Source organism: Apostichopus japonicus, chromosome 19, assembly GCF_037975245.1.
Source record: "Apostichopus japonicus isolate 1M-3 chromosome 19, ASM3797524v1, whole genome shotgun sequence".
NCBI lineage: Eukaryota > Metazoa > Echinodermata > Holothuroidea > Aspidochirotida > Stichopodidae > Apostichopus > Apostichopus japonicus.
This window is the reverse complement of record NC_092579.1, coordinates 5147077-5676378: the sequence shown is the minus strand read 5'-3', so window position 1 is coordinate 5676378 and position 529302 is coordinate 5147077. Positions and strand designations below refer to the sequence as shown.

Here is a 529302-nt window from a genome sequence, read left to right as displayed (position 1 = left end):
CAGCTGGAAACTTCTATCTACATGCTCCAACGATCTTGGAAAAATGACGAAATGTATGTATGTATGTATTTTAGATCTTCCTGCAAGCAGGAACTCGCGAAGAAGCCATCATTGGCTTATCAAAGTTGCAAGCTGACCGAAGTCAGTCTCTTAGACTCATATTTAACGTCCATGATTATGAATTCAGGCGCGGCGGAACGGAAAAATTATTGGGGGGGCTAATGTGTGGAGACTATCTAAGCGGAGCGCCACCATTGGTTGGCGCGGAGCATACAAGAAAATTTTAGGTTTTTTCAAACCCCCAGATGGCCGGAAACGGCACTTCCCGAGTGTTTTATGCTGCAAATACCTAGCCCTAAAATATGGGTCTCAAGCCTGCAATTTCTCAGATTGCACGTAAAAGTCTGTAAAAACATTGTAACTTGTATATTCGATGGTGTTTTAAGAGAGTAGCTATTACTCGTAGTGTACTCGCAAAGACGTTTTTGAGTGTAGCAAGGCTAAGTAAGGCGATGTTGGAGAACTGGCTGAAATGAGGCAAGTCATTGGCCTAAGACGAAGTTGTGTTACGCTTACCGGTACTCACACTCACTGCTTCCACTTTTCACGGGGTGTGATGACGCGGTTGGGGTGACAATGTGGTCTATAGCCAGGGGACGGGCCGAGGGACCAGGGTCCCCCAGCAATTACTAAAATTATTACACCTATATAGTATATGTGTGCATCGGACAGATCGACAAGTATGCATTGAAAAATGGGCAGATGCACGTTTCGGAGCCTTGGTAAATATTGGGGGGGGGCTTATCATGCATTTGCCCCCTCAACTTTTTCACCCCCCCAAGCCCCCCCGGTTCCGCCGCTACTGGTTCCAGCTGGTCTGAGCAGCACGGTTCGCCTTATGCTTTTTAAATCCTTGGTGGTCCCTGTTTTAGATTATGGCTTACCTGCCTGGGGACCCCAGAATCTGACTCATGAACAGGCGCGCCCCCCGGGTAAGAAAATAAGGAGAGAATAAAGAAGAAGAAAAAAGGAAAACAGAGGGGGAAAAAGAGGAGGAGGAGAGGAAGGAAGGGAAAAGAAAAAGAAGAAAGAGAAAAAGGAGAAAGGAGGGAGTAGAAGAAAAACGCCAAGACACCGGGAAGAGAAAGAGGAACAGTGACATCATTACAGCGCTGATTCCTATTATATATACAGGGTGCCAGTGACGGATCAATGATTTCGAAGGGGGCGTGTGCCTCACCCTACCCCTTACACCGACAACTCCATTTTTGACGTTTCTATTTTTCCTCTCTCACTAATGATCTATATATATATACTATATATGGTCTATTATAACGCGTGTGTGTGTATATACGCCTTAAAAAATTGTAGAATTGTGCTATGAAACCAACTGTGGCTTGTCTCGAACTCGACCGAGTCGTCGGGGAACATGACGCATTTCGGGAAGGGGGCGACCGCCCCCCCCCCTTCATGTTTCTTTATGATATCGCTTGTAATTTCAAAATAGAAAATACTTAGATGCAACTTACAAGGCCTAGGAAGTGTGATTTCCAGCGATCTGGGAGGCACTTTGGCCAAAATTTGCTTGTACGCTTCGCGCCAACAAAAGAGTGCCATTTCCAGCGATCTGGGAGGCATTTTCGGCCAAAATTGTCTTGTACGCTTCGCGCCAAATTATGGTGGCGCTACGCTAAGATAATTTGACTCCCTCCCAAATTCCTCGCTACGCACCTGTTCGAATTTGTAAAGCAAACAGCAGATATCTCATCATATCATTTAGCATGAAAATGGCGTTCCAGGATGAACAGCCTCAAAACTGCCTGACTTGCCCGAAAAAAATAACCATAAATTTTCGCGCGCTCCGCGCGCGTTCAACATGTTAATGCCAATATCATATAAGCAAGCATCGGTTATTACATCGTATGTCACCGTGTACGTATACAGTCCGTGAAAGTTGCGCAGTATACCGCGGGATGCTAATGTAAACAACGAAATGTCTTATGCAGATGGAGCAAAAAGTATGGAGGTCCAATTATGTCATAACTCTCTTTTACATTAGTAATGGCGAATTAGGGGCCCAGCCCCCCCCCCTGCCTCCTACGCCTATGTATGTAGTGTTCGGTTTCGGAATTATCTGCTATTTTTTCATTTCCTTCAACCAAGTTTCATAATAGCCGTTATAAGAAGCTTTAATATTATTTTAATATTAAATTAACTGTATCTGAATTTTCGAAAATTCCCTGACCAACATTCTTCATCACACTTCCCTCTACTCGTGCAATTTTGACCGCTCTGGTAGGGGTTGGAGGAGGTTTTTCTATATTGGTTGTCTGAACAAAGAATGCGCTTAAAACCTTGAAAAGTAGGGCTGACGGGTATTGTGGGCCGCGACCGTAGAATCACCTACAAAAGCAATGACCCACAGGACATGCGATTAGGTCGAACATGATGTGTGACTGGTGACAATCTACAAAAAGGTTATGGATGGGAAAAAAAACTATTGGGAAATACTTGGTTCTCAGGCAAAAAGTGTGCATCTGGTTCGTCATTTTCAAGCACGAGAAGTGCCATTTCCGGTGATCTGGGGCCTGGGGGGTATCAAAACCAGAAATTTTCTTGTACGCTGCGCGCCAACCGATGGTGGCGCTCGGCTTAGATAGTAATTCGCGCCCGGGTTAGAAAATCCTGGATACGCCCCTGATAAAGGTAGACTGGCGGGGTCCAGAGGAGTGCGTTTTATTTTAGGACAAAGGAGGACAAAGGAGACAAGAAATGGAGTGTAGTACTCGTTTAAGTATTCTTAGTTGGTATTCTTTCACTTATCGTTATTAACTTCTCTTGGTTCTTTTTGTTACAAAGTGCCTTTTGGGTAAATTTTCTTGTCCTGCTATATTGTAAACATCACTGTAAATTCCCGCCACACTGATAATTTACTTTTTAATCATGCTTTTGCAAGAACAAATGTTTTAAAAATGATTTTTTTTAACCAATTTCCTAGGATTTGGAATGAACCCCTGAGACCAGGAATTTAGTCTTGTGTGGTGGTTCTTACCAGTCATTTGTGTTCAATATTAAGGAATATTTCTTAGCTTTATTACATGTGTAATTTGTCATTTTTAATTCTTATATTTCTTATGGTTTATTTGTGAATATTATATATTTATTTTAGTTCAAAGTCTCTTATTGTAAGGGTGCACAGGCCTCCGGGCTACAGGAATTTGGTTTCCTTTTGTACATCCTGATCCGCTTTGTGTTTTCGTACTTTGTTGTTTGTATACTGCTTTTTGATTGGATCAAATATATAATGAAATAAAATGAAATACAGAGAAAAGTGCGATGTTAATCATTTACAGCACTGACGTACTGCGCTCGAAAAACTATTTTTGCGAGTAACATATTGCATCGCTTTGCGCAAACAGTTGACTTTGAAATCCTAATTTTTATTTCCAAAAGAAGAGTGACACTCCCAATTCCGCCCTCTATTTTGTTATCCAAAAGTTGACTTGTATCAACTATACCACTACTTCAATGGAGTCACGCGCACACATCAGAGCAAAAGTAGCATATTTCTAATGAACAAGGGGAGGTGGGAGTGGGGAGGGGTTAAGCTGTTGTTGACTGAGGTCATGAAGTCTTAGAGGAAAAACCTTCAGATGCAAAATCAGTTTCAAATATTACTTGTTATCTGCAGCGATTCAATGGAAGCGATTTTCAAGTACATGCCACAAAGAGGTATTACTTAGATTTTTTTTTAGAATGTTTCTCATTTATGGTCACCACGCACCAACTGCCCCAACCCCAACCACATTACACGCACATCGAGCTTTATCAAATTGTTTGTTTCTTTCATCTGTTGGAAATCATTGTTACAAAATTTCAGAGTAAGTGATGTCACAACTTGTTTATGAAGAATGGAAAGTTTGTAGTTTGCAATATTTATTCAAACTTGAACGTCGAAATTTCATTAAACAGAATTCATTCGTTCCTTATTCCATTAAGTTAACAATTCTTCAGAGAACTCAAATGACATTTCAGCTCTAATCATTTTGATGTTCGTTGACATACTTACTTGATAATAATATAAAAAAAAATCAAAACATGCTTTGCTTTCACTGTTTAACTGTGGGAAGCGTCAAATGAAACGGAAGTATAATAAATCAAATTTAAATCAGAAAATAAAGCACACAACACTGAAACTTTAATAGTTACATTGAGGGAAAGCAAATAATTGTATCAATAATGCCAAAATAATAGTGCAAAATGCAAAGGTTTTCCCCTGAAAGGATACAAAGCATCCCTCAACTTAGACTCAATGCGCTCCGGCCGTGACAACTTGTCTTCACTTCTTCAGATGATATATATATATATATATATATATATATATATATATATATATATATATATATATACAGTAATCCTTAGTATGGTAATATTACCATATGCTTATATACACAATAGGTATAGGCTGTAGGTAAGCTACATATGTTGCATGGTAGTCATGCTAAAACGGAAATAGAAGACCTACACCAATTACGTCATCATCATGTTTTTCTTAAATTTTGACAAGCAAAACAAGCGAGGCTGTTTATACATGTTAACAACAGCAGCAGCAGCAACAACCACTACCACATCTCGGCGCCTCTCTTTTGGCGACAGCCTCCTTCAACTTTTCCCAAAATACTTTCTTTTCAATGGACGAGGCCCTCTCGCCTGGCCACTTGAGGTACGTATCTTGCTGAGTTACCTGGTAGATAAGGTCGTGCTGTTTAAGCTCACTGTTGTTGACGTCATCCAAACGGATCAAAATAAGACATTTTCTATCACCAAAGTGCTTAAACATCGCTACATCGTGTTCGTATTTACACCAATTACTTGCCAGGTAATTTCTCGAGATGATACAGAGTGTCTTTCGACTGGTATCGATAGCGCCGGTGATGTTCTCGATAATGGACTCACCGGCGACAAAGGTTTCATCATGAATATTGATATGGAAGCGTTCTTGGTCGGCTCCGGTACCATCCAACTGCGGCCTGAGGATACCTTCAACCCAACCTTTATCTAGGCTGCTGTAAGATATGAAGACATCAGACTCGTAAGCGGAATCTCTCCCCGGAAGTATGCGGTACCCATCCCGTCGCCGATAACGCTGCCTAGCTCTGCCTCTCAGTAAACAGTATCTGATACGCCAGCGACAACACCAAAGAAGTAGCACAAGAAGCAAGGCAGATAGAACACTGCCACCAATTATGTAATAGTACATTGGGCGTAATTTTCCATCACAGACATAGGGACTTGGCCAGAAATCAAGCAAGGAGGTACCTCGGGGGTCCGCACATGTCGTCTTTCCAAGATCGGTGATGTTGACGTCAGTTTTATCAATCCATTTGCGGAACCACTCCAACTCACAGTTGCACAGCCACGGGTTTTCTTTAATGCTCAGAGACTGAAGGCTTTCCAGGAATGGATGAAAACTGGTCTCCTTGATAACATTTAAGTTATTATGATGCAATTGTAGTTCACGTAAGGAAGATAATCCTTCAAAAGATGACGATGTCAAATTGGCAATTTGGTTGCGTGCTAAAAGAAGAATCTGCAAACGAGTTGTATTCTTAAAAGCACCATCTGGTATCTTATGAAATCCGTTATAAGATAAATCGGCTTTCCGCAATGATGTCAAACCTGTTAGAAAATCCACAGGTGTCTGAGAGTCCTCCCATAGGTGGTACAAATTATTGTGTTGTAGATATAATACCTGTAGTTTGGTAAGACTTTTGAAGACATCTGGCGCCAGTATACGACTCATTGAGTTGTTGCTAAGATCGAGCATTTCCAAGTTCACCAGATGTCGAAAAGGAGACTTTCCCGCCATCATGGTTTTTAATCCAATCACGTTCAAGTACAATTTTGTTAAGGACGTGACGTTTGCGAAAGCATCCTCACCGATGGAAATGTCATTGTTGAGTCCAAGATCCAGAATTTTCAATTTAGGCATCCCTTCCAATTCCGGGCCTAAAATTGTTTGTGTCAGTCGGTTTCTAGATAATTTTAAAAACTCAAGCTGACCCAAACCATGAAAAGTACCAGCCTTGATGGTTTCAATGCGGTTTATTTCCAAATATAGTACTCGCAGAACTGATTCTGTCAAACTCTGGAAAGTAGTTTCGTTGAGTTTGGTCAAGGAGTTATTAGAAAGATCAAGGGTTCTCAGATTCCCGAGATGACTAAAGGCATCTGGACCGATGTTGGAGATAAAGTTCTTGTACAAATTAATTTCCCCAAGTTGGGTCAAATATTGGAAGGGTGCACCAGCAATGTGGCTGATATTGTTTAAGGACAAATCCAACGCTTCAAGCGGAACTCCTTCAAACGTATTAAATGTATCATCGGTTAGGTTTGTTAAACCGATCATTGAGAGGCTCATATTGGTCACGTGGACTTCTTTCAATGCAGTCCCAACTTGGGCAATTGCATCTTCACTGTGGATTGCTTGTTTAAGATTAATAAAATTTAATAATTTCAAACCTGAAAAGCAAGAGGGATCTATACTAGTGAGGTCATTTCCGGATAGGTCTAAATTATCAATACTGGTCCCTTCTAAGTATTTAAAATCCCCTTCGGCGATGATAGAAATTCCGTTTCGCGCTAACTCCAACTTCTGAAGTTTTGGTAACGCTCCTTCTGGAAGGAAGTTGAAGGAGGGTAGAAGATCATTATTCAATCTCAAATCAGTAAGTGACTTCAACGGTGCAAAGACTTCTCTTGGAATTGGTTTTACGATTCCATTATTCATGTCTGACAAATCTAAGATTTTTAAATTTCCTAGATTGGTAAAGACATTTTCATAAAATTTGTTAACCTGGTTGTGATTTAAGTAGAGCTCCTCCAAGTTTGCCAAGTCCTTGAACAACTCCATCACGATCGATTTTCTTGATATTGTGTTATATGAGAGGCTAAGTATCTGAAGCTTCTTTAGACCATCGAACGCATCTGGGGTTACCGTGCTTAACTTATTATGACTTAGATCCAGAATTCGGACAGTTGTTGGTATATTCTTTGGAACAGCCGTCAAGCCTCGGTGACTGCAATCCACCTTACCATCCACCATGTTACTACAGGAAGTAGTTTCTGCAGGACTGCTAAGAGCTTCCGGAAATTCACTTTTGACAGAGTTCCCCATGATCGCTGTCGATGTGGTTAACAACAGCAAGACCAGAAAATATGAGCAGCGGAATGATTCATCCATCTTGGACATTGGCAGAGTTACCCACATGTTACCAGAGTTTACTAGTTGATCAAGCTGGAAGAGATAAATGACAACAAATCAACAAAATATGCTAGAGTTACAAGCCATTACAGGATGAACTTTAGTACAGACACTGTGAAAGTTAAGTGTTTGTTAAAAAATAGAAAACTTTAAGTGCAGGTAATTCTTCGATAGTTATGATATTCCAAGATTCCAAATTTGAGTAAAATGTTGAATCGTGGAAGCCACCCGACGTGTAAGTTAAAATCCATGAGCCCTAGCGGGTTTCTCCCACATTTGTGGTCGCTTAAGCGTCGTAAAAATAACTGCTGATTATTACATTCATTTTTTTTTTTTACAAGTGAAGGAGATGTACAACCCAAAATGATCTTTGAATATATGATGGTATACGGTAAATTCGCGATAAATGTGCATGTAAAGGATAGCATTGATGATGATCTTGCTGATTTGGTTAATTTTAAGTGCTATCCCTTATAGCAATGTGATTTCATTTACTGTTTTGACCATGCATCTTCCACCGTAAATACAGTACATTTATACTTGTAAAGTTCGGTATTTTCCCCGCATGCGTTGACGTTTACATGTATAATTCCGCTAAATTGAATGAAATAATCGACGAACGTGTCTCAGAATACAAAAGTGATGTTTTCTTGTTTCTCTGTGGGAATTTTTGCTGTTTTCGTTAAGGCTTTGTAGATTCAAATTGTGGTTGAGAAAGGTTGTTGCAATTTGACCAACGAACACAACAACATATATCCAGTGTCCATCGGTGCCAGTAATATAATATATGCATGTATAAACACAGTACGCATATTTTAGGGGACACGCGAAATTACCGTATTCTGCCATATAATAGGCTGTGTCATTGGGATGCATATGATGAACGGCTCCATCAAAAAGCCAAACAGTATCTGTCCCCGTTTGAGAGGTATCGTGCTTTCATGTTCATGTTCATGCCAGGAGAAGAAGGGGCTGCCATTTTGTGTCATAACTGTTATATCCTTATATTGATACTCCACAACAGGTGTCTATTTGTCAAATGGAATTAGTTTGTTTACAATCTATCCATAAACCATCCAATTATGGGTGACATTAAACCTCTTATCCATTACTCAATTTGACCTGTCACTGATTCTCTGTATAAGTGCCTAGAATTGAAAAAATATCAGGAGTTCTACTTTGTGTGTATTTCCTTTACATATCATAATAATGACATACTACATATATGGTCACTTGAAAGTAGAACTTCTTAATAAGTTCCCTACCGTTTAAAAGTTCAAATGTGAAAGTAAGTAGTGGCATTACTACCTTTGACAATAAGTTTCAGGTAATTACTGGGTAATAGAAACTTCGTTATTATTATGACGTCAATGACCACCTCTGTTAAGGATAATACCGTATTGTGAACAAAGGAAATATCTTAACTTAATTGAAGCAATGTTGGAGAGTCTGCGGTGTCATTTATAGACTTGTTCATGTCCTCATGTGTTAGCGCTGGGAATTACAGTTAAAACATATTCTCCCTAACCAAGTGGAAATATATTTAGTTGGTAGTGGGGAGAGTTGCTCTTTATTGTTCTCTAGGCCGGGTATAGTGCCGTGGCGTGATATTAAGCCTTCCTTAAGTTCCTATCAAACTCCTGCTTGGTCTTTAAACCTTTGCACTTTTGATCTTCAAGTTTCCCCCTCGTTACGTTAATTCCCACGGTTTCCAAATAAAGAAATACATTAGAAATTGTTCGGTCCATTTTAGGTTAGGTTAGGACCCCTTATTTTCAGACCGTAGAAAACATAACCAAAAAGTAGGACCACGTGTTGTTTTATTTCTTACTCATGATTAATTCATTCATTGATAAATTTGATGAATATTAATGATGTTCCGAACTATAGGTAATATTGAACCAATCATTGATCAGATGCCCCATCATGTGTGACCAAAAGCATCATCCAGTACTCACGATTAGTATATTATAGCCAAATAATTTTATACCTATTATTGTTTCCAATCAGTATCTGGAAGTAAGTTTACAACGTTTAATTGAACTTGTATAATTGCCAAGGACTAAATACTCACGGAATAAATCATCTTGAAATCAACAGAACTATATTTAATCATTTATTTGAGTGGAGCTTCTTGGAGCCATAGGCTTATACGAAATACAATTTACCAAATAATTTACACAGGGGCAACGAGAGTTCCACCTCTACCGAGCTACAGACTATATACGCCCCATTATATATAGTGATAATGGTTGGAAATTAACACATGTGAAATGTTCCTTTAAGATTATTTTCACCTGATATATAAAATTGTCAGAATATAAATTAAGATAACATATACGTTATAACATGATTACAACTGTCGCACTCCTTTCCCATTTTGCACCCCCCCCCCTTTTTATGTAAAATTGTCCCATTAGATATGTTACCATGTTGTCGCATAAATGGAATAGCAGCTTAATTATTGTCAAATACTTCTTGTCAAATCTTTTAATACTTCATTTTGAATTTGACTATCAAACTTCAGAAATCTCCACTTAATATTTCCAAAGTATTGTATGCTAACAGGCAGTTTAATGTGTAGGCTATCTATAAGGTGACATACCAAAGATCAGTATAACCATGTAGGTATAAATGCAATACAATAGTATGTCGTTATGGAGATCGTGCATGCCTTTTCTGTCGCTGCGCTTTCTCTTTGGAAAGAACTCCCATTTCACGTGACTCTCCCTCCCTTTCTATTTTCAAGAGACAACTGAAACATTTCTTTTTGATTCCTAGTTTCTTTTTTCCCCTTATTGTCCTTTGTCTCTTTCCTACTTTGTAAAACGCTTTGAAACCCAGTGCATTAAACGCTATATAAATGTAATTTATTATATTATTAGTAGTTACACATTCATAAGTTACTACTCTTATGTGGCCTAAGTTAGATCTGACCAAACAAACAAATTGCAGTTTTATAGTAAAGGAATTTCCCCAATATATTTCTATAGTAAGCATAAATATAAATTTGCACAATGTTTCCCATTGGTATTTTTATCGGGCTTCCAAGCCTGGAATTATACCTGTATAGCCGGCAGTCTTTCAATTACACAGTAGTGCACACAGTGTCCTTGAGTGTTCGACGATGTATGCTTAGTAACCATATAGTATACCGGTATAAGACGGCCGTCTTGCTTGGATATAACCAATCCGTGGATAATTCACCAACCGAATAAGTGATATCCCATACATCGCCCACAATTAATGTAATACATATATATACCCTAGCCTAAATAAAGTCACGAACAAACAATTGGTGGGCTATTTCATTTTCATTCACAGAGAATGGATAACCTAGATGTCACGGAAAAATATCTCTGCTGCAGGCAGTATGAAAATCCTATACAATCAATGCTTTTGTATGCTATATGGAGCCTATATCATCTCAACATAGGCCTATAGCTTTCTAATGTGGTGCGCAGCATATGTTCTATGTACAATAGCCTATGTTTGTCTTGATTTATTAAATTACTTTTAGTTTGATTAGATGGATGTGAGTCAAGAAAATGAAAAAGAAAAAGGAAACTTGTTCTTACCTAGTATAATCAGCCTCGTCTTCACAAAGAACAGAAAAATAACCAAAGTTCTTGCTGTCACAATCGCTTGCGAATTTGATACATTGGTGGTCTTTACTGACAAGAACGTAGCTGGCGAGGATTTCACATTAGTGATGTACATTGCTGCAGTGAGTGTTTGAACACGATCACTTTGAGCTTTTAAATGAAAGAGCAAAGGCCGCAGAAATGTTTGCTATTATTAGAAACGGAAATTCCTTCTGCGGCAGACCACGTGTGCACAGGTATCAATAATTTATTAAGCTAATTCAAAAGTTTGCTATTCCAGTATTGTTATAATTATTTTGAAAGTATTCTTTCAAAATTTAGTATATTTAATATAATCAATTATCGTTAAAAAAATAAGCTCACATTACGTATTAATGGGCTCGACAATTTTCATAATAACCCCTTATCTAGAATGTTACGACCGAACCAATGATTGAAAATGGAAATTCCCTATGACAACACTTCTAGCCTGCATGGCATAATTTCATACCTCCTTACATGTAACACGTAATTGTTTACAGGTGCATACGCTGATGGCGACAAGACAAGCAGCTTTACTATTACCATTTTGTATAACGTAATAATATTTTCATGATCATATTTTAAATTACAGAAAATTTAATGGTATAGTGTTCGGTGTAACATAGTAGAGTAGCACTTTATTTTAATTTGGAAAGAATTATACATACAAGTAACGTGTTTTTTGATAAAACCATGGAAAGAAAAATGTTGTTTATTCTATTTTCTGTATATACCTTTTCCTATTTTTTTCCGGAATGAACGTAAGGAGGAATGTGGGATGGGGAGTGGAGGGAGGGAGGGAGGTAGGGGTAGTGAGGGGGAGCGAGGAGGAGGGGGAATCAGTTCTCGAGGAACACAATACGGAAGTATACACCTACCTTAGAGCAAAGCGCCAAACCTGTGACGTTGACGATGTCATTTAAAATGAGTGTGCCCACAAAGAAATTAGCAATCATTGCTGGATTGAAGAATTTGAACGAAATTTTTGAAAGTAGTATGCTTTATCAAGGTCAACTTAGACGTATCGCCCTCTCCAAATGCAATATTGTTATATTTCAATAGTTTGCAATGGGAATACAAGAACTAGTAAAGAAACACGTACTAACTATTCAGGGGCGTAATCACCTGTTTGGTAAGCTAGGGGGGGGGGTGCTTAGTTGTTAAGTCTTCCAGGGGAGGGGGTATAATATCCCATTTGAAGAGTTTTGGTTAAATGGAGGATGCTTAGATGCAAACTGATGCAATATTTTGGACCTTTCGAAACGATGTTGAAGAATTTTCGACTGCTTAGGTTGTACCACATAAACATGATTATATTTTCATGTACTGTATACTAGGATTTGTGGTAATATGCTGTCTGCCAGGATCAGGGGGAGGGGCTGGTCCTCTATGATTTTCTTCTGGAGAGGGGGTTAAAGTCAGGCCCCTCTCCTGCAATTATACGTATACGCCCCTGCAATCTTACCGAGATACCTCCGCGACTGAACTTATGATCTTTCAGAACTCATATACCAACGGGGTCAACTATATAGAGGTGTGTGAGGTTTGAGAGGTCGAGTGTGGGTCAGGGAAGCCTGAGGACATCCGGATCATAACATGAAGCACTGTAAGCTATGGACAACATGAGAATTTCACACCTAACTATATTGTAAGATATTGAATGATGAATAAAATCTATTGCGAATACTATAATAGCTACCATATCCTGCATGCCCCCACCCCACCCCACCCCACCCCAACCCAACCCAACCCCACCCCACACTCCTCTCCATTCCCCTTCCCAATCGCAAGAAAGTACACATGATTTTCAGTTTTATTCTAAAGAGTTCGAAGTATCTCATCGGTACCCACTCGATGCAAACGATGGGGTAGCTACGAGAGGTGAGGGGGGGGGTGGCAGGGGGCCCATATGCCTTCCTCCAAACGTTTGTCTGGCCAACCCCAAAGAGGGTTAGAAAATAGGTTCTGTCCGTATCTCCCTCCCATAATGAAAAGCAGTGGGTTCCCATAAATATATAATTGAAGTTATGCCCTGAATGCAAGTATACTTTAGGTCATATATATTTTGGTACCAGTGGTGGCCGGGTCGGTACCTGAAACGAGATTATTTTGCTTATGATTCTGTTCAAAAATATAACCGAATAACGCGAAACAACGGTTTTCTATCCGTCTTCACGCAGTTTACGACGCTAAGGGGTGTGGAGAGTGGAATAAGGGACCAGGATAAATATCAAGGAACACCACAGAAAAATTCCTTTGTGTATGTGTGTGTGTGTGTGTGCGTTTGTTTTGTATTCTGACCGAGGACTTGAACAAAAGAATTCCAGGTCCTCGGTTGTGATTTCTAAAGAATCACCACGTCCTCGGAAGAATTCTATTATATGGGGTATTGTTAAGGTTAGGGTACGTGGATTTGAACAATGGAAAATACAATGGGTCCTCGGTTGGAATGTAATACAAACATGCGTGTGTGTATGCGTGTGTGTGTGTGTGTATCTTTTACGAAAAAGGAATGAGAACCTTATGCCTTATATGGATCATATAAAATGAAAAGAATATAAAATTGCAACAAGAATATTGATGATTATATATTGAAATATAAGGAAGACCAAACTTTTGAAAATACTTTATTCAGAAATTGAGATGTGATGCTGGAACAGATCATGGCTCATACTTTGAAACAAGAGCAAAACGAAAGTTTCGTGTCAAATATATAGGCTTATATGCGTATTGTTAAGTTCGTCACATCAGGAAGTCACGACTCCTCGTTTTCAGGAAATGAATGATCATGTCATAACACACTGGCAATTATAACTTTACATAGATACAGGTAAAATTTCCAAAGAAGGTTAAACTGATTTATTTTAAGATCAACAGAGGTCAGATCGCATATAACACTCCATTTTCGTCACTCTGTAACACGCTGTATAGTATGTGTCTGATCAACTTTTTCATATGTTTAAAATGTATACAAAATGACACGTCGAGCCTCGAGATGAAGATGTTAGAATCAATCAATTTAAAAAGGCTAAAATACGTTAAATTTAAAGGATCGGTTGGGCACAAAATTTTACTTTTTTACTTATTTAGAAGACCGTTCAACAACACTGTAATCAGTTCAGGTTACATATATCTATACCAGATTTATTTTTTGGGAGGAATTACCCTTTGGGCTGCGGTTCATCAGTTAAAGTGACTAGACTTTGTATTCTTATAATACACAGATCTTTAGATCAGTTCTTCAGATGCAACACAAAACTCAACGGGAAAAATATAAAGGCACTTGTTGTCTCAATGGCATCTTATATAATGTGTTACAACTTTTTGTCAGAAATTAGACAAAGTGCGTTGAATGTCATCAAATGACACCTCTGTTGTTCATGTGAAGTTGAAACACTACGGACATGTCTAGCCAATTGGACCTACATTCAATTTCAGTCCATTTGTTGTGTGTGAGTGTGATAATCTCGTTCAATATCTGTTGAAATTTGTCGAAAATCTTTTTCGTTTCCAAGATGTACACATTTGAATTTTTTTAAATCTAAATCTTAAATCTTGGTGAAGTCATTCAAAATGTGGAGTGTTGCAATTATCAACATGTCTTATATTAGGCCTGAAAAGTTTAACCCCTAGCTAATTACCAGCCTACATAGGCCTATGTCATTTGAATAATGGGATGTTCCTATTTTCAAAGAACACATTAACAAATATTTCAAAACATCTCCTTAGGCCACAAAACCCGTGTTCAGTGTCCTTGAAATGAAGGTTGTAAAAACAAAGGAATAACATGACAGAAAATTAGGCAGTCACTTCCCATTACATCATTAATGTGCATAATTAGCTAATTTTTTGTTCGTACAATGAACTATAGAATTAGGGAAAGACTTATAAAATGGTCAATCTTTGATTGATTTTGATGTGAGTTGCAACTATTTTCATGACTTCTAATTAGAGTGATTGGGACAATGTTGTTCATATAGGTGTCCTAGACCTTTAAAAGAATATCTTTTGGTTGAGTTATGTACAATCAATAGCCTCAATAGATACGACACATGTGAGCAGGTGTATGATTCATACAGCTTAAAGGGTGTGAAGACTCGCGCACAAAAGAAACGTCTCTGACCTAGTTTCGAATGAGGTGAAACATGAGGTGTTAGACACCACCATCGATCCCAGAAAATACATACACAGCTTACTACCGTCGGTAATTAGACACTAGTGTACAGTCAATACATACAGCTACGGTCAATACCCACAAAACAGTGTACATAGCAGCGATGGACATCTCAGGTCAATAGATAAAAGATAGCAAGGTATATCAAGTTTCATTACTGTCTGCATTTTGTAGCGACAAGAACAAAAATTCACTTGCAAGCAACGGAAAGTTAACTTTTTCAGGTCGCGGCACGCGGTTTGGGCGAGTCTCTAATGCCTTTAACGCAATGCATGAATCATTTTATATTTTGTTCTTGAGTGTAAAACCGAATTACCAACAGAAACTATACTCAGATTAAAAAATAACCATGCAACGGTATTAGAAATTTTTGCAACATATGCACTGTGCACACCACTGATATTATTAATTAGTTTTATGCTTATTATATGTACACCACCCCTATTAGTGAAAGAGGAACTTTTCTTAGACACTTACGCTACACTAGCAGAGAGCTATAGGCCCATGAAAACTTGTTCTTTTTCTGACCAATGATACGTTTTTTGTGATTATAAACAATTATAGCTAATACATGAATTAACATGTATATGATTCCTATGCCATAATAATTTCTGCTAACATGCAAAAAGTAGGCTCCGAGTGTTGTTTGTTATTTACGATTTGGAGTGTAACAGCATTGTGTGCAGCAGGAATGGAGATTTACTCCCAAATGCAGCGGTAATCTCTTGACAATTGGAGATGACAAATCCGCCGACGATTTTCTGGCAAGGGCTTAAATTCAGTTGGTTGGTTTATCGGGCCCGATTGAAAGAATTGACGAATGAACATTACTTTATATCAATGGACAGTACGACGTATACTATCCCCTTTGTATATATAATGCCGCTTGCCAGTGAACGGAATTGATCAATGCTTGTTTGTGGAAATTGACAGTTACGGTAAAAGTAGGGCTTTTCAAAAAGCTTGTTGGCGTACGTAGTTATTATTCAATGAGGTGTTTGGACTCGAACCCCCTGAATTGTACATCTTTCACCACCCAAATCCGATTTTGTTAATTGTATTTTTCTTGATAAGAAACTCCAAAGCTTAACTGTCCAATACAGCTGTCACGGATTCTTTGCAGAGAGCAGTCGACAGGGCCGTAAAGAAGGACAGAGAGAGTATAAGTGATTTCAATGTGAAATATAATTATAGCAACAACAAAAAATTAATTACAGTTAGAATCATATTTCTTTATATTATAGATTTCTTCCTTTTCTATGTATGCCTCAATATGAGCGTCGGCTTTCTGCCTTAGTATTTACGTTTTCTTTCTTTCTTTGTTTCTCGTTCAGGCATGGATCCCCCCCCCCCCTCCTTGCCTCTTTTGCCATCTATAGAGATACCAAAACAACCAATTGAATGCGTAAAGTAATGAGTCACAATGACAGTGGATAGACTGATTTTCTTTCTTTTGAACTAAAATTTTACCTAAGTTTTGCATAATAAAACAAACCCGAGACAGAAAAGGGAAAGAGCATATGGCTATACGGTATACTAATATACTGCTCATGCCGAATTCCGATACTCTATTGACAAGACATTATTACGTAACGCTTAAGGATGCACAAAACCATGGCTAAATAATTAGCATCGGCAATTAATTCAATACGCAAAGCAATCAATAAAATACTTTAGGGGGATTTCCTAAATCGTGTTCTCTGACAACCACTGAAATCGGCAGTAAAAGGTTTAAGTTATTTCAGTGTGAAAGTGTGTCCTGTGGTAAATGAATTTTAAGATGACATGGTCTGAAGCAGTTCCCATGTTGCACAGGGACTGGAGGCTGAGGTTGAGGTGAGCAGGGGCGGCGATTTGTTTCAAATATTGCGGGGACATTTGCTTGGGTGCAGGCGTGTAGCAACTACATCCCCAAAATTGTTCGCGCGCTTCGTGATATTTTGTGTATATACCAAATTTCATTACGGATGCGGTCCGTCTCATGGGCGCAGATCAGTCTTGGATAATGGTGGGGCGCGTATCTGTTCTCTGATACTATCTAAGCGGAGCGCGACCATTGGTTCGCGCGTATAGCGTACAAGAATTTTTTGGGCAAATATACCTCCCAGATCGCCGGAAATAACACTTCCCAGACCCAATAATGCTCCAAAACCTCCTTAAATTTGAAATCTCATGGCTTAGAAATTTTAGTTGGGGGAAACACATGGGCGTCTGCAGAACAAAAAAATCAGGGGACAAATAATCCAAGTAGACTTTTGTATACGACGGGTCATGGGGTCCTCTCCCAGAAAACAATCATAGACTACAGCTTATGCGATTTCCGTCCAATATTTAACAACTGTGGATAAATATAATAACTTGAGAACTGCTGCATGTCATTTGCACAATGCTGGATCAAACTGCGCCAAAGTTCAATACAGGAGAATTTGAAATGCAGCGTTTGGTCAAGACAAATTGGTGAGGACACGGTATATCATGTCCCCACCACTGAAAAAGTTGGTGGGGACGCGTCTGCTGTCCCCATGCAGGATCTGCGCCCATGAAGTTGGTGTACGCATGACAGAATGTCGTAAAGATAAAGAGCTGAGAAAGTAACTGAGAGGTTGGCCATATTAATTACTATTTTATTGGAAATTCCAGATGACCTCCATTTTGCCCGACACAAAGCAAAGTTAGCATAAATTCATGCTTGAAAATTGTTGTTGAGTGACACCATGCAGTCATCCAGTAGCTTGTTATAACATGATGTACCATCGTGTGTGATGGGTGATCTATGCGTGGTACAATTCGTGATCTGATCTTGAAGTTTCCAAATAAATATTTGTTCATCTCTTGTTTTTTTCTCATTACAATATTACACTATGCCATGACTTGATCTTTTACGAAGCACTGTTATGCGTATTATAGCTAGCATAATAATGACTAAGATCGTGTTTCGAAAAGTTGGGGATTCGTGGACAACTCTGACATCCACGGGGGCCCGGGGGGGGGGGGGGGTCGTAGGGGATAAAGTTAGGGAAACCCTGCTCTAGCCCATTATATGACAAACGATTGCTTGGGAATCTTGATGTCTTACTTAAACAACAGCGTGAACTTAACACAAGCTATTATGCAGTTCTTATAACCGATTTCTATTTTACCATTACTAATGCTGAAATATATATATTTCCTTGTTTGCCAACAAATGGATATGCTTTTCTTTCATTTATCGTGACTCCAAGCTTTGTGATCGATTCCTAAAGGCCTACTCAATGTTCTTTCCTTTGACTGCCTGCTTTCCGAAACTGATGTCAGAATACTCTACTGTCTGCTACAAAGTTCAAGTGCTTTCGTTTTCAGTTCCACTTAAAATACAACTGAATTCCAGTCGTTATCACACTAGTTACTGAAAGCCATTTGGATGTGTCCGAAAAGAAATGTACAAATACTGCCATTTGGCAAATGTATTGGATATATATGTAGCTGTCTCAAGTTGGCTTATGACAGGAAAACGTATAGTAGGTCTATCAGCCTACTTGTACTAATTGATGAAGGTCATTAATATTTTGTATTTCGCAACAAGCACTGCCATTTTTGTAACCTTTCGTTATCGTGTGTAACACAATATGAGATTTTTACTCAGAGCAAGAATGTGGCTACCTAATTAATTGAAGCTGACTGGAGGAGCCTAGTAGTAGGCTTTCCAACCCCCCTTCCCCTCCCCCTCCTTAATTGAGATTACTCTATTTACTTTATTACATTTTCAATGCTCTTTCTGAGCCCCTGTAGTGGGAAACCACACAAAATAGCCCCGCGACTTTTGTTGTTATACGTTCGCCAATATTCTTGTTATGTTTCCAATAAGGTGGTTGAGAATAGACTATTTGCTTTTATTTGAGCTTCAGTAAAACATATCTTAGTCACCGACTATTCTGTTGACAATCATGACTACAGACAATTAAGCTGATTCCTATAGTCAGAATTCCTACGATGCCTATATCTCGAATTGCTATAGCCTGGAACCGTACACTGTATAGCTAGGCTACTTCCTTGTGAACAGTGGTATCGCCTGAGATTTCAATATTGGGGGGGGGGGAGGCCCTTGGGGTGGCACAATGTTTATTTGTGAATCTCGTCCTGGAAGGGGTCTAAGGGGAGGGGTGTCCTCCTCCCTTTGAGAATATTTTATTAATTAAGGGTCCTTAGATGCAATCTGCGGGTGCTATATTTTGCAACTTGAAGTAACTTTATGATCAAGAATTAGCCCCCAAGCAAGGCCCCCTTGGCGACGCCTCTGCTTATGAAGTTTATAACTTAAGATTTATAAATCTTATATTGGCTAACTTCTTGACTCATATTATTACAAATTTACAATGAAGCTATCAGATACATAGCCTTTTTACACCACCAAAGATTGAAAATGGAAATTCATTCTCAAAACCACCATTACATGAACACACGTCTGTGAGATTTGTATCATCGGTACTTTAGTGTAGCCTACCGAACTCCTCTCCATTTCTATGAACCTACCACTTTGTTAAAAGGGCTTGTCATTTTAGCCGTATTTTGTTCACGTAAATTGGTTACAAATATTGAATATTTGACCTTTGAACTTAGTGTCTAGGACACATAACAACAAATTTATTATTACGGCCAAATAAAATGTTCTAGAATCTAAATATTTGTAGGTCTTCGCACTCAGCAAGAACAAAAGTTTGGAGGAACTAATCACTATGTTTCGAACAGCTTTTTACGATTAACTTACAAACTAATTATGCAAGGTAGGCTATGTCATACAAATTACCATCCTCGTATTGTAAATAACGTTTATTTAGGCATAGGCCTAGGCTATGTCTAACTCTAACACAGTCTATGTAAGTTATCTGTTAGGCCTCACTTAGGCTGCAGACAGTGGGATAACGGTGGACGACAGTTAGACTACAGACTAATGTCAGCATACTATCATACCAACAACGTTAGCTTAACAAGTTGCTTGCCTAATCTATTCAACAGATTGTCACTGATAACAGTAGCATGGAGTGTCCAAGTTACTAGGCCTAGTATGTATACACAAATGGTTTTAAGTTGGGCATTGATTTGACAAAGTGGCTATTCTTACAACTAGTCATAACAATAATTCCCTTTTGCGCATGCGCAGTTGCTATTTTTACGACTACGAGTACTATTTTTACGACCAGGAGTAACAATAATTTCCGGTTAGGTTTAGGGTTGGATTGAGGGTTAGAGTTAGGGTTACCCTTAATACATGCGCAGTTGCTTTATTTACTTTGAATTCGCCTGAATTCGCTGATGTCGTAAGAATAGCTTATAAATAATTGTTACGACTTGTCGTAAGAATAACCACGGCCTTGATTTGATTTGATTTACTCGCACAACAATCAAACCAATGTAGACATATTTAAACATGATGAATTGGAACAACAGCAAAGTGCAGGGAAGAGTCCGACAAGCAGACTTCTTCCACTGTGGTCCTTATAAACATACATGAAAATACATGAAAAAAAGAAGACGGCACCCACTGTGCATGCCGTAATTACGGACCAAGAGAATTGCACCTAGCTTAGACCTTCTTAGCTCACAATGTATAGTCTAAATATGAACTACAGTAGGTCAACTAGTGTAAATGCCCTCGAGACAGTTTGCATTAGTACACTAAGGAGTGTGAAATCAAAACGTTTTATAAACCCCAGTGATTTTGGATGATCTGACATAACTGTTTAATGTAGTGAACGCTGTGATATATGATGGCACACTTATTTAAGCCATCCTCAAATTAAGTCCCCTAAAGTAGCCTGTATCTAACTAAGTGTTTCATAATGAAACTTCTGTAAAATTTATTAAAAATGAGCATAAATTGAACTTGATTTTTTTGGAGTAAAAAAAAAAGGATAATATTAGTGATAAATTAAGTCAAATTGGAAATAATAAAGATTTGATACACAAGAAAAGAAGGGAATACTTTTGGCAAATATAAATCAAGTTTTAAAGTGAATTTTAACTCTCTATTTCTAATCTATTTCTCACATGAGTTTGTTCTATTTATCAACCACATCATTTTCTTTCCTCTTAGGAAGAGGACAAAGAGGCCACTGGTCAAAGGAGGGATATGCAGGTTCAATAGCTGAGACACAGGTAGGTTGGTTTAGTAACTTACATACTAGACTCACATTGCCAGTTATATTTGTATGCATACATGACAGTAGGATGCGTTTTATATCATTTTCTTAATTTATTATTAATATGTCAGCAATGTTGTCACAGCCTCCAAGACAGGAAGTGGGAGAAAGGTCATTTATTTTATGACAAGACAAAAAAAACTACCAAAACATCAAAATAACTGTGATAAATAAACATATAGACATTTTAATTTTATATATATTTTGTAAAAAATCTAATAGAAGCTACTTGACCGGGCCTAATATGTACAGTATAGTAAAGTAATAAACAACTTTCAAGTACTGGAGTCAGACTATAATGTGCCCTTATGCAGAAAATAAACATGTGTACCAAATTGTCCTTACCTTGGAAGTAGCCGGGCAGCTCTGCCTACAACATGTACTGTACTGTACTTGCCCCATCCTTGATTTGATTTGATTTTATTCGCACTCAGATTGTTCAAAATACAAAACTATTACAAAGACAAAATAGACAAAAAGGACGGAAAAGAAAAGAACAAAAAGAGTAACAGGAGCTAAACCCATTAGGCTGACTGAACGTCGGCCCATTTCCAATGGGGCCCTATAGACGAAAAATTGCACAATGAATGGAAAAAACTAGGGAACCAATAAATAAGACACAAAAAATGAAGATATTGCACAAAAAAACAGAAAAGTGCCTCCCTCTCCCCCCACCCCACCCCCACCCCAATCCTGCATGTTGAACTCCTCTTACAAACAGTACTGCACAAATGGACCACAAAAAAAATAATAGTTCTAGTTTAGAATGTCCCAATTACATAAATATTACTGTAGGTGAGTGTATATTTGTGGAGAAGTGGATAATTGTTATACAGTGGAAGAAGAGCCTTTAAAGTAGCTGAAAGAATATATTTCTATTACATATTATAGAAAGAATCCACATACTGTATACAAGTTTCAATAATAATATACGTAAAACAACGTTGACCACTATGGATTACTTGGATTTTATAAGTTGTACTTCCCTAATAAAATTTCAGTATACCATATTGGTCAATACTATGCGGTTTCTCTCTGAGTTCATCTCATATATAAAATATATATATATTTGAAACGGTAATGAGTTAGAACAGTGCAAAAATTTCCAGCCTCCACTGAGATTTGAACCCGAACCTCCCCACTTTATATGCTGACAACTTAACCAACTAGGCTATGGACACAGATTATCTGTCCAGGTTGGAAGAAAAAAGTAAGGAAGATCATTAATCCACTATCGGCGTTGGAAAAAAAGAAGAAAGGAAGATCATTAATCCACTATCGGCTTTTGCCACCTGTATCGACTGTTTTGTTGACATCTTTTGCCTTACTCTTGAGATCAATCATGATGCTGACAAACTCAAAGTCAGTTTTGAATCCTACAGCTGGATCTTGCAAGAGATACTTTGAACAGAACTCTTATAAATGAAATATAGGCACACACAAACAATATCTGATGTCACACTTAATGCTTGACTTTGGCTCAATTTAGTGTTCATTCCTGAGGCTTAACTTTCTACTATTCAGTTCCAATTTCATTGTCTTTAATTACTTGTCTTTTCTTCATATTTAAGGCCACCAACACCATCGCTGAAGGTCCTGATAAATATGATGAATACTTATTACAGCTTCAACGTAAAAACAGGTACAGTTTCTTATCCTTTCACCCCCACTCCCCCCACCCCAATTTCCTTTGATCTTTTTGTGTATTTTTATAGTTGAAATGGATTAACTTAAAATGACTGTTTTCTGGATTTTTGTGAAGACTTGAAGATTATAATCTAGTTGGCAAATGGAACTTTAAATTATGGACAAATGCTTTTTGTATTAATTACTAATTTGTAGTGTTCAAACGATTAACCTAATCGGAATCGGTACGATTATTGCATAAACGGAACATAATCGGAATCGGTAAACTTAGGTGAATACCAGTTATGTCATACCGATTATTCAAAAACATATGGAAGGTGAAAATATCATTATTCAAAAACATATGGAAGTTGAAAATATCAACTGATGTATTAGGTTTGTTCCTTTACTACGAAATATTAAAATAAAGACACCCTCTATACGTCTTTCACAATGTAATTTCATCAAATTAGACTGCCAGGGTCCCCAATTTTGCTTCCCTCGTGGTTAGTGACCCTCATATTTCTCGGCACAGTAAGCATGGCAGCAATACCAATTTCGCGAATAAGGAATTGCAGTTGCAGTTGCGAATCGCGCAAACAGTTCTCACATCCCGCATCAAATTTGAAGCAGTGTAGGAGGGTCACGCACAATCACCGGGAATTTCCCACAGAGTGACTGGCAAATTACGGCCTACACGAAGCAATTTCAGTACCAGCGACAATAACCTAAAATCCCCACAAATCTCCGACCACATGGTAGCCTTACTTCACACTAAGTCAACTGCATGGAAATCTAACCTTGCCATCTGTTTATTTGCTCTAGTTGTGTCGCAAATAAAAAATAAAAATATCCATGTAAACTGCAATCTTGACCACATGTTAGCCTAACAACTACACTAAGTCAATGGGAAATGTAGCCTAACCATCGGTTTGCCCCAAAAAATGCGTAGCTTAGTTTACAACTTTCAATTTGCTGGAAATCGGCATTTGTTTGGAAGGTACAGTATGAGCTATGTCTTAAAGAGGGAATGTTATATTTTATATTGGAGTAGTTTCTAGTTGTTATTATTTCTTTACAAGGGCGTAGGAACCGGGGGGGCTGGGGGGGCACCAGCCCCCAGTGAAAAATGTGGAGGGGCGGAAGTATCATTCGGCCCCCCCGCTTTGCAAGTCAGAAAACCCCTTTTTCATTTTCAAATGAGAAAAAAATTTCATTTGGAGCACCAAATTGCATCTAAGGCCAGGTGAAAATGCAAAATTATTTACAAAATGGAGTGGGTGGGTTGAAGAGTGCTATATTGCACCAAATTGCATCTGAGGCCACCTGGAAATGCAAAAAATTTCCCCTCCCCCAGGCCGGCCATCAGTCTTCAGCCCCCCCACTCAAAAGTACCTTCCTACGCCACTGTTTCTTTACATCAATCTGGTAACATTTTACAGTAATTTTAAACAAGTTACGATGGTACAATTTGCTTTTCAGTTTGATTGGCCTAAGCTTACATTTTCTAATTGAACCTGAATGGAGTTAAATAGGTAACGAATAGGTATGTTTAACTTCAGGTTCGTAACATTTCTATTTGTTCATAAATGGTATCATACTGAAAATAAGTACAAAATAATGTCGGAATGAAGGCAATATGTAATTAAAATTTACACTTTGGTAAAGATTGAAGATGGATGGTTTGTCTGAGATACATTTTGAGATGGATATTTTGAGTAACTATTCTTAGCCCATTTCAAGCCATTAACAGGTGACATTCACATTGAGGTGTTTAGGCCTTTCGCTTAGCACAGTGCTGACTAGGTACATGTAGGATGTCATATTTTTGTATTTTGGAAATTAAAAAAAAAAATTTTTTTTTTCTTTCCGAGAAACTCCAGAGGTTATTTGGTACATACAAAAGGATACCTAAGAGCCTTGTATTACAACGAAGCAAAAGGAAACGGAGGAAAATCACAACAATAATTGTTTTTATCACAAACTTGATTGCCGATTTCGTATAAACGGGATATTGTCTCATTTTCAAATAATCGGAATCGGTACGATTATGAAAAAAATAATCGGTAATCGGTATTTTCTGTTATGCATAATCGTTTGAACATTACTAATTTGGTTTTTGTTATTTTACAAAGAGTGCTGAAGAAGTTGAAAGCCAAAGATGATGACCAGATTGAATTGGAAAGGAAGGAACAAGGCTTTTCATTGTATGTTAATGGAGCGAATGAAAACCTGAAAGCTTTAGAAAACATGAAATATTCTCCCAGGAAACCGACCACAAATAAGCCAAAGACTGCAGGAGGTGAGTAAAAATGATATAAATAATATAATAATATTAAACAAATGAAGCAACATCTGGGTACATGTATTGGGCAACATCTGGGTACATTGCGGAAGCAACATCTGGGTACATTGACAAACAGCGACTACCATACATTGTGAATGGTACCAGGAAGTCAGTTTACTGTTGAACCTGTTTTTAGCTAATTGTAATATGAAACCAAAGGCAATGTCATTTATTATCTATGATGTTATACCTGCCGTTCTCCAAATGTTACTTTTAAGTATCAATTTAGCTTTCACATGTATCATTATCGGTACTATTTACTTGATCTGTGCTAAGGTGTTAAAGTGGTTGTTTGAATTTCTTAGATCTATGGACAAAGGAATGAGATGAGGGCAGGGATTGGAGTTTGGGGGTGAGAGTTTAATACAATGTTTGACACATTTTTCCATTGTAGAGGGAGGAAACGTGCTGTCCTGTCTGCATGAACACACTGTGACTACAAATTCCCAAATGTTGAATATGTTCATTTTTAAGTAACCTCTTCCACCTTTACAATTCTACAGTATTTCACAATTTTTACTAGCTATTTTGTAATGTCTGAGTTATGTTGTGAAACATTGCAGACACAGTGCTCAATTCTGAGAGTGTTGAACCGTACAGTATATATATATATACCATACTGTTGAGTTACAAATATTGCTCTGTTTGGACAAAATGTTATTAAACGCCAACAGTTTCCTGTAACTTATTAAACCTGTTTGAATACGAAACTAAAGACAGTTTTGTGTTTAGTCAATGATGTTATATTGTGCTTCCTGTTCCTTTAATTTCATGGTAAGTATCAATCTGACTTCACAAATGATTTCAGTACTTTAAGTTGGTCTGTGCTAGGGTTTGAAGAAGGTTCTTTGAATTTCCTAGATGGACAGAGTGGGGTGAGGGGGGGGGGGGGAGAGATGGGGAGAGAGTGAAAAGTGGGGATTAGAGTTTAACATAATGTTGGGCTCATTTTCAGTACCTTGTGTTACATCCAAATGAACACACTGTTAGCGTATGTAGTTTGCCAAACAGCAAGTAAACTGCAAAATGACAAAGTTATAGCCAAGAGGTTGCTTTTTTGTATTACTTACATTGACGTCCAAGTGAGCAATGAATCGGATCTATGGCAAAAGAAATTGTTTTCCTTGCCTTTCCTTTCCTTTCCTTTCCTTTCCTTTCCTTTCCTTTCCTTTCCTTTCCTTTCCTTTCCTTTCCTTTCCTTTTTGATCATTTGAAATGAAACTTGATAGTTAATTCAAACAGTTATAAAGCTATAATGAGCTACATTGTGGTGGGGGCAGGGGAATCTGACATGGATATCTCTGCAGAATTTATGTTTCAAAATTTGCCCCTTTAATGGTATATACAGCACATAATGGAGTAACGCCTCATTGCAGTCAGTTTCACAAACGGTTTTTGAATTCTCCGGAAAGGGAAACCAGTTTTCAAAAGATGAATGATAACACTTAATGCCTTACTTACATTGCGTACAGTACCTTCTTGATCATGCAATACCAGTCTGTGTTGATATTAAAATGTAATGTAAATTTATGTCAACAAAACACATGTGGAGTAAACGTTGCATTCAGTATCCATACAGTAAGTGCATTCCTACTGTATGCAGTAGCCTAACAGTCTTCATGTCAGGGTAAATGTCAGATTTTAAGAGAGCTACAGTAGTAATATATTCATGGTTATGGTGTTTCTCATTTGCTAACTTTTTCAGGCTTGTTACCTTATTAAACGTTACTGTATTTAAAGTAAAACTCTTCTTTTACGCATACATCATTGTGGTACAATCCATATTAATGTATGAATATTAACAGTGTCCTTAATTTGCATCATATCAAGTTCTGGTAACACTCTCTATGCACCTGGTGTCTTTTTCTTCTCCCAGACTCCAGGCATGTCATACTTCCATTGATCATCTTTTAGTCCTTTTCAAAGAAGCCCAAATTGACATTTAAAGAAGTATTTAACAATATAGGGCCTTAAAGGGGCCATGTCCATTGTACCTTCCTGAATATTTTTTTTCTTGTGTGTGTCGGTCCTTTAAATGACAAACCAAACATGAGACGTTACAAATAGTCGCTGGTTTGTATACATTACCAAAATTTTTACCAGATATCATCAACTTTACTTCATAACGTCTTATGTCAGTGAGACCTAGCGAGTCTATAAATGAGACATGAATTACTATGACCTCGATGCCACAATTTACTGGCCCTGTTTAATCAGTAATCTTGACGTTCGTTATTTTAGCAGATGGACCAAGGAGACAACTGATTGGTCAGATGCCAAAGTTTAAAAGTGATCTGGAGGAAAGAGCAAAGACAGCCCCGAGTAAAGTGCAGAGAAGGAACTGGCAGCAGGTTAGTCAGAAACTCAGAATTGATGCTTTCTTATACCCGAGCTTAGATGCTTGTACCCGCACTGGTACTCATAACAAGGGGGCATTTTAGTCATACCCATACTGTACCCTTGCTGTTGTACCCATACTTCAAGTTTGGTACTTTATCATATAATTTAGAGATTTCATTCACTTTGTGGAGATACTTTTTTTTTAACAATTTTGAATTTTTTTCTTCCATGTTCTATTCTCATAGGCTTCAGTGGATATCAAGACAAATAAAGGATCAAAGCTTAAAGTGAAATCAAGGACCAAGGTAGCAGGTGAGATATGCAAAAAGTCGGTATCCTAATGGTCACTTGTGTGAATCTCCCTTTGAGCCATTTAAGGCATGTTTGTCAAGTTATGAAGTTTATCAAGTGCTGAAGTTCTTCTGTTTACTTTTGAGGCCTTTTTTTCCTCCCCCCATTGTAGATTATTCTGATGATTTTGAAGTTTATGACAGTCTTGAGGAGCAGACGGGCCATGCCTGGCGAGAAACAGGAAAGAAAGATGAGGAAGAAGGCGATGACGATTCAGATTTGGAGGATGTAAGTCATGACGTGACCATTTATATAATGTAACATTTCTGCCAGGCAATTTACAAGATCACATGAATATGGATTTTGACTTTTTGCTACATCAAAGTTTATTCCTCTCTATAGCTGTCTCATTTACATATGCTCTACGATCAACAATGAAGGTATCATTCTTGCTCTGCTCCCTCGGATTACATTGGCTATTTTGTCACCTCCGGTAACGAATCAGTTACTTTTTTTATGAAATTACAAGCTATATCAATAGCTAGGCTATGTCTGTTACAATGCACAATAGTATGGCAACCATGAGTAGGCTACATGAAGCTGTCATACCAATGCAACACTATTCAATTTGTATTTATTTTCCTTTTTCCTTTTTCAATGAAGATCCACAAAAATATGACCATGATTTTGGAGGGCAGTGACGGTGGTGGAAGTGACATAGAGGTCGATGCGGGGGAATTTAACAAAGAATCTTTGGAGGAGGAGATGGAGGTGGGAGAGGATGATGAAGCTTGCATCGATGAAGGGAACATACATGGACAACTGTTGATGAGCTTGGAAGATGTAAAGGTAAGGAATTGAGAGAACAAGTGAAGGGTAAACAGGTTGAAGACAAGAGGACAAGGAGAGGGAGGCGGACAAGGGAGGAGAAGGAGGAGGGGGAGATGAGGAGGATAATATATGATCGACTGGTTTAACGGTAATTGGTACCAGACAAATGGTAATTAGCTCTTGACCATTTCTTATGCCTTATATCAACATAAATTGTGGTTTTCATATTTCAGTCTGTTTTAAATACATGCCGAAGGCAGACGCAATCTTTACGATGGTTGATTCGTATGCTTCAGCATTTGCACAAGAACCTCTCTGACTACTTGAAGTCAATAATGGTCAGCAATTAGAAATCCTGGGGCGCAGGGTTACTTTTGACTGTTCTCCTATCAAAGTGTGGCAAGGAATCACTTAGTCTTTTTGGCTTTCTGGTTCACAAATCTGGAAAGTTGGAACAGCTATTGTTAAAAGCAGCTTTGGCCAAGTGAGCTCCATGAGGTGTAATCTTGTTTTAGTGCCTTCTCGTTTGTCACATCTATTAATTCTAATTCCTTTCGTAGAATTTGAGAAGAAGCCTGGAAGCTAACGCAGAGATAAGACACAGCATTGCACGGAAGGTATAACCTCAATGTTTCATTTTTTGTTGCATTAATGTTTCCTATTTTAAGTTTTCCAAGGAAATGTTTCTTGTTTTCTAAACTATATGGTAATTCTGTCCTAACCTGCGAGCAAGCTAGATAACTGTGAAGTTATGTTTGTTTAATAAAGGGCAGTCAGTGTCATTTCAGCCATTTACATATAAAATTTGCATAATGGAAGTCAAGGCGCCATCAAGTTCTCTAAAGTAAATCATGTGCAATGTTCTGCATATTTGCTATGAAGTATTTTGTTTTACCCAGAAAAGAAAAATGATCTGTTAATTAGGATCGGCCGGCGTATGACAATAGCTACTTCCAACAAGTTAGAGAATGGTCTTAGAGAACGTAAAGGGACTGGGTGTATGTATAATAATCAGGGGTGTCGGTTTTGAAATTTAAAATGAACATAATTCTCACATATTTGCTGTGCAATTCAAGGATTTAACAATGTATTTTTACTAAAGTGTGTGTGCATGGCAAGAGAATAGATAATGACAACCAAACCAGCAGCTTAGAAACAACCTTTCAGAGTTAATTATTGTTCCATTTTCTGATGCCACTACAAAGTACAGCCACATGACAACACAGGTTATTCACTTGTAAATTAATGCTAGTACTGTACAAGTGTAATGTCAAATGATGGAAAGAGGCTAAGAACTTGGGAAAAATTTCCACTTTTGAAAATGTGTCTGGCCAATGAGATTGCTTCAGATTACAGTCTGCTTTTCATTTTGCTTTCTGTATTTAGTCTGCAAGACAATGGGAAAAGATCATCATTCAAGTTCAGAAGATTAACAAATGGAGTCATTGTAGTTTTACTTTTCTATGTCTGATTGGTGTGATAGATGAAATAACATATTTGTATTTCCCAAGTTTGTATTTTATTCGTTTTCTTCTTCTTCTGCAGGGCAACGGAAGAGATTCCACTTCAAGTTCTGACGATGAAATCGCCGAAGAGATCGAGAGGCCTGAAGCGATCGATGCGAGAGGATCTGATTTGGAAAAGTGTGACATCATACCCGGAGATATGATTGTACTTGACTTCGGTTTGGATCAGAGAGGTACTGGCTTCAATTCATACTGTAATTAATTAATTAAATATATTAATTAGAGTTCATTGTTGTGAGGGGAATTATATGCTTTACTTCATCCTTTTATATAGGTGGGTTCTAAGAAGAGGAGAAAAATATGAATAGTGGTCTATATGAAGAATATACAAATCAAGTAAACCATGTAAAGACCAACAATATTACGGTTTGGTTTGGTCCTAAACTGTGTGGAATTCATCTTATTTTAGCTTTATTATAAAAAAGTTGTCTAATCTGAGAGGGAAAAATACCACAAGGATAAGTTTCACCAAATAAGCTGGTTTTAAGCAAACAATGTGTAAACGTTAGCTGTTTAATATAACTATCACTAGCATGTCAATTAGAAAAGTAATATAAAATATTCACTTCTTGGAGAAGAATTGTCCCTTGTTGCTGGTTCGTTAGGACTATTGAGAGTATAAAGCTCCAAATCCAGGTGTGTGTGGGGTTATGTGTTAGATTCTTAACATTAAAAATGACAGTCGTTCTACCATTGAAATATTCTGTACAAGGGAAGAAAAAGCACTTTAGAATTTAGTTGAAATTTGTTTTCCTCATCTGTCACCTAGACTACCACATGAAGTTGTTTTTTTTTGCCTTGTCAAACTAAGACAGCTAAAAAAAACAGAAATGAAAAGTACGGAAAAGAGTAATTTTTTTGGAAGTGTGTTGTTTCTTTGAAGTATTTTAATATGTTTAATATTACTCTTATTACCTTTACAGCAAGCAGAAGGCAAGGACAAAATCTTTCAGCCAAGTAAGTCATCTTCGTGGTCAGATATTAACTTTGGGCGGTCAAGTGTTGGTTAAGACGATATGACTTACAAATCTAAGAATTGCAGTTTTGGGTGCTGGCAGGTTCGAGTGGATGAGCTTGTGTGTCCTTCAAGCGAGGCGCTTTAAATCTCATTTGACCATCCTCACCTGTGAGGCCACTTGTAAAATATAGTTGCACGTGCCGGGTCATGGCAGCACCCTGTGGAATGCCCCCGGGGGATTTTTAGGTGGTCGAGCAGCACGTTGAATTGAGCACAATTCTACGTGGGCGTCACAATTATATTACAAGTGATCAGCACATCACTATCGTTAAGTTGTCTGAGAAGTCTGTCCTTGATTTATGACTATTATTCCTTCAATTTTGTAAATTTCTGTGAAACAAAAGACCAGCTAGAGGCAACCTCCAAGCACAGACAGCTTGAATAGTTTATGGAGTATTTGCAAACTTTATGAACAAGTGACAAAATTTAAGACAACTTTTTCTTTTCTTCACTACTTTGAATTACAACAAGTAGAACATCCTTCAACTTCTCTGACAACTTTAAAGAAAGATCCTTTGAGGCATAATAAAAAGAATATTAATAATATTGAGGATTTATAAAGCACAGATATATCCAAGGCTCAAGGTGCATAACGATATTACCCTGGTCAATGATAACCTGCCAAACATAGAGACAATCCCTCCACATGGTAAACTGACAGGTTATCTCACAGGTCCCCATTTATACACCTGGGTGAAGAGAGGCAATGGAGATGAAGTGTCTTGCCCAAGGACACAACGTAACAATCTGGCCAGGACTCAAACCTGCAAGCCTTAGATCCCAGGTCCACTGCCTTAACCACTTGACCACAATGCTTGCATAATTATTGTCTCACATTGGAAAGTGAAACCAGTGTAAACTCTTTTTCTGTTGAAACCCCCCCAAAAATTACAATTTTCAGTTTCATGTGTGTACAATTACTATTTCAATTCGGTATGTTTGTCACAGTAAGACTGTCTGCTTTCAAGGAAGAAAAAAGTGATAATTTCCTTGTTAATTTCCTTTTGCTTCATACTTTGACCTTTCAGAAGAAAACCTGATGCCGAGGAATTCTCTCTTGGAGCCTCTCCTCAGCAGATGCCTGTCAACAGATCATCAACGGATTCAGATATTATCTTATCTGCAAGTAAGTTAAGAGTCAAGAACATTTATTGAACCTTGAGAGAAATGTTTATATATAGATATATATCTATATAAAAATATATATATGTACGCCAACAGCGGACTTAAGACCTTCCTTACTGGTTTAGAACCTCTGGACATACAATCAGTGTCCATAGACTAGTGGTTAGGGTGTCCGCATATAAAGCGAGAGGCCTGGGTTCGAATCCTGGTGGAGACTGGAAGTTTCTGTTCTTGATTTTCCAACTCATTACGATTTTCATTTATATATATTCATTTGCCTTTGTCGTTTACTTCCATTTCATTAACATAAAGTCTGTTCAAAGTATCCCTTTCGAGATCTGGCATTAGGAATCACAAATGACTTCGAGTTGGTTAGAATCAAGTTGATCTCTAACATAAGGCAAATATGTCACCAAAACAGAACTAGTATTGTTCGATACAGATGACAAAAAAGTGACCATTTTAAGAGTAAAGATTGTAGGGCTTAGATGAAGATGAGCAAATCTTATTCCTTTTAATGTACATTTTCCTTCTTTCTGTTTTTGTTTACACTTGAAGCTCCAACTCCCCGAAACAGTCGTTCTCTCTCCTCTCAGAAGAAGAAAGATGGTACCCAATGGAGGCAGCAGGAGGATGACCTGAAAGAGATTCAGAGAGCCATGCAAGCTGAGAATAGCTCTTTGACATCTCAAAATCAGGATGTGGTATTGCAACAGACCCCAAGTGAAGCAGCAAGTAGAGTTAAAGATGTGAGCACAGTAATATCAACTCATGGTTAAGTTTAACTCTGTATTCTCTAATTGTTCTAAGCATATTTTTCAGTCTTAAGTTATAAATGTCGTAGAAAACTTTTGAATAAAACTCCGTCGTCTTATCCCCCTTATCGTCTTTATTACTATTTAAATTTTTAAACTCTGGTTTTGTATAAGAATTTATCAATTTATTCCTGTTTTTCTCCAGATGGCTTTCTCCCTCCTCACAGAATTAATGTTATGAAATTTTTAATTTGTTTTTTAGGATGATGCAAAGTTCAAACCTGTTGCAGGAGAAAGCCAGCAGACCAGCTCTCCCAGAGAGTTACCCACAAAACCTGCCGCCTCTGGGGCCTCTCCAAGGGAAGATAACACCCCCGAGGAGATCCCATCTAATCTGATGACATCACAGAATCTGGATCAGTACAAGATGGAGATGGTCGTCGATAAAGTGAAACAAATGGATGCCAAGTAAGTCAGCTACAAACAGCAAACTTTTTCTGAATTGGATTGGCCCAAATGACTAACCAGATGCTCCTACAAGCATCTTTAGGGGCAGTGAAGGGACAATTGGTGATTGGTTTGGGCCGACTGAGTCGTTTCTAACCCCCATGTGTTTGTGTTTTGCGAGACCTCTATTTGAAGAATAGGAACATTATATCCCAACTGATGAATCTGTCGATTTTAATTGTGAGTTTCCAGATGTCTGTTTTGCCTGCACTCGAGTAATTTGAGTTTTATTCATTCAACAATGCGATGTAAAAATAGTTCACTCTATCAAGCCTTGATAGGTTGGAGTTGTCTTGCTTAGCTGTCGTAGAGGTAATCATATATTAAAGATGTTTTATAGAAATAGAAATGCTTCGTTGAGTTCTTTTTCTTGTTTTCCAATGTTTATTTATATATATATTATTTTATATTGATATAAATTAAATAACAGTAATGTCATGTCACTTAGTGTTTGCTGGAGGTTTTTTTAAATTTCACAAAAAATGCTGTTGTGTCGTGAGCAGAATTAAGTTAAGAATTTGTAAATACTAAACAATCTCACCATCAAACAGCTTCATGGTTTGTTGTCTTGACTGAGATTAAAGAGTTTACTATTTAATCCAGAAATGGGGATATTTAACTCAGTTTAATAAAAAAAAAAATTATATTCCTGTATTTTGTCCCTGGAATGACATTTTTGGATCTAATAATTACTTTTTTTTCTCCTCAATAACATTTTCTATTACACAGGTCACAAAAGAAACTCTTAAGAGAATTGGAAAGAGTAGAGGAATCAACAAATTCTAAAAAGACTCCAAAGAAAACCACCAGTGTCATCAGTAGCACCCCCTCAGCTGAGGAGTTGGCCCTCTTTAACACCCCTAAGCTAGCTCCACGAGCAAAGGTACAGTAAAATTCTGATTATCCGAACCCCTTTCATCCGAACCCCCAATTTTCCAAACTGGACACCCACTATTAATAAACAGTCTGGAGGCCTAGTGTTATTGATTCCAAGTACTGTTAACTTACGGTAACAATCAGTTTTCAAATTCTATTGACAAAGCATGTATACATATTTCCATTCATTCTTCCATTGCCTTATATATCGAATATATTATCACCTACTATATATACGTCTCACTATTAATTGTATCAAGATTGCTACCGCTTTACAAAAGAGTTGTCCATTTTTGATCACACATTCGCAACAGTGAACATCCATTAGGCTAGCTCTTGCGTGCCTAGTATGTAGGCTATGGCCTTGTATTATGTGATACCAGTACAAGCCATTTGCTCCTTTTTATTAAAAAGACAAAAACAAAGATTCTACGTTCAGCAAATTGATAAATGCCAATTTGTATCCAAAGGTTAAATATATTTCCATGAACAAATAAACATATACTGTTCGAAAGGTAAGTCATTTCTGATCGATGTTAGCAAGCAAAAAATGTAGATAATTTGTTTATCACCCAATACATTAGTTTGTATTTATTGCTAGAATTGCATTTAAGTTGAAAAAAATGTATTTTCAGTAATGATGCAATATTAGTGATGAAGTAGTATCATTTGGGATACTATTGTTCTGTCAGTGTCTAGTGACATTAAAAATATGGTTATCGTTGTTTACAATTATATAAGATATTAAAATTTAATCAAACTTTCCGTTGTTCACCTCTACCCTGAACAGAGTGCAGCGTCCCTGCCAAAGACAGCCTCCACTCGCACCTCTCACGTTACCCTGGAGGTCCTGTCAAACTGGAGCCACTCCTCTCGTGTCGGACTAACAGAGGTAGAGTTTTACAACGATGCCGGTGAAAAGGTCAACCTCACACCGTCAGATGTTTGGGTTCAGGGAGCCAAGGACATGCAAGGCATGCTGGGTAATCTTGTTAATGGCAGAGCTAAGGTAAAATACGCATAAATGTCAGAAGCAGTGCTTAATGTCACTATATTAATGATAGCAATGAGGGATATTTATTTTGCAGAAAAAAATTTGAGCAGATCTAGTAGATAACAAGCAATATGCAATTCCTTATTGACAGAGGGTGAGGATTCCTGCCCACTCAAGAAGTGACTCCTTAATGATGATATGATATTTGCCAAAATGTTCTGTCCACCGGTACAGGCCTTACCACTATGAAAGAGTGTCAAAGTGTTTTGGGTTTTGCTTTTGTCACTTTAACTGTTCAAAAGAAGATCTCGTAAATGTCAAGCGGGTTTCTATTTCATATTTTGTTTGCTTAGTTCATGAGAATGTTCAGTTTAGATTTATAGTGAGCCCTAAAGACCAGTTGTAGTAATTAATGTGGTAAATCTTAAAACCAATTAAAGTGATTTTAACATTCTTGTGTTCTTCGCCTCATTCTTGTTTGTTTGCTTTGATATGTTTGTGAATATAGATATATTTTGTCTGTTTCTGAAGGTTTGCATTCTTTTTGTTTTTTTGTCACATTTAATATTTCCTTGCGTTGTATCCAGACGACTAGAGAACGGAACATGTGGAGTTGTACAAAGACACCGGATGTCAGACTTCTTCTCCACTTCAAAGTCAAACAGATGCACAGTGAAGATGAAATACCTGCCGTTAGCAAGATAAAGATTTGGAATTACAACAAAAGTTTAAAAGTGAGTGTTCAAAGTTAACTTATAATTTTGTGTAAAAGTAAATTTGGCCTGACGTTTCGATCCTTGCAGGATCTTCTTCAAAGGCTGAATGACAAGTAACAGTAACAGAAGGGACAAAAACACACACAGAATACAGACAGGTTAATGAGCGCGGTGAACACAATGAGATAGATGTAATGGGATTAGTAGACAAGGGATGAAAAGAAGAAAGCAACAGGGGAAGAAATTAAAAATTTTTCTAAGATTTTTTATTCAATTGCCAGCCTACAGCATTATACAAAACACCGTAGAGTCTTTCTCAAAAATGAAAGGAAAAAAGAAAAAAATTGCAAAGAATATGTCTATTAAGACACCACTGAAACTATTAAATTCTACCATAAATCATTATAATACAAACAAATGGTAAATTTTTTGCATCCATTTCAACTTTTCCCCAATATTCTCTTCAATGAAAGTGGTCTAGTTAAGGTAGCAATTTTAAATTGTTTGATAGTATCATAGTAGGGAAATTGACCAAACCAAAACCAGAAAGTATGCTTGATCTATCTTTGTGAAAGGATTAGACTGATAAATCTTTTGTAAAAGCTGTTAATAGGAAACTATCCCCCTCTTGTCCCCCTTCTGGTAAAGAGTGTACACAGTCACCAATATATGGTGACTTCATGTACCTATCATCATTTCACATAACTTTATTTTAATAAAAGAAATTTCCTTAAAAGTCTTCCTGTTTTCTTTATTTGTCTCAACCATTGAAATCCCCTGGATTCATCTTCTCATTACTCTGATCCTCGAATCCCTCCAATGGCTGCCGATACAGAAAAGAACAGTCTACAGTATAAGATCCTTCTGATCACCTATAAGGCCTTGAAAGGCATGGCACCTATATTTATATCAGATTTGTCAGCCTTGTATAAAGCCATCGCGTGTATTAAGATCGTCATCTGATAACCGACTTAGCATGACCAACCCTTCAACAAACTTCTAAGGTGAAAGATCCTACGCTTACGCCGCCGCCGACTTATGGAACAAACTTCCTGCCAACATTCGCCATGCACCTTCTTTGGGAATTTTCAAATCCAAACTCAAAACCCACCATTTCCGGCTGCATTTCTATGACGCATAAATATATCTTTCATTTAATGGCTGTTTTAGTGTCACCATTTTACATAACTGAATTCCATTGCAATTTTGTGCACTATATATTTGCTGTGTGTTTTATGCTATTATTGATTCTGTGTAGTGTAAAATAGTTATATTGTTATTTTAGTAGTTTTTCACATATTTGTTGTAGTTTTACACTGTATTTTTAACATTTCCTCTACTTTACATTGTGTAATTTTATCTTTGTTCGGTGTATTGGTTTTGTATTTATGTTTTACGACTTTGTTTTTATGTATTATGTTTTGTAAAGCGCTTTGAAGCCTTGCATATTGCACTATATAAGTTGCATATTATTATTATTATCTTCGTCCTTCATTCAACAGTAGATGACTCATTATAAGTGATTCTACACAGGACTGAAACAGCTTGAATGTCGACCTTTGGATCGGTCACTTTTGAAATTCATATTATCACAATCATCTCGCTCTTTTTGATATTATCTCAGGATCTCAGCATGGGATTGAAAGATGTTAAACTTCATTGCGATGGAGATCAGCTCTGGGAGGGAATTGTGGAGAAGGGATGCGGTAACCAAGTCTTTGATTATTCGATGATGATAGACCTACCAAGACCAAAGGATGATGATGCAACCCACGAACCCGAAGTCTTAGAAAATGTCAAATCCTCCTGGGGTAAATCTCTACCGCCCACGCCGGAAGAATTACCCGATGCTCTTACGAGATCGAAAACCAAGATATTAGAGAAGAGGGATATTCGGAAGTTAGATGAGAACATCGACGAAGAGATCTCTGTCGAACCTTCGAAGGAGAGGAAGGAGGCTCCCGAACCGAAAGCGTCGTCGGTTTTACCTCAGACGAGAAGAGAAATGGATCCCACGAGGGATGAAGAATCGTTGAGCGTGACCGAATTTGAAGGTACAGGAAGCTCGATGGGATCAGATCAACCTAAGCTGGCCAGATGTAAAACCCGGCTCCTGAAGAGATCATCGGAGAATCTCCTGTTGCCGACCGTAGACGATTCCGTTCAGATCTTCGCCAGCACTAGATCCTCGGTGGAGTCCGTCAAAGGTTAGATTGTTTTAAAATCTTTTATTGGTTTGTTAAAAGTGCTCGAAGGGGGTTATCATTCATAATAGTCATCTTTCCATCCTCACATCTGTGGAGTTTAATCCTGATATGATATAAGATCCTAAGTACTAAGTGTCTCAGTAATGGCATCACTTCTGCATCCATTAGTGCTTTATCTCTCACTGAGAAGACAATTTACACTTTCTCTGACCAATTTGTTTGAATCATGGAACATCAATATCAACATTTTATACAAGTTTATACAATTGTACATTCACTGTTTCTACTGCTTAATACAAAATCCTGACAGTCATTGAGTGAGTAGGCCTATACTTATGCACTATTTAGCGTAACAAAAAGACAGTGTAATGTATATGCTCTTAATAACAGCACAGTGGCCCCTATGAAGAAATTGTGATCTGTGGTAAATGCCCCTGCAGGTTCATGATAGCCCTGTGTCTGATAAACAACCTGTATAGAAGTTGTCAACCAATTAATGTTTCATTAGCAAAAGTCTAGTACAGAATGTCAAATGGTATTTATAACCCAATGAGGTTTTTGAGGTCTACATCTATTTACTATTGAGTGTGGTAAATATGGAAAATTAGAAAATAATCAAAAGGGACATTTGAATATTGTCCCTAGTGTCTTGTTTTACAATTACATATATATTTGACTATTTTATATATGGATATCGTTATTATTTGGTATAGTATATTTGGAAAATAACAAATTCCATAAATGGGGCAAAGAATATTGCTGGCAGTGCCTCGTTTTATCTTTTCAACCTTTATGTAACATTGCACTAAAAAAAATCCCTTTTCACTAGCATTGAGTAAATTTGCTTGTTGTCTTAATTTGATATATATAGGTGAAGACTACCAGTGCAGTTTACATTAACCATACCAACTTACCCATCCTACACCAGTACTCCAGTCAAGGGGGTAGCCAGAGGGCATTCTCCTTTCAAAATACATCTCTTACATCTTTCTACCACATCCCTTCCATGCCCAATATGATTTTACACTAGTTGCCTATAGAGCCATGTTATATCAAAACTATATGTAGGTAATAAACTGGCATCTTACAACAAAATTATTTCCATCTCACTGTTGCTGCTATTGTGCTCCTCTCCATGTTCCCTCTGCCACCGAAAAAAGGAAAAGAAAATTCCCTAGAAGTAGAGTCATAATAGGCATAGGTGTTTAAAGTAGGGAGCTAAGGACTGCAATATTACTGCAGCCAGACTGCAAAAAATATAAACCCTTGTGCTATATAATTCACACAATAGCCAATACTTGGTCTGCAGGGATAATGGCTAAAAGTGTGAGCGTTGATTCAGCCTTGCTGCAAGAGATATAGCACCTGCTCAAGCTTGTCTTCTTCACACAGTCCCTAAATAAACATAAACTTGAATGGATTGCCCATTCGATAGTTAACAGTACTTTGACCAATGCAGCCAAAAGGGTGGTGGTGACGATGATAATCACAATTTCTATAATTCTTTCTTCCCTAGGGCAAGCTACATCTACTAGTATCTTAAATGAGGATTCTAAGATTGTACCATCAGAAAGACATTCTCCCAGAAACAGGAGTGAGGTACAAGCACAGGAGAAGCAAGAACAAGAATCACCTTCATCATCAAAGCCAGAAGCAGATGAATTTAATCAAGAGGAGATGTCCATGCTGCAGCAGCTTCAAAACATCAGCTTGTAAGTATTTTTAATTTGTAATGACAGTCATAAATTAATTTATTCATGACCTTTTACTGTGCTCTGCTTGGTAGCAGATTTGTACCTTGAGTTGACCAGTAAGGAATGATATTTTGAAAAACCAGACCTCAAGAAAATACAATATCATCTGTAGTAACTCGCAAAGAGATCTTGTGTAACACATTTTCACAAGAAGTTCTTAAGTCAAACTGTATACACTCAGTATCTCAATCATGTTTACAAACTTTGTTGAATGTACAGCAAAACTAGCGTTAGAATCTTGATTTCTGGCACCCAGCATGTCTGCATGCAAAGCGCATGGTGTGCCTGTGTTCGAAATTGAGCGCTAACTGTACAAAAAATGTTTGATAAGAGCATATTTAAAGGAATTGCACCGTTGCATTCAAGGGCAACTCAATTTTTGCTATGTTAGCTCATAAACTAACGTCTTTACATTTTTTTTAACTACACAAGCAACTTTTAGAGTGCAAATTGATGGTGTAGTGCTCAATAATTGATGGTGTAGTGCTCAATAATTGATGGTGTAGTGCTCAATAATTGATGGTGTAGTGCTCAATAATTGATGGTGTAGTGCTCAATAATTGATGGTGTAGTGCTCAATAATTGATGGTGTAGTGCTCAATAATTGATGGTGTAGTGCTCAATAATTGATGGTGTAGTGCTCAATAATTGATGGTGTAGTGCTCAATAATTGATGGTGTAGTGCTCAATAATTGATGGTGTAGTGCTCAATAATTGATGGTGTAGTGCTCAATAATTGATGGTGTAGTGCTCAAACATTCTGTTATCAATAAACTGAATAGTTTTGTCAGTAACCTCACTTTTCCTGAAGATTATATCACCAAAATACTTTTAAAAATGTATCGTACTAACATAGTTAAACTGTTCTACATTCATGTATGGTATGAGATATATGTAAAAACAGTAACCATACATCCATTAATATCTTTTCAGGGCAAAGAAAAAGGAAACCCCCAAACCGTCTTGGTTGACGATGGAGAAACAAGAAGAATCCAATGAGTGAGTGACTATTTGTAAAAGACCTATAGCAATACGTAATTTCTTTCGCTATTGTCGACTCATTGCAAAATTGGCCAAGATCTTGCTTCATGGCTTTGTTTCCGACTGTCCATCAGTCAGGAAGGTCTGTTAAGGATTAAAATGGCTTGCCATTTTAACTTGTTTGCCTTTTGTAGAACAAGGGACTTGTTAACAGCCTTAGTATGAAATATCAGACCTTGCCTCAAATGTGGTAAATCTGCAATAGTGTGCTCCCTATATTGTCAACAAAATATTCAAATTGGTCAAATCTCCTGTAACTTTGTGAAATCAATTTAAATGTATGTTTTGTATAAATAGAAAATCTTTAATGCTATTGATCTATTAACTTTTTTTGTTTTATTAGCGATGAACCGTTGTTTGGCATGGAAACTTTCCCTCCCAAGACATCAACAGGAGCTGTGAAGGAAGGTGAGTCACAGTTTTGTCTTTGGTGTAATGAAATTGGTAAGATAGTTTGGTGAGCATAGGGGAGAGGGGGAGGGGTGGGTCAGGAGGGAAACTTGGAGGGTGGGGCAGAATGGGTAGAATTTCAGTGATGTTCAATGTGGCTAACAGGTTGTTTCATTAGACTCAGAGTGGAGGATTCAATTCTTGAGTTTAGTGCAATCGTTAAATCTCACTTACACAATGGTGTCCAAAAAACGTACAAAATGGAATTGTCTACATTCTGTCGATCTTTGTGACATTTTGAAGTTGTATGGTACAGCAATACCAGTTTGGAGTGAATATTTCTTCTCATTTTGGTTCTGATCCAATTCATTATTGCATTTGGATGTGCTGCATTACGTTTCTATGCAATGGTTCAGTTTAGTTCATTTTAAGTTCAGTCCATTGTAACACACTGGAAGCCAATTCATATCAATATACAGTACAGTACATTTCAATGCATGTCACATTATTGAATTGAGTTAACATGTGTTCAGTTCAGTTTCTCTCAGTTTACTTCAAAGAAATTAATTTCAGCTCAGTTTAGTGCTGTGCAATTCACCCCAAGTCCTATAATTTTGAATGAAGTTAGTTCAAGTCGGTTAAGAGACCATCTACTTTAAAATGCAACTGATTTCTGAATACTATTCATCTACAGTCAGTCTAATGCAGTGACATTACAGTGTTATTCAATTCCGATGAGATTCCATCTACTTAAAGAAAACTGAGTTCGGCTCAGTGCAGTTGCAAATCAGTTCCAACTGAACAATTTTCAACACAATGAATAGTAGTTCATTGCAATGCAAATCAGACCAGTTCACTTTAGTTGAGTAGTGAAATCAAGCTCAGCCTATCTTAGTTCATAGCAATACGATATTAGTCCAAATCAGTTTAAGTCTCTACAAATACAATTCCATGTCATTCAGATTTTGAGTCAAACTGTTTGACTCACACAGTCTTCCATTTGTTAGAGAAACCATTGTAATCTTATCTTGCCATTAACATTTTTACCATGTTTCAGGGGTCGTCGTGGCCGATGATCTGGAAGACGAAAGGTGGAGGCAGCAAGCACAGGGACGTAAGGAAAGCACAGACTTGGACCCCTTTGGCCCCTCTGGTCCCACGAGGAGGGCGCAGTGGAGGCATCAACAGCAGCTCAGTCTGGAGGAATCGTGGACTTCGCTCTCGATGTTTGATAAGTCACAGAAGGGAAGACTGACAGCTAACATGAACCTAGACATGCAAGGTAGGAATTAAAAACCAGATTATTTCAGAGTTTTGGAATGTTAAAATGAGATCTCTCTCGTTGATCGACCATTTGGTAAATCAGAGAGCTTATGAACATCCACAAATGTAGTCTAAAACTTGCTGATTTACTAATACTTGCACAGATTATTTCATCATACATTCAAGAGGGTATTTTTTCCTCCTCCTTTTCCTCCTCCTCCTCCTCCTCCTCCTCCTCCTCCTCCTCCTCCTCCTCCTCCTCCTCCTCCTCCTCCTCCTCCTCCTCCCCCTCCTCCTCCTCCTCCTCCTCCTCCTCCTCCTCCTCCCCCTCCTCCTCCTCCTCCTCCTCCTCCTCCCCCTCCTCCCCCCTCCTCCTCCTCCTCCTCCTCCTCCTCCCCCTCCTCCTCCTCCTCCTCCTCCTCCTCCTCCTCCTCCTCCTCCTCCTCCTCCTCCCCCTCCCCCTCCCTCCTCCTCCTCCTCCTCCTCCTCCTCCCCTCCTCCTCCTCCTCCCCCTCCTCCTCCTCCTCCTCCTCCTCCTCCTCCCCCTCCCCCTCCTCCTCCTCCCCTCCTCCTCCTCCTCCTCCTCCTCCTCCTCCTCCTCCTCCCCCCCCTCCTCCTCCTCCTCCTCCTCCTCCTCCCCCTCCCCCTCCTCCTCCCCTCCTCCTCCTCCTCCTCCTCCCCTCCTCCTCCCCTCCTCCTCCTCCTCCTCCTCCTCCCCCTCCTCCTCCTCCTCCCCCTCCTCCTCCTCCTCCCCCTCCTCCTCCTCCTCCCCCTCCCCTCCCCTCCCCTCCCCCTCCCCCTCCTCCTCCTCCTCCTCCTCCTCCTCCTTCTCCTTCTGCTTCTGCTTCTCCTTCTGCCCTCCTCCCCTCCTCCTACCTCCCCTTTCTCTTCCACCTCTTTCCTTTTACTCACTGCTCCATCTCTTACTTCAATCAAAAATGTGCTGAAGACTTATTTTTGTTTTTATTCTACACAGGAGACTGTTTAGATGAATTCCTCCCCACTGGAAATTCCCACAATGATAAGGAAGCTGGTGATGATGATGATAGCAGGTAAAGAAAAGGGGAAGAATAAATTGGAATAGTGAAATTATGATATTAATATATGCTAAATAAAGCTTTGTTTGATGGTATATGTATAAACTTAAGAGAAATCAATACTAGGCAAAATTCAGCTTCCAAAACCCATTAGGTATGTAAACTTGCTGCTGTGTAGTGGTGTTTAGAAAGGTTTCTGTTGATTCAACTTTTCTGGTTTCTAAATGGGAAAAAGTAGCATTTATTTTCTGTTCCTTTAATGTCTCAAAATAATTTTGTTCGCCCTGTCTGCATTGCAGTTATGTTGGACTGACTGGGTGTTTTCACTCCGCCCTCCTCCCCCCCCTCATCCATCCCTGTATTTGAAAAACTAGTCAGATTCTGGGATACACTCTCATCCATCACATGAGGATGTTCTGTGAGTGTCCTTGAAAGTAGGAATGGAGAGAAAAATTAACACACCTGCCTCTTACTGTTTTTAATACTTAGAGAAAATTGCTTATCTACTGCAAAAAGCCAGTGTAGGAATATCTATCAAAAGGAGAAGGCTTGTTATAAGCTGGTGTTAATCAATGCTTATTACATATGATAACATCTTATAGAGGGTTAAGCTTACCATACACAGCATGCACTTAAACTAGTGTAACCTTAAGAAATTAGTCGACTGTGATCATATACCGATATTTTTTTGTCACCCTCTAGCGAGGAATTTGAAATCCCAATCCTACCACACGGCCAGCGGATGAAAATTCTCATCAAGACCACCTGGGGTGACAAGCATTATGTGGGATTGAACGGAATTGAAGTCTTTCAGAGCAATGGGGAACTCGCCAGTATCACTGAGGTTTGTGTTCACTAATTAAACCGTCTTTGTTTTTAATTTGTATTGTCTTTAGTCTCATTAGAATAGACACTATTACAGTGTAGCTTCTTGGACACTCTTAAGATGTCATCAATGAATATTGAAAGTTAATTAATTGATGCTTGATTGATTACTTTTGAATAACTTTTAACTTTAATAACAACATTAAGTTTTAGAGTGTATTCACAGCTTGAGATTAATAAAGTAATTAAATGTCAATTGATTCAATTAACTTTATAGTTAAAGATTTTTGTATTAAAACTATGTTTTTTTTTTGTTCTTCAAATAACCAGAGTTATCAAGTTATAGTCAGAGAAATTTTGTAGAGTAGCAGTTGTATAATATTATGATTTCATCTGGTGATAATGAGTGACAGCATCAAAAGGAATATTTAGAATAGATTTGTCATCTTTGCTGTTAATTTATGCCAATAATCAGCTGTATTCTAGTCTCAGAAGGGGTGGAAGGGTAGTCACAGCTTTACATAAAGTCAGTAATACTGAGCGATGCATCACAATCCATACAGGAAAATGGTATAAAACGTTTGCATGCCAAGGACATGTCTTCTATATATTCCGAGGAAATAAATAATCTAGCTGGAAATGTATATTCCGTTGCAAAATACGGTGCAAATAAATGATACAAATTATAATTGTCACAGTTTTATTTCGGTCTCTACTGTCGTCTGCTAGGTCACAGCCGATCCTCCCGACATTAATGTCCTCGACGAGTACGGTGCTGATCCTAGGGTCATCACTAATCTGATTGATGGTGTTAACCGCACCAGGGACGATATCCATATGTGGCTGGCTCCTTACATATCTGGACGGAACTCTCTACAACTGATATTCGAACATCCAGTCAAGATCGCCATGATCAGAATATGGGTGAGAGTTTACAGAGAACTTCACTTTACAGATTGTTCAAGTATTCTCTCTCTATTGAGGCCACCTCCCACTCCTCGAGCCACCCCCACCAAGCCACCCCACCTCCCCACACCCTCTTTCTTGTCCAAGGTAGTAATACAGATCCCTCCAACTGAAATTACGAATATCTCACACATGGTGAGGAAGATTTTCTGAGATTAAGTTTGGATTGTTTTTATAGGTAAATATGAATATTCATTTCTTAATGGGTTGACTTTATCCTGCTCCCCTGTCACTCTGCAATCATGACATTCAACCATTGCACACATCTTGCCTTAGTTTAATTCAACTAACAAGTTAAGTTATTTATTTATTTCTTGTTATCTTTGCAGAATTACAATAAATCACGGATCCATTCTTTCAGAGGTGCTAAAGATATCGAGGTCTTCTTAGATGACAAGTGTATCTTCAAGGGAGAGATTGACAGGTAATTTCTTAAAAACCCTTTTTTTAAACTATTCTCAGAATTAATATAATTTTTTTATTGACAAGGAAATTCTCTTCATATTTTACTATCACAAAAGCAGAAACAATTTCACAGTAGGATTTATAAAACCATTGCCATATTTATATGTTTTGCTCACTGTTTATCCACCCCTTCTCCCCCCACCCTCCCATTCCCAACCTTTTATCTATCATGTTCCATATTGGTTGTAATGTCTCTTGCCTTCAATACATATAGTTGCTACTCTCTCATCCCCCTTCTTACTCTTGCCCTGTGCACACACCAACCAAGTTTGCAAGCATTGTCAGTGTAACTTTGATAAAAAAAGCCCAGCCTTATTCAAGGGAAAAACCAAATGCTCGTCATGGTGATAAATGCTCATTTCCACAAATGATCATTTACACAATATTTGACAAAATGAAACAATACTTATGATCATCGGTGGTTTCTTTTACATCTCAGAGCATCAGGCACCAGAGAAGGAGACATGGAAGCTTTTGGAGATGTGAGTTTAATTACAATAACTTTATATTTCCTCTAGTTGTTATGAATAAAACCTGAGCACAACATGTATTATGATGCTGTTGACAAGAGAATCTGTTTTTTCCTTTTAGTTACAATACCAATACAGTCAAGTTACCATTCTAAATTATGGTACAGTAATAACTTAATTACAGTAGACTTTAACTTGTAATTTCACTGTAGTTACAATTCTAATTGCAGTACAGTTACAATTCTAATTACAGTACAAACACAATTCCAATAACAATATTTTTACACTTCTAATTACAGTATGTTGTAGGTACAATTCTAATTATGGTACAGTAACAATTGTAATTACAGTAGACTTACAATTGTAGTTACAATTCCAATTATAATATTGTTACAATTCCAATTACAGTACGGTCACAATTCTGATAACAGTACAGTTTCAATTCCAATTACAATACAGTTACAATTCCAATTACAGTACAGTTACAATTCTGATAAATAACAGTTATAATTCTGTTTCTAGTCTAGTTACAGCTATGGTATTAACACATACCTATGTTCTTTCCCTTTCACAGACGATTCTCTTTAGTGAGGACGCAGATATTCTTGAGCTCATCTCCAGACACGACGAGGCTTACATTGTACAGACAGAGGATTGGTTCAGTTCTAGCATGGAGGATGAATTTATACCAGAGAGACCAAAAACAGCAGATGAAGGAGAGGTACGTCATACTCTCCAGAAATTTCTTTTCTCATTGGTTGATAGGAGGTTGAGAAATTACTCAAAGACTGAGATATTGATGCTTAACACACTTGAGTACCACCTTCAGTCTATTAACCCACTCATATCTGTTATCTTTGCCTGCTGTGTGTATCTAGTTGGTCGTTTTTGCTGTGGTTAATGAAAAGCCTACCAGCTTAGGTACCTATCCTATTCTTCTGGTTCCATTAAATTGTAATGTACCTTCAGTTCATATGTTTATTAGCCACTCAAAAAAAATATTATCTTTCCCTTTCTGTGTGTATGTAGTTAGTCTGTTTGCAATAGTTAAAGTCCAAGAGGTTTTAGTCTCCCCATTCTTCCATTTCTATTAAACTGTCAATCACATTTATTTTAGGTATTTATTGGCCATTCATACCTGTTACCTTTTCCTTGTGTGCGTATATCTAGTGACTTGGCTTGTAATAGCTGCCTGAAAGTCCTGCTATAGTATCGTAACATTGGATGCTATAATTGAATGTACCTATACAGGCTGTTTACTGCTTTATTTGATAGAGGAATTACATATTAGACTGACATATTGATACCTGAATGCCCGTACACAACCAGTCACTTTCAACGCATTAATCTCTATTTCAATTCATTCCGTTCCTCTCCCGTACTTTCTTTGTGTATAGAATGACATTTGTAGCCATTGTGTCAGTATAATGAAGTCCTGTTAGCATCAAAAATAAGATTCTTTGAATAATATACATTTTCCTTGTACAGAGCTTTTGAGTAGAGACACATTCTGTAGTATAGTTGCTTTCCTTATCAGTACCCATTTCTACAAAATAATACGTTCAAAGTCTCTTCCCCTATTTTCTAGAATATTCAATATGCTAACATAATTTCAAGATCAACTGGTTTTTGTTTCCTTCAGTTAACCATTTTTTCTCATCACAAGATTTTTAGAATTTTATTTCAACCGTTCACTGTCGTTGTTGTCCAGTCACCGGCGTTAAACAGCCGACAAATTTGTTAAAAAGCTTTATTTGTGTAAAACTTGATCTCCTTCTGGCTCAATTTTTGCCGTACAGGAGAGACCGTTCACGACCGCTCGAAAATTCAGGAAGAAGAAAGGTGAGACGAAGGAAACTCCAAAACCACCAGCAGATTCTAGTTCACCAGAGGGTATTACATTGATACCAGGCGTGGATGAGAGATATATCCCAAGTGCAATGGACGTATCCGCTGCTACCGAAACTGTTTTTAGCGGGAGATGTAAGTTCAACTTTGTGTGATAATTCAACAGAAGTTTATGTCAGAAAAGAGAAACATATTTTTTTATTTTCACATTAATATACATATATATATATATTTGGCACAAACGTTGGTGTTTGTTCTGATCACTGGATTTTGAGTTTGGAATGGATATTTTTGGGGAAAAAAAGTGTTGATTTTAGATCTACAAATAAAGCTGTTTATTTCAAACGAGCTGGTTGAATTTCATTCTTATATCATATCCATGCTCCACTAGGTTTTGTACAAGTTTGGAAAAACTAAACTGGCAATGAAGTAAGAGGCCAGTAAGATATCTTGTATTCCTGCATTGTAGGGTTGGCTGGAGAAATTAGGTTTAAAAAATAAGCAACTGATCGCTAATATGAAATAGAAGTTGACCTTTCAATTTATATTAGCTATTTCCTTTAAAAAGAATGTTTCTTTTCTCCATCCATTTTCGTCCCAGTTTTGAAGTTGAATTTTACTGCTACATGGGGTGACTACTATTACTTGGGCTTGACGGGGTTAGAGGTCATGGACCAGCACGGTGAAGCAATACCCTTTAATTTAGAACAAGTTGACGCAAACCCCAGAGACCTGAACGTACTACCAGAGTATGGATCTGATGACCGAACCCTTGATAAGTGAGTACCACTAACCCCCTCACAGCCTTAACTCCCCCTGGGGTACCAGACATAACCCCCTTCCCAGGCCTAATCCCCCTCCCAGACCTAACCCCCCCCTCCCAGCCCTAACCACCTGCCACCCTACACTTAAAAATCTTCCCAATCCCACCCCCACTCCTCCCTCATACAGATTCACCTTTACAATTCTGCATGTTTCCAGGGTTAATCCACTCTGAAATGAGACTTTAATTTTGCCTCATCTTCCAGAATCTTGGACGGAGAAAATATCACAACGTCAGACGAACACATGTGGCTTGCTCCATTTTCCGAAGGTGCGGATCATACTCTCACCATCGATTTTCAGCAGAAAGTTCAAATATCCGGGCTGCGGATATGGAACTACAATAAGAGCCCTGAAGATACTTATCGAGGGGTATGTGCCAATTGTCATAAATTAATGTCCTTAGTTACATGTCATTGATCAAATTGGTACAATGGGGGCAAATTCCAGAAAAATTTCAGATGAACGGAGACATTATCATAGCAAAAAAAAGGAGTTGTGACCCTCAAGGCCGGATTTTGCTCTATGTGCACTACATTATAGGCATTTCCATAATTTTCGTCTTTTTAGTTCAGTTGATAAAGCACAGGGACCTTTTCCTCTCAAGGTTAAAGATTTGAAATATGTTCCAATCAAACATCTCCAGGCTTTTTCTTTAAATAATGGTATGAAACACATATCTGATTAGCTTGATTATTCATTTATTTGAATATGCATGAAGTATATGACTTGAATATACATGTCTTGTCAAACAACCAGCCCATCCAGTTGGAACAATTTTTTTCTATACTGTAATTTCATTTCCCAGTTCAGAGCACTCATAGTGTCAGTATGAGCAGTGTGAATATCATGTTTCTGTCAGTTAAAGGTAAGGAACTGTTCATACTGTGAGTACGAATAATTATCTACTTAGGCTCCCTCTTTTTCTCTTTGACAGATAAAGACAATGCATGTATTCCTGGACAACAAACCGCTGTCTCCAAAGAGTGGATACTTGATTCGAAAAGGACCCGGAAACTGTTTCTTCGATTTTGCGCAAGAGGTCACCTTCGGAGGCTGGAAGAGAGCTGAACCATCAATCAATCCAGCACTACCAAAATCCATTCAGGAATCTTTGAGGTGAGGCAGGAAAAAATATCTCCAGAAAGAAAAATGTATTAAGAGTTAGGGAAGCCTCGCAAATCTAACCGCCGGTTCCGGGCCGGCGGAAATCTCGCACCCCTTGCTCATTATGCATGTGCATATTGGTCCCATGGTTGAATGCACACACGCTGGTTGCCAGCCGGAGTAATGAGCACAGCGTCCTGACAACACAAGGCTGGTTATTCTTCACAAACAATGAGCAAACTTGGCCAAGTGACCGGATTAACTTTTGCGGTTTTGACAGTCAATAGAGCGGTAGTTTATGTTGCAAAAGGACTTATACACTAAAATCCGCCACTACCAAATGTCCGAGATTCAGTACTTTATATACTGTAATTCTTGCAAATCTTCCACGTTATCAAACCGCACAAATAAAATTTCTTGGGTCTCTTATGAACAATTGTGAAACTCCGCTACTCGAAAGTTCGATAAAAGCAGCCTTTACCTGGGCCTATACATTATGAGCCTTGTTCAATGAGTGGTACGTAACTATGAATTAAAAACTGAATCAGCCATTGCATTAAATATATGCCCCCAAGAACTTCAGAAAACCCATATTGACAAACCAGAATTTAAACAAAACAATAGTTAAGCTATGCCACATATGTATGTTAAAGAGAGAACATCGACCGTAACGTTGATCTCTGAAGCTAACTGCGACACAAATTCAACGAATAAACAGATGGTTTAAATGCTTGATTTTCCCATTGACTTAGTGTGTTAGGCTGCCATGTGGTTAGAGATATAAGTTACTATTCGGTGAAAATTTTACTATACGTACATCAGTTTACAACTGCAGTGTTTACCCCTACTTAAATATCATCGTAGGCATACTGTACATGGGCTGCGAATTTTCCCAGGTACCTTCCAAACAACCCCCCTGTCTAACACCTGTTTGTTAACATTTTTGGCATGTTTCCAAAAAACTTTTCATGGAGTAAACTATTTTGGCTCCACTCTAGAATTAATTAGGTAAGTCAGTAAAGGATCGGTAAAGTTATGCGAAATGTTATCTTAGACGTTCAAGAAAAGTATATATACCCGTAACATTAAGGTAAGTAAAACACACCTCAAGCCAACCGACTCCTTCGCATGAACAAACCATTCTATTCCCCATGATACACGAGTCTATACCATACAGACATAGCACGATATCAAGGCCCCGATAGCTACAGTATGGCTATCTTTATGAAAGTAAACCTTTTAATCCCATGTTTTAGGCCACTTGGCATGATTAACTGAATGCTAAATATTGTTTCCATGTCCTTGTAGAAAACGTCAACTTCGCAAAATACAATTAGTTGTGTTTTTGTTGTTACGTGAGATCCGTAACCGGCGAAGTGGTTAGGCTATTTACTATACACTTAACTATGGTAGGATATTAATTTTTCCTTTTTTTGTGTGGAAATTCTAGAAAATACTTTCTTTTTCCCCCGCCAGATGTGGTCGTATGGTTTATTCATAAATGGGTGTACCAGAGCCTTGTCTACATGACATTAGTTGCATTTAGCACGATATGCCAGTTTCGCGTGAATTTTTCGAAAGTATTTTGCTCGAACTTTCGTAAAATTTGAAAGGTGTACCAACTTACTGTTCGTACACAATTGCTAATTTCTCTACTGATTTTCAGAGTAGTAAAGGACGTTTTTTTTTACGAAGTTCAAAAGTCAGTAAATGAAGTTGATAAACTTAATTTCTTTCAACTTTCTTAACCATGGAATGCTAGAATAACATTTACACTTAAAACGGAGAAAGGATAATCGCATTTTTTCCACATTTATTTCAAATTTCTTTCACAAGAAATTATCGTCATTTGTTCAATCCTCATGATGTCTACGATCTAGCTGGCTAAAAAAAGAGTACAGCTTCGCTGGAGTGCGAAAAATTCCCTACAGTCAACCGATTTTTTTCACCTAGCTAGGTAGTTTAGGTCCTGTTCTATACAACTTAGTAGGATTATTCTAAAGTCATCCCGTATGTTAGGCTCTGGTTCACGCTTATGTGCACGTGTATAAGAAGTGAGATTGTGATTTCAGTTTTTTAGATTTTTAAATCTTAAAAATTCAGGAAACTTAATGTCCTTGCAAAAAGGCAACGAAACTTTTTGTTCCTACTTGGCCGACTGGGAAAATAAGAAAGATAGCATTTTAGATTCCTGCAGTGTAAATTCACATTTCCTTACTTATTTTTCACAGAAGTTTTGCTTCTGCAGTAGGATAAAATACGGCGTATAAACATACTATCTTTTTGAAACGTTTGAATACCTTGAGACTTAGCTATGATGTTTTGTTCAACTCACTATTGTGTTCAAATCGGCTTAGTAAAAACTTGACCGCGGCTGTGAATGTAACTGTATTGCGTGGAGGGTGGTTTGGAGAGAGTGTGCACTGAAGTGTGACTCATTATCTGCTTGTGGCTGTGCTCATTATAGCCGCGGAAAAATCCACCGGCCCGGACATGGCGGTTAGATTTGCGAGGCTTCCCTTAGCTGGCCCGTTGATTCTATTGTAGCTGGATGTTCGGTTACGTAACCTAGCACATCCAACATCTTCTCAGGAGTCTGTGAGGTGAGGTGACTAAAGTATCTAAAAAATACAGTCATTGAAAATTAGATGGTCTGGCATTTCAATCCAAGCAGGATGGTAAAGTAAATAGAGGGCAGTAGTCCAAAAATTAAATGTGTAAACAGGGTAAATTGACCTGTTGCGTGTCTGTATCAATACTATTAAAATCCACTTTTTAATGATGACTGTCTTCTTAATTTTTCAGGAGTAGTATCGTGGCCTCAGAAGAACCAAGTCAGGAGTACATCTCAATGCACATGCCTTGTGGTTGTATCCTTTCCTGTGTTTTCTTCTTCTTCGCTTTTTTCATTCTCATTAAAATAATTTTGTGTTTAAATTTCCTTTCGAATAATTAATTCCTCATATCAGCTGGATTTATTATCATTAAATTGATCTTTTAATTTGCCTCTTATTGTGTGAAAGCTTTCGACAATACTTTATTACTTTGACTAGTTTTCAAGTAAATTCTCTCCTGGGGCTATAATTGTCCCGAGAAATGATCTCGGTAAGGTATTGATGCTGTTTCTTCTCAGTTGCAGAAAGAAAAATTTGGTAGTTTCATTTTCAATCATTGTGAGTCTTGATAGAAAAAGAGAAGATATTTGTTAATGGCTGCAATATTCTTAAGTGACTAATAGCTACTGATACCATCCCTTTAAGGTAAAACAACAGAGGCAACCTCTTTAAGGTTTACCCAACAGTCCAACAGTTTGTAAACACGTAAATGCTCCCAATGCCAAGATATTGTAATGTTATGCATCGTACTTGTAGGACTAAACTTCTTGTCATAGCAACCATGGAGATTATCAAGACTGTACTTGAAAGGTGCCATTTCTTTTTCTTTTTGTTTTTCCTTCTTTCTATGAGGAGGATCTCAATTGAAAACAACACATGTGCTAAACATCCTTCAAATAGTCACAACTGCCTCAGTGTGAAAATGTTGCCAGACAATTTAACTTCCAACATGTCATCTCTTTCACCTCATGTGAGGCTATTCCCATACAGCCTGGAAAAATGTTCTCGTCAGCTTTCTTAATTGAATATATAAATCCTTAATCCTTTTGAGTACAGTCGTGTTTCAGTTCCAGCTACTTTGTACCTGGGGTGACCAGTATTACGTCGGTCTGAATGGAATAGAGTTCTTTGATGAGACGGGGAATAAGATAATCCTCACCGAGACGAGTGAGTATAAATGATAACTTTGTATATCACTTGAAATACAAAGTATTGTTTGTTATATATATCGCCTCCTGCTATGTAAGTTAATGGAACATTACGTAATGTAATATTATCGATTTGTTGTATTCCTGTCATCTCATCTAATCAAAACTACCGGTGCTGACCCATATCTCCCTTGACACAGAATGACTTATTAGAAATTGGAATCATAGAACAACAGAAGTATAGTTTCTGGTGTGTGGTATTCATATCAGCATTGCATCCAGCCATGGCTTGAGTCACTCATTGCAAAAGTGAGCTGACTTTAATAGAAAGTTGTTTCCCCATAGACATGATATATAGTTATACAAAGCACAGGAGCCACAGTCCTCAACCGTTGTAAATAAAACTGTTGATTATGACAAGGATCTCCGTTATAACAGAGTGTACTTGTTAGAAATCTGAATCATGGCACTACAGACCTTTATACATTAGAATATTATATGTAAACTTTAATAAACATCACCTTATGAAAAGGTCATTTTACTTTGCAAAAGAAATGTCAGAAGTTAATTTAGTGTCGACCATCTCAGTCAAGAAGAGGACTTGTTTGACCACACATCACAATTCTAATAAGCTAGGGAAGAGTCATAAATACATTTTAATCTGTAGGCGAAAGAAAGACTGACAAATTTTAGTGTTTCTGTTCTTCGTAGATGTTGCTGCTTATCCTCCAAGCATCAACATTCTGGAGGGAGTTGATGATGACGTGAGGACGCCAGACAAACTCATCGACGGTATCAATGACTCTAAAGATGGCAGGCATACCTGGCTAGCTCCAATACTACCCGGTGTGGTAAGCCAACAGTTCTATCTCTCTTTGGAAACTATAGTTTTCTTTTGGATTGTTTTAAATGGTCACTCACTGGTTCAAAATCTAAATCTTGCCAAATATTCAGTCAATGCATAGAACAAATGTTCTTATAAAGTAACCAGGTTTGCAACAAATAAGGTATGTTTCAGCACATTCATGTTACACATGTACCTTAAAAGCTAGTGGAATATGGCATACTTTGCCATAAAACTAGCCAGATTTGCTTGTGTCATTCTGTGCTGAAGTTGTTTATTACAATCAAGTGATTGGCCTTATTTGAAAGCCTATTGCATCATGTTGGCCAGGAAGGAATGTCTTTTCTATGGCATTTGTGGAGAAGTATTTTCTAGTTTCTAGTGTTCTATGATTTTAGCAATAAAATGCGACCAGTTACAGTTGTTTGTATATGTTGATCAATGAAATGGTCAATATGTTGTTGATATCTTGTCAATATATTGTTGATATCTTGTCAATATATTGTTGATATCTTGTCAATATATTGTTGATATCTTGTCTTTTTCTGTTGACAGATTAATAAGGTCTATGTGATCTTTGACGAGCCAGTGACAGTGTCGATGATCAAACTATGGAACTACAGTAAGACACCTCTGAGGGGAGTCAAAGAGTTTGGTGTGAGTATTTAAGCCCAACTCTTTCAAAGATGTGTATGTGTTGTGTTCTAAAAATGTTTCACTCTGACCTAGTTCTGTAATATATGCCCATAACTGATTACCTCTTCATTCTAAAAAATCTTTGGGCAGCTGCTACAGTTTAGCTTCTCCTCAACCCCCTCCCCTCCCTTCCCCTCCATCAGTTCAAATTATGAATGTGTTAATCATTCAATTCAATTTAGAAAGTATAGTGTTCCAATAAATTAAAGCTCTCATGAGCCTGTACAGTAACTGATGTGTGTTGTAATTAAGATGAAAGCCGATGAGAAGTTGACTTTAGCCAGTAGATTTTGTAAGCACATGTACTTTTGGCAAGTAACAAAAATTTGGGAAATTCTAGGTCTGGAACCATCAGATGGTAGCAAATTCCCCACCCCACCCCCCTCCCCACCCTACCCTCACCCCCTCATGAAAAGAGTAAGTTGAATTGCAGTAGAATTCAGAAATTAATTTTTCTTGCACTCACACATTCCTGCAGCTTCTGTGTAAACCTTACATCAGTATCGACTCGGTCTTAGTCACCAACCTTCTTTTCCGACATTTCACGAATAAAGACTATAACCTTTTATTCTATTAAGGGACATCCCTGGCCATTTCTTCCTTGATGCCATTTTCCCTACTTGTTTATCCACTTCTTAGCTCTATCTTGATGACCTGTTGATCTACAATGGCATCCTAGGCAAGGTCTCCACCGGAGCACGAGGCATCCTACCTACTCTGGAGCTACCAGCTATGTACCACACTATACTATTCACAGATGATGTCAAACTGCTGCAAAGAGAAAAGCACACCATCATACAGTAAGCAACCTTTTCTCTTTCATTTTTAGGGAATTTGGAGTTGGAGTAGGGTGGGTGGGATGAGGGGGGTGGGGAAGGGGGGATGAGGTTGGTACGTTTTTGGGGATGGTGGTGTAGTACATTTGTCTAACCTTGCATATTCCTTGGATTAGTAACTCTGCAATTTGATGTTTGGATTATGCAACATATTTTTAATCGAAGAAGTTAATATTGGAAGGAACCTCTTTCTCGTGGATCTCACTATTTGTACAACAAAGAAATGAGCATTTTTAGGTAACAACTGTTGGATGCATTCAGTGTATTTGAAGATGGTTGGTAGTTAATGAGAATTGAAAGTTCAAACTATTATATGTGTTCAGACTACAGAGCAGTTTCTAAGAATTGAGAATTCTTTTTCATATCAACTACCAACCTGGTCACTTGAATTTTTTTCCAATTCAATGCAATCTGAACTTTTCATATTGCCTTAACAGAATATAAAGTAACAGAATTAATTGTAGACAAAAGTAATTATGATTCAATATGATTTAACCAGGGTAGTGACAATCAGCAACAAGAACAAACGTGTTTGATATGAGGGAAATTTTAATTAGTTTCTGATACATTGGAGTACTACTGACACCTAGCCAATCTGCCCCATATTCAGTACATTTGTTGTGTGTGATAATCTCATTCAAAAAATTTGTAGACCTTTAACGAACCTGCAACCTAATGACCATCCATTTCTTCTTGCCATTTATGTACTGATGAATGTATTGATTCTGCTAATAGGCTAAGATTAAACTGATGTTTCCTTTATGACTTTTTCCATCAGAAATCGCTCTCAAGATCAGGATGTGCAGCTGACGAATGAAAGAGAGGTGGTAGAGAAACACAACAACACTAAGAAAACTGCTGCAAGCACTGTTGATCAAGGTACGTCTTCTAGCCTCCTCTGTTCCCCACATCCATCCTGCCCCCTCCTTCCCCCCACCTCATCCCCTTCCCTTCGTACCTGACAAAATCTCATAATCACATTGCTTGTAAATGTAAAGCCGTTGGCTGTTATGAAAAAAAGATTGGCACAGGGAGGAGGGCTATGTCACACACTTCAATTTTTGGTTACTTGCCGTAGGCGTGTGTGTCGATGCCCTAGCTTGTCAACACGTTATCTCAAGATAGGTAACATCTGCAGTTCTCATATTTGTTATGTGGCTTCCCCATCATTAGTACAAGAACCCTATTGTTTTAGGTGGAGGTCATTTGGGGTCAGCAGAGGGTAAAATGTGAAAATCTCAAAAATCTGAACATCAAAGGAGGTCGTATATTCATGGTAGGATATCCTTATGTAGTGTAAAGTTTTAAAACAATTTAGTATAGGTCAGAGTTCATTTAAGGTCATGAGGGGTCAAACTAGAAATACTTGAAAACATTATCTCCAGATAGGAGATTTGATTGGCTCTCGTGTTTTGCATGTGCTTCCCCTATAATGAATACAAACATGACTGTTTTTGGTGGAGGTCAAAGGTCATTTGGGGTCTTCAAAGGTCACACTCTGTTAATGCTTGTAAACACCAAACCTTGTAAACATGATATCCCAAGATAGATACATAGATAGATTCCATCTGCAGTATTAACCTCAGCCAGGGTTGTTAGCTTGCAAACTACTGCTGTGCTGCATATGATTTATATATTTAAAAGCTAGTAATCTCTGGGAGAGGTTTCCCTCTGGTTTTATAAAACTCTATTGGTCTACCTACCAGATTTACTCATACATTGTCACTCATGTTATTGTTGATGAATCCAAACATTAGCTACGATGGAAATCTGTAGTCTGTTTTTTTCCTTAACCTCCTTGCTTAATGTCATTTTTGCCTTGATTTGTATTTGCAAAATAGACTCAAATTGCTGACATCTGTTTTGAAATTGGCTAGAATGACTAAATAAACATTAACATTAGCCTTTCAACCAATGTAAGAGTTTCCCATGGTTAAGCATTTCATGTGCAAATTATATTGTTTTGCTGATGTTTTATCTGTGGTGGGAAATATTATGTTGTAAACAGAACTAGCTGTTTCAATGATTACATCAATAATCCTTTGATAATTTTTTTTTATATATATTTTTTTACCCCCAGCCCTGAGGCCAAAGACCAGTATAGTTCATGGGTTGAGGACTGGCATAAGAAGGTGACGTTGTTCTCCGAGTCTATGACCAACTCTTGCCGCTTGGTGCTTAATTTTAATGTAAATAAGCTTATCGTAAGTAAGGACTTCATCAGGAAGACGACGTAGGTCTGACAAACAAGGATCAGTATTAAAACCAAAAACATTCAATTGTCTATTTGTATGATTTTGAAAAGCTATAACAATGAAGATGCAAGCAATCTTCAGTGGGTTATGAACAAAGGTTTCTTCTCACTAAAATCTATGCTACCATCCCTGCCACTAGGTTTGCACAAAACATGTTTGTGTGGGTGTGTTTAGAGGGTATTTGAGGGGTAGGAGGGAGGGAAGAGGGTACATGAGTGACAGGGCACATATGGTGGGGGTAGGCAGAGATGAGATGCTTATTGTATCTAAAAGATAGTGTCATTTTGTAAAGTCCTTTTGGATATCCAAGATGCACAGTAATGATTTGCTCAAAATTATGTCAGCATGAACTTAAATAGATAAAACTTTGATGGAAGGGTAAGTGGAGGGGATGGGGGTGGGGGGGGGAGTGGAGGGATTGACATGGTATTTTACATTCCTGAGTTTTTTTTTTGACATTATGAAGTCCCATTGACCTAGCAGTGTATTGTGATCAAGTGGGCACAGTTTTGTAGTAAAGCAGACTAGAATTAAGCATTTTGTCATTTGGCCTTTTGCATTATTATTCTGTTTATGTTTTTCTATCTCTTAGTTCCTTACTCATGTGACTAGAAAGACAGTATTAAAGAATGTCTCAATAGACACATAAATCTGGTTTTGTATTCAGACATTATTAAAAGGGAAGCCAACTTGTAACCCTGTTTTGAAGTTTTCCTTATCCATAGAATATTTATTCTTAGTCAATTTACACAATCTGTCTCATTGTTTAATATCCTATATTGTTTTCTTTTATTAATTGTCGCCTCCAACGTACACCTTGACACGTTTCATCTTATCAAAGAAGGCTTCACGATTTCCGTCCACTGGTATAAAAAAGTCGTCCTTTACCAAATTTCTGTGCAATCTTCTGCTTTCGTAGTAATTTAAGAGACATATTGTAAAACAACCTCATAACTGCCTGTTTGGCCTTATAAAGATTTACTAACCACCTTGAATGTATCTTATGGTATTCGATTCATCTAAAAGCCTTTACAATCATTGTGAATGTTGTTTCAATTGCATTAACTTAAATGGAATGTACTGAGCAACACTGGAATATTTTCTTTGCTTATAAATGCGTACTTACAAGGCCAAGGCAAATTGGTCGAGATTCATGAATATTATTGATATATCATATTTATTTCACAGTAGTTTTGAGTTTTACAGTTTGCTGTAACATATTATTCAGTTTATTTCATGTAAATACTAAGTTTCATTTAAATACTAAGTTAACAAATAATGATATGAGTACCTTTAACCAAGGTCATGTGTATATCTATTCCCTTTCGAAGAGTGTTTTAATACTTCACTTGATGTGTAACACCTTAATGATCACGTGTGGTTGCGGTCCCAATGCGAAGGGTCGGGTTGACAGTGAATCAAGTTGTTTGGGTTTTGTGCCCTACGTTGGGTGGGTTTTAGAAGGGCATGGCCTTTTTAATTTAAACTTTACTTCATTTTGGTCTTTCTTTTCTGTGAGAATTAAATTGTTGATATTAGGAGCCTACTGGAGCAAGCAAATACCATTGTTGTGTGGGAAATAAAGATGCCGATATCTTACAGTATATAAAATAGAAGAACATCAACCTTTGCTGCTAGATAATATTTAGGAAGAAATCATAGGTCTTTTCTAATTTGAAAACTAGTTCTCCCCGATTGTAAAAGAAAGCTCAATGTAGACGTATTTTTTGGAAGGATTGCTCAGTGAAAGCTAAACAAACCCTGCTTGAAGGAGTGTTCTAGGTAGCATCACTAACAATAAACCAGAGCACAGTGTGCAGTTCAATAGCCTAGCTTGTTTACTATGAACCAGATCTAAAGTACATTCCTGTTATTTCAATGCCGAGTTATATAAGATCCGGTAAGAACATTGACTAGGCACAATTTTGAAAGTATTAGTCTCAAGGCAATGTTACACATTTTGTGAACCAAAATGAAGTGATATTTGGGTTTAGTAAGCTTTGCTATTTTTTTTTTGGGGGGGGGGGGCAAAATGAACAAATTATGGGAAAGTACCTCATATTGCTTATGTGATGTTAGCATACATATCAGGACTGAATAAGATAATTAAGCCTATGAGAGTTGTCTCTGGTGAGTCTGTGATGCCATGGAATGTATAACCTGACAGTATTTTGAGTTACTTTTGATCATCTTGCTAATGCTTTATAGTACAGTAGTCCCATAATAAAAGAGTTGGTTTAGCTCATTTCGTTGCAAATATGGAGAAGGAGACGAAAATTGTGAAATTTCGTTGCTTCTCACATGACACAGTCTCTGGGGAGTGAATTAATAAGAATCGATAGGATGTATTAAATACTCACGTATTGATCTTCGTTTTGGGAAATAATTTATCAGGGCGTCTTAGTTTGATCAACCGCAATATTATTTTGGGTTATATATACCTGGTAAAAGTTACCGACAATACTCAAAACGCTGCTCTAACACAAATTTTACGGAATATTGCATCTGGTATTTATTTGTCCAAGTGTCTTTCATAATATTGATGAATGTTATCCCTTTGTTCATATTATATCCTATTCAACAGATTTATTCTGATGAAAGGAAGATATTTGCAGGGATGTATCCTCTTTGGGTAGTGGTGGATCCCTATTTTGAGGCTTTATTTTGAAATAATCCATTATGTACCGGAAAGTAGTATGTCCCTGTCTGCAGATGGTCAAGTATCCCTAGTTGTGAATTGTTAACAAGAATATAGGTCTGTTACTCTGTTCTATTTATACTATTCTCTCCAAATTAACGATCAAATCAAGTGAAAATCAAACTATGGTATATATTTAATTTTATTACGTGACCATAGTTTCCCCTTCTTAGTGGGTACGGGATTGTAAGCAATTTTTTTTGTTCTCGCTGGCTCCTATACATGGCTATCAGATCTAATGTATTATATTCACAAAAATGTTTTGAGTGGTGAATGTTTATTATGTATAACAGCTATAATCTGAAACATTGAAACAACTCTTTCAGAGTTAAGAAAAGTACATGACATTTGTCTTTTGTTGTTTCATACTTTCCTGAATCCTTTAAGACCAAATTTCCTTCAAGTTCCCTGGTCTTTTTCCTCAAGCAGGGAGAAGGAAAAAGAGTATCATAGACTTTGGGATGGAGTGTTTGGTCATTTGTTAAACAAAATTAGCTATTCTACGGCAGGTGGGAGGGGGAGGGACTGATGGAGGGTCCATTTCTTTCCACATCTACCCCTATTTCTAATGTTAATCCTACTGTAGTCTATACTGATGTTAAACAAACCCTGTTCAATACTGTCTGCTAACACATAAGAAAAAAGAAAAGATATCGCAGAGAACTTCAGATTGACAAGTCTCTAATATTGATATTTGACATTTTCAACAATAAAATATATGCGAAATTCGTCTGAGGACCACAAAGCCACAAGCAATATAAGGATACTATTTCACATTCACAAAACATTTCAAGATAGCCAGATCCAATTCTGTGTGCCCAAAGAAAAAGCAACTTCCTATCAACAGTGCTTACAATTTTTTATTGGAGAAATAATAAGTGTGTGTAAATCAATCATTTTCCACATTGTCTTCAAAGAGGACTTGTTATTGCTACCATTTCCTCTTTCTCCACTGTTTCAATCTTACCCCCCCCCCCCCCATTTTTTCACCTTCCCCAAATGACTATGCATATTACCTGCTTACATGTACAATTCTCACAATGCAAGTTCAATTAGATTCAATATAACTTCTGAGGTATAACATATTGATGATAATGAGATTGGTATAAAGAATCAACTAATATGACACTGTCACATCTGTCTTAGGTTACTTGTTTTTCTCCTGCTCTCCATAGGTGCTGGTTTTTTGGCTTCTTTCAAAGTTTCCTGATGAAACAAATTATTCTTAAATTGAGAAAGTTCATCAAATCCTTGATGGGAAAGATCCTTCTTCTACTTGGCTGTCCCATGTTTCTACCTGCAGAATAACAATGTATACAAAAAAGAAATTAAAAGTTCACATTTTAAATTTATGTTGTAAACTTTCATTTTATTTAATGCAAGTTTATGAAACTTACTATTCAAAGTTAGAGGAAGGGTGATCTGATGAGTCCCTGCAGTTCATATTTACCACCATTTATTTGCTTAATTTTGTGTTACTTTGATATCTAGAGAAGACTGACATTAATCCTCGCAGAAGACCAACTGAATTATAATATCATGAATTCTATTACTTATTGTATTGATCTGAATGACGGGTGTGCGGGAAAGTCTCCCCCCCCCCCCCCGGCCCAATTTTTGTTTTACGCTGAATAGGTGCAATGGTCGAGACGGAATGAGAAATGACCTGATAATTTCACGGTTTATGAGTCGGAAATGGTAATGATTGTACAAAGGAAATGTCACCTATTGAGAAATGCAAATGACTTATTTCAAGTTTTTTTTTCAATCAGAACAAAATGACTACTACTGTACTTAGCCAATTAGAATAACGAACTGATTGTCTAACTGGTGCTGGACTTGTACTCTCCACGAATTATTCATATGACTGAATTTCATATTTTATGACAAAAATGAGACAAATGCAACTAAGAGAATCCTCAATGTTCAGATGAAGTCATTGCTGTAAAACCAATTCTTGTTTAATTATTTAACGTCCACATTTCAATGAAGTCACAGCAGAAAAATAATTACAAAATATTTGAATTTTTTTTGGATGGATTTAAACAGCATAGCCAAAGTGAACTACTGTATTTAAAAGAGAAACTAATAACAAAACTCAGTCTTTAATATACATATCAACAAGGGCGGCGGAACCGGGGGGGCACAGGGGGCACGTGCCCCCCCACTTTTCCTCAGGGTTAAAAATGTGCCCTTTTTCTACATAAAAATTGAGGTGTCTTAAGTTAGCAAGAGGCCAGGGAACCGGAATGAACACTCTGGAAGGGCCGTTTCCGGCCATCTGAGGGGTTTGTAAAACCAAAATTTGTCTTGTACGCTCCGCGCCAACCGATGGTGGCGCTCCGCTCAGATAGTCGTGCATCCAACTTTGCAAATCCTGGCTATGCCCCTGAGTTTTAATGAATTTATGTGGGTCAAACTCAAAGCTATTTCGAATGGAAACAATTTGTTAAGATATTAACAAGAAATAAACTGTCATTCGGAAAATTCATACATTAGCAACTAGCATGATTTCACCTCATTTGTCTCAATAGAAAACTTGTTCCTTGTTTCCCAATTTGCACATTGGATATTGCAGTGCCAGTATGCATATTTTCCTTGAGGGGGGGGGGGGGCGTTGATGGGGTGATGTGTATACGCAAATAAGATAATACATTAAGAGTTATAAAGGGTACTAAATATCAGGCTACATCAGTCCAATCGAATTTCTGCAAAGTGCCCTTTGATGTCGGTGCCCCCCCAGATTAAAAGTGCTTCCGCCGCCCTTGCATATCAAAGACTGATTTTTACATGTTAAGTAATTTCTATATTTTCAACCTTTCCATTTATTCTAAGATGGCCATTTGAAGTAGTTCCTACAAGACTTACCCATTTGATTGGACACATAGATTTGTAAACCCTCCTAAACCATTCGCAAGGCTCATAGTCCTCTCCTTTGCTTTTCTGACACTTGTGGAAATCTACATAATTCTGCCAGCAATTTTTGGTTTGGTTCTGGTTTGGGAATCTTGCATCGAATGGCGCTGTCTTGTACTTCTGTAAAGCGTCTTTGACTTCTGCCATTTTGAATACTGCGAAGAGAAGTTAGATTTGATTATTCAGTTAGGTTCATTTCCTTTTTACAACAGATCTGCCACACACTTGCAGCATGTCACATGAATCAGAATTTTTACTGCCTCCAAATGCAAGCAGCCTAAACAGTTTGTGTTGGCAACCTGCCTGGTAAAATATTATTTCTTGCTTTTATTATAAAACTATCCCTCTCAACACTGTGATATGAGAAATAGTGTAACGTACAGTGTGCTTGAGGCTAAATTTTCTGAAGCTGTCCAATAGGTTTTGCAGAGAGTCATGGCTAAAAGTCTTGTTTTCTAGAAACGACCAAACATGTTCTTTATATTCATTGAAGAAAGAATTTGAAATGCAGTTTATGTTCTCATCCATCTCTTGCAACTTCATTCAACATGTTCTGCCAAAAAAATGATGTTTACACTGTTATTACCCTGATAAATAAATTGCTGACTTGCTATTCCCATGCTCTGGCCATGTTAATGTAACCGTCTCCACAAAAGCAGTGTCTTACAGATTTAGCATCATTTCAAGAGTGAAAAGAGGTGGGTGCCTGGCATCGGAACAGCCCAGACTACTTGCCAATAGCCTCCTTAGGAGTGCCTGAGGGCACTGTAGATTGGCACTTCATAGCACAGAGCTATTCCACCAATCTGGGACGATTTGTATTTGTTTTTCAAAGTTACGATAAACTAAAGCTTGTCAAAACAATTGTTATAATCCCTTCAAAAAATCTTCTTTGGCCAAACATAATATCGTACTTGTCAGACGACATAGCATCCGTTTGTTGCACTATAGGGTAAGCTAACTGCACTTCTTTCTTAGGAAATTTTCTTCTTAAATAGTCCACACAAGTTTCCTGAAACAGGCTATGATTGATTTAAAGTCTTTAACCAATTATCTACAAAATTTTAGCTTCTCCCGGGTATCTGGCACACAAATATCTTTATCAAACTTTTGCTTAGAACTTTTTACCTTATTTTACTCTGTTTGGATAGGTGTGTTTCATTTATCTGCTCCCTACCACGTAGTTAAACTGTACCAACTTTTGACACAGTTTTGGTGCAGGGCACTCATCATATTGACAGAATAATGGCAGAAGCCAATACATTGTTTCAGGAACTTTCACATAGAATATGTTGCTATTTCTTCATCTGGAAAAGATTGATCAAATGCATTGTGTACAGTGGTATACTCTATACTGCAGGCTACTGGAACCTATGCAATTTCTCCGCACTATGTGCGTGTAAGCTTCATTGCAGCAAATGTGAGCTTTGTACTCTAGGCAGCTGCAGAAACAAACTCAGAAGTACAGTAGCATCATCCTAAACTGAATTTAGTCCAGAAAACAGGTAAGCTAGCATTGTTCATGCATACTAGTTAGCCAGTGCTGGATTTCAATAGACCTAGGCATAGCCAATATTTCTGGGCTGGGGCTAACATCTATTTTGTTATAGGCATCATCTATGTTATACTGCGGTAATGTTATGTCCATTTTGATTTAATCAAATTATGACCTAAAAACAATTCCGCTTTTCTTGTATTTTACTTTATACCCTTAGGCCCTAGGCCTAGGACCACTGTAGCCTACAAATTCCACAGCCTAGGCCTAATGATAGTAGGATTTTTTTAAAGCTAAGTGCGAGTATTGTGGTGTATGGTAACTTCTTATGTCCCCTAAATTCCATTACTGAATTATACATATGTAGCTGCACTGTAGTCTGTACTCTGTAATGTATTGATTGTAAGTCAAATTGTAATGTATCCACTTCCAATCTTTGTCTACAAAGCCTTTACGGAAATGCCCAAAATTGCCCCAGTGAAACAGGAAAACATCAAATTGTATTTCGAAACACTTGCATGGATTATTCCACCGATTTTGCGGAATTATACAGTAAACTTCACAACATGTGTGACTGTGAAGTAAGACTAAGCGAAGTTTTTCCTTCCTTCGAAGTTAAAACACTTTGACTCCCGACGTTTACATGTATACATTCCAATTATAATTCTCCTATTGTTTGCTGAATCTGGTCAAACCATCGAAGAAATCAAATAGGACATAACTTAACCACTGAGCAAAATGAGATCACTGAACTATCTCTGAACGTTAATGCCCTTACTATCGTGAATTTACCTAGTTATACCATTGATACATTACGATAGGCTGCTAACACTAGGCAGATTACGGTGTACGTGAGGAATTAACTTTTCATAGTTTGAATAATTAAGTGAAGGAAATATGGAGAGCAATGACAACTTAATTGCGCAGGACATCTTATACATGCAATATAAGGTCGTATTTTGATAACTTACGATTTTCGACGTTAGAATAAGTGGGATATTTTGGTTGACCAGGGTACCGGCTACACGGAATAGTTTAATAGAACCAGGTGACTAGATCGATAGAATAAATTTTATACCTTCATTCTTAGGAAACCCTATGAGCGGTAAAATAATTATTATTTCATAAAATATTATTTATATCAATTAATTGTGACGTAGGTGTACATTTATAATTCAAATTGACGTTTATAGGTAAAAAATATACAGGTATAAAAGAAAAAAATCATTACGATATTTTTCATGAGAGGGCGCACTTTTACTTGAGTTAGTGAAAAATTGGCTTAACCAGTACGGCAGGATTTCATTTGTTCTACCTCTCCGACTAAACAAGATAATAAGCAAATTAATTATTCTCCCTAATTATGACACGCTTATTATTAATAGTCGGTGGAAATTTCTTACTTTCAATTGTGATTAACAGAAGATCTGGCAGGCTTTTATCAGAGCAGGGAGCTGCTACTCTAGAGTAGCAGCTCCCTGATCAGAGTCTGATCGAGTGCTGCATGCTCGAAACATAATCGGCGAACAGTTTCAACGATAATTTTATACATCAATTGAGAGAAGGGGAAGATAATAATTCTCTAGTTAGTCAACTTCAAACTTTTTAATGACTGCTCTTGACTTTATTTGGATTTAATATTAGTGAAATTAATGAGGTTTCTCACACTTTGTATGGGGCGGTACGGTTAATACAAACGTATTTCTCTATCCATTATTACTTCAGGAGATATGGGAAACGAATCACATAACGCTAGTGCAATCTCGTAATTGTTCGATTCGTTCGCTTTACTAGCCCATCAAATCCTTTGCATCCGGGCCAACGGCGCACCGCCGGATTCCCGACCAGATAAACCGGTAGGCCGATCCACCCATTAAACTCCCAATTTGATCCAAGTACGTAATATTGATTAATTAATATACCTCATGAATATAGCCTAGGCCTACTTGGACGTTTAAAATGAAGTAAATATCGCTAAATTTAGTATACATTTCCAAAAGTATTAAGCATAATAAAGATTGCGTAATCATAGTGTAATCGCTTACCTTTCTTCTCTCGTAAACATGCTCGTACATTGTGTACACGATGCAAGGTCGCAGTATGCAGCTAACCTGCATGAAGACGAGTCTGGCTGCAGCTCGAACAAAAACGGCCATCGTTTTAGCAACATTTGACGACCTTAAAACTATTTTACGGCCCTTAAGTTCATCCATGAATGAGATTATCGCATAGGTGTAGATCAGTCTCTGGAAAAAAGGCACGATATTGGAGAATGACTGAATGAGGTAGGCTAATGTAGTCTTCAGAATAGGCCGTTGTAGATTAGTTCTAATTTAGTGTGCGAGTATTGCTAACAATGTAACAACAGTACAGTGATCGAGTGAGGCCTAGACCTAAGTTGGTTTTATGCTATGCACTGTATGCAGTTTATAGTCTAACTGAATCCTTCTTACAGATGAGCAAACAACGTTTGATTGACCGTGAAAAGCGGCAACAATTGCATTGTTCAAAAGCTACCCAATTTTGTTACCCTTTTTATTTTATTGGTTACCTCTGACTGAGTATAGGCCTACCCAGAAATAGTGTAACCGGCATATTTAATATGCTCAGAAAGATTCCATTCAACTTAGATATAAAGTGTAACAGGTTTTGGTGTGACTATAGTATACAACTTTACAAGGCTATAATGATAACTTTGCAGTCTAAATGGAGGGTGGGGAGGGGGGGGGGGTGTTGCTTGATGGTGGCATAATAAGACATAGATAATGTAAAGGTTTCCCATACTGCTGATTAGCCCATAAACTTCATTGGCTAGTCTTTAGTATTCAGTTTTTGCTTTGTATGCTTAATACATTTGCAGAGAGAATTTTGTTAGTTACTGTTCTTTCCAATTTGGTAAAATAGTTGATTGTGTTTTCTTTCTTCAGCCAGCCTGTGAAGTAATACTTCGTGGAATTTGCCATCTATGTTCAGGATGGACAATTCCAGTGAGTCCACTCAGCCACAGGATGGTACATCACAAAGCAACAAGGAAGGTCACTTACATGGGCCTCAAGATGTTTTGAATGAAGCTGATAGGAATGGGTCAACAGAGCCCAAACTTAAAAAGAAAAATGTGTTTGACATTGACAGGAACAAAATCAAGACAATGCCTGGGTCTAAAAGTCAAGTCGGAGAGCTTCAGGTGAGTAAACATTATTGTTTGTGAAATCAACAGAAGGGAAAGGAAAAAGAAAAGGAAATCGGTGAGGCAAATTCCTACGTTTGTTTTGTGTTTTATTGTATTAAAACTAATTGTAACTTACAGTTATCTTTCTTCTATTACTTGTTCCAATAATATTTAAATTTGTATGCAATTAAGTTGATTTTTCTTGTCCATCTTCCATCAAATGCATGAAAGGAAATATTAAACCAAATGTAAAATGTAGTATATACTCTGACATTATGTAAATTTCCTATGATAAAGAAAATTGTTGATGATCACTAAGGTTACGTTTTAGGTTAATTTGAAAGTGGAAAATGTAAAACACACTTGTCTTGATGTTTTCCAGTTATGTTTCATTCCCTTATTATCTTTCTAATATTACTTGTTCCATCTTCAAATACTATTTAGAAGTGTATACATACAATTAAGTGGTCTAGTCCATCTTCCATCGAATGCGAGAAAGGATAAATTAAACCAAATGTAAAATGTAGTAATCTGACATTATGTAAGTTTCCTATGATAAAGAAAATTGTTGATGATCACTACCTGTAAGGTTACATTTTAGGTTAATTTGAAAGTGGAAAATGTAAAACACACTTGTCTTGATGTTTTCCAGTTATGTTTCATTCCTGTGATGTTCTGTATGTAATGCAGTACTGTTATTCATCCTGAGTATTTTATTTTCTGTGTCAGAATCTTGGGGTTGATGTCATCAGCCAAGAAGATTTTGAGAAAGATGTTCTCGACCAAGTCGAGAAAGCGATATCTGTTGAAGAAGAGAAGGCAGCAAAGGAGAGAGCACAGAGAGACTTGGATTCTATTCAGACTGATATTAGGTCTGTAAATTTAGTCATTCAAAGAGCACAAAAGAGAATAGATCCTATGCAAAGTTGCAGACTGATATTAGGTCTGTAAATCTAGTCATTCAAAGAGCACAAGAGAATAGATTCTATGCAAAGTTGCAGACTGATAATAGGTCTATAATTCAAGATATCTAAAGTGCACAAGAAGGGACTAGATTTCTCTTCAGACTGATGTATGGTCTGTTAGTCAAAAAGCTAGTTTAAAGGTTGCCACAGATACTTGGTTCTGAACAGATTTATTAAAGGTCTGTTAATCAAGTAAGTTAAAGTAGACATGGTTTCTGTTCAAACTGATGTGTACATCTGTAAGTTTAGTAAGATAAAGAACATAAGAGGGACTTTGATTCTTTTCAGTCTGATACAAGGTGTGCAAGTCAAGCAACTGAAAGAGCATAGGGAGACTAAATTTACTGATAAGAAAACTCTGTTAATGTTTATGTTTATTAACTTATAAAGCGCACGATATCTACAAAGAAAAAGTGCATTCAGAGGCGCTGTACAAAAAAATAATAAGTAGTACAAATAGTTCCTACAGTCACAAAATTTCTTAATAAAATGCTTTCTTAATGAAGGGAAGTTAAAGGTTGTAGGGAGATTGGGTTCTTGTCAGACTAACATAAGATCTGCAAATCAAGTCATTTGATGCACAGAGAGAGCAAAGTTCCATTCAAGCTAAAATGAGATCTATAAATCAAGTAATTTTAAATGTTCAGAGATGCACATGAGTAAACCAGATCACACCCAATGCATATTTTAATGTATGTGTTTATGGTCACTCCTTAGGTTAACAACAAGAGACCTGAACAAAATTGAGAAGGTTTTGGTCACTATGAAACAGCAAGGAATCCAGAGGAACATTTCGACAGTACAAAAACAGAAAGAAGAGAAGGTAAGATTAATAAAGAAAACTTTTCGAAAAAATGAAAGAAAGCAGGTTTAAATGACAGGAGTTATGTAACAGAATCAAATAGAAGAAAAAAAAGTAGGCAAAGACACATGATATTTAAAAAAATTGATCCAAGAAGTATTATGCTGTGATCCGTTTAGTTCAGTGCTGTATTCGATAAATATTGAAATAAAATAATTGAGATTAATATCATTTTTCTAAACTCTTAATTTAATCTTTCACACATTTTTTACCTTTCCCCATCAAACTGTGTCAAAATTCTAATCTCCCAATTGATAGGAAAAGGAACTGGCAATTTTTAACAAGAAAAAGAAATCACTGATGAACCAACTGGAGGGAAAGCCAGATGAAGAGGATGAATCAGAAGAGGAAGGTGATTAACTTTGCATAATTTATGTAGTAGATTTACCTAGGCTAGCCTAATTTGCATACCAGAATTGGGACAAGTTACTATTATTTTAATTCAATAGTAAGGTTAATGACAAAATAATTTAAACATTTTGACTGAGAATAAATACTTTGGGTAGAACATAGTTCCTTAATCGATGATTTGGATCTGGTGGGGAAACAATGGATCAGCTGTGTATGTTAAGTTTTTAAATGAACCTCAAATCTTCTACTTTTTTTAGTGAAATGTATAGATTATAAAAAGGTTATCAAAGGGTCATTTCAGGTCAGGAGGGAGAATAAGTCTTCAAGATTTCCAGCCAGTATCGCTTGTACAATATGATATTGTTTTAAACTTTTTTTTTTCCATCTTTTTCTATAAATTTAAGGAGATGAAGATGATCAGAATGGATCAGTCCTCCATCATCTGTTGACTAAACCAGTAAAAGATGAAGAGAGGAATGAGACAGAAGACGAGAGAATGCTCCGTCTCGGTGAAATGACTCCCTTTGAAATAGCCGAACAAGCAGTCAGCAAGAGGCAGGCGGGATCGACATCCATGGATACCCAGAGTGACTTTGCTCAGTTTCTCGGCGACAAAGATGTCCAGACGGTGAAGAAGCACGTGGAAAAATCCAAGTGGAAAGGTGTCCAGAAACAAGGGAGCGCCCCCACTCAAGTCAGAGTCGCAGGATCGGGGTGGGTATCCTGGGAGGAATCGGAGGAGATGAAGAAGAAATTGAAGGAGAAATCATCTAAGATCAAGAGGAAAACACCAAAGATGAAATTTGATCCGAAGTACGATTCCACGAAACAGAAACCATGGAAGTTAGTGAAAGCGAAGAACAAACAAGCCAAGAAGAAGCTGCGTCAAAATTGGGGAAGTGATTCGGAGATAAGCGGCGAGGAAGACGAGCGGGTGCGAGATTCTGATGGCAGTAATTTCTCAGATGACATGGGGAACGACGTTAGAAAAGGACTCGAAGAATCTAGCGGTAATTATTTCATATTTTAAATCCTGAACAGGGAAACCTTTGTTTACTTTCTGCATAAATGTTGCACTACAAAGTTCAAATCAGAGCTATCAAAGTTATACATCTAATGCCTTACATCTCTGGTGCGGAGTTGCACTGTGACTCAAGTAATCGTTAACAGTGTAATGAATAACTTTTGTCAATATGAAGGTGACAAATGAGGATAGATTTCAATATAGCAGGATTTTTCGTTGGTGTTTTTGGTTTAAAAAAAATAATAGTATTATGGTTATTGCAATCTGCAGTAGTAAGTACGGTATGTTGTATCTTTTTGATGTTTTGGGGGAAACCTTGAAGTACTTCTGAGATTTCTTTTTTTTTTAGATATTTATATGCTCAAGTCATTCCAAAAGTCCAGAGAACAAAACGTAAATGAGGATTTCATGACTAATGGTAACCATTTCTAGAATTAATCGTTATCGTCACCAGATTTTCACAATTGAGGTCATATGTCAGACTACACTCATGACTGTGGTGTAACGAAATCAGTAAAAGTCAGCTTCATACCGAAAAATAGCAATCAAGTTTCAACCGCGTGAATAATATCTCTTGTCGTAAGATGGCATCCAATTGTGTTTTTATTGAAGAATTGACATCGAAACAGTAGTACAGATATGATAATACGTAAAAGTGAATCCTTTTAAAATATCCTTCTGAAAATATTTTTTCATCCCTACATTTTAGAAGATGAAATAATTCTTCCTGTGAATGATAAGAAGAGAAAGAAGAAAAGCAAGGCGGAGCAGATTGAAGATGGTGAGATAACCTGCTTGGATGACCTTAAATCAAGTTATGGGGTAAAGGTCAAAAGGTCAATGGCAGACAGGGTTGCCAAATGTCTCGACGATTCCAGTCAAGATCTGTACTTCAAGAGACTTCGGTGAGTCCGTACTCATTCTGGTAGTCCTAGTGAAGTATGCCTGTACTCATGTACAATTGAATTTTGAGGTGGTACTCTTGCTGTTGTAGCCCTACTAAGAATCTGGAGCACAGTCTGGGAACAGGATATTGCTGCTTGCTGTTGATAGAGTTGTGCATATCTGCAAAGTCATACAAACTTTTTACATTTAGCTATGTCTCCAACACATTTTATGCTTTCAACATTGTCAGTGGGTTAACTTTTGTCCTATTTCTTGAAGAATGCTTTCAATAGGATCTTTCTTTAGCTGCTTTTGCTAAGCTTGACCAATGTTCCTGGCAGTAAGAACTTATACAAACTTGGTTGATTTTGACTGTGTTTTTACCCCCCCCCCCCCACAATTCGTTGCCAGTAATGCTTGAGAAATCTGCAAAATTTGTTTATTAGCTTAAAGTGATCCTAACAGAAACGCATTAAAATAATAACGACACTGTCTCTTGGTTTAGAGCCAACCAAAGAGCAAAAGATAAAAAGAAGAGGCAGGAAAAGAAAGATTCAGAGGAGGATGGAGATGAAGACGAAGATGAAGACGATAGTGATTCAGACTTGGAGGATGCAGAACTGAAAGGAGGTCTCATTGTCCCAGGAGAGATTTGGCATAAACTCTACCGGTAAAAAACATCTCACCTTTTCCACACTTTTTAAGGATGTTATCTTTGTTTGTGGACGAATCCATTTGTACTGTGAGATTTTTGTCATGATTTTGTTACATAAGTCTGTTACCAGGTACAGTATGTTCATTGTCCCAGGAGAGATTTGGCATAAACTCTACCGGTAAAAAACATCTCACTTTTTCCACGCTTTTTAAGGATGTTATCTTTGTTTGTGGTCGAATCCATTTGTACTGTGAGATTTTTGTCATGATTTTGTTACATAAGTCTGTTACCAGGTACAGTATGTTCATTGTCCCAGGAGAGATTTGGCATAAACTCTACCGGTTAGAAACATCTCACTTTTTCCACACGAAAAGAACAGATACAGTATGTTCATAAACAATATTCACCAGATTTTAATATTTGTAATATTGTGATAAAACAGGCTGGCATGATAGGAAGACAATTAGCTGATACTTCTAGAAAATTCCATTTAAAACTTCAAAGGTCTGGTAAGTGTCCATTTTGCTTTCCTCCATTTAGGTATCAAATGACTGGTGTCCGCTGGATGTGGGAGCTCCACCAACAGAGGGCAGGGGGCATAATGGGGGATGAAATGGGTCTGGGGAAGACCATCCAAATGATAGCATTCCTGGCTGGTCTCAAACACAGTCACCTGAGAGACCCTGAATTTAGGTAGGTCTGTGTGAACTTGTGATTATACTATGTCGTAGTTTTTTTTTTTTTTATTGATTGATTGATGTCAAATTTGCGTAAGTTTGACAGTAATGGAAAAGTCTGTTGGACTCGGAAAGCTGGCATTTGGTTGGTGGTTTGCTTACTAAGTAAATATCATATCTTAAGACTGAAAAGGTTTTAGTATGTGTTTCAGGAAACTTGGAATCTTTTATATTTTGAGAAGAGATTTAAAGATATTGATGGAAAACAACTTTCTGTAAAGTAAGGACAAAAAGCACCAAGTGGTGTGTTGCCCAGATGTTCATTTCAAACTTTATAAAAAAAAATGATTCCTCATCTATCATCGTGTAAATCGGGATATTTATTTCCATTGCTGGGTGACAAAAAGACCATTTATGGAGAAACAGTTTGTTGTTATTTATTTTGTTTGTTACTTTTTTTTTCAATAGGTATGAAGGTTTGGGACCAGTGCTAATCGTTTGTCCAGCCACGGTCATGTACCAGTGGGTCAAAGAATTCCACCGTTGGTACCCTGAAATCAGAGTGGCCATCTTGCATACCTCAGGATCCCACATTGGGTCTAAGGTTAGCTACTAGCAAAAGCAGAAAGTGCAAAAATGTAAAAAAATAATGTGAGTCTGGTAATGTTTGGTCCAGACTTGTGGACCAACTGTACAACAGCAAGAGTACAAGTAGAAGTTCCCTTAGTATGAGTAAAGAGTATAAGGTTCTGAGTATTTGGAGGAGTACTCATTTTTTCACTAGTACCTCTACTAGTACTCCAAGTACCAGTATGAGTACTAGCTCATGATATGGAGTGCAAGTACATATGTGAGTATGCTAGCGTACAGGTATGAGTATGTACTTGGGAAAAGTCCAGTTTGCTCTTGTGTACTCTAATCATTTTTAAATTTATATAATTACCCTAGTACATGATTATCTACCTACATATTATCAACAGCCACATCACTACTTGAGACAACATTTCTCAACAATATATCTTTAATCCTAATTTCAAGACTGCTAGCTACTCTGGTGTTAGGGTATCTTCAACAGCCATAAGAGCTATTGTTAAGTTTAAAATTCAATTCATAATTTTGTATCTTTTTAACCCCCTGCTTTGTAAGTTTCCACAATTTTGTGACATTATTCGGTAATTCCAGTGTGTCCTTTTAACCTCACAAACATTGCATGGTCTTGTATCTTGTAGGCAACACTGGTGCGAGATATCGTCAACACTCACAGCGTGTTGGTGACCTCGTACACAACCTGTCGCATCCAACAGGAGCTTCTACATAAGTTTGACTGGCATTATGTCATCTTAGATGAAGGACACAAGATAAGAAATCCTGATGCAGAAGCCACCATAGCCTGTAAACAGGTCAGTTTCGGGAGCTGCTATTATTATTATTATGTTTATCACAACCTTTCATTGTTAAGATGCTACTCTTGTTATTAGAAATAGAGCAAAAGTTTGTGGATGCAAGAAATCCTTGAATGGAAGATTGGTTTGAAATTCACGAGAATTTTGCACTTTATTGCATGCTTATGCTTAAATTGACATGAAACATGTATTAAGGAGAGCATTCTGACAAAATTGTGTCTTACTTCAAAGAAGGAGATGAATAAAAAACTTCATCTTTTTAGCTTAAGTGAAAGTTTTTCACAATTTTCTTATAAAAAAGAAATGTAAACAACTTTGAAGACCAAGCGACATAATTCTAGTCTGTTCTCATGTTACCGTGTTATGATTAGATTCAATTCATTGATCAGCAATGTTTCAAGTTTTGAGTACAGAAATTTTCAGGTTTCACATGTTATGAGACAAAAAATATCTCAAATATATTTGTTTTTATTTCCTATATTGAAAATCTTTCACTATCCACACCAATGGGAACTGTGTTCCTGGTATGCGCATTTTAGTATCGGATTTATCATGTGGAATGAGGCTCAGGGACAGTGAGACGTTGACATGTTCTGGTCATGTGTTTATATCTTTTCAGTTTCGGACGCCACATCGCCTTATCCTCACTGGATCTCCTCTTCAGAACAACCTCCAGGAGCTCTGGTCGTTGTTTGATTTTGTCTTTCCGGGCAAGCTGGGTACTTTGCCGATCTTTCTGGAACAGTTCTCTGTTCCTATAACCCAGGGAGGTTATGCCAATGCAACGTCTGTGCAGGTAATTCCCTTATCTTGCAGCATGTACCTGCGGGTCACCCATTTATTATTTAGAACTTTTCTCTGTAAAACTAGTATTTCTTATTTGTCTGTAGTTTCCAGAAAAGTTTAAATAGTACAGATTGGGAGAGAGTAAATTGTGTTTTTATGACATTTTATTCAATTGATTATCAAGCAGTAATAATATCTTCTACAAGTTTTTCCCATGTTCATTATTTTTATTAAAAACAACATTTTTGGTTGCCCTTTGAATATTCATCGATGGTATCTTGACGACTTGTCAATTTTATCCTCTATTTTTGACCTCAGGTCCAGACAGCCTATAAGTGTGCCTGTGTGCTGCGTGACACTATCAACCCGTACCTTCTAAGGAGGATGAAGGTTGACGTCCAACAGAACATACAGTTACCTTCAAAGAACGAGCAGGTCCTCTTCTGTCGGTTAACGGACGAACAGAGAGAACTTTATAGAGATTACCTCAACTCGAGAGAGTGTCACCAAATCATGAAAGGAGAATACCAGGTAACATGATGTCTTCTTTACTCAGCTCCTTGTCAATGTCAATGTTAGTGTGTGTGTATGTATGCGTTTGTTTTGCATTCTGATCGAGGACTTGAACAAAAGAATTCCAGGTCCTCGGTTGTGATTTCTAAAGAATCACCATGTCCTCGGAAGAATTCTATTGTCTGGGGTATTGTTAAGGTTAGGGTACGTGGATTTGAACAATGGAAAATACAATGGGGTCCTCAGTTGGAATGTAATACAAACATGTATGTATGTGTGTGTCTGTGTGTGTGTATGTCTAGTAAGATTCCCCGCTTCTGTCTTCAATCATATACATAAATGTTCATACATTGTAGTTTCATATGTTATGATTTTTTTTGGGGGGGGGTGGGGAATGGATGAGGCAGGGGAAGAGACTTGTAAAAGAGCTACAATAGGGACCATAATGCACTGCTGTATTCATATTTTTAAAACCTGCAAACCAATGGGATATTCTTTATTCTGCTTTGATGTGGTACAGATTGACTGAAAGGTTTTCATGCAGTGAAAGACTGAAGTTTGAGATGTAAACAATTTAAACAAAAGGCCTGATATTTCACATCAGTCATTTTGCACTTGATTTAACTGAGAGCTAAAATTAAGTAGTTCTTTCTTACAAAGTGGAATCATCTTATATTTGATTCAGAGGTTCTTTTTAGTTTGGTGGTCAATTCAAGCACTGTGGTAAACAGGAAACTTACAACAATGCCAAAATCTGCTGCAGCAAGGCAGAAGCAATATAAAACAATAGAGATTATCTCTTCAAATCAGCTGTGCTTCTGTGTGAAACTGTGGAGCACAAAATATTTTGTCTCACATAATGAGGGATGTTTTGATAGAGTGCCTTACAGAACTGTATAGATATATCCGTTCTGATTAAGTTTTAATTAATTAACTAATTTAAGTAACTAATTTAATTAATTAGCATTTCAGAAGATAACTCGATAAAAAAATTGTTTTCCAATTTTTTTTCTTCCTTCTTCTTTGGAGTAGATCTTCTCTGGTCTGATCACAATGAGGAAGATTTGTAACCATCCTCATCTGGTGACTGGAGGACCCCGTATACTGAAGGGAGACGATGAAGAGGATCTACCAGAAGAGGAGAGGTACGGTCATTGGTCCAAAGCTGGCAAGATGGTCGTCATCACCTCACTCCTGAAAATATGGAAAGAGCAAGGCCACAGGGTGCTACTCTTCTCACAAGGCAAACAGGTGGGGATATACAGGATAAGGTATTAGAAAGTGGAGGAAGTTTGAGGGGGACTAGAGGATGGTAAGAGTTGCTCCCTTCAGGGGGGGGGATGGAGGCAGTCTGCTAATAATGGAGAGCTGAAATATCACTTTAAATTGACATGGTGATTATGATCAGCTCACTGAAAGAGCTAGAGGGTTGGTAAGAGGAGCGGGGGGGGGGGGGGGCAATAGGGAGAATATTGCCATAGTGTGTTATTCTTCATATAATTAAAATCTAGTAAACCATGAAAGACAATGTCAAAGTTTTTTTTGTTGGGGGGGTGGAGGGGATAGCATGGGTGAAGTGGAGGGCTAGGGGGAAGGGAGGGTGGGGGAATGAGTTTATTGAAGTTACCTCGCCGCTTCATTGTAATTTGGCATTTGTGTTCATAATTTGATAGTCACTGAAGTGTATCCTGGAGTGCCTTTGCACCTCTGATGACAATTTCACAAATTTTGTTGGATTCTCTCTGTTTCCAACAGATGTTAGACATCATCGAGTCTTTCGTGAAGACCAGATATAAATATCTTAGACTCGACGGCAGCACAGGAATCGCATCCAGACAGTCGTTGATTAACAGGTTTAATCAGGTAATAGTTTTCATAATCATACAGTAGCATACCAGGGGATTGGCGGGGGTACAGGGAGGGTAGGGAACACTTTAAAAAGTGGGACATGTCACTTGGATATGAGGGGCCAAACTGCTATTTACATCAAACCTGATGACACCATGCATCCTATGTTCAGTCTGTGTCATTCATTCAGTTATTTGGATGTAACTTTTTTTTTAAACATAACAACTTTTGAAATTACAATTTCATTACCACAATGGGAACAAAAAGCACTTCTTAATATAAATGCAAATCGGCAATTTTCTTGAGGTTGCCACAAAACTGCAGAGGCTTGTGCCCCCAGTGCCTTCCTCTTCCAGCGTGCCTGCACAGTTCCTCATATTCAAGTAGCATATTTAAATATAAGTCAAAGCCAAAACTTAAATCCACTCCAATTCCAGGATGATGCACATTTTTAGTTTTTTACGGAAAATGGCCGACAAAATACAGAAATGTGGCAGTTGATTCCACAAATGAGACTCCAAATTAGACGTTTGATACATGTGTGGATTTGTTTTACTAAAATTATCAAAGATAGGTTTGAGTGCTCAGTTCACATCACATTTTTGTTTCTACTTTGCCTTACACAGAACTCATCAATATTTGTATTCATTTTAACTACACGTGTTGGTGGCCTCGGGGTCAACCTGACAGGTGCAAACAGAGTCATCATTTATGACCCTGACTGGAATCCTAGTACAGACTCACAGGCCAGAGAAAGAGCTTGGAGGATTGGCCAGAAGAGAGACGTTACAATCTATAGACTCCTGACAGCTGGAACAATAGAAGAGAAGATATACCACAGGTAAGATAGAGGGGTGGGGAGAGGGGGGGGGAAGGGATGGGGTTTGGAAATAGTAGGAGAGGCCAGAGAAAAAGCTTTGAGGATTGACCAGAAGAGAGACATCACTATCTATGGACTCCTCACAACTGGAAGGGAAGATATATCAAGATAAGATGGAGGCAGTTGGAGAGGAAAAGAGAGGCCAAAGAGTTTGATGGATTGGCCAGAAGAGGGATGTTATACTTCTGAAGGTTTTGTACATGTGTAAGCAGATGGTTTGAGGATCAAAAAAGGAATTCCCAAAAACATGGTCGTGATTTTATGGATTTACCACAATTAGTATGTCCTAACAGAATAAGGGTAAAAAGATTTGAAATACTGTCCAAAGATGCATAGAATAGAATATTTAAAACAGCCTAAAAGTAATATGCAAATTAAGCAATGACTATGAATGCATATATCTCCCAAAATGCACTTGAGGAAAACAGCAAGATTGGACAGGTATAACTCTGTCTAATTGTTATCCTTTCATTTCCAATTTGATCCTTCGTTCTGGAATGGATGTTAACGATACTTGTAGACTTCTACTTTATTGTATAAATCACACGTATGCTTTGACTTGATTCTCTTTACAGGCAAATTTACAAGCATTTCCTGACCAATAGAGTACTAAAGGATCCACGCCAGAGACGATTCTTCAAGTCCAACGATCTGTTCGAGCTCTTTAGCCTAAACGACGGAACAGAGGAGACCGAGACTAGTGCAATATTCGCTGGCACGGGATCTAACATAAAATTAAATAAGGAAACTACCCCTACTCCATCAAACAGACCAAAGAAAAAACTCCAGAGGTCCAGAACAGTTCCTTCCGGAATATCATGGAATGGTACCAAAGATGGGGTGGACTTGAGTAAGTCCAACTCAGAGAATAGTCTGACCAGATTGGAAAACCCTGCCATCAAGAGATCCGCGTCCGCTAACGAGCTGGACCCCGAGGGGAAGTTCTCAATTCCGAAGAAACTTCGAAAGAGAGAAAAGGAACACATGCCCGAAGAGAAGAAAAAAGTGTTTGATTTTGCAAACATCTCGGAATGCAGTGAGGAGGAAAAGAGTCCGGCAGGTGAAAATGGTGAGAGGCAGAGGATGGAAGTTAGGAGGAGAGAGGAAGAGGAAAGTGCCGAAAGAGAAGCAAGAAAGAAAAAGAAGAAGAGGAAGAAGAAGAAAGATGCAAGTAAGTCTGTAATACGAGGCTCCATTACTTTCTGCTGTGAGAGTGATGTGAGTTTAACAGTAATCTCTGCACAAGTTTTATTCGAGATTAAGATGGTTGTGAATGTGATATTGAAGAAATTGCTTTTGTTTTATGTTCTTTCATTGGGCTCTGGAAGACGTTGCCTTTCAAGTACAACCAGATATTAAACATGGTGGAGCATCGTATTGGTAGAAGGCATTTATCTTACCATGCTCAGCAGCCACAGGTACATGTGTTTAGAGAAGCTAAATGGCCTTTATACAACTTAAGGCTCTTATATCCGGTTTCTTAGTTTACATTTTAAGCTCATTTTCATGTTTTTTTTATTGATGCAGTTAAATCTGTGTGGATCATTTTGTACATTAAAGAATGTACATTTTGTTAAGTCAAATGCCTGGTCCAGAGAATGAAAAAAAAAACAAATTGATAAAGTTCAATATTAAAGGGTATTATTGGGGCTTGTTTCTTTCAGAGCTGGACGGAGTTCGTATCGCAAACCTTGCCAAACATCGAGTCTTCAGGTCAACCAAGGATGAGGAACAGGAAGATCAAGATGAGGAGAAAGAGGCCCACGAGAAACAGGATAAATTTGTTCTGGAGAAACTCTTCCGAAAGACAGGTATTACAATTCATCATTTCGTTAAAGAAATCTTCAGAGAGCTCACTGCTGATGTAGGTCTCACTTGATGTCAAATTTTTCTCTTTATTAAATGGAATAAAAGCTTCATCAGGTGACTTACCTCAAAATAGCAACTTTTGCTTTCATATAGAACAATCGAACTCAACTAATTGCTTTAATGCTGCATATAGTCAATGATAGAAATCATATGACATGAGTTAAAATCTGATCTAGCTTATTTCTTTTCCTTTCTTAGGAGTCCACAGTGCCTTGAAACACGACAACATCATGGAAGCTTCGAACCCAGATTACGTACTAATCGAAAATGAAGCTACCCGGGTCGCCAAAGAAGCTGCCAGAGCCCTGAAGGAATCCAGGCAGACCTGTCCGAATGCTCGCAGCGGGGTCCCCACGTGGACTGGGACAATCGGTCAAGGAGGGGGCTCTGGGTCGTCCAGGTAAAACTAGTCTTGATTGATGATAGTTAAAATTATTAAGGTGAAAAGAGGGGTTAAATCTGTTGGTCTTTGCACCCTGTTATACTCTACCCGCTTGCCTTGTCAATAAAAGGTTTTTATGATTGTCCAATTTGGATATGTGTGTCATGTCTACTGATTAATCTCATTTGTGCAGTAGGTTAGCAACCGGAGAGGGATTTCCTCTATTGGTTTTGTATTTTTATCTGAGATCAAGAGAAGAAGTGATTTATTTATCCCCATGTGATATAAATGAGAGATTAAGTCACGAGTCAAGGCACAGAGAGGTTTCTTGTTAGTCTCACCCTTTGTTTGTGTTTGTGTACATGTGCACCTATCAATCAATCAATGGCATTTATAGAGTGTCATACCATACAAAAGTGTAAAGGTGCATGTTACTCTTGCTATGTCCTCTGATACAGATAGGCTTTCAGGTGATTCTTAACTGTCTCATAACAGCTTTTCTTTATATATTCTGGCAGTCTGTTCCAGTATTTGGAGCATAAACAGTAAAAGGGGGCAGGTAAGATCACGAAGCTGCATGTCGCGAAAAAGAGTGAATAAATCCATTCCTCTTTAAGTTAGGTCACTGTCTTTATGTTATAAGAAGCCAAGTTTTTTGGCAGGAGAGATCAATTTGCAGCAACCATCTCCCACAAGTGGCAAATTTCTCCTTAAGGATTATTTCTTTCTGTCGGTTACAGGCCTAAATTTGGGCAGAAACTGAACAGTAATCTAGCAGGCCCTGTCTCGGCACAGAATGGGAACAGTTCTGAAATAAAGGTAAGACATTTTGTTTTTACAAATTTGGCATTTTGTTAACTACTGCAAAGTTCCTTACAATTTTTTCTTTTATTAAATGACAATGAACTTGTATACTTGGTTGAGTGATGGCCTTTAGCAATTTAATTGACTACAGGGAGAAACATTTCATTTCATCATTTATTATACAGTTTTTTATTTTGGGAGAGAAATGGAAAAGCTTAACAGTGAAAGTGGCTGAACTAGTGATACATCGGGAAGTTACTGTATCCTCAATTCACAATTCATGAAGAATAACAGGATAATTTTGTAATCTGTGGTAGAATAGTCTCATCCTTGTGTGTCATGTTGTGTTCATTAAGCCAAACAAAGATTTGTTTCTGATGGAGTTATCAGAATTTAATACCTTTTTTTGTTGTTATTTAATTAACATTTAAATCGGGACAGAAAGGCCGATGTCATCGCCAAATTTGTTGAGGTAAGAGAAGTGTGGGTTGAATTTTTTCTGCTTTCAAGGTTAACTACTTCAGAAAACCAAACTACTGTTTGAAACATATTGATTTCTTTTCTTAAAAAACGTGTTTTTTCAGGAGGAAGAGAAGCAGACTCTCCTCGGAGGAAAGAAATTGTTTGGCGGAGATGAAGCAATAAATAACACCAGCTCTCTGCAACAAGGATCGTCTCTCCCATCCTCCTCGCTTCTCCTCGCCAAGATGAGAGCGAGGAATCAAGTCCAGATGAAGGAACCAGAGGAAGAAGGAAGCACGTCAAATATGGTGCCTTTGGTCTCCAAGAAATACGAACAACTCATGAACCAGGTGAAAATATTTATCACCGAGCAGGCTCGCATCCCCGGACAAGCGTCCACGGACGAAATCCTGAAAAACTTTCAGAGGAAGCTCCCCCCCGAAGACACGCCAGTTTTTAGGTCGATGCTTCGTCAGATCTGTAAATTCGAGAGAAGCAGAAATGGACAGGGCACCTGGAGACTAAAAGTGGAATACATTTAGGAAGCCTTTCAACTTTTATCATAGATTTATCACGGATAAAATGCGTCGGTATTAATAATGTCACCTCAGAGGAAGGAAATAGTGTAATGTGGTCAGTGTAATGATTTGTGCCCAGCAAGTTGTTCAAGACAAAATGCAGAATGGAAGCAAAATTCTTAAGCTTTATACAGTATATAGACAGATTTTTCATGGTAATAAAGCGGCCTTTTTAGCGTCTGCCTTGTTAAAGGACTAAACCTAGAATATTGTGTACTTATTTCCCTCCTCACTCATCCTTCTCCACACCACACCTTTACTGCAGGGGTGGACCCCCAGTTCCCACCCACCCACCCTCCACCCACCTTCCAACCTGTTGGGACATTTTGTTGCCTAAATATTATAAAGAAATGTAGCTTTGATCAGAACAAGGTAAACAGTAGAAAGATTTAACATGCTTCAACTCTATAATAATGTTTTCAAATGCACTGCTATTTTTGTGAATCTACTGGTGAATCTATTTGGTGAATCTTTTGAGAATCTACCTATAATTAATTGTTCCCCCATACCCCCTTCCCCAATTTGAGGAGTTGTGCATCCACCCTTTGCACTGTATCTAGTATCCAGAGTCAGATTATTATAATCAGAACAAGAGCAGTTTAAGAAACTCATTTAGAATACATTTGTTTGTAGAATGGTGGGCTAAATAAGATGAGCAGTCTGTTGACTGTGTTTTTACAAAACTGCTAGGTTCAAAGACAGGAACTATCAACTTTTCAGTAGGGGAAACTCTGTAAACGTTGGCTTCCTACCAGCAGAAAAGAAAGTCATAAAGTCGTAAAATGGAAATTCAGTCAAAGGATATTAGAAACCTTCAGCCAGTCATCATAGTTGTACAGTAGTTATTCCAGTAATATCGACACTTTAGATATGTATTTTTCGCTCATGCCATTCAAAATGACGTATTATTTTCTTTTTACTGCTTCTTTTGCACTTGAATATGGCACAGAAACATAAAGGAAAAGGTTCAAATCTGTCAACTTGTTGGTTGACATCAGTACAAGGTGTGATATACCCGGAGTCGGATTATTTGATTGAAAATGTAAAATTCCATCAAATAGGCAATGTCTCGAACTTCACATTTATTTCTACCTCATATGCTTCTCTGATTTGTGAATTTTCAACCACGCAGAGCAAATCTGCATTGGTATGTGGCAATATATTTGACATAGATTGTTTATCTTTTTGGACTAAAACTTAAAATTATATCTAAATCTAATTGGTTGAGTTGTCAGAGATTTCTCTAAATGGGTTTATCAAGAAACAATAACAATATTATAATAGTCACATTTATGCTACAGATCAAACTGGGCAATCTGTATTCAGCATTGAAAACAAGATGAATTGATTTTGTGAACCTCCCCAAGTTTATGGTAGACCCCATGCTGGGTATCATACCCCCTCGCTGGCGATATCCTAAATTGAGGTGTGTTTTACGCAAAAATTGGTGTGAAAGTGTAAGCCTTGTGATGTGCAGCTGTTGTATCGAATTACAAGTGTAACAAACAACAACAACAATGAAAGTCAAGAGGTCTCTGCTAATTCTGGCTCAACTTGTTTAAATTCAACTCGGTTAAATTTAAAAATTTAACACTGAGCTCGGAGTCTGATCCCATTCTATCGTGGGGTTCCAAGTTGCTGGGTCTGATCTGGGGTTACACCACAAATGGGACGTCGATTGTTGGAGTTCAACACACTGCTGGTGGTCTAATATAAAACAGGGCCATTTGTAAGTTGTAGGTCCAAAGAACATTCAATAGTCTGCTGAATATGATATCACACTTACTTCATTTTCTTATTTCTTGCTCCAATGAGTATTACATGATATCATTTTATTTTTGTAAATTTTTTCCTCAAATGGAACATTATACTCTAATAATATTTTGTCAAATTGATGAATCCTGAAAATGAAATTAATTATTGGATCCTGCAAGGTCCATGCTACTTCCTCTCAATTTGATCTAAACTGACCTTTTTTTGGTAAACTACATAAGCTGTTGTACTAAAAGCTTCATGTTTTTGTTGGGGGTACAGTTTTGTTATATTCTTAGCCACACAATATTTACATATAATTGAGTAATACTCAATCTAACCAAGAGATCTCTGTGGTTAAATCTTAAACTGGTTTGTCTGCTCTTCATTAGAAAACTGTTAATGGTACGATCCAATCAATAAATTTTTAATATCTCACCGGTTTTATAATTTACAATATGCAAAACTTTATGCTTTGTTTCATCGTTCCCTGGTGTATTTCTTTTGTACTCAAGTAACAGTCACTACAGCATGTACCTTCTCTTTCCTTTAAACAAGCAAGAATGGTACTCTGGTCGATGGTGAGAAATTCAAACCAAACTAGAGCCTTAAATAGTTGTTTACCTTTTCTTTCTTTTCAGCTTTCTTCTTGTTTACACTTGTTTTTTCATACTTTTGGAATAAAAAAAAAATAAAAAAATTCAGGTGAATATTACAAGGGAAGCAAAGAGAAAATCAGAGATGAAAGTCTCATCTCACACATTTCATACAGGTCATGTTTGAGTTTTGTTCTGAATAATTTATGAATATTGACTCAATTGTGTCGCTCAACATTCTGACTAGCAAAATTCTTTCAAAGTGTTACACTTTCCTTTTGGGGTGAGTTGAATTATCTGAAGAGGTTTTTTTTTATCGGTATTCACAGTTTTGAGGGCCAGATAGTGAAATGTGAAGAGAAGAGAAACAAAAGAGATAGATTTTTATGATTTTGTATTTAAAAAAATGGAAAACCTATTGATATATTCAAGCAATATTAATTTTAGCCAGACCAAGATCAATAACGGCTGTCCGTTGACGTAACGAAATAAGAGAAAATGAAATTTCATCATCAAAATTGGGATATATAGCCACTGATGTTATATCAGATACCTTTCTAAGGTCAAATGCAGTTTGCTAATAAAGCAAAAAATGCAAATTCTGAATAAAAAATATTTGTATCTGGTGATTTTTTCTATACAGGAGTGGATAGTCAATTGCATTTGGACTTTTGTACAACCCAAAATGCTTTTGTATGTGCAATGTTTAGAGACTTTGTACTTGGGAACTGGTTTCCCTGTTATGCAAATCATGTTCATACATTTACCTTAGAAACCCTATGTATTGACATCCATTTTGGAAATTTAAAGAAAGAAAAATATGAAAACCAATAAAAAGGAAAACACTCAGAAAGTGTTTGTGTATTTTCTTTATTCACCTTTATGAATAGCTGATGGCTAAACACTGACATTTTCTGTCGGTTTTTTATATTGTTTCTTGTAACTACGTAGCCCTATTGCATTTGTTGCAACTTGGAAATGACATTAAGCAGCTGATATTAACCTTGACTTGTGTCTTTTCCAAGTTCAGTCACATTTTGGAACTATCAAAGCAAAATGTCAAATTATAGAGCTAAACGAAAATCAGTCAGGGAGATCCGTGCAACCTCATTACAGTACTGATGTAATCAATATCTATATATTTATGTAGTTGCTCTGTACAGAACTGACCAATGGCCAAGTCAAATCTTCTTACTAGGAGCTGGCTTCCTTAGGATATCAGTTTGAGGTCCATCAAAGATGAGAGATGAGTGGAAATCTGTAGAAAGAAAAGATATTGTTGTCGATCTGACTGTTCCTTCAAACATCGTCATTGATGTCTAAATGACATATGATTCAGACATTTTCAAATGACTAGCATTTTTACCACAGAAAGAATGGGTCTGGGCCCCAGAGATGTAATCTCCCTTACCACCGACCCCACCTCAAACCCTCTTGTCTGGCCTATACCTAGAACATGGTGGAGATACTGATAAGGTTTGCCAGGGATGCTAATCAGAACCCAGAACAACTTACACTAGTTGGTGACCGTAAACAGCGACCAATTCATTTGGTTCCGGGAGGGGTTAAGTCGTAAGGCAATAAAACTTTCCAAATTGGTGTGAATCAAAACCTAACCAAAACTTTAGCCTTTACCATCAAAGAAAGGTTGAGTTAGATATCCTGCTGAGTTTTTCTGCCAAATGATCAAACAGTCCAAAAAAGTAAAGTGAGGTGATCTATACTTTGTGTGATTTTTCACACCTACCAATGCTGTTGCCTGTTCCTGTTGACGATCTGTGGTCCAATCTTCATCCATCTCCATCTCAAAGCGTCCGTCTCTTTGGTCCTCTCCGGCAGCTGGTTTTGTAAAAGGTACCGTGGTGAGCTGTATGTCTACTTGCTGGGTTTTGTGGTCAAACTTAGTTACCACACCCTCCTGCAGACAAATTCAAGTAAAGACATTACCATGAGTAAAGCTATATACAGTAAACTACTGTTGCTGTATGACAAATAGAGTATCTTTGTTAAATGATTAAATGAAAATTTCATCTCGAAAAAGCTTGAGCCATTTGCAAATGATTCAACAAAGATCCTCCTGATAGGAGGCAAATGGTTTTTAAGGACATCTCTTATCTACAGTAGCTAGAATCATTCTTAAACATGTCAGAACTTACAGGAAAAGTTTTAGAAGCTTGTATAGTAGTAAAGTTTGGGGCCAGTATTGATGACCTATCAAGTCAGATTAAATTATGATATGACGACTGCTGAAAAAGATAGACAAGCCAACACCCACATTGCATTAAGTACCTTTGGGCTGTCTACAGATAACATAGTTACATGTGACATACATATTTCTTTCTTTGGTTTGCATTCTGTGAGCTGCCATAAAGATTTTTAAATATCATTCATAGGCAAAGTGAGTCTAAGAATGCAAACTTCAAGGAATGGCTTTAGGAAGACTTGAAGGACTCTGAACTTGTAAGCTTTTCATTGATCTGAACTTGTTTCATACTTATTAAATAGACTAACGTAGCAGCACGAGAATCACACCACCACTTGCCAAAGTAGATCTACTACTTAATACTAGAACGAACCTTGAACTCTGAAACTTCTGGTGTGTAGAGAGATGATAGTTCCAATGTCTGGAAAATAATAAAATGGTGATTATCATCCAGTACAGTATATGAGATATACACATTATAAATGGGTGATGAAATAATGGTAATAGTCTTCAGCACAGATGAACGACGGTAATATGGTGAGAGAAGGCTTAAATAATGCACAAAGAAATTTATCACAGTTTTCCTTTTATCCCTCCTGACCCTCTTTACTACTGTACAACCCCACACCCTTTTCCATCTGCTGTAAAAAACATGACACTTCTGACACTTTGTACAGTACATAAAAATAATTCATCTTCAGAACCTGGAAATAATATCTTTGCAAAGCCAACAGTTATTTATAAGAAACTTGATTAAAAAGGAACAAACCTTGAAAGCAATGATATCTCCATTTCTTGGAGGGCCATTGAGTGGTTGGTAGGCTTCATAAGTCTTCGGTACTTGTTTGTGAAACTGAAGGGGAAAATGAAGGAAACTGTGAAGTAACAAATTCACACAATGTAATCAAGTACAGTACAGTTTAGTTCATCATGTCACGTATCAAAATTCTAGTGACAGACGAAAGCTGTGATTATGTGGTTCACTATGGAAATGTCAAGGTGCTGTAAGCTTGCTCCTAACTTTTCTGATATTTCCAATCCTGCCCTGGATTCTGCAATTTTGCCAGACAGGAAAAAATAAAATATTCTCCTCCCAAAACCCACCCACCTTAACACCCACCCACCCCCCACCCCTCAAACACCAAACTTACAAGGACTGATTTATTTTAACACATCCATTGATTGACCATCTCAGAATCTTCTACGGTAAAATTAACAGTGCATAGGATAATAGTGTATAAAAGTGGAATGTAGTCGGTACCACCTCTGACAACTACCAGAATTATCGAGTTTACCGAACTGAACCACTTGCAACTCTTAAATTCAATCCCACAGCCTCACACTTCTGCGACGGTATTAACAATGAATCAATTCGATTGAACGACCACCATGTGACAGAAAAAGAAAACATACAGTATTTAAGCCTACCTGTTTTTCTTGCTGTGCCTCCTCACCGGTAACTGTTGGTGCCAATCCAGGTCCCTGCACCTCGCTGTTGTCATTTTCTACCTCTCCATTCTGTTCGAGATGACTTGTGAGGAGATCAGTCACTCTGCCGTTTTTTATACTTTCATCCTGAATTTCAACTTTCTTTGACTGGTTTTCAACATCATCATCATCATCTGAATCAAAGACGATGTGACCAGAAGAATGTTCCTTATCGATTATTAGCGTTTCCCGTATCGACTGACTTGATGAAACCCCGAGCCCTTCTTGCACATTATTTCCGTCAGTGGATTCATGAGGACTAACAGGTCTTTGTTCCTGGGATCCAGAACTTTTCACGGCAATGTTTGATTTAGATTTCTTTCTTCTTTTTCTTCTTCTCTTTTTCTTCAATGGAGTAATTTCATCCTTGTTGTTTATCGTTTCATGTAACCCAGCTACCATTCTCTCATTACGTGACAATAGGCTATTGTTCTGTGAAGCGTCACCATTTTTCAAATTGTTCACCTCTTTACCCCCTTCTTGGAGTCTTCCTGACTCATCTATGTCTATCTTTTTTCTGTTCTCCTCCACTTGATCTCTCACAGCATCTACATCAGCCCCATTCATAGTCACAACATTTTCCACGTCATCCTCAGCAACTAGCTGTTGTTCAGTTGCAATTGTAGAATTGACATTTGCTGGAAATGTTTGGTCGGTGTCTACATCTCCTTGCATTCTTTCTTGCTGTTTTATTGATAATTCTTCCACTTCATGTACTTTCTTTAATACTGATGATGTCTTATGTTTGTGTTTTTTTTTCTTTTTATCATTTTCTTTCTCTGGCTCTTTTGTTTTCTTTCTTTTTGACTTCTTTGCTTTCTTTGCTTCTGGTTCAATTTGTCTATTTGATCCATCTTCCGATTTCCTTTTCTTCTTCCGTTTGTTTCTCAAAACTGGCAGAGCGGAAGACTCATCTGTGGCAAAAATGCTATGAAAGAAATAAACAATAGAAAAGAGACTGTAACTAATTTAACTAAAGGGTACAACTAAGTTAATGAAAGATTGTTAGTTTAAAAGAAATATATCACTTTAAATATGGTACCTTACATTGAAACAGACAATGAGACGGACAGACAGACGAGGTGCTATACAGTAGAGCTCTACATCATGCTGGTATAAAAAGATATTTAAGAAACAGTTATGTACACTAAATTTCAACCAAAGTGATATGAACACTGAATCCTACCGTTCCATGAAGGAGCTGTTTTTTTTTTTCAACTTCAATGAATGTTGACAACAGTCAACAGTAATTATCAGAGAACTGAATTTCATGCTATTGTTGCTATGACATTCATTCATCTTTATTAATATCCACTAAACTATTTCAATCTCATTCCATCCCTCATTTTACAGTATTTCAGGAATGCCAGTGCCACTTACCCTCATCTCATTTGACTAATAACTCATAACATTCTATCTCCATTCATTCACATTCCAACCACACTGCTGTTCCTTAATATAGCTATTGCTTTAATCTTACTCCTAAAGAAGTTGGTCAGGACTAAGTCAGTATAATTTACAGTAGTTGAAGTTAGTTTAGAGCTGTCCTGGCTACCTGGGCATGAGGATTGAAGAGGTATGTTCTTATAGTAGGTCTACTTCAACAAGTAAGTTGATTTTTTTTGCACTATTTATTAATATACATTAAGTCCGAAGAGTAGGAAGTGTATGTTCCTATTTGGTTTTCAATAATATTACAGAGCCTTACAAAGTTACAGTACAGTACATCAGGACTGTTGTATTTATTTAGTGTTGCATTTGTGTTACCCTGAGGGGCAGGGAGATTTATGTCAAACAAGTTGACCTGGTTCAGCAACAATCGCAACAAATGAAAGACTAATATCACTGGCAGATAACCAGACCTGTCAACTCTCCCGCTTTCACCGGGAGACTCCCGGTTTTTACCCGAATCTCCCGGCCTCCTGGTTTCATATTCTATTCTCCCGGTTTTTTAATGTTTCATCACTTGCGACATTTCTGAAACTAGCCAACAATTAGTCCTATGCTTAGTAATTCCCACAGTAACGCTGAACAGGAGAGGCTATTCAGTGTAGTTCGCAAGAACAAGACAGACAGTCAAGTCTCAAGCTTGATGGGACTCTATCTAGCATACTATCCATGAAGTCACAGTACTCAGATTCCACTGTTACCTGTTTCAAATGGAAGCCTACTTAAGAAACCCTCTAGAAAGCAAAGCAAGCTGCTGTAAACTACAACAAGAAACACTGATTGGATGATTCTCTCACTGTATTGCATAAGTAGACTACACTTATTTAGGAGTATTTATATCATTTCAGTTGAAAATTACCAACCTCCCTATTTTCCCCTTGATCTCCCCATTTTTTGGCCCTGAAAAATGTTATTCTCCCTATTTTGGGGTCAAACAGGTTGACAGGTCTGGATAACATGATAACGAAGCATTACTTATGTTAGTACTATAGCCTTGCGAAGTAGGCATAGGCTAACAGTAACATAATAGAAATTAAATACTAAGGTTTAACGTTGTTTGCCTAGACTAGTGTTAAGTTGACTTACCACAGTGTGTCATTTTCCCTTATTATCTGCGAGCTTTCCCATTCAGGGAGAACATATCCATCTATTGACAAACCAAAGTTCAACTGCTGGTCTATGCTGAACTTAATCCTTATGTATTCTTTTAGTGCATTTACGGTGGTGCATTCGTTTCGCGGAACTAGTATAAGACATCTTCGATGTATTGTTGCAAGCTCACTAAAGTTGTCACCAAATGAGATTCTGGCTCGAACAGAATCCATCAGAAACTAGTCACTGATAAAGAGAACAGCAATAACCTTCTAAAATCTGAGCACGTTCCTTTTTCGGATCTGACGAAAGGACTTGAAAAGTAAAAGCCTAATGAAATTACCCACATGCCGAACTACTCATTCAGTAAAATTGACGAACAATGTGTGAATGAGGTTGCATCGATATACTATTTATCCCAGGAGTCTAGGATAGAAAACTTTCATCGCAACGTTTTATATCGCCTACAGTTTACGAGTGAGGAAATTAGTAAAAGCGTTAAAAGAATGGTATGGAAAATGGGCAAGGGCGGCGGAACCCCTTTAATCTGGGGGGGGGGGGGGTTACCGACGTCGAAGGGCACTTTGCAGAAATTCGATTGGACTGATGCAGCCTGATATTTAGTAGGTACCCTTTATAAATCTTATTGTCATCCAGTGGCGTCACCAGACTTTTGAGTCGGGAGGGGGGGGGGACAGGGGGAGCACCAGCATTTGATGGGGGGCACTTAGGTGGATACGGATCGCCGTCCTGGGGGAGGGGTCTAAGGGGAGGGGGTGCCCCTCCAGGTGCGGCGGAACGGGAAAATTATTGGGGGGGGGCTAATGTGTAGAGACTATCTAAGCGGAGCGCCACCATCGGTTGGCGCGGAGCGCACAAGAAAATTTTGGGTTTTTCAACCCCCAGATGGCCGGAAACGGCACTTCCCGAGTGTTTTATGCTGCGAATACCTATAGCCCTAAAATATGGGTCTCAAGCCTGCAATTTCTCAGATTGCACGTAAAAGTCTGTAAAAACATTGTAATTTGTATATTCGATGGTGTTTTAAGAGAGTAGCTATTACTCGTAGTGTACTCGCAAAGACGTTTTTGAGTGTAGTAAGGGGATGTTGGAGAACTGGCTGAAATGAAGCAAGTCATTGGCCTAAGACGAAGTTGTGTTGCGCTTACCGGTACTCACACTCACTGCTTTCACTTTTCACGGGGCGTGAAGACGCGGTTGGGGTGACAATGTGGTCTATAGCCAGGGGACAGGCCGAGGGTCCCCCAGCATTTACTAAAATTATTACACCTATATAGTATACGTGCATCGGACAGATCGACAAGTATGCATTGGGAAATGGGCAGATGCACGTTTCGGAGCCTTGGTAAATATTGGGAGGCTTATCATGCATTAGCCCCTCAACTTTTTCATTGGGGGGGGGGCTGAGCCCCCAAGCCCCCCGGTTCAGCCGCCACTGCCCCTCCCCCTTTGGAAAATTTTCGCATACGGAGGATGGGCTAGATGCAAAATGCTGCCACATTTGATGTTAAATTCGATCTGAAGATATCTCCAGAAATTGCTATTTTTGAGGTAATGATTTTAACAAGGCGCAGAATTTTGCAGAGGATATGAACCACATGCTGTCGATATTATGCCTAACCCTATATCAATAGAACCTACATTTGTTGAATTAATGTGTGCAAGACCCCCGACTCCTTTCTTGTCCTTCTCGTTTTCGCCCATTATCTATTAAGATGTAACAGGTTCCAGCATCGTTTTTGGCTCCTATCAGGGATCTCACCATGCAATCCAAAGTTTGATCACACATCGAGTATGGCTCAGTATGCAGGTGTGAACATTCGCCATTTGTTCCTACAAGCATCTGACCTCAAATGACCTCTGCACCCCCTACACAACAGGGTTAATATATGGGTCCACAAATATAGGCAAGTATGGTGCCTGCGGACCCTCACATTCTCACATTTCGTCAGCTCCTAACCTGTCAACCTTAGACCAAGGCAACATATTGCAGTACCCTCCCTTCTTACAGTCATGTAGCTCGCGAAGCGGACGTGTATATCCGCTGGTATGGCGTGAGCACTGACACATTCAATGTAAATATCGACACCTGTTGTGATGGCGCGGGTTACGACTTCGATACCCGACGTTTAATAAACTTTTTCATTTTTTCGCAGCTCATTTGAAGAAAATACGAATTACTGTGCTTCTTTGTCCTTATGAAAAACCAACTCAGATGATGGAGTTATATATATATATATGGGAGGTATATTTTTTACCAACCCAAATCTCAGATGGGGGGGGGGGGCACTCGGGGGGCACAAGGTTTTCCAGGGGGGCACGTGCCCCCCTGGCCCCCCTTGGCGACGCCACTGTTGTCATCTTATTTGCGTATACACATCACTCCATCAACGCCCCCCCCCCCCCCAAGGAAAAAAAAACATACTAGCAAGTTTTCTTTTGAGACAAAATGAGGTGAAATCATTATAAAGTCCAAGTCCCTGCACACGCGATCGATACAAGCAAATGAACTATGTCAATATACGAAAGGATAGGGTAGGTTATGGGATATTAAAACTATACTCATTATTCATAGTAGGCATGATAAATGGCTTTTGCTTATTACAAAGTCACAATGTAATATAGCAATGCATTTTTGGAAATGTATTAGGATTTTTTTGGGCAAATTGAATATGCATAATGTCACCATAGGCGTAGGAGGCGGGGGGGGGGGGGGCTGGGGGGCTGCCGTGAAAATTCGGGCGATATGCTGAGAATTTTTTCGGGCACCTACTGAAAGAAAAATAATTTGCAAGGTGTTTTTCAATGGTTAACCTAAGACTATTATCATCATTATTATTGTAACGATTTCCCCAATAATTCTAACCAATATGGAAGGGTATTAACACGGCAAACGTTTGTATGTTATTGGCATGCGATGTAGTAACCGATGCATGCCTATATGATATTCACATTAACATGTTGAACGCGCGCGGAGCGCGCAAAAACTTTTGATTATATTTTTCGGGCAAGCCACCCCAAATCAAACTGGGCTCAGACGCCTATGAATGGCACTCACCAGAATGTTAGAAACCTTGTGGTAGTAAACATTTGAGTTTGACCCACATAAATTCATTTATACTTCTTAATTAGGATTAGATCTCTTACTGAAATATCCCTGACTTAATAAGGTGATCAAGAGTACAATTTTTATGTAGAAAAAAGGGCACATTTTTATCCTGAGGAAAAGTGGGGAGGGCACGTGCCCGTGCCCTCTCAGTATAATTCCAAATACACATTTTCGTTCCTAGTGTATGGATCCAATAACATTGAAGACAACCAGATAAGGATATAGGCCGGCCGCCTACATATCGAAGAGGTGCTTGCTTATATGTTATTTTTAAATAAAAAAAGTCGAAGATACGTCGGGATATGTCTCTGAAACTATTTTGAATGAATAAATTTGTAGTTGCTATTATCTCCCTAGCAATATGGTTCTAACATGATAACAAGTTGAAGCATTTTTCTTGCAACTATGACCCCAATGCTTGGTACTCGTTTTGTATAGATCATACCCTTCTTTTTCACTGGAACAGCTGAACATTGCCGCAGAAAGCCACGTTCCGCACTGAATGGTACAATGCACTTTGTCAGAGTTAAACGAATTTACCCTCGGGCCATAAAGTTCCAGGCGTTACAAACATCGCACAACAATTTAAATTGTTTTACTGAAAGAAACTTAAAAGAAAGTGTTATTTTTATTTAGTGCTGTGGGTCTTATTTCATACGCTGACTAATTATTTGTCAAAACACTTGGAATAGAAGGAACTTAAAGCTCTAATATTGCATCTCTTCATTAAGATGGACTTCATTCTACATTGTTATTAAAATGGTATACTGTGACCTCCTCATCATCATTTCCGCATTTCGTGTGTTTACATATCTATCCTAAGGGACTCGTGCGTCATATATTCTAGTCTGGTTAACACCATAGCGTAAATACAGACGATTAAAGGGACTGGCTTTTCTAATGGCATCATAAAGAAACTTATTCCGATTCGAAATCTAAAGCAAGTTAAAGCAGGGTCGTAACCTGCATGGCCGGCGGCAAAGGGTAGCGGGAGGGGTTGCTAATATGTTCTAATATGTCTGGCAGGGGAGGAGTGTAAAGGGAGGAACTCTTGTTAAAATTGAGGGTGGTCAGCTTAAGTGGATAGATGAAAAATCCTGATCGTGAAACATTTCAAACATGGTCGAAGAATTTCAACTGTTAAGGTTATACCGCACATGTTATACCGTATATGTGTATATACAGTATACACTAACATTGTTGGTAGTGTTTCGTCTGTCTGAATTACAGTACAGCCAACAAGTTGACACTTCAAGTAGGCTACATACTGTAGTGATAATACTTACATATTCTTGATATAGCTACTTATAGGGAATATTTTGTTGTTACTTTTCACGAACATCACAATGAAGCATATAAGTACTGCAATCATTAGGTTGAAAGGCTGAAACTTCACATTTACAAATGGAAAATACCAAATGTTGCTTAGTTAAATTTTTATCACTTTCAACGGCATTTTTAGATGTTAGCCTGTTGATTAATGTTATACTTCAATACTTGCTTTAAGTAATTAAGAGACAAATTCGGAAACTAATGATACTATTCTTGGGTTGCTAGCCTTCAACTTACAATTAAGACTTTCCAATGTGTTTCTTAGTGTGCCCACATGTCTTCTAAATTCCTTTCCTGTTTCGTTGTTAATGTGACATAACTGTATGAAGTGCTACCGCGGTGCGTTTCTTATTGAAATAGAGAAAATAAAACATATTTATATTTAAAGAAACATTAAAGCATATTTTTAATTCTCAATTTATGTAACTAGTTCATTAAACTGCCATGTTCTAAATACTAGATTTTCGTTAATCGCTCAATTTAATTAGTGAAAGTACCAGTTAATTAAATGACAATAAAATTTTACCCCGACTTTGAAAAGGTGACCAAGTAAGCTAAGGTAGGTCCGTATAAATATCGTAGACGTAAACAGAGGCTTCATATTAGTGTTGATGTTCTCGTACCTCAGTATAGAATAAAACGAAGAAAAAAACCCTCCTCTTAAAACTGTCCTTTCTACTAAAGCTTTCACACACTCAACTTTGTGCTAACATTGTTGGTATTTTCTTTCCTGCTGTTCGCGATGCCTCTACTTGTCTAGATAACACTTGTTTGCTCCTGTTTTTCTTAAACGTATGATGTTATATTTATCCTTAAATTGTGTCTCTTCTTGTAGAATTATTTTAATTAGTTACCAAAACTTCAAAACTTTCGTATAAAGGCAAAACCGTCAAGTTTTTGCTTAATTAGCAATGCTGAAAGCAAACTTCATTTAATATGATGTGCTTGAAGTGAATAATGCAAGTTTGATTAAAGTCAATAAAACTGATATTAATGTCATTATTGTTGCCAGGAGTAAAAACTATGACAAAAACAACAAAACACTAATCAAAACGAAAACAAAATCAGGTTTGTTATTGACACCCGATTAATTATCATAACTGTATTGAAAATGACTGTAGTTTGTAATTGCAACTGATTGCATTTCCCGTTACTAATATAAAACAACCGTTTCACCGTAAAAGACCGAAAGGTTTAGATGAAATGAAGTAGTTCTGCAAGGTATGTCCATGTCCCGAAGGATATGTACATAATATAAAGTGATTTGTGGTTGATTTAACGATATAGGTTATAGTTGTAAAGGGTTATGCACACGGTCACGCGATACGTTTAACTTACGTAGCTTAACTTTTTTTCATGGACATATAATTCGGAACAACAGATCATATTTGGTGAGCTTACTTTTTTATTTTTTATTATCAATTACATCGAATTACGACGAAAGGTACAGTAGTTCAGCAGAAAGAAACACAACCAAAATATCACTGTATATGGGAATAAGTTGCTCCAAAGAAACCAATCACAAGTCAAGTTTCACGGTAGCTCCGCCTACATGCGTGCCCTTTAAGAACACCTAGATTTAAAAATGTCCACGAAACTCCTATATGATATGCACTGAAGTCTGGGGAAATATTTCAAAGTCACTCTTAGGGGCTTATAGGAAATTGATATTATAGTAAATATCCCATATTATTTCGTAGCAATTGGTATAATCTTATTTATTTGACATTCATATTTCATTATCAGTAACAGATTTTCTTCATGAATTAAGCGTCTAATTGTGACATGTGAAAGTAGCAGTTTTAGTTTAGTAGATGATTTCCAACAATGGTATGAACCTAACGAGAGTTTTCACTAGAAGAGAAGAGTGTATATGATTAGGAAAAAATGCTGTGTGATATTGGTATTTATTCATTCTAAAATTTCTTCGCCGTGACCTTAAATTTATATATATCCAGTGGAATTACGACCTTCCTTACCGGTTTCGAACCTCTGGACATACAATCAGCGTCAATATAGCCTAGTGGTTAGGGTTGTCCGCATATAAAGCGGGAGTATAACAATAGTTTAATTTCTTAAGTTTTTGCCTTTGTCAAAGAAAAAATGTAAGATCAAAAACTATTTGCATCATGTATAATATTCATAATGTATTAATACTATTTGCATCCGCTAAAAATGAAATCCAATAATTTGCAAATGGATATGCATAATATGTTTTTAATGAAAACAGTTGTTTGTATGTTCGTAGCGTTCGCATATAGGCAAAACACCGCTCTCAATTGTATTACCTGAAGATATTTTACCTTTATGTTAATTTTGGCTACTCACGGAGATACTTTAATTGTTGTTTAAGCCAAACGCTATAGAACGTTTCAATATTTTTTTATTGTAATTTATTTCATTTTGAAAACCAAACAACATCACTTCGCTTTAACGTATTTCTGAGCAATTTAGACATGATTTACCCTCAAGAAACTCTTGAAAGTATTTGAAAACTTGTTCCTTACCACAAATGTCATTTCCGTAAACAAGCAATGCTGTAGTTGAAATCATCTTCGTAAATTGCCTATAGAGAATCTTGGAGCGAATTGTATGTCGTAAGGTACCCAAGACTTAAATTGACTTATTACAAACTTCCTGTTGTTTAGGTATTTATAGTCTGGTGAAGGAATCTCTGACAGTTGTCATCAGAAAATAATCACCATCGTGAGAGATATAAAAGCCGATACGATATTAAGATGATCCGGGATGTAAAGAAAATCTTCAAGCTACAATGCTGCCATCGACCTCAAATTGCATTAAATTATTGCAATTATTTTACTGAAAAACGAGATTTAAATCAAATTATATAAACTTGTTTTCAGTTTCTTTACCCAATGAAGGTTATAATTATATTGAGGTATTACTGGTTGTTTTCCTGTTGGACATTTCGTCGACGCCCAGACAATTTTTTTGTAGAATAAATAAACAATACGCAAAACAGAAAGTGTTCAAAGGAAAACACGATTTCTTTGTTTGAAATTAAACATGGCCATATACTTAACGGAAGGCTTCATTAAGACTTATAAAGGTAGCATTGATAAATTACAAACCTAAAGTCTCTAAAAACAGACTGGGGGGAACATAAAAATATTGATATGTTATCTATACTATCTGGTGATTGGTCAAAAATATCCACATCCCTCAAAATATAAACATTATAATTAGCACATTGCTCCAAAAGAACCAATCACAAGTAAAGTCAAACATTTCCCAAGTTATCTCCGCCTATTGCCTACATGCGTATACCGTCTAGACATGGACACCTGTATTCTAACATCTCACTGTACTGGAAAGATTAAGTCATCTTAAAAAGAAAAAAAAACCGGTGCTTGGTCAAAATGTGCACACCCCTCAAAATATAAATATTATATTAAGCACATTGCTCCAAAAGAGCCAATCACAAGTAAAGCCAAGAATTTCCCAGTAATCTCCGCCTACATGCGCACTGTCTAGACATGGACACCCGCGTCCTAACATCCCATTGTACTGGAAGGATTAAATGTAGGTCATCTATATAAAAAGAAAAAAAAACAGGTCAACTTTCTCTTTTATACTGTAGCGTGAGAACAGACCAGTAAAACACGTTCCATGGGATGTAGTAGAAATCTGAGGACAATCTTTATATAGCAGCTGTTATAAGGGACTAAGGTTACATCATTCATTAAATATACACCTCACTATGAAATGACATTATCCCCGTTGAGCCAATTTCCGTCCTTCTTTCTTCTTCTTCCTTTCCTGCTTTGGTGGCTTTTGACAACGGGTCTTGTATACAAATCAGCAAATACCATTTTCCAGTGTGAGATCAACGACATTATAAGAAGATAGTCCCCATTCTCCGATTGGATAACAAAAACATTATCTGTAAAAATCAGCATTGTACTATGTGAATGTTTAACATAAAGTAACCCAGCGACCTCATTCAAATTGACAAAACAGTAACATAACTATTCTGTTTCTCCATCTGAGGGTTATAATTTATACAATTTTAATAGCACGTTTCGACCTTATTTAATTATACCGTTTCGATTTAAAATAAAAAAGAAGGTGTCTAAAGGGAGCAAAGACAGATTATTTTCATTAAGTGAACAACGGCTTATATATATTTTATATACAGCATGAGAAATGAAATACATTATAATAACACGTGCACAGCTCTATTATTCTTTCATTACTTGTACCTAAAATCAACAAGAGCTGACAAAGCTCCCCTCCTTCTATTGATTGCCGGGATTGCCTGAAGGATAAAGGCGAGAGTAATTTAACTACTGCATTTGCAAGAACTTGAGTCACTCTATATAGTCCATTGGGAAGATGTATATTTTCTCTCTCGTCTAGACAAAACGTTCAAATAGAAGTTTGAAGAAGATGAAAAGAATGCATTAGAATCAACGGACAATGACATTACGATGTGTCGAGATACTTCTAAAGAAAGTAACAAGCAACAAGAAACTTTCATGGCTTGGAATATGTAACAAAGGTCGGTAGAAGTCAACGCTCCTTGGCAGAGCTGGAGTCGGCGCCTGGTTGGAGACGGATCAGTATATTGGCAAAGGCTTTAGAAAAGACATGCAGACAACTTAATAAACAGGATGTCATTCTTTTAATCTTAAATTAAGACATTCGTTAATGGAATCAATTCAAGCGAATAGTGATTGGATGTTCTTTTAAAAGTCAGTTTGATTATATTTTCTTGGCATGAATACCTATCAGCTTGACGTGCCTATCTCAGTCATGCTCATCGCATTCCGGATGTCATTATTACAAGATGATAATTTCGATGTAAACCATGGATTCGACTAGACCTATATAATCCGAAGTTTATCGAACGCCGTTTATTCATTGGCATTATATATCGCGATTTACCAGCAGCGGTCTATATCGGTAAAAACGAAATGACAAACGTTATTAAACAGGACATTAACTGAAGGTATGTTATATATGGACGTATCGCAAAGGGAACATCAGAGACTTGTCACAGTTTGAGGTAACATTCACGTTACTTAGCGTGTCGTCCCTCCTGCACGGGTTGAGGTATCGAGTGACGAAAAATCAACGGATGTGATTTATACCACAATTGGAGCTGTTGGAGTGATAGTTACATAAACTTATGAACCGGCCCTGTCGGCATATCGCTCTCTTTCTCTCTAAAAGCATCGCTGGAAAAAAAGGTGGAGGCATTTCAAAAGGCCATCCTTGCTGTGGATAAAAAACTTTACAAAAAAAAAAGGATGAAATTATCTGAAATATCCTTCCTCGTAAGACTAATCCATCAAAAGTTCCTACAGTTTCTTTTTCATATTTTTAAATCACAAAAGCACGCACCTCTAAAAGCGCTATAGGTTTACTACAAGGGAAATGTGGACACATTTATTATGGTTGGTTGACAACTGTTAGGATGTATGGGGTCTAAACATACCTCCCGGTGACCCATTATCGTATCTACACTTGATTGAAATCAGCTGACTCTGATACTAACGATCGAGAGGTGAGAGCGACTGTCGTTTGGAGTAATCATAAATATTTATCTTCCATCGACGCAGGGAACGAAATCTATCAGCGTGACTTATCGACGGATTTGCTGGCGTTGCATTCATTCAAAAGTCATGCGTATGAATGTGATGTTCACCATATACATGAACTAATAACGAGAGGGTATTGATTGTGCACAGTATGCCGATGATAAAGGAAGAGTGAAAAATCCACTCTCGGTATCTTTCTGTTGTTTAGGAGATAATGAAAACATCATTTTATAGGAAGACAGTTTGTGATTGGATTTAAATCATAAATATGGCGGTATTCATATTATGTGACTATTTATTCAAACGGATCGAAATGTAGAGCGAATTTAAGTAAACAAGATTTTTCAAAGTTTTCGGAACTTTTTCGTATTCAGCTTCATCAAAGATTGAAAAACAAGTTTCATTTCGTATTTCCAATTTTTTGTGTCGTTTAGGAAGACATCGTGTATATTTTAACAATCTATTACGACTGACCGATACAGTTTCGAATTGGAACGTTTTTTTTTCCATGCACTGAGCGTAAAATTCCAACGTTTAAAATGGCTTTTCGAAAGTACCGACCACCATTGTCGATTGTGATATTTTGTCTCATATACTTTGAGGGCATCGGTGCCCCTCGACCTCAACCTCCTCTCCGTCCAGTTTTAAAGGCATCATCGGATGTTCCACCTAGTCTTCCTATCATCGAAGGTACCCTGGATCGTAACGAGTTACCGAAACGGAAAGATCTTAACGAAACCGCACTCCGTCTACAACTTGGCGATGAATTTGACGAGAGGTGGTCATCGATATCTCAACCGAGCAGTGAGGAATCTGAGGCGCAAACTGTACTCCCGAGTCAAATGAGTCAATGGATTGAAGACCAAATCGCAAACCTGACCATCGATTACGGCTCGGAATTCCCGGATGCAATAACGACGATGTCCAATTGGCTGACGGATCGGGTAACCTGTCCGGTGGCACACGAGTGGGTGGATATCGGCCCTCTATTTTGGCCGAGGTACGTGAAACATGGACATTGCGTTAAAAAGGATTGCAGTTGGCCGAGTGGAATGGGATGTTTTCCGAGCGATTATACTATGGTTACTCTGCTAAGATGGCATTGCCAAGCACAGACGGTAAGCAAGAAAAAGAAAAAAGGCAGCAAGAAATCTAAAACCAAAAAGAAGCCCAAGACTAGGAAGGTTTGTGAATGGCTCAATGTCCCTTATTCTGTGATGATTGCGTGTTCTTGCAATTGTTTAAGGAGTTAAAAAAAGAGGGAGTAAACAGCGATATTCCGTGTTGAAAAGGTTCAGTGGTGTGTTTGTTTGCGTGAGGTACTTAAAATAACAGGTTTCAGTTGTTGGCATTTAGATTATATTAGTCACGGTGCTCAACGAGATCTAATTTAAAAGAAAACTTATATCGAAACTGTAATAAGTTAGATCACCCAAACGGCAAAAATAGGTACAGAAATATTTAACGAAGCTTTGTTAATGTCTAAAAATTTAATTATTGAAAGAAAAATAATCGGCTGGATTTCTTTACACTTTTAGAGATTCGAACCACTCTCTACGTCAATGTGTAAGCGTATAAGTTTTATTGGTGTATTGTCTATTGAAACGTTGCGTTAAGTGGTGTTAATTATAGCATACTGTGTTTTTATCAAAAATAAAATGTACAATTTATGCTTTTTTTCCCTAAATTACTGTATGCATTGCATTTCTAAATCGTGAGTTATTTTAACGATATCTAGCTTTGAAAAAAAGTATCTATCATTACTTGTTTCGTGCTTTTGGATTTACGTTGATAGAGGAAAACAGAAAATAATTCTGAGTGCAAGCAGGTAGAGGAACATTAAGTAGGCCCAACAGTAAATTCAGTTTGTCAGTAAGGTTGGTCTGAAGAAAAATATATTTTCTAACATTTAATGTAATATAGGAGAGGGATTATTAATAATGGTTGGTAGGAATGTTCGGAGACAACTGAACGAATGCATATCAATCGAATGCACCAGCCGTTTGATCCAAATTGTTTGAAGCAATTCACCCATTCCACACAAGTGATTGCAGAGGGAAGGTAAAATCGAAGAATGTGAATCATGTAAGGTTACTATATCCATTAATCTACTTCTTAATACTTCTTTGTGTCCTTAAATACAATATTTATATGTGCTAAAAAAGTATAATCTATAACGAACGATGTTTGGATATATTACAAAAACGGCATCAACGTGCACAGAAAACGCAATGACTTCATAATATATAGTTTAATACTTCTGTCATCACTGAACTCATATCACTCACGCCAATCAAAACAAAGCTAATTAATTTGAGGTTTGAAGTTGATAGATAAATTCATTTATAGCATCTGTCCCTTACCTAATGCTTCTTAGGAGCAGAGGTTATCCCTATGTTATAAACCACAAACAAATGTTTATTTATGTATATAACAAATGTAGCGGACTGAAAATTTCAAAAGGTATGCAGCTTTGACTCCTTCGCTTCATATTTCAGATACCACATCAGAGCCAGCTCTCTTGACATTAGTTATGCATGTTTGACAACGTAGTATGGTTTTTGTAAATTGTTTATACAATGTCATGTTGGAGAGGCAGTGATTGAAATTCTTCGGGATCAAATTCATTAGATGTTTCAATTGGTGTAATATTTATTTCTGATATAGCGAATTATTTGAGTGGGTGACTTTAGACACAAAATTAAATGTAATATGTTGTAGACCTTTTATATGAAAGCAAAAAGGCTTTCTTGAGCCCATATAACATGCTTTAAGATGTATTGCATAGTACTAAAAATAAAATATATTCAGTTATGACATCATAAAGATTTCACCGATATTATTAAATTAAAGTTCGTAAACTATTCCATCTTTAACTTTTGATTTAAACTGCTTCGTCAACATTTTTTGTACTTTGACAAGACAAAAGTACGATTGTTACCATTTTTTTGGGTGTCGTGCATGGAGTCTGGCCATTCAGATGCTAAAGCAGTTTCTTTATCCATCATTGACCGACATATTTTGCAATGTGCAATACGTGGGATATTATGTAACATTTAATGTTTAATGTGTTTTTGTTTTTCTTTGCTACAGTTGCAGTCTGAATTTTAAATTGAAAATAATTGAACCTTAGCTCATGAAGATGTCAAGTCGCTAAGTTTTCTTTATCAATTGAAAAGATCAATAGGTTGTCTATATTCTAACTTAAGAGTACAGTTCCCTCGATAAGCTGTAAAAGGAGGGCGAAATACTAAAGCATGAGACCTACTCGAAGCAAGTTGATAGTTATCATATTTGTTGAAAACGTCAGCTCGCGGTAAAAACTGCTAGTCTGTCAGACAGGTTCTGTTCTCTGTATGAGAGGCTGCTGTCGATTGAAGACTTCGTTGGAATTCTAATCATTTCAAGGGCGTAGGAACCGGGGGTGCTGGGGGGGGGGGGCGCCAGTCCCCCAGTGACAAATATGGGGGCGGAAGTATCATTCCGCCCCCGCTCCGCAAGTCAGAAAACCCTTTTTTCATTTCCAAATCAGAAAAAAAATCTCATTTGGAGCACCAAATTGCATCTAAGGCCAGGTGAAAATGCAAAATTATTTACAAAATGGAGTGGGTGTTGAAAGTGTGCTATATTGCACCAAACTGCATCTGAGGCCACCTGGAAATGCAAAAAATTCCAAATTTTAGACCCCTCCCCCAGGCCGGCCATCAGTCTTCAGCCCCCACTCAAAAGTACCTTCCTACGCCACTGAATCATTTCATTTCAGACCAGTGATTAATAACTCGTGTGCCGACTTTCAGCATTCCTATGCACTGCAAGGCACATCAGTTCTAATTGCGTTTTCATTTCTAAAACAGTGTCAAAATACGACTTGTGGCAAGCATGCGCCATTTTGTTGATGTTCTTATTTTGCTATGAATTATTTTGTTATATATCAAAGAGTATTAAAATGGAACCTGGGCGTTATAATTATACTGACGTAATCGCTGCAGACTTCATAAATGTAGAGTTGCTAGTAAATGAAAAGTAAAACGAGTTAAGAAACGACTTATATACCACGCGAAATGGAGGGTGAGAGACAGAAGGGGGCAGGAAGGGGGTAAATGTGTATGAGAGGTGGAGGGGGGACTAGAATATTCGTATTACATCGTTAGTTTATACCTTCAACACTCCACTGCCACAGTGGACTGTTAAAAAGGACGGATCTAAATGAGTATAGTTTTCGTCAGGGATCGACAAGAATGTTTCACAAGTTTACCGCGCTTAGTTTATTTAGTGGAATTCACTATCACATAATAGTTATTTCGTTTGATACTTTTGATTTCAGATTTGGCTTTTTCGGCTTCACTCGATTGTAGGAGGGTGCTATAGACTCCGTTACCACTCCTACCCCTCCTACCCACCACTTGGCTTACAAGTTATTGATATCACTTTCCATTTTACTCTATGTATACAACAACTATATGGGCAAAGCTATCCTGAACCGGCTTACCCCAACTAAGCTATGAGCCTAAATAGATCTTCACTAGAGCACTGGCGTCAGCGTCAAGAATGCGTATTCCAGGGAGCGGGGACGATTTGCGCACCAAATTTTAATACGTCCCGGATAACCTATACTACATAAAGGTTGTCTTGCTGAATAACTTTGTTTTATATATCTAACCTTCCCTGGTGATCTGAGGAGCCTGGCTTTTTTTTATCCATCGTGGCTATATTTCATTGAGTTGAATTTCTTCAGGATTACTTCAAACGTGTAGTTGTTAACAACTCCTTACTTCGAACGAAACAGTTGAAGTTAGACCGTAAAACCTTCACACAGAAAGCATCTTCATCCTGTGGCATGTAGGGCACGGTCATATCTCTCGAAAAGAAGAAAAAGAGAGAAGCAAGTTTTCCCCTTATCTTCTGTTTGACATCAGTAATTATCTTCCTAACCCAATGGCGTATCGATACACTTCTTACTTAGGGGGCCCAATACTTGTCTACGGGGAAAGCAGAGTGCTGCTCGAACCCATTTTCGTAACAGAAAAATATCGATGACTGAATCTATATTCATACAGAAAAGTTAGTTACAAATTTTATAGAGGCATTATTCCCCACAGAAACCCGCCGTTATTTTGGTCCATTCCTAAAATATGAATGTGTTACTAACGTGAAGAGGGACTAGTACATCTATTTGACAATAACGTTTAACAAAATCAATATTTTGTGAATTGGAGGAATTTGATTTCTGTTTTGAGCAAAAAGAAAGAAAGAAACCTTCAAATTAACATGAATGCTGTTCTAAGCTAAACGTTTATGGCGCTTTCAAATATATTTGCTCAATATAACATTTGCTCAATATGCATTCTATGCAACTGCTCAATACAATTGGCCATCTTCAAACACACATTGTCATCTCAGTATTCTAATCTCTATGTTTGTCTCTCCGTAAGGTTCATACTTAGCACCTTTCGTCCGAAGAGCAAAGGCATTTACTCTTCTTTTGCAAACTAATCATCTTCGTCGTTTCATGACATCTCGACCTCGCATAACTGAACTTATATTGGATGTTTGTATGAACCATGTGAACTACTTCTTCCCGCCAAATAAGGGGAAGGGCGCAGACGATTACAACTTCTACACTGAACCTATTATTATGCGCAAAGCATCATGGGATCCGATTACATCATATGATAATTGTTGGCGGGATAACGATTGATTGATGTATTTTATGGTCTCATTCATCTTTTGAACAGTGGTTTTAAGCAACTTTTGTAAACCGGCTAAAGCATTCTAATGCAATGTATCATCAGTAAATCTGTGTTCAAGTGTATATGTGTGTGAGAGACGCTTATAATTAAATACCGGTATATATGGATAGGCCGTTAAAGTATATATTTGCCCAATAGTATATATTTACATAGACAACATTCTTATCTACAACAGGTTCCTCTCATTTTGAGCATGCGTCATAAATTTATTACCGATAAACCTGTTATAGCATATGACAGTGTCCTCTCTTGAAACAAACAATCTACAGTATTCATGAAACCAAGCACGCTGAGTTTAGAATCTCTCGTTCTTCATTCCCAAGGACATTTCAATTAAATTAAATAATATCAATTAAATAAAAAGACATTAAAGCACTAGGCTGTATTTGAACCGTAAAATCTCCTGCTGTTCAACTACATCCACGGCTGACCTATTTAGTAAATGTTGTCTTGTTGCATTAATATCAGTAATAACAGATGGAAAAAAGAGGGAAACAAAGGTGCCTTTTATTTTAGCCTTTGAACCAGTGGCGTAGGAAGGTACTTTTGAGTGGGGGGGCTGAAGACTGATGGCCGACCTGGGGGAGGGGTCTAAGGGGAGGGGGTGTCCATTTTTGCATTTCCAGGTGGCCTCAGATGCGATTTGGTGCAATATAGCACACTTCAACACCCACTCCATTTCGTAAACTTAATTTTGTATTTTCACCTGGCCTTAGATGCAATTTGGTGCTCCAAATGAGTTTTTTATTCTCATTTGGAAATGAAAAAGGGGTTTTCTGACTTGCGAAGCGGGGGGGGGGGGGGGCGGAATGATACTTCCGCCCCTCCACGTTTTTCATTGGGGGGGGGGGGCTGGCGCCCCCCAGCCCCCCCGGTTCCTACGCCCTTGCTTTGAACCATTTATTTTTGTCCGAGAAATAATACAATAAACAGACAAACGCGATAAGCTGCTTTAAGACGAGTGGATTGCATTATTCTTGTGGTGACGCAACGATACAGGTGGTATTGGGAGATCCAACCAGCGCGCGTCATGCTTGACTGTACCATTCACTCAGCAGGAGTTGAGATATGGAACGCCAAACGGAAACACCAGGTATGTCAATGTTAATGTCAATGTTAATGTCATGAGTTGCTGATATGTGGCTGATGTAAGCATACATGAAGCAGCTGTAAGACGACATAGATAAGCTTTTCATCAAAAAAATTATGACTTTCAAAAAGTTAATCCTTTTCAGAGCATCTTTCTACATTCGGTGAACCTTTCGACGCCATGCGTTATACTGAAAAGGCTCACTAAATAATTATGATGGTTTTCCAAAAGATGCAGTGTACCATATTTCGTGTAAGCGAAAATGTATCGTGTGCTGACGTGTATCATGCAGTAAGCTGGGGCATACACTAAGTTTGTCTTGTAAGCCTAAATGTTACACCAACACTAACATTCTCCATAAGTTCATCATTTACATATACGATCCATCGTTTCACTACCGAGCGAGCTTTTCAAAGGATATACCGTTAGCAGACAGTATGTATATGACATTTATAGGGACAGTCGACTGTGACACGTAAAGGAAATTTCAATTGTAAAAAATGAAAAAGATAGGGACATCGTTTAGGATTTAAGACGGAAATTTAAAATATCTATGTGCTTCTAATAGGTTAATTAAAAAGAAACATGCAACACAAAGTGCACAGTCCATTGGCTGAGACATACAGATTCGGCTAACTTTCAAGGTGAAACATGAACATGAATGCTCTTCTGATAACACTGATATATTTAACTGAATTGAGAGTTGAATTGACTCGGTTGAACATTTTCGCCCACTTATATTGTGGGGAGGGGAAGATCTGGATGCAGATTACGGAACCATTCAGTAAAATACTTTACGATTCCGGGCTCTATATAATTATTAAGCTTTATACAACTTCCGGTACAAGATCAGAATATAACCATGTATCTTGGAACAGATATCATACAACAACACACCGTATGAAATGCCACCGTGATGCGAAGAGACACATAGAAAACTCGGGATTTTAACCCCTTGTAGTTGGTCGTTAAGTGACTAAAACACCAACCATTCATTTGAAGATAACAATCTGAATTTAGAACATGGATTTGTGTTTGGTTCAAAAGGGATCTATCGACCAAGAAACTATGTTATATGTTAGTCTTTGTTTATCAACTTGGAGGGGTGCATACCGATATCGTGCGGTCTAGGTGCCCGTCAATTATGCAATACGTCTGTTACATTGTTAGGATTCCCAAAAGAAAAATCCTAACTACCACACTCACGATCAACAGTGACAGCACAAGCATCGATGGTTTCCCTGTAGGTACAACGAACATACATGTTGATGCCAATTTAATTATTGAAGAACTAAGCACCTTTGGAACTGAGTCGTCTGGCGATTGTCTCGGGTATTATTCCAGTGAACTAATCCTACATTTTTAAATGATATTATGTATGCGGTTCAAGAACTCATTTATCTGTCGTGTGTGTGGCTACTGCTGCCTAATGATTGAGAAAAAGTAAAATACAAAGAGAAACGTTTATTTTTACAACAACGTACGTTTCAAAAAGCGTTGCGACGTTCCAAAGTTGATGTTATACGTATTCTTGACGCTACGTACGATACGTCGTTGTAGCATCTTTGAATTCTGTATTCAGTTATAGCTTAAAACGTAAAGGAAAATTATCTGTGTCGCATGTTTCGATTAAGAAACTGGTTTTATGACGGCTTACATACTTTATGCATTATACATGATCTTGTTATATAAATTTGCTTCACACTTATACATGTATCCTAAGTTATCAAACGAGGCATCAAAATGATAGCATAGAAACAAACATACATAAATTCACTTACACTACCTTAGCGTTATTTCAGGCTTAACAAAATATAGGGCGAATGCTCTCGTGGTAAACTAGGAATGAGCTAATTAACACTGTGTGCCATAGTTAAGAGAGCAAGAGATACACGGTATATTAAAGGAAAACGGCAAGTATCTATCCCACTCCCTTCGTTTTCTGTCACTCCCCACCCTTTCTTTCGGTGGGGGCGGGGCGGGGGGAGGGGGTCATATTTCATGGGCTAGTATATAACTGACTTGTGCGACTTTATATTAATTTTATATGATAGGAACATATGGCATATTTTTTTTTCTAATAATTTAAAGAAACTAGGAAATTCACCAAACTATAACACCAACCTTTAAATTAGCACTATAGCTTCATATTTAATATATTGATTCATAATATTATAAATCAAAATCATTACATTGTTGGTTTATCCATGCATATATTATATCCTGCGTTTGTTCACCTTTGGACATGGCCATCTCTCTATACCGTAGAGACAAGCATGCTGCTAATTCGCCGAGACGCGACAGAGCGGAGTCATATGCCATTAGTTGAACAGTGATTTCATCAGCGGGTGACCACGAAAATCACCAGCGGTTTCTGTGTCGGTATAAGGTCAACGACTCACACATTGTACATTGAATATGGCTTATATAATATAATAATACCTAAATTAAAGAACAAAATAAAAAGGTATTTCTAGTAACAGATTTAGTTAATTTTATCTTCCGGTGACCCCTTGTGAAATATTTCAAAATAATCTCTAATGAAACACGGGTCCTCAATCACCACCAAGCCTTTTAATGTGCAATCAAAAACAGCTAGAATACTATATGAATTAATCCAGTGTAAAACTAAAATGTTTAATCCCATAGATCTATATCCCTTGACTTTAAAGGACACGCGTCGGTCCAACACCCAGTGTAGCTCCATATCTGTTCATCAGAACACAGGAACGTCAAACTATTAAATAACTGAACGACGAGGAGGCGGAGGTCCAGTAGGGAACTCTAGACATGGCGGTGAAGTTGGCCCTTACATCCAGTTGTGAGCAACACCTTATTGGTTGATTAACAGGTCTTCTGTATCTCGTAATCAGTTGCATTTTCTTTCTGGTTTCCTTGGAAACCTATGATGTGCTTTCCTAAATGCGAGTTAAATTATCGGAATCGAAAGAACAACTCTAGTTTAGCATTGAAATGTCTTACTTTGATTAATACATGAGAAAACAATGACTAGAATCGCAATAGCTCACAGTGCATAAGCTGTAGACCTGCTAGAAAAAATACTCCGGGACACGTAGGCTATAGCTACTTCACTACTACCATATTGTTCCTTATGTGGTGTTTAATACAGAGGTTGGAAGAGCATACCAAAAACAACCAAACAGTGTGAAAAGTTGTAAGGCAGTAATTTTATACATATGACTCCCGGAGAACTGACACTCCTTTTAATGTTTTGATTTTAGGGTACAGCAGAGAAAGAGAAGGAAAGTGGGCACATCACTGTGTTTGTGGCCAAACTGTGGATCCACAGCCATAATAAGGCCACTAAATGGCCTACTTGTGGTCGTCTGTTGTACGAACGGCCAAAGTTTCGTCTGGATTGGCCTAATTGAAACAGTGGCGTATTTGTGGATTTATCGCTTTTGTTTTGGTGCATCTTTCTCAGGAATTTCCATGAAAATGAAAAATAATGTTCAGGTTAGGGTTTAGGTTTAGCCCAACCGTCCTGGCTAGACTTTGCCTGACACTAACCCCCCCCCCCCCCCCGCGCTACTCGTCAACGATACGGTCAGTGTCAGTAAGAAACCCCATCTTTCGCGACTGCACTTTGTTTCGAACTTTTCTCGATACATTTGCACACACTGGCCCTCACTTCACAAACTTATTAATCACTCCGGTCAAGCAAGTATGCAACTGAGTATAAGTTATCTGCTTGAAGGCTACATTGACTAGGCCTACTAACTACAAACGCTATGTTAGTGTAACAAATGGGAAACCTTTTTTTTCAACAATTCGACGACATAGTGAATTATCAAAAAATAACAATCTGCCTATCATCTTCGTCAAGGACCAATAGAGTTTTTAAAAATAAGAACATACTGTAAAAACATACAGTTTACAGTGGTGGCGGTTCTCACGCAGGCCTTTATATAGCCTAAATTCGATATAGACAACCCGTATTAACTAATAACCTCATAGTTAACTCTGCTCTAAGATTAGTAGACAAAGTGACTAAAACTAGTAATGTTTTCTTGGCAGCCATATGCATATAAAATAGCTGTAAAGGGCGCTAATATTCAAGTTTTAGTCAGTCTGACTCTGCCAATGCGAAACTATAGCCGGGGAATATCCCTAGGGCGGGGAGGATGCAGTTAAGGAACATACTAAGTATCGCCCACATGTTACATACACCAAATTATTTACCTAATTTTTTTCAAAAAAAGTGCAACCTTCGATATTGATAAAATCGAGAGGTTTCTCAACATCATGGATTTCTCGGCTACTGTACAATTGAGATAATCAGTTGTAACATAAGTTGTTAACTTAAGTTTGTATTAAGTTGTAATTTAATAAGATAATTGTCTACTCCTAAGCTATACATTATTATGTGGGCCCGATTCCGCGAACAAAAATGTAACAGTGGTAACTTCTATCGATGGACTTGGCAAAAGGCGACGAGCGCCATCTACCCTACTTATACTACTTTTTGTATGAGAATCATTTGTTACTACTACTACTACTACTACTACTACTACTACTACTACTACTACTACTACTACTACTACTACTACTTTTTGTGAATGGTCTTCTCATCCTTTTTACGGAGCCATTCTTATGCTTAACAAGATCGTGTTATATTCAGGGTAAGCTTTAATTCATGATTGTGTGATAGGAGTTAATTGCAGAGTGATGAAGAGTGTAGTTAATTTCGAAAATGCTGTCAATTAAGTAACTCATGGAGGTAATCTGTCTAACCTCCATGAATAACTTGCTTATCACCGTAGATCGCCGTTCACTACTGTGCTATCCTAACGCATGTGTGTTATGTGGCCTTGACGTTGTAAGATGTCTTTGGCACAATGTGCGCTACATCGACCGTGATGTGTTTGCTAAGTTGTATACTATTATGCTCCTTTTTGTCGTTATCATAATCAGTGATGGATGATCAAACTTTGTAATAATCAGGTTTCCTGGAGATGGGTGAAGGTGTAAATTGGTATTAAAATGCAATATCAGACCTTAGAGTTCTATCTTCTCCTTGGCAACCCAATTGCTCACATGAAGTAAGTCACATGACATGTCACCTGATATGTATTCTTTTTTATTTCCTAAAGTGATTTGTTTTAATTCTTTTTGTTTGAGCATGGAGGTCTGTTTTTACCCCATGTTTGGAGTAATTGAGAAAATTGGACTCAGAGCTTTGCTATGACCAACGTCTGAGAATAATGACACAATCTTCAATTAAGTAAGAACAATACTCAATGTTTATGACTCTTCGTCTCTATGTATTGTTTCTCATTGCACATTTAATTTACATTAATTATCCATGATAGGCCATTACTTTAATCTTGTATTCATGATCCAATTGTTTAGTCTTTGAAGGGTTATTTGTTGTTTGTTTACCGTAATAAACCGTAGCAACATGAACCTGTGTTTTGGTCGTTACAAAAATAACATCTGAACTATTTCTATAAATATATTCTAGTCTAAATTTGGCCAAAAATGTCTATACCTATCTTCTACAACTGTATAAGATGTAATTGTCTGAAATATGAAATATGAACCAATTTTGCAAAGATTCAAGAGTTCGGTGAGACGTACCAAGTAACGTACTGTAACGGTTATTTACAACTACTACTGACTAGCATTTAGTGTTTTAATAGTATACCATAGAGACAATATATATACCAGCGACGTAGCCAGGAATTTGCAAGGGGCATATTTTGCGATTAATATGGAAGTCTAAGGGGAGGGGGTTGGGGGAGGTGGGTTGAGAAATTTTTGAACAATTGAAGGTCCTTACATGCGATCTGGTGCAATGTTTTGCCAGATTCATCATTACCATATTATCATATTATATTATCATATTATCAGCAGATTTTGTTTCCGGTTTGAATTATTCTTTAACATATTCTTTCACATATTATATCAGAAAGACAACATAGTGCTTGTCACGGGTAAGGTAAAACGATTCGATTGGACAACATACAGACTCGAGTGGCGTGTGTCTTCACTATGAGTAGTTTTATTCAATCCTCGTAACCAGGGGCAAAAACCTTGAAACAAAACGTAAATATACGCATTGCATAAACAAATATTTCACACAAATATGACGTTACATCGGCAATAGGAAACATATCAAACATGCATTGATCTTGCTGTATGATCCCATATATTTAACACCTTCTTAACACTTATCACTTGTCTACAATATGCCCTCCCTGTACAGACATTCGATACTAACAAACTTAATATATTAATATATTTGTATACGTGCTTTTCAATCTTTAACATATTTCGGCCTCGCCTTACTCAAATAACAATAATACGACTAACTAATTGCGTTCCCTCTACTGCAAAGCAAGGTTTGACTTAGTACACATAATAATATGATACACTTACGGAATTCGGTCAGTTTCCGGCTTTTTTACAGGTTTAAGATATATAACAAGATATGTATAACAGCGAATTCATCAACGGGGAACTAAAGTTGCCCCTACATATGATAGTGAAAAACCGACGATCTTAAAAATACTGCAGGCTAACGAATATCACGCCCTGACCTGTTTACCCGGCTTATTCATACTGACCCTTTTCCTTCACTTTTATGCAAAGTAATCTAAACAAAGACATCCACAAATTCAATTGATGCACGTGGAGCAATCAGTGAATTAAACAAAGCATACTAGAATGTCGAATGTTACTAATGCGAACTTCGTGAGCAAAACAAACAACAAATGAACATTCATCGGTAAATGTATCCAGCTGCACAATAGTCGTGAGACTTGTGTCAATCATCATCGTGACAGTGCTCTTTTACAATTTTTCCAGTAGGATGATTCTTATTTATTGTCCAGTGTTTGGACTTTAATACATTTGACGAACTTAACTGATGGACAAAATCAACTTTCATATTTATCAGTCTAATAATTATTTATATGAAGCGCGTATCACCTACGATTGCTAGCTTAGCTTCATAACATGTTGTTCGTGCAACAACTTAGGACGAACCATAGAAAGGATGAGAACGCACGTTGTCGTCGTTGTGCTACGTTTCGTGACTCTGCATCGAGTGCGGTTAGGTAAGCTATATGTATTTTATAACGCAGTGGCTAAAGTTAGCTAATTTCTCCCTGCCAAACTAAGTAGCTGAATCAGTAGGCCTGAATGTTTCTACGATAATAATCAAGTTAACGGAGCTGACGAGTATTCAAGATCAAAAGAGCACTGTCAAAATACCATGCAAAAATCTCAATAGTTCTTAACATATTTTGACACTGAAATGGGGGGGGGGGGGTAGTTCCTCCTGCTCCCCCTGGCTACGTCCATGATATATATTGAACATACTTGAAGCTGGCGAACATGGTCAACCCACCCAATAGCAAAATTAGTACATAAATAAACCGAATTGAAGCTGGCGAACGTTGTACGGTAGTTCTATTAGGCATTTTTTTTAGAGTATTCAAAATCAAACAAAGTTTTGTATGGTGGAGTATAAGGATCGCGGGATACAATTTCTCAAAGTGGCAAGGAAAACGTGGTAAATATATTTGATTAAAGGTTAATTAATTTGACCGAAATATTTGTTCGGTCATTCACAATCACAGTAATATATGAATAGGCCTAGGTAAATTGGAGTGCGACAGTCGCACTCTAATTTTCCAACTATTGTTAGCTTTACCAAGATTGGGGGGGGGGGGGGTAGACACCCCACACACCCCTCTAGCGACGTCCCTGACAATAACTATAATATGGTTAGCCAATAATCTATAGTAATCTAAACTATAGGCTAGTATGTGCATTTCACAAGACGACACGTACATTTAAAGTCTCTTTCGGAGTGATGAATTTAACTTAAGCATCCATTTTACGTCAAATCAGTCAACCTTTTCTTAGGCTTATTGAGTGAACTGAGTAAAGTATGAGTAAACTAGGCCTAAACATAGAAATTGAAGTAGGGAGAATGTCACTTAAGCCCCTCACCCAACTGGTGGCGCATTGCTTGTACGGCAAGAAAGTACTGGCGCGTTATACAAATTTTGACAAAACTAACGTGATATACAGTAGTTGACATAAATCACTCGAAATGGATACATCGTGTGCCGCATTTGGGAGCCAAAATCGTCAAAAATGTGGCAGTGGACTGAAGTTTTCACAGGTAATTCTTAGGAAGTGATCTGCTCAGCTGCTGGATTGTTATTCACTGGAACCTGGAAATAGTTATCCTAGGCCCATAGACCGGCTACGGCTGTCCGTTTGGATGTGATATGTCTAAAGCCTAATAACAAAAAATATCACCATCTCATTTTACTTAAAACTGTAGCTCTAACGATAGATCCACTTGCCAGAATAACATCGGGTTGACGATTATGATGTCCAGGCCTTATGATCACTATCAATTCAATACTAAGAAAATAGGCTTAGAATACATAGGCCTATGTACTTAGCCTTGCCTTTGGTCTAACTTAGGTTAGCCTAGGTCATAACTCAAGCCTAGAATATTTCAGTCTATGAACATAGCCCTATCAAGAATTGTACAAATATTCATACAAATGCTCTCTTTTGCAATATATTCACAACACTGTAAATTTGACAAAAGGACATAAGCAGTTGGTATAGGCCTAGCCAGTAATCTAAGTTTTAAATATTTGTAACCAACTCAAAGATATAAAATTATGCAGGCTACTATTTTGTTTGGGCAATACCCACTGACAAATACAGTTAGCATGCGTGACTTATCTGTCTGCCTGGATGTGTTGGTATAGATGGTGCACTAGGCTGGTGACTGGTGACAAATCTGAGTTTTGAGATAGGCCAAAGCCTACTCAGCCTAGCCAGGTATGTTCTGGAGAGTAATTTTATAGGCTATTTATCTAATGGTTACATTGGTTACATCACCACCAGTGATATGTTTATATCATTACTTGCCTACAAATAACCCACAGTATGATTTCAGTCATTATTCTGGGCACATTGTTGCTTGCACTACTGGATTTTTCCACCTAAAATCTCTGACAAGTTTTGCACATTCTTCATTTCCTTGTTCTGTTAAGGTATTTTCCAATTTTGTGACGTTTGTGGGAGATATCAGTGAATTTTGGGTCAGCTTCTCTAACAAAAGAGTTCCTGGTGTTTTGTGCTTCTTGATATCAGTAACTCCTTCTCCAGGAACTTGGAAAATATTTGCCAGCAGGGTGGATTGGTCTACATCAAGATGTTCTGATAAGTTCTGCTTTAGCTGATCGAAAGATTTGATGATGGCTGTAAGGTTGAAAGAAAGAAAATTGCGACTTTTCATGAAGGAAATTAAACTGATCCTGTTTAAGCAATAATATCAAGAAATGTGAGACCACAGTGATGTGTTTCTTCCACTCAGGGACCAAAGAAACCTCAAAGTTCAGAATTTTCAATGAGACTAAAAATAAAATCTGATTTAACTCCCAGAATGCATATTTAAAGCAGATGGCTGAATTTCAGTAATTGTTGTTATTCATTGCAATGAGACTTGAATACAGTATCAATACTCAGTCTAAGTGTGTTGCTTTGGTATCAATACTTATGTTTAACACCTAAGCACACATCAATACTTAACATAATTTAGGTGCAATCCTTTCATATGAGATGTGTACATGTAATCTTACTATTCATACATCAACATTTTACATACTGACTACAATCCCTTACATCTGAGATTTGTACATCTGATCCCACTTTGCATAGAGGAGTCCAGGCTGCAGTTGTCATGTCAACTATTTGCAATACTTGATATCGAAGAACCTGTTCTAGTTTACAAATCTGGTAGTGAGTACAACATGGTAATGAAACATATTCAGCCGCATCACCATGCTAAAGTTATTAATTACTCACATTCAGGTAGAATGAGCTGGAATGGAGATGTTATTTGGTCAATGTGTCGTAACTTTTCAATCTGTGAAGAGAAAACAGAGGAAAGCTTTATGATTGCCCTAGAAAATTAGTTTGTGCATATTTCACCTCTATCAATTAAGAGTATGTCTCCAGAAGCAGTTTAACTAATACTTTTAAGATGTGCTAATTAGGAATATTTTCTATACATTTGTGATCTGAAGACAGCTGTCATAAGATTTTCTGCTGGCATTGTAAAATTATATTTCAAAGCATTATTAATAAAAAAACAACACGGGTGATTGTATGAATGTAGTGTGACAAACCTAATATGTCGAGGATGAAAATCATAAAACATTTGGTTGTTGTCATGTGTTTAAAAGCCATTTCTTGCAATTTGATGAATATTAATGACATGAAGTTGGAGATGCAATGAAAATGTGCTTATTGTTCACCAGCATCACCATACCAGTATGAAAAAAGTTTACTTTCAGCTCTGCCCACTCATTAACTTTCATGACATGAGAACCAAGAACAATGGGGTTTAAATACTTATCATGGGGGATCTATCTCAAGTACAACATTGATTCAACTTGCGGTTGTTGAGACATTGTGTGTACAAGCTGTTTTTGACAATTTTCAATTAAGCTCCACCGACTCATAAATATCACTGATGTAAAATTGTAATTGTAATTACATAACCATACCAAGTATCTGACAAAATCCTACAAACGGTTGCAGAGATATTGACATTTTAAGAAATCTCTCTGTTAAGCCCCGCCCATTTCATTAATATTGAAGAGATGGGAACCACAAGCAATACGGCATATCTACACAGCATGGGGCATCTACCTGCCCAAGTACAACGTTGAATCAAGTTGTGCATGTTGAGATATCGTGTTTAAAAGCTGTTTTCCACGTTTTTCCATTAAGCCCCACCCACTCATGAATATTAATTAGGTAAAAGTTGATGTTCGAAAAAAACCAACAACATGCACTTACTCTGTAGTCAAATCACAATACCAAGTATGAAATAAATCAAACAAACGATTGAAGACATTGCCATTTTAAGAATTTTATGTTAAGGCCCACCCACTCATTAATATTCATGAGATGGGAACGACAAATAATAGCGAACATCTACTCATGATGGGGCATCTACCTACCACACATGACATTTGCCTCATCTTGCGGTTGTTGAGAAAACGTGTTTACAAGCTAGCCGACACATTAACACACACACATGAACACCCATACGCACGACAGCATGATCGTAAAGGTTACTGAGCCTTTGGCAAGATAACCATAAATGACTTTATAATAGAATGTTAAAAGGGTAAACAATCATCAAACAAGGTAAATATGAAAGGAGTTGCAGTATCTAAGATAAATTCAAAGTAAATTGTTAAACTCCTCATATTCAAATCTTTCTTTCTGTTAAGTCAAAATCGAGTTACCTGCAACTGAATACTTAGCTGGAAAAGATTCCTCCTGAACATCCCATATCTTGCTTCTATATCCAGATTGACAGTATCTTTGATCCCTTTATACTGAAGATGGAATTCTATCTTGTGTCTGTTCTTTAACCATAGGGTTTCCATGGCAACATCCTTTGAGGGAGAATAATCAGAGGGTCTTTAATTATTATTTTATAGAACTTTAGACTTGAAAGCATTTAATATGACAGTGAAGTGGTTAAAGTTTATGTGCTGACATGCTAAGCATTACAGGTTCCAGTCATGCATGGTTCTTTAATCAGTGAACCTGGGCAAGGCACTTGATTTAAACAGCCCTTCTTCACCCAGATGTATAAATGTAAACCTACGATGTAATTTTTACCATACTCTGATTTATCATTACAAATTGAAAAAGAACTAGTTTCAACATTACACATGAAACACTGATTTGGTAATTAATGTATGATATAAACAACAGTTATCAATGTAACAACATATGCTAGCATTATTACATACCACTTAACATATGCATATAACTAATCGTCAAACAAATGCAAATTACCTGTGGAACAGGAATTACCTGCTTACTTTACATGTTGACATAAAACAAATAAGAATATTTGACAGACATTACTAACCACTTTTCTTGGGTTACACTGTGACGTACTGGAGTTAGTGCCAACATGTAAAGTTGAAGTCATAGAATGGAGTTGAACCGACACAGGATCATGAATTATGGATCCCTTCTGCTGATAGATTTCTTCATTTATAAGGCTCTGTGAATATAATAGAAATGAGACAATAGTACATTATAATTAATTTTTAATTTAAAAACATTACCATCAAGTTGTCCCATGTATGATCGATCAGAAAGCAATAAAAGCTCCCTAGTGTGATCCTCTCATTAAAACTGGTGTAGCCATTATTTGGTAAAACAAGCAACTACTATAAATATCGGATACATGGAGTGCAACGAGGTCTAACTCTCTGTACAGACTGTCTGTCCAATCACTTGTCTGGTTGATTAACTGGACCAACTAATGTGTTATCAAGCACTCAGCTCTGTTATACAACACAAGCCTGTGACTTGAATCCCCACGTAATGAGGGGAATATAAACTGAAATCAGGGAGCTGTTATTATTATTATATAATTATACATTAATTGTCTGCAAGATGCATTATCGAAGACCATGTCTCATGGCCTATGTTCTGAAATATAAACTCTCCGCTCTCTAATATTGAAAAAGGTGTGTTTACAAATGTGTCTGTTACAACAATTGTTGTCAGTTGTCAATGACCAGAGACAAATAAATAGTGAACATGCATATTTGTCATAGGACATCTGGTCAGTGAGTTTTGTCCACTACAAAGTATATTTTTAACCATCAATGTCCTGAACAGGCTAATGTCACATGACCCCTTGCTTGACTATATGATCACAGTATGACTTTTAGAGAGGTTTGTGCCTGTAGGGCATCAAGTTAAATCTTTATCATTCCACCGTTGCTGTGGCCGAGTGGATAAAGGTGGTGGCATTTGAAGCAATAAGGCTTAGCAATCTGGAGGTTTCCGGGTTCGATACTCGTCCGGGTCATCAACAATCAACAATCTACGGTTTACCAATCTGAAATGACTTTCTAAATTGAAAAAAAAAATCCAAATATGAGTTAAAATGTTGAATTGGAAGCCACCCGAAGTGTAAGTTGTATCGATAAGCCCTTGCAGTTTTTTTCCCCAAATTTGTGGTCGCCTAAGCGTCGTCAAACACACTGCTCTGACATCAATTAAGTTTGAATTAAGGCAGATAACTGGAGTCCTGAGATAAATTGCAATACCACTTGAGCTGACAAAATCTACTACTTACTTTATGCTCTAGTGAGTCATCATTATGAAACCAAAGATGAATTGTCAATTGATCCCCCGATTCAGAAACTCTGTTTACAATAGGTAAGACGCAGACACGCTTCAAAACCTTGGGTATAAAAGGGACGTGGAGACCAATGAGACATGGTTTCTCAGCTTCAACTGCAAAGTGCTGACTATTCATAGAGCAGCTGAGGTGTTTCCTTTCTTGGCTCCATTTGATACTTTTATCTGAAAAAGATTTAAGAAACTAGTTTGCTAGTTAAGTATTTATAACATAGTGAAAGGTAGAAAATCAAGCCTTAAATATACCATAGATGTTTTTAAAGGGACAGTCTTGTGTTATGAAATGCAACACTGCTTACAAAAAACATCAAAATAGCACAATATCTTGTTTTTAACTCAATGTATGGTTGCAATGTTGCCAGATAAATTGTATTGCTAACTACAGCTTGCCATAGCTTAAAGAGCTTTTTCGTCCTTTAATAATCTTGTTTATTTATACCATAAGAATGGAACAAATGATAGAGGTCACCAGGTCAATGAACTACTGAGAAGAGAAGGGTTCCTTGATAAAAACCTGTTGGCTATGTGATTCCTTACCATACAATTTCCATTGTATTTTTATGCATATTGCTGAATAAACCATCTATAAACCATCTATCTACAATGTGCTCAAAATTCCACATACCTATCAGACCAATGTATAGCAAGTTATTTAAATTGTCTATGAATTAAGTGAAAGCCAAAGAAAATCAAAGCATCAGAGAACTCCCAAATTAATTATAGCTTTAAGTTTGGATTAATCACTTTGACAAGTTTTTCAGATTTGACACCTTTTGACCTCATGTGACTTTGACCTCTACCATATTCAATAGAGTTCATACACTCACCAAGCTACTGTAGATCTACGTACAGTACTAAGTATGAAGTTCAAGAGAGATGATGTTTTACATGTTCACATAATAGAATAGGGTTCTTGTACCCAATATAAAGACAGACCCACATAATTTGTTTGGACAATACCTTCCTCTTGAGAAAATCATTTAAACATTACACAGAACCAGACACCCAATATGGTGTTCATGTACTAAAGTGGTTTCACAAATCATGTGTGACTTTCATCCCAGCTTCCCTTTTGCAGTTATTCAGGTTTAAAATCTAATAGTGTAAATACAGTACTGCATTATCCAAAGTAGGAGTTAGTTAAATCTACAAGCAGTTGTACAAGTGGACAGCCATACAGTGAAGCAAGCATAAACAGTACATCAGGGGTGACATACAAACACACTAACTCATATACATACCTCTGTTGATACAACAAATTTAAGTAACTAAATATAATGATCAATGGACTAATAAAACACAATGCAAAGGAAAAAGAAACACACCTGTTTGTATTACACCAGAGTACACATCAAGACCCGTCTGGTCAGCTGGAGTAAAAGCACAGTGTGGAATAATCAAAGTGACAGGCTTGTGTAAGGTAAGGCTTTCTGGACCAAATTTCACAAAAGGGGTCAACCTTAGACTCTTCTCTGGGAAAGGTCCCTTGATGGTAGGTTCAGTAGAAACCCACAGACTAACAATCCTTCCAGTGTGTAGTGCACCAGCTGGTACAAGGAGATTAACACCTGCTATAAACATCTCTCCTCCATGATGATCAAGGTACTGCTCTTTATAAAGATTGGATTCTGGGAACAAGGGAAGTCTCTCTGGAGGAGAAAAGTGATACATTTCAAGTGAGAGGAAAGTATTTTGCCATCACTTCATTAGAAAATGTGTTAATGCATAAGCTGTCTCAACACACATTATGAAAACATTTTCTTTACCACAAAACTGTTTCACTTTCTACTTGAAAAAAACAAAAAAATTAAGAATCAACATAAATTTTAATTTTCGACAGTAAAAATTAGACATGAAATGTTTGTCCTGATTAATGAAGACAGATATAGAAGAGACAATATTTCATTTTACAGTAACAAGAATTAGGTTTAGTTGGTCAAGTTAGTTAATTCAGTGAGTAATATAAATGAAATATCCATGTAGCTGAATACATAGGGTACCTTTACCATGCTCTTCCTTTGCAAGTATCAATAGCCGTCTTCCCAGGTCCAGTTTTCCATTAGATAATTTCAAGGCTCTTTGGACATCCAGTCTATTGTATCCCTCTTCTATCAAAATTGTGAAATTCACTGACGATTTTGATTCCCTTTTTGAGATAACTTCCTGTTTCTTTGGAAGTTTTACCTGAAACAATGTTGAAGTATTACAAATTGTTTATCATTCTAACATTTTTGATCATACTTTCATAATGATGTAAATCTAATAACTGCATTTGATTTGACTTCAGTGAATATTCTACACAAACTTCCTGTACACTTGATCTCTACAAACATAACTTTATGTTAGCAGAAATAATAAGTCAAATGCTCTGTTTCTTTTACAACTAGTAAAAGGAAGACTTTTTAGTAATAGTTAATTTTCTGTTTTGTGACTGGCATGACAGCAAACAAATACTTCTCATATCAGAAAATACAGTACTAAACCATTCTAAGATCTTGATGTTATGCAAAGTAACCATTCGTTGGCTTCAAGCTTAAAGTTTCAAAGTCTTGACAACTTTTTGTAAAGCACAAACCATTTTGATAATATCTTTTCCCCCTTCGTTTTCCTTTCCATTCTTCTCCTGTGACGTATCGATGTACTTCAGCACTAGTGTTGCCAGCTTATTAAAGTGAATAGCTTTTAATCCTTCATACATTCCGATCATTCTGTCTGGCATGATGAGCTCTCTTTCATCCAATATTTTCATCAGCATCTTTCCAGATTCTGCTGCTTCCTGAATTGTTTCATTTTCTGCTGGCTTCAGCTCAAAATATACGCTAAGCTTTGCACAATGTTGTTTATCTAGAAGCTTGGCAACGTCTCCTCTCAACTTTTTATATTTGTGTAAGCCTGAAAGTGAGGACATAACATCCACTTGACATTCGAAGGAATATAACAAATGAGCGCCAGGTTTGAACAATGAGCAATGTTCACAGCTTACATGCACAAGTACACAACAGGCCTACAAGAAGCATGCAACCTGATGGAGAACGTTGGTATGCAAGTCAACCTCTGGTGCATGCTCACAAAATAAATTATTGGTTAAATATACTGTCCACAACTTGCATGCAACTGTTCGACTTTAATCCCTTGTCTTGTGCATAAATAATGGTGTCGTATACAACTTCACCTTCAAGGTTGCTTTGAGCTACCAAGTAGGAAGTGAGCATACTAACTAAAAATGAAAGAGTGCAAATAGGACTTAGAGAAATGTTTTAGGTTCAGCAGTATGATTAAATTTCTTGCCATCAAAAATGTTTATGTTGATGAAATGTTTCCCAATAAACAATGTTGATATTAGTAACATTTGGTGTCTACTGCTAAAACCAAATGCTATTACCTTTTCACTTCTTCTTAGACGCTCACCTGGGTCCATGTACTCTAGGTCTGCTTATTTTTCATCTCCACTAATACACACTTATCTGGTGTATGTCTACGAATAATGAGCATTCATTTTTTCTTCCAACTGCACTTAGATGCAGGTCAGGGTGGACATCTAAAACTAGCTAAGTCCACCCATTTGTTTCACTTCCACATAAAAACTCACCTGGGTGCAAAATTTCCTGACTTTCTGGAGATAAGAGAATGTCTTTCACCTAAAGGAAAACACAAAAACAAAAATTGTATGACTAATGAAAACTTTAAATGTAAAAATATTTAACATACAATTATGCAGGCTATCTATCACACCCATGTGAATGATAAGGTTTAAAGTAGGAATGTAATGTAGAAAAATAGGGCTGTAACAGACATGGAAGAACACATAATACACATGTGAAATCCCTGAAGAAAAAGGAATGTCGATGTCATTTATTTATGCAGTATTCATTCACTTATACCTTAGATACCCAACAAAACAAAGTTACTTAGAAGAGAAATGAGTAGATGGGAGAAGATGCCGCTTAATATTATGTAATGAAGAGACATATGAGAAGACAAATAGGTCAACAGATATAACTCACATTCGATTGAAGGATAAGGGCTGTCTGGTTCATTTCATGTTGTGTTACTTTTAACTTCACATCAACCATGTCAGTGCCTCCATCATTGTTTTTGTTAAGTCTAAACTGATGTGAGACTCTACTGGCAGCACAAAGGTAATCAATGTCTACATGCTAATAGATAAAAGATAATGAAATCAATATACTTTGAATGCATAACATGATTGCTAAGTATTTAAAGAAACGGTACCACATATAAGAAGTAAGAATTAAGGAAAAGCTGGTAAGGAGCCAAGACATGTGGCCATGTACAAATCCTCACATTTCTTGGGCAGCTGGTGAAGATTATACTTTCCTATTTTATTAGGAATTCCATGACGTTATTTAGGTTAGATTGTTACCAGGGGTAAGAACCTTACAGAAACATATTCAAGTCATAGGTATTCATGTCATTGTGGATAAACACAGACTTATATCAATCATTCTCTGTTTGATGAGTGTTTAGAGATTTTCTAGGCAGACATGTAATTGTCTCAATCGTTCCTGCTCTCAGAACAGCCACTTAATAAACATCGCAATCCAAGAACTGAGAGTGTGCCAAAATAACTGAACACTGCCTCAGATACAAATTAAATTAATTTATTAAATTAATTATATACACCAAAGGTAAAGCCACTGTGAATGAAGCTATTCGCAATAGCGTACAAAAGAACATATGACCAAACTTAACTTCCTTATAAATTAGCAACCCAGGAATACCAACTCACACAAGATCCTGCTCAGCAACACTGTACAGCAGAAGGTTGCCTATATTGTGGTTCCTGCTGGGATTTTGAACCAGAAACCACATAGTTGTAGGACGTCACTCTAACTGCTACACAATTTAATCCACTTCAAGTAACCAATACTTAACTACAGGTCTGTTAATGTTAATAGACAAACTTCAATAGCATTGGCAATTACAAACCTTTGTTGATTCTTCCTTCGTCAGATGGTAACCACCACCGGGTGATAACATGATCATATCAATGTAAGAAGCATGGTCTCTGCCGACATTCAATGTCCGGGTAATTTGAAATGTTGTATAGTTTCCTAGACACAGTTTGGAATGGTGGTCCTCTAACATCATCTAAAACATAAGGACATGAAGATGTAAATTGCTGAGAACAAGCAGAGAGTTGATTATACAATTTGTTGTGCCTTCACTCTGTACAGAGAGATCAATACTGCCATAGTAAGTAACATCTTTGTTTCCATAATTTGCTGACGTTACCAAATATTGCTTGTTTCTTCGGATCCTCCCACCCTCTAAATCCTTGTTGTGCACACTTTGAGCCACAATCAAAATTTGGGCCATCTGCATATTTTTTAGGGGAATCACATATTCTGTAAGAAAATGCAATTTTGATCGAAGAAATAAATAATAATGTTAGTAAAATATCATCATCCATCCTCTATAAGACTATCAGAATTCTTCCTTTATTCTTCCTTAATGACTAAAGGGATACTGTCAGTTTCATCTAAGCACAAACACTTACGATAGAAACATGTTTTATGTCAACGTCAAGTTTAAATATTTCCATTTCAAATATAAAATATTTTTCTTTTTGATGTGCTATGATGAATCAATAAATTATGTCACACAAACGCATTGTTAATAAATCACTTTATAAACAGAACAGACCTCTAAGCTACTACAGACATCACCATGTTAAAAAGATATTATCCTCACCTTGTACTCTTCATCACTGTCCTTACAGAAACAAACAGTTATTAAGACATCATCATTGGCATCAAGTATCCCATCAATAAATGGAGCAATACGGAATATATGCTTCTGTTCTGTTTCTAGGTTGACTAAATTAACAAAGACGTAGCTCAGGATGTTTATATTAAGACTGATCTTCTCCGGGTCTAGCTTTGAATGAATAGATTTCTCTTCAGTCCAAGTTATTTCACCTATAATAAGTAATATTATATAGTAATAGTATAATAAGTATATTATTTGGTAATCTTAACGACAGTAAATATCAAGAGCCTGTTAGAGAAGATAAAATTCAACAGAACTGATTCTCAGCATATAACTCATTAAACTACTCCTGGTACATTAGTCAATTGCATTTTAAAGTGCGATTGGTTACCATCTTTACCTTCTTGTAAATTTTCTTCATCTTTCAGACCAGTGAAGATAATAACATCATGTCGATCTGGCTCAGGGATAATAGCCGAGTGAGGAATAGTCAGCTGGGCTGGCTTGTCGAGGGTGAGCCCTTCTGGCTCTAGTTTTATCAGAGGTGTCATTCTGCCCCTACGAGCACTGCCAGGGAGGTGTATGGTAGGATCATAGATCACCTTAACAGCAATTACACGATCAACGGATAAAGCGCCTTCAGGAATAGTCAGATGTACCCCCATGATGCTTATAGTTCCACCTTCATACGTGATCCTGTGTTCAATGTATGAATGATGGTGCCTCATTTCAAGTATTTCTGAATCTTTCCTTTGTTTTAGTAGGTCTTCTCTCTCCATCAGACTTTCCTTACTATAGTCATGATCTTCCTCTTTTTCATCAGAACCTTGTGATGGAGTTGGTTCATTATCAGGGTCAAATTTGACATTTTCAACTGAAAATAGAACAATGGAAACACAAACAACATTAAATGAAGCTTTACGTTTAAAACCAAATCAGCCTTACTGAGCCACATTCATCCCTAATCAGACAATAATTAAGTGTTCAAATTCTGCATAGTTTTGTCTCCTATAAGTACTTTGGTTCCTTTGTAATAAACTGCTATGCGTCTTTGCACTTGTTTATCAATTTGCCCATTTAAAATAGCATTTTTCTATGTGATACTGGATAAATTTAATTATTCCCTGCTAATTTAAAGTTTATTAATAGAAATACCTCGCAATTGATTTATAAAAGAGGGGTATTATTGAAGGAATCATAATGTTAAATGTTATAGATATGTAATACAAGCTTTATGTTGTTAGAAAATATGACAACAGGAGTATCAAAAGAATCTATCATCATGTCTGAGAGTGACCAGACAGCTTAAATGTTTCCTTGAAATATTGGCTAATACTTGGGACCTGATTTGTTTTAGTATTTTTCTATTTCCAAGCTTCTACTATGAAGAAATTAACCAACGGCAACAAATCATTGGTCAAAAGATTCACTTGTAACTACTTTCACCATACATACACAGTGAAAATAAAATAACAAATTGCCTGAAAACCGAATATTAACCCCTGACTCACACACATTTCTAGAGTTCGTACTGTACTGTTTTATTTTGGTTTCAACTATTCTGATTACATATTTTATTCATTCTTACCAGGCCAGTCAAGCAGTTGCGGTAATTGGTTTTCTTCAAACTGAAAGGGGTCAACTTTAGACTGATATGGAGCTAAGTGATATTCATTTGTTCGGTTTAGCTGAATATGAACCAAACCCTTCTGTAGGTTAGTGACATCATACATATTGATGATGTTTCTTGTCTTCATGAAGTTAATCAGAGTGATTCCTGGTGTCTCTATCAGAGAAACCCGGCGTAGCATATCAGTTTCTGCTGGTGGTAGACGGAACAGTGTTGCTAATTTCAGAGTGCTGTCTAGAGTAAGATCATGGGCAACGTTGACCATTAATCTGCCGTAATCAGCTGAAATATAAATAAGAGTAACCAAAAATATAGTTCAGGATCTCACTCAGCACAACAAACCAACTGATAAAACGGATCGATAAATAATGGATGACATCACATTTTCTTATTTATCACTTAATGACTAGATTGTTTTCTATGTATTAATATATATAAACAAAACACATTTCTTTTAAATCAGTAAATTTTCTTTCCGTGGAATCTGAATAAAAATGTATTCCTAGTAACCTATTCAGTAAAGATGGCGTGTGTATGTGCGTGTGCATTTATTTTGTATTCTGATTGAGGACTAGAACAACGAATTCCAGGTTCTCGGATGTGACTTCTAAAGAATCACTATGCCTTTGCAAGAATTCTATAGTTAAGTGGTATTATTAAAGTTACGTACAATGAGGTCCTTGGACTGAATGTAAAACACAGCTGGATGTGTGTGTGTGTGTGTATATATGACGCCCTAGCTTGTTAACATTATATCTCAAGATGGTAACCTCTGCATAATTAGTACAATAACCCTATTGTTTTGGGTAAAGGTCAGCAGATGTAAAGGTATGGAAATCTCAAAGCGCTGTATCTCCAGGACAAGAACATCAAAGGAGCTCATAAATCCAAGGTAGGATAGCCGTATGTAATGTAAGGTTTATATACGATATATCCAGATGGCAGATAGGAAACTGTTTTGTAATATTATGCATGTTACTTCCCTATGAAAAGTACAAAATCCCTATTGTTTTGGGTGGAGGTCAAAGGTCATTTGCAGTTAGCAGAGGGAAAAATTTGAAAATCACAAAAATCTTCAGAACCTGAACACCAATGAAGGTCCTATTTGCATAATAATATTCATGATCGCCTTATATAGTGTACAATTTTTGCACAATTTGGTGTAGGTCAAAGTTCATTTAAGGTCACCAGGGGTCAAAATTTGAAATCCTTGGAAATATGATGTCTCCAGATGGGCAACTTTATTGGCTCTAATATTTGCCATGTGGCTCTCCTATAATGAGTACAAGATCCCTATTGTTTTGGTGTCATCATAGCTCACACTCTGTAAAACCTTATAAACACAAACCTTGTAAACAGGATATCCCAAGATAGGTTACATCACATGGCTCATACTTTGCATGTGTGTTTCTTACAGTGAGTACAAGAAGCCTGGTGTTTTGGGTGAACGTCAAGGGTCAGCAGAGGTCCAGATGTCACAATATCAAATGGAACACATTAGGTTAAGTATTAAAATGTAAATTCAGCTCTTTGTTGTTAGACTGAGCATGCAAATTAAATTACCAACAACATAAAATGTCCCTCTGTCTTTCTTTCATCGTTGTGGTATTATGTCACATGATTCTCTGTCATCAAACCGTGTAAGCATTGACTCTATTTAGATTTATACTGCTCTCCATTTCCTGTATAACAGGGTTGTTAGCATTCAAATACTATTGTGCTACATATGTAATGTATCTAAGGCAAGTAAACACTGGGAGGGGTTTCCCTCTGGTTACAGTACTGCTGATGTAACTGCTCATCTATATAGACAACAAGCATCAGTATTACCACAGCAACTTTAACTGTCACTGTTTTAAAACATAGCAACAGCTTCTTACATGATATTGAAATATGATTCAAACTAATAATTATACCCTTCAGATTTTAGGAGGGTGTGATCTACCTCACTGGATGACATGAAAGTAGCTACATTATCAGGCGAAAATTAAATAAGGCTTTTATTTCTACATATTTCACAAGAAAGACATTGGAGGTGTTGATATGCCTTTATGTTATTTGCTTGTTGACCCCAGCACACTTTGTCAGTTTGAAATGAGTTTCTTATCCAACAGAACCCCATTATAACAGACATTAACGGTCAATTTATATTAATTGCTTTAGTTTGGATGAAGACTATGTTGAATTTTATTTTCTCTGTGTCAGAAAATACTTGATCTGCATTTGTGAGGCCATGTACTAAGGCAATTACGTTTGCTAAGGAACAGCGAATCCTGTCGTCTGCTACTTATGTCAATTTACACTATGCATGTACAGTCCTGATATGCTAAATTTATTTCATATGAAGTCCAATCTTTTTAAGGAACTAGCAACTTTGCAGTTGAAAATTGCAGTAAACACTGATACGTGCATCACTTTGCTAGAATTCTGGGTTTGCTAAGTTTTTTTCAGGACTGTGGCTGTTATCCAATGATTAGGGATACATCAATACAAGGCGTAGGGTGGAAGTTAAGTGCTACTGTGGAGCACATCACATGACCCTCCATGGTTATTATCTTTATTTTCACACATCTCCTAATTGACATACTCAAGCTTGTTTAGTCTCCTGGTTAAATGTGTCTATGAATGATTCCCAAATGACCTTAGTTAAATTGCTATAAATTTGTTTCAGATATAGAACCGATACCTACTGTAGATGTGTTAGTTGTCTTGTATTAAATAGTCATTACATGACTACCACAGGGGTATGTTCGTTCGTTCGCTTGTTTGTATTAGTTTGTATTAGATTGTGATCACATGACTACAAGAGGAGGATGTTAGTTTGTTTGTATTAAGACTGATCACATGACTACCGAAGGGGTATGTGCTTTTCTGTACACCATGTCCTTTCACAAAATGTCGTTCTGAAACCAAAAGCTTATTACTGACCACATCCCTAACTAGAAAGAAAGTTTTTCAGAAATTAAATTCTGCTAGCGTTAACAAACATTGACTTGAAGCAACTTAGAAGTCCCTCTTCAAAAGAAAAAAAATATCCAGCTATGTGCTTTTAAGGTTTATACAATTTTCCCTTTGCTGAGCTCAAATGACCTTTGATCTTCACAAATAATTACTGGGCTTGAACTCACTATAAGAAAGTCATATGTCACTATCACATCAGATCAAACTGCCTATCTTATGATGTCATGTTTATAATTTCCAGAATGTAACCTATGCTGAATCTAAATAACCTGTACCTTCCACTGAAAGCAATAGGGTTTGTGCTCATTATAGAGAAACCATAGCCATATGTACCAGCTACTGCAGTTTTCTATCTGGAAATACCATATAAACATAGCGTTCATGTTTTCACACCTGGTGACCTTAAATGTTTTCTGACCTACATGAAAATGTGTACAAACTATACAATACACAAGGCTATCATACCATGCATATATGAGCTGCTCTCATTTTATAGTTCTGGAGACATAGCACTTTGGATATATTCATATTATGCTCTCTACTGACCACAAATGACCTTTTGCCTCCACCACAGACAGGCTGCAGGTAGGACTATTTAAGGATAAACTGACTTACATAAGGAAACATTAAACTGTCTGGAAATTTACAACAAGCAGCAGCAATATTCTTTTCTTTTTTACCTACCAGCCAAAGTTGATCCCTGTGATATGTCTAGAGTGTCACGTTCTTCAAGCAGGGTTTCGTCCTCCATAACAGCGGAGTAAGCCTGTAAAATAAACAAAGTAGAAAAGATATCTTACTTGGTGTACTGACACATTAAAAAAGAACCTCAGTTTTCATGTCAGTCACCTGTCAAGTTACACTGGCCAATTAAGTCTTTAGCTGATAAAAGCAACTGATTTTAACATAGGTGAATGTACTCATTACTCACTGCACACTACTTGAAATAAAATGTATCATGACTTTGAGCATTTTGTTTTAACTCATTGAACTATTTCTGTAAAGCACAATATTATGTTGTTAACTTGTAACACCTTTAACAGTGGAACGTTTTATCATAAATTCAACACAGTAATGGTCTCGTCGCAATATTTTGCTAACTTTACAAACACATACAGTACTCCTTTTGCTACTAATGGTACACTGGCTACAGATACACACTGTTCTACATTAATAATTCCCTTACTAAATACCTAATCATACTTACCAATTGTTGCTGATTCAAGGCTTCTCTAGTCTGCTTCAGGACCTCTTGTAAAGCCATGGCTTCTTTGGCATATTCCAGTTGAGACTTCACAAGTTCATCTTTTGTAGCTTTCAGACTTGATTTAGCCTCTTCATGCTCCTGTCATGTAAACAACACAGTGAATGAGACAAGAAGGGTGCATCTCACAGTGGTAACTTGCCACAAATAAATGTTTATACCAACATTGAAGTAGCCTGTGTCTGAAGGGAAAACATTATTCAAGTTGACAAATTTCTTCACACTTAATTTAAGGCAGGCTGAAATGATAACCTTTTGACCTTAACTTAAGGGTGTGACGATATTGCAAAATGACTACCTTGCTCCGATAAAATCACAAGTTTAATTTAGTACTGAAAAGGTGGAACAACTGTTCTAGACGAAGGAGTGTAGGCCTAAGTCACATTGAAGGACATACGTTCAATTATATCAATTAGATTAATTAATTACATTTTTCAATGTCTTCAGCTTGTTTTCAGTTGTATTTAATCTATCTCCAAAGTGTTGTCTTTCTTCCTCTGTTGTCTTTAGTCTTCCAGCCAGCTGTTTTTTTTCCACCTCTGTTGTCTTTAGTCTTCTAGTCAGCTGTTGTCTTTCCTCCTCTGTTGTCTTAAGTCTTCCAGTCAGCTGTTTTCTTTTCTCCTCTGTTGTCTTTAGTCTTCTGGTAAGCTGTTGTCTTTCTTCCTCTGTTGCTGTCAATGTATTTTTGAATTGCTGTCCTTCCTCCTCTGTTGTATTTAGTCTTCCAGTCAGCTGTTGTCGTTCCTCCTCTGTTGTCTTAAGTCTTCCCATCAGCTGTTGTCTTTTTTCCTCTGTTGCCTTCAATGCATCTTTGAATTGCTGTCCTTCCTCCTCTGTTGTATTTAGTCTTCCAGTCAGCTGTTGTCGTTCCTCCTCTGTTGTCTTAAGTCTTCCCATCAGCTGTTGTCTTTTTTCCTCTGTTGCCTTCAATGCATCTTTGAATTGTTGTCTTTCTTCTTCTGTTGTCTTAAGTCTTCCAGTCAGCTGTTGTCTTTCTTCCTCTGTTGTCTTTAGTCTTCCAGTCAGCTGTTGTTTTTCTTCCTCTGTTGTCTTTAGTATTCCAGTCAGCTGTTGTCTTTCTACCTCTGTTGCCTTCAATGTTTCTTTGAATTGTTGTCTTTCCTCCTCTGTTGTCTTTAGTCTTCCAGTCAGCTGTTGTCTTTCCTCCTCTGTTGTCTTTAGTTGTCCTATAAATTGTTGTCTCTCATCTTCTAATTCTGTAATTTTATCATTGAGTTGTTTTCTCTCTTCCTCTGCAGCTTTAAGTCTTCCAGTAATTTGATGCTTTTCACCTTCTGTTATTGCTAGTTTATCAGTGAATTGTTGTCTTTCGTTTTCTGATGCCTTTAGTCTTCCAGCCAGCTGTTGTCTTTCCTCCTCTGTTTTCTTTAGTCTTCCATTCAGCTGTTGTCTATCCTCCTCTGTTGTCTTAAGTCTTCCAGTCATTTGTTGTTTTTCTTCCTCTGTTGCCTTCCATGCATCTTTAAACTGCTTACTTTTCTCTTCTGTTGCCTTTAGTCTTCCAGCCAGCTGTTGTCTTTCCTCCTCTGTTTTCTTTAGTCTTCCAGTCAGCTGTTGTCTACCCTCCTCTGCTGTCTTAAGTCTTCCAGTCAGCTGTTGTTTTTCTTCCTCTGTTGTCTTTAGTAGTCCAGTCAGCTGTTGTCTTTCTACCTCTGTTGCCTTCAATGTATCTTTGAATTGTTGTCTTCCCTCCTTTGTTGTCTTTAGTCTTCCAGTCAGCTGTTGTCTTTCTCCTTCTGTTGTCTTTAATGTGTTAGCAAGGGTTTGTCTTTCCTCTTCTGTTGTCTTTAGTTGTCCTATAAATTGTTGTCTCTCATCTTCTAATACTGTAAGTTTATCATTGAGTTGTTGTCTCTCTTCCTCTGCAGCTTTAAGACTTCCATTAATTTGATGCTTTTCACCTTCTGATATTGCTAGTTTATCAGTGAGTTGTTGTCTTTCCTCTTCTGATGCCTTTAGTCTGCCAACCAGCTGTTGTCTTTCCTCCTCCGTTGTCTTTATTCTTCTAGTCAGCTGTTGTCTCTCTTCCTCTGTTGTCTTAAGCGCATCCTCTGTGGTCTTTAATAGTCCAGTCAGCTGTTGTCTTTCTACCTCTGTTGACTTCAATGTATCTTTGAATTGTTGTCTTCCCTCCTCTGTTGTCTTTATTTTTCCAGTCAGCTGTTGTCTTTCTTCCTCTGTTGTCTTTAGTGTGTTAGCAAGGGTTTGTCTTTCCTCTTCTGTTGTCTTTAGTTGTCCTATAAATTGTTGTCTCTCATCTTCTAATACTGTAAGTTTATCATTGAGTTGTTGTCTCTCTTCCTCTGCAGCTGTAAGACTTCCATTAATTTGATGCTTTTCACCTTCTGATATTACTAGTTTATTAGTGAGTTGTTGTCTTTCCTCTTCTGATGCCTTTAGTCTGCCAGCCAGCTGTTGTCTTTCCTCCTCCGTTGTCTTTATTCTTCTAGTCAGCTGTTGTCTTTCCTCCTCTGTTGTTTTTAGTCTTCCAGTCAGCTGTTGTCTTTCTTCCTCTGTTGTCTTTAGTCTTCCAGTCAGCTGTTGTTTTTCTTCCTCTGTTGCCTTCAATGCATCTTTAAGTTGCTGTCTTTTTTCTTCTGTTGTCTTTAGTCTTCCCGTCAGGTGTTGTCCTTCTTCCTCTTTTGTCTTTAGTCTTCTAGTCAGCTGTTGTCTCTCTTCCTCTGTTGTCTTAAGCGCATTCACTGTTGTCTTTAGTCTTCCAGTCAGCTGTTGTCTTTCTTCCTCTGTTGTCTTTAATGTGTTAGCAACTGTTTGTCTATCCTCCTCTGTTGTCTTTAGTCGTCCTATAAATTGTTGTCTCTCATCTTCTAATTCTGTTAGTTTATCACTGAGTTGTTGTCTCTCTTCCTCTGCAGCTTTAAGTCTTCCAGTAATTTGATGCTTTTCACTTTCTGATATTGCTAGCTTATCAGTGAATTGTTGTCTTTCGTTTTCTGATGCCTTTAGTCTTTCAGTAAGCAGTTGTTTTTCACCTTCTGATTCAATTAGTTTGTGAGAGAGTTCCTTCCTTTTGTCTTCTAACGCCTTTAATTGATCCTTTGGTACTTTCTTGGTAAACTTTGAATCTGAAACAAACATATAAGATGCAAACATGGTGAAAGATTGCCTTTCACCCAAGAGATTGAGTTATGTAAATAAACACAGTTCAATATATCTTAACAATAATACAATAAAAAAACGTCCAGGAAAATATTGTGACAAACTTCACCAAATTTAGTGAGTTTCCATTTTGATACAACTTTAGCAAGTTATTTGAGGTGACGATGCAAATCTTTCACTTCCTTTGTGTTGATTTTGGCCCTGCTTCTGAGCAATTGGACAAAGTCAAGCCTTTTCAATGATTCTCCAATATATCAAAGATATTAAATTACAAAATTTCAAAGGGAAAAAAATTCCAAATTTTACCAGTCTTGTCTGAACATATCTCAAATGAAACTTTGAGTATATCCCTTAAGTAACATACTTATGCAAATATTAGACTTTAATGCAAGACGTTGACAATGAATGAAACATATTTTCTTGCTAACTTATTTATCAGCATATTTGTATCAAAATGTATTAAAGGAGCTTCTTTTATCAACCATGGGTTAATTAACTTAAGTTAATACAATGGTATATTACATCAAATTGCATTATTTATTTTTCAGATGACACATTTGCATGTTTTGCGAGTCATAACATTTTTTACTTGTTCAGCTCTTTGATATAAACATACCTTGAGCTTGTTGGAAGACAGTCAATACTGCCACCAATTTACTCAGTGCTTTTTCAGAACATGCTATCATTAAATGGTTGATGTCATGAAAAGAAACCTTCCCTGCCTCTCTGAGATGGTGGACAAGAGATAAAAATGGTGTGTCACTCTCAATAATGTCCTTTGATTCCTTAGCTGGAAATTTAAGGTAGTCAAGTAGCTTCTGACAGTCAACTTTCTCAATCAATGACTCTGAGTGCATCAGGAGGTTATCAAAAGTAAAGATGTCACTCTATAACAAAAAGACAACAAACAGAAAAGCAAATAAATATACTGGTGGTAGTAGACTATAAAATCGATTGAGGCGTTGAAACGTCAACACATTCAAAGGGAGGGATTTATTTTAATATGAATGTGTGAATAATGTGGTTGTGATTTACCCGAGCTCATTTAACTACAGTATTAAATATTTATTTCAAATAAATAAATGGTATTAAAAGCGGACAATTGGTTTGATTGATTTTTAAGACTATACATACTACATTCTTCTATACACGAAGCTGTATCAGGCAGATTATTGCAGATTGATTCATGATGCCACCACCTTATAATTATAGTTTAACGGGCTTAACATTTTATTCTCCAATTTAACCAATAATCACTCAATTGTAACCCATGTTTGTGTGGGAATGTGATCATTGACATAGAACTACTTGAAGTGTCTTCAATTCTGGGCAATGTAGATGGTCAATAACACAGCTAACCTACATGTGCTGCAGCTCAAATGCTTGAAGAATCCATATCTGCACTGTGATATTTTTTTCAAGATTGGTGTGTACACTAAATCGTATAGTGCAGCTACTGCACTATGAGCTATACACAGCATGACAAAGAATTCATGTGAAACATTTAATTATTGAGACTATGTGCAGTTATCAACTATAATGCTAAACCAAGTTTCCTGGATTACTTAATGAGGTTAGACATAATTTAGTAGTATATGGTGTGGCCAAATGACATGCATAATAAAGCCTTTTACAGGAAGACCATTGTTCTTACACTGGTTGACATGTGGTAATGCTTCCTCATGCATGAGTAGCAATGATCAGGGAGTTCCATAACAACTCCCTGCAATGGTCATGTTAAATCCATGTGCATAGCAAAATACATACATTACACTGTGTGCTTGGTTAATGCGTGGGATCTTCACCATTGTTAATTAGTGTATTGCGTATTTAGACAATTAAGCAGGATATTGTGAGTCATTACTTACACAAAGTGATGTCTATAATCGTTACTGTCACAAACTTGAAATAAATAAACTGCAGTAATACATTACTTTCTTAGTTTTCAAACATAGAAATCAACATAATTTTCAAAACAGTTAAGGTTTGCCTCATTTTTCCTGCTTAATCCAATATGACCTACATTATGAGTGCAATATAGCTAACCTGTACCTATAATTAGCATTGTCAGAAATTAATTCAATATCTGTTACTTATTGTGTCTTATTTAAGGACTATATTACACTGTGCATTCTTCATAATGGAAATCCTAGGCCATCAGTGAAATGAACCACTTGAAGAGAACTGACAAGAAGACTGTCAACTGACTCGATGCAATTCGATGCAGTGGAGTGTTAGCTCATTGATTAACGCCAATGCCTTTCAATCATAAGGTCCCAAGTTCGAGTCACTCCAAGATTAATGTATGTCGTCCAGTTACAGAATTGTTGTTATTTGACAATTCATAATCATGGACGTTAAATATGAGTCTAAGAGACTGACTTTGGTCAGCTTGCAACTTTGATAAGCCAATGAGGCTTCTATGCGAGTTCCTTCTTGCAGGAGGATCTTAAAAACATACATACATACACCCATACATACACACGTACAATCCTATTGAAGTAAAGCCTGAGCTTTTTCTCTCCTCAGAAGTAATGAAAATGATTTCAATGGCTTTGCGAATTTTGTAGTCTTTACTCTGTTGACAAATTGAAAATAGTACCATAAGGCTGAGGTCACACTTTACCCCTTCTTTTACTGCATTTTTGACTAATTCGCACCTAAGTAAACCATCCCTACCTCCCAAAATAGAAGCAAGCTTGTGTCATACCATTTTATCAAGACTTAAATAATGTGATCAAATCAAGGTACCATCACTGCGGTATTTGCTTTACATGTGCACAAGTGTCAAACTAAGCACTATGGTCTAAATTAAGATAATTGTTCTTGAATTTTACCTAACTGCAAGGAAAATTGCACCTGTTGTGCACTTAACAGTAGTGATTTTAGACACATTTGTATATTTTAGCAGACTTTGACATCCAAAATTAATGATAAAGGAACTACACCGTTTTTGTCTGAGCTGTTTAGCCATGGAGCATTCATCTTGCATTAATTTGCAAAGAATTATAAACCTAGAATAGAAATCATTGTCTAAAAAATAGCACTTATTTTTATTTGATTTTTTCCAGCACTTAGGTGTAACAAGATTCCAATGGCCTAAATTGTTCATAAATTTTGCACAGTTTAATTTCCCATCATTTTTATCTCCCTCTTAACAACCAAGTAACAGTTGTGTTCTTCCTCAAATTCCGCATTCACTAATACCAAATTTGTAGAAATTAGCAGCTCGTTAGCTCAGAAAATAAGAAGAAATATTTTCCAAATTTTGTGTGCTGCTCTAATATTGGAAAGTGCTACAAGCTACCAATAGCCTAATTTGTTTTTTAAATTTTATTCTAACTTTTCCACCATTTTGATCTCCCTCTTAACAAATAAGTAATAGTTGTCTTGTTCCTAAAATTCTACATTCACTAATACCAAATTTGTAGAAATTAGCAGCTCGTTAGCTCAGAAAATAAGAAGAAATATTTTCCAAATTTTGTGTGCTGCTCTAATATTGTAAACATCTAAGAGTGTCTTCTCCTCACTTGTTTGCATTGAATGAAACCAAATTTGTTGATCTTCATTCAAAGGATTGTTTGAAAATAAGTGATAACAAGTCCTAATTTTTACCATAGGCCTATATATCCTGTATCATACTTACTGTGTGATATTCATTTACTTCTCCAGTTTCCCAGGTAACCAAAAACAATCTGTCTATGTTATTATTGATCCTAATTCTCCAGGAATCACCAGGAACTTTAATAGAAGCCAATATATGACCCCCAGAGATGGAAGAATGACCCCCAGAGATGGAAAGATGACCCCCAGATAGAGAGTAAACAACAACTTGGCTACCCTTACCACCATCAGTCCATAATATAAATATTAATCCTTTCTCTTCACTGACTGTTATACTACGTGAATATTTGTACTGTGTGTGTGTATATTTCTGTTCTATTTCTCCCTCACTATTATACATTAACGCTATATCCCAGCCTGTACAGATAAACAGTTTATTATTACTAACTGTTATATCATGAGGCCAGTCTCCTCCTTTTAGTCCTGTTAAGGTGATTGTCTTCTCCATTCTCAATATTTTTAAATCTAAGACAATCACCTCATTGGATTGATATAAACCGACATACACTAAACCATCTCTGGTTGTCATACACCAGGCGTCACCGTTAAACTTCCCTTTATTGACCAGACCGCCATTGCTACTATCGTACAATGCTATCGTATCCTTACAACACGTTAAAAACAGACGATCATCCAGTAAACAAACAGTCCGCCATTCTGAACCAAACTCGGTAAATTTATCAGAATAATAGGGTTCTGGCGTCAATAATAACGGTTTTCCTTCAGAATCAGGATCAAATTGCAACATAAACAGATCGATGAAGCTGCAGTTTGTCTTGTCATTATATCCAGCGACAGCCAAACGGCCTGTATCTAGCAAGTCCACCGCCGACACATTGTAACCATCTTGCACAGTGAACCGTGGTATCGTTGTATACACGCTGTGTGTATTGAAGGCAAAAAGTGAAAAGTTAGTTCAGGGTTGGAAGGTTGTATCCATGGTAACGAAGAATTTAGAGTGATTTTTGATCGAAGGAATGATAAACAACTCTCAGTACTCAGTGTACTTGGAAGACATCAGTGGCGTGTTGTCAGCATCATCTTTCTTCGGAAATTTGCTTGTTTTGCTCATTTTAGTGAACACATCCTATCACGTTTACTCTAGTATTAAGATTTATTGTTTCTTCCAAAGTATCTATTGTTTAAAACAGTTTGGATTTATTATTTTTAGTGATTTAGTCGTGTGCATTTTTCAAATTTCAACTTTTCTGACCTATCAGTCATATTTTAGTAGCCTATACTATAGCCTACCACGGGAGTGAATATCTCTTGTCTATTTTGGATTCATTCTCTTTATTGGAATGCGTAACAACGAACAGATTATTAAAGTCGGTACTCTTAACTGTCGTGGGATTTCAAAAGAAGAAAAACAACTTGAATAAATTGAAGACATCACAAGATACTATCTTGACGTCACCGCTGTGCAAGAAACAAAGATAAGAGGTCCAGACGAGGTCAAACTACCAAGGTCAGATCAAACCAATTCATATACATTTTTTAAAGCAGCTTGAAGCAATTCATATCACGATGTAGGTTTCTTTGTTAAAAGAGGAATTGATTGTGTTTTTAACCATATCTGATCGCCTTGCTCTGTTGACCATTTATGGTACTTATAACAATAAAGTCCACCCACTACATATTATTAATGCTTCCCAGCAAAAAATGTACCCTAATTTTACCGCGGTAAACTATGGTAAATGTGTGGTAAATGGGGTAAATGTGTGGTAAAATTGTGGTAAAATATACTGCGGTACATTTACCGCAGTTTTACCATGGTATTACCGCGGTAAAAGTATGGTAAAAGTGCGGTACATTTACTGCGGTAAATTTACCGCAGTTTTACCATGGTATTACCACGGTAAAAGTAGGGTAAAAGTGCGGTACATTTACTACGGTAAATTTACCACAGTTTTACCATGGTATTACCGCGGTAAAAGTAGGGTAAAAGTGTGGTACATTTACTAAGGTAAATTTACCGCAGTTTTACCATGGTAGTATACCGCGGTAAAAGTAGGGTAACAGTGTGGTACATTTACTACGGTAAATTTACCATAGCTTTACCATGATATTACTAGAGTAATTATGTAGGGTAAATTTATATGTTCCATAAACTACATAGGTGAAATTCCTACAGTTGTGCCATGATTAACCACAGTAAAATTAGGGTAAAACTATACAGTGCAATTATACTATGGTAAATTTACCATAATTGTACCATGATTTTACCACAGTAGAACATATATGGGTCACACTATGAAACATGATGGTACATTTACAGCAATTTTTGCATGATTTGATGTTCTACTCATATCTTAATGTTGGCAATATAAATTACCTGTGGATATGAGTTGAATTAAGAAGAGAGACCAACTGCTATTCTTATATGTTATAGTATGCATCTCTTTTCCTAAAAAAAACAGTAGATATATACATAGAGAATTCCTTCATGTAATCCCTGATAAATTTGAGAGGAGACAACATTTAATTCTTTTTTTCATCATGAGGGAGAACCTAAAAGCCTTTAAAATGAAAAAAAAAGAACTATATAAACTAGCACACATAAGGCTTAGCTTCTGTGCCTCAACACTGAACACACAAAAATTGACCAATCAGTGTCGTCAGATTTGGGTATTCTCTGTCAGGTCCATTAAATGACATGACAAGTCTATGTATCTATCTACCTGAGGTCCCTGGTTCAAACCTCGGTGTCGACACTGACACCAATTTTCACCCCGCTCCTTTCTCGTGGTAGGAAAGTGGCTACACGTGGAAAGCGGTACTCACGTCCTTCGGAGGGGACGTTAAAATTGCGGTCCCGGGAGCAGGACTACACACCCCTGCCTCGTTACTTCAGGGCACTATTCGAAAAGAGAAGGCGAGTTTCGCCGGTGTCCTTCCACGCACAAAAACTTGGAACCTCAATAATTTCCGACTAAGGATTTCCTTAGTCTGCTGAAGCACCTTCGGGTGGAAGCGTAATACGAGGTGTATCATATCATATCATATCTACAGAGTACTCTCTTCATTTAAACCAAGTTTTTGAGGGCAATTGGAGATCAAAAGTCCAATCTGGACTACCAGTTAAGTCTAAAGCAGATAGTCAGGAATCATACCAGCTAGGGTTATTGAAATTCAACAAAGCTTTCTCATGTGTGAAACCTCCATGGATTTGATGAATTAAAAACTGTTGCATGCTACAACTGTGGACTTACATGTCAGGCATACACCCATTACAATAAGGGTTCAAAGAAATTTATGGTGTACATGCTGATTGAAATTAGGACAAAATTATGCTCAATGTGAGGTAAAACTGTCCTATAATTAGTGTAAAATCCTGGTAAACTGAGGTAAAACTAAGGTCAAAGCGTAGTAAATCTACTGTAAAACCATGGTAAAATTGGGGTAAAAGAACGGTAAAGCGTGGTAAAAGTATGGCAAATTGAGGTAAAACTAAGGAAAAAGCGTGGTAAATATACGGTAAAATTGGGGTAAAAGAACGTTAAACTGTGGTAAATTTAGGGTAAAAGTGCGGTAAAAGTATGGTAACAGCGTGGTAAATTGCGGTAAAATTGGGGTAAAACTATGGTAAATTTGTGGTAATGTACTGCGGTAAACCGCGGTTTACCGCGTCCATAGGGCCAAAACACCGCGGTAATGTACAACAAATTTACCGCGGTTTTACCCCGGTTTTACCGTGGTAAAATTGTGGTATGTTACCACGGTAAATTTGAGGTAAATTTTTTCCTGGGTTATGCCCCTTCATCAGCAATAACTTATAAGAATCCTGAAGAAACCGATCAATTTTAACAAAATCTTGAAGATCTACTAAATACTGTCAATAACGAAGAAGTAATTATATGTGGTGATTTCAATGCAAAAGTTGGCTAATCGAATCCTTTCTTTCCTAAACATATTGGAAAATACACCACTGCAAATACTAATACTAATGGTGAATTCTTAACAGACCTAATTGTACGTAACGATCTATACTTATTTAATACTTTCTACAAACAAAAACCTGAGCATATCAACACTTATACAAGTAATTTTATACCTAATAATCACAGAAACCCTATCAGAAGCCAAATTGACTATATCAAAGCTCCATTAAACTTCAAAATTATTAATATTGATGCTCGCGCTTATAATAGCTTTCATATTTACACTGATCACAAAATCATTACAAGTAGTTTCACCCTGAATAGCTCAACAAGAAGACAAATTTATTTAGTCAATAGGACTGTTGTAAGTAGTAATACCTGCCATCTTAAATCAAACAAAATTGACTATATATATTGAAAACGTATTTAACACATTCAACGAAACCAATTTTTCCCAATCACCAGCTACCTATTGGAATGAACTGTCAACAGTTTGGTTAAACAATGCCCAAACTTAAATCCACCAACAAACAAAGTACGCTTTAATAATACTGAAATAGCAAGCTTATCCAAGAAACAAAAAGACCTAGACTCCAGATTGACAACTGTAAGGATATTGATCAAAAGAGAAATTGAAAAACTAAAAGGACCAAAATAATTAAACAACAACATTTTCTAGTAAAACTACCCATGAACAAAAATTAATTGAAGAAATTTCTGAAATTGAAAATTGTAAGGATGACTCCCACCGTTTCTTCAAAGCAATAAGAGTAGTACAACAAAAGAGTAAGAGAGACCCCATTACAATTAAAATTGGCGATAAACACATAGGAGACACCGACGCAAAAATTAAAGACAATCAGCAAACATTTCGAAAAGACTTTTAACTTCAATATTCCAGATCCCAAACTAAACGTGCTTCCAGAAAAACTAAACACGCCCTTTGATGAAGATGAAATTAAAAAAGCAGTCTCATCCTTGAAAAATAATAAAACCCCAGGTTGTGACAAGGTGACAGCCGAACATCTCAAATATGCCCCATGCACACACAAACACATAGCAAATATCTTAAATAGTATAGCCGAATCAGGAGATTTCCCGATTGAAATTAAACAAGGAATCCTAACTCCTATCCAAAAACCGGGAAAAACTAAAGGCCCACCAGAAAACTTAAGACCAGTCATTTCATTATCAACACTGAGGGAAATTCTTGCGGTTTGTGTGGCCAGGAGGATTCGTCCGTCAATTGATGAGCATATCCCCCATTACCTAAACTGCCTACACTTCAGGACGTTGCACAGCTGAACTTGTCTTCGCTTTTAAAGTGCTAGCAGAAAAGGCAATAACATCCATAGGTTACACTAGGAATCTATTGATGCTAGATATGAGCAAGGCGTTCGACACAGTTCAAAGAGGATCCTTGCTAACTGACCTAGAACAGGTTCTTGACAACGACCAACTTCACCTGATATTACTACTAATCGATAAAGTCTCCTACACCGTCAAATTAGAGGGCAAACTCGGACTTCCTTTTAACACTAACATTGGTTCACCACAAGGAAATAGTGCAAGTGCACTATTTTTTATAACTTATCTAGCCAACTCTTTGAAAACAGATGATAATGATATCGATGTAGTTATCCTGCCATCTCAGTTGGTTGATCATTATTACAGCACTACCACCACTAATTCTCTTTTTTTCACAGTAGACCAACAATACGCTGATGATATCTCTTGGGCATCAACTGGTCAGCATATAGTGCAAGATATCGAAAAACGAGTTTCTTACAAACTGGCAGGAAGGAATCTAAAAATCAATTGCACAAAAACTGAGAACATTTCAATCACAAGAAAAGGAAATGAAAGTTAGAAGAAGTGTTAATATGTTGGAAGCTTGCTGGGGACCGAAGAAGACATTAACCGAAGAATTGGTATAACCAACGGTGCTTTCAACACACTGTCAAGCATTTTCAAAAGCAAAAACATAAGCCGGAACATTAAGCTTAGGATTTTTGAGACTTTATTAAAGAGTATTTTTTGTACAATTGCGAACTGTGGGGCACAACGAAGGATCTTGATCGGAAAATTGACACTTTTCAAAGGAGACCACTTCGGAATATTCTCAACATTAGATGGACCAATAACAATTGGTTATCAAATGATGAGCTCTACAACGAAACCAACCAAAAACCTTGGTCATCCATAGTCTTACATAGAAGATTGAGATTTTTCGGTCATGTAGCAAGACTCCAGGAGGACGCTCCAGCAAAGGTTGCTTTAAGAAAAGCACTGAGACATACTGCTAAATCAGTAGGAAGGCCCGTGACTACCTTGCTTGGAAAAATAAAGTCGCAATTTAAGGACATTAATATTAAAAATTTCGAGGAAGCAATAAACCTTGCGCAAGATCGTGATACGTGGTGGAGGTTAATCACTGAGCATGTCGGATAGACGAGACTCAACTTACTACTTACTAGGCTGCGAAGTAGGCTAGGTTTTGCAAACGGTACTGACTTGTTTAATAGGCTATTGATCAAGGGCGGCGGAACCAGGGGGGGGGGCACAGGGGGCACGTGCCCCCCACTTTTCCTCAGGTTTAAAATGTGCCGTTTTTCTACATAAAAATTGAGGTGTCTCAAGTAAGCAAGAGTCCAGGGAACCAGAGGGAAGGGCCGTTTCCGGCCATCTGAGGGGTTTGTAAAACCAAAAATTTTCTAATACGCTCCGCGCCAACTGATGGTGGCGCTCCGCTCAGATAGTCGTGCATACAACTGTTCAAACGGGCACATCCTAGCCAGTACCCGATACATTAAAGTTGACAATAGTCACAACTCTATGCATGTGTTCGTGGGTCGTTCTACCGTCACCGCCGGGCACATCCTAGCCAGTACCCGATACATTCAAGTTGACAATAGTCACAACTCTATGCATGTGTTCGTGGGTCGTTCTGCCGTCTCCGTCGGGCACACTAAAGCCAGTACCCGATACCCTTAAGTTGACAATGGTCACAACTCTATGCATGTGTTCGTGGGTCGTTCTGCCGTCTCCGTCGGGCACATCCTAGCCAGTACCCGCTACACTAAAGTTGACAATATTTTTTTTTGGGGGGGGGGGAGGGGCTCATCATCTCTGACGAGGTCACAACTCTATACGTGTGCTCGTCGGTCCTTCTGCCGTCTCCGTCGGGCACACGTAAGCCAATACCCGCTACACTAAAAGGTCACGAACATTCGATCGACCCCCTCTCGTGCACTCCTGCCGACGCTCTCGGTCGACTCGGTCTCGCGCACCGTCTCTCCGACTGGTGCTATCGAACGACACACCGAGTCCCAGATCTGTGCACGTGCATCGGAGGCTCCTACGGTCGACTGCCGGGTATTCGCCCCGTCCCGTGGACCTGTGACATCGACCACGCCACCGAGCTCGAATCTATGCACACCGTACCCGAGGCTCTGCCTTCGCCTCGTCTCGTGTACATTAGCAACTAGCATGATTTCACCTCATTTTGTCTCAAAAGAAAATGTGTTCCTTGTTTCCCAATTTGCACATTGGATACTGCAGTGCTAGTATGCATATTTTCCTTTAGGGGGGAGGGGCGTTGATGGAGTGATGTGTATACACAAATAAGATAATACAATAACAGTTTTAAAGAGTACTAAATATAAGGCTGCGTCAGTCCAATCGAATTTCTGCAAAGTGCCCTTTGATGTCGGTGCCCTCCCCCCAGATTAAAAGTGCTTCCGCCGTCCTTGCTATTGATCTATGTGCATGGAATTACAAAGTCGTGACCACATTGGCAGATGTCCAGAGCAAATTAATCGACAAGGTAATCTCGAAGATATAAGAAACGAGACGTTGAAGGCCTAATAATAAGGAATTTTCGGGATACTGGCCTAAAGACACACGACTAACAATGGTTTACCATTAAGAAGAACTTTTTCGCGCATTAACGTGAAGAAAATACATGGCTTCGTGAATTTGTATAAAACAAACGGGGTAAATAGTGCTAGAAACTGGAAATTCTACCGAATAAATTGTTTTCCTATAAAATGGCCTATTAAAGCTGTCTAAATAAAGTTCATAATGAAGAAAAACATTTCCAATTTATTACTGTGTGTTTTACGGATATGAAAATATTCCTTTCACAAAATTTCTCTCACATAGTACAATTAACACCGACTATATGCCTAAATTGTTAATAAGCAGTTTCAGTCAAATTGATGGAATTGCATAGGCTATATTAAGTTTGCTTGAACACATTTATTTTTCTTCAATATTCGTCGTTTTCATATGTATGTACTGATGTAACTCTCTGATTCAACTTGTGTTTGTCGACAACACGCATGCAGTGCATTATAATACATTTGCATTCAGCGCCAAAAATGGAGAGAGAGATGCCCACAAGTTTTGTAAAAGTGGTGGAGCCATTCAAGAAAGCTAGTTTTGTGAAGGCTCCGGTAATCATTAAATCATGGCGCTATTCAAGAAGGCCAACTTTGGTCTAAAGTTTTCACGGGGTGACTTCAGACAGAAATTTAGTCTTGAGTTCTTTGACATATTAAGTCCAAGAAAAACAAAGGACAAATTTGACTGCTAGTAATAATGCTTATTATAGCTATACAGCTTTACACCTATATTTACCTTCTTACCTTATACTTACCTTCAAAATATGCTTAAACTCTGGAATGCTCACTTAAGGGTCCAGAGATCGATGACGTCGGCGCCTCAGTGCAATCCTAAGTCTTAATGTTAATCCCATTGCTTTAAAATGATAATAACTCTACCAAAACATGTTCGTTAATCTCCATAAAAGCAAAAAACATCCTTGGATGACGTTTAACACCTTTTTTAGGTGAGGAATTTCGATGCATCTTAACATATGGCATTGGGGGGCATAAAAGTCTTCACAGTGAATTTTGTGTTGTATCAGATTTGGAAACTGACCTAATGGAATTTGTATAAGATCAAATCAGGTCCAGTCACTTCAAAGGGATGAACCGTATTTTTACAAGGGCCATTACTTTAAAATGAAAGGTTTAATAGACATCCAACATGGGCTGATAGCAGAGTGTTTTAATGGTCTACAAAATATTAATTTTCATTTGGTAAAGATATCCTTTATGTCTACCAGGATAAGCTTTGGCATAACCGATTTGTATCATATCCATGGGCGATAGACCCGATGTGGGGAATCCGAGGGGACACGTTCCTCCTGTTTTGTAACAGAAACGTTAAGAAGTGCTCCGTTTCATAGATAAGAAGTGTCCATTTTTGACAAGTACCGTTTTTTTTATTCTTTGGTATTTCAAAAGTGTCCTATTGTTGAGACAGTTAGGAAAAGTTTAATCAAGAAGTGCCATTTTGCTGATAAATTAAACAAATCAATCAAAGGGTCCTATATCGTTAAAAATAATGGAAATAATGGATTTTTGGCATAGAATGCAGAGAGGATCCATTGTATTGGCGATTTGAGATGACTTTCTCAATTCAACGACACCGTGATGTCCTACCACCCTTAGGGGTTCGTACCAACCACCCCCACCCCCAAACCATTCGACACTAGATCATTCCTCTATTTCAGGAGCTATCTGATGAACGAACAGCCCGGTTTATAAAAATATTGTCAGTATACAACATTGCTTGTATATAGGTGAATATAAGGTAAACAAATAATAAATATTTTTCTTATACTTTCATGTATAATCGCCGGGTATAAACACATTTGAATCGTTTTATATAAAAAAAAAACAATAGTAAATCTTACGAGGTTTTTGTGGCGGCCATTTTGAAATGTCTTTAAATAGTTTTCAGAAAATTATATTTATGCAGCGGGAGTCTTGATCTGCGGATAAAATTAAAAAATCGTTAAGACACAAATACGACTTTCTAAAATATATTCTTATCGAGGAATATCGCAATAATTACAGAGATCATCGGAACGGAAAGAAGACTTGTTTTGGGTGAATGCTTTGGACTTTTTTGTGTTTAACGAGCAACCTTGCATTTAATATGATATATGAAATGATGTTTTTGGTCATCAGGAAAGGTTCCCTGGATTTATTCTCTAATTTATCACCGATTATAAAAACACACTGTCTACGATCAATCAGGAATTTAACGTGTCAGCTCGATTTAGTTCATGCTGGATTGCGAAAAAGACGACGAAATCGTGAGAAAATAGGAAGTTAAATTGAAAGGAATTTATGTTTTTTCAAACTGTTCCGTGTAAGCATGTTGTCTAATTTAGCTATACTTCCCTATACTGGAATGCTGCTAATAAAAATTCATAAATGTTTTCTTTATACTTACAATAATAGACGTCTCTGTAAGATAGGTGCAGGTGAGCTACAGCTAATATTCTTCGATAGGTCTTCAATATAAACTTGTTCTTGATTTAATTCGATAGGTTTGTAAGATAGGTGCAGGTGAGCTACAGCTAATATTCTTCGATAGGTCTTCAATATAAACTTGTTCTTGATTTAATTCGATAGGTTTGTATGCTGAGTTGCTAAGCGTGAAGTGATAACACAAATTTCAAATCGATGGCCCTTTGAGATAATTGAAAAGACAACGAAATGATATGATTTTGATCATAGTATGAAAGAAATTTCTCAACTGAATATTATATATTTATCGCTGAACAGCTGAAGTGTGGAGCACGAAGGATGTAGTGGAGGGTTGACTGCTATAGTAAGAGAGGAGAACATGTTTGATCTGATCTGGTATCTAGCAAATTAATAAAAGGATAAGATACGCCCACTAACCCTTGACCTCCTACATATAGACCATACCGCGTGATTTTTAAGTCAATATTGAACTAAAAGCAGTTCGTTGAGGTTTTCTATCTTGTTTTATTGAACGAATTTTAATCTTATGTTGAATGTTATATCGTACTTTAATAAATACATCGAATTACATTCTCGAAAAGGGAGGGAGAGGGAGTGGGAAGGACCGGGCGATGACTGGCTTAACATCATACAGGTGGTCTTCCTGTAAAGTCTATAGATCATCATTGAGATAATCATATCCCTATCCCTCAATCTAACTTCCATTGAGTAAGTAAACCACCATACTTGTCTCTCCAACCAGTCCAACATAAGTCTGTAAAAGGCGATTACAGTTATAGCGTCTTTCAAATAGTTACGGCGGACTTGTGTGGTAAACGGTCCTAATAGTCGTATTATAATAGCGGAATATTGGAAAGTTCTCTACTAGTTTCCGTTTTTATTCAAAATAGAAACCTGACAAAATAAGGAGATGAATTGTTTCATATCAGAGTATTTTGGGCAGTTTAGATTAGTGGGGGATATGGTGAAGTTGGGGTTTCAGACGGGAGTAAATAGGCTGGATGAAAATATGTTCCAAAATCGGTTCATCGTGTGTGTCAGTGCACACGCATGCAGGCGAAATATGCTGAGCTTCCTGTATGAGCTTCGTTCTTCTATGAGTCAGCCTTTATTAACTTCCATTCCCATTGGAACATAATTTCGGCCTCCAAGTAAAATTAACATGGAAAGCCTTAGTCAGTGCATAGCGGTGTTTAAGAGAAACCTTAAATATATATAATGTACTGCTTTAATCATATCAAGAGCTTCTATGCAACACTGACGTTAGTAACACTTTGGACTAGCCATGCAACAACATAGTTTCGTTTTAGCTCGAGCTGTTTGCTTTACCAAACACGTTAAGTCTAACATGCAGTCTGTGCGGGAGAATATGAGTTTGAATTTAAATAAAATAACTGTATCTGTGTACAGAGGTCGTCATTTGTGCTCAGTTAAATATGGAAAGTAAATATTGGAGTACCCGGCAATGTTGATTATATTTGGCTAATATGGCTATACAAGATAATGACTTCACACTGCTGTTCCAATGCATTATATTCAACACAATACCCTATGCACATGGCACCATTTATGGATAGTTCCCACACTTCGCGTGTACAAGTTAAACATCGGGATAAAGGTGAACAGTGGCGTAGATTTCGTTTTGAAATTGGTGGAGAGGGGGGGGGGGGGGTGAGGTTATCCACTTATTTTGAGATGAAGGGTACAGTAGCGAACCAAGAGCAATGTGCGAGTGAGATTCCTGGGGAAGGGTAGGAGCGGAGGGTTGTCCGTTAACAGCCTACCAAATCATGTATCCCCAAGGACGCGATAATACCAACTCTTCCCGAGCTACAGGCACAGTCATAGCGACAAAGACACGTACATTACATTATTTACGTTATTTTTAATTTTCTAACGATGAAACATTTGTTAGGGTCTAATTATAACATGGTGGAGATGATTAAATGGTTCCCCCCCCCCTTCAGTCAAATGTTGGGGGATATATTTTGAGGTTATCAATCGGTGCTGTGGCCGAGTGGATAAAGGCGGTGGCATTTGAAGCAATGAGGCTTAGCAATCGGGAGGTTTGGGGTTCGATTCCCGGCCGGGTCATAGTAAGGTGGGTTTTTCATCCAAGAGCAATCTATGGTTTTCCCATCTGAAGTGACTTTCTAAATTGAAAAGATTCCAGATTTGAGTTAAAATGTTGAATTGGAAGCCACCCGACGTGTAAGTTGTAATTCATAAGCCTTTGCGGGCTTCTCCCACATTTGTGGTCGCTTAAGCGTCGTAAAAATAACTGCTGATTATTATTATATTATTATGATTATATTATATTATTATTATATTATTATTATTATTATTATCATTATTATTATTATTATTATTATTATTATTATTATTATTATTATTATTATTATAATTATTATTATTATTATTATTATTATTATTATTATTATTATAATTATTATTATTATTATTATTATTATTATTATTATTATTATTATTATTATTATTATTATTATTATTATTATTATTATTATTATTATTGTTATTATTATTATTATTATTATTATTATTATTATTATATTATTATTACATTAATATTATAGTTATTATTATTATTATGATTATTATTATATTATTGTTATTATTATTATAATATCATTATTATTATAATTATATTTATGTTATTATATTATTTTATTTTTATTATTATTATAATTATTATTATTATTATATTATTATTATTATATTATTATTACATTAACATTATAATATTATTGTTATTATTATTATTATTATTATTACTATACAAGATAATGACTTCCCACTGCTGTTCCAATGCACCATATTTAACACGATACCCTATGCACATGGCACCGTTTTATGGAAAGTTCACGACGATGTTTCCTCATCCTGTATCAATAGCAAGGCCCTTCCCACACTTCGCGTGTACTTCGCGTGTTCCTCTCCCCTCCCTCCCAGTCAAATGTTGGGGAATTAATTTCAGCATTAAAACACATTTTAAATGAACACTTTCATGTGGAGAGAAATCCATATATATATATATATATATATATATATATATATATATATATATATATATATATATATATATATATATATATATATATATATATATATATATATATATATATATATATATATACGTATATATGTATATACGTAAATATTTATATACATATATATATATATATATATATATATATATATATATATATATATATATATATATATATATGTATATATATATATATATATATATATATATATATATATATATATATATATATATATATATATATATATATATATATACATATATATATAAATATAAATCCCTTTCCCCCGGATCTACGCCAATGAAGGTTAATATTAATATTAACAAAGAACCTCAAAAATTCATAATGGAATGAGACTAAATTTAGCCCCTCTCGCTGTAGCCTATCACATAAGGCATTGCTAAATTGTTAGTCTGACTATCGTGTGTTTTGAAGCATTCTTGCAATCGTGTTCTTTGAAGCTGCTTAAAGAGGTAATATGGTTTTAGGCATAATCTGAAGGAACTACAGGTTTCTGAGAGAGGACATAGTTGCTAGGTTTTATAAGCAGTTGGTCAGGCCTCATCTGGAGTATGCTGTGCAGGCTTGGAACCCATATTCTGCTAAGGATAAGGAAGTACTCGAAATGGTTCAGAGGAGGGCTACTAGGATGATTAATTCTTAAAGGGTGTTTCATATTATAGGTGGTCACAAGTGTTGAATCTCACCACACTGGAGTTTAATAGGTTACGTGGTGACTTGATTCAGGTTTTCAAGATTGTGTATGCATGGTTTGGTCAATTTATCCTTCACTGACTTTCATGTTTGCTAATATAAGTTTTACCAGAGGTCATTGTCTTAAACTCCAAAAGTCGCAAAGTAGGATTAATACTCGGCATAACTTTTTTTTTCTAATAGGGTTGTGAATGAGTGGAACGGCTTGTCTGAGAAAGTTGTACTTGCAAGTAGTGTGAATGGGTTAAAGATGCTTTGGACAAGCACTATAAGCATTGTAATCGGGTCTTCAGTTTTTTCTCTCCTATAGGGTCCTTGATGGGGACTTAAGCGTCCTTCCTGATCCTTTTTTTCTACTAAACTAAACTAATAATAACAATAAATACGTTCAGATAGGCACTGCGTTAGGTCTACAGACCAAAATATTAGAAGTCTGGTAGAAGCTAATTTCAGTATTCAAGGTGCCAGTGAACTGTAATCGGGTTTGAGTGTTTGTGTCTTCAGTTTTTCTTTCTCTCCTGTATAGGGTCCTTGATAGGGTCTTTTTTCCTACTAAACTATTTCCTATGATATCATTGCCAACCAATTTGTCAACCAATTTGTCAAACATATTTAGCTCGGTCAGACAATTCCATTGGCAACTTATGACAGGCCGTCTGTAACAAATCACAAGAAATCTATACTTTGACCATTAATCTGCCGACAGATGAAATGTTGATAAAAGTAAGAATAAATATAGTTAAGGATCCTACTCAACACTAGAAATCAATTGATAAAACTGATTATAAATAACGGATGAACAAGTGTAATTGAGACCATTATTGCCCTATATACCATTTGATTATTAAATTGCTTTGTATATCATTAATATATTAAAATCAGTTCAATAGCTAAAGAAATAATAATTTATGTGAAGAATGAATAAATTTAATTCCTTTCAGATTACTGTTGATGTAACTGCTCATCTACACAACAAGCATTAGTGTTACCATACCAACATTTTTGAAACATAGCAACAGCTTTTAGATGATATTTTAACATAAAATGATTTGAAAATCATAAATATACTCCAATGTCCAGGTTGTCAAAGAAGATGTTAGTCTTTAACAAGCAAATATTAACAAGAAACATACTACCACATATGATAGAAGTATATACTAATAGAGACAAACTGCCAAACCAGACTGTTGCTGGGAATTGAGACACCTTTGTTTGTCAGACAGCAACACATATTCTAATTATTAAATCTTAAGTTGTACTACGTTACTACACAGATGTGCACAATGTAACTCGGCTTTATCTGAGTTAGTCTAACTGCAGTAATGTTTACAGAATGGCTGGATTACTAGTATAGTGGTGTACGGTGACTTTCGCATGTTCCCTTCAACGATGTACGCTGAATAAAAACATGTTATACATATTTGCACATTCACCTATACAAACTGTAGTTACTGTGTTAGAAAGGCAAATTGTAATCACTTTTTTAAAACGAATGTTTTTTTCAACACAGCTTCAATAACAAATGACAAATGTAACGACAATTGTCATACTTTTTTGGCACCTGTCTTTCTTTTCATTATATTTACGTAATGGTAAGAGAACTAGCACTAGTTGCCTTCTTCACAATATTCCGCATATACTGTATACCCGGGTTCTTGCCAGCCTATTTTAACCGGTTTGAATTTGATTTCGTTTCTCAGCCCCCGGTTTTAAACTTTCGAGCCCGGTTTGAAAGTTGAGCGCCTGGTTTTTAAAATTGTATTGAATAATTAACACTAAGATGGACAACTATAAAACATGTGGACCTTTTTTATCATCGATACAAACCAGAATATTCACACTATTTTTCATTTCATCCTACTCCCAATTGCAACCGTAGTGTCTATAATAAGAACCCTTTTTCCGACTTCGTAGTCAGTTTGTTGGGGGTGAGGATAAATGACTGAACATGGATAAAACTGATGTAGCATGCGCGTGGCGCACATCGCGATCGCCTTGTAGAAAAGCCGTATCGGATAGGGCTCAGAGACCCACCATAGGGCCCCTGGTGAGTTCCAGTAGGCGGACTCACGTCTAGACAATTTCAAGTTTGCTTCTGTTTGGTCCCTGAATTGATATGTTAGTCATGTTGAAATGTTGAATTGGAAGCCACCCGACGTGTAAGTTGTAATCCATAAGCCCTTGCGGGCTTCTCCCACATTTGTGGTCGCTTAAGCGTCGTAAAAATAACTGTTGTTTATTATTATTATTATTATGATTATTATTATTATAAATAAATACATACATAAACATTTCTTTTAACACAAGTCACATCTGACAAGTGAAAGACTTATCTATATATTTAAAATCCAAGTGTAAGTTAGGGCCTTGATCGTGAATAATAAAATTGAAACTTGAACAAAAGACGGAAACATTTTTAAGCTGAACACCCAAGACTAAAATGATCTTGTCATACACATGTCGTCTACAACAGGCACGCATATGGTATCCTTAGTATATAATTATCCGAAAACATACTTAAAACCTATTATGAGTGGCATTGCTATAACAAGATTGAATGCACAACATAATTTACATACATTGTTATATTGCTTGTACGTGAAATACTACATACTATAAAGTTTCTGAAACTTAATGTATCATGCATGAATGCCATCTAATACAGAGTAAAGCTTTTCAACAGAAGTAGCCGATACAATATGCAATTACACGAAACATATATTGCCAAGGGTCTTACAGCTCTTTCACCTATGTCTAAATCTGTTCAGTAGAATCAGGTGGACTTAAATAGTCTTCAACGTAGTTTGACGTTGGTTTTGACATAGCCATGAAAATCATTTGCATTAATTACGATATAGATGTTCATCCTCTATCTTAACCGGCACTGTTGTAGACCAGAAATACACATTTTTTATTTGGGCTATTGTCAATTTGCTATTCTAATAGTATCGTTGACTTACCAATCCTGAGCTAACGGTATGGCATCTGAAAATTACTATGGAAGTTATCGCTTAAGCTATATCTGCTATTTTTGTATATTATTTATTCTTTATTAAAGATTGTTTGTGAGTTGACCTGCACGTCCCCACCTATACCTGTATCAGATCAGTAACCCAACGTATTGTGCTATAAATACATCACGTGAACTTTACTACCCTTCTATTGTCAGATAATGGAGCTTTATATGCACAAATAAGTTATCAACTCATCTTGTTTGTCTCCTCATCTTCAAACAAAACAAAGGTTATCGGTAATTACCCTAATAGATTTCAAGTTGGTCTTTGGAATAACAGTTAATGGCAGTTTAACCTTATATACATGCATTGTCCTTTAACCGCACCCTTGAGTTGACATTCACGAAGTATACTAACAGAACATATCGTGTTCTGGACGGGTTGCTATTGTTAAATGTTTCACACAACTACACTGAACCGTAAAGTATAATAATTAGCCAACTCGGTAAACAAGATAAAGATCGAGGACTGAATTTTAAAATACAAACTAACGTAATGCACTAAAGGTTATATTATGCGTTATCACAGTAACATCATGTACATCCTAACCTCATATATATATATATATATATATATATATATATATATATATATATATATATATATATATATATATATATATATATATATATATATATATATATATATATATATATATATATATATATATATATATATATATATATATATATATATAGATATATATATATATATATATATAGATATATATATATATATATATATATATATATATATATATATATATATAGATATATTACAGATACCATACCAGAGCCAGCTCACTTGACATTAGTTACGCATGTTCGACAACGTAGTACGTTTTTTAAAATTGTTTATTTAATGTCATGTTGGTCAGGCAGTGCTTGAAATTTTTCGCGATCAAATTCAATAGATGTTTCAATTGATGTAATATTTATTTCTGATTTAGCGAATTATTTGATATGATGACTTTTGGCACAACATTAAATGTGATATGTTGTAAACCTTATTAGGCATATCCGCAATTAATAAAAAAGCAAATGGCTCTTTGACCACAAATAACATGTTTTAAGATGTATTACATAGTCCAACCATATAAAGTATTCAGTTGTGTCATCATAAATATTTCACCGATATCATTAATGAAAGTTCATATGCTATACAATCTTAACTTTCAACAGAGTTTTAGGTAAACTGCTTTGTGAAAATTTTTTATACTTTGAAAAGATAAAAGTACGATTATTACGACTTTTTTTTTGCTCTCGTGCATTGAACCTAGCCATTTATATGCTAAAGCAGTTTCTATATTCATTATTGACCGACATATTTTGAAATCTGCGAATACGTGAGACTATGTAACATTTAATGTTTAATGTGTTTTTTCCCTTTTCAGTATTAATTTTTTATTGAAAATTGAAGCTTAGCTCATGAAGATGTCAAGTCGCTAAGTTTTCTCTATCAATTGAAAAGATCAATAGGTTGCCTTTAAGCTGTAAAAGGAGGGCGAAATACTAAAACATGAGACCTACTCGAAGCAAGTTGATAATTATCATATTTGTTGAAAACGTCATCTCGCCGTAAAAAAACTGCTAGTTTGTCAGACAGGTTCTGTTCTCTGTATGAGAGGCTGCTGTCGAAGGAAGACTTCGTTGGAATTCTAATCATTTCATTTCAGACCAGTGATTAATAACTCGTGTGCCGACTTTCAGCATTCCTATGCACTGCATTATCGCCGTCATTAAAAGGCACATCAGTTCTAATTGCGTTTTAAATTCTAAAACAGGGTCATGAAAAAAGACAAAAATACCACTTGTGGCAAGCATGCGCCATTTTGTTGATGTTCTTATTTTGCTATGAATTATTTTGTTATATATAGTAATAGTAAAGAGTATTAAAATGGAACCTGAGCGTTATAATCATACTGACGTAATCGCTGCAGACTTCATAAATTGACGAGTAAATGTAGAGTTGCTAGTATATGAAAAGTAAAACGAGTTTAGAGAAGGCGAGTGAGAATGGAGGGTGGGGGGGGGGGGGTAAGTGTGTATGAGAGGTGGAGAGGGGATTATAATATTCGTATTACATCGTTAGTTTATACCTTCAACACTCCACTGCCACAGTGGACTGTTAAAAAGGACGGATCTAAATGAGTATAGTTTTCGTCAGGGATCGACAAGAAAGTTTAACAAATTTACCGCGCTTAGTTTGTTTAGTGGAATTCAGTCTCACATATTAGTTTTTTCGTTTGATACTTTTGGTTTCAGGTTTGGCTTTTTCGGCTTCACTCGAGGGTAGGAGGGAGCTATGGACTCCGTTACCACTCCTACCCCCTCCTGTTTGGGTTGGGTTTATACGCACTACCCACTTGGCTTACAAGTTATTGATATCACTTTCCATATTAATCTACGTATATAACAACTATATGGGTAAAGCTATCCTGAACCGGCTTACCCCAACTAAGCTATGAGCCTAATAGATCTTCACTAGAGCACTGGCGTCAGCGTCAAGAATGCGTATGTCAGGGAGCGGGGACGATTTGCACACCGAACTTTAATACGTCCCGGATAACCTATACTACATAAAGGTTGTCTTGCTGAATAACTTTGTTTTATATATCTAACCTTCCCTGGTGATCTGAGGAGCCTGGCGTTTTTATCCATCGTGGCTATGTTTCATTGAGTTGAATTTCTTCTGGATGACTTCAAGCGTATAGTTGTTAACAACTCCTTACTTCGAACGAAACAGTTGAAGTTTAGACCGTAAAACCTTCACACAGAAAGCATCTTCATCCTGTGGCATGTAGGGCACGGTCATATCTCTCGAAAAGAAGAAAAAGAGAGAAACAAGTAACCCCTTTATCTTCTGTTTGACATCAGTAATTACCTTCCTAACCCAATGGCGTAGCGATACACTACTTATTTAGGGGTCCAATGTTTGACATCAGTAGTAACCTTCCTAACCCAATGGCGTAGCGATTTACTTCTTGTTTAGGGCCCCAATACTTGTCTACGGGGAAAGCAGAGTACTGCTCGAACCCAGGAAAAAATTTACCTCAAATTTACCGCGGTAACATACCACACTTTTACCCCGGTAAAACCGGGGTAAAAACACGGTAAATTTGTTGTACATTACCGCGGTGTTTTGGCCCTATGGACGCGGTAAACCGCGGTTTACCGCAGTAAATTACCACAAATTTACCATGGTTTTACCTCACTTTTACCCCAATTTTACCGCAATTTACCACGTTGTTACCATACTTTTACCGTGCTTTTACTACACTTTTACTACGCTTTTACCCCAAATTTACCACAGTTTTACCGTTCTTTTACCCCAATTTTACCATATTTTACCACGCTTTTACCGTTCTTTTACCCCAATTTTACCCTAGATTGACCACGCATTTACTACACTTTTACCCTAAATTTACCACAGTTTTACCGTTCATTTACCCCAATTTTACCGTAGATTTACCACGCTTTTACCTTAGTTTTACCTCAGTTTACCATGATTTTACACTAATTGTAGGACAGTTTTTACCTCACATTGAGCATGATTTTGTCCTAATTTCAATCAGCATGTACACCATATATTTCTTTGAACTTCACCCATCAGTGTACTGTATCATAATTTGGCTATATGCCTTTACCCTTATTGAAATGGTTGTATGCCTGACATGTAAGTCCACAGTTGTAGCATGCAACAGTTTTTATTCATCAAATCCATGGAGGTTTCACACATAAGAAAGCTTTGTTGAATTTCAATTACCCTAGATGGTATGATTCCTGACTCTCTTCTTTTGACTTAATTGGTAGTCCAGACTTTTGATTTCCTATTGTCCTCAAAGACTTGTTTTATATGAAGAGGGTACATCGATTAGATGATATGATGATAATTATAGATACATAGACTTGTCAAGTCATTTAATGGACCTGACAGAGAATACCCAAATCTGAGGACACTGATTGGTCAATTTTCGTGTTCTACAGTGTTGAGGCACAGAAGCTATGCATTATGTGTGCTAGTTTATATAGTTCTCTTTTTCATTTTAAAGGCTTTTAGGTTCTCCCTAATAATGAAAAAAGAATTAATTGTTGTCTCCTCTCAAATATATCAGGGATTCCATGAAGGAATTCTCTATGTATCTATCCTCTGCTTGTTTTTTTTTAGGAAAAGAGATGCATACTATAACATATAAGAATAGCAGTTTGTCTCTCTTCTTTATTCAGCTCATATCCACAGGTAATTTATATTGCCAACATTAAGATATGAGTAGAACATAAGGTTTGTCATACCAGTATTGCAAAAATATGGGACAAAATCATGGATAAATTGCTCTAAATGTACCATCATGTTTCATAGTGTGACCCATATATGTTCTACTGTGGTAAAATCATGGTACAATTATGGTAAATTTACCATAGTATTTATTGCACAGAATAGTTTTACCCTATATTTACTGTGGTTAATCATGGCACAATTGTAGGAATTTCACCTATGTAGTTTATGTACCATATAAACTTACCATACTTACATACTCCAGTAATATCATGGTAAAACTATGGTAATTTTACCATAGTAAATGTACCACACTTTTACCCTACTTTTACCGCGGTAATATAATGGTAAAACTGCGGTTAATTTACCGTAGTAAATGTACCACACTTTTACCCTACTTTTACTGCGGTAATACCATGGTAAAACTGTGGTAAATTTACCGCAGTAAATGTACCGCACTTTTACCGCGGTAATACCATGGTAAAACTGCGGTAAATTTACCGCGGTAAATGTACCGCCCTTTTACCCTACTTATACCGCGGTAATATCATGGTAAAACTGTGGTAAATTTACCGCGGTAAATGTACCGCACTTTTACCCTACTTATACCGCGGTAATACCATGGTGAAACTGTGGTAAATTTACCGCGGTAAATGTACCGCACTTTTACCATACTTTTACCGCGGTAATACCATGGTAAAACTGTGGTAAATGTACCGCGGTTGATTTTACCACAATTTTACCACACATTTACCGCGGTAATACCATGGTAAAACTGTGGTAAATGTACCGCGGTTGATTTTACCACAATTTTACCACACATTTACCCTATTTACCACACATTTACCATAGTTTACCGCGGTAAAATTAGGGTACATTTTTTGCTGGGAACCCATTTTCTTAACAGAAAAAAATCCATGACTGATTCTATATTCATACAGAAAAGTTAGTTACATATATTATAGAGGCATTATTCCTCATGGAGACCGTTCTTTGGGTCCAATCCTAAAATATTAATGTGTTACTAACGTGAAGAGAAAGTACATCTATTTTACTGTAACGTTTAACAAAATCAATATTTTGTGAATGAGAGGAATTTGATTTCTGTTTTGAGCAAAATGAAAGATAGAAAGAAACCTTCAAATTAACATGAATGCTGTTCTTAGCTAAACGTTTATGTTGCTTTCAAATATATTTGCTCAATATAACATCTTTGCATTCTATGCATCTGTTCAATACATTTGGCCATCTTAAAACACCCATTGTCATCTCAGCATTCTAATCTCTATGTTTGTCTCTCCGTAAGGTTCATAATTAGCACCTTTGGTCCGAAGAGCAAAAGCATTTACTCTTCTTTTGCAAACTAATCATCTTCGTCGTTTCATGACATCTCGACCTCGCATAACTGAACTTATATTGGATGTTTGTATGAACCATGTGAACTACTTCTTCCCCCCAAATAAGGGGAAGGGCGCAGACGATTACAACTTCTACACTGAACCTATTATTATGCGCAAATCACCATGGGCTCCGATAACATCATATGATAATTGTTGGCGGGATGACGATTGATTGATGTATTTTATGGTCTCATTCATCTTTTGAACAGTGGTTTTAAGCATCTGCTGTAAACCGGCTAAAGCCTTCTAATGCAATGTATCATCATTAAATCTGTGGTCAAGTGTATATGTGTGTGAGAGACGCTATAATTAAATACCGGTATATATGGCTAGGCCGTTAAAGTTACATGCCCACTAGTATAACGCTTAGAACATGTACTATATTTACAAAGACAACATTCTTATCTACAACAGGTTCCTCTCATTTTGAGCATGCTTCATAAATTTATTACTGATAAACCTGTTACAGCATATGACAGTGTCCTCTCTTGAAACAAACAAGGCTACAGTATTCATGAAACCAAGCACGCTGAGTTTAGAATTTCTGGTTCTTCATTCCCAAGGACATTTCAATTAAATTAAATACTATCAATTAAAGAACAAGAAATTAAAGCACTAGGCTGTATTTGAACCGTAAACTCTCCTGCTGTTCAAATACATCCACGGTTGACCTATTCACTAAATGTTGTCTTGTTGTATTAATATCAGTCATAACAGATGGAAGAAAAGAGGGAAACAAAGGTGCCTTTTATTTTAGCCTTTGAACCATTTATTTTTTGCCGAGAAATAATACAATAAACAGACAAACGCGATAAGCTGCTTTAAGACGAGTGGATTACATTATTCTTGTGGTGACGCAAGGATACAGGTGGTATTGGGAGATCCAATCAGCGTGCGTCATGCTTGACTGTATCACTCAGCAGGAGTTGAGATATGGAACGCCAAACGGAAACACCAAGTATGTCAATGTTAATGTGAGTTACTGATAAGTGGCTGATGTAAGCATACATGAAGCAGCTGTAAGACGACATAGATAAGCTTTTCATAAAAAAAAATATGACCAAAAAGTGATAACCTTTTCAGAGCATCTTTCTACATTCGGTGAACCTTTCGACGCGCATGCGTTATACTGAAAAGGCTCATCAAATAACTATGATGGTTTTCCAAAAGATGCAGTGTACCATATTTCGTGTAAACGGAAATGTATCGTGTGCTGTCGTGTATCATGCAGTAAGCTGGGGCATACACTAAGTTTGTCTTGTAAGCCTAAATGTTACACCAATACCAACATTCTCCATACGTTCATCATTTAAATTTACGATCCGTCGATTTATTACCGAGCGAGCTTTTCAAATTATATACCGTTAGCAGAGAGTATGTGTATGACATATATAGGGAGAGTCGACTGCGACACCTAAAAGGAAATTTTAATTGTCAAAAGTGCAAATATGAAAAATGTAGTGACATTGTTTAGCATTTAGGACGGTAAATTATCTATATGTTTCTAATAGATTAATGCAACTCAAAGTGCACAGTCCAGCAAAGACATGCATATTCGGTTAACTTTCAAGGTTTAACATGAATGCTCTTCTTATAACACTAATATATTTAACTGAATTGAGAGTTGAATTGACTCGGTTGAACATTTTCGTCCATTTCTTTTGTGGAGAGGGGAAGATCTCAAGGAGGGTAATCTTTCAGGCTCCCCCACCCAGGACACAACCACCATTTTTTTGTACTGGGAAAGATGCTTAGAATTGATGTCGTCCTGTGGGTGAGACTAAGCGGAAAAGTGGATCCATTCCCCTTTGAGGAATTTTGGTAAAATGGAGGATGCTTAGATGCAAAACTTCTTCTGTATATATACATATTACCATGATACATGTTCTGTGCACTGGGATGCTTTGCATTATTCTACGGTCTGCCATTGGGGAGGGATGTAGGGATGTGCTTCCCCCAGATGTTATTATAGGGTGGGGAGGTGCTAACACTTCACAAGAAGTTTACGTGGTTCTGCCCCTGGATGCAGATTACGGAACCATACAGTAAAATACTTTACGATTCCGGGCTCTATATAATTATTAAGCTTTATACAACTTACGGTACAAATTCAGAATATAACCATATATCTTATAACAACACACCGTATGAAATGCCACCGTGATGCAACGAGACACATAGAAAACACGGGTTTTAACCCCTTGTAGTTGGTCGTTAAGTGATTCAAACATCAACCATTCATTTGAAGATAACAATCTGAATTTAGAACATGAATTTTTGGGTGGTTCAAAGGGGATCTATCGACCGAGAAACTATGTTATATGTTTGTCTTTGTTTATGAACTTGGAGGGGTGCATACCGATATCGTACGGTCTAGGTGCCCGTCAATTATGCAATACGTCTGTTACATTGATAGGATTCACAAAAGAAAAATCCTTCCTCACGATCAACTGTGACAGCAAATTAAGCATCGATGTATTCCCTGTAGGTACAACGAACACACATGTTGATGCCAATTTAATTATTGAAGAACCAAGCACCTTTGGAACTAAGTCGTCTGGAGATTGTCTCGGGTATTATTCCAGTGAACTAATCCTACATTCTAAAATGATATTACTATATGCGGTTCAAGAACTCTTTTATCTGTCGTGTGTGTGGCTACTGCTGCCTAATGATTGAGAAAAAGTAAAATGCAAAGAGAAACGTTTTTCTTGTAAAACAACGGACGTTTCAAAAAGCGTTGCGACGTTCCAAAGTTGATATTATACGTATACTTAACGCTACGTACGATACGTCGTTGTAGCATCTTTCAATTCTGTATTCAGTTATAGCCAGTGGCGGCGCCAGGAATTTTTAGTTGGGGAGGCTAAAGGGGGGCTGAGCCAATTTTTTGGGTGGCTTACAGGACTGAGTGATCACCGTCTTGGGGGAGGGGTAAAGGGGAGGGGGTGCCCCCTCCCCTTTTGAATTTTTTCCCAATCCTGGAAAGGCCTACATGCAAAATGGTGGCATTTAGCGAGGCTTTTGTTACCTGAAAATTTCTCCAAAAATATGCATTTTTTTGTGAGTAACTTTAGTCAAATTAGAATGGAAGATACCAATTCACAGTTTTCGTATCACTAAAATATTACCTGCTGTGAAAGATCCAATTCCTTTGCTCAATTATTATATCGCGCTCTCTGACACAACTCCTGTTTTAGTCTGTATACACGCTGTTTGTGAAACGCACACGACATTGCCGTATGAGAACAAAATTCATCAAAATTTCTATTGACCATTGTAGCACTGCGTTATGGCTGACAAAATTTGGGTAGGCTATATTGTTTCAATGAGTTTTTTTTTTGCCTATTTCAGTTGGGGGGGCTAATGGGGGGGGCTGACTACTTCAGTGGGGGGGGGATAAAAACCCCCCAAGCCCCCCTTGGCACCGCCACTGGTTATAGCTTAAAACGTAAAGGAAAATTATCTGTGTCGCATGTTTCGAAACTGGTTTTCTTACGTCGTACATACTTCATGCAATATACGTGACCTTGTTATGTAACTTTGCTTCACACTTACAGTATACCTGTATCCTAAGTTATCAAACGAGGGATAACAATCATACATAAGTTCACTTGCTTTACCTTAGCGTAATTTCCTTAAACAAAAGTATAGGGCGAATGCTCTCGTGACTAGGAATGAGCTAATTTATATTGTGTGCCATAGGCTAGTTAAAGAGTAAGAGATACACGGTATATTAAAGGAAAACGGCAAGTACCTATCGTTGTTTGTCACTCCCCACCCCTCTTATTTCTTGCAGGTGGGTCATATTTTATGGGATAGTACAGAAATAACTTGTGCGGCTTTATACTAACTTTATATGATAGGAACAAATGGCATATCTTTTTTCTAATAAGTTCACCAAACTATAACACCCACCTATAAATTAACACTATAGCTTCATATTTTATATATTGATTCATAATATTTTAAATCAGAATCATTACATTGTTGGTTTATCCATGCATATATCATATCCTGCGTTTGTTCACCTTTGGACATGGCCATCTCTATACCGTAGAGTCAGGCATGCTGCTAATTCGCCGAGACGCGACAGAGCGGAGTCATATGCCATTAGTTGAACAGTGATTTCATCAGCGGGTGACCACGACAATCGCCAGCGGTGTATGTGTCGGTATAAGGTCAACGACTCACATATTGTTCATTGACTATGGCTTATATAATATAATAATACCTACATTAAAGAATGAAATAAAAAAGGTATTCCTAGTGACAGATTCAGTTAATTTTATCCTCCGATGACCCCTTGTAAAATACTTCAAGAAAACAATGACTGGAATCGCGATAGCTCACAGTGCATAAGCTGTAGACCCGCTAGAAAACGATACTCCGGGACACGTAGGCTGGCTATTTTACTACTACCAAATGGTTCCTTATGTGGTGTTTAATACAAGGCTGGGAAAAGCATACAAAAAAACAACCAAACAGTGTGAAAGTTGTAAGGAATTAATTTTATACATGTGACTCCCGGAGATTTGACACTCGTTTTAATGTTTTGATTTAAGGGTACAGCAGAGAAAGAGAGTGGGCACATTACTGCGTGTGTGGCACATCACTGTGTTTGTGGCACATCACTTTGTGTGTGGCACATCACTGTGAGTGTGGCACATCACTGTGTGTGTGGCACATAACTGTGTGTGTGGCACATTACTGTGGCCTTATTGTGGATTCACATCCACAATTAGGCCACTTGTTCAGGTTAGGGTTGAGGTTTAGGTGGGCGATTGGCCCAAGCGTCCTGGCTAGACTACGCCTAACACTAACACCGTAAACAGGCTAGACTGCATGGCTATAAATATAATTTGGATAGCCAATAATCCTAACTATAGGCTAGTATGTGCATTTCAAGAGACGACACGTACATTTAAAGTCTCTTTCGGAGTGATGAATTTAACTTAAGCATTCATTTTACGTCAAATCAGTCAACCTATTCTTAGTCTTATTGAGTGAACTGAGTAAAGTACGAACGTTGACCTCAACTAGCTGGCCTAAATATAGAAATTGAAGTAGGGAGAAAGTCGTCATGCGACATCAACTGAAGCCACTCCCCCAACTAGTGGCGCTTTGCTTGTACGGCAAGAAAGTACCTGCGCGTTATACAAACACTACGTCTTTGACATAACTAAGATGATATACAGTAGTTGACAAAAATCACTCATAATGGTGATATCGTGAGCCGAATTTGTGTGCCAAAATGGAAGTGGATTGCAGTTTCACAAATAATTCTTAGGAAGCGATAGTAGAGGCAATTGAATAGGGATCTAATACTTTACTAATGTCGTCTGCTCAGCTGCTGTATTGTTATTCACTTGACCCTATAGTATAGGCTTAGCCAGTAATCAGAGTTTTGAGATAGGCCAAAGCCTACTCAGCCTAGCCAGGTATGTTCTGGAAAGTAATTTGATAGGCTATTTATCTAAATTTACCCAACTATGTATGTATGTAGCCTATGTATGTATGTATGCATGTGTGTATGTGTGTATGTATGTATGTATGTATGTATGTGCGTATGTATGTATGTATGTATGTATGTATGTATGTATGTATGTATGTATGTATGTATGTATGTATGTATGTATGTATGTATGTATGTATGTATGTATGTATGTATGTGTGTATGTATGTATGTATGTGTGTATGTTTGTGTGTATGTATGTATGTGTGTGTGGGTGTGTGTATGTATGTATAGGTGATCTTCCCGCAAGCAGGAACTCGCGAAAGAAGCCATGGAGGCTTTTAGACTCGCAAGCTGACTGGAAAGTAATTTGATAGGCTATATATTTAAATTTACGCAAGTATGACTATAAGGCCTCATGATATTCACTAATCATGTTCCCAGGACAAAGCTTTGTAGGCAAAGCGACGCACAGAAGCAACTACTCGTGCTAACATCTCATCATTTGATGGCTGACTGAATGTAGACATGCATCAAACTGCTTTTTGCACTATCGCTTCATTAGGTGGGATCTGTTATCCTGCATAAACTACTACCCACTTTGCAACATTACAGTTAAACCGACGGAAAGCTGCATACACAGACTAATATGGAAGTATTACATAAATGTAGGTTTGTTGCTTTTTTCACGGCATTTTCCAGGGATAACTATAGCACTCCGAGAGGAGAACTGAAATAATACAAGCATGGAAAATGTTTGCCACGTGCTTCTTAGATACCGGATATGAAATTTTTCAGATATTTTAAGTTACATTAAACACTCCACTTGCTCGAGTTCTTAGAGGCGAAACAAAGTTTTCAAAGCTTATTCTAAGTCAGGAGTATAGGGTTTACACCCTGGTTGCTATAACATGTCTCTGTTGTGAAAAGTACAAATTCAATTTCAAAGTGGAATGCGCAATGTATATATGTACAACGCAAAGCACCCTCACTTTTATCAAGGCTTCACTGCTTAAACACACAGCAATACACTGTTTCAACATTCTTCCTAGTTCAATTTCTATGGGCCCAAATGACCTAGGCTAGGGTCTAGGCCTAGCTTTATAGTAAACACCTTGATGTTTGGCTGGACCATCGGCTAGGCCTGCGTAACTTATTTAATTTTGCTGTCTAATACTGGCGGTCATGGGGCCTAGGGAGCACAATTTACAACAGTCACAACTCCACAAAATACATGACATTTCAGCCGCCTCATGTCTTTGTGATATCGTGTTTACAAGTATTTCACAATTTCACCTCTAATAACCCCAAATGACCTTTGACCTCCCCAAAACAATAGGGATCTTGAACTCAACGTGTCACAACTACATACTAAATATGAAATTGGTCCAAGCTTCCCTTCTGGAGATATTGTGTTTACAAGGTTTTTGATTTGACACTTGGTGACCTCAAATGACCTTTGAACTCCTCTAAAAACGAATAGGCTTCTTCTACTCAATATGGTTCTCCTACACACGAAATATGAGATTCCCTTATTGAGATATCATGGTTACAAGCAAGGCGTCACATGCACATACACATCCTCACACTCGTCAGCCTGAATGACTACAAAGGTTACGATTACCTTTGATAACGAAAATTATATTTGGCTTTTAGAGACTTTAACAGAAAATGTACAAAGAAACACTTAAGCAATTTGTTAACCTTGTGGCCTGACAAAACAACTATATTGTCCATATATCTGTAATAATGTTACGGCTTAAGTGTAGAAGATGATAGCATTTCCAATTCTAATCTGTGAATAAATATATTTACGTATGATGCTGCTAATTTAGTGCTCATAGCAACTTGTTAACATGCGAGAACTCCCTCATCATCAATCCATTCTTGACACATCACCATACCAAGAATGAACTGAATCAGACATACGATTGTAGAGATATTGACATTTTATGAAACTTAAACGTCTTCATGAGATAGAAACCACAAACAATCGGGTACATCTACACGACATTGACTCAGCTTGTGGTTGCTGAGATAGCATGTTTACAATCTAGCCGGTACATCCACACACACACACACAAACGCACGCATACACACACACACACACAAGTCATCATGACTGCATTGATTATGATTCTTATCGAAACCAAACTTACAACATACACACACATGCTGACATGATGCATAGGTTACTTGTAATTGTTTGCTTATCAAAGGCAAGAATAGCATATGTAGTCACATATAGTATCAACATACATAACCATGTTAGAAGGGAAGAAGAATATTGTATATAAGTCACTCATACAGGTGTAATTAAGCATATAATCCTGTTTTTAGAAGCTCAGACTGTAATTAACAGTGAATACAGAAAGACTTGCTTACTTCCTCTGCCCAACTCAAGTGGAAGCATTCCTGGTTACATCACCACCAGTGATATGTTCATATCATTACTCGCCTACAAAAACCCACAATATGATTTCAGTCATTATTCTGGGCACATTGTTGCTTGAACTACTGGATTTTTCCATCTAAAATCTCTGACAAGTTTGGCACATTCTTCATTTCCTTGTTCTGTTAAGGTATTTTCCAATTTTGTGACGTTTGTGGGAGATATCAGTGAATTTTGGGTCAGCTTCTCTAACAAAAGAATTCCTGGTGATTTGTGCTTCTTGATATCAGTAATTCCTTCTTCAGGAAGTTGGTAAATATTTGCCAGCAGGGTAGATTGGTCTACATCAAGATGTTCTGATACGTTCTGCTTTAGCTGATCAAAAGATTTGATGATGGCTGTAAGGTGGAAAGAAAAGGAAATGGCGACTCTACAAAAAGTGAATTAAACTGATCCTGTTTTAGGCAAATAATATCCAGAACTGTAAGACAACATAGATGTGTTTCTTACACCCAGGGGCAAAATAAACCTTAAAGCTTTCAATAAGACTACAAATGAAATCTGATTTAACTCCCAGAATGCATATTTAAAGCAGGTGGCTGAATTTCAGTATTGTTTTTTCTACTGTAATGAGACTTGAATACAGTATCAATACTCGGTCTAAGTGTGTTGCTTTGGTATCCAAGCTGGTGTTTAAAACCAAAGCACACACCAATACTTAACATACTTAACGACTGCAATCCTTTCATGGGATGTGTAAATGTAATCTTACTATTCTTACATCAACATTTTACATACTGCCGACAATTCCTTACATATGAGATGTGTACACCTAATCCTACTTTGCATAGAGGAGTCCAGGCTGCAGTTGTCATGTCAACTATTTGCAAAACTTGATATTGAAGAAACTGTTCTAGTTTATCAATCTGGTAGTGAGTACAACATGGTAATGAAACATCTTCAGCTGCATTAACATGCTAAAGTAATTAATTACTCACATTCAGGTAGAATGAGCTGGAATGGAGATGTGATTTGGTCAATATGTCGTAACTTTTCAATCTGTGAAGAGGAAACAGAGGAAAGCTTTATGATTGCCCTAGAAAATTAGTTTGTGCATATTTCACCTCTATCAATTAAGAGTATGTCTCCAGAAGCAGTCTAACTAATACTTTTAAGATGTGCTAATTAGGACTATTTGATATACATTTGTGATCTGAAGACAGCTTGTCATAAAATTTCTTCTGGCATTGTAGAATTATATTTCAAACCTTTATTAATAACAAGAGCCCAAGGGCACTGTGGTTCCTTGCTTGGGGTATATGACAATACACATAATATTGTCAAGCAGATTGGGCTCAAATAGTCCAAGTAATTGTGGTCCTACATGTTCCCATAAAGTAACCAACACTATAGCCAACACCATTGTGATCACAAAATGTGATCAGATTTTTGATCAAAAGACACTTTTGAGATCTAAATATGGCATCGAAAATGTAAGAAATATAAGAGACCTACAAGAGTGTCAACAGATATGATAACATTGGTGACCTCAGATGACATAACCTTTAAGTTTCAAAATGTTCCACCACCCAATTCACAACTTGTCCCAAAATATCAACCATGTCACACCTTGGCATTGAGATTTAATTGCATTAAATGTCAAAAAATTAACTTTGAACTTGTATACATAACTTCACACACAAAGGTCACCCGGAGGTCAACCAATTGACATTTTTGATCGGTGAGACCTAAATAGAGCATGACTGTAAAAATTCAAACATTTTTTCTTTGCCCATTTTCCCCCCCCAAAATACTACTTTTTTTAAAATTAGCTGACCTTTGGTGACGTTGGATCACATGACCATTAAGTTTAAAAATATTCCCCTATACCATTTGCAACTACTCCAAAAAATATCAAACTTGTCACACATTGTAACTGGGAGTTATTGCATTAAATGTCTGAAAATTAACTTTGACCTCATATAACTTCGCACACGAAGGTCACACGGGGGTCAACCCATTGACATTTATGATCAGAAGGTACCTTTGACATCTGAAAATAGCATCGAAACTGTAAAATTCCACAAAACACGAAAAGGTCACCAGAGGTCAAATTGAGATCAAGGGTCACCCAGATGCGGGTCGACAATTGGATTACATTGAAGCAACTCCCAATCCTAACGGACAATTTGCTTTCAAGTTATCGCAAAAATACTAGTTTTTTATCATTAATTGACCTTTGGTGACCTCTGATCACATGACCGTTAAGTTTGAAAATATTCCCCTATACCATTTGCAACTTGTCTCAAAATATCAGCTGTGTAACACCTTGGTACTGGGAGTTATTACACTCAATGTCTGAAAATTAACTTTGACCTCATATAACTTCACACACGAAGGTCACACGGGGGTCAACCTATTGACATTTATGATCAGAAGGTACCTTTAACATCTGAAAATAGCATCGAAACTGTAAAATTCCACAAAACACGAAAAGGTCACCAGAGGTCAAATTAAGGTCAAGGGTCAGCCAGATGCAGGTCGACAAATGGATTACATTGAAGCCACTCCCAACCCTAACCGACAACTTGTTCTCAAGTTATCGCAAAAATACTAGTTTTTTATCATAAATTGACCTTTGGTGACCTTGTATCACATGACCGTTAAGTTTAAAAATATTCCTCTATACCACTTGCAACTACTCCAAAAATATCAAGCTTGTCACACCTTGGAACTGGGAGTTATTGCATTAAATGTCTGAAAATTAACTTTGACCTCATATAACTTAACATAAAAAGGTCACCTTGGGTCAACTTATTGACATTTTTATTGATGAGACCTAAATTAGAGCATCAAACTGTACAAATTTAAACATTTTTTTCTTTGCCCATTTGCTATCCCCAAAATACTAGTTTTTTAACATTAATTGACCTTTGGTGACCTTGTTTCACATGACCGTTAAGTTTGAAAATATTCCCCTATACCATTTGCAACTTGTCCAAAAATATCAACCATGTCACACCTTGGAACTGGGAGTTGTTGCATTAAATGTCTGAAAATTAACTTTGACCTCGTATAACTTCGCACACGAAGGTCACACGGGTGTCAACCAATTGACATTTTTGATCGGAAGGTATCTTTGAGATCCAAATCTAGCATCAAAACCAAACATTTTCATTTTTGCTCGTTTCCTCCCAAAATAAGCACATTTTTTCTAATGTGACCTTTGACCTTTTGACCTTGGTTTCAGATGTAGTTTAATCTCCTGATTCCAAAAAACAGAACGACAAGTCTGTACAACCATCCTAACTCCGAACGAAAAACTTTGACCCCATATAACTTCGCACATAAAGGTCACACGGGGTCAACCTGATGACATTTATGATCAGAAGGTACCTTTGACATCTGAAAATAGCATCGAAACTGTAAAAATCCACAAAAACATGTAAAGGTCACCAGAGGTCAAACTGAGGTCAAGGGTCACCCAGATGCGGGTCAACAATTGGATAACATTGAAGCAACTCCCAACCCTAACGGACATTTTGTTCTCAAGTTATCCCAAAAAACTAGTTTTTTATCATTAATTGACCTTTGGTGACCTCGGATCACATGACCGTAAAGTTTGAAAATGCTCCCCTAACCAGTTCACAACTTGTCCCAAAATATCAACCTTGTCGCACATTGGTACTGGGAGTTATTGCAGTTTTAATATGTTCGGTTTTTGGACCATAACTGACCTTTGGTGACCTTTGTGGGCACCAAAAAATATAGGGCACACCTTCTCCATATGGCGGATCTATAGTCCAAGTTTGGCCTCAATCCAACTTTCCCTTATTGAGATAGAGCGTACCCAAGAAAGTGTCACAGATGCACACACAGACACACATACACACGCACATACACGCACACACACACATACACACGCCAACCTGACTACATAGGTTCCTTTTGCTAAAGCAAGGAACCAAAAATCAGTTCATCAACTAAGATAGACAGTAGAAATTTCAATAGATGATGCCTAAACATATACATAGTGTGGTAAGCCATACATGTTAATATTCATATACTTGTGCACAGCCAAATGAAGAGGATTGTCCATTGACTAATGCTGCAACATATAAAGGAATGAGTTATCATTTTGAGACATACTATAAAAACAGAAAAAACATGGATGTTAATGAGGTCAAATTTTATGATCTCATAAGCATGTATGTACATACTTACATCATATTATCCAAGTACATGTGTAAGCTAATTAAACATACTTCTTCAGAGTTATCTGATTAAGAATTTAATGTTCACTGATTAAAATTCATGATATGCACAAAAAAACACATGGTTGATTGTATGAATGTAGTGTGACAAACCTAATATGTCAAGTATGGAATATTTGGTTCTTGTCATGTGTTTAAATGCCATTTCTTGCAATTTGATGAATATTAATTACATGAAGTTGGAGACATCATGAAAATCTGCTCATTGTGCACCAACATGACCATACCAGTATGAACCAAAGTTCATGTTAAGCCCTGCCCACTCATTAATATTCTCCTCATATTCAAATCTTTCTTACTGTTATATTAATTCAAAATCAAGTTACCTGCAACTGAATACTAAGCTGGAAAAGATTCTTCCTTAACATCCCATATCTTGCTTCTATTTCCAGATTGACAGTATCTTTCATCCCTTTATACTGAAGATGGAATTCTATCTTGTGTCTGTTCTTTAACCATAGGGTTTCCATGGCAACATCCTTTGAAGGAGAATAATCAGAAGGTATCTAATTATTTTTTAATAAAACTTAAGACTTTAAAGCATTTAAGTTGACATTGAAGTGGTTAAAGTTAATGTGCTGACATTGTAAGGATTACAGGTTCCATTCCTGCACAGATTGTTAATCTGTGACCTTGGGCAAGGCACTTGATCTAAACAGCCCCTCTTCACCCAGATGTATAAATGTAAACCTGCGAGGTAACTTTCACTGTACTATATGATAATCTCATTGAGTCTCATTACAAATTGAAAGAAAGAAACAGTTCCAATATTACATATGAAACATTGATTAGAATTAATGTATGATATAACAACAGTTATCAATATAACAACATATGCTAGCATTATTACATACCACTCAACAGATGCATAAAACTTTTCTTCCAACAAATGCAAATTAAGTGTGAACAGGAATTACCTGCTTTCTTTATATGTTACCATAAAATAAATAAGAATATTTCACAGACATAACTAACCACTTTTCTTGGGTTACACTGTGATGTACTGGAGTTAGTGCTAACATGTAAAGTTGAAGTCATAGAATGGAGTTGAACAGACACCGGATTATGAATTATGGATCCCTTCTGCTGATAGATTTCTTCATGGATAAGGCTCTGTTAAAATAGAAATGAAACAATATTACAAGATGAAAGGTTTTTTAAACATTACCATAAATGCATACACCCATTGCATTGTCCCATGTATGGGCAGGAATCAATAACAGCTTCCTGGTATGACCCTCTCATTAACTGGTGTGGACATTAATTGGTAAAACAAGCAGCTACTATAAATATCTGATACATGGAGTGCAATAAGGTCTGACTCTCTGTACAGATTTTCTGTCCAGATCTTGTCTGGTTGATTAACTGTACCAACTAATGTGTTATCAAACACTGAACTCTGTTATACAGCACAAGCCTGTGACTTTAATCCCCACGTAATGAGGGGAATATAAACTGAAATCAGGGAGCTGTTATTACTATTATTTATATTATACATTGATTGTCCGCCAGATGCATTATCAAAGACCTTTCATAGTCTCATGGCCTATGTTCTGAAATATAAACTCTTCACTCTAATATTGGACAAGGTGTACGTATTCACAAATGTGTCTGTTACAACAACTGTCGTCAGTTGTCAATGAACACAGACATAAAAAATATTGAAAATGCAATTTTTGCTATAGGACATCTGGTCAGTGTGTTTTGTCCGCTACAAAGTTTATGTTCAACTACCAATGACCACAGACAGCCTGAACCAGCTAATCTTACATGACCCCTCGCTTGACTATAGAAATCACAATTTGACTTTCAGAGATGTTTGTGCCTGTAGGGAATCAAGTTGAAATTTTATCATTCCACCGGTGCAGTGGCCGTGTGAATAAAGGTGGTGGCATTTGAAGCAATGAGGCTTATCAATTGGGAGGTTTCATAGTAAGGGGGGTTTATTATTCCCATCTACGATTTACCAATCTGAAATGACTTTCTAGATTGAAAAAATTCCCAGATTGAGTTAAAATGTTGAATTGAAAGCCACCCGAATTGTAAGTTGTAATCCATGCCCTTGCAGATTTCTCCCGAATTTGTGGTATGCTTAAGCATCGTACTGCTGATTCCTATTGTTAAGTAACTCTGACATCAATTAAGTTTGAATTAAGGCAGATAACTGGAGTCCATGAGATAAAGTGCAATACCACTTGAGGTGACAAAATCTACTACTTACTTTACGTTCCAGTGAGTCATCATTATGAAACCAAAGATGAATTGTCAATTGATCCCCCGATTCAGAAACTCTGTTTACAATAGGTAAGACGCAGACACGCTTCGACATCTTGGGTATGAAAGGGACGTGAAGACCAATGAGACATGGTTTCTCAGCTTCAACTGCAAAGTGCTGACTATTCATAGAGCAGCTGAGGTGTAACCTTTCTTGGCTCCATTTGATAATTTTATCTGGAGAAGATTAAAAACTATTTTGCAGGTTAAGTATTTATAACATGGTGAAAGGTAGAATAACAAGCCTTAAATATACCATAGAAGATTTTAAAGGGACAGTCTTGTGTTACAAAATGCAACACTGCATACAAAGAACAGCAAAACAGTACAATATCTTGTTTTTCACTCAGTGTATAGTTGCAAGGTTGCCAGATAAATTGTGTTCTTAACTACAGCTTGTCATAGCTTGAAGAGCTTTTCCCCTTTAATTATCTTGTTTATTTATCCCTTAAGGATGGAACAAATTAATTGAGGTCATCATGTCAATGTACTACCGAGAAGAGAAGGGTTCCTTGAAAAAACCTGTTGGCTTTGTGATTCCTTGCCACGCGACGTGCTCAAAATTCCACATACCTATCAGACTAATGTAGAGCAAGTGAGTTCAATTTGTCTATGAATTAAGTAAGAGCCAGAAAAGAAAATCATAGCATCATAGAACTCCCACATTAATTGTAGCTTTAATTTTGGAGTAATTATGTTTACAAGGTTTTTTGATTTTGACACCTCTTGACCTCATGTGACTTTGACCCCTACCAATTTCAATAGGGTTCATAGACTCACCAAGCTAGATCTACGTACTAAGTATGAAGTTCTAGTACTTTTTGTGATATCATGTTTACAAGGTTTTCAGACTTTCACGTATGTTGACTGCAAATGGCCTTTCACCTTTACAATTTCAAATGGTTCTTGTACTCACCTAGCTGGATTTATATACCACGTATGAAATACAACACAAATTTACTCTTTGAGATATCATGTTTGCAAAGTTTTCAGACTTTGACCTTCAAAGAAATAGAATAGGGTTCTTGTTTTCAATAAGACAGATCCACATACCAAGTTTGAAGTTCATCCACCATGAAATTTGTGAGTTACAGTGTTTACAAGCATGTCACATACAAACACGCCATCACCATTGCATAGATTCCTTTTGTCTGCAGCAAGGAATCAAACATGATTTGTTGGGACAATACCTCCCTCTTGAGAAAATCATGTTAACATTTCACAGAACAAGGCACACAGAAGGCTTTAGTGATTTTCTTGCCAATATAGCGTTCTTGTACTTGGGTGGTTTCACAAATCAAGTGTGACTTTCATCCCAGCTTTACTTTTGCAGTTATTCAGGTTTAGAATCTAATAGTGTAGATACAGTACTGCATTTTCCAAAGTAGGAGTTTATTCAATCTGCAAGCAGTTGTACAAGTGGTCAGCCATACAGTGAAGCAAGCATAAACAGTACATCAGGGGTGACATACAAACACACTTACTCATATACATACCTCTGTTGATACAACAAATTAAAGTAACTAAATATAATGATCAATGGACTAATAAACACAATGCAAAAGAAACAGAAACACACCTGTTTGTAATACACCAGAGTAAACAACAACACCCGTCTGGTCAGCTGGAGTAAAAGCACAGTGTGGAATAATCAAGGTGACAGGCTTGTGTAAGGTAAGGCTTTGTGGACCAAATTTCACAAAAGGGGTTAATCTTAGATTCTTCTTTGAGAAAGGTCCATTGGTGGTAGGTTCAGTAGAAACCCACAGATTAACAATCCTTCCAGTGTGTAGTGCACCAGCTGGTACACGCAGGCAAACACCTGCGATAAACATCTCTCCTCCATGCTGATCAAAGTACTGCTCCTTATAAAGATTAGATCCTGGGAACAAAGGAAGTCTCTCTGGAGGAGAAAAGTCATATATTTCAAGTGAAAGCAAAGTATTTTGTATCTTTGATAGAAAAAGTGTTAATGCATAAACTGTGTCAATACACAATATGAAAACTAGCATGTTTAATACAAACTGATTTTACTTTCTACTAATGTAGAACAAAATAATTAAGAATCAAAATAAATGTTAATTTTCGACATTGAACATAAGCCATGAAATGTTGACCTGCTTAAAGAGAAATAGATATAGGAGAGAATATTTTAATGACAGTAACAAGAATTAGGTTTGTTAAGGGTTTCTAGATCATATTCCTAATATGTAGCTATTTTGTGAAGAATTTTCCTACAAAAAAAATAATGCAAAATCCCTTTTCTTCCATGAGCACTGAAAGAGCAAGGGCTTGAAATGTTGTCCTAGAATGTTATTTAAGACTGATGTTAAATATATCAGGAAAAAATATAAAAGAATAAAACATGTAGCTGAATACATAGGGTATCTTTACCATGCTCTTCCTTGGCAAGCAGCAATAGCCGTCTTCCCAGGTCCAGTTTCCCATGTGACAAATTCAAGGCTCTTTGGACATCCAGCCTCTTGTATCCCTCTTCTTTCAAAATTTTAAAATTTACCAACAATTTTGATTCCCTTTCTGGGATTACGACTTGTTTCTCTGGAAGTTTTACCTGAAACAATGTTGAAATATTACAAATTCACATTTTTGATCATACTTTCATGAAGATAGAAAACTAATTACTGCATTTGATTTGGCTTCAGTGAATATTCTACACAGACCTCCTGTACACTTGAACTCTAGAACGTAAGTTTATGTAAGCAGAAATAATCAGTTAAATGCTGTTTCTTTTACAACCAGTAAAAGTACCCAGCAAAAAATGTACCCTAATTTTACCGCGGTAAACTATGGTAAATGTGTGGTAAATAGGGTAAATGTGTGGTAAAATCAACCGCGGTACATTTACCGCAGTTTTACCATGGTATTATCGTGGTAAAAGTATGGTAAAAGTGTGGTTCATTTACCGCGGTAAATTTACCGCAGTTTTACCATGATACTACTGCGGTATAAGTAGGGTAAAAGTGCGGTACATTTACCGCGGTAAATTTACCACAGTTTTACCGTGGTATTACCTCAGTAAAAGTGTGGTACATTTACTACGGTAAATTTACCACAGTTTTACCATGGTATTACCGCGGTAAAAGTCGGGTAAAAGTGTGGTACATTTACTGCGGTAAATTTACCGCAGTTTTACCATGACATAACCGTGGTATAAGTAGGGTAAAATTGCGGTACATTTACTACGGTAAATTAACCACAGTTTTACCATGGTATTACCGGGGTAAAGGTAGGGTAAAAGTGTGGTACATTTACTGCGGTAAATTTACCATAGTTTTACCATGATAGTACTGTAGTAAAAGTAGGGTAAGTTTATATGGTACATAAACTACATATGTGAAATTCCTACAATTGTGCCATGATTAACCACAGTAAAAATAGGGTAAAACTATACGGTGCAATTATACTATGGTAAATTTACCATAATTGTACCATGATTTTACCACAGTAGAACGTATGGGTCACACTATGAAACATGATGGTACATTTACAGCAATTTTCCATGATTTTGTCCCATAATCTTGCAATACTGATATGAAAAACCTTTTGTTCTACTCATATTAATGTTGGCAATATAAATTACCTGTGGATATGAGTTGAATAAAGAAGAGAGACAAACTGCTATTCTTATATGTTATAGTATGCATCTCTTTTCCTAAAAAAAGACAAGCAGAGGATCGATACATAGAGAATTCCTTCATGGAATCCCTGGTATATTTGAGAGGAGACAACAATTAATTATTTTTTCATTATTAGGGAGAACCTAAAAGCCTTTAAAATGAAAAAAGAACTATATAAACTTGCACACATAAGGCATAGCTTCTGTGCCTCAACACTGTGGCACACAAAAATTGACCAATCAGTGTCCTCAGATTGGGGTATTCTCTGTCAGGTCCATTAAATGACTTGACAAGTCTATGTATCTATGATCAGAGTACTCTTTCCATTTAAAACAAGTCTTTGAGGACAATAAGAGATCAAAAGTCCAATCTGGACTACCAATTAAGTCAAAAGAAGAGAGTCAGGAATCATACAAGCTAGGTTAATTGAAAGTCCACAAAGCTTTCTCATGTGTGAAACTTCCATGGATTTGATGAATTAAAAACTGATGCATTCTACAACTGAGGACTTATATGTCAGGCATACAACCATTACAATAAGGGTAAAGGCATATAGCCAAATCATGATACAGTACACTGATGGTTGAAATTCAAAGAAATATATGGTGTACATGCTGATTGAAATTAGGACAAAATCATGCTCAATGTAAGGTAAAACCGTCCTACAATTAGTGTAAAATCATGGTAAACTGAGGTAAAACTAAGGTAAAAGCGTAGTAAATCTACGGTAGAATTGGGGTAAAATGTGGTAAAAGTATGGTAAATTGAGGTAAAACTAAGGTAAAAGCGTGGTAAATCTACGGTAAAATTGGGGTAAAAGAACGGTAAAACTGTGGTAAATTTAGGGTAAAAGTGTAGTAAATGCGTGGTTAATCTAGGGTAAAATTGGGGTAAAAGAACGGTAAACTGTGGTAAAAGCGTGGTAAATATACGGTAAAATTGGGGTAAAAGAATGGTAAACTGTGGTAAATTTGGGGTAAAAGCGTAGTAAAAGTGTAGTAAAAGTATGGTAACACCGTGGTAAATTGCGGTAAAATTGGGGTAAAAGTGAGGTAAAACCATGGTAAATTTGTGGTAATTTACTGCGGTAAACCGCGGTTTACCGCGTCCATAGGGCCAAAACACCGCGGTAATGTACAACAAATTTACCGCGTTTTTACCACGGTTTTACTGGGGTAAAAGTGTGGTATGTTACCGCGGTAAATTTGAGGTAAATTTTTTCCTGGGTAAGGCTTTTTAGTAATGGAGAAGTAATTCATTTTTCTGTTATGTGACTTGCATGACAGCAAGAAGGATACTTTCATATCAGAAACTACAGTACTCAACCATACTAAGATATTAATGTTATGCAAAGTAACGATTGTTTGGCTTCAAGCTTAAAATGTTTTTGCAAAGCTTTTACAAAGCACAAACCATTCTCTTGCCATCTTTTTCTCCTTCCTTTTCCTTTACATTCTTCTCCTGTGATGTGTCGATGTACTCCAGCACCTGTCTTGCAACCTTATTAAAGTCAATAGCTTTCAATCCTTCATACAGTCCGATCATTCTGTCTGGCATGATGAGCTCTCTTTCATCCAATATTTTCATCAGCATCTTTCCAGATTTTGCTGCTTCCTGAATTGTATCCTTTTCTGCTGGTTTCAGCTCAAAATACATGCCTAGCTTTGCGCAATGTTGTTTATCCAGAAGCTTTGCAATATCTCCTCTCAACTTTTCATATTTGTGTAAGCCTGAAAGTGAGGACATATAATTCACATCACATTCGACAAAATATAGCAAAGAATAGATATTACATGCTGAATCACACATATGCTAATTGAGTGCCAGGTTTGAACAATGAGTAACGTTCACAGCTAACATGCACAAGTACACAACTGGCCCACAAGATGCATACAACCAGCATAGAGAACTTTGGTATGCAAGTCAACCTCTGGTGGGTGCACACTATAAATTGCTTCAGTATACCGTCCACAACATGCGTGCAACTTTTCAACTTTAAGACTTGTCTTGTGCATAAATTCTAGTCTTATATACAGCTTCACTTTCAAAGTTGGTTTGAGCCTCAAAGTAGGAAGCGAGCATATTAACTAAAAATGGAAGTATACTAATAGGACTTAGAAATCTTTTGGGTTCAGCAGCATGATTATATGTCTTTCCATCAAAAAACGTTCATGTTAGTGAAATGTTTCCCAATGAACTAAGTTGATATAAGTAACACTCAGGTGTGCTTATGCTAAAAACCAAATGCTATTACCTTTTCACCTCTACTTAGACACTCAACTGGTTCTCTACTTGTGCTTATTTTTTCATCTCCACTAATGCACACTTACCTGGTGTATGTCTAGGATATTAAGCATTTATTTTTCTTCTTCTAACTTCACTTAGATGCTGGTCAGGGTGGACTTCTAAAACTAGCTAAGTCCACCGATTTGTTTCACTTCCACATTAAAAACTTACCTGGTTGCAGAATTTCCTGGCTTTTCGGAGATAAGAGAATGTTTTTCACCTGAAGGAAAACAGAAAAACAAAAATTATGTGACTAATGAAATCTTAAAATTTAAGAATATTTAACATACAATTATGCAGGCTATCTATCACACCCATGTGAATTATCAGGTTTAAAATAGGAATGTAATGTAGAAAAAAGGGCTGTAAAAGACATGCAACAACACATAATAAATGTGTGAAATCCCAAAGAAAAAGTAATGCTGACAACAGCATACCTATTATTTATGCAGTATTCATTCATTGGTACCTAAGATACCCCACAAAACAAATTTTCCCAGAACTGTTGACATGTGTATGTAATAACATACAGGTCATATGTACACTTTTTTTTTTAGCAATTCACTGCACTTTAAGTTACTCCATATTTAGAAAGTAAAATGAAAGAGTCATAAAAAGTTGGAAAACAGGATCAAAATAAGAAAGATTACCAGGTTCACTGGAGTGACTGAAAAACTAAGAATACAGTAATAAAAGACTACTGTGATTAAATTTAATTCAATTATCCTCCACAATGCATATTTCGAAGAAAAGCATCCATGAGAGAATATGCCAACAAATAACTATAATTCAGTCACAGCACTAACATTATTTAATCAGCCTGCAAACAGCTGCAAGACTTCCAACAGATAGGACGCTACTTAGCAGAGAAATGAGAAGATGGGAGAAGATGCAGCTTAATATTATGTAATGAAGAGACATATGAGAGTACAAGCAGGTGGAAGATAATCAACAGATATAACTCACCTTCAATTGGAGGATGAGGGCTGTCTGGTTCATTTCATTTTGCGATACTTTTAACTTCACATCAACCATGTCAGTGTCTCCATCTTTGTCCCTTGTAAGTCTGAACTGATGAGAGACTCTACTGGCAGCACAGAGGTAATCAATGTCTACATGCTAAATGGATAAAGATATTGAAGATCAATGTACGTAGGCTGAGAATGTTTGTTAAGTATTTAAAGAAACGGTACCACATATAAAAAATAAGGAAAAGCTGGTAAGGAACCGAGACATGTGGTCATGTACAAATCCTTACATTTCATGGGCAGCTGGTGAAGATTAAACTTCTCAGAAACATATTCGAGCCATGGGTATTCATGTCATTGTGGATAAACACAGGCTTATTACAATCATTCTGTTTGATGAATGTTCAGAGATTTTCTTGGCAGGTATGTAATTGTCTGAATTATTCTTGCTCCCAGGACAGCCACCTAATCAACATCCAAATCCAAGAACTGAGAGTGTGCCACAATATCTGAACACTGCCTCCAATACAAATGGAGGTCAATTATAGACACCAAAAGTAAAGCCACGGTGAATGAAGCTATTCGCAAAACTGTACAAAAAATTAGGACCAAACTTCACTTACTTATTCACAAACCAGGAAAACCAAACTCGCACAAGATAATGCTCAACAACACTGCACAGCAGAAGGTTGCCTATATTGTGGTTCCTGCTGGGATTTCGAACCAGAAACCACATAGTAGTAGGCGACACTCTAACTGGCAACTGCTACACAATTTGATTCAAGTAACCAATCTTTATCTACAAGTCTTGTAATGTTGAAAGACAAACTTTATAGCATTGGTAATTACAAACCTTTGTTGATTCTTTCTTTGTCAGATGGTAACCACCACCGGGAGATGACATGATCAGATCAATGTAAGAAACAGTCAATGTCCGGGTAATGTGAAATACTTCATAGTTTCCTAGACACAGTTTGGGATGGTGGTCCTCTAACAGCAACTGAAACATAATGACATGAAGATTTAACTTGCTTAGAAACAAGCAGAGAGTTGATTATACAATTTGTTGTGCCTTCACTCTGTACAGAAAGATCAATACTGCTATAGCAAGTTACATCTTTGTTTCCATTATTTGCTCACATCACCAATGTTGCTTGTTTCTTTGGATCCTCCCACCCTCTTAATCCTTGTTGTGCACACTTTGAGCCACAATAAAAATGTGGGCCATCTGAATATATTTGATGGGATCGACATTTTGTAAGAAAATGAAATTTTGACCAAATAAATTAATAATAATATTAGTAAAATACCATCATCGGCCCTCTATGAGACTATCAGCATTCTTACTTTATGACTATGGGGATACTGTCAGTTTCATCTAAGCACAAACACTAAGCACAGAAACATTTTCTATGTCAAGTTTAAGTGTTTTCATTTCAAATTTCAGATTTTTCTTTTTGATGTGCTTCGATGAATTAATCAATTATGCCACACAAATGCACCTTTAACATATCACTTTATAATTTGCCAGTGAAGCACGATAAAAGTCACTATACAAAATGATCAAAGGAAGTAACATTGCCAGTATCCGACTTTCAAATCACAATATAAAACAGAACTGACCTTTTAAGCTACAACATATATACCATGGTAACAAGAGATTATCCTTACCTTGTACTCTTCATCACTGTTCTTACAGAAACAAACAGTTATTAAGACATCATCGTTGGCATCAAGTATTCCATCAATAAATGGAACAATACGGAATATATGCTTCTGTTCTGTTTCTTGGCTGACTAAATTAACAAAGACGTAGCTCAGGTTGTTAATATGAAGACTGATCTTCTCTGGGTCTAACTTCCGAACAATAGATTTCTCTTCAGTCCAAGTTATTTTACCTATAATAAATCATATTAAATAAAGTATGTTATTTGGTAAACTGAAATACAGTTTATATCAAGAGCCTATTAGATAAGATATATCTAGAATTCAACAGAACTGATTCTCAGCATATAACTCATTGTACTTCTCCTGGTACATTAGTCAATTGCATTTTAAAGTGCTTATTGGTGTCCATCTTTACCTTCTTGTAAACTTTCTTCGTCTTTCAGACCAGTGAAGATTATAACATCATGTCGATCTGGCTCAGGTATAATAGCCGAGTGAGGAATAGTCAGCTGGGCCGGCTTGTCGAGGGGGAGCCCTTCTGGCTCTAGTTTTATCAGAGGTGTCATTCTGCCCCTACGAGCACTGTCATGGAGGTGTATGGTGGGATCATAGATCACTTTAACAGCAATTACATGATCAGAGGATAAAGCGTCTTCAGGAATAATCAGATGTACCCCCATGATGCTAATAGTTCCACCTACATACGTGATCTTGTGTTCAATGTATGAATGATGGTGCCTCATTTCAAGTATTTGTGAATCTTTCCTTTGTTTTGGTAGGTCTCCTCTCTCCATCAAACTTTCCTTTCTATGGTCATGATCATCCTCTCTTTTATCAGAACCTTGTGATGCAGTTGATTCATTTTCAGGGTCAAATTTGACATTTTCAACTGAAAATAGAATAATGGAAACACAAACACCATCAAATGAAGCTTTTATGTTTAAAAACCAAATCTGCCGTACAATGCCACATTCATCCCTAATCAGAGAATCATTTAGTGTTCAAATTCTGCCCAGATCTTTCTCTCCTATAAGTACTATGGATCCTATGTAATAAAACTGCTATGCATCTTGGCAAGTTGCCAATTTTGCATAGCATTTTTCGATGTGATACTGGATAATTTAATCATTCCCTACTAATCTTAAGTTCTTCAACAATAAAAAAGCCTTGCATTTGATTTATGAAAGAGGTATTATTGATGGCATCATAATATTAAATGTAATAGATATGGAATACAAGCTTTATGTTGTTAGAGAATTTGACAACAGGAGTATCAAAAGTATCTAGCATCATGTCTGAGAGTGATCAGACGGCTAAAATGAATCCTTGAAATATTGGCTAATCCTAAGGACCTTTTTGTTTTTAGCATTTTTCTATTTTCAAGCTTTTACTATGAAGAAATTATTCAAATGGCAACATATAATTGGTTAAAAGATCCACTTGTAATTACTTTCACCATACATACACAGTGATAATCAATAGTTTAAAATAATAAACTACCTGAAAGCCGAATATTAATCAGGACTCACATACATTTCTAGAGTTTGTACTGTACTATTTTGGTTTCATCTATTCTGATTACATCATTTTATTCATTCTTACCAGGCCAGTCAAGCAGTTGTGGTGATCGGTTTTCTTCGAACTGAAAGGGGTCAACTTTAGACTGATATGGAGCTAAGTGATATTCATTTGTTCGTTTTAGCTGAATATGAACCAAACCCTTCTGTAGGTTAGTGACATCATACATATTGATGATGTTTCTTGTCTTCATGAAGTTAATCAGAGTGATTCCTGGTGTCTCTATCAGAGAAACCCGGCGTAGCATATCAGTTTCTGCTGGTGGTAGACCGAACAGAAATGCTAATTTCAGAGTGCTGTCTAGAGAAAGATCTTGGGCAACGTTGACCAGTAATCTGCCGTAATCAGCTGAAATATAAATAAAAGTAACCAAAAATATAGTTAAGGATCTCACTCAGCATAACAAACCAATTGATCAAACCGATTATAAAATAATGGATGAGATCATATTTCCCAATTTATCACCTGATTGTTAGATTGTTTTCTATGTATTTATATATAGAAACAAAATACATTTCTTTAAATCAGTTCAATAGCGGAAAATGATATGATTTCTGTGGAATCTGAATAAGTTTAATTCCTATTAACCTATACAGTCAAGTTGGCGTGTGTGGGTGCATGTATGTACTGTATGTGTGCGTGTGCGTGCGTGTGTGTGCGTGCTTGGGTGTATGTGCTGCTATTTTGTATTCTGATTAAGGACTTGAACAAACCAGTTCCAGGTCCTCGGATATGTTTCAAAAAGAATTACTACGTCTTTGCACAAATTCTATTGTTATGTGGTATTATTAAAGTTAGCGAACGTGGATTCGAACAATGGAACAAACAAAGAAGACCTTGGTTTGAATGTAAAACACAGCTGTGTGTATATATGTGTATATGACGCCCTAACTTGTAAACATGATATCTCAAGATGGGTAACTTGAACCTCGGCAGTTCTTATATTTGGCATGTGGCTTCCCCATAATTAGTGCAAGAACCCTATTGTTTTGGGTGAAGGTCAAAGGTCAGCAGAGGGAAAGTCGTGGGAATCACAAAACACTGTTTCTCCAGGGCCAGAACATCAAAGGAGCTCACACATCCAAGGTAGGATAGCCGTATGTACTGAAAGGTTTTACACAATCTGATGTAGGTCAGAGTTCATTTAAGGTCACCAGGGGTCAAAACTTGAAATCCTTGTAACCATGCTATCTCCAGATAGGAAACTGAATTGGATGTAATATTTGCAAGTTACTTCCCTACAAAGAGTACAAGAACCGTATTGCTTTGGATGGAGGTCGAAGGTCATTTGGGGTTCGTAGAGGGTAAAATGTGAAAATCTCAAAAATGCTGTATCTTCAGAACCAGGACGTCAATGGAGGCCATATATACATTGTATGGTTGCCTTATATAGTGTCACGTTTTTGTACAATTTGGTGAAGGTCAAAGTTCATTTAAGGTCACCAGGGGTCAATATTTGAAATACTTGTAAATACAATATCTCCAGATCGGAAACTTTCTTTGCTCCCAATTGGTTATGTGGCTTCCCTATAATGAGTACAAGAAACCTATTATTTGTAAACATGACATCCCAAGATAGGATACAGCACATAGAGCTCCTACTTTGCATCTTTCTTATAGTGAGTACAAGATGTGCGGATGTCATAGGTCATTTAGGGTCAGCAAAGGTGCAGATTTCAAAATATCAAATGGATCTCATCAGGTTAAGTATTAACCAGAATGCAAAAATGCATTGTGATTTCGATAATTTAACATGAGCAGTTTTCTTCATGAATCTGATTATCTGACGTATGTTTACAAGGGTTTCACAATTTGACCTAGCTCTGATAACCCCAAATAACCTATTGACCTCCACCAAAATATTAGGCTTCTTTAACTCAATGTGGTACTTCTACACACTACATAAGATTGTCGGCCCAAGCTTCCAGTATTGAGATATCGTGATTACAAGGTTTTCACAAATTGACCCCTAGTGAACCTAAATGACCTTTGACTTCAAACAAAAACAATAGGCTTCTTTCACTGAATGTGGTACTTCTACACACTAAATATGAGGTCCTCCCAAGCTTTCCTTCTTGAGATATCGTGTTTACAAGGTTTTCACAATTTGAACCCTGGTGACCCCAAATGACCTTTGCCTTCAAACAAAAACAATAGGCTTCTATGTGGTACTTCTACACACTAAGTATGAAGTTAGTCCGACCTTCTCTTTAAGAGATATCATGGTTACAAGGTTTTCACAATTGCACCTCTGGTGACCCTAAATGACCTTGAACTCCACCAAAAACACTAGATTTTTGTAATTGATATGGTACTTCTACACACTAAGTATGAAGTTGATACAACCTTCCCTTCTTGAGATATCTATTTACAAGGTTTTCACAATTTGACCCCTGGTGACCCTAAATGACCTTTGAACTCCACCAAAAACAATAGGCTTCTTTCACTTAATGTGGTACTTCTACACATCAAATATTAAATTGGTCTGATCTTCCCTTCTTGAGATATCGTGTTTATAAGCTGGGCATCACAAACACACTCACAAACACACACACACACATACGCCATCATGAATGCAAAGGTTACAATTGTCATCGAAACCAAAATGCAAAGTCAGCTCTTTGTTGTTAGACTGAGCATGCAAAATAAGATACAGACGACTAACAATGTTCATCTGTCTTCTTTTATCGTTGTGGTATTAAGTCACATGCTTCTCTGTCATCAAACCATGTAAGCACTGACTCTGTTTAGATTAATCCTGCTCTCCATCTCCAGTATAACAGGGTTATTAGCGTGCTGCATATATAATGTATCTAAGGCAAGTATACACTGGGAGGGGTTACCCTCTGGTTAAAGTACTGTTGATGTAACTGCTCATCTACACAACAGTGTTACCATAGCAACTTTAAGTGTCACTGTTCTAAAACATTGCAACGGCCTTTACATGATATTGAAAAATGATTCAAACTCATAAATATCCTCTTCAGATTTAAGGAGGGTGTGATCTACATCACTTGATGACATAAAAGTACAGTAGGTCAAATTATAAGGCAAATTAGGTAAGGCTTTTATTTTCTACATATTTTACAAGAAAGATATTGGAGATGTTGATATGTTTTATTTTATTTGCTTGTTGACCCCAGCACACTTTGTCAGTTTGAAATGAGTTTCTTATCCAATAGAACGCCACTATAACAGCCACTATAACAGCCACTATAACAGACATTAACGGTACAATTTATATTAATTGCTTTAGTTTGGATGAAGACTATGTTGAATTATTTTTCTCTGTGTCAGAAAATGCTTGATCTGCATTTGTGAGGCCATGCAAGGCAATTAGATTTGTGTTTTGTGTTGCTAAGGAACAGCGAATCCTGTCGTCTGCTACGTATGGCAGTTTACACTACGCATGTACAGTCCTGGTATGCTGTATGTATTTCATATGCAGTCCAATCTTTTTAAAGGAACTAGCAACTTTGCAATTGCAAAATTGCAGTAAACATTGATACGTGCATCACTTAGCTAAATTCTGGGTTTGCTTAGTTTTTTTCAGGACTGTGGCTGTTATCCAATGATTTGTTGTAGAAGGGATACATGAAAATAAGGGGTAAGATGGATGTTAAGTGCTACCATGGTGCACATCACATGACCCTCCATGGTTATTACAGTATGTTTATTTTTCACACATCTCCTAATTGACATATACTTAAGCTTGTCTAGTCACCTGGTTAAATGTGTCTATGATTGACCCCCAAATGACCTTAGTAAAATTGCTATAAATTTGTTTCAAATATACAACCAATACTTAGATGTGTTAGTTTGTATTAATAGTGATCACATGACTACCAGAGGGGTATGTGCTTTCCTGTACACAATGTCCTTTCAAAAAATGTTGTTCTGAAACCAAAAGCTTATTACTGACCACATCCCTAACTAGAAAGAAAGGTTTTCAGAAATAAAAGTAGAAATCTCTCTTGGAAAAAAAATTATCCAGCTATAGTGCTTTTAAGGTTTCTACACTTTCCCCGTTGCTGAGCTCAAATGACCTCTGACCTTCACAATGAATAATTGGGCTCTTGAACTCATTACAGGAAAGTCATATGTCACTATGACATCTGATCAAGCGCCTATCTTATGATGTCATGTTTATAATTTCCAGAATGTAACCTCTGCTGAACCCAAATAACCTGTACCCTCCGACAAAAACAATAGGGTTTGTGCTCATTATAGAGAAGCAATAGCCATATCTACCAGCTACTGCAGTTTTCTATCTGGAAATATCATATTTACATAGCGTTCATGTTTTCACACCTGGTGACCTTCAATGCTTTCTGACCTACATGAAATTGTGTACAAACTATAAAATACACAAGGCTATCATACCATGCATACATGAGCTCATTTTATGGTTCTGGAGATACAGCACTTTTGATATATTCATATTTTGCCCTCTTCTGACCCCAAATGACCTTTCACCTCCACCACAAACAATAGGTTTCGCTGAACTAATTACAGGAAATCCAGAAGCCACTTATAAGAATTAAACAGGCTACCTTTTGTGAGATATCATGTTTACAAGATTGTCACACTAGTTTCCCTCTGTTGACCTCAAATGACCTTTGACATTCACGAAATACGTTACAGATCGTCTGCTCACCAACAGCAAGCTACACACAAGTTTGAACTCCCTGAAACTTCCATTTTTGAGTAATTGTGCGAACAATGTTTTCAGAATTTGACCTCAAATGACCTTTCACCAATACCAACCCCAAACCAGTTCTACCTAAGGGGAACCTACATACCAAATAAAACATGTACCCAGTTATCCGTCTGAAGTTAAAGCGTTTACAAACAAATGTCACATACATACACATAATACACACACCATCACCATCGCATAGATTCCTTCTGCCTTCGGCAAGGTCAAATAGATTTGTTTCCATGATACTCCGTGATTAATTTTACACATCTGCAGAGCTCACTTGACTTTAATATCTTAACATAATGGACAGTTTGACAATCCATCCCACACTACTTAAATTGACTCAAGTCAACACCCCTCCACCTCCCCCCCCCCTTCTACAATCTCCCTGACAGCTTTAAAAAGCTGCAGGTAGGACTATTAAAGGATAAACAGACTTTACATAAGGAAACATTAAACTGTCTGGAAATTTACAACAAGCAGCAGTTATGATCTTTTCATTGTTACCTACCTGCCAACGTTGATCCCTGTGATATGTCTAGAGTTTCACGTTCTTCAAGTAGAGTTTCTTCCTCCGCAACAGAAGCGGAGTAAGCCTGCAAAATAAATAAAGTAGTAAAGATATCTTACTTGGTGTACTGACACATTAAAAAAAGAACCTCAGTTTCATGTCTGTCACCTGTCAAGTTACACCAATTAAGTCTTTAAGCTGATAAAAGCAACTGATTTTAGTAAGGTGAATGTACTCATTACTCACTTCACACTACTTGTTATCAAATGTAGCATGACTTTGAACATTTGTTTTTAACTCATTGAACTATTTCTGTAAAGCTCAAGATTATGTTGTTAACTTGTAACATTTAACAGTGGAACGTTTTATCATAAATTCAACACAGTAATGGTCTCGTCACAATATTTTGCTAACTTTACAAACACACACTTCTTTTGCTACTGATGGTATAATGGCTACAGATACACACTGTTGTATATTCATAATTCACTTACTATTTACTTAATAATACTTACCATTACCAATTCTTTCTGATTCAAGGCTTCCCTAGTCTGCTTCAGGACCTCTTGTAAAGCCATGGATTCTTTGGCATATTCCAGTTGAGACTTCACAAGTTCATCTGTTGTAGCTCTCAGACTTGATTTAGCCTCTTCATGCTCCTGTCATGTAAACAACACAGTGAATGAGACAAGAAGGATGCACCTCCCTCCGGTAACTTGCCACAAATTAAAGTTTATACCAACAATGAAGTAGCATGTGTCTGAAGGGAAAATTATTCAAGTTGACAAATTTCTTCACACTTAGTTTTAGGCAGGCTGAAATGATAACCTTTTGACCTTTACTCGAGGGTGTGACTACTGCAAAATTACTACCTTGCTCAGAGAAAATCACAAGTTTAATTTAGTGCTGAAAATTGTGACCTAACCTTCAAAATGAACTTCCAGGAACGGTGGAACTACTGTTCTAGAAGAAGGAGTGTAGGCCTATTACATTGAAGGACAGACGTTCAATTATATAAATTAGATTAATTAATTACATTTTTCAATGTCTTCAGCTTGTTCTCAGTTGTATTCAATCCATCTCTGAAGTGTTGTCTTTCTTCCTCTGTTGTCTTTAGTCTTCCAGCCAGCTGTTGTCTTTCCTCCTCTGTTGTCTTTAGCCTTCCAGTCAGCTGTTGTTTTGCTTCCTCTGTTGCCTTCAATGTATCTTTGAATTGTTGTCTTTCCTCCTCTCTTGTCTTTAGTCTTCTAGTCAGCTGTTGTCTTTCCTCCTCTGTTGTCTTAAGTCTTCCAGTGAGTTGTTGTCTTTCCTCCTCTGTTGTCTTAAGTCTTCCAGTCAGCTGTTGTCTTTCCTCCTCTGTTGTCTTCAATGTATCTTTGAATTGTTGTCTTTCCTCCTCTGTTGTCTTTAGTCTTCCAGTGAGTTGTTGTCTTTCTTCCTCTGTTGTCTTTAGCCTTCCAGTCAGCTGTTGTCTTTCTTCCTCTGTTGCTTTCATTGAATCTTTGAATTGTTGTCTTTCCTCCTCTGTTATCTTTAGTCTTCCAGTCAGCTGTTGTCTTTCTTCCTCTATTGCCTTCATTGTATCTTTGAATTGTCATGAATACATCCAATATATCATATATATATATATATATATATATATATAATATAAAAGATAAACAAGCGAATATTTTTAACAACGACATACTGCTATATTTCGGAGTGGTCACCACTCCATCGTCAGGCAAAAGTACAAGATCAATTAAATACAAGGGTTTATATACATCCAAGGACGCCAATAGTGATAAGCATGAGTGATTTTTAAACTAGGAAGAAACTTGGAAACTTTTAAACTTAGAACAACCAGCAAAAAAAAATTTTTTAGTGAATATTTTTAACTTAGGGATGAATAGAACAACCAGCAATAAAAAGTAAATAGGGATTAGAATAGCTCCAACCCGTAGCTCGCTACATTTCTATTTAGGTCAGCATTTAAGTCTTTTATTAGGAGACTCTCTTTAATCTTCCTCCTGAACCACTGGGGTTCATTACCAATAGTGGCACAATGGTCAACAAAAGTGGGCAGATGATGTTTATGCGCAGTACAATGAAGGTTAATAGCGCCTTTCTGACCACCAAAGGAGCTCATTAGATGTTCGTTGAACCTATCCTTAAGCCGTCTATTAGTTTCTCCGACATAAAAGGAATCACAGTCTGGACAGTTAATCCTATAAACAACATTGTTGGCATAATCTAACTTATAAGCATCCTTAAAATTGAACAGAGCAGAGATTTTCTTTTGCAGAAAAATTATTTTGATATGTATATTGTCATTACACAACCCCTTAATGTAACTACCTAAACTCTTAGCGAGTTTATCACTGCTAGGGCCACAATATGGTAATTTAACATAAACAGTATTAACTTGGGTCTCCCCATGATCTAATTTAATTACAGGACCCATGCCCAGTTGTTTTCTTAATTTATAAGTATAGTTTTCCATTTCGTGCAATAACTTCCTAGGGTAACCATTAAAAGTCAAAATACGTCTAATAAATTGCAATTCATGAACGAACAAGGTATCCGACGAACATAATCTACGTGCACGTTCATGTAAAGCCTTAATAACCGCAATTTTATACTTTTTGGGACACCAGGATTTCCAATTAATGAACAACCCTGTAAAAGTTTTCTTACGGAAAACTGAAGTGGCGATAGTGTCAGTACCGCTGGAGCCAACCATTCTGAAAATATCTTTATCGAGAAAAGCACATTTACCCCCGCATTCCATTTCATAAGTAAATTGAATAGATTTATGAAAAGAGTTCAATACATGTAGAAAATCATCCACATAGTCTGCTGAAATAACTACAAAAATGTCATCCACATATCTTCTATAAAAGTTAAGTTTAGGACAAATTTGGATCAATTTCTCTTCAAGGTGGCACATAAACAAGTTGGCTAAACAGACACTCAAGGAAGAGCCCATGGCACACCCATCAATTTGCTCATACATAGAATTGTTAAAAATAAAGTGGGAAGTAGCTGCTTTAAGCAATAATTTCTTAAGATCAACACGTTTAATTGTACAAACAATGCGTTTTTGTATATATATGTAATTCAGAATAACATCAATTGTATACTCAATAGGAACATTAGTGAATAAAGAAATTACATCAAAACTAGCCATTAAAGAGTTATGGTTCAGAGAAAGATTCTGAATGTCCGAACAAAAACTGAACGAATCCTTGGCAGTCAATTCATTGGTTGTAAAACTGTTTAACAGCTCCGAAAGGAAAGAAGCCAACTGTTCATGAACTGTACCAATACAACTTACAATAGGCCTCATGGGGATGTCATCTTTATGAATCTTGGGGGTACCATAAAGCCGGCCTGGTTTACTTCCTGAGGCGTATGTTCTCTGATACTCATCTTTGGTAATTTGGCCTTGTTTCAGGAGTCTGCGTAGTAGGTTGTTTAAGGATACTTCCTTCTTTACGGTGGGGTCATGATCAAGTTTACGAAACTTAGAATCATCGTTCAAAATATGTTCCATCTTTGTGTTGTAGTCCAACCTATCCATCAAGACGACAGCATTCCCCTTATCCGGTTTCAAGATAATAATGTCCGATTTTTTGTTGCAGTCTCTTGAGAATGTTAATATGAAAATTATAATCTGGTTTATCCCTTCTAGCAGCCGCGAAACAGAAACGACGCAGTCTATGTTTAAGTCCATCAATGAGTGAATTTTGGGATGGTAAACCACCGAGTTTTTTAAGATTACGGTACAAGTCTTCGAATGAAACTTTCACATCCACTAGATTAGGAGTGAACGGAATAGATGTGGATAGGCCAATTTTCAATGCTTCTTTCTCCTCAGACGTGAGCTCTAATGAGCTAAAGTTTTTAATGACGTTACTCGAGTCCAGTTCCGTGTGCATATGTGATGATTTAGTCGCAGCATTCAGACTGGATAGTTTCATTCGAAGACTTGTACCGTAATCTTAAAAAACTCGGTGGTTTACCATCCCAAAATTCACTCATTGATGGACTTAAACATAGACTGCGTCGTTTCTGTTTCGCGGCTGCTAGAAGGGATAAACCAGATTATAATTTTCATATTAACATTCTCAAGAGACTGCAACAAAAATCGGACATTATTATCTTGAAACCGGATAAGGGGAATGCTGTCGTCTTGATGGATAGGTTGGACTACAACACAAAGATGGAACCTATTTTGAACGATGATTCTAAGTTTCGTAAACTTGATCATGACCCCACCGTAAAGAAGGAAGCATCCTTAAACAACCTACTACGCAGACTCCTGAAACAAGGCCAAATTACCAAAGATGAGTATCAGAGAACATACGCCTCAGGAAGTAAACCAGGCCGGCTTTATGGTACCCCCAAGATTCATAAAGATGACATCCCCATGAGGCCTATTGTAAGTTGTATTGGTACAGTTCATGAACAGTTGGCTTCTTTCCTTTCGGAGCTGTTAAACAGTTTTACAACCAATGAATTGACTGCCAAGGATTCGTTCAGTTTTTGTTCGGACATTCAGAATCTTTCTCTGAACCATAACTCTTTAATGGCTAGTTTTGATGTAATTTCTTTATTCACTAATGTTCCTATTGAGTATACAATTGATGTTATTCTGAATTACATATATATATAAAAACGCATTGTTTGTACAATTAAACGTGTTGATCTTAAGAAATTATTGCTTAAAGCAGCTACTTCCCACTTTATTTTTAACAATTCTATGTATGAGCAAATTGATGGGTGTGCCATGGGCTCTTCCTTGAGTGTCTGTTTAGCCAACTTGTTTATGTGCCACCTTGAAGAGAAATTGATCCAAATTTGTCCTAAACTTAACTTTTATAGAAGATATGTGGATGACATTTTTGTAGTTATTTCAGCAGACTATGTGGATGATTTTCTACATGTATTGAACTCTTTTCATAAATCTATTCAATTTACTTATGAAATGGAATGCGGGGGTAAATGTGCTTTTCTCGATAAAGATATTTTCAGAATGGTTGGCTCCAGCGGTACTGACACTATCGCCACTTCAGTTTTCCGTAAGAAAACTTTTACAGGGTTGTTCATTAATTGGAAATCCTGGTGTCCCAAAAAGTATAAAATTGCGGTTATTAAGGCTTTACATGAACGTGCACGTAGATTATGTTCGTCGGATACCTTGTTCGTTCATGAATTGCAATTTATTAGACGTATTTTGACTTTTAATGGTTACCCTAGGAAGTTATTGCACGAAATGGAAAACTATACTTATAAATTAAGAAAACAACTGGGCATGGGTCCTGTAATTAAATTAGATCATGGGGAGACCCAAGTTAATACTGTTTATGTTAAATTACCATATTGTGGCCCTAGCAGTGATAAACTCGCTAAGAGTTTAGGTAGTTACATTAAGGGGTTGTGTAATGACAATATACATATCAAAATAATTTTTCTGCAAAAGAAAATCTCTGCTCTGTTCAATTTTAAGGATGCTTATAAGTTAGATTATGCCAACAATGTTGTTTATAGGATTAACTGTCCAGACTGTGATTCCTTTTATGTCGGAGAAACTAATAGACGGCTTAAGGATAGGTTCAACGAACATCTAATGAGCTCCTTTGGTGGTCAGAAAGGCGCTATTAACCTTCATTGTACTGCGCATAAACATCATCTGCCCACTTTTGTTGACCATTGTGCCACTATTGGTAATGAACCCCAGTGGTTCAGGAGGAAGATTAAAGAGAGTCTCCTAATAAAAGACTTAAATGCTGACCTAAATAGAAATGTAGCGAGCTACGGGTTGGAGCTATTCTAATCCCTACTTACTTTTTATTGCTGGTTGTTCTATTCATCCCTAAGTTAAAAATATTCACTAAAAAATTTTTTTTTGCTGGTTGTTCTAAGTTTAAAAGTTTCCAAGTTTCTTCCTAGTTTAAAAATCACTCATGCTTATCACTATTGGCGTCCTTGGATGTATATAAACCCTTGTATTTAATTGATCTTGTACTTTTGCCTGACGATGGAGTGGTGACCACTCCGAAATATAGCAGTATGTCGTTGTTAAAAATATTCGCTTGTTTATCTTTTATATTATCAGTATGGACCACTACTATTTATATATATATATATATATATATATATATATATATATATATATATATATACATGCATACATACATACATATATATATATATATATATATATATATATATATATATTAAATTACAAAATTTCAAATGGAAAGGAAATAACAAAATTTTACCAATCTTGTCTGCACTTATCTCAAATGAAACCTTTGATTGAGTATATCCCATAATTTACAAGACTTATGCAAGTCTTCCACCCATGAGAATTAGTTATGTTAACAAACATAGCTCAATATATCTTAATAATTTATGCAGTAAAAACTTCCAGGAAAATATTGTGACAAACTTGCACCAAGTTTTGGTCCAACATTAGCATGTTACTGTATATGAGGTGACCATGCAAATCTTTCACTTTCTTTGGCGTTGATTTTTGCCCTGCTTCTGAGCAATTGAACAAAGTCAAGCCCCTTCAATGATCCTCCAACACATCAAGGCTAAGTTACAGACTTATGCAAATATTTGACTTTAATGCAAGCCCTTGACATTGAATGAAATATATTTTCTTGCCTACTTATTTATCAGATTATATTATTCAAATGGTATTAATGGAGGGTACTTCTTCTATCAACCATGGGTTAATTAACTTAAGTTAATATGGTATATTACCTCCAATTGCAGTTATTTATTTTGTGGGCAACACATTGCATTGTTTTGCAATTCAAAACATATATATTTAACTTGCTATGCTCGCTGATATAAACATACCTTGAGCTTGTTGGTAGACAGCCAATACTGCCACTAATTTACTCAGTCCTTTGTCAGAGCATGCTGTCATTAAATGGTGGATGTCTTCAAAAGAAACCTTCCCTGCCTCTCTGAGATGGTGGACAAGAGATGAAAAGGGTGCATCACTCTCAATAATGTCGTTTGATTCCTTAGCTGGAACCTTAAGGTAGTCAAGTAGCTTCTGACAGTCTTTTTTGCCAATCATTGACTCTGAGCACATCAGGAGGTTACCAAAACTAAGGATGTCACTCTATAACAAAAAGACAATGTCAAGAAAATCAAATAAATATACTGGTGGTAGCAGATTATAACATAGATTGAGGCATTGAAACAGCACACATTCAAAGGGAGGGATTTATTTTAATATGAAGGTGTGAATAATGTGGCTGTGATTTACCTGAGTTCCTTCAACTACAGTATTATAAATTTATTTCAGATAAATTAGAAGTATTAAAAGTGGGAAATTGGTTTGATTGATTTTAAGACTATACATACTACATTATTCTATACATTAAGCTGTATTAGGCAGATTATTGTAGATTGATTCATGACGCCACCAACTTAAAATTATAGTTTAATGGGCTTAACAATTTATTCTCCAAATTTGGCCAATAAACACTACATTGTAACCCATGTTTGTGTGGGAATGTGATCATGGACATAGAACTACTTGAAGTGTAGATCTTCGGGCAATGTAGGCGGTCAATAACACAGCTATTTCACATGTGCTGCAGTTCAAATGCGGAATCAAAGTCCATATGCACTGTGAAGTCTTTTCAATATTGGTGGACACACTAAATCGTATAGTGCAGCTACAGTACTGCACTATGAGCTATACACAGCTTCATCACAAAAAATTCATGAGAAACATTTAATTATTGAGACTATGTGCAGTTATCAACTATCATGCTAAACCAAGTTTCCTGGGTTACTTAATGAGGTTATTTAGTAGTATATGGTGTGGACAAATGACATGTATAAAAAAGCCTTTTACAGGAATACCACTGTTCTTACACTGATTGACATTTGGTAATGCTTTCTAAATTCTCATGCATGGGTAGCAAATGATCAGGGAGTTCCATAACAACTCCCTGCAATGATCATGTTAAATCCATGTGCATAGCAATTGCATACATTACACTGTGTGCTTGGTGACAGCTAATGAGTGGGGATCTTCACTACAGTTAATAGATGTATTGGGTATTTAGACAATTAAGCAGGATATTGCATATTATCACTTTATACACAAAGTGTTGTCTGTAATCGTTACCGTCACAAACTTGACAGAAATACACTGCAATAATACATTACTTTCTTAGTTTTCAAACATAGAAATCAACATAATTTTGAAAACAGTTAATGTTTTGCCTCATTTTTCCTGCTTATTCCCATATGACCTACATTATGAGTGTAGTACAGCTAAATTGTACCTAATAAGCATTGTCAGGAATTAATCCAAAATCTGTTTCTTATTGTTACTTATAAGGACTACATAGTCTACATTACACTGTGCATTCTTCATAATGGAAATCATAGGCCATCAGTGAAATGAACCATTTGAAGAGACAAGAAGACTGTCAACTGACTTGATGCAATCCCTATTAAAGTAGAGCCTGAGCTTAGCTACAATTTATTCTCCTCAGAAGTACTGAAGATGATTTCAATGGCTTTGCAAATTTTGCAGCCTTTACTATGTTGACAGTGTGAAAATAGTACCACAAGGCTAAGGTCACATTTTCCCCTTCTTTTTCTGCTTTTTTACTACTTTGGACCAAAATAAACCACCCCTACATCCCAAAATACAGTAGAAGCAACCTTGTGTCATACCATTTTATCAAGACTTAAATCAGGGGCGGATCCAGGGGGGGGCCGACCCGGCCCCGGCCCCCCCTTTTTGGAAATCAGTTGCGTTTTTTATGTGGGAGTACTTTAAATTCCTAATAGGCATAACTTGGTGAAAGAAAAGCCTAATATATATCCAGTATAGTCAGTATTGCGAAGTTCGCCATACTGCGAAGATCGGCCACCCCTAAGAAATACACGATTTCACCATGAAAAACTACAGGAAGAGCCAAATTTCACCAAAAAGTACGAAGCTACAGTTATTTTCTCTCCAAAATGACCCGTGTGCAAGAAATTACTTACAAATTTGTCAACAAAATGACGAAGATCTATGAAGTCTGTTATAATTACTGAAAGAGCAACTGCGCCACCAATTTTATCACCAGCGCCACACTGTGGGTTGCGCGTCCGAACTTCGCAATACTCTAGCAAGAAATACCAGTTCCACAATCACGAAGAATCTTCTTGGAAAACAACGTGAAAACAGTTTGCAGGAAAGAAAGTTTGGCCGTGTATCGTACTATAACAAAATTCTCCCACCATATGAAGTATATTTTCAAATGATTTATACCAGAAGATTTAGTTTTGGGGTGTTTTAAGTCTTAAGTGGCCGAACTTCGAAGTCACCATCCTACTATAGTGCTGACTATTACTGTCAGGGAAAATCAATGCACAGTTAGCAAGTATATCATAATTATCTGAATGAAACGGGGTGTAGGCGGTTTTACACTATCTAACGCAACGTAGTCGCCAAGAACCTGAAGTATTTTTAAGGGAGGGCCCAAGGAACATGAACTTATAGCATGCTCCTCGTGGTGAAGCATAATTGCACCTATTAGGTGAATTGAGTGTACTGTTAATAGTAGGAGAGACTAGTGTAGGTTCTTATGACCAACTAGACCGGTTTCTGCTCTCAAACTTTATAGGAGCTTCATCAGTAGTAGCCTTTGAATATTTTATATTCGGCCTGGGCGTCTCGTTCTCCAAATGCATCTATTTTCTGTGCACGAGTTTTTATGGGCTCATAATGCAGCTATAAGAGCATCTAAAAGAGCTTCGTGTGAACCTTGAGAGTCAGCTGATTCTTCGTTAGTATGAAACCTTGAGTTAACAAGTAAACCTTTGAGATTTTGGTTTTATTTTTTGATTTATTATATTATATATAATAATTTGGTCGCTGTCGGCAAATTTTGGGTCTGTCGGCAAAAGGAGAAAAGGTGAAGAGAGCGGAAGGGGAAGAAAGAAGGAAAGCTGAATAGAGAAAAGGAGAACGGGAGCTTCTTTATCGGTTATTTCGATTTTCCAGTTCTTCATCTGATAAACTCATTCACCAATCCAATCACCCGACGCCTGCAAGTTAAAAACCTCTCGGCAAATAACTGATAATGTCACGGCCGTCAGTATAGCTACTGTAGCCAGGCTCAGCTAGACGAGTGCCAGAATCGCCGGCAACTCAGTGAAAGAAATGGAATTAAAGGCTTCCGTATAGGCCGTAGCCCATGAGTCGCGCTATCGTGTGACAACGTGTTGTTATTATCCTCTGTTCAGAATGACGTCATCGCAGATGTCATTCGTTCTCCGTGGAAAACTTAAGGACACGGCTCACGAATTGTACACAATTTTTAACGTTTCTCGCTTGTATATCAATGAATGTTGTTATTTCTCATTACCGGAAAGTTTTCTGAACATTTTCATCACGAAGTTTCACTATTTCAACGATCGGTGAAAGAGAAAACACAGTTCGATAATTGGTCCCAATTAATTCTTCTTCTGCCGACTGCCATAAAAATAATATCGAAATGGAAATTCTACGGTGCCAAATTTGACTTAAAATATGCACCAGATTGCATCAAAGGACGTTTCAAAACTAAAAATTTTCCAATTTTTAATATTTTAAAAATTTTTCCAATTTTTAGACCCCTCCCCATTTCAGTCACCACTTCCAGATCCGTCGGCAAATCAAATTTGACTTAAAATATACACCAGATTGCATCTAATTACGTTTCAAAACTAAAAATTTTCCAAAGGGGAGGGGACACCCCTCCCCTTAGACCCCTCCCCCATTTCAGTCACCACTTCCAGATCCGTCGGCAAATCAAATTTGACTTAAAATATGCACCAGATTGCATCAAAGGACGTTTCAAAACTAAAAATTTTCCAAAGGGGAGGGGACACCCCTCCCCTTAGACCCCTCCCCATTTCAGTCACCACTTCCAGATCCGTCGGCAAATCAAATTTGACTTACAATATGCACCAGATTGCATCTAAGGACGTTTCAAAACTAAAAATTTTCCAAAGGGGAGGGGGACACCCCCTCCCCTTAGACCCCTCCCCCATTTCAGTCACCACTTCCAGATCCGTCGGCAAATCAAATTCTCCACACACCCCCCCCCCACAAAAAAACCTTCGCTACGCCCCTGAATAGGAAGCAAGAAATAATCCACAAATTCCGATATATTTTCGGTCGGTGATCCGTTTCCGCTTATTATCAGGCCCTCCCTTAAAAATACTTCAGGTTCTTGGCGACTACGTTGCGTTAGATAGTGTAAAACCGCCTACACCCCCATTTCATTAATAAGTATAATTATCTCATTGAACATATCTTGTTTTATGTCTTTTCTTGGGGTGAATCTGGCGTCATAATTTTCGCGCAAAAGAAAAAACGAATCGACACAATAATAGTGTATCCATTGTACATGCACTGTTGAGCGTTCTTAAATATGTGTCTATCGAGCAAAAATATGTGCACAAAAAAGCGTGTCTGCAACGTTTCTGGTTTTTCTAGTTTTTGGCGAAATGTTTCACCATTTTGCATCTAAGCACTCACAATTAACCAAAAATTTCCAAGGGGGAGGGGGCCCTCCCCCTAGACCCCTCCCCCAGGACGCAGATCACTAAAGTGCTACCATCGGGATGTCGGCCCCCCCTTTCTCAAAATCCTGGATCCGCCCCTGTAAATACTGTGATCAAATCAAGGTATCATCATTTGCTATACATGGATGCACTAACTAGTGCAAAACTAATCACTATGGCCTAAAATAAGATAAAACATATTGCCCAAAATTTTTCTTGAATTTTACCTCATTGCAAGGAAAATTGCACCTGTTGTGTACTTAACAATAGTTTGCATTGATTTTTGTCAAATTTGAATATTTTAGCAGACTTTGACAGCCAATATTAATGATAAAGGAACTACACTTTTTAAGTCTGAGCTTACGCTATGGACCATTCATCTTGCATCAATTTGCAAAGTTTTGACCTAGAATAGAAATCATTGCCTAAAAAATAGCACTTATTTTTATTTGATATTTTCCAGCACTTAAGTGCAACAAGATTGTAATGGCCTAAATTTTTCATAAAATATTGTGCTTACTTTTCCTTCTTAACAAACAAGTAATAGTTGTGTTCTTAATAAACTTCCGCATCCACTAGTACCAAGTTAGCAGCTCGTAAGATCAGAAAATAAGAAGAAATATTTTCCAAAGTTTGTGTGGTGCTTTAATATTGGAAAGTGCTACAAGCTTCCAATGGCCAAAATTTTTCATAACAATTTGCTCTTACTTTTCCACCATTTTGATCTCCCTCCGAACAAACAAGTAATAGATGTGTTTTTAATGAAATTCTGCATTCACTAATACCAAATTTGTAGAAATTAGCAGCTCGTAAGATCAGAAAATAAGAAGAAATATTTTCCAAAGTTTGTGTGGTGCTTTAATATTGGAAAGTGCTACAAGCTTCCAATGGCCTAAATTTTTCATAAAAATTTGTCCTTACTTTTCCACCATTTTGATCTCCCTCTGAACAAACAAGTAATAGTTGTGTTCTTAATAAAATTCCGCATTCACTGATACCAAATTTGTAGAAATTAGCAGCTTGTAAGCTCAGAAAATAAGAAGAAATATTTTCCAAATTTTGTGTGCTGCTCTAATATTGGAAAGTGCTACAAGCTACCAATAGCCTATTTTTTGTAAAAAAAATTGCTCTAAATTTTCCACCATTTTGATCTCCCTCTTAACAAACAAGTAATAGTTGTGTTCTTAATAAAATTCCGCATTCACTAGTACCAAATTTGTAGAAATTAGCAGCTTGTAAGCTCAGAAAATAAGAAGAAATATTTTCAAATTTTGTGTACTGCTCTAATATTGGAAAGTGCTACAAGCTACCAATTGCCTAATTTTTTCATAAAATTTTGTTCTAACTTTTCCTCCATTTTGATCTCCCTCTTAACAAACAAGTAATAGTTGTGTTCTTAATAAAATTCCGCATACAATAATACCAAATTTCTATAAATTAGCAGCTCGTAAGCTCAGAAAATAAGAAGATATATTTTGAAAAGTTTGTGTGTTGCTTTAATATTGGAAAGTGCTACAAGCTACCAATAGCCTATTTATTGTAAAAAAAATTGCTCTAAATTTTCCACCATTTTGATCTCCCTCTTAACAAACAAGTAATAGTTGTGTTCTTAATAAAATTCCGCATTCACTGATACCAAATTTGTAGAAATTAGCAGCTTGTAAGCTCAGAAAATAAGAAGAAATATTTTCCAAATTTTGTGTGCTGCTCTAATATTGGAAAGTGCTACAAGCTACCAATTGCCTAATTTTTTCATAAAATTTTGTTCTTACTTTTCCTCCATTTTGATCTCCCTCTTAACAAACAAGTAATAGTTGTGTTCTTAATAAAATTCCGCATTCAATAATACCAAATTTCTACAAATTAGCAGCTCGTAAGCTCAGAAAATAAGAAGATATATTTTCAAAAGTTTGTGTGTTGCTTTAATATTGGAAAGTGCAACAAGCATCCAACGGCCTAAATTTTTCATAAAATTTTGCCCTTACTTTTCCACCATTTTGATCTCCTTCTGAACAAACTAGTAATAGTTGTGCTCTTATTAAAATTCCGCATTCACTAGAAACAATATTGTCTACATTTGAAGCGCGAAGACTGAGAAAATAAGGAAACCAATTTTACTTTAACATTGACAGACCAAATCACTTCCATGACAACCTTACCAAAACCAACATATCCCAAGGAAAAAAGTGTCCTTATTTTTCTTTAAATTTTGCAAAATAGATCTCTAAACTTCTACGAGTGTCTTCTCCTCACTTGTTCGCATAGAATGAAACCAAATTTGTTGATCTTCATTCAAAGGACTATTTGAACAAAAGTGATAAAAAGTCCTAATTTTTACCGTAGGCCTATATATCCTGTATTACTATTAGTACTTACTGTGTGATATTCATATACTTCTCCAGTTGCCTGGGTCACCAAAAACAATCTGTTTATGTTATTATTGATCCTGATTCTGCAGGAATTATCAGGAACTTTAAAAGAAGCCAAGATATGACCCCCAGAGATGGAAGAATGACCCCCTGAGATGGAAGAATGACCCCCAGATAGAGAGTAAACAACAACTTGACTACTCATACCACCACCCATCCATAATATAAATATTAATCCTTTCTCTTCACTGACTGTTATACTACGTGCATCTCTGTACTGTGTGTTTGTATATTCCTGTTCTATTTCTCCCTCACTATTAAACATGTAAGCTCTCCTATCACAGACTGTACAGATAAACAGTTTATTATTACTAACTGTTATATCATCAGGACAGTCATCTCCTTCTAATCCTGTTAAGGTGATTGTCTTCTTTATTCTCAATTCTCTCGCATCTAAGACAATCACCTTATAGGAATATAAACCGACATAGACTAACCCATCTCTGGTTGTCATACACCAGGCTTCACCGTTAAACTTCCCTTGCTTGACCATACCGCCATTACTACTACTATCGTACAATGCTATCGTATCTTTACAGCACGTTAAAAACAGACCATCATCCAGTAAACAAACAGTCCGCCATGATGAACCAAACTCGGTAAATTCCTCAGAATAATACGGTTCTGACGTCAATAATAACGGTTTTTCTTGAGAATCAGGATCAAATTTTAACATAAACAGATCGATAAAGCTGCAGTTTGTCTTGTCATTATATCCAGCGACAGCCAAACGGCCTGTATCTAGCACGTCAATCACCGACACATTGTAACCATCTTGTACAGTGAATCGTGGTATCGTTGTATACACTCTGTGTGTGTGGAAGGCAAAAAGTGAAAAGTTAGGTCAAGGTTGGAAGGTTGTATCCATGGTAACGAAGAATTTAGAGTGACGTTTGGTCGAAGCCTCGAAGGAATGATGTACAACCCCCAGACTGCGTAGTAGCCTAGGTCTTGCAAACGGTACTGAATTGTTATTGATCTATGTATGGAATTACAAAGTCGTGACCACATTGGCAGATGTCCAGAGCATATTAATCGACAAAGTAGTCTCGAAGATAAAAGAAACGAGACGTTGAAGGCCTAATAATTAGGAATTATCGTGATACTGGCCTATAGACCCACGACTTACAATGGTTTCCCATTAAGAAGAACTTTCCCGCGCATTAACGTGAAGAAAATACATATGGCTTCGTGAAATTTTATATAGCAAACGGGATATAAAGTGCTAGAAACTGGAAAATCGACCGAATAAAATTTGTTCATATTAAAGTATCCTATTAAAACTGTCTAAATAAAGGTCAGAATGTCGAAAAACATTTCCAATTAATTACTGTGTGTTTTACGGATATGAAAATATTTTTCCAAAAATTTCTCTCACATATTACAATTAACACCGACTATATGCCTTAATTGTTAATAAGCAGTTTCAGTCAAATTGATGAAATTGCATAGGCTATATTTAATTTGCTTGAACACATTCATTTTTGTTCAATATTCGTCGTTATCATATGTATGTACGGTATCGATTTAACTTTCTGATACAACTTGTGTTTGTCGACAACACGCATGCAGTGCATTATAATACATTTGCATTTAGCGCCAAAAGAGGAGAGAGGGATGCCCACAAGTTGTGTAAAAGTGGTGGAGCCATTCAAGAAAGCTAACTTGGTGAAAGGCTCCAGTGATCATTAAATGGTGGCGCTATTCAAGAAAGCCAACTTTGGTCTAAAGTTTTCACGGGGTGACTTCAGACAGAAATTTGGTCTTGAGTTCTTTGACATATTAAGTCCAAGAGAAAAAAGGACAAATTTGACTGCTAGTAATAATGATTTCCACCTATATTTACCTTCTTACCTTATACTTACCTTCAAAATATGCTTAAACTCTGGAATGCTCTTAAGGGTCCAGAGATCGAGGCATCGGCGCCTCAGTGCAATCCTAAGTCTTAATGTTAATCCATTGCTTAGAAATTCCAATAACTCCACCAAAACACGTTCTTTTATCACCCTAAAAGCAAAACACATCCTTGGATGACCTTTAACACCTTTTTTACGTGAAGAATTTCGATGCATCTTAACATATGGCATTGGAGGCCATAAAAGTCTTCACAGTGAATCTTGTGTTGTATCAGAGAAACTGACCTAATGGTATTTGTTGAGACTAAATACGGTCCAGTCACTTCAAAGTTATGAACCTCATTTGTATAAAGGACCATTTCTTTAAATGAAAATTGTTGTAGACACCCAACATGGGCTGATAGCAGAGTATTTTAACAGTCTACAAAACATTAAGTTAATTTTGTATTTAAAGTAACCCTTTATGTCTACCAGGCTAAGCTTTGACATAACCATTTGTGTTATATCCATGGGCGATTGACCCGATGCGGGGAATCCGAGGATACAAGTTCCTCCTGTTTTGTAACAGAAACGTTAAGAAGTGCCCCGTTTCATAGATTAGAAGTGCCAATTTTTGACAAGTTCCGTTCTTTGTCATTCTTTGTTATTTAAAAAGTGTCCTTTCGTTGAGACATTTAGGAAAAGTGTTATCAAGAAGTGCCATTTTGCTGATAAATTAAACTAATCAATCGAAAGGTCCTATATCGTTGAAAATAATGGAAATAATGGAATTCGTGGCATAGAATGCAGAAAGGATCCATTTTATTGGCGATTTGAGATGACTTGGTCCTTTACCTTTTCAATTCAACGACACCGTGATGTCCTACCACCCTTAGGATTTTTTTTACCACGCCCACCCCACCCCTACCCCACCTTCGCCACTGAACTCTTTCCTCCATTTCAGAAGTTTACATATACTACATTGCTTGTATATAGATGAATGTAAAGTAAACAAATAATCAATAATTTTCTTAAACTGTCATGTATACACGCCTGGTATAAACACATTTGAATCTTTTACAAACAAGAAAACAATAGTGAATCTTACGAGGTTTTTGTGGCGGCCATTTTGAAATGTGCTTAATTAGTTCTGAGAAAATTATTTTAATGCAGCGAGAGTCCTGATCTGCGGATAAAGTTAGAAAAAGTCTTAAGAAACAAATACTACTCTTTAATATATATTCTTATCGAGGAATATCGCAATAAATACAGAAATCAGTGGAACGGAAAGAAGACTTCTTTTGGGTGAATGCCGTGGACTTTATGATCTTTAACGAACAACCTTGCACTTAATGATGTATGAAATGATGCTTTTGGTCATCAGGAAAGATTCCCTGGACATACTCTTTAACTTGCAGCTATCTTTAGTTCATGTTGGATTGCGAAAAGACGACGAAATCGTGACAAAATAGTTTAAATTTCGTAAAATTAATGAATTTATATACGATGGTGAAAAGAGGAAAGTTTCTTTGAAGAAATTGATATATTTATATAAACTGTCCCGTATAAGCATGTTGTACAATTTAGATAAACTTCCCTATACTGGAATGCTGCTAATAAAAATTCATAAATGTTTTCGTTTTACTTACAAATTTACAATGATAGACGTCTCTGTAAGACAGGTGCAGGTGAGGTACAGCTAATATTCTTCGAAAGGTCTTGAATATAAACTACTTGTTCTTGATTTAATTCGATAGGTTTGTATGCTGAGTTGCTGGCAGTTCAACGGAGCGTGAAGTGATAACACAAATTTCAAACAGATGGTCCTTTGAGATCGTTGAAAAGAAAACGGATTGCTATGGCTTTGATCAGAGGATCGAAGAAATTATCTACTGAATATTAGATAATAAACACTGAAGCGTGGGGCACGAAAGAGGTAATGGAGGGTTGACTGCTACAGTAAGAGAGGAGGACAGGCTTGATCTGATCTGGTATATATACAGTAGCGAATGAGTAAAAGACTAAACTACGCCCACTAACCCTTGACCTCTTAGGTATAAACCATATCGCGTGATGTTAAATTTAATATTGAACTTAAAGCAGTTCGTTGATGTTTTTCTTCTTGTTTAATTTAACCTATTTGAATCATACTTGGAATGTTATGTCGTACCTTACTAAATTACATATAAATTCAGTCTCAAAAAGGGAGGGAGAGGAGTGGAGGGGGGGTGGGGGCTGGCTTAACATCAATATACAGGTGGTCCGTCTGTAAAGTCTACATATCATTGAGATAATCACATAGCCTGAGATATCCCTCTCCCTCAATCTAACTTCCATTAAGTAAGTGGGCCACCATATTTGTCTAACATAAGTCTGTGGAAGGCGGATAACGTTATAGCGTCTTTCATATAGCTACGGCCGACTTGTGTGGTCAACGGTCGCATAGTCTTATCTAATAGCGGAATATTGGAAAATTCTCTACGATTTTTGTTATTATTCAAAATAGAAACGTGAAAAAATAAGGAGATGAAGTGTTCACTTCAGAGTATACTTGACATTTTGGATAAATAGGGGAGGGAGTGAGGTTGGGGGATTCAGACGGGAGTAAATAGAGTGGATGAAAATATGTTCCAAATCGGTTCATCGTGTGTGTCAGTGCAATTGCATGCAGGCGTAAGATGCTGAGCTTCCTGGGTGAGCTCCGTTCTTCTATGAGTCTGCCTTAATTAACTTCCATTCCCATTGGAACACAATTTCGGCCTCCAAATAAAATTAACATGGAAAGCCTTGTTCAGTGCATAGCGGTGATTAAGAGAAACCTTAAATAATATACTCAAGGGCGTAGGAACCGGGGGGGCTGGGGGGCGCCAGCCCCCCCAGTCAAAAACATGGAGGGGCGGAAGTATCATTCCGCCCCCCCCCCCCCCCCCCCGCTTCGCAAGTCTAAAAACCCCTTTTTCATTTCCAAATGAGAAAAAAATCTCATTTGGAGCACAAATTGCATCTAAGGCCAGGTGAAAATGCAAAATTATTTACAAAATGGATTGGGTGTTGAAGTGTGCTATATTGCACCAAATTGCATCTGAGTCCACCTGGAAATGCAAAAAATTTTCCAAAGGGGAGGGGGACGCCCCCTCCCCTTAGACCCCTCCCCCAAGCCGGCCATCAGTCTTCAGCCCCCCCACTCGAAAGTACCTTCCTACGCCACTGAATATACTGTACTGCTTTAATACTTAATATCAAGAGTTCCTATAGGCAACACTGACGTTATTTAGCAGTTTGGACTAGCCATGCACTAACGTAGTTTCGTTTTAGCTCGAGCTGGCTGCTTTACCAAACACGTTAAGTCTAACAGTCTGTACAGGAGAGCTTACAAATATGATTTTGCATTGAAATAAAACTGTATCTGTGTTCAAAGGTCGTTATTTGTGCTCAGTTAAATATCGAAAGTAAAAGTTGGAGTACTCGGAAATGTTGATTATAGTTAGCTTATATGGCTATACAAGATAATGACTTCCGACACTGCTGTTCCAATGCATTGTATATAACACAATACCCTATGCAAATGGCACCGTTTATGGAAAGTTCACGACGAAGTTTCATCATCCTGTATCTATAGCGAGGCCTTTCCCACACTTCACATGTACAAATGAAAACATCGGAATAAAGGTGAACAGTGGCGTAGATATCTTTTTGACATCGGTGGGGAGGGGAGGGAGGGGGATGAGGTTATCCACATATTTTGAGATGAGGGGTACGGTAGCGAACCAAGAGCAAAGTGCAAGTGAGATTCCCGGGGAGCGGAGGGTTGTCCGTTAACATCCTACCAAATAATGTTTCGCCAAGGACGCGATTACCAACTCTTCCGAGCTACAGGCACAGTCATAGCGACATAGACACGTACAATTACAGTATTTACGTTCAACTTTCTAACGATGTAACATTTGTTAGGGTCTATATATAACACGGGGGAGATGATTAGACGGGTCATCCCCCTCGCCCCCCCCCCCAGTCAGATGAGGGATATATCTCCATTTCCCGATTTTGTTACCTTATTTCAACATTAAAAACCCTTTTAAATGACCACCCTCTCTTTAATTAATCATTATTTTCCATGTGGAGAAAACCTGTACTATCTGGCACACGCATATACATAACATTGGGGTGGGGTTGATGATTACATGGACCTTCCCCCTAGTCGAATGTTTGGGGGATAGATCCCCCATCCCCCGGGTGCACGACAATGAAGGTTAATATTGACAAAGAACCTCAGAATTCAGAATGGAATGGGACTAAATCTTACCCTTCTCGCTGTAGCCCAAGGGTTCTCTAACTGAGGTGCATAAATCCCCAGGGGGTGCGTGAGTCCATCCCAGGGGGTTCGTGAGACGTTTCTGAAAGTGAAAACTAGAGTGCTTTTTGTTGAACTTAAATCTGATATATCATATACTTTAGTAATGTACAAAAGTCGTACCTATCGACAAACTCTTTTCGCGTTCCATACGCATATGTTGCCATAAAAGTAGGATACCGTAACGTGCATGTGATAAATAGCTGAATTATGAAACAGACACAGGCCGCGTGACTTTGTATGTATATTAGATCCTCCTGCAAGCAGGAACTCGCGAAGAAGCCTAATTGGCTTATCAAAGCTGCAAGCTGACCGAAGTCAGTCTCTCACATTCATATTTAACGTCCATGATTATGAATTGTTAATTGTCAACAACCCTGTAACTGGACGACATACATTAATCTGGGAGTGACTCGAACCGGGGACCTTATGATTGAAAGGCACCGGTGTTAACCACTGAGATAACACTCCACAAAGCTAACACTCCACTGAGCTAACACTCCAACTGAGCTAACACTCCACTTTGGTGAAGTTGTTGTACGCATGACAGTACGTCGTGAAGATAAAGAGCTGATCTGATCTTGAAGTTTACAAATAAATATTTGTTCATCTCTTGTTTATTTTCATTACAATATTACACCATGAACTTGATCTTTTACGAAGCACTGTTATGCGTATTGTAGTATAATAATGACTCAGATCTTGTCTCGAAAAGTTGTGGGTTCGTGGACAACTCTGACATCCACAGGGGGTTCGTGGGGAGGGGATAAAGTAAGATTAAAATTGCTAATCGATTCAGCTAAAGCAAGCAGCAAGCCAACTCCCACTGAAAGATTCCACAGAATTACATATTCCTTCATTTTGGATTATTTACTACATTTTTCAAGTTGGATAAGTTGTTCGGTGCGGGCTAGGCAACTTAAACCGTTTCCCAGTACCAGTGCCAGGGGCGTAGCGAAGGTTTTTTTGTTGGGGGGGTGTGGAGAATTTGATTTGCCGACGGATCTGGAAGTGGTGACTGAAATGGGGGAGGGGTCTAAGGGGAGGGGGTGTACCCCTCCCCTTTGGCAATTTTGTAGTTTTGAAACGTCCTTAGATGCAATCTGGTGCATATTTTAAGTCAAATTTGATTTGCCGACGGATCTGGAAGTGGTGACTGAAATGGGGGAGGGGTCTAAGGGGAGGGGGTGTACCCCTCCCCTTTGGCAATTTTTTAGTTTTGAAACGTCCTTAGATGCAATCTGGTGCATATTTTAAGTCAAATTTGATTTGCCGACGGATCTGGAAGTGGTGACTGAAATGGGGGAGGGGTCTAAGGGGAGGGGGTGTACCCCTCCCCTTTGGAGAATTTTTAGTTTTGAAACGTCCTTAGATGCAATCTGGTGCATATTTTAAGTCAAATTTGATTTGCCGACGGATCTGGAAGTGGTGACTGAAATGGGGGAGTGGTCTAAGGGTAGGGGGTCTACCCCTCCCCTTTTGAAAATTTTTAGTTTTGAAACGTCCTTAGATGCAATCTGGTGCATATTTTAAGTCAAATTTGGCACAGAAGAAGCCCCCGTTCTCCTTTCTCTATTCAGCTTTCCTTCTTTCTTCCCCTACCGCTCTCTTCACCTTTTCTCCTTTTGCCGACAGACCCAAAATTTGCCGACAGCGACCAAATTATTGGGGGGGGGGGGGTGTGACTAGTGGCGGAGAAACAGGGGGGGTTGGGGGGGTTTTAACCCCCCCACTTTTTGAAGAGGGGGGTTGGCCCACACAATCAACCCCCCCTAGTTTTTGCCAGTAATGTTCTGTTATAGCCTATGTTATATGCTCCAAATGGCGAATTTTGTGCATTTCCAGGTGGCCTCAGATGCAATTTGGTGCAATATAGCACACTTCAACACCCACTGCATTTTGTAAACTTAATTTTGTATTTTCACCTGGCCTTAGATGCAATTTGGTGCTCCAAATGAGATTTTTTTTCTCATTTGGAAATGAAAAAGGGGTTTTCTGACTTGCGAACCGGGGGGGCGGAATGATACTTCCGCCCCTCCACATTTTTCACTGGGGGGGCTGGCGCCCCCCCAGCCCCCACGGTTCCTACGCCCTTGGGACGGAAATCGCATTTGCGGCAGTCTATATTTGTTTTCTGGGAGAGGACCCCAGACCCATCGTATCTACAAAAGTCTACTTGGATTATTTGTCCCCTGATTTTCTTTCTGCAGACGCCCATGTATTTCTCCAAACTAAATTTCTAAGCCAATGAGATCTAAAACTTAAGGAGGTTTAGGAGCATCATTAGGTCTGGGAAGTGTTATTTCCGGCGATCTGGGAGGTATATTTGCCCAAAAAAATCGTGCGCTACGCGCGAACCCATGGTCGCGCTCCGCTTAGATAGTGTCATAGAACAGACACGCGTCCCCACCATTATCCAAGACTGATCTGCGTCCATGCTCAAAACTGTCGATGTGTGTAGTGTTCGGTTTCGGAAATGTCTGGTATATTTTTATTTCCTTCAACGAAATTTTTTAGTAGCCGTCTGAATTTTCGAAAATTCCCTAACCAACATTCTTCATCATACTTCATCATACTCGTGCAATTTTGACCCGTCTGTTAGGGTTTGAAGGAGGTTTTTCTATATCGGTTGTCCATAGATGATATTTTGTGCAACATTATGGGTATGTTTTGAAGTGAATTTATTCACGAGAATTGTTAATTTTCAAATTCTGAACAGTGGGGCTGACGGATATTGTGGGCCGCGATGAAGAATCACCTACAAAAGCAATAATCCACAGGATATGTGATGAAGTCGAACATGATGTGTGACTGGTGACGAAGTTATAGATGAGAAAAAAAGTATTTGGAAAAAACTTGGTTCTCAGGCAAAAGTGTACATATGGTTGGTCAGTTTCAAGCCCGAGAAGAGCCATTTCCGGTGATCTGGGGGTACCAAAACCACAAATTTGCTTGTACGCTGCGCGCCAACCAATGGTGGCGCTCCGCTTAGATAGTAATAAGCGCCCCCCCCCCCCCGGGTTAGAAAATCCTGCATACGCCACTGGTTAAATGCAGCTTTTCAAGGCCTGGGCAGTGCCATTTACTGCAATCTGGGAGGCAATATTTGCCAAAAAATTCTTGTGCACTTCGCGCCAACTTATGGTGGCGCTCCACTTAGATAGTGAGCCAGCAGTTATGACTTTTTATTTCATCAATGGCCAGCAACCCCCCACTTCTGACAAGAAATCTCCGCCACTGGGTGTGACACCCCCACACCCCCCCCCCGCTCGCTACGCCCCTGACCAGTGCTCTGATAAAAGACACCTTTCCGTACTTAACACAATAACATACTCTAACAGAGCAGGTCTAAAATTCACCAGATGACGGCGTATGGGTTGGTTCGATTGTTTCATGTCCATTAAGCCATCCATATTCGATATGATAACATACAAGTCTCAATATAACGAAAAATTGTACTTATACCAAAGTATTCTCTTATTGGGGATCGATGTGATTACTCTAGACACCAATAAACGTTTGAAAGATGTTAGGAATATCGATTTTGAAGCAGCATTTTGCGAATAATGTTCAGTGTTCAACAAATTTACCAACCTAGTACAGGCCTACTGTTCAAAGTATGATTACACTCTCAGATCAAAGTGAGACACACTGCATTTTTACTTAGACAAATTTGTCGCCCAGAAAGAAATGTTACATGATGCATGCGGGAGCTGGTAGCTCCCTGTATCATGACACCCACAAAGTCCAAAGAAACACTGGTGGAAATGACAAACTATGACCTTCATTATTGAGGCCTATAACCGATGAGTTCATTACAAAGGGTTGAATAAAATCCCGTTCTCTATGCTTGACAGCATAGTTTATGAAACAGTTGGGGTGAATAGTATCCTTGTATGTGATATTGTAACACCCCTGTACCCCGGCCGAGCGGTAGCGTGGGAAATCAGGCAGCTGGAGGCCACCTGATGTCAGAGCAGGGGAAGGGGGGGGGGGGGTGAAGACTTATGCTAGCAGGGCTTGAACCAAAACACAAAAGAGAGAGAAGAATATAGTTAAAGAGAACTGGGTCTCAAATCAACAATTTAATAGCTTAATTAACTTTAAACATACACTTAACAAAAATAAGGCAGTGACTTTCTGCCGTATACAAATATAAAAGCAAACAACGGGCAGAGATTAAGTTTAAATCAATAACAAATACACTTACATACCAGGGCGTGGGCAGCACGGCTCTTAAGAATCACGAGAGTGAATACCCGACACGGGGCGCCAACGGCAGACTGAACTAATACTGCCTAATGTGGTCCCGCCCCGATTAACTTCTGCAATACCTCCGGGGAGAGCCCTAATTTGACCCTACCTCCGGAGTCTAAAAATGCAACGAAGCCAACCAGGACGGGAACTTATTAGTTATACTATACAAAAGGAATGGCGCCCGTAGTCAGCCTTCACTCCCGGACCCGCTCTCTAAAATAAATGAACCTTGCCTTTAAAATAATACTATACTGTAATTGCCGTGCTGCTCACCGCTGGTCTCCAGTTCTCTGCCCGAACTTCAACGAAATAAATTAAGTTTCCACAATGCAAAATACATAAGAAAAACAACGTCTTAATTAAACAAGGTTAAGAGAGCAAGTGATAGTAAAATAGATACACGCTAAACAGAACAACTCGTGTAATAAAAGAGCGAATTCCCGGAATGCTGGTGATGGCAGACGACGGGGAGAGCGAAAGAGACCTGCATAATAAAACAAAAGTGAATGGAATGGTGAATGAATGGACAACAAATCGCAGGGTAAATTATTCAAACAAAACGGGAAAACATATTCTTAGTAGCCCTGGGCGTGTTCGAAATACGGGGTACACGCATCCCGAACAACCCAGGGCGTAACACCACCCCCAACTCTCTCGAAAGGACTCGCCCTCGATGTCCAAACACACTACCCAGTAATATAATACATATAACGTGGTATATCAACTTGCACAATTTCTATACTTCGCCAAACATATTCGCTCCCTCTCTATATATACATGTGTAGGGGACCCCCGGCCTCCTAGGCGACCTGAGGCCCCGAACTTACAATTCTAGAGTTCGTTACATCTACAATCTATCACCACCACAATTGGTTTTCTCCAAGACAGCATTTCCGTTCATCTCCAAAAAAAAATCCTTTCCATAACGATCACTGAATCACTTTCCGACCCCCATGCACAGAGGTATGGCGTTCTCAAACATAACGTTTCAGTTTCCTTCACAGTACCTTTCTACAAATTATTCAAATATAAGCGAAGTGATCAGTCAAGCTAATATCGTTCGTAATCTTGCATCCACACTGGTGGGCGACGCTTCCGCTTTAACAATTCTGGGGGCCTCTCCCCCTCAGTCTCAACGATATCCTCCAACTCCTCTTCAAGAACTTCCTCATAGCCCATATCAGTTATATGCTTGTCGGGGGCAATTTGTGTTGTTGGCTCTACCGTAGTGTGCTCCGGTGTAACCGTCATTTGATTAAGTTCATCGGGAGTCACATATTTCTTTAACCGGTCCACATGAACTACTTTCAGTTTTGTAGAATCGATGTGCCTAATACGATACAAACAGTCTGAGAGTTTGTGTGTGATGACAAACGGTCCATTCCATCTCAACTGTAGTTTGGGAGATCGGCCTTTCTTTTTAGCATGTACTGCTACCCATACTTTGTCTTGGACCGAATACGAAGATGCCACCTTGGCGATGCGTGCATCATAATACCGTTTCTGTCGTTTTTGGCCCAGTGTGTTGTGGTCGCGTGCAATGCGGAAAGCTTTTTCACACCTCTGGGCGAAGGTCATGACATATTCCGAAGTTGTAGAGGCAACCACTGTTGAGACTGGTTGGCCGATCATCAGTTCTAGTGGAAGTGTAGTCTCTCGTCCCAGCATTAGTAGATTCGGGGAATACCCCGTGGTTTCCTGCGGGCTTGAACGAAAGGCCATTAAAACCAAAGGAACATGTACATCCCAATCTTTCTGATTTTCATTTACATACACAGAAAGCATTTGCTCTAACGTACGGTTGAACCGTTCTACTAAACCGTCTGACTGTGGTCTATATGCAGTAGTTCTTGTCTTTTCTATCCCTAGTAACTTACAAAGTTCCTTAAACAAATTAGACTCAAAATTTGACCCTTGGTCGGTATGAATAATCTGTGGCACACCAAAGCGTGCCACAAACTGTTCAGCTACTACCGACGCTACAGTTGCAGCCTCCTGATTGGGGACCGGATAAGCCTCTGTCCAACGGGTAAAATAATCTGCAATTACAATAATATATTTATTGCCATTATAAGTCTCTGGAAGGGGGCCCAAAACATCTATGGCAACCCTTTGGAGAGGCTCACCTATCTTAACAACTTTCATCTGCGCCCTCGATTGGGGGTTGGGGGGCTTACGACGGGCACAGAGCTCACATTTTCGACACCAATTTTCAACATCTCTTTTCATACCAAACCAGTAGCATCTGGCTAGAACTTTCCCTCTTGTCTTCTTTTGTCCTAAGTGACCCCCGGTTGGAGAATTATGTAACTCGTACAATACATCCTCTCTCAGGACCTGAGGCATCACTATTACATCCCTATCGTGGGCACCGGTATTTGACACCCAACGTCTATACAATACACCATCCTTAATGCTTAACAGGTCCCATTGGCCCCAATAAGCTTTTGCCGCCCTATCTAACCCACTAATCTGCTCCCAGGGAGGACGAGAACCACTCTCCTTCCAATTCAACACTGGCCCAATATTACTATCCTTTAGTTGGTACCCCCTGAGCTGCTCCTTGGTACAGCTCTCAACCCAATTAGAGTCCGCCGTAACTATGTTACATAACCCTGGGGTCTCTATCGGAGGGTTGGCAGGCAGTGCTCCCGAATGCACCATGGGGGGATCACTTCTCGACAAAGCGTCTGCATTGGCATGCACTCTGCCAGGCCTAGTTTCTATCTGAAAATCATATGTGCCCAGCACTTCCAGCCACCTAGCTACCTGACCCTCGGGGGATTTAAAGTTATACAACCAACGGAGGGAGCCATGATCCGTGCGTAACAAAAATTTCCTGCCATAAAGGTAGGGGCGGAAATTCTTAATAAAAGTTACAACAGCAAGAAGCTCTCTACGTGTTACGGAATATTTCTTTTCACTACTGCTTAGCGTACGACTGGCATAGGCCACAGGATGTTCTTCACCCCTAATGGTCTGAGACAACACAGCCCCTATTGCCGTATTGCTAGCATCAGTATCAAGGATAAACATCTGACTAAAATTTGGGTAGGCTAAGGCGGGAGCTGTCGTCAGTTTAGATTTCAGAGTCTGAAATCGTTCTTCACACTCCTCAGACCACAGAAACCTTTGGCCTTTCTTTGTTAGTGCATGTAGGGGACTGGCAATTTCTGCAAAGTTCCTAATAAATTTCCTGTAATAGGAACACAGTCCCAGAAATCCTCTTAGTTGCTTCAGTGTTGTGGGAGGGGGCCAATCTGTGATTGCTTCGATCTTACTGGGATCGGTACCCACCCCGTGATTAGAGACAATGTGACCTAAATACTTGACTTCCTTTTTGAGCAAGTCACACTTGGAAGGCTTAAGCTTCAACCCTGCCCCCCTTAATCGGTCGAAAACTTCTCCTAGGCGTACTAAATGCTCCTCTATCGTGTGGGCATATATTATGATATCATCGATATATATAAGACATATTTGCCAATGTAACCCACGAAGTACCTGCTCCATTAATCTCTGAAAAGTGGCAGGGGCGTTGCACAATCCAAAAGGTAACACATTAAACTCATAAAGACCACTACCCATTGAGAAGGCTGTCTTCTCCCTGTCTCTACGGTCCATTTCGACTTGCCAGTACCCACTTTTTAGATCAAGGGTAGAAAACCACTTAGCCCCTGACAATGCATCTAAGCTATCATCTATCCTAGGCAATGGGAAGGCGTCTTTATTAGTAACGTCATTTAACCTACGATAGTCTATACAAAACCGCAAAGAGCCATCTTTCTTTTTCACTAGTACCACTGGGGAGGACCACGCACTCTTAGAAGGGGAAATGACGCCTTGCGTCAACATCTCATTCACTTCGGCCTGTGCTTCTACCCGTTTATGAAAGGGAAGTCTCCTAGGGAGCTGTCGGATTGGGGTTGCATCACCCGTATCAATGCAGTGCTTAACCAACCCAGTCCTTCCTAAGGGGTCACCTTCGCAAGAGAACACACTACGGTTATCCTGCAAAAACTGCCTCAAACGAATACGCTCACAATCGGGTACACCCTCCCCACTTCGATGGAGCAAATCTTCCATCTCGGCCGGTAATCCACTGGTATAATTGTTCTCTACCTCATCTGCCTCCACAACGTTGGCAATGGGGGAAACTATGCCTACATGGGTACCTTTGTACAATGTTACAGGATTCGAAGTACCATTTAATAGTCTAATAGGGACAGTCCTTCTAGAAGTATCAACTAAAGCACGTCCAACCATAACATGGCGGCTTTCAGGCACTCCGGGTTTAGTTTCCAGTAGGCCTGGCCCATTCAGCTTCCCCGGGGGCACTCCATATATCAATTCTAACACCCCTGACACCATAATCTCGCTCTCTGCAGGGATAAAGACTGTCTCAACCAGTGCTACCCTAATTGGCTGATCCAGCGGAGTCTCACAAAGAGGAACAGCTAAGCGGGTCCTACCAACAAACAATAGGGGTTCACCTCCCAATTGTATCAAACATTCATGTTCTCTTAAAAAGTCAATTCCAAGTAAACCAGGAGCAGTGATACTGGCAACTAGGACTTGCACTGGAATCTTCAGGGTGTGAAATTTGAAAGTTAAATTACATTTACCTTTTACTTGGAGTGGCCTACCATCAACACCGGCAAAACTGGCTACCGTCTCAGTAAGTGGAGCCAAATTACCTGCAGAGCATAAACGCTCCCATGTATGAACACTAATGATGGTAGTACCAGCGCCAGTATCTACTAAAAAAGGAATCTCGGTATTAGAGATACATATATTTGCACACAAAGCTCCCCCTGGCTTGACCTTCTCCCCATTTCCATAACGTTGCAGGGCTTCAATTCGCTCAGTCGAGGGGCACCCCTCATCCCCGACTGACTCTAGTTTCCCGATCCCTGTCTACTTGGCTTAGAGGGACAGTATCGGCTAATGTGACCTAACTGCCCACACCTCCAACACTGCATGGGACCAGGCCCAGACCCAGTCAAAGGGGGTGGCGCTGGCGGACCTTGCTGAACAAATTGACTTAACCTAGCATTGTCCTCCAAAACTTTTCCCAATTGTACTTCCAGCCTATCCAATCTTTCAGTAATTCCGCCAACCGTATCCGACGATGCCGAAACAGTATAGGCAGAACGCCGGGGTTTCATCACCCCTTCTGCCTGGTCAATAGCCTCCACCTCAAGGGCAAGATGCAGAGCATCTTCTATTGTCTTGGGTCTACCCCTTCGAACAACAATCCTAGCATCCCTGTCACGTAAAGCACCCAAAAAAGACTCTAGAGCTAACTCGTCATGTGCTCGCATATCCAGGCCGGGATAAGCCTCTATCACTTCCCGACGGATTGAAGAGCACAGCCCAGGTAAGGTCTCACCCTCTGCCCGTACTCTAGATCTTAATTTTGCCCTTCTAGCGCTAGTCAGGGCCGCTGGAGCAAAAAATCTAGAAAGTGCGTTTACAGTGGTCTCATAACTACCACGGTCTGTAGATGATAGTCCCATATATACCTCCTGGGCGTGCCCAGTTAACTTAGCTACAAGGAATTTTGATTTTTCTAATTCCGTCCACCCATTAATTTCCGCACAGACTGTAAAATGAGTCAGGTAATGATCCCACTTTCTTTTCCCATCATAACTATCTGGCATAATAATAGGTTTACGGAACGAGTCACCTAAGGCAGTTGAATTACAAACCCCTCTACCTGGCGAAGTACCCCTATTATATAACCAATCCCTATCCCTGGTAAGATTAAATTGACAAACCTCTGCTTCTCTCTCCAGTGCCTCTATCTCGGCAATAAGCCTCTCCACAGAGTCCCCCTCGCTCTCTCGTCGTGCAGCCATCTCGCCTCCTTCCAGAAACCAGGCTTACTTAAAGGTAAAGAAACTTGGTATGATATTAAATTGTCAAAATAAAAATAGCTCACAAATACCATGGGGCTTCAAAGCCCTGCCAGCAAACTTGAAATAGGGAGGTGGGGTGACAAAAATAATCCCACTTCTGACACCAATTTCTGTAACACCCCTGTACCCCGGCCGAGCGGTAGCGTGGGAAATCAGGCAGCTGGAGGCCACCTGATGTCAGAGCGGGGAAGGGGGGGGGGTGAAGACTTATGCTAGCAGGGCTTGAACCAAAACACAAAAGAGAGAGAAGAATATAGTTAAAGAGAACTGGGTCTCAAATCAACAATTTAATAGCTTAATTAACTTTAAACATACACTTAACAAAAATAAGGCAGTGACTTTCTGCCGTATACAAATATAAAAGCAAACAACGGGCAGAGATTAAGTTTAAATCAATAACAAATACACTTACATACCAGGGCGTGGGCAGCACGGCTCTTAAGAATCACGAGAGTGAATACCCGACACGGGGCGCCAACGGCAGACTGAACTAATACTGCCTAATGTGGTCCCGCCCCGATTAACTTCTGCAATACCTCCGGGGAGAGCCCTAATTTGACCCTACCTCCGGAGTCTAAAAATGCAACGAAGCCAACCAGGACGGGAACTTATTAGTTATACTATACAAAAGGAATGGCGCCCGTAGTCAGCCTTCACTCCCGGACCCGCTCTCTAAAATAAATGAACCTTGCCTTTAAAATAATACTATACTGTAATTGCCGTGCTGCTCACCGCTGGTCTCCAGTTCTCTGCCCGAACTTCAACGAAATAAATTAAGTTTCCACAATGCAAAATACATAAGAAAAACAACGTCTTAATTAAACAAGGTTAAGAGAGCAAGTGATAGTAAAATAGATACACGCTAAACAGAACAACTCGTGTAATAAAAGAGCGAATTCCCGGAATGCTGGTGATGGCAGACGACGGGGAGAGCGAAAGAGACCTGCATAATAAAACAAAAGTGAATGGAATGGTGAATGAATGGACAACAAATCGCAGGGTAAATTATTCAAACAAAACGGGAAAACATATTCTTAGTAGCCCTGGGCGTGTTCGAAATACGGGGTACACGCATCCCGAACAACCCAGGGCGTAACAATATGCTACCTCAATTTTTTAGTTGTTGCGAAACTCTCTAAATCTCGAGTGTTTTATACTTACTTTATGCATGTCGACAAAATATAATTTTCCATCGATTCTGTGGCTAATTTAGAATAAAAATTCTAAATGAGGGAAGATTTATCCTATGTTATAAAACTAAAAACACTAGATGTTAGTTAAGGTACTTCTTTGTACGAGCCCCAACTTCAAGACCAAGGAAAGACCATAATAGGACCAAAGAAAGACCAGAACTTCTGAGTTGGAACACTGAGTGTTTAGGGCCATGCCGACCTTGCTTGGACATACGAGACGACTGGACTGGAATCGCATGTACCAGCGACAGATGTATACTTAGTGAACTAAGTTTAGTTGGAACTAGCCAAGTTTAGAATATTCACTACTTAAAATGGGTAAACACAAGAGGATCAAAGCGATTGACCCCTTTCTCACGGGACCCAGAAGAGATAAACGTGTCCGGTAATTATGATTCGGTTATGGCCCATCTGATGGAGAAGCTAATCTTACTGAAACCTCATTTTAGGGAGTTCGAACGTTGTAATATTTCGTGGAATTGGTATACCCTACCCTGTATCCCATTGTTTTGTAGCTGTGTTTGCATTCTACGATGCTAGGTCGTTAGGGTTTTGCGGTTGTTGTAAAACACCCGTTCAAATCGAGTGTGTACGTCGAGATTTCCAAAGGTTTCCCGGGAGTGGCTACGTTGGCACCATTGAAAGAAGTCTATTGTAATGCGAGTTTACTGAGAAAGTATGAAAATAATTTCTCAGAGACTAAAGCAATCCCGTGAAGTGGCTACACAAACTCTGTCGAAAACTTCATCGAAAACCCTTGCATTATAATGAGAACGACCCATCATTGAACCCAATCGTTTTCTATGCGAGTTAAATGTTAAGAAAGTTTTGAAAATATTTGTTAAGTATCTATAAAGGAACATAGAATCTATTTTGAAATTTATACATCACCTCTGCACTATTGTAGGCTATGTTAAAGATCTGCTTTATTGGTTCCAATTATAGCACGCTATAGCTAGGAAAGTTTTGTGCTTACGTAATCGACCTGCCACGGTTGTAAATCCACCTCAGGCAGTCTAAGATTAGCCTGCATAGCTTCTTAACACCATTACTATTAGGTTATTTGTGTAAACACTGTGTGGAAATATGTTCATATCTACAGTGTAGTTTATCAAACAGTGTTCACACAAAGACCCTCACACAAGAAAAAATATGTAACAGGCGTTGCAGACTAATTGGTTAAAAGAGGTCATTTTACGACCAAGGCAGGTCGATTACTGTAATCTCAAGAAACTTTTCCAAGATAGCGTGCTATAGTTGTGGTCTATACAGAAGACCTGAAAGGTAATTGTCACCCTAACCCTAGCACTTTAGAACAGACATAATTATGTCTTGAAAGAAAGTGGATTTACTCAACGTCCCTCTTATGCAGACCCATTTCTGATAGATAAAAATTGAGGTTTGAGATAACCCCTGGAAATCAGGAGAGTGTGAGATTGCCTTTAAAAACTGGAAGACACCCTCGTTAAACTGGCAGCATTGGCAAGTATGCAGTCTTAACCTTTTGTGTTCTTATAATTTGCATACATGTAATTTGTGTCTATGATATTACACATACAGATGGTAGCATGCATTCGCTCTGTATGTGTTCCCAAATGTTCCGTGAACATTGACTAGTTCGGTTTTCTTTTACAGCGAGCAAAAGCGATGGGAAGAGAAACAGGATGTGGCACCAATTAATCCTGGAGAACAGTCTGCGCCTAATAGTTTCAAGTCCATGCTGGGAACTATTGAAGATGCAAAGAAAACAAAAGCAGAAAAGAAAAGGGAAAAGGCAGAGAAGAGAAAAGTTGAAATAGCTGCATTGGAAGAAGGTAAATTTTTGTTTTGAGATGAGCATATAAACAAACGTTTGTGAGTCTGCAAACATGGTGACAAATAAGCCATGTGATCAAATTCGTGATCAATACATCATCATCATTTAAAATACCAATTATTTCATAGATTTCTATTGTTCTTGGTACTTTTTTTTAATGTAGTGGGAATAAAGCCAGTTACTTATCCTGAGGAAGGTGAGAAAATGGATGCATTCGTCCAGAGAGTTTCGTCATCGGCGAATAAGAAGATCAGAGAAGAGAGGATGAAAATACTTGTAAATAGTCACGATGAAAACAGCGATCGAAAAACGAAAGTATCGGACAGTAACAAGAGGTAAATACAATCACAATATAATTTTAAAAATTTTCTCAGTTTGGTCTGGAATTATTCCTCATTTGAATTTTTTTACTGCAAGTTTAGATTTACTATATTCTAAACATAAATGTGCATGTTTTATGACATCCCAAAGTTTAACTTAAATTTTGAAGTATGGAAATTTTTGAACCAAGGTTTGTTGAGTTGTTTAAGATCATATCGTTGTTGTGTCACAATATGACACACTTTGGTCATATTTTCAACATAATATCTCTAAAGTTGTCATAAAATGTGTTGTTACTTTGATGCATAAAAGTTTTTGGTCAGAAGAGATGCTAATAACACTTGAAGTTGGGAATGTACCTTCTTTCACAGACAATGTTCAGAAGTATCTACACCTTGCCGAATTTGTAAAAAAGAAAAGTCTTGTCAGAACTTGTTATTATTAAGTGGTGCAGGCAGTTACAACCTGATAATATATTGTTGTTTGAGAAGAAATACTGTATGGCGTCCAGATCAACTCAGTAGTTAATATTTGAATGTAAACATATCTCTTTCCGGTTGACGGGGGGAGGGAGGGGGAGGGAGGAGAGACAAGGTATCTTTCTTTTGTCATGGTTGTACATTTTAACAATTTGATAAAAGTTTAAAGTACCTAACTACCAGTTATGTTTCCATCTTCATTAAAGCAATGGTTTCCATTTCATGATTTTGTTTCCTTTTCCATCAAATTCGTACTGCTACATGGTCTATGCTAGCTCTATGTTATATATCATCAAGTTCACTCGTACTGCTGTATGGTCTATGCTAACTCTGTGTTACATATCATCAAGTTCACTCGTACTGCTGTATGGTCTATGCTAACTCTATGTTACATATCATCAAGTTCACTCGTACTGCTGTATGGTCTATGCTAACTCAATGTTATATATCATCAAGTTCACTCGTACTGCTGTATGGTCTATGCTAACTCAATGTTATATATCATCAAGTTCACTCGTACTGCTGTATGGTCTATGCTAGCTCTATGTTACATATCATCAAGTTCACTCGTACTGCTGTATAGTCTATGCTAACTGTATGTTATATATTATTTGACCACAAAGAGAGGAAAGTGACATTGTTTTATAGAGATGTATCTTAAAATAGTGAAGAGTCAACAAGTTGCTTTAAGTTTCTTCTTGGAATCTGAGACATTAAACCTAATTTTCATATTTAGCTTATATGTTTTATATTTTTGTTGATGAACACCCCAAAACAGCTAAGAAAATAAGTTATGAAAGAAAAACAATATTTGAAGCACAAGTGGCATGAAGATGCCACATTTAGACTTGCTCAAATCTTCAGCCTGTTATATGAAGGAACATTAAATCTCATTGATATCACTTAAAAAGGAATGAGCCTTTTTGTTTCAGTCATGACCTTCAGGTATTGCCTTCTCCTTAACTTAAAACGTCATCTGTTGTAAAGCTTTAACGTTTTGTATCACTTTTCTGTATTCTGCAGAAGACTGGCGCTACTAAAGAAGAAAGCCGAACACAAGAAGATAGAAAAGAATCTAGATCAGTTGGAAAAAGATTTTTTCACAGGTAGAGCATATTATATTTAATGAAGTTCATGTAAAGATGATCAAGATATTTAAATTATCTTCATTTCTAGTTACATTTTACTTTTAAATTCCAAAAACAGTACTGCACGCAGTTTCTGTTTTGAAAGTAATGGAGGTGATTGGTGACAAAAGGCTGCTGTGCTATCAATAATTTACCTGGTAAAGCAAGATCGTGAAATTGTTGCACAATTGCAAAGAATTTTGAATCCACAGATTTGTATTATTTTCATTATTCTACAGTCAGCAGGATTCAGTAACATAAAACTTGCTTTACCAAATTCAAAACACTTACTTGTCCCCTAGTTTTAATTTTTTTAAATTTTATCATGATTTATATTAAAACATGGAAGGAAATGTCTGTAAGTTTTACAAAGAGCTTTTAACCATACGTGCCATTATTAGGACATATATATGAACCCAGGCACTAAATAAAGTTGCAAAAGTTAAAAAATTTGTCAAACTGGTAATAATCTTGAAAACCACTACAGCAAGATAATGTCAATTCTGTTTTAGAAAAAATATCTTTGCAATGTCATGTTTTCTCTTTCTGGTACAGTCATTAAATCTAAAGAGATATTATGTTTGTGTAAAAGTTGGCCTGACGTTTCGATCCTAGCACGATCTTCTTCAGAGGCTGAATGACAAGTAACAGTAACAGAAGGGACAAATACAAGCAGAGAATACAATACAGACATGTTGATGAGCAGGGTGAAACACAAAAGAGATAGATGTAAGGGGATTAGTAGACAAGGGATGGAGCGAAGAAAGAAACCAACAGGGGGAAGAGGAGAGGTAGGAGATAAACTGTAGAGAGACAAAGAGAGGACTAAGGGAAGATATTAATGTTTGCAAAAGTTGCATCGAGTTTTTACTATCAGTAATGTAAAGTTTAACCTCATATTTGTGCCTTCATATTCACTTCTAGAAAAAATAGCTTTTGGTGATGTGGCAAGATGTCCTCCACAGTTTACAGCCAAACCCAGAGGAGGGAAAGCCACAGAAAAGGTAAGTTTCAAACCAGAAAAAGTTACTATGGCTCTTGATTGACATTAACTAGTGCTGCAAACTAAACAAAACACAACCTCTTGTATGTTATTATGCGATAGATTAAGAATATTTCTATGTATGTATGTGGTGATAAAATGGTTCAGATAGATTCATTGTTTCTTGACAGTTCAAACATTGGTAGATTTATCACATATTACAAATGGTATAATTCCATAAACAACAAGAAATGGCTTGCAGCGGTATCACCTGAATATGTAGAATTTTGATAAAGATACATATTGCCCGTTAGGCAACAAAGAATTTTTTTACTGACCATCAAATCACAAGTGACCCACAAAGAGTATCTACTGCAACATGAAAACTTCATCTTAAGATCTTGTTGCTCTTAGCTCAGGATATTTGAATTTGAAATACCTTCATTTCGCATGTCCAATGAAACCACCTAGTGTCCTTGCTACTTTGGTTTAATCAGTGACATACGCCCCTGGTATTCAAGGTGGGGTCATCAAACGATTTTGGAGGTTCATCAAAAACAAAGCAAAAACAAACTGAAATTGCTGCTATTCGTGGCAAAGAAAAAGGTGGAAAGTCTTGAACATAAATTGCTTGAAAACAAAATTTGCAAATTTCAACACCATTTTGCAACTGTGCACCTTCGTATTCATATTAAAAAGGAGTGTGTTTCCTTCTCCCCGTAAACCACCTTCCTAACATCTGTTGGAGGGTTGCCAAGCTCAAGAAGGTGAAAACTGGGGTCACCAGGCCAAAAAAATGTTTGAATACGAGTGACCTCCGTACTTTGGTAACTCTCTGATCAGATTCATCGTTGGTGGTTAAGTCATATGTTTCTCTTTTGGTAAGCCATTATTATTATTATTTATTTATTTTGAAATTTATAGAGCGGTAAGAAGCAACTTCATCTGAGTGCAATGCTATCAAAGAATGCTACTGCTCCTGTCAAACACCAAGAAAGCAGTTCCTCCAAGTACAAGAAACGGAAAGCCATGACTCTATACGAGAGGAAGGCGTTCGACGAGAAACAGAGTGCGGCTATAGAAGCCTACAGAAAAGTTAAAATGCAAAGGATGTCAGGAGGAGGGAATCGAAGATGATGGATATTCATGACTGGTATATGGATGTAGGAGAAACGCATGTTATGCCCTTTACTGCAGAGGAAAGAGGTTCAGGTGGATGAAAGCGATCCCATCAGAAGTAAAGGTTCCTAGTTACTGGGAGGCCGTGGGTTTCCCTCACATGTCAGTCAAGATTAAAGCCTGTTGCTCTTTCGGGTGTCATACCACGATTTTCTGCATCATAAGTGATCCTCCAAATTATAAAAGAATTCTGAATTACAGTTAACCTGTTAACTTTGTTAATGGACAGTGTTAAGTGGATTTAACAACTGAACTTGCTGCTTAGCTTGGTGGAATGCCTGCATTCCAGGTGGATCATTATCATAAGTTAGAAACAAATGGGGATGAAGAGCCAGGCATTTACTGCAAATCAAGCTATTGATGCAATTGACCATAAGGAGACAAAGGATTACAGCCTGCAGGTGGAACGGGCTGTAACCCAAACTGTAACATTTGCGCCAGTTTTACCAAATGTGGGTAAAGGCACCTTTAGTATATTTAAATCTTAACTTAAAATTTGAGTATTGTGTAATTGTGAAGATTGCATTAAGACAATTAAACAGGAAAAGAAGGAAAATGAGCACATACTTCCGTTAACCGACCCTCGAAATATTGCATGGGCTCTTTGTCAATTGCGTATCATGGATTGTATAGTGTTATGTATAATTCATATAGAGGTTTCCTTTGTTTCTGTCACATACATTTTAAGGAGTGTTTTCACCTCATCACTGATAGATTGATTGATAGATTTCTTAGCAGAAAATTTTACTTTAATGTATTCTTTGAGATATGTTGCATCCTTAAATGGTTTTAGCTCCCTGTGGATCCCTATCTATGTGTATTTCTATGTATCTCTGAATGATTAAAAGTAGCCCCAGTATAGACAGGGGGTCAATCTGGCATTAGCAACGGGACAAAATTTGGACAGCCACAAGCCAAGTATGCAAAAATTTATCAAGATTAGGTTCTTAGGAATACTATATAAACAATACTATTTAAGCAAGAGATAAAAAGAAAATAAGTTGGATAATGTTAACATATTTCATTAGGAGAACTTTCGGCTAGATTTAGATTTGAAGCAGGGACCTTGATGGTGATTTCTGACCAGCACTCGCATCCTAAGTTAATATGGTAAGCTTCTTAATGTACAATGGATGGCACAAGGGTATGGTATGAAACAAGGCAGTATTCCTGGTCTCACTGTTTCAAATCTAATTATGACATCTTTTTATTCTATTAACTGATATATATATGATACAAGATCTCATTCAGACTTTTTTTGAAGATTCTCTACATTGAGTAGTTTTTTAAAATCCGAGTATTGTGTTAAATATGAGTTGCATTATACTAACAACTGTTGAACATTTAACCTTCTAGTTATAAAATAAATATGTCAGTAAAAGTTAATTATCAAGTGTATTTATTCTGTTGTGTATTCCCCCCCCCTCATTTTTAAGGCTTACGAGTCCCAATACCCCCCCCCTCCACCAGTATCCACACACCCATTGCACTCCTCTGTATCATGCTTGGACTGAATTAAATTGATATTACTACGCATGTTTTCCTTTCAGGACATTGAAGACTACTTCTGCTTTTTCCAAAAAGTGCCCGCCAAAGAAATCTGTAAAAAAAGTCAGTGTGAGCAGAATTTTGGAAGTTATGAGCTCAATGAATACAAAAACAATAAAATGCCATTCTTCATTAAAACAAACATGTAGATTGCCAGATCTGGCTCACAGCTGTTTTGTTTGTAGCCTACATATGGTTTGTTGTTTGCATAAGCCGAGTTCTTTGAAAAAAAACGTGAAAGGTATATATACATGAATTAAATAAAGTATCCTTTTCAATTTAGTACTGTAATTTACAGTGCTATGGATTCTATGCAACTGATTTAATTGATCACCTGATACCCCAAATAGAATTCATTTTTTCAGTATTCAAAGGAATACATACTTCTCCGTTCATATTTTCAAGTCTCGCCTTACCAATATACTTGGCCTTCTTTCTTTGCTTCAATTGTAAAACTTATACGTTGAAAGAGAACAGATCTATGTGAGTAATGGTAAAGATTAAACACACATTGACAATGGTTTATTCATTACAGGAAGCAAAATGGATGGAGAAATTAACAACTAGAGAACAACAGGAAATTCTTCATTTGGTGAATATTCGGTAGAAATTGTTCTCACACCCTCCTGTCTAGTTTATAGAATCAGTTTTCACACGCTCGTGTCGAGTTTATATGAAAATTCCGCTTTTTAGATGTTAAAAATATGTCAATTACATTATTATTCTTTTTCAGATATGCCCATGCTCATTTATCTTACTTATTCCTCTTTACCAGGTCAAACATTTTCCACCACTATCCCACTCACATTCCCTGTCATATACCTGGAAGCAAAAAAAAATGTTTCAGGAAATCATTTATACAGTATCGCATCGCCAACTGCTACAACAATTGGTCACGCTGCATTAAAACTATAAAGATCTTTAGCAGTCTCTACACACTACACAGGAACTATAGTCTTGAACGAGAGAAATAATTCAGAACCTTTCCAAAATGCTACACAAAATGTGAACACTAAATTATTCCCTGGGATTGTGCATACAAGAAAAGTTTAGAATTAAAGTTTGTTTGTAGTATAAAAATGTTGTTATTTTTGCACACTGTAACAGTTTATTTGGAACTGCCTGGTGGTCCTAGACATAATAAGACCCTCATTAACTCGTGTCTCTGATTGTCTTGACCCCTCACAATCCCTGATTCAGCTGGATACGACAACCAGATTTATGGTATTCATCTTTCTTTTGTCTCTTTCTCATCTTCTTAAAGCTGACCTGTGCCAAATCTGGCATTTCTCAATTCTTTTAACTCCCTGCAGACTGTTCTATCCGAGATCAATAAAAACTTTCCTGTAGCATTGGAACACTAAAAGAAATTCTTGAAAGCAATTATTCAACTGGTAAGAAATATTGAATGATTTTGTTGTCAAGGGAGGTGTGAGGGTGTAGTGTCAGAGCAGGGTCGGGATACGTTCGGTGTGGAAGCTAAAATGAGCAGTTTCAGATTTTGTGACTCATCAATCAAGTTGAGTCGAGTTAGGAGTTTACCTGGCTTGAGTGATATCCTTGCTGGAGATGCTGTAGATAAAAATTAGTTTGCTATATGATAATCAGTGTAATATGGAAGTAATACAATCATGCATAACATTTTTGGGGCTTTTCAGCACTTTCTATAGTGTTCTTAATACGGCAAGGTGTCAATGTAAAAAGTGTCGCTATGGATCTTGGGAATTATATTGCTATTTACAATATTTTGTTAATACCCTGCTATTCAGTGAGAAACAATTTTATTGTTTGTTTTAAATTGCAAATTACCTGATATTTGTAATATATTAGTATTTTATATTTCCTGTCTTAACTTGAAATTTTGTGTTACCGGATAACTCTGAAATATTTTTCTTCTGTTCAGATGGAAGATGCCAATTTGGAGGTAGCAGATGCTTTATATGTATTCTATGCTGCTGTGATATCCTTCGTGACCATCCAAGAAGAGCTTAACTTCAAAACTGTTATGCTGGTAGGTAGCAATTAGTAACTTGTTCTGAGCAGAATTATTTCAAAAGTACAACAACATGCGTATGAGTACCAGTGGAATTCTCCATGTTAGAGTACATAGGCGCATATCCAGTGGAGGGGGGGGGGGGCAGGGTTGTTAGGGGCTTGCATATCCCGGTTAAGAAAAAGAGGAGAGAACAAAAGGGAGAAGAAAAAAGGGAACAGAGAGGGAAAAAAGAGGGGAAAAAAGGGTCAAATAGAGGAGGAAGGAGAAGAAGGAAGGGAAAAGAAAAAGAAGAAAGAGAGAAAAAGGAGAAAAGGAGGAAGTAGAAGAAAACCGCCAAGACACCGGGAAGAGAAAGATCGAGGGACAGTGACATACGGTAATAACAGCGCTGATCCCTATGATATACACAGGGTAGCCAGTGACGGATCGAGGATTTCGGAAAGGCGTGCGCCTCACCCGACCCGTTACACCGAAAGCTCAATTTTTGACGTTTCCATTTCAGTTTTCCATTTTTTACCTCTCTCACTAATGTATATATATATATATATATATATATATATATATATATATATATATATATATATATATATATATATATATATATATATATATATATATATAAATATATACCATATATGGTCTATCATAACGCATGTGTGTGAATGAACGCCTTAAACAGTTGTACAATTGTGCTATGAAACCAACTCGAACTCGACTGAGTCGTCGGGGAACATGACGCATTTTGGTATTAGACCAGGATCTATATGCGAACTGCACAAGACCTATGTCCTTCGATGCAACACTATCATCCAGAGATAAAATGTTATACACTCCGATCTGAATGCTAATTGTAACCCCAAACCTAGTACCGTAAATCGTACAATGAATCTAAAAGTAAATCCCGCATGCGTTTGGAGAATTGAACACATCTCCTGTGAATATCATGTAGTGGATTTAAGGGCGTATCATGGGCGGGGTGGAGTTGTTCCCATCTGCATGAAATCGCATGCTCACAACCCCTCTAATCGCTTCCCGATGAGTTACGAAACTTAATTAATGACCTTCGCCCGTAGTACCAAGAAAAATCCGACAACACACCACTTCATTGATAATATGTCGTCCTCGTTTAGCGTAGTGGCAAATGTGCACTTTTTGCGAAATTGAGTTAAATATTTTTTCTTACTTAATTCGAGGGTGAAAAATCCTTTGAGCCGGGTTAGAAGTTCTAAAACTGTTTAGATTTTTAGCTATTCCTGACTGATGTTTGACGAATATCCAACTAAGGCCCGCTCTCGTTCTCACATACTGACGATACTTCAGTCATTTTAACCACTCAGTAACACAATTCGGCTAAGGTCCATGTGTTTTTGCATAACGACGATGTTACCCTTTGGAACATGCCGAACATAAAAACCATGTCACACTGACTTGTGAACCCCACTAATTAACTGCCATTTGAAAACACCCAGGATGATGGGAAGGTAATATCTTTATTATTTCTACCTCGCCTTTAAATTGATTAATGCAGCATTTCATACACGATAGCATAACTCGTGAATACAGAATGGCCAGTGGGGTCAACAATAATATACCTGAATAGTAGCCTAGTGTTATGATTGCAGTACATTCGATGCTTGTATCTGTTGCGCTAGTAGCTATAGACAGTAGACTGAACTAACGCTATTTATTTCTACTGAATCGGTGTAATAGTGTCGGTACATTTAATTAGAGCTTTGTGTAAATGAGGAAACAAGTGGTGTAAGTCACTGATGGACATTGATGACAATGGGTGTAACTCGTAAAAAAAAATGAATAAATCACTCAAGTTTTAATTGTAACCGCGAAGACTATAAATACCTAGACCAAGGTTAATTAATTTAAGCAACTCTTAGTGTTAGCCTAACCATTCCTAAGGACTTAAGGGAAGAAATCCCAAACCTTCATAATGAACTTATATCACCAAGATCCTTGTGTTGAAATTATCCCTAAAATATCTAAGTCCATTATCTTGCACAGTACGGGAGTAAATTGGTTCTAAAAGTCGTGGCATGGGGCTATTTTTTGGCCAATGTGTGATGTCTTAGTGCCACTTGGAATGACGAGGGGTGGGCGATATGCTTTAATATTTGGTTTCCCGTCTCCTTTTCAATGTGAATGTAAACAGTTCAATATACAAATACCAGTATTATGAAAAATTAAAACATGAAAACATTAGCTCATTTCCACTTTAGACTTCCTGCAGTCTTCAGTTTCACATATAAAGAAACGCTAAAAATGTAACATCTCCCTAAAGAAGTAAGGTTTCTCTTAGCTGTAGACGGCTTTGCTCATCACAAGCATTGCACTAGCCTAACTTATAAACTACTTTTTATCTGGCTTAGTTATACCTAGTTACATACTTGAAGGTCATATACTTTTACATGAAACTTTGGAAGGTACTAGCATAGCTTATTCTTAAGTAACTATTTTGCTACAAAGACAAAGGACTAGGAGGAGAGGTAGTGCGTTTAGACCGAATTACTAGAAAATCTGTATAGCAACCTTCATATTTGACAGCACCCTGGAAGTTTTCTTCCACAGTCTAAGAAGTCCGGGATCATAGGTGAAGTTATACCAGACCTTTTGGAAAAAATAAACCAAGTCAGAATATGGACATACAAACCAAATGAACATCACCAAACTGATACACCCTCAGCCCTGGTTTCCATACATGGGGATTGTTAACCCATAACCCATAATTAATGAAGGATCTTTACGATTTATCAAAGAAACATGGCTTATTCAATTTGGCTTATTCAATTTGGCTGACACAATTTCTTCAAGGATGGTCTAGACAAGTTTGATAAAAGGTTATCGGAAATATCAGAAATATAGGTTGATGCGCCTTAAGGGGGGGGGGGGGGGGGTCCATAATCTGCTATATTATTGAAGAAGATCCTGCTAGGATCGAAACGTCAGGCCAACTTACTTTTACACATATTATTAACTATTTATACTTATGAAATTATGTCAAGTTCACACATTTCTGTTACAAAATATGCCGATGATACTGCTGTATCATGCACAATTCCTAAGAGAAAATGACCAATTAAATTATCAGTGTTCTGTAAATTACATAGTTCGAACATGTGACCGCAATACTTTATTGCCCAACCCCCCCCCCAAAAAATAATGGAAATTTGTTTTTAAAATAAAACCATAAAACATGAATGTCTCATTCTATTAAGATTGCAACGTTTCCTTATTGAGGGATCTGAGGTGGCTAGAACCTCCAAAAACTGAGTACTGGGAGTATACAGCAACGACAGTTTGAACTTTTCTTGCAATGTATCAAGGAATAAAAAAAGTGTATTATATAGAATCTAGTGTGGCTTACGTTGTGTCTCCCTTTAACCAAAATGCTAAGGAAAATGTTTTCGATACTATTATTCTACCCTGGCACATGTGATCTATACAGTGCCTGTCTGGTACCATTTTATATTGCAAGAAAGCAAAGAAAGAACAATGAAGTTTCTTAAATACACATCAGCTATATTTAATTTTAGATTACAATATATTTTTAGAAAAAGTATATGCTGCTGCTATAACTGAGTTTACAAGAATGGCAAATAAGATTTACAGTGATCAGAATCACTCTTTGTGTACTGTACTAAAAATTCTTGAGCACAAACCGAGGAGAAATCTAAGAAATCCCCACAAAATACCGAACGTAAGTTTACAGATACTCATTTATTTACTGTGCTGCTTTATACATTCCATCCAAGCACTTAGAATGTTTGTTGTATCTGTTTGTTTTACCGTTTCATGTATTAACTTTTGTGTGCGTAAATGTATTTGATATGATATTTAAAAAAATATCACCTTTTATATTAGTTATTCTTCTTGTTGAAATATTTTATGATTCCTCTCTATAAATTTTATACGTATAATGGATGGAAATAAAGAAGAAAGAACCACATACTATAGTACAACGTGTAATCACTTGAACAATGGCACAGTTGTTTCCTTCTTTAAATCTGAGGATTCACACGAGGTTTGGTTGGATATTATAAACGTGCCTGTGAGCGTTAGAAAATTTCATATTCCGTTAAAGGGCATAGTACAGTGGGAAAGCTTCCAACACTTTTGAAGGATACTTAGAAACTATTGTCAGAGACGAAGTTTTATAGTAGCCGTTATAAAAGGTTTTAATATTGTACACCAGTAAATAAACTGTGTCTGAATTTTCGAAAATTCCCTGACAAACATTCTTCATCAACCGACCGGTCTGTTATGGGTTGAAGGAGGATTTTTCTATATTGATTGTCCATAGATGATTATTTTTGCAACATTATGGGTATATTTTGAAGTGAACTTATTCCATGAAAATCCCCCCAAAAAATTCCATGAATAATCAACATTAACAAGTACAACTATAAAACATGTGCGCCCTTTTATATCATCACTACAAACATAAATATTCCCAATTTTTCAGTTAATTCTACTCCCAATTGCACTCGTAGTGTTTTTAATGAGAACCCTCGTAGTCAGTTGTTGATCTGACTACGAACTCTTCTTCGTATAACATTAAATATATATATATATATATATATATATATATATATATATATATATATAGTTGGTTGGTTGGCGTCTAGTCTATGTCCGGTGGACAGAGCGGAATATATGTAGAGACTAGTGGAACACTAGTAGCTGTAACTCAGAATTTCACGCGTTGAGCGATCATCAGACAACTGATAGCTTCGAGTACTTACTTATGTCTAGTATTACGCTGTTTCCACCGTAAGGTGCTTCAGCAAATAGCTTCAAGTTTTGCTCCATTAATATATAGGCTTCTCGTCGGGATTACCGGGGATTATAGGGTTGTTGGTGTATTGTTCTTCTATCGGTGTATTGCACAGCCACCAAACATCGAAGGGAACCACACACAACTAAGGCGCGAACACCGAAGAAATGCAACAAAAAAACCCCCACAAACAGAACGGACGCAAAAGAGAATACACCGACAGCCGAACACCGAAGAAAGGCAAAACACCCCACCAACAGAACGGACGCAAAAGAGAATACACCTACAGAAGAACAATACACCAACAACCCTATAATCCCCGGTAATCCCGACGAGGAGCTCTCTTGGCATTAGTTACGCATGTTCATTAGAAGATTTAATTGGTGTAATATCTATTTCTGATATAGCGAAATATTTGACATGATAACTTTGGCACAAAATTAAATTGTGATATGAAGTAGACTTTATATATAAGGCCTATCTGCAGTTAATTAGAAAGCAAAATGCAAATAACATGTTTTAAGATGTTTAACATAGTACTACAAATATGAAATATTCAGTTGTGACATCATAAGGATTTCACCGATATCAATAAATAAATATTCGTAATCTATACAATCTTAACTTTGAACAGAGTTTGAAGTAAACTGATTTGTCATCATTGTTTGTATACTTTGACAAGACAAATGTACGATTTGTTTGACTTTCGTGCATTGAGTCTGGCCATGTTTATGCTAAAGTAGTTTCTATATCCTTTTTTGACCGACATATTTTGCATTGTGCAATACGTGGGACTATGTAACATTTAATGTTTTTTTTCTTCTCGACAGTTTCAGTCTGAATTTTTAATTGAAAACATTGAACATTAACTCATGAAGATGTCAAATCACCAAGTCTTCTTTATCAATTGAAATGATCAATAAGATGTCTCTATTCGAACTTAAGAGTACAGTTCCCCTCGATAAGCTGTAAAAGGAGGGCGAATACTAAAGCATGAGACCTCCTCGAAGCAAGTTGATAGTTATCATATTTATTGAAAACGTCATCTCGCGGTAAAAACTGCTAGTCTGTCAGACAGGTTCTGTTCTCTGTATGAGAGGCTGCTGTCGAAGGAAGACTTCGTTGGAATTCTAATCATTTCATTTCAGACCAGTGATTACTAACTCGTGTGTCGACTTTCAGCATTCCTATGCATTGCAGTATCGCCGTCATTAAAAGGCACATCAGTTCTAATTGCGTTTTCATTTCTAAAACAGTGTCAAAATACGACTTGTGGCAAGCATGCGCCATTTTGTTAATGTTCTTATTTTGCTATGAATTATTTTGTTATATAGTAAAGAGTATAAAAATGGAACCTGAGCATTATAATCATACTGACGTAATCGCTGCAGACTTCATATATGTAGAGTTGCTAGTAAAATGAAAAGTAAACGAGTTTAGAAACGACTTATATACCACCTGAAAGAGAGGGCGAGAGAGAGAAGGAGGGGGGGGGGTAAATGTGTATGAGAGGTGGAGGGGGGACTAGAATATTCGTATTACATCGTTAGTTTATACCTTCAACACTCCACTGCCACAGTGGACTATCAAGAAACGACGGATCTAAATGAGTATAGTTTCCGTCAGGGATCGACAAGAATGTTTCACAAGTTTACCGCGCTTAGTTAATTTAGTGGAATTCACTATCACATAATAGTTATTTCGTTTGATACTTTTGGTTTCAGATTTGGCATTTTCGGCTTCACTCGATTGCAGGAGGGTGCTATAGACTCCATTACCACTCCTACCCCTCCTGTTTGGGTTGGTTTTATACGTACTACCCACCACTTGGCTTACAAGTTATTGATATCACTTTCCATTTTACTCTACGTATACAACAACTATATGGGTAAAGCTATCCTGAACCGGCTTACCCGAACTAAGCTATCAGCCTAATAGATCTTCACTAGAGCACGGGCGTCAGCGTCAAGAATGCGTATGTCAGGGAGCGGGGACGATTGGCACACCGAACTTTAATACGTCCCGGATAACCTATACTACATAAAGGTTGTCTTGCTGAATAACTTTGTTTTATATATCTAACCTTCCCTGGTGATCTGAGGAGCCTGGCGTTTTTATCCATCGTGGCTATGCTTCATTGAGTTGAATTTCTTCAGGATGACTTCAAGCGTATAGTTGTTAACAACTCCTTACTTCGAACGAAACAGTTGAAGTTAGACCGTTAAACCTTCACACAAAAAGCATCTGTGGCATGTAGGGCAAGGTCATATCTCTCGAGAAGAAGAAAAAGAGAGAAATAAGTTTTCCCCCTATCTTCTGTTTGACATCAGTAATTACCTTCCTAACCCAATGGCGTAGCGATACACTTCTTATTAAGGGGGCCCATTGTTTGGCATCAGCAGTTACTTTCCTAACCCAATGGCGTAGCGATACACTTCTTGTTTAGGGGGCCCAATACTTGTCTACTGGGAAAGCAGAGTACCCCTCGAACCTATTTTCTTAACAGACACAAAAATCCATGACTGATTCTATATTCATACAGAAAAGTTAGTTACATATATTATAGAGGCATTATTCCTCATGGAAACCGTTATTTTGGTCCAATCCTAAAATATGAATGTGTTACTAACGTGAAGAGGAAGTACATCTATTTGACTATAACGTTTAACAAAATCAATATTTTCTGAATGGGAGGAATTTGATTTCTGTTTTGAGCAAAGAGAAAGAAAGAAACCTTCAAATTAACATGAATGCTGTTCTTAGCTAAACCTTTATGGTTCTTTCAAATATATTTGCTCAATATAACATCTTTGCATTCTATGCATCTGTTCAATACATTTGGCCATCTTCAAACACACATTGTCATCTCAGTATTCTAATCTCTATGTTTGTCTCTCCGTAAGGTTCATAGTTAGCACCTTTTGTCCGAAGAGCAAAGGCATTTACCGTCTCTTCTTTTGCAAACTAATCATCTTCGTCGTTTCATGACATCTCGACCTCGCATAACTAAACTTATATGGGATGTTCGTATGAACCATGTGAACTACTTCTTCCTTGCAAATACGGGGAATGGCGCAGACGATTACAAATGAACCTATTATTAAGCGCAAAGCATCATGGGCTCCGATTACATCATATGATAATTGTTGACGGGATGACGATTGCTTGATGTATTTTATGGTCTCATTCATCTTTTGAACAGTGGTTTTAAGCATCTGTTGTAAACCGGCTAAAGCCTTCTTATGCAATGTATCATCAGTAAATCTGTGTTCAAGTGTATGTGTTGAGAGACGCTTTAATTAAATACCGGTATATGGCTAGGCCGTTTAAGTAACATGCCCACTAGTATAACGCGTAGAACATGTACTATTTTTACATAGACAAAATTCTTATCTACAACAGGTTCCTCTCATTTTGAGCATGCGTCAAAACATTTATTACTGATAAACCTGTTATAGCATATGACAGTGTCCTCTCTTGAAGCAAACAAACTACAGTATTCATGAAACCAAGCACGCTGAGTTTAGAATCTCTCGTTCTTCATTTCCAAGGACATTTCAATTAAATTAAATAATATCAATTAAATAAAAAGAAATTAAAGCACTAGGCTGTATTTGAACCGTAAAATCTCCTGCTGTTCAACTACATCCATGGCTGACCTATTTAGTAAATGTTGTCTTGTTGCATTAATATCAGTCATAACAGATAGAAAAAAGAGGGAAACAAAAGTGTTTTTTATTTTAGCCTTTGAACCATTTATTTTTGGCCGAGAAATAATACAATAACAGACAAACGCGATAAGCTGTTTCAAGACGAGTGGATTGCATTATTCTTGTGGTGACGCAACGATACAGGTGGTATTGGGAGATCCAACCAGCGTGCGTCATGCTTGACAGTACCATTCACTCAGCAGGAATTGAGATATGGAACGCCAAACGGAAACACCAGATATGTCAATGTTAATGTGAGTTACTGATATGTGGCTGATGTAAGCATACATGAAGCAGCTGTAAGACGACATAGATAAGCTTTTCATCAAAAAAAATTATGACTTTCAAAAAGTTAATCCTTTTCAGAGCATCTTTCTACATTCGGTGAACCTTTCGACGCCATGCGTTATACTGAAAAGGCTCACTAAATAATTATGATGGTTTTCCAAAAGATGCAGTGTACCATATTTCGTGTAAGCGAAAATGTATCGTGTGCTGACGTGTATCATGCCGTAAGCTGGGGCGTACACTAAGTTCGTCATTTACATATACGATCCGTCGTTTCATTACCGAGCGAGCTTGTCAAATGATTTACCGTTAGCAGACAGTATGTGTATGACATATATAGGGAGAGTCGACTGCGACACTTAAAAGGGAATTTCAATTGTCAAAAGTGCAAATATGAAAAATATAGGGACATCGTTTGGCATTTAAGACGGAAATGTAAATTATCTATGTGTTTCTAATATATTAATTATAAAGAAAAATGCAACACAAAGAGCACAGTCCAGCTGAGACATGCAGATTCGGCTTACTGTCAAGGTTTAACATGAATGTTCTTCTTATAACACTAATATATTTAACTGAATTGAGAGTTGAGTTGACTCGGTTGAACATTTTCGCCCATTTATTTTGTGGAGAGGGGAAGATCTCAAGGAGAGTAATCTTCCAGGCTCCCCCACCCAGGACACAACCACCATTTTTTTTTGTACTGGGAAAGATGCTTAGAATTGATGTCGTCCTGTGGGTGAGACTAAGCGGAAAAGTGGCTCCGTTCCCCTTTGAGGAATTTTGGTAAAATGGAGGATGCTTAGATGCAAAACTTCTTCTGTATATATTACCATGATACATGTTCTGTGCACTGGGATGTTTTGCATTATTCTACGGTCTGCCATTGGGGTGGGATGTAGGAGTGTGCTTCCCCCAGATGTTATTATAGGGTGGGGAGGTGCTAACACTTTACAAGAAGTTTACGTGGTTCTGCCCCTGGATGCAGATTACGGAACCATACAGTAAAATACTTTACGATTCCGGGCTCTATATAATTATTAAGCTTTATACAACTTCCGGTACAAAATCAGAATATAACCAGATATCTTATAACAATACACCGTATGAAATGCCACCGTGATGCAACGAGACACATAGAAAACACGGGTTTTAACCCCTTGTAGTTGGTCGTTAAGTGATTCAAACATCAACCATTCATTTGAAGATAACAATCTGAATTTAGAACATGAATTTTTGGGTGGTTCAAAAGGGATCTTTCGACCGAGAAATTATGTTATATGTTTGTCTTTGTTTATCAACTTGGAGGGGTGCATACCGATATCGTGCGGTCTAGGTGCCCGTCAATTATGCAGAAAAATCCATCCTACCACACTCACGATCAACTGTGACAGCAAATTAAGCATCGATGGTTTCCCTGTAGGTACAACGAACATACATGTTGATGTCAATTTAATTATTGAAGAACCAAGCACCTTTGGAACTAAGTCGTCTGGAGATTGTCTCGGGTATTATTCCAGTGAACTAATCCTACATTTTAAAATGATATTACTATATGCGGTTCAAGAACTCTTTTATCTGTCGTGTGTGTGGCTACTGCTGCCTAATGATTGAGAAAAAGTAAAATGCAAAGAGAAACGTTTTTCTTGTACAACAACGGACGTTTCAAAAAGCGTTGCGACGTTCCAAAGTTGATGTTATACGTATACTTGACGCTACGTACGATACGTCGTTGTAGCATCTTTCAATTCTGTATTCAGTTATAGCTTAAAACGTAAAGGAAAATTATCTGTGTCGCATGTTTCGATTAAGAAACTGGTTTTCTTACGTCGTACATACTTCATGCAATATACGTGACCTTGTTATGTAACTTTGCTTCACACTTACAGTATACCTGTATCCTAAGTTATCAAACGAGGCATAACAATCATACATAAGTTCACTTGCTTTACCTTAGCGTAATTTCCTTAAACAAAAGTATAGGGCGAATGCTCTCGTGACTAGGAATGAGCTAATTTATATTGTGTGCCATAGGCTAGTTAAAGAGTAAGAGATACACGGTATATTAAAGGAAAACGGCAAGTACCTATCGTTGTTTGTCACTCCCCACCCCTCTTATTTCTTGCAGGGGGGGGGTCATATTTTATGGGATAGTACAGAAATAACTTGTGCGGCTTTATACTAACTTTATATGATAGGAACAAATGGCATATTTTTTTCTAATAAGTTCACCAAACTATAACACCCACCTATAAATTAACACTATAGCTTCATATTTTATATATTGATTCATAATATTTTAAATCAAAATCATTACATTGTTGGTTTATCCATGCATATATCATATCCTGCGTTTGTTCACCTTTGGACATGGCCATCTCTATACCGTAGAGTCAGGCATGCTGCTAATTCGCCGAGGCGCCACAGAGCGGAGTCATATGCCATTAGTTGAACAGTGATTTCATCAGCGGGTGACCACGACAATCGCCAGCGGTGTATGTGTCGGTATAAGGTCAACGACTCACATATTGTTCATTGACTATGGCTTATATAATATAATAATACCTAAATTAAAGAATGAAATAAAAAAGGTATTCCTAGTAACAGATTCAGTTAATTTTATCCTCCGGTGACCCCTTGTACTTCAAGAAAACAATGACTGGAATCGCTTAGCTCACAGTGCATAAGCTGTAGACCCGCTAGAAAAAGATACTCCGGGACACGTGGGCTGGCTATTTCACTACTACCAAATGGTTCCTTGTGTGGTGTTTAATACAGAGCTGGGAAAAACATACAAAAAACAACCAAACAGTGTGAAAGTTTTAAGGAATTAATTTTATACATGTGACTCCCGGAGATCTGACACTCGTTTTAATGTTTTGATTTTAGGGTACAGAAGAGAAAGAGAGGGTGGGCACATCACTGCGTGTGTGGCACATCACTGTGTTTGTGGCACATCACTTTGTGTGTGGCACATCACTGTGGGTGTGGCACATCACTGTGTGTGTGGCACATTACTGTGGCCTTATTGTGGATTCACATCCACAATTAGGCCACTAAAATGGCCTACTTGTGGTCGTCTGTTGTACGAACGGCATAACTTATGTTTTGATTGGCCTAATTGAAACAGTGGCCTATTTGTGGATTTATCGCTTTTGTTTTGGTACATCTTTCTCAGGAATTTCCATGGAAAATGAAAATATTGTTCAGGTTAGGGTTGAGGTTTAGGTGGGCGATTGGCTCAAGCGTCCTGGCTAGACTATGCCTAACACTAACACCGTAAACAGGCTAGACTGCATGGCTGTACATATAATTTGGATAGCCAATCATCCTAACTATAGGCTAGTATGTGCATTTCAAGAGACGACACGTACATTTAAAGTCTCTTTCGAAGTGATTAATTTAACTTAAGCATCCATTTTACGTCAAATCAGTCAACATATTCTTAGGCTTATTGAGTAAACTGAGTATAGTATGAAATTTGGGCCTCAACTAGGCCTAAACATAGAAATCGAGGTAGGGAGAATAACGTCATGCGACATCACTGAAGCCACTCACCCAACTGGTGGCGCTTTGCTTGTACGGCAAGAAAGTACCGCGCGTTATTCAAACACTACATCTTTGACATAACTAAGATGATATATAGTCAGTATTGCGAAGTTCGGCATACTGCGAAGTTCGGACACCCTAAGAAATACACGATTTCACCATGACAACCTACAGGAAGAGCCAAATTTCACCAAAAAGTACGAAGCTACAGTTATTTTCTCTCCAAAATGACCCGTGTGTAAGTAAGTACTTACATATTTATCAATAAAATTACAGAGATTTATGAAGTCTGTTATAATTACTGAAAGAGCAACTGCGCCATCAATTTTATCACCAGCGCCACACTGTAGGTTGGGTGTCCGAACTTCGCAATACTCTAGCAAAGAAATACCAGTTCCACAACCACGAAGAATTTTCTTGGAATACAACGTGAAAACAAGTTTGCAGGAAAGAACGTTTGGCCGTGTATCGTACTATAACAAATTTCTCCCACCATAACAAGTATATTTTCATGTGATTTATACCAGAAGATTCAGTTTTGGGGTGTTTTAAGGCTTAGGTGTCCGAACTTCGAAGTGACCATGCTACAGTAGTTGACAAAAATCACTCATAATGGTGATATCGTGAGCCGCATTTGGGTGCCAAAATGGAAGTGGACTGCAGTTTCACAGGTAATTCTTAGGAAGCGATAGTAGAGGCAATTGAATAGGGATCTAATGACTTTACTAATGTCGTCTGCTCAGCTGCTGTATTGTTATTCACTTGACCCTATAGTATAGGCTTAGCCAGTAATTTGAGTTTTGAGATAAGCCAAAGCCTACTCAGCCTAGCCAGGTATGTTATGGAAAGTAATTTGATAGGCTATGTATCTAAATTTACGCAACTATGTACGTATGTGTGTATGTGTGTATGTGTGTATGTATGTATGTATGTATGTATGTATGTATGTATGTATGTATGTATGTGTGTATGTATGTATGTATGTATGCGTGTATGCATGTATGTATGCGTGTATGCGTGTATGTATGTGTGTATGTATGTATGTATGTATGTATGTATGTATGTATGTATGTATGTATGTATGTATGTATGTATGTATGTATGTATGTATGTATGTATGTATGTATGTATGTATGTATGTATGTATGTATGTGTGTATGTATGTATGTATGTGTGTATGTATGTATGTATGTATGTATGTATGTATGTATGTATGTATGTATGTATGTATGTATGTATGTATGTATGTATGTATGTATGTATGTATGTATGTATGTATGTATGTATGTATGTATGTATGTATGTATGTATGTATGTATGTATGTATGTATGTATGTATGTATGTATGTATGTATGTATGTATGTATGTATGTATGTATGTATGTATGTATGTATGTATGTATGTATGTATGTATGTATGCGTGTATGTATGTATGTATGTATGTATGTATGTATGTATGTATGTATGTATGTATGTATGTATGTATGTATGTATGTATGTATGTATGTATGTATGTATATGTGATCTTCCCGCAAGCAGGAACTTGCGAGAGAAGCCATGGAGGCTTTTAGACTCGCAAGCTGACTTTAAGGCCTCATCTGGAGTATGCTGTGCAGGCTTGGAACCCTTATTTTGCTAAGGATAAGGAAGTACTTGAAAAGGTCCAGAGGAGGGCTACTAGGATGATTAGTTCCTTAAAGAGGGTTCCTTATTATAGGCGGTTACAACTCTTGAATCTCACCACACTGGAGCTTAGGAGGTTACGTGGGGACTTGATCCAGGTTTTCAAGATTGTGTATGGTTTCGACAATTTATCCTTTCCGACTTTTTCATGTTTGCAAACAGTAGTTGTACTAGAGGTCATTGTCTTAAACTTCAAAAGTCGCATAGTAGGATTAATATTCGGCATAACTTTTTTTCTAATAGGGTTGTGAATGAGTGGAATAGTTTGCCTGAGAAAGTTGTACTTGCAAGTAGTGTCAATGGGTTTAAGAATGCTTTGGACAAGCACTTTAAGCATTGTAATCGGGTCTGAGTGTTTGTGTCTTCAGTTTTTTCCCTCTCTTTATAGGGTCCTCGATGGGGACTTAAGTGTCCCTCCTGATCCTTTTTTCTACTAAACTAAACTTAAGGCCTCATGATATTCACTAATCATGTTCCCAGGACAAAGCTTTGTAGGCAAAGCGACGCACAGAAGCAACTACTCGTGCTAACATCTCATCGTTTGATGGCTGACTGAATGTACAGTAGACATGCATCAAACTGCTTTTTGCACTATCGCTTCATTAGGTGGGATCTGCTATCCTGCATAAACTACTACCCACTTTGCAACATTACAGTTAAACCGACGGAAAGCTGCATACACAGACTAATATGGAAGTATTACATAAATGTAGGTGTGTTGCTTTTTCACTGCATTTTCCAGGGATAACTATGGCACTCCGAGAGGAGAACTGAAATAATACAAGCATGGAAAATGTTTGCCACGTGCTTCTTAGATACCGGACTTGCTCGAGTTATTAGAGGCGAAACAAAGTTTTCAAAGTTTATTCTTAAGTCAGGAGTATAGGGTTTACCACCCTGGTTGCTATAACATGTCTCTGTTGTGAAAAGTACAAATTCAATTTCAAAGTGGAATGCGCAATGTATATTATGTACAACGCAAAGCGCCCTAACTTTTATCAAGGCTTCACTGCTTAAACACATGGCGATACACTGTTTCAACATTCTTCCTAGTTCAATTTCTGTGGGCCCAAATGACCTAGACTAGGGTCTAGGCCTAGCTTTATAGTTAACACCTTGATGTTTGGCTGGACCATCAGCTAGGCCTGCGTAACTTATTTAATTTTGGTGTCTAATACTGGCGGCCATGGGGCCTAGGGAGCACAATTTACAACAGTCACAACTCCACAAAATACATGACATTTCAGCCGCCTCATGTCTTTGTGATATCGTGTTTACAAGGATTTCACAATTTCACCCCTAATAACCCCAAATGACCTTTGACCTTCCCAAAACAATAGGGATCTTGAACTCAACGTGTCACAACTACATACTAAATATGAAATTGGTCCAAGCTTCCCTTCTGGAGATATTGTGTTTACAAGGTTTTTAATTTGACACTTGGTGACCTCAAATGACCTTTGAACTCCTCTAAAAACTAATAGGCTTCTTCTACTCAATATGGTTCTCCTACACAGAAAATATGAGATTCCCTTATTGAGATATCATGGTTACAAGCAAGGCGTCACATGCACATACACATCCTCACACTCCTCCGCCTGAATGACTACAAAGGTTACGATTACCTTTGATAACGAAAATTATATTTGGCTTTTAGAGACTTTTACAGAAAATGTACAAAGAAACACTTAAGCAATTTGTTAACCATGTGGCCTGACAAAAAAAACTATATTGTCAATATATCTGTAATAATGTTACGGCTTAAGTGTAGAAGATGATAGAATTTCCAATTCTAATCTGTGAATAAATATGTTTACGTATGATGCTGCTAATTTAGTGCTCATAGCAACTTGTTAACACGCGAGAACTCCCTCATCATAAATCTATTCTGGACACATCGCCATACCAAGAATTGACTGAATCGGACATACAATTGTAGAGATATTGACATTTTATGAAACTTAAACGTCTTCATGAGATAGAAACCACAAACAATCGGGTACATCTACACGACATTGACTCAGCTTGTGGTTGCTGAGATAGCATGTTTACAATCTAGCCGGTACATCCACACACACACGCACACACACACGCACACACACGCCAACACACACACACCCACACACACACACAAGTCATCATGACTGCATTGATTATGATTCTTATCAAAACCAAACTTACAACATACACACACACGCTGGCATGATGCATAGGTTACTTGTAATTGTTTGCTTATCAAAGGCAAGAATAGCATACTGTATAGTCACATAAAGTATTTACATACATAACCATGTTAGAAGCTCAGACTGTAATTAACAGTGTATGCAGAAAGACTTGCTTACTTCTTCTGTCCCTCTCAAGTGAACAAATTCCTGGTTACATTACCACTGGTGATATGTTCATATCATTACTTGCCTACAATAACTCACAATATGATTATTCTGGGCACATGGTAGCTTGAACTACTGGATTTTTCCATCTAAAATCTCTGACAAGTTTTGCACATTCTTCATTTCCTTGTTCTGTTAAGGCATTTTCCAATTTTGTGACATTTGTGGGAGATATCAGTGAATTTTTGGTCAGCGTCTCTAACAAAATAATTCCTGGTGTTTGGTGCTTCTTGATATCTGTTATTCCTTCTTCAGGAAGTTGGAAAATATTTGCCAGCAGGGTAGATTGGTCTACATCAAGATGTTTTGATAAGTTCTGCTTTAGCTGATCAAAAGATTTGATGATGGCTGTAAGGTTGAAAGAAAGGGAAATTGCGACTCTTCATAAAGTGAATTAAAATTCGTCCTGTTTTAAGCAAACATTATCCAGAAATGTGAGACCACATAGATGTGTTTCTTACACTCAGGGACAAAATAAATCTTAAAGCTTTCAATGAGACTAAAAAGGAAATCTGATTTAACTCCCAGAGTGCATATTTAAAGCAGGTGGCTGAATTTCATTAATTGTTGTTTTCCACTGCAATGAGACTTGAATACAGTATCAATACTCAGTCTAAGTGTGTTGCTTTGGTATCAAAACTGATGTTTAACACCAAAGCACACATCAACACTTAACATAATTTAGGACTGCAATCCTTTCATATGAGACGTGTACATGTTAACTTACTTTTCATACATCAACATTTTACATACTGCCTACAATTCCTTACATATGAGATGTGTACACCTAATCTTACTTTGCAAAGAGGAGTCCAGGCTGCAGTTGACATGTCAACTATTTGCAATACTTGATATTAAAGAACCTTTTTCTAGTTTATAAATCTGGTAGTGAGTACAACATGGTAATGAAACATCTTCAGCTGCATTAACATGCTAAAGTAATTAATTACTCACATTCAGGTAGAATGAGCTGGAATGGAGATGTGATTTGGTCAATGTGTCGTAACTTTTCAATCTATGAAGAGGAAACAGAGGAAAGCTTTATGATTCCCCTAGAAAATTACTTCGTGCATATTTCACCTCTATCAATTAAGAGTGTGTCTCAAGAAGCAGTCTAACTAATAATTTAAGATGTGCAAATTAGGACTATTTTCTATGGAAATCATGAAACATTTCGTTCTTGTCATGTGTTAAAAGCCATTTCTTGCAATTTGATGAGTGTTAATGACATGAAGTTGGAGACATCATGAAAATGTTCTCATTGTGCACCAACATGACCATACCAGTATTAACCAAAGTTCACGTTAAGCCCTGCCCACTCATTAATATTCATGAGATGAGAACCAAGAACAATGGGGAACATCTACTCATCATGGAGCATCTATCTCCTAAATATAACATTGATTCAACTTGTGGTTGTTGAGATATCGTATTTACAAGCTGTTTTGGACAATTTTCCTCTCATAAATATTAATGAGGTAACATTGTTGTTGCAAAGAACATGTACAATCTACGTAGTTACAACAACGTACCAAGGATGAACTAAATCAGTCGTACTCCTCATATTCTAATCTTTCTTACTGATACATTAATTCAAAATCAAGTTACCTGCAACTGAATACTAAGCTGGAAAAGATTCCATCTTAACATCCCATATCTTGCTTCTATTTCCAGATTGGCAGTATCTTTGATCCCTTTATACTGAAGATGTAATTCTATCTTGTGTCTGTTCTTTAACCATAGGGTTTCCATGGCAACATCCTTTGAAGGAGAATAATCAGGTCTTTAATTATTATTTTCTAAATCTTTAGACTTTAAAGCATTAAAGTTGACATTGAAGAGGTTAAAGATAATGTGCTGACATTCTAAGAGATTACAGGTTCCATTCCTGCACAGATGTTTAATCTGTGACCTTGGGCAAGGCACTTATCCAAACAGCCCCCTCTTCACCCAGATGTATAAATGTAAACCTGCGAGATAACTTTCACTGTACTATATGATACTCCCATTGAGTCTTATTAAAAATTGAGAAAGAAACAGTTTCAATATTACATATGAAACATTGATTAAAATTAATGTATGATATAAACAACAGTTTTACAATATAACAACAAATGCTAGCACTACTACATATACCACTCAACAGATGCATAAAACTTTTCTTCCAACAAATGCAAATTACCTGTGGAACAGGAACTACCTGCTCTCTTTATATGTTGTCATAAAATAAATAAGAATATTTCACAGACATTACTCACCACTCTTCTTGGGTTACACTGTAATGTACTGGAGTTAGTGCTAACATGTAAAGTTGAAGTCATAGAATGGAGTTGAACAGACACAGGATCATGAATTATGGATCCCTTCTGCTGATAGATTTCTTCATTGATAAGGCTCTGTTAAAATAGAAATAAAGAATAATATTACAGTACATTATAATTAATGTTTATTTAAACATTACCATCAAGGCATACACCCATTGCATTGCCCCATGTATGATCAGGAAACAATAACAGCTCCCTAGTATGACCCTCTCATTAAAACTGGTGTGGACATTAATTGTTAAACAAGCAGCTACTATAAATATTTGATATATGGAGTGCAATATGGTCTAACTCTCTGTATGTGTTATCAAACACTGAACTCTGTTATAAAACACAAGCCTGTGACCTGAATCCCCACGTAATGAGGGGAATATAAACTGAAATCAGGGAGCTGTTATTACTATAATATACATTGATTGTCCACCAGATGCATTATCAAAGACCATTCCTACTGTATGTTCTTGATTATAAACTCTCCACTCTCTAATATTAGACAAGGTGTGTTTACAAATGTGTGTGTTACAATAATTGTTGTCAATTGTCAACGACCACAGACAAAAAATATAGTTGAACATGCAATTCTTGTTATAGGACATCTGGTCAGTGTGTTTTGTGGACTACAGGGTTATTTTCGACCATCAATGACCACAGACAGCCTGAACCAGCTAATCTCATATGAACCCTCGCTTGACTATATGTGAACACAATTTGACTTTCAGAGAGGTTTGTGCCTGTAGGGCATCAAGTTGAAACTTTATCATTCCACCGGTGCTGTGGCCGAGTGAATAAAGGTGGTGGCATTTGAAGCAATGAGGCTTATCAATTGGGAGGTTTCCGGGTTCGATACCCGGCCGGGTCATAGTAAGGGGGTTTATCATTCCCATCTACGGTTTACCAATCTGAAATGACTTTCTAAATTGAAAAAATTCCAAATTTGAGTTAAACTGTTGAATTGAAAGCCACCCAAATTGTAAGTTGTAATCCATAAGCCCTTGCAGATTTCTCCCAAATTTGTGGTTGCTTAAGCATTGTACTGCTTATTCCTATTTTTAAGTAACTCTGACATCAATTAAGTTTGAATTAAGGCAGATAACTGGAATCCGTGGGATAACAAGAGCCCAAGGGCACTGTGGTTCCTTGCTTGGGGTATATGACAATACACATAATATTATCAAGCAAGATTGGGCTGAAATAGTCCAAGTAATTGTGGTCCTACATGTTCCCATAAAGTAACCAACACTATAGCCAACACTTTTGTGATCACAAAATGTGATCGGGTTTTTTATCAAAAGGCACTTTTGAGATCTAAATATGGCGTCGCAAATGTAAGAAGAATAAGAGACCTACAAGCGTGTCAACAGATATGATAACAATGGTGACCTCAGATGACATGACCTTTAAGTTTCAAAATGTTCCACCACCCCATTCACAACTTGTCCCAAAATATCAACCATGTCACACCTTGGCATTGAGATTTAATTGCATTAAATGTCAACAAATTAACTTTGAACTTGTATGGAACTTCACACACAAAGGTCACCCGGAGGTCAACCAATTGAAATTTTTGATCGGTGAGATCTAAATAGAGCATGACTGTAAAAATTCAAACATTTTTTCTTTGCCCATTTTCTCCCCCCATAATACTACTTTCTTAACATTAGCTGACCTTTGGTGACCTTGGATCACATGACCGTTAAGTTTGAAAATATTCCCCTATACCATTTGCAACTTGTCCAAAAAAATCAACCTTGTCACACCTTGGCACTGGGAGTTATTGCATTAAATGTGTGGAAATTAACTTTGACCTCAAATAACTTCGCACACGAAGGTCAAATGGGGGTCAACCCATTGACATTTATGATCAGAAGGTACATTTAAAAACTGAAAATAGCATCGAAACTGTAAAAATCCACAAAACACGAAAAGGTCACCAGAGGTCAAATTGAGGTCAAGGGTCACCCAGATGCGGGTCAACAATTGGATTACATTGAAGCAACTCCCAACCCTAACGGACAATTTGTTCTCAAGTTGTCGCAAAAATACTAGTTTTTTATCATTAATTGACCTTTGGTGACCTTGTATCACATGACCGTTAAGTTTGAAAATATTCCCCTATACCATTTGCAACTACTCCAAAAATATCAAGCTTGTCACACCTCGGAACTGGGAGTTATTGCATTAAATGTCTGAAAATTAACTTTGACCTCATATAACTTCGCACACGAAGGTCACACGGGGGTCAACCCATTGACATTTATGATCAGAAGGTACCTTTGATATCTGAAAATAGCATCAAAACTGTAAAAATCCCTAAAACACTAAAAAGGTCACCAGAGGTCAACTTGAGGTCAAGGGTCACCCAGATGCGGGTCGACAATTGGATTACATTGAAGCAACTCCTAACCCTAACGGACAATTTGTTCTCAAGTTATCGCAAAAATACTAGTTTTTTATCATTAATTGACCTTTGGTGACCTCGGATCACATGACCGTTAAGTTTGAAAATATTCCCCTATACCATTTGCAACTTGTCTCAAAATATCAACTGTGTAACACCTTGGCACTGGGAGTTATTACACTAAATGTGTGAAAATTAACTTTGACCTCATATAACTTAACATACAAAGGTCACCTTGGGTCAACTTATTGACATTTTTGGTTGATGAGACCTGAATTAGAGCATCAAACTATACAAAACCAAACATTCTTTTCTTTGCCCATTTTCTACCCCCAAAATACTAGTTTTTTGACATTAATTGACCATTGGTGACCTCGGATCACATGACCGTTAAGTTTGAAAATATTCCCCTATACCATTTGCAACTTGTCCAAAAATATCAACCATGCCACACCTTGGAATTGGGAGTTGTTGCATTAAATGTCTGAAAATTAACTTTGACCTTGTATAACTTCGTACACGAAGGTCACATGGATGTCAACCAATTGACATTTTTGATCGGAAGGTACCTTTGATATCCAAATCTAGCATCAAAACCAAACATTTTCTTTTTTGATCGTTTCCTCCCAAAATAAGCACATTTTTTCTAATGTGACCTTTGACCTTGGTTTCAGATGTAGTTTAATCTCCTGATTCCAAAAAACAAAACGAAAAGTCTGTACAACCATCCTAACTCCGACCGAAAAACTTTGACCCCATATAACTTCGCACATAAAGGTCACACGGGGTCAACCTATTGACATTTATGATCAGAAGGTACCTTTGACATCTGAAAATAGCATCGAAACTGTAAAAATCCCAAAAACACGAAAAGGTCACCAGAGGTCAAATTGAGGTCAAGGGTCACCCAGATGCGGGTCGACAATTGGATTACATTGAGGCAACTCCCAACCCTAACAGACATTTCGTTCTCAAGTTATTGCAAAAATACTAGTTTTTTTATCATTAATTGACCTTTGGTGACCTCGGATCACATGACCGTTAAGTTTGAAAATGCTCCCCTAACCAGTTCACAACTTGTCCCAAAATATCAATCTTGTCGCACATTGGCACTGGGAGTTATTGCAGTTTTAATATTTTCGGTTTTTGGACCATAACTGACCTTTGGTGACCTTTGTGGGCACCAAAAACAATAGGGCACACCATCTCCATATGGCGGATCTATAGTCCAAGTTTGGCCTCAATCCAACATTCCCTTATTGAGATAGAGCGTACCCAAGCAAGTGTCACAGACGCACACACACACACACGCATACACACATACATACACCCTTACACACACACATACGCCAACCTGACTGCATAAGTTCCTTTTGCTAAAGCAAGGAACCAAAAAGCAATACCACTTGAGCTGACAAAATCTACTACTTACTTTATGTTCTAGTGAGTCATCATTATGAAACCAAAGATGAATTGTCAATTGATCCCCCGAATCAGAAACTCTGTTTACAATCGGTAACACGCAGACACGCTTCAACATCTTGGGTATGAAAGGGACGTGAAGACCAATGAGACATGGTTTCTCAGCTTCAACTGCAAAGTGCTGACTATTCATAGAGCAGCTGATGTGTTTCCTTTCTTGGCTCCATTTGATAATTTTATCTGAAGATTTAAAAAAATGTTTTGCTAGATAAGTATTTATAACATGTTGACAGGTAGAACACCAATCCTAATATATACCAAAGATGATTTTAAAGGGAAAGTCTTGTGTTAGAAAATGCAACACTGCATACAGAACATCAAAACAGTACAATATCTTGTTGTTCACTCAATTTATAATTGCAAGGTTGCCAGATAAATTGTGTTGCTAACTACAGCTTGCCATAGCTTGAAGTGCTTTTTCCTCCTTTAATGATCTTGTTTATTTATCCCAAATAAACAAATGATTGAGGTCAAATTTGGTTTGTGGAACAAATGATTGAGGTCATCAGGTCAATGTACTACTGAGAAGAGAAGGGTTCCTTGAAAAAACCTGTTGGCTTTGTGATTCCTTGCCATACAATGTGCTCAAAATTCCACATAACAATCAGACTAATGTAGAGCAAGTGAGTTAAATTTGTCTAAATTTGTCTTAAATTTGTCTATGGATTAAGTGAGAGCCAGAAAAGAAAATCATAGTAGCAGAGACCTCCCAAATTAATCATAGCTTTAATTTTGGACTAATCACTATTACAAGGTTTACAGATTTTGACACCTGTTGACCTCATGTGACTTTGACTAGGGTTCATACACTCACCAAGCTAGATCTACGTACTAAGTATGAAGTTCAAGAAAGATAAACTATTTGAGATATCATGTTTACATATTCACAGAATAGAATAGGGTTCTTGTACTCAATAAAACAGATCCACATACCAAGTATGAAGTTCATCCACTATGAAATTTGCGAGTTACTGAGTAATTTGCATAGATTCCTTTCGACTGTAGCAAGGAATCAAACATAATCTGTTGGTACAAAACCTCCGTCTTGAGATAATCATTTTAACATTACACAGAACCAGAAAACCAGAGGGCTTAGTGATTTTATTGCCAATATAGCATTCTTGTACTAATGTGGTTTCACATATCAAGTGTGACTTTCATCCCAGCTTCACTGTTGCAGTTATGCAGGAATCTAATAGTGTAGATACAGGAATGCACTTTCCAAAGTAGGAGTTTGTTATATCTGCAAGCAGTTGTACAAGTGGTCAGCCATACAGTGAAGCAAGCATAAACAGTACATCGGGGGTGACATACAAACACACTAAACTCATGTACATACCTCTGTCGATACAACAAGTTTAAGTAACTAAATATAATGATCAATGGACTAATAAACACAATGCAAAAGAAACAGAAACACACCTGTTTGTAGTACACCAGAGTACACATCAAGACCCGTCTGGTCAGCTGGAGTAAAAGCACAGTGTGGAATAATCAAAGTGACCGGCTTGTGTAAGGTAAGGTTTTCTGGACCAAATTTCACAAAAGGGGTCAATCTTAGACTCTTCTTTGGGAAAGGTCCATTGATGGTAGGTTCAGTAGAAACCCACAGACTAACAATCCTTCCAGTGTGTAATGCCCCAGCTGGTACAAGGAGAATAACACCTGCGATAAACATCTCTCCTCCATGCTGATCAAAGTACTGCTCCTTATAAAGATTGGATCCTGGGAACAAAGGAAGTCTCTCTGGAGGAGAAAAGTAATATATTTCAAGTGAAAGGAAAGTGATTTTGCCACTTCAATGCCACTTCAATGCATCAACACATTTAATGAAAATAGTCTCTTTAACACTTCTACTTGTAGAAACAAAATAATTAAGAATCACAGTAATTTTAATTGTTGACAGTAAACATTAGACATGAAATGTTTGACCTGATTGATGAAAAGAGATATAGAAGAGAATATTTTGTTGAAAGTAACAAGAATTAGTTTTATTTCAGGTATCTAGATCATATTCATATGATGTAGCTATTTTGTGAGTAATTTTCCTAAAATAAATAAAAATACTTCTTCTTCCATAACAACTGAAACAACAAGGGCTTGAAATGTGTTCCTAGAGTGTGATATAACATTGAGGTAAATTATATCAGGTAGAAATATTAAAAGAAGTATCCATGTAGCTAAATACATAGGGTATCTTTACCATGCTCTTCCTTTGCAATTTGCAATATCCGTCTTCCCAAGTCCAGTTTTCCATTAGACAATTTCAAGGCTCTTTGGACATCCAGTCTCTTGTAACCCGCTTCTATCAAAATTGTGTAATTTACTGACAATTTTGATTCCATCTTTGAGATTACTTCCTGTTTCTCTGGAAGTTTCACCTGAAAAAATGTTGATATATTACAAATTGTTTATCAAATTCACAATTTTGATCATACTTTCATAATGATATAAAACTAATTACTGCATTTGATTTGGCTTTAGTGAATATTCTACACAGACTTGCTGTACACTTGATCTCTACAAACATAACTTTATGTAAGCAGAAATATTCAGTGAAATGCTCTGTTTCTTTTACAATGAGTAAAAAGAAGTTTTTATAGTACCGGAGTAATAATTAATTTCCTGTTTTGTGACTTGCATGGCAGCAAAAAGGCTACTTTTCATATCAGAAAATACAGGACTAAAGTATTCTAAGATCTTGATGTTATGCAAAGTAACCATTGTTGTATTCAAGCTTAAAGTTTCAAAGTCTTGATAGTTTTTACAAAGCACGAACCATTTTGTTAACATCTTTTCCCCCTTCGTTTTCCTTTCCATTCTTCTCCTGTGACGTGTCGATGTACTCCAGCACCAGTCTTGCCACCTTATTAAAGTGAATAGCTTTCAATCCTTCATACATTCTGATCATTCTGTCTGGCATGATGAGTTCTCTTTCATCCAATATTTTCATCAGCATCTTTCCAGATTCTGCTGCTTCCTGAATTGTTTCATTTTCTGCAGGCTTTAGCTCAAAATACACGCCTAGCTTTGCACAATGTTGTTTATCCAGAAGCTTGGCAATGTCTCCTCTCAACTTTTCATATTTGTGAAAGCCTGAAAGTGAGGACATAACATCCACTTGACTTTCGAAGGAATATAGCAAAGACTAGATATCACATGTAGCAATAAGAGCACCTGAATCACATGCTAATTGAGTGGTAGTTTTGAACTATGAGCAATGTTCACAGCTTACATGCACAACTACACAACAGGCCCACAAGAAGCATGCAACCAACATAGAGAACTTTGATATGGAAGGCAACCTCTGGTGCATGCACACCATAAATTATTGGTTAAGTATACTGTCCACAACTTGCATGCAACTTTTCCACTTTAAGCCCTTGTCTTGTGCATAAATTCTGGTCTTGTATACAGCTTAACCTTCAAGGTTGCTTGGAGCTACCAAGTAGGAAGTGAGCATACGAACTAAAAATGAAAGCATGCAAATAGGACTTAGAAATGTTTGGGTTCAGCAGAATGATTAAATTTCTTGCCATCAAAAATGTGTATGTTTCCCAATAAACAATGTTGATATAAGTAACATTTGGTGTGTCTCCTGCTAAAACCAAATGCTATTACCTTTTCACCTCTACTTTATGTGTGCCTATTTTTTCATCTCCACTAATACACACTTACCTGGTGTATGTCTAAGAATAAAGAGCATTAATTTGTCTACTTCAAACTTCACTTAGATGCAGGTCAGGGTGGACTTCTAAAACTAGCTAAGTCCAACCATTTGTTCCACTTCCACATAAAAACTCACCTGGGTGCAGAATTTCCTGGCTTTCTGGAGATAAGAGAATGTTTTTCACCTGAAGGACAAGAGAAAAACAAAAATTATATGACTAATGAAAACTTTAAATGTAAGAATATTTAACATACAATTATGCAGGCTATCTATCACACCCCTGTGAATGATCAGATTTAAAATAGGAATGTAATGTAGAAAAAAGGCTGTTACAGACAATAAATGTGTGAAATCCCCAAAGAAAAGGAATGCTGACAACAGCATACCTATTATTTATGCAGTATTTATTCATTGGTACCTAAACAAAGTTTCCCAGAACTGTTGACCTGTGTATGTAATAACATACAGGTCATATGTACACTTTTTTTTAGCAATTCACTGCATTTTAAGTTACTGCATATTTAGAAAGTAAAATGAAAGAGTCATAAAAAGTTGGAAAACAGGATGAAAATAAGAAAGATAACCAGGTTCACTGGAGTGACTGAAAAACTAAGAATACATTAAAAAAAGACTACTGTGATAAAATTTAATTCAATTATCCTCTACACTGCATTTTTCGAAGAAAAGCATCCATGAGAGAACATGCCAACAAATAACTATAATTCAGTCACAGCACTAACATTCACTTTTTTAGCAATTCACTGCATTTTAAGTTACTGCATATTTAGAAAGTAAAATGAAAGAGTCATAAAAAGTTGGAAAACAGGATGAAAATAAGAAAGATAACCAGGTTCACTGGAGTGACTGAAAAACTATAAGAATACATTAAAAAAAGACTACTGTGATAAAATTTAATTCAATTATCCTCTACACTGCATTTTTCGAAGAAAAGCATCCATGAGAGAACATGCCAACAAATAACTATAATTTAGTCACAGCACTAACATTATTTAGTCAGCCTGCAAACAGCTGCAAGACTTCCAACATATAGGACATTACTTAGCAGATGGGAGAAGATGCTGCTTAATATTATGTAGTGAAGAGACATATGAGAGCTGGAAGATAATCAACAGACATAACTCACCTTTGATTGGAGGATAAGGGCTGCCTGGTTCATTTCATTTTGCGACACTTTTAATTTCACATCAACCATGTCAGTGTCTCCATCTTTGTCCCTTGTAAGTCTGAACTGATGAGAGACTCTACTGGCAGCACAGAGGTAATCAATGTCCACATGCTAATAGATAAAAGACATTGAAAAATGTTCTTAGGATGAGAATGAATGTTAAACGTTTAAAGAAACAGTGTCACAAATGAGATATAAGAATTAAAGAAAAGCTGGTAAGGAACCAAGACATGTTTTCATGTACAAATCCTTACATTTCATGGGCAGCTGGTGAAGATTTTACTTTCCTATTGTAATAAGAATTCCATGACATTATTGAGGTTAAGATCGTTCCAATGGGCAGGAAGTCTACAGAAACATATTTATGTCATTGTGGATAAACACCGGCTTATATCAATCATTTTCTGTGTAGAGAGTGTTCAGAGATTGTCTAGGCAGGTATGTAATTGTCTGAATCATTTCTGCTCTCATGACAGCATCCAAATACATCCCAATACAAGAATTGAGAGTGTGCCACAATATCTGAACATTGCCTCAAATACAAATGGAGGTGAATCATAGACACCAAAAGTAAAGCCACGGTGAACGAAGCTATTCGCAATATCGTTCAAAAGAACCAAACTTCACTTCCTTATTCACACACCAGGAATACCAACCAGCACAAGATACTGCTCAACAGCACTGCACAGCAGAAAGTTGCCTATATTGTGGTTCCTGCTGGGATTTTGAACCAGAAACACTCTAATTGCTACACAATTTGATCCACTTTAAGTAACTAATCCTTAACTACAAGCCTTGTAATGTGAAAAGACAAACTTCAATAGCATTGGCAATTACAAACCTTTGTTGATTCTTCCTTCGTCAGATGGTAACCACCACGGGGAGATGACATGATCAGATCAATGTAAGAAACATGGTCTCTGCCGTCATTCAATGTCCGGGTAATTTGAAATGTTGTATAGTTTCCTAGACACAGTTTGGAATGGTGGTCCTCTAACAGCAACTAAACCATAAGAACAAGAAGATTTAAATTGCAAAGAACACACAGAGAGTTGATTATACAATTTGTTGTGCCTTCACTCTGTACAGAAAGATCAATACTGCTTTAGCAAGTAACATCTTTGTTTCCATGATTTTGCTCACATTACCAATGTTGCTTGTTTTTTTCAGATCATCCCACCCTCTTAATCCTTGTTGTGCACACTTTGAGCCACAATCAAAATTTGGGCCATCTGAATGATTTTGAGGGGAACCACATATTTTGTAAGAAAATGAAAGTTTGACCGAAGAAATAAAATATAATGTTAGTAAAATACCATCATCTGCCCTCTATTAGACTATCAGCATTCTCCATTTATGACTATGGGGATACTGTCAGATGACAGAAACATGTGTTATGTCAACGTCAAGTTTAAATATTTTCATTTCAAATTTCAGATCTTCTTTTCGATGTGCTACGATGAATCAACAAAATTATGTCACACAAATGCATCTTTAACAAAATCACTTCATAATTTGCCAGTGAAGCATGATAAAAGTCACTAAACAAATAAAGTAACATTGCCAGTACTCGACTTACAAATTACAATATAAACCAGAACTGACCTCTAAGCTACTACAGATATCACCATGGTAACAAGAGATTATCCTCACCTTGTACTCTTCATCACTGTCCTTACAGAAACAAACAGTTATTAAGACGTCATCTCTGACATCAAGTATCCCATCAATAAATGGAACAATACGGAATATATGCTTCTGTTCTGTTTCTTGGTTGACTAAATTAACAAAGACGTAGCTCAGGAAGGTTATGTCAAGACTGATCTTCTCCGCGTCTAGCTTCCAATCAATAGATTTCTCCTCAGTCCAAGTTATTTCACCTATAATAAATAATATTAAATAAAGTATATTATTTGGTAAACTGAAATACAGTAAATATCAAGAGCCTATTAGGTAAGAACTGATTCTCAGCATATAACTCATTGTACTTCTCCTGGTACATTTGTCAAGTGCATTTTAAAGTGTTTATTGGCAACCATCATTACCTTCTTGTAAATTTTCTTCATCTTTCAGACCAGTGAAGATAATAACATCATGTCGATCTGGCTCAGGGATAATAGCCGAGTGAGGAATAGTCAGCTGGGCTGGCTTGTTGAGGGTGAGCCCTTCTGGCTCTAGTTTTACCAGAGGTGTCATTCTGCCCCTACGAGCACTGCCAGGGAGGCGTATGGTGGGATCATAGATCACTTTAACAGCAATTACACGATCAGAGGATAAAGCATCATCAGGAATAGTCAGATGTACTCCCATGATGCTTATAGTTCCACCTTCATACTTTATCCTGTGTTCAATGTATGAATGATGTTGTCTCATTTCAAGTACTTGTGAATCTTTTCTTTGTTTTGGTAGGTCTTCTCTCTCCATCAAACTTTCCTTACTATGGTCATGATCTTCCTCTCTTTCATCAGAACCTTGTGATGGAGTTGATTCATCATCAGGGTCAAATTTGACTTTTTCAACTGAAAATAGAATAATGGAAACACAAACACCATTAAATGAAGCTTTTACATCTAAAAATAAAATCTGCCATACTGAGCCACATTCATCCCTAATCAGGGAATAAATTAATGTCCAAATTCTGCACAGAGTTTTGTCTCCTATAAATACTATGGTTCCTGTGTAATAAAACTGCTATGCATCTTTGCACTTGCATAGCAATTTGCCCATATTACATAGCATTTTTCTATGTGATACTGGATAATTTAATCATTCCCTGCTAATCTAAAGTTCAGTAATAGAAATGTCTAGCAATTGAATAATAAGAGGTATTATTGAAGGAATCATAATATAAAATGTAATAGATATGTAATACAAGCCTTATGTTGTTAGAGAATTTGACAACAGGAGTATCAAAAGAATCTAGCATCATGTCTGAGATTGACCAGACGGCTTAAATGGATCCTTGAAACATTGGCTAATCCTTGGGACCTATTTTTTTTTAGCATTTTTCTATTTTCAATCATTTACTATGAAGAAATTAACCAAATGGCAACAAGTAATTGGTCAAAAGATTCACTTGTAGTTACTTTCACAATACATACACAGTGAAAATAAAATAACAAATTGCCTGAAAACCGAATATTAACCCCTGACTCACACACATTTCTAGAGTTTTTACTGTACTGTACTGTACTATTTTGGTTTCAACTATTCTGATTACATATTTTATTAATTCTTACCAGGCCAGTCAAGCAGATGTGGTGATCGGTTCTCTTCAAACTGAAAGGGGTCAACTTTAGACTGATATGGAGCTAAGTGATATTCATTTGTTCGGTTTAGCTGAATATAAACCAAACCCTTCTGTAGGTTAGTGACATCATACATATTGATGATGTTTCTTGTCTTCATGAAGTTAATCAGAGTGATTCCTGGTGTCTCTATCAGAGAAACCCGGCGTAGCATATCAGTTTCTGCTGGTGGTAGACGGAACAGAGTTGCTAATTTCAGAGTGCTGTCTAGAGTAAGATCTTGGGCAACGTTGACCATTAATCTGCCGTAATCAGCTGGAAGATAAATAAAGTAACCACCAATATAGTTCAGGATCTCACTCAGCAAAACAAACCAATTGATAAAACCGATTATTAAATAATGGATGAGATCACACATTTTGCTATTTGTCACTTGATTATTAGATTGTTTTCTATTATTTATATAAAGCAATAAAAGACATTTCTTTTAAATCAGTTCAATAGCGGAAGATGATATCATTTCTGTGGAATCTGTATGAATTTACTTCCTAGTAACCTATACAGTCAAGTTGGCGTGTGTATGTGCGTGGGTGTATGTGCTTTTATTTTGTATTCTGATTGAGGACTTGAACAAATGAATTCCAGGTTCTCGTATGTGGTTTCTAAAGAATCACTATGTCCTTGCAAGAATTCTATTGTTATGTGGTATTATTTAAGTTAGGGTACGTGGATTAGAACAATGGAAAAAACAAAGAGGACCTCGGTCTGAATGTAAAACACAGCTGTGTGTGTGTGTGTGACCACGCCCTAGTTTGTAAACATGATTTCTCAAGATGGGTAACCTCTGCAATTATCATATTTGGCATGTGGCTTCCCCATAATTAGAAGAACCTTATTGTTTTTACTGAAGGTCAAAGGTCAGAAGAGTGAAAGCTGTGGAAATCTCAAAGCGCTGTATCTCCAGGACAAGAACATCAAAGGAGTTCATAAATCTAAGGTAGGATAGCCGTATGTAATGTATTGTTTAAATACGATATATCCAGATGACAGATAAAAAATTGTATTGTAATATTATGCATGTTACTTCCTTATGAAAAGTACAGAAACCCCATTGTTTCGGGTGGAGGTCAAAGGTCATTTGCAGTTAGCAGAGGGAAAAATGTGAAAATCACAAAAATGCTGTATCTCATGAACCTGAACATCAATGGAGGTCATATATGCATGGTATGATCGCCTTATATCGTGTAAGGTTTATGCACAATTTGGTGTAGGTCAAAGTTCATTTAAGGTCACCAGGGGTCAAATATGATATCTCCACGTGGCTCTCATATTTGTCATGTGGCTTCCCTGAAATGAGTACAAGAAAGCTATTCTTTTGGGATCATCAAAGGTCACACTCTGTAAAGCCTTACAAACACAAACCATGTAAACAGGACATCCCAAGATAGGCTACATCACATTGAGCTCATACTTTGCATGTGTCTTTCTTATAGTAAGTACAAGAACACTAATGTTTTGTGTGGATGTCATAGGTCATTTAGGGTCTGTAAAGGTCCAGATATCAAAATATATAATAGATCTCATCAGGTTAAGTACAGTATTAACCAGAATGCAAAAAATGCATTGTGGTTTCGATGATTTAACATGAGCAGTTTTCTTCATGAATCTGACGAAATGTATAGTGAGGGTGTACATTTTTACAAGAGTTTCATTATTTGACCTCTGATGACCCTAAATGACCTTTGACCTCTACCAAAATCAATAGGCTACTTGTACTCAATGTTGTACTTGTACACACTAAGTATGAAGTTGATCCGACCTTCCCTTCTTGAGATATCGTGTTTACAAGGTTTTCACAATTTGACCCCTGGTGACCCCAAATGACCTTTGACTTCCACCAAAAACAATAGGCTCCTTTTACTTAATGTGGTACTCCTACACACTAAATATAAAATTGGTTTGACCTTCCCTTCTTGAGATATCGTGTTTACAAACGGCTTCACAAACGCACTCACACAGACACACACACGCATGTTTGTATTACATTCAGACCGAGGACCCCATTTTATTTTCCATTGTTTAATTCCACGTACCCTAACCTTAACAATACCCCATACTATAGAATTCTTCCGAGAACGTGGTGATTCTTAAGAAATCACAACAGAGGACCTGGAATTCTTTTGTTCAAGTCCTCTGTCAGAATACAAAACAAACGCACACACACACACAGGCACACACATACGCCATCATGAATGCAAAGGTTACGATTGTCATCGAAACCAAAATGAAAAGTCAGCTCTTTGTTGTTAGACTGAGCATGCAAAATAAACTACATATGACAAACAATGTTTCTCTGTCTTTCTTTTATTGCTGTGCTGTTTTGTCACATGATTCCCTGTCATCAAACCATGTAAGCACTGACTCTATTTTGATTTATACTGCTCTCCATCTCCAGTATAACAGAGTTATTAGCGTGTAAATACTCTTGTGCTGAATATATAATGTATCTAAGGCAAGTATACACTGGGAGGGGTTACCCTCTGGTTACAGTACTGTTGATGTAACTGCTCATCTACACAACAGTGTTACCATAGCAACTTTAACTGCCACTGTTTTAAAACATTGCAACAGCCTTAAAATGATATTGAAAAATGATTCAAACTAATAAAAAAATCTACGATCTACTTCACTTGACGACATGAAAGTAGATCACATTATAAAGGGGAAATTAGGTAAGGCTTTTATTTTCTACATATTTTACAAGAAAGACATTGGAGGTGTTGATATGCTTTATGTTATTTGCTTGTTGACCCCAGCACACTTTGTCAGTTTGAAATGAGTTTCTTATCCAATAGAACGCCACTATAACAGACATCAACGGTACAATTGATATTACTTGCATTAGTTTGGATGAAGACTATGTTGAATGATTTTCTCTGTGTCAGAAAATGCTTGATCTGCATTTGTGAGGCCATGTAAGGCATTTAGATTTGTGTTGCTAAGGAACAGCGAATCCTGTTGTCTGCTACTTATGGCAATTTACACTACGCATGCACTGTCCTGGTATGCTGTATGTATTTTTCATATGCAGTCCAATCTTTTTAAAGGAACTAGCAACTTTGCAATTGCAAAATTGCAATAAACATTGATACGTGCATCACTTAGCTAAATTCTGGGTTTGCTTAGTTCTTTTCCAGGACTGTGGCTGTTATCCAATCATGATTTGTTGTAGAAGGGATACATGAATACAAGGGGTAGGATGGATGTTAAGTGCTACCATGGTGCACATCACATGACCCTCCATGGTTATTATGATTATTTTTCACACATCTCCTAATTGACATACTTAAGCTTGTCTAGTCACCTGGTTAAATGTGTCTATGATTGACCCCCAAATGACCTTAGTAAAATTGCTATAAATTTGTTTCAAATATACAACCAATACTTAGATGTGTTAGTTTGTTTGTATTAATAGTGATCACATGACTACCAGAGGGGTATGTGCTTTCCTGTACACAATGTCCTTTCAAAAAAAGGTTGTTCTGAAACCAAAAGCTTATTACTGACCACATCCCTAACTAGAAAGAAAGGTTTTCAGATATAAAAGTAGAAATCTCTTTTGGAAAAAAAATTATCCAGCTATAATGCTTTTAGGGTTTCTACACTTTCCCCGTTGCTGAGCTCAAATGACCTCTGACCTTCACAATGAATAACTGGGCTCTTGAACTCATTATAGGAAAGTCATATGTCACTATGACATCTGATCAAGCGCCTATGTTATGATGTCATGTTTAGATTTTCCAGAATGTAACCTCTACTGAACCCAACTGACCTGTACCTTCCACCAAAAACAATAGGGTTTGTGCTCATTATAGGGAAGCCATAGCCCTATATACCAGCCACTGTAGTTTTCTGGAAATATCATATTTACATAGTGTTCATGTTTCCAAATATGAAATGTACCCCAGTTATCCTTCTGAAGTTAAAGCGTTTACAAACAAATGTCACATACATACACACACCATTACCATCGCATAGATTCCTTCTGCCTTTGGCATGAAATCAAATAGATTTAACCTGTTTCTATGAGACTCCTTGATTATTTTACACCTCTGCAGAGCTCACTTAACTTTTAATATCTTAACATAATTGATAGTTTGACAATCCATCCTACACTACTTAAATTGACTCAAGTCAACACCCCTTTACCCACCTCGACCCCCCCCCCCCTTCTGCAATCTCCCTGACAGCTTTAAAAGCTGTAGGTAGGACTATTAAAGGATAAAAAGACTTAACATAAGGAAATATTAAACTGTCTGGAAATTAACAACAAGCAGCAGTAATGATCTTTTCATTGTGATCCTACCTGCCAACGTTGATTCCTGTGATATGTCTAGAGTTTCACGTTCTTCAAGTAGGGTTTCTTCCTCCGCAACAGAAGCGGAGTAAGCCTGCAAAATAAACAAAGTAGGAAAGATATCTTACTTGGTGTACTGACACATTAAAAAAAGAACCTCAGTTTCATGTCTCTCACCTGTCAATTTACACCAATTCAGTCTTTAGCTGATAAAAGCAACTGATTTAGCATAGGTTAATGTACTCATTACTCACTTCACACTACTTGTAATCAAATGCAGCATGACTTTGAACATTTGTTTTTAACTCATTGAACTATTTCTGTAAAGCTTAAGATTTTGTTGTTAACTTGTAAAATCTTTAACAGTGGAACGTTTGATCATAAATTCAACACAGTAATGGTCTCGTTAGAATATTTTGCTAACTTTAAAAACACGCACTTCTTTTGTTACTGATGGTATACTGGCTACAGATACACACTGTTCTATATTCATAATTCACTTACTATATACTTAATCATACTTACCAATTCTTTCTGATTAAAGGCTTCCCTAGTCTGCTTCAGGACCTCTTGTAAAGCCATGGATTCCTTGGCATATTCCAGTTGAGACTTCACAAGTTCATCTTTTGTAGCTCTTAGACTTGATTTAGCCTCTTCCAGCTCCTGTCATGTAAACAACACAGTGAATGAGACAAGAAGAATGCACCTCCAAGTGGTTACTTGCCACAAATTAAAGTTCATAGCAACATTGAAGGAGCCTGTGTCTGAAGGGAACATTATTCAAGTTGACAAATTTCTTCACACTTAGTTTTAGGCAGGCTGAAAAGATAACCTTTTGACTTTTACCTGAGGGGGTGACCATATTGCAAAATTACTACCTTGCTCAGATAAAATCACAAGTTTAATTTAGTACTGAAAATTGTGACCTAACCTTCAAAAGGAACTTCCAAGAACGGTGGAACTACTGTTCTAGAAAAAGGAATGTATCACATTGAAGAACAGACGTTCAATTATATCAATTAGATTAATTACATTTTTCAATGTCATCAGCTTGTTTTCAGTTGTATTCAATCTATCTCTGAAGTGTTGTCTTTCTTCCTCTGTTGTCGTTAGTCTTCCAGTCAGCTGTTGTCTTTCTTCGTCTGTTGTCTTTAGTCTTCCAGTCAGCTGTTGTCTATCCTCCTCTGATGTCTTTAGTCTTCCAGTCAACTGTTGTCTTTCCTCCTCTGTTGTCTGTAGTCTTCCAGTCAGCTGTTGTCTTTCCTCCTCTGTTGTCTTTAGTCTTCCAGTCAGCTGTTGTCTTTCTTCCTCTGTTGCCTTCAATGTATCTTTGAATTGTTGTCTTTCCTCCTCTGTTGTCTTCAGTCTTCCAGTCAGCTGTTGTCTTTCTCCCTCTGTTGCCTTCAATGTATCTTTGAATTGTTGTCTTTCCTCCTCTGTTGTCTTCAGTCTTCCAGTCAGCTGTTGTCTTTCCTCCTCTGTTGTCTTTAGTCTTCCAGTCAGCTGTTGTCTTTCTTCCTCTGTTGCCTTCAATGTATCTTTGAATTGTTGTCTTTCCTCCTCTGTTGTCTTCAGTCTTCCAGTCAGCTGTTGTCTTTCTCCCTCTGTTGCCTGCAGTGTATCTTTCAATTGTTGTCTGTCTTCCTCTGTTGTCTTTAATGTTTCAGCAACTGTTTGTCTTTCCGCCTCTGTTGTCTTTAGTCTTTCTATAAATTGTTGTCTCTCATCTTCTAATTCTGTTAGTTTATCACTGAGTTGTTGTCTTTCCTCCTCTGTTGTCTGTAGTCTTCCAGTCAGCTGTTTTCTTTCTTCCTCTGATGTCTTTAATGTTTCAGCAACTGTTTGTCTTTCCTCCTCTGTTGTCTTTAGTTGTCCTATAAATTGTTGTCTCTCATCTTCTAATTCTGTTAATGTATCACCGAGTCGTTGTCTTTCCTCCTCTGTTGTCTTTATTCTTCCAATCAGTTGTTGTCTTTCCTCCTCTGTTGTCTTTAGTCTTCTAGTCAGCTGTTGTCTTTCTTCCTCTGTTGCCTTCAATGTATCTTTGAATTGTTGTCTTTCCTCCTCTGTTGTCTTTAGTTGTCCTATAAATTGTTGTCTCTCATCTTCTAATTCTGTTAGTTTATCACTGAGTTTTTGTCTCTCCTCCTCTGCAGTGTTAAGTCTTCCAGTAATTTGATGCTTTTCACCTTCTGATATTGCTAGTTTATCAGTGAGTTGTTGTTTTTCCTCCTCTGATGCCTTTAGTCTTCCAGTGAGCTGTTTTTTTTCATCTTCTGATTCACTCAGTTTGTGAGAGAGTTCCTGCCTTTTGCCTTCTAATGCCTGTAGTTGATCCTTTAGTTCTTTCTTGGTTAACTTTGAATCTGAAACAAACGTACAAGATGCAAAGATTGTCTTCCATCCGAGAGATTAGTTATGTAAAATAAACACAGTTCAATATATCTTCATAATTTATGCAGTAAAAACTTCCAGGAAAATATTGTGACAAACTTGCACCAAATTTAGTGACTTTCCCATTTTGATCTAACTTTAGCATGTTATTTGAGGTGACCATGCAAATCTTTCACTTTCCTTGGTGTTGATTTCGGCCCTGCTTCTGAGCAATTGAACAAAGACAACCCCCCTTCAATGAATCAAATATATATATCAAGGATAATTAATTACAAAGCTTCAAAAGGAAAGGAAATTCCAAAATTTTACCAATCTTGTCTGAACATATCTTAAATGAACTTTGAGTATTTCCCATAAGTTACAGACTGATGTAAATATTTGACTTTAATGCAAGATCTTGACATTGAATGAACAAGTTTTCTTGTCAACTTTTTATCAGATTATTTTTATTAAATGTTGGTATTATTGGAGCATCCTTCTTCTATCAACCATGGGTTAATTAGCTTAAGTTAATACAATGGTATATATTACCTCAAATCGCATTTATTCATTTTGAGGGCAACACATTTGCATGTTTTGCGATTCATAACATATTTAACTTGTTAAGCTCTCTGATATAAACATACCTTGAGCTTGTTGGAAGACAGTCAATACTGCCACCAATTTACTCAGTCCTTTTTCAGAGCATGCTGACATTAAATGGTTGATGTCATCAAAAGAAACCTTGCCTGCCTCTCTGAGATGGTGGACAAGAGATGAAAAGGGTGCATCACTCTCAATAATGTTCTTTGATTCCTTAGCTGGAACTTTCAGGTAGTCAAGTAGCTTCTGACAGTCAACTTTCTCGATCAATGACTCTGAGTGCATCAGGAGGTTATCAAACGTAAAGATGTCACTCTATAACAAAAGGACAACAAAAAGAAAATCAAATAAATATACTAGTGGTAGCAGACTATAAAATAGATTGAGGCGTTGAAACGGCAACACTTTCAAAAGGAGGGATTTAAATTAATATGAAGGTGTGAATAATGTGGCTGTGATTTACCTGAGTTCCTTTAACTACAGTATTATATATAAATATTCAGATAAAATTAAAAGTATTAAAACAAACAATTGGTTTGATTGATTTTTAAGACTATACATACTATACATACTACATTCTTCTATCAGGCAGATATTGCAGATTGATTCATGATGCCAACACCTTATAATTATAGTTTAATGGGCTTAACATTTTATTCTCCAACTTTAACCAATAAACACTACATCACAGGGTTGGCCGGTTTTAACCGGGGTGGTTTAAACCGCCGGGTTAAAACCGGTCTAAACCTGGTTTAAACCGGGGAGGTTTTGACCACCTAAAAGTGGTCAAAACTAATTTTGTGCATAAACTGACATGTTTGTCAACCCAATAAAAGATTTTTATCTACAGCAAGTATCTAAACCATGTAGGCCCCTATCAAGCAATGTTCAAAGGACACATGTGGAATACAGATATACAGTATTATTAAAGAGTAGGCCCACTGACACATATATAAATTGAAGAACTTTTATTTCCATGAAACTTCCTATATACAATTTACAGTCTAAAGTTAAACTGCAATTGAACTTGGAACAACTAATTTACTGTACTACAGCTCAAAAGAAGGCATGTCAAGACTTCTGTTTATTTATCAGTACAGGGCAATTCTGTTAATAGGTATAAACCCCCTATTGGCAAAAAATTGAAATTTGGTCAAAAAGTACAATTCGTGTCGAACGTACAGTACATCTCCAAAAAATGCCAGCTTTAAAACATCTGTTTCTCAACACTTGTTCCCAATTGAGCTACTTAACTTGCATCATTCAATTAGTGAAAAGATACAACTGATGTGTCTGATACTAATTATCAACATGTAAACTATATTTTGCATATTCCCGCTACATTCGTTGGTTGGTGTTCAAATATTTTGCAGGGGTACGTCCGACACCGCAAAAATGTACATTACGTCTGACACCAACCATATATAAAAAGGTGATTTCTTGCAATTGCAACCATGCTGATAATTGTATGATGAGGATATTTGATTGCAGTCCGTCTGTGGTTGAGAGAACAAATATCTAGAGTAGTACTGTAGGCCTGGCCTAGTACGGTGTACCTCATAAGAACATTAAAGTTGAAGCATAGCCTAGTCAGAACATTCATGTGACATCTTCATCAGCTTCACATTTTTGCATATAATTTCATACTGATTCTTGGGAAGAGAAGCAACCAAATGGGAGAATACCTTAGAACAGATATTATGAACACTCCAATGGTATGCATTATACTTCACACTACCTAAGACCATCTGCAGAACTTTGTCGGGAGCTTCCGAATTATTTTTGAGTTTTGACCGGTTTAAACTTAGTTTTGACCGGTTTAAACCAGGTTTAAACCGCTTTGTGGTCAAAACAGGTTTTGACCGGTCAAAACCCTGCTACATCCTGACCCATGTTTGGGCAATGTAGGTGGTCAATAACACATGTAAACTACATGTGCTGCAGCTCAAATGAAGAAGAAGAATGAAGAATCAAAGTCCATAGCACTGTGAAGTCTTTTCAAGATTGGTGTATACACTAAATCGTATAGTGCAGCTACTGCACTATGAGCTATACACAGCTTCATGACAAAGAATTCATGTGAAACATTTAATTATTGTGACTATGTGCAGTTATCAACTATAATGGTATTGAACCAAGTTTCATAGGTTACTTAATGAGGTTAGACATAATTTAGTAGTATATGGTGTGGCCAAATGACATGCATAATAATACCTTTTACATGAAGACCATTGTTCTTACACTGGTTGACAGTTGGTAATGCTTTCTCATGCATGGGTAGCAATGATCAGGGAGTTTCATAACAACTCCCTGCAATGATCATGTTAAATCCATGTGCATAGCAATTGCATACATTACACTGTGTGCTTGGTGACAGCTAATGAGTGGGGATCTTCACCATTGTTAATTAGTGTATTGGGTATTTAGACAATTAAGCAGGATATTGTGTATCATCACTTACACAAAGTGATGTCTATAATCGTTACTGTCACAAACTTGACAGAAATACACTGCAGTAATACATTACTTTCTTAGTTTTCAAACATAGAAATCAACATAATTTTGAAACAATTAATGTTTTGCCTCATTTTCCTGAGCTTATTCCCATATGACCTACTGTACATTATGAGTGTAGTACAGCTAAATTGTACCTAATTGGCATTGTCAGGAATGAATCCAAAATCTGTTTCTTATTGTTACTTATAAGGACTACATAGTCTACGTTACATTAGAATAGTATAATTTAGTTAATTTGTATTTGTATGACAGAAGAAGTCAATCTGTCAGCTGTTTATTTTAGAAAGTTTTTTTTTAGTAACTTTTACTTTAGTCAATGCTGGTTGTTGTTGATGTTGGAAAGTAGTATCCAAGGATGTAGGACAATTTACATAAACCCAAATCCCTCTATTCACTACAGAAATACAAGGTAGCATAATTGAGTATGTATACAAAAGAAACATCACCAGGTCAGGGCATAGTATAATAATACAAAGGTACAGGGTAGCATAGCATAGCTAGTGCACACAAAAGAAACCTACCAGGGCAGGACATAGTCAAGATGACAATGTATTGTATTGCCAAGTTATGCAACTTGATACACTATTAATTATGTGTGACATCACATCCAGCCAGTGAAGTGAGTGTTGGATAAGATTTTTATTCACTCTCCAAAATACCATCATCGGATTGAGTCCTGCTATATCTCTTAGCTGAAAAAGACGGAGCTACAATATTGTGATTTTCATATCATGGGGCACAGGATCCTATATATAGGATACCTGTATTGAAGCCTGGGCTGGCATACTTTAATTAATATCTGGCATTTAACTGTGAAAGCTTGAAACACAATTTTTCCCTGGAGATTCCAGTATCACACAATATTTAGTGTTCTGGATAGGGCAGCTTGTCGGCAGAGTTGGGATGGAAGTACATCACCTGACCGGATAAAGTAAAGCTGTATTGCAGAGCTCGTCTGACAGTTTAAGAACTGGAACCATTGTAAGTAGAAACTTGTTATATTAATCTGTTCTGTATATGTAATATTTGGGATGCAACCACTTTAAAGTTTGTATACTTTTGGAGGTGCACAAAAGTCAGTTTAATTTTGTGTAGTAATTTTTCATTATGTTGGATAGTAAAAGTCACGCCTTAATTGACTTTCCTTAAGAAAGTGGATGTTTGCTATGATTGTAATAGTGATGGTAACTTTTATAGCATTACAAATTAATTCAAGTGATTTTGGCAGAGAGGGGTTATATGTTTAGTGGAGTGAACATGAGGTTAGTGTGCATAAAGGAGAGTTATGATGTGCTCACCATAGCTTTGGAGTAGGAATGTATATATGTTTGAGTTTAACCAATTTTTTGTTTGTATGTGGAACAAACTAAACTTTGTTCAAGATTCATATATGGCTTATTGTTACAAATTTTGTATTATAAATTTATGCAACATATTTAGTATATTGTATTTGGACAAAGTATTATCAGAGAATCTGATTGTGTATTTTGTTCCGATACAGTGCCACTTTCCTCTCACATTGGGTCGAAGACCGGAAGCTTTTGAGGATAGTTTTATCACCGACTATAACACCTACCACAACCTGATATCAGCAACCACGTGTCAACAAGTATTGTCAACATCTTTAGGCAATATTCGTCATAGTGACAACTCAGAACTCATTTTTTTTTAAAGATAAATGTTAAATCAGAATTTCATGATGTAAAGGGGGGAAAGCTCTTCAGACTAGAAGAGGTAATCTCATTCTTCTATAGAGAAAAGAATATCCAATTAATATATATTAAGACTAAATTTATACGTGCCAGTTTGCTCTCTCGCAATTGAAAAAGATCCAGGGGTATCAAAACTTTGGAAAGTCTTAACCTTTTCAGTAGTTAAGCTAAATCTAGTATATGTTATCCTCTGGTAAAGATTGCGCCAAAGCAATCTGTTATCTCTAAGTATTCAGGAGTCCTACGTGTTCCTAAGCAGTATTACAGAACGCTGTAACCTTTATTTTGCATGTTCCTTTTTTTTTTATTATTTTAAGGAGAAAGTTCCTCCTCAATAAATACCTATTCACTTAAGAAGTTGAATTTATAAAACTTGTTCTGCATCATTAGTTGGTTGGAGTATTTCTTTTTTACATTGCATATTGATTTTGGATAGCCGCTAGGCGAATGTGTCGCATTGCCACTTGCATTCTTTTTGTGGGTGACAATTAAATGGGGGCCTGTCCGGGAATTCTATCCAAGATTTAAGCATAAGCATTTTCTTTGACAGAAGTGAAAAATACATAACTGGTTGGTGTCATAAAATTCAACCTGTGAATTATATGTATATTAATTGTTTGTATTTACTTGTATTCGCAGACGAATTCCGCAAGAGCAGCTCTTATTTGGTCGGTCTACCTGTGTACTTCCATTCTAGCGTCTTACTGGCGGTCCCGACAAGAACTGAAGCAACATCTAACGTAATGTTGGTTGGCAAGTAGTTAATTGTGTTTTGTATTTTACATGTTTTATGCCAGACGTGAAATCCACTTACACAATTAGTGTATCATTGTTGTTTAATCGTACAACTGTGTTACCTATGATATGAAATTACATTGTTGTCGGATGTAACTATAAATTGCGCGCACTCTAAACTAAACTGCAGGCATCAGTAATTGGTTTCAATACATTGTCATTGTTATACATTAGTCATGACTAGTCAACTAGAGTTAGAAAAACTTGTGTCAATCGGAGAAAAGTTAGGTCTCAAAGGTGTAGAACTAAAACAATTCTTAGATGATGAAAGGGACAAGCTTAAGCAAGAACGAGATGAAGAAAGAGATCGAAGAGCTAAGCAAAGGGCGATTGATGCACACGAACAAGAAGAAGATAGGCAGAGACAAGAAAAGATAGAAAGAGAAAAGGCAAAGCAGTTAGAAATACAACTCAAGATAGAAGAAGCAAAGCAAGCCCAAGCTGAGGCACAAGCACAGATAGGCAATGGAGGTTATCATGGTAATGGTAGTGCAGCAAGAAGTAGACCACCTAAACTGCCACCATTCAACCAAGAGAAAGACGACATTGATGCATATATCAATAGATTTGAACGTTATGCCACATTGCAAGGTTGGGATAGGGATACTGTATGGGCCACAAGTCTTTCAGCACTTATTCAAGGTTGTGGATTGTTTGAATATTCATCACTTTCACTTGAGGATTCCAAAGATTACGACAAGGTAAAGCAAGCCTTATTACGTGCATACCACCTTACAGCCGATGGTTTTAGGAAGAAATTTCGTGATATTAGACCTGCACATGAAGATACAGGAACCAAGTATGTCACAAAATTAAAGAATTATCTCCATAGATGGATGGAATTAGAGGAAGTAACTACTTATGAACAACTCCAAGACATAATATTGAGAGAGCAGTTCTTGAACTCATGTAGCAAAGATTTGGAAACATTTCTGAAAGAAAGAAAGCCGAAGAACATCACAACAATGGGTGAATTTACCGATCAATATGTAGAAGCACATGGAGGTTGGTATCCTGGTCACTCCAAGAATAGTAGAAGTACTCAAAACAGTAATTCCACGAGGAACCAGAATCGTAACAACGGAAGATTCCACAATCACAATCAGAAGTTCCAGCAACAAAATCAGAAAGGGAAAACGTATTCTGGGCAGAGAAGTGAACCCAGGAAATGCTATATTTGTGATAAACCAGGCCACTTTGCAAGAGACTGTAGGACAAAGCGAATGCAAACCATGGCTCTTATGACAGATGTATTTAGTGACATGATGGAGAAACGCGCCTCAACTTTGACCGAACAGAACCTTCCAGACAAAAAGGAAACTGGCGGTGCATGTACAGACATTGGGGCATTCATGATGGTAAAGCCAGATCCTCATCTATTCCAAGCAAGTAAGAAGGGATTCTTCACATTAGATTGTGGTCACAAGTTAACTGTATTGACTCAAGTTACAGCCGCATGTAAAGATCAGAATTTATCGTCGATGCCTGTTCAAATGGGTAAGATAGGGAATCAAAGTGTTAAAGTATTACGGGACAGTGGATGCAGTGGTGTAGTTGTAAGATCTCAGTACGTCAAGCCCAGCCAAATGACAGGTGACGTTAAAACTTGCATCCTGATTGACGGTACGGTACGACAATATCCCGTTGCCAACATACTCGTGGATACTCCATACTTCTCAGGTTCAGTTTCGGCCTTGTGTATGAATGATCCAGTCTATGATTTAATTCTAGGGAATGTCCCAGGTGTACGAGAACCTACCAATCCAGACCCGAATTGGGAAGAGTCACAGACACAGGATCAACCAGTACAACCACCACCAAATGTAACCAAGCCTATGGCAATAAGGAATGATGATGACCCAAATACAGTTGCCGCAGCACAGACAAGGAGTCAGAGCAAAGCAAAAGAGAAGCCCTTTAAAAAGTTAAAGGTATCGTCCCCGATTGGTGAAGAGGTTACTGCAGACATGCTACGTGAAAAGCAACAACAGGACCCCACCTTGGAAAAAATCAGACAGTTAGCCAAAACAGGAGATGATAAAGTGAGTAAAAATGGGAGTACTCATAAATATGTGAAGTCCAGTGGCATTCTCTACAGAGAATTTAGTTCTCCTCGAGTGGAATTTGGAAACAGATTTAGGCAGGTAGTAGTTCCAGTTGACTACAGAGATCATGTATTAAAGGTAGCACACGAATCGATTCTAGGGGGTCATCAAGGATCCAAAAAGACGCGTGATAAAGTAATGAGTGACTTTACATGGCCTGGAATGCAAGCAGACGTTACCAGGTATTGTCAGTCGTGTGATGTATGCCAAAGAACCCTCCCTAAAGGTCGTGTTACTAAAGTACCATTAGGAAGTATGCCGCTGATTGAAGAACCATTTCAAAGGGTAGCAGTAGACTTAGTAGGACCGATCAAGCCAGCCACAGAGCGTGGACATCGATACATATTGGTTTTAGTTGACTACGCAACTAGATACCCAGAAGCAGTACCAATGAAAACCATTGAAGCTGAGTCAGTAGCTGAGGAACTCCTTGGAATTTATTCAAGATTAGGCTTCCCAAAAGAAGTATTAACTGACCAAGGATCTCAGTTTGTCTCTGGCGTCATGAAAGAAGTTAGCCGATTATTGTCAATTCGCCGATTAACCACGACTCCGTACCATGCCATGTGCAATGGGTTGGTAGAGAAATTTAATGGCACATTGAAAGCAATGTTAAAGAAGATGTGCGATGAAAGGCCTAAAGATTGGGACAGATATATAGATCCCCTACTGTTTGCGTACAGGGAAACGCCACAGGAAAGCACAGGCTTCTCGCCATTTGAACTGCTATATGGGCGGACCGTGCGTGGTCCTATGCGGATTCTTAAGGAATTATGGACCGGCGAATCAGAAGTAAGTGAGACGAAGACTGTGTACCAGTACGTGTTGGACTTACAGGAACGTTTGGAGCAAACATGTCAACTAGCACGTGAGGAGCTCAAGAAGTCTAGACAAAGGTACAAAACGTACTACAACAAGAAAGCAAGAGTAAGAAACATGAAAGTAGGAGAAGAAGTCCTCCTCCTTCTCCCCACTGATAAGAACAAGCTACTTATGCAGTGGAAGGGACCATTTCCAATAGTGGAGAAAGTTGGTACAATGAACTACAAAATAGACTTTGGCCATAGGGTCAAAACATTTCACGCCAACCTGCTAAAGAAATATAACAGACGTGAAGTGGCAGCCACTATGTTCGAGATGCCAATACAAAGTATGTATGAAGTTGTCTGCACATCGGTTCTAGAAGATGAACCACAAGAGGAATCTGGTATATCTGAACTCAAATCATTTTCCACAGATGATCTTATACATCTTCCACCTATGTTTCAGAAGGAGCGAAGTACTGATGTGAATATCAGCGGACAATTAGGAAAAACAAAAACTCAACAGGTACAACAAATATTGACAGAGTTTGAAGACAGTTTGACTGACCTACCGGGGAAGACAAAGCTCGGTGAACATGTCATCAAAGTCAGCGATACAACACCTATAAGGAGTAAACCTTATCCAATACCACATGCTCTTCGAGATGATATCCGCAAGGAGATCCAAAGTATGCTGAGGATGGGCGTAATATCGCACAGCAAAAGTCCATACGCTTGTCCGTTGGTAGCATTAAAGAAGCCGGATGGATCTTTGAGGGCCTGTTGCGACACACGCAAAATTAACATGATCACGGAGTTTGATGCTGAGCCTGTTCCAGACCAGGAAGAGATTTTTGCAAAGTTATCCAAGGATTGCTACTTCAGTAAAATCGATCTGAGCAAAGGTTACTGGCAAATCCCAATGGCAAAAGAGTCGAAGCCATTAACAGCATTTGTGACTCATGATGGGTTATACGAGTTCAATATGATGCCATTTGGTCTTGTGAATTCTGGTGCTACATTCAACAGAGTGATGAGGAAGCTTCTTAAAGGAATTGAGAATGTCCATAGTTATGTAGATGATATCCTGATACACACTCAGACATGGGAGGAACATCTCCAGAGAGTAAAAGAAGTCTTCACAAGAATCAAGAAAGCCAACTTGACGGCTAGACCTACAAAATGTTTCATTGGGTACAATGAGGTGGAATTTTTAGGACATATTATAGGAGAAGGTAGAGTAAAGCCCAAACCTGACAAAATTAAAGCCATTCAGCAAGCAGAGAGACCAACTACAAAGACTCAAGTGAGATCATTCTTAGGGTTGGTAGGTTACTACAGGAAGTTTGTACCAAACTTCGCAGCCGTGGCAGTACCACTGACTAACTGTACGAAGAAAGGGGAACCAAACGTGATTAGATGGGGCGAGAGCCAGGAACAGGCGTTCCAAACACTGAAGAGTAAGCTTGCAAGCTCACCGATTCTTCAGCTCCCCGACCTCCACAGGGAATTCACACTTCGGACAGACGCTTCGGATACAGGAGTTGGTGCGATCCTTCTTCAGGAGTTTGCAGGTGAAAAATTTCCAGTAGCCTATGCTAGCAAAAAGCTGAACAAGAGTCAAATGAGATACTCAGTGATGGAGAGAGAATGCTTGGCCGTAGTCTGGGCTGTACTCAAGTTTGAGCCATATCTCTATGGCAAGGAATTTGTAATAGATACAGACCATCAACCATTGACATGCATTCGGAAGTCGAAAGTGGCAAATGGAAGGATAATGAGGTGGGCACTGGCATTACAGCCATATCGTTACCGCATCCAAGTGATAAAGGGAGCCGATAATGTAGGGGCTGACTACTTGAGTAGAAGTACAGAAATAATGCAAGCCAATTTCTTATCCTTCATCAGCAAAGAGCTGTAAGAAATTCATTTCCAATAGTGTATGGAAATGTGTGATTTCAGGAAGCTTAGGGAGAAGCAGAGGAAATTGAAGGAGATTTCAGTGCAGGATAGGCTGAAACAAATATCCTAATGTGAGATGTGTATAAATGTGTTAGACACATTTTATTAAAGGAGGGAGTTAATTGTCACATTAGAATAGTATAATTTAGTTAATTTGTATTTGTATGACAGAAGAAGTCAATCTGTCAGCTGTTTATTTTAGAAAGTTTTTTTTTAGTAACTTTTACTTTAGTCAATGCTGGTTGTTGTTGATGTTGGAAAGTAGTATCCAAGGATGTAGGACAATTTACATAAACCCAAATCCCTCTATTCACTACAGAAATACAAGGTAGCATAATTGAGTATGTATACAAAAGAAACATCACCAGGTCAGGGCATAGTATAATAATACAAAGGTACAGGGTAGCATAGCATAGCTAGTGCACACAAAAGAAACCTACCAGGGCAGGACATAGTCAAGATGACAATGTATTGTATTGCCAAGTTATGCAAATTGATACACTATTAATTATGTGTGACATCACATCCAGCCAGTGAAGTGAGTGTTGGATAAGATTTTTATTCACTCTCCAAAATACCATCATCGGATTGAGTCCTGCTATATCTCTTAGCTGAAAAAGACGGAGCTACAATATTGTGATTTTCATATCATGGGGCACAGGATCCTATATATAGGATACCTGTATTGAAGCCTGGGCTGGCATACTTTAATTAATATCTGGCATTTAACTGTGAAAGCTTGAAACACAATTTTTCCCTGGAGATTCCAGTATCACACAATATTTAGTGTTCTGGATAGGGCAGCTTGTCGGCAGAGTTGGGATGGAAGTACATCACCTGACCGGATAAAGTAAAGCTGTATTGCAGAGCTCGTCTGACAGTTTAAGAACTGGAACCATTGTAAGTAGAAACTTGTTATATTAATCTGTTCTGTATATGTAATATTTGGGATGCAACCACTTTAAAGTTTGTATACTTTTGGAGGTGCACAAAAGTCAGTTTAATTTTGTGTAGTAATTTTTCATTATGTTGGATAGTAAAAGTCACGCCTTAATTGACTTTCCTTAAGAAAGTGGATGTTTGCTATGATTGTAATAGTGATGGTAACTTTTATAGCATTACAAATTAATTCAAGTGATTTTGGCAGAGAGGGGTTATATGTTTAGTGGAGTGAACATGAGGTTAGTGTGCATAAAGGAGAGTTATGATGTGCTCACCATAGCTTTGGAGTAGGAATGTATATATGTTTGAGTTTAACCAATTTTTTGTTTGTATGTGGAACAAACTAAACTTTGTTCAAGATTCATATATGGCTTATTGTTACAAATTTTGTATTATAAATTTATGCAACATATTTAGTATATTGTATTTGGACAAAGTATTATCAGAGAATCTGATTGTGTATTTTGTTCCGATACAGTGCCACTTTCCTCTCACATTGGGTCGAAGACCGGAAGCTTTTGAGGATAGTTTTATCACCGACTATAACACCTACCACAACCTGATATCAGCAACCACGTGTCAACAAGTATTGTCAACATCTTTAGGCAATATTCGTCATAGTGACAACTCAGAACTCATTTTTTTTTAAAGATAAATGTTAAATCAGAATTTCATGATGTAAAGGGGGGAAAGCTCTTCAGACTAGAAGAGGTAATCTCATTCTTCTATAGAGAAAAGAATATCCAATTAATATATATTAAGACTAAATTTATACGTGCCAGTTTGCTCTCTCGCAATTGAAAAAGATCCAGGGGTATCAAAACTTTGGAAAGTCTTAACCTTTTCAGTAGTTAAGCTAAATCTAGTATATGTTATCCTCTGGTAAAGATTGCGCCAAAGCAATCTGTTATCTCTAAGTATTCAGGAGTCCTACGTGTTCCTAAGCAGTATTACAGAACGCTGTAACCTTTATTTTGCATGTTCCTTTTTTTTTTATTATTTTAAGGAGAAAGTTCCTCCTCAATAAATACCTATTCACTTAAGAAGTTGAATTTATAAAACTTGTTCTGCATCATTAGTTGGTTGGAGTATTTCTTTTTTACATTGCATATTGATTTTGGATAGCCGCTAGGCGAATGTGTCGCATTGCCACTTGCATTCTTTTTGTGGGTGACACTGTGCATTCTTCATAATGGAAATCATAGGCCATCAGTGAAATGAACCACTTGAAGAGAACTGACAAGAATAAATTGTACCTAATTGGCATTGTCAGGAATTAATCCATAATCTGTTTCTTATTGTTACTTATAAGGACTATATAGTCTACATTACACTGTGCATTCTTCATAATGGAAATCATAGGCCATCAGTGAAATGAACCAATTAAAGAGAACTGACAAGAAGACTGTCAACTGACTCGATGCAATCCTTATTAAAGTAAAGCTGTACTTAGCTTCAACTTTCTCTCCTCAGAAGTAATGAAAATGATTTCAATGGCTTGGTGAATTTTGCAGTCTTTACCATGGGCTGCGATCATGGGGGGGGGGGGACGGGGGGACACGTCCCCCCAATATTTTAGGTGGGGGATATAGTATCTAATATCCCCCCAATATTTGGTGGCATAGTTTTTTTTTTTAAAGCATATTTTTGTTATTTTTTTATGATATCGCTAGTAATTTCAAAATAGAAAATGCTTAGATGCAACTTACAAGACCTGGGAAGTGCCATTTCCAGCGATCTGGGAGGCATTTTCGGCCAAAATTTTCTTTTGCGTTTCGCGCCAACTAATGGTGGCGCTACGCTTAGATAGTTTGCAGAGCCGTATATAGAGAGAGTTTGGCCAACCATGTAACCGATTTGGATTGGTCGAGAGGGACAACGCCCACACAGGGTGGTAAAATAGGTCCACTTGAAAACTTTATAGCAGGCGACACGCATACTCACAGTGTATAGACTATCGTTTGTGTACACGAAAAAAGTACGAAATTATGGAAGAAATGGTGCTGGGAATACTGCAATCGGTCAGAACATGGATATTGTTGTTTGATTTTCCGACTGATCATAAAAGAAGAGGAATTTTTTGGAAGTAGAAAGAACAAGATGGAGATCTAATGAAAAAAAGTTTGTGTAGCCTAGGCCCATAGCCATAGGCCCTAGTGTAATACGAGTAATGTACAAGCAATGCGAGAATTTTACGTTCAGACTGGTTTCTGTAATTACATTCATGGCTATTCTCTCTCGTTTTACGATCCACAAATTCGATTTCATTATGCCAGCTCTCCTAATCATAGGCATGGCAGCTTCATTCGCACATATAGTTATCCTAATTCCTAGTTATTGTATGCCTAGGCTATGCCTAGCCTAAAAAAGTATAACTTTTAGTTTAATGTAAAAGGGTGGGCTAGGCATAACGTCAAGCCCTAATCCTAAGTTAAGCCCAAAGCATAAGTTAAGCCTGGGCTTAGTTAGACCTGGACCATTCTTGCTAATACTACAACTGTTATAGCACATTACATAATATGGCACAGTATAAGGCCCAATTAAACTAGGCCTAAGGAAAACAAAGTAGCCTAGGCCTAAACGAGTTAGGCTAGGTCAATACTCATTGGCAACTTGTGGGTTGTGTACACATACAGGCCTAATTATATAGACCCTTTTAGTATGCCATAAACAAGTGCCCAAATGGTTAAATGATCTTGGTTTGTGTTAATTGTCAGCATTGGCCTAGCCTTTTTAGGCTAACATGAATTCAGCCTAATTTTTTCTTCTTCAAAAGTATAGCCTAGGCCTTGGTTTAATTTGGATGCAGTCAACTATCATTTATCAAAGTAGCAGGGGCCTAGGCTACATTTCAAAGACCACTAAGCCAAGGCTAACTATGGTACTGGTACTTGTAGCCTAGCCTTAGTTATGCTTATTGCAAAGACTACCATACACTCTTGTCTTGGTCACTGAATTATCTTAAGAGCCCTGTCACCACATGTTGATAAAGAAATGTTCAAAATATTGCGTAGGCCTAGCTTGGGCAATGCACGGTTTCATTTGACTGTTTTAAAGCAAGACTTGAATTGATTTGAAAATTTAGTGTTAACTGGTATTTTATTAAAAAGCAAAACTGTCTGTGCATTCCAACAGAGTGCAAATTAAGAGGGAGGGGGGGGGATGCAGTAATATACACCTTTCAAGTTTTAACACATTATAAATGCACTTATGCCAGAAACTCATTGCATCAGTAACTCCTTATTCCCCTAATTGACCCCCACATTGATGATTGAAGTTAAAAAAAAATCTTTTAAAATGATCTTTAGACAGTATATTTTAACTCCCTGAATTTCAGGACTTTTTTTACAAATCAAAGGTGACATGTGCTCTGAAGAAAAACTCCTAACATAAAACGCCACAGTTAGCAGACTGTGATAAAGACGAACCTGGTGAGTGACTATTAGACTGAAATCCAGTTCCTGCAACCACAGCAATAAAGTCTTTGTTTTAATCAATGCGCTTGTGTGTTTGAAACTTTCAAATGGACACTCAATGGCAGTTGGTTAAGATATAAGGTTTTACCTTCATCATGGAGAGTTGAAGGGAATCTGCCTCATCATCTGAATAATGGACTCAAGGATAGCAACAAATCATGATTGGATAATGATTTTGAGCAAGTAAATATCTGGCAATTTGAAAGTTTGTATTATTTTTTCACATATTATTTAAGCTGTTTAGCTCACACACAAGCAAATGATCAAGTGACAACAACCAATGCAGTATATTTAAAGGTATTGAAGACTCGCCCTAAACCGCATGCCATGCTCTGAAAAAGTTTACTTTCCGTTGCTTGCAAGTGAAGTTTTTTTTGTGTCGCTACAAAATGCAGACAGTAATGAAACCTGATACCTTGTTATCTTTTGTCTAGACCTGAGATGTCCACGCTGCTTTGTGCACTGTGTTGTGGGTATTGACCATGATGTTTGTATTGACTGTACACTAATGTCTATTTACAGATGGTAGCAAGCTGTGTGTGTATTTTCTGGGATCAATGGTGGTGTCTAACACTTCTGTTACACCGCATTCGAAACTAGGTCAGATAACAGGCATGAGACGTTTCTTTGTGCGGGAGTCTTCACACCCTTTCAGGAGAAGTATTTATATCCCATTAATAGAGAAAGAATTGTGTTTCAATTGGTAGCATGCAACTTTAAATTTTGCAAACATTAGATACAATAAAACAAATGACAAGGTTCATTTACAAGGTAATCTACTGCCCTATATTTCACATTAATCTGTCACATCAGGTCACAGCTTTCAATAATTATACAAACAAATTCCCTTGATGGGTGCTTGGTTAGATTCCTGCAATTTTCAGGTTTATCAATGTAATAAGTTCTGAATGTGGCAATGTGGAGAAGCTTTGGGATAATCTGTGGATAAGACTGCCAGACTATCAACAAGATTCCACATCCATGCAACTCCAACTGCTTCCTTCACCTCCTTGCAGATGTACCACATGTCCAAAAAAAAAGTCAGCATTGGTTAATGTAATTAAAATCTGGCTTCCTCCTGAGCTGGCAAATACACATGAATTGTCAAGTACAAAGGTCAGTGTGAAACCACTGAAAGATCTTCTCAGCTTTCAAGAAAACAAAAACTTGAAGCCAAATTGACAGAGGCCACACTTACACCATCCCACTCTCATAAGATGAAGGTATCACACACACTTCATTTTGCTTCTGCAACGCAGTGCCTGGTAGACTGTGAGGGTCACCCAATGGATGTTTTAACAACTGCCTGGTATATAGAGCTCTGCAACAGATAGTTCATCCTGATGTAGAGTCGTCATCCTGTCATGGCCTTGAGCAAGTTGAACCCACTTCAACACAAAGCAGCTATTGAATTCTTGTCTAGGTACTGTCAAATCCACATCACCATCATTGCTGGTTCCAGCTTAGCTGACCATAATAAAAGAGTACAATGAGGGTTGTTTAATTCACCCAACAGAGCTTGCATTCTAGTACCTTTGGGCAGCTGAAAAGATATTCAGAAATTGTTATATGAGTGTGTTTGTATGCATGCATATGTGTGATTTTCTTGCTTTACAGAACAGCTCCATTTTGATAAGCTATGTAACATGGAAACCTGCCAATCATATGTTTGAAATAGGACAGGCTGAAACGATTCTTAAATGAAAAGCTTAACGACTTCTTGCATTTTGATACATCACTGTTCAGGTAAGGCCAGTAAGGGCAGTATGAAGAATAAGTAACAATTAATAATTATCATTATAGCCATTTGCTGTCTGCATAATAACAAACTGAATGATGTCATCAGCCCTGTGCTCAGTTGACAGAACTGACAAGTAGACACACTATGTCAGTGTGATCCATGAAACCTTATTAAGGCACATGACCGTATAGTATATATGTTAATGGAAAATACATAAGCTACAACATACACCAGTATTCAGTTGTTGCAGGTTTTTTTTTTCTCGACAGACCCATTCAATCTATTGCACCTACTATAGCCTAGTACTACATTCCTGAGAAATTAACACCACAATATCAGTCTTAGGTTTGCCCACAGACTCCCAACTATTGCTAACTCCTACACTGAAGTATATAGTTTAGTTTAGTAGAAAAAAAGACCAGGAGAGACACTCAAGTCCCCATTAAGGACCCTAAGGCTATATGACAGGAATAAAACCGAGGACATCAAATGTCATACCCAATTACAATGCTTAATGTACTCATCGAAAGCATTCTTAAACCCATTCACACTACTTGCAATTTAACCTTCTCAGGCATACCATTCCATCCATTCACAACCCTTGTATTAGACTTTAGAGAAAAAGTTATGCCGAATATTAATCCTACTTTGTAACTTCTGGAGTTTAAGACAATGACCTCTGGTACAACTACTTTTGGCAAACTTGAAAAGATCAGTGAAGCATCAATTGTCATTTTATGTGTAGGCCTACTCTATTTAATTGAAGGATCTATTAATGTAAGCCTGATGCTATAGTTTGGCGTCTGTAATCTAGCCTAGCCAGGACTGTGATGTGTGCTTTTCGTTTGTACGACTAAAGTAGGACTACTACTATGAGGCGTAAAATAAACAAGTGTAATGACACAGGTTTTCAGCTAGTTTTCTACGCATTTCAGGTGTGAAGATAAACGTAAATGTCATTAACTAACGAATACTCTAATTCATTACCTGATATCCATTTTGTTCCTCGTATGCTTGTCAAAATCTGAAATTCTGAGTCGCTTCGTTTGTTCGCAACGAGCACAGTGTGCAAAGCTGATATACTATTGTGTGTATAGTTTTTCGTGTTTCGCGCAACTGGTAACGACATCTGGACCTATTTTGATGCCCATGGTTTGCGTGTGACGTCACAAATCGCCAGTTGGCCAAACTCTCTCTATATACGGCTCTGATAGTTTGCCTACAAGCTTCGCCCCTCCCTTGGCAAATTCCTCGCAAGGCGCCTGTCCAACCGTGTTACAATTTGTTACTATATATGACCGAAAGTAGTTTTTACCTTTTTATCGAAATGAATAGCTAGAGGGACCACATCCGTAATGAAATTAGGTTTGCCGATAAAAAAGGAAAATAGGGTAGCAACCATAATTATATATATAGAGCATCAATGATGCAGTATCTCAATACTGGAAGTTTTAATTTTTATTCCTAATTTGAAATCTTTGCTCTGTCTCTACAATTATCAATATCAATCATGGTACAACAAATATATAACTTGCATTTTTGCCACGAATAGTCTCTGCAGGTTACACTTTATCCTGCTAGTCTTGCCTTTAGCGCTCATTGCCTGTTAGTCGAAAGAACGATGTTGCAAGGTTTAGTAATGTCATAGAATATTTAAGAACTTGTTTTTTATGTGGTATCCTTCATCTTAGGTCAGTCTCAGTTGGACTTTTTGGTCATATAGTTTGACGTCAATGACAACAGCCAAATTAGAAGAGGCGAACAACTCGACCATATTCTTGATGCCTGCCTTGAGAGCTAGGCCTATTGACCTACTGTATGTTACTGTAGACTGTAGTGGTGACTACCATCAAAACTGTGTCCACTTCTAGATATCAAAACAACCCACGTTTTTCCATCTCAATTTTTCGGACATGAAGATTTCATGGATTTATGACTTGGAAAAAATAATGTAAAAGAAGATTACAAGTTTTTATATGCAAGTGATGGGTGGCCTCCTCTTCCCCTAATAGCCACCTCAGTTCCTCTCCATTTTGTTATTTTATTTTAATTCTTTGTACATTTGATGTCAAACATTACAGGTTCAAAAGAAAGCTCAACATACTTCTTATAACCTTATACATCTTATATCCTTATAAATAAAACATAACCTTATACAATTTTTATAGTCTTATCAAAGTTGTGATGCTATGGCCGGCTCCTCTTTTATACGTACCCTGGTCCTTCCTAGGAAAAGCTGTCTGAGCACCAGTACAATGCTAATGTGGCTATCACTGAAAGCCTAATAGGCCTAGGGGCCTAGCCTAGGCCTATATATATATATATTTTTAAATGCACTAGGCCTACAGTAAGTAGCCTTCAGAAATACAAGAATGTGTATACGTAATTATACAAAATACATGAAGGGCAATCAAACAAACTTATCATGGCCCTTGCTCTGAAAAGCTACCTGAACACCAGTACTATCCTTAAATGGATGTTACAAAAACGAAGGCCTAATATAAATTAAATGCACTACGTAGAATCAGGGAGTTATAACAACTCCCTGGTAGAATTCAGCAGTACAGAATGTAATTAGCATGCAATACACTAACACCTCGCGTACCTAACTACAGAACAGAAAATTGTTCGCGAGGGTAGCCATTTTCGTATATCTAACATGTAGCTGTTATGAGTCATAGCCAATCTGCTACAAAACAGACTTGGGGGCGGGGCTTAATCATCAAAAACGGACCGTTTTACTAAAAGTCGGGGCGGCAGCTCAGTGTTGTTTTAAGAAAGAAAAATCATTTAAACATCAAATAAAGCAAATAAAAGCCATTAAATGTCATATACATGTAGTAAAATTCTTATTAATACCTACCTGTAAACAACAAATGAAAGTTTAAAATTTTAATAAAATATATAATACATAGGACCCTATCTTAGACGATACCACTGTTGAAAGACAGTTCTATTCTATTCTCTTTCATAAAACATAAGTTTTGGAGCGTGTGCAAAACAGGTCTGTCAAAGTGTGTTTTCAGTCCAAATTGGCCCGATTTGGACATAAATCGGTGAAAAAGTCACGGAATGAGATACAATTCTGGAATAAAAAATAGTAACTTTTGTTGGTCTATATGATATATTCTTGCTCTGGAAATTCCAGAGAAAAAGAACTTTGTTTGAAGACGCTGAAAAATTTTTAAGAGAAGAGAAAGTCCCACTTACTGTTACAATATCTCTATACATGTAATGTATTGAGATAAATATATATATGTATATATATATAAGTATAAATAAATATATATATATATATATACATGTATATATATATATATATATATATATATATATATATATATCTACATGGGCGGCGGTCATGGGGGGGGGGGGCGGGGGACATGTCACCCCCAATATATTAGGTGGGGATATATGGTAGTATCTAATATCCCCCCAACATTTGGTGGCATAATTTTTTTTTTGTGGCTATAAATAGAAAATAATGCGTGAGATTAGTTACATCATATTTGGCTGTGGCTAAAACTTCATCCAACACATGCTGCATGAGGTTAATGACTCTTCGTGGTCGTTTCTGTGATCTGTGACCGTATAGCATGTTGTCACACATGATTATTATCATAATGTCTGTACATGTCTTGTGTATGAGTGTAAATTCTAGTGTTTGCACGGGTTATCCGGGTACCCGGGTACCCGCCCGACGCGATACTACCCGGTTCCTAATTTTTTTACCCGAATCCTTAGCAAAGTGTGATTTAAAAAAAAAAAAAAAATCGCAAACCGACGGTTAGGCAGATATCCCATTGACTTAGTGTGGTGTTCTAGGCTACAATGTGGTCGAAGATAACAGCAATAACGAAGGGGCCCACTCGACGCGATACTACTCTGTTCCTAATTTATTACCCGAATCATACGCAAAGTGTGACTGTTTAAAAAAAAAATTGCAACCGATGGTTAGGCTGATTTCCCATTGACTTATTATGTCGTTAGGCTACCATGTGTTCGAATTTAACAGCAATAACGAAAGCTTTCCATTAGATATCTTATAACTGCGTCACAATTTCAGCTAATAAACAGATGGCTAGGCTAGACTACCCCCATTGACTTAGTGTGGTGTTAGGCAACCATGTTGTCGAACGTAACAGCAATAACGAAAGTATTCCATAGATGTCTTATAACTGCGTCACAACTCCAGCAAATGAAAAGATGGTTAGGCTTAGCTAGATTTCTCATTGACTTAGTGTGGTGTTAGGCTACCATGTGGAAGAAATTATTATTTATTCATTCGTTTATTTCAAAGAAGGAAAGGCTGACAAGGAATTTTACGCGATGTTTATGGATTATAGACGGGATAACTAAAAAATAGTAATCGCAAGTGGCTTTTTAACTAATCGTTAATTCCAAATGTGATCAAATTGCGCGAATCGCATAGGAGGTTTTAATATTTGTAAACCAATAAATTAACTATGTCTGAATTTTTGAAAATTCCTTGACCAACGTATTCTTCATCATACTTCCCTCTACTCATGCAATTTTGACCGGTTTTTCTATATTGGTTGTCCATAGATAAAATTTTGTACAACATTATGGGTATGTTTTGAAGTGTATTTATTATTCAAATTCTGAAAAAATAACAGGCTTAAAACCTTGAAAAGTGGGGCTGCCGGGTATTGTGGGGCGTTACATAGAATTACCTACAAAGGCAATGATCCACAAGAGATGCGATGAGGTCGAACATGATGTGTGACTGGTGACAATCTTGAAAAAAGTTATGAATGAAAAAAAACTATTGGGAAAAACTTGGTTCTCAGGCAAAAGTCTACATCTGGTTGGTCATTTTCAAGCCCGAGAAGTCCCATTTCCGGTGACCTGGGGGGCTATCAAAGTTTTCTTGTACGCTGCGCGCCAACCAATGGTGGCGCTCCGCTTTGATAGTAATTCGCATGCATCCAAGCAAATGTCCCCCCCCCCCCCAATATTTGAAACAAATCTCCGCCCGTGGCCTTGACTACATGTTGAAAATGTGAAAATAGTACCACAAGGCTAAGGTGACATTTTCTCCTTCTTTTTCTGCTTTTTTTGACTAATTTGCAAGCTTGTGTAATACCATTTTATCAAGACTTAAATACTGTGATCAAATCAAGGTATCATCACTGCAGTATTTGCTATACATGTCAGGGTTTTCATTAGTAGCCGGGACCCGGGTCAAATGACCCGCTTACTGCACGTACATGACCCGGCTACTTTGCGACGCTCAGTAAAAAAAAAAAAAATTAAAATTAAAAAAATGACGCAAAAAATCGAGAGGAATATATACCCACAACCAGGTCAGGTGTGATTGAAACTGTCACAGCAGTTAACTGTATGTAAAAACTACAAGAAGTTGAACATTAGTAGTATGGTCAAGGAGATGAGGCTGAGGGGTGGGTGAGAGTAGAGGTAGGCGAAGGGCTTCTCTTGACATACAAATTGTTGCTCAACAGAGATAAAAGCTGAATAAAAAACAAAAGGTTCTATCACAGACCTAGTTGGGTATTTTTTGGCAGTAAAATCCTAATCACTTTGTAGGTACCGTAGACCTATTATCATTTTGTTATGATCGCACTTCATTTAATGCAGCAAGTGCGTCACACCCTTGCTAAGTTCGGTTCAGTGGCAAAGCTACCTCCCTAGGCTCCATGACCCGAGTGTTAATAAAAAAAATCAGGAGAAAATAGAAAAATAGGACAGAAGAAAGGGGTGACTGGGAGGGGGCAATATCATTGACCAAACAACTGTATATTGCACCATTTTGCATCTAGAGACTTTTTAAATTGCAATTTTCCGGCAAAGGGGAGGGGGAACCCTCCCCTTAGACCCCTCCCCTTAGACACCTCCCCCATGTCCGCATACAGACAGTCCCGCCTACTTTTCAACTTGACCCACCTACTTCATTTCTAAACAAAAACCCTTCATGTGCACTAGTGCAAAGCTAATCACCATGGTCTAAATTTAGAATAACATATTGCCCTTAATTTCTTCTTGAATTTTACCTCATTGCAAGGAAAATTGCACCTGTTGTGTACTTAACAATAGTTTGCATTGGTTTTTGTCAAATTATAGTTTAGCAGACTTTGACAGCCAAAATTAATGATAAAGGAACTACACTTTTTTAGTCTGTTATGCCATGGAGCATTCATCTTGCATGAATTTGCAAGAAGTTTTGACCTAGAATAGAAATTGTTACCTTAAAAAATAGCACTAATTTTACTTGATTTTTTCCAGCACTTAAGTGCAACAAGCTTCCAATGACCTAAATTTTTCATAAATTTTTGCACTTACATTTCCACCATTTTGATCTCCCTCTTAACAAACAGGTAATAGTTGTGTTCTTTCTAAAATTCCGCATTCACTAAAACCAAATTTGTAGAAATTAGCAGCTTGTAAGCTCAGAAAATAGGAAGAAATATTTTCCAAATTTTGTGTGTTGCTCTAATATTGGAAAGTGCAACAAGCATCCAATGGCCTAAATTCTTCATAAAATTTTGCATTTACTTTTCCACCATTTTGATCTCCCTCTGAACAAACAAGTAATATTTGTGCTCTTAATAAAATTCCGCATTCACTGATATCAAATTTGTAGAAATTAGCAGCTTGTAAGCTCAGAAAATAAGAAGAAATATTTTCCAAATTTTGTGTGCTGCTCTAATTTTGGAAAGTGCTACAAGCTACCAATAGCCTATTTTTTGTAAAAATTTTGCTCTAAATTTTCCACCATTTTGAACTCCCTCTTAACAAACAAGTAAAAGTTGTGCTCTTAATAAAATTCCGCATTCACTAGAATAAAATTTTTATAAATTAGCAGCTCGTTAACTCAGAAAATAAGAAGAAATATTTTCCAAATTTTGTGTGTTGCTCTTATATTGGAAAGTGCTACAAGCTACCAATGGCCTAAACTTTTCATAAAATTTTGCCCTTACTTTTCCACCATTTTGATCTCCCTCTGAACAAACAAGTGATAGTTGTGTTCTTAATAAAATTCCGCATTCACTAGAATCAATTTTGTCTACATTTGAAGCTTGAAGACTGAGAAAATAAGGAAAACCAATTTTACCTTTACATTGACGGTACAAATCACTTCCATGACAACCTTACCATAACCAGCATATCCCAAGGAAAAAAATGTCCTTATTTTTCTTTAAATTTTGCAAAGTAGATCACTAAACATCTATGAGTGTCTTCTCCACACTTGTTCGCATTGAATAAAACCAAATTTGTTGATCTTCATTCAAAGGATTGTTTGAACAAAAGTGATAAAAAGTCCTAATTTTTACCGTAGGCCTATATATCCTGTATTAGTACTTACTGTGTGATATTCATATACTTCTCCAGTTTTTTCAGTAACCAAAATCAATCTGTTTATGTTATTATTGATCCTGATTCTACTGGAATAATCAGGAACTTTAAAAGAAGCCAAGATATGATCCTCAGAGATGGAAGAATGAGCCCCAGAGATGGAAGAATGACCCCCTGATAGAGAGTAAACAACAACTTGTCTACTCTCACCACCATCCTTCCATAATATATATATTAATCCTTTCTCTTCGCTGACTGTTATACTATTTGCATACACGTACTGTGTGCTTGTATATTCCTGTTCTTTTTCTCCCTCACTATTAAACATAATGACTCTCCCAACGAGTGTAGTACTGATAAACAGTTTATCATTACTAACTGTTATATCTGAGGGCCATTCTAATCCTACTAATCCTTTTAAGGTGATTGTCTTCTTTGTTTTCAAACTTCTCGAATCTAAGACAATCACCTCATTGGAGAATAAAGCGACATAGACTAACCCATCTCTGGTTGTCATACACAAGGCTACACCTTTAAACTTCCCTTGATTGACCAGATCGCCATTACTACTATCGTACAATGCTGTCGTATTCACACAACACGTTAAAAACAGACGATCATCCAGTAAACAAACAAACCGCAATTGTGAACCAAACTCGGTAAATTCCTCAGAATAATAGGGTTCTGACGTCAATAATAACGGTTTTAATTGAGAATCAGGATCAAATTGCAACATAAACAGATCGATAAAGCTACATTTTGTCTTGACATTATATCCAGCGACAGCCAAACGGCCTGTATCTAGCACGTCCATTGCCGACACACTGTAACCATCTTGTACAGTGAATCGTGCTATCGTTGTATACACTCTGTGTGTGTGGAAGGCAAAAAGTGAAAAGTTAGGTCAGGGTTGGAAGGTTGTATCCATGGTAACGAAGAATTTAGAGTGATTTTTGATCGAAGGAATGATGAACAACTCAGACTGCGAAGTAGCTTAAGCCCGGGTCACATCTGCGCGATTCAACAAGCGATTCAACTCGCAATACAATTGAAGGTTGAATCGCGTAGTTAGACACGGGTATCAACTTGTTGCGCAATAAAAGCTGCGCCGTCGATTTGGGTTGATTTGCAATAGAGCAATGTCCTAATCAGCGCAACTTCTCAGAAGCAACTTTTCTGATTCGCGTGATTTTAGTTGCGAGTTGAATCGCGCAGATGTGACCCGGCCTTTAGGCAAATCTTGCAAACGGTACTGATTTAATTTATGCATGGAATTACAAACTTGTGACCACATTGGTAGATGTCCAGAGAAAATTAACCGACATATAGTAATGTCGAAGATATAAGAAACGAGACGTTGAAGGCATAATAATAAGGAATTATCGGGATACTGGCCTATATATAGACCCACGACTTACAAAGAACTTTCTCGCGCTTTAACGTGAAGAAAATACATATGGCTGCGTTAATTTTATATATAGCAAACGGGGTAAAAAGTGCTAGAAATTGGAAAATCGACCGAATAAAATATTTTCCCATTAAAGTATCCTATTAAAGTCTAAATAAAGGTCAGAATGTAGAAAAAACATTTCCAATTTATTACTGTGTGTTGTACGGAAAATATTCCATTTACAACATTTCTCTCACATATAACAACACCGACTATAGGCCTTAATTGTTAATAAGCAGTTTCAGTCAAATTATGAAATTGCATAGGCTATATTTACTTTGCTTGAACATATTTGCTTATCATCAATATTCGTCGTTATCAATATGTAAGCACTTATGTAACTTTCTGATTCAACTTGTGTTTGTCGACAACGTACACGCATGCAGTGCATTAAAATACATTTGCATTCAGCGCCAAAGGAGGAGGGAGAGAAGCCCACAAGTTGTGTAAAAGTCGTGGAGCCATTCAAGAAAGCTAACTTTGTGAAAGGCTCCGGTAATCATTCAGTGATGGCGCTATTCAAGAAAGCTAACTTTGGTCGAAAGTTTTTACGGGTTGACTTCAGACAGAAATTTAGTCTTGAGTTCTTTGACATATTAAGTCCAAGAAAAAAAGGACAATTTTGACTGCTAGTAATAATGTTTTTTATACCTACGCAGCTTTCCACCTATATTTACCTTCTTACCTTATATTTACCTTAAAAATATGCATAAATTCTGGAATGCTCTTAAGGGTCCAGAGATCGATGCGTCGGCGCCTCAGTGCAATCCTAAGTCATAATGTTAATCCATTGCTTAGAAATTCCAATAACTCCACCAAAACATGTTCTTTTATCTCCCTAAAATCAAAACACATCCTTTGATGACGTTTAACACTTTTGTACATGACAAATTTGCAATGCATCTTAACATATGGCATTGGAGGCAATAAGAGTCTTCACAGTGAATTTTGTGTTGTATCAGAGAAACTTACCTAATGGTATTTGTATGAGACTAAATACGGTCCAGTCACTTCAAAGTTATGAACCTCATTTGTATAAAGGACCATTTCTTTAAAATGAAAACTGTTATAGACATCCAACATGGGCTGATAGCAGAGGATTTTAAAAGTCTACAAAACTTTAAGTTAATTTTGTATTTATAGTAACCCTTTATGTCTACCAGGCTAAGCTTTGACATAACCATTTGTGTTATATCCATGGGCGATTGACCCGATGCGGGGAATCCGAGGATACAAGTTCCTCCTGTTTTGTAACAGAAACGTTAAGAAGTGCCCTGTTTCATAGATTAGAAGTGCCAATTTTTGACAAGTTCCGCTCTTTGTCATTCTTTGTTATTTAAAAAGTGTCCTTTCGTTGAGACATTTAGGAAAAGTGTTATCAAGACGTGCCATTTTTGCTGATAAATTAAACTAATCAATTGAAAGATCCTATATCGTTGAAAATAATGGAAATAATGGAATTCGTGGCATAGAATGCAGAAAGGATCCATTTTATTGGCGATTTGAGATGGCTTTGTACTTCTCAATTCAACGACACCGTGATGTCCTACCACCCTAAGGAATTTTTTTTTTACCACGACCTACCCCACCCCTTCGCCACTGAACCCTTTCCTCCATTTCAGAAGTTATCTGAGGAACGAACAGCCCGGTTTATGAAAGATTTTCCATATACTACATTGCTTGTATATAGATGAATGTAAAGTAAACAAATAATCAATATTTTTCTTATACTGTCATGTATAAACACATTGCCTGTATAAACACACTGCCTGGTATAAACACATTTGAATATTTTATAAAACAAGCAAACAATAGTAAATCTTACGAGGTTTTTGTGGTGGCCATTTTGAAATGTGCTTAATTAGTTCTGAGGGAATTGTATTAATGCAGCGGGAGTCCTGATCTGCGGATGAAATTAGAAAAATCCTTAAGAAACAAATACGATTTTCTAAAATATATTCTTATCGACGAATATCGCAATAAATACAGAGATCATCGGAACGGAAAGAAAACTCCTTTTGGGTGAATTCAGACTGGCCTTATTTATGTTTAACGAGCAACCTTGAATTTAATATATGTATGAAATGATGTTTTTGGTCATCAGGAAAGGTTCCCTTTTTAATTTATCCCCGATTCCAAAACACACTAAATCATGAATTTAACGTTTCAGCTATCTTTAGTTCATGCTGGATTGCGAAAAAGATGACGAAATCGTGACAAAATAGTTTAAATTTCGTAAAATTAATAAATTTATATATACGATGATGAAAGAGGGAATTTTCTTTTAAAGAAATTGATATTTTTTATTAAAACTGTCCCGTAAAAGCATGTTGCACAATTATATACTTCCCTATACTGGAGTGCTGTTAATAAACATTCATAAATGTTTCATTTTTACTTACAATGATAGACGTCTCTGCAAGACAGGTGCAGGTGAGGTACAGCTAATATTCTTCGAGAGGTCTTGAATATAAACTTGTTCTTGATATAGTTCGATTTTTGTATGCTGAGTTGCTGGCAGGTCAACGAAGCGGGAAGTGATAGCACAAATTTCAAACAGATGGCCCTTTGAGATAATTGAAAAGACAACGAAATGATATGATTTTGATCAGAGTATGAAAACAATTATCAACTGAATATTATATAATAAACGCTGAACAGCTAAAGTGTGGCGCACGAAAGATGTAGTGGAGGGTTGACTGATATAGTAAAAGAGGAGAACAGGCTTGGTCTGATCTGGTATCTAGCAAATTAATAAAATGATAAAATATGCCCACTAATCTTTGACCTCCTACATATAAACCATATCGCGTGATGTTTAAGTCAAAATTGAATTAAAAGCAGTTCGTTTATGTCTTCCTTCTTGTTTAATTGAACCTATTTGAATCTTACTTGGAATGTTATGTCGTACCTTACAAAATACAGGGGAGGGACGGGGGGGGGGGGCGGGGACTGGCTTAATATCAATACAGGTGGTCTTCCTGTTAAGTCTACATATCATTGAGATATCCACATAGCCTGAGATATCCCTCTCCCTCAATTATAACTTCCATTGAGTAAGTGGGCTACCATATTGGTTTCCGTCTAACCAGTCCAACATAAGTCTGTAAAAAGCGTTATAGCGTATTTCATATAGTTACGGCGGACTTGTGTGGTCTTATCTAAGCGGAATATTCTATACGATTTTCCGTTATTATTCAAACTAGAAACCTGACAAAGTAAGGAAATGAACTAAGTATTTCACATCAGAGTATACTGGACATTTTGGTTAGTTGGGGGAGGGGGGGGTAGTGAGGTTGGGGGATTCGGACGGGAGTATATATAGAGGGGATAAAAATATGTTCCAAAATCGGCTCTTCGTGTGTGTCAGTGCACATACATGCAGGCGAAAGATACTGAGCTTCCTGTATGAGCTTCGTTCTTCTATGAGTCAGCCTTCCATTCCTATTGGAACACAATTTCGGCCTCTAAATAAAATGAACGTGGTAAGCCTTGTTTAGAGTATACCGGTTTTTCAGAGAAACCCTAAATATATATGTATTGTACTGCTTTAATACTTAATTTCAGGAGTTCCTAGGCAACACTGACGTTATTTAGCAGTTAGTTATTACGACAATTACAATAAGTTTAAACATTTACTTCCTCTGCCCCTCTCAAGTGGCACATCACTGTATGTGGCACATCACTGTGTGTGTGGCACATCACTGTGTGTGTGGCACATCACTGTGGGATAGCCTATTATCTTAACTATAGGCTAGTATGTGCATTTCACGAGACGACACGTACATTTAAAGACTCTTTCGAAGTGATTAATTTAACTTAAGCATCCATTTTACGTCAAATCAGTCAACCTATTCTTAGGCTTATTGAGTAAACTGAGTATAGTATGAAATTTGGGCCTCAACTAGGCCTAAACATAGAAATCGAGGTAGGGAGAATAACGTCATGCGACATAAACGGAAGCCACTCATCCAACTGGTGGCGCTTTGCTTGTACGGCAAGAAAGTACCGGCGCGTAATACAAACACTACGTCTTTGACATAACTAAGGTGATATAGTTGACATAAATCACTCCAAATGGATATATCGTGTGCTGCATTTGGGTGCCAAAATCGTCAAAAAGGTGGCAATGGACTGCAGTTTCCACAGGTAATTCTTAGGAAGCGATAGTAGAAGCAATTACATAGGGATCTAATGACTTTACTAATGTCGTCTGCTCAGCTGTTATATTGTTATTCACTGGAACCTGGAAATAGCTAGTCTTGGCTCATAGACCGCCTACGGCTCTCCTTTTGAATATGATATGTCTAAAGCCTAATGACAAAAAAATATCACCACCTCATTTTACTTAAAACTGTATCTCTAACGATAGATCCACATGCCAGAATAACATGGGTTGACGATTATGATGTCCTGGGCTTATGATCACTAAAAATTCAATACTAGGAAAATAGGCTTAGCCTAACTTAGGGCTATGTACGTTGCCTTGCCTTTGGTCTAACTTAGGTTAGCCTAGATCATAACTCAAACCTAGAATATTTCAGTCAATGAACATAGCCCTATCTAGAATTCGACAAACATTCATGCAAATGCTCTATTTTGCAACATATTCCCACCACTGTAAATTTGGCAAAAGGACATATATAAGCAGTTGGTATAGGTCTAGCCAGTAATCTGAGTTTTAAACATTTGTTAACCAACCCAAAGATATAAAATTATGCAGGCTACTATTTTGGTTTGGGCGATACTCACTGACAAATACAGTTAGCTGGCGTGGCTTATCTGTCTGCCTGATAGCGTTTGGATGTGTTGGTATAGATGGTGCACTAGGCTGGTGACTGGTGACAAATGTAGGGATCCACTAAAAGGAGAGAACGCACTTACGCCTGTTGGTAAGAGGAACAAAGCGGAACCAAGATGCAGCTTGAAACTTGTCAAAATGAAAGAGAAAACTGTTGAAGTATGCAGATTAATTTTTGACGGTGTTAACCAGGACGGTCTACGAAATAGGAACTAACTAGTAAGGTCGGTTACACCCAAACTAAAGCTAGGGTTCCTTGAGCATTTTGAATGAGTTAGTGTTATTGCCTTGAATAGCCATTGTGAGTCATTCCAGGTGACAAATATGTTTGTTCTACGCGTGAATACGGACCACGACAAGCAAAATGCCAAGTCTTCTACATGCAGCGAGTATTCTACACTGCATAGGACATATAAATAATAAAAGCCCACGCGCAAATCACATGAAGGGAGGAAGTAGCATTAACTGGTCCGAAGTGTCACAATCTACTAACAGCAATCAACAAATAACACTGTAGTTGCGTGTCGATCAAATGAAAATCTCTTGGGCGAAAAAACACTTTTTTTCACAAACATGTACACTATGTTTGTTTTATACCAGTCTAGATTCTCCAAGCGATTGGCTGGCATTATGTCATTGACTGCTGCTTTGTCCTGTATGGTTGTCATCGTCGTCAGATTAATCTGTTTCTGGCTCAAACATATAGGGTTGTGTGTCTCCCTGAGGTGAAAATTCGAAATCCTCATCCCTTTCCTCTTCAGACTGTGGAATTTTATCCGATTCTGGGCCCTCTGTCTTAGCTTTCTCCCTCCCTCTATCTGCCCTTGCTTCCCCATCTGTCACTTCTATTCTCCTAGCTCGCTTCGAACTTTTTTCTCCGCACCTTCCTGTCTTTGTCCTTCTGCAGTTATTTTTACCCTCTTCCCTAAATCCTCTCTTTTCCCTTTTTCCTACCTCTCCTCATCCCCCTGTTGGTTTCTTTCTTCTCTTCATCCTTTGTCTACTAATCCTATTACATCAATCTCTTTTGTGTTCACCCTGCTCATTAACCTGCCTGTGTTCTATGTTTGTATTTGTCCCATGTTGTTTATGTTACTTGTCATTCAGCCTCTGAAGAAGATACTGCTAGGATCGAAATGTCAGGCCCACTTGCTTTTACACATGCTTTCATTAGGGATAGTAGTTGTAGTAGCCTCGTAGATTCATTCGAAAGTTTTGATTTACTATGAAGAATTTTAAGAAACATTGTAGATTGAAAGTTGTTAAGATTTTGATTGGTAGATGTTTTAACATTATTTATTCACCACACGTCAAGACACCAACGAAAAACTAAAGACAGTGCACCATAGAAAATGATTTGTTTGACTGTATTTCTGCAATGTAAAATGACGGTGATGACGTCATAACTGTAACCGAGTAATCGCGAGAAGAAATATGCGATTACTCGACTACTAAATAAATAGTCGAATATCAGCACTACTGTAACTCTTCTTATTAATATACATATTTCATACATATCAAAGACTTCGAAAACATTTTTCATTCTGCATGAACGTTAAAATATTAAAAGATGAATGGTAATATGAAAGTTTATTTCAAACCTTTGCACTGTCTCTACTATTTGCACTTGAAATTTAAAATTCCTTCTGAAGCATCACAATGTAACTGTTTAATTGCCCTAATACTTACTCAAACTAAGTTAAAGTTAAACCACATGCCCAGGCTAACGATCGCCTAGGCCTAACTTACCATATGCTAGGGCAAATAGGGGACCTAAGTTAGGGCTTGGATACTTAGGCCTAGTAACTTACACTGTATAGCCTAGTTTGTAGGCCTTAGTTCGGCCAACTCAGTTCTAATCCAACTTAAGATTTAAAGTGAGTTGGCTAGCATTACTGGATCAAGTCTCACTCGGATCCGGCAGGGGTGTCATAATTTGCACTATACAGCTGGATAATAGTTTGGCATCGAGTTAACATTGGATAATAGTGTGGCATATGTTATGGATTTCAAATGTTGTACTTATGAATAGTTATTGGTAATTAGTATTTGTATCTGTGTGTACATTTTGTCGTTGCATTTCAATGTTTTATCATCATTTTGATATATGTTGTATTTGTGAATGATTATTAGTAATTATATGTATGGTGATAGTGTAAGTTTGTCTTTGTGTGTTGATTATGTCGCTGCATTTAAATCACAGTTTATTATGACAAATAATAATGGTGATAGTGTAAATTACATGAATATAAAACATTTCATTTGTCTCCATGTGCGTCAAAGTGATATAGTTACATATGAACGAAATGAATAAAAAAATCGTGACAGAGCTTGGTTAGGGCAGCCTTATGCGATTACAATGATCCTTCCTATTCTGCTAATACTGAAACAAGCCAGAACCTTTATAACGGCAGTGTCTGTGTGGGTTTATACGCCAATTGGGTCCACAAATGTGTTCCCATAAAGCATATGTAATTAACAATATGAAAAGCGAAGGTTCATTCTGCCAATAACTTGGACCAGTGGTGCGTGTATTCGCCATAAGTCAACAGCTGGGCTTTATCAATCAGCTTTCAACCAATCACTAAGCAATACAGCGACGATATCCCTTTAGAAATATACTGGTCTTAATCAGAAAGCAGTATTGAGTGTGAGGTCAACGGGCAATGAGTGAGAACAATGGCTTTTACAGGCCATCAAATTCTCAGGAAAGGGAATTCGTTCCTCCCCTCAAACGTGCCAAATGAAAATATTACTCTGAAACTGTAGAAATTAGTTTTATTTCCCACATTTACATATCCACACACGAGCAACAGTGTGCACAACCCACAACCACACAATGCAACAGAAGCAATACATGCAGTAAACTGGTGTGTGAGGTACACACAAACTATACAACCAACACACAATAAGACACATCCCTCTCTAATTCTAATGAGGCATGATCCTTTTACTAGTATTTGGCCTAGGGTATCCTGCAGAATTATCCTTAAAACCATGAACTTACGTTAGACAGCTAAAGCTTATGAAGCCATAACCTAACAGACTAAGCTAACGCTACAGGTAGAATACGCCCATTAAAAGCCGCATTGACTTACACACTATTTTACAAAAGTAATTTGGTCTCTATGTCTACACAGAAGTTTTCATTAGCTAAACGCTACCCATCACTGGATAGCTGTCAAGTTGGCCTTTTATGGCACCATCAATCATCCGTACCATGACCGCGCAGATTTTTTTGCTATTTTGTCACTTGTAAACAAACCGCTTCACTCAGTAGTAAACAATTTCGTACGCTGCTCCTGGGACTCCTAAAGTGGTCTAAAATTGTAATTGACCCAATTTCTGCATCACATGTACTTCCATTCATGCTCTTCAACATGCAAGCCACAAGAAACCAGATCGTGATTGATAGCATGTCAAAAAAATGTTCTCCTACTGCTTTTTGGCTCTTTTCCTGAAGAAGAACATCGGGCGGATTGATATAGACGCTTATAGGAGTAAGCCACCTACATAACAAGAGCCCAAGGGCACTATGGTTCCTTGCTTGTAAGGAATATTTACAAGGGAGCAGCACTGTTCTAAAATTGTTATGTGGTCCGGTGTACACACAATATTATTGCCAAAAATATCACAAATCAACTGTTGGTCCTATTGAGAACCTGTTGAGGACCAGGTGACTGATGTGAGCAAGAGTTGGCTTTTTTTTTTACAGAACTCACAGAATCACCCTAACTGTTCTTATTAAGAATGTTAACAAAACCAAAGGAAACCTTGATCTCTAATAATTTCGCACACAAAGGTTGCAGAGGAGTCAACTTATATGGACAATTTATATCAGAATATGGCCACGAAAATTGAAATAGTCAACTTAAAAAAAAAAATAATACAGGTCAATGGTGGTCAACCTGAGGTCAAAGGTCACCCAAATGCAGGTCGACTATTGGATTGCAATAGCGTAACTCCCAACATTGATGGACATTTGGTTCTCAAGTTATTGCAAAAATACTAGTTTTTGACCCCTTATTAACCTTTTTTTTTTACCTTAGATCACATGACCGTTATTTTTGGAAACGATCCCTGACCCCATTCACAAATACTCCCAAAATATCAACCATTTTGGACCCTGTCAATGGGAGTTGTTGCATTTTTAATATTTTGCATTTTTTTACCCTAACTGACCTTTGCGGCACTAAAAACAATAGGGATCTTCCTCTAACTATGGGCTATCCACACACCAAGTTTGGTCATGATACATCATATCCTTATTGAGGTATCGTGTACACAATCCAAGATTCACATACACACACACGCCAAGTTGAATGCATAGGTTCCTTGCTTTGCAAAAAGCAAGGAACCAAAAATGAATCGCCATATCCTTGGCTTAAATAGCAGTAGGCCTACCGAACCATTTCTGTGATTTACTCACGTACTTAGACCTAACCAATGCTTCTTCATCCTCCTAAATTATTTCAATATGCCTCATCACTTCGGTAAGCCATTCTGCTTCTTCCCCTCAACAAACGGTATTTTCCGCTGACAAAAACGTTGTTTTCCGCTGACAAATTTGGTATGCGGATAGCACCGCTTTTTGTCAGCGGAAAGTACCATGTGCGGAAAATAACGGTACCCGGCCAAAGCCTACTCAGCATAGCCAGGTATGTTCTGGACAGTAATTTTATAGGCTATTTATCTAAATTTACTCAACTATAACTCTAAGGCCTAATGATATTCACTAACCATGTTCGCAGGACAAAGCTTTGTAAGCAAAGCGACACACAGAAACAACTACTCTTGCTAACATCTCATCGTTTGATGGCTGACTGAATGTAGACATGCATCAAACTGCTTTTTGCACTATCACTTCATTAGGTGGGATCTGTTATCCTGCATACACTACTACCCACTTTGCAACATTAACGTTAACCGAAAACTGCATACAGAGACTACTATGGAAGTATTACATAAAAGTAGGTGTGTTGCTTTTCACGGCATTTTCCAGGGATAACTATGGCACTCTGAGAGGAGAACTGAAATAATACATGCAAGAATAATGTTTGCCCCGTGCTTCTCAGATACCGGAAATGACACTTTTTAGACATTTTAAAGTTGCATAAAACATATCACTTGCTCGAGTTATTAGAGGCGAAAAAGAGGTTTTCAAAGTTGGTTCTGAAGTCAGGAGTATAGAACTTACCACCATGGTAGCTAAAACATGTCTATGTTGTGAAAGGTACACCTACTGTTTCGAAAAAGCGGGTAATATCAAATTCAATTCAAAGTGGAATGCGCAATGTATATATGTACAGCGCAAAGCGTCGTCACTTTTATCAAGGCTTCACTGCTTAAACACACGGCGATACACTGTTTCAGCATTCTTCCTAGTTCAATTTCTATGGGCCCAAATGACCTAGGCTAGGGTCTAAGCCTAGCTTAATAGTTTACACCTAGATGTTTGGCTGGACCATCGGCTAGGCCTGCCTAACTTATTTAATTTTGGTGTCTAATACTGACAGCCATTGGGGGTCTAGGGAGCACAATTTGCAACAGTCACAACTCCACAAAATGTATGAAATATCTAATGTTTTTGTGATATCGTGTTTTCAAGGTTTTCACATTTGACCCCTAGTAACCCCAAATGACCTTTGACCTCCCCAAAACAGTAGGGATCTTGAACTCAACGTGTCACAACTACATACTAAATTTGAAATTGTTCCAAGCTCCCTTTCTGGAGATATCGTGTTTACAAGTTTTTCACAATTTGACCCCTGGTGACCCCAAATGACCTTTGAACTCCTCTAAAAGGTAAGAGGCTTCTTCTACTCAATATGGTTCTCATACACACTAAATATGAGATTGATACAAACTTCCCTTATAGAGATATCATGTTTACAAGCAAGGCGTCACATGCAGGTACACTTGCTCACACTGGTCTGCCTGAATGACTACAAAGGTTACGATTACCATCGATAACGAAAATTATGTTTGGTTTTTAGAAACTTTTACAGAAACTGTAATACTGTCATGAAAGGAATTAACATGTACAAAGAAACACTTGAGCAATTTGTTCACCATGTGGCCTGACGAAAAATATATTGTCAATATATCTGTAATAATGTTACGGCTTAAGCATAGAAGATGATAGCATTTCCAATTCCAATCTGTGAATAAATATGTTTGCGTAAGATGGTGCTAATTTAGTGCCCACAGCAAAATGTTGACAAGCCAGAACTCCCTCATCATAAATCTATCCTGAGCACATTGTTGCTTGAACACAGTATTGTAATATTGTGACGAGCCCGGCTTCTCCGATAGCAATACTATATCGGGACTCGCGATAGAAAGGTACTGGGGTTATCTTGATGCCGTATTTATGCTTCTTCAGGAGACGTCTCGAACGGAAGATAGAAGAAAACAATGAGTTCTCAGAAAAACAAGTTGACGAGATAGGATTTGATTATTGATTCGGTATAATTTCTTCTCTGTCGATTCTCTTACAAACAAAATTTCAATGATTTGACTCCGTCAATTACGCAATTAGAAGGAGTGATGAAATGGTGACGAAGTGACGAACTGATGACGGAGTGATAAACTTGCGTACCCATGCCCCCTTTTATACCTTACTCTACCGAAATCCCTCTGCGCACAATCAGAAGGCAGCCAATAACCTGACCATCCTGTATTAGCTAACGATATAAATATAACTGCGCTGGCACTGATCTGCCCTGATTGGTTGGGAGTTTGGAAGTCTACCCCTTTCTATGGAAACTTCCATACCACGTGAGAAGAACTTTCTCGAATGTTCTACAGACACAATGGAATCTATTTTTGGGAAAAGGCCCTGTAACAAGATTCAATAAGATAGTTAAAACTTCTCGTGGGAAAACTGAATCCATGACCTAGATAAATATATAAGGGGCCTGTAAGGTGTCTCGATGGAGTGTTTCGGTAACATCAAAGAGGCAGTATTACTATTTCATAACAGTATTGTTTCTTCTGAAATCTCTGACCAGTCTTGCACATCCTTTGTTTCCTTTCTTTTTCAGGGGCTTTCTAATTTTGGAATGTTTGTGAAGATATCAGTGAATTTTCAATCAGCATCTGTGTATAGTTTCATAACCATACCAAGAATGAACTGAATCGGACATACGATTGAAGTAATATTCACATTCATGAGTTTCATATTAAAGCTCGCCCACTCATAAATATTCATGAGATGGGAACCACAGAAAAAAAATCGTGCACATCTACACATCATGGTGCATCTACCTACACAGCATGACATTGACTCAACTTATGGTTGCTGAGATAGCATGTTTACAATCTAGCCTTCACATCCACAAACACACACACACACGCACGCTCACACCCACACATGCTGACATGAATGCATAGGTTACTTTTAATTGTTTGCTTACCAAAGGCAATAATAGAGTTTATAGTCACAGTACTTACATACATAACCATGTTAGAGGAGAAGAAGAATATTGTATATAAGTTACTCATACAGGTGTAATTAAGCATATAGTCCTGTTTTAATAAGCTCCGACTGTAATTAACAGTGAATACAGAAAGACTTGCTGACTTCCTCTGCCCCTCTCAAGTGGAAGCATTCCTGGTTACCTCACCACAGGTGATATGTTCATATCATTACTTGCCTACAAATAACCTACAATATGATTTCAGTCATTATTCTGGGCACATTGTTGCTTGAACTACTGGATTTTTCCATCTAAAATCTCTCACAAGTTTGGCACATTCTTCATTTCCTTGTTCTGTTAAGGTATTTTCCAATTTTGTGACGTTTGTGGGAGATATCAGTGAATTTTGGGTCAGCTTCTCTAACAAAAGAGTTCCTGGTGTTTTGTGCCTCTTGATATCAGTAATTCGTTCTTCAGGAACTTGGAAAATATTTGCCAGCAGGGTGGATTGGTCTACATCAAGATGTTCTGATAAGTTCTGCTTTAGCTGATCGAAAGATTTCATGATGGCTGTAAGGTTGTAAGAAAAGGAAATTGCGACTCTACATAAAGTGAATTAAAATTCATCCTGTTTTAAGCAAACAATATTCAGAAATGTGAGATCACAGTGATGTGTTTCTTACACTCAGGGGCAAAATAAACCTGAAAGCTCAGAGTTTTCAATGAGACTAAAAAGGAAATCTGATTTAACTCCCAGAATGCATCTTTAAAGCAGGTGGCTGAATTTCATTAATTGTTGTTTTCCAATGCAATGTGACTTGAATACAGTATCAATACTCAGTCTAAGTGTTTTGCTTAGGTATCCAAACTGATGTTTAAAACCAAAGCAAACACCAATACTTAACATACTTTAGAACTGCAATCCTTTGATATGAGATGTGTACATGTAAACTTACTTTTCATACATCAACATTGTACATACTGACTATAATTCCTTACATATGAGATTTGAACACCTGATCCCACTTTGCATAGAGGAGTCTAGGCTGCAGTTGTCATGTCAACTGGTGGACTATAACTATCAGCTATTTGCAATACTTGATATTAAGAACCTTTTTCTAGTTTACAAATCTGGTAGTGAGTACAACATGGTAATGAAACATATTCAGCTGCATTAACATGCTAAAGTAATTAATTACTCACATTCAGGTAGAATGAGCTGGAATGGAGATGTGATTTGGTCAATGTGTCGTAACTTTTCAATCTGTGAAGAGGAAACAGAGGAAAGCTTTATGATTGCCCTAGAAAGTAAGTTTGTGCATATTTCACCTCTATCAATTAAGAGTGTGTCTCAAGAAGCAGTCTAACTTATACTTTTAAGATGTGCTAATTAGGACTATTTTCTATACATTTGTGATCTGAAGACAGCTTGTCATAAGATTTTCTTCTGGCCTTGTAAAATTATAGTTCAAGCCTTTATTAATAACAAGAGCCAAAGGGCACTGTGGTTCCTTGCATACGGGTATATGACAATACACATAATATTATCAAGCAAGATTGGGCTCAAATAGTCCAAGTAATTGTGGTCGTACATGTACCCATAAAGTAACCAACACTATAGCCAACACTTTTGTGATCACAAATTGTGATCAGATTTTTGATCGGAAGGCACTTTTGAGATCTGAATATGGCGTCGAAAATGTAAGAAATATAAGGTCACCTACAAGTGGGTTAACAGATATGATAACATTGGTGACTTCATATCACATGACCGTTAAGTTTGAAAATGTTCCACCACCCCATTCACAACTTGTCCCAAAATATCAACCATGTCACATGTTGGCATTGGGAGTTAATTGCATTATATGTCTAAAAATTAACTTTGAAATTGTATACATACATAACTTCAAACACAAAGGTCACCCGGGGTCAACTCATTGACATTTTTTATTGGTGAAACCTAACTAGAGCATCAAAACTGTAAAAATTCAAACATATTTTATTTGCCCATTTTCTCCCCCAAAATACAATTTTTTTAACGTTAATTGACCTTTGGTGACCTCGGATCACATGACCATTAAGTTTGAAAATATTCCCCTTTACCATTTGCAACTTGTCCCAAAATATCAACTGTGTCACACCTTGGCACTGGGAGTTATTGCATTAAATGTCTGAAAATTAACTTTGACCTTGTATAACTTCGCACACGAAGGTCACACGGGGGTCAACCTATTGACATTTATGAACAGAAGGTACCTTTAACATCTGAAAATAGCATCGAAACTGTAAAAATCCCCAAAACACTTAAAGGTCACCAGAGCTCAAATTGAGGTCAAGGGTTACCCAGATGCAGGTCGACAATTGGATTACATTATAGCAACTCCCAACCCTAACGGACAATTCGTTCTCAAGTTATCGCAAAAATACTAGGTTTTTATCATTAATTGACCTTTGGTGACCTCGGATCACATGACCGATAAGATTGAAAATATTCCCCTATACCATTTGCAACTTGTCCCAAAATATCAACCGTGTCACACCTTGGCACTGGGAGTTATTGCATTAAATGTCTGAAATTAACTTTGACCTCGTATAACTTCGCACACGAAGGTCACACGGGGGTCAACCTTTTGACATTTATGATCAGAAGGTACCTTTAACATCTGAAAATAGCATGGAAACTGTAAAAAAAACCAAAACACTTAAAGGTTACCAGAGGTCAAATTGAGGTCAAGGGTTACCCAGATGCGGTCGACAATTTCATTGCATTGAAGCAACTCCCAACCCTAACAGACAATTCGTTCTCAAGTTATCGCAAAAATACTAGGTTTTTATCATTAATTGACCTTTGGTGACCTCGGATCACAAAAGTTTGAAAATATTACCCTATACCATTTGCAACTTGTCCCAAAATATCAACCTTGTCACACATTGGCACTGGGAGTTACATTGCAGTTTTAATAGTTTCGCTTTTTGGACCATAACTGACCTTTGGTGACCTTTGTGGGCACCAAAAACAATAGGGCACACCTTCTCCATATGGCGGATCTATAGTCCAAGTTTGGCCTCAATCCAACTTTCCCTTATTGAGATAGAGCGTACCCAAGAAAGTGTCACAGATGCACACACAGACATACATACACACACACGCAAACCTGACTACATAGGTTCCTTTTGCTAAAGCAAGGAACCAAAAATCAGTTTATCAACTAATACCAACAGAGTAGAAATTTCAATAGATGATGCCTAAACATATATACATAGTGTGGTAAGCCATACATATTAATATTCATGAACTTGTGCACAGCCAAATGAAGAGGATTGTCCATTGACTAATGCTGCAACATAAAAAGGAATGAGTTGTCATGTTGAGACATACTATAAAAACAGAAAATAACTTGGTTTTTAGTGAGGTCAAATTTTATGATCTCATAAGCATGTATCTATATACTTACATTATTTATCCAAGTACATGTGTAAAGCTAATTAGACATACTACTTCAGAGATATCTGATTAAGAATTTAATGTTCACTGAATAAAATTCATGATATGCACACAAAAAAGAACACGGTTGATTGTATGAATGTAGTGTGACAAACCTAATATGTCAAGTATGGAAATCATGAAACATTTGGTTATTGTCATGTGGTATTTCTTGCAATTTGATTAGTGTTAATGACATGAAGTTGGAGACATCATGAAAATGTTCTCATTGTGCACCAACATGACCATACCAGTATGAACCAAAGTTTACGTTAAGCCCCGCCCACTCATTAATATTCATGATATGAGAACCAAGAACAATGGGGTACATCTACTTATCATTGGGCATCTATCTCCCAAATAAAACATTGATTCAACTCGTGGTTGTTGAGATATTGTGTTTACAAGCTGTTTTTGACAATTTTCCATTAAGCTCCAACCACTCACAAATATTAATGAGGTTACATTGTTGTTGCAAAGAACATGTACATACTATGTAGTTACAACACCTAAATCAGACTTTCTCCTCATATTCAAATCTTTCTTACTGTTACATTAATTCAAAATCCCATATCTTGCTTCTATTTCCAGATTGACAGTATCTTTGATCCCTTTATACTGAAGATGGAATTCTATCTTGTGTCTGTTCTTTAACCATAGGGTTTCCATGGCAACATCCTTTGAAGGAGAATAATCGGAAGGTCTTTAATTATTATTTTATAAAACTTTAGGCTTTAAAGCATTTAAGTTGACATTGAATTGGTTAAAGTTAATGTGCTGACATTCTAAGGATTACAGGTTCCAGTCCTGCACAGATTTTTAAACTGTGACCTTGGGCAAGGCACTTGATCTAAACAGCCCCTCTTCACCCAGATGTATAAATGTAAACCTGCGAGGTAACTTTCACTGTACTATATGATACTCTCATTGAGTCTCATTACAAATTGAGAAAGAAACAGTTTCAACATTACATATGATACACTGATTTTTAATTAATGTATGATATAAACAACAGTTATCAATATAAGAACATATGCTAGCACTACTACATACCACTCAATAGATGCATACAAGTTTCTTCCAACAAATGCAAATTACCTGTGGAACAGGAATCTGCGTTCTTTATATGTTGCCATAAAATAAATAAGAATATTTCACAGACATTACTAACCACGCTTCTTGGGTTACACTGTAATGTACTGGAGTTAGTGCTAACATGTAAAGTTGAAGTCATAGAATGGAGTTGAACAGACACCGGATCATGAATTATGGATCCCTTCTGCTGATAGATTTCTTCATTGATAAGGCTCTGTTAAAATAGAAATAAAACAATATTACATGATAATTAATGTTTATTCAAACATTACCATCAATGCATACACTGCTTACTTGTCCCATGTATGATTAGGAAGCATAACAGCTCCCTGGAATGACCCTTTCATTAACTGGTGTGACCATTAATTGGTAAAATAAGCAGCTACTATAATTATCTGATACATGGAGTGCAATAAGGTCTAACTCTCTGTGCAGATTTTCTGTCCAATTTCTTATCTTGTTGATTAACTGGATCAACTAATGTGTTATCAAACACTGAGCTCTGTTATACAACAGAAGCCTGTGACTTGAATCCCCACGTAATGTGGGGATTATAAACTGAAATCAGGGAGTTGCTATTATTATAGTATTATACATTGATTGTCTGCAAGATGCATTATCAAAGACCATTCATAGTCTCATTGCTTATGTTCTGAAAAATATAAACTCGTCACTCTAATATTGGACAAGGTGTGTTTACAAATGTGACTGTTACAACAATTGTTGTCAATTGTCAATGACCACAGACAAAAAATATATTGAACATGCAATTCTTGTTATAGGACAGCTGGTCAGTGTGTTTTGTCCACTACAAAGTTTATTTTCAACCATCAATGACAAAAGACAGCCTGAACCAGCTAATCTCATATGAACCCTCGCTTGACTATATGATCACAATTTGACTTTCAGAAAGGTTTGTGCCTGTAGGGCATCAAGTTGAAACTTTATCATTCCACTGATGCTGTGGCCGAGTGGATAAAGGTGGTGGCATTTGAAGCAATGAGGCTTATCAATTGGGAGGTTTCGGGTTCGATACCCGGCCGGGTCAAAGTAAGTTGGGTTTTTCATCCCAAGAGCAGTCTACGGTTAACCAATCTGAAATGACTTTCTAAATTGAAAAAATTCCAAATTTGAGTTAAAATGTTGAATTGGAAGCCACCCGAAGTGTAAGTTGAAATCCATAAGCCCTTGCAGATTTCTCCCAAATTTGTGGTTTCTTAAGCATCGTACTGCTGATTCCTATTGTTAAGTAACTCATAATTAAGTTTAAATTAGGCAGATAACTGGAATCTGTGAGATAAATTAAAATACCACTTGAGCTGACAAAATCTACTACTTACTTTATGTTCCAGTGAGTCATCATTATGAAACCAAAGATGAATTGTCAATTGATCCCCCGATTCAGAAACTTTGTTTACAATCGGTAAGACGCAGACACGCTTCAAAATCTTGGGTATGAAAGGGACGTGAAGACCAATGAGACATGGTTTCTCAGCTTCAACTGCAAAGTGCTGACTGTTCATAGAGCAGCTGAGGTGTAACCTTTCTTGGCTCCATTTGATAATTTTATCTGAAGAAGATTAAAAAACTATTTTGCAGGTTAAGTATTTATAACATGGTGAAAGGTAGAATAACAAGCCTTAAATATACCATAGATGATTTTAAAGGGACAGTCTTGTGTTAGAAAATGCAACACTGCAAACAAAGAACAGCAAAACAGTACAATATCTTGTTTTTCACTCAATGTATAATTGCAAGGTTGCCAGATAAATTGTGTTCTTAACTACAGCTTGTCATAGCTTGAAGAGCTTTTCCCCCTCTAATTATCTTGTTTATTTATCCCTTAAGGATGGAAAAAATGATTGAGGTCATCATGTCAATATACTACTGAGAAGAGAAGGGTTCCTTGAAAAAAACCTGTTGGCTTTGTGATTCCTTGCCACGCGATGTGCTCAATTTGTCTATGAATTAAGTGAGAGCCAGAAAAGAAATAAGAGCATCAGAGAACTCCCATATTAATTGAAGCTTTGATTGTGGAGTAATCAGTTTTACAAGGTTTTCAGATTTTGACACCTGTTGACCTCATGAGACTTTGACCTCTACCATATTCAATAGTGTTCATACACTCACCAAGCTAGATCTACGTATTAAGTATGAAGTTCAAGAAATATGTACTTTTTGAGATATCATGTTTACAAGGTTTTCAGACTTTGACTTATGTTGACTGCAAATACAATTTCAAATGGTTCTTGTACTCACCTAGCTGGATTTATATACCAACTATGAAATACAACAAAAATGTCCTCTTTCAGATATCATGTTTGCAAAGTTTTCAGACTTTGACCTTCACAGAATAGAATAGGGTTCTTGTTCTCAATCAGACATATCCACATACCACGTATGCAGTTAATCAATTATGAAATTTGTGAGTTACAGTGTTTACAACCAAGTGTCACACACAAACATGCCATCACCATTGCGCAGATTCCTTTTGTCTGCAGCAGGGAATCAAACATGATTTGTTGGGACGATATACCTCCTTCTTGAGAAAATCATTTAAACATTTCACAGAACAAGGCACACAGAAGGCTTTAGTGATTCTCTTGCCAATATAGTACTCTTGTACTTCGGTGGTTTCACAAATCAAGTGTGACCTTCATCCCAGCTTCACTTTTGCATTTATTCAGGTTTAAATCTAATAGTGTAGATACAGTACTGCATTATCCAAAGTAGGAGTTTGTTCAATCTGCAAGCAGTTGTATAAGTGGTTAGCCATACAGTGAAGCAGGCATATACAGTACATCACCTTTGGTATTAAAGATGAGAAAAGCAATGAAAACTGTGTACTTTAATCAGGTCAAGTTTATCAAACAGCAAATAACCCTAGTATGCATTGCAGCTTGCCTGCTTCTTTTTATAAGTTGTAAGAATTGTCACTACTACTGTACATTAACAACAAATGTGCAACAGTTCTTGATTCATAGATTGCATGATAGGCAGGTAGAGTGTTCCACCCCTAACGCAAAAGATGGCTGTCTCTCAAAATTCTTAACTGTCCTTTCTTGCACAAATCCTATTCATTAAAGGTCAAAGGTAGTATTTCAATTGAAATTTAAAATAATTTGATTTGAAAGTTAAGTCACATTTCGTCCCCCATGGACATATCATGACCCCGGCACCTTAATGATCTAAATGTGATTAAGTTCTCGTTTACAGTTAATAATTAAGACTTTGTTTCCTGTTTCATAAGTGTTCAAATATGCTAGGAAATACAAATTTCAAGTCCATAATAACACAAATTCAACATTGTCATTTCTATTGATCCCGTCCCTTATGCACAAAAATAACTCCATTTATTAAAGTGATGCAATATTTTATTTTGATTCAAGGTGATCGTTCCATAGAACGTATTTTTAAACATACTGTACATAGTAATTTAAGTTAGAATTATTATACTAGGATATTTTCACAAAGAATTGAATAACGCTCACCTTTCAACTTCTTGAAGGTTGAACAGCTACAGATTTGTTCAGCAGTAAATTTAATGATATACTATGCATGTAACATAAGAGTATTAGAGCTCATTGAAGTTTGAGGATCAAACATTTTATGACATACATACACTATCTACAGTCCTGCTTTGTAAATTAAACTAGTATTTAGTCCAAAATTCAAACGAAGTTCTGGTACAGACATGTATGACCTGTACTACGTGGCAGACATTGTGAAGCAAGAGTTAGGAGTATTACTTTATAAGGCCTAAACAGAAGATGAAAGAAAAAGGGCATTTCATATAGTTTGGTTACTGCAGATGAAAAACAAATATTCGTACAGGACGTAGCAATTAAAGGAAGTTTAGTTAACAACTCTAATTAAATGAGCAATATGCAAATTCCATAAATTTCAGAAAGGGTACCTTTAAATATCAACTGTTAATTGCTTTCTGGTAATTTAACTGACATTATCATGTGTATATTTTACCTTTTTCCTACCTATATCAAAGTTAACAAAGAAATAGCAAAAAAACACACATTCTCAGCAAAAGTAGGCATTTCATCAGGATATTTGAAGTTTTCTAATACAAAACCTTCAAAACTTAACTATTTTACTACCAAAATCTACTACTTTTAGAGTTCTGTTTAGAAATTGAAAGTGTCTGCATGCTGCAGCTGTGTCTGCATGGAATTTTAATGAAATTCATGGAACATGCTTTGAGTCATTGTGTTAAGAAATGTATCAGAGTTTGGCTGCTACATAAAAAGGAGGATTCTTGTACATTTTTAACATGGAACCACATACTTAATGTCAATTTACACCATTATGCCCTTGAGGTCATGGTGTTATTAAGCCAATAGGGGTGACATACAAAAGCACACTAACTCATATACACATTTGTTGATACAACAAATTTAAGTAACTAAATATAATTATCAATGGAATCATTAAACACAATGCAAAAGAAACAGAAACACACCTGTTTGTAATACACCAGAGTAAACATCAATACCCGTCTGGTCTGCTGGAGTAACAGCACAGTGTGAAATAACCACGGTGACAGGCTTGTGCAAGGTAAGGCTTTCTGGACCAAATTTCACAAAGGGGGTCAACCTTAGATTCTTGTTTGAGGAAGGTCCTTTAATGGAAGGCTCAGTGGAAACCCACAGACTAACAATCCTTCCACTGTGTAGTGCCCCAGCTGGTACACAAATTTCGAAATTTATCGACGATTTTGATTCCCTTTTTGAGATTACTTCCTCTTTCACTGGAAGTATTACCTGAAACAATATTGAAATATTACAATTTGTTTATCAAATCTACATTTTTTATCATACTTTCATCATGATGTACAACTAATTACTGCATTTGATTTGGCTTCAGTGAATATTCTACATAGACTTCCTATACACTTGATCTCTACAAACATAACTTTATGTAAGCAGAAATATTCAGTTAAATGCTGTTTCTTTTACGAGTAAAAGGAAGACTTTTTAGTAATGGAGTATTAATTCATTTTTCTGTTTTGTGACTTGCATGACAGCAAAGGCTACTTTTCATATCAGAACATACAGGACTAAACCATTCTAAGATCCTGATGTTATGCAAAGTTACCATTGTTTGGATTCAGGCTAAAAGTTTCAAAGTCTTGACAAGTTTTTACAAAGCACAAACCATTTTGTTAACATCTTTTCCCCCTTCGTTTTCCTTTCCATTCTTCTCCTGTGACATATCAATGTACTCCAGCACCAGTCTTGCCACCTTGTTAAAGTGAATAGATTTCAATCCTTCATACATTCCAATCATTCTGTCTGGCATGATGAGCTCTCTTTCATCCAATATTTTCATCAGCATCTTTCCAGATTCAGCTGCTTCCTGAATTGTTTCATTTTCTGCTGGCTTCAGCTCAAAATACACGCCTAGCTTTGAACAATGTTGTTTATCCAGTAGTTTTGCAATGTCTCCTCTCAACTTTTCATATTTGTGTAAGCCTGAAAGTGAGGACATAACATCCACTTGACATTCGAAAGAATACAGCAAAGACTAGATATCACATCAAGAAATAAAGGCACCTGAAGCACCATGCTAAATGAGTGCCGGGTTTGAACAATGTTCACAGCTAACATGTACAAGTACACAACAGGCCCACAAGAAGCATGCAACCTGATGGAGAACGTTGTTATGTAAGTCAACCTCTGGTGCATGCACACAAAATAGATTAATGGTTAGGTATACTGTCCACAACTTGCATGCAACTTTTCGACTTTAAGCCCTTGTCTTGTGCATAAATAATGGTCTCAAATACAGCTTCAACTTCAAGGTTGCGTTGATCTACCAAGTATGAAGTGAGCATACTAACTAATAATGAAAGCGTGCAAAAAGGACTTAGAAATGTTTTGGGTTCAGCAGTATGATTAAATTTCTTTCCATCAAAAATGTTTGTGTTGATGATATGTTTCTCAATAACCTAAGTTGATATAAGTAACATTTGGTGTGTCTCCTGCTAAAACCAAATGCAATTACCTTTTCACCTCTACTTAGACACTCACCTGGGTCCATGTACTCCACATGTGCTAATTTTTTCATCTCCACTAATACACACTTACCTGGTGTATGTCTAGGATAATGAGCATTCATTTTTCTACTTCAAACTGTACTTAGATGCAGGTCAGGGTGGACTTCTAAAACTAGCTAAGTCCACCCATTTTTTCCATTTCCACATAAAAACCCACCTGGGTGCAGAATTTCCTGGCTTTCTGGAGATAAGAGAATGTTTTTCACCTGAATGAAAAGAGAATTTTAACAAAAATTATATGACTTATGAAAACTTTAAATGTTAGAATACTTAACATACAATCATGCAGTCCTATCTATCACACCCCTGTGAATGATTAGATTTAAAGTAGGAATGTAATGTAGACAAATAGGGCTGTAACAGACATGGAACAACACATAATAAATGTGTGAAATCCAAAAAGAAAAAGGATTGTCGATGACATTTATTTATGCATTATTCACTCATTGGTTACTAAGATAACCCACAAAACAAAGTTTACTTTTACAACTGTTGACATGTGTATGTAAAAACACACAGGTCATATGAACATTTTTTTGTAGCAATTCACTGCATTTTAAGTTACTGCATATTTGGAAAGTAAAATAGAGTCATAAAAAGTTGGAACAAAGGATGAAAATAAGACAGATTACCAGGTTCACTGGAGTGACTGAAAAACTAAAAATACATCAATAAAAGACTACTGTTATTAAATTTAATTCAATTATCCTCCACAATGCATATTTCGAAGAAAAGCATCCATGGGAGAACATGCCAATAAATAACTATAATTAAGTCACATGACTAACATTATTTAATCAGCCTGCAAACAGCTGCAAGACTTCCAACAGATAGGACATTACTTAGCAGATGGGAGAAGTTGCCGCTTAATTTTATGTAATGAAGAGACATATGAGAGCTGGAAGATAATCAACAGACATAACTCACCTTTGATTGGAGGATAAGGGCTGTCTGGTTCATTTCATTTTGAAATACTTTTAACTTCACATCAACCATGTCAGTGTCTCCATCTTTGTCCCTTGTAAGCCTGAACTGATGAGAGACTCTACTGGCAGCACAGAGGTAATCAATGTCTACATGCTAAAAGATAAAAGATGTTGAAGATCAATGTACTTAGGATGAGAATGTTTGTTAAGTATTTAAAGAAACGGTGCCATTTATAAGAAATAAGGAACAGCTGGTAAGGAACCGAGACATGTGGTCATGAACATTCATGGGCAGCTGGTAAAGATTAAACTTCTCCGAAACATATTCGAGCCATGGGTATTCATGTCATTGTGGATAAACACCGGCTTATTACAATCATTCTGTTTGATGAATGTTCAGAAGTTTCTTGACAGGTATGTAACTGTCTGAATTACTTCTGCTCTCAGGACAGCCACTTAATCAACATCGCAAACCAATAACTGAGAGATTGCCACAATATCTGAACACTGCCCAAAATACAAATGGAGGTGAATTATAGACATCAAAGTAAAGCCACGGTGAATGAAGCTTTTTCCAATACTGTACAAAAACAGGACCAAACTTCACTTACTTATTAACACATCAGGAATACCAACCAGCACAAGATACTGCTCAACAACACTGCACAGCAGAAGGTTGCCCATATTGTGGTTCTTGCTGGGATTTTGAAACAGAAACCACATAGTTGTAGGACGACACTCTAACTGCTACACAATTTGATCCACTTTAAGTAACCAATCCCTAACTACAAGTCTTGTAATGTGAAAAGACGAAACTACAATAGCATTGGCAATTACAAATCTTTGTTGATTCTTCCTTCTTCAGATGGTAACCACCATCGAGTGATGACATGATCAGATCAATGTAAGAAATATGGTCTCTGCCGTCATTCAATGTCCGGGTAAATTGAAATGTTGTATAGTTTCCTAGACACAGTTTGGGATGGTGGTCCTCTAACAGCAACTGAAACATAAGGACATGAAGATGTTAATTGCTAAGAAACAAGCAGAGAGTCGATTATATAATTTGTTGTGCCTTCACTCTGAACAGACACATCAGTACTGCTATAGCAAGTAACAGCTTTGTTTCCTTAATTTGCTCGCATTACCAAATGTTGCTTGTTTCTTCAGATCCTCCCACCCTCTGAATCCTTGTTATGCACAATTTGAGACACAATCAAAATTTGGGCCATCTGAACATTTTAGATGGGAACCACATATTCTGTAAGAAAATGAAATTTGGACCGAAGAAATAAAATAATAATGTTAGTAAAATATCATCATAGGCCCTCTAAGTCTATAAGACTATCAGAATACTTCCTTTATGACTATGGGAATACTGTCAGTTTCATCTCAGCACAAACCATTTTGACAGAAACATGTTAAGTTAAAATATTTTCATTTCAAATTTAACAGATTATTCTTTCTGATGTGCTACGATGAATCAATCATGTCTCACAAATGCACCTTTAACAAATCACTTCATAATTTGCCAGTGAAGCATGATAAAAGTCACATACAAAGAAAGTAACATCACAAAATCACAATACAAACTTGAAGTGACCTCTAAGTTTTTACGGATATCACCATGGTTACAAAAGATTGTCCTTACCTTGTACTCTTCATCACTGTCCTTGCAGAAACAAACAGTTATTAAGACATCATCTTTGGCATCAAGTATCCCATCAATAAATGGAACAATACGGAATATATGCTTCTGTCCTGTTTTTTGGCTGACTAAATTAACAAAGACGTAGCTCAGGATGGTTATATCAAGACAGATCTTCTCCGGGTCTAACTTCCAATCAAAAGATTTCTCCTCAGTCCAAGTTATTTCACCTATAATAAATAATATTAAATAAAGTATTATATTTGGTAAACTGAAATACAGTAAATATCAAGAGCCTATTAGATAAGAACTGATTCTCAGCATATAACTCATTGTACTTCTCCTGGTACATTAGTCAATTGCATTTTAAAGTGTTTATTGGCAACCATCATTACCTTCTTGTAAGCTTTCTTCATCTTTCAGACCAGTGAAGATAATAACATCATGTCGATCTGGCTCAGGGATAATAGCCGAGTGAGGAATATTCAGCTGGGCTGGCTTGTTGAGGGTCAGCCCTTCTGGCTCTAGTTTTATCAGAGGTGTCATTCTGCCCCTACGAGCACTGCCAGGGAGGTGTATGTCAGGATCATAGATCACTTTAATGGCAATAACATGATCAAAGGATAAAGCGTCTTCAGGAATAGTCAGATGTACCCCCATGATGCTAATAGTTCCACCTTCATACTTTATCCTGTGTTCAATGTATGAATGATGGTGCCTCATTTCAAGTATTTGTGAATCTTTTCTTTGTTTTGGTAGGTCTTCTCTCTCCATCAAACTTTCCTTACTATGGTCATGATCTTCCTCTCTTTCATCGGAACCTTGTGATGCAGTTGATTCATCATCAGGGTCAAATTTGACATTTTCAACTGAAAATAGAACAATGGAAACACAAACACCATTAAATGAAGCTTTACGTTTAAAAACCAAATCTGCCATACTGACCCACATTCATCCCTAATCAGAGAATAATTTAGTGTTCAAATTCTGCACAAAGTTTTGTCTCCTATAATGGTCCCTGTGTATTAAAACTGCCATGCATCTTTGCACTTGCATAGCAATTTGTCCATTTTACATAGCATTTTTCGATGTGATACTGGATAAATTAAATTATTCCCTGCTAATTTAAAGTTCATCAATAGAAATGCCTGGCAATTAATTTATAAAAGAGGTATTATTGAAGGAATCATAATATCAAATGTAATAGATATGTAATGCAAGCTTTATGTTGTTAGAGAATTTGACAACAGGTGTATCAAAAGAATCTAGCATCATGTCTGAGAGTGATCAGACGGCTTAAATGAATCCTTGAATTATTGGCTAATCCTTGGCACCTAATTTGTTTAGCATTTTTCTATTTTCAATCTTTAACTATGAAGAAATTAACCAAATGGCAACAAATAATTGGTCAAAAGATCCACTTGTAATTACTTTCACCACACAAACACAGTGAAAATAAAACAAATTGCCTGAAAACCGAATATTAACCCCTGACTCACACACATTTCTAGAGTTTGTACTGTACTGTATTACTTTGATTTCATCTATTCTGATTACATATTTTATTCAGTCTTACCAGGCCAGTCAAGCAGTTGTGGTGATTGGTTTTCTTCAAACTGAAAGGGGTCAACTTTAGACTGATATGGAGCTAAGTGATCTTCATTTGTTCGGTTTAGCTGAATATTAACCAAACCCTTCTGTAGGTTAGTGACATCATACATATTGATGATGTTTCTTGTCTTCATGAAGTTAATCAGAGTGATTCCTGGTGTCTCTATCAGAGAAACCCGGCGTAGCATATCAGTTTCTGCTGGTGGTAGACGGAACAGAGTTGCTAATTTCAGAGTGCTGTCTAGAGTAAGATCTTGGGCAACGTTGACCATTAATCTGTTGTAATCAGCTGAAATATAAATAAAAGTAACCAAAAATATAGTTCAGGATCTCACTCAGCACAACAAACCAACTGATAAAACGGATTGATAAATAATGGATGACATCACATTTTCCTATTCTTCACTTGATGATTAGATTGTTTTCTATGTATTTATATATAACAACAAAATACATTTCTTTAAATCTGTTCAATAACGGAAAATGATATGATTTCTGTGAAATCTGAATAAATTTAATTCCTATTAACCTATACAGTCAAGTTTGTGTGTGTGTGGGTGTGTATGCGTGCGCGTGTGTGTGCTTAGGTGTATGTGCTGTTATTTTGTATTCTGATTAAGGACAGAGGATCTCACACTTGAACAAACCAGTTCCAGGTCCTCGGATATGATTTCAAAAGAATCACTACGTCTTTGCACAAATTTTATTGTTATGTGGTATTATTAAAGTTAGCGAACGTGGATTAGAACAATGGAACAAACAAAGAGGACCTTGGTCTGAATGTTAAACACAGCTGGGTGTGTGTATGTATATGTGTATATGACGCCCTAACTTGTAAACATGATATCTCAAGATGGGTAACTTGAACCTCAGCAATTCTTATATTTGGCATGTGGCATCCCCATAATTAGTGCAAGAACCCTATTGTTTTGGGTGAAGTACTAAAGGTCAGCAGAGGGGAAAGTCGTGGGTATCACAAAACACTGTTTCTCCAGGACCAGAACATCAGAGGATCTCACACATCCAAGGTAGGATAGCCGTATGTAATGAAAGGTTTTACACAATCTGATGTAGGTCAGAGTTCATTTAAGATTACTCAGGGTCAAAACTTGAAATCCTTGTAACCATGCTATCTCCAGATAGGAAACTGAATTGGCTGTAATATTTGCATGTTACTTTCCTACAAAGAGTACAAGAACCGTATTGTTTTGGGTGGAGGTCTAAGGTCATTTGGGGTTCGCAGAGGGTAAAATGTGAAAATCTCAAAAATGCTGTCATGTGGCTTTGTCATGTGGCTTTGTCATGTGGCTTCCCTATAATGAGTACAAGAAACCTATTATTTTGGGATCATCAAACTTCACACTCTGTAAAGCCTTCTAAACATGCATCATGACATCCCGAGATAGGTTACAGCACATAGAGCTCATATTTTGCATCTTTCTAATAGTGAGTACAAGATGTGTGGATGTCATAGGTCATTTAGGGTCAGCAAAGGTGCAGATTTCAAAATATCAAATGGATCTCATCAGGTTTTAGTATTAACCAGAATGCAAAAATTCATTGTGGTTTCAATAATTTAACATGAGCAGTTTTCTTCATGAATCTGATTATCTGACGTATGTTTACAAGGGTTTCACAATTTGACCTCTGATAACCCCAAATAACTTATTGACCGCCACCAAAAACATTCTAGGCTTCTTTAACTCAATGTGGTACTTCTACACACTGAATGAGATTGTCGGCCCAAGCTTCCAGTATTGAGATATCGTGATTACAAGGTTTTCACAAATTGACCCCTGGTGACCCCAAATGACCTTTGACTTCAAACAAAAACAATAGGCTTCTTTCACTCAATGTGGTACTTCTACACACTAAATATGAGGTCCTCCCAAGCTTTCCTTCTTGAGATATCGTGTTAACAAGGTTTTCACAATTTGAACCCTGGGGCCTGTTTCACTAAACTCGACTTACGCACACAGGACTTAGTGCTCTGCGGTCTCGACTTACACTAAGATGTGTCTTACTGTAGTTAAGCACCGTTTGGATCTCGGTTTCACAAAACTGTTCTTCACTAAGACGCGTCTTAAGATGCGTACATTTTATTTTTGCTGACATGAACGAGGCTGTGACCTTTTGACCGGGAACAGTTTTAACAGTTCATCGCACGAACGAACTTACAATTGCGAGAATTGGAAAGGTAAATACCAAGTAAAATGCCTTTTATAATCACAATATTTGACCAAAACATATGTAATATTAATATGTTGACGTCAAATAGACGGAGAGATTTCTCATGCAGTTATCGAGACATAAAGTTGTCTCCTTTGTTGTTATTAATAAGCTACAGTGCAGACGTAATGGGACCAAATAGCCTAGTAACCACAACTGTACAGTGTTAGCAACTATCAATATAATACCTAGGCCTACGAAGTACTATGCTTATGTTTTCCATATCATAGTCAGGAAGCCGCTAAGGCTGATCGGGAGGAACTCACACTACAGTCCTCTTCAAGGGCTAGGCTATGTTTCAGCCAACGTAGGCTTAGGTATACTGCTATATAGCCTACATGTTACAACTTTACAAAACCAAAAGCTAGTCTATGGGCCTAGGCTTAGGTAAGCTATGGCGTTAGTGCCCAAGTGGCTACTGTGCCTGCGATGTAGGCCTAGTAGTCTAGACCTACTTACCTTTTCGGCCATGAATGTTCACATATGCCAAGCCTATTTACAGGAATGCTATAATGCTAGTACAGTGTAGGTTGGTGAACGGGTATGCCAGTCCCATAAGAAATTAGGCCTAACCTAGTTGAATAGACCTAACCTGACATTAACAATAATACTAACATTACACCGCTACTCACTGTGCTAGTTGTAGTACTAGGACTAAGATGTCGTATGTCAGTATTATAGTTAGTGGTCAAATCAGAAGAGTACTCATTGTATCTTGTTGCCCTAATTTTCACACAAAAAATTATTCCTCTTCAGGAAAAGCAAAAACGGTGCCCTGATTTCTCAGAGGTGGAAACATTGACTTTGGTGGAGTTTGTCTCCACTCACAAGGCACTACTCAGTGGCACATGAGGGAAGGGGGCCAGCGAAGAAGAGAAGATGAAGGAAAGGTTTGTCAATTCCACAGCAATCATTTTGTGTTCAAATTGTCTGTATGTTTTTTTGTTTTGTTTTGCAGCTACAGCTAAGATGTTCCACTACACAAGGCTTGGTTTTACAATAGCCTGAGTAAATCCTTATTGTTGCCATTAAAATATCATTTAAAATGTTATGAAGCCATAAAATATCACTTTAGAATTCAAAAGTTGTCAGATGACTGATCTTGAGTGATATCTTGAAATTTATATTTTATTATGGAGAGGCCTTCTGTTATCATGTTGTATATAGCAGTGTTGATTTTAACTTAATTTTTTTGGGTGCTGGTGCTATTGGATGAAATATAAATTTGAATTTAATTTGTTTAACCTTTATCATACTCAACAGAAATGGAAGAAAGCAGCAGCAAACAGCACGAATCACCAGAGAGAGACTGTGGATGCAATGCCATTGAACCATACAACCCCATGGGCTCAACATTCAGGAAGGACATGACTAACCTTTCTTCCTTTCTTCTGTTTCCACACTCCTGCCCCCCCCCCCCCTCCTGTCGACCTTCTTGTAGTAGCTCTCTTCCACCTTTTTTTTCTCCACACCTTCTTTCTTTGTCATTCTTTAGTTTATTCCTACCCTCTTTCCTTAATCCTCTCTTTGTCCCTCTATAGTTTATCTGCTCCTACCTCTCCTCATCCCCTTGTTGGTTTCTTTCTTCTCTCCATCCCTTGTCTACTAATCCTCTTACATCTCTTTTGTGTTTCCCCTGCTCATTAACCTGTCTGTTTTCTGTGCGTGTATTTGTCCCTTCTGTTACTGTTACTTGTCATTCAGCCTCTGAAGTTGATCCTGCTAGAATCGAAACATCAGGCCAACTTAATTTTACACATTCTCTTACACAGGCTCTTTAGTGGATAAGCAGTTTGCTAACAGTTTTGTTTCATTTTGACTTAAGCATTTAAAAAAAATCAAACAAGTTGTTTGAATATAAACATAATAACACAATTTTTTCAGGCCAAAGTTTCAACAGGTGTTGGATGAGCATAGGGATGGGAGGTTTTGAGTGGAGGGTGGGCCTATAGCTGGGAGTTATGGGTGGGGAAAGGTGTGCAAGGGTCAGGTTGTTTTGAAGGTGGAGACATACATTTTTGTATATTTTCAAAGTTAAGTAGGGAGTGCTTTACTCTTATAAGCCATAAAGGTTTCTTAGAACACTTCCTTCCACAACTCTTTGTATTTTTTTAAGTTATTATTATCACGTGATTAAATGTGATCTGTAATAGTACTGTCATGTAATATATATATATATATAGGAATAATATATATATATATATATATAGGAATAATATATATATATATATATATATATATATATATATATATATATATATATATATATATATATATAAGGTGGCAGGTTTAGTGGACTGTTAGTGATTATTTAATTTTTGCGTATTCATACTTTTGATCTTTACTTTTACTTTATGGTTAATATATAGTATTTACCCCGAGGGTTACCAGAAAACTATTGTGTTTGTATTCATTTTGGTGTACTTGTACTTTATCCTAACAAAGGTAGTCCACTCATTGCATAAGTTCAAACCCTCTTCCCTTGATCAACTGTATATTGTGGTTACATCACAACACATGTAGGTTCTTAAAGTATGCAGACCTGTCAACCAGTTTGACCCCAAAATAGGGAGATTAACCTTTTCAGGGCCGAAAAATAGGGAGAACAAGTGAGAAATAGGGAGGTTGGTAATTTTCAACTATAATGATATAAAATTAAAAATACTCCTTAATAAGTATACTCTACTTATGCAATACAGTGAGCGAATCATCCAATCAGTGTTTCTTGTTGTAGTTTACAAGCAGCTCGCTTCGCTTTCTCCAGGGTTTCTTTAGTAGGCTTCCATTCGAAACAGGGAACAGTGGACTCTGGGTACTGTGACTTCATGGCTTATATGCTAGATAGATTCCCATCAAGCTTGAGACTTGACTGACTGTTTGTCTTGTTCTTGCGAACTACACTGAATAGCCTTTCCTGTTCAGCGTTACTGTGGGCATTACTAAGCATAGGACTAATTGTTGGCTATTTTCAGATATGTCGCAAGTCATGAAACATTAAAAAACCGGGAGAATAGAATAATAAACAGGGAGGCCGGGAGATTAGGGTAAAAACCGGGAGTCTCCCGGTAAAACCGGGAGAGTTGACGGGTATGAGTATGTGTTACATTAGTTTCTTTAAATTTCCCAATATTTATCATATTGACAGGTGATTTTTGATAAAGGCAAATACACACAGCTTTTTGTGAGATGAAACTTGGTTAAATTTGATTGTAATCATGTTTTATGGAACTAAAATTACTTTAACACAGTTTACAGCCTGCTGTGAATTTCCTGAGCAATCTGAGCGGCCATTGTAGTTGATATCGTTCGTGTTTAGTGTAATTTGTGCAGACTTAGCAGGTTAAAATTGGCACCAATGCGATCACATGACTAGAAATACACTACGATCAGTCCCTAAGTCTCGTCCATATGAGACGTAGACTAAGTCCCGATATGCTACTTAGTGAAGAGTGGACTAAGTCTTGTACGCGACTTAGTGATCTTTGCGAAACCGGCACTAAGTCCTATTCACTAAGATGCGTCTTAAGACCACTAAAATGCGACTTAGTGCTTTGTGAAACAGGCCCAGGTTACCCCAAATAACCTTTGACTTCAAACAAAAACAATAGGCTTCTTTTACTCAATGAGTTACTTCTACATACCAAGTATAAAGTTAGTTCGACCTTCCCTTTTAGAGATATCGTGTTTACAAGGTTTTCACAATTTTACCCCTGGTGACCCTAAATGACCTTTGAACTCCACCAAAAACACTAGATTTTTGTAATTGATGTGGTACTTCTACACACTAAGTATGAAGTTGATCCAACCTTCCCTTCTTGAGATATCTATTTACAAGGTTTTCACAATTTGAACCCTGGTGACCCTAAATGACCTTTGAACTCTACCAAAAACAATAGTCTTCTTTCACTTAATGTGGTACTTCTACACATCAAATATTAAATTGGTCTGATCTTCCCTTCTTGAGATATCGTGTTTATAAGCTGGGCGTCACAAACACACACACGCGCACATACGCCATCATGAATGCAAAGGTTACGATTGTCATCGAAACCAAAACTGCAAAGTCAGCTCTTTGTTGTTAGAGTGAGCATGCAAAATACACTACAGATGATAAACAATGTTCCTCTGTCTTTCTTTTATCGTTGTGCTTTTATGTCACATGATTCTCTGTCATCAAACCACGTAAGCACTGACTCTATTTAGATTTATACTGCTCTCCATCTCCAGTATAACAGGGTTATCAGCGTGCAAATACTCTTGTGCTACGTATGTAATGTATTTAAGGCAAGTATACACTGGGAGGGGTTTCCCTCTGGTCACAGTACTGTTGCTGTAACTGCTCATCTACACAACAGTGTTACCATAGCAACTTTGACTGTCACTGTTTTAAAACGTAGCAACGGCCTTTACATGATATTGAAATATGATTCAAACTCATAATTATACCCTTCAGATTTTAGGAGGGTGTGATCTACCTCACTTGATGACATGAAAGTAGATACATTATAAGGCAAATTAGTTAAGGTTTTTATTTTCTACATATCTCACAAGAAAGACATTGGAGGTTTGATATGCTTTATGTTATTTACTCCAGCACAGTTCGTCAGTTTGAAATGAGTTTCTTATCCAACAAAATACCAAGTGCTATAACAGACATTTACGGTACGATTCATATTAATTGTTTAGTTTGAAAGAAGACGATGTTGACATTTATTTCTTCTCTGTGTCAGAAAATGTTTGATCTGCATTCGTGAGGCCATGTATTAAGGCAATTACGTTTGTGTTGCCAAGGATCATCAAATCCTATCATCTGCTACTTATGCCAATATACACTATACTAACAGTCCTGATATTTTGAATGTATTTCATATGCAGTCCAATCTTTTTAAAGGAACTAGCAAATTTTCAATTGAAAATATGCAGTTAACATTGATACGTGCATCACTTAGCTAAAATGCTGTAGAAGGGATACATCAAGACAAGGCGTAGGATCGAAGTTAAGTGCTACCGTGGAGCATATCACATGACCCTCCATGGTTATTATGTTTATTTTTCACACTCTCCTAATTGACATACTCAAGCTTGTCTAGTCTCCTGGTTAAATGTGTCTATGATCGATTCCCAAATGACCTTAGTTAAATTGCTATAAGTTTGTTTGAGATATAGAACCGATACCTAGATGTGTTAGTTTGCTTGTATTAGATAGTTATTACATGACTACCAGAGGGGTATGTTAGTTTGTTTGTATTAGATAGTGATCACATGACTAACAGAGAGTATGTTAGTTTGTTTGTATTAATAGTGATCACATGACTATCAGAGGGGTATGTGCTTTTCTGTACACCATGTCCTTTAACAAAATGTCATGCTGAAACCAAAAGCTTATTACTGACCACATCCCTAACTAAAACTAGAAATGCGGTTACGAAAATTCATAACCACTCTGCCCATAAGTCTTGGTCTATAGATCCAGGTAATTGCTTAGTAGCCATTGTATTCCTTTCTTCCATCCTTTAAACTATTTAACCGGATTGTCCACATACTGTAATAATTATTAACATGTATACACAAATAATACAAAATTCAAAGGATACTTGGTTAACATGTTTATTTCTTTCTTGAAGTTCGTTAAAGTTTTTTGGAACATTTTGGAAAGCTGAATACAAATGGTTGAAACTAAGAAGAAGTGGATAAAATGTGTATAATCATTACTATGACAAGAGCACCAATGGTGCAGTAGTTGATAATATAACAGTATCATTGAACACTACAACCAGTCTTTTTCACAGAACAAATATACACTATCAATGAACGACGCTATTATGTTGAAACTTTTATGAAACTTATTACCTCGCAAGTTCAATGAATAAGTACAGCCTTTATTTTACACAATCCATAAAATGCGAACAGAAAGTTCTTGAACATAATGTGAGATAACAAACATGTGTGACATATCCAGGTTTTCTGGTTTAACAGTGAGGCAAGTGTTGTGACAGAACTAAAATGCTCTTTGACCTCTACCAATTGAAAACTAGTTTTCTTGCATTCAAATAGAGGAGTGGCAAACCCAGTGTCAGACTTATTTGTTAATGGAGCTGAATATGAAGCAAGTGCAACACAAACAATATGAGATAATATTTTGTCACAAACTTTGTTGAAAACTGCTAGAATATTTATAAGATTAATAGAATATGAGGGTGGTAGTGAAAGATAACATACTTGTTCCTAACATGTGTGCCATTGTGTAGTGTGTTGATGCTTGGAACTTTAATCTTGAAGTAATTTTTTTTTTGGCACGTTGACATTTATATGAAAGAGCTTTTCATACCTTAGACAATTGTAACGGTTGAGGAAAATTTCCTTAGAGCCAAACTACTCTAACAGGTCTCTTGCTGATAAGTTGTCATGGAAGGTTGTCATGGAAGACATGTGAGTGTTTATTGCATATATTACTCCTCTAGTTGGTAGTATGTAACATGAGCAAGTACGTATATTTTATTATATATTGTAACGAGCTAGTAGTTTTGGTTTTTATTGTTACTGGTGAACAGGTAACTAACAGAAACTTAGTTCGAAGTTAGCAGTGTCAACAGCAAAGATAGAGTTGTACTGTACTGCAAATGGTAGAAAGACTGCACACTAGAACTATACAAAGCTAAGAGGTTCTAGTTGATAGCAAGAGGTGTATATGTGAAGGTAAGACAGATTGCTTGTACTATAGTACTATACAAAGGTACTATAGCTTACTGATGTAAGAGGCCTAGTGATCAATGTGGTAGTGGTATTAGAACTGTACAATGATTATTAATTGTTATTGATAGCAATAGGTGAAGAAAGATCTTAAAATAGGAGTGCGGTTAGTATTGTACACAGAAGTTGGTTTATTGATGGGCAGAAGTTTAGCTGTAAGGCAAGAATGGTGTTAGTACTGTACACGTTATCGTAGTAGTTTGTTATTGATGGCCAGAAGTGTAGATGTGAAGTTGGAATGGTGTCTCTACTGTACAAAGTTACCAAAAGTGAGATGCTAAGGTAAGAATGGTGTTAAGACTGTACAGGGTGGCCAGAAATGTGAAGCGATAAAGGCAGGAATGGTGTGATTGCAAAAGAATGAGTAGATGTAAAGGAAGAATGGTGCTAGTACTGTGCACAGTAAGTGGTCTTTTAAGTATGTTAAGAGATGGAGAGAGGATGTTAGTAATGTTCTATGTTTGTAGTGCTGTTTATGTTGGCAAGAGTTTTAGATTTGAAGGTAAGGACTAATGTATGTTTGTATGATGGTAAAGTGTTTTTGCTGTGGTTGGGGTTATAGTTTTGAGAATAAAACAGTCATCAGTCAGAATCTGTATCGAGAACTTTGTCAAGGTTTTGTTTAAAGGACATTATCTGTTTGTCTTGAATTGTGGATGTAGCTGATATGTGCATTTCTTGATCCAACCCTGCGATATTTTCCTTGATCAGGGATGAATACAGCAGCATTAGTAGTTTCTTCAATGTCTCTTCTGTGGATTTATATTCCGATGTGTAATGATCAGTTGAGCAGAGTAGTAGGAAAGTTTTGTCTTCCACAGTGCACCCAGTGATGTTTAGGTGGTGTCTAATGCAGGTGTTGGTTTTACCTGTAAAGAGAAAAGAATAGTTTATGAATAAATGATGTTAGGAAAGCATGGATATGTAGTTCACTATCATTTCATGTTTGTGCAATTTTGAGGCAGAGAGGTGCACAGGAATGAATTGCTATAAGGAGCCTTGATTTTGTTTTGATCTTTAGTGTTTACATCATTATTTATGCAGTGCCTTATGCTAGAGTTAAATCCTTTAATATGGTGAGATTATTGGGACTATATTCAAACAATGGCCTTTTATGACACCTAAATGATCTTTTGAGCTAAAGTTCTTGAACACAGACATCTAACCGGTGCTGTGGCAAAGTGGATAAAGGCGGTGGCATTTGAAGCAATAGGCTTAGCAATCGGGAGGTTCGGGGTTCGATTCCCGGCCGGGTCATAGTAAGGTTGGTTTTTCATCCAAGAGCAATCTACGGTTTTCCCATCTGAAATGACTTTCTATTTTGAATTGAAAAGATTCCAAATTTGAGTTAAAATGTTGAATTGGAAGCCACCTGACGTGGAAGTTGTAATCCATAACCCCTTGCGGGCTTTTCCCACATTTGTGGTCGCTTAAGCGTCGTAAAAATAACTGCTGATTATTATTATTATTATTATAAATAGACAGTGTGTATGGACAGACAGGTAGACATACAAACAGAGAGACACATGCAGAGAGAGTGGTAGTTGGCATGCACCATAACAGCTCACACTAGCATATTATCAAGCCTCAATTTGAGACATTTGTTGTTGAAGAGGACATTCTATATGTTTCCACTTTGTTCAATAATTCCTTCTGTTTAATTTTCAAAAAAAAAAGAGTTGTCAGAAAAACATAACACAGTTTCTGTTTTGTGTCCATACCCTATCTGTAATATTTGAGGCGAACGGATGATCAACAAATGGAGCCCTGACTTAACTTGTGTGACCTAACAAGTATGAACACTGATGTCACAAACTTACTAGAATAAGTGTTCTACATGTATGTATTGTAATTTGAAGGTTACAGTATTTTGACTCACTGTTACTTGAGTGTTTTTGGTGGTCGCCACAGATGGTTCTTGGTAGAAAGCATAACTTTCATTAACATCAACGTGGCTTATTTCTACCCAATTTCCAAGCTTCGCTGTAGAGTCAGCAGCATTCCTCCATAGGGCAACTTCAATGTCTTCGGTATAGGAATGTTTCTCATATATGAGGTTGTGATTTGGCGATCACCCGTTTTGGATTCTCATCCTTTTATTCCTTTATGTACAATATGGAAAAGAAAAATGTCAGAAATTAATTATTTTGACTTCTTTTGATATGAGGTTATCTGAAATCTGACAGTCATTGGTAATGGGGTATTAGTGTTCGAGTGATCAACCAAAATTAGCATTTCAATCCCCCTTAATTAAATGTTTGAGCAATGATGGGGTCATCTTTGGTAAAAATATCCCAAGCAGCTACTTAAATCGATATGATTCTGATCACCGGTAACGTACCACCTATTAGGGTAAGAACAAATGGACACAATCTCCTCATTAACAGTACAGACTAAAATAATACAGTAATATAGTACGAGGCTACTATTACAAGTATGCCTACTGTACTTACTATTACTAGGAGAGGAAGTTACTTCCTCACTGTGTACAGTTTTGTCAATATTAAAACCTTGATATGCTAAGAATCAAAACGACATGCTGAGGAGTGAAATATATTCCAACGAATCAACAATATCGATACAAACTAAATAGAACGATGAATTCTAACCAGATTATCCAAATGTGAACGCAATGCAACATTCAACGGTGCCACAGCGAAATACCGTGTTCTGCACTTTCACTGTGCGTTATTTGTTATATCAATGGCATTCGCTTGTTCATCCCACATGCACAGCTTCATAGCAGACGATAGTACACACTGCATGTATCGGAATTTGCAAAACATTGGTCGAAGTTTGCAGACGGTAAGCTCCGCCCACAAGCCACTAGTGTAGAATGTGCAGTCCACGCTACATGCACTGTGTGAATAATTGCTACCGTTCAATGTTGCTGCGCTGTACTCTAACCCCTATTACACACATTATGGACCTGGTATAATATTAAAAACGTGTGATCAGTCGGCTACTGTCACTTACAGTAAATGGCCTAAAACTTCACCAAGAATACAGCCTGGGCTAAAATGAAAATAATCTGGTACTTACGTCAACCTTCTTCTCTGAATATCCACGTAACAAGACAACTTAACCGATATGCTTCCAAGTAACAAGTTATACGCAAGCATGAAGTTTGCAGCTCGATATGCTACAAGGATGCGTTTGTCACGTCAACAATGCCAGTACGGGTCTTATAGTTAACAATGCCAGAAACAATACAAATTCAACAAAATTGCTTATGTATTTGTTTATAATTTTCCCCCAATTTTGATCAGTAAATGAAAATTGTATAAGAAATAAGTTAAGTGAATATTAAACAACAACAAACGGACCATTATATTAAAATGTATATCAAGTAAAACTGTATCCAGAATTTAGTAGTAGTCTGTATGCAAATATATCAATGATTCATGATACTCGAAACAATCATGGCGTACGACAAGCTCGAATGCCAGATAATATACAGAAAATAAAGTTTTGTAATGAAGTAAGCATAATGTAAACATTAAACATAAGTTAATTTAAATTTATTGACATGTAAAATGTTACATAAATATGTTCTAAACACAATATATTATATCACATGCAATAGGTACCAATCCTACCCACATAAAAATGAACTTCTATTTCTCTGTCTACGCATATTCATGAGATTTACAAATAGAACATTAAAATGATAATTTCTTACGAAAAACTGCATGAACCATACTCAGAAACTGTCGTTCCCGATTCCACTTATGTATCAATTATTGCGTTAAACAATGTAACCAAACATGCCTTGTAGCAGTAGATAATGCTGACGAAACATTTACGTCACGTGATCATAATTAGACGTCTAGGACGCATAACTGACCATGACTCATGGTCAGTAAAGAAAGGTTTTCAGAAATTTATTTCTACTAGCCTCAAACAACCATTGACTTGAGGTAGAAGTCTCTCTTGGCAAAAAAAGTATCCAGCTATAGTGCTTTTAAGATTTCTACACTTTCCCAGTTGCTGAGCTCAAATGACCTTTGACCTTCACAAATAATTACTGGGCTTTTGATCTCATTACAGGGAAAGTCATATGTCACAGTGACATCTGATCAAACTGCCTACCTTATGATGTCATGTTTATAATTTCCAGAATGTAACCTCTGCTGAACCCAAATGACCTGTACCCTCCACCCAAAACAATAGGATTTGTGCTCATTATAGAGAAGCCATAGCCATATATATCAGCCACTGTAGTTTTCTATCTCGAAATATCATATAAACATAGCGTTCATGTTTTCACACCTGGTGACCTTAAATGTTTTCCGACCTACATGAAAATGTGTACAAACTATACAATACACAAGGCTATCATACCGTGCATACATTAGCTGCTCTCATTTTATGGTTCTGGAGATGTATAGCACTTTGGATATATTCATATTATGCCCTCTGACCCCAAATGACCTTTTGCCTCCGCCACAGACAAGCTGCAGGTAGGACTATTTAAGGATAAACAGACTTTACATAAGGAAACATTAAACTGTCTGGAAATTTACAACAAGCAGCAGCAAAGATCTTTTCATTGTGATCCTACCTGCCAAAGTTGATTCCTGTGATATGTCTAGAGTTTCACGTTCTCCAACTAGGGACTCTTCCTCCGTAACAGAAGCTGAGTAAGCCTGCAAAATAAACAAAGTAGGAAAGATATCTTACTTGGTGTACTGACAAATTAAAGAAAGAACCTCAGTTTCATGTCTGTCACCGGTCAAGTTACACTGGCCAATTAAGTCTTTAGCTGATAAAAGCAACTGATTTTAGCATAGGTGAATGACTAAATGAACTCATTACTCACTTCACACTACTTGTAATCAAATGTAGCATGACTTTGAACATTTGTTTTTAACGCATTGAACTATTTCTGTAAAGCTCAAGATTATGTTGTTAACTTGTAACACCTTTAAAGGGTGTGAAGACTCGCGCAAAAAGAAACGTCTAATGCCGGTAATCTGACCTATGTTTCGAATGAGGTGTAATAGAAGTGTTAAACACCACCATCGATCCCAGAAAATACTCACCAGCTTGCTACCGTCGGTAATTAGACACTAGTGTACAGTCAGTACATACAGCTGCGGTCTATACCCACAGCACAGTGTATAAACGATACAGCGATGGAAATATCAGGTCCAGCTAAAGATAACAAGGTATCAGGTTTCACTACTGTCTGCATTTTGTAGCGACACGAACAAAACGTCACTTGCAAGCAACAGAAAAGTTAACTTTTTCAGATGGCCGCACGCGGTTTGGGGCCAGTCTTCAATGCCTTTAAGAGTGGAACGTTTCATCATAAATTCAACACAGTAATGGTCTCGTCACAATATTTTGCTAACTTTACATAGACACACTTCTTTTGCTACTAATGGTGTACTGGCTACAGATACACACTGTTCTATATTTCATAATTCACTTACTATATACTTAATCATACTTACCAATTGTTGCTGATTCAAGGCTCCCCTAGTCTGCTTCAGGACCTCTTGTAAAGCCATGGATTCTTTGGCATATTCCAGTTGAGACTTCACAAGTTCATCTTTTGTAGCTCTCAGACTTGATTTAGCCTCTTCGTACTCCTGTCATGAAAACAACACAGTGAATGAGACAAGAAGGATACACCTCCCTCTGTTAACTTGCCACAAATTAAAGTTTATACCAACAATGAAGTAGCATGTGTCTGAAGGGAAAATTATTCAAGTTGACGAATTTCTTCACACTTATTTTTAAGCCGGCTGAATTGATAACCTTTGACTTTTACTTGAGGGTGTGACTATTGCAAATTACTACCTTGCTAAGAGCAAAATCACAAGTTTAATTTAGTGCTAACAATTGTGACTTAAACCTTCAAAAGGAACTTCCAGGAATGGTGGAACTACTGTTCTAGGAAAAGGAATGCAGGCCTATCACATTGAATGACCGACGATAAATTATATCAATTAGATTAATTAATTACATTTTTCAATGTCTTCAGCTTGTTATCAGTTGTATCCAACCCATCTCTGAAGTGTTGTCTTTCTTCCTCTGTTGTCTTTAGTCTACCTAAAAAGTGTTGTCTCTCATCTTCTAATGCTGTTAGTTGATCACTGAGTTGTTGTCTTTCCTCCTCTGTTGTCTTCAATGTATCTTTGAATTGCTGTCTTTCCTCCTCTGTTGTCTTTAGTCTTCCTATAAATTGTTGTCTCTCATCTTCTAATTCTGTTAGTTTATCACTGAGTTGTTGTCTTTTCTCCTCTGCACTTTTAAGTCTTTCAGTAATTTGATGCTTTTCACCTTCTGATATTGCTAGTTTATCAGTGAATTGTTGTCTTTCCTCCTCTGATGCCTTTAGTCTTCCAGTGAGCTGTTGTTTTTCATCTTCTGATTCACTTAGTTTGTGAGAGAGTTCCTGCCTTTTGTCTTCTAATGCCTGTAGTTGATCCTTTAGTACTTTCTTGGTAAACTTTGAATCTGAAACAAACATATAAGATGCAAACATGGTTAAAGATTGTCTTCCACACAAGAGATTTATTTATGTAAATAGACACAGTTTAATATATCTTAATAATTTATGCAGTAAAAACTTCCAGGAAAATATTGTGACAAACTTGCCATAACTTACTGAGTTCCCATTTTCGTCCAACGTTAGCAAGTTATTTGAAGTGACCATGCAAATCATTCACAAGGAATTGATTTCGGCCCTGTTTCTGAGCAATTGAACAAAGTCAAGCCCCTTCAATGAAGTTAATATATCAAGGATATTAAATTACAAAATTTAAAAAGGAAAGGTAATTCCAAATTTTACCAATCTTGTACCTCAATACCTCAAATGGAAGATTTTGAGTATATCCCATAAGTTACAGCTACTTATGTAATATTTGACTTCAATGTAAGACCTTGACATTGAATGAACAAGTTTTCTTGCCAAATTATTTATCAGATTATTTGTATCAAACGTTGATATTAATGGAGCATCCTTCTTCTATCAACCATGGGTTAATTAACTTAAGTTAATACAATGGTATATTACCTCAAATCGCATTTATATATTTGAGGGCAACACATTTGCATGTTTTGCGATTCATAACATATTTCACTTGTTAAGCACTCTGATATAAACATACCTTGAGCTTGTTGGAAGACAGTCAATACTGCCAACAATTTACTCTGTCCTTTTTCAGAGCATGCTGTCATTAAATGGTTGATGTCATCAAAAGAAACCTTCCCTGCCTCTCTGAGATGGTGGACAAGAGATGAAAAGGGTGTGTCACTCTCAATAATGTCCTTTGATTCCTTAGATGCAACTTTAAGGTAGTCAAGTAGCTTCTGACAATCATCTTTTTCAATCAATGACTCTGAGTGCCTCAGGAGGTTATCAAAAGAAAATATGTCACTCTATAACAAAAAGACAACAAAAAGAAAATCAAATAAATATACTGGTGGTAGCAGACTATAAAATAGATTGAGGCATTGAAACAGCAACACATTCAAAGGGAGGTATTTATTTTAATATGAAGGTGTGAATAATGTGTTTGTGATTTACCTGAGTTCCTTTAACTACAGTATTACATATTTATTTCAGATAAATGAAAAGGCTTTCTGGTCACTTCGCCCAACAACCATTTCGCCCAACTAGCACTGGTCATTTCGCCCAACCAGCATGGTCATTTCGCCCAACCAACATGGTCAATTCGCCCAACCTTGTTGGTCATTTCGCCCGATCATTTTTTACTCATATTCAGTCTGAATAATATCACTTTTTCTATTTCACTAGTTCAATTTGATAAATTTTGGGTTATATTACTTCGCGGTAGGTATATAAAGTGATGTCCGTTCGATATCGATCGGAGTCTGAGTTATTTCGGGTATAATGGGAGGATTACACTACTTTAGGCGGTTACGCATACAATGGAAGTTATTTTATGATACAAACAAATGGGAATTGGTGTGGAATAATATCAATTTTTCTATTTCACTAGTTCAATTTGATTTATTTTGGGTTATATTATTATTACACTACTTTAGGCGGTTACGCAAACAATGGAAGTTATTTTATTATACAAACAAAGGGGAATCGGTGTTCCATCCCGTAACGTTAACAATTCCAGAACAATTCCTTACTAATGTTATACAAACTAAAGGACTTCAAGTGTCCTTAATATTCGGTTCGCATCCCGTAACGTTAACAATTCCCGAACGTTTCCTTATTTAATTGACCAATATTGAAGTATAATGTTTAATCAATGTTGGTCGAAATGACCAGCAAGGTTGGGCGAAATGACCAACAAGGTTGGGCGAAATGGTAAGGTTGGGCAAAATGGCAGTTGGGCGAAATGGTTGTTGGGCGAAGTGACCAGCTTCCAATTAAAAGTATTAAAAGCGGACAATTTGTTTGATTGCTTTTTAAGACTATACGTACTTCTATTCATGAAGCTCTATCATGCAGATTATTGTAGATTGATTCATGATGCCATTAACTTAAAATTATAGTTAAATGGGTTTAACATTTTATTCTCCAAATTAAACAATAAACACTAAATTATGACCCATGTTGTGTGGGAATGTCATCATGGACGTAAAACTACTTAAAGTGTCTTCTATTCTGGGCAATGTTGGTGGTCAATATCATTAAAACACAAATAACCCTCACCCTACCCAACTTCTTACCTCTAACATTTTCCTTAATTCTTAACAGTGTTAGTTTACATGTTAATTACTATGTCAATTATTGATGCAGTGTTGTTGTTTACAAAGTATTTTAATTACAGAAGATTCATTTATTTAATCCTAAAATGTTGTACTGAATTAGTACACAACTAACTGAAAGCATTATATGCTGGAAAGTATGGCTAAATGCTTGTAAGCTGCACAGCTAAACTACATGTGCTGTAGCTCAAATGATTGAATATTCAAAGTCCATATGCACTGTGAGGCTTTTCAAGATTGGTGTACACACTCAAGCGTATAGTGCAGCTACTGTACTATGAGCTATACACAGCTCTTCATGACAAAGAATTCATGTGAAACATTGAATTATTTAGACTATGTGCAGTTATCAACTATATATAATGCTAAACCAAGTTTTCACATTAGACATAATTACTAGTATATATGGGTTTAGCCTGATGACATGTATAAAAAGGCCTTTTACAGGAATACTATTGTTCTTACACTGGTTGACATGTGGTAATGCTTTCTCATGCCTGGGTAGCAATGATCATGTTTAATCCATGTGCATAGCAATAGCATACAATACACTCTGTGCTTGATGACAGCTAATGAGTGGGGATCTTCACCATTGTTAATTAGTGTATTGGGTATTTAGACAATTAAGCAGGATATTGTGTGTGACCACTTACACACAGTAATATCTATATAATCATTACTATCACAAACTTGACAGGAAAGCACTGCAGTAATACGTTACTTTCTTAGTTTTCAACCATATAAGTTAACATCATTTTAAAACAGTTAATGTTTTACCTCATTTTCCTGCTTATTCCCATATGACCTATGTACATTATGACTGTGGTACAGCTAAATTGTACCTAATTAGCATTGTCAGGAATTAATTCAAAATATGTTTCCTATTGTTACTTAAAAAGACTACATTACACTGTGCATTCTACATAATGGAAATCACAGGCCATCAGTAAAATGAACCAATTGAAGAGAACTGACAAGAAGACTGTCAACTGACTCAATGCAATCCCCATTAAAGTAAAGCCTGAGCTTAGCTACAACTTTCTCTCCTCATAAGTAATGAAAATGATTTCAATGGCTTTGCGAATTTTGTAGTCTTTACTCTGTTGACCATGTGAAAATAGCACCACAAGGCTAAGATGACATTTTCCGCTTCTTTTTTTGCTTTATTGACTAATTTGGACCAAAATAGAAGCAAGCATGTGTCATACTACTTTATCAAGACTTAAATACTGTGATCAAATCAAGGTATCATCACTGCAGAATTTGCTATACATGTGCACTAGTGCAAAACTAATCCCTATGGCCTAAATTAAGATTTAAAAATTAAGTTAAGTTTTCTTGAATTTTACCTCATTGCAAGGAAAATTGTACCATTTGTGTTCTTAGCAATAGTTTGCATTGATTTTTGTCAAATTTGTATATTTTATATATTTTTATATATTTGACTATGACAGTCAAAATTAATGATAAAGGAGTACACTTTTTTGTCTGAGCTGTTACGCCATGCACCATTCATCTTACATGAATTTGCAAAGAATTTTTGACCTAGACTAGAAATCATGGCCTAAAAAATAGCACCTATTTTTATTTGAATTTTTCCAGATCTTAAGTGCAACAAGCTTCCAATGGCCTAATTTTTTCATACATTTTTGCACTTACTCTTGCACTATTTTTTTTTAACAAACAGGTAATAGTTGTGTTCTTTATGAAATTCCGCATTCACTAATATCAAATTTGTAGAAATTACCAGATTGCAAGCTAATAAAACAGGAAAAATATTTTCTAAATTTTGTGTGTTGCTCTAATATTGTAAAGTGCAACAAGCATCCAATGGCCTAAATTGTTCATAAAATTTTGTCCTTACTTTTCCACCATTTTGATCTCCTTCTCAACAAACAAGTAATAGTTGTGTTCTCAATAAAATTCCGCATTCACTAATACCAAATTTGTACAAATTAGCAGATCGTAAGCTCATAAAATAAGAAGAAATATTTTCCAAAGTTTGTGTTGCTCTAATATTGGAAAGTACAAGCATCCAAAGGCCTAATTCTTCATAAAATTTTGCAATTATTTTCCCACCATTTTGATCTCCCTATTAACAAACAAGTAATAGATGTGTTCTTAAAACAATTCCGCATTCACTAGAAATAATTTTGTCTATATTTAAGCCAACCAATTTTACTTAATCTCTTTACAGAATCACATCATCCTAATGAAAAAAAAATGTCCTTATTTTTCTTTAAATTTTGCAAAGTAGATCTCAAAATATCTAAGAGTGTCTTCTCCTCACTTGTTCGCATTGTATGAAACCAAATTTGTTGATCTTCATACAAAGGATTGTTTGAATAAAAGTGATAAATATTCCTAATTTTTACCGTAGGCCTATATATTCTGTATTTGTACTTACTGTGTGATATTCATATACTTCTCCAGTTTTCAAGGTAACCAAAATCAATCTGTTTATGTTATTATTGATCCTGATTCTCTGAGAATAATCAGGAACTTTAAAAGAAGCCAAGATATGACCCCCAGAGATGGAAGAATGACCCCCAAAGATGGAACAATGACCCCCAGATAGAGAGTAAACAACAACTTGACTACCCTCACCCTCACCCCATACTATAAATATTAATCCTTTCTCTTCACTGACTGTTATACTATCTGCTTCTCTGTACTGTGTGTTTGTATATTCTTGTTCTATTTCTCCCTCACTATTATACATTAAAGCTCTCCTATACCAGCCTGTACAGATAAACAGTTTATTATTACTAACTGTTATATCACAGGGCCAGTCTCCTCCTACTAATCCTGTTACGGTGATTGTCTTCTTGTTTCTCAATTCTCTTGAATCTAAGACAATCACCTCATTGGACCCTAAACCGACATAGACTAACCCATCTCTGGTTGTCATACACGAGGCTACACCGTTTAACTTCCCTTTATTGACCAGACGCCCATTACTACTATCGTACAATGCTATCGTATCCTCACAACACGTTAAAAACAAACGATCATCCAGGAAACAAACAGACCGCCATGATGAACCAAACTCGGTAAATTCCTCAGAATAATAGGGTTCTGACGTCAATAGAAACGGGTTTTCTTGAGAATCAGGATCAAATTTTAATATAAACAGATCAATAAAGCTGCAGTTTGTCTTGTCATTATATCCAGCCACAGCCAAACGGCTTGTAAATAGTACGTCCATGCTCCACACTTCGTAACCATCTTGTACTGTGAATCGTGGTATCGTTGTATACACTCTGTGAAGCCAAAAGGTGAAAAGTTAGGTCAGGGTTGGAAGGTTGTATCCATGGTAACGAAGAACTCTCAGACTGCGAAGTAGCCTAGGTCTTGCAAACGGTACTGAATTGTTAAATAAGCTATTGATCTATGCATGGAATTACAAAGTCGTGACCACATTGGCAGATGTCCAGAGCAAATTAATCGACAAAGTAACCTCGAAGATATAAGAAACGAGTCGTTCAAGGCCTAATAATTAGGAATTATCGGATACTGGCCTAAATAGACACACGACTTACAATGGTGTCCAATTAAGAAGAACTTTCTCGGGCATTTACGTGAAGAAAATACATGGCTGCGTGAGTTTATATATAGCAAACGGGGTAAAAAGTGCTAGAAACTGGAAAATTGACCGAATAAAATTGTTTCCTATTAAAGTATTTAATAGGATTTTTCCTATTAAAGTATCCTATTAAAGTTTAAATAAAGGTCAGAATGTAGAAAAAGATTTCCAATGAATTACTGTGTGTTGAACAGATATGAAAATATAACTCTCACAAAATTTCTCTCACATATAATAGCACCGACTATAGGCCTTAATTGTTAATAAGCAGTCCAAGTTTCAGTCCAATTGACGAAATTGCATAGGCTATATTTAGTTTGCTTGAACATATTTATTTATCTTCAATATTCGTTGTTATCAATATATATGTACTGATGTTACTTTCTGATTCAACTTGTTTTGTCGACAACACGCATGCAGTGCATTATAATACATGTGCATTCAGCGCCAAAAAAGGAGAGAGAGATGTCGACAACTTGTGTAAAACTGGTGGAGACATTCAAGAAAGCTAACTTTGTGAAAGGCTCCGGTAATCATTAAATAATAATAATAATAATAATAATAATAATAATAATAATAATAATAATAATAATAATAATAATAATAATAATAATAATAATAATAATAATAATAATAATAATAATAATAATAATAATAATAATAATAATAATAATAATAATAATAATAATAATAATAATAATAATAATAATAATAATAATAATAATAATAATAATAATAATAATAATAATAATAATAATAATAATAATAATAATAATAATAATAATAATAATAATAATAATAATAATAATAATAATAATAATAATAATAATAATAATAATAATAATAATAATAATAAAAGGCATTGAAGACATGCCCCAACCGCGTGCCCTGAAAAAGTTAACTTTCCGTTGCTTGCAAGTGAAGTTTTCTGCTTGTCGCTACAAAATGCAAACAGTTATGAAACATGATAAATTGTTATCTTTAGCTGGACCTGAGATGTCCAATGCTGTATCGTTTGTACACTGTGCTGTGGGTATTGAACGCAGCTGTATGCACTGACTGTACACTAGTGTTTAATTACCGACGGTAGCAAGCTGGGTGTGTGTTTTCTGGGATCGATGGTAGTGTCTAACACTTCTGTTACACCTCATTCGAAACTAGGTCAGATTACCCACATGAGACGTTTCTTTGTGAGCGAGTCTTCACAACCTTTAAGTCCAAGAGAAAAAAGGACAAACTTGACTCTCTAGTAATAATGTTTTTATAGCTACACAGCTTTCCACTTATATTTACCTTCTTACCTTATACTTACCTTCAAAATATGCTTAAACTCTGGAATGCTCTTAAGGGTCGATCGATGCGTCGGCGCCTCAGTGCAATCCTAAGTCTTAATGTTAATCCATTGCTTAGAAATTCTAATAACTCCACCAAAACATGTTCTTTTATCTCCCTAAAAGCAAAACACATCCTTGGATGACGTTTAACACCTTTTGTACATGACAAATTTGCAATGCATCTTAACATATGGCATTGGAGGCCATAAAAGTCTTCACAATGACTCTTGTGTTGTATCAGAGAAACTGACGTAATGGTATTTGTATAAGACTAAATACGGTCCAGTCACTTCAAAGTGATGAACCTCATTTGTATAAAGGACCATTTCTTTAAAATGAAAAGTGATATAGACATCCAACATGGGCTGAAAGCAGAGTATTTTAAAAGTCTACAAAACATTAAGTTAATTTTGTATTTAAAGTTACCCTTTATGTCCACCAGGCTAAGCTTTGACTTAACCATTTGTGCTATATCCAAAGGGCGATTGAACCGATGCAGGGAATCCGAGGATACAAGTTCCTCCTGTTTTGTAACAGAAACGTTAAGAAGTTCCCCGTTTCATAGATTAGAAGTGCCAATTTTTGACAAGTTCCCTTCTTTGTCATTCTTTGATATTTAAAAAGTGTCCTTTCGTTGAGACATTTAGGAATAGTGTAATCAAGAAGTGCCATTTTTGCTGATAAATTAAACTAATCAATTGAAAGGTCCTATATCGTTGAAAATAATGGAAATAATGGAATTCGTGGCGTAGAATGCAGAAAGGATCCATTTTATTGGCGATTTGAGATGGCTTTGTACTTTAACTTCTCAATTCAACGACACCGTGATGTCCTACCACCCTTAGGTGTTTTTTTTACCACGCCCACCCTACCCCATCCCACCCCATCGCCACTGAACCCTTTCCTCCATTTCAGAAGTTATCTGAGGAACGAACAGCCCGGTTTGTGAAAGATTTTCAGTATACAACATTGCTTGTATATAGATGAATATAAAGTAAACAAATAATCAATATTTGTCTTATACTGTCATGTATAATCGCCTGGTATAAACAAATTTTTTTTTTATAAACAAGAAAACAACAGTGAATCTTACGAGGTTTTTGTGGCGGCCATTTTGAAATGTGCTTAATTAGTTCTGAGAAAATTATTTTAATGCAGCGGGAGTCCTGATCTGCGGATAAAATTAGAAAAAGTCTTAAGAAACAAATACTACTTTCTAAAATATATTCTTATCGAGGAATATATCGCAACAAATACAGAGATCAGTGGAACGGAAAGAAGACTTCTTTTGGGTGAATCATGTGGCCTTTATGATCTTTAACGAGCAACTTTGCACTTAATGATGTATTAGATGATGTTTTTGGTCATCAGGAAAGGTTCACTGGACATACTTTTTAACCTGCAGCTATCTTTAGTTCATTTTGGATTGCGAAAAAGACGACGAAATCGTGACAAACTAGTTTAAATTTCGTAAAATTAATGAATTTATATATACGATGGTGAAAACAGGAAATTTTCTTTAAAGAAATTGATATTTTTATTTAAACTGTCCCGTATATAAGCATGTTGTACAATTTAGCTATACTTCCCTATACTGGAATGCTGCTAATAAAAATTCATAAATGTTTTCTTTTTACTTACAATAATAGACGTCTCTGTAAGATAGGTGCAGGTGAGCTACAGCTAATATTCTTCGATAGGTCTTCAATATAAACTTGTTCTTGATTTAATTCGATAGGTTTGTATGCTGAGTTGCTGGCAGGTCAACGAAGCGTGAAGTGATAACACAAATTTCAAACAGATGGTCCTTTGAGATCATTTAAAAGAAAACGGATTGCTATGGCTTTGATCAGAGGATCGAAGAAATTATCTACTGAATAATAGATAATAAACACTGAAGCGTGGAGCACGAAAGAGATAATGGAGGGTTGACTGCTACAGTAAGAGAGGAGTGCAAGCTTGATCTGATCTGGTCTCTATAGCAAATGAGTTAAAGACTAAATTACGCCCACTAGCCCTTGACCTTTTAGATATAACATATCGCGTGATTTTTAAGTCAATATTGAACTTAAAGCAGGTCGTTGATGTTTTCCTTCTTGTTTAATTTAACCTATTTGAATCTTACTTGGAATGTTATGTCGTACCTTACTAAATACATAGAAATTCATTCTCGAAAAGGGAGGGAGAGGAGTGGAGGGACCGAGGGAGGGGTGCGGGGGGAGGGGGCTGGATTAACATCAATACAGGTGGTCTGTACGTAAAGTCTACAGATCATCATTGAAATAATCACATAGCCTGAGATATCCATCTCCCTCAATCTAACTTCCATTGAGTAAGTGGGCCACCATATTTGTCTCTCTAACCAGTCCAACAAGTCTGTAAAAGGCGGATAACGTTATAGCGTCTTTCAAATGGTTACGGCGGACTTGTGTGGTCAACGGTCCTATATAGTCGTATCTAATAGCGGAATATTGGAAAATTCTCTACTAGTTTCCGTTATTATTCAAAATAGAAACCTGACAAAATAAGGAGATGAATTGTTTCACATCAGAGTATATTGGGCAGTTTAGATTAGTGGGGGAGGTAGTGAAGTTGGGGTTTCAGACGGGAGTAAATAGGTTGGATGAAAATATGTTCCAAAATCGGTTCATCGTGTGTGTTAGTGCACACGCATGCAGGCGAAAGATGCTGAGCTTCCTGTATGAGCTTCGTTCTTCTATGAGTCAGCCTTAATTAACTTCCATTCCCATTGGAACACAATTTCGACCTCCAAATAAAATTAACATGGAAAGCCTTGTTCAGTGCATAGCGGTGTTTAAGAGAAACCTTAAATACATATACTGTACTGCTTTAATACTTAATATCAAGAGTAGTTAGCTTATATGGCTATACAAGATAACGACTTCCGACACTGCTGTTCCAATACATTGTATATAACACAATACCCTATGCATATGACACCGTTTATGGAAAGTTCACGACGAAGTTTCCTCATCCTGTATTTATAGCGAGGCCTTTCCCACACTTCGCGTGTACAAATGAAAACATCGGGATAAAGGTGAACAGTGGCGTAGATATCTTTTTGACATCGGTGGGGAGGGGAGGGAGGGGGGATGAGGTTATCCACATATTTTAAGATGAGGGGTACGGTAGCGAACCAAGAGCAAAGTGCAAGTGAGATACCCGGGAAGGGTATGAGCGGAGGGCTGTCCGTTAACATCCTACCAAATAATGTGTCGCCAAGGACGCGATTACCAACTCTTCCGAGCTGCAGGCACAGTCATAGCGACATAGACACGTACAATTACAGTATTTACGTTCAACTTTCTAACGATGTAACATTTGTTAGGGTCTATATATAACACGGGGGAGATGATTAGACAGGTCATCCCCCTCGCCCCCCCCCCCAGTCAGTTGAGGGATATATCCCCATTTCCCCGATTTTGTAACCTTATTTCAACATTAAAAACCCTTTTAAATGACCACCCTCTCTTTAATTAATCATTATTTTCCATGTGGAGAAAACCTGTACTATCTGGCACACGCATATACATAACATTGGGGTGGGGTGGATGATTACATGGACCTTCCCCCTAGTCGAATGTTTGGGGGATACATCCCCCATCCCCCGGGTGCACGGCAATGAAGGTTAATATTAACAAAGAACCTCAGAATTCAGAAAGGAATGGGTCTTAGTCTTACCCTTCTCGCTGTAGCCCAAGGGTTCCCTAACTGGGTGCATAAATCCCCAGGGGGTGCGTGAGTCCATCCCAGGGGGTTCGTGAGACGTTTCTGAAAGTGAAAACTAGAGTGCTTTTTGTTGAACTTAAATCTGATACATCATATACTTTAGTAATGTACAAAAGTCGTACCTATCGACAGACTCTTTTCGCGTTCCATACGCATATGTTGCCATAAAAGTAGGCTACCGTAACGTGCATGTGATAAATAAATGAATTATTCCAGACACAGGCCGCGTGACTTTGGTGAAGTTGTTGTACGCATGACAGTACGTCGTGAAGATAAAGAGCTGATCTAATCTTGAAGTTTACAAATAAATATTTGTTCATCTCTTGTTTATTTTCATTACAATATTACACTATGAACTTGATCTTTTACGAAACACTGTTATGCGTATTGTAGTATAATAATGACTCAGATCTTGTCTCGAAAAGTTGTGGGTTCGTGGACAACTCTGACATCCACAGAGGGTTCGTGGGGAGGGGATAAAGTAAGGGAATCTCTGTTCTACACCGTACTAAAAATGCTAATCGATTCAGCTAAAGCAAGCAGAAAGCCAACTCCCACTGAAAGATTCTACAGAATTACATATTCCTTCATTTTGGATTATTTACTACATTTTTCAAGTTGGATAAGTTGTTCGGTACAAGCTAGACATCTTAAGCCGTTTCCCAGTACCACTGCTCTGACAAAAGACACCTTTCCATACTTGACACAATAACATACTCTAACAGAGCAGGCCTAAAAATCACCAGATGACGGCGTATGGGTTGGTTTGATTGTTTCATGTCCATTAAGCCATCCATATTCGATATGATAACATACGAGTCTCAATATAACGAAAAATTGTACTTCTACCAAAGTATTCTCTTAATGGGGATCTATGTAATTACTCTAGACACTAACAAACGTTTGAAAGATGGTAGGCATATCTATTTTGAAGCAGCATTTTGCGAATAATGTTCAGTGTTCAACAAATCTACCAACCTAGTACAGGCCTACTGTTCAAAATATGGCACTCTCAGATCAAAGTGAGACACGTTGCATTTTTACTTAGACAAATTTGTCGCCCAGAAAGAAATGTTACATGATGCATGCGGGAGCTGGTAGCTCCCTGCATCATGACACCCACAAAATCCAAAGAAACACTAATGGAAATGACAAACTATGACCTCATTATTGAGGCCTATAACCGATGAGTTCATTACAAAGGGTTGAATAAAATCCCGTTCTTTATGCTTGACAGCATCGTTTATGACACAGTTGGGGTGAATAGTATCCTTGTATGTGATATGCTACCTCAATTTTTTAGTTGTTGCGAAACTCTCTAAATCTCGAGTGTTTTATACTTACTTTATGCATGTCGACAAAATATAATACTCCATCGATTCTGTGGCTAATTTAAAATAAAAATTCAAAATGAGGGAAGAATTATCCTATGTTATAAAACTAAAAACACTAGATGTTAGTTAAGGTACTTCTTTGTACGAGCCCCAACTTCAAGACCAAGGAAAGACCATAATAGGACCAAGGAAAGACCAGAACTTCTGAGTTGGAACCCTCAGTGTTTAGGGCCATGCCGACCTTGCTTGGACATACGAGACGACTGGACTGGAATCGCATGTACCAGCGGCAGATGTATACTTAGTGAACTAAGTTTAGCTGGAACTAGCCAAGTTTGGAATATACACTACTTAAAATGGGTAAACACAAGAGGATCAAAGCGATTGACCCCTTTCTCACGGGACCCAGAAGAGGTAAACGTGTCCGGTAATTAAGATTTGTTCATGGCCCATCTGATGGTGAAGCTAATTTTACTGAAACCTCATTTTAGGGAGTTCGAACGTTGTAATTTTTCGTGGAATTGATTTACCCTACCCTGTATCCCATTGTTTTGTAGCTGTCTTTGCACTCAACGATGCTAGGTCGTTAGGGTTTTGCGGTTGTTGTAAAATACCCGCTCAAATCGAGTGTGTACGTCGAGTTTTCCAAAGGTTTCCCCGTGAGTGGCTACGTTGGTACCATTGAGAAGAAGTCTATTGTTATGCGAGTTTACTGAGAAAGTATGAAAATAATTTCTAAGTCTCAAGCAATCCCGTGGCGGGCTACACAAACTCTGTCGAAAACTTCATTGAAAAGCCTTGCATTATAATGAGAACGACCCATCATTGAACCCAATCGTTTTCTATGCGAGTTAAATGTTAAGAAAGTTTTGAAAATATTTTTTAAGTATCTGTAAAGGAACATAGAATCTATTTTGAAATTTATACATCACCTCTGCACTATTGTAGGCTATGTTAAAGATCTGCTTTATTGGTTCCAATTACAGCACGCTATAGCTAGGAAAGTTTTGTGATTACGTAATCGACCTGCCACAGTTGTAAATCCACCTCAGGCAGTCTAAGATTAGCCTGCATAGCTTCTTAACACCATTAGGTTATTTGTGTAAACACTGTGTGGAAATATGTTCATGTCTACAGTGTAGTTTATCATACAGCGTTCACACAAAGACCCTCACACAAGAAAAAATATGTGGCAGTTGTTGCAGAGTAATTGGTCAAAAGAGGTCATTTTACGACCAAGGCAGGTCGATTATGTAATCTCAAGAAACTTTTCCATGAGAGCGTGCTATAGTTGTAGTCTATACAGAAGACATTAAAGGTAATTAAAGTTAATTGTCACCCTAACCCTAGCACTTTAGAACAGACATAATTATGTCTTGAAAGAAAGTGGATTTACTCAACGTTCCTAATGCAGACCCATTTCTGATAAAATAAAAAAATTGAGGTTTGAGATTACCCCATAAAATCAGGAGAGTGTGAGATTGCCTTTAAAAACTGGAAGACACCTCGTTAAACTGGCAGCGTTGGCAAGTATGCAGTCTTTACCTTTTGTTTTCTTATAATTTGCATACATGTAATTTGTGTCTATGATATTACACATACAGATGGTAGCGTGCATTCACTCTGTATGTGTTCCCAAATGTTCCGTGAACATTGACTAGTTCGGTTTTCTTTTACAGCGAGCAAAAGCGATGGGAAGAGAAACAGGATGTGGCACCTATTAATCCTGGAGAACAATCTGCGCCTAATAGTTTCAAGTCGATGCTGGGAACTATTGAAGATGCAAAGAAAACAAAAGCAGAAAAGAAAAGGGAGAAGGCAGAGAAGAGAAAAATTGAAATAGCTGCATTGGAAGAAGGTAAATTGTTTTTGTTTTTAGATGAGCATGTAAACAAATGTTTGTGAGTATGCAAACATCGTGACAAACAAGCCATGTGATCAGATTTGTCATCAATACATCATCATGATTTAAAATACCAATTATTCCATAGATTTCTATTGTTCTTGGAACTTTTTTTTAATGTAGTGGGAATTAAGCCAGTTACTTATCCTGAGGAAGGTGAAAAATTGGATGCATTCGTCCAGAGAGTTTCGTCATCGGCAAATAAGAAAATAAGAGAAGAGAGGATGAAAATACTTGTAAATAGTCACGATGAATACAGCGATCGAAAAACGAAAGTATCGGACAGTAACAAGAGGTAAATACAATCACAAAATAATTTTTAAAAATTCGTAGTTAGTTTTGGTCTTGAATTATTCCTCATCTGATTATTTTCCCTGCAAGTTTAGATTTACTATATTCTAAAGATAAATGTGCAAGTTTTATGACTTTTCAAAGTTTAACTTTTGAAGTATGGAAATTTTGAACCAAGGTTTGTTGAGTTGTTTAAGATCATGTCGTTGTTGTGTCACAATATGACACACTTTGGTCATATTTTCAACATAATAGGGAGGAGAGACAAGTTATGTTTCTTTTGTCATGGTTGTACATTTTAGCGATTTGATAATAGTTAACCAGAATGAAAACATTTCATGGTTCCTTGCTGCTGTTCATTAGTTCCATTCATAGGGAAATTTCTAACAAAGCCCTAAAACAACAACAGTAATTTATGCTCACAAACTTTGTTGCCAAAGTAATGCTAAGCCCTGATATCAATTGCAACACACATCAGTGTGTGAAGACTATCTACCATTATCATCATACCAAGTTTGACGAAATTCCGACTAGTAATAGTAGCCAAGTAAATGCAATTTGGAGTATTTCACGTTTGACCCCATGACCTCATTAATATTCATGATATGAGCACCAAAATCAACAGGGTTAATCTACTTACTATGGGCCACCCACTCACCAAGTATGGTAATGATTGGTCATTCCCTTGTTGAGTTATTGTGCATACAAACTTTTCATAACGAAATAATGCTAGCCCCCCCCCTTATAAACATGCATGATATCAATTGCAACACACATCAGTGTGTGGAGACTATCTACCAATATCATCATACCAAGTTTAACGAAATTCCAATAAATAGTAGCCAAGTTATTGCAACTTGGGAGTTTTTCACGTTTGACCTGTGACCTCATTAATATTTTTTAACTTTGACCTCGTATAACTTCGCACACGAAGGTCACACGGGGGTCAACCTATTGACATTTATGATCAGAAGGTACCTTTGATATCTGAAAATAGCATCGAAACTGTAAAAATCCCAAAAACATGAAAAGGTCACCAGAGGTCAAATTGAGGTCAAGGGTCACCCAGATGCGGGTGGACAACTGGATTACATTGAAGCAACTCCCAACCTTAACGGACAGTTCGTTCTCAAGTTATCACAAAAATACTAGTTTTTTATCATTAATTGACCTTTGGTGACCTCGGATCACATGACCGTTAAGTTTGAAAATATTCCCCTATACCATTTGCAACTTGTCCCAAAATATCAACCATGTCACACCTTGGAACTGAGAGTTATTGCATTAAATGTCTGAAAATTAACTTTGACCTCATATAACTTCACACACAAAGGTCACCTGGGGTAAACCTATTGACATTTTTGATTGGTGAGACGTGAATATAGCATCAAAACTGTAAAAATTCAAACAGTTTTTTCTTTGCCCATTTTCTCACCCAAAATACTAGTTTTTTAACATTAATTGACCTTTGATGACCTCGGATCACATGACCGTTAAGTTTGAAAATATTCCTCTATACCATTTGCAACTTGTCCCAAAATATCAACCTTGTTACACCTTGGCACTGGAAGTTATTGCATTAAATGTCTGAAAATTAACTTTGACCTTGTATAACTTTACACACAAAGGTCACCCGGGTGTCAACCAATTGACATTTTTGATCGGAAGGTACCTTTGATATCCAAATCTACCATCAAAACCAAACATTTTCTTTTTCGCCCGTTTTCTCCCAAACTAAGCACATTTTTTCTAATGTGACCTTTGACCTTTTGACCTTGGTTTCAAATGTAGTTTGATCTGCTGATTCCAAAAATCAACACGACAAGTCTGTACAGCCATCCTAACTCCGACCGAAAACTTTGACCCCATATAAGTTCGCACACAAAGGTCACACGGGGGTCAACCTATCGATATTTATGATCGGAAGGTACCTTTGACATCTGAAAATAGCATCGAAACTGTAAAAATCCCCAAAACATGAAAAGGTCACCAGAGGTCAAATTGAGGTCAAGGGTCACCCAGATGTGGGTCGACAATTGGATTACACTGAAGCAACTCCCAACCCTAACGGACAATTCGTTCTCAAGTTATCGCAAAAATACTAGTTTTTTAACATTAATTGACCTTTGGTGACCTCAGATCACTTGACCGTTAAGTTTCAAAATGTTCCCCTAACCAGTTCACAACTTGTCCCAAAATATCAACCTTGTCGCACATTGGCATTGGGAGTTATTGCAGTTTTAGTATTTTGGGTTTTTGGACCATAACTGACCTTTGGTGACCTTTGTGGGCACCAAAAACAATAGGGTTCATCTACTCACTATGGGCCACCCACCCACCAAGTTTGATCATGATCAGTCAATCCCTTGTTGAGTTATCGTGCATACAAGCTAAAGCGTCACACACACACACACACACACACACGCACACACACACACATACACACACACACACGCCAACCTGAATACATAGGTTCCTTTGCTTTTAGCAAGGAACCAAAAATACCTAATTACCAGTTATATTTCCATCTTCATTAAAGCAATGGTTTCCATTTCATGATTTTGTTTCCTTTCCCATCAAATTCACTCATACTGCTACATGGTCTATGTATGCTAACTCTATGTTATATATCATCAAGTTCACTCATACTGCTACATGGTCTATGCTAACTCTATGTTATATATCATCAAGTTCACTCGTACTGCTGTATGGTCTATGCTAACTCTATGTTATATATCATCAAGTTCACTCATACTGCTCTATGGTTTATGTTAAAGACCAACTATGGAGACTTTTCTATGAACATAAAATCCCACCATTTTGCATGTATGTAATCCTTAACTCACTCCAATTACATTTGCTGTAATTAAATTTACCAATTTCGGACGTTAAATACATAAACAATGGGAAGAAAAATCAGCTTTTTAGGAAACCTATTTCAGACATTCCTGAAACATTCCTAAGATATCAGGTGACCATGTGACGTCACTGTTGGTATACCTCACTCACAACAATACTTTTAGTGTGAAAAGTTGTATACTTGAGCTGCCAAAAACATCAACGATATTACTCCCTTTTCCCCCGAAATGCCACAATTCTGTGTTGTTGGAGGTTGCAGTTATACCTCAGCCAACAAAAGCATCAGCTTTTTTAGCTTTCTGAGTAGAAGGACCGACGTAAAACGCCGTAGACTTTGGATCAATTTTGTGAGATCCACGCGGAAAGATTTTTCAGCACCCGATGTATCTCATGCCCGTGAGTCCACATGCATGACCCTGCCTCTGTGCATGCTGCAAATGTCTCATTCTGCGAAAATTAAATACTGTCGACAGCTGTGTCGGGCATAGCTAATGTGAAATTGACCCTTTCAAGTCTCCTCGTAAACACGCCCTGGACGTCCTTACATGTAACATTATATCACGCAATTGACAGTATAATATTTACTGTAAGAGATGACCGTGTATATACCATTGAGGTCAGTGGTATCATGTTTATAGCTCCATGGTGGTATATACCGTGCCTAGGGTAGCATTGTTAGTACATGTAGTGAGTTACAACTCTCGCGGAGGTTGGCTCACAGCATGTGTAAATAGTCATGTTAGGATTTCATCGCATTTATCTATTTCATTTGTTGTATTCCAGTATCGTGAGTTCGTGATACATGTCTTATATTGTCCGTTGTGTTTATTCCGGCATCTGCATGGTCCAAGGAGTTGAATGAAAACGGTTCTATGTAGTGATCGGACGTTTTATTTCGTTAGTGACTGTCTTGTGATTGTGGGATGTTACTGGTCAAGGCCTGTTTCGACTAGACCTACAGTAACTCTTTGGAATTACACAGAGTCACGGTAGTATTTCGCCCAGGATTGAACGAGAAACGTGGATTTGGATATTCACTGCTAAATTTTGTTTATTGAAAGCATGGGCGGCGATCATGGGGGGGGGGGGCGGGGGGACATGTCCCCCCCAATATTTTAGGTTGGGCGATATAGTATCTAATATCCCCCCCCCTCCCCAATATTTGGTGGCATAGTTTTTTTTTAAGCATATGTTTTGTATTTTTTTATGATATCGCTAGTAATTTCAAAATAGAAAATGCTTAGATGCAACTTACAAGGCCTGGGAAGTGCCATTTCCAGCGATCTGGGGGCATTTTCGGCGAAAATTTTCTTTTGCGCTTCGCGACAACTTATGGTGGCGCTACAATTAGAATGTCTGGGTACAAGCTTTGTCCCTCCCTTGGCAAATTCCTCGCAAGGCGCCTGTCTAACCGTGTCACAATTTGTTACTATATATGACCGAAAGTAGTTTTTACTTTTTTTCTCGAAATGAATAGCTAGACGGACTGCATCCGTAATGAAATTTGGTTTGCATCTTGTGTATGAGTGTAAGTACGTACAATCATATATATGATCCACATCGATATGGGTTCACTGGGTTTCCATTTGGCCTGTTTCCTACAAGATTTCTAACCGCAGGTGCGTAGCCAAGGGAGGGGGGGGGTGAAGGGTGGAAACCGCCCTCCCCCTCGAGCATATTTTTTGGTTTTTTTTTATGATATCGAAGTTTTATAGTAGCCGTTATAAGAGGTTTTAATATTTGTACACCAATAATTTAACTGTGTTTGAATTTTCGAAAATTCCTTGACCAACATTCTTCATCATACTTCCCTCTACTCGTGCAATTTTGACCGGTCTATTAGGGGTTGGGGGGGGGGGGGGCTTTTCTATATTGGTTGTCCATAGATGAAATTTGGTGCAACATTATGGGTATGTTTTGAAGTGAATTTATTATTCAAATTCTGAACAAATAATGGGCTTAAAACCTTGAAAAGTGGGGCTGACGGGTATTGTGTAGCGTTACGTAGAATAACCTACAAAAGCAATGATCCACAGGAGATGCAATGAGGTCGAACATGATGTGTGACTGGTGACAATCTTGAAAAAAGGTTATGAATGAACAAAAAACTATTGGGAAAAACTTGGTTCTCAGGCAAAAGTGTACATCTGGTTGGTCATTTTCGAGCCCGAGAAGTGCCATTTCCGGTGATCTGGGGGGCTATCAAAACCAGAAATGTTCTTGTACGCTGTGCGCCAACCAATGGTGGCGCTCCGCTTTGATAGTAATTCGGCTGCATCCAAGCAAATGTCCCACCCTCCCCCCCCCAATATTTGAAACAGATCGCCGCCCCTGATTGAAAGGATACTTTTTCTGTGTTTGTACTTTTGGATATTAAAATGAGTAATTACTATGTTCAGGTGAAGCTTAGTCATGTATATGCTACCCTGGTCGATTCGGGTCAGCGTCTTCTCGTAGTTGTTCGATTATTTTTAGTGTCTTTTTGGTAATTCGTTGACAGTAACGTAAGCCATTTCCCCGTCACATATCACGCATGAGGCATCTTTTAGGTCTATTCTTCTGTTCAGTTTGCGGTATCTTACGATTAAATTGTATTACGGAATCGGCAAGCTGCTTGCATTGTCTACAGTATATTGTACCGTACGAACCTATTGCCGCTCCGCTATGTAAACGATGCCTCCATTTGAGTGGAAATTTTGCTAATAAAATAACCCATTTTACTAAATTTTCTGCTTAAAATTGTCTTAAAACTAGTTGTTTATCTGTATGTGTTCCTGTTTTAAGCTAACAGCTTAATACGTGTTTGTTGATGAATTTCGGAAAAAAATTTCCGTAGCAGATTCAATGTTTCTTATTCTAAATGCACTCTGACCAGGTGGGTTTAATGGAGAAAACCTATCGCAATCAAAAAGAAAGAAATTTAATTTCTGTAACCCTTATGGTGCGAACGATTTACTGTCAAATCACTGCGACCACCCATATCAGCATCTTCATTACACAAATTATGTATTCCTATAATACTCGTATTGTCCAATTTTTTACCCAATTTCACGGAGGAAACGTCTGAAAACACCTGTTTATTCCTTGCAATGGAAGGAAATGACACAATTTCACAAGCTACATCGGTAAGACCGAAAGAAAGAAACTATTCAAGAGAATTTGACCTAAAATAGGCTTACCACAAAAGTGAAAGTAAGCCTAGCCTGACGGTCGTAAACAAAACTGAGAGATTTGATTGGCGCATGAGCTGTTGGACAGGGCTTGCAAATTTTTATTGAAGTTTGAAGAAGCTACGGGCTCGTTAAAAATTCTGGCATAGTTTATTCAGCTCCAAATGTTTAACGACAGATAACTCAATAAAGATAATGATTATTAATATGAAAATTGCATAAAATGGTGTTATTTTCACTGAGCTATTTAGGGCAGTAAGCTGGAAAGGTCGAAGTTAAAATTTGGCAAACACACATTGAGACTTTAACATAGGTCTCTTCCAGTTAGCAGATTTGTTAAATGTTAACAGTGAAACAACAGGGGAAAAATACAGCAATTTTCAAATTATGCCAAGCTTTTGCCTCAAGTAGTTCTCTGTAAGGCAGTCATGACCTTCAGATATTGCCTTCTCCTTAACTGAAGACATCATATGTTGTAAAACTTTAACTTTTTGTATCACTTTTCTGTATTCTGCAGAAGACTGGCGCTACTAAAGAAGAAAGCCGAACACAAGAAGATAGAAAAGAATCTAGATCAGTTGGAAAAAGACTTTTTCACAGGTAGAACATATTATATTTAATGAAGTTCATGTAAAGATGATCAAGATATTTAACTTATCTTCATTTCTATTTACATTTTACTTTTAAATTCCATAAACAGTACTGCACGCAAGCTTCTATTTTGAAAGTAATGGAGGTGATTGGTGACAAAAGACTGCTGTGCTATTAATAATTTACCTGGTAAAGCAAGTTCGTGAAATTATTGCACAATTGCAAAGAATTTTGAATCCACAGATTTGTAGTATCTTCATTATTCTACTGTCAACAGGATTCAGTAACATAAAACTTGCTTTACCAAATTCAAAACACTTTAATTGTCCCCTGCTTTTATTTATTTTTTTTTAATTTTATCATGATTTATATTAAAACATGGAAGGAAATGTCTGTAAGTTTTACAAGAGCTTTTAACCATACGTGTCATTATTAGGACATATATATGCCTAGCTTGAACCCAGGCACTAAATAAAGTTGCAAAAGTTAAAAAATTTGTCAAACTGGTAATAATCATGAAAACCACTACAGCAAGATAATGCCAATTCTGTTTAAGAAAAAAAATATCTTTGCAATGTCATGTTTTCTATTTCTGGTACAGTCATTAAATCTAAAGATATATTATGTTTGTGTAAAAGTTGGCCTGACGTTTCGATCCTAGCACGATATTCTTCAGAGGCTGAATGACAAGTAACAGTAACAGAAGGGACAAATACAAGCAGAGAATACAGACAGGTTAATGAGCAGGGTGAACACAGAAGAGATAGATGTAAGAGGATTAGTAGACAAGGGATGGAGCGAAGAAAGACACCAACAGGGGGAGAGGGGAGGTAGGAGATACACTGTAGAGAGACAAAGAGAGGACTAAGGGAAGATATTATGTTTGCAAAAGTTAACTGTATCAAGTTTTTACTATCAGTAATGTAAAGTTTAACCTCATATTTATGCCTTCATATTCACTTCTAGAAAAAATAGCTTTTGGTGATGTGGCAAGATGTCCTCCACAGTTTACAGCCAAACCCAGAGGAGGGAAAGCCACAGTAGAAAAGGTGAGTTTGAAACCAGAAAAAGTTACTATGGCTTTTAATTGGCATTAACTAGTGCTGCAAACTAAACTTATTATGTGATAGATTAAGAATATTTCTTTTTATGTATGAAATGATAAAATGGTTCACATGGATTCATGTTTCTTGACAGTTCAAATGGTGTATTAATCACATATTACATATGGTACAATTCCATAAACAAGAAGAAATGGCTTGCAGCGGTATCACCTGAATATGTGGAGTTTTGATAAAGATACATATTGCCTGTTAGGCAACAAAGAAGTTGTTTACTGACCATCAAATCACAAGTGACCCACAAAGAGAACCTACTGCAACATGAAAACTTCATCTTAAGATCTTGTTGCTCTTAGCTCAAGATTTTTAAATGTGACATACCTTAATTTCGCATGTCCAATTAAACCAAGTAGTGTCCTTGCTATTTTGGTTTAATCAGTGACATACGCCCCTGGTATTCAAGGTGGGGTCGCTACCCCTGTTAGCGTCATCAAACGATTTTGGAGGTTCATCAAAAACAAAGCAAAAACAAACTGAAATTGCTGCTATTCGAGGCAAAGAAAAAGGTGGAAAGTCTTGAACACAAATTGCTTGAAAACAAAAGTTGCAAATTTCAACACTATTTTGCAACTTAGCATCTTCATAGTCATATAAACTTTCTCAAAAGGTAGTGGTTACCTTCTCCCCATAAAGCAGCTTCCTAACATCTGCTAGAGGGTTGCGAAGCTCAAGAAGGTGAGAACTGGGGTCACCAAGCAAAAATAATGTTTGAATACGAGTGACCTCTGTACTTTGGTAACTCTCTGATCAGATTCATCGTTGGTGGTTAAGTCATATGTTGCTGGTAAGCCATTATTATTATTATTATTTATTTGTTCTTCGAAAATTTAAAGAGCGGTAAGAAGCAACTTCATCTGAGTGCAATGCTATCAAAGAATGCTACTGCTCTTGTCAAACTCCAAGCAAGCAGTTCATCCAAGTACAAGAAACGGAAAGTCATGACTCTATACGAGAGGAAGACGTTCGACGAGAAACAGAGTGCGGCTATAGAAGCCTACATAAAAGATCAAATGCAAAGGATGTCAGGAGGAGGGAATCGAAGATGATGGATATTCATGACTGGTATATGGATGGAGGATAAACGCATGTTATGCCCTTTACTGCAGAGGAAAGAGGATCAGGTGCACGAGAGCGACCCCATCAGAAGTAAAGGTTCCTATCATCTGGGAGGCCGTAGGTTTCCCACACACGTCAGTCAAGATTAAAGCATGTTGCTCTTTCGGGTGTCATTCAACGATTTTCTGCATCATTATTGATCCTCCATATTATAAAAGAATTCTGCTTTACAGTTAACCTGTTACCTTTGTTAATGGAAAGTGTTAAGTGGATTAAACAACTGAACTTGCTGCTTTAGCTTGGTGGAATGCCTGCATTCCAGGTGGATCATTATCATAAGTTAGAAACAAATGGGGATGAAGAGCCGGCATTTACTGCAAATCAAGCTATTGATGCAATTGACCATAAGGAGACAAAGGATTACAGCCTGCAGGTGGAACGGGCTGTAACCCAAATTGTAACATTTGCGCCAGTTTTACCAAATGTGGGTAAAGGCACCTTTAGTATTTTTAAACCTTAACTTAAAATTTGAGTATTGTGTAATTGTGAAGATTGCATTAAGACAATTTAAGAGGAAAAGAAGGTAAATGAGCACATACTTCCGTTAACCGACCCTCGAAATATTGCATAGGCTCTTTGTCAATTGCGTATCATGGATTGTATAGTGTTATGTATAATTCATAGAGAGGTTTCCTTTGTTTCTGTCACATACATTTTAAGGATTGTTTTCACCTCATCACTGATAGATTGATTGATAGATTTCTTAGCAGAAAATTTTACTTTAATGTATTCTTTGAGATATGTTGCATCCTTAAATGGTTTTAGCTCCCTGTGGATCCCTATCTATGTGTATTTCTATGTATCTCTGAGTGATTAAAAGTAGCCCTAGTATAGACAGGGGGCCAATCTGGCATTAGCAACGGGACAAAATGTGGACAGCCACAAGCCAAGTATGCCAAAAATTTATCAAGATTAGGTTCTTAGGAATACTATATAAACAATACTATTTAAGCAAGAGATAAAAAGACAATTAGTTGGATAATGTTAACATATTTCATTAGGAGAACTTTCGGCTAGATTTAGATTTGAAGCAGGGACCTTGATGGTGATTTCTGACCAGCACTTGCATCCTAAGTTAATATGGTCAGCTTCTTAATGTACAATGGATGGCACAAGGGTATGGTATGAAACAAGGCAGTATTCCTGGTCTCACTGTTTCAAATCTAATTATGACATCTTTTTATTCTATTAACTGATATATATATATACGATACAAGATCTCATTCAAACTTTTTTGAAGATTCTCTACATTGACTATTTTTTTTTAAATCCAAGTATTGTGTTAAATATGAGTTGCATTATACTAACAACTGTTGAACATTTAACCTTGTAGTTACAAATAAATATGTCAGTAAAAGTTAATTATCAAGTGTATTTATTCTGTTGTGTATTCCCCCCCTCATTTTTAAGGCTTACGAGTCCCAATACCCCCCCCCCCACCCTCCACCAGTATCCACACACCCATTGCACTCCTCTGTATCATGCTTGGACTAAATTAAATTGATATTACTACACATGTTTTCCTTTCAGGACATTGAAGACTACTGTGACACTTATCATGTAGAGGGTGGATCCTGAACAGCCAAATAGAACTGCTCAATTCAAAGAGGTTCAAGTCTGCTTTTTCCGAAAAGTGCCCACTAAAGAAATCTTTAAAAAAAGTCAGTGTGAGCAGAATTTTGGAAGTTATGAGCTCAATGAATACAAAAACAATAAAATGCCATTCTTCATTAAAACAAACATTTAGATTGCCATATCTGGCTCACAGCTGTTTTGTTTGTAGCCTACATATGGTTTGTTGTTTGCATAAGCCGAGTTCTTTGAAAAAAAACGTGAAAGGTATATATACATGAATTAAATAATGTATCCCTTTCAATTTAGTACTGTAATTTACAGTGCTATGGATTCTATGCAACTGTTTTAATTGATCACCTGATACCCCAAATAGAATTCATTTTTTCAGTATTCAAAGGAATACATGACTTCTCCGTTCATATTTTCAAGTCTCGCCTTACCAATATACTTGGCCTTCTTTCTTTGCTTCAATTGCAAAACTTATACGTTGAAAGAGAACAGATCTATGTGAGTAATGGTAAAGATTAAACACACATTGACAATGGTTTATTCATTACAGGAAGCAAAATGGATGAAGAAATTAACAACTAGAGAACAACAGGAAATTCTTCATTTGGTGAATATTCGGTAGAAATTGTTCTCACACCCTCCTGTCTAGTTTATAGAAACAGTTTTCCCACGCTCGTGTCGAGTTTATATGAAAATTCCTCTTTTTAGATGTTAAAAATATGTAAATTACATTATTATTGTTTTTCAGATATGCCCATGCTCATTTATCTTACTTATTCCTCTTTACCAGGTCAAACATTTTCCACCACTATCCCACTCACATTCCCTGTCATATACCTGGAAGCAAAAAAAAATTCAGGAAATCATTTATACAGTATCGCATCGCCAACTGCTACAACAATTGGTCACGCTGCATTAAAACTATAAAGATCTTTAGCAGTCTCTACACACTACACAGGAACTATAGTCTTGAACGAGAGAAATAATTCAGAACCTTTCCAAAATGCTACGCAAAATGTGAACACTAAATTATTCCCTGGGATTGTGCATACAAGAAAATTTAGAATTAAAGTTTGTTTGTAGTATAAAAATGTTGTTATTTTTTTCACATTGTAACAGTTTATTTGGAACTGCCTGGTGGTCCTACACATAATAAGACCCTCATTAATTCGTGTCTCTGATTGTCTTGATCCCTCACAACCCCTGATTCAGCTGGGTATGACAATCAGATTTATGGTATTTGTCTTTCTTTTGTCTCTTTCTCATCTTCTTAAAGCTGACCTGTGCCAAATCTGGCATTTCTCAATTCTTTTAACTCCCTGCAGACTGTTCTATCCGAGATTTTGTTGTCAAGGGAGGTGTGAGGGTGTAGTGTCAGAGCAGGGTCGGGATACGTTCGGTGTGGAAGCTAAAATGAGCAGTTTCAGATTTTGTGACTCATCAATGAAGTTGAGTCGAGTTAGGAGTTTACCTGGCTTGAGTGATATCCTTGCTGGAGATGCTGTAGATAAAAATTAGTTTGCTATATGATATTCAGTGTAATATGGAAGTAATAAAATTATGCAAACCATTTTTGGGGCTTTTCAGCACTTTCTATAGTGTTCTTAATACGGCAAGGTGTCAATGTAAAAAGTGTCGCTATGGATCTTGGGAATTATATTGCTATTTTACAATATTTTGTTAATACCCTGCTATTCAGTGAGAAACAATTTTATTGTTTGTTTTAAATTGCAAATTACCTGATATTTGTAATATATTAGTATTTTATATTTCCTGTCTTAATTTGAAATTTTGTGTTACCGGATAACTCTGAAATATTTTTCTTCTGTTCAGATGGAAAATGCCAATTTGGAGGTAGCAGATGCTTTATATGTATTCTATGCTGCTGTGATATCCTTCGTGACCATCCAAGAAGAGGTTAACTTCAAAACTGTTATGCTGGTAGGTACCAATTAGTAACTAGTTCTCAGCAGAATTATTTCAAGAGTACAACAACATGCGTATGAGTACCAGTGGAATTCTCCATGTTATGAGTTCATAGGCGCATATCCAGTGGAGGGGGGGGGGGCAGGGTTGTTAGGGGCGTGCGTATCCCGGGTAAGAAAAAGAGGAGAGAACAAAAGGGAGAAGAAAAAAGGGAACAGAGAGGGAAAAGAGAGGGGTGAAAAGGGTCAAATAGAGGAGGAAGGAGAAGAACGAAGGGAAAAGAAAAAGAAAAAAGAGAGAAAAAGGAGAAAAGGAGGGAGTAGAAGAAAACCGCCAAGACACCGGGAAGAGAAAGATCGAGGGACAGTGACATACGGTAATAACAGCGCTGATCCCTATGATATACACAGGGTAGCCAGTGACGGATCGAGGATTTCGGAAAGGCGTGCGCCTCACCCGACCCGTTACACCGAAAGCTCAATTTTTGACGTTTCCATTTTCCTCTCTCACTAATGTATATATACATATATATATATATATATATATATATATATATATATATATATATATATATATATATATATAGATATAGATATAGATATAGATATATATATATATATATATATATATATATATATATATATATATATATATATATATATATATATATATATATATATATATATATAACGCGTGTGTGTGAATGAACGCCTTAAACAGTTGTACAATTGTGCTATGAAACCAACTCGAACTCGACTGAGTCGTCGGGGAACATGACGCATTTCGGTAATAGACCAGGATCTATATGCGAACTGCACAAGACCTATGTCCTTCGATGCAACACTGTCATCCAGAGATAAAATGTTATACACTCCGATCTGAATGCTAATTGTAACCCCAAACCTAGTACCGTAAATCGTACAATGAATCTAAAAGTAAATCCGTCATGCGTTTGGAGAATTGAACACATCTCCTGTGAATATCATGTAGTGCATTTAAGGGCGTATCATGGGCGGGGTGGAGTTGTTCCCATCTGCATGAAATCGCATGCTCACAACCCCTCTAATCGCTTCCCGATGAGTTACGAAACTTAATTAATGACCTTCGCCCGTAGTACCAAGAAAAATCCGACAACACACCACTTCATTGATAATATGTCGTCCCCGTTTAGCGTAGTGGCAAATATGCACTTTTTGCGAAATTGAGTTAAATATTTTTTCTTACTTATTTCGAGGGTGAAAAATCCGTTGAGCCGGGTTAGAAGTTCTAAAACTGTTTAGTTTTTATCTATTCCTGACTGATATTTGACGAATATCCAACTAAGGCCCGCTCTCGTTCTCACATACTGACGATACGTCAGTCATTTTAACCACTCAGTAACACAATTCGGCTAAGGACCATGTGTTTTTGCATAACTACGATGTTACCCTTTGGAACAAGCCGAACATAAAAACCATGTCACACTGACTTTTGAAAACACCCAGGATGATGGGAAGGTAATATCTTTATCATTTCTACCTCGCCTTTAAATTGATTAATGCAGCATTTCACACACGATAGCATAACTCGTGAATACAGAATGGCCAGTGGGGTCAACAATAATATACCTGAATAGTAGCCTAGTGTTATGATTGCAGTACATTCGATGCTTGTATCTGTTGCGCTAGTAGCTATAGACAGTAGACTGAACTAACGCTATTTATTTCTACTGAATCGGTGTAATAGTGTCGGTACATTTAATTAGAGCTGTGTGTAAATGAGGAAACAAGTGGTGTAAGTCACTGATGGACATTGATGACAATGGGTGTAACTCGTAAAAAAAAATGAATAAATCACTCAAGTTTTAATTGTAACCGCGAAGACTATAAATACCTAGACCAAGGTTAATTAATTTAAGCAACTCTTAGTGTTAGCCTAACCATTCCTAAGGACTTAAGGGAAGAAATCCCAAACCTTCATAATGAACTTATATCACCAAGATCCTTGTGTTGAAATTATCCCTAAAATATCTAAGTCCATTATCTTGCACAGTACGGGAGTAAATTGGTTCTAAAAGTCGTGGCATGGGGCTATTTTTTGGCCAATGTGTGATGTCTTAGTGCCACTTGGGATGACGAGGGGTGGGGCGATATACTTTAATATTTGGTTTCCCGTCTCCTTTTCAATGTGAATGTAAACAGTTCAATATACAAATACCAGTATTATGAAAAATTAAAACATGCAAACATTAGCTCATTTTCACTTAGGCTTCCTGCAGTCTTCAGTTTCACATATAAAGAAACGCTAAAAATGTAACATCTCCCCAAAGAAGTAAGGTTTCTCTTAGCTGTAGACGGCTTTGCTCATCACAAGCATTGCACTAGCCTAACTTATAAACTACTTTTTATCTGGCTTAGCCACTCGAAGAATCCGTGTATTGTAGATATCAAACGTTTGATTCATCCATGATATAGTGTCTCATTTAGATTGTAAGGAAAGAATTATAACAAAGGGTCTTTTTCTTGACTTTTCAATTGCGTTTCATCATGTCTTGCCTAATCAATTAATGAAGGATCTTTACGATTTATCAAAGAAACATGGCTTATTCATTGGCTGACACAATTTCTTCAAGGATGGTCTAGACAAGTTGGATAAAAGGTTATCGGAAATATCAGAAATATAGGTTGATGTGCCTTAAAGGGGGGGGGGGGTCCATAATCTGCTATATTATTGAAGAAGATCCTGCTAGGATCGAAACGTCAGGCCAACTTACTTTTACACATATTATTAACTATTTATACTTATGAAATTATGTCAAGTTCACACATTTCTGTTACAAAATATGCCGATGATACTGCTGTATCATGCACAATTCCTAAGAGCTCTGTTGAAAATGACCAATTAAATTATCAGTGTTCTGTAAATTACATAGTTCGAACATGTGACCGCAATACTTTATTGCCCAACCCCCCCCCCAAATAATGGAAATTTGTTTTTTTAAATAAAACCATAAATGCATAAAACATGAATGTCTCATTCTATTAAGATTGAAACGTTTCCTTATTGAGGAATCTGAGGTGGCTAGAACCTCCAAAAACTGGGTACTGGGAGTATACAGCAACGACAGTTTTAACTTTTCTTACTTTTCTTGCAATGTATCAAGGTATTAAAAAAAGTGTATTATATAGTATCTAGTGTGGCTTACGTTGTGTCTCCCTTTAACCAAAATGCTAAGGAAAATGTTTTCGATACTATTATCCTACCCTGGCACATGTGATCTATGCAGTGCCTGTCTGGTACCATTTTATATTGCAAGAAAGCAAAGAAAGAAGAATGAAGTTTCTTAAATACACATCAGCTGTATTTAATTTTAGATTACAATATACCTTTAGAAAAAGTAAATGCTGCTGCTAGAACTGAGTTTACAAGAATGGCAAATAAGATTTACAGTGATCAGAATCACCCTTTGAATACTGTACTAAAAATTCTTCTGTACAAACCGAGGAGAAGTCTAAGAAATCCCCACAAAATACCGAACGTAAGTTTACAGCAACTCATTTATTTACCGTGCTGCTTCATACATTCCATCCGAGCACTTAAAATGTTTGTTGCAGTCTGTTTGTTATATAGTTTTATGTATTAACCTTTGTTTGCGTAAATGTATTTGATATGATATCTTTAAAACAATATCACCTTTTATATTAGTTATTCTTCTTGTTGAGGTATTTTATGACACCTCTCTATAAATTTTATATGTATACTGGAAGGAAATAAAGAAGAAAGAACCACATACTATAGTACAACGTGTAAACACTTGGACAATGGCACAGTTGTTTCCTTCTTTAAATCTGAGGATTCACACGAGGTTGGGTTGGATATTATGAATGTGCCTGTGAGCGTAAGAAAAATTTCACATTCCGTTAAAGGGCATAATACAGTGGGAAAGCTTCCAACACTTTTGAAGGATACTTAGAAACTATTGTCAGAGACAATTCAAGTAATGCACTTTAAAATCGTAGTCTGTGTGCTTCATAAGAGTTCCGACTTAATATATTACGCCACTGGAACTATTATTTTTGCAACTACATGTGTTCACATTTCATCATATCCCTTGTCTATGTTATACATTGTAGAAACTGGTGGGGGTTCTTTAAAAAAGGACCAATATACCACTCTTTCAGCAACCGACTCTCCTTGCCCTCCCTACCTCGACATCCCTCTATCCGACACCATCCATGTTACCCAAGAAAAACATACTAAAACACTTAATTTTGTGCCAAAGTACTTTCATTGTGTTACATTTTGTACTTTTCATCGACTGCCAAGTATTGCTGACGAAGGTCCCAGGGGGACCGAAAATTCCAATATATTTTCTAAAACTTACTCTTTATTTGTTAATTATGAGTCATATCTTATTTCTCTGGTTTTCTCTTATAGTATATATATATATATATATATATATATATATATGAATATATATATATACATATATATATATATATATGAATATATATATATATATATATATATATATATATATATATATATATATATATTTCAGATACCACATCAGAGCCAACTCTCTTGGCATTAGTTACGCATGTTCGACAATGTAGTACGTTTTTGTAAATTGTTCATTGAATTTCATGTTGGGGAGGTAGTGCTTGAAATTCTTCGAGATAAAATTAATTAGAAGTTTCATGTGGTGTAATATTTATTTCTGATATAGCGAATTATATGAGATGATAAATTTTGGAACAAATTTAAATGTGATATGATGTAGACCTTATATATGAGGCCTATCCGCAATAAATAAGAAAGCAAAAAGAAAATTACATGTTTTAAGATTTATTACATAGTACTACAAATATAAAATATATAGTTGTGACATAATAAAGATTTCACCGATATCATTGAATGAAAGTTCGTAATCTATACAATGTTAACTTTCAACAGAGTTTGATGTAAACTGCTTTGTCAACATTGTTTGTACTTTGACAAGACAAAAGTACGATTTGTTTGGCTTTCGTGCATTGAGTCTGGCCATGTTTATGCTAAAGTAGTTTCTATATCCTTTTTTGACCGACATATTTTGCAATGTGCAATACGTGGGATTATGTAACATTTAATGTTTTTTTTTCTTAACGTCAGTTTCAGTCTGAATTTTTAAATGAAAACATTGAACATTAGCTCATGAAGATGTCAAATCACCAAGTCTTCTTTTTCAATTGAAATGATCAATAAGTTGTCTATATTCGAACTTAAGAGTACAGTTCCCCTCGATAAGCTGTAAAAGGAGGGCGAATACTAAAGCATGAGACCTCCTCGAAGCAAGTTGATAATTATCATATTTGTTGAAAACGTCAGCTCGCCGTAAAAGCTGCTAGTCTGTCAGACAGGTCCTGTTCTCTGTATGAGAGGCTGCTGTCGAAGGAAGACTTCGTTGGAATTCTAATCATGTCATTTCAGACCAGTGTTTTAATAACTCGTGTGCCGACTTTCAGCATACCTTTGCACTGCAGTATCGCCGTCATTAGGCACATCAGTTCTAATTGCGTTTTCATTTCTAAAACAGTGTCAAAATACGACTTGTGGCAAGCATGCGCCATTTTGTTGATGTTCTTATTTTGCTATGAATTATTTTGTTATATAGTAAAGAGTATAAAAATGGAACCTGAGCATTATAATCATACTGACGTAATCGCTGCAGACTTCATAAATGTAGAGTTGCTATTAAATGCAAAGTAAAACGAGGTTAGAAACGACTTATATACCACTTGAAAGAGAGGGCGAGAGGGAGAGAGAAGGGGGGAAGAGGAAGGGGGAGAGGAAGGGGGTGAGTGTGTGTGAAAGGTGGATAGGGGATTATAATATTCGTATTACATCGTTAGTTTATACCTTCAACACTCCACTGCCACCGTGGACTATTAAAAGGACTGATCTAAATTATTATAGTTTTTGTCAGGGATCGACAAGAATGTTTCACAAGTTTACCCGCCTAGTTTATTTAGTGGAATTCACTATCACATATTAGTTATTTCGTTTGATACTTTTGGTTTCAGGTTTGGCGTTTTCGGCTTCACTTGAGGGTAAGAGGGAACTATTGACTCCGTTACCACTTCTACCCCCTCCTGTTTGGGTTGGGTTTATACGCACTACCCACTTGGCTTACACGTTATTGATATCACTTTCCATATAAATATACGTATACAACAACTATTTGGGCAAAGCTATCCTGAACCGGTAATTACCTTTCTAACCCAATGGCGTAGCGATGCACTTCTTTTTAAGGGGGCCCGATACTTGTTTACGGGGAAAGCAGAGTACTGCTCGAACCCATTTTGTTAACAGAAAATAATCCATGACTGATTCTATATTCATACAAAAAAGTAAGTTACATATATTATTGAGGCATGATTCCCCATGGAAACCGGTATTGGGGTCCAAATCTAAAATATGAATGTGTACTAACATTTGGCCATCTTCAAACACACATTGTCATCTCAACATTCTGATCTTTATGTTTGTCTCTCCGTAAGGTTCATAATTAGGGTCCGAAGAGCAAAGGCATTTTCTCATCTTTGGCAAACTAATCACCTTCGCCGTTTCATGACATCTCGACCTCGCATAACTAAACTCATATGGGATATTCGTATGAACCATGTAAAATAATTCTTCCCGTCAAATAAGGGGAAGGGCGCAGACGATTACAACTTCTACACTGAACCTATTATTATGCGCAAAGCATCATGGGCTCCGATTACATCATATGATGATTGTTGGCGGGATGACGATTGCTTGATGTATTTTATGGTCTCATTCATCTTTTGAACAGTGGTTTTAAGCATCTGTTGTAAACCGGCTAAAGCCTTCCAATGCAATGTATCATCAGTAAATCTGTGTTCAAGTTTAAATGTGTGAGAGACGCTTATGATTAAATATCGGTATATATGGCTAGGCCGTTAAAGTTACATGCCCACTAGTATTACGCCTAGAACATGTACTATATTGACATAGACAATATTCTTCTCTACAACAGGTTCCTCTCATTTTGAGCATGCGTCAAAACATTTATTACTGATAAACCTGTTATAGCATATGACAGTGTCCTCTCTTGAAGCAAACAAACTACAGTATTCATGAAACCAAGCACGCTGACTTTGGAATCTCTCGTTCTTCATTTCCAAGGACATTTCAATTAAATTAAATAATATCAATTAAATAAAAAGAGATTAAAGCACTAGGCTGTATTTGAACCGTAAAATCTCCTGCTGTTCAACTACATCCATGGCTGACCTATTTAGTAAATGTTGTCTTGTTGCATTAATATCAGTCATTACAGATAGAAAAAAGAGGGAAACAAAAGTGTGTTTTATTTTAGCCTTTGAACCATTTATTTTTGGCCGAGAAATAATACAATAACAGACAAACGCGATAAGCTGCTTTAAGACGAGTGGATAGCATTATTCTTGTGGTGACGCAACGATACAGGTGGTATTGGGAGATCCAACCAGCGCGCGTCATGCTTGACTGTACCATTCACTCAGCAGGAGTTGAGATATGGAACGCCAAACGGAAACACCAGGAATATCAATGTTAATGTGAGTTACTGGTATGTGGCCGATGTAAGCATACATGAAGCAGCTGTAAGGCGACATAGATAAGCTTTTCATCAAAAAAATTATGACTTTCAAAAAGTGATAACCTTTTCAGAGCATCTTTCTACATTCGGTGAACCTCCCGACGCTCATGCGTTATACTGAAAAGGCTCACCAAATAATTATGATGGTTTTCCAAAAGATGCAGTGTACCATATTTCGTGTAAACGGAAATGTATCGTGTGCTGTCGTGTACGATGCGGTAAGCTGGGGCATACACTAAGTTTGTCTTGTAAGCGTAACTGTTACAACAACACTAACATTCTCCATAAGTTCATTACTTTAATATACGATCCATCGTTTCACTACCAAGCGAGCTTTTCAAAGGATAAACCGTTAGCAGACAGTATGTGTATGATATTTATAGGGACAGTCGACTGTGACACGTAAAGGAAATTTCAATTGTAAAATATGCAAAATATGAAAAAGATAGGGACATCGTTTAGTATTTAAGACGGAAATTTAAAATATCTATGTGTTTCTAATAGGTTAATTATAAAGAAACATGCAACACAAAGTGCACAGTCCACTGGCTGAGACATGCAGATTCGGCTAACTTTCAAGGTGAAACATGAACATGAATGCTCTTCTTATAACACTGATATATTTTACTGAATTGAGAGTTGAATTGACTCTGTTGAACATTTTCGCCCACTTATATTGTGGGGAGGGGAAGATCTGGATGCAGATTACGGAACTATACAGTAAAATACTTTACGATTCCGGGCTCTATATAATTATATTGCTTTAATTATATAACTCCCGGTACAAGATCAGAATATAACCATGTATCTTGGAACAGATATCATATAACAACACACCGTATGAAATGCCACCGTGATACAACGAGACACATAGAAAACACGGGTTTTAACCCCTTGTAGTTGGTCGTTAAGTGACTCAAACATCAACCATTCATATGAAGATAGCAATCGGAAGATAGAACATGAACTTTTTGGGGGTTCAAAGGGGATCTATCGACCAAGAAACTATGTTATATGTTAGTCTTTGTTTATCAACTTCGAGGGGTGCATACCGATATCGTGCGGTCTAGGTGCCCGTCAATTATGCAATACGTCTGTTACATTGTTAGGATTCACAAAAGAAAAATCCTACCTTACCACACTCACGATCAACTCTGACCAGTGGCGGAGATTTCTTGTCAGAAGTGGGGGGGTTGCAGGCCATTTATGAAATAAAAAGTCATAACTGCTGGCTCACTATATAAGTTGAGCGCCACCATAAGTTGGCGCGAAGTGCACAAGAATTTTTTGGCAAATATTGCCTCCCAGATTGCAGTAAATGGCACTGCCCAGGCCTTGAAAAGCTGCATTTAACCAGGGGCGTATGCAGGATTTTCTAACCCGGGGAGGGGGGGCGTATTAATATTTAAGCGGAGCGCCACCATTGGTTGGCGCGCAGCGTACAAGCAAATTTCTGGTTTTGGTACCCCCAGATCACCGGAAATGGCACCTCTCGGGCTTGAAACTGACCAACCATGTGTACACTTTTGCCTGAGAACCAAGTTTTTTCCAAATACTTTTTTTCTCATCTATAACCTTTTTGAAGATTGTCACCAGTCACACATCATGTTCGACTTCATCACATATCCTGTGGATCATTGCTTTTGTAGGTGATTCTTCATCGCGGCCCACAATATCCGTCAGCCCCACTGTTCAGAATTTGAAAATTCACAATTCTCGTGAATAAATTCACTTCAAAACATACCCATAATGTTACACAAAATATCATCTATGGACAACCGATATAGAAAAACCTCCTTCAAACCCTAACTGACGGGTCAAAATTGCACGAGTATGATGAAGTATTATGAAGAATGTTGGTTAGGGAATTTTCGAAAATTCAGACGGTTACTAAAAAATTTCGTTGAAGGAAATAAAAATATACCAGATATTTCCAAAACCGAACACTACACACATCGACAGTTTTGAGCATGGGCGCAGATCAGTCTTGGATAATGGTGGGGACGCGTGTCTGTTCTATGACACTATCTAAGCGGAGCGCGACCATTGGTTCGCGCGTAGCGTACGATTTTTGGGGGCAAATATACCTCCCAGATGGCCGGAAATAACACTTCCCAGACCTAATGATGCTCCTAAACCTCCCTAAGTTTTAGATCTCATGGCTTAGAAATTTAGTTTGGAGAAATACATGGGCGTCCGCAGAAAGAAAATCAGGGGACAAATAATCCAAGTAGACTTTTGTATATACGATGGGTCTGGGTTCCTCTCCCAGAAAACAAATATAGACTGCCGCAAATGCGATTTCCGTCCTATATTTAACAACTGGATAAAATACAATAAAATGAGAACTGCTGCATGTCATTTGCACAATGCTGGATCAAACTGCGCCAAAGTTCAATACAGGGGAACTTGAAATGCAGCTATTGGTCAAGACAAATTGGTGGGGACACGGTATATCATGTCCCCACTACTGAAAAAGTTGGTGGGGACGCGTCCCGCTGTCCTCACCAGGATCTGCGCCCATGGTTTGGAGGCTGTTTATCGTGGAACGCCATTTTCATGCTCACTGATATGATGTGATATCTGCTGTTTGCTTTACAAATTCGAATAATTTTGTTACTGTTCCTCTTTCTCTTCCCGTTTTCTTGCCGTATTTTCTACTCCATCCTTTTCTCCTTTTCTCTCTTTCTTCTTTTTCTTTTCCTTCCTTCACCTCGTTGAAGTTGGCAAGTGTATACAGTTCCAAAGCTATTCAACAGCAACAAAACGTTATTTTGTGTATGTCTGTTGTGGGGTGAAGTTAGCGCTATGAACTACAAGTTCCAATGCGCAATGTGGGGGAAAGGGGCTAGAAATAATGTGTGGGTCAATTCCAACTCGGTTTTCGGTCGTTAATTGTTGATGTAGCCTACCAGGTAAAAGGTTGAAATGACTTTAACATTTTCAAATTTAATAATTTGATTTATTATGCCATTTGGAGCACATAACATAGGCTATAACAGAACATTACTGGCAAAAACTAGGGGGGTTGATTGTGTGGGCCAACCCCCCTCTTCAAAAAGTGGGGGGGGTTAAAACCCCCCCCAACCCCCCCTGTTTCTCCGCCACTGACTCTGACAGCACATTAAGCATCGATGGTTTCCCTGTAGGTACAACGAACATACATGTTGATGCCAATTTAATTATTGAAGAACTAAGCACCTTTGGAACTTAGTCGTCTGGCGATTGTCTCGGGTATTATTCCAGTGAACTAATCCTACATTTTAAAATGATATTACTCTATGTGGTCCAAGAACTCTTTTATCTGTCGTGTGTGTGGCTACTGCTGCCTAATGATGGAGAAAAAGTAAAATGCATAGGGAAACGTTTTTTTTTTACAGCTGCGGACGTTTCAAAAAGCGTTGCGACGTTCCAAGGTTGATGTCATACGTATACATGACGCTACGTACGATACGTCCTTGTAGCATCTTTTAATTCTGTATTCAGTTATAGCGTAAAACGTAAAGGCAAATTATCTGTGTCGCGTGTTTCGACTAAGAAACTGGTTTTATGACGGCTTACATACTTTATGCATTATACATGATCTTGTTAGATAACTTTGCTTCACACGTATACCTGTATCATAAGTCATCAAACGAGGCATCAAAATGATAGCATAGAAACAAACATACATAAGTTTACTTACTTTACCTTAGCGTTATTTCCTTAATAAAAATATAGGGCGAATGCTCTCGTGGTAAACTAGGAATGAGCTAATTTACATTGTGTGCCATAGTTAAGAGAGCAAGAGATACCAGGCGCGTAGCCAGGAATTTGCCAAGGGAGGGGCGAAACTGTAGATTCGGCATTGCAAACTATCTAAGCGTAGCGCCACCATGAGTTGGCGCGAAACGTACAAGAAATTGTTGGCTGAAAATGCCTCCCAGATCACTGGAAATGGCACTTCCCAGGCCTTGTAAGCTGCTTCTTAGCATTTGATCTTTTGAAAATATTAGCGATATCATAAAAACATTAAATTAAAAACAAATATGCTCAAGGGGGGGGGGCGGCTGCCACCTTCGCCCCACCCCCTTGGCTACGCGCCTGAGAAATACACGGTATATTAAAGGAAAACGGCAAGTATCTATCCCACTCCCTTCGTTTTTTGTCACTCCCCACCCCTTTTTTCGGTCGGGGGGGGGGGGAGGTCATAGTTCATGGGCTAGTATAGAACTGACTTGTGCGGCTTTATATTAATTTTATATGATAGGAACATATGGCAAATTGTTTTTCCTAATAATTCAAAGAAACTAGGAAGTTCACAAAACTATAACACCAACCTTTAAATTAACACCACAGCTTCATATTTCATATATTGATTCGTAATATATTAATCAAAATCATTTCAGTGTTGGTTTATCCATGCATATATTATATCCTGCGTTTTTCACCTTTGGACATGGCCATCTCTATACCGTAGAGACAGGCATGCTGCTAATTCGCCGAGACGCGACAGAGCGGAGTCATATGCCATTAGTTGAACAGTGATTTCATCAGCGGGTGACCACGACAATCACCAGCGGTGTGTGTGTCGGTATAAGGTCAACGACACACATATTGTCCATCGAATATGGCTTATATAATATAATAATACCAAACTTAAAGAATGAATAAAAAAGCTATTTCTAGTAACAGATATCTTCCAGTGACCCCTTGTGAAATACTTCAATACAAACTCTGAATGAAACAGGGGTCCTCAATCACTACCAAGCCTTTTAATGTACAATCAAGAACAGCTAGAATACTATATGAATTAATCCAATGCAAAACTGAATTGTTCAATTCCACAGATCTATATCCCTTGAATTTAAAACACACGCGCCTGTCCAACATCATGTAGCTCTATATCCGTTGATCAGAACACAGGAGCGCCAATCTTTTAAATCACTAAACGAGGAGGAGGAGGTCCAGTAGGGCCCGAACTCTAGGCATGGCGGTGAAGTGGGCCCTTACATCTAGTTGCCTAACAGGTCTTCTGTATCTCGTAATCAGTTGCATTTTCTTTCTGGTTTCCTTGGAAACCTATGACGTTGCTTTCCTAAATGCGAGTTAAATTATCGGAATCGAAAGTACAACTCTAGTTTAGCATTGAAATGTTTTACTTTGATTAATACGCGATAGCTCACAGTGCATAAGCTGTAGACCTGCTAGAAAAGATACTCCGGGACACGTAGGTTAGCTACTTCACTACTACCATATATATGGTTCATTGTGTGGTGTTTAACACAAAGCTGGAAAGAGCATACCAAAAACAACCAAACAGTGTGAAAGTTGTAAGGCAGTAATTTTATACATATGACTCCCGGAGAACTGACACTAATTTTAATGTTTTGATTTTAGGGTACAGAAGAGAAAGAGAGGGAGAGTGGGCACATCACTGTGTGTGTGCGGCACATCACTGTGGCCTTATTGTGGATTCACATCCACAATTAGGCCACTAAATGGCCTACTTGTGGTCGTCTGTTGTACGAACGTCCTAACTTTTGTCTGGATTGGCCTAATTGAAACAGTGGTCTATTTGTGGATTTATCGCTTTTGTTTTGGTGCATCTTTCTCAGGAATTTCCATGGAAAATTAAAAATAATGTTCAGGTTAGGGTTGAGGTTTAGGTCGGCGATTGGCCCAATCGTCCTGGCTAGACTATGCCTAACGCTAACACCGTAAACAGGCTAGACTGCATGGCTATAACCAGGGACGTAGCTAAGGCCTGATGATTGGGGGGGGGGGGGAGGTGTAGTGGCCGAAATTCCAACTGGATGGGTTTTGAAGCCAGAAAATTCCGACTGCTGCCTTGTTCCCCCCTCCATCCGCGCTACTCGTCAACGATACGGTCAGTGTCAATCAGACACCCCATCTTTCGCGACTGCACTTTTGTTCCGAACTTTTCTCGATACATTTGCACCCACTGGCCCTCACTTCACAAACTTTTTTAATCACGTTAAGCAAGTATGCAACTGAGTATAAGTCATCTGCTTGAAGGCTACATAAACTACTAACTAAAAAGCTATGTTAGTGTAACAAAGGGGAAACCTTTTTTTCAACATATTAATTCGATGACATAGTGAATTACCAAAAAATAACAATCGGCCTATCATCTTCGTAAAAGGACCAATAGAGTTCTTAGAAATAAATATAAAAACATACTGTAAAAACATACAGTTTTCAGTGGTTGCGGTTCTCACGTAGGCCTTTATATAAATTCGATAAAGAAAAATTCGGTGGCGATAGACGCCAAACCATATTAACTAATAACCTGATAGTTAACTCTGCTCTAAGATGAATAGACAAAGCTCGCAGATAAAACAACTACAACAGTAACTAAAACTAGTAATGTTTTCTTGGCAGCCATATTCATATAAATAGCTGTAAAGAGCGCTAATATTCAAGTTTAGTCATTCTGACTCTGCCAATGCGAAACTGTAGCCGGGAAATATCCATAGGGCGGGGAGGATGCAGTTAAGGAACATACTAAGTATCGCTCACGTGTTACATACACCAAATTATTTACCTAAATTTTTTTAAAGAAAGTCCCGATTCTTTGAAGAATATAATTTGTACAACCAAAAATGAAGGAAATCATCAAGAAGTTTAATTTTAGGCCAATCTCCGAACACTTTCAAACCTTAGGTATTTGATGTAAACATCATACCTTTTTTGTTATTTTATGGTCATTACTTCTGAGGAAGAAAATTGTCTAATTCTAAGTTATACATTATTATGTGGGCCCGATTCCACGAATAAAAATGTAACAGTGGTAACCCTTATCGATGGACTTGGCAAAAGGCGACGATCGCCATCTACTCTACTTTACTACTTTTTTATGAGAATCATTTGTTACTACTACTACAACAAGATCGTGTTGCTTTCAGGGTAAGCTTTAATTCATGATTGTGTGATAGGATTTTATTGCAGAGTGATGGAGAGTGTAGTTAATTTCGAAATTGCTGTGAATTAAGTAACTCATGGAGGTAATCTGTTTAACCTCCACGAGTAACTTGCTTATCACCGTAGATCGCCGTTCACTACTGTGCTATCCTAACGCATGTGTGTTATGTGGCCTTGACGTTGTAAGATGTCTTTGGCACAATGTGCGCTACATCGACCGTGATGTGTTTGCTAAGTTGTATACTATTATGCTCCTTTTTGTCGTTATCATAATCAGTGATGGATGATCAAACTTTGTAATAAGCAGGTTTCCTGGAGATGGGTGAAGGTGTAAATTGGTATTAAAATGCAATATCAGACCTTAGAGTTCTATCTTCTCCTTGGCAACCCAATTGCTCACATGAAGTAAGTCACATGACATGTCACCTGATATGTATTCTTTTTATTTCCTAAAGTGATTTGTTTTAATTCATTTTGTTGGAGCATGGAGGTCTGTTTTTACCCCCATGTTTGGAGTAATTGAGAAAGTTGGACTCAGAGCTTTGCCATGACCAACGTCTGAGAATAATGACACAACCTTCAATTAAGTAAGAACAATACTCAATGTTTATGACTCTTCGTCTCTATGTATTGTTTCTCATTGCACATTTAATTTACATTAATTATCCATGATAAGTCATTACTTTAATCTTGTATTCATGATCCATTTGTTTTGTCTTTGCATGGTTATTTGTTGTTTGTTTACCTAAATAAACCGTAGCAACATGAACCTGTGTTTTGGTCGTTACAAAAATAACAAATGAACTATTTCTATAAATATATTCTATACGGAGATTTTTGAACAATTGAAGGTCCTTAGATGCGATCTGGTGCAATGCTTTGCCAGTTTCATCATTATCATATGATATCATATTATCAACAGATTTTGTTTCCGGTTTGAATTATTCTTTTACATGTTCTTTTACATATTGTATCAGAAAGAAACATAGTGCTCTTTTACAATTTTTCCAGTAGGATGATTCTTGTTTATTGTCCAATGTTTGGACTTTAATACAATTCATGAACTTAACTGATGGACAACATCAACTTTCATATTTATCAGTCTAATAATTATTTATAGGAAGCGCGTATCACGTACGATTGCTAGCTTAGCTTCATAACATGCTGTTCGTGCAACAACTAATGACGAATCATAGAAAGGATGAGAACCCACGTTGTTGTCGTCGTTGGGCTACGATTCGTGACTCTCCAACGAGTGCAGTTAGGTAAGCTATATGTATTTTATTACGCAGTGGCCAACTGTAGGCTGGTAATAGGCTATAGGCTAAAGTTAGCTAATTTCTTCTGCCAAACTAAGTAGCTGAATCAGTAGGCCTGAATATTTCTATAATTATAATCGAGTTAACGGAGCTGACGAGTATTCAAGATCAAAAGAGCACTGACAAAATACCATGCAAAAATCTCAACAGTTCTTAACATATTTCGACACTGAAATAGGGGGGGGGGAGTTCTCCCACTGCTCCCCCTGGCTACGTCCATGATATAAACTGAACATACTTGAAGCTAGCGAACAGGGTCAACCCACCCAATTTAGCCAAATTAGTACATAAATAAACCGAATTGAAGCTGGCGAACGTTGTACGGTAGTTCTATTAGGCATTTTTTTTAGAGTATTTAAAATCAAACGAAGTTTGGATGGTGGAGTATAAGGGTCGTGGGAAACAATTTCTCAAAGAAGCAAGGAAAACATGGTAAATATGATTGATTAAAGGTCAATTTTGACCGAAATATTTTTTCGGTCATTCACAATCACAGTAATATATGAATTGGCCTAGGTAAATTAGAGTGCGATAGTCCGGAAATTCTGACTGACGCACTCAAATTTTCCAACTATTGTCAGTTTTACCAAGATTGGGGGGGGGGGTGGGGAGACACCCCAAATCCCCCTCTAGCGACGTCCCTGGTTATAACTATAATATGGATAGCCAATAATCCTCACTATAGGCTAGTATGTGCATTTCACAAGACGAAATTACATTTAAAGTCTCTTTTGGAGTGATGAATTTAACTTGAGCATCCATTTTACGTCAAATCAGTCAACCTATTCTTAGGCTTATTGAGTGAACTGAGTAAAGTATGAGTAAACTAGGCCTAAACATAGAAATTGAAGTAGGGAGAATGACATCAACTAAAGCACCTCACCCAACTGGTGGCGCTTTGCTTGTACGGCAAGAAAGTACCCGCGCGTTATACAAACTTTGACATAACTAAGGTAATATACAGTAGTTGACATAAATCACTCGAAATTGATATATTGTGTGCCGCATTTGGGTGCCAAAATCGTCTAAAATGTGGCAGTGGACTGCAGTTTTCACAGGTAATTATTAGGAAGCGATCTGCTCAGCTGCTGGATTGTTATTCACTGGAACCTGGAAATAGTGAGCCTAGGCCCCTAGACCGGCTACGGCTGTCCGTATGGATGTGATATGTCTAAAGCCTAATAACAACAAATATCACCATCTAATTTTACTTAAAACTGCAGCTCTAACGATAGATCCAATTGCCAGTATAACATTGGGTTGACGATTATGATGTCCTGGCTTTATGATCACTAACAATTCAATACTAGGAAAACAGGCTTAGCCTAACATAGGCCTATGTACGTAGCCTTGCCTTTGGTCTAACTTAGGTTAGCCTAGGTTATAAATCAAGCCTAGAATATTTTAGTCTATGAACATAGCCTTATCTCGAATTGTACAAATATTCATACAAATGCTCTCTTTTGCAACATATTCCCAACACTGTAAATTTGGCAAAAGGACATAAGCAGTTGGTATAGGCCTAGCCAGTAATCTAAGTTTTAAACATTTGTTAACCAACTCAAAGATATGAAATTATGCAGGCTACTATTTTGGTCTGGGCGATACTCACTGACAAATACAGTTAGCTGGCGGGACTTATCTGTCTGCCTGATAACGTTTGGATGTGTTGGTATAGATGGTGCATTAGGCTGGTGACTGGTGACAAATCTGAGTAATCTGAGTTTTGAGATAGGCCAAAGCCTACTCAGCCTAGCCAGGTATGTTCTGGACAGTAATTTTTTAGGCTATTTATCTCAATTTACTCAACTATGATTTTAAGGCCTAATGATATTCACTAATCATGTTCGCAGGACAAAGCTTTGTAGGCAAAGCCACACTCAGATGCAACTACTCGTGCTAACATCTCATCGTTTGATGGCTGACTGAATGTAGACATGCATCACTTTATTAGGTGGGATCTGTTATCCCGCATTAACTACTACCCACTTTGCAACATTAAAGTTAAACCGACGGAGAACTGCATACGCAGACTAATATGGAAATATTACAAAAAAGCAGGTGTGATGCTTTTTCACGGCATTTTCCAGGGATAACTATGGCACTCTGATTGGAGAACAGAATTAATACAAAGCAAGGAAAATGTTTGCCACTTGTTTCTCAGATACCGTAAATGACACTTTTTGACATTTAAAGTTACATAAAACACTCCACTTGCTCGAGTTATTAGAGGCGGAAAAGGTATACAAAGTTGGTTCTTAGGCCAGGGGTATAGGTTTTACAAGCCTGGTTGCTATAACCGCTCTGTTGTGAAAATTACACCCACTCTTTCGTAGAGAACGGTAAAATCAAGTTCAATTTCAAAGTGGAATGCGCAATGTATGCATGTATCACTCAAAGCGCCCTCACTTTTATCAAGGCTTCATTGCTTAAACACACGGCGAATCGGCGATATACTGTTTCAACATTCTTCCTAGTTCAATTTCTATGAGCCCAAATGAACTAGGCTAGGGTCTAGGCCTAGCTTAAAAGTTAACACCTTGATGTTTGGCTAGACCATCGGCTAGGCCTGCGCGTAACTTATTTAATTTTGGTGTCTAATACTGGCGGCCATGGGGTATAGGGAGCACAATTTACAACAGGCACAACTCCACAAAATACATGACATTTTAGCCGCCTCATGTCTTTGTGATATCGTGTTTACAAGGTTTTCACCCCAAATGACCTCTGACCTCTGACAATAGGGACCTTGAACTAAACGTATCACAACTTCATACTAAATATGAAATTGGTCCAAGCTTCCCTTCTGGAGATATTGTGTTCACAAGGTTTTTAATTTGGCCCCTGGTGACCTCAAATGACCTTTGAACTCCTCTTAAATCTAATAGGCTTCTTCGTATTGAGATATCATGTTTACAAGCAAGGCGTCACATGCACATACACACGCACACACTCATCCGCCTGAATGACTACAAAGGTTACTATAACAATTGATAACGAAAACTATATTTGGCTTTTAGAGACTTTTACAGAAAATTTAATACTGTCAATATGTACAAAGAAACACCTAAGCAATTTGTTAACCATTTGGCCTGACAAAAAAATATATTGTCAATATATCTGTTATAATGTTAATCTAATTCTAATCTGTGAATAAATATATTTACGTATGATGCTGCTAATTTAGTGCTCATAGCAATTATGACAATGCTTATATCTTGAAGTATGCAGACGATACTTCCATAATTTGGATGTGCACCGATAAAAACCCCACAGTGTCTAACAAATTATTTTGCAGCCATAGAGTATACTGTGAATTGGTGCAAGGATAATTATATGCTTATCAATGGTAAGAAAACCAAGGAAATGATTGTAGATTTTAGTGCAGTGCAAAGTCATGCCCCATTGTACATTGACAATAATGTGATTGAGGTTTAATCAGATTTTAAATATCTTGGATTAACCTTCAACAGCTCGCTTACTTGGAATACCCACGTGAACAATATGGCATCAAAAGCTAAACAGAGATTATATTGTATTCGTAGGCTCGCCGGCTTTGGCTTAGTTTTTGATAAGCAGCTTTGGCTTTTTCAGACAATGTGTTGTCTTTCTTTGTGTTCTGTGGCCCAATTTGGTTATCATCCTGTTCTAAAGGACAATTAGACTACTTGAATAAATCCGTCAAGTTGTATTCTACCATCACGGATGATTTTATTGATCGTATCATATGTCTATGTGCTTCTTCTATAGTCGAGGATTCCGATCACCCTCTTTTTTGATTTTTACATGAAACCACGTAGATTTTAAACGATCCCACGTATGCGGACAGAACGGTTTAGGCGATCATTTTTACCTAGAAGTATTAATACTTTGAATTGTATGATACATAGATAACTTTTTTAACCTATTTTTAAGATGCTGTAGTCCATTTTATTATGTTGTCATTTTATGATGAATATCAATAAATTTTACTTTACTTTATTTTACTTTAACTTGTTAACAAGCAAGAACTCCCTCATCATCAATCCATTCTTGACACATCGCCATACCAAGAATGAACTGAATCGGACATATGATTGTAGAGATATTGACATTTTATGAAACTTAAACGTCTTCATGAGATAGAAACCACAAACAATCGGGTACATCTACACGACATTGACTCAGCTTATGGTTGCTGAGATAGCATGTTTACAATCTAGCCGGTACATTCACATTCACATTCACAAGCACACACACACACTCACACACACAAGTCATAATGACTGCATTGATTATGATTCTTATCAAAACCAAAGTTACAACATGCACACACTTACGCTGGCATGATGCATAGGTTACTTGTAATTGTTTGCTTATCAAAGACAAGAATAGTATACTGTATATAGTCACATAAAGTATTTACATACATAACCATGTTAGATGGGAAGAAGAATATTGTATATAAGTCACTCCTACGGGTGTAATTCTTAGGAGCTCAGACTGTAATTAACAGTGTATACAGAAAGACTTGCTGAAGTCCTCTGCCCCTCTCAAGTGAACAAGTTCCTGGTTACAATAACCCACTGGTGATATGTTCATATCATTACTTGACTACAATAACTCACAATATGATTATTCTTGGCACATTGTTGCTTGAACTACTGGATTTTTCCATCTAAAATCTCTGACAAGTTTTGCACATTCTTCATTTCCTTGTTCTGTTAAGGTGTTTTCCAATTTCGTGACGTATGTGGGAGATATCAGTGAATTTTGGGTCAGCTTCTCTAACAAAAGAGTTCCTGGTGTTTTGTGCTTCTTGATTTCAGTAATTCATTCTTCAGGAACTTGGAAAATATTTGCCAGAAGGGTGGATTGGTCTACATCAAGATGTTCTGATAAGTTCTGCTTCAGCTGATCGAAAGATTTGATTATGGCTGTAAGGTTGTAAAGAAAAGGAAATTGCGACTCTACATAAAGTGAATTAAAATTCATCCTGTTAATTTTAAGCAAACAATATTCAGAAATGTGAGACCACAGTGATGTGTTTCTTACACTCGGGCAAAATAACCCTGAAAACTCAGAGTTTTTAATGAGACTAAAATTGAAATCTGATGTAACTCCCAAAATGCATCTTTAAAGCAGGTGGCTGAACTCATTAAATGTTGTTTTCCACTGCAATGAGACTTGAATACAGTATCAATACTCAGTCTAAGTGTGTTGTTTTGGTATCCAAACTGATGTTTAAAACCAAAGCAAACACCAATACTAAACATACTATAGAACTGCAATCCTTTGATATGAGAAAATGTAAACTTACTTTTCATACATCAACATTGTACATACTGACTACAATTCCTTACATATGAGATTTGAACACCTGATCCCACTTTGCATAGAGGAGTCCAGGCTGCAGTTGTCATGTCAACTGGTGGACTATAACTATCAGCTATTTGCAATACTTGATATTAAAGAACCTGTTCTAGTTTACAAATCTGGTAGTGAGTACAACATGGTAATGAAACATATTTAGCTGCATTAACATGCTAAAGTAATTAATTACTCACATTCAGGTAGAATGAACTGAAATGGAGATTTGATTAGGTCAATGTGTCGTAACTTTTCAATCTGTGAAGAGGAAACAAAGGAAAGCTTTATGATTGCCCTAGAAAATTACTTTGTGCATATTTCACCTCTATCAATTAAGAGTGTGTCTCAAGAAGTAGTCTAACTTATACTTTTAAGATGTGCTAATAAGGACTATTTTCTATACATTTGTGACCTGAAGACAGCTTGTCATAAGATTTTCTTCTGGCATTATAAAATTATAGTTCAAACCTTTATTAATAAATATCAGTTCATCAACTAATACCAACAGAGTAGAAATTTCAATAGATGATGTCTAAACATATACATAGTGTGGTAAGCCATACATGTTAATATTCATGAAGTTGTGCACAGCCAAATGAAGAGGATTGTCCATTGACTAATGCTGCAACATATAAAGGAATGAGTTACTATGGTTGAGACGTACTATAAAAACAGAAAAAACATGGATTTTAATGAGGTCAAATTTTATGATCTCATAAGCATGTATCTATATACTTAAATCATTTTTCCAAGTACATGTGTAAAGCTAATTAGACATACTACTTCAGAGATACCTGATTAAGAATTTAATGTTCACTGAATAAAATTCATGATATGCACACAAAAAACAACAAAGTTGATTGAATGAATGTAGTGTGACAAACCTAATATGTCAAGTATGAAAATCATGAAACATTTCGTTCTTGTCGTGTGTTAAAAGCCATTTCTTGCAGTTTGATGATTATTAATGACATGAAGTTGGAGACATCATGAAAATGTTCTCATTGTGCACCAACATGACCATACCAGTATGAACCAAAATTCACTTTAAGCCCTGCCCACTCATTAATATTCATGAGATGAGAAACAAGAACAATGGGGCACATCTACTCATCATGGGGCATCTATCTCCCAGATATAACATTGATTCAACTTGTGGTTGTTGAGATATCGTATTTACAAGCTGTTTTGGACAAATTTTCCACTCATAAATATTAATGAGGTAACATTGTTGTTGCAAAGAACATGTACATACTACGTAGTTACAACACCGTACAAAGTATGAACTGAATCAGACTTTCTCCTCTTATTCAAATCTTTCTTTCCGTTGCATTTATTCAAAATCAAGTTACCTGCAACTGAAAACTAAGCTGGAAAAGATTCCATCTTAACATCTCATCTCTTGCTTCTATTTCCAGATTGACAGTATCTTCGATCCCTTTATACTGAAGATGGAATTCTATCTTGTGTCCGTTCTTTAACCATAGGGTTTCCATGGCAACATCCTTAAAGGAGAATAATCAGAAGGTCTTTAATTATTATTTTATAAAACTTTAGACTTTAAAGCATTTAAGTTGCCATTGAAGTGGTTAAAGATAATGTGCTGACATTCTTAGAGATTACAGGTTCCAGTCCTGCATAGATTTTAATCTGTGACATTGGGCAAGGTACTTGATCTAAACAGCCCCTCTTCACCCAGATGTATACATGTAAACCTGCGAGGTAACTTTCACTGTACTTTATGATTCTCTCATAGAGTCTCATTACAAATTGAGAAACAAACAGTTTCAATATTACATATGTAACATTGATTAAAATTAATGTATGATATAAACACCAGTTTCAAAATATAACAATAAATGCCAGCACTACTACATACCACTCAACATTTCTTCCAACAAATGCAAATTACCTGTGGAACAGGAACTACCTGCTTTCTTTACATGTTGCCATAAAATAAATAAGAATATTTCACAGACATTACTAACCACTTGTCTTGGGTTACACTGTGACGTACTGGATTTAGTGCTAACATGTAAAGTTGAAGTCATAGAATAAAGTTGAACAGACACCGGATCATGAATTATGGATCCCTTCTGCTGATAGATTTCTTCATTGATAAGGGTCTGTTAAATAGAAATGACGCAATATTACAACATAATAAATGTATATTTAAACATTACCATAAATGCATACACCCATTGCATTGTCCCATGTATGATCAGGAAGCAAAATCTGCTCCCTAATATGACCCTCTCATTTAAACTGGTGTGGCCATAATTTGGTAAAACAAACAGCTACTTTAAATATTTCATACATCGAGTGCAATGAGGTCTAACTGTCTGTACAGATGTTATGCCTAATCTCTTGTATGGTTGATTAACTGGACCAACTAATGTGTTATCAAACACTGAGCGCTGTTATACAACGCAAGCCTGTGACTTGAATCCCCATGTAATCTGGGGAATATAAACTGAAATCAGGGAGCTGTTATTACTATTATATATATTACACATTGATTGTCTGCCAGATGCATTATCAAAGACCATTCATAGTCTCATGGCCTATGTTCTGAAATATAAACTATTCACTCTAATATTGGAAAAGGTGTACGTATTCACAAATGTGTCTGTTACAACAGTTGTTGTCAGTTGTCAATGACCACAGACGAAAACAATATTGAACATGCATATTTTTTCGTAGGACATCTGGTCAGTGTTTTTCATCCACTACAAATTTTATTTTCAACCATCAATGTCCTGAACGGGCTAATCTCACTGGACCCCTTGCTTGACTATATGATCACAATTTGACTTTCAGAGAGGTTTGTGCCTGTAGGGCATCAAGTTGAAACTGTATCATTCCACTGGTGCTGTGGCCGAGTGGGTAAAGGCGATGGCATTTGAAGCAATGAGGCTTAGCAATCTGGAGGTTTCCGGATAAGATAAACGGCTAGGTTATAGTAAGGTGGACTTTTCATCCCAGAGCAATCTACAGTTTTCTTATCTGAAATGACTTTCTAAATTGAAAAGATTCCAAATTTGAGTAAAAATATTGAGTTGGAAGCCATCCGAAGGTAAGGTGTAATCCATAAGCCCTTGTGGTTTCTCCCCATTTTGTGGTTGCTTAAGCGTCGTAAAAATAACTGCTGATTATCATTATTATTATTATTATTATGTTACTCTGAAATCAATTAAGTTTGAATTAAGGCAGATAACTGGAATCCGTGAGATAAATTGCAATACTACTTGAGCTGACAAAGTCTACTACTTACTTTACGTTCCAGTGAGTCATCATTATGAAACCAAAGATGAATTGTCAATTGATTCCCCAATTCAGAAACTCTGTTTACAATCGGTAAGACGCAGACACGCTTCAAAATCTTGGGTATGAAAGGGACATGAAGACCAATGAGACATGGTTTTTCTGCTTTAACTGCAAAGTGCTGATTATTCATAGAGCAGCTGAGGTGTTTCCTTTCTTGGCTCCATTTGATAATTTTATCTGAATATTTAAAAAAAAGTTTTACTAAATAGGTATTTATAACATGTTGAAAGACAGACTTTGACACCTGTTGACCTCATGTGACTTTGACTAGGGTTCATACACTCACCAAGATAGATCTACGTACTAAGTATGAAGTTCAAGAAAGATGAAATTTTTGAGATATCATGTTTACATATTCACAGAATAGAATAGGGTTCTTGTACTCCATAATACAGATCCACATACCAAGTATGAAGTTAATCCACTATGAAATTTGCTAGTAACTGTTTATTACAAGCAAGTGTCACACAAACATGCCATCACCATTGCATAGATTCCTGTCATCTGAAGCAAGGATCAAACATAATCTGTTGGGACAATACCTCCCTCTTGAGAAAATCATTTTTACATTACACAGAACTAGACACCCAGAGGGCTTAGTGATTTTATTGCCAATATAGCATTCTTGTACTAATGTGGTTTCACATATCAAGTGTGACTTTCATCCCAGCTTTACTTTTGCAGTTATGCATGAATCTAATAGTGTTGATACAGTACTGCATTTTCCAAAGTAGGAGTTTGTTATATCTGCAAGCAGTTGTACAAGTGGTCAGCCCTACAGTGAAGCAAGCATAAACAGTACATCAGGGGTGACATACAAACACACTAACTTATAAACATACCTCTGTTGATACAACAAATTTAAGTAACTAAATATAATGATCAATGGACTAATAAACACAATGCAAAAGAAACAAAAACACACCTGTTTGTAATACACCAGAGTACACATCAAGACCCGTCTGGTCAGCTGGAGTAAAAGCACAGTGTGGAATAATCAAGGTGACAGGCTTGTGTAAGGTAAGGCTTTCTGGACCAAATTTCACAAATGGGGTCAATCTTAGACTCTTCTTTGGGAAAGGTCCATTGATGGTAGGTTCAGTAGAAACCCACAGACTAACAATCCTTCCAGTGTGTAATGCCCCAGCTGGTACAAGGAGAATAACACCTGCGATAAACATCTCTCCTCCATGCTGATCAAAGTACTGCTCTTTATAAAGATTGGATCCTGGGAACAAAGGAAGTCTCTCTGGAGGAGAAAAGTAATATATTTCAAGGAAAGAAAGTATTTTGACACATCAATAAAAAAATATGTTAATGCATAAACTGTTTCATCACATATTATGAAAATAGTCTCTTTAACACAAAACTGTTTTACTTTCTACTAATGATTAAGAATCACAATAAATTTTAATTTTCGACAGTGAACATTAGACATGAAATGTTTGACCTGATTGATGACAACAGATATAGAAGAGAATATTTCACTTGACAGTAACAAGAATTAGGTTTATTTGGTCATATCATATTCCTTCTATGTAGCTATTTTGTGATTAATTTTCCTACTAAAATAACTAAAAATACTTTTTCATAAACAGTGAAACAGCAAGGGCTTGAAACGTGGTCCTAGAATATCATATAAGATTGAGGTTAATTATATTAGAAGGAAATATAAAAGAAATATCCATGTAGCTGAATATATAGGGTTACTTTACCATGCTCTTCCTTTGCAAGTAGCAATATCCGTCTTCCCAGGTCCAGTTTTCCGTTAAACAATTTCAAGGCTCTTTGGACATCCAGTCTCTTGTATCCCTCTTCTATCAAAATTGTGAAATTTACCGAAGATTTTGATTCCCTTTTTGAGATTACTTCCTGTTTCTTTGGAATTTTTACCTGAAACAATGTTGAAATATTACAATTTGTTTATCAAATGTACATTTTTTATCATACTTTCATCATGATATAAAACTAATTACTGCATTTGATTTGGCTTCAGTGAATATTCTACACAGACTTCCTATACACTTGATTTCTACAAATATAACTTTATGTAAGCAGAAATATTCAGTTAAATGTTGTTTCTTTTACGAGTAAAAGGAAGACTTTTTAGTAAATGGAGTATTTATTCATTTTTCTGTTTTGTGACTTGCATGACAGCAAAAGGCTACTTTTCATATCAGAAAATACAGGACTAAACCATTCTAAGATCCTGATGTTATGCAAAGTAACCATTGTTGGATTCAAGCTTAAAGTTTCAATTTAAGTCTTGACAAGTTTTACAAAGCACAAACCATTTTGTTAACATCCTTTCCAGTCTTCTCCTGTGATGTATCGATGTACTCCAGCACCAGTCTTGCCACCTTATTAAAGTGAATAGCTTTCAATCCTTCATACATTCCGATCATTCTGTCTGGCATGATGAGCTCTCTGTCATCCAATATTTTCATCAGCATCTTTCCAGATTCTGCTGCTTCCTGAATTGTATCATTTTCTGCTGGCTTCAGCTCAAAATACATGCCTAGCTTTGCGCAATGTTGTTTATCCAGAAGCTTTGCAATGTCTCCTCTCAACTTTTCAAATTTGTGTAAGCCTGAAAGTGAGGACATAACATCCACTTGACATTCGAAGGAATATAACAAAGACTAGATATCACATGTAGAAATAAGAGCACCTGAAGAATCCCATGCTAAATGAGTGCCGGGTTTGAACAATGAGCAATGTTCACAGCTAACATGCACAAGTACACAACAGGCCCACAAGAAGCATGCACCCTGATGGAGAACGTTGGTATGCAAATCAACCTCTGGTACATGCACACAATAAATTATTGGTTTTATACTGTCCACAACTAGCATGCAACTTTGCCACTTTAAGTCCTTGTCTTGTGCATAAATTCTGGTCTCATAAACAGCTTCACCTTCGTGGTTGCTTTGAGCTACCAAATAGTGAGTGAGCATATTAACTAAAAATGAAAGCGTGCAAATTGGACTTAGAAATGTTTTGGGTTCAGCAGTATGATTAAATTTCTTGCCATCAAAAATGTTTATGTTGATGAAATGTTTCCCAATAACCTAAGTTGATATGAGTAACATTTGGTGTGTCTACTGCTAGAGCCAAATGCTATTACCTCTTCACATCAACTTAGACACTCACCTGGGTCCATGTTCTGTATGTTTGCTTACTTTTTCATTTCCACTAATACACACTTACCTGGTGTATGTCTAGGAATAATGAGCATTCATTTTTCTACTTCTAACTTCACTTAGATGCAGGTCAGGGTGGACTTCTAAAACTAGCTAAGTCCACCCATTTTTCCACCTAAAAACTCACCTTGGTGCAGAATTTCCTGGTTTTCTGGAGATAAGAGAATGTTTTTCACCTGAAGGAAAACAGAAAAACAAAAATTATGTGACTAATGAAATCTTCAAATTTAAGAATATTTAACATACAATTATGCAGGCTATCTATCACATCCATGTGAATGATCAGGTTTAAAATAGAAATGTAATGTAGAAAATAGGGCTGTAACAGACATGGAAAAACACATTATAAATGTGTGAAATCCCAAAAGGAAAAGGAATGCTGACGACAGCATACTGTACCTATTATTTATTTAATATTCATTAGTACCTAAGTTTCCCATAACTGTTGACCTGTGTATGTAGTAACACACAGGTCATATGTACACTTTTTCAGCAATGCAATGCATTTCAAGTCACTGCACTCCTTATTTACGAAACAACACGAAAGAGTCGGAAAAAGTTGGAAAACAGGTTGAAAATATGACACATAAAAATACCAGGTTCACTGGAGTGACTGAAAAAATAAGAATACAGTAATAAAACACTGCTGTAATTAAATTAAATTATCATCCACCATGCATATTACGAAGAAAAGCATCCATGAGAGCATATGCCAACAAATAACTATAATTCAGTCACAGTGCAAAAATTATTTAATCACCCTGCAAACAGCTGCAAGACTTCCAACAGACAGGACATTACTTAAAAGATGGGAGAAGATGCTGCTTAATGTTATGTAAAGAAGAGACATATGAGAGCTGGAAGATAATCAACAGACATAACTCACCTTTGATTGGAGGATAAGGGCTGTCTGGTTCATTTCATTTTGAAATACTTTTAACTTCACATCAACCATGTCAGTGTCTCCATCTTTGTCCCTTGTAAGTCTGAACTGATGAGAGACTCTACTGGCAGTCTGGAAGTCAGCAGAAGGATGGGCTGGGTTTCACCAGTCTTATCCACCAGATAGAAGCTGGGCTCCGGAAGGGATACCCAGAGGAAGTGGTTGAGGCAGTTATTAGAGCTACCAACCTAGGCCTGAATCTCCGTGGATATCTGGAAAGCAAGACAGATATAACCTTACAAAAGCTTCGTCGGATCCTGCGGTCACATTATCAAGAAAAGAGAGCCACAGAGCAGTACCACGAGCTGAGCAGCCTCACACAAGCACCCAAAGAGATGCCGCATGAATTCCTTGTAAGGGCCCTAAGTATTCGGCAGCGGGTTTTATTCGCCTCGAAAAATAGTGAGACCAACCAGCGATACGAGGAGCCGCTAGTGCAGGCCATGTTTCTACATGCAGTCTCGACTGGCCTGACAAGTGAGTCGATTTGGGCGGACCTGAAGCCTTCCCTAGAGAATCCATCCATCTCTGATGAGCTCCTCTTGGAGAAACTAAACAAGAGCGCCAGTAGTGAGACGGAGCGGTTGAAGAAACAGACCAAAACAAAATCATACCAGGCAGCTCATGCTATCGAGGCAACCTCAAAAAAGGTAACAAAAAGCTAATCACAGCCTACCCCTCTTGAGGAATCCCTAAATGGTTTAAGGGTGGACATTGAGGGTCTGAAAGAGCTAAAAATACAGGTAGCCCAAATTCAGGAATCCTTGAGCAGAGAGGGGCCGGCTAATTATAAAGGGAAAAGGGGCTGTCCTTAGTGTAGATAAGAAATTGTGGGTGATCGGTGTAACCACTGCTTCCGATGTGGAAGTGGTGAGCACTATGCCAGAGGGTGTCGACAAAGGCCACCGGGAAACGAGAAAGGGTCACCTCATAGGGACGAGGGGGGACCCCAACAGTAGAAAAGTCATTTGGTGATAAACATAAGAGTCCCAAGCAATCTCCCACTGCACCACCCCACCTGTCCCTTAAAAAGTTTGAAAAAGTAATAGGATTGGTTGGTACGAGGTGTATTGTGAGGGCCTCCCTTAATGGTTTACCAATGGATGTGTTGTGGGACACGGGTTAACAGGTGTCGATAATCCAAAAGGATTGGATTCAGGAGAATATGCCAGGGGTCATAGTCAGACCCGTGGAAGAGCTCCTGGATGGTCTTTACCTGGACCTTACCACCACAAACGGGATAGAGGTACCATACGATGGGTGGGTTGCAGTAAGTCTTACAGTGGACACATGGTGAAATAGAGGTACCCATGTTGGTCTACTCAGGGGATATGGATAACTCACTCGTGGGCTACAACGTTATCGCCCACCTACTGAATGGCACAGGGGGTTCGGAGTTGAGTGAAAATGATCTTCACTCTGCATTCCCTTGGAAAGGGAAAAGTACCCTAACAGCAATGGTTAGGGTTGTAAAAGAGAACGATAGTGTTTTCCTGCCGGGTGTCAGATCGCCCCCTCGTAATCAGATATTAGGAAGTGGCCAGACCCATTTCATTGAATGTAGAGTATATGTGGGAGAGGTCAAGGGGCCTATTGACTGTCTATTTGAGCCTAATCAAATGTCCTTGCCAGAAGGGTTGAACGTACAAGCAACCACTGTGCGGATGACAAGGGGGCCAGTAGTCCATGTTAATGTACCAGTGCTTAATAACACTAACCATGATCTTCTTCTTTCAAAGCGGACTTCCCTCGGGACATTGGAACAAGTGACTTCAGTACTTCCATTACCCTGAATACTCTGCGAGACTAGTGTAGACCAAACTGCAACAGCAAACTCTACATATGTAAATTGTGATATAGAGACTGACAGAACTAGACCACCTGACGAAAGACAGGACCGTGACTGGTGCCCTCCAGTTGACCTATCTGACCTGACTCCTGACCAGAGATAAATTGCAACTAAAATGTTGTTAGAAGAATCATCAGCATTCTCCAGGGATGATATGGATACTGGTGACTGCCCAGATTTGCAGATGAAAATCCAGCTGAAGGATGAAACACCTGTTCAGAAGGGATACATCAGCATTCCCCAACCACTCTACAAGGAGGTCAAAGAATACTTAGAGGATCTCATCAGACGTGGTTGGGTGAGTAAGTCTAAATCTAATTATTCCTCCCCGGTAGTGTGTGTGCGAAAGCATGATGGCTCACTTCGTCTGTGCGTTGATTTTAGAGCACTCAACGAGAAAAGAGTGGATGATCGACAACCAATCCCCAAAATCCAAGATCTGCTAGATGGCCTGAAAGGGAACACATGGTTCAGTACTCTAGATCAGGGTAAAGCGTTAGTGTTCGACCGATTGTATGACAATCGGTTTTACCCATTACCGATTATTTCCTGTGACAATCGGCCGATTGCCGATTACCGATTATTTCAAAATTTTCGTGGAACTTGCCTAATGTATGATTTAGTGTTATGCATGATTACCAACTTCCAAGAACACTGTAATACATACATAGGGCGATGTACGATTATAACGAGGAGTCGCAATATTGCAATCCCGCCACAACACAGTACTGTACAGACTACAGAAGGGGGAAAATAGTAGCCATTAGCTACGAAATGAAAAGCAAACAAGTTAGGGACAGGTTTTACAACTGCTATTAAAACCATTATCAGTGTTGCAACTCCAACGTAAATAAAGTAAAAATTATATCGCACGTAAATAAAACATTCGTTATTTCGTTAGCTGATATCGAAATATATAATCTGATATGAAAAAAAAATGTGTAGGCCTAAGCAGGGTTGTCACCAGACCATTTTTAGAGCCGGGTAATTTGTGACAGTGATCCGCGTCCTGGGGGAGGGGTATAAAATTTCAAACCCTGATGGTGCCTACATGCAAATTGGTGGCATTTAGAAAGGGTTTTGATCCTCAAAATACTCCTGAGATACCTTTGTTTTTTCATGTGGATCACTGAATTTTCCTGGGATTTTTTTTGGTATTTTTTGTATTTAGAGCCCCTCATCACTCACCCCAGTGTTAATGTTCCATATGCACATTGTTCTCATTTAGTCAGTGGAGTAGGAAGGTACTTTTGAGTGGGGGGGGGGGGCTGAAGACTGATGGCCGGCCTGGGGAGGGGTCTAAGGGAAGGGGGTTTCCCCCTCCCCTTTGGAATTTTTTGCATTTCCAGGTGGCCTCAGATGCAATTTGGTTCAATAAAGCACACTTCAACACCCACTCCATTTTGTAAACTTAATTTTGTATTTTCACCTGGCCTTAGATGCAATTTGGTGCTCCAAATGAGATTTTTTTCTCATTTGGAAATGAAAAAGGGGTTTTCTGACTTGCGAACCGGGGGGGGGGGGCGGAATGATACTTCCGCCCCTCCACATTTTTCACTGGGGGGGGGGGGCTGGCGCCCCCAGCCCCCCGGTTCCTACGCCCTTGCATTTAGTATGCATGACCATTAGATCCCAAAAAAAGGAATTCACATTTTACCTGTACGCGGGAAATCATTGGTACAGCAGACTGTCGTCTGATGATTTGCATGCTACAGTACTGTACAACATTCTTAAAATGTGCGTGAAACACTTGTTCTTAGTTAAACTTGGCAAATCGCCAAGAAACGATTGGCAGTGGAACGTATCTACATAGCTAAACAGCGAACAGTATCCAATGCACCGAGTCTTGTCTCGACATGTTTTTCGAACAGTACTCAGTGCAACGTTTCCTAACCAAATGTGCCTAAAGTCCACACAAAACGCGAGGCCTAATGTTACTCCTAAAAATGATATGTTACCCCGAAAGGATAAGGCACGAAGTTTCCTTCTTGCTTTTTTATTACTTCTGGTAACCAGAACATATCGGGGAATAAAATAAACATGTATAAAAAGGTTTTGCCCTTCAACACGAAACTATTCTCGTTTAAAACTTTCTTTCAGTCAAAGTTCGTAAACTTCGTACTCGTAGTCCTACTCTGGATGTTTACAATAAACAATTGTGATGCATATAACGTGTGTTGGTTACAAGCGATCGGTTTACGCTACCTCCACGCTATGAATAGCGTTGTATCGATCGGTTCACTCCCATTGTGTCGGTGGTGAATAGCGAGCGAGGGGAATTTGCGTTCCTTTATTTGGAGTGCGGGGAAAGTACCGGTAGCGTTCCTTTATTTGGAGCGGGGTTAATTACAGTTAAGCTGCGTTTTGCACTGAATCGCGCTAATCTTTACCAAGTTACTTATTGGCGGTACAGTTGTAGGCTAATTTGTGCCGGGCGGTAAGGCTGAAATTGACCTTGAGTACCGGGCGGAAATTTTGAGAGCTGGGTAGCACCGCCCGGCGCCGCCTGGCGTGGTGACAACCCTGGGCCTAAGAGTAAGTTGGCCTGACGTTTCGTTCCTAGCAGGATCGAAATGTAACGCCACATTATTTGTAACATATTCTTACACAGGCTCTTTAGTGGATTAGCAGTTTGCTAACAGTTTTATTTTATTATGAAAAATAAAACATTCCCGAACGTTTGCTTCAAGTTTTCAATGATTACCATCTGCGCGGTAAAGCTTCCGATCGAACGAACGTTGTTTCAAACGATCATACACAGTAAGTCAATGGCGCTTCTCCATTGACTTAACTACGTGTGGGAGAAATCACACACTAAAGTCCCATTGACTTTGTCGCGGCGTGTCACTGGAAATCAGACTTGCTTTTAGTCGGTTGGGGTAAGGAGTTTAGTTACTGTTAGCACGTATGGGGCATATGAAAAAAGTTCATCGGGTTTTTCGTAAAAATATGCGTAAGAATGTTTGCCTAATCACAAAATACTGTTTTGCAGTAGAACTTCTGAGGAATGTCGCCAAACGTGTTTATGGATATTTAGGTGTATTTGGAGCCTTGATTTCATCATTTTATGCCATTTGTAAAATCTTGGGCGCATTTTCAAACTTAACAGTTCTGAAGCTCAACCGTTCTTCAGCCAGACTAGCCTAATGTACGTAGTTCTCACAATGAACAAAGCCTAATGTTATTGTTTTCACTTTCCAGTTTTCACCTACGGTGAAACGGGCAAAGTGGTTCAAAAGTATACTTATTTGGTGATTATATTTAGTATAGACAATTTTTCTTTCTTATCAATCGTTTAACATGATGACAGGTGGTTTTGTTAGATGCAACAAGCGAAGTAAAAAAATACGTCGTTCCCCTAAGCTTATCGCGGGTATACTGTGTGATGTTACGCGGGTATACTGCATGATGTTAACTGCCAAAACTGGATAGTGTATCGAACAGCATTTGTACAAACTCGCACGAGGGACTTACGATACCGTTACACGGTAGGTTAGCGCACCTTCCCCGGCTATGAATAGCATCGAATCGAATGATCAAAATTTTTTCTCCCGGTGTGGTTGTGGTGTATCAAAAGCGCGGAAAATACAATCCTTTATGTGGAACGTAATAATCGGTTCCAACTAATCGGTAGCGCAATGGATTTTGCCGATGCCGATTATTTACCGATTGTCTGATAATCGGCCCGATGCCGATTGTCTAACCGATTATCGGTCGAACACTATAAAGCGTACCATCAATGGTATATGTCTCCAGAAAGTCAGCATCTCACCTCGTTTATTACTCCCTGGGGATTACATGAGTGGCAAAGAATCCCCTTTGGGCTGAAAAATGCCCCAGCAGAGTTTCAACAGTACTTGGAAGGATGCTTGCACGATCTTAACAACGAGATATGTGTGGTCTACCTTGATGATATCCTCGTTTACTGTTCTACGTTTAGCAACCATGTGGAACGCCTTCGGAGAGTTTTACAAAGATTACAAAAGTATGGCATTAAGCTGAAACCCAAGAAGTGTGAGTTGTTCAAGAGAAAGGTAAGGTACCTAGGGAGGTTTGTAACTGGCAAAGGGTACAGAATGGACCCTGCTGACAAAGAACCAGTCCTGTCATTGAAGAACAAGACACCAACAACCGTTGGAGAACTTCGAAAGGTTTTGGGCTTCATTGGATATTACAGGAACCATATCCAGAACTTCTCCATCATAGCGAAACCGCTGTACGGGTTGCTAGGAAGTCAACAGAAAAAAGTCAAGACGAAGGTTAAACAGGAGTCGAGATCTGGTAAGGGGAATACTCGTGATTCTAAAGAAAAGACAGTGTGGACCTCCGAACACCATGCGATTTTGTGTGACTTTGTTGTTCGCCTGACAGTTCACCCTGTTATGGCCTATCCAGATTTTTCTCAACCATATGTCCTTCACACTGATGCTTCTGGTGACGGTCTTGGTGCAGTCTTGTACCAATATTTGGAGGGGAAATTGAGAGTCATAGCATTTGCTTCACGCACGTTAACGCCCCCAGAACAGAATTATCACTCCAGTAAGTTGGAATTCCTTGCTCTTAAATGGGCGGTGACAGAACGTTTCCGTGACTACCTTCAGTATGCAAATCATTTTGTGGTATTCACTGACAACAATCCCCTGACATATGTTATGACTACTGCCCGTCTGAATGCCACAGGCCAGAGGTGGGTATCAGAGTTGGCTAGTTTTCGATTTGAAATCAGAAACCGTCCTGGCAAGGAAAACGTAGATGCAGATGTGTTATCAAGAATGCCGATACCTGACATGTTGGAAGACTATATCAACGAATTCACAGAGAAGATCCCGAGTACTGCAATAACAGCCACAGCTGAATACGTCCAAGGTACATGTTGCGGAGAAGTGGCATGCATCGATGTGACAACAGTGAACAGCAACAGTTGCGACCTACTAGGAACATCGCCCACATCTACAATCTCGCCTATCGACCCACTGGAGCTTAAAGCAGCCCAAGAGAATGACTTGGTTCTTGGAAGAGTTATGCAAATGAAGAAAACTGGAAGGAGACCATCTCCACAGGAGCGGAAAAATGAGACTAAGAACGTACAGGTTCTGCTGAACCAGTGGAGCAAACTAGAGTTTGATGATAAGGGACTACTTCGTAGATGCACCGTCAATAGAAAACAGCTACTTCTCCCGACCAAGTATAAGGACACGGTATTGAAGGGGCTCCACAACGACATGGGTCATATTTGTGTAGAAAGAACCCTTGACATAATGCGACAACGGTTCTATTGGGCATACATGGCAAAAGAGGTGGAAATGTACATCACCAAGCAGTGTCATTGTGTAGTTCAGAAGAAACCTACTCGAAATATTAGAGCACCTTTAATACCAATACACACGACAGAACCTTTCGAGATGGTATCAATAGACTACTGACACCTGGAAAAGCGTGGGTACGAATATATCCTTGTGGTAGTTGACCATTTCACTAGGTTCGCACAAGCTTACCCTACCAAAAACAAATCGGTGCATGCTGCAGCAGAACGGTTGTTTAATGATTTCTTCCTGAGATTTGGCTTTCCGAAGAGACTTCACCATGACCATGGGAGGGAGTTTGAAAACCAACTCTTCACAAAACTCCAGGAATACTGTGGTATTGAGCATTGCAGAACAACCCCATATCATCCCCAGGGAAATGGTCAGGTTGAGAGAATGAACCGGACTATACTCAACATGTTGCGAACGCTGTCAGACCAGCAGAAACTGAACTGGAAGGAATATTTGCCGAGGTGCATGCATGCTTACAACTGTTCAAAGAATGATGCTACTGGATTCTCGCCATTTTTCCTGATGTTCGGGCGTTCACCACGACTCCCTGTTGATATTTTGTTTGGTTAAGGAAGTGAGAGCGAGGACATCGACGACAGAACATTCGCAGATAAATGGCGTTGTCAAATGCAGGAAGCGTATAGTATTGCCAATAGGCACACCGAAAAGGCTTCAACTGCTGCGAAGGAAAGGTATGGCAGAAAGACTCACTACACCCAACTAAGCCCTGGTGACCGAGTTCTTGTGAAGAACCTTGTCCGACAAGCAGGCCCTGATAAGCTTCGATCTTACTGGGAAGACACCGTCTATAGGGTTGTAAAACAGATCAATCCTGACATACCCGTGTTTGAAGTGATTACAGATAATGCTAAGAAGCAGAAACGTGTTCTGCATCGCAACTTGTTATTAGCATGCGATGCACTGCCTCTAGATGAGACACAGATGATCCATGGGAAGCCCCCCCCCCCCCACGCCAGCAAAAGAAAAGACGAACTGCAACCCAGGCAGGTGGTGATGTAGATGGGTCAGATGGGAGCGATGACGAGTGGCACACGTATATCACCCGACAGCGTTCATCTGCTCGGACCTCAGCTCCAGCGGAGCAATGTGTTAGTGATGGTGCTCCTGACCAGCCACAGAATGTACCGACTCAGACACCAGTGGTTGTGGATGTTTCACAGAGTCCAATAGATCAGACACCCCAAATCCGAGAGCAGCCGACACGCCCAGTTGAACCACCTGTGGAAATACCACAGGAACAGGTACCACAGGAGCGAGTACCAGAGGAACAGGGACGCCCGTCACGAAAAAGAAGGCCACCAGATTTGTTCTGTTTTGTTCAAATCACAGGCCCCTATAATTTTTATTGAGTTACCTTTACAGATAGTGGTACAGCCATTCCGAGGTTAGGGGAAAGTGACCCGTCAGTGGCACATTGATATACCATATGACATTGTGTTGCTGTACTATTCATTTTGCTCTGAGTTTTGTTCCTTTCTACCCCTCAGGTATGTTGGTTTTACTTTATTGTACTTATTACTCTTATCTTTAATAGTTTAAGGATATAACTGATGTATTCTTATCAGTATTCATGGTAGCATTCAATAGAAATGTCAAGACATTGAAGTGCACCTTTTATAGTAGTTGTATATGTTCTTAATATAGCCTTAAGCTGTATGTAACCTGTATGGTACATTGTTATTTGATATGGTGAAGCCACTGCAGCTAGGCCCAGGAACGAGGTGGTTCCATGGTGTCAAATTACTTAGCATGTATAACCTGTACAGCATAGACTAATTAGATGGGTTGTTCTATTGGAAGAGGGGTTGATTAAAGTAGCTACACAGAAGACTGCATAGGGTAGACCCCCTACAGAGATCTGGGTGCACAGGATTGGTGGAACTGTTTAGGTTACCATGGCAATCCTATACCAGGTAGAGATATTGTTCTTATTAGCTGTATACTGCCTGTGCAGTGGTAGTGTGTGGGTACAACTATATTGAAACCTTTGTTTTAATAATAAGTCGTAAGCTAGCTCCCTAGTTCTTGCAGGGAAATGTTGCTAGTCTAGGGGTGCACAGAGGATTAAGATGTTAGAATAAATATTAACACTTCTGTGTGCAGCTGTGTGGGTCATGTCAGTTAGTTTGGTGGATATGTTTGTTGGTCTATGCGTGAGGTGTGTTATCTGTAGATTGATTAGGTTTATCTGTTTATCAATAAATTCATGATGTTGCACTGAGGTTGATATGATATTGCAGAGAGCTGTAAAGGACAATTATGTTCTAGATTAAAGGGTTGTAAATAAACATTGATATACCATATGACATTGTGTTGCTGTACTATTCATTTTGCTCTGAGTTTTGTTCCTTTCTACCCCACAGGTGGCCTATATATTGGCTCATACCTAGGTCACCCGAATTCCCGGGGTAACACATTTGTAGAATCACTTCTTTCCGACGACCAGAATATTCTGACTGGATATCAGACATATCCGCCAAAGTCATCTGCGAGATGCAAGATATGGAAATAGCACGAATATAAATGTGTAGGGTTATGTCCAGTTTTTACTTATAGAATGACCTCTGAAGTAGATTGAAAGTTTCAAAGAAGTGTTTTTAAATTAGATCATACAGAAATGTAATCCGATTGCCTGGTTATTGGAAGGTGGAAATCAAAGTTTAAATCCTCCCACAACACAAAGACTCGTATTAGTGTTATTTATTTAAGGAAACTGCAGTATGGATAACTGTTATTTTAATAGTAATCTATTATCTCATATTCAATGACAATTGTAAGGAAACTTGTGAAACTTTTGAGAGAAGCCTGTTTTCCGACATTCGGCAAATGGCTGTACACTATACTATATTGCAATCCATTATGCAGTTTATTGACAACATTAATACTAACATGAATCAGGATATTTTAATGCTTGATGTTCAATACATATTATAATTGCAGAGATCATATGAGAGTGAAAGAGTCTGTATAATGGACAAATATTGTTAAATATATTAAATGATCTCACTTACCAGGCATTACAAGTACTTCTACAAAGTCACTGAATATTGTTTGGCTCTGCTCATCACTCTATAGCAGTGCCTTCAACTATGGACAAATAAATTGTAAAATTTAGATAAGAATTTTGAACTATAAATATTGCCATTTATTTCTTGCTTGTATTTCAAATTCATGACCAATGTTTACAATTTGAGATTTCTCTTTAAAATTTGATGTCTTTAAAATGTCTGTTGAGTTTTTAATGTAGCCTGATAAGGTAGCAACTAGTTCATCTTTTGCTGAATGATTTGAACAAAGAAACTGATTCTTCAATTGAATGAACATGATAAGTTCACTCACTGTACTGTTATATCATTGAAGTTTACTATGATTAACATTATACATATACTCTTCAAATCTTTGTTACCACAAAATGGTTTGCAATTTTATAAGCTGACCAACATTTACAGCAAATTCTTGATAGCTTTGCTTTCTAATAAAGGGATGTCCCTATAGAAAGTTACTATTTATAGGAAGTAGCTTGTGAGACTCCCCTTAAAGACGGACACACCAATGTATCAATAGTGAGATCAAATGAATATTCATATATCTCATACTTCTATGCAAAATAGCTTTTACATTTACGTTAACTCCATTGCAGAATAAGAAGGTTTTTCACAAGTAAAAGTTAATTGCTCCTTCTACAGGCTAATATCCTTTTCCATAGTATATTTGGCTATGGAATGCACAACTGTATTGTGTAAAAACAAACCAAGAAATACATCATCTCTCTTACTAATCTCATGTTTGTTGTCTTTGACTTACCTGAAGTTTTACCACATTGATCCGTATTAAGAAGATAATCGGACAGGTCCTTTCGCTTAGCTGCTTTTAGAGCGTCTCTCAGTGTTTTGTTTGTTGCTTTCATCCCAAGTTTCCGTTTCCATAGTAGTAACATGTGGTACACCACTTCTTTTTGTCCTTCTCTTCTGTTATCTGCCACTATGTTGTAAAGCTCTGTCTCATCAAGCTTCAGATTTCTTCCCACATCCCGCCATTCTTTGGAAAATTTTCCTGACAGGTCCTGGATAATAACCAAAAACAAGATGTTTCATTGTTCTGATGCTATCTCATGATGCTTATTTAAACCTCAGTGGACGGTCAAAAACTAGAACACTTATGAGACAGGTTCTCATGTCATAAACTTTTAATGAAAGTAAGTTGTGTACTAGACAGTAAAAGGGCTAATGTAATTGTTTCATTTTGCCACACCAATTCATTAATATGCTTGACAAAAGCTATCATTATCCATGGAAACAGCAGCACTTTTGTGTGAAAAGTGTGACTTTGACACAAACAGAGACATAATAGACACAGCATTGCTGCACGTTTGTCCCACAGGAGTTTCCTGGAAAAGGAGTGGAAAACTCAGAGGAAGGGTTGACACAGGAATGCAGAAAATAGTGCAGAATCTCAATACTACCGATGTGCTTGTAGTTTTATACTTTGATGTTTTTTGGAGTATCATTTATGAAAGTTATTTTAAAGGTTTTTTAGGTGGAAGTTATTCAATGCATTTGGTTGACAGACGTTTTCCACACAGAGCATATATTGCATAATTGAATACAAATATCCCATATTCATGTAGATAACGCCATTCTATCATTAAAGTCAATCCCAACAAACCGAAAATAGTTCCTCGCATAACTGTGAAACATGCTATGATTCCATTATTGTGTTATATGTTACAACAAACTAAAGCAACATTCTTCTTTTCAAGAGTACAATCCAAGCACTCTAGACCGTTGGTAAAATCAAACCTTTAATGCCAGGTACGGAATGCATCAGTCATTTACAAGCTACCAATACCACTGTCACATTAGCACAGTCTGTTACATTATTGTTCAGTTAAGAAGGTCAGTGGGTCCTGCGGCACTACACATGGTAATTTATATTATGTCAGATGCACAACGTCCTTCTTTACACCTTTAATACTATGCTAAGATCAGCAAACATGTAAGGAAGGTACTACAAGACTGTGGTTAACATTTAGGTTTACAATTATATGCGTGTTTCAGACACAAAAATAAGGTAAAATACCTCAAAATTGGTCTCTGAAATCATTTTAGTTACAAAAATAAATAGCTTTTTTTAACAATTTCATGTACTACCTACTGATAAACTTTCAAAAGAATTTTCCAATCTGGCAGCAAAACCAAAAAAGTAACATCAAATCCCATCTACCATTTGCATAATGATTTCATTTCAACAATTTAATAACATAAGCACATAAACACTTACTTACAATACAAATATAAAAGATAACAAACATTTATGCTGCCATATTAATATTGTTAATATGCTTCGCCTACTTATTAATATACATGATATTACTTCTTAAAACGATAGGAAGCATATAGGGCTTTAATTTATGTACACTTTCTGATATTGTGTGGGATGTGTATAGAAGTTATATGTGTACAACATGCAACCTTAATTTAGCAAATATAACTTTCAGTAATGTCTTAATGTCGGCCTCAAATCACGTAGTGACAGAAAGCAATTTATCAGTCACAATTGTTTTAATTAAACAACCAGTCTGTATCAGTGAGAAATGGCAGACTTAGAGAGATATTGGTCAAAAGTCATTAATCATACTTGGAAGTTCTCACTCACTAATACTTACCTGCAAAGTTTCATTTGTTACTTCTTCGCTATCTTTAGTCATTGCTTTTGCTCCTGCTGGGTTCCCTTCAGCTTCTCCTCTAATTGCTTGATGAGATGGCAAATAAGGATTCTGTGAGAAACAAATGGAAAAGGAGTTAAGAAGAAGAAAGCTTATATGATTCGTAGCTAGGACAAATGTTTAGCTGGTTGATGGAACAGTATTTTTGTATAGTATGTCACTGAGTATGTAGTCATTATGCATTGTAAAGGAATTTTCCAGCATAATTTTGTATTACTGTGTAGAAAACCACTTTAATTCCTACATGTCATTATTGTAATATCTCTCTCATATCAAAGTCAACCTAACTACTTTGGACCAGACTTGTAGTGAATTCATACTCACACTCATATTCTAGCAAAGATATGTGCACTCATAATCAGCCCTGTCCTAGCATAGTTATGGGTTTTCATAATCAGCCCTGATCTAGCATAGTTATGTGTGCTCATAATAAGCCCTGTTCTTGCATAGTTATGAGTACTCATACTCAGTCCTGTTCTAGCATAGTTATGTGTACTCATACACAGCCCTGTTCTTATCAACATATTGTAAATAGTCTTAATTGACAAATAGAATGAGTTTCACCATCACAGGGACATCTATGACTTCAGCTGTAGATTCATCAATGCAACTCTTCTCTGAGTGCGGCACATTGCCTGACTTTGATGGCACAGAACTGTCTGAGGGGGATGATGCTTCCACGTCCTGCAATTAAATATGTTGATATGAACACACATTGTGATAGTCTAAACAGCACTGGATATAGTTAAACATATACAACTTATGACAGTTCTCTATTAGGCCCCATGTTTAAAGATTGTATACCACAGGAGTTAATGTAAAAAATGTACATGGGACTCCGGGGTGAGGGGGATATAAATGATTGTCATTTATGTGCAATATGCATTTCCAAAGAATTTAGTCTCCGAGGGAATGAAAGACCCAAATGAACATGTTAGTATATTGAAACTATTTGATCAACATAAACACTTCTTGGGGAAATAAATTTAATAAAGGGACCATTGCCAATCTTATCGCCGTCATGACGGCGTGCGCTTGCAAGGGTTTTGTTCACTTCTTCAGCTTAGTTACACATTAGTGATCAGCACTAAGCTGAGACTCAGATTTAATGAGAGGGGCAGTCTATGACATGATGCGCATGGACAATGAACGTCCTTAGTGACCAACATAAATGACATTTCTTTTTGAATAAGGATTAAGTTTCACCGGTAACTTGTTCTGGACCTTCCTTTTCCATTGTTGGGTAATGCAATAAAAACAGATATATGTAACGTAAGATTCACGCCGTGTTAAGGGCCTCAATAAATAATTTCGATTCATAATATTCGTAAATACTAGTTTGTTCTATCATATGTATATTGTGTAAGCAATATAAATCCACCCCACCCCCCACCCCTACAATTGAAATAATTCAGTATCATTAATGAAACTAACTGCAGCAAGAACATACCTCATTAAACTCAGTTATCATAAAATATTATCAGTACTAGATGGCAAGCATTTTTTGTAGAAATAAATCATGATGTAAAATATACAAGCAAACCACAGAGCTTGAACCTTTACATACGAATGCCTTAAGGGCCGGTATGGACAAACTGTCAAGCACCAATTTGTGTTATATGCTCTGAAAAGAATGTTTGCCAAGACAACAGAATCTTGTGTATGTAAGTTATTACCCTGAGACTTTCTGTTCTGACTTCTAGATCAATGTTTCCTAGGGTTTGTTTGACAGTTAGACTTTCATCACCAGTCCTCTTCTGTGACTGAGATAGTCCTGCATCAACTACTTTACCAGAACTGCTAGCAGCACGTTCTTCCTCTCCATCCTAACATCAGAAAACAAGAAATATATAAATAAAATATCTTCACATGGACTTTTAAATTTTAAATTTTTTGATCCAGTGTTGCAACCAAGTCATATTTTGGTCACATAAATACATCAATCAATGCTTCTCAAATCAAGTCACAGGTAAAGTTGATTTCATCAGGTCAAATCTATCCCAGGTCATTGACTTCATTGCAAGTCAAATTAAGTCACAATTTATAATCACAACGTACAATTTATTTCATTAGGTCTAGTCTTTCACAAGTCATTTGACTTTATTGCAAGTCAAATTAAGTCACAAGTTAATGTTTCTTAGTTCAATTCAAGTTACAAGTCAAAATATAAAAGCAACTAATGGTCATGCTATAGGTATGGGCAATAGAAATGATGCAATATTATCAGTTGCAAAATATTCATTCTCAACAATTGTAGTCAAGGTTTCCCAGATGATATGCTGGTGTCAATGCCAATGTTTTCTGAAGAAAAATACCATACTAAATTTATAGTCTACACCAGAATCCAGCAAGTTAGGATATGCCAAGAAAACAGTTTAAAATGTTCAATTGTTAGCCACTTCTGCTATACACAACATGTGTCTTCCTTCATAAGTGCAATGTACATGTAAGAACAAAATAAACTGATTGTTTGTTTCAATTGGGCAGATTATTTGCTCCCAATTTTGATAAAAAATTCGTAGTGTCTACTCTAATAATTTCCATTAAAAAATTCCATTAAATTCAAGTCAAGTCACAAGTCATTGTACAAGCAATTCAAGTCATATCAAGTTTTTGTCCATTTGTTGTCAAGTCACATCAACAAGTCCACAAAAATGTGAGTCGAGTCTGACTAGTCACAGGAAAAAAAATGGCGTGTTCAGCAATTAGGAGAATATATCGTATGACAGCATAACAAAGACCCAATTCCATCACATAGATTCAACCTGGTCACTAGCAAGGAACAAATAGGACACAGTTTCAAGTTTACAATATGAAACTCAACATTTTCATATATTTTTATGTCTCTTTATGACCATAATAACTGTGTGAGACCTTTATAACCTTTATATTCCATCTCTGAAAATTACAAAACCGTCTAATTGTTTCAATTTTTTCGGTTCCGATCAGTTCTCACTCTGAATACAAAGTTGCCATTACATTATACATGCTATTTATTACATTCCTCTCATTGCTAAGTTAAAACTAAATAGCAGTTTGTTTTTCCTGGCAGTTTGTTCACTAAAGTCACCCTTCCTGTAATTCAAACATTTATCATCATCATTTATGTTGCTCCTTCTGGTTTCATTCCCTTTATCTCACCATCAAGTTTTTTATTTAACCACATCTTAATGACAATAATGAAAACTATGGCACGACTGTAAATTTATGTTAATTTCAACACAGAGTTTCTCTTTCATATTTGCATTCAGCAATTTAATTGTATTTTAACAGATTTGTTAACTGATAGTCTACCACCTTCATCAAATGGACCTGGCTTCCTTCTTACAGGCAAATTACATATTTAATACCAATCTAGTAACTACTTCCTTCTGGAAATCAAGGTACAAGATATGAAACGAGTAGAAACATTGGCCAGGAATGTTACAATCAACTTAAAAGTTACTGTAAAATATTCCAAACATTTTATACCTTTAGAATAAAGAGTAATTCCACAAGCTCTGATACCTGCCCAGCCTTGAAGTAACACGTACATTTGTGCCTCTCCTGTGTACATTCCTTGATATTTAACACAAATGTGCAGAAACCTCCCGTTGAAGTGGCAACCCTTATGAAAGATATTTCCTGAAATGAGAATGGTGACAGTTTTTAACATTTTCCTTTAATAACTCACAAGAATGACCGCTGTACTATGATACAGTGCTTGATACACCAACCTAATGGTAGCGTAATGTTTCATGGACAATTAGTACTAACAAGAATCACAAATCCTCCCAGTGGATATATTCTGACCATCGTAGGAAAACTAAAATCCAATACTCAAGCTGACGAGTTGGAAGGGAATTGTACACATACATTCATTATTAATATATATCTGAAGAAACTGTTTAAAATCCTTTCGACATTGTATGTCAGATGTGCAGTTGCAGATAATATCTTGCCACTTATTGGGAATGTATGCACTAAACCCGACCGATAATTGATTTCACCTTTGTCCCTTGTAAAGTGGTTGACATGTTTGTGACTAACTTTACTAGCAAAGGAACGTCCAAATTGTTTTTCTGAAAAAAATAATGGAATTTCCTGAAGGATAAAGCTCATACTATGCACACTAACTGCATTCACCAATGTTAGCAGTTATAAAAACTTACACATATTACTGCAGCTTTCAACACCTATTTGAGCTACCTGCAGACCTGTCAAACATCATCAAAGCAATCTGCAATGCAATACAAACTTGCAAAACTTCTTAATTTCTATTTCTTAAAGAGCATTTGTCTTCCACTAAAATGTTATGAACTTGTTCTCACAGCTCTACTTAAACTGCATACGTGGTATGACATTTTTCAAGATTCCCATTCTTGAGATATTGCAGTTATAAAGTTTTCAGGATTGAGATCTGTTCACCTGAGATAACCTTTGACCTACCCAGTTTAGAAAGTTTAGATTTGTTGCATAGTACCATAACACCAATTCATTGTGCAGAGTTTAATCTCTCGTAGAATTAGTTGAAGTTTAGTTTCTTAATGTATCCGGTGTTTATGGTTTTTACATTTTGACCTCTGCTGATCTTTGGCTCTTAAAAACCATTAAATACATCACAGTCAGAATGTGCAAGCCACATACCAATGGCAGTGAGAATGATATTTGCCACCATCATCTCCTATCTGCAACATCATGCTTTTCAAGATTTGTGGGTTTTGACCCCAACGTACCTTTCAAACCATGAAAAGCAATATTGCTTGATACACATCTTCTGCCAGATAGATGGCATTTTGCAAACAAACAGTACTATTTTGGTAAGATGTAAAGATAATGTAACATTACTTATTTTTAAATAACATTTTACACTTTTTCTAATGTTAAGACCAGTTCACACACTCACTATATTCCTCATTTAACTGTTTAAATTATGTTAAGTTTAATAGTTTACACTTCATGAATATTATTGACAAAATATTCAACATTTGTATGACTAGAATCCACCTTACCTTAGAGTTTTCTTCTTCAGAGCCACAGGTCCAAGCTGGTGGCTCTATTTTGTCAAAAAGACATTTCAGGGGCAATCGTCCTTTTTTAAAAAATACTGTAGGCTGTTTTACCAAAACAGAGACTTCATTTATGCTGACAATCTTCAAACAAAGAAGGGAGAAAACAAGCAAGAATGATGTAGAAGAAACAGCTGACAAGATGCTACATATATCAATATGTGAACTAGCACAGAAAGGCACAGTAGTTCACACCAAATTGATCATGTGGATAAGTGTGTCTCAATGAATGAACATGAATTTGGCACCCTAAGTGTAGGTGCCACCCGTTTTTATAACTCGCCCACCTCCAGACACTACCTGAAGCAACTGAGTGTTTGGCTAGACGGTGCATTCGGATTAGTATAATGCTTGATTTGGCATTTTCTTCACTTTCTCTGAGTTTCAGCTGGACATGTGTATATATTAACAAAGTATCTACTATCTAAACACAAACACAAATCTTGTTGAGATCATTCTTGATTCGTCCTTTGCAGAAACATTGAGGCAACGATCTTTTACTATTACACAGAAAGTCAACGGACCTTTTCCAATGAGTTAACAGTAGGCGATGGGAATAACACACTAACAGCCCATTGACTTGGTCACATGACATCACACTTGCTTTAGTACAGAACCCCTTAATAGAAGTAGTAACCTCCACTTTAGAGATAATATCAGTCAACATTTAGTTGGAACAAAGTAGTGACGTATCATGTCATACGGCACATGCCACGTAATGAAAAGGGGGGGGGGGTGGAGGGTACACTAACCATATCACTTTAACTGAGCTCAACAGAAGGCTGGCAATAACCCAATTGATACAGAAATAAACTAATTTCGTGTGCAAATACTATTTATAAATTTACAGTATTTGCGGAAAACTGACCAAAACTTATTTAAATTTATATTGTTTCATCACTTTATGATCTCTTATGAGCAAAATGGAAAAGTTTAATGCCACAAAAGATGTTCACAAAAACACAGAAAGAGTAAGAAGCAAAGTTGCTGAAATATATTTAAAAGTTTGACAACATATGGAACTTCATAACCTCACACACGGTAAAGTGTGTGAGTTACAAAAACAGAAGACAAAACGTTTGTTGGTTCTGTTGCCTCAACATATTCATAGGGTGGTAAGCCATACATGTAAATATTCATGAACTTGTGCACGCCAAAATGAAAAGGATTATCTATTGACTAATGCTGCAACATATAAAGAAATGTATCAGTTATCATGTTGACAGAGTCTATTTAGTGACTTAGTATAACCATAGGGAAACCCCTCCCAGCCATTACCCTGCCTTTTAAATACATTCCATATGCAGCACAAGGGTAAGTTGCAAGCTAACCCTGGCTGAAGTTCAAACTGCATGTACATTTGACCTCCTAAAACAGCAAGGAGGTTCTACTACATATGGGGAAGTCAAATCAGCATAACGTTCACATCTTCATTGAGACCTGAACTTTAGGAATATTTAAGGGGTTTGACTTCTGCAAACCTTCAATGAGCTTTTGCCGATACAACATGGTGGAGCAATTTAACTTATCATTTGGATAATCTACCATGCATATAAAATCTCTTTTGAAGTGTTAGTTATCAAGATAAAGCATTTTGATAGTTTGATATTTGGACCTCTGCTGACCCTATATGACCTTTACCCTCTAATAGGGTTCTTGTACTCACTATAAGAAAGACACATGCCAAATATTAGCTATGTGATGTAACCTATCTTGGGATATCATGTTTACAAGGTTTGTGTTATAAGGCTTTATAGAGTGTAACATTTGATGACCCCAAATGACCTTTTACCTCCACCAAAACATCAAGGTTCTTGCACTCATTACAGGAAAGCCACATGCAAAATATGGGAGCCAAGAAAGTTCCTATCTGGAAATATGGTGTTTACAAGGATTTCAAAGTTTTGAGCCCTGGTGACCTTAAATGAGCTCTTACCTACACCAAATTTTGTGAAGTCTTTACACTACATAATGCTATTCTACCATGCATATGTGAGCTCCTTTGATGGTCAGGTTCTGCATTTTTAAGATTTCACATTGTGCCTTCTGTTGACCCCAAATAACCTTTGACCTCCACCCAAAACAATACCATTCTTGCTCTAATTATGGGGAAGCCACATGCTACATATAAGAACTGCAGAGGTTGCAGAGGTATACCTATCTTGAGATATCGTGTTTACAAGCCAGGGCATCACATACACACACACAGATACACACAAACGTGACTGCATAGTATACTTGCCAGCCTAAGGCAAGTAACCAAAAACATATACATGCATGATATTAATGAAGTCAAATTTTATGATCTAATAAGCATGTAAAGTATGATCTATATACTGACATCATATTATCCAAGTACATGTATAAAGCTAATTACACATACTATTTCAGAGATATCTTCTTAAGTTTTTTTTGTTCACTGATTATTTTCATGATATCCACACACAAAAAAACAGGTAGATAGTATGCATGTAGTGTAGCATACCTAATATCGTACGGACTAAAACCATGGAATATTTAAAACCATGGAATTCGGTTTTTGTCTGTGTTTGAAAGCCATTCCTTGCAATTTGATGAATATTAATGACAAAGTTGGAGACCTCATGAAAATGTGCTTTTGATGTATCAACATCAGCATACCCAGTATGAATCAAATTTTATGTTAAGCCTGCCCACTGATTAATATTAATGAGATGAGAACAAAGAACAATAGGTCATATTTACACACCATGGGCATCTACCAATTATCACAAAGATTCATCTTGAGGTTGTTGAGATATCGTGTTTTCAGTTGTTTTTGACAATTCTCCATTAACCCCCCCCCCCCCAACCATAAATAAAATGAAGTAAACAATGTTGTTGCAAAGAACATGCTCTTACTATGTAGTTACATACGGTGGAAGAGAAATTGACATTTTAAGAATTTTTATGCCACATCCACTGTTTAATTTTCATGATATGCAAACAACAAACAATAGGGAACATCTACACCACATCATAAGGCATCTACCTACTGAGTATTACATTAATTCAACTTGTGATTATTGAGATATCATGTAACTTACAAGCTAGCTGTCACATATATAAACACACCCACCCAATCCAGCACGATTGCCTTCAGCATCGTACCCAAAAATCACATCTTGACTTCTTGATTAATGTAAAATATAGCAAATATCAACACAGCCCCACCATTTTATCTCCCAGGAATCCAAATGGCAGCCAATATCAACAAGTGAAGATCCTCACCTTTTCACCCCCTGGAAGTTCCCAGTAATAGCCAACATGAATATGCGTTATGCTTTCAGAGGATGACAGATCTTTAGCAGCATATAACACGATACGTTTGCCTTCAACTATTTCATCGCCGATGTCAAATTTCTCCCAGCTGAAATGTTTTAATTTGATCACACATTTTCGCTCAGTTAGTACATAAGGTGTGTCCGGTTGTGGTCTCCACAGAGGCTGGGTGCCTGGAGAATCCAGATGAAACAGAAATGTATTATTTATTAATCATAATAATACGTTTTAAAGGTCAAGCGACACGTAGACTTGACTTTACATAATATTAAACTTAACAATTCTTACATTAACAAAAACCCAACACCGCGATTTTTTTCCGTCTCCAAAGGGGTAGAAATCGGTAAAAAGTACTATTACGTAATAGATTCAGTGACGTCACGGGGGGAGCGCAGAAGAGTGCAAACTGTATATGTTCTGCGCAGTGCATTGGGTATGTAGAAATCTCAAACTTCACGAAAATATTACCTTTGTCAGCAGTCTGTTACAAGAAAGTTAAGATTTGGATTAAGATGAAAAATCACAAATTGATACATAAGACATCGAACAAAACATCCATTGACTTCTTTTTTCATAAATTCCTTGCATTTTCTTCCTATCAAGCAACATAAACTCCGCAAAAATCGGCTAGATTGACTCGTTCAGGGAAAGCCGAAAACAAATGACGTCATTTGTTTACCAAGTCGAAAGTGCATGATATCGTCGCATGGAACTGCTTATTGCTACCACGTACAGTTTCTATACACGCACTGTAGTACGCATATATACACAGCACAGCATATCTTATACATATCGCGAAATGGCTGCCGGTGGCATTGACACACAGTATTTAGATAGCAACGGCGAAGAAGTAAGGGAAATGGAGGACATGGTGGACGATCGTGGGGAAGTTTTTCCCTACATGTTCGAACCGGAGACCAGCGAAGAGGAAGCGGGATCGGACAGCGATGTCGAAATTGATCGTCTTGACGGAATACAACGGTAACGTTACGCCTAGCGTACTATACTGTATATAGGATAGTTGTGTCACTAGTTAGGCCTAGAACCGATGTTTCCTAACTTTGCTCATACTCTTAGCTAGCCAATTTGTTGATGGGGCAGCAAAATTAACATGAAAGTGCGGTCGAGTTAAGTTAAGGAAGTTACTATTTTCCTTAAAAGTTGTGGCAGCTCATGCCCCAGGAACATGTCACACAGACATATTTCATTTGGTTAGTAGATTGAAGGAGCCAATTGGAAGAGTGCACAACAAGTTCAGAGGTGGCCTATTATTAATTTCCTAGCAGTTGTAGTGGCAAATTAGTGAAGTTACCACAAATCAGGGAAAGGGTGGGGGGGGGGGGGAGGGAGAAGGTGGCACCTCACACCAGCTTTTTGTCATTTCCGCTTGAGCTAATTTCATAACCAGATTTTCTCAATCTAGGGAATGGATTCAGAAGTGGGAAAGAGTTGGAAACGAGGCAACATCGGCCTGTTTTATTTTCCTTTGCAGCATTGTCCCAACAGAGGCAAGACTTCTAAGAAAAGGCTACCCCCTCCTTACTAGTGATGTTACTTGTAAGGAGCTTCAACGGTAGATTGCCCTTCAGAGGTGCCCCTTTTCTATTTTGACATGTTAGTATAGTAAAGGCTTCATAATTGACGCACCCCCGTAATTGACGCACCTTCAATTATTACTAGCAACGATACAGCAGGCCACCTAAACTTTTTGCAGTCAAGCATAATTACATATTTCATGAGTTTGAATCCATTTCAGCTATTTGCTGACCAAATTGTGGTATTTATTAAGCTTTTAACACCCTCCCCCCAGTTTTACACTTTTTTTGGACATTTGGAAATCTTACTCCCAAAAAATAACCAAAATTACTTCAATATGATACAACTACTCTCTGGGACCTGACCTGTCTGAGCCTAGAGGTTCAGAGCATAGCAAGTAGCATCCAAAGTCAAAAGTCAAAAGTATACTTAGGCCTACACAACAGTTAGCTTATCGACGAATGTGTCAATTTAGGGGTATGAAAGAACTTGACACAGCAGACATTTTGTGGTCAAATTCTTCTCAATTGTACGTTGCGTAGGGACAGAACAAAAATATTTTGAGATCATTACATTTCTGAGGAACTACACATATGAAAAATGCATGCAGTTGAGTGATTTGGATTTTATGTTGACAGACATCGTCAATCCAATCCTTAAGTGCGTCAATTATGAGCCCACCATGCTTCAGTATGCCCCAATAATTGAGGTCGGTATGAAGTCATTGAATTGGCTCTTTATTATTTGAACTGGTTTGTATTGTTTACAGGTGTCATTGTGGCCAATGTGCTGTGATGCCTACAGCAAGGTAGTGTAGATGCTGCAGCGATATAGATAAGTAAGGACTGTGATGGATGAAGAAGGTGTTGCATGCATCACCTTACACCCAGGTTTTGAAGCTATGTGCCTGAACCCATTGTTTCTTCAGACAGCCTACTACATGTACCGTCAACAGTATGGTGGACGTGCACAGGAAAACAGGATCCAAGAGTAAGTATAGAATACATTATTTTTGTCGTATACCTTTATTCATTGCTCTGACCTGCTGTTGAAAGATGTAACAATACAGAGGGTGTATTCATAGTTTAGTTTTGTTTCGTTGTGAAAGGAATAACATTAAGATATAGATTTGATCAAGAAAATTTGTGCACCATGTTCAAAACCTGCTTCTGATGAGGTCATTTCGTCCAAAAACTGGTGTAATGCCCTTGAGGTTAACCCTTATCATGCTGACTGACATAGTAGTCATTAACACTGAGCCATGGAACCAAATGCCACACAAAAAATGTCCACCATGCTTGTGCACGATCCATTTACAAATAAATTTTAGTCCCCGAGATACAATGATCAGTTTGTATAAATGGCATAGCTAGGCTTACTTTAGGGGAGGCAGATTTTAGGGGCCAAGCAAATTCTGGAAATCATATAGAAATTTATTTTAAAATTGACGTCCCCAGATGGCTACCAAGCTTTTGTGTGTCTTCATCTTTTATAGCTGGTTTTCATATGATTATTTTACAGGAAATACAGACACACAGCATACAGACAACTTGCACGGATGAGCTAGCAGTTTTTAGGGAAGGAGATTTGTGTTGTTCTCCCATCCTATGCAGTAAGGAGGATTAGAGAAGCTTTACCATCTGAACAGTATGAAGGATTTAAATTATCAAGACTGTGAGAATGTGGACTGTTTATGCCAAGTCATAGTATCATTTCTGCAAAGTTTTATAGAAACAGGGTTCAGTCCTGTCTGTTTTGTGGCTGAATGGTGAACATTTTGGAATTCCAGCTTACATTTTTCTGGTTCATGGTATTAACTACAATCTTGGATGAAATTTTACATTTTCAAGTTTGGGAAGTACATAACAGTAATAAATAATAAAAACTCAAGTTAATTTTTTGTATGTATTAACTCTTGTAAGCAAAGCTGTCACTTCTAGTAGCCTGCCAACAAATCTGGATGATTGAAATCTCAAATATACTAGGTTAAAATAGAAGAATAGTTTGAATAAAGTACCCTAAACCACTATGTCAATGGGATCTAGAGAGCTTAGGCTTTCATTTTAATAAAAGTGTAATGAGAATCAATCTGAAATTGTTCATTAATCCATGGAATATCAAGGTTACTTGATCATAAATGGGATAAAAAAAAATCACATTTTATCCCATGCGGGGAACAAACAGCACATTTCTGTCAGTTCTTTTTGAGAAAAACAAACAATTGGCACCATGTTTGAAACACCAAAGTTGCAGCATGAAATTTATATTTATGGAGTCTAAGCTCTCTAGAGAGGAATACTTCTCATCGGAACTTTTTTTTAAATATAATGTTATCATTTAGTTAGTTACAATGGAAACCAGATGTAAGTAAAACTTTAATGTAAAACTTTAGCAACTTCCCTAAAGGCTGGTAGCGACCTGTTAATTAACACTGCTCTGCAGCTGTGCCAAAACATCATGTAAACAGACGATTCACAGAGTCGATTGCTCCCCACTACAATGAAACAAAATTAGAAATTGGGAGGCCATCAACTACAGTACTTCAGCAAAGCTTTTGAAATCTGCTTCGGTGTTGTTTTATGGCATCCTCATTGTTCGGATGAACATAGGAGCTTGCAAGTGGTGGGGGCTCTTTTCTGACAGGAACAGGACACTCCTCTCCCAGAGTTCCACTTCTGCAGAAGTTGTTGCAAGCAGTCAAGAAGTTCCCATACATAACCTGTAGAATAGTAAAGATATGAAGAATAATATAATAATAGATCATAAAAACATACCATTTAGATAGAGGCATTCCAATCACTCCATTTCGGTCAATAGGCATGGCACAGTTGTCAGTCAAGTCTTTGGATGCCCAACTAAGGCGACAGCTGAGTACACCTCAATTGGTGTGGATACATGGGTCAGGTTTTACCTGACAACTTGTGTCTGAACAATTCCAATATATTTTTTACTGATTACAACAAAAACCCTACACCTGTTTGTGCACCTAATATTATGGATTATGTAATCTTCAGCAGGATGTGTGGTCATTGTCTTAGTAGCTTAACCACTGTTTATGTAGTAAAGTAAACATGTGGACAGAGTAACATCCTGTCCCATCCCCTTGTAATCCATGGTAAAAGAGTGTATAAGATGCAACTTTCACCATTTGTATTCAGTAGCAGATATCCAGCCAAGTGAAGATATAATATACTCTGTTAAATCCAACTACTTGTTTGTGCCTTTATTTCTTGTTCACATATACAGCTGTGACAACTCTACCAGATACAGTATGTATATGCTAATTGAAGTAAAGACTGATGGCCTCACCACACATTCCAGACTGCCCCACAGTGTTGGTGTCAAAATTAATAATGATCCTCTTTCCAGAAAGTTATGGCACCAATTGATTTTCCAGACTAATCTACTATCAATCTTGAAAATTACCTTGAAGCGTCATCTTTGTCATGTTCAGATGAGTTAACTGATGGAGTGTAGTCCGGACTACCTGGCGGTTTTTCGGTGTATCCCGATGTGGATGCCACAGCAGCAGACGGACCACCATCGCCACTGTGAGATGGCCCTGGTTGCTTTGATGGTGTTCTTGTCTCTGTTGGTCCAGTCAGCAACTTCAATGGTGGTAGGGGGACCAGTGAACACTGGACTTCTACATGTGTTACATTCACTGAAAATTAGAATAAATGCTTATTATACCACACACATACAGTAGGCTGCTCTTGGACAGGGGTCAGCTGCCTAGATGGTTCACTTATCTTTTCTGAAGGAGAGCATATCCTCCTGCTTTATGTGGCTGCAAAAATATGGGCCACTCACACCATGAGCATTGCAAATGACTTCTGCTTGGTTTCATATAGTATAACTACAATGTAATCTCCCTTCTCTCAGTAACTATAGATGTAGCCTTTATATTTTCATGTGAAGCCATCAGGTATAGCCTCCTCAACCACTCTCGTCAGGCAGGCGGACATGATGGATAAAATACAATGTATATTATCCCCTAGTCAGCCTGCCCGATGTGCAGTTTTAATTGCTATTTTGCTTTCAACGAGTACTGTTTCTAAAATTGTGGCCCCTGTACTCACTTCTGCTATAGAATACTCTATAGATGTATGCAAGTTTTCCATTCTTCCTTGTATTACCCTAGCGTACACTTCTCTACCACATTTTCTCCCCCACCCCCCCTCCCCATCCATCACTATATTAAAGCCTATTTATGGGGACCTTTCGGCCGTAGTACTGCTGCCTCCTTTTTGTCTGGTAGCTTGCCCCCCATATACATGCCTCGATGTTTTACTGGTGGAGATTCCTTGTATCCCGTTCAAAACTGACTACTTAAATCTTTAATGCCTGTCACCACCTTCCCCTCCCCCATTTCCCAACTGTTTTTTCGGTAATATCAAGCACATGTCTATAAGATCATGCTACCTTTAGACGGAGATGTACATTCTGCAGAATCCTGCCTTTATTTTCACTGCAGTTGGTTGGGGAACAGCTTCTAGATTAATCTAAGTATTGAAAATTGGGAAAGAAAATAACAAGGAAGTTATGAAAGTTCATTTAAGAAAGCAGTTTGATATGTTTGAAAGTACCTGTCACAAGCGTTTTCTCTTGTAACAAAAATTGCAGCCCTACCAACAAAAATGGCAAAATATAAGGATGTCATTTACTGTGAAACATATGAGCTATGACTCTGAGTATATAGATAGGTGGGAGCACATTATAATATTGGGCAAAATGACATGTAAACATCTGATGCTTGTTATTCTGGATTTTTCATGATGTACCACAGATAAAATTTAATATAGCCCTAGCCTACGCCTAACTTTATCGTCGCCGTACCTAATTTAGGGCCTTACTAACTGAACGAAATTATAAGAATTAGCCTACTGTAAGTTAGTACTAATACCAAGTTAGTCCTTGTTGTAGTAGGCCTAGGCCAGAAAATACACTTACTCTTTTCCGATCCAGCTTCGCAACTACTGGTCTACTTGTTTCTATATCTCCTCGAGATTTGAAGATACTTTCTCCAAATAGAGAAGGAACGGCATTGTCTTGTAGACGGCGAGCTGTTGGTGTTCCAAGTCCAAGTTGCGCGGATAGGCGATAGGAATCGAAACTTTAACTGGTGAAGGGCGCACTGCACACATAAGATTCGCTCAAAGGTCCAAGCCAATCTTTACTTGTTATAGGCAGCTAGGCTGGCTGAGTGCACTGGTACTAAGCTATCGCGGTATACAGTGTTTGACGGACACGAAACTTTCTTGTACTGTTGTGCACCCATTCTCATCTGATATTTTGTTTACTGTTCGTGACGTATTGTTTACGGCTTTGATCTCGGTTAGCATATTAGGCATACTTAGTTTTGGTAACATTGGCGGTTCCCCCCGTGACGTCATTATCTTACGGAATTAGCTTGGTTATTAACTTAATTAAAACAGCAAAGAAACAATTGTGGAACTCCAAATTTGGAATATAGGGTTTTGATATGTAGCTTTTCAATTTGTGTAAGTTTGAAGGAGATCTGTTACGTGTCACTTGACCTTTAACAGGTAGCATTTATATGACAGATAGATGTATTATGCAGGAATTAGTCTATAAAATGCAATGACTGAACACTGCAAGTGACTGACTTCTATCATAACTAAATATAACCTATTTGTATAGGTGAAATCAATTTAAAGCTATACACATGCATTTAAATATACCTTCTTCATGATGGCTGCTATATATCTTTGCTTTCCATTCACATCCTTTCTTGAGAGCCAAGCAGTGAGGCAATGTCAGTTTTACTGGTTTCAGTAGCTTCAGGTTACTAGGCAGGAGCTCAACCACAACTGATGAATTACTACCGAATGATAGATCAGAATCACCCTGGAAATTATACGGAATAATTCTCATCTGAATCAAAAGATCCTTCTCCAGAGCACCAGGAGGTATTTCTAAGCTGACACCGGTATCTGGAATCTCTAGCACTCCTCCATCCCTGTTGACCCAAAGCTCCATTTGCAGTGTATTGGAATGTAAGTTGCCTATAATATAAATAATCAGACAAGTTCAGGGACATTCAGCAGGAGTATTATACAATATTGTTTTCAGTAAAGAGTTGTCTCCTTAATGGTCTTCTTTGTCTTCTTCTTTGCTAGTAATTGTATTATATATGAGTACACAGGCATTGATTTATTCTACTAAACTAAAGTTGTAGGGAAAAGCTAATATCTCATATTTGCTTATTTTTGAAAAGTTATTACTTCCTTCAATTCTACTTTTCATATTAAAACCTGGTATTAATTAAACTTTGATCTTTCTGCATTTATCAGTTGCCAAGTTTATATTGCTGTTACTTAAATAACAAAACACAGAATTATACAAGCTCAACTATTACACATTTACAAATACTCAAATTAAATTACTCTGAGAGGATTGATATTTGCTGCTGATGATGTTCTAAGCAAGATTAACATACAATTCTTTACATAATACTAACAAACTTGAAAATTTGATACTTAGCACTACTGTGACAAACGTCATTATGTGGAAAATAACTATGAAAATGGCAAAGTTGACATGAGAGTATATGCACGCCCTCCCACTTTTTTTAGGAATGACTAACAGCAAGTTAACTACATCATACGTGCAAGGAAGTTAAGACAATGATGTGGATATTTTGTTTTATTAGAGCAAAATTTGTTTGGCGGTTTACCCTTTCCCATGCTCCATGGGTGGTTGTTCCAATGTGTTATTGATACCATGCAGCCATATTGACACCATTATTTCAATATTTGTTTCTTTAACCTGACATTAACATTAGTTACTACATGCTGAGCGTAGTAGTTCATAATTAGCTACCATTGTGAATCTTACTGCAAAGACTGGTATGCCTATCGTTATGCTATGATGACATTCAAGTCATACTAACCAAGGATTCATAATTCTTTTACACAGTATAATTTGACTTTCTCAATGTACTAAAGTTTGTTGTGAAAATAAAGCTTTGGTTTCTTAATACTAGGAGACCACAAATAGGATTTCATAGGAAAATCACCAATAATCTGAGGTAAAAGGAAATAACACTTTTTGGGTAGAAGAAAACAGTCTCAAAAGACTAGTATTGTCATAGCGTTTTCAAAAATTGATTGATCCTGTACTAAGTTTACTTTAAGGCCAGCCTCTATAGTTTGCTCCAAGACTGGTCAATAAAGACACAAATATGTTATTGCGCAGTTAGTAAAATGTAATGAAAGGAAAGGGCTTGTATACCATCGTTGCAAAGAACGTCAATAACAATACTGCCTCTGAAGGACCTTCACTCATCAGCAGAAATCCAGTAATGAGTGAAGAATTAAATATGTATGCCTGCTTAAACTGTGATTACAGATTATTCTAGAGTTACAGGGATTGCTTTGACAACAACAAAGAAATTCTTGTTAATTAAACATTTTAAGTTTTTAAATGATTGTTCCTATTAATACCAGAAACTCACCAGAGATTGGTTTCAGTGATGATGATTTTGAAGACATCCTCCCTGGTAATCTAAATTCCATCTAAATGAAGATTTCATCAGACAAGAAAAGACAAAAATACATATGGTGACAAGTCATGCAAACCTGATAGAAACTACATCATGATGCCTTGTCATATTTTTAATTTATTTAATGAGGTTGCTGATGTAGGTCAACTCAATAAAATTCAATCGGAACTAGGATATCACTAAATTAAAGCTCCATTTCCCATTACATCAAAATATTTTGAAATCACTTATCACTAAAAAGAACTTACAATTTACAACACAATGATCCAAAATCCAGACCAAACAGCTTTCTGATGTTGGCTAAAAAGTCAGATGTTTTATATAATAAGAGATATTTTCCTTTTGAGCTTTATAATAAATTTTGACAATTGCTGACATTAAAATGACATATGATCCCTGCCAAAACTACTACAAGGACAGTATTCAAGAGGGGGCACCTACCTACTGTACCAAGTATGAGATTCACTGACACTAAAAAAGCGCTATATAGGATTCAGATAACCTCTGACCATCACAATAATAAAAGCAGCCAACAGCTTTCCCACAGAAATCTGCATGCAATGCTTGATATTCCACGGTGGTTAATTATGTTTAAGCAGGCATATCTCACACACACACACACACACCCACAAGAATTACATATACCTTTTTATAATTTGTTAAGGAATAACCAGAAACCCAAGAGGCTTATATATTTCTTGCCACATTTACAGTGTATCAGTACATTTACTGACTTCTGTGCACAGACAGTTTTTATACTTAATAGGCTGGATCCACATATAAAGTGTGAAGTTCATCCAAGTTTTACTTTTGGAGCTAATATTGTCACCATGAGTGACATTTGAGTACTCAATATGGTTGAGCCACATACCACGTAAGTTCGTCAAAGCTATCTTTTGACTTTTAGTGTTATCAAAATAACAATAATTTGAAATTTGACATGTACTAACCCCAATTGCAATTTCCCAATAACTGAAGCAACCTATAACTTACTGAGGGGCACCCACATACTATGTGATTCTTCAGGCCAGATTAATTGAGTCTGCTTGTTTTACACTGTCAAAGTTTTCCTCCTGTTGACCTAACTTGACCTTTGACCTCTACCAAAGCTGCTTCATGGAGCACCTACCACCCAAATATGACATTTATCAATGCTATTGATGTCCAGTAGTTTGTTTACAATGTTTCCATATTTTGTTCACAGGTGAACTCTAATGACATTTGACATTGCAAATAAACTAAAGCAGCCAAGAGCTTTGTAACAGTTATTAACATACAAAGTTTGAAGTTCGTGGACCACACGCTTGGTAGGTCATTGTGTTTACAAACTTGTTTTCTAATGAATTAGCTACATCCGAGGACATTTCCCTTTATTCCAACCCTTGCCAACCCTTGACAACCCTGGACAACAGATGACCATTGTACACTATTGCTTAACTACTGGTGACACAAGCGAAACTCAGAGAGGAGTTTTTGCTGGTTAAGCGAAGAAATGTTAAAACGACCACATGTCAGAACACAATCTGAAATGAATGAAAATAATTTAAAAAAATACAAGATAATGCATCTCACCATCCATTTTCCAGTTGTCACATTTAATGTGTGAATTAAGTTTGCTCCAATGATCCATTCAACTGAAATGAATATAAGTAGATAACAATAAGACCCTCAGCCACTCTCACATGGAATATTTTATTGAACACACATTTTTGTATCGTTGCCACATTTCTCTGTTTTGATGATAAAAATAACATTTCAAAGTTACAGGTTATATTGGCACTAATTCTTATCATATAAATTGCATCACGATCAACTTAGTGAATACCAAAACGTTTTGCACTTAATATAATCTGAAACATTTCCTCCCTCCTGAACAAATAGAGCAGTAATGTAGTTAATCAACTGCGCATAATCCCTTTAACTGTAGTAATTTATTTTACTCAGCTGATGATGTTCACACTCATACACACACATTAAAAACAAATGTAACACCTTTAATTGCTGTCTTCACACTTCCTTGTGATGATTGTTATCACTGTTAATATGTCTAGTTCTGTATGAAATGAAGTTTTCTGATTTCAGCTTGTCCAAGCTATTATCATAATCTATCTCGCTTAACTGTTGATACAATTAGTACGCGGGCTAAAAGCCTTAAGCTACATTTTTCAACATGCTGGACAGAGCTATGTTTCTTACCACTATGCAGAAGCAGGACTAGAATGAAACAGATGTAACAAAATGTGAGGCTAAGTTATTGTATCACATAAAGAGGAATATCTGTTACATCTAATTATCAAGCTCTTGTTATTCATGAAATAGGATGTATGTTACCTGAAATGTTTCGGGATTGTAAGTTATTCAGATCCTTTTCATCTATCACAGCCACCGGTGGACTTGGTAATAGTAAGCTAAGAAAAAAAAAGAGTAAAATGTACGATAAAATATCTCCCACTGTGCAGAATTTTATTAAGAAAAGAAATAAATATAATTGTTAGATAAATTAACATAGAAAGAATTATGTACAGTAGAGGGCACAGGCCTTTAATTTTCAGGAAATGCTTAGTTTTCTACAATTATATATGATGATAAGTACTGTATTTTGTAAAAGGAGAATTGAGACCAGCCATGCTCACCCACCCACCCAAGATACATACATACCAACTCTTGGAATCAACTATTTACACTAGATTTTCATATTTTAACCATTGCTGACCTCAAATGACCTTTGATCTAGAACAAGGGCGGCGGAAGCACTTTTAATCTGGGGGGGGGGGGGGCACCGACATCAAAGGGCACTTTGCAGAAATTCGATTGGACTGATGCAGCCTTATATTTAGTACCCTTTATAACTCTTATTGTATTATCTTATTTGCGTATACACATCACTCCATCAACGCCCCCCCCCCCCTCAAGGAAAATATGCATACTAGCACTGCAATATCCAATGTGCAAATTGGGAAACTAGGAACAAGTTTTTTTTTGAGAAAAAATTAGGTGAAATCATGCTAGTTGCTAATGTAGGAATCTCCCGAATTAGAGTTTATTTCTTGTTAATATCTTAACATTTTTTTTTCCATTCGAAATAGCTTTGAGTTTGACCCACAGAAATTCATTAAAAGTCAGGGCCGTAGCCAGGATTTGCAAAGTTGTATGCACGACTATATGAGCGGAGCGCCACCATCGGTCGGCGCGGAGCGTACAAGAAAACTTTTGGTTTTACAAACCCCTCAGATGGCCGGAAACGGCGCTTCCCGAGTGTTCATTCTGGTTCTGTGGCCTCTTGCTAACTTGAGACACCTCAATTTTTATGTAGAAAAAGGGCACATTTTTAACCTGAGGAAAAGTGGGGGGGGGGGGCACGTGCCCCCTGTGCCCCCCCCCCCGGTTCCGCCGCCCTTGATCTAGAAGTCTGGGGCACTTATCAACCTAGTGTACATTTTACAGATATTATAACTGTTGAGTAGGCTTGTTTTCAGTTTTGGATCTGGTGAACCCAGATATCTAATGAGCTCTCATGATAGTGAGAGCAGTTGAGAACTTACCATTTAAGAGTAGAGCTTTAAACTGGAAATTTTAAGACAATAATAAAGTATATAATAATACATTATACTTAATTATATGCAGATCAAAAAGAGAAACTATGCTTTGTCCACGATGATACCTCTAGGCACTATGGGTGGAAGAATTAGAAAGATTGACTTTGACCAATATCACTAGTCATAGAAGGCTTACATTGCTAAATAGGTTACCAGTTCACCCTAGACATGGTCGAATGAGAATGAGCTAAGCTTGTGGGGAGACAGGTAAGCAGGAGTGGAGTAAATTATGACTAGGTAATCTCGATGTAGCAGACTGTCAAAAAAAGTAATGATGCAGTGAGAAAGCCAAACTTTTTACATGGTTCCCATTGTTCATAGATATCAAATGCTTGGAGATATTTCTGCTGAATGTTCTTCCATTAGCTCCATAAATCACACATTCCAATATAACCTTATTTTCAATATCACATAGAATGAAAGCTTTAGTTTGGTTTTCCAACTTTGAATTAGTCCTCACCGTGCTACTTCAACCTTTTCATTGTTGATAATGAATTTAATGAGATCATTATAATCTTGTTCAATCAGCTTCTGGTCCCACCGATTCAATTCAATAGCCCTCAGGGTATTCAAAACTCCCAGCAAGACATCAGCCTTCAAGATCAGGGCTTTCTCTGTAATTTTTTCCACAACATCTGAAAGCTTCAGACATTTGATTGGAATCTGGAGAATGAATGATTCAAAGATATTGTTGTATGTCAACCTGAAATCAGTACCCAATAATAACAAGTGGAAAACTGAAGAAAGATATGTGTGCTATTGAAGATATGAAAATTGTAATATGTGCCATGTAGTGCACAGAATCAGCTAAAGTTGTCCCATGCATCACAATATCCAAAGGCAACACTAAGGATTGATTAATAGCCAACCTTTCTTTATTACCATTGACGAAATGTGTACTTTACGATACACTGATCTTGTAAATTAAATAGATGGTTCAGCACATGATAATGGAACTGGAAATATTGAATGTTGTATTCATGCACACTTCAGATGATGTATCACAGATATTGGGATATAAGCAGAGGTTTGCTGTGTATTTGAGCAAAGAAAGTTGTATTTACCTGTGACCTTGAAGCAAAGGTGAGCATAGACACCTTTGACCTCAGCAGCAGTCGACTATCTCCAGAGCTGAAGTTGACGGATTCTCTTCTACAGATCTCTTTGACAATGTCCTTGACCTTATGTCCTTTGTAACCATCATACTCAGCAAAACAGAGGCAGATGCAGTTCATGATGAAATCAGGAATCTCACCATCTCCTGTTTTAAAGTTTCTCATTAGAAAACTGGCAATGATATGAAAGCTGGGAGGACAGATGTGACAAGTGAACCGCAAGACATAATGGAGATCAGCTGGGTCTATGTTAGCCAGGTGTTCTCTGAACAATTGATACTTGTAATGTTGTTCAGTTGATTTGTGACCCCAGAAGAGGCGGGCAAAATACTTTGCTGCAAACCACTCTTGGATTAACTTATGAAGGAATTTGACCTGTAACGAGATATATTTCAGAGTTTTTCTGTTCAGTAAGGGTTCTGATTTTTCCTCTGCTGATTCCAATATTGGATTACTCTCTGATTTATTGACAGATGCCAAAAGATCAGGTTCAATGGATAGCCCTTCCTTTATCTCTGTAGTAACATTAGGCTCATCACTGATGGAATCAGTCTGGGGACTTCCACTGCCTGAGTCAGTCTGAAGATCTCTACTAGGGGAATTAAATGGAGTTCCTTCCTCAACAACAAGTAACCCAGCATCTGTCCATGTTTTGCTATAACTGACACATCTATCCACAAAATGTTTCTGCCAAAACAATTGTTGGTTTCCTTTACAGAGGCCATTAAAGGCAAGTTCCTCCAATGTAATGTGGGGTTCTATTGACACTTCACTCTCTAATCTGCTCTCATCCTCTTCACAAACTGATTCCTGCTGCTGGTTAGATAGATGACTCTGGTTGTCTTCCTCATCCTGTACAGAACACAGAATATCTACAATGGCCTTCACGAAAGGAGTAACCCTGTCGAGCTGACCTTCTTGTAACTTTCCTAATCTATCAATGTTATGTACTAACAACACAAAGAGTAGTGGAACATTACAAAGATCAAGAATAAATGGAACATTATCAATCAATTCCTTTACTTCTTCTTGCCTTTTTTGATCATCAGAGTGGACCTTTTCAATGTATTCATTCCTCTCATCCTCACCGAAGCTTCCTATCTTCAACATTGGACCTGGAGGTAGATGCTTGGTATAATCTGTCCTAGCTGTGATTAAAACAATACAGTTGGACAGTTTCTCCTTTGTCATTACTCTCATGACCTCTGAGGGACTTCCATCTTTGGTTACACCATTGTATTCTTCTAACCCATCCAATATGAGGTAGACTTTCTTCTTACCACTGTTAAGCATAGACTCAATATCCTCTTCTGTAATGGGAATGCCTCTACGGATGTAGAACATCTTGATAGCTTGAATAATTGTCATGTTATCAACAATTTTCAAGGGCAGATAGATGACCATTGGGATATCCATAAGCTTCCCACAACACCAGTCATAGGCCAACTGAGAGGAGAGCATTGTCTTGCCGGAGCCTGGCTGTCCTTCCACAATGATTCGAGTCTCTGCTTTTAGTCTTTCATCAGTAAAGATATCTCCGTAGTGTAGCTTACATTTTCGGTCAACTTCTCTGCTATATATTTTTGAACCAGAATTTGTTAAGACTAAGCGGCTGGCAATAAAGAGATCACTTGATTTCCATTGACAAGACTTCATCCAGGGCACAGGAGTCATGGTTTCAAACCAACTCTTCATCTTCTGTTGTAAGCATTTCAGGAATAAGCTCTCTTTGTCTTTAAAACAAGGAAACAGAAAGCACAGTTCAATTCCTATTAAAACAAGTTAAAATGTTTCACAATTTACGACAGAATATTTAAGAATATCTACCATACTGAAAAACTAGTGTGCTTTGATATCAATAGTTTGGGCAATCTCGTAACACTGTATCTTTGGTAACATTTATTAACAACTAATGTAATATAATCTTCAAATGTAAATGAAGCTCACTCCCAACACAAACTAAGACACTGTCATTGCTCAAACATGCTAGTCAGTTTAAAAATTACTCAGTAATACAAACAGCAATAACAAATGGTGTCATACAAAGAGACTTGAAACAATCGGACCCCCAAATGTTATTATATTTCATTCATACCATCAGATACTGTTCTCTATCTACAATTTAATTTCAAAGACACTACATGACCACTATTGAAAAATCCAATTAAAAAAATAAATTTTCTTTTATTTAGCTCTAGACAAATATTGCATAATGATTGCTGTCATAAATGGGAAGAATTTATTTATTTTATTTAATATATAACTATATATATATATTAAATATATACATCATATTAAAATTATAAATATTAACAAAAATATTTAAAAAAAATTAAATATTAATATTATATATATATATATATATATATATATATAGCACTGGATTGGGGCATATGTTGACACCCTTCTAAGTGGGGTATAGGTTGCCATTTGGACATATGACCAAACACCATGGTAGGGGTGTCATGTTGTACCTTGTATACCACTTGTCACAAACAAGGGGGTATATGATGGCAAAACTATTTAGGGGGTATTCTATAGCCCATAAGGGAACGGTATATCCATTTCGGTTAACATATACTCAAAGCGCTTTTCATATCCCATTTTCGGGGTGTTTGTTTACCACCATACATTTAGTGTTATTATATATGGCACCAATGCTATCATGGTATATATCTTTAGTAACAAAATTATGCAATCGATAAGGGAGGATGCTCCAAATATGTTTTGCATTGGTTCACGGCATGCCAAGGGGGGGGGGAGGTGCGTGCGAGGCGGTGGAAAGTGGGGCAGGGGGAGGTGAGTGGGGCAGGGGGTGAAAGGTGTGTGCGAGGCAGTGGAAGGTGCGTGCGAGGCGGTGGAAGGTGAGTGGGGGGAGGTGATTGCAAGGTGCGTGGGAGGGGATGGAAAATGGGTGCGAGGCGGTGGAAGGTGAGGCAGGGGATGGAAGGTGGGTGCGATTCGGTGAGAGGTGCGTACGAGGGGGTGGAAGGTGAGTGCGAGGGGGGGGGGGGGAGGTGTGTGCGAGGGGATGGAAGATCCGTGAGAGGCGGTGGAAGGTGAGTGCGAGGGGGGAGGTGTGTGCTAGGGGATGGAAGGTGCCTGCGAGGCGGTGGAAGGTGAGGCAGGGGAGGGTGAGTGGGAGGGGTTGAAGGTGAGTGCGAGGGGGTAGGTGAGACAGGGGGAGGTGAGTGGGAGGGGGTGAAAGGTGTGTGCGAGGGGATGGAAGGTGCGTGCGAGGCGTTGGAAGGTGAGGCAAGGGGAAGGTGAGTGGGAGGGGGTGAAGGTGAGTGCTAGGGGGGAAGTTGAGTGGGAGGGGGTGAAGGTGAGTGCTAGGGGGGAGGTGAGTGGGAGGGGTGCAGGTGAGTGCTAGGGGGAAGGTGAGGCAGGGGGAGGTGAGTGGGGGAGGAAGATGTGTGCGATTCGGTGAGAGGTGCGTACGAGGGGGTGGAAGGTGAGTGCGAGGGGGGGGGGAGGTGTGTGCGAGGGGATGGAAGATCCGTGAGAGGTGGTGGAAGGTGAGTGCGAGGGGGGAGGTGTGTGCTAGGGGATGGAAGGTGCGTGCGAGGCGGTGGAAGGTGAGGCAGGGGGAGGGTGAGTGGGAGGGGTGAATAGAAATACAAACAGCAATAACAAATGGTGTCATACAAAGAGACTTGAAACAATCGGAATCCCAAATGTTATTATATTTCATTCATACCATCAGATACTGTTCTCTATCTACAATTTAATTTCAAAGACACTACATGACCACTATTGAAAAATCCAATTAAAAAAATAAATTTTCTTTTATTTAGCTCTAGACAAATATTGCATAATGATTGCTGTCATAAATGGGAAGAATTTATTTATTTAATTTAATATATAACTATATATATATATTAAATATATACATCATATTAAAATTATAAATATTAACAAAAATAGTTAAAAAAAAATTAAATATTAATATTATATATATATATATATATATATATATATATATATATAGCACTGGATTGGGGCATATGTTGACACCCTTCTAAGTGGGGTATAGGTTGCCATTTGGACATGTGACCAAACACCATGGTAGGGGTGTCATGTTGTACCTTGTATACCACTTGTCACAAACAAGGGGGTATATGATGGCAAAACTATTTAGGGGGTATTCTATAGCCCATAAGGGAACGGTATATCCATTTCGGTTAACATATACCCAAAGCGCTTTTCATATCCCATTTTCGGGGTGTTTGTTTACCACCATACATTTAGTGTTATTATATATGGCACCAATGCTATCATGGTATATATCTTCAGTAACAAAATTATGCAATCGATAAGGGAGGATGCTCCAAATATGTTTTGCATTGGTTCACGGCATGCCAAGGGGGGGGGGGAGGTGCGTGCGAGGCGGTGGAAAGTGGGGCAGGGGGAGGTGAGTGGGGCAGGGGGTGAAAGGTGTGTGCGAGGCAGTGGAAGGTGCGTGCGAGGCGGTGGAAGGTGAGTGGGGGGAGGTGATTGCAAGGTGCGTGGGAGGGGATGGAAAATGGGTGCGAGGCGGTGGAAGGTGAGGCAGGGGATGGAAGGTGGGTGCGATTCGGTGAGAGGTGCGTACGAGGGGGTGGAAGGTGAGTGCGAGGGGGGGGGGAGGTGTGTGCGAGGGGATGGAAGATCCGTGAGAGGCGGTGGAAGGTGAGTGCGAGGGGGGAGGTGTGTGCTAGGGGATGGAAGGTGCGTGCGAGGCGGTGGAAGGTGAGGCAGGGGAGGGTGAGTGGGAGGGGTGAAGGTGAGTGCGAGGGGAGGGGGGGGGGCGGGGAGGTGTGTGCGAGGGGATAGAAGAGCCGTGAGAGGCGGTGGAAGGTGAGTGCGAGGGGGAAGGTGTGTGCTAGGGGATGGAAGGTGCCTGCGAGGCGGTGGAAGGTGAGGCAGGGGAGGGTGAGTGGGAGGGGTTGAAGGTGAGTGCGAGGGGGTAGGTGAGACAGGGGGAGGTGAGTGGGAGGGGGTGAAAGGTGTGTGTGAGGGGATGGAAGGTGCGTGCGAGGCGTTGGAAGGTGAGGCAAGGGGAAGGTGAGTGGGAGGGGGTGAAGGTGAGTGCTAGGGGGGAAGTTGAGTGGGAGGGGGTGAAGGTGAGTGCTAGGGGGGAAGGTGAGTGGGAGGGGTGCAGGTGAGTGCTAGGGGGAAGGTGAGGCAGGGGGAGGTGAGTGGGGGAGGAAGATGTGTGCGATTCGGTGAGAGGTGCGTACGAGGGGGTGGAAGGTGAGTGCGAGGGGGGGAGGTGTGTGCGAGGGGATGGAAGATCCGTGAGAGGTGGTGGAAGGTGAGTGCGAGGGGGGAGGTGTGCGCTAGGGGATGGAAGGTGCGTGCGAGGCGGTGGAAGGTGAGGCAGGGGGAGGGTGAGTGGGAGGGGTGAAGGTGAGTGCGAGGGGGGGGGGCGGGGAGGTGTGTGCGAGGGGATGGAAGAGCCGTGAGAGGCGGTGGAAGGTGAGTGCGAGGGGGAAGGTGTGTGCTAGGGGATGGAAGGTGCCTGCGAGGCGGTGGAAGGTGAGGCAGGGGAGGGTGAGTGGGAGGGGTTGAAGGTGAGTGCGAGGATGTAGTTGAGACAAAGGAGGTGAGTGGGAGGGGGTGAAAGGTGTGTGCGAGGGGATGGAAGGTGCGTGCGAGGCGTTGTAAGGTGAGGCAAGGGGAAGGTGAGTGGGAGGGGGTGAAGGTGAGTGCTAGGGGGGAAGGTGAGTGGGAGTGGGTGAAGGTGAGTGCTAGGGGGGAAGGTGAGTGGGAGGGGGTGCAGGTGAGTGCTAGGGGGAAGGTGAGGCAGGGGGAGGTGAGTGGGGGAGGAAGATGTGTGCGAGGTGGTGAGAGGTGTGTGCGAGGCGTTGGAATGTGAGTGCGAGGGGGGAGGTGTGTGCTAGAGGATGGAAGGTGCTTGCGAGGCGGTGGAAGCTGAGGCAGGGGGAGGGTGAGTGGGAGGGGGTAAAGCTGAGTGCGAGGGGAGAAGATGAGGCAGGGAGAGGTAAGTGGGAAGGGATGGAAGATATGTGTGAGGCGGTAGAAGGTGCGTGCCAGGCGGTGGAAAGTGGAAGGTGAGTGGGGGGGGGGGGGAGGTGTGTGTGAGGCGGTGGAAGGTGATGGACACACAGGGGAGTGGAGTAAAACTATAAAGTGGCACAGTTATTGGTGAAATATCCAGGAATACTAACTATGACATTAATGTACCGATTACCAAAGACGAAAGGAAGGGTCAGGGACGTAGCTAAGGCCTGATAATGGGGGGGGGGGGGGTTGTACTGGCTGAAATTCCAACTGGATGGGTTTTGGAGCCAGAAAATTCCGGGTGCCGCCTTGTACCCCCACCCCCCCCCCCCCCCCCCGCACTACTCGCCAACGATACGGTCAGTTACAGTCAGACACCGTACCTATCTTTCACGACTGCACTTTTGTTCCGATCTTTTTTCTCGGTACATTTGTACCACTGGCCCTCACTTCACAAACATAATCACTCTGGTTAGGCAAGTAAGCAACTGAGTGTATGTTATCTGCTTGATAGGCTACATAAACTACTCAGTACAAAGGCTATGTTAACGTAATAAAGGGGGGAAAATGCAGTGCTTTTTCCTAGCGCGCTTAATATTTTTTTCTTAGGGGGAGGGGGGTTGGGGCTATTTATCACTCACATCAAGTGTTCACAAATCCAATGTTCACTTCATTCCAACTGAGCGTTTGGAAGTGAACAATTCAACATTTTGCAGAAAAACGTTGAGTTCACGAGATACGATAAGTTGTCAATTAACCATTTTGCAAAAATATTTTCAATTGCTCAGATGGAATGAAGTGAACAATTGAACATTTTGCAGCACAATGTCCAATTCACGAGATATGATAAGTTGTCAATTAAACATTTTTCATATAATTGTTCAATTGCTCAGTCTGTTTTTACCTCCATGGTTAAAGCAACTGAGCAATCCAACATTTCTCTGTCTTTTCATCAGATTTTATCTTGTTATCTAAACAATTTACTGAAAATTTCGCCTTATGGGGCAAAGTTTTTCTTATGTTGATGGCACTTTTAAGCTTCCGTAGATTAGCATTGAGTTTTATATATGCTTACGTTGCACAGTGGTTCTATTAGGCATTTTTTTTTGGTATGGTGGAGTATAAGGATCGCGAGACACAATTTTTCAACATGACAAGGAAAACGTGGTAAATATGACTGATTAAAGGTCAATTTTGACTGGAAATTTTAGGTCACTCAAAATTACAAGAATGTATGAAAATTAGAGTGCGACAGTCGGAAAAATTAGAGTGCGACAGTAGGAAATTCCGACTGTCGCACTCATATTTTACAACTATCGTCAGTTTACCAAGATTGGGGTGAGACATCCCACACCCCCCTCTAGCGACGTCCATGGGAAGGGTACCACACCGCCTCCCCTTACTTCCATGAAAAACAAAGGGAAATGATTCACAGCTCCTACCCCCCCCCCCCAACAAAAATGGGGTAGGCAAAGTTATTGTAGTGAGATATCCTACAATACTAACTTTGATGTAATGTCAGGTTACAAATAAACAAAAGGAAGGCCAGCACCCCCCTCCCATTAACAGCATGAAAAAAATAAAGAACAATAATTCACAGCCCCCAAAACTGGGGTGTATGTTAACATCTACATACATTTAGCATTTGCAGTTATGGCATTAATGTTGTAGGCTGGTCTTTATCTGGTATGCAGGAAACAAAATTATGCAATTATCTAGGGAAGAAGCCCCAATGTGTTTTTGCTTTGGTTCACTGCATGCTAGGGGGAGAGGATGGGTAAGGGTGAGCCCTGGACACAAAGGATAAAATGTTTTGGAGTGGTGTAAAATCAAATATAGGCAAAGTTATGTGTTAAATTATCCTGGAATACTAACTTTGTGCAGGTAACCCATAGACGAAAGGAAAGGCAGGACACCCACTTCCCCTCAGTTGCATAAAAGACAAATGGAAATGATTCACAGCCCCCCCCCCCACCAAAAAAGGGGTGTATATTAATCTCCACATATATTTAGTGTTATCAGATTTAGCACTCACGTTTTGAAGGTCTATATCTGGTGTGAAAGAAACAAAATTATGCAATCAATAAAGGAGGCAGCTCCCAATGTCATTTTGGATTGCTTCAGTGGATGCCGGGGATGTAGGGGGCGGGGGTGGACACAAAGTGGAAAATGATTTTGAGTGGTGAAACATTATATATAGGCAAACTTGTTAGTTAATTCTTTAGGAATACTTACTTTTATGACAATGTACAGGTCATAGAAAAAAAGTAGGGCCAAAACCCCCTCCGCCTAGTTGCATTAAAACAACAGGAAAGGCTTCACTGTCCAAAAAGTGGGGTGTATGTTAACCAGTATATTTATTGTCATCAGATATTGCATCAAAATTTTCAGGGTCTATTTCAGTTGTGAATTAACTATGCAATTAATACGGGAGGTAGCTCTCAATTTGAGTTTGCATTGGGTCTGCATAGCACGAGATGGAGAATGGGTAAGGGCACAGATTGAAGAAACAGGGGATGGTGTTTTGGAGTTGGGTAACATAAGTAAATGAAATATCGAACACTGTTAATGAGTGGGCAGGCTTTGTACCTCCCCCTTTTTGCAAGACAGATACATTGATTCACTGCATACCAGGGGTGAAGGATGTGTAAGGGCAGCGATTAAGAGAAAGAGGAAGATGTTTTGGAGTAGGTTCATTTAGTTTACAAATGGTATAAGTGAAATATCCAGGACTGCTACTACCTTGACCTGAATGGACAGGTCAGCCACTGAAAAGGGAGGATGATACATAACACCTCATTAGGTACATAGCCAAGGTAAATTGGACAGTTTTAACACCCCTCTTCTATAGTATAGGGTTCAATCATGGAAAACAAACAATGAAGCTGAAATTATTTGTTCCAAATGAGTGTTTGAAACTTTGAAGAAACACATTCCTCTCCAGTCTAAATGTAGAAAAAAGACAAGGATGGGGAAATGTACTGCAAAGTGAATTACTACATTTTCCATCTTGTTCCATCTGGTTGCCTAAATAATCTACAAAAGATTACAAAAGCACAAACACAAATGAAGACAAACTTCATGCTTTTTTAATTGTCACATTTATTAACCTACACAAAGGGTTTTACTTGTGTTATGTAATCCCAAGAGGATTAAACTTATGCAAAGCATTTGGACTGGCAAGATGTTACATAATATTTCAATTGTGAGTTAACAAATATATTCAAAAGTAGGACAGGTGGATGAACCATTAATGAATGGGTCTATTATGCATATAGGACAATACCAATTTGCGACAGTTCACTTTAAACAATACCTGAAACAGAGGATTCCATCACTATGAAATGCTTAATTTAGGCAGAATTCTGGCCTTGAAATCTTATAGTACCGGTACTACAAAATAGCGGAATATGAGCCTAAGTTGTTTCCTTCTGTCTTTTATATAATTTTTTTTTATTTTATCTTTTATTTTCAAGCTTTCATGCTGCTTTCTTTAACCTGCAAACCTAAGTGTAAAATGTTTTATCAGCGAATCTGGCTCCACAAGACCACTTAGGCTTGACTACAATGCCTTTTGTCCTTCATAAATTGTGAATGTCTTTGAACATGGGATTGTCAGTGCAGGCCATAGAAGTCCTAGTGGGGTATGTGTGCTAGACTGAGTAGTACTCCAGCTACTTGGAATGATTAGACAACAATGCTTAAAGCGTAATTTTTCAGCCAGTTATTTTCATTTCAATTGTTAACTCTACTGTTAAAAGTGCATACATGATCCTTAACATACCAAGTATAAAGGCACTTTCAGTGTGCATTTAAATAAAAAAAATTACATCTGAATGGTGGGACTATCTATATCATATTTTAAGTCATTCTCAATATTGACTTTCACAGTAGGTTTGGTGATTTATTTTCATGCGAAGGTGATCAAAGATAGCTGCAATACATATGCATGAAATGAAGAATGCACCAGTATGCTATTTCTTTAACATTAAGTGAAGTACATGGTGGATACAGCACAAAATGAATGAAATGAAGAATTCCAATGCTTGACACTATATGCTTGGTTATTTTATACATAGGAGGTCAAAGATACAACACAGAATGCATGAGATAATTAATTTCAATGTGTGATAGTATATTAGGTGATTTTTTCATGCAAAATTATGTCAATTATGGCTACAACACTGAATGCAAATGTCATATATTTTTAGGAAAATCCTTGTTGAATAATTGAAGTCAACAATGTAAAAACAACTCCAGAGATCAAAATGATCCAATGAAAAATGAAGATTAAGATTAGGTCATTTCATTACAATAATTCAATACAATTCAATATAATATAATAATTCAATTTATATAATGAAGACAGTTATACTGGTGATAATTAGCTTCAGTGACAAGAGTCTCAACATAACACATGCAGACACTTATGATTAACAAACAAGAGCCAAACTAAGTGTCATACAATAGGGTATCAATTATTATTGGTTTTATCGAATTGACAGATTTGGTTTCTCCTTGTTAATACAGCAAATTCCAATGAAACTTGTTTCAACCTGTTGTGACTTTAATGATAAATACAGCAGGAGCCACTACTGCTTTCTATTGTATAAACTTGTAAGTATCATGTTGAACTTGTTGTGACTAATAACAGTGTTGAACAATAATGTTGAACTTGCTAAACATTTTTTTCTTTTTTATTTCTTTTTAAAGTCTCTTTTCTTATTCCAATGTGGCACATTGATTCCACTATTAAGAAGGGAAAATAAACAAAACTCTCTAAGAAAAATGTGTTGTGTGAATATTGTGTGTTGAAAAATAAGTAAACTTTGATAAATAATTTAGAAAATTGGCAATGAACAGTCACATAACAACAAGAGAACAGCTAAAGTAGAAAGGATTTATGCTCTGCAAGAAGGAAGATTGTGCTGATGATCAGATATACACATTTTAATGAATCACCCATGGTACAATGTTTGTAATGTGCATCGTGTAACAACAATGTATCATGATGATATATTGATGAAAAACTAAGCTGAGTAAAGCCACGTGAAATTTACTTTAACTATTATTTGAGATTCATCCAAATGGGCATCACATTTACAGTAGACTGTCAATTTTGCTTTTATTAAACATGAAAGTTGTACTGATAAGAAATTAAATTTCACATTAATGAATCAATGGAGGTAAAGTGATAGAAATGAACAGTGTATCAAAGGTATGCTCTATTGGCCCCAAATATGCTATATAGTCAAATATGGTCACCTTTTGTCAAAATTCTTAATTGAAATGGTTCTTGATTTCTTTTTGTCGAGAAAGCTGAGATCCAGCCAAGGTCTTTGAACAGAATGGGCACTGTGACAATCTCTGTGGACATCCTTGCCTTTGCTGAAACGGTTTATGAGCTGTAAATAAGAAGTAAAAGAAATGACAAATTGCACTTAAACCATGGTTGCAAATGCATTGGTAACACCCACGGTCACCACAAACTGCCCAATTACATTCACTGTACACAGAGCCAATCATTACTGATATCGACATTGATGTCTTCTTTAATTAAAAAGAAATATAGATTTCAATAAATTCAGATGAAGACACTTTCACAACTTTCACGAAGTGTTCCCAGTTCCATGCTTCTTTCATCAGGTTCTGGTGTAAATTTTCCTGTGGTATATGATATATATATGATAACAGCCTAAATTACTTATGAACTCTGGTTGGATTATTCATCAACATAGCCATATTGTGGTTCAGAATGATTTAAGGGACAAGGAGTTTTACAGTGTAGTTAGTCCAGTCTTGTCTTACAGTGTAGTTAGTCCACTCTTGTCCATTCTGTGTGTTTCACCACTTGATTTCACATTGCAATAAACCAATATTACATGTGAGTGACAGATTAGCAATGTTGTGTAGCAACGGTACATAACGATGAAGAGAATGAATAATACAGGCTTCTACATTTTAAAGGAAAAACAAAATACTTCATTTCTGTTTTACTACACTTAACTGTTTCAAACTTTCATTCTGGCTGACCCAAAACAAACTATGACGGCAATTAAAGGGTGTGAAGACTCGCGCAAAAAGAACATCTAATGCCGGTAATCTGACCTAGTTTCGAGTGAGGTGTAACAGAAGTGTTAGACACCACCATCGATGCCAGAAAATACACACACAGCTTGCTACCGTCGGTAATAAGACACTAGTGTACAGTCAGTACATACAGCTGCGGTCAATACCCATGGCACAGTGTATACACGATACAGCAATGGACATCTCAGGTCCAGCTAAAGATAACACGGTATCACGTTTCATTACTGTCGGCATTTTGAAGCGACACGAACAAAACTTCACTTGCAAGCAACAGAAAGTTAAGTTTTGCAGATGGCCGCACACGGTTTGGGGCGAGTCTTCATTGCCTTAAATCTGAAGTAACATAGACATAAACACTATGGGCTATGAGCTTCCTGGTTGACTATGGTTTTACTTCTTGACATTTCCAAAAGCAAAGCAAGCTTTTTGTCAGTCAATATGGTGCAAAAACACATGAGTTTAATCAAATTCAACTCTTGTATGAGACATAACTTGGAAGTTACAGAGGGGATGAAATGGTGGATTTTCATGTCTTAGAAATATTTATCTACATTACTTCAACACCATGCATTCACTACTTCCCGTAAATGCAGCTGCCAAAGCCAGAAATTCGCTGTCGAAGTATTCCCTAGAGAACTCCCGAGCAGACACTCGTGAAAAAAACCTGCAGTTCATATGACGTCAGTAAAGGGACCATTTCAGCCAAAGCCGACTGCCCGATATTTACTGTTACGGCGTCATTCAGTTTACTACGTACAGGTAACTACAACACACTCTCCTCATCAACTGAAAAAGTCATCTCCCGAATCTTCCGATTCCGAGGAAATGGGCCTTTACCTCTCAGAACATTCAAAAGCTTTGACAACAATTATTTTCTTGAGGAAGAAGAAGAGGAAATAGTTTTTGAGGGTGATGAAGATATTGGTGCTTTATCCTATCAATTGAGCCCCTTGCAGAAGAATTGTAATACGTTCCCGATGGCCGAGACGCGTTGCTGCCGATGGAAGTCCCCGAGCAGAATGGTTGGACTATCCTGAACCGAAATTGGACGGTTGAGCATAAACAAAACCACCATTATTAAGACCATAATATGAGTTAAATTTACTCGAATGTCGATGATCCTGCTACTTAACATAGTAGCAAATCTTCTAGAAATTGTGTTACTTCCAGTGCAAGTGCAACCCTATAGTACTAGTAGTAGTAACATGGGTCTAGACCTAACTAATAGACGTTCTATAACAGGCTAGCCTGTGTAAGTTGTATCATCCAATTGTTACGTTAAAATCATAACACAACGCCAGTCACCTAATCTCAATTACTATAGAGCACTGCAACAGTGTAATGTTGTGTGTACTCAGAAGTTTAAGAATGTAAAAAAAGCGTCTCGGAAGTGAGCTGGGTTCCTCGACCATATATACAACAATTTTTTGGAAAGATTTTATTGCCCGAGAATTTTTGATTGTTTATTCCTGGAGGATGCAAGCTTTGTTTGACACATATTGTGTATCATTGGAAAGCTACGAGGGTATATAAAATAATGATTCATAAATCTGTCCATTTCACCCCCTCTTTAAGTGTCATGTATGCCTACAGATTGTGTGCTTGTCCTTATGTAAATGAGTATTAATGGTTGACCAGCTTACTGTGATGAGGATGAATTTCCCCATGCTCTTTCTTCTCCTCATATCGGACATACTTAAATGTGAATGCTTGATTATAGTCTGACTAAATTTGTATATGAAAGGATGAATTCAGGCAAGTTTTTGAGTGGAATTCTTCTTTATAAATTGATCAATGTCTAAAGATAAAGAGTTAATATCTAAACAATGTACCCACTGCTACTTGAGGTTTTCAGACTTTGGCCTTGAATTTCAACTGAACCCTCTAGCCTTTAGATGAAAATGGTCCCTAAATAGCCTTAATTGTTGTTTCCAGTTTATTACCAAAGTAAGAAAAGTTTGTATTTCAGTATGTGTAAATGCTACATTGCAAAATATGTTGTGTTGTGACCAATTATAGCACGCAATAGCTAGGAAAGTTTCGTAATTATGTTATCAACCTGCCACCTTCACCGATGGTCACCATCGAGGTAAATGAATCTGGAGGATTCATGTCAATTGGGCGCGCGCGTACCATGCATGGAGGGTCATGTGATGTGTTCCAGGGTGGTACCAAACTGATATTTCTGTGTAGCAGTTCGAGAATAGTGTTAGTGACTTCATGAAAGATTTGTCGGTTCGGACATGGGAACTAACGGCATAAGAAGGTACTGGTACTTCATAGCTAATATGCTAACGTTAGACATGCTGGCACAGAACAAGTACAGATACATTGGGCTTGCAGCGGGAAATGTCGATGTCTGAATTGTATTATCAAAAACGATTTTTTGTCGAAAAGGATTGTTGAACTGGACGTGTTGCTGTGGGGAAATGTTAAGTTCAGTGCAACCATGGAATTCTCCATTGGACAGAGCCTAATGCTGCTCGACGGGAATATAGCTATCACGTTAGGCTACATGTACGGTTATTGCTAGGTAACGGGTGTCGTCTGCTGCTCTAAGCACGCGTACACATTTACGTACTAGTTGGGTGAAATCATCATGCGTAATGGGAGAGTAATATATTAGTACCACCCTGGAACACATCACATGACCCTCCATGCATGGTACGCGCGTACGCGCGTATTTACTGTGTGATAGTTTCTCCAGATTCATTTACCTCGATGATGGTCACTATGAAGTAGTCTGCACAGCTTGACACTGTGGGGTTCTTCGTGTAAACACTGTGTGGTAATATATCGTTATATGTCGACAGTGTAGTTTACAAGACAGTGTCTATACACAAAGATTCTGATACAAGGAAAGATATGTGCCAGGCAGTGCAGGCTAACTGTTAAAATGAGGTCATTTTACGACCATGGCAGGTGGATTACATAATTGTAGGAAACTTTTTTTTGCGGTAGCATGCTATATTTGGGGCCAATACAGCAGTATGACCTATAAGATTATATCTTCAACAGTTGTTCTGTTCTAGTCATATACCTCACTTTTTTATATGTGGTTTATTGTACAGTAACATAAAGATGACATAAAAGCAAGCAGAGTGCAGTTAGCTGGAAATTTACAAGGTACTACATTTAGTTAGCCGGCTAAGGACAATCCTGTGGAGAAACAGTCAAACTCACCATCCTCATCTGATTCAGAGACTGAATATTTTCCATCTGTCATGTTGTTGCAGCCAGTTTGTGTGTGTTTCTGCAAAACAAATATCCAACACATCATAATTTTGGAAGATCAGGAAGATTGAACATAACTAGCTGAATGAGATGAAATCATGTACAATTAAAATAGTATATGATGTCAAAAGTCCTATATACAACATTTTAAAATCAAATGGTAGATTATTCAAAAACTATTTTACACCATATATGATTAGCTGTTATCAGCATGCTTCTATTCAATTGTGTGACATGTCAGGGTAATTGCTTACTCTACAGAGAGTCATTGCATTTTTTTTTGTACAGGAGAGTCAAATTCTTATAGCAAGAGAAAATAGGTGGGACATATACTATGTGGTATGTACATCCCTTCAGCTGAAGTGGAAGCCAAGAGATACAAATTTACAGCCCATTTGCCATCACCATTCCCCCTACCCTTCAATGGGGTGTATACTAAACCTATACAGGTTATAGCAAAAGTTTCAAGGTATACAATATTTTGTGTGAAAGTAACAAAATTACAAAATCAAAAAGGGAGTTATCTCTCAATGTGATTTGGCATTGGTTCAATACATACCAGGAGTAGATGATGGTAAATGTAGGAATTGAACAGAAAGTGGGAGGGTTCTTTAACGTGGGTTAAAATAGTACATAAATGAAATACTACTATTGCTACCTTTAACCTCAAAGTACAGGATAGCCAAAGCAATGGAGGTCAAGGCAACTCCAACAACCCCCCCCCCCCCCTAACATCCTTAGCTTCAAGACAGAACGGAAATGTTTCACAGCCCGGCCCCAGAATGATTCTCCCATTGCAAACAGGGTAAAAAGGGTCTATGTTAAAGGTATGCTGTATTGACCCCAAATATGCAAAATTTTCAAATATGGTCCATTGCATATGGTCATAATTTTTATACTCTTCATATTACCACCCTGAAGGTAATTTACCTCACTGGGACATCCAGCCATCTTCTTTGCTTATTTAGCATTATGGGAAAAGTTTAGAGGGTAATGCCTCCAGGAAAAGTGCAGTTTGAAATCATATAGCAAGTATAGCATTTAGTTAGGGGCCTATACATCTTTAACCTCTATACATTAAAAGTGATCAAGAGAAATATATTGGGTTGGGATAACTTAAGTACATATAGGCAAAGGTATTAGTAAGTATATAGGAATACCACATTTGAAATTAATTTATTAGCCAGGCAACAAAAAAGGAGGGCAGAGGATATACCCAGTAGCTTATCAAAAGGAAGGGGATCAAACGGGGATCAGGACCGCTAAGAAGTCATCCCTTAGCTTCCAGATGGAAGGTATAACAGAAGTTTTTTAAACAATACCGCTGACATTTGTTCATCCCTTAGGTAGAAAAGAACAGGGCAGGAATATGCCCAGTAGCTTGGACAAACAAGGGGGGGGGGAGGCAGAGCATCCACAGGGAAGACTTAAAAACATAATCAGGACCACCAAGAAGTCTACCCTCAGCTTCCAGATGGAAGCCAGCTGGGGGTACACTTCAGAGTCCCAATGATCACCCCCCCCCCCCTCCGATCCTTCCGTTGGAAACAGTTTAAAATAGGGTCTATGTTAACCTATACACATTGAGTATTGCAGTTATCAAAATTAGACAATCACTAAAGGAAGCACCTCTCAATTTGATTTTACATCGTTTCATGCATACGAGGGCATGGAGAATGGGTGAGGGTAGACATTAAAGGAAAAATGTGACAAAGATATTTGGGAGTAGGTGAACATTATTACATATAGGCAAAGGTATATTGGGAAGTATATCTAAGAATACTACCGTGAAATTAAATCGGTTAGATAATAAAAAGAAGAAAAGTAGGGTAGGGATATATCCTGTAGTTTAGCCAAACAAGGAGGGGAGGATAAGGGGGGGGGGGGATAAATCAGGACCACCAAGAAATCTACCCTTAGCTTCCAGATGGTAGCCAGCTGGGGGAATATTTGATAGCCCACAATAAATCCCTGTGGCCCATTGCAAATATGGATAATTGGGGTCTATGTTTACCTCTTCATAATTGAAAGTTATCAATAACATAATAAGGCAATCTAAAAAAAAGGGAGGAAACTTTCAATGTTATCTTGCATTGGGTCTGCTTAACAGGTTTAGAGGAGGGGTAGGGTCGAGATTGAAGAGAAAGGGGGAGATGTTTTGGAGTGGGGCAACATTATTAAGTATGCTAAATTAATAGTGAAATGTCTAGCACTGCTATTTTTGACCTTAATGTACGTACAGAGCAATACAGGACAAGAAATTCCCCATCCCCTTGCCATTTGTTGCAAAACAGAAGCCAAGGGATAATTTTTCACAGCCCCAATGTTTCTCCCCATTACAAACAGGGTCAAAAGGGATCAATTTTAACCTCTGCACATGCAGTATTGCCTGCAGTAACAAAATTAGGCAATCAACAGAGGAGGCAACTCTCAATGTGGTTTTAGAGTGAGTATTCTAACTGGGCATACACAATTTCTTAAAGTTATTGAATGAATGAACAAACATTTACAGATACACAATGAACATGAAGTTTACCCACTAAAAATCCCAAATGCATAAATGGCAATAAGATGTATACAGATCAACCTCACTATAGTGCTTTAATATTGGATTCTATGCAGTACTCTTTTTGCCTTTTTCCAATTTATTTGGTATTGACTTGTCCGCTTTCTAGTGAATACTTTAGGATATATTATTCCTTTCAACATTTCATCATGGACTGGTTTAACTTTAAGTTATGAGTAGGGGATAATTGCTATCTGTATGGAATAACATATGAAGCAAGCATGAATGAGTTCTGACACATTATTACAATGTCAACATTAAGTTTATTTAAGGTGATCCTAGCAGGTTAGGGTCATGTACCATAGATCCTATTGCTCAATTGACACATGCTTTTGCAATTTGCTTTCTTGCATTGCAATTGCAAAGAGATATCTTATAGTTTTAACACATTGGCATAGTCCTAGATTTATCCATTTTATTAAATGTTTTCTTTTAATGGGGTTGCAATAAAAATAGATATTTAAATAATCAAACATAACCAACTAATCAACCAAGTAAACAATCAATCAATACTGTAAAATAAAAGCAAGCCTTTGTCAAAGTTAATGTACAGTAAAGGCTGTTAAACGAACTACAGTATTGATTAGATGAGCATGATTTATATTGCTCTGTTTTACACAGCCTTAATTTCTATTGATGAATCTTTCTTAGATGATAAATAAAGCAGAAGGATTACCTTCAAAAGGCCACAAAAGGACATGTTTTCCAGGCTGGAACTGTCATTGGTCGCTGCATGGAAGAAATTTCATTTTGTAGATTTGAAAGAAGTATAATGAAAGAGTATTTTAAATAAAGTGCAACACTAAATATAAGTGTATTTTATATGAAATAGATTTGTGGTTTCAAACCAGTGTACTTAAACCAGTAGTCAGCCAACTTTTGACTGCAAGAACTTTTGACAGCAAGAAATTCAGGCACTCAGCCATGAACAAACTGATTACCAGCCAATCCCATGCTATCCCCCCCCCCCCCCACACACTCACACCTCCACAGAAATACAAAGTCTTAACTCTCCAGAGAAAGGGCTTATCAGAGTATCACTTTTCTGTGTGGTAAAAAGAGCTAGTGCACAGGTGCAATCATATCCATAAATGTCTGCAACTTACCTGACTTATAAACAAATTTGTCCGAAACAACAGAATGGAAAACAAGTGCAACGAAAACTTACGGGTACTACAGAGTTATCTCTGACATCACTGTCTGTAGCTTCTTCCTCATTCTCTGGCTGCTAAAGAGAAACAAATACTCCTCAATTGATTTTAATATAAATGAAATTCAATGCACTTTAAAGAATTGATGTAAGTAGAGATATGAAGGAGAAGGGGGGGGGGGGAGGTTCAGGTACCTAACGGTACTGTGGTAACTTCTCTAGAATTACTGTAGAACATTACCAGACAGAACATAACATAAAGAAATCATAACAACTAAAAACTACTCCAATGTTGCTTTTTAACTTGGGAAGTTTGCACTTACTTGTGCATCATTACTTTGAGTAAAAATATTGGCCATATTCCGAGGCCTGTTCTTATGTTACAACTGAACATTAGGCGTAACATACATCAATTCTAGAAGAATCAGACGTGTTTACTGATGAAATACAGTAGCAGCTTGTGACTATGGCGACTATGGATTTGAGTCGTATCAACATTTCTACAGTAACTGTAATTTATTTTTCGGGGGCATTGTGGCAAACATTAAACACAATGCGGCAATAGGTTTCCTGAACAAACTTATACATTTCGTACAAAAATATAACTTTACATTTTACGTCGGAACCGGGTAGTATGTTCGGAACCAGGTAGCAATCAGTTGGGCGGGTACTTGGGTTACAAGTGCAAACACTAGTTTATATCAATCTCATATCAAAGCTTTAAAGAGACTATTGCAGCCGGATCAAGACCTTTCTGTATAATAACATGACACAAAATCTTAAAATTTTGCAAGAAAATTGGTATGTGTAGCAATTGAGATGTGAGACGTATACATCTCCCATGATCACAGAAACTGCAACAAATCAACTAATTGTATCTTAAAGATCTGTACTTACTGGCCCCATATTAAGCATGCTATCACTTTAAAAGCTTATGAGATTACATTCTAGCTGTAGACTGTAGAAGTTAAAAAAAAAGCTCTGACTTCAAATTAGCCTGGAAATATATACATCATTCTTCTTATGTTTTTCACTAGTATGTGTTCTTCTGGTACAGTTCAGTTTGCAAAGACGATGAAAAAATAAATGTTGTTAAACTGATTGATTCTGAGAGGTTCAGATCATGTCTAGCTTGGCTTGAGCATTATCTCTTGTAGAGTTGGCATGTTGAATGTTGGAACTTGGAATACAGCAAGCACACTTTAAGTTACATATAAACTCTGACAAAATGCTTTGTACTAAGTTTAACTGGAAAAGATACAAAATTTAACAATGTACTGTACCTATTTTGTCATCTATCCAACAAGATGTCAATGAAGTGTGATCTGTTTTCTCTTTGCAGTACTGTAGTTAATAGCTGCCTGCAAATGGCTAGTTTTTCTTAATCTTGGACATAACTTCATCTACAGGTCTGAAATACAAAATAGGTGTAAGATGGATGGTCACAACTCTTCTAAGACTAAAGTAACAGTATAGGCCTAGGATATGTTATGTTACTCTATGAGTATTATACATAGATGTGACTGAGTTCAAAGACACCCTTCTCTAATCTGCACTATTTGAACAATTGTGTCTGGCCATAAATGAGTAAAAAATTCTAGACTAGTCAAGCATAGCAGGCTGGTGGGCTTTATCTCCAAAAGGTAGGTTGAAGCGTGAGCATTCTCATTATGTTCCCTGTTGATTGAATATACAATCTTATATGGACTAAAATGAAGTCAATCCACTTCCATAAGTCATGAAGATTTTGATTAAACAATTGTCCAGCCTAAGCTCAAATTTATTGACAGCCAAACCTTCCAATATTTCCCTATCAAAGCATTGTTCAATTGAAATTACACAATTCACATTGCACTAACAAATCAAAAACCAATTGCATTTCATCAGAAAAATATGATGATTGAGAACTCCTTGGGTCCTTTATTCAAAGAAAATGGCCCAATACCACGGTAGTACTTTATTGTTCAAATTGTTGAGTGGTAATGGCAGTGGTGACAGCTGCTTTGATTTGCCAGCATGATAAATGTGATACTTACTTTCTTAGTGAGGATGCATTGAATTGGTTGAATTTGCGATTGATTAGCCTACATGTAGTTTGTAAGTTGTAGGACTACCAGTACTGCAGTACCTAGTACTAGGTATCACCATTCAATACATTACACGTGCAGTAGTAACTAACTGTAGTATAGTAAAGGCTTCATGATTGACGCACCCTCGTAATTGACACACCTTCAAATATTACTAGCAACGATACAGCAGGCCACCTAAACATTTTGCAGTGTAGCAGAATTACATATTTCATCAGCTTGAATCCATTTCAGCTATTTGCTGACCAAATTGTGGTTTTTCTTAAAAGCTTTTAACACCCTCCACCCAGTTTTGCACGTTTCTTGGTCATTTGGAATCTTACACCCTAAAAATAACCAACATTACCTCAATATGATACCACTTATCTCTGGGACCTGACCTGTCTGAGCTTAGAGGCTCAGAGCATAGCAAACTGCATACAAAGTCAATTGATGTATACTAAGGCCTCACTACACTACACTACAGTTAGCTTATCAACGAATGTGTCAATTTAGGGGTATGAAAGAACTTGACACGGCAGACATTTTGAGGTCAAATTCTGCTCAATTGTACAGTGCATAAGCACAGAACCCTAAATATTTAGAGATCATTACATTTCTGAGGAACTACACATATGAAAAACACATACAGTTGAGTGATTTGGATTTTTCCTTGATATACAGTACATCGTTGATCAAATCCTTAGGCTTAAGTGCGTCAATTATCCCACCATGATACTAGTAGTAGTAACACGTAAATTTAGGCTACAATTCTTTAGAACAGCAAGGAATCCCCAAAGCCCCCTAATCATGACCTTCAAATATAAACAAGTAGCCTAATGAATGAGATAGGTACTTGTTCGGCTCGGCACACTCGATACCTCCTACCCTATAGTACCTAGCTTAGGCTTGCCTAAGGTACAGTATGCCATACAACCGGCTAATATGCACAATTTCCATCCAATAATACTGCTGTTAGTGGCGACAAGTTTCACATAAAGTATATTGGATATTCAGGCAATGCGTAAGCCTTGGTTTCAAGTGAGCACCTTATCGGTAGTCTTTCACCGATAAAATTACAGCTAAAATGAGATACTTACGTTGCTGGATGATATACAGGATGTGTACAACAGTCGTAGCCTACTTCGCGTACGTACGAACAGTGTATACCTCTGTGCTGTGTCTAAACAGTTGATGGCGCCATGTCGTTACAAGTCTCGTACTGCGATGGTCTAAAATTGCCAATTTTCGTTATTTTACATCCAGAATATTCCAAATTTCACCAAGAATAGCAATCATGTGTCTTTAATACAAATTCTGGATGTCGCTGATATATATATCCTAGTTTTCCCGTATATTGAGCGGAAAGTTGAGGTTAACATATATCCTACATACACCGTATGCGAAAATAACGTTATATACACTGTTGAGTGAGGCTCAGATTTGCACTGAAAATTCTCTTTATCGCAAGAACATACAATTAATTCTAAGTTAATTTCTGATAAATACCATCATGTTGTCTACATTCGAAGTGAAATTTGTTTACACAACGCACGATATTTGAATTGGTAATGTCTCAGACTTATGTTTTCCAAGAAGTTGGTAAACAGATGCCCAAGGTACACATAGGCCCCAGCTACCACCCACGAATGTAAACATATGCCCGCATTCATAACTATATATATATATATATATATATATATATATATATATATATATATATATATATATATATATATATAATATTTATTTATAAATTTTTAATTTATTTGTCACTGATCAAGTAGGACTCCTCCATAATTAGGAGCATTGTTTAACTGTGAAGTCATTTGAGTACACTGCAAACTGCAGCTTCCTGGGACACGACTAGATCATTTTCAAAGGATTAATATCATAACTTTAATTTTACAGGAGAATGAGCTGTCGGTATAGTCACTGTATGACATCACAGATTACACAGTAGAACAATGCACTTATTATAATAAAGTGAAAACCTGCAGTATTATATTTCTCAACAACATACAATGCTATGAAGCTGTGAGTTCCATCAATGTGCTTCAGTTCAAAACATATTTTGACATCTCAGTCTTCATTATCTCTAAAATATCCTGTAATTCACACATAATATGTTTAGATAAAGAGTGCATTTTGTGTATTTAACTGTTTTAGAGCTATGACGTCTTAAGTCAGGAATGTTCCTTAACACTGTCATGAAACTTGTACCAGTGGAGTGTAAAATTTGTTACATACACATGAATTTACAATACCTTCATCTTGCGACTTGATTTCGTCAGAAAGTACCAAGGACTGGTATTCGTGTATCTTAGCTACTGCCTGGAGAAGACGATATTCCTCTAAAGGAGTCTCTAATTTGCTGACATCAGAAGGATCTATGATACCCATCTTATCAATTGTCAGGAGGAAGGAGAGTCCTGGATTCTGACTGGAGATAACTGTCTTCTTGTTCTTATCAGTGACTTCAAAGTTATCACACAGTTTTACTGTTATGGAAAATGTCAAATGAGCAGAGAGGCCGGCGAGGAATTTACCGTATTCAGTCTCTTGATCTGAAATGTTTAAGGTAAAACATTAAATTAAGTTCCAGTTTTGTTAAATATCCACAGAGATGTACAGGCACACTGCAAAATGCATAATCCACATCATGGCACATGGTGACTTTTGCTCACTTGTACACGTGAACATATGTACTATGTTTTGGTGTGCACATTTTGGTTGCCAGCATCTAGAATAAATCACCACCTGTGTTTTGTATCAATACTTCAAGTGGGATCTTTCTGGGGGTAGGGGTGGGACTATGTTCTGGTGTGCACATTTTGGTTGCCAGCATCTAGAATAAATCACCACCTGGGGCAGGGGTATGACGTTTTAAGTAAGTGCATTTTGGAAGTACAAAAGGTGAAGCAAAATACACAATTATAAGAGAGCTACTGATTAGGGGCCTACCTCTTAGCTTCATGTACGTCTCTGTTAATAAGTAAGTATGGTTGATCTTCAGCTCAGTGAGTGCATCAGTTAATCGATTCACATTTGAAGGGTGTATGAATCCTCTCTCTTCAAGGGTAAGCAGAAAGTTCTCAGAGTGCAAGGGACTTGTAATAATGGTCTGCACTTGATCAGGTGGTAGTGAAAAGTAGCGGCCTAAATTCCCACAGTCAGTTTGGGTTAGCTTTGAAGAAAGTTGTTCTTTCAGATAGCTGAAAGTGAAGATGGATGCCTATGAAAGAGAGAAACAAGAATAAATATAATAGGTTAGTAATTCTTTGCCGACTAATCACATCAATATTAACTGTCAGTTTAGACTAGCCTTGGTCAGAAGATTCTGAGATGTTTGAGATGTAACCAACAGCTTGTCTGAGACTTGAACTTCTCTTGAACTCCTCATAAGAGAGTAAGATTCTTGTTACTCGCACAGAAGATCCTCACACTAAATGAAGTCAAAGCAGCTACTGTAGGTACAGTATTGACCTCTGATCGGCTTAATGGGATATGTATATTGTAAGGAAGAAAAGAAAATCTACAAAACCACATCTAAAGTTAACTGTGTGTGTTCACATTTGTTTCTAAAATCTTATTGATATTTATATGTGAACTGACCTATGACCTCTAGAGTACAGAAACTCAGTACTACTGATGTGCTCATACTTTCATGCTCAGTGAATCAGATAAGAAAGTTATTTTAGGTGTACATTATTAAAGGTAAACGTTTTTGGCATCTAACTGACCTTTGGTGTCCTTTGCGGGCACCAAAAACAATAGGGATTTTCCTCTTACTATGGGCTATCCACCCACCAATTTTGATCATGATACATCATTGCCTTATTGAGATATCGTGTACACAAGCCAAGCGTCACATGCATACACATACACACGCATGTTTGTATTATATTCAGACCGAGGACCCCATTGTATTTCCATTGTTCAAATCCACGTACTCTAACCTTAACAATACCCCATACATAGAATTCTTCCAAGGACGTGGTGACTTTTTAGAAAACACAACCGAGGACCTGATATTCTTTTGTTCAAGTCCTTTGTCAGATAGCAAAACAAACGCATACACACACACCAACCTGAATACATAGGTTCCTTTGCTTTTAGCAAGACACCAAAAAGGCCTTTTACAGGAATACCATCGTTCTTACACTGGTTGACATGTGGTAATGCTTTCTCATGCCTGGGTAGCAATGATCATGTTTAATCCATGTGCATAGCAATTGCATACATTACACTGTGTGCTTGATGACAGCTAATGAGTGGGGATCTTCACCATTGTTAATTAGTGTATTGGGTATTTAGACAATTAAGCAGGATATTGTGTGTGATCACTTACACACAGTAATATCTATATAATCATTACTATTGAAGCGAACCGCGGATGGCGGGGGAAATTACCGAATTAAGGGTTCTTCGCTTCGAACTCACAAGTTATGAATGAGGATGCAAGAGTGTTCTTGCGTTGAAACAACGGCTGACGATTTGTTGCAAAACTAACAAAATAACTCTTACAAAATGATAATATACATATAAATAAATCATGATTCATGACAATATAAATGGCTTAATAAACTCTTAATGACCTAATTAAAACTTGGGGGAAAACCTATACTCAATACTATGAAAATACAGCAGAACAGAACTCTATCTGTGCCATAAATACTCAAGCTACGTAATATCCATACAACATGAATACAATTAAAGAATGAATACCGAATATTACGAAATGTATAATGAACATAATGATATAATCTGTACTTTGAAATAATACAAAACGTTTGCCAACAGGCGAGGACTTTTGGCACCTTCATAACAGTCAGGGCAACACATGCCAGCTGCAACCCATTACAGGTATAGGCATTTTCTACCTACTGTTCCTAGACAGCAGGAATTTCACCTCCTGAACCCACAAACTCTCAAGAGACTTGTCGCTCTATATCTGTCCAGAATGGCTAAGATTAAAGGACAATCTCTGAGACAATAACTTTAAACAACAGTAGCAATAATGTTCAGAGTACAAATACGCTATTTACACCACGAGCAGTACAATACTAAAATACAGGAACAATAAATAAACTTTCAATACAACCTAACTGTCAATGACTTTCTGTAAACTAAAACCCAACCTAACCGGTAATGTAACAGTACAGTATAAAGGTACGCAATAAAACCCACGTGCTTAACAATACACAAGACACGCTATAAACCCATAGGACCAAGTTCCAAAAACATAACCTAACATGTACTTTGTACAGTAAAGTACAACCTAACCAAAGGGGCAACACTTAAAAACTACAATTCAATTATTTATTTATTTGTTTGCCACAAAAGTACAAAGTGGAGGGAAGTCTTCCATAAAGCATAAAAGCTTAACAATGTGGAAGACTCCCTGAAGAAAGAAAAGAAAAGAAAAAGAAAAATATATATATGTGTATAAATACATACATAAATATGTACAAATTAAATGTTCAATATATATATATATATATATATAGTAATTACATACAGGTATAATTTAGTTTTAGTCAGTAACTAGCTATTATTTCCTTACAAAACCACTTCTTAAAGGATGTGACTGACTTTTTACTCTTTAAATCGTTCGTTAGGAGATTCCAAGTTTTTGTTGCACGGTTTTGTAGGCTTAAAGTTCCAATGGTGGTATTGTAGAGATTATAGTGGGCATGATTAGCATGCCTCGTGTTATGATTATGTACATCTCTGTTACTGGTTAAAAAATTGTCAAAGGCAGCTGGTAGTAATCCATTCCAGGTCTTGTAGGCAAATAATGCAAGCTTAACTTTAATGAGATCGTGCAATTTTAGTAAGTTGAGTTTCTTAACTAGGGGACTGGTGTGCTCACGTGGGGCTGAGTGTGTTATGTGGCGAATGGCTGCCTTTTGGAGTATAATAAGATTGTTAAGGTTGGTGTTGTATGTACCAGACCAAATAATGGAACAATAAGTGAGATGCGGGACAACCAGGGTCTGGTATAGTGTTCTGAGTATGTTTTCCGATAGATAATATTTCAACTTAGATAATATGCCAACATTCCGTGCAATTATATTGCAAATAGTTGAAATATGGTTGCGCCAGCTAAGTTTACAATCAATATTTACACCTAAAAACTTAGTACACGTAGTATAAACTTGCTTAATTATTTTCCCATCCATACATATATCTTTATTCCAAATAAGTGTATTACGAGTATTAAAGACAATGTAATTACTTTTTACTAATTAATAAACAATAAGGGTACGTACAGCATTTAAACAATACTTAATATCTTACTATACTGAAGTCAACTCGCTCGCGGAATAAGAAGACTCTAGGCTCGCGGACATTGAAAATACGGACATCGAGACTCCATCTCTCGCCAGCCAGCTCGTTATATATAGTATTACTAGTGCATCCGCCATCTTGAAAAAAAACAGTGGCTTCGAGCCAGAAGCCGAACCATCCAAAACCTGAGGCATCCTGCCTCTAAGAAGGGGGACATCTCCTTCCTGAACTCCAGATATGAGTATTATTATATAGAAATATGAAAGAGCAATAAAATTATGGAAAACTAAGGGGTTTACGAGGCGAACCCCGGAGCTCTGCAGAGACGCTGCTCGCCATACAACAACGTGTACAGAACTCCAAATACACGTGCAAAAACCATGTGCACAAACTAACGCTACAAACTGACTGTTACGTAATACATGTAAATTTATATACAGCGGGTGCACACAACAAAATTTCACTTCACTACACTATCACAAACTTGACAGGAAAGCTAAATTGTACCTAATTAGTAATTAGCATTGTCAGGAATTAATTCAAAATCTGTTTCCTATCGTTACTTAAAAAGACTACATTACACTCTGCATTCTTCATAATGGAAATCACAGGCCGTCAGTAAAATAAACCAATTAAAGAGAACTGACAAAAAGACTGTCAACTGACTCGATGCAATCCCTATTAAAGTAAAGCCTGAGCTTAGCTACAACTTTCTCTCCTCAGAAGTACTGAAAATGAGATCAATGGCTTTGTGAAGTTTGCAGCCTTATCTGTTGACAATGAGAAAATAGCACCACAAGGCTAAGGTGACATTTTCCGCTTCTTTTTCTGCTTTATTGACTACTTTGGACCAAAATAAACCATCCCTACATCCCAAACTAGAAGCAAGCTTGTGTCATACCATTTTATCAAGACTTAAATACTGTGATCAAATCAAGGTATCATCACTGCAGTATTTGCTATACATGTGCACTAGTGCCAAACTAATCACTTTGGCCTAAATTAAGATAAAACATATTGCCCTTAATTTTTTCTTGAATTTTACCTCATTGCAAGGAAAATTGCACCTGTTGTGTACTTAACAATAGTTTGCATTGATTTTTGTCAAATTTGAATATTTTAACAGACTTTGACAGCCAAAATTAATGATAAAGGAACTACACTTTTTTAGTCTGAGCTGTTACGCCATGGAGCATTCATCTTGCATGAATTTGCAAGAAGTTTTGACCAAGAATAGAAATTGTTACCTAAAAAATAGCACTTATTTTTTTTTCCAGCACTTAAGTGCAACAAGCATCCAATGGCCTAAATTCTTCATAAAAATTTTGCATTTATTTTTCCGCCATTTTGATCTCCCTCTTAACAAACAAGTAAAAGTTGTGTTCTTAATAAAATTCCGCATTCACTAATACCAAATTTGTAGAAATTAGCAGCTTGTAAGCTAAGAAAATAAGAAGAAATATTTTCCAAATTTTGTGTGTTGCTCTAATATTGGAAAGTGCAACAAGCATCCACTGGCCTAAATTCTTCATAAAATTTTGCATTAGCCTTTCCTCCATTTTGATCTCTTAATTGGATAATGCTACAAGCTACCAATGGCCTAAACTTTTCATAAATTTTTACACTTACATTTCAACCATTTTGATCTCCCTCTTAACAAACAAGTAATAGTTGTGTTCTTAATAAAATTCCGCATTCACTGATACCAAATTTGTAGAAATTAGCAGCTCGTTAGCTCAGAAAATAAGAAGAAATATTTTCCAAATTTTGTGTGTTGCTCTAAAATTGGAAAATGCTACAAGCTACCAATGGCCTAAACTTTTCATAAATTTTTACACTTACATTTCAACCATTTTGATCTCCCTCTTAACAAACAAGTAATAGTTGTGTTCTTAATAAATTCCGCATTCACTGATACCAAATTTGTAGAAATTAGCAGCTCGTTAGCTCAGAAAATAAGAAGAAATATTTTCCAAATTTTGTGTGTTGCTCTAACATTGGAAAATGCTACAAGCTATCAATGGCCTAAACTTTTCATAAAAGTTTGCTGTAACTTTTCCACCATTTTTATCTCCCTCTGAACAAACAAGTAATAGTTGTGTTCTTTATAAAATTCCGCATTCACTAGAAACAATATTGTCTACATTTGAGGCTATGAAGACTGAGAAAATAAGGAAAACCAATTTTACTTTTACATTGACAGAACAAATCACTTCCATGACAACCTTACCAGAACCAGCATATCCCAAGGAAACAAATGTCCTTATTTTTCTTTAAATTTTGCAAAGTAGATCTCAAAATATCTAAGAGTGTCTTCTCCACACTTGTTCGCATTGAATGAAACCAAATTTGTTGATCTTCATTCAAAGGATTGTTTGAACAAAAGTGATAAAAAGTCCTCATTTTTACCGAAGGCCTATATATATCCTGTATTAGTACTTACTGTGTGATATTCATATACTTCTCCAGTTTGCCAGGTCACCAAAAACAATCTGTTTATGTTATTATTGGTCCTGATTCTCCAGGATTTATCAGGAACTTTAAAAGAAGCCAAGATATGACCCCCAGAGAAGGAAGAATGACCCTCAGAGATGGAAGAATGGCCCCCAGAGATGGAAGAATGACCCCCAGATAGAGAGTAAACAACAACTTGTCTACTCTCACCACCTCTCCATAATATAAATATTAATCCTTTCTCTTCACTGACTGTTATACTACGTGCACCGCTGTCCTGTGTGTTTTTATATTCCTGTTCTATTTCTCCCTCACTATTATACATTAAAGCTATCCCATCCCTGTATGTACAGATAAACAGTTTATTACTAGTACTAACTGTTATATCATGAGGCCATTCTCCATCTCCTAATCCTGTTAAGATGATTGTCTTCTTTTTTCTCAATACTCTCAAATCTAAGACAATCACCTCATTGGATAATAAACCGACATAGACTAACCCATCTCTGGTTGTCATACAATTGGCTGTACCGTTAAACTTCCCTTGATTGACCAGACCGCCATTACTACTATCGTACAATGCTATCGTATTCTCACAACACGTTAAAAACAGACGATCATCCAGTAAACAAACAGTCCGCCATTCTGAACCAAACTCGGAAAATTCCTCAGAATAATAGGGTTCTGACGTCAATAATAACGGTTTTTCTGGAGAATCAGGATTAAATTGTAACATAAACAGATCGATGAAGCTGCAGTTTGTCTTGTCATTATATCCAGCGACAGCAAAACGGCCTGTATCTAGCACGTCTATCACCGACACATTGTAACCATCCTGTACAGTGAACCGTGGTATCGTTGTATACACTCTGTGTGTGTGGAAGGCAAAAAGTGAAGAGTTAGGTCAGGGTTGGAAGGTTGTATCCATGGTAACGAAGAATTTAGAGTGATGTTTGGTCGAAGCCTCGAAGGAATGATGAACAACCCCCAGACTGCGTAGTAGCCTAGGTCTAGCAAACGGTACTGAATTGTTAAATAAGCTATTGATCTATGCATGGAATTACAAAGTCGTGACCACATTGGCAGATGTCCAGAGCAAATTAATCGACAAAGTAATCTCGAAGATATAAGAAACGAGAAGTTGAAGGCCTAATAATTAGGAATTATCGGGATACTGGCCTATATAGACCCACGACTTACAATGGTTTCCCATTAAGAAGAACTTTCTCGCGCATTAACGTGAAGAAAATACATGGCTCCGTGAATTTTTATATAGCAAACGGGGTAAAAAGTGCTAGAAACTGGAAAATCGACAGAATAAAATTTGTTCCTATAAAAGTATCCTATTAAAACTGTCTAAATAAAGGTCAGAATGTAGAAAAACATTTCAAATTAATTACTGTGTGTTGTACGGATATGAAAATATATTCCTTTCACAAAATTTCTCTCACAAATTACAATTAACACCGACTATATGTTAATAAGCAGTTTCAGTCAAATTGATAAATTTGCATAAGCTATATTTAGTTTGCTTGAACACATTAATTTATCTTCAATATTCGTCGTTATCATATGTATGTACAGATGTAACTCTCTGATTCAACTTGTATTTGTTGACAACACGCATGCAGTGCATTATAATACATTTGCATTCAGCGCCAAAAATGGAGAGAGAGATGCCCTAAAGTTGTGTAAAAGTGGTGGAGCCATTCAAGAAAGCTAACTTTGTGAAAGGCTCCGGTGATCAAAGTGGTGGCGCTATTCAAGAAAGCCAACTTTGGTATAAGTTTTCAAGGGGTGACTTCAGACAGAAATTTAGTCCTGAGTTCTTTGACATATTAAGTCCATGAATAAAAAGGACAAATTTGACTGCTAGTAATAATGTTTTTTATAGCTTCACACAGGGGCGGCGATTTGTTTCAAATATTGGGGGGAGACATATGCTTGTATGCAGGCGAATTACTATCAAAGCGGAGCGGCACCATTGGTTGGCGCGCAGCGTACAAGAAAATTTCTGGTTTTGATAGCCCCCAGATCACCGGAAATGGCACTTCTCGGGCTTGAAAATGACCAACCAGATGTACACTTTTGCCTGAGAACCAAGTTTTTCCCAATAGTTTTTTTTTTTCATTCATAACCTTTTTCAAGATTGTCACCAGTCACACATCATGTTCGACCTCATCGCATCTCCTGTGGATCATTGCTTTTGTAGGTAATTCGCCCCCCCCCCCCATTATTTACAGTCATTTACCTCATGCAGCATGTGTTGGATGAAGTTTTAGCCACCGCCAAATATGATTTGGATAAATAATCTCACGCATTATTTTCTATTTATAAAAAAAAATATGCCACCAAATATTGGGGGGGGGGGATATGAGATACTACCGTATATCCCAACCTAAAATATTGGGGGGACATGTCCCCCGTCCCCCCCCCCCCCCGTGATCGCCGCCCATGTATGTAAATATATATATATATATATATATATATATATATATATAAATATATATATATATATATATATATATATATATATATATATAAATATATATATGTATATATATATATATATATATATATATGTGTGTATATGTATATATATATATATATATATATGTATATGTATATATATATATATATATATATATTTGCTACAGTCCTATTTTCCTTTTTTATCGGCAAACCAAATTTCATTAAGGATGCGGTCCGTCTAGCTATTCACTGAAAAAAGGTAAAAACTACTTTCGGTCATATATAGTAACAAATTGTGACACGGTTCGACAGGCGCCTTGCAAGGAATTTGCCAAGGGAGGGGCAAAGCTTGTAGGCAAACTATCTAAACGTAGCGCCACCATAAGTTGGCGCGAAGCGCAAAAGAAAATTTTGGCCGAAAATGCCTCCCAGATCGCTGGAAATGGCACTTCCCAGGCCTTGTAAGTTGCATCTACGCATTTTCTATTTGGAAATTACTAGCGATATCATAAAAAATACAAAAAATATGTTAAAAAAAACTATGCCACCAAATATTGGGGGGATATTAGATACTATATTCCCCCACCTAAAATATTGGGGGGGGGGGGGACATGTCCCCCCGTCACCCCATGATCGCCCATGGCTTCACAGCTCTACACCTATTGTTACCTTCTTACCTTATACTTACCTTCAAAAAATGCTTAAACTATGGAATGCTCACTTAAGGGTCCAGAGATCGATGACGTCGGCGCCACAGTGCAATCCTAAGTCTTAATGTTAATCCGTTGCTTTAAAATGATAATAACTCCACCAAAACATGTTCTTTTATCTCCCTAAAAGCAAAACACATCCTTGGATGACGTTTAACACCTTTTTTACGTGAAGAATTACGATGCATCTTAACATGGCATTTGAGGCCATAAAAGTCTCAAGTGAATTTTGTGTTGTATCAGAGAAACTGACCTAATGGTATTTGTATAAGACTAAATACGGTCCAGTCACTCAAAGATTTACTTCAAAAATAATTGAATTCGTGGCATAGAATGCAGAGAGAATCCATTTCATTGGCGATTTGAGATGGCTTTGTACTTTACCTTTTCAATTCAACAAGGAGTTTTTACCACCCCACCCCTTCGCCACTGAGCCCTTTCCCCATTTCAGGAGTTATCTGAGGAACGAACAGCCCACTGAGCCCAGTTAATGAAAGATTTTCAGTATATATCATTGCTTGTATATATAGGTAAATGTAAATGTAAAGTAAACAAATAATCAATATTTTTCTTATATTGTCATGTATCATCGCCGGTTATAAACACATTTGAATCTTTTATAAAGCAAGAAAACAATAGTAAATCTTACGAGGTTTTTGTGGCGGCCATTTTGAAATGTGCTTAATTAGTTCTGTGAAAATTATATTAATGCAGCGGGAGTCCTTATCTGCGGATACAATTAGAAAAGTCTTTAAGAAACAAATACTGCTTTCTAAAATATATCCTTATCGAGGAATATCGCAATAAATACAGAGATCATCGGAACGGAAAGAATACTTCTTTTGGGTGAATGCTGTGGACTGTTTTGTGTTAAACGAGCAACCTTGAATTTAATACATGTACGAAATGATGTTTTTGGTCATCAGGAAAGGTTCCCTGGACATATTCATTAATTTAACCCTAATTATAAGAACACACTTATTCTGGAATTTAACGTTTCAGCTATCTTTAGGTCATGCTGGATTGCGAAAAAACGACCGAATCGCTTCAAAATAGTTTAAATTTCGTAAAAATAATAAATTAATATATACGATGGTGAAAAACGGAAATTTTCTTTAAATAAATTGATATTTTAATTAAAACTTTCCCGTATAAGCATGTTGTACAATTTAGCTATACTTCCCTATACTGGAGTGCTGTAAATAAAATTCATAAATGTTTTGTTGTTACTTACAATGATAGACGTCTCTGTAAGACAGATGCAGGTGAGGTACAGCTAATATTCTTCGAAAGGTCTTGAATATAACCTTGTTCTTGATATAATTCGATTGGTTTTCTTATGCTGAGTTGTTGGAAGGTCAACGAAGTGTGAAGTGATAACACAAATTTCAAACAGATGGCCCTTTGAGATAACTGAAAAGACAACAAATTGTTATGGCTTTGATCAGAGGCCGAAAGAAATTCTCAACTGAATATTAGATAATAAACACTGAAGCGTGGAGCACGAAAGAGGTAATATTGGTTGACTGATACAGTAAGAGATGTGGACAGGCTTGATCTGATCTGGTATCTAGCAAATGAGTAAAAGACTAAATTACGCCTACTAACCCTTGACCTCTTAGATATAAACCATATCGCGTGATTTTTAAGTCAATATTGAACTAAAAGCAGTTCGTTGAAGTTTTCCATCTTGTTTTATAGAAGGTATTTTAATCTTATCTTGAATGTTATGTCGTACTTTAATAAATACATCGAATTACATTCTCGAGGAGGGAGAGGGAGGGGAGGGACGGGGGGGGGGGGGGTTGGGCGATAACTGGCTTAACATCAATACAGGTGGTCTGCCTGTTAAGTCTACAGATCATCATTGAGATAACCACATAGCCTAAGATATCCCTCTCCCTCAATCTAACTTCCATTGAGTAAGTGGGCCACTATATTTGTCTCTCTAACCAGTCCAATATAAGTCTGTAAAAGGCGAATACAGTTATAGCGTCTTTCAAATGGTTACGGCGGACTTGTGTGGTTAACGGTCCTATATAGTCGTATCTAATAGCGGAATATTGGAAAATTCTCTACTAGTTTCCGTTATTATTCAAAATAGAAACCTGACAAAATAAGGAGATGAATTGTTTCACATCAGAGTATATTGGGCAGTTTAGATTAGTGGGGGAGGTAGTGAAGTTGGGGTTTCATACAGGAGTAAATAGGTTGGATGAAAATATGTTCCAAAATCGGTTCATCGTAGGCGAAAGATGCTGAGCTTCCTGTATGAGCTTCGTTCTTCTATGAGTCAGCCTTAATTAACTTCCATTCCCATTGGAACACAATTTCGGCCTCCAAATAAAATTAACATGGAAAGCCTTGTTCAGTGCATAGCGGTGTTTAAGAGAAACCTTAAATATATATGCTGTACTGCTTTAATACTTAATATCAAGAGTTCCTAGGCAACACTGACGTTAGGAAGCACTTTGGACTAGCCATACACTAACGTAGTTTCGTTTTAGCTCGAGCTGGTTGCTTTACCAAACACGTTTAGTCTAACATGCAGTCTGTACGGGAGAATATGATTTTGCATTCAAATAAAACTGTATCTATGTTCAAAGGTCGTTATTTGTGCTCAGTTAAATATGGAAAGCAAATATTGGAGTACTCGGCGATGTTGATTATAGTTAGCTTATATGGCTATACAAGATAATGACTTCACACTGCTGTTCCAATGCATTATATTTAACACAATACCCTATGCACATGGCATCGTTTATGGAAAGTTCACGACGAAGTTTCCTCATCCTGTATATATATCGAGGCCCTTCCCACACTTCACATGTACAAATGAAAACATCGGGATAAAGGTGAACAGTGGCGTAGATATCTTGTTAACATTGGTTGGGAGGGGAGGGGGGGGTATGAGGTTATCCACAGATTTTGAGATGAGGGGTAGCGAACCAATTAGAGCAAAGTGCGAGTGAGATTCCCGGGGAAGGGTATGGGGGTAGGGTTGTCTCGCTCCCCTTCAGAAACCTTTGACTATCGAGATATTGAATATTGCAAAATGGTGCAACTTGGAGATTATTTGTTTTTCACTTTTTCCTCACATATATCACACAAACTTTTCATATTTGAGATTTGAAAATGAAAATATCCAACTTCCATCTGAAGAAATCTGAAAACAATTCAGCACAAAACTTAGCCTTTCAGTCAATATTTCAATGAGAGCCAAAGGTGTCTGTTTTGTCCATATAATTGATCGTTTCCAATCGGTATTGTGAAGTAATTCTACAGCGATTTGATTGAACATTAATAAATCATGTTGAATAGAACTTCAACAGAACTTTTTCATCGTTTCTTTGAGTGGAGCTTCTTAAGCAATGGAGCTAGGCTTCCGTTAACAGCCTACCAAATAATGTTTCCACAGGGACGCGATAGTACCAACTCTACCGAGCTACAGGCACAGTCATATCGACATATACAAGTACATTACAGTATTTAGTATTTACGTTATTTTTTAACTTTCTAACGATGTAACATTTGTTAGGGTCTATTTATAACATGGGTGGATGATTATACGGGTCATCCCCCCTCGCGCCCCCCCCCCCAGTCAAATATTGAGGGATATATTCCTATTCACCCGATCTTGTAACCTGATTTCAACATTAAAACACTGTTTAAATGAACACTTTCTTGAATTAATCATTATTTTTCATGTGGAGAAAACACTAGCTGGCACACGCATGCACATTACATTGGAGGGGAGGGGGTGTTGATGAATATATGGACCTTACCCCGAGTCGAATGTTTGGGGGATACATCCCCCATCCCCCCGGGTGCACAAAAATGAAGGTTAATATTAACAAAGAACCTCAAAAATCAGAATGAAATGGGACTAAATCTTACCCTTCTCGCTGTAGCCCAAGGGTTCCCTAACTGGAGTGTATAAATCCCCAGGGGGTGCCTTAGTCCATCCCAGGGGGTTCGTGAGACGTTTCTGAGAGTCAAAATTAGAGTACTTTTTGTTGAACTGAAATCTGGTATATCATATAATTTAGTAATGTACAAAAGTCGTACCTATCGACAAACTCTTTTCGCGTTCCATATGCATATGTTGCCATAAAAGTACCGTACCCTGCATGTGATAAATAACTGAATTATGAAACATACCCAGCCCGCGTGGCTTTGGTGAAGTTGTTTTACGCATGACAGTACGTCATACGTCAGCTGATCTGATCTTGAAGTTTTCAAATAAATATTTGTTCGTCTCTTGTTTTTTAATTACAATATTACACTATGAACTTGATCGTTTACGAAGCACTGTTATGCGTATTATAGTATAATAATGACTTAGATCGAGTCTCGAAAAGTTGGGGCTCGTGGAAAACTCTGACATCTACAGAGGGTTCATGTGGGATAAAGTTAGGGAAACTCTGTCCTACACCGTATACTAAAAATGCTGATCGATTCAGCTAAAGCAAGCAGAAAGCCAACTCCCACTGTAAGATTCCACAGAATTACATATTCCTTCATTTTGGATTATTTACTACATTTTTCAAGTTGGATAAGTTGTTCGGTACGGGCTAGACAACTTAAACCGTTTCTTAGTACCACTGCTCTGATAAAAGACACCTTTCCGTACTTGACACAATAACATACTCTATCAGAGTAGGCCTAAAAATCACCAGATGACGGCGTATGGGTTGGTTTGATTGTTTCATGTCCATTAAGCCATCCATATTCGATATGATAACATAAAAGTCTCAATATAACAAAAAAATTGTACTTCTACCAAAGTATTCTCCTTTGGGGATCGATGTGATTACACTAGACACCAATAAACGTTTGAAAGATGTTAGGAATATCGATTTTGAAGCAGCATTTTGCGAATAATGTTCAATGTTCAACAAATTTACCAACCTATAGTACAGGCCTACTGTTCAAAATATGATTACACTCTCAGATCAAAGTGAGACACATTGCATTTTTACTTAGACAAATTTGTCGCCCAGAAAGAAATGTTACATAATACATGCGGGAGCTGGTAGCTCCCTGCATCATGACACCCACAAAGAAACACTGGTGAAAATGACAAAATATGACCTTCATTATTGAGGCCTGTAACCGATGAGTTTATTACAAAAGGTTGGTTAAGGGAATAAAATCCCATTTTCTATGCTTGACAGCATCGTTTATGAAACAGTTGGGTGAATAGTATCCTTGTATGTGATGTGCTACGTCAATTTTTTAGTTGTTGCGAAACTCTCTGAATCTCGAGTGTTTTATACTTACTTTATGCATGTCGACAGTTTTTAATTTTCCATCAATTCTGTGGCTAATTTAAATAAAAATTCAAAATTAGGGAAGATTTATCCTATGTTATAAAACTAAAAACACTAGATGTTAGTTAAGGTACTTGTTTGTACGAGCCCCAACTTCAAGACCAAGGAAAGACCATAATAAGACCAAGGAAAGACCAGAAGTTCTGAGTTGGAACACTCAGGGTTTAGAGCCATGCCGACCTTGTTTGGACATACGAGACGACTGGACTGGAATCGCATGTACCAGCGGCAGATGTATACTTAGTGCATTAAGTTTAGCTGGAACTAGCCAAGTTTAAAATATAAACTACTTAAAATGGGTAAACACAAGAGGATCAAAGCGATTGACCCCTTTCTCAATGGACCCAGAAGAGATAAACGTGTCCGGTAATTATGATTCGGTTATGGCCCATCTGATGGAGAAGCTAATCTTACTGAAGCCTCATTTTAGGGAGTTTATAGTGACTGCACTGCAAGCAAGCCTATATAGTTTCCCTCTCGCAAAGTGGAACAGCCTACGTATTTTGTTTACAAACATTCTGTTGCCCAACTTTCTTGCTTATCTTCGCTCCCAGAACAAAGAGGACCAGCGTTCAACGAGAGACAGTTTTGTATTATACGTTAACGTGTCAGCGAGAGCATTTTAACTTCCTTCGTTCAGTGAATTGGTCAATGAAGGTTGTTTCTAAGTCATAGTATTACTTTAGTACATGGGCGCATGGGCGTCAATCCTGGGGGAGGGGGGGGGCACGTCCCCCCACATTTCGATGGGTGGGGGACACACTATCAAATGTCCCCCCCCCCACATTTGGAAAAGGAGTATTGTCGTGGCTCTATTTTGTTAGGGCTTACACATCTCAGGATTCATATCATCGAATATCAATCAATGTTGGTGAATGGAGAATTCCACCCAGATATCGTGAGTTGGTACCCTGAGCTCTCCGACAATCCTAAGCTTAGTCTGCCTTTCTTTCGAGGCCAGTTCCAGTCGTCGTCGGTTGACGGGTATAGACAAATATTCAAGTCGATAAATCCAGCGGTACGGGCTATATGTTTGGTGAAGTCGAAGCTCTCTTGCGGTTGCTCCCCGTCTCCCCCGCCAGTTCGACGGAAGCCGAGAGATCTTTTAGTGCTTTGAGGCGTTTGAAGACATGGCTCCGGAGCACCATGACTCAACAGAGACTGAACCATGCGATGGTGTGCCATATTCACCGCGAATTCTAGCCCAGTTGAAGCCTGAGGAGTTAGCAGAGAAGTTCGTTGGTTCCTCGGATTACAGACGCCGCATCTTCGGGCGATTCCAGTAGAAAACTAGTGCGCTCCGTCATTATCATTAGAGACAGCACTTCATAGCTAGAGCCAAAGCCTGTACATTTTTGTTGTTTAGTTGTAGATGGTGATTCAAAGACGGTGCCCGTTCCCAATATTGGGTAAATGAAATAGGGAGCATATTCCGTGGCAGCGCATCCCATGTTACCTTGTTGTTGAGTGATACCGGAGTTTACTCCACAGTGAGAACACTGGGTACACGCAGGGACGTCGCTAGAGGGAGGGGGTGTGGGGGTGTGCATTGTGCATGGCCTAAAAATTGAAATATTTCGGTCAAAATTGACCTATTTACCACGTTTCCCTGCCACTTTGAGAAATTGTATCTCGCGATTCTTATACTCCACCGTACAAAGCTTGGTATGATTTTGAATACTCCAAATACTCGCATGCCAAAAAAATACAATCATCTTCCGTGTTATTTCCCTTCCATATTGGTTATAATTATTGGGGAAGTCGTTTAACCACTGAAAAACACATTGCGAACTATCTTTCTTTCAGTAGGTGCCCGAAAATTTATCAGCATATTGCCCGAATATTCACAAAAATATTGGGTTTGGGTGGGGGGTGGGGGCTAATAAGTTTGTGAAACGACTGCCAGTGCATGGGTACAAATGTATCGAAAATAGTTCGGAACAAAAGTGCAGTCGCGAAAGATTGGGGTGTTTGACTGACACTGACCGTATCATTGACGATTAGCGCGAGGGTGGGTGGGGGGGGCAATGGATTGGATTGTCAGCCACTACACCCCCAATCATCAGGCCTTAGCAACGTCCCTGGGTACACGGTGGTTACATAGTACGCTCCGAACAGAATTCACCCGATTACCAGATGCAGATCTACATAGCAACCGAGGTAACTTGCGTGAGGACTCCAACGAACAACCACTGATTTATTTTGATGCCTTCATCACTTTAGCCACCACTCACATATGGGACCTATTCTAAATCTGACAATACATGCACATGTGTGAGGTCCTGAAAATATATTTAAAGTGGTTTGTCTTGCCATCCTTGTTTCAAATTTCATAAAAATGTATTCTCGTAGACATAGTCCCTTAGTGTTGGAAGCCTACATACTGTTCAACTACACAGTATAGTATGTCCGACTGGTGGTATCACGTTTCGCATGGGTCAATACATGAATAGGTGCGCTGTAACAAACGCTCTCTTATGATGTGATTCAAAATGGTCGCGCCCATGCAGACGAGGAAAATGTTATGTTTGGTACTGGTGCTTATGAAGGATAATAGGCCAAGCAAGTGTCACTCGTACCATATTCATTAACGTTATAAGTATGTGTATTCTCCCTAGAGTAAATGTCCAGTTAATTTTGATATGTTTTCAACAGTAGCAATATTGCTGAAAAGGGTTAGGTCCTCCTAACTGACTGCAAACTGCTAGTTATAGTTTCATGCTTATTTTAGTACTATTTCTGTCCAATATTCAGTTAAAGGCATTGAAGACTCGCCCAAACCACGTGCGGCCATCTGAAATAGTTAACTTTCCGTTGCTTGCAAGTGACGTTTTATTCGTGTCGCTACAAAATGCAGACAGTAATAAAACGTGATATCTTTAGCTGGACCTGAGAATGTCCATCGCTGTATTGTTTGTACACTGTGCTATGGGTATTGACCGCAGCTGTATGTACTGACTGTGCACTAGTGTCTAATTACCGATGGTAGCAAACTTCTGTTAAACCTCATTCGAAACTAGGTCAGATTACCGGCATTAGACGTTTCTCTTTGCGCGAGTCTTCACACCCTTTAAGTCTAAAATGATAGAATACATAATTCTCTCTTAAAAGTATTTGGGACTGATCAGTTAACTGTTTTACTGAGTTCATCAACTGCAGTTAATATTGTTGTTACAAGATTAAGGGAGCAGTTCTAGTGTTAATTTAGTTGCATGATTTTTGCAGGCTCATTCATTGCCATCAAGTATAAAATACATATCATTAAATAATGATGTTGTTTTTGGACAGATTTAAAGGGGCTGTTATGCTTAATTTATAGGATCATCGTTAGGGACTAATAATCTGTTTTCCAGAGTTGATTATACATGTTGATTATCCAGAATTAATTTAGGTAACTACTAATGGCATCAACATTTCAGTAATTGAGATTATACTTTCTTTATTATGGTCGCATGGTTTCCATAGTCAGTGTATTGTTTACCGCTAACAACCATAAATGCATATGAAAACTGTTTTAATTATTTTAAAGGGAAGGTCTTACTAAATATTAAGTATTGACATTTAAGTGACAGTCTCCCTGAATGTACACTAGGTAATGTAATGATTTCGAACAACCAAGTTAAATAGACAGTACTAACTTGTTGCTGTTGTGTGTTAATAATAAAGGAGCAGCCTGTTCCACAGTTAGTAGATACATTATAAGGAGCAATCCTATCTTATGTGGAGTGTTTCAAAGGACTGGTATCATTTCTATTGGAGATATGACACCAATGTGAGTTAAAGGATTAGTCTCACTGTAAATAGTACGTATAAATATTTATCACAATGCTAGATTTACTTGAGGAGAAATAACTAATACATTGCTTAAAGGTACTATTTCGTTCAGGAGACCGGTATATTTGGGAAGCCATATAAATTTACAGTGGACCACTAACTTAAAAGTGATGGTACGATTTACCTGAATGAATTAACATAAATAGTTTGTCACGTTAAAGGGATTGTCTACTAAATATTTAAATTTGAATAAACAATCTTAAAGGGGACAAATCATTTTCAATTATCGTTTCAATAATTACCAATCTTAAAGGGTAATTGTCATTTTGGGCATGTTTTGGTTTAGCATTAAAGGGATGCTATGTTTTTTATTTCTAGTTCTTGATCCGAGTCTAAATGTGTACTCTTCTTCTTTTTCTAACATAGATCCTTTTTGGTAGGCCTAAACATAGAAATGAAAGTAGGGAGAATGACGTCATGCGTCAACTGAAGCCACTCATCCAACTGGTGGCGCTTTGCTTGTACGGCAAGAAAGTACCGTCGCGTAATACAATCACATCTTTGACATAACTAAAGGGATATATTTGGCATAAGTCACTCGAAATGGATATATCGTGTGCCGCATTTGGGTGCCAAAATCGTCAAAAATGTGGCAGTGGACTGCAGTTTGTACAGGTAATTTTTAGGAAGCGATAGTAGAAGCAATTACATAGGAATCTAATGATACTAATGATCGTCTGCTCAGCTGCTGTATTGTTATTAACTGGACTCTGGATATAGTTAGCCTTGGCACATAGACCGGCTACTGCTGTCCTATTTGTTGTGATATGACTAAAGCCTAATGACAAAAAATATCACCACCGCATTTTACTAAAAAATCTAACGATAGATCCACATGCCAGAATAACATGGGTTGACGATTATGATGTCCTGGGCTTATCACTAACAATTCAATACAAGGCAAATAGGCTTAGCCCAACTTAGGCCTCTGTACGCAGCCTTGCCTTTGGTCTAACTTAGGTTAGCCTAGGTCTTATTTTAAACCTATAATATTTCAGTCTATTAACATATTTAGAATTGGACAAATATTCAAACACATCCTCTAGTTTGCAACATATTCCCAACACTGTAATTTGGCAAAGCGACATTAACAGCTAGTATAGGCCTAGCTGAGTTTTGATATAGGCCGAAGCCTACTCAGGTTCGTGGGAGTAATTTTAAAAGCTATGTATCTTAACTTACTCAACTATGACTTTAAGGCTAAATGATTTCACTAATCATGTTCGCGGAACAAAGTTTCGTAGGCAAAGCGACACACTGAAGCAACTACTCGTGCTAACATCTCATCATTTGATGGCTGTCTGAATGTAGACATGCAACAAACTGCTTTTTGCACTATCACTACATTAGGTGGGATCTGTTATCCTGCATAAACTACTACCCACTTTGCAACATTAAATTTACTGCATACATACACTAATATGGAAGTATTACATAAAAGTAGGTGTGTTGCTTTTTCACGGCATTTTCCTGGGATAACTATGGCACACTGAGTGGAGAACTGGAATAATACAAGCCAGAAAAATGTTTGCCATGAACTTCTCAGATACCGGAAATGACACTTTTTAGACATTTAAAGTTACATAAAACACTCCACTTGCTCCAGTAATTAGAGGCCAAAAAAGAAAGAAAGGGTTTTCAAAGTTGGTTCTTACGTCAGGAGTATAGAACTTACCATTTGATCGCTATAACATGTCTATGCAGGTCTACTCTTTCGAAAAAATCATTTCGTTATATTGATTTCAAATCAATTTCAAAGTGGAATGCGCAATGTATATATGTACAACGCGAAGCGCCCTCACTTTTATCAAGGCTCCACTGCTTAACAACACGGTGATACACTGTTTCAGCATTCTTCATAGTTCAATTTCTATAGGCCCAAATGACCTACGCTAGGGTCTAGCCCTAGTTTTAAAGTTTCCACCTAGATGTTTAGCTGGACCATAGGCTAGGCCTGCGTTCCTTATTTGGTGTCTAATACTGACGGCTATTGGGCCTATAGGGAGCACAATTTACAAAAGTAACAACTCCACAAAACGTATGACATATCTCATGTCTTCGTGATATCCTGTCTTCAAGGTTTTCACAATTTGGGCCAGGGGAGCACAATTACAAAAGTCACAACTCTACAAAACGTATGACATATCTCGTCTTCAAGGTTTTCTCAATTTGGCCCCTAATGACCCCAATGACCTTTGACCTCACCAAAGCCATAGGGATCTTGAACTCAACATGCCACAACTACATACTTAATATGAAATTGGTCCAAGCTTCCCTTCTTGAGATGTCGTGTTTACAAGGTTTTCACAATCTGACCCTTGGTGACCCCAAATGACCTTTGGACTCCTCTAAAAACCAATAGACTTCTTTTACTCAATGTGGAACTCCTACACAAGAAATATGAGATTGGTACAAGCTTCCCTTATTGAGATATCATGTTTAAAAGCAAGGCGTCACATGCACATACACATGCACACACTCATCCACCTGAATGACTACAAAGGTTACGATTACCATCAGAAACGAAAATGTTTGGTTTTGTAAGACTTCTACAGAAAATTTAATACTGTAATGAAATGAATTAACATGTACAAAAAAAAAAAAAAACACTTGAGCGATTTGTTCACCATGTGGCCTGACGAAAAATATATTGTCAATATATCTGTAATAATGTTACGGCTTAAGCGTAGAAAATGAAAGCTTTTCCTATTCCAATCTGCGAATAAATATGTTTGCATACGATGGTGCTAATTAAGTGCCCACAGCAAAATTTTGACAAGCCATAAATCTATTCCTGACACATTGTTGCTTGAAGTACAGTTTTGTTTCTTCTGAAATCTCTGACAAGTCTTGCACATCCTTCGTTTTCTTTCTCTGTCAGGGCTTTTTCTAATTTTGTGAAGAAATCAGTGAATTTTTCGGTCGGCATCTGTGTCACATCCACACATACGCACACAAGTCATCATGACTGCATTGATTATGATTCTCATCGAAACCAAAACTTACAGCATACACACACACACGCTGACATGAATGCATAGGTAACTTTTAATTGTTTGCTTATCAAAGCCAAGAATAGAGCATATAGTCACATAAAGTATTTACATACATAACCATGTAAGAGGGGGAGAAGCATATTGTATATAAGTCACTCATACAGGTGTAATTAAGCATATAATCCTGTTTAATAAGCTCCAACTGTAATTAACAGTGATTACAGAAAGACTTACTGACTTCCTCTGCCCCTCTCAAGTGAACAAGTTCCTGGTTAGTGTTACATCATCACTGGTGATATGTTCATATCTACTTGCCTACAATAACCCACAATATGATTTCAGTCATTATTGTTTGCACAATGTTGCTTGAACTACAGGATTTTCCCATCTAAAATCTCTGACAAGTTTTCCACATTCTTCATTTCCTTGTTCTGTTAAGGCATTTTCGAATTTTGTGACATTTGTGGGAGATATTAGTGAACTTTTGGTCAGCTTCTCTAACAAAAGAGTTCCTGGTGTTTTGTGCTTTTTGATATCAGTAATTCCTTCTTCAGGAAGTTGGAAAATATATGCCAGCAGGGTAGATTGGTCTACATCAAGATGTTCTGATACGTTCTGTTTTAGCTGATCAAAAGATTTGATGATGGCTGTAAGGTTGAAAAAAAAAGTAAATTGCAACTCTACATAAAGTGAATTAAACCAATCCTGTTTTAAACAAAAAAATACCAGCAATGTGAGACAACATAAATGTGTTTCTTACACTCAGGGGCAAAATAAACCGTAAAAGCTTTCAATGAGACTACAAATGAAATCTGGTTTAACTCTGAGAATGCATATTTAAAGCAGGTGGCTGAATTTCAGTAATTGTTGTTTTCCACTGCAATGAGACTTGAATACAGTATCAATACTCAGTCTAAGTGTGTTGCTTTGGTATCAATACTTATGTTTAACACCTAAGCACACATCAATACTTATACACAAGTTAGGTGCAATCCTTTGATATGAGATGTGTACATGTAATCTTACTATTCATACATCAACATTTTACATACTGCCGACAATTCCTTACATATGAGATGTGTACACCTAATCCTACTTTGCAAAGAGGAGTCCAGGCTGTAGTTGTCATTTCAACTGGTGGAATATATGTAACTATCAGCTATTTTCAAAACTTGATATTGAAGAAACTGTTCTAGTTTACAAATCTGGTATTGAGTGCAACATTGTAATGAAACATCTTCAGCTGCATTAACATGCTAAAGTAATTAATTACTCACATTCAGGTAGAATGAGCTGGAATGGAGATGTGATTTGGTCAATGTGTCGTAACTTTTCAATCTGTGAAGAGGAAACAGAGGAAAGCTTTATGATTGCCCTAGAAAATTAGTTTGTGCATATTTCACCTCTATCAATGAAGAGTATGTCTCCAGAAGCAGTTTCACTAATACTTTTAAGATATGCTAATTAGGACTTACTGTTTATACAGTATATTTTCTATAAGACAGCTGGTTATAAGTTTTTTCTGGCATTTTAAAATATTCATTCAAACTTTTATAATGAAGATCAGTTAATCAACTAAGACCGACAGAGTAGAGATTTCAATAGAACAGAAAGGAAAACGTTCAGTGGTTCTGATGTCTAAAGAAATACATAGTGTGGTAAGCCATACATGTTAATATTCATGAACTTATGCCCAGCCAAATGAGTGACTAATGCTGCAACATTTAAAGGAATGTGTTATCATGTTGAGACATACTATAAAAACAGAAAAGACATGGATTTTAATGAGGTCAAATTTTATGATCTCATAAGCATGTATCTATATACTTACATCATATTATCCAAGTACATGTGTAAAGCTAATTAGACATACTACTTCAGAGATATCTGATTAAGAATTTAATGTTCACTGAATAAAATTCATGATATGCAACCAAAAAACAACACGGTTGATTGTATGAATAATGTAGTGTGACAAACCTAATATGTCAAGTATGGAAATCATGAAACATTTCGTTCTTGTCGTGTGTTAAAAGCCATTTCTTGCGATTTGATGAATATTAATGACATGAAGTTGGAGACATCATGAAAATGTGCTCTATGTGCACCAGCATGACCATACCAGTATGAACCAAAGTTCACGTTAAGCCCTGCCCACTCATTAATATTCATGAGATGAGAACCAAGAACAATGGGGCACATCTACTCATCATGGGGCATCTATCTCCCAAATATAACATTGATTCAACTTGTGCTTGTTAAGATATCGTATTTACAAACTGTTTTGGACAATTTTCCACTCATAAATATTAATGAGGTAACATTGTTGATGCAAAGAACATATACATACTATGTAGTTACAACACAGTACCAAGTATTAACTGAACCAGACATTCTCCTCATATTCAAATATTTCTTTCTGTAACATTAATTCAAAATAAAGTTACCTGCAACTGAATACTAAGCTGGAAAAGATTCCACCTTAACATCCCATATCTTGCTTCTATTTCCAGATTGACAGTATCTTTGATCCCTTTATACTGAAGATGGAATTCTATCTTGTGTCTGTTCTTTAACCATAGGGTTTCCATTGCAACATCCTTTGAAGGAGAATAATCAGAAGGTCTTTAATTATTATATTATAAAACTTTAGACTTTAAGGCATTTAAGTTGACATTGAAGTGGTTAAAGTTAATGTGCTGACATTCTAAGGATTACAGGTTCCATTCCTGCACATTTTTAATCTGTGACCTTGGGCAAGGCACTTGATCTGAAATTCCCCTCTTCACCCAGATGGATAAATGTAAACCTGCGAGGTAACTTTCACTGTACTATATGATACTCTCATTGAGTATCATGACAAATTGAGAAAGAAACAGTTTCAATATAACATGAAACATTGATTTGTAATAAAAAGTAGTCTGTATAGGACCCAAATTATAGCATGCTATAATTGCTAGAAGTGTCATAAAGTACCCTCCTGGAAGTCTTTACTCTCCAAATTGTTCTCAGACATTCTAAAGGAACACACAAGATGTTTGAATGTCCCAGTGAGGTAAATGTCCTCCAGGGTGATAACAAATATAGTTTAAGAATTTTGTCCAAAGGTGACCCTACTTATTACTGTATTTTACTTACTTATATACTATATTTGGGCCAATACAGCATACCTTTAATGTATGATATAAACAAAACAACAGTTTACAATATAATAACATATGCTAGCATTATTACATACCACTCAACAGATGCATACAACTATTCTCCCAACAAATGCAAATTACCCGTGGAACAGGAACTACCTGCTTTCTCTACATGTTGACATAAAATAAATAAGAATATTTGACAGACAATACTAACCACTCTTCTTGGGTTACACTGTGACGTACTGGAGTTAGTGCTAACATGTAAAGTTGAAGTCATAGAATGGAGTTGAACAGACACAGGATCATGAATTATGGATCCCTTTTGCTGATAGATTTCTTCATTGATAAGGCTCTGTTAAAATAGAAATGACACAATAATACATTATAATTAATGTTTATTTAAACATTACCATCAATGCATGCACCCATTGCATTGTCCCATGTATGATCAGGAAGCAATAACAGCTCCCTAGTATGACCCTCTCATTAAAACTGGTGTGGCCATGATTTGGTAAAACAAACAGCTACTTTAAATATTTCATACATCGAATGCAATGAGGTCTAACTGTCTGTACAGATTTTCTGTCCAAATCTTGTCTGGGTGATTAACTGGACCAACTAATGTGTTATCAAACACTGAGCTCTGTTATACAACACAAGCCTGTGACTTGAATCCCCATGTAATCTGGGGAATATAAACTGAAATCAGGGAGTTGTTATTACTATTATATATATTACACATTGATTGTCTGCCAGATGCATTATCAAAGACCATTCATAATCTCATGGCCTATGTTCTGAAATATAAACTATGCACTCTAATATTGGAAAAGGTGTACGTATTCACAAATGTGGCTGTTACAACAGTTGTTGTCAGTTGTCAATGACCACAGACGAAAACAAAATTGAACATGCATATTTTTTCGTAGGACATCTGGTCAGTGTGTTTCATCCACTACAAAGTTTATTTTCAACCATCAATGTCCTGAACGGGCTAATCTCACTGGACCCCTTGCTTGACTATACAGGTGCGTATCCAGGGGGGGGCGTTGTGGGCGCGCCCCCCGGGTAAGGAAAAGAGGAGAGAAAAAAGAGAAGAAAAAAGGGAAAAGGAGGGGGAAAAAAAGAAAAGGAGGAGAGGAAGGAAGGGAAAAGAAAAGAAGAAAGAGAGAAAAAGGAGAACAGGAGGGAGTAGAAGATAAACGCCAAGACCTCGGGAAGAGAAAGAGGAACAGTCATAATTACAGCGTTGACCCCTATAATATACACAGGGTTGCCAGTGACAGATCGAGGATTACGGAGGGGACGTGCGCCTCACCCTACCCCTTACACCGACAACTCCATTTTTGACGTTTCCATTTTTCCTCTTTCACTAATGTATCTATATATATACTATATATGGTCTATCATAACGCGTGTGTGTGTATGGACGCCTTAAACAATTGTACAATTGTGCTATGGAACCAACTGTGGCTGGTCTTGAACTCAACCGAGTCGTCGGGGAACATGACGCATTTCGGGAAGGGGCGACCACCCCCCCCCCCACCCGAGCAAATTTTTTCTATGATATCGCTAGTAATTTCAAAAAAGGCAATGCTTAGATGCAACTTACAAGGCCTGGGAAATGTCATTTCCAACGATCTGGGAGGCATTTTCGGCCAAAATTTTCTTGCACGCTTCGCGCCAACTCATGGTGGCGCTACGCTTAGATAGTTTGCCTACAGGCTTCGCCCCTCCCTTGGCAAAGCAAAGAGCAGATATCACATCATATCAGTGAGCATGAAAATGCATGTTCCAGGGTGAACAGCCTCAAAACTGTCTATGTGTGTAGTAGGAGCCCAATTGGACTTGGGGGCTGTAACGACTTGCACGAAAAATATAACCAAAATTTTTCGCGCGCATTTAACATGTTAATGTCAATATCGTATAAGCAAGCATCGGTCATTACTTCGCATCGTGTACCGTACGGTCCGTGAAAGTTGCACAGTATACCGCCGGATGCTATTGTGAACAACGAAATGTCTTATGGAGAAAAAGCATACAGGTCCAATTATGTCAAAACTCTCTTTTACAGTGGTAATGGCGAATTAGTCGGCCAAGCTTAGAACTTTATTTGAATTACCAAGGAGATAATTTTTAAACTATTCATTTCCTTAAGCTACACCATTGCTATTAATTTTTCTTTCAGTATAGGTGCCCGAAAAATTCTCAGCACATTGCCCGAATTTTCAGGGGAAAAAATCTGGTTGGGGGGGGGGGCTGCAGCCCCCGCCTCCTACGCCTATGTGTGTAGTGTTCGGTTATCTGATATTGGAAATATCTGCTATTTTTCATTTCCTTCAACCAAGTTTTATAATAGCCGTTATAAGAGGTTGCAATATTTCTACACCAATAAATTAACTGTGTCTGAATTTTCGAAAATTTCCTGACAAACATTCTTCATCATACATCCCTCTACTCGTGCAATTTTGACCTGTCTGTTAGTGGTTGAAGGGGGTTTTTCTATACTGGTTGTCCATAGATTGAATTTTGTGCAACATTATGGGTATGTTTTGAAGTGATTTTATTCACGAGAAATGTGAATTTTCAAATTCTGAACAAATAATGGGCTTAAAACCATGAAAAGTGGGGCTTTCGGATATTGTGGGCCGTGACGTAGAATCACTTACAAAAGCAATGATCCACAGGACATGCAATGAGGTCGAACATGATGTGTGACTGGTGACAATCTTCAAAAATGTTATGGATGGAAAAAAACTATTGGGAAATACTTGGTACTCAGGCAAAAGTGTACATCTGGTTGCTCATTTTCAAGCCCGAGAAGTGCCATTTCCGGTGATGTGGGGGGTATCAAAACCAGAAATTTTCTTGTACGCTCCGCCCCAACCGATGGTGGCGCTCCGCTTAGATAGTAATTCGCGCCCCCCGGGTTAGAAAATCCTGGATACGCGCCTGCTATATGATCACAATTTGACTTTCAGAGAGGTTTGTGTCTGTAGGGCATCAGGTTGAAACTGTATCATTCCACTGGTGCTGTGGCCGAGTGGGTAAAGGCGATGGCATTTGAAGCAATCTGGAGGCTTAGCAATCTGGAGGTTTCCGAATAAGATAAACGGCCAGGTTATAGTAAGGTGGACTTTTCATCCAAGAGCAATCTACAGTTTTCTTATCTGAAATGACTTTCTAAATTGAAAAGATTCCAAATTTGAGTAAAAATATTGAGTTGGAAGCCATCCGAAGGGTAAGGTGTAATCCATAAGCCCTTGTGGTTTCTCCCCATTTTGTGGTTGCTTAAGCGTCGTAAAAATAACTGCTGATTATCATTATTATTGTTATTATTATGTTACTCTGAAATCAATTTAGTTTGAATTAAGGCAGATAACTGGACTCCGTGAGATAAATTGCAATACCACTCGAGCTGACAAAATCTACTACTTACTTTACGTTCCAGTGAGTCATCATTATGAAACCAAAGATGAATTGTCAATTGATTCCCCAATTCAGAAACTCTGTTTACAATCGGTAAGACGCAGACACGCTTCAAAATCTTGGGTATGAAAGGGACATGAAGACCAATGAGACATGGTTTTTCTGCTTCAACTGCAAAGTGCTGATTATTCATAGAGCAGCTGAGGTGTTTCCTTTCTTGGCTCCATTTGATAATTTTATCTGAAGATTTAAAAAAAGTTTTGCTAGATAGGTATTTATAACATGTTGAAAGGTAGAACACCAATCCTAAAATATACCAAAGATGATTTTAAAGGGACAGTCTTGTGTTAGAAAATGCAACACTGCATACAAAGAACATCAAAACAGTACAATATCTTTATTTTCAATTGCAAGGTTGCCAGATAAATTGTGTTGCTAACTACAGCTTGCCATAGCTTGAAGTGCTTTTTTCTCTTTTAATGATCTTGTTTATTTATCCCAAATAAACAAATGATTGAGATCAAATTTGTTTTGTGGAACAAATGATTGAGGTCATCAGGCCAATGTACTACTGAGAAGAGAAGGGTACCTTGAAAAACCTGTTAGCTTTGTGATTCCGTGCCATAAAATGTGCTCAAAATTCCACATACCTATAAGACTAATGTAGAGCAAATGAGTGAAATTTGTCTAAATTTGTCTTAAATTTGTCTATGAATTAAGTGAAAGCCAGAAAAGAAAATCATAGCAGCAGAGAACTCCCAAATTAATTGTAGCTTTAATATAGGAGTGTCACTTTTACAAGGTTTACAGATTTTGACACCTGTTGACCTCATGTGACTTTGACTAGGGTTCATACACTCACCAAGATAGATCTACGTACTAAGTATGAAGTTCAAGAAAGATGAAATTTTTGAGATATCATGTTTACATATTCACAGAATAGAATAGGGTTCTTGTACTCCATAATACATATCCACATACCAAGTATGAAGTTAATCCACTATGAAATTTGCCACTTGCCTGTTTATACAAGCAAGTGTCACACAAACATGCCATCACCATTGCATAGATTCCTGTCGTCTGAAACAAGGATCAAACATAATCTGTTGGGACAATACCTCCCTCTTGAGAAAATCATTTTTACATTACACAGAACTAGACACCCAGAGGGCTTAGTGATTTTATTGCCAATATAGCATTCTTGTACTAATGTGGTTTCACATATCAAGTGTGACTTTCATCCCAGCTTTACTTTTGCAGTTATGCAGGAATCTAATAGTGTTGATACAGTACGGCATTTTCCAAAAGTAGGAGTTTGTTATATCTGCAAGCAGTTGTACAAGTGGTCAGCCATACAGTGAAGCAAGCATAAACAGTACATTAGGGGTGACATACAAACACACTTACTCATATACATACCTCTGTTGATACAACAAATTTAAGTAACTAAATATAATGATCAATGGACTAATAAACACAACGCAAAAGAAACAGAAACACACCTGTTTGTAATACACCAGAGTAAACATCAAGACCCGTCTGGTCAGCTTGATTAAAAGCACAGTGTGGAATAATCAAGGTGACAGGCTTGTGAAAGGTAAGGCTTTCTGGACCAAATTTCACAAAAGGAGTCAATCTTAGACTCTTCTTTGCGAAAGGTCCATTAATGGCAGGTTCCGTAGAAACCCACAGACTAACAATCCTTCCAGTGTGTAATGCCCCAGCTGGTACAAGGAGAATAACACCTGCGATAAACATCTCTCCTCCATGCTGATCAAAGTACTGCTCCTTATAAAGATTGGATCCTGGGAAAAAAAGAAGCCTCTCTGGAGGAGAAAAGTAATATATAAAGGAAAGTGATTTTGCCACTTCAATGCCACTTCAATGCATCAACACATTTAATGAAAATAGTCTCTTTAACACTTCTACTTGTAGAAACAAAATAATTAAGAATCACAATAATTTTAATTTTTGACAGTGAACATTAGACATGAAATAATTGACCTGATTGATGAAAAGAGATCTTGAAGAGAATATTTCGTTGAAAGTAACAAGAATTAGTTTTATTTCAGGTATCTAGATCATATTCATATGATCTAGCTATTTTGTGAGTAATTTTCCTAAAGTAAATAAAAAATACTTTTTCTTCCATAAACACTGAAACAGCAAGGGCTTGAAATGTGGTCCTAGAGTGTGATTCAACATTGAGGTAAATCAGGTAGAAATATTAAAAGAAATACCCATGTAGCTGAATACATAGGGTATCTTTACCATGATCTTCCTTTGCTAGTAGCAATATCCGTCTTCCCAAGTCCAGTTTTCCATTAGACAATTTCAAGGCTCTTTGGACATCCAGTCTCTTGTAACCCTCTTCTATCAAAATTGTGTAATTTACTGACGATTTTGATTCCCTTTTTGAGAATACTTCCTGTTTCTCTGGAAGTTTTACCTGAAACAATGTTGAAATATTACAAATTGTTTATCAAATTCACAACTTGGTCATACTTTCATAATGATATAAAACTAATTACTGCATTTGATTTGGCTTCAGTGAATATTCTACACAGACTTGCTGTACACTTGATCTCTACAAACGTAACTTTATGTAAGCAGAAATAATCAGTTAAATGCCCTGTTTCTTTTACAACGAGTAATAGGAAGACTTTTTAGTAATGGAGTAATAATTAATTTTCTGTTTTGTGACTTGCATGACAGCAAAAATGATACATTTCATATCAGAAAATACAGGACTAAACCATTCTAAGATTCTGATGTTATGCAAAGTAACCATTGTTGGATTCAAGCTTAAAGTTTCATAGTCTTGACAAGTTTTTACAAAACACAAACCATTTTGTTAACATCTTTTTCCTCTTTTTTTTCCTTTCCATTCTTCTCCTGTGATGTATCGATGTACTCCAGCACCAGTCTTGCCACCTTATCAAAGTGAATAGCTTTCAATCCTTCGTACATTCCGATCATTCTGTCTGGCATGATGAGTTCTCTTTCATCCAAAATTTTCATCAGCATCTTTCCAGATTCTGCTGCTTCCTGAATTGTTTCATTTTCTGCTGGCCTGAGCCCAAACAGCATGCCTAGCTTTGCCCAATGTTGTTTATCCAGAAGCTTGGCAATGTCTCCTTTCAACTTTTCATATTTGTGTAAGCCTGAAAGTGTGGACATAACATCCACTTGAAATTCTAAAATATATAGCAAAGACTAGATATCACATGTAGAAATACGAGCAACTGAAGCACATGCTGATTGATTGGCAGGTTTGAACTTTAAACAATGTTCACAGTTAGCATGCACAAGTACACAACTGGCCCACATGAAGCATGCAACCTGCATGGAGAATGCTGGTATGCAACCTCACGTTATAAACTATTGTTAAGTATACTGTCCATAACTTGCATGCAACTTTCAACTTTAAGTCCTTGTCTTGTGCATAATTCTTTTCATGTATACAGCTTCACCTTCAAGGTTTCTTTGAGCTACAAAGTAGGAAGTGAGCATACTAACTAAAAATGAAAGCATGCAAATAGGACTTTTTTTGGAGGGTTCAGCAGCATGATTAAATTTCTTTCCATCAAAAATGATTATGTTGATGAAATATTTCCCAATAAAATAAGTTGATGTAAGTATTACACTTAGGTGTGTCTACTGCTAAACCCAAATGCTATTACCTCTTCACCTTTACTTAGACACTCACCTGGGTCCATGTGCTCTGCGTGTGCTTATTTTTTCATCTCCACTAATACACATTTACCTGGGGTGTGTCTACGAATAATGAGCATTCATTTTTCTTCTTCAAACTGCACTTAGATACAGGTCAGGGTGGACTTCTAAAACTAGCTAAGTCCACCCATTTGTTCCACTTTAACATAAAAACTCACCTGGGTGCAGAATTTTCTGGCTTTCGGGGGATAAGAGAATGTCTTTCACCTGAAGGAAAACCCAAAAACAAAAATTATATGACTAATGAAAACTTTCAATGTAAGAATATTTAACATACAATTATGCAGGCTATCTATCACACCCCTGTGAATGATTAGGGTTTCAAGTAGGAACGTAATGTAGAAAATAGGGCTGTAACAGACATGGAACAACACATTATAAATGTGTGAAATCCCAAAAGGAAAAGGAATGCTGACGACAGCATACCTATTATTTATGTAATATTCATTAGTACCTAAGTTTCCCATAACTGTTGACCTGTGTATGTGGTAACACACAGGTCATATGTACACTTTTTCAGCAATTATTTGCCTTTCAAGTTACTGCACTCCTTATTTACGAAACAACACGAAAGAGTCGGAAAAAGTTGGAAAACAGGATGAAAATAAGAAACATAAGAATACCAGGTTCACTGGAGTGACTGAAAAATAAGAATACAGTAATAAAACACTGCTGTAATTAAATTAAATTAAATTATCATCCACCATGCATATTACGAAGAAAAGCATCCATGAGAGAATATGCCAACAAATAACTATAATTCAGCCACAGCACTAACATTATTCAATCAGCCTGCAAACAGCTGCAAGACTTCCAACAGATAGGACATTACTTAGCAGATGGGAGAAGATGCTGCTTAATGTGATGTAATGAAGAGACATATGAGAGCTGGAAGATAATCAACAGACATTACTCACCTTTGATTGGAGGATAAGGGCTGTCTGGTTCATTTCATTTTGAAATACTTTTAATTTCACATCAACCATGCCAGTGTCTCCATCTTTGTCCCTTGTAAGTCTGAACTGACGAGAGACTCTACTGGCAGCACAGAGGTAATCAATGTCTACATGCTAATGGTTAAAAGATATTAAAGATCAATGTACTTAGGATGAGAATGCTTGTTAAGTATTTAAAGAAAAGGTGCGACATATAAGATATACAAAAAGCTGGTAAGGAGCCAAGACATGTTGTCATGTACAAATCCTCACATTTCATGGGCAGCTGGTGAAGGTTATACTTTCCTATTGTAATAAGAACTACATGACATTATTTAGGTTAAGATTGTTCCAATTGGTAGGAACCATAAAGAAACATATTCAAGCCATGGGTATTCGTGTCATTGTGGATAAACACCGGCTTATTACAATCATTCTGTTTGATGAATGTTCAGAGATTTTCTAGGCAGACATGTAATTGTCTCAATCATTCCTGCTCTCAGGATATCCATTTAATCAACATCCCAATCCAAGAACTGAGAGAGTGCCACAATACAACTGAACACTGCCTCCAATACAAACGGAGGTGAATTATAGACACCAAAAGTAAAGCCACGGTGAATGAAGCTATTCGCAATACCGAACAAAAGAACATAGGACCAAACTTCACTTCCTTATTCACAAACCAGGAATACCAACCCGCACAAGATCCTGCTTAGCAACACTGCACAGCAGAAGGTTGCCTATATTGTGGTTCCTGCTGGGATTTTGAACCAGAAACCGCATAGTTGTAGGGCGACACTCTAACTGCTACACAATTTGATCCACTTTAAGTAACCAATCCTTAACTACAAGTCTTGTAATGTTAAAAGAAAAACTTCAATAGCATTGGCAATTACAAACTTTTGTTGATTCTTCCCCCGTTAGATGGTAACCACCACTGGGTGATGACATGATCAGATCAATGTAAGAAACATGGTCTCTGCCGTCACTCAATGTCCGGGTAATTTGAGATGTTGTATAGTTTCCTAGACACAGTTTGGGATGGTGGTCCTCTAACAGCAACTAAAACATAAGGACATGAAGATTTAAATTGCTAGAAACAAGCAGAAAGTTGATTATACAATTTGTTGTGCCTTCACTCTGTACAGAGAGATCAATACTGCTATAGCAAGTAACATCATCTTTGTTTCCATTATTTCCTCACATTACCAATGTTGCTTCTTTCTTCAGAGCCCCCAACCCTCTTAATCCTTGTTGTGCACACTTTGAGCCACAATAAAAATTTGGGCCATCTGAATATTTTTGAGGTGAACCACATATTTTGTAAGAAAATGACATTTTGACCGAAGAAATAAAATATAATGTTAGTAAAATACCATCATCAGCCCTCTATAAGACTATCAGCATTCTTCCTCTATGACTATGGGGATACTCTCAGTTTCATTTAAGCACAAACACTTTTGACAGACACATGTTTTATGTCAACGTCAAGTTTAAATATTTTCATTTCAAATTTCAGATTTTTCTTTTTGATGTGTTATGATGAATCAACAAAATTATGTCACACAAATGCACCTTTAACAAAATCACTTCATAATTTGCCAGTGAAGCATGATAACCACTTAACAAATAAAGTAACATTGCCAGTACTCGACTTACAAATCATAATATAAACCAGAACTGACCTCTAAGCTACTACATATATCACCATGGTAACAAGAGATTATCCTCACCTTGTACTCTTCATCACTGTCCTTACAGAAACAAACAGTTATTAAGACATCATCATTGGCATCAAGTATCCCATCAATAAATGGAACAATACGGAATATATGCTTCTGTTCTGTTTCTTGGTCGACTAAATTAGCAAAGACGTAGCTCAAGATGGTTATATCAAGACTGATCTTCTCTGGGTCTAGCTTCCAATCAATAGATTTCTCTTCAGTCCAAGTTATTTCACCTATAATAAGTAATATTATATAAAGTATAGTATTGAGTAAACCTAAAAAAGTATATATCAAGACCCTATTAGATAAGATATATATTAAATTCAACAGAACTGATTCTCAGCATATAACTCATTGTACTTCTCCTGGTACATTATTCAATTGCATTTTAAAGTGTTTATTGGTTACCATCTTTACCTTCTTTTAAACTTTCTTTGTCTTTCAGACCAGTGAAGATTATAACATCATGTCGATCTGGCTCAGGGATAATAGCCGAGTGAGGAATAGTCAGCTGGGCTGGCTTGTCGAGGGTGAGCCCTTCTGGCTCTAGTTTTATCAGAGGTGTCATTCTGCCCCTACGAGCACTGCCAGGGGCCAGGGAGGTGTATGGTGGGATCATAGATCACTTTAACAGCAATTACACGATCAGAGGATAAAGCATCTTCAGGAATAGTCAGATGTACCCCCATGATGGTAATAGTTCCACCTTCATACGTGATCCTGTGTTCAATGTATGAATGATAGTGCCTCATTTCAAGTATTTGTGAATCTTTTCTTTGTTTTGGTACTTCTCTCTCTTCTCTCTCCATCAAACTTTCCTTACTATGGTCATGATCTTCCTCTCTTTCATCAGAACCTTGTGATGGAGTTGATTCATTATCAGGGTCAAATTTGACATTGTCAACTGAAAATAGAATAATGGAAACACAAACAACATTAAATGAAGCTTTTATGTTTAAAAACCAAATCTGCCATACTGAGCTACATTAATTCCTAATCAGAGAATAATTAAGTGTTTAATTTGCCCATTTAACGTAGCATTTTTCGATGTGATACTGGATAATTTTATCATTTTGTTTAGACTTTTGTCTCCTATAAGTACTATGGATAAACTTAATCATTCCCTGCTAATCTAAAGTTCTTCAAAAATACAAAAGCCTTGCAACTGATTTATGAAAGAGGTATTATTGAAGTAATCATAATATAAAATGTAATAGATATGTAACACAAGTTTTATGTTGTTAGAGAATTTGACAACAGGAGTATCAAAAGAATCTAGCATCATGTCTGAGAGTGACCAGACAGCTTAAATGGATCCTTGAAATATTGGCTAATCCTTGGGACCTAATTTGTTTAGCATTGTTCTATTTTCAATCTTTTACTATGAAGAAATTAACCAAATGGCAACAAATACTTAGTCAAAATATCCGCCTTGTAATTACTTTCACCATACATACACAGTGATAATTAATAGTTTAAAATAACAAATTGCCTGAAAGCAGAACATTAACACGACTCACACACATTTCTAGAGTTTGTATTGTACTGTAGTATTTTGGTTTCATCTATTCTGATTACATCATTTTATTCATTCTTACCAGGCCAGTCAAGCAGTTGCGGTAATTGGTTTTCCTCAAACTGAAAGGGGTCAACTTTAGACTGATATGGAGCTAAGTGATATTCATTTGTTCGGGTTAGCTGAATATAAACCAAACCCTTCTGTAGGTTAGTGACATCATACATATTGATGATGTTTCTTGTCTTCATGAAGTTAATCAGAGTGATTCCTGGTGTCTCTATCAGGGAAACCCGGCGTAGCATATCAGTTTCTGCTGGTGGTAGACGGAACAGAGTTGCTAATTTCAGAGTGCTGTCTAGAGTAAGATCTTGGGCAACGTTGACCATTAATCTGCCGTAATCAGCTGAAAAATAAATAAAAGTAACCAAAAATATAGTTCAGGATCTCACTCAACACAACAAACCAACTGATAAAACCGATTATAAAATAATGGATGAGATCACATTTTCCAATTTATCACCTTGATTGTTAGATTGTTTTCTATGTATTTATATATAGAAATAAAATACATTTCTTTAAATCTGTTCAATAACGGAAAATGATATGATTTCTGTGGAATCTGAATAAATTTAATTCCTATTAACCTATACAGTCAAGTTTGTGTGTGTGTGTGTGTGGGTGCGTTTGTTTTTCTATCCGACCGAGGACTTGAACAAAAGAATTTCAGGTCCTCGGTTGTGATTTCTAAAGAATCACCACGTCCTCGGAAGAATTCTATAGTATGGGGTATTGTTAAGGTTAGGGTACGTGGATTTGAACAAAGGAAAATACAATAGGGTCCTCGGTTGGAATGAAACACAAACATGTATGTATGTATGTGTGTGTGTGTGTGTCTGTGACACTTGCTTGGGTACGCTCTATCTCAATAACGGAATGTTGGATTGAGGCCAAACTTGGACTATAGATCCGCCATATGGAGAAGGTGTGCCCTATTGTTTCTGGTGCCCACAAAGGTCACCAAAGGTCAGTTATGGTCCAAAAACCGAAAATATTAAAACTGCAATAACTCCCAGTGCCAATGTGTGACAAGATTGATATTTTGGGACAAGTTGTGAACTGGTTAGGGGAGCATTTTCAAACTAAACGGTCATGTGATCCAAGGTCACCAAAGGTCAATTAATGATAAAAAACTAGTATTTTTGCGATAACTTGAGAACGAAATGTCCGTTAGGGTTGGGAGTTGCTTCAATGTTATCCAATTGTCGACCCGCATCTGGGTGACCCTTGACCTCAATTTGACCTCTGGTGACCTTGACGTGTTTTGGGGGATTTTTACAGTTTTGATGCTATTTTCAGATGTCAAAGGTACCTTCTGATCATAAATGTCAATGGGTTGACCCTGTGTGACCTTTATGTGCGAAGTTATATGGGGTCAAAGTTTTTCGGTCGGAGTTAGGATGGTTGTACAGACTTGTCGTTTTGTTTTTTGGAATCAGGAGATTAAACTACATCTGAAACCAAGGTCAAAAGGTCAAAGGTCACATTAGAAAAAATGTGCTTATTTTGGGAGGAAACGAGCAAAGAAGGAATTGTTTGGTTTTGATGCTAGATTTGGATATCAAAGGTACCTTCCGATCAAAAATGTCAATTGGTTGACACCCGTGTGACCTTCGTGTGCGAAGTTACAGTATACGAGGTCAAAGTTAATTTTCAGACATTTAATGCAACAACTCCCAGTTCCAAGGTGTGACATGGTTTATATTTTTGGACAAGTTGCAAATGGTATAGGGGAATATTTTCAAACTTAACGGTCATATGATCCGAGGTCACCAAAGGTCAATTAATGTTAAAAAACTAGTATTTTGGGGGCAGAAAATGGGCAAAGAAAAAAAGTTTGAATTTGTATAGTTTGATGCTCTAATTTAGGTCTCATCAATCAAAAATGTCAATAAGTTGACCCAAGGTGACCTTTGTATGTTAAGTTATATGAGGTCAAAGTTAATTTTCAGACATTTAGTGTAATAACTCCCAGTGCCAAGGTGTTACACAGTTGATATTTTGAGACAAGTTGCAAATGGTATAGGGGAATATTTTCAAACATAAGGGTCATGTGATCCGAGGTCACCAAAGGTCAATTAATGATAAAAAACTAGTATTTTTGCGGTAACTTGAGAACAAATTGTCCGTTAGGGTTGGGAGTTGCTTCAATGTAATCCAATTGTCGACCCGCATCTGGGTGACCCGTGACCTCAATTTGACCTCTGGTGACCTTTTCGTGTTTTGTGGATTTTTACAGTTTCGATGCTATTTTCAGATGTCAAAGGTACCTTCTGATCATAAATGTCAATAGGTTGACCCCCATGTGACCTTCGTGTGCGAAGTTATATGAGGTCAAAGTTAATTTTCACACATTTAATGCAATAACTCCCAGTTCCAAGTTGTGACAAGGTTGATATTTTTGGAGTAGTTGCAAATGGTATAGGGGAATATTTTCAAACTTAACGGTCATGTGATACAAGGTCACCAAAGGTCAATTAATGATAAAAAACTAGTATTTTTGCGATAACTTGAGAACAAATTGTCCGTTAGGGTTGGGAGTTGCTTCAATGTAATCCAATTGTCGACCCGCATCTGGGTGACCCTTGACCTCAATTTGACCTCTGGTGATCTTTTCGTGTTTTGTGGATTTTTACAGTTTCGATGCTATTTTCAGATGTTAAAGGTACCTTCTGATCATAAATGTCAATGGGTTGACCCCCATGTGACCTTCGTGTGCGAAGTTATATGAGGTCAAAGTTAATTTTCACACATTTAATGCAATAACTCCCAGTGCCAAGGTGTGACAAGGTTTATTTTTTTGGACAAGTTGCAAATGGTATAGGGGAATATTTTCAAACTTAACGGTCATGTGGTCCAACGTCACCAAAGGTCAGCTAATGTTAAAAAAGTAGTATTTTGGGGGGAGAAAATGGGCAAAGAAAAAATGTTCGAATTTTTACAGTCATGCTCAGATATTTAGGTCTCACCGATCAAAAATGTCAATTGGTTGACCTTCGGGTGACCTTTGTGTGTGAAGTTATGTATACAAGTTCAAAGTTATTTTTTTTAATTTAATGCAATTAAATCTCAATGCCAAGGTGTGACATGGTTGATATTTTGGGACAAGTTGTGAACGGGGTGGTGGAACATTTTGAAACTTAAAGGTCATGTCATCTGAGGTCACCAATGTTATCATATCTGTTGACACGCTTGTAGGTCTCTTATATTTCTTACCTTTTTCGACGCCATATTTAGATCTCAAAAGTGCCTTTTGATCCAAAATCCGATCACATTTTGTGATCACAAAAGTGTTGGCTATAGTGTTGGTTACTTTATGGGAACATGTAGGACCACAATTACTTGGACTATTTGAGCCCAATCTTGCTTGATAATATTATGTGTATTGTCATATACCCCAAGCAAGGAACCACAGTGCCCTTGGGCTCTTGTTTTCCTTGGGATATGTTGGTTTTGGGAAGGTTGTCATGGAAGTGATTTGTTCTGTCAATGTAAAAGTAAAATTGGTTTTCCTTATTTTCTCAGTCTTCATAGCTTCAAATGTAGACAATATTGTTTCTAGTGAATGCGGAATTTTATAAAGAACACAACTATTACTTGTTTGTTCAGAGGGAGATCAAAATGGTGGAAAAGTAAGGGCAAACTTTTATGAAAAGTTTAGGCCATTGGATGCTTGTTGCACTTTCCAATATTAGAGCAACACACAAAATTTGGAAAATATTTCTTCTTATTTTCTGAGCTTACAAGCTGCTAATTTCTACAAATTTGGTATCAGTGAATGCGGAATTTTATTAAGAACACAACTATTACTTGTTTGTTCAGAGGGAGATCAAAATGGTGGAAAAGTAGGGGCAAATTTTTATGAAAAATTTAGGCCATTGGAAGCTTGTAGCACTTTCCAATATTAAAGCAACACACAAACTTTGGAAAATATTTCTTCTTATTTTCTGAGCTTACGAGCTGCTAATTTCTACAAATTTGGTATTAGTGAATGCAGAATTTCATTAAAAACACATCTATTACTTGTTTGTTCAGAGGGAGATCAAAATGGAGGAAAAGTAAGAGCAAATTGTTATGAAAAATTTTGGCCATTGGAAGCTTGTAGCACTTTCCAATATTAGAGCAGCACACAAAATTTGGAAAATATTTCTTCTTATTTTCTGATCTTACGAGCTGCTAACTTGGTATTAGTGGATGCGGAAGTTTATTAAGAACACAACTATAACTTGTTTGTTAAGAAGGAAAAGTAAGCACAATATTTTATGAAAAATTTAGGCCATTACAATCTTGTTGCACTTAAGTGCTGGAAAAGATAAAATAAATATAAGTGCTATTTTTTAGGCAATGATTTCTATTCTAGGTCAAAACTTTGCAAATTGATGCAAGATGAATGGTCCATAGTGTAACAGCTCAGACTAAAAAAGTGTAGTTCCTTTGTCATTAATATTGGCTGTCAAAGTCTGCTAAAATATTCAAATTTGACAAAAATCAATGCAAACTATTGTTAAGTACACAACAGGTGCAATTTTCCTTGTAATGAGATAAAATTCAAGAAAAATTTGGGGCAATATGTTTTATCTTATTTTAGGCCATAGTGATTAGTTTTGCACTAGTTAGTGCATCCATGTATAGCAAATGATGATACCTTGATTTGATCACAGTATTTAAGTCTTGATAAAATGGTATGACACAAGGTTGCTTCTATTTTGGGATGTAGGGGTGGTTTATTTTGGTCCAAATTAGTAAAAAAGCAGAAAAAGAAGGGGAAAATGTGACCTTAGCCTTGTGGTACTATTTTCACACTGTCAACATAGTAAAGGCTGCAAAATTTGCAAAGCCATTGAAATCATCTTCAGTACTTCTGAGGAGAATAAATTGTATCGAATCAGTTGAGAGTCTTCTTGTCGGTTCTCTTCAAATGGTTCATTTCACTGATGGCCTATGATTTCCATTATGAAGAATGCACAGTGTAATGTAGTCCTTATAAGTAACAATAAGAAACAGATTTTGAATTAATTCCTGACAATGCTCATTAGGTACAATTTAGCTGTACTACACTCATAATGTAGGTCATATGGGGAATAAGCAGGAAAAATGAGGCAAATATTAACTGTTTTGAAAATTATGTTGATTTCTTTGTTTGAAAACTAAGAAAGTAATGTATATATTACTGCAGTCAATTCTGGTAAGTTTGTGACAGTAACGATTATAGACATCACTTTGTGTAAGTAATGATACACAATATCCTGCTTAATTTTCTAAATACCCAATACACTAATTAACTGCAGTGAAGATCCCCACTCATTAGCTGTCACCAAGCACGCAGTGTAATGTATGCAATTGATATGCACATGGATTTAACATGATCATTGCAGGGAGTTGTTATGGAACTCCCTGATCATTGCTACCCATGCACGAGAAAGCATTACCACATGTCAACCAGTGTAAGAATAATGGTCTTCCTGTACAGTAAGAGGCTTTTTTATACATGTCATTTGTCCACACCATATACTACTAAATAACCAAGTTAAGTGACCCAGGAAACTTGGTTTAGCATTATAGTTGATAACTGCACATAGTCTCAATAATTAAATGTTTCACATGAATTCTTTGTCATGAAGCTGTGAGTAGCTCGTAGTGCAGTAGCTGCACTATACGATTTAGTGTATCCACCAATCTTGAAAAGACTCACAGTGCATATATATGGACTTTGATTCTTCAAGCATTTGAGCTGCAGCACATGTAACTTTTAGCTGTGTTTTTGACCACCTACATTGCCCAGAATAGAAGACACTTTAAGTAGTTCTATGTCCATGATCACATTCCCACACAAACATGGGTTGCAAGGTAGTATCTTTTGGTTAAATTTGTTGAATAACTTGTTAAGCCCATTAAACTATAATTATAAGGTGGTGGCATCAAGATTCAATCAACAATAATATGCCTGATACAGCTTCATGTATAGAAGAATGTGGTATGTATAGTCTTAAAAATCAATCAAACCAATTGTTCACTTTTAATACTTTTATTTTATCAGAATATAAATAATACTGTAATTAAAGTAAATCACAACCACATTATTCACACTTTCATATTAATTTAAATCCCTCCTTTTGAATGTGTTGCTGTTTCAATGCCTCAATCTATTTTATAGTCTGCTACCACCAGTATATTTATTTGATTTTCTGTTCGTTGTCCTTTTGATATAGAGTGCCATCCTAACTTTTGGTAACCTCATGATGAACTCAGAGTCAATGATTGACAAATATGACTGTCAGAAGCTACTTGACTATCTTAAGGTTCCAGCTAAGGAATCAAAGGACATTATTAAGAGTGATGCACCCTTTTCATCTCTTGTCCACCATCTCAGAGAGGCAGGGAAGGTTTCTTTTGATGACATCCACCATTTAATGACAGCATGCTCTGACAAAGGTCTGAGTAAAGTAGTGGCAGTATTGGCTGTCTACCAACAAGCTCGAGGTATGTTTATATCAGATAGCTTAACAAGTTAAATATGTTATGAATCGCAAAACATACAAATGTGTTGCCCACAAAATAAATAACTGCAATTTGAGGGAATATACCATTATATTCACTTAAGTTAATTAACCCATAGTTGTTAGGAGAAGGACCCTCCATTAATACAATTTGAATAGTATAATCTGATAAATAAGTAGGCAAGAAAACATTTCATTCAATGTCAAGGGCTTGCATTACAGTCAAATATTTGCCTAAGTCTGTAACTTATCCTATATATGTTGGAGGATCATTGAAGGGGCTTGACTTTGTTCAATTGCTCAGAAGCAGGGCCAATATCAACACCAAAGAAAGTGAAAGATTGCATGGTCACCTCATATAACATGCTAATGTTGGACCAAAATTTGGTGCAAGTTTGTCACAATATTTTCCTGGAAGTTTTTACTGCATAAATTATTAAGATATATTGAACTATGTTTATTAACATAACTAAGTCTCATGGGTGGAAGACTTGCATAAGTCTTGTAAATTATGGGATATACTCAATCAAAGGTTTCATTTGAGATAAGTGCAGACAAGATTGGTAAAATTTTGTTATTTCCTTTCCTTTTGAAATTTAATATATGGATATATGTAATTTAATATATGGATGTATTCATGACAATTCAAAGATACATTGAAGACAACAGAGAAGGAAAGACAACAATTCAAAGATACATTGAAGACAACAGAGGAGGAAAGACAACAGCTGACTGGAAGACTTAAGACAACAGAGGAGGAAAGACAACAATTCAAAGACACATTGAAGGCAACAGAGGAAGAAAGACAGCAACTCACTGGAAGACTAAAGACAACAGAGGAGGAAAGACAACAGCTGACTGGAAGACTAAAGACAACAGAGGAGGAAAGACAACAATTCAAAGACACATTGAAGACAACAGAGGAGGAAAGACAACAGCTGACTGGAAGACTTAAGACAACAGAGGACGAAAGACAACAGCTGACTAGAAGACTAAAGACAACAGAGGAGGAAAGACAACAATTCAAAGATACATTGAAGACAACAGAGGAGGAAAGACAACAGCTGACTGGAAGACTAAAGACAACAGAGGAAGAAAGACAACACTTCAGAGATAGATTGGATACAACTGAAAACAAGCTGAAGACATTGAAACATGTAATTAATTAATCTAATTGATATAACTGAACGTCTATCCTTCAATGTGATAGGCCTACTTTCCTTCTTCTAGAACAGTAGTTCCACCATTCCTGGAACTTTCCTTTTGAAAGTTAGGTCACAATTTTCAGCACTAAATTAAACTTGTGATTTTCTCTGAGCAAGGTAGTAATTTTGCAATATCGTCACACCCTCAAGTAAAAGTCAAAAGGTAATCATTTCAGCCTGCCTAAAACTAAGTGTGAAGAAATTTGTCAACTTGAATAATGTTCCCTTCAGACATATGCTACTCCAATGTTGGTATAAACTTTAATTTGTGGCAAGTAACCAGTGGGAGGTTCATCCTTCTTGTTTCATTCACTGTGTTGTTTACATGACAGGAGCACGAAGAGGCTAAATCAAGTCTAAGGGCTACAAAAGATGAACTTGTGAAGTCTCAACTGGAATATGCCAAAGAATCCATGGCTTTACAAGAGGTCCTGAAGCAGACTAGGGAAGCCTTGAATCAGCAACAATTGGTAAGTACTATGATTAAGTAAATAGTAAGTGAATTATGAATATAGAACAGTGTGTATCTGTAGCCAGTATACCATCAGTAGCAAAAGAAGTGTGTGTGTGTAAAGTTAGCAAAATATTGTGATGAGACCATTACTGTGTTGAATTTATGATCAAACGTTCCACTGTTAAAGGTGTTACAAGTAACAACATAATCTTGAGCTTTACAGAAATAGTTCAATGAGTTAAAAACAAATGTTCAAAGTCATGCTACATTTGATAACAAGTAGTGTGAAGTGAGTAATGAGTACATTCACCTATACTAAATCAGTTGCTTTTATCAACTAAAGACTGAATTGGTGTAACTTGACAGGTGACAGACATGAAAGCTGAGGTTCTATTTTTAATGTGTCAGTAAACCATATAACATATCTTTCTTATTTTGTTTATTTGCAGGCTTACTCCGCTTCTGTTGCGGAGGAAGAAACCCTTCTTGGAGAACGTGAAACTCTAGACATATCACAGGGATCAACTTTGGCAGGTAGGTAACAATGAAAAGATCATTGCTGCTGCTTGTAATAAATTTCCAGACATTATTGTGTTTCATTATGTAAAGTCTGTGTATCCTTACATAGTCCCATGTGCAGCTTTTCAAGTATCCGGGGGGGGGGGGTGACTTGAATCAATTTAAGTAGTGTAGGATGTATTGTCAAACTGTCAATTTTGTTAAGATATTAAAGTCAAGTTAGCTCGCCAGAGGTGTAAATAAATCAAGGAGTATCATGGAAACAGGTTAAATCTATTTGACCTTGCCGAAGGCAGAAGGAATCTAAGCGATGGTGATGGCGTGTGTATTATGTGTGTGTATGTGACATTTGTTTGTAAACGTTTGTAAACGCTGTAAACATTTGTTTGTAAACTTCAGAAGGATAACTGTGGTACATTTCATATTTGGTATGTAGGTTCCCCTTATATAGAACTGGTTTGGGGTTGTAAAGTAAAGTAAAATTTATTGATATCAATCATAAAATGAAGATATAATAAAATGGATTCCGCAGCTTAAAAATATGCAAAATATATATACAAAAATATGATAAAAATATCATCTAGTTATATGACAGTTCAATAGCTTTATACTCCTCGGTAAAAAAGAATGTCTAAAGCGTTCAGTACGCATACGAGGTAGGGTATACAACCTACGTGGAGTGGTGTAATACTTATGGAGAGGATGGTCAGGATCAGCCAAAATCCCTCTTACATAATGAAGTACAATTTCTTCAATGTACTGATCATCTATAGAATAATACTTTCTGAAATGTCTGTTAATCAAATTGAGTTGAGTCTTGAAACAGGAAGAGAGCCACACAGGAGCACAATAGACCATGAGTGAAAGCACCATGGAACGGAAGAGCCAAAGCTGTTTCTCATATTCTAGACCAAATCCTCCCAACCTATAAATACAATATAGCCGCTGCTTTACTTTCGCAAGTGTTGAGCCTATATGAGAGTCCCAAGTGAGAGTATGATTAAATATGAGTCCTAAATATTTAAAATCTGACACAACCTCAACCTCACTATCATTAATTATAACTGGATCATGCATCTGAACTGAACGGAAATCGACAATTAATTCCTTGGTTTTGGAGCTGTTAATAAAAAGGTAATTGGTTTCACACCACGCTACAGTCTCCGCAATAGCTGTGTGGTAATTGACAATGCTCTGTTGTTGTTGGTATTGGTGAAAGGTAATTTACGTCAAATTCTGAAAGCATTGTTCGCACAATTATTCAAAAGTGGAAGTTTCAGGGAGTTCAAACTTGGTGAGCAGACGATCTGTAATGTATTTTGTGAATTTCAATGGTCATTTGAGGTCAACAGATGGAAAATAGTGTGACAATCGTGTAACCATGATACTGTATCTCACGGAAGGTAGCGTGTTCAATTCTTATATGTGGCTTATGGATTTCCTGTAATAAGTTAAGCAAAACCTATTGTTTGTGGTGGAGGTGAATGGTCATTTGGGGTCAGTAAAGGGCAAAATGTGAATATATCAAAGTGATATATCTCCAGAACCATAAAATGAGAGCAGCTAATGTATGCATGGTATGATAGCCTTGTGTATTGTATAGTTTGTACACAAATTCATGTAGGTCAGAAAGCATTTAAGGTCACCAGGTGTGAAAACGTGAACGCTATTTAAATATGATATTTCCAGATAGAAAGCTGCAGTAGCTGGTAGATATGGCCATTGCTTCTCTATAATGAGCACAAACCCTTTTGTTTTGGGTGGAGGGTACAGGTCATTTGGGTTCAGCATAGGTTACATTCTGGAAATTATAAACATGACATCATAAGATAGGCAGCTTGATCAGATTTCATAGTGACATATTACTTTGCTATAATGAGTTCAAGAGCCCAGTAATTCTTTGTGAAGGTCAAAGATCAGGAAAGTGTAGAAACCTTAAACGCACTATAGCTGGATAATTTTGTTTTTCAAGAGAGACTTGTTTAAGGCTAGCAGAATTTAATTTCTGAAAACCTTTCTTTCTAGTTAGGGATGTGGTCAGTAATAGGCTTTTGGTTTCAGCATGACATTTTGTGAAAGGACATGGTGTACAGGATAGCACATACCCGTCCGGTAGTCATGTGATCACTATTAATACAAACAAACTAACTCATATAGGTATTGGTTGTATATATGAAACAAATTTAGAGCAATTTAACTGAGGTCATTTGGGAGTCGATCATATACACATTTAACCAGGAGATTAGTCAAGCTTGAGAATGTCAATTAGAAGATGTCTGAAAATAAAGATATAATAACCATAGAGGGTCATGTGATGTGGTAGCACTCAACTTCGATCCTACGTCTTGTATTGATGTATCCCTTCAACAACTAATCAATGGATAACTACCACAGTCCTGAAAAAAAACTTAGCAAACCCAGAATTTTAGCTAAGTAATGCACATATCAGTGTTTACTGTAATTTTTCAATTGCAAAGTTGCTAGTTCCTTTTAAAAGATTGGACTGCATATGAAATACATTCAGCATATTGGGACTGTGCATGCATAGTGTAAATTGACATAAGTAGCAGAAGACAGGATTCGCTGTTCCTTAGCAACACAAACGTAATTGCCTTAATACATTAATAATTGCATTAATACATGGTCTCACAAATGCAGATCAAGCATTTTCTGACACAGAAAAGAAAATGTCAACATCGTCTTTATCCAAACTAAAGCAACAAATATCATTAACCGTAAATGTCTGTTATATACTGTATAGTGACATTCTGTTGGATAAGAATCTCATTTCAAACTGACAAAGTGTGCTGGGGTCAACAAGCAAATAACATAAAACATATCAACACCTCCAATGTCTTTCTTGTAAAATATGTAGAAAATAAAAGCCTTACCCATTTTCGCCTTATAATGTGATCTACTTTCATGTCATCAAGTGAGGTAGATCACACCTCCCTAAAATCTGAAGAGGATATTTATGACTTTGAATCATTTTTCAATATCATGTAAAAGGCCGTTGCAATGTTTTAAAACAGTGACAGTTAAAGTTGTTATGGTATCACTGTTGTGTAGATGAGCAGTTACATCAACAGTACTGTAACCAGAGGGTAACCCCTCCCAGTGTTTACTTGTCTTAGATACATATGTAGCTCAAGAGTATTTGCACGCTAATAACACTGTTATACTGGAGATGGAGGGCAGGATAAATCTAAATAGAGTCAGTGCTTACATGGTTTGATGACAGAGAATCATGTGACTTAATACCACAACAAGAAAAGAAAGACAGAGGAACATTGTTTGTCGTCTGTAGTTTATTTTGCATGCCCAGTCTAACAACAAAGAGCTGACTTTGCAGTTTTGGTTTCGATGACAATCATAACCTTTGCATTCATGATGGCGTATGTGCGTGTGTTTGTGTGCGTGTTTGTGACGCCCAGCTTATAAACACGATATCTCAAGAAGGGAAGATCAGACCAATTTAATATTTTATGTGTAGAAGTACCACGTTGACTGAAAGAAGCCTATTGTTTTTCGTGGGGTTAAAAACGGTCATTTAGGGTCACCAGGGGTCAAATTGTGAAAACCTTGTAAACACAATATCTCAAGAAAGGAAGGTCGGATCAACTTCATACTTAGTGTGTAGAAGTACCACATCAATTACAAAAATCTTGTGTTTTTGGTGGAGTTCAAAGGTCATTTAAGGTCACCAGAGGTGAAATTGTGAAAACCTTGTAAACATGATATCTCTAAAAGGGAAGGTCAGACTAACTTCATACTTAGTTTGTAGAAGTACCACATTGCGTAAAAGAAGCCTATTGTTTTTGTTTGAAGTCAAAGGTCATTTGGGGTCACGAGGGGTTCAAATTGTGAAAACCTTGTAAACACGATATCTCAAGAAGGAAAGCTTGGGAGGACCTCATATTTAGGGTGTAGAAGTACCACATTAAGTGAAAGAAGCCTATTGTTTTTGTTTGAAGTCAAAGGTCATTTGGGTTCACCAAGGGTCAATTTGTGAAAACCTTGTAATCACGATATCTCAATACTGGAAGCTTGGGCCGACAATCTTATTTAGTGTGTAGAAGTACCACATTGAGTTAAAGAAGCCTAATGTTTTTGGTGGAGGTCAATACAGTAGGTTATTTGGGGTTATTAGAGGTCAAATTGTGAAACCCTTGTAAACATACGTCAGATAATCTGATTCATGAAGAAAACTGCTCATGTTAAATTATTGAAACCACAATGCATTTTTGCATTCTGGTTTAATAATACTTAACCTGATGAGATCCATTTGATATTTTGAAATCTGCACCTTTGCTGACCCTAAATGACCTATGACATCCGCACATCTTGTACTCTATAAGAAAGATGCAAAGTAGGAGCTCTATATGCTGTAACCTATCTTGGAATGTCATGTTTACAAATAATAGGTTTCTTATACTCACTATAGGGAAGCCACATAACAAATATGAGAGCAAATAAAGTTTCCGATCTGGAGATATCGTATTTACAAGTATTTCAAATTTTGACCCCTGGTGACCTTAAATGAACTTTGACCTTCACCAAATTGTGCAAAAACTTTACACTATGTAAGGCAACCATACAATGTATATGACCTCCATTGACGTTCTGGTTCTGAAGATACAGCATTTTTGAGATTTTCACATTTTTCCCTCTGCGAACCCCAAATGACCTCAGACCTCCACCCAAAACAATCCGGTTCTTGTACTCTTTATAGGGAGGTAACATGCAAATATTACAGCCAATTCATTTTCCTATATGGAGATAGCATGGTTACAATGATTTCACGTTTTGAACCCTGGTGACCTTAAATGAACTCTGACATACATCAAGTGTAAAAACCTTTCATTACATACGGCTATCCTACCTTGGATGTACAGAGCTCCTTTGATGTTCTGGTCCTAGGGAAACAGTGTTTTGTGATTTCCACTACTTTCCCTCTGCTGACCTTTGACCTTCACCCAAAACAATAGGGTTCTTGCACTAATTATGGGGAAGCCACATGCCAAATATAAGAATTGCTGAGGTTCCAGTTACCCATCTTGATATATCATGTTTACAAGTTAGGGCTTCATACACACACAGCTGTGTTTTACATTCAGACCAAGGTCCTCTTTGTTTATTCCATTGTTCTAATCCACGTTCCCTAACTTTAATAATACCACATAACAATATAATTCGTGCAAAGACGTAGTGATTCTTTTAAAATCATATCCGAGAACCTGGAATTGGTTTGTTCAAGTCCTTAATCAGAATACAAAATAACAGCACATACACACAAGCACACATACATACATACATACATACATACATACATACATACATACATACATACATACATACATACATACATACATACATACATACATACATACATACATACATACATACATACATACATACATACATACATACATACATACATACATACATACATACATACATACATACATACATACATACATACATACATACATACATACATACATACATACATACATACATACATACATACATACATACATACATACATACATACATACATACATACATACATACATACATACATACATACATACATACATACATACATACATACATACATACATACATACATACATACATACATACATACATACATACATACATACATACATACATACATACATACATACATACATACATACATACATACATACATACATACATACATACATACATACATACATACATACATACATACATACATACATACATACATACATACATACATACATACATACATACATACATACATACATACATACATACATACATACATACATACATGCATACACACATACATACACACACACACAAACCTGACAGCATAGGTTCCTTTTGCTAAAGCAAGGAACCAAAAATGTCCTTATTTTTCTTTAAATTTTGCAAAGTAGATCTCAAAACATCTAAGATTGTCTTCTCCTAACTTGTTCGCATTGAATGAAACCAAATTAGTTGATCTTCATTCAAAGGATTGTTTGAATAAAAGTGATAAAAAGTCCTAATTTTTACCACAGGCCTATATATCCTTTATTAGTACTTACTGTGTGATATTCATATACTTCTCCAGTTTCCCGGGTCACCAAAAACAATCTGTTTATGTTATTATTGATCCTGATTCTCTGGGAATCATCAGGAACTTTAAAAGAAGCCAAGATATGACCCCCAGAGATGGAAGAATGACCCCCAGAGATGGAAGAATGACCCCCAGATAGAGAGTAAACAACAACTTGTGTACTCCCACCACCACCCTCCCATAATATAAATATTAATCCTTTCTCTTCACTGACTGTTATACTCAGTGCATCTCCATAATGTGTGTTTGTATATTCCTGTTCTATTTCTCCCTCACTATTATACATTAAAGCTCTCCCACCGGCTGTACAGATAAACAGTTTATTATTACTAACTGCTATATCCCTGGGCCAGTCTCCTCCTTCTAATCCTGTTAAGGTGATTGTCTTCTTTATTCTCAATTCTCTCGAATCTAAGACAATCACCTCTTTGGATATTAAACCGACATACACTAACACATCTCTGGTTGTCATACACGTGGCTGTACCGTTAAACTTCCCTTGATTGACCAGACCGCCATTACTACTATCGTACAATGCTATCGTATTCTTTCAACACGTTAAAAACAGACGATCATCCAGTAAACAAACAGTCCGCCATTCTGAACCAAACTCGGTAAATTCCTCAGAATAATACGGTTCTGACGTCAATATTAACGGTTTTTCTGGAGAATCAGGATCAAATTGTAACATAAACAGATCGATAAAGCTGCATTTTGTCTTGACATTATATCCAGCGACAGCCAAACGGCCTGTATCTAGCACGTCAATCACCGACACCTCGTAATCATCTTGTACAGTGAATCGTGGTATCGTTGTGTACACTCTGTGTGTGTGGAAGGCAAAACGTGTAAAGTTAGGTCAAGGTTGGAGGCTGTATCCATGGTAACGAAGAATTTAGAGTGATTTTTGATCGAAAGAATGATGAACAACTGCGAAGTTGCCTAGTATAGGTCTTGCAAACGGCACTGCATGTTTAATAAGCTATTGATTTATGCATGGAATTACAAAGTCGTGGCCACATTGGCAGATGTCCAGAGCAAATTAATCGACAAGGTAATCTCGAAGATATAAGAAACGAGACGTTGAAAGCCTCATAATAAGGAATTATCGGGATACTGGCCTATAGACCCACGACTTACAATGGTTTCCCATTAAGAAGAACTTTTTCGCGCACTAACGTGAAGAAAATACATGGCTGCGTGAATTTATATATAGCAAACGGGGTATAAAGTGCAATAAACTGGAAAATCGACCGAATAAAAAAAATCCTATTAAAGTATCCTATTAAAGTCTAAATAAACGTCAGAATGTAGAAAAACATTTCCAATTGATTACTGTGTGTTGTACGGATATGAAACTATTCCTTTCACAAAATTTCTCTCACATATAACAATTACACCGACTATATGCCTTAATTGTTAATAAGCAGTTTCAGTCAAATTGATAAAATTGCATAGGCTATATTTAGTTTGCTTGAACACATTTAATTATCTTCAATATTCGTTGTTATCAATATGTATGTACGGTACTGATGGAACTTTCTGATTCAACTTGTGTTTGTCGACAACACGCATGCAGTGCATTACATTTGAATTCAGCGCCGAAAGAGGAGAGAGAGATACCGCAAGTTGTGTAAAAGTGGTGGAGCCATTCAAGAAAGCTAACTTTGTGAAAGGCTCCGGTAATCATTTAGTGATGGCGCTATTCAAGAAAGCCAACTTTGGTCTAAAGTTTTCACGGGTTGACTTCAGACTGAAATTTAGTCTTGAGTTCTTTGACATATTAAGTCCAAGAGAAAAAAAGGACAAATTTGACTGCTGGTAATAATGTTTTTTATAGCTACGCAGCTTTCCACTTATATTTACCTTCTTACCTTATACTTACCTTCAAAATATGCTTAAACTCTGGAATGCTCGGGTCCAGAGATCAATGCGTCGCGCCTCAGTGCAATCCTAAGTCTTTATGTTAATCCATTGCTTAGAAATTCTAATAACTTCACCAAAACATGTTCTTTGATCTCCCTAAAAGCAAAACACATCCTTGGATGACGTTTAACACCTTTTTTACATGACAAATTTGCAATGCATCTTAACATATGGCATTGGAGGCCATAAAAGTCTTCACAGTGAATCTTGTGTTGTATCAGAGAAACTGACCTAATGGTATCTGTATGAGACTAAATACGGTCCAGTCACTTCAAAGTGTTGAACCTCATTTGTATAAAGGACCATTTCTTTAAAATGAAAAGTGTTATAGACATCCAACATGGGCTGATAGCAGAGTATTTTAAAAGTATACAAAACATTAAGTTAATTTTGTATTTAAAGTAACCCTTTATGTCTACCAGGCTAAGCTTTGACATAACCATTTGTGTTATATCCATGGGCGATTGACCCGATGCGGGGAATCCGAGGATACAAGTTCCTCCTGTTTTGTAACACAAACGTTAAGAAGTGCCCCGTTTCATAGATTAGAAGTGCCAATTTTTGACAAGTTCCGTTCTTTGTCATTCTTTGTTATTTAAAACGGGTCCTTTCGTTGAGACATTTAGGAAAAGTGTAATCAAGAAGTGCCATTTTTGATGATAAATTAAACTAATCAATTGAAAGGTCCTATATCGTTGAAAATAATGGAAATAATGGAATTCGTGGCATGAAATGCAGAAAGGATCCATTTTATTGGCGATTTGAGATGGCTTTGTACTTTACCTTTTCAATTCAACGCCACCGTGATGTCCTACCAACCTTAGGAGTTTGTACCACGCCCATCCCACCCCTACCCCACCCCTTCGTCACTGAACCCTTTCCTCCATTTCATAAGTTATCTGAGGAACGAACAGCCCGGTTTATGAAAGATTTTCAGTATTCAACATTGCTTGTATATAGATGAATGTAAAGTAAACAAATAATCAATATTTTTCTTATACTGCCATGTATAATCGCCTGGTATAAACACATTTGAATCTTTTATAAAACAAGAAAACAATAGTAAATCTTACGAGGTTTTTGTGGCGGCCATTTTGAAATGTGCTTAATTAGTTCTGAGAAAATTATTTTAATGCAGCGGGAGTCCTGATCTGCGGATAAAATTAGAAAAAGTCTAAAGAAACAAATACTACTTTCTAAAATATATTCTTATCGAGGAATATCGCAATAAATACAGAGATCAGTGGAACGGAAAGAAGACTTCTTTTGGGTGAATCATGTGGCCTTTATGATCTTTAACGAACAACCTTGCACTTAATGATGTATGAAATTATGTTTTTGGTCATCAGGAAAGGTTCCCTGGACATACTCTTTAATTTTCAGCTATCTTTAGTTCATGTTGGATTGCGAAAAAGACAACGAAATCGTGAAAAAATAGTTTAAATTTCGTAAAATTAATGAATTTATATATACGATGGTGAAAAGAGGACATTTTCTTTAAAGAAATTGATATTTTTATTTAAACTGTCCCGTATACGCATGTTGTACAATTTAGCTATACTTCCCTGTACTGGAATGCTGCTAATAAAAATTCATCAATGTTTTCTTTTTACTTACAATAATAGACGTCTCTTTAAGATAGGTGCAGGTGAGGTACAGCTAATATTCTTCGAATATTATCTTGAATATAGACTTGTTCTTGATATAATTGCATAGGTTTGTATGCTGAGTTGCTGGCAGGTCAACGAAGCGTGAAGTGATAACACAAATTTCACACAGATGGTCCTTTGAGATAATTGAAAAGACAACGGATTGCTATGGCTTTGATCAGAGGATCGAAGAAATTATCTACTGAATATTAGATAATAAAAACTGAAGCGTGGAGCACGAAAGAGGTAATGGAGGGTTGACTGCTACAGTAAGAGAGGAGGACAGGCTTGATCTGATCTGGTATCTATAGCAAATGAGTAAAAGACTAAATTAAGCCCACTAACCCTTGACCTCTTAGATATAAACCATATCGCGTGATTTTTAAGTCAATATTGAACTAAAAGCAGTTCGTTGATGTGGGGGGGGGGGGGGCTGGCTTAATATCAATACAGGTGGTCTGCCTGTACAGTCTACATATCATCATTGAGATAATCGCATAGCCTGAGATATCCCTCTCCCTCAATCTAACTTCTATTGAGTAAGTGGGCCACCATATTTGTCTTTCTAACCAGTCCAACATCAGTCTGTAAAAGGCGAATACAGTTGTTATAGCGTCTTTCAAATAGTTACGGCAGACTTGTGTGGTCAACGGTCCTATATAGTCGTATCTAATAGCGGAATATTGGAAAATTCTCTACTAGTTTCCGTTATTATTCAAAATAGAAACCTGACAAAATAAGGAGATGAATTGTTTCACATCAGAGTATATTGGGCAGTTTAGATAAGTGGGGGAGGGAGTGAGGTTGGGGTATTCAGACGGGAGTATATCGAGTGGATGAAAATATGTTCCAAAATCGGTTCGTCGTGTGTGTCAGTGCACACGCATGCAGGCGAAAGATGTTGAGCTTCCTGTATGAGCTTCGTTCTTCTATGAGTCAGCCTTAATTAACTTCCATTCCCATTGGAACACAATTTCGGCCTCCAAATAAAATTAACATGGAAAGCCTTGTTCAGTGCATAGCGGTGTTTAAGAGAAACCTTAAATATATATACTGTACTGCTTTAATACTTAATATCAAGAGTTCCTATGCAACGCTGATGTTAGTAAGCACTTTGGACTAGCAATGTACTAACGTAGTTTCGTTTTAGCTCGAGCAGCGGTTGCTTTACCAAACACGTTAAGTCTAACATGCAGTCTGTAGGGGAGAGCTTACAAATATGATTTTGCATTCAAATAAAACTGTATCTGTGTTCAAAGGTCGTTATTTGTGCTCAGTTAAATATCGAAAGTAAATATTGGAGTACTCGGCAATGTTGATTATAGTTAGCTTATATGGCTATAAAAGATAATGACTTCACACTGTTGCTCCAATGCACCATATTTAACACAATACCCTATGCACATGGCACCGTTAATGGGAAGTTCACGACGAAGTTTCCTCATCCTGTATCTATAGCGAGGCCTTTCCCACACTTCGCGTGCGTGTACAAATGAAAACATCGGGATAAAGGTGAACAGTGGCGTAGATATCTTTTTGACATCGGTGGGGAGGGGATGGAGAGGGGGAGGAGGTTATCCACATATTTTGAGATGAGGGGTACGGTAGCGAACCAAGAGCAAAGTGCAAGTGAGATACCCGGGAAGGGTATGAGCGGAGGGTTGTCCGTTAACATCCTACCAAATAATGTGTCGCGAAGGACGCGATTACCAACACTTCCGAGCTTCAGGCACAGCCATAGCGACATAGACAAGTATAATTACAGTATTTACGTTATTTTTAACTTTCTAACGATGTAACATTTGTTAGGGTCTATTAATAACATGGGGGGGAGATGATTAAATGGGTCATGCCCCTCCTCCTCCCCCAGTCAAATGTTGGGGGATATATTCCCATTCCTCCGATCTCGTAACCTTATTTCAAAATTAAAAACACATTTATAATATTACTTTCTTGAATTAATCATTATTTTTCATGTGGAGAATAAATGTACTATCTGGCACACGCATATACATAACATGGGGGGGGGGGTGGATGATAACATGGACCTTCCCCCTAGTCGAATGTTTGGGGATACATCCCCCATCCCCCCGGGTGCACGACAATGAAGGTTAATATTAACAAAGAACCTCAAAATTCAGAATGGAATGGGACTAAATCTTACCCTTCTCGCTGTAGCGCAAGGGTTCCCTAACTGTTGTGCATAAATCCCCAGGGGGTGCATGAGTCCATCCCAGGGGGTTCGTGAGACGTTTCTGAAAGTGAAAACTAGAGCACTTTTTGTTGAACTAAAATCTGATATATCATATACTTTTGTAATGTACAAAAGTCTTACCTATTGACAAACTATTTTCGCGTTCCATACGCATATGTTGCCATAGTAGTACCGTGCATGTGATAAAACACAGGAGCATCCGTCTCATCGTGTGTGATGAGTGATCGATGAGTGATACAATTCGTGATCTTATCTTGAAGTTTCCAAATAAATATTTGTTCATCTCTTGTTTTGTTTTTTTCATTACAATACTACACTATGAACTTGATCTTTTACGAAGCACTGTTATGCGTATTATAGTATAATAATGACTCAGATCTTTTCTCGAAAAGTTGGGGTTCGTGGACAACTCTGACATCCACAGGGGGTTCGTGGGGAGGGGGGTAAAGTTGGAGAAACCCTGTCCTACACCGTACTAAAAATGCTAATCAGTTCAGCTAAAGCAACCAGAAAGCCAACTTCCACTGAAATGTTCCACAGAATTACATATTCCTTCATTTTATATTATTTACTACATTTTTCAAGTTGGATAAGTTGTTCGGTACGGGCTAGACAGCTTAAACCGTTTCCCAGTACCACTGCTCTGATAAAAGAAAGACACCTTTCCGTACTTGATATAATAACATACTCTATCAGAGCAGGCCTAAAAATCACTAGATGACGACGTAAGGGTTGGTTTGATTGTTTCATGTCAATTAAGCCATCCATATTCGAAATGGTAACATACAAGTCTCAATAAAACGAAAGTATTCTCTAATTGGGTATCGATGTGATTCCTCTAGACACCAATAAACGTTAGATGTTAGGCATATCTATTTTGAAGCAGCATTTTGCGAATAACGTTCAGTGTTCAACAAATTTACCAACCTAGTACAGGCCTACTGTTCAAAATATGATTACACTCTCAGATCAAAGTGAGACACATTGCATTTTTACTTAGACAAATTTGTCGCCCAGAAAGAAATGTTACATAATACATGCGGGAGCTGGAAGCTCCCTGCATCATGACGCCCACAAAGAAACACTGGTGGAAATGACAAAATATGACCTTCATTATTGAGGCCTATAATCGATAAGTTCATTACCAAGGGTTGGTTAGGGGAATAAAATACCATTTTCTATGCTTGACAGCATCGTTTATGAAACAGTTGAGGTGAATAGTATCCTTGTATGTGTTAAGCTACCACAATTTTTAGGTGTTGCCAAACTCTCTAAATCTCGAGTGTTTCAAACTTAATTTATGCATGTCGACAAAATATAGTTTGCCATCAATTTTGTGGGGAAGATTTATCGTATTTTATCAAACTGAAAACACGAGAAGTTATTTAAGGTACTTCTTTGTACGAGCCCCAACTTCAAGACCAAGGAAAGACCATAATAAGACCAAGGAAAGACCATAACATCTGAGTTGGAACTCTCAGGGTTTAGGGCCATGCTGACCTTGCTTGGAGAACCATCTGTTTATAGCTTCATGGGAGAACATACGAGACGACTGGACTGGAATCGCATGTACCAGCGGCAGATGTATACTTAGTGAATAAAGTCAAGCTGGAACTAGTCAATTTTAGAATATATACAACTTAAAATGGGTAAACACAAGAGGATCAAAGCGATTGACCCCTTTCTCACGGGACCCAGAAGAGATAAACGTGTCCGGTAATTAAGAATTGTTTATGGCCCATCTGATGGAGAAGCTAATTTTACAGAAGCCTCATTTTAGGGAGTTCGAACGTTGTAATATTTCGTGTAATTGGTTTACCCTACCCTGTATACCATTGTTTTGTAGTTGTCTTTGCACTCAACGATGCTAGATCGTTAGGGTTTTGCGGTTGTTGTAAAATACCCACTCAAATCGAGTGTGTACGTCGAGATCTCCAAAGGTTTCCCCGTGAGTGGCTACGTTGGCACCATTGAGAAGAAGTCTATTTTTATGCGAGTTTACTGAGAAAGTATGAAAAAATTTTCTAAGTCTAAAGCAATCCCGTGGAGTGGCTACACAAACGCTGTCGAAAACTCATCGAAAACCCTTGCATTATAATGAGAACGACCCATCATTGAACCCAATCGTTTTCTATGCGAGTTAAATGTTCAGAAAGTTTTGAAAATATTTTTTAAGTATCTATAAAGGAACATAAAATCTATTTTGAAATTTACACTTCACCTCTGCACTATTGTAGGCTATGTTAAAGATCTGCTTTATTGGCTCCAATTATAGCACGCTATAGCTAGGAAAGTTTTGTGATTACGTAATCGACCTGCCACAGTTGTAAATCCACCTCAGGCAGTCTAAGATTAGCCTGCATAGCTTCTTAACACCATTAGGTTATTTGTCACTGTGTGGAAGTATGTTCATATCTACAGTGTAGTTTATCATACAGCGTTCACACAAAGACCCTCACACAAGAAAAAATATATGGCAGTATTTGCAGACTAATTGGTCAAAAGGTAATTTTACGACCAAGGCAGGTCGATTATTATGGTACAATTATAGAATACAGGGCCATTCATTAACTCTTCCCAGCATCCGGATGCGCGAATGCGCGGTGTGTCTGTACATGTCCGTACACGTATGACGCCCTCTAAAATTCCATCACGTATTTCATTTTGACTCCGCATCCGCGCATCCACCAGTCCCGTATGTACGAAGATATTCCACATCAATAGTGTGTCGTTCTTAAAAGGCATCCGTACATGTGCGACGCCCTCTAAAATTCCACCACAGAAGTACTAGGAAAGGACTTAGGAAAATTTTGACTCCGCATCCACGCATCCGCGCATCCACTCAAAAAGAAAGAACTTGGACTTTGACATTTTTTACTCACATACGTACTGGGGTGAGACTGAGCATCCGCGTATACGAATGCTCAGATAGAATCATCGAGTGGCCCTGTATTCTATAATTACTCCCCAAATGTTCCGTGAACATTGACTAGTTCGGTTTTCTTTTACAGCGAGCAAAAGCGATGGGAAGAGAAACAGGATGTGGCACCTATTAATCCTGGAGAACAGTCTGCGCCTAATAGTTTCAAGTCGATGCTGGGAACTATTGAAGATGCAAAGAAAACAAAAGCAGAAAAGAAAAGGGAGAAGGCAGAGAAGAGAAAAGTTGAAGTAGCTGCATTGGAAGAAGGTAAAATGTTTTTGTTTTTAGATGAGCATATAAACAAACGTTTGTGAGTCTGCAAACATCGTGACAAATTAGCCATGTGATCAGATTCGTGATCAATACATCATCATCATTTAAAATACCAATTATTTCATAGATTTCTTGGAACTTGTTTTTAATGTAGTGGGAATAAAGCCAGATACTTATCCTGAAGAAGGTGAAAAAATGGATGCATTCGTCCAGCCAGTTTCATCATCGGCAAATAAGAAAATCAGAGAAGAGAGGATGAAAATACTTGTAAATAGTCACGATGAAAACAGCGATCGAAAAACGAAAGTATCGGACAGTAACAAGAGGTAAATAATTTTAAAAAATTTCTTAGTTAATTTTGGTCTTGAATTATTCCTCATCTGACTTTTTCCCTGCAAGTTTAGATTTACTCTAAAGAGTATGGAAATTTTTGAACCAAGGTTTGTTGAGTTGTGTAAGATCATGTCGTTGTTGTGTCACATCATGACACACTTTGGTCATATTTTCAACATAATATCTCTAAAATTGTCATAAAATGTGTTTTTACTGTGATGCATAAGTTTTTGGTCAGAAGAAATGCTTAACACTTGAAGTTGGGAATTTACCTTCTTTCACAGAAAATGTGCAGAAGTATCTACACCTTGCCGAATTTGTAAAAAAAGAAAAGTCTTGTCAGAACTTGTTATGATTAAGTGGTCAAGGCAGTTACAACCTGATCATATATTGTTGTTTGAGAAGAAATACTGTATGGCGTCCAGATCAACTCAGGTAGTTAATATTTGAATGAAAACATATCTCTTTCCGGTTGGGGGGAGGGAGAGGGAGGGAGGAGAGACAGGGTATCTTTCTTTTTTCATGGTTGTACATTTTAGCGATTTGATAAAAGTTAAAAGTACCTAGCTACCAGTTATGTTTCCATATTCATTAAAGCAATGGTTTCCATTTCATGATTTTGTTTCCTTTCCCATCAAATTCACTCGTACTGCTACATGGTCTATGCTAACTCTATGTTATATATCATCAAGTTCACTCGTACTGCTGTATGGTCTATGCTAACTCTATGTTATATATCATCAAATTCACTCTTACTGCTACATGGTCTATGCTAACTCTATGTTATATATCATCAAGTTCACTCGTACTGCTGTATAGTCTATGCTAACTGTATGTTATATATTATTTGACCACAAAGAGAGGAAAGTGACATTGTTTTATAGAGATATATCTTAAAATAGTGAAGAGTCAACAAGTTGCTTTAAGTTTCTTCTTGGAATCTGAGACATTAAACCTAATTTTCATATTTAGCTTATATGTTTTATATTTTTGTTGATGAACACCCCAAAACAGCTAAGAAAATAAGTTTTGAAAGAAAAACAATATTTGAAGCACAAGTGGCATGAAGATGCCACATTTAGACTTGCTCAAGTCTTCAGCCTGTTATATGAAGGAACATTAAATCTCATTGATATCACTTAAAAAGGAATGAGCCTTTTTGTTTCAGTCATGACCTTCAGGTATCGCCTTCTCCTTAACTTAAAACATCATATGTTGTAAAACTTTAACGTTTTGTATCACTTTTCTGTATTCCGCAGAAGACTGGCGCTACTAAAGAAGAAAGCGGAGCACAAGAAGATAGAAAAGAATCTAGATCAGTTGGAAAAAGATTTTTTCACAGGTAGAACATATTATATTTAATGAAGTTCATGTAAAGATGATCAAGATATTTAAATTATCTCCATTTCTAGTTACAGATTACTTTTGAGTTCCACAAAACAGTGCTGCACGCAAGCTTCTGTTTTGAAAGTAATGGAGGTGATTGGTGACAAAAGGCTGCTGTGCTAATAATAATTTACCTGGTAAAGCAAGTTCGTGAAATTGTTGCACAATTGCAAAGAATTTTGAATCCACAGATTTGTAGTATTTTCATTATTCTACTGTCAACAGGATTCAGTAACATAAAACTTGCTTTACCAAATTCAAAACACTTAATTGTCCCCTGCTTTTATTTTATTTTTTTAAATTTTATCATGATATATATTAAAACATGGAAGGAAATGTCTGTAAGTTTTACAAGAGATTTTAACCATACGTGTCATTATTAGGACATATATATGCCTAGCTTGAACCCAGGCACTAAATAAAGTTGCAAAAGTTAAAAAATTTGTCAAACTGGTTGTAATCTTGAAAATCACTACAGCAAGATCATGTCAATTCTGTTTTAGAAAAAAAAATATTTGCAATGCCATGTTTTCTATTTCTGGTACAGTCATTAAGTCCAAAGAGATATTATGTTTGTGTAAAAGTTGGCCTGACGTTTCGATCCTAGCACGATCTTCTTCAGAGGCTGAATGACAAGTAACAGTAACAGAAGGGACAAATACAAGCAGTGAATACGGACAGGTGAATGAGCAGGGTGAACACAAAAGAGATAGATGTAAGAGGATGGATTAGTAGACAAGGGATGGAGCGAAGAAAGACACCAACAGGGGGGAGAGGAGAGGTAGGAGATAAACTGTAGAGAGACAAAGAGAGGACTAAGGGAAGATATTATTTTTGCAAAAGTTAACTGTATCAAGTTTTTACTATCAGTAATGTAAAGTTTATAAACCTGATATTTGTGCCTTCATATTCACTTCTAGAAAAAATAGCATTTGGTGATGTGGCAAGATGTCCTCCACAGTTTACAGCCAAACCCAGAGAAGGGAAAGCCACAGTAGAAAGCTAAGTTTCAAACCAGAAAAAGTTACTATGGTTTTTAATTGACATTAACTAGTACTGCAAACTAAACTTATTATGTGATAGATTAAGAATATTTCTTTTTATGTATGAAGTGATAAAATGGTTCACATGGATTCACGTTTCTTGACAGTTCAAATGGTAGATTAATCATATATTGCATATGGTACAATTCCAAAAACAACAAGAAATGGCTTGCAGCAGTATCAACTGAATTTGTGGAGTTTTGATCAAGATACATATTGCCTGTTAGGCAACAAAGAAGTTGTTTACTGACCATCAAATCACAGGTGACCCACAAAGAGAACCTACTGCAACAAGAAAACTTCATCTTAAGATCTTGTTGCTCTTAGCTCAGGATATTTGAATTTGAAATACCTTCATTTCTAGTGTCCAATGAAACCAACTAGTGTCCCTGCTACTTTGGTTTAATCAGTGACATACGCCCCTAGTATTCAAGGTGGAGTCGCTACCCCTGTTAGCGTCATCAAACGATTTTGGAGGTTCATCAAAAACAAAGCAAAAACAAACTGAAATTGCTGCTATTCGTGGCAAAGAAAAAGGTGGAAAGTCTTGAACACAAATTGCTTGAAAACAAAAGATGCAAATTTCATCACCATTTTGCAACTGTGCACCTTCATATTCATATTAAAAAGGAGTGTGTTACCGTCTCCCCGTAAACCACCTTCCTAACATCTGCGGGAGGGTTGCCAAGCTCAAGAAGGTGAAAACTGGGGTCACCAGGCCAAAAAAATGTTTGAATGCGAGTGACCTCCAAACTTTGGTAACTCTCTGAACAGATTCATCGTTGGTGGTTAAGTCATATGTTTCTCTTTTGGTAAGCCACTATTATTATTATGATTTATTTATTTATTTTTCGTAAATTTATAGAGCGGTAAGAGGCAACTTCATCTGAGTGCAATGCTGTCAAAGAATGCTACTGCTCCTGTCAAACACCAAGAAAGCAGTACCTCCAAGTACAAGAAACGGAAAGCCATGACTCTATATGAGAGGAAAACGTTCGACGAGAAACAGAGTGCGGCTATAGAAGCCTACAGAAAAGTTAAAATGCAAAGGATGTCAAAAGGAGGGAATCGAAGATGATGGATATTCATGACTGGTATATGGATGTAGGAGAAACACATGTTATGCCCTTTACTGCAGAGGAAAGAGGATCAGATGGATGGAAGCGACCCCCATCAGAAGTAAAGGTTCCTAGCATCTGGGAGGCCGTGGGTTTACCACACACGTCAGTCAAGATTAAAGCCTGTTGCTCTTTCGGGTGTCATTCCACGATTTTCTGCATCATAAGTGATCATCCAAATTATAAAAGAATTCTGCATTACAGTTAACCTGTTAACTTTTTTAATGGACAGTGTTAAGTGGATTTATCAACTGAACTTGCTGCTTAGCTTGGTGGAATGCCTGCATTCCAGGTGGATCATTATCATAAGTTAGAAACAAATGGGGATGAAGAGACAAACATTTAATACAAACCAAGCTGCAATTGACCATAAGGAGACAAAGGGTTACAGCCTGCAGGTGGAACGGGCTGTAACCCAAATTGTAACTTTTGCGCCAGTTTTACCCAAATGTGGGACAATGCACCTTTAGTATATTTAACCAAAATTAAAAATTTTAGTATTGTGTAATTGTGAAGATTGCGTAAAGGTTATTAAAGAGGAAAAAGGGAAAGTGAGAACATACTTCCGTTTACCGACCCTCGAAATATTGCATGGGCTCTTTGCCAATTGCGTATCATGGATTGTATAGTGTTATGTATAATTCATAGAGAGGTTTCCTTTGTTCTTGTCACGTACATTTAAAGGAATATTTCACCTCATCTCTGATAGATTGATAGATAGATTTCTTAGCATAAAGTTTTACTTTAATGTATTCTTTATGATATGGTGCAACCTAACATGGTTTTAACTCCCAGTGGATCCCTATCTATGTGTATTTCTATGTATCTCTGAGTGATCCAAAGTAGCCCTAGTAGACAGGGGTTCAATCTGGCAGTAGCAACGGGACAAAATTTGGAAGCCAAAGCCAAAAATGAAAAACAGTTCATCAAGATTAGGTGTTTAGAAATACTCTATAAACAATACTTTTTAAGCAAGAGATAAAAAGAAAATAAGTTGGATAATGTTAACATATTTAATTCTGAGAATTTTTGTCTTAGGCTAGCATCAGATTTGAAGCAGGGACCTCGATGGTGGTTTCTGACCAGCACTCGCATCCTAAGTTTAAGGGTCAGCCTCTTAATGTAGAATGGATGGCACGGTTGGTATGAAACAAGGCTGTTTTCTTGGTCTCACTGTTTCAAATCTAATTATGATATATATCGCTTTATTCTGATATATATGATGCAAGATCTCATTTAAACTTCTTTTTGAGTGAATGCGCGGATGCTTGGATGCGGGGTCAAAATTTCCTAAGCCCTTTCCTAGTACTTCCGTGGTGGATGCGCGGATGCGGAGTCAAGATGAAATACGTGATGGAATTTTAGAGGGCATCATACATGTACGGATGCCTTTCAAGAACGACACACTATTGATGTGGAATATATTCCTACATGCGGGACTTTCAGTATTTGAAATACGTAATGGTATATGTGGAAACTTTACTAGTCATTTCCTAGTACTCTCGGGGAGGATGCGCGGATGCGGAGTCAAAATGAAATACGTGACGGTATATGGATAGGAAATACGACGATATTATTTACATAAGAAAAGATCTCCTAAGCATAAGCGTATTAAGGACTGAATTTAGGAAGGTGATATTGCAAATAAACTGTCGATAGTTTATTAGATGCAGATAAGGACAAATGGGCGGGAGTTTATAGATTAAGCTGAGAATATTCACATAGGTAATAAAACTACAGACACACCGCGCATGCGGATGCTTGGAAGAGTTAATGAATGGCCGTGTATTCTATAATTGTACTTATATCGTTTCTTATGATAAAGGTTTGGCCCTCATAGTTTTGTCTCATTAGCAAGTATGGAGGAGCTCTTGAAATCGTCATTTATAAACATGATGTGAGTGTAGAATGTAAACCTAGGACAGGACGAGTTCCGCTAAATTTCCCCAGTGCATATCCACTAAAATAAGTAAAGGAACACATACTACACATTGACACTACGGCATTGTTATAATATAGCTGCATGTCACTGTTCTAAGTACAATCTTTATCGTATTTAGCTTAGTGATTAGTTTCGTTACGCCTTAGTATTACAACGTATTATTTATCCTGTTTCACCATCTGACCACACAAGTACACACAAAATGAAGAATAAATACAGAAAGATAACGCCTGCCTTTATAGTACCTTATTTATGGTTAGCTGCATGGTTGTCTTGCGGGGCATATCCGATGCGCGGTTAGGGTGCCACAATAACTCATTGGCGTCCTTCTTTCAATCCTCTCTGACAGATCTTTTGTATTCAAATATAATTGATGTTCATTTTGAATAGGTTCGTTATTCTTTCCAACGGTATCATATGCTGTGTAAAGCACCGACTAAACAGGTGTTTATCTTTCTGTTCTAAACTTAAGGGACTATCCCGCGAACGGCTTTTCCCGTTGTAACCATGGTATTCTTTTAAAGTGTTCTTTATTTCAACCATTATAACAGATACACAGCGGTATAAAAAAGACTACGTGACTGTAGTCACGTATACATACGTGTATACACGTATATATATGTATACATACCGTACGGTAATAGTACTAAGAAAGGCATGCGGATCGTTGAGCAGATTCACTGAAAAGCCACTGAAAGCTTGTGTTTGTGACTAAACAGGTGTTTATCTTTCTGTTCTAAACTTAAGGGACTATCCCGCGAACGGCTTTTCCCGTTGTAACCATGGTATTCTTTTAAAGTGTTCTTTATTTCAACCATTATAACAGATACACAGCGGTATAAAAAAGACTACGTGACTGTAGTCACGTATACATACGTGTATACACGTATATATATGTATACATACCGTACGGTAATAGTACTAAGAAAGGCATGCGGATCGTTGAGCAGATTCACTGAAAAGCCACTGAAAGCTTGTGTTTGTGACTAAACAGGTGTTTATCTTTCTGTTCTAAACTTAAGGGACTATCCCGCGAACGGCTTTTCCCGTTGTAACCATGGTATTCTTTTAAAGTGTTCTTTATTTCAACCATTATAACAGATACACAGCGGTATAAAAAAGACTACGTGACTGTAGTCACGTATACATACGTGTATACACGTATATATATGTATACATACCGTACGGTAATAGTACAAAGAAAGGCATGCGGATCGTTGAGGGCCAGGTCGATAACGCGGAAACGCGGAAACCGCGGAAATCGAGAAACCGGGTTCGATATCAACGGTTTCCGCGATTTCCGCGTTATCGACCTTGCTATATAGCAAGGTCGAAAACGCGGAAACCGTGGAAACGAGAGGAATTTGTCAATGGAGGGTGACGAAGTCTTTTGGGCGAATTTCAGCCTATATTCGCCAAAAAGGGGTGCGGGTTTAAAGCTTTCTCACTAAATGTAGGTCGAAAACGCGGAAATCGTACATACAATGGATGAGTTAGATTATTTTGTCAAGGGAGGGTGAAGAAGTTTTTTTGAGCGCATTTCACCCAGTATGCGCCAGGAGGGTGGGAAGGGCTTAGGTTTTTTTTTACTAAATGCAGGTCGAAAACGCGGAAATGTTGTTTTTTACACAATGAATTGCGAAACTAGAGGATTTGGTCATGGGAAGGGTCAATATGCGCCAGGGAGGTGATGGGGTTGTAGGCTTTTTCCCTAACTGCATGTCGAAAACGCGGAAATGTTTTTTTTTTTTAAATGGCGAAACTAGATGATTTGTCAAGGGAAGGTGAAAAGTTTTTTAGGTGCATTTCAGCTGTAATCCGCCAAGAAGGGTGGGGGTAGAAGATTTTATTTCACTAAATGCCGGTCGAAAACGCGGAATTGTTTTTTACAATTGCGAAACTATAGGATTTGTTCCAGGGAGGGTTAAGAGTTTTCGGCGCATTTCAGTCAATATGCGCCAGGAAGGTGAGGGGGTGTAGGCTGTTTTTACTAAATGGAGGTCGAAAACGCGGAAATGTTTTTAACAAAGGCGGAACTAGAGGAGTTTGCTCAGGGAGGGAAAAGGAGTGTTTTTGGCTGGCGCATTTCAGCCAAAGTGCCAGGAAGGGGGTGAGGAGGGATGTTGAGGCTTTTTCACTAAATGCAGGTCGAAAACGCGGAAAACCTGTTTGCCGATATGTGCAAAGATGGAGTGGGGGTATGAGACTTTTATCAGTTAGTGTAGGTCGAAAACGCGGAAATGTATTTTTTTCACAACATTTGGCGAAACTAAAAAGTGTTTTGGGCGCATTTTAGCCAATAGGCGCCAGGAAGGGGTGAGGTTGAGGTCTTTTCACTAAAGGCATGTCGTAAACGCGTTTTTTTTTAACAATGACGGAAATTCTCTAAATGCATGCAGGAAAAGTAAAGAAATGTTTTGGGCGCATTTCGGCCAGCATGCGCCAAGAAGGGTTTGGGTTTGAAGCTCTTTTTCACTAAATACAGGCAGAAAAAGATAAAAAAAAAACAATTGTGTGCACGTTGTAATATTAAATGTATACATATATATATATATATATATATATAAATGAAAATCGTAATGAGTTGGAATATCAAGAACAGTGAAAAAACTTTCAGCCTCCACCGGGATTCGAACCACGGGCCTTCCGCTCTGTACGCGGACACCCTAACCACTAGGCTATGGACGCTGATTGTATGTCCAGAGGTTCGAAACCGGTAAGGAAGGTCGCAATTCCACTGTAGGCGTTTGTCATTTTTTTTTTGGGACTGTTACCCCGCTTCCCCCTCCCCCTCTTGGGCCACCCTGTCGGTATATATAAAGTACGTGCGTATGTACAATGGCGGACTAGAGGATTTTCACAGCTAGGGGACGGCAAAGGAGCTTTTGATCGTTTATGAGAAGAATACATTTCCGCGTTTTCGACCGGGATTTAGTGAAATAAAATCTTCTACCCCAATCCCTTCTTGGCGAATTACAGCTGAAATGCACCTAAAACACTTTTTCACCCTCCCTTGACAAATCATCTAGTTTCGCCATTGTAAAAAAAAAAACATTTCCGCGTTTTCGACCTGCATTAAGTAAAAAAAATCACTCCTCCCGCTCCCCCTCCTGACGCATATTGGCTGAAATGCGCCCAGAAAACATCTTCACCGTGCCTGCCGTGACAAAATTCTCTAGTTTCGCCATTGTAAAAAAAAACCTTTCCGCGTTTTCGACCTGTATTTAGTGAAAAAGCCTTATGCCACCTCCCCAACCCCTTCCTGGCACATATTTGCTGAAATGCGCCTGCCAAAACACTTCTTCTCCGTCCCTTATCAAACTCCTCTAGTTCCGCCTTTGTTAAACCATTTCCGCGTTTCGACCTCCATTTAGTAGGGGAAAAGGCCTGCCCCCCCCTCCCGCACGCCCTCCTGGCTCATACTGGCTGAAATGCGCTCAGAAAACATCTTCACCGTGCATTCCGTGACAAAATCCTCTAGTTTCGCCATTTAAACAAAATATTTCCGCGTTTTCGACCTGTATGTAGTGAAAAAGCCTCAATCCCACCTCCCCACACTTTTGCTGGCGCATATTGGCTGAAATGCGCCGGCCAAAACACTTCATTTCCCTCTCTTGGCAAACTCCTCTAGTTCCGCCTTTGTTAAAAACATTTCCGCGTTTTCGACCTGCATTTAGGGAAAAGGCCTACAACCCAATCACCTTCCTGGCGCGTATTGACTGAAATGAGCCGAAAACTCTTTACCCTCCCTTGACAAATCCTCTAGTTACGCAATTCATTGTGTACAAAAACATTTCCGCGTTTTCGACCTGCATTTAGTAAAAAAAAACCTTAGCCCTTTCCGACCGCCTCCTGGCGCATATTGGCTGAAATGCGCTCAAAAAACTTCTTCACCCTCCCTTGACAAAATAATCTAACTCATCCATTGCTTAGTACGATTTCCGCGTGTTCGACCTACATTTACTGAAATAGCTTTAAACCCGCACCCCTTCCTGGCGAATATAGGCTGAAATGCGCCCAAAAGACTTTGTCACCCTCCCTTGACAAATTCCTCTCGTTTCCGCGGTTTCCGCGTTTTCGACCTTGCTATATAGCAAGGTCGATAACGCGGAAACCGCGGAAACCGTTGATATCGAACCCGGTTTCTCGATTTCCGCGGTTTCCTCGTTTCCGCGTTATCGACCTGGCCGATCGTTGAGCAGATTCACTGAAAAGCCACTGAAAGCTTGTGTTTGTGAACACCCGTTAGTAGATACACAACATGTACATACAAACATGTACACGCTTAGACAAACAACAAGTAACTTGCATAAACCGAATAACAAACCTACATAACGTAAATTTCAATGGCTAGTTCTAAACGTAGAACGGATTAACTGCAAAACAGTCTTTTTTAATTTTTTTGGTTATTGTCCTCTTCAATGAGGGTAGTCCTGCTCAAGTGCAGAAGCACTGAAGTTACCAGAGGAGCACTCAATACAAAATACATATACAATATTATGCAATAGAAAATCAGTAACATCCAAAAGCACAAAAATGACGGTAAAAAGATAGAAATACAAATATCAGACATCTAAGTAAAAACTAAATTTTCATATTGCGTTTAACAAATAGCTCTTATAGTGAGGCGTAAAAGAGGAGAGAGATCAAGTGAGCCAACTGCTTATTTACTGTAAAAAGCCTGTATACGTGTAAAGGTAACAGTTAGAATGGGGTGTCGTTTCGATCATATAAAAGGATCTAGTTTAGACTAAACTTTGGAGTTTAACAGAAACGAGCCTAAGAACACAGTAGGAGACAAAGATGGACACATTAACAGACACAGACTGACATGGCAGGCATTGGACAAATGAAGGATGAAAAGTTAAAATCGACACAACGAAGGAGAAGTATAGGTATTGAACTGAAAAAAATGGTCCCTGCGTATTGCCAACTGTATCGAGGTCGGTTGCGTAGAAATTGTGTGTTAGGTGGTGTGAACTATGGACCTTGCAGACAACGCACCTGGAGAGAAGAGCGCATATGACTCGAGTACAATTGTTTGTTCAACTATATTTCAACCATCAACGTAATCAACATTTTACATAATTCAAGTATATACATACAAAGTATATGGTTGTGGGGATCCTCGAAAAGTTCATAGGAACTTATAAGTGAGGTATCCCCAAAATACAAACTGACAAAGTATAACAAAGGTACAAAGTAAGACAACAACAAAAAAAGTTACAAGAAAATGAATAATATTAATAATAAGAAAAAGTGTGGGGGAAGAAGAAAAAAAACTTAAACCAAACGTGGCCCGAATTTTAGACTAAATCAGAAAATTCTATTCGAAAGAAGGTAACGCTTTAAATTACGTTTGAATGAGGATAAATTATTAATTGAATGCAATGCAGTTGGAACGGAATACCAAAAGGAAATAGCAGAGTATTTGACAAAATGTTGACTACTTGCAAGAGAATAATGGGGAAGGAAAGTATTGTAAGCATGAAACAATTATTTGATACAAAAAAATAGGAGAAGCTACTTCTCGTGAAAAAAGTTATGTACAAAATTAAGGTGTAGTAGTTGACTAATTTAAATATGGTTAAGAGTTTACTGTCACAGAAGAGGTTGTACGAGTGACTATTGTAAGGAACATCATAAATTGCACCCAACACTTTCTTTTGAAGAATATAGAGCTTATTAATATGACTAGGATAAGTGTAACCCAATTATGGACGGGGAGGAGATTAAGTTAAGGTGGTACAATAAGTCCCGCAGCTTATTTGGGCGTCTGAAGGCAATGGTTGGCTTGTCAGGAATGGCTCTTTGAAGACAATGGTTTTCAGTAATATGGCGAAGAGGAGTCAGATTGGGATAGAAATTGACAACAATTAAGAAGATTTTGGCCGTTGTTTTCAGTTACTTTGGACTTCTCATTCAGGAGAGTGGATATTAGGAAGGGAGAGAGCTCTTTTAATGGATTGCCAAGCATTGCGCCTGACTATTATTTAGGGTTCTCCAAAATGTGTAGAACGTGTATATATACTGAAGGAATAGTGTCGAGTAAAGGGTCCAAAACTTCCTAAGACATGCATTTCGTTTGTGACCAGTTACAAACCACTCATCAAATCCCTTATATGTGCTGCAAAATCGAACAAGATTTGCTATATTCAAAGATGATCATTCTATAGAACAATATCTTTTAAGGTACTCCCTCCAGACTTCCCACACCTGTTTCCATCACGGCAGGTAATTTCATTTGAGGCAAAACCTCGTCAAACATGCCCCCAAATTACCCTAGCTCAGTGGCATTACATGGTTAAAATTCCCAATTCTGACTTTTGTTTATGACCCCTTTGTCCCCTTCCCTCTCTTGTAATCCCAGCAATGTGATTTACATATTCAACTGCATTATATTATACGTTCTTTGTGAAGAGGGAAATTATGTAGGTGACACGGGTTATCGGTGTCACCTAGCCTACGTTTAAAAATCGCAACAAAAACACAAAAAACAGTCAATCCTTGTTCATTTCCAGGATTCCCCGTTTTCGAAATTTTTCAACTACCCAGACACTGTAGATTTGGAATTTTTGATCATTCCGGAAGTTACAGAGTTGTTGGCAATTGAAAATTCATAATCAGGACGTTAAATATGAATGTAAGAGACTGACTGCATACACACATACATACATACATTCATACATACATACACACATACACGCATACGCACATACATAACATTTTAGTTATATAGTAACATTGGTCCCGGTGGTAATGTGGCAATATTTGACAGCGTGTTTTTTATAACAACCAGTGTTATACCTCCTCACGTAGTTTGTGTTTTAGAAAGTATGGAAGACAATAGTTGGAAGATTGGTAACAGGCGAGGTGGACTAAAGCTTTCAGCTTGAGACTTATCTTCCTTCAGGGATGCAAAGTCCCATTGAGGGACGGTGATGATGAATGTTCTGACAGATGGGTGGTAATGTGTGTATATAGATATATATCGTATAAACATATATTTATTATATTATATCATATTTGATGTTGGCGAAAGTCTTATCGCCACAGATATGTAGGTAGGAGTGCACGTGGTTCGCATGAAGGGTTAACATTCGAAAAATTGTCCTCAATTGGCCTGCTGAAGTGCCTTTTTTCGCCTTTCATTATTATTTTAGTTTGCTTGAATGTCAAAGAGGCTAAAATAACTACTGATGGTCTAAAATATGGAGGATTGAAAGTGATTTAAGTCATTTTAGAAAACCCTGGATGAAACAAGAAAGTTCCAGAGCGAGATCTGTCAGGTAAAGTTGGGGGAGCACTATGCAAAAGTTTAACCTCTTATAGCTCAAAATCGTAGCGGTTGCTTTGGAGTAAATTGAATATGCCGTGATAGCTCAACCCCCATGCCACCAATCATCATATGGTGGGTAGGACATCAGCCAATCAGTTGAAAACTTCTATCGATGCTCTCAAAGGGGTCTTGGGAGTGACGAGCGTTGCACGAAACCTGTATTAGTTGGCAGTGAGGTGTTAAGAATTGTGACCTGGTTATTGTTAGTGGTACAATCCTCTAATGACAAATTCAAGAAATATCTTTCGCACGATAAAATTAATTTTTGTACTATTTTTTACTATATTGTGTAAAATATTGAAGCATGAATAATTCTCAAAAGGTCATAGAAGAAGTTGCCGAAAAGAGAAACGGTCAGTTCTTTGTTACGGCAATTATGGTTAGTATTTATCTCTAAATTAGTCATTTGCGAAGGACTTCAAAGGTCGTCAAAGGTTGTCAAATTTCTGTCACAGCGTTGAGTGGCAAATTGTGGGTGGCCGAGTCCAGTGATAGGTTCGTCAAATGCGTGTTTAACGGGCAAAAGGATTCATGGAACTGACTGGCTGGGAACTTGCAGGACGGGATATACTTATTTTGTAAATGAAATCGTGATGAATCACTTAACAATGAAGTCCTTGTAACCTCCACGAGAAAGTTTTTAATTTATGACAAGTGATTAGTGTGGTAGAATTGAAAAATGGCGTTGAAACGGTTATAGCCTATAAATAAATATATATATATATATATATATATATATATATATATATATATGTATATATATATATATATATAATAAATAAATAAATAAATATAATAAATAAATAAATATATATATATGTAAATAATAATATATATATAATATATATATGTAAATAATAATAAATAAATATAATAAATAAATAAATAAATATATATATATGCATATATGTATATATGTATATATATATATATATATATATATATATATATATATATATATATATATATGTGTTACTTTTGAAAAACAACGTTCAGTACCTTTTCGTTATATTTTCGTTCGTTCGTTATCATATATTATATTTATTATAATTGTATCATTCATCCGTGTTCTGGAGGAAATCTTCTCCTGCATCGGATATGATTATTGTTACCATAATTAGTGATATAATAAGAGCAAGGAAAATCAGTAAAGCTGTATGAGTTGATCAGGCTGACAATGATCGCACTGCACATAAAAAACAAAATCACCCAGTAAAATCAATAACAATGGATAAGCCAAGATTTAAACTTGATTATGGACCTTTTTTCAGAAAAAGAAACTGGCACCCTTTCGCCCTCCACTTCTCTTTATCACCGCACACACAAACACACGCGCAAACACATTCCTATGACGTTATTTTGTTATTAAAGAAATAGAAAAAAATATTATAATAACGAATCATTCCGTGGAATTTGCAAATTTATTTAGGTACCGTACGACAACTATGCTCATAGATACAATGTTTTAAATGAATGCGTATTTTTTTACTGTTTGTTACTTGAAATATAGCATTCACCCTATTTTTAGATGCTGAAAGAATATGCAAATTTACGAATATGAATTGTATTGTCCGCGTACCAAAACCTTGATCGCATTATTGTTTACAGGCTGTGTTCGTACTGAAGCCTTTGTTTAGTAGAACATTAAATTGAGTTTATTTGGGTTACAATTGTACATTTTGATCAAACCCAATATTGTTCATTGACATATTTGTGCTCAAAGGTGGCACAGACCAAATCGACCAGATTCTGCAATCAATTTCGCTTGCAAATGTCTCTTAACGGAAACACAGAACAATTTACATGGGGTAGTCTTTATTACTATCGAATTTAGTATCCTTGAGACAAAGACAATAACATGACTCCAAAACAAATTGAAACTTAAGTAAGAAAACACAGGTGAAAATCCTAGGTGCTCTTAATAAAAACGTAGAATAAAACAAAACAAAGAAATCAATGAACTGACGAAGATTTTGGAAACTGGCTGCTCGGCTTTGAAACTGGAAAAATATTGATTAACATGTAGTCCCAATTCCTTCCGATTAGAATGGTTCAAAATGGCCAAATCGTTATCTCATTATTGCCCCATTATTTATTTATTTCTTCTTCTTTTTTTTCTTCAAAATTTAAATTGTTCGTAAAGCTTTGGCATTAATCTTCTGTACAGTCGCCTTTTTTCTTGG

At 37.3% G+C, this 529302-nt stretch overlaps 21 protein-coding genes and 6 long non-coding RNA genes across 43 annotated transcripts in view; 9 read left to right on the top strand and 18 right to left on the bottom strand.

The window, feature by feature from the left end:
* Positions 1-3919: 3919 nt before the first annotated feature.
* LOC139959446 (toll-like receptor 4) lies at positions 3920-11017 on the bottom strand. Its single transcript, XM_071957083.1, has 2 exons — positions 10843-11017; positions 3920-7297 (listed from the first exon to the last, which is right to left on the bottom strand). Exon 2 carries the CDS (start codon positions 7268-7270, stop codon positions 4595-4597), a length of 2676 nt encoding a protein of 891 aa, XP_071813184.1. The 5' UTR covers positions 7271-7297; positions 10843-11017; the 3' UTR covers positions 3920-4594.
* An 8622-nt stretch (positions 11018-19639) lies between these two features.
* Positions 19640-59156, top strand: LOC139959812 (katanin-interacting protein-like). Of its 2 annotated transcripts, none has more exons than XM_071957688.1 (39): positions 19640-19824; positions 21135-21196; positions 22812-22882; positions 25002-25168; positions 27458-27564; positions 27799-27865; positions 28017-28132; positions 28508-28693; positions 29236-29292; positions 30221-30374; positions 31125-31158; positions 32248-32345; positions 32903-33093; positions 33362-33567; positions 34336-34489; positions 35273-35491; positions 36064-36210; positions 37817-38399; positions 39916-40111; positions 41087-41152; positions 41538-41602; positions 42642-42866; positions 43824-43899; positions 44587-44728; positions 45439-45633; positions 46005-46099; positions 46580-46622; positions 47185-47331; positions 48410-48593; positions 49060-49237; positions 49487-49652; positions 50218-50399; positions 53193-53257; positions 54059-54169; positions 54862-55001; positions 55550-55651; positions 56330-56490; positions 57305-57405; positions 58607-59156. In XM_071957688.1, the coding sequence occupies exons 1-39, from the start codon at positions 19818-19820 to the stop codon at positions 58660-58662; spliced, it is 5322 nt and encodes a 1773-aa protein (XP_071813789.1). In that variant the 5' UTR covers positions 19640-19817; the 3' UTR covers positions 58663-59156. The 2 variants fall into 2 exon arrangements, with proteins under 2 accessions (XP_071813789.1, XP_071813787.1); XM_071957686.1 differs by having other exon boundaries at positions 19641-19824; positions 27455-27564.
* A 3423-nt stretch (positions 59157-62579) lies between these two features.
* Positions 62580-66998, bottom strand: LOC139959811 (cytochrome c oxidase subunit 6B1-like). The gene is made up of 3 exons (XM_071957685.1): positions 66862-66998; positions 64348-64550; positions 62580-62776 (listed from the first exon to the last, which is right to left on the bottom strand). Exons 2-3 carry the CDS (start codon positions 64540-64542, stop codon positions 62723-62725), a joined length of 249 nt encoding a protein of 82 aa, XP_071813786.1. The 5' UTR covers positions 64543-64550; positions 66862-66998; the 3' UTR covers positions 62580-62722.
* A 968-nt stretch (positions 66999-67966) lies between these two features.
* Positions 67967-87204, top strand: LOC139959865 (DNA excision repair protein ERCC-6-like). Of its 2 annotated transcripts, none has more exons than XM_071957770.1 (21): positions 67967-68175; positions 68822-69074; positions 69789-69931; positions 70742-70847; positions 71145-71238; positions 71642-72247; positions 72971-73166; positions 73652-73816; positions 74342-74494; positions 74947-75082; positions 75708-75878; positions 76501-76677; positions 76986-77198; positions 78213-78431; positions 78936-79043; positions 79655-79869; positions 80484-81079; positions 81573-81719; positions 81976-82177; positions 82900-82978; positions 83548-87204. In XM_071957770.1, the coding sequence occupies exons 2-21, from the start codon at positions 68856-68858 to the stop codon at positions 83965-83967; spliced, it is 4365 nt and encodes a 1454-aa protein (XP_071813871.1). In that variant the 5' UTR covers positions 67967-68175; positions 68822-68855; the 3' UTR covers positions 83968-87204. The 2 variants fall into 2 exon arrangements, with proteins under 2 accessions (XP_071813871.1, XP_071813870.1); XM_071957769.1 differs by having other exon boundaries at positions 67968-68175; positions 68818-69074.
* Positions 86729-92986, bottom strand: LOC139959866 (uncharacterized). Its single transcript, XM_071957771.1, has 6 exons — positions 92578-92986; positions 89983-90970; positions 89324-89407; positions 88928-88975; positions 88099-88269; positions 86729-87609 (listed from the first exon to the last, which is right to left on the bottom strand). The coding sequence occupies exons 1-6, from the start codon at positions 92814-92816 to the stop codon at positions 87562-87564; spliced, it is 1578 nt and encodes a 525-aa protein (XP_071813872.1). The 5' UTR covers positions 92817-92986; the 3' UTR covers positions 86729-87561.
* Positions 92987-103148: 10162 nt separating this feature from the next.
* On the top strand, positions 103149-112841 carry LOC139959747 (noggin-3-like). The gene is made up of 3 exons (XM_071957580.1): positions 103149-103609; positions 109359-109452; positions 112692-112841. Exons 1-3 carry the CDS (start codon positions 103149-103151, stop codon positions 112839-112841), a joined length of 705 nt encoding a protein of 234 aa, XP_071813681.1.
* A 1955-nt stretch (positions 112842-114796) lies between these two features.
* LOC139960602 (uncharacterized) lies at positions 114797-302440 on the bottom strand. Of its 9 annotated transcripts, none has more exons than XM_071959074.1 (22): positions 302139-302440; positions 299789-299952; positions 299212-299289; positions 207446-208307; positions 138046-138316; positions 134718-137395; positions 134232-134369; positions 133709-133790; positions 130022-130345; positions 128834-129307; positions 128416-128642; positions 127651-127812; positions 126705-126857; positions 126290-126338; positions 125276-125592; positions 124701-124884; positions 124026-124349; positions 122636-122865; positions 121409-121546; positions 120771-120923; positions 119317-119377; positions 114800-118710 (listed from the first exon to the last, which is right to left on the bottom strand). In XM_071959074.1, the coding sequence occupies exons 3-22, from the start codon at positions 299229-299231 to the stop codon at positions 118409-118411; spliced, it is 7149 nt and encodes a 2382-aa protein (XP_071815175.1). In that variant the 5' UTR covers positions 299232-299289; positions 299789-299952; positions 302139-302440; the 3' UTR covers positions 114800-118408. The 9 variants fall into 9 exon arrangements, with proteins under 9 accessions (XP_071815178.1, XP_071815181.1, XP_071815175.1 ...); XM_071959079.1 differs by lacking the exons at positions 299212-299289; positions 299789-299952; positions 302139-302440 and adding exons at positions 210442-210519; positions 210983-211364 and having other exon boundaries at positions 134718-135287; positions 135372-137395; XM_071959077.1 differs by lacking the exons at positions 207446-208307; positions 299212-299289; positions 299789-299952; positions 302139-302440 and adding exons at positions 141076-141934; positions 150699-150776; positions 151244-151604 and having other exon boundaries at positions 114797-118710.
* LOC139960608 (coiled-coil domain-containing protein 137-like) lies at positions 225030-231673 on the top strand. The gene is made up of 6 exons (XM_071959088.1): positions 225030-225437; positions 226688-226866; positions 227032-227203; positions 228692-228774; positions 229720-229799; positions 230702-231673. The coding sequence occupies exons 1-6, from the start codon at positions 225367-225369 to the stop codon at positions 230912-230914; spliced, it is 798 nt and encodes a 265-aa protein (XP_071815189.1). The 5' UTR covers positions 225030-225366; the 3' UTR covers positions 230915-231673.
* Positions 250889-296079, bottom strand: LOC139960604 (uncharacterized). Its single transcript, XM_071959081.1, has 19 exons — positions 295947-296079; positions 272593-272863; positions 270605-271938; positions 270098-270235; positions 269582-269666; positions 265207-265530; positions 264013-264486; positions 263621-263847; positions 262809-262970; positions 261926-262078; positions 260917-260965; positions 259891-260207; positions 259315-259492; positions 258534-258857; positions 257062-257291; positions 253166-253303; positions 252516-252668; positions 251862-251922; positions 250889-251255 (listed from the first exon to the last, which is right to left on the bottom strand). Exons 2-19 carry the CDS (start codon positions 272831-272833, stop codon positions 250954-250956), a joined length of 4890 nt encoding a protein of 1629 aa, XP_071815182.1. The 5' UTR covers positions 272834-272863; positions 295947-296079; the 3' UTR covers positions 250889-250953.
* Positions 275278-283292, top strand: LOC139960605 (uncharacterized). Its single transcript, XM_071959083.1, has 2 exons — positions 275278-276046; positions 276567-283292. The coding sequence occupies exon 2, from the start codon at positions 277749-277751 to the stop codon at positions 282399-282401; it is 4653 nt and encodes a 1550-aa protein (XP_071815184.1). The 5' UTR covers positions 275278-276046; positions 276567-277748; the 3' UTR covers positions 282402-283292.
* A 6734-nt stretch (positions 302441-309174) lies between the features above and the next one.
* LOC139959744 (uncharacterized) lies at positions 309175-487644 on the bottom strand. Its single transcript, XM_071957569.1, has 11 exons — positions 487558-487644; positions 486841-486993; positions 486082-486130; positions 485036-485352; positions 484460-484637; positions 483691-484014; positions 482199-482428; positions 478974-479111; positions 389255-389407; positions 310812-310872; positions 309175-310178 (listed from the first exon to the last, which is right to left on the bottom strand). Exons 1-11 carry the CDS (start codon positions 487642-487644, stop codon positions 309877-309879), a joined length of 1992 nt encoding a protein of 663 aa, XP_071813670.1. The 3' UTR covers positions 309175-309876.
* LOC139959680 (uncharacterized) lies at positions 313648-323073 on the bottom strand. The gene is made up of 9 exons (XM_071957475.1): positions 322835-323073; positions 322027-322186; positions 321185-321339; positions 320415-320463; positions 319357-319673; positions 318662-318962; positions 315528-315757; positions 314264-314401; positions 313648-313770 (listed from the first exon to the last, which is right to left on the bottom strand). Exons 2-9 carry the CDS (start codon positions 322073-322075, stop codon positions 313648-313650), a joined length of 1362 nt encoding a protein of 453 aa, XP_071813576.1. The 5' UTR covers positions 322076-322186; positions 322835-323073.
* On the bottom strand, positions 323192-338043 carry LOC139960607 (uncharacterized). Its single transcript, XM_071959087.1, has 3 exons — positions 337986-338043; positions 324408-324731; positions 323192-323700 (listed from the first exon to the last, which is right to left on the bottom strand). The coding sequence occupies exons 2-3, from the start codon at positions 324712-324714 to the stop codon at positions 323207-323209; spliced, it is 801 nt and encodes a 266-aa protein (XP_071815188.1). The 5' UTR covers positions 324715-324731; positions 337986-338043; the 3' UTR covers positions 323192-323206.
* LOC139959678 (uncharacterized) lies at positions 337927-340955 on the bottom strand. Its single transcript, XM_071957471.1, has 4 exons — positions 340543-340955; positions 339396-339889; positions 338881-339018; positions 337927-338070 (listed from the first exon to the last, which is right to left on the bottom strand). Exons 1-4 carry the CDS (start codon positions 340610-340612, stop codon positions 337927-337929), a joined length of 846 nt encoding a protein of 281 aa, XP_071813572.1. The 5' UTR covers positions 340613-340955.
* Positions 345305-349012, bottom strand: LOC139960610 (uncharacterized). The gene is made up of 3 exons (XR_011790572.1): positions 348686-349012; positions 348138-348215; positions 345305-345387 (listed from the first exon to the last, which is right to left on the bottom strand). It is a non-coding gene; the product is annotated as an uncharacterized lncRNA (long non-coding RNA).
* On the top strand, positions 352485-364439 carry LOC139959677 (uncharacterized). The gene is made up of 6 exons (XM_071957470.1): positions 352485-352555; positions 353808-354029; positions 354120-354326; positions 360869-360951; positions 361909-361991; positions 362897-364439. Exons 1-6 carry the CDS (start codon positions 352485-352487, stop codon positions 363107-363109), a joined length of 879 nt encoding a protein of 292 aa, XP_071813571.1. The 3' UTR covers positions 363110-364439.
* On the bottom strand, positions 392392-424288 carry LOC139960606 (uncharacterized). Of its 3 annotated transcripts, none has more exons than XM_071959084.1 (10): positions 423875-424288; positions 416583-416806; positions 413277-413417; positions 411757-411909; positions 409962-410111; positions 408850-408969; positions 408226-408336; positions 406365-406623; positions 405572-405647; positions 392392-392478 (listed from the first exon to the last, which is right to left on the bottom strand). In XM_071959084.1, exons 1-9 carry the CDS (start codon positions 424170-424172, stop codon positions 405625-405627), a joined length of 1479 nt encoding a protein of 492 aa, XP_071815185.1. In that variant the 5' UTR covers positions 424173-424288; the 3' UTR covers positions 392392-392478; positions 405572-405624. The 3 variants fall into 3 exon arrangements, with proteins under 3 accessions (XP_071815185.1, XP_071815187.1, XP_071815186.1); XM_071959086.1 differs by having other exon boundaries at positions 405572-405641; XM_071959085.1 differs by lacking the exon at positions 392392-392478 and adding an exon at positions 404380-405046.
* LOC139960421 (uncharacterized) lies at positions 416861-420059 on the top strand. The gene is made up of 3 exons (XR_011790511.1): positions 416861-417614; positions 418939-419159; positions 419691-420059. It is a non-coding gene; the product is annotated as an uncharacterized lncRNA (long non-coding RNA).
* On the bottom strand, positions 420495-423713 carry LOC139960420 (uncharacterized). 3 transcript variants are annotated; one of them, XR_011790509.1, is made up of 3 exons: positions 422595-423713; positions 421596-421833; positions 420495-420888 (listed from the first exon to the last, which is right to left on the bottom strand). It is a non-coding gene; the product is annotated as an uncharacterized lncRNA (long non-coding RNA). The 3 variants fall into 3 exon arrangements; XR_011790510.1 differs by having other exon boundaries at positions 421657-421833; XR_011790508.1 differs by having other exon boundaries at positions 420495-421833.
* On the bottom strand, positions 425615-460546 carry LOC139960591 (uncharacterized). The gene is made up of 8 exons (XM_071959054.1): positions 460258-460546; positions 454485-454755; positions 453788-454087; positions 430358-432141; positions 429754-429956; positions 428029-428105; positions 427270-427331; positions 425615-425710 (listed from the first exon to the last, which is right to left on the bottom strand). Exons 2-8 carry the CDS (start codon positions 454495-454497, stop codon positions 425615-425617), a joined length of 2535 nt encoding a protein of 844 aa, XP_071815155.1. The 5' UTR covers positions 454498-454755; positions 460258-460546.
* LOC139960348 (uncharacterized) lies at positions 441088-451801 on the bottom strand. Of its 2 annotated transcripts, none has more exons than XR_011790490.1 (5): positions 450738-451801; positions 449473-449532; positions 448981-449033; positions 445688-445757; positions 441088-441819 (listed from the first exon to the last, which is right to left on the bottom strand). It is a non-coding gene; the product is annotated as an uncharacterized lncRNA (long non-coding RNA). The 2 variants fall into 2 exon arrangements; XR_011790491.1 differs by having other exon boundaries at positions 449473-449529.
* LOC139960612 (uncharacterized) lies at positions 460680-464780 on the bottom strand. Its single transcript, XR_011790574.1, has 3 exons — positions 464685-464780; positions 464100-464177; positions 460680-461137 (listed from the first exon to the last, which is right to left on the bottom strand). It is a non-coding gene; the product is annotated as an uncharacterized lncRNA (long non-coding RNA).
* LOC139960404 (uncharacterized) lies at positions 487474-489494 on the bottom strand. Its single transcript, XM_071958748.1, has 3 exons — positions 489006-489494; positions 488595-488821; positions 487474-487923 (listed from the first exon to the last, which is right to left on the bottom strand). The coding sequence occupies exons 1-3, from the start codon at positions 489205-489207 to the stop codon at positions 487738-487740; spliced, it is 615 nt and encodes a 204-aa protein (XP_071814849.1). The 5' UTR covers positions 489208-489494; the 3' UTR covers positions 487474-487737.
* Positions 489495-496285: 6791 nt separating this feature from the next.
* On the top strand, positions 496286-498950 carry LOC139960103 (uncharacterized). Of its 2 annotated transcripts, none has more exons than XM_071958197.1 (4): positions 496286-496644; positions 497313-497818; positions 498199-498336; positions 498770-498950. In XM_071958197.1, the coding sequence occupies exons 1-4, from the start codon at positions 496401-496403 to the stop codon at positions 498860-498862; spliced, it is 981 nt and encodes a 326-aa protein (XP_071814298.1). In that variant the 5' UTR covers positions 496286-496400; the 3' UTR covers positions 498863-498950. The 2 variants fall into 2 exon arrangements, with proteins under 2 accessions (XP_071814298.1, XP_071814299.1); XM_071958198.1 differs by having other exon boundaries at positions 496289-496644; positions 497355-497818; positions 498770-498947.
* Positions 498951-504783: 5833 nt separating this feature from the next.
* LOC139960611 (uncharacterized) lies at positions 504784-508571 on the bottom strand. Its single transcript, XR_011790573.1, has 3 exons — positions 508516-508571; positions 507972-508049; positions 504784-505796 (listed from the first exon to the last, which is right to left on the bottom strand). It is a non-coding gene; the product is annotated as an uncharacterized lncRNA (long non-coding RNA).
* Positions 508572-512307: 3736 nt separating this feature from the next.
* LOC139960609 (uncharacterized) lies at positions 512308-520349 on the top strand. Its single transcript, XM_071959089.1, has 5 exons — positions 512308-512478; positions 513774-513952; positions 514113-514284; positions 515551-515633; positions 516598-520349. Exons 1-5 carry the CDS (start codon positions 512408-512410, stop codon positions 516681-516683), a joined length of 591 nt encoding a protein of 196 aa, XP_071815190.1. The 5' UTR covers positions 512308-512407; the 3' UTR covers positions 516684-520349.
* Positions 520350-528136: 7787 nt separating this feature from the next.
* LOC139960397 (uncharacterized) overlaps positions 528137-529302 on the bottom strand; it is an 11360-nt gene continuing 10194 nt past the window's right edge. Inside the window, exon 2 of the mRNA XM_071958737.1 lies at positions 528137-529302. This exon is cut by the window's right edge and continues 2841 nt beyond it. The gene's annotated coding sequence lies outside the window, so the exon portion shown is untranslated.

Coding starts and splice junctions, on each gene's coding strand:
- LOC139960605 (XM_071959083.1), top strand. CDS start 277,749: ATGACTAGTCAACTAGAGTTAGAAAAACTTGTGTCAATCGGAGAAAAG.
- LOC139959680 (XM_071957475.1), bottom strand. CDS start 322,075: ATGTCATCACTCGATGGTGGTTACCATCTGAAGAAGGAAGAATCAACA. Junction 320,464..321,184: donor CCCTTATCCTCCAATCAAAG/GTGAGTTATGTC, acceptor CTTTTCATTCAG/GTGAAAAACATTCTCTTATC. Junction 318,963..319,356: donor GAAAAGATGTTAACAAAATG/GTTTGTGCTTTG, acceptor ATATTGTTTCAG/GTAATACTTCCAGTGAAAGA.
- LOC139959812 (XM_071957686.1), top strand. Junction 28,133..28,507: donor ACGATTCAGATTTGGAGGAT/GTAAGTCATGAC, acceptor TTTTCAATGAAG/ATCCACAAAAATATGACCAT. Junction 28,694..29,235: donor TGAGCTTGGAAGATGTAAAG/GTAAGGAATTGA, acceptor TTCCTTTCGTAG/AATTTGAGAAGAAGCCTGGA.
- LOC139959446 (XM_071957083.1), bottom strand. CDS start 7,270: ATGTGGGTAACTCTGCCAATGTCCAAGATGGATGAATCATTCCGCTGC.
- LOC139960608 (XM_071959088.1), top strand. CDS start 225,367: ATGGGTAAACACAAGAGGATCAAAGCGATTGACCCCTTTCTCACGGGA. Junction 225,438..226,687: donor AGAAGAGATAAACGTGTCCG/GTAATTATGATT, acceptor TTTCTTTTACAG/CGAGCAAAAGCGATGGGAAG. Junction 227,204..228,691: donor GTATCGGACAGTAACAAGAG/GTAAATACAATC, acceptor TGTATTCTGCAG/AAGACTGGCGCTACTAAAGA.
- LOC139959866 (XM_071957771.1), bottom strand. CDS start 92,816: ATGGATTCTGTTCGAGCCAGAATCTCATTTGGTGACAACTTTAGTGAG. Junction 88,976..89,323: donor GAGATATCATTGCTTTCAAG/GTTTGTTCCTTT, acceptor ATTATTTTCCAG/ACATTGGAACTATCATCTCT. Junction 88,270..88,927: donor CAGAAGTTTCAGAGTTCAAG/GTTCGTTCTAGT, acceptor ATTTGTCTGCAG/GAGGGTGTGGTAACTAAGTT.
- LOC139959677 (XM_071957470.1), top strand. CDS start 352,485: ATGGGTAAACACAAGAGGATCAAAGCGATTGACCCCTTTCTCACGGGA. Junction 354,327..360,868: donor GTATCGGACAGTAACAAGAG/GTAAATACAATC, acceptor TGTATTCTGCAG/AAGACTGGCGCTACTAAAGA. Junction 361,992..362,896: donor GGAAAGCCACAGTAGAAAAG/GTGAGTTTGAAA, acceptor GAAAATTTAAAG/AGCGGTAAGAAGCAACTTCA.
- LOC139960604 (XM_071959081.1), bottom strand. CDS start 272,833: ATGCACTCAGAGTCATTGATCGAGAAAGTTGACTGTCAGAAGCTACTT. Junction 257,292..258,533: donor CTCTGGTGTACTACAAACAG/GTGTGTTTCTGT, acceptor TTAAATCTTCAG/ATAAAATTATCAAATGGAGC. Junction 253,304..257,061: donor ATGACTCACTAGAACATAAA/GTAAGTAGTAGA, acceptor CTATTTTAACAG/AGCCTTATCAATGAAGAAAT.
- LOC139960607 (XM_071959087.1), bottom strand. CDS start 324,714: ATGGTCAACGTTGCCCAAGATCTTACTCTAGACAGCACTCTGAAATTA. Junction 323,701..324,407: donor ACAACTGCTTGACTGGCCTG/GTAAGACTGAAT, acceptor TTCTATTTTCAG/TTGAAAATGTCAAATTTGAC.
- LOC139959865 (XM_071957770.1), top strand. CDS start 68,856: ATGTTCAGGATGGACAATTCCAGTGAGTCCACTCAGCCACAGGATGGT. Junction 76,678..76,985: donor CCAATGCAACGTCTGTGCAG/GTAATTCCCTTA, acceptor TTTTGACCTCAG/GTCCAGACAGCCTATAAGTG. Junction 82,178..82,899: donor GGGGGCTCTGGGTCGTCCAG/GTAAAACTAGTC, acceptor TGTCGGTTACAG/GCCTAAATTTGGGCAGAAAC.
- LOC139959744 (XM_071957569.1), bottom strand. CDS start 487,644: ATGCGGTTTCTGGTTCAAAATCCCAGCAGGAACCACAATATAGGCAAC. Junction 484,638..485,035: donor AAAAAGATGTTAACAAAATG/GTTTGTGTTTTG, acceptor ACATTGTTTCAG/GTAAAACTTCCAGAGAAACA. Junction 482,429..483,690: donor CTCTGGTGTATTACAAACAG/GTGTGTTTCTGT, acceptor TTAAATCTTCAG/ATAAAATTATCAAATGGAGC.
- LOC139960606 (XM_071959084.1), bottom strand. CDS start 424,172: ATGGAGCTTTGGGTCAACAGGGATGGAGGAGTGCTAGAGATTCCAGAT. Junction 413,418..416,582: donor AACTTCCAGGGGGTGAAAAG/GTGAGGATCTTC, acceptor CTTTGTTTGAAG/ATTGTCAGCATAAATGAAGT. Junction 408,337..408,849: donor TCATAGATGTCCCTGTGATG/GTGAAACTCATT, acceptor TGTTTCTCACAG/AATCCTTATTTGCCATCTCA.
- LOC139960103 (XM_071958197.1), top strand. CDS start 496,401: ATGATGAACTCAGAGTCAATGATTGACAAATATGACTGTCAGAAGCTA. Junction 496,645..497,312: donor TGTCTACCAACAAGCTCGAG/GTATGTTTATAT, acceptor GACAATTCAAAG/ATACATTGAAGACAACAGAG. Junction 498,337..498,769: donor CCTTGAATCAGCAACAATTG/GTAAGTACTATG, acceptor GTTTATTTGCAG/GCTTACTCCGCTTCTGTTGC.
- LOC139959678 (XM_071957471.1), bottom strand. CDS start 340,612: ATGACAGCATGCTCTGAAAAAGGACAGAGTAAATTGTTGGCAGTATTG. Junction 339,890..340,542: donor TGTCTTCCAACAAGCTCAAG/GTATGTTTATAT, acceptor TGTTTGTTTCAG/ATTCAAAGTTTACCAAGAAA. Junction 339,019..339,395: donor AGCTGAAGACATTGAAAAAT/GTAATTAATTAA, acceptor TTTTCATGACAG/GAGTACGAAGAGGCTAAATC.
- LOC139960609 (XM_071959089.1), top strand. CDS start 512,408: ATGGGTAAACACAAGAGGATCAAAGCGATTGACCCCTTTCTCACGGGA. Junction 513,953..514,112: donor AGTAGCTGCATTGGAAGAAG/GTAAAATGTTTT, acceptor TTTTTAATGTAG/TGGGAATAAAGCCAGATACT. Junction 514,285..515,550: donor GTATCGGACAGTAACAAGAG/GTAAATAATTTT, acceptor TGTATTCCGCAG/AAGACTGGCGCTACTAAAGA.
- LOC139960602 (XM_071959074.1), bottom strand. CDS start 299,231: ATGGCCACCACAAAAACCTC. Junction 208,308..299,211: donor ATGGCCACCACAAAAACCTC/GTAAGATTTACT, acceptor CCACACACACAG/AGTGTATACAACGATACCAC. Junction 125,593..126,289: donor TCAGGAAATTTTGCACCCAG/GTGAGTTTTTAT, acceptor CCTCACTTTCAG/GCTTACACAAATATAAAAAG.
- LOC139960404 (XM_071958748.1), bottom strand. CDS start 489,207: ATGATCCCACCATACACCTCCCTGGCCCCTGGCAGTGCTCGTAGGGGC. Junction 488,822..489,005: donor CAAAGAAAGTTTAAAAGAAG/GTAAAGATGGTA, acceptor TACTTATTATAG/GTGAAATAACTTGGACTGAA. Junction 487,924..488,594: donor ACAGTGATGAAGAGTACAAG/GTGAGGATAATC, acceptor CTTATGTTTTAG/TTGCTGTTAGAGGACCACCA.
- LOC139959811 (XM_071957685.1), bottom strand. CDS start 64,542: ATGGCAGAAGTCAAAGACGCTTTACAGAAGTACAAGACAGCGCCATTC. Junction 62,777..64,347: donor CTATGTGTCCAATCAAATGG/GTAAGTCTTGTA, acceptor GTTATTCTGCAG/GTAGAAACATGGGACAGCCA.
- LOC139960591 (XM_071959054.1), bottom strand. Junction 429,957..430,357: donor CCTTTGCTTCAAGGTCACAG/GTAAATACAACT, acceptor TTCATTCTCCAG/ATTCCAATCAAATGTCTGAA. Junction 425,711..427,269: donor TGACAACTGGAAAATGGATG/GTGAGATGCATT, acceptor ATCTTCATTTAG/ATGGAATTTAGATTACCAGG.
- LOC139959747 (XM_071957580.1), top strand. CDS start 103,149: ATGGCTTTTCGAAAGTACCGACCACCATTGTCGATTGTGATATTTTGT. Junction 103,610..109,358: donor GGCCCTCTATTTTGGCCGAG/GTACGTGAAACA, acceptor GCAACGATACAG/GTGGTATTGGGAGATCCAAC. Junction 109,453..112,691: donor ACGCCAAACGGAAACACCAG/GTATGTCAATGT, acceptor TTTTGATTTTAG/GGTACAGCAGAGAAAGAGAA.